Source organism: Sceloporus occidentalis, unplaced genomic scaffold, assembly GCF_023333645.1.
Source record: "Sceloporus occidentalis isolate IW3139 unplaced genomic scaffold, rSceOcc1.0.p SCAF_3, whole genome shotgun sequence".
Taxonomy (NCBI): Eukaryota; Metazoa; Chordata; class Lepidosauria; order Squamata; family Phrynosomatidae; genus Sceloporus; species Sceloporus occidentalis.
The window spans coordinates 86,910,642-87,377,962 of NW_028316983.1; the positions used below are offsets into that span (position 1 = coordinate 86,910,642).

The 467,321-nt window shown below is 40.6% G+C and overlaps 5 protein-coding genes and 1 long non-coding RNA gene across 17 annotated transcripts; 4 read left to right on the plus strand and 2 right to left on the minus strand.

Annotated features, from left to right (window-relative positions):
• Positions 1 to 200,452: 200,452 nt before the first annotated feature.
• Positions 200,453 to 217,012, minus strand: LOC149316373 (uncharacterized). The gene is made up of 3 exons (XR_016280703.1): positions 216,780 to 217,012; positions 209,588 to 209,702; positions 200,453 to 201,013 (listed from the first exon to the last, which is right to left on the minus strand). It is a non-coding gene; the product is annotated as an uncharacterized LOC149316373 (long non-coding RNA).
• Positions 217,013 to 217,854: 842 nt separating this feature from the next.
• On the plus strand, positions 217,855 to 219,472 carry FOXD3 (forkhead box D3). Its single transcript, XM_089518683.1, is given in 2 exon segments — positions 217,855 to 218,130; positions 218,132 to 219,472. Coding segments are annotated over 2 exon segments (1,464 nt in total). The 5' UTR covers positions 217,855 to 218,007.
• Positions 219,473 to 234,217: 14,745 nt separating this feature from the next.
• On the plus strand, positions 234,218 to 294,547 carry ALG6 (ALG6 alpha-1,3-glucosyltransferase). 9 transcript variants are annotated; one of them, XM_089515327.1, is made up of 16 exons: positions 237,055 to 237,145; positions 238,694 to 238,867; positions 242,586 to 242,697; positions 250,779 to 250,863; positions 263,183 to 263,272; positions 267,679 to 267,767; positions 274,864 to 274,946; positions 276,534 to 276,598; positions 278,073 to 278,258; positions 278,784 to 278,919; positions 280,543 to 280,628; positions 281,026 to 281,110; positions 291,065 to 291,135; positions 291,954 to 292,022; positions 292,135 to 292,333; positions 294,018 to 294,547. In XM_089515327.1, the coding sequence occupies exons 3-16, from the start codon at positions 242,616 to 242,618 to the stop codon at positions 294,213 to 294,215; spliced, it is 1,524 nt and encodes a 507-aa protein (XP_089371453.1). In that variant the 5' UTR covers positions 237,055 to 237,145; positions 238,694 to 238,867; positions 242,586 to 242,615; the 3' UTR covers positions 294,216 to 294,547. The 9 variants fall into 9 exon arrangements, with proteins under 9 accessions (XP_089371457.1, XP_089371453.1, XP_089371455.1 ...); XM_089515324.1 differs by having other exon boundaries at positions 237,064 to 237,145; positions 238,514 to 238,867; XM_089515323.1 differs by lacking the exon at positions 237,055 to 237,145 and adding an exon at positions 237,593 to 238,622.
• Positions 294,548 to 305,667: 11,120 nt separating this feature from the next.
• On the minus strand, positions 305,668 to 354,354 carry ITGB3BP (integrin subunit beta 3 binding protein). Of its 3 annotated transcripts, none has more exons than XM_089515332.1 (10): positions 354,094 to 354,351; positions 353,259 to 353,387; positions 350,877 to 350,919; positions 344,038 to 344,173; positions 334,968 to 335,091; positions 332,262 to 332,340; positions 327,192 to 327,285; positions 325,696 to 325,755; positions 311,110 to 311,163; positions 306,900 to 306,987 (listed from the first exon to the last, which is right to left on the minus strand). In XM_089515332.1, exons 1-9 carry the CDS (start codon positions 354,261 to 354,263, stop codon positions 311,111 to 311,113), a joined length of 888 nt encoding a protein of 295 aa, XP_089371458.1. In that variant the 5' UTR covers positions 354,264 to 354,351; the 3' UTR covers positions 306,900 to 306,987; position 311,110. The 3 variants fall into 3 exon arrangements, with proteins under 3 accessions (XP_089371460.1, XP_089371458.1, XP_089371459.1); XM_089515333.1 differs by lacking the exon at positions 306,900 to 306,987 and adding an exon at positions 308,718 to 308,794 and having other exon boundaries at positions 354,094 to 354,352; XM_089515334.1 differs by lacking the exon at positions 311,110 to 311,163 and having other exon boundaries at positions 305,668 to 307,015; positions 325,693 to 325,755; positions 354,094 to 354,354.
• A 4,299-nt stretch (positions 354,355 to 358,653) lies between these two features.
• LOC149316377 (EF-hand calcium-binding domain-containing protein 7-like) lies at positions 358,654 to 412,802 on the plus strand. Its single transcript, XM_089515335.1, has 14 exons — positions 358,654 to 358,753; positions 376,802 to 376,989; positions 381,088 to 381,299; positions 381,931 to 382,017; positions 385,753 to 385,948; positions 389,610 to 389,719; positions 397,787 to 397,928; positions 398,217 to 398,326; positions 399,206 to 399,363; positions 399,488 to 399,621; positions 404,616 to 404,764; positions 405,603 to 405,812; positions 408,756 to 408,863; positions 412,196 to 412,802. The coding sequence occupies exons 1-14, from the start codon at positions 358,749 to 358,751 to the stop codon at positions 412,268 to 412,270; spliced, it is 1,884 nt and encodes a 627-aa protein (XP_089371461.1). The 5' UTR covers positions 358,654 to 358,748; the 3' UTR covers positions 412,271 to 412,802.
• Positions 412,803 to 425,066: 12,264 nt separating this feature from the next.
• Positions 425,067 to 461,368, plus strand: PGM1 (phosphoglucomutase 1). Of its 2 annotated transcripts, none has more exons than XM_089515336.1 (11): positions 425,067 to 425,344; positions 447,077 to 447,239; positions 449,439 to 449,585; positions 451,015 to 451,140; positions 451,656 to 451,846; positions 453,887 to 454,041; positions 456,200 to 456,315; positions 456,969 to 457,104; positions 457,459 to 457,642; positions 459,768 to 459,902; positions 460,756 to 461,368. In XM_089515336.1, exons 1-11 carry the CDS (start codon positions 425,096 to 425,098, stop codon positions 460,843 to 460,845), a joined length of 1,692 nt encoding a protein of 563 aa, XP_089371462.1. In that variant the 5' UTR covers positions 425,067 to 425,095; the 3' UTR covers positions 460,846 to 461,368. The 2 variants fall into 2 exon arrangements, with proteins under 2 accessions (XP_089371462.1, XP_089371463.1); XM_089515337.1 differs by lacking the exon at positions 425,067 to 425,344 and adding an exon at positions 438,728 to 439,021.
• Positions 461,369 to 467,321: the final 5,953 nt, after the last annotated feature.

Below are 467,321 nucleotides of genomic sequence, written 5' to 3' on the forward strand. Positions count from 1 at the left end.
TATGACTATATAAAATGTGTTTAATTGGCATGAAAAGGCACTAACACTGTGCTAGTGGGGCTTCCATTATCTGGGAGGACATCTTATTTACTTTAGTGGGTATGGAGAACAGTATGAATGGCTTGGATGCTGTCAGGAGTAGGCTGTGAGGCTTAACATTAAGCAGGCCATAATAAAAGGCAACCTAGGCTTTGCGTAACAATGTTTTGAACTTCTACATCCCCGAGAGGCAGGTTTGGAAAATGTTTTCCTAATTATAATTTTGCTGATTTATGTTTATCACGGTTTGCCAGTTGTGAAATTGGCACGGAAGATAATGCAGTTTGACGAGCATTTCATATTAAAAGAATCATTTATAGAGCATAATTCCTTGTGAGTGAGTCACCTTCAACTGAGAGAGAAAGCTATTTTGAAATGGAGATGCACCTTTCACCACTGAGTTATGCAGTCACTTGCTTAAACTGTGCTTCCTGTAAGAAAGTAGCCCATATTAGGGAAGGACACCATATAGAATTATGGGTCATTTGCACAATTTAGTAAGCCAACCCCCTGCTGAATGCACACTTGTGTCAATATTCATGTTAATTGTCGCATTACAAATTGTTAACACATTCCCGTGTGGGAGTTTGTATTCATTCCTGCCATGGAACAAATGACACCTACACACAGTTCTGTGGGTTGCCCACAGATCCTGGAAATTTGCTTTTTGCAAACCTGATTTGTTCAACATAACAAAACACCATGTGGCCCATGGCATTTACCAAACAGACGCAGCTCACTCATGTCATTTAGGTTCTCACTAGGCATACAATAAGGGTACAACACATCCAGTGTGAATGGTGGTAATGTAGTGATATTTTACTACATATCTTAGTTTCATATGCAGGTTGGCAAATGTGGCAGGCTTGGGACTAGCATTGGGACTCTTTAAAAACTGCACAGACTCACAGAAGTCCACAAAAAATATCCACAAAGTGGATTTGTGGTCAGAAGTCCACTTCTGATTTTGAAAAAGAGGCATTTGTAACAGTGCAGGGAACCCCTTAAAGGTATTTGAAAGATGAAAGGCACTTCATGAGGGTTTCCAGGACAGGTAATTCATTACCCCCACACCCTTTTTTTGAGAGGTAGGGAAAAGCCAGTTCCAAGAGTTTGAATGAATCAAGGGCTACAAAAGCATCTTGGGAGGGCACACACTTTGCCCAGCCTTGATTTAGTAGATAATCATACATATATGCTGTAATTCCCATCTTGAACCTTATTAATATTTCAAGGAACAAATTAGTAAGTAAAGCTTCAGATTTCCAGAAGAAAATACAACTAAAGGCATTGAAACAGATCTAGGAAGATGTCCAAAAATGAGGAGAAGCTCATGTTTACTTCTACATACATAGGCAAGTGAAAAATACATGTGTTCCAGCAACCCATGTGGAAAGCATTGGAAGCTTGTTTTGCCAAACATAAGGCCCCCATGAGCCTGGCTTTCGCTTTAAATATCCAGTAAAAGTGCTTCACTGATAGCCTTTCTGTGTTTCTTGTTTTGACCAATAGAGCTAGCCAACACAATGTCTCTAGGCAGTGGCCAAGATCAGTATTTGCAGAAGAACAGTCTTTGATGGTCTACGTGCAAGGCAAAAACTGACAGGACATAAAAATGAAACAAGACTGACTATGACAAATTCCTTCTTCACAATGTTGGAAGATTCTCACCTAGTCAAAGCTTTGGCTTGTAGACTCTGCATTATTATACATGTGAAAGAAAGAGAGACTGGTCACAATATCTCTGTGGTGGAAGGGCATACTGAAATCTCATGCACTCTTCTTACTTTCCTTTCTAGAATTCTGCCCCTGAGTGAATGATGCAATTCAGAGTAATGGATTATTAAGTCTTTATGTAAATAAATCCTTTTGTCCACTAATATTTAAACTTATTTTGAGCCAGAGTTCAGCTCCAAACTGTACCAATGGAAATTATATTGAGGGAGCCCTGGTGGTGCAGTGGGTAAATGCCTGTACTGCAACCACTCATTCGGAAACCACAAAGTTGTGAGTTCAATACCAGCCAGGGGCTTAGGGTCAACTCAGCCTGGCTTCCTTCTGTAGGTTGCAAAAATGAGTACCCAGCTTGTTGGAGGCAATTAACTTACACTTTGTATACCACTTAGAACATTGGTAAGCGGTATAGAAATGTAGTTGCTATTGCTACTGAGTGATGATACAGTAGACCCTTCCTATTCATATGGGTTTGGTTCCGGGATCTCCCAATGGATGGTCACAGGTCATATTATTTAATGAGCATCAGTGCTTCTCTCTCTTTCTCTCTCTGTGTGTGTGTGTGTGTGTGTGCGCGCGCACACGCACATGCACCACCATTAAATAATATGGAGTGTGGTGATTCATGGGCAGTTGGATCTGTGGATTGCTAGACCTCCTATCCACTGTATAGAAGAATGCCTTTGAATCTGTACAGAGTACATTTTTCCTCCTCACTGAGTAACCATAGTTCACGTCAATGCATCTTTGGTTGGTTTATACAGATCTAGGCCAGAAGGTGTGTTTCCTGTCCCTATGTTATCTCCAGTGCATCTTGTAAAAACTAATTAATTCACTGAAATGGCTCAAGGATAGGAATGGACAAATCTGTATTCCCCCCCCCCCCACTTCCTTTTGTGTTTAATTAAAATAAAAACTTTTAACATTCAGTTTTTAAAAATTCTTTCTACTGCATTTATGAAGAAACATATGAATATAGCTAAGTTCTTATAAAATTTAACAAAACTATATATTCCCAGACATTTGCACTGGTCGGATTCAGTGAAATACAATTACCTCTGGCATAGAGTCCTCAGACTGTATTCTTTCATGCCTGGTATTTTAAACATTTCCTGCGGAGGGCATGCTCTTCTCTTGGCCATTGCACCATCCTCAGAGCCAGATTTAATGAGGTTGTTCTCAGGCTGTGTAATCTCTTTCCCAGGAAGGACAATCTGGAAAAGGGTGACTCTTTATTGCCCTCTTTCCAATGGCAGTCAAAAACTTTCAATTTGGGTGTTCTGAATATTTACACATGTATATGTTTTGTTTTGGATGGGGAACAAGGCGTTTTCACTAGAACTATTCCCTTAGGCAGCTTACAAACTTTGACGGTACTGATACAGCTCTTATAATAGCCATGGATGGAGTGGGAACCAAGGAACTGGAACTGCCTCCCAGTCCTGAGAAGCTCATTAGAGAGAGAGGAACAGGAAGGGCAACATGTTCAGTGGCCATAGCACTACACCATTGGGCATAGAAGCTGCTTAACGAAAGAAAGCTGCAGAATGGCAGACACATAGTCTTATGCCCTGTGTCATGTGTGTTTTATTTTTTTTTGGGGGGGGGGGGGAAACAACAACAACAACAACAACAACAAGCCTGCCTCTCCCTGCGGATCGAGGCGGGTTATAATAAAAAATAATGAAATACATAATCCAATAAAATAAATCATAAAATTTCACAATCCCTAACCCATCACCAACATAAAGTATAACACTTAATTAGGTAGTGTACTGGTTATAAAGAAGTAAAATTTCACTTGTTTGCCATGTAAGTGTAAAAAATTAGAAGTCTCTCAGAAATAGGGATGTAACTGGAAACATACAATGGCACACAGATAACTATCCTAATGGAATTACCTGTTCTATATCCTAAGCCTTTTAACTATTTTTGGTTGTTGTAGGTTTAATGTTATTTGAAAAACTGAAATAAATAAAAAGTTTAAAAAAGAAATAGGGATGTAAATCCTCAGTTATTTCATCTGCATGTCAGTAGTGATTCCCAGAACAAATGGAACCATAAGAAATAACCCAGTGTTGCTTTAACCAGTGGCAGTATCTCATGGTGTCACCCTGCCATTGACCTGTTCCCATACCACACCATACAGAGGCCTTAGTAATGAAGTTTTTTGTACTAATGTTACTCATAAATTCTAATTCTCACTGAATGCAATAGTAATAGTGGTGACATAAACAACTAGCAAAATTAAATTTATACTTTCAACTTACAATATCATATGCACAGCCTAAATGGGTTTACATAGTTCTGTGTGGTTAAAGTGAAAATGTGGTAAGATGTGATGTTTTTAAAGAAAATTTTAAAAAATATTTTCAATTGAATTTTTTAAAATTAAATTTTAAATTTTATTTAAAAAAATACTGGGCCCCTTCCTTTCTTCTTCCATTGACCCTTGCATACTCATCTCTTCAGTTTCCTAAAGGGATGTAGGCAAACCCCACAGCCCATTTCTACCAAAAGTCAGATGTTTGGAGAGTCGTGGTGTCACCTCTACTTAGAGTGTCACCTGGTGTGGTCTATACCCCCCAAATCCCTTAGAAATGCCCTCTCCCAAAGTGTTTTGGAGGATTTTTCACTTCAAGATGTTGGAGGCAGAAAACTGCTCAAAAGTCACATGACTCCATTATGCTTCCTGACATGGTTTTCCAATTGTTGGGAAATCTATTTTCTTACTGTCAAAAGAATAGCAGAATATTAGTCAGGAAACAAAGAAGACGAAGCAACCCTAATTACTGTCACACACAAAAGGCTCATCTGCAAGGGTCCAAAGACTCAAACCTTTTTGTCTAAATGGGTAAATCTGCCAATTTTGCATTCTCCCATATTTACATTTTTTTTAAATAAATAAAAAAAATCACATTCTTCCTTTTGTTTCTGAGGACGATTCTGAATTTTAAAAAGTTTTTATTGAAACAAAGTAACACATACACATGCAAACAAAACCATGCAGCATTCTTACTCATCTCTATCAAACAAATACAATTACCAAGATCCCATTTACCTGTTGTGTGACTTAAAGTTTTGCAATTATAGTTATGCTGCAGTATTGATTGTGTCATTTGCACAACCAACTGTGCAATAGGTGAAACATTTGTTCATTGTGCATCAGTTGTTCCAGCCCCTCCCCCCCCAAAAACCCCCCACTAAGAAACACACTTATTGAACATCCTAGGCAGCATTCCACAGCCTTCTCAATGACTTACACCAGTGTCACAGGATTTGTGCAGTAAATAAAATGTCAAATTACAGCTGTATCTGCACTGCAGAAATAATGCTGTGCGACACTGCTTTAACGGCCATAACTCAATACTATGAATCTGAGATTTGTAGTTCTGTGAGCTATTTAGCCTTCTCTGATAGAGTACTGTGGTACCACCGCAAACTACAAATCCCAGAATTCCACACCATTGAGCCAAGGTATTTAAAACAGTGACAAATTCCATTATGCAAAGGGATCTTGTAGCACCTTTGAGACTAACTGAAAGAAAGAAGTTGGTAGCATGAGCTTTCATAGACTTGAGCCGACTCCATCAAATGCATAAACTCCATTGTCTGCAATGGAGATGCAGCCTATATGATACAGTGCAATATTTGTGAAAAGGGAACAATAATGTTTGATTAAAAGGGTGTCTTAAGAGATTTATTATATCTTCTAGTACAGTCTATAGTAGCTCACAAATTTGAGCATACTCTAGTATGAAACTATAAATAGTGACTTTGCATCATTGTTTGGAGAAGAACCTAGCCATTAAGATGGGTACACTTTACAAATAAACAAGACCTAGACCTAAAACATGCAGTGAAGAAGGACATGTCGGGGGAAAGGAATGGGATAAGCAAGGGAAAACACCATTGGCACATCTTTGAGATGAGCAAAGCACACAAGCAAAACCAGGACAGGGTGAATTTCAGAGTATTTCATGAGGCAGAGCAATCAACTATATATTGAGTTTTCCTAGCCTTACATTTTTTGATTCCTTAATCTTCCCAGACTTTCTCCTGCTTCGTCCCTTCTGTTGTGCTGAAACATTGAGTGTTGATGGTATGCAATTTTCCTGACAGGTACAGAAAGGTGGTTTTCCCCCATGGTAACATTTGTAAAGAGTATAGAGCCCCCGGTTTATGATTTCCCTGAAATCCTGAAATAGGCTGACGTACATAAGCAAGAACAGTGATATTAACAATCTGCGATTGTATTTGCCTTTCCTTTTAAGGTATGGCTCTAAAGAACCTTGTTGTTGATGTTGTTGTGTACATTCAAGTACATTCACAGGGTTTCTTTGCAAGATTTGTTCGGGGGGGGGGGTTGCCTTTGCCTTCTGCAAAGTCAAGAGAGTGTGACTTGCCCAAGGTCACCCAGTGGGTTTCCATGGCGGAGAGAGGACTCAAGCCCTACTGTGTGGATTTCAGTGCTACAGCAGCCCAGCCAGAAAGGACTTTCCTTCTCTAGGAACTGGTTATCTGATGCATTTTAATTTCACTTATTCCTATGCTCAGTTGTATTTTAGTGTAACACAGCAATCAAAATGCACAAGAGCTTAGGGACCCTGACATTATAACTATCCCGTTATAGAATGATTCATCTCGATTTTCTTCTAAAATGGAACCCAGAAGAAAGGTTGTCTGAACCTCATTCTCTGGATTCATCTAATGCAAGGGTGCTCTAAGTACAGGCTGTGGGCCAAATGTGAGCTCTGAATGCTATTTTTTAGTCTCTTTTTAGGAACAGCATGGCACCTGACTTGCAAGTAAGAGTTTGGTTGTTATGAAATTAATACCAGAGCTGTACTTCTTGGAACTGAAACACAAGATGGTACTTCCTTCCATCCACCAAGGTACCATCTTCGTAGACTGATGACTGAATCTTTCTTCTGCACTGGTAATTGTAAATGTCCTCTGCTGTGCTTAAAGGTAATAACCTAATCATAGGGCAGACCACTTAGAGTACTCTCTTTCAACACCTTATTGCCACCTGCCAGCAACTGATGCCTAATGTGACAATTTTACCTAATGTTAGGACCAGTCCTGTCACCTAGGGCCAAGTGATGTTTTGGAAACACAATGATGAGAAGACAGTAGAACATTATTCAAAATACTGCACTTTATCGATGTCTTATTTAGGGAGTACTGCATTAAGTGATATTCTTTTGCAGTCTGAATTTTTCTGTTTTAAATATCCATCTCTACATTTCTCTCATGTCCCTCTCTGTGGCCATCAGAACATTGATTACATCTCAGTCTCAATCACATGGACAGCTTCCATGCATAGAGGAAGCTGTCACTTTCAGGAAATTGCTCTTCACCTGAGGAGAGCATCAAAAATGTGCAAAGGAGCAGGACTTGCTACTAATGACTAAGTGTAATAGAAGGTGATTGGGATGGTATAATCTAGAATACAATTACCCAAAGCACGGTGTTAGACATATGGATCATGTTCGATACTATAATATGCTCGTGCATAAAGACTTTTCTGGTCTGACATGCTCTTGACTTTCAGGTTCTATTCTCATCATTGGCTGTATGTATGCATTTCCCAGAGTCTCCCCTTCTACCATAGTAGGTTTTCTATTGTGTCTTTAGTCTGCAGGTTTACATATCATTTAAGCATCACACCAAGTTATTTTCAAAAAGAGAAGAAAGAAGTAGTCTGTTGTATTGTCCTGCTTTACTCCTCTTTCTTGTTAGGTACCTTTAGGGCTGACTTATAGTGACTCTCTCATAGGGTTTTCTTGCAAGGATTTTTTTCAGAGGAGGTGAATAAATTGCCTTCTTCTAAAGCTGAATGTGACCTGCCCAAGATTTGAATCCACTTGGCCATCAAAACCATAGCATTGTGAACTTGTGCTTTTTCAGGAGCCAACAAACAAATTCCGAGGTGTTGGTAGTAGAAACAAGCAATGATGTCACAACACCAACAGTCTCTTCCCTGGCAGGGTTTTTGACTGTCCACTTCTCACAATCATTGAAGGAGCTCCATGCAAAGTGCAATGAATTTTAATGACCAAATGAGCCTCTGACATCACATACTACAAACACTTAATGCACTCCCATCTCACATATCTACATACAGAGAAAGTGTGTGAGACATACACCTCAATTGTCAGGGCAAGCCAACAGTGCTTTTCTTCATTGAAGATCTCCATGGGCCAATGCCTAGGTAAGCAAGCACTGATTCTCCTGGAATTTGTCACAGGTAACAGGAGGCTTCCACAAGCCTTTTGGTTGTGAGAAAAGCAGAACCAAGGAGGAGGCAGTGTTATACCATCAGTTCCATAGCCTAATGTGTTAAGACGGAGCCTACATCAAGTAACTACAGGTTCCCAGATGAAGATCTTGAGTCCTGCTTTGGTATTAATGGTGCTGCAGAATATATATTTTGCTTATTGGGGTGAATGTGTATCTTTCAAAAGAAAAGATCACTTACACAAGTAGCAGGAGTGGGGAATGAGCGAACATTACACTGGGACCTGCCAAGTAGCCCAGTGAAAGAGGGTGCCCTATAGAAATGCTAATAAGACTTCTATTATACAAATCTTTCTCTTGAGATTGCTGCATATAGTATTAGACTCTAAAATATTAGTGGAACACCAAAACCACAACCTCTTCTTTCATAATACAACTCCACAGATATATTGATGCTGGACAAGAAATTAAGAAAACAAATTCAAGATGGATCTCTCTAAGACTCCTGGGGACCCAAGCAGTGAAAGGCCTAAGCTATGACATCCACAGCTTGAAAATATATATTTTTTAATCCAAAAAGCAAACTTTGAGTTTGCCATTGAATACAAGGAACACTATTTTACCACACTATTGTATATAATCAGAACTGAACAGCCATGGATTTTGGTATCCACAGTGCATCCTGGAACCAAACACCAGTAGATACAAGAGTCTATAGAACATGGAAGACGGGGTTCACAACCATTTAGCTCAGGATTCAAGTTCTCTGGTTTGGAGTCATGAAAGAAGTGTTGATGCAGTATACAAAAGGCACAGATTCAGATAAAAGGCTGAAAACATAATGGCACAAATGAGGCAGTACACTGATATGGCTAGTCAGAGAAGGAGTGTGAGAATCAATGGATTCATTTAAATAAGTTTCTGCTTCACTTCTATTCCAAGGTGCCATGAATTTTGCTCATCCCTCTTTTTCCTTTCCAGGATGGAGAGACACTTTGTAGCCACGAGTGTTAATTTTACTTTTTCCCCTTTGGGATGATGGGGTGGATGGACGATAATTTGAAGAGTGTTTTAATTTATGTCACATGTCTTTCTGGTAAAATGTTACACCTTGGTGAAAGGTTGGCTGCTCTGAGTGAGCTTAACATTCTCATGATACACCAAACATAGTGTATTTTTCCTCTATCTCTAGTGAGAAACCACTGATGTAGATCTGTGCTGGAGTATTATAATATAGATATATATAGTACACCAACAATCTTAAGATATACAGATAACACCACATTACTAGTGGAAAATGGCAAAGACTTGGAATGACTACTGGGAAAGGTCAAAGAGGAAAATGGCAGGCTTGGTGTTGAACATTAAAAAATAAAAATTGTTATTATTATTATTATTATTATTATTATATTTTCATATATCCCACCTTTCTCCCAATATAGGGACTCAAGGCCATGATTTACAGAATGAGAAAATTGAAATAGTTAAATATTTCCTATACCTTGGATCAATCATTGATCAGAATGGAGTTGGAGTCAAGAAATCAGAAGACTAGAACTGAGAAGGTCAACTATGAAAGGACTAGACAAAATGCTGAAGTGCAAAGATATACAGCTGAAAACTAAAGTTAAGATTGTCCATCCCATCTTATTTCCCATCACTATGTATAAGTGTGAGAGCTGGATGGTAGAGAAAGCTAATAGAAAGAAAATCAACTCCTTTGGGATCTGGTGCTGGAGAAGAGTTCTGGGGATACTGTGGATGGCCAAAAAGACAAACAAATGGGTTCTAGAACACATCAAGCCTGAACTCTCCCTAGAAGGCAAGATGACAAAATTGAGGCTGTCATACTTTGGCCACATCGTGACAAGGCATGGCTCACTAAAGCAAGATGATAATGCTTGGAAAGGCAGTAGGAAGAGAGGAAGATCACATACCTGATGGATAGATTTAATCAAGGAGGACATGGACCTGGGTTTGCAGGACCTGAGCAGAGCTGTTGAGGATAGAATATCTTGGAGGTGTCTCATTCAAAAGTTGTTTGAAGGCAGTTAACAGCAAAGCACAGCATTGCAGTAATATTACTCAAATGTAAATACATGACATCATGCCATAGCCTTTTGTTTTGCAGCCATAAGGGATTTAGTGGCAACTCTATTTCTACCCAGCAAGCATGACTTGACCATAATGTTAAACAGCCTTTAAAAAAGGCTTCATCTCTAGACAACTAATTCTGACCGCTTTGGATGCCAACAGTTCAAAAGGTCAACTTTGAACACACTGTGTTCTCTGTATGGCATTTCTAGCAGACACAGAACTTTCTGCTTCAAGAGTTCATTGACACTTTGCTTACCCTGTTATGTTGTCCCTCTGCTCCTGTGTGATCTCCGATATAGTGAAACAATAATATATCACTAGGGCTGACCCTTTGGCCTTTTATGAATTATCTGTTTTAGAAAGATGTGAAACCACCTTTTATATCCCATGTAATAGATATTTAGACATTGTAGATCAATACTGAACAAGTTTGCTACTTATAGCTAATAGGTGCCAAAGGGGCGTTCTGACAGTGACCTCTGACTCTTTGGTTGACAAGAAATCTATATACAGAAGTGGGGAATAGGTAGGGCAACCAGTTTTTAAAGTTTATGAATATAGATCTATACCAAACAACAGAGATTTCTACCAGACAGAAATTTTTCATTCTATATACACTAGATGGTCCCTTTCCCCCCTGAACATTCTTACTCTGGCCAATGCAAAATTAATAAATGGACTGGTGTGATGAATGGAAAACAAGCACTGTGTTGTGTGACATGTTTTCCCATTTGTTACGTGTATGATATTGCTTCACTGTCAACCAAGACTCCCCCATTATAAAATGGGCTGTCATTTGTAATTGCACCAGTGCCTGAGCAAGGATGTCTCTGGGAGGCAAGGAATACTCCTTGCGCTCAGAATCAACAAACAGAATGGTTTTCTTTCAAGAAAGTGCAGTTCTTTTAAAAGAACCTTTAAAGAAAGATGCATTCTAAAAATAAAGTTGAGGATTCTACTTTTCAGGATGATCTGACTGTACCTGTTCAGGATGACCTATAAAATACAATAAAAACTTTTTCATGCTGCGATAACTCCAATGTTTTGTTGATTGATCTTTTAAAAAACAAATCAAATGACATTAATGTACAATGTAATTAACTGATAAGAATAACAATGACTTCTAATAGAAAAGCCAGTTACTTCATCTTATTCTTTAGCATGTCAAAACAATGGTGATGTTCCGCAGTTTATAGTATCGCAAAACAGGGCCACCTCCTGGTGTCCTGTTTTAGAAAATACAATTTAGTTTGGTAACAAAGTTAGCTACAGTACATCACACTGAAATGCAATCTGTATAAAAAATGAGGCAAGGGGAAAAGTAGGTGGAAGAACATTATTTCCAAAGAATACACTAAACAGTGTGTGTACTGTATTATCAAGTCACACTTCAGTAGCATTGCACAGAAGTCTCAATGGCATTCCCACTGTTAAGCACCATTGAAAACACATTTCTCCTGACTTTTCTTCTCTTTCTACCCTCCTCCCCTCCTCTTCTTAGTCAAGATGAATCACTGCTGGATCTACACTGCCTCTGAGGGCAGTCAGGTCTTGAAGAGGCAACCTACCTCCTATGGCTCAAACATTTTAATTAATTTTAACACTAATGCACAACCTAGAGTTAATGACTCTGCCACTGTGTTCTCTAATTTACCAAGTTTATTCATTGAAACTTTCTCTCCTAAACTGAGATTGAATGTCATGCTTTTTAAAATAGCCCTCTCAAACAGCCTCAGGGATTGTTGTGGTTCCGTTCTATCCTTTTTCCTTAAACAGATATCTTAGATAATCCCACACACTTGTATTTGCTTTACCAGGAAAAACAAGAATAGTTAGTAGGTGAGTGATTAAGGGATAATGAGTTTAAGCAATCTGTGAAGACAGCTCAGTGCAAACAATGTTGTTTTTTTAATAAAAACAAGCCGCACACATAGAAAAGCAGTTAAGTACGACACCTTTTTGAATATCATACTCTACAACATTACACAGATAAAAACTGGAAGAGGTGTGGTCAAGCAATATTAAAGTGCGGTGAAGATGTTAAAAGTTACTTACAGGGAATAATGTACAGACTAAGAGAGACTGCAGCAGTGTGCTTTTGCTTGAGCCTATTGGGAAGGGCAAAATGTTGACCCCTCCTCTTCTGCTGCCCAGCCAAATTAATTGAATGCAACCTACTTTTGTACTTTGAACTCAGTTTACAGCAACTGAAATAAGCTGAGGACAAAGGTGGAAAGTGGCAGAGGAGAGAGAAATTTGGACATTTTAAAAGCAGTTGAAAAAGATGGGACAGCAGGACTGTCCCTGGACTATTGGAGTTTCTGGATATGCTGCAAAAGTCCAGTTTATAGAGATGGTTTCTGTCTAAAAATATTCACATACAGCACCAAAAAAGGTAACATGAACTTGGTTTGGTCAGATCAAGGCTTGGATCCTGTTGGTTGTATCACCTAATATAGCCCCACTGAGCCAGTTTGCAGAATGTTGAATGAACCTCTATGTAGATCCCATTCATTCAATACTTCTAGGACTGCCAAACATGAATCAGGCCTGCGGGCCCATCTCAGAATTTGAAAAATTGAACAAATGACTTCAAATCATCATATTTTCTTTGAATTGGTCAAAAGGCCAATAAAAAACCCATTTAAAACACATTTTAAAATATATTTAAAACTCATCTTAAAATACTTTAGAAGAAAGATAACTCTTAAAATATACTTAAAACTTTGGATTTCAACATTGTGGAAAAGAAAAAGCATAATGGTATAGATCGGGGAACAATATATAGCAAGGAACTGTCTAAAGACTTTTAGTTAGTTCTTTTCTTTTCAGTAACAAAGATATAACTACATTAAATTACAACTGTAACCTAGCAGGAGATAATTTCACTTCATTGGCAATTTATCTGTAAGTTACTTATATAGCTGTTGGCATGACTTCATTAAATGGTGGGAGAGACATATCATATGACATACTGGTTCATGCTGTAAGACGCATTTAGCATTTCTGAACAAAAATATAGAGGATTTTTTTAAGTAAACATTTTAGTAATGCTTAAGCAGTAGGGAAATAAAGATTAAGACAAATTTCAATTTTAGAATTGATCTGACCCAGTTTGGGAGAATTCAATAGTTTGGTTTGGCTTAATTTAGCTCTGGAGTATATTAGCCTGATCTGAAGACATTCAGATCTATTTGAAGCAATTTGGAGGAATATATATATATATATGTATGTATGTATGTATGTATGCCAGGTAGTATGGTTCCAAAAGCACCCAAGAAGGAAATGGCATTGTAGGGTGAAGTGGAGAGCATATACTCCAAGATTTCATAGATGAAATGTGGGACGTGTGGCCAAACAACATCAGAGTGTGGTCATGATAGCAAAAGTTTTTAACAAAGAAGAACACACAAGCTAGTAGTAGTTTGCTTTTGCCTGAACCTACTGAGAAGGGCAAGTTTCCTCCACCTCACCCTACCCTGCTGAATTTACTGAGTGCAAGCTCCTTTTGCACTTTGAAATAAGTTTGCACCAATGGAAGTAAGCTGTGAGCCCAAACGGGGAAAGTGAAAGGAGAGAGCAACTAAGACATTTTAAAAATAGCAGAAGAAGAAGAAGAAGAAGAAGAAGAAGAAGAAGAAGAAGAAGAAGAAGAAGAGGAGGAGGAGGAGGAGGAAGAGGAGGAGGAGGAGGAGGAGGAGGAGGAGGAGGAGGAGGAGGAGGAGGAGGAGGAAACAGAAATATTGACCACAGAAAAACTACATAAATTCAACCTAGACAAGGAAGAAATCAAAACAGTTAAAGAATTCCTATACCTTGGATCAAACATTGACCAGTATAGAGACTGCAGTCAAGAAATAAGAAGACTAGGAATGTGAAGGGCCGCTACGAAAGAACTAGACAGGATCCTAAAATGTAAAGATATTCAACTGAACATTAAAGTTAGAGTAATCCAAGCCATTGTATTCTCCATCACCATGTACAGATGTGCAAGCTGGACTGTGAATAAAGCAAACAAGAGGAAAATTAACTCTTTTGAAATGTAGTGCTAGAGAAGAGTGCTGAGGATACTATGGACATCCAAAAAGTCAAACAAGTGGGTTCTTGAGCAGATAAAGCTAGAAATTTCTCTGGAAGCCAAGATGACCAAATTAAAGCTCTCATACTTTGGCCACATCATGGGAAAGCATGACTCATTAGAAATGGCAATAATGCTAGGGATGATGGAGGGCAGTAGAAAGAGAGGGAGACCATTCACCAGATGGATAGATGCAATCAGGGAAGTCACAGACATGAATCTACAACACTTAAGCAGAGTAGAGGAGGATGGGGTGGGTGGGCTGGAGAGGTCTCATCCACAGGGTTGCCATGAGTCAGGGATGACCCAAGGGCAGTTAACAACAACAATTATATTTGGTTTTTATCTGTACTGCTCAGTGCAGTTATACTTGTACTCTGGACCTTAGGACCCTTTGTGGGACACATTGCCCCCACAATACTAAAATGTGTGCCCAACTGAGAAGTGTGCCTTCTTTTTTCCTGTCCCTCTTTTGTACTTTGTTCTTTCATACTTAGATACCACTTTAACTGGATTTGTAGTTTTGTGGTGTATTTAGAATTCTCTGCCAGAGAGCTCTAGTGCCTCCACAAACTTCAGATTCCAGGATTCCATAGGAAGCAGCCATGGAAATGCTAACTGAGTAGCATGAAAGAGACCATAGTTATTTTCTTAATGCACAAGCAACAGGCAAATCTCACAAATACTAGAGTGAAGGAAGCAGTATGACCTGGCACTAGACTGACATCCAACCATTTGGTATCGATGCAGTCAGTCAAACATTACATAATAAATGCTGGGGTTCCACCTGCTGGCATCACAGCTTGTATGACATGGCTCTTCCTCCTCTGTATCCATCTGGGCTGATGCTGGGCAGCAGAGTTAAGTTTTCATTTTGTGGCCTCTTGATTGCTGTCATGACATTTGCTGGCTTTTATGGTTTTCATGAGATGTTGTTGTTGGTGGTGGTGATGATGGTGATGATGATCTGGAAATCTCACAGAAGCACTTGAGAACATGTGAATCCCCCTCTTACAAGACTTGAAACTGTCTCATGTGTTGCATATTGCTCTGCAGAAAGCCGGGTAACCCTACCTGTACTATTTGAAAAAAATATATGGTCCAGAACTATGTAATTCATGAAACAATCTCCCTGACTGAACAGAAGTGGGCAGGAGAGGGCTGGCAAGGTGTTCCACTCACAATTACGATCAGTACAATGGAAGATACCAGAGAGGATCTTCATGTATTTTTCAATGCCATAATAATAACAACAGTAACGGCAACGTGTTAGTTATAACCATTCCAGTAAGTTACTTGCTGGCTTGTAGCAACAGCCACAAATAAGGATGAAATGGATGATGAGAGTAATGGGGTAATATGTTAGGTGATTAGAATAATTAAATTAACTAGTTCCTTTTTTTAAGAAAAGGAAAATTCCAGACTTTGATGTTTAGTGACAGAACATAGATAACAAAGCCAAGATGCTGGAAGCAGAGGAAGCAGGGGAATCCAGCTCTTGCATAAAGAACTGTGTTCTCACAGAATTAGACTGACTGAATCAGGACAGCATATTTTAAACTATCTACAATAAGCAATGATATAAAAGCCTAACCTAATGTTATGTGTCTCAAAAATATATTTGCAATGTGTTTGTTCATCCAATTATTTTTATAATCAATATTGCAAAGAAAAAGATAGATACACAATTTAGTCTATTAATTGCTATAACTAAAACCTGGAATTTATTGTTTCAACAGGAATTCTTTACTTAAATTAACTTGAGCAAAATGCAGTCTTTATCTCTGTAATTAAAGCAACTGAATATTAGGTAACAAAATACACATTTCCTTGATGAAGTCTGCAGTCAAAAAGCCTGATATTCAATTATGTATTTAATTGGAATTTCTCTTTAACTATTTTAGATAGCTGTAACCTACCAGCTATTGAACAAAAGCATCTTCAGCTTTTGATGTTATTGTTTTGGAGGATTCATAAAGTGGGTTGGTTTGTACATAATGTAGTTTGGAGTGTAGATTAAGATTTATTTTACCAAATTACAATTCTGCAGAGCCAGGTATGTGACTCTTAACCAATTCAACCTGTTTTATTTTTACCCAGGCTTGAGAAGCACACTACTATATGGATATTAAAGGAGTAACTACTTTGTTTTTGGTTTTTAATGCCATTTTAAAATTAATATTTTCTGCTAGGGCATTCCACAATTATAGATAGGCCAGCTTCTGTAAAGAATAAAGTAAAAGAAAATTAGGGTTAGTACTACAAAGCAAAAACATCTGATTTGTTCATTTAATACCGTATCAGGTATATCTTCTATTTGAAGGTACTCATTCATTGATACATATATATTTTTTGTATTTTGAAGTTATTTTAACATCTCTGTTGAATATTTATAATGTGCCCAAAGAAAGCTGTTATCTGTTCAGGTTGGAAAATCTACACATACATGTTTTACATCTTGGGATCTTGATACTTGAGGAAGAGTCTTCTCTCTCCATAGATATATGCCTGACCATTGAAATCTCCCAAGGAAGTCCTCCTCTCACCAGCTGGAAAACTCCCATTGTGTGGAAGAGGCCCTTTTCTGCTGTGGTGCCCCAGTTTTGGAATGTTCTCCTGTGGAGGTCTAATCGGTGCTAATGCAGACTTCATTTGTGCCAAGTTAAAATGTGGCTCTTCATTCAAGTTTTGGCTCTCACCTATTGCAGATGTGGGTTTCGGTACATTACTTTACTTTGCTTTATTGTCTGTTTTCTTCCCTAAAATCTTTAGAGATAGTGTAGGATATAAACATTTTAACAAAAATAGTATAAAATCATTAAATAATTCTGATTATTTTAAATCCTGTTTGAAGATCCATTCATCCTTTAAATTATTTATAAAATGAAATATATCTGCAACTGCAGATGTCACCAAAGGGACATCTATACAAGATGGAAGAGAACTGTACACAGTTATGCCTGCTGGAATTCTTTTTGTTTTGTTTCAGAGGTTTCCACAATGCTTTTCAAAAGGCTTGTCTTCTCAGCTGAGGAAAAGTCTGGCCCTAGTTAAATAGGTGTACATGACTATGGACTATGGCCCTGTACAGACTGGTCTAAATAAGGGTTTGGCAGGGCAGGGTGTCTGCACGCACCCAGCCCTACTATTGCTGCAGGGGAACCATGATTTCATGTGCCATCCATACAGGAAGCACAATGACGATGTCTGTGCACCACAGTGCCCAAACAACGCACCGCCACATGGATTTCAACGTTGTGCACGAGGGTAACAACGGCACCCTGCGCATGGCACAAAAAGAACCTGATGGGAGTGGGTTCTTTTTAGGCCTCGTGGAGGTCACAGCGTTTGTCTGCTGCAGCCTCCATTTGGGGCAGAAAGGAGCCCCTTTCTGCTCGACTGTATCCCCTCTATGATTCAATGAAGTAACAAATTTTGCCACATAAGATATACACCTGGAAAGTTGTTTGCACTGGCCTGTTGAATCATCAGGATTGCCTTCTCTTGCGCCAGTGTGTAAAAGATCCATACCCAATTGAAACAGTTCTGCTGGCTGGCTCTTTGCAGATACAATAGAGGCAGAAAAAATATGCTTTTGCTCCCTGGATTGCCACAGAGCAGGCCCTCCAATAAGATTTAGTCTGTGTTCAATTGGAAAAACTCCAAGTTTTCTGCCAAAATCAATATAGTTGCTTTCTCACTTGTTTCATTATCACCAGCTCCCTGGAAAACCAGTGGAACTGTTTCATTCCACTCTGTGAGAGGGGACACTTGGGGGCAAGTGTTCACTGCCCTAGAGAGTTCTCCATTCCAAAAATCAGCTAGGACTTCAACAAGATCACCTGTCAAGTTATGAGGAAACTCTCCAAGAGTCTTCAGGAATCCATCTGGATCTGTAAGCATCTTAGGGTGGACCATTTTAATAAGTACCCCACTCCTGTAGAGGTTCTGAATCCCAGTAAGCCCAAACCCCACTAGGTGGTGATCTGCCCATGACAACAGAACTATAGTTTCTCATTTCGCATTCACCCCATCCACTACAGAAAAAAACATCCACAGTGTGTCAAGAGCAGGGCCAGATAACACATGGGACAGACTCATGGTTATCACAGCAGACATAAAAGCCTGACCTGCTCCCCAAAGCACTACAAGCTGCGGGGATTCCAACCCCAACCCCGAAACCACCCCAACTAACTCAGGAAGAAAGATTGTTGAGCAGCAGGGTGGGCAGTACACTGACAGAATCCCGATTCTATCCCAGCCATCCAACTTCAGGTAAACACACAATGTTAGAAGACTTCAGGATAGAGCACATGGTCAGGGGGAAGTGACGCTGCGAGTGCGCCATTGGCCACTTGCGGTGCCATTTCCCAGGCGCAAAAAGAAGCTGCATTTTGCAGCTTCTTTTTCGTTGCATCCAGGAATCACGTGGTTTGTCCGCTGCAGTTCCTGGATGCAGCAACCAGCGGTGCTGACAGAGCACCCTTTTAGGGCACTCTGTAAAGCGCCCTAGTCTCTGTGATACACAGCAGATCAGCATGATCATCCAGGTTCATGTCCTAAATGGAAGCCATCTTCTTATTCACCAACCTGGAATTCATCAACAACAACATTTTTAACCCATAGGTTCTGTTGGAAAGACTATCCAGGTTGTTTTGAGTTAGGAGACAATTTAGGAACAACTAATATCACATTCCCATCCATTCATTTAGAATGTAACTATCTCCCTCTGCCCTGTACCACTATACTGGCTACCCCCTCGCATCAAGTACAGTCAGCCCTCAGTATCTGGAGGGGGGGAATCTATTCCAGAATCCACCCACCCTGCAGATACCAAAATCCACAGATGCTTGAGTCCACATTGTCCTCAATGGTGGTACATGCATATGGCTGCACTGCCATTAGGGACATCACCCATTGTCCTGTGGTGGTGCTTGCATGCAGCTGCATTGCCACTGGGAACAATGGAACATAATGGCACTACACCTGCATGCATGCGCTGCCATTGGGGAGAACATGGGCTTGCTGTCCATGGGTGCTTCAATCTGTGGATGGCAAGTCCACAGATACTGATGGCTGACTATATCCCCCTTACTCTTTTCAGATCAAATCCTGCCTATGGTAAACTTACCAATGAAAATGCTATAATAGTAAAGTGCAAATTAACAGAATGTAGCCCTCGCCTGACTTTCAGCCAGCATGACAGGCCCAGGACCTGTCCCCTGAAGTGTCTCAAAGGGACCCCTCCCCTTTGGTGTTGCCCCCTTTGGCACTCACTCCACCGGCAGAGGATCTATTCCTACCAGACTCCTGTTTTTATTTACCAGCTCCCTCAATTCTACATATGTGGTCAGTGGAACTGATTGGCAGTCTGCTGCATTTCAGATGGTGAGAATGAGTCTGTAAAGAGGTAGATCTTCCCTCACAATTCCACTGACAGACAACCTGGCAGTGGCAGCAACAACAGCAATATGTTGGAGCAGCAGTATGTTGGATGGCAGGTGCTTGCTTCTCCATGGCAGATCTTCTTTTGGGGCTTCCTCTCCAAAACATTTGCTCTGATAGGTTGGCTTTGATAGCCCTATGTGTCCAGCCCTTAAAACATCTCCACTCCTACCTTCAGACAATTAAAAACAATGGGTTTAACAGCTCCAAACAAATCCCTCAAAGCTTCTAATCTGCTGGAGTGGAGGGGGGGTGACAAGCAAGGAGAGGCAGAAAGAAGCAAGGCAAGAAGGAAGCGTGGATGAAGATAATTGATTTTCAACTTAATTATCTAAGTACCTAGCACTGTGTGAGCAGCAATAAACAAATTAAAGGAGCAGTATCTAGCTTTCCCCCAAATAATAATATAAATATTGCATATTAGATAATCATATACTGTCGGCCCTTCTTATACACCAATTTCTTATACACGGATTGAAGCATACATGGTTTGAAAAGGTTCAAAAAAAGTATAAATTTCAAATATCAAACCTTGATTTCCCATTTTTTATAAGGGACACCATTTTATTATGTCATTATATTTAATGGGTCTTGAGCATACACGGATTTTGTTATCCACAGGGGATGTTGGTACCAAACCCCAGCATATAGCAAGGATCCAATATACAGTAGAAAGCAAAATAAAATGAACGGTGAAATAGAACTGAGGAAAGTCATAGAGCATGCACACACAAACAACAACACGTAACCTACATAGAGGCTAGTAAAACAGAGGGTGGGATATCAACTTTTTAGGCTTAAAGGGCCTGACATTCAGAAAAGCAAACAAATCACTCCCCTCATTTTCCATTCCAGGCATGGACTAAGTTTTGTTCTTCTCCATTCTTCCACAATTGCTTCCCAAATTAATGAGTTAATTAGCTAGTTATTTCCAAGCTCTAAAGTTTCTATCATTACATTTAACAAGTTATTTCTAAACATTTTGTTCACCTAACTGCCATCTTGAAAAATGTTGCATGACTAATTCAGGACAGAGGAGATTATCGCACCACCAATTGCTGCCGGGATAGATGCGGGTTGTAACCATAATGGATGGATCTTATTGGACAACCTGTATCAAATCTAGGCTTCTCCTGAAGCTTTTCAAGAATGGGAAATCTCCAGAGTGGCAGTCTGTGGGAGGTACGGGGTTTAAATGATCTTGGATGGCCTCTTGAAAGTAACTTAATTACTGAATTACTGAACTGAGTTATACTGAACAATTTAGTTTGACTATATTTGAGGATTCATTGTACCTTCACTTGGACAAATAATTAAAAAAATATTTTATGAACTTTTAGTTGCAGCTGCAGATTTAGTTTACAAGCCAGCAAAAAAAAAAAAAAAGGGGGGGGGGCAAAGTTTACAGTCTTAAACCCAATTACTTGGACCTAACCCCACTTAACTTAGTGGGACTTACTTCCAAGTAAACATGTATTGAATTGGGCTGTAAATCTACCAAAACATGATTGGTTATTATTCATTTCATGAATTCTAGTCATTATTTAAGTGAGGGAAAATTGACGAAAGAGTTATTAGGATAATATACTTAATTTAATTTAATAAAATTATTAAAAGATTCTCCATTAACCTGCATTTGCTCATAATGCCAGAGGGGTGATTAGTCAGAATGGCATAGTATAATACCTGCTATTCCTATCAGAGCCACTTTTCAGCCAATTAAGCCTTCCTGGAATATCAGAAATCCTGATATTCATAAAGTACAGAATACACTGCATGCATGATTAAATGTTATTTAAGCCTTGAATTATATCCACATGCATTGCTCAGAGCAGTGAAACATATTTGTCAATAAAACTGATCCAGTATTTTACGAGACATTTCAAAACTATAATTAAGGAATACTAAAATAGATAAAGCAATATCTTTTACTGGACCAACTTCCGTTGTTGTTAGGAGTGTACAGGATTTCTAATTACGCAGAAGTATTCATTAGCCGAAAGTATCTCTAAGGACCAACACTAGAAAGCTATAATTGTTTTATCTGTTCAAGAGTGCAGATTCTGCTTTCTGTTTCTGACTGAAATAACTAAATTGAACAATCTGCCCTGATTCAGCCGGGAGTCTGGAGCACCTATTTAAAAAGTAGAGCATATCTTTGGTCATATTTCTGAGCATATTTAATAAACTGTTCCTTCCATTTAAGGAAGGAGATGATGATCGTGTGCTGGGACAAAATCTATAATTAATTTGCCCCATTAGCTTCAATTGGACAGCATGTTGCCTCTTCATTTTCTTCTGAAACACAGTTTAGGCTGCAATTATAATTCACAGTGATTTTTGTGGTTGTTGTTTGTGTTTTATTTATTGTAATTTTAAGACATAATACATACATACATATATACATACATACATACATACATACAGTACATCTAATAGACATACAATACATACAACACATAACCATATAAGCTTAACATACTTAAACCTTAACCCCTTTCACCCACCCACGACCATTATGATCCAGATTTTTTGCCCTGCTAATCACATACTCCTTAATGTCTTCTTCTTCTGGGTTGAACCTAAGTAATAATTTGTTCATTTTATGTATTAATTGGTTATTGTCTGTACAAAGCAAATTTTCAAACTCCAATTTGTCTCCCTCACGTGTGATTTTTAAAATACTGTATTTTAGCCACCACAGGGGAATCCTTAAGAGAAAGCCAATGGACTAAGACTTTACTATTTGAGGTTTTTACCCCTCACAAAGGTAAATCTATTTTTTTCCTTTTAAATTGGGATTATATGTTTTACCTTAACAATACCTAAACATTTTCCTGATGTAAAAGCATGGAGGTTTCCTGAAAAATTCAGTGTCCTCTTCCTAACAAAGGGGCTTGTAGCCTTACAAAGGATTCAGGACAAATTGGATCTCAAAGCCAGTAGCTTTTTGTCTTGATAATGGAATTTAAAGTTGATTTCCTGGACTGAGGCCCAAAACAGATGGCCCTAAAGGGGAAGTGTCACACTGCACACTGCGGCCCCGATCTTTTCCTAGCATAAGGGGAAAGCTACTCCTTTTTGCACTGAGGAAAGGGTGCCCTTTTTGCCACTGCTGCAGGTTTGTAGTGCTCCTGTGGTGTGCAGTGTATAAATGTCATGCGGCCGGAGCACTGTAACACTGCCTGTCATTTGGTCAGGTGGGCAACATGACACTGGCTTAGGGGTGGCATCAAGGTGTATGTCATCTAAATGCCCCATGCCCATGCCACCCCCAAGGTGGCATATTATGCGCATCTGTTTTGCCCTGAATCTCCCAGTACCTTCCATACCATGCGATCTGAGGACAACAACCATCTTGACCAAATGCAGGCTATGATTAACACTGACATTTTTCTTTCTTTCTTTCTCCTGTATGATTTTTAACACCTTTTCCTGACAAAGATGCAGTGGGACTATTGACTTTATCACACTAGGGGGCAAACAGGATTTAAACGAGAGTTAAAGTAGAGAAAACCAGGAAATACCGTGTAATAAACATCAGGCATTTCTTGGTTTTCTCTAGTTTAACTCTCATTTACATCCCGTTTGCCCCCTAGTGTGATAAGGCTGTATGAAAGCTTGAAACATATATATTGTGCATTTTGGTTGTTCCAATAAAGATATCTCTGTTTTGTGGATTTCTGATGATACTGTACTTTATAAAACACAGGTTCCCATATGATGGACCTACAGCACTTAAAGTGATGTCAAACTGCATTATTTCTACAGTGTAGATGCACCCTTTGTAATCTAGCTCACATAAATATAAACGAAGTAACAAACCTCTAAGCATAGACCTGGACTTTCTGTGATCACTCAGTAAAGAGGAAAGGAAGAGTATTCTGTACAGGTTGCTGCTGCTTCTCAATAGTAGTTTCTGCTTTAAGAAAACCAGGGAAGTTAAATCAAGTTCCCACTGCAAAAGTTATTTATTTGTTACTAGGCCCAGGTTGAAGTGTTGGTTTGACCATGTATAGCATTAAACTAGGGGTTCCCTAATTTTCCTAATCCACTGTACACAATTTGCATGTTTGAATGACCAAAAGTCAAAAGCTATAGTAATAAGTCATCCAGTATAAAACAGTCCAAAGTCAGAAACCATATATCAGAACAGAGTCTGGACATTTGGGGTAGCAGAGTCAATAAATAGTGCAAAGGTCATAAATCAAGTAGTCACAGTGGCTCATTCAGGTTGAGAAGTGATCTGAAAGTTAGCTTCCAGTAATTTAACTGAAGGAAAGTCCCAGCTTATAAAGCGAGCCAACTCAGCCATAGTTCAGACATTGTTTCAAGAGTGTGTTTCACAGCTGTTTGTGCAGAGCCTTTTACTCTGTCTGCAGGGGAGGGTTTGTCATAGATGCTCAAGTCTTTGCCTTTGCCAGGGTCTTGGAAGTCTTTTTTCCAACTCCTCTTCCTGGGGCTATCAGGTATCTGCTCTGATTGCAATATGTCTGATTTGTATTCTGAAGAAGACAAAGGAGTTTATTGCTCAGCATTTTAAACTGGCTCCAGCCTCCTGGATGGAGGTGGGGATTATCACAGACTAAATCACCTCACTGGTCACCATCAACCCGGGTCCAACCAGTGCTTCGCCAGCACTTTTTAGAAGTCAGAAAGCTTTCTGGCTTTAAAAATGTGCTGGCGGAGTGTGACTGGGATTCAGCTGGGACCTGGGTTGATGGCAGCCGGTGGTTCAGTGGCGATTTAGTGTGCAATAAAACCTGCCTCTATCCTGAAACCCATCTGCAGCCCAGGAGGCTGGGGCCAGTTTAAAATGCTGAGCGATAAACTCTAAACTCTCAAGGGGTGTCATGACAGTCACACTCAGCCTCAGAAGAAGGCACTGAACAAGTCTGGCCAAGAAAACCTATGATACCTTTGTCTTAGGGTTTCCATATGTCAGAAATGACTTGAAGGCACACAACACAACTACTACAACTGTATACATTTTTCAGCAGAAATGTTACTTTTGGTAGGGATTGGGTAGGATGGCCATGAGGGAAGCATTTAATGAATTGGAATTTAAAACACAAATAAATAAATAAATTGTTGGGAGTAACAGATTTGCTCACAAAAATCAATGGCTAGCAAACTATGCACTGCTTTATAAAGTAACAAATAAGCTCCATGCAGCATCAAACAGAATATTTACAAATCTTGACAATGCACATGGCTTCTTCTCTGTTGACTGTTATTTCTGCCCATGCCAATACAATAATTATTATTTGGATGCAGAAAAACCCCAACCGTTAAAAGAGCTATGATACCAAAAATGCAAAAAATGCTCTGGGAAAATTTCTCTGCACACATGCACCAGCAGAGGTTGCTGCTCACCTCATTAAAAATACATGCCAGCTAATAATTTAATTTACTGGGGCAAGTCAAAGGGGAACTGAGAGCCATCTGAAGAAATAAACACTGTATTAGTTTATCTAGTTTACAGCATGCTCTTAAGCCCCTTTTCATTGCTGATTCAAAGTAATGAACTTCCTCTAGTTCAATATCAATTCTTTTTGGTTTAGTGAATGGTGTTATTCAGTTATACTGAATTCTGTGTTCTGATTTAAGCTTGCTTCTGTTTTTAATAAAAACTAGAAAATTTTAATAAAACTTTTTAATATAAAAAAAAATAAAAAGTACATGCCCATGTATTTCTTTTGGTCTGTCTTGGCCCTCCTCAAACAACAGAACATTTCTGTAATTAATAATGTTATTTTTAATATACTTATAACTTTATTCAGAAGTAAGCACTACCAGACTTGTATTTACACAGGTATGTGCGTATGGAACTACAACCTAACATTTATTTTGCCTATTAAATATCCAAGATACATATGACTGACTGAAACATGCATGTTTCAAATCATTACTTTCATACTCCTATATAAATCGAAACCCAAATCCAGACTCCAGGGTTTCATCATTCACTTCTCAAAAATGAAATGTTAACAATTAATTGGTTACAAAAAACTGTCTTAATGTGTCCCCAAAATATGAATCAAACTGTCATAATTTTAGTCTATTTAATAAATTGGATGTTCTATCATGTCTTAGCAGCAGCAGTGGGAGTGATTGTTATAACTTATAATGCTTAACATTTTCTAGATGTTGCATAGGTTGTTTTTTTTAAAAAAGATATTAAAATCCCTATTTACACTATGATAGACACAGCACACACACAAACAAGACTAGAGAGGGATCCAGACATTAAGGCTGACATACAGTATATGACAGGCATCGGCAACTTACGGCCCGCGGGCCGGATCAGGCCCGCGGAGACCGTCAGAGCGGCCCCAGGCCGTCCCTGCCGCCGATTGCCGCCGCCGGCGCCCTCCTTCCCCCGCCCTGTGAGAAGGCTTCGGCCTTCCGAGGGGGCGGGGGAACCTCTGGGGCCGCCGGCAAACCCGCCAATCAGCGGCGTTTGCCGCCGGCGCCCTCCTTCCCCCCCACCCTGTGAGAAGGCTTCGGGCTTCCCAGGGGGCAGGGAGAGGCTGTGGGGCCGCGGGCTTCGCAAGAGGGAGGCGGGGGTCCCCCTCGTCCTTTTCCCCAAGCCTGCGGTTGCTGCAGAGCCGCGGGCCTGGCAAGAAGGAGGCGGGGTTCCCCTTGTCCTTTTCCCCAAGCCCGCAGTTGCTCCACAGCCACGGGCCTGGGGAGAAGGAGGCGGGGGTCCCCCTCGTCCTTTTCCCCAAAGCAAGAGGCAAAGCAAGGTGGGAAATCACCCTCCTCAGGGATTTGGGTGCAAAAGGCGCGCTTCTTCTTCTTCTTTGCTGTTGCTGCTGCTGCTGCAGGCGCCTTTTCCCCCTCTCAGAAGTTCCTGCGGGGGCGGGAGGAAGAGGAGGAAGGCAGAGAAAAAACGGAGGAGAAAGAAGGAAGGGAAACCCCTGCCTTTCCCTTCCTTCCTTGTCCTCTTTCTCCTCTGTTTTTTCTGCTTTCCTCTTCCTCCAGCCTCCTTTACCCTTCTCTCCCCAGAGTTTGCCTCCAACTCTCTCCTTCTCTCTCTCTGTCTCACACACACAAAATCTCTGGCCCCACTTTTCTCCCCCCCCCCCCCCGCTTCCCCTCTTTTGAGTAAGAGTAGGAGAGAGGAGGCAGCCACGTGGTTGTTGTTGTTGTTGTTGTTGTGTGCCTTCATTTGCAACTTATGGAGACCTTGAGGCAAAACTATCATGGGGCTTTTAGGTCCAAAACACGCTTTGCAGAAATAACCCACTTTGAGGCCGCTTTAACTGCCTTAGCTCAGTGCTAAGGAATCCTGGAAATTGTAGTTTATTGTGGCACCAGAGCTCTCTGCCAGAGGCTAAAAGTCTCATGAAACTACAGTTCCCAGAATTCCCTAGCATTGATCCAGGGCAGTTAAAGCAGGCTCAAACTGGATTATTTCTGTTTTATGTTTTGGGCCTCAGAGGGGATTTTTTTTTGCCTTTGCCACTGTCTTCTCCTGAGGCCGAGAGAGTGTGATTTTCCCAAGAGGGAACCCAGTGGAGATTCAAACTTTCCAGGGCAGAGAGATTTGTTGTTGTGTGCCTTCAAGTCGTTTCGGACAATGGCATCTCTAAGGTGAACCTATCATGGAGGTTCCTTGGCAAAGTTTTTCAGAGTAGGTTTATCATGATCCCTCCTGAGGCTGAGAGAGTGTGGCTTGACCAAGAGCACCAAGTGGGTTTCCATGGATGAGCAGGGCTTCAAACTCTGGTCTCCAGGCACACAACTCAAACCACTGAACCATGCTGCCTCTCTGTATCTTCTGTGCTTTTAAAATGCTTGTTGTTGTATGCCTGCAAGTCGTTTCCAGTTTATATGTATATATCTGTGTGTGTGTGTGTGTGTGTGTGTGTATTATATATAAATAGATGTGTTGGTGTATATATGTGTATGTGTGGGATATATGTATATATATGGGTGTGGATGTATGCATGTGTGTTTCTGTGTATATATGTGTGGGTGGGCATGAATGTGTGAGTGTATATATCAGTGAGTAGGTGTGGATGTGTGTATGTATGTATATATGAGACAGACTCTGCATGCTAAGTCTAAGGGGGAGCTGTAAAGGGTTGTTGTTGTTATGTAGTTGTGTGCCTCCACTCTCCTCCCCCTCCAGCTCTCTGTTGGTGGTGAGGGGGTTGTTGTTGTTGCTGCTGCTGCTGCTGCTGCTGTACACCTTCAGTCTATTTCCAACCCTGGCACCAGGTTTTTGGTGAGTTTCTCCAAAGGAGGTTTGCCAGTGTCTCTCTGAGGCTGAGAGAGTGTGATTTTCCCAAGGTCTCCCAGTGGGTTTCATGGGGTTTCCTTGGAGAGAGTTATATATAAAGAGATGTGTGGGTGTATAAGTGTGTGTGTGTGGGTGGGTGGGTATAAATGTGTGTGTGTAAATAGTGGCTGGGTATATATATATGTCTATGTGTGTGTATGTATGTATTTGTGTGTGTGTGTGTGTGTATACATATATATATATATATTGGGGCAGACTGTGCCCCACTATGTCCAAGGGTGAGTTATAGGGTTGTTGTTGTTATATAGTTGTGTGCCTTCAAATCCTTTCTGACCTATGTGGCAACCCTATAGTGGGGTTTTCTTGGCCATTAACTTTAGAGGAGGTTTGCCCTTGCCATCCCTTGAGGCTGAGAGAGTGTGAGCCAGTGGGTTTCCATGACCAAGCTGGGATGAGAACCCCAGTCTACAAAGTTGGTTCCTTTTTATCATCCTCTATTCTACATTGTAGAACTAATCCAGTGTGACACCAATTTTTAAGTGCTGTAGTTCCATCCTATGGAGTCCTGGGATTTGTAGTTTTACTTTGGTCTTCTCTGCAAAAGAGTGCTGGTGCCTCATAGAACTACTAATCCCAGGATTCTGTAGGATGGAGCCATGGCAGTTAAGGTGGTCTCAAACAACGTTACTTCTGCAGTGTAGTTGCAGCCTACATTAGAGCCACTGAATTGATGGAATCCTACTTGTTCATTCACTGTTCATTTAGCAATTGATTGAATGTTTTTTTTCCTTAGTTGGGAATAACCAACAGGAATTTATTTATTTGTTTGTATTTTATTTATTTTATTTGGTTTATATGTGGCTTTTCTGTCCAGGAAGCTGTCCAAAAGATGCCCGATTTTGAGCAGGATTGTGGTTGTTTCAGACTTACTGTGACCTAAGGGTTTCCTTGACAAGGCTTTATAAGTATTTTTCCTTTTTGTTATGGCATCCTCTGAGGCTGAGAGAGTGTGACTTGCCTCTATTTTTGTGTGCTTTCAAGTCTTTCCCAACTTAGGGCAACCCTGATTTTCTTCACATGAGGTTTGGGTTTGCTGAAGGCTGAGAGAGTGTGACTTGTGTGTATGGTGCCTACAAGTTGCTTCCAACTTATGGTGACCCTAAGCAGAAAATATTATGTGGTTTTCCTGGCAAATTTCATCAGGGGGATTTATTATTGCTAGTCTGAGGCTGAGAGGGTGTGCCTTGGATTTTTACCTGGAAGTCCCACCCCAGAAGGCAGAGGTCCTGCTCCCCAGAGGGCAGATGCCCCTCCCCAGAAGCCTTGCCCCCAGAGGGAGGAAGTCCCGCCCCTGGCACCCAGTGAAGAGATACCTTTGAGTTTGGGCACTCAGCTTCAAAAAGGTTCGCTATCACTGGGCTAGAATAACTCTCTATTTTCTATTTATTTATTTATTTATTTATTTGAAATTATTAAATTATTTATTTTTTTGCTTCGGCCCCCCAGTTGTCCGAGGGACAGGAACCCGGCCCCCGGCTCAAAAAGGTTGCCTACCCCTGGTATATGAGTTTACAGTAACCAGCTGGAATGGCCATGGAAGCACCAATGGGAAGTGGATCAGTTGAGTCAGTGCAATGGGTCTAAGTGTTTTCTTCCTCCTTGGTTGAAATCAGTAGAAAATATATATCCAAGTGTGCTCAGTAACATATTACTGTAATGCACACACACACATGCACACAAAATAATGTGGGTTGAGAGAGGGTTGGGGAGAGAAAAAAAGGAAGAAGGTTTTCATACCTGGCTCCAACATTGCTGCAATGTGGCTCTGAACGCCAGGTGCGCTTCTTTGATTGCCATGGAAACCTGGCTCCCTCTAGCATCCCTCAGTCATCGCAAGGGGAGCAGATTTCCTATGAATGCAAACTTTGCATCCATAGGAAATCCACTCCCCAGGAATGATTCAGGGCCACTAAGGAGCGAACCACATTTCCATGATGATTGAGGAAGTGCACGTGGCATTCAGACACACTTGCTTCCTCCACCTTTTCAGGATGATTGAGCCATGTTGCAGCAATGTTGGAGCCAGGTATGAAAACTTTCAGAAAAAGTATGTTAATAACACGGTTCTCTCAGGCCTTTGCATCTAATACCAAGGAAACTTTCAGTACTAAAGTCTGATCTCAGTAATGGAGTAGATAAAGGTGAACAAATTGATGCTAGTTGAGACAAATCAGATACTTTCTTAATCAATTGAAAAGCAGGCCAAGGAACAAGGATTAACTGTACTGGCTATGATTACACTCCTCTGGAATATCAGGCTCATAGCTTGGCTATACTCCTGGATTCAACATTGAGTCTTCCTTGATGCCTAGGTTTCAGCAATGGCCAGGATTGTATTTGCATGGTTAAAGCTAATATATTGGCTGTGCCCATTCTTGGAGAAGTCAGATATGACAACAGTGACACATGCCTTAATTGCATCCCCTCTGGATTACACATTCCACCTGCCTTTGGAAACTGTTCAGAAACTTCTGTGGGTTCAAAATGGTGTAGCTGAAGTGCTCAATGGTGATAGTTACAGGGAACATATACATCTCTTGTTCAAACAGCTTCATTGGTTACTGGTGTTTCTGTGCACAATTCAAAGTGCTCTTTGTGACCTATAAAGCTGCATGTGTCTTAGGTCAAGACTATTTGAAAGTCCATATTATCAAAATCCTTTCAGGGAAGGCTTTCTCTTGTTTCCACCACCACCAAAGGTCCATCTGGTGAGGACATGTGGAAAAACTTCTTTATGCTGCTTGCAGGCTATGGTATTCCCTGCTGGGGGAGGCTCAGCAGGTTCCTTCTCACTTTCCCTTCACTGGCAAGCAAAGACCTTCTTAAACCAGGTATTTGATAGTTATGCTGTATTGTAAGAGCCAGCATGCCGTAGTGGTTTGAGTACTGTACTAGGACTGTGGAGCTCAGATTTAGAATGCAGGCTCAGCCTTGGAAACTCAAGAGAAAGCAAAGGCAAATCTTCTCTGAGCAAGTCTTGCCCAGAAAACCCCATGATAGGGTCACCTGAGGGTAGCCATAAGTCAAAAATTACTTGAAGGCACACGTGAACAAGCCAATGACAAAAATATTGTCTTCTTCTCTTTAATGTTATGTTTTCCAATGATTTCACACCTTTAAAATGGGTCCCAGTTTAGGAGAAAGGCAGGGTATAAATAAACTAAATAAATACAGTTGGCCCTCTGTATCCACAGATCTCTTATACGTGGATTCAAGCATCCACAGTTTGAAAATATCCAAAGTATGGGAACACTTTGACTATTTCAATTTTCTCATTATCTAAGATGAATTCTTGTTGGGCTATTACTTTCTGATTAATTATGAGTATTCATCAATAGTGAGTCATAACTTTGTATGTATGCCAGTAAATGATGTTTTTTTCCTATCACCTGTAGATGTTTCAACCCACATAAAGTGAAATACTGTTGCTATTGGTAGGGTAGTAAAGATTAGAAGCAGTGCTTAGTTGTAAGACCTATGTCTTTTACTTTCTGTCACCTGAAATTCCTAAGGTGACTGCATCAAGATTATCCTCTAGTTCCATCTTCACTCCAGACAGAGGACCAACAAAGGATATTGTCATACTCAATCACTGCATGTACCACTTCAGGCCTGGATTTTCTTTTTAAAGCACTGTTGTTTCCAAAAACTATTTTCATTTTCCACCACAATGTGTCACAAAGCCATGCCTTCTCATTTTGTCATGTCTCTGGGGGACGACATATCAGGTTTGTGATAAGACACATCTGCTTAGGTCATTTATGTTGCTTAAGATCCATCAACATGTCACAGAGTGGTTGAGTCAAAGGGACAAGAAATGTTAAAGACTAGCCACATCCTTTCAGTTAGGGAAATATAAAAGTGGGCAGCAAATTCACTGCCTAAGAATTCCTTATTGGAGCAAGTAAATGCTCTTTTCTTAGGATTGAATGAGGGTTGCTTGACATGTCCCCTCAACATCTCTATGTGTAATCAGCCAACATATTACCCTACATAAACTCTACTGAAATTAATTAGAGATATTCAAGAATACTAAAATGGTTTCCGGCAGCTCCCCCTTTCCCCCCAGTGGAGGATGAATAGGAGAGGTTCCCAATGCACTGTGCACTTATTGTATAGCTCATCTGCCTTTTACAAAGAAATAAACACTTCTGAGTTGTGTGCTCTACTCTGGACGCAAATACATAAGTACTGTTATCCTTCTATACAGATAACAAAACCACTTTGCAATCCATAACTGAGTAAGTTTCTCTTTCTCTGGCACTATATTAGAAATTTATACAGTATTATGCATTTAAAAACAAATATGAAAGTGTCCCTGATTTTCTCAATAAGTATGCAGGACTACGGCTGAAAGCCTGTGACCACTTACTTGGGAATAAAGTCAGCTGGATTTAAGAGGACTTAATTCTGGATGACAAATAGAGGATCATGTTCCGGTATGAATTGGCAAAGCTCCCACTGATTTTTGTAAACTTACCTGGGGCAGCCTGAGTCTTCCTTGAGAATGCAGGTAGGAATTGTACGCTTAAATGTTTCCCCTAATATGCTTTCTGTGTTTATTATTTCCATGCATGTAGAAAAAGAGCATACTTGTTAAAACTAGGTTTCAGATCCACAGAAAGGGTTGAATTATTTAAACCTGAAATAGACAATGGGCACTAACTGCTTTAAGAATAGCTTAACTACAACCACTACTTAAAAAGTTATTTGTTATTACTGTGTGGGCCTTCAAGACATTTATGTCTTATGATGATCCTAAGGCAAGTTTTCTTGGCAAGGTTTGTTCAGAGAGAGTTTGCCCTTGCCTTCCTCTGAAGCTGAGAGATTGTGAGTTGCCTAAAGCCACCCAGTGGCTTTCCATAGCCAAGCAGGGATTCAAACCTAAGTCTCAAACCACTATGCCATGCTGGCTCTCTATTTATTTGAAAGATGCATTTTAGTTGAAGTCATTTTAACTGCTCCTGTAGTGGCTCTGAAGTAGTTAAATTTGATTCAAGCACATTAAAAAGAAAGCCTAACTCCTTAAGTTGAAATTAACAACTGTTCATCACTACAGTTATCCATAATCGCATAATGTGGTAATGAGGAACTGCTCTTTTTGGTTTAGCTCTCAGATAGTGACAGTGCTTCTTCTTTCTTTTGGTTATTCTCAAAGGTGCTGCAAGATCTCTTTGCATGCTATTAGTACTGTTTGCAAGGTAGTTAGAAACCTATTACCTCTCAACACTAAGTGAACTGAGTTGATAAGTGAGAACTGAAAAAAAGTTAAACACAACTATTCACAAAACATCCACTGTAATTACACACTTCTCCCAATCACCATGATGTTACAGCAATGTGACTTTTTCAGGATATCTAAGAATGTATAGGCATGTTCACATAAAATATATATAGGCAAACCTTTACTGCAGTTCAGGTATCTATATATAATACATAATACATTAATCTCCCTTTCTTAGTTTATCATGTGCCATTGCTATTTCAGTGAAGGTAATGCCTTGCTAATGAAAATCACAACAGTTTGTAGAGCACTTTGAGAAGGAAAAGAGGTATGTGTTTTGTTCACCAGGAAAAAAATCTTGAAAACTTTCATGTAAAAGAAAAGAAAAGAAAAAGATGGGGAAAAAAGCTGACAGTCCATAAAAAATTCAGGTGGAATGTTAATTCCACCAAAATGTCTTCAGTAATTGGATAGAATTTCTAGCAAGTGCCAGGTATTTAGGATAAAAAAATGTCTCCTGACTTTGGTATTATAATCCAAAAAACTCTCATTAGTTCTTCCGATGTATTTAAATATAATTTCTCCCTCCCAAGTTTTAAGGTGATGAAAAAAAGATTAAAAAATGATCCCATAACAGTCTCTACAAGTATTTTACATTCACTGACCTTTCATGTAATTTGATATGTTCCTTTGAATGTCTATTCCAAGTGTGTTAGGTAAGAACTTGATTTATAAACAGTATGTGCACGCAGGCTTTTTATATACTTTGTTCACACCATCAGATTTTGTCTATAGTCACTTGTGGTCTATTTGCAATTCATAAAAGTACTTTGTTTTATGCAAATTGCCATTCCTCCCCCCCCCCCTTTCCATTTTCCATTTTAAGCAAATGTGTTAGAAAACTATTGGGGGTACTCTTCAGACAATGAAAAAAAATATTTAATTCTTAGCCCTTTAGCAGAAGTCTTAGCACTAATCCCATTCACTTGATTCAGGTATTGCATAGACTATGTTGTAGATTACTTTGTTGACATGAGAAGTGTACGCTATTTACAAAAAAACAAACAAAAAACAGCCAACATTTGGATTGGGAAATTCCAGTGTATATAACCCTTTTCCATCCTCATTTGCTACCTAATCAACAAAGTATGAAGTGGCCAGTTTGACCTATATTTCAGAGGTCCAACCCAGTTGATGGACTTGATCAAGTCCATCATGGTCATGCCTCCATAAGTCATATGGCCCCTCAGAAATCTCGGGCAGAGACCTCAAATAAAATTGAACAAAAATTGACATAGGTCCCACTTGGACAGGCTTTCCCTACACATCTGATGGCAGTGGGTCCAGTGCCAGAGGCAGGCTATTTTATGAGCAGAAGGGAAGGCATCTCATTACAGTACTGAAGGATGGAGGAGTCGGTTTGAATCACAGGCTGTCACTAGGATTTGTACTAGCTCCACACATAACTAGATCAGACCCAGATCAAGCGAAGACCTCCTCTGAACTGTATCTCTCTTCTATGGGTATATTCAGACTGATTCAATAGTCCCAGACTTTGTTCCTGTTCTTTCTAATTTTATACCGGGTTAAAATAAAGCTGACCTGGGTAGGTGGCATAAAAATTCTCTGATTGTATCAGGAACTGATAGAAAATATTCTGAGATAGACAAAGTGTGTATGGATTTCTTTTTAATCAGTCTGGATGTGCCCTATGTCTCTCTTTCCTCTCACTATCCTGTGCTCTCTGTGGCTACATCTACACCACAAAAATGATGCAGTTATGGCTCAATGCTATGGAATTCTGTGATCTGTGATTTTGTGAGATATTTAGGCTTCTCTCTCTTAGAGAGATCTGGTGTCACAAACAACACATTCCAGGATTCCCTAGGATGGAGCAATGACAGTTAAATTGGTGGCATTAATTCTGCAGTGTGGCAGCAGCCTATGTTTGACATAGCAGCTGTACTGCTATGTTTCTCAAATACCATTTCCCCTTTCTCTCTTCATCCATCTCTACCTCTTTTCTTCCCCTTCCATTTCCTAAGACTTGCTGATACATGTTCCATTTGTTTAAAATCCAATGTCACAATCAGAAGCACGATACAAATCAAGCAGAGGAGAGACGTGCTTTCAACACTTAAGAAGGAACTAATTTTACAGGCTTCTAAGAACAATATTTTAAGAAGCAGATAAAGGGATGGGAAAGCTAAAGGATGGGCTGATGAAAGGACAGGGCATTGTTATAGATAAATTTGTTCAGTTTTCTAGAGGGTCACACACTGCAACTCCAATATACTGGTGGCAAATTCCAACTCTTGTCAGTGCATCTATAGAAATAGATTGATACACACAAAAACCAAAGTAAAAATAAACCTTATATTCTCAAAGAATCATGGGCGGGATACAGACGGGCAGGGGAAGACGTCTTGGAGGTGTATTCTGCTGAATACGGAGCCTCCAGACCGCCCGCCCCGGGGGCGTGCTTCAGGTGTCGGGGCTTCCACACGGAGGGCAGTGAAGACGCCTCACCTGGGTCCGTTTCGGACCCGTAGTTTCTATACCGCCGCCTCGGAGGACGCCGCAAAGAAAGGGGCAGCTTCCGCACGGGCGGCCCAAACCGCGGCTTTTTTTTTTCCTTTGCCGGCTGGCGGATGCGCAGCTGCAGCGCTAAGCAGCGGCGGCAGAAAGCCTATGGGCACATTTAAAGCGCCCAAGCCCCTTTAAAACTTTTTCCCCCGCCCTGCCCAAGAACAAAGGTGGCCTCCTGCCAGCTGGTGATCAGCTGGTGTTGGCATCCTTGTCCGCTTGCGCATTGCGAGTGCCACCACTGGCATCATGGATGCCTCCTCTCCTTTGTTCCCTTTGGTCTTCCTGAAGCTGCAATCCACAGCCACAGCTGTCGCCGGTGCCACCGCCATCTTCTCCGCCTCCTCTGCCCCCTCCGCCCCCTCTGCCCCCTCCGGCCCCTCCGGCCCCTCCCCCTCCATTGCCGCTGCAATGGAGGTCCCATCATCCACCACCATAACAGCTGTAGACTTGGATGACAGCAGTAGTGATGATGATGATGACACAGAACAGCGCACGGCAGTGGCTGCCATAGCACTTCATCAGGCTACTGTTGGCAGTGCCATGGCCCTGGCCAGAGTGGCACGCCTCCGCCGATGCTGGAAGGTCCCTGCATCCCAAGACTTGTGGGACAACTTTGTGTCAACCATATGGTCTGATGAGCAATGGAGGCATTTCTTCCGAATGCCCCGTGCCCTCTTCCACAGGCTAGTGGGCATCCTGCACCCAGAACTGGAGAAGTCAGACACAGTGATGAGGAAAGCCATCCAGGTGGAGAAGAGAGTGGCCATTGGTGTCTTTTCAATGGCACACAAGTCCACCTACATTGTGACGGGGGCGCTGTTTGGGACTGGCGTTGCCACCATGGGGGAGATCGTGGTGGAGTTTGCCCTGGCCATGGAAAAGCTGCTGCTGTCACGGACCGTGTACCTGGGGAACGCACGTGAGGTAGGGACAGCCAGACCACCTTCCCTTTCATCTTTGGCAGCTCTGTGATATTCTGTGTCAAGTGTCACCCCCTCACTGTACATTTGCTGTTCTTGCTATGGTGCAGTTGCGCATGTGTAAAAGAGTTGTCATCTCAATTCCTCTGCTTCTCTCCCTTTCTTTCCCCCATAGATTATGGATGCCTTTGGTCGGCGCGGCTTCCCACAAGTGGTTGGCCTCATGGACGGGTGCCACTGCCTGATCATACCACCCTTGGGGCTGAGGAATGCCTATGTCAACAGAAGGGGCTCCTATTCTGTCATCCTGCAAGGGACATGTGACCACACAGGAAGGTTCGTGGACGTGGAGCTCAGATGACATGGGTCAGCCCACGATGCCAGGGTGGCACGGAATTCTCTCATCTACGAGGCCATGGAGGCTGGCATCTATGTGCAAGGGAACCCCAGCATCAACATCAGAGGCCAGCAGATCGGGCCCCTCATACTGGCTGACTGTGCCTACCCCATTCGGAAGTGGCTCATGACACCCTTCAAGACCCCCCACACTCCCAAACAGAAGCTCTTCAACAAGAAGTTGAATCGCGTGAGGGGGGCCGTGGAGAGATCGTTTGGCAGATTGAAGGCGAGATGGCGCTGTCTCACTGCCCCACTGCTGGTGGCAGAGGAGAACGTGGTGCCCATCCTGGCATCATGTGTCATTCTGCACAACATCTGTGAGACCAAGGGCAGGGTCCTGGATGAGGGCACGCGATATAGGCGCCGTTTTGTGCTGCCCACCCTGGGAGCAATCACAGCGGATGAAGAAAAAGCAAAGCAGAAATAAGGGGAGGCTGTGAGGAATGCCCTGGCAGATATTTTTCTGACAAGGAGAATCTGAAGCATGGCTCCTGTGCCATCATCTGTGATGTCAGAGTGCATTATCCTGTAATAGCATAAGCACATGAATAAATGTATCCCATTATCCACAGTTTGAGTCTGCCTATCATTCCTGATCTGTGCTGTGGGCATGTTTTGTCACGTGCCTGAGGGGGACACACACAACCACACACACACAAAAGGTCTCCTGGCACCTGTTTTCCTGGGTCAAAAAGATACATCAGCTCCAACTGCCAATTGCCCCTTTGACAATGTATCAATCCCCCTCAAATTCAAGCTTTCCTAATGGCCCATTTGAATGTATCAATAGGGCACCCAGAGGGCATCTATTGGGGGAAAGATTCAAACTGATCCTCTGAAAGCTATCATTGGCCTAGGATCACCTTGGCCTAACGGCCCTGAGCCACAGGTGCCCATATATACCTGTGCGCAACTGTGCAAGACCCCAGGACGGCGATCAACATGGCAGAGCCAAGCAGGAGGGTCCCGGTCCGATTCGCCTACTGGACTGATGAGGAGGTCGGGATCCTCCTGGACTCCCTGATGCCACAGGCAGCTGCGAGGAGGGTGATGGCCAGCACCAACAAGCCCAACCGGGGGCATTTTCTCGAGTCCTCTCGTGCCCTCCGAAACCAAGGGTTTCAAAGAACGCTGCACCAATGTAGAGTGAAGTTTAAAACTCTCAAGGCAGCGTTCTTTGAAACCCTTGAGGATTTCGGAGAGGAGCCCCTGGTTGACAGGCGGCCACCATTCTTCTCGCGGCTGAAGGACCTGTGGGTCAGGGGAGATAGGCCCAGACCGGAAGATCGCCGTCCTCCAGGTAAGCCAGAGCTCTAGCCATGCCCTGTCCTACCCTCCTTGACCCTTCCCTTGCCCTCCTCTCCTTCCTGCATGGTGCCAATGCCATCCCTCCTCTTCCCTTCTGCAGGCGTGCGGCCGAGGCGGAGGCGGAGGGAGGGAGGGCACCGTGCCAGGTCGCCCTCTCCACCATCCTCGGGGGACGAGGATGTCCCCGAGGGTGGGCCACAGCCAGGACCAGCTGCTGTGGCCCCTCCGCAGCCAGAGCAGGCTCCTCTGGCGGAAGGTAGGTCCCTAGGGTGAGGGGTGGGGGTTGCCTGACTGCAGCTCCCACGACACTTGTGCCCTCGTCTGCCATGCCAGCATGGTAACTTGGGCCTTTCCTTCCCCTTTGGCAGGGCTTCATGTCCTTGCTGCTGTCGCCGCCGCTGAGGAGCCTGGCCCGAGCCGCCGCCTGCCAGGGGAGCCAGGGGACTTGGCCCTGGATGCCAGGACCCTGGATCGAGTCCTCCAAGCCCGGCAGCAAGGTAAGTGCAGAGGTGAACCCAGGGAAGGGAGCGGGGGCACCCAGAAACCCTGCCTGTGGGAGTGGGTGATGGGCTCCACAGGCTGACCCTAACCATCCTCTTTCTTTTCCCCCCACAGAGAACCGGACGGAGAGGAGGTTCGCTGCCTTGGAGGACAAGGTGGAGAAGCTGGCGGAGAGAGTGTCCTCCATGGAGCAGACACTCCAAGAGATCCTCCGCCGGCTTCCCACCCCACCGCCTCCTCCCCCTCCCTGAAGCAGCTTCCCTCCCCTGCCCCCTCTGCCATCCCCCTTCACCACCACCCCCTTCACCCTCCCCCTTCCCTTTGTATATATTGTACATATGTAAATAAAAAATGTTTTGTTATTGTGAATAAAAAAGTTTATTTTTTAAAAAAAATTGTGTGGTTCATTATGTGCAACTGCGGCAGTGTGGCTGTGAGTGTGAATGTGACAGCTTAGGCGCAACTGTGCAGTCTAAAGCTAGGCAGGAGTGCTGGGAGGTAGCAATGTCCAAACTCTGTCCTTCCAGGCGTTTGGACTTCATCTCCCAGAATCCCAGACCACAGGGCAAGGTGGCTGGGAATTCTGGGAGATGAAGTCCAAACGCCTGGAAGGACAGAGTTTGGACATTGCTGGTTTGGGGACCAGTGAGCCAGGCATGGTGGGAGGAGAGAACAGGAAGGGTAGACTAGAGTAGATAGGGCTGGGAGGGAACACATGCCCTGGGAGGCGAAATGATGTCTTTATGGGACATCATGGGACCTAGTGCCTTGTCAGTGCTCCCTGCCCCTTGATCCCAGGCCCCCTCTAGTTGCCCTTTGCCTTTGGGGGCGGGGTGTGGGCGGTGGGACTGCCACAGAGTCACTGAAGAGGCTGGAGGATGGCCCAGCAAGAGGCTGCTGAGACAACTCCACCTCCATGGCAACTCCCTGCTCCTCAGCTGGAAGGATTGCTCTTGCTGGGGGCTCCTGCTGCCCTACTCCTTCCTCCACGACCCTGGGGACAGCCCTGGCTCTTCCAGCTCTTGCTGGGGGCTCCTGCTGCTCAACCCCTTCGTCCACGACCCTGGGGACAGCAGCCCTGCCTCTTCCACCCTGCTCCCTACGTACCGTTCTGCGTCTCGGGCCACCCTGCCCTCCCCTCATGATCCCCAGCATTTGCCCCATCAGAACAGTCTGGGCTTCCAAGGTGGTGTTGAGTCGCCTCTGCTCCTGGTCTGACCTGTCTATTGATCTCTCCTGGTTCTGAACGGCCCTCTCTTGAACTTCCACTGCCCTCACTTGCACTTCTAGGTTCCTCTCTTGAAATCCCAGTGCCCTCACATTAACTTCTAGGTTCCTCTCATGAACTCCCAGTGTCCTCTCTTGAAATCCTAGTGCCGTCTCTTGAAATCCCAGTGCCCTTTCCATGAGCTCCCTGCGGGACTGTCTGCCCCTCCTCACGGGCAGCCAAAAACGGGGCTTTTTTTTACCTTTGCCGGCTGGCGGGTGCGCAGCTGCGCAGCTGCAGCGCTAAGCAGCGGCGGCAGAAAGCCTATGGGCACATTTAAAGTGCCCAAGCCCCTTTAAAACTTTCCCCCCCCGCTCTGCCCAAGAACAATGGTGGTCTCCTGCCAGCTGGTGATCAGCTGGTGTTGGCATCCTTGTCCTCTTGCACTTTGCCAATGTCACCAGCATCATGGATGCCTCCTCTCCTTTGGTCCCCGCGCTCCTGCTGAATCTGCAATGCACAGCTACAGCTGTCTCCGCTGCCACCGCTGTCCCCCTGCCATCCCCCATCACCTCCCTTGTACATATGTAAATATTTACAGTTTTAGCGGTTTTTATTGTTAGGTGAAAATGGCACAGGAATGTGTGTAGGGGTGCACTTTAAAGTCCAAACTTTCCAAGCAGCGCATGCGTACATGTTGCTCTAGGGTTAGGGTTAGGGTTAGGGTTAGGGTTAGGGTTAGGAGTCTTAAAATGCGCTGCAGCTGTGCTGCAGCTTCCACACCTGCATGGCAGCGGACGCTGCAATTAAAGCCTGACTGCAAACTGCGCATGTTCCAAGACCCCAACTCATTATGTGACGCAGCAGACACGGAGCTTTTAAATGGGCAACTTAAATTAGCGGCGTAGCAATTCTGGCGTACCGGTGCAGCAGCTCTCATGGCTTCTTCCACTTCTCGATATGTGTCAGCATTCAGGTAGGACTGCTCCAGTTTCTGCAAAATGTTTGGCTGTGACCATATAGCTATGAGGTCAGCCGTCTCCGCATGAGACCAAGACGTCCCCCTACCTTTTTTCGGGGTGCTGGTGGATGGCTGAGCCATCCTGCCTGGTGGCAAAGGGGAGCCGCCGCACAGCTGTGCCAGGAGCAGCCGAACTGTGCCCGTTCCCAGGTGAAAATGGGGCAGGAATGTGTGTAGGGGGTCACTTTAAATTCCAAACTTTCCCTTATCACTTTCTACAACCAAAACATCCGCCGGCAAAACTTACAACTTCCCGCGATTCCAGCAACGCATGCGCACAAGTGGCTCTAGGGTTAGGGTTACGAGCCTTAAAATGCGCCGCAGCTGTGCCGCAGCTTCCACAGCTGCATGGCAGCGGACGTTGCAATTAAAGCTTGACTGCAAACCACGCATGTCCCGGACCCCGACCCATTATGCGACGCAGCTGACACGGAGCTTTTAAACGGGCAACTTACATTTGCGGCGTAGCAATTCAGACGTACCGGTGCAGCAGCTTACATACGGAGCTGCGCACGTACGCCGCAAATCAAAAAGAAGCGGAAAAAAGCAGCACCTTTTTAATGCCGCTTCTTCCCGCTTGGGGCGTGCGGGGGGCGTGTTCATGGCGGCATTCAGGTAAGGCCCGTCTGAAGGCTCTACCTTCATGACGTCATGAATACACCCCTTTTTGCCCGTCTGTAGCCCGCCATAGAATAATAGAGTTGGAAGAGACCACAAGGGCCATCTGGTCCAACCCACTGTCTCTATGTTACTTGATTCCTTCCTGCCCCCTTTCTCATTTTACACTGAAACACAATAACATGGAAATCTCTTTGAAAACATTACTTGTTACCCATGTGTAAAGGGTAAAAAGTTATCTTTCAAAAGAGTAATGCTAACTGTAATGTGTTAGCTTGTGGAGTACCATGTCTAATTTGTATATGAATCTCCTGAGAAGGGATGGAATAATGGATCACCATGGGCTTCCCTAGAAATCACTCACAACATGGTATCCACATTCAGTATCATCTTGAGCAAGGTATTTTGTTTTTGCAGTTGGATTAATCCACACAGCTGAACTTCTCAGTGACAAGATCTGGGGGTCAGTACATGCTGGTAGTATACCAAACTTTTTGAAATTTGTGATGGCAATGAAATACAAGAAAACTTTGGCAGATACACTTACAAAGCATTGTATGTTGTTGTTCGGCTCAGCAACCTGTATTTTTAGCAAAGAAAAGAATTTGAACCAGACTGCCAAAACAGGCCTAAATCTATGTCACCAACATTATAACTTAGTGCAAGCGAATGTTAATGATTTGATGGAACATTCTGAAAAAATTAGAGTACATGATGAGTTTAGCACAAGGGTCAAACACAAAATGCTAGGGGGAAAGTGTTTATCCATTATGGAAGAGCCAGCCTTTCTAAATTTATACAGTGCTTAAGAAACTTGTCCACTTATTCTAGTTCTGATTCCTGATACAGACAGGCCACACTGATACCTAATTCAGATTCCCTCCCCTCTCAGATGACAGCTACAGTCAAGATTTTCTCTGGATGGCCCCATCTGAGAATGTGATAATTATATCCAACTAGGAAGCTGGGTGAATCTCGGAGCCTTCAGTGCTACAAGCTGTGTCATATGTTGATCAGGCATTGGAAACAACACCCATTCTGGTGAATCTCTGCTTGCAGGCTTATGTAGCTGTTTAGGACTCTCTGATGTGTTTATTATTCTTGGGATTGTTTTACAGCTGTGTTTATTGCCGAGACCTTGAGACTCAAACAAAGCTTCCAAGTTACTGGCTCACACTCTAAGTGATACAATAGTTTTTGGACTCTAAGACCAGGGTTTGAATCCCTGTTCAGCCATAGAAATCCACTGACTGACCTTGGGTAAGTCACACACTCAGAAGAAAGCAAAAGGGGGGGGGGGGACCCCTGAATAAATCTTTCCGAGAAAACCCTGTGATAGATTCTCCTTAGGGTTACCATAAGTCAGAAATGATGAAGGCACACAATAATAACAACAAAACTCTGCTGTCTTCTTCTGATAAGTCCCCCTGACTCCTTGGTAACAAACTTCTTTCAATCATGGTTCAGACCTGCTGAACTCCATGAGATAAAGGTAGTGAACTGGCTATAACAAGTCTAAAATTCTTCCAAAAGGATTCTGCTGAGGAAGGGGTGTTGGAGATATTGCTGAGTGCACCTGTAGCTGGAGGTACCTGATGGCTACCATGGTGGTGGATCCCCACTGAATATTAATGTGAAGTTTAAACATTAATGTGGACTTTAAAGGAGCTGTCAAAAGTGCTGAGGTTATTTTGGGAACAAGGAACCTTAGATAGTTCCTTAAAGTGCAGGTGAACATGCATGGAAGTCATCCACCACTAATCTAGTCGTTCAAGAGCAATACCAGGAATGTCAGGAATTATAAGGACTGTGTAATGAAACAACTAGACAATGAACACATGCTCACATGAGAGAGTACGACTGACTTAGCATGCCTGGATAATCCATCTTCAGCATGCTGATCACCTGACTCTAGAATTCAGGTAGGGAGAGAAACAGAAAGGTATTTCTGGTTGGCAAATTATATACTTTCCTAAAAAGATGTTTGCTTAATTAAGAGGCGGAGTGCTGTGATGATTCTCTAGGCAGCCTCTCCACCTACTAGGAGTTGCTGCTCTATGTCTTGAGTGCTTAGCTAACTTTTTCCTCTTGTCTTCTTGTTGATCTTGTTGCTATTGTGTCTTGGAAACATTCTTGCAAATGGGAGATCTGCATTGGAGCGTGAGACATAGTTTGGCTGCACAGATCTCTGCTAAAGTTTGTTTCTCTAGGCAAGCATTACTATATTTTCTTTACCTTGGACTGAGGCGGGAATTGTACATATACAGTACTGTTGAACTAAATCTTCCAGAAGTCCTGCACACCATAGACCATGGTGAGGAATGCTTAGAACTTTTACCCATCAACCATTGTCATCCCTGGCTTGGCCTAGTCATAGTGCCTATTATGGCTATCTTGTCTTGTTCTTCTGTAGGTAATGACCAGCACAAGGTACCTGCATAATTGTTGGCTAGAAGAGGGAATTTCAGATGATGTAGCTTGCATGAGTCCTGTCCTCTTTGTCATCTTGCTACCCTATATTAGCAACCTGGTATATCACACAGCTCTCTGCCAAACACTCACATTTCCTTTAATAGTATATTCTTTGGATAGTAGTAGATGCCTGCATTTGCCTACAATCCCTAAAACATATGAGCTATTTTGAAGAGATTGCCTAGCTTCTTCCTGTGACCACCTGCCAACTGTATTAATTAATCCAGAATGTTTACTGAATCCAACCCTACACCCCTACCTTTCCCAGCAAAGAAGCCTATTTCTAATACCATCTGTAGCAGTTAATAAAGTCTCTACAGTTTTTTAAAAATTATTTTTTACCCTTAGCACCTGCTGGTAGTCCTGACACTCCACTGCCCTTGTCACTCTTGAGCCTTCCAATCTTCTTGGCAAAATGATGTTTTGCTTAGCAGGAACTTCTGATCTAGTCCCAATTGTTTCAGTTATATTGAGGAATTCTTCCTGAGCAGTTATTTTCCTTGATAGCATTTTTTAACCACACCAGCAGCCACGGTCATTTCAAGCTCAGTTATCCCAGTGCAAAATGATCTGCGGCTTCCTAAGGTTCAGTAGCAGTAAAGTTTTTAATGCTATCTTACTGGAGTCCCTTGGGTCTGCCAGAGGTTTCTTCTCTTAATATTCTATTATGTCTGACATGCTCTTGCCAGCCATGCAGAGAGATTGGATCTTGCACTCTGGCCCTGTGAGCTCCCCCTCCACCCCTCTGGACTTTTCCAGTTCTGATTTAGTGCTGGGAAAATCTCTTATTCCACTCAGAAGCTTATGACAAACAAGGGTGCAACAAAAATAGGCCAGCCACTATACTGGAAGTTTTGGACTAGGAAGAATGAGATAGGACATTGAAGGAGAATGTATGAGGCAGTGGGATGGGATAATTTTTGAAATTAGGTCAAGTCTAGTAAGATGTCCCAAAGCCAAGAAAAAAATGCAAAGTGAAAGCCATGTCAATGTAACAATGAACCCACTTTGGGTTTTTATATGAATTTTAAGGGCACTGTCCAAATTGCTAAACTTTCTGCTCCTGTTATACCTCTCCTATAGTATCACTTTAGGTCCTATTCTGGGAGAAAGGGACTTCCAACTGTAAGATTCTATGATTCTAAATTAATCCTAATTATGTTCAGCACCTTGGATAGGTCTTTTAAAATTTAGAGTAAAATCTGGAAATGGATTTCTCCCTACCACCCCAACACAGGAAAGCTGCCACCAGCTTTCACTCATTTTTTCGTGTCTGAAACTTTCCCAGGGGCAAGGCTGAGATGTTTGCTTTCTTGCCATTCTCCCACATGGAAGCCAATGGAAGACTCTTATTAACACAGACAACAAACCTAGGAGATATTAGACAGGAGTGTCTTAAGGGCAAAGCCACATGAAAAGATCAGATAGAGTATCAGAAAAACAGAGCAATTGAGAAACAAGGATCAGGATCAGATGATGAAACTGAAATTTTGTTAGGAAAAATAAATCCCAGCTGGATAACACCAGGTGAAGTCAGGAGATTAGTGAGACAATATGAACACAATGACAGCACCAATGCTAGGAAATATGTAGTAAGAGTAAATAAGCTATGCTTCTGCTATAGTATCATTATTATATTTCAATTTGTATTGGTGGTGGGTCTCATCCTTTTGATGTTTAACATTTGTCCAGCTACCACTGAAATGTAAGAAATATTTTCACTGATAACAACTATATTTTTGGATAATATAATACTCATACTTTTCCTATAAATTATTGCTCAATGTACCACTGCCAATGCAGAGGTAATATGGAAGCTGCTGTCCAAAAAAACCTGGAAAGCCACAAATTGCCCATCCCTGGCATAAATATTTCGCTCATTAGAAAATCCATAATCACAATCCCACATTAAGTACTTTTAATTCTGAAAATTTAAGATATTAAGTTTTAATATCACCATGGGCATTAAGAGCATATTTAAATCCTTCCCATTGGGTCAATGGGACCAACAAGTTATTAACGTTGGCTGGACAGTGCCCATAAGGTATACATTAAAAACATCTTCTGCATGTTAAAATAAGTTATCTGTCTTTCTGAAAAAGTATAGCAATGCAACAAATCTGCCATATCATGCTGTATTCGGACAACAAATACTCTTCTTCTTGGCTGACCATAAGGATCAGTGCCATTGAACTATCCAAGCAATAATACAATTTTTAAAATGCCACCACACCACACCTATGGCAGAAAGCAATAGTGCTGACAGTGTAGATTCAGACAAAGTAACTACATCGTGTAATTTGTATGCAAATGAAATGCTAATCTCCCACATAAGAGTAAAATTCAATAAAATAAGCTTCTGCCGAATAAAGATCTTTCCGACATCACACCATTCTTTGACTTTGACTTGCAACTTCTTTTTTCTGGATCAGTTTGCCAACATTACGAAGTTCAAAAGATTTCATCCTGTCAGCCAATTAAGTTCCCTGAATCTTCCTTTGGAATGAATACATACATAATCACTACTCGAGATTATTAGGAATATTACATGATTCTAGGAACAAGGTAGTAGACTTAAATATATATACCAGGGAAAGTTTCTGTGGACTCTCCTGAGAAAACATGATAGGATTGTGTGAAGATTCTGATTCCATTTCTCTCTTCTATGATTCAGTTATCAGTGATAAGCTATGCACTTTTGGTAACAGAAAGCACTTTGCTAAACACAATGAATCAGGATGTTTTTGTAGTGCACTTACCTCCTTGGGAAGTATGGAGTACCTGCTATCATCTATAAAAGGTCACACATTCTGTTAGTGATTTATTCATGTATAAGTCTAAGTTATGCCTACATGAGTCAATGTTTGTTGTTGCAGAGGTCAGAATTTTCTATGGACCTTGCAGAATTATCAAACTCCACTCCCCATCTAGCTCTTAGCTGTTGCAGCTGATCCAACATTTACTGGCTGATGGAAAGTGAGATATGGGGTGAAGAAGGGTCCGCTATCTTCATGTAGCTGGTTGCAGGCATAGAAGGGTCTGCTATCTTCATGTAGCTGGTTGCAGGCATAGAAGGGTCCGCTATCTTCATGTAGCTGGTTGCAGGCATAGAAGGGTCCGCTATCTTCATGTAGCTGGTTGCACAGCAATTATGTCATCATTCAGATTTCCCAGAGATCCTCTCTCCTACAAATGGAATCATTGAAGGTAGGTCCATAAAATGGATAGCCTAAAGGAAGGTTGGCAATTCTACAATACCAAAAAGGATGAAAAGCATTACTTTTTTAAAAAGAGAGAACATAGATCTAAAGAAGAGGGAATTATGCAAATTTATATGTATACATGCAAATTTAATAATTATTGCAATTATTTTGAAAGAGAAATAAAATACAGTCACCATAGTGTGATAGGCTGATCTCAGGATTCTTGAATGCCTACTCATGTAAAGTCCAAGTTTTAACTGAGCTTGAACCAAGTTTGAACTGAGTTGTAACAAATAATAGTGGGTCCTTGGTATTTGCTGGGGTTTGGTTGCAGGATACCTGTGGATACCAAAATCCTTGGATACTCAAGTCGCATTATATACAGTGGCATAGAAAAATGGTGCCCCTTATATAAAATGGCAAAATCAAGGTTTGCTTTTCAGAATACACACACACACCACATATAATTGAATATGTGGATGCAAAATCCATGGCTACTTTATATTACAGAGAAGAGAGCAAAGTGACATTCTTTTCACAAAACAAGAGGTAATATCATTATTGTTTTGGCGTAATAAATACTGAATAATGTTTGCTTCTTTCTTCTAGAATATTATTTTAGAAGCTATTGGGGCAATTTGGGGAAAATTTTTCTATTTTTGTAAAAAATAATAATTAAAAAGTGTTGAATCAGTAACCCAATACTAACATGTTATTTGTAAAGTAATGCATAATGAATAATGATTAATGCATTACCTTTTTTAAAAGAAAAAAGATAACACTAATACAAATGTGTTAACCTTGGAAATCGTTCTGAGCTCTGGAACGGTAACAAAAAAGAGAAATATTTTTATAGGTTTATAACATGATGATAGGTGTTTGAAATTATCTTTCTTGCCTCACCCAATTCCCAAAACAAAAAATGATTTTTCTTGTAAATGAAACATAGCATACCTGTTGATCTAGCTGGAAAATAAATTTTGAATCAGATACTCATAGGACAGATAATTTTCCAGTTCTCTACACAAGACCTTTCCTCTCCCTACTCCCTCTAGCTTTTAGCAAATGCTAGGAACTGAGGGGTGGCATCTGCATAGTTGGAGAACACAGCTGGTCTCATCTTGGGCTTTTTAAAAGGTTTTTTTTTTACTTTAGCCATCTTTGTTTTTACTTCACCATGGAGAATATTTTAGGCATTGTAACTCACATATACAGTTTCCTTTTGTAGCAGATACTGCCTCTGTTTTTACAAATCATCTTGTAGCTTAAAGTAATTAAAATGTAAATATGAAACACATAACAACCTACATTTCCAAATCATAAAAGCTACATGTAACAGTCAGCTGGTAAAAAAAAAATCTAAAAAGTTAATAAAAATTGAAGGACAGCAAGATAAGGGCATTTCACAGTCTGCTATTCTTCGTTATTTTATTTTTGGACATTGCTCAAATCATGTATAGTTTGCTTAGGCATAGTCTGCTGCATTCCCCCTCCCCCTTATGTATACACTGATTAAGGGCAAAACAAATCCTGATCTGGTGCTGTTTTTCATTGCACAGTTATAGAACTATGATTCCCCTATAAATGCCATGGCCTATGTACCCCCTAAACTTGGGCCTATATAGCAGTTGTGAATGCAAAAGAGTCATGACTGAGTAACTCAAAATTATGGATTTGTAACTGCTCAACAGGATTCCAGCTGATGTATTATATGTTCCAGAAGATCACAACAGGGAAACTATGGCGGGATACAGACTGCCGCTTTGCGGCGGTCTCCCGCCGGCGCCATTTGCTCCACGAGGGAGCCACAGCAGCCAAACCGCGCGGCTCCCTCGCGGAGCAAAAAAGAAGCTCCATTTTGGAGCTTCTTTTTGCGGCGCCTTTATGACGTCGCGAGGCGCCTGGCGCGGACTCGCGACGTCATAGGCGCCGCGACACGTACGGACGCTCAGCGTCCGATACGTAAACATGGCGGCCCCCATGTGGAAGGGGCGCCGCCATGTTGTACGTATTCTATACGTACTAGGGTTAGGGGGGTGCGGAAGCACCGCCCCTTCCTAACCCTAGTACGTATAGAAGACGTACTATATGGCGATCTGTATCCCGCCTATGGCTCTCCAGTCTAGCCAATGGTGAGGTGATGGCAGTAGTCATTCATTAACAGTGAGAAGATCACAAGTTTCCCAAGGTCTACAGGGGCATATTTTAAAAGACACTTCACTTGGTCAGTGAAGTCTCTTGAGGTATTGAACAGCTTGACTTCTGATGTTGAGTACTTCAGATACTGATAGAAAATGTGTTGTGGCTGGATCACCCGAGCATTTATTAGGGCCTCTTAAAGGCCACATCAGGTTACCCATACCTCAAATATAATAGAAGACAGTCAGTGTGTGTGTACGTATACACACACACACACACACACACACACACAGCCTTTTCCCCAGAATTTATGGTCTAGGTTCCAGAGAGGACGTGACAGCCGGATAAACCTGATAAATGGGGCAGGTGAGAGGATGAAATAACAAAACCAACACTTTAGTAGAAAATATATACGTGTAATCTCACATCTCCAGATATCGTATCAGGGAGAGGCTTCAAGGAGAAGGAGAGAACAAGATGCCAGATGAAACTAGCCCTTGCATTTTTTTCTCTATATTTAACTACAGAAAATCCTCTCTGCTTTGGTAGTATTACAGGATTTGGATATGTATTCCAGCCAGGCAGGTGGGATATAAAGAAAACATATAACTTTATGCTAACATAACTGCTCCAATATATTGACCAATGGCTTCCTGGCCAGTCATTATTGTACAAAGCACAAAAACATTCTCTGAGCTATGTACATGGTTGTACCCCATGCCACCAAAGAACATGTGTCCTTTCTAAGATGATGCAGTACAAGTCCACCAGTTGCTCTAGCTTCATCCTCTCTGGCATGTCTTTAACACCTTTTATCATTTTCTTATGCCTTCAGCACAATTATTTTAATGTTTACTTGAAAGTAAGCTCCAAAACAGGGTGCAGAAATAATGAGGTTTGAGATAGTTTTAACTACCTTGGCTTAATTGGAGGGAATTCTGGGAACTGTCATTTGGTGAGATATTTAGCCTTCTCTGTCAGAGAGTTCTGGTGCCACAATAAAATACAATTCCCAGGATTCCCTGGCACTGAGCCAGGGTAGTTAAAATGGTCTCAAACTGGATTATTTCTGCAGTTTGTTTTAGACCTAGGTTTCACTATATCCCACTGGATTTTCTCACAACACTTGATTTTACTAGAGCACATATGGACAGATAGCCATGCTGTTTTAAAATATGGAAACCAGAAATCAGAAACAAAGTCCCATTGCCGTCAGAGAGTAGCAGAGTGATAAATATGTTATTCTTTCTTTTAGTCCCACATTCATACCACATGTGATGAATAACACTGAATGCAATTTTTCTTTCTTTCTTTCTTTCTTTTGCAAGAGATGGAAAATAGTTGGCAGAAACTGTTTTGTTTCTAATCACAATACATTTTAAATCAAGGTAAGGCAACTTGTTTAATGCAGCATCTTCAAGTGGAGAATAGACAATATAAGACCAAGGATACCTTGTGTGTAACCCAGACCTTCAAAGAGTCTTCTGTGAGTTGTGACATCATTCTACCTGGCAAAATGGTGTGTTTGGGTGTCAGCCACTATCAAGTCTATTTCTGCCATACTAGTAATGACCAATTTATGTATTCAGTACATAAATAATGGATGTTGCACCAGAAACTGAGATTTGGCTAAGCTGAAATCACATATCAAATCCTCAGAGAGAAAGGGAAGACATTTTAAAATATTATCACGAATACAATTATTTGAAAAATTCTTCTGGGGAAGTAGCTGTTACTCTTCATTTACTTAATTTTTTAAACTCTCACACAGGCAATGAGAGTTGCCATCATTAAATAAATCAGTAGTAAGTATGCATATTTTATTGCCTAACTCTCCACAGGAGACATGGAGAAAGATGACTGCATTTTCTTGCCTTGTTTTAAGCATGTATGTTTTCTTCGTAGTCTCTCATGGTGAATTTGTTCAGCAAACAGGTTTATTGGATGAACAACTATTTGCCTGTTGGGCTGATCCCCCCTCCCCACTAGAGTATTTGTTCAACCATTCTCTTTCTTAGGAAAAACATGTCTGCTTCTTCCTCCACTCTCTAATGGCTTCAAACCAGTTTAAGTCTATGAGCATTTAGTGAGAAGTGAATCCCACTGTGTTCAGTGGAGTTTCCTTTCAATTAAGTATGCATATGACCCCACACTAATTTTTGTGCATTTGTAATGCTAAAATAGGACTAATGAACAAAACAATTGTGCAACTGAATGTAGAATGGATGACCCAACTAATATTTTGTGTGTGTGTGTGTGCCTTCAAATCATCTATCAACTTACAGTGATCCCATGGATTTCACAGGTTTACTTAGCCAAGGAATACTCAGAAATAGTTTTGTGAGTTTATTCCTCTGAAATATAGCCTACAACACCTAGAGGACCATTGGAGAGGCAGGGGAGAGAAAGTCTAACCACTGACTCAGCCCAACCCCCAGCCCCAGCTGAGCCAGAAAACAGGCAAGAGCCTCAAGGGAAGACAAAACAGATGAGAACTAAAGGAGGGAGGACAAGAGGGGAGAGGGATAGGGAGAGGCATGTGGAGAGGGGGAAGGAAGAAGCAAATCAAATAGGAACAGGTACGACAGAAGGAGAAACAGCAGCAATAGCAGTAGGTGACACTGATGTTGTGAGAAAACAGAAGTGACACCAAAAGTAACGCTTGTTAACTTTGTGCACAGGGAGGCCTGGTGACTCTCCTTACATGACCCCATTGCATGAAAACTCTAAGAGGAGACAACCCATGAGAGAGATAGACAGAACCCAAGGACATAGAAAAACCCAAAAGATGGGAAGACAAATAGTAGACAGGCTTAAAAATGCAAATGCTGTCCAAAGCACCAACACACACACTATAGGAATATGGAATGTAAGAAGCATGAGCCAGAGAAAACTAGACATGAGGGGGGATATTGGAGGATAGTCCAAGACATTGTATTCCCCTTCACCATGTATGGATGTGTGAGCTGGACAGCGAAGAAAGCTGATAAAAGAAAATCAACTCACTTGAGATGTGGTTCTGGAAAAGAGTGCTGAGATACTGTGGATGGACAAGAAGACAAACAAATGGGTTCTACAACAAAATCAACAGATCTTGGACAGATCAAATCCAAACTTGTCCCAGAAGCCAGGATGACTAAATTGAGGCTGTCATTCATGAGAAAGATTGAATCATTAGAAAAGACAATAATGCTATGAAACAAAGAAGGAGACCATATGCCAGATGGTTAGACACGATCAGGGAGGTCATGAGCCTGGGGCTGCAGGACCTGAGGAGAGCAATTGAGGACAGGAGATCCTGGAGATGTCTCAATCACAGGATCATCATGAGTCAAGGTTGACTTGATGGTAGTTAACAACAACAACAACAAGGCTCATAAGAGAAAGAACCAAAGAAAAGTGTCAGAAGCAGAAAAATAGCCAGAGTGTGAGGCTTGATCTGTGGGACAGTTGTTTTGGAGGAAAGCTTGCAGACAGGCCTTGGCAAGTACAGACAGGAAAACTACAGGGAAAGTGTAAGAACTATATTTCTGTGATTAGATACGTTTAGATAAATCTGAAATCGGAGGCTTTCATGGCCGGCATCCATAGTTTTTTGTGGGTTTTTCGGGCTATGTGGCCATGTTCTAGAAGATTCTCTTCCTGACGTTTCGCCAGCATCTGTGGCTGGCATCTTCAGAGAATGCTTGCCTGGAAAAAGTGGGTACACACACAAACACACACACACACACACACACACACACACTGTGTGAGCCTGGGAATGCAGAGTGATTTGCATGTGTATTGTTCTGCTGCTGATGGCAGGCCTCAGGCTGGGAGGCTAATGCAAAAGAGAATTAGTGTCTGCTAATTGGTGATCATTATCTGCTGGGAAAGCCCCTGAATCTGCTTATTCTTTATTTGTTTTAGGATATAACTGTAAATCCTAAAACTGCTGCTGATGAGTTTTTAAAATATTAGACTAGTAAAACTTTTCAGAATTTTATTATTGCTGTGGTTTGCAGTTGTTGGTTGCCCAGCCCATGCCTTAAGCCTTACCACTCTACCAAAGAAAACATTTGGGGGTTAGCATTGCTGGAAACAGATAAACATGTAAAAGCATCCACCTCATGACAGTGGTGAAAAAAGAGTTTGGGGTGGGAGGGGAATAAATGCAGTACAGTATTGCAAAGGAGTGGAGACACACTTTTGGACCAATTTCACTTCCCATCATGAGACAGGGCTAGGCCAGTGTGTGACATAGTACCATTAAACTCAATGGGATTAATTTCTGAACAGGCATTTTACTAGGAGTCCACTATAAGAGAGATGGGGATCTTCATATCTAGTTTTCATAATATTTTTTTCTATTAAAAAAAAATCACACAAGGGGCTAAATTCTTTGTTTACTCCAAACTAAAGTAAACCAATTGAACTAATTGTTAACTATTGAGTCAACATATGGTTAAATGCCCTTCAATCAATGAGTCTACTCTGGTCAGGTCTGGCAAAAGGATTCTGGCCAAGAAGTGTTGTTGAATGTATTCAGCACTTCTGTAAACAAGTGTTTATGTTCAGAAAGCTACACTGTTTGTTTTCATCCAATTATTATCTTTCCAAATACACAAGGCTTAAATGACCATGCTTTTTGCAATGGCTGAATCCTAGTACTTTTGTGTTTATGTGTGGAATTTGAAACTGTAGTCTTGAAAACATTCTGCCTACACAAATTCCATTTATCTCATTGGGATTTATGCCAGCATGGCATTTTTAGGATCAAGGTGGATTCACACAAGCATGTTTCACATGATGAATGCAAGAACAATTTGATTACCTCTTGATCTCTTGAAATTCAACTGTCATAGATAAAAGATTCATCATCATCCATAAGCAGTGCCAGTCACAGGAACTTCTGATGAAAGTCAGGGATGCACATACCCATGTTTTGTGAAGCATTCATGGTATCTTTTTCCAGCAGTTGTTGAGATCTGCATGAATTTCTTGTGGTTTAGGAAGCACATGTCTTTTCTATTCTATACAGAATACCAGTATACCTAATACAGCTGTGTAGGTGATGTCTCCATTCATCTTAACAAAGAGTTGCCGGGGGGGGGGGGGGGGGTTGGGCTACATGTCTTGTAAAGATAAGGGCTGATATTGTGCATCAGTTACTTAGTTAAATATAAGTGTCACAACTATGACTAAGTAGTGATTGTGAGCATGGAACAGTTGCCTAGATTTACGCATCTGTAACTCTTCTCTATTGATGATCACTACTTACTCATGACTGTGTCACATGGAGAGAGGAAGGCCATGATCTTAACTCCCCACCCATTGGGCATCAGTGGCATGGAGAAAAGGAGTCCCATTCTGCAAGTGATCAGAGAACAGGTGAATGACATTTCCATCAGAGTTTTTGGGGTGGGAGTGGGGGGGTAGGGAGTAGTCAGGCCACTATTTCTTGCAGAGTTTGATATAGAAGTTCACATGTGGTAATTTCTGTCTCATGATTATCATTTTTTCTGGCACGAGCTTTTGAATCTATACATGAATTCATACATGCTTAAATACATCATTTCCTGTCTTCTCTCTTGGTTTTTCATAATCTTGAACATGTGCACTGCTTTAAAAGTATTGTGTTATAATAAGACAATGAGAGATAGTATCACAAGCTTTAACCTTAGTATTTTTATATTATATTTATTTCTTTAACTTATATCCCTCCTTTCTCCCAGTACAGGATCAAAGGCAGCTTACAATTTAAACAAAAGATCTTATCTTCACTGCAGAAATAAAGCAGTTTGATTTAATTGGCACAGCTCAGTACTATGGAATTTTGGGACTGTAGTTTTGCGAGATATTTAACATCCTCTGTCAGGGAGCTCTAGTGCTACAACAAGCTACACATCCTAGGATTCCATAGCATTGAGCCATGGAGGTTCAAGTGGAGTCAACTTGCTTTATTTCTGCAGTGAAGATTAGACCACAATTCAGCTTAAATTTTATTTTACAAAAGTAAAAAAAAAAAAAAAAAAAACCACGATGAAAGCACATAGTTAAACCAATGCAAAACACATTTAAAACATAATTAAAAAGATATAAGATAAAAACAAGAGCCAGCATGATATAGTGGTTTGAGCGTTAGACTACAACCCTGGACATCAGGGTTCGATTCCCCCACTTAAACATAAAAACCCATGGATGACCTTGGGCAAGTCACATTCTCTCAACCTCTGAAGAAACTTAACAAGAAGATCCTATGATAGGCCTTAGGGCTGTTATAAGTCAAAAATGACTTGAAGGCACATAACAAGATAAAAGCACAACTCACCACACTGAAAACAACCTTCTGTCACAATAAGTAAAGAACCAAAAGCCTTCCTAAACAAAAAGCTTGCAGCAGAAAGAAAGCATGGAAGGTATGAACCAAATTTCCTATGGGGTGGAGTTCCACATTCTGGGAGCAGCTGCTGAGAAGGTCCTCTCTAGTAAAATGTCCAAATGTATCTGTGATGGCAGATAATCTGTAGTGGCTCATACATGAGTCGTGATGCAAGGCATCACATGGCATGTGTTAAGAGGTGTGTCTGCATTCACCTTGAGCTTGCCTTGCAATCTTATGCTCACTCATTTGGAAATAAGTTTCATAAAAATCAATAGTTCTCATTTAAAAGTAAATATGCATAGACTTTTGCTACATGTTTTTACCCCAATGCATTAAACTACACAAGCACATTAATTCCAAAAGGTCAGTGTGGTTTCCATTCCACAGTTCCTCACCAAATGCTACTAAGGTTATACCCCCTCCCCAGTTCCCTTGAGTGACTGGTCCCTTAGTAAACAGCATCTAGGAAACTGAAACTGACATGATGAAGAAAAACTATACTCCCTAATTCTCTTGATAGCTAGAACATGCCTCCTTGTTCTTGCCATACCCAAAGCAGAACATTTCTGTGGCATAGCATGGTCCCCTAAACCTCACAGGAGCTGTAGCTCCATCATTGCTCCAGTTGCATATTGACTTAATATTAATGCCTCTTTATCTCAATGAGCCAAACACCCCGAACCATAGATGGAATTACAGTTAATTCCCCCATTTGGAATGGAGCCAGGGGAGGTCAGGCATCCCTGGCTATGAATTCTTATTCATATTTCTTTCCTGTTTGGTGATTCTCAATCGCAGTTTTCTAATAACAGATCATTTCTTTTTGTCTAACTTTAATCTGGTCCCGCTTGACAAGCACCATCCTTTTCATTGAAGGGTAAGACCACTTAAAGAAAGGCCAATAAGCCCTTGCACTGCGCCAGCTGACGAGGGTGATTTGTCACCCTGTGCGGTGGTGGTCACACCAATGGATTTATCTCAAGGTAAATGGAGATGCTGAGACCTGGGACCCGGAGCTTTGATTAAGGCCCCCTTTTTGTAGTGTTGATAGATGTTGCTTGTGTTTATCTATTTGAAATGCCACTAAATCTGTGAATACAATGGGAAAAGAGAGTACTTTGCAGCTGAAAACATATTAGTGATTTATGTTTCGCTAAGAAGCACAATAAAGAGACAGAGGCTATTAAAGGGAGCTATTTTCATGAGAGATCGTGCCGCTCTAATACATTATCAACCACACCTTGATGAAGACCTACATGCATGCATAATGGTGTTTACTTATCCCTTTGGTGTGGCACTCCATAGAGGGAGAATGCTGAACCCCCAAATTATTTAATAAGGTGAGAATCAGTGACTTGACCAGCCCAATGCATAGGAATAGAGTACTTTGCATGTTAATTTCTTTTCAGGAGACAAGGAGAAACATAATGCAATGACCCAGGACTCTTATCTGTACTTTGTAGCCCTTAAAAGAGTTTCAAATCCGCCTGACCATCCTTGCCTTTATTTGCCCCATTTTCCCAGGGATAAACCAGTGGGGGTTGACACGCAACGATTATAATGCATTGATATCACTTATAGCATGAATCAATGTCAACAGGACGCACCCATTTAAATGAATAGGGTCAGATGAGAGTGCTGTATCACCCTGACTTGTGTGACAGTTACAAATGCATAACCTAGTATGCATAATAGGAGTGTACAAACCAGTAGAGATTTGTAAACTTGGTTCTTTTCAAGCAGAACTGACCCCACGGGAAGAGGAAAAGAGAAGAGGCAGCTGAGCTGTCTAAAAATAAGTTATTCTTCCATTTACAGCATCACACACATAGGCGCACACATATATACAGAGCATAATAAGGGTCCATCTTCTCATGCTTGACTATAGAGCACATTCCCCCAAAATGTCATTAAGGAAGCCGAACCACACTTTGCCCATGACATTCAATTAAAATTACAAGAAATACGTCTGATGAAAAACATATTCCTGTTTGCAAATACAAATGCACAAAACAGATACTAAAAAACACCACTTTCTATGCTAGTGGCTTACTCGCTCTGCCCATGCCATCATCTGAGATGTATATAGCCCTGTTGCAATTACTAGGCTGGAATTAAGAGCACTAGTTTGTGATGCATTGAATTTTTTTCTGTAGAAGATTTCTCATCCCAAACCCTGGCAAAGGATGATAAAGCTTTTTCTTCTTGCTGTTGTTGTTCAGGCCAAGGCAAGCTAGAGCCTATGCAGGCACCTGAAGATGCAAAGTAAGCCCAGAAGCTTCAGTACCAGGAGGGCAATCTGCTTGCCGGTACAACTTGGCACAGCGGTGGCATGCTCCTCCCAACACCCTTGTGAAATCCTCAAATCTGGACAACACCTGCACCTCATTTGCTTTGCCGAAGTGCCATGACCCGACTGCTGATGGCGAGGCTTTCCCTTTCATCTTCCGGATTATGACAAGTTATTAATTGCCACCATTAGCTGCAGCAGCCTGCCTGCGATCTCTGCTGCTCCCTGGAGGTGAGAGGCTCCGTACAGGCGGATGCTGAGCAAAGAGATGGGAAGCGCCAGGGCAAACAGAGCAACAATCTGCCCAAAAGGGATCATGAGAGATGGTGAATAATTTATTAGAAAACATTTTTCTTTGTCCTTCTCACAGACCCACAAATCCTCCCTAAGCGCTCTTTAGCAGTCTTGCAGATAATGTACTTACACATCTCAGAGCTTGTTAAACAGACTGGAGAGGCCACCGGCTTCACCCTTGACACTGCCTTGCATGGATGAAATGTTCTCATTTTCTTTCTTTCTTTCTTTGTGGATCCTGGAAGCTTTTTTGGTGGAAATTTTATGTGGAAGCATGTGAGAACAAAAAATGACAATTGCACACCAAAGATACACATTTGTTTGTTTGTTGTTTGGCAAACTCCTGTGCAATTACATAGCTTCCCCTCTCAACTTTTCCTAGCAGCTCAAGATATATCCAAGGGAAATTAATATCTTAGGTATACTACTGTAGCCTAACTCTCACTGAACAGGTAAACGTGTTTGTGGGGTGTACCAATACTGAACCTGGAGATGTTAATTTGGTGGTGGTGGTGGGGGGGACAATTCCCAGAATCACATTGGCCATGCTAGCTAAAAAAATTGGGAAATAATAGAATAGAAAGATACCACAAGAGACCATCCAGTCCAACCCGCTGCCATGCAGGAATACACAATCAAACCACTCTCAACAGATGGCCATCCAGTCTCTGTTTAAAAACCTTGAAGGAAGGAATCTCCACCACACTCTGAAGCACAGCATTTCACTGTTAAATAGCTCTTATTGTCAAGATGTTCTTTCTAACATTTAGGTGGAATCTCTTTTACAGGCATTTGAATCCATTGCTCTATACCCTAGGAGATTATTACACTTGCAAATCCTGCCAGGATAGACGTGGAATTGAAAAGCCAAAACTGGGTGTTATTGCACATAGCCAAGGCTTGGCAAGTGCAACCCACCTACAGCCTGGACAGGGCAAGTTTCAGTTTTTGAAAAGCTCCTGGACAAGTGCAGCTGGGGTCCAGGCTGCAAAAGGGTTGCACTTGCCCGACCTTGGCTGCGTGTGATAACATCCCTAGTCTCTGGAACATCACGAAACAAGCCTTCTCCATCCTCGATATGACATCTTTTCCAATATTTAAATGTGGCTTAACCTTCAGATTAAATATATCTGGCTCCTTAAGGTGCTCCTCATATGGCATGGCTTCCAGACCTAGAGGTGTTGTATTCCAATAAAGCAACATTTCCAAGGTTCATCACCACATCAGGCTGCATGTGATTAAATGCTTTTCCAGTTTAAAAATAGTTATCTTCATAATCTCTGCATACAAAAAACTAGATTCATTCTCCCTGATATTTAGTATTTTATATATGTAGACAGAAATTTGAGTATGGAACAATGTTGAAAAATGTTATCATTGATCTCCAGTCTGAAATGGTACAGGTACAAGACAGTTTTAGGGGCCATTCAGACTACCTTTTACCCTGGATCAGAACCTGGATTAACCACAGGAAGTTCATATTCGCTCCAAATCTCCCACAAGAGAATCCGAGGTTTGCACACCCGTTGAGGTGCAAATGCCCCTTAGCGCAGGTCTTTTGGAAGCGGAGTAAAAGCTGTATCTTTTGAAAAAACAGGTCGGGCAAATATGAACTTGGCCCCGATCATGATCGGGGCAAGTTCAGGGGAGGGATTTAGGTCAGAAGGAGGACAGAGGGCAGAACTGGAGAAAGGGTGCCATGCCAAGACAATTGGGGTGACGGAGGAGGAGCAGGAGGAGAAGGAAGGAGCCTTGAAAGGGTGCCAAGGGAAATCGGGGTAACGGAGCAGAAGCAGGAGGAGAAGGAAAGAGCCTTGGAGAAAGGGTGCCAAGAGACGGAGGAGGAGGAGGAGGAGGGGGAGGAGGAGGAGGAAGCCGGGGGAAAGAAGGGGGCCATGAAGGACAATTGGGGTAACGGAGCAGGAGGAGAAGGAAGGAGCAGGATGAAGGGTCAAGTTCAGGGAAGGGAATTAGGTCAGAGGGAGGGCACAGAATGGAACAAGTCTCCCTCTGGCATCAGGCAGCTTTCTCTCTCTCTTTTTATTTTTTATTTTCTATTTTTGGCAGACAATGTGCATGCTTTTTGCTACAGGTAGATACAGATAGATAGATAGATAGATAGATAGATAGATAGATAGATAGATAGAGTGTCTGCTTGTGTGCTACTTTCTCTTTCATTTGCTTGCTCCCAGCACAGCACCTCACTTTGCAAGATCCTTTTTTTCTAAATTATTTTTTATATGCAAATGCTACAATGCGAATGTTACAAATGTTTCTCTTTCAATTTGGCAAATTTAGACAGAATGCTTTTGCTACTGTATATGTCTATAAGGAATTCTGGGGTGGCTGGGGGAAAGCAAAGGATATAGAGATGCCATTCAGGATGAGGAATTTATTATTATTATTATTATTATTATTGTATGTGTATGAGGCATTCTGGAGTTGCAAAGAGGGAGGATGCAGATATTGCATTAGACTGCATTTTGTGATTGAAAACGGAGGCAGGCAGGGGAAGATCCATAATCTGTAGTGACCCAAATACACACAACACACACACACACACCTGGAGGTTTTTAAATTTGACAAAATATGCGCAGACTGCCGCCTGTTTTTTTTTTTAAAAAAAGAGGGGGGAAGCACACTTCTGATTGCCCAATGGCTACAGGAAACGTCACCTTGACGAAAGCAGAACTGTTTGATTGACACCAAAGACGCCTTCATTTTAAACCGGTTCCATCTCCGCAAGAGCTGCAAGGGCATTCAGGGTTTAATTACCCTGATTGAGGTAAATTTTTAGTGGGCACTTGCTTCCGGATGGATTCGGGAGGGCGGGACCCAATTCTGCCCATTTCCATCCAGCGCAAATAGGTACGTCTGAATGGGGCCTTACATCATCTGTAAGATCTATGTCTCTCTTTTCCAGGCAATCTGTTGCTAGTATTTTTCATAGCAACTATGCATGGAATAGTTGCAATCTACACCAATGAAGTTTCAGATCTGCAAGGTGTTCAAGGTATCAGTGTTCATTATAAGTATTTTAGTTATAGCACAATATACTATTTTAAAACCAAATAGGCATAGTGATTAGAAAGAACATAGAAGATGTACATTATTACTCAAAAAGGAAAAGGAGAAATGCTCACAGACAGGAAATAACTAATTAAAACCAATTAAGTATGAATTATGCTGGGCAACATTATTACATTTTTAGAACTAAAGTGATGGACTTATGTTGGAATAGCTGTGTGAATATAATTCCAGAATTAAATAATTAAATTATAAAAAGTGTTAATGAGGTAACAAATGTGTGTGAAGAGATGTGTAAACTGCATTTCCTAGCTAGTTTTTTACCCAGAGCCTAGTTTGCTTAGATTTTTCAAAGCTATATCTTGCTTTTTGTCAGCTCTCAGCGTTGGGGATTTACAAGGTTTAGGTCACAAGGTTCAAACTACTAAAGTTAAAATAGTTCAAGTGGGATGAATTATGTATACGCAGAGGTTAACAGATTCAGCAACAGATCCTCCCACGTTGCCAAAAATAAAAAGTGTCCATATTACTGAAACAAACCATTTGTTTATACCTGTAAAATATGTTATCACTGGGGAAAAGCTGAGTCCACATGCAGAAGACTACCAGCCAGGAAGACAAACACCACTGACAAGTCTGGAAGTAGTTCACAACTGTTGAGGTTCTTCCAAAGAGGCTTTTAATCTTAATTGCAATCTTAATTGCAAATATTTACAATCATGGTACAATATTTACATAAACCAGCAAAATGCTCTGCCATCAACCAATAGCCACAGCACTACATTGTGTACTAGAGCATTCATCCTTATAAACACAATACAGCTAGGATTCTGCCCCCTGCTAGTGTTTCATCAGCTTCCTGCCATGTAGCCACAGTGACAGTGCAGTTTGGAACTGCTATGACTCATCTCCATGCTCATTCCACTGAGTCAGCATTTCCTCTTTAACCCAATGCATGCACCTGAGACATTTTACACAGCCTGGGACAAAAATATAGACACTCTTGAAATCCATGTGATGTAAAGACTGAAGAAGGGGAAAAAGAGCAAAGAGAAGAAAATATCAGTCTTATCAGTTTCAGAAAACTTTCTTCTTTTTAGAGGACTTTTTGATCTAAATCTAGTTACTAGTCCCAATTAAGGTGGGTGGAGCAGATGGGTGCAAAGGAGCAGTCTCAGTCCGCTCTGGCTAGAAGTGGGTTGGAGCTCTGCTGTCCACATGGCCTGCTCCCAAGGTGGGCCATGGACAGCAGGGCCCAATCGGCACCAGCCAGAGGTTGGGTTTTCCCAGCTCCCCTTTGCTCCAGTCCTGGAACATGGGTTCAGTGTTGCTTCTGGCCACTTTGGAGGTGTGTGTCATGTAAACAGCACACCTACAAAGTGGCTCATCTGTTAAGGATCCCACTGAATCAAACTACTGATTGACTCAGTGGGTCTACACTTTCTCAGATTAGCATATGTATTCATGCTATATTCCCACAGACACATCCTGAATCACTAAAATTTCATTTCACATATGAGATTATAAACAAGGGAGAAAGTAGGAGAAAAGTTTAGAGTGTGGAGGATGAGAAATGGGATTTTCAAAAAGTCATGTGGCTGTTTTCTTTTCTCCCAATCTTAAACCCAGATTCCGTGTGGTGGGCAAATACAATTATAGGCTCTGTACAGACGAGCCTTGAAGTACATACTGAGTACATGCTAGGGTTGCCTGGGAGCATCCATTTCAGAAAGTCCCTAAGCCTAGGATGTACTCAGTACATCAAAATGGCGGTGCCCTGTCTACGGTGGGATACAGACTACCCCTTTGGGGTGGCCTGCACCCGCTCCTTTCCCCAACGGATCAGAGCCTGAGCGGCCAAAGCAGCAGCCCCAGAGGCCTCAATCTGCCGCTTTTCCTGGCTTCAGGGAAGCGGCAAAAGGCCGCTTCCCCGTGGCCTGGAAAGGGGTGTCCTTGGTGCTTCATGCCCAAAGGACACCCCAACAGCAGCGGGGAGGCAGAGAAAAGGGCCGCTCGGCCCCTTTCTCTTTTGTGTCGCTGGAGCGGCCGTGTAAAGGCTGCACCAGCGACACAAACGGCCAAAGGAGCTCCAAAGTGGAGCTCCTTCCGGTGCCGCTGAAAGGGTGCCACCTCCATTTGGAGGTGGCATGGACATGATGTCGTAATGGCGGCACCCATGTAGACAGGGCACCACCATTACAACACCGCCGGTACATGCTAGGGTTGCGGGGCATCTGAAAAGGACGTCCCGAGGCAACCCTAGCATGTATCCAGACCGCCTACATGGACGCTGCCATTTTGATGTAACGGCCACATCGCGTCCAAACAGTGCGGTGCAGCCATTACATCCTTCCGCTGCGTCAGGCCACTTGTGGCAGCCTAACCGCAGTGCAGGAAGGGCACCTCATTTCCTGGAGGGTGCCTCGTTTATGCGGCAACGGCGCCGAGGGAAAGGGGCCAAGCTGCCCCTTTCTCCCCTGGCTGCAGCTCCTGGGGTGTCCTGGGGCATGCAGCCCCAAGGACACCCCTTTTCAGGACCAGGGAGGAGCAGCATTTTGCCGCTCCTTCCTGGTCCCGAAAAGTGCCATATTGGGGCGTTTGGGCTGCCGTTGTGGCTGCCCTGGCCCCAATACATTGCACAAAGGGGCGGCTGCAGCCCGCCCCAAATTGGCGGTCTGTATCCCACCATAGATAGCATTTTCCAGCTTTATTTTGGTGAGGCTTTTACTTCAGGCCCTTAATTGAAATTTAAATGGCAATTGAGACAAATTTCTTTATTTGTTTTTTTTTTCCTTTCTGATGTAAGTGTAATTCAATTATAATTTTTGATGGTTTGTTTTTGATTAATTTAATATATTCAAAATTTTATATAGATGATCCCACTTCTGTTTGACCTGTTATGTAGAAAATCAAGCAACATGAAGACCTCCACAAATGTCACATATCCATGGCTTCCAGCCATCTGTAGATGCAGTCAAATAATGGCAACTAACATTTTCAGCATGTGTGCATCAGTAGATGTATCCAAACTGTTCAGGAGGTTTTACATCAACACATCTATCAGAGCATCTGTGTCAGTATCAGCTATGGATATGGAAACATATTACCCTATCTGAATATATCTTGGGGAATTTAGCTCTATATACCCACTTCTGTGTTCCTGTTACAGAAGTGAGAAGGCATATGTGAAAATATATTCTTGTCTAGCCAATATTTTTAAAACCAGAAGTGGACCAGGGCTGATCCTTCTGAAAGATTACAGCAAGATGCAGCCTTGCAGATGCATTAAATGCAAGGTCAATTTGCAAAGTGTAAAAATTTCCTGTCTTCTGTTAGTGTAAAGTTTATTTTTTAAAAATTGCTTCACACATTAAAACACCACGTTCTCGGCAAAGCCAAGTTTTCCTTTGGTCTTCTTGGGGCTTTGATAATAACAGGGGGCTACTGTCTTCAAAGGATACCATTTCAGTGGTTACGTGTGAGGGACAAGCTGTGTACACACACAAGGTATGTTTGTCTTTGAAGGAATGAATGGAGTCCCTATGAAGAGAAGAGTGTTATTTTAACACCTATTTTCACTTTGAGCCTGTAGCAAGTTCACATGAAACTGTCTTTCTGCAAAGAGGTCAATCCACCTGTGTTTTCTGACTTGCAGATGTTGATTGTTCTCCCTCCACCTCCACCTTTTAATTAAATGTGATAACTAATATGTTGGTATTTGGTAAAAGAATGTGAATTATAGCAAAGACCAACGATGAATGGTAATGAGTAGCAATATGTTGTATCATGAGCTTGCTATTGGTGATTAGCAATATAACAAAAATGGAAAATCTGTTCTTTGACTATGCAAACTACTGTATATACTTGTAAGTCTGGAAAAAATCCTGGGTTGACTTATTTATTTGTTTATTTATTTATTTATTTATTTATTCATCTCATTTAAATGCTGTCTTTCTCCCCGGAGGGACAGAAGGCGGCTCATAGAGAAAACATTTAAAATCTCAGTAAAATTCAAAACAATTAAAAACATCTGCACCCAAAATAAAATTGCATAACAATATACAAAAGTTAAAAACAAACTAAAAACCCACTTTACATTATCCATGGGTCAATGTAAGTACTGTACCTTAACTCTAATCAAAACAGGAACCAGCCATTTCTCTGAGTGGAGTGGCAAAAGGTGAGAGCTTAGTCCATCCTGGGAAAACCTAAAAGATCCTCTACTTTTTTGCCTTAGTGCCACTCCTGGCCTTGAGGAAATGGTGATGGTGGAAAGAAGAGTGGGTGTGGGGAAAATTACTGTTAAAAGGAAGTTGCCATTAATATAGGCTGACCAGAATCCTGTATTAGCTACCTAGTTAAATACAGTAAGTGGCTGTACAGACTGCCCCTAAGGGGTGGCCTGCAGCTGTCCCTTTTAGCACCAGATTGGGACTATGGCAACAGCATGGCACACAAAATACAGCTGCAAAAAATGAGCCCTTTCTGCACCACAGAAAGGGCACCACAGCCACCAGCGTGTGGCTTTTCTGCGCTCCTTTGTTGCTGCATCATGTAGACACAGCATCAGAGGAGCACGTTGATGCCACCCAGTGTGTGGTGCAGCATGCAGTATCATGCCAGCATGGGGGCAGAGTTGAGGTGTTGTATGGACAGCATGCCCCAACTCTGCCACCAGACTGACCTTGATGACCAGTCCGTACAGCCCCAAAATAACTAATCCTGGGCCAACCCTGACCAAACCTGTCAGAGATGTCAATCACCCGTGCTCCACTCACTGCCAAAATGGATCTCCTTTTCCCCATGCAGCTGAAGCCCAGAACATTTCACATGCCTCAGCACTGAACGGGGGTGGCTTGGTGCAGGGGGACAGAACGGGGCCTTTTGGAGGATGCTTTGGCATGCTGTAAAATCCATTTTTGGCTGGTCGTGCGCGCGCGCGCACACACATGCATCCTCTTTCTGTACCCGTAACGGTGAAAAAAATGGGTGTGATAAAGTTCTAAAACAATGGTTCACATTAGGCAAAAAAAGAGAATTAGAACTAGAAATCATATTATAGAAATCATATTATAACAAAATTGCTCCTAAGGATTTAGGGAAAATATAAAAAGGGACTTAACCCTAAAATTCCAGGCTGGCTATTCCCACAAGGGATGTGGTGGCTCAGCAGTTAAGACACTGACTCTGACAATTGCAAGATCGGAAGGTCAGCAGCTCAAGGCCCAAGTGACATGTGACAGTGAGGTCTTGCCACTAGTCCCAGCTTCAAAAGCATATAAAAGTGCAAGTAGATAAATAGGTACCAATTTAGTGGGAAGGTAACATCATTCTGTGCAGTCATGCTGACCACATGATCATAGAGTCATCTTTGACAACACTTTGATAACAGAGATGAGCACCTTCCCCTACAGTCAGACATGACAACCTTGTCAAAGGGGAAATCTTTACCTTTACCTTTTTATCCCCACAAGAGGCCTTTTGTAAGAAAGAGCTAAAACAGGATAATTAGATAAAACATAGAGGTTCATTAGAGAAAGATTAGGGAAGTGGGAGATTAAAGAGATACAACAACTGGAAGAGACAATGGCTAAATTTTTACCAAACTGAGGGAGAGAGTGAAAGAGAACTAAAGGAAGGCCGATACAAAGAAATGACATCAGAGTTTCAAAAATTATCATGTTAGAGTGATAACCACTTAATTAGTAAAATGTATAAATTGTTATTAAGGATTAATTTGGAAGAAGAACAGACAAAACAATGTTGGGTGATTAATTTGAGACATAATATTCAAATAAATCAATGGGGAAATATCTGGATTAATAGTTTAAAATTCACCTGCTCTTATAATCTTAATCTTTCCAGGCAATCATTCTCTGAAGATGCCAGCCACAGATGCTGGCAAAACGTCAGAAAGAAACTCTGCTAGAACATGGCCACATAGCCCAAAATACCCACAAAAAACTATGGATGCCGGCCATGAAAGCCTTGGACTTTACAATCTTAAATATGTTTTTAATAAAATAATTTTATAATCTGAAAAAGAATTATTTTTATGAAATCATGTTTAAATGGTATATGACTCCAGATAAGTTGGCTAAGATGTATAGAGTCATAAAAAACACCTGTTGGAAGTCTATGAAGCGCATAAGATCCTTCTTCCACATGTGGTGGAAATGTAAAAAAAAGCAAAGAGATATTGGTTTAAATCTAATAAATGGATACAAAAGCTCCTAGGATATGAGTTAACCCTGAGACCAAAATTATATTTATTAAATGTGATAAATCTGAAGGATAAAAAAGAATTAGAAGATAAAATTTTAATAAGTTCGCAGTGATATTGATCTTTGTGAGATATTCGGCGACTGATAAAATTCTGACATGTATGGAATGGTTAGAGAAACTAATGGAACTGGCATATTTAGATAAATTAACAAATTTGGGCAAAGGGAATTCAATAGAGTTCTTTTTTAAAATGTGGAAAATCTTTTATGGAATTTATAAATGAAAGAAAGGGGGATGCTAGCACGATAGGATTTGAGGTGTATGTAGAAGTAGTTCTCTTTAGGACTGAAAAACATACTTTTGGTAATGAAAACAGCAATGTTGAATTACGGATTATAATAAGAAAAGAGGAGAAACTTAGGATAACTGGTTACAGTTAGAGAAGCAGAACATCTTTTGATTTGTAGCAGGGAAAACAGTTGTGGGGCAAGGGGAGTTGTTGTAATGTGTGTTTGTATTTATATGTTTATCTGTGTTTATATATTATATATTATTGTGTTCGTGTTATTCTTCAATAGTAAATTAAAATATTTTAATGAAAGGTCACAAAATATCCACTTCTATTAGCCATTTGTTAATTTCCTTGAAACAATTAAATAATTCAAAAGAATATCCATGCTCCTGGAGTATCATGGGACTTTCCAAAACCAAGTTTATTTGTGTTATTACATCTTCCGAAAATGTACAGTACCTGCTATGGGACAACTCCAAAGATATGTCTTAAGAAAGCATTAGTAGTATTACATCTCTAAAAGTTTGCTGATTTAGATATCCCTTTCTTGAATAGATACTGTGGTGACCAATATATCTGAAACAACATATTCTGCTGAGTAAGACATAGTTGAAGATCTACCACCATATTTACAGAAGTTAAAACCTATGACCATTGATTAGTCAGAACTGGGCATTCCAATTTTCTGTTCCATTCTTGTGTAAACCTCTCATGTCATATTCATTTACAGATAACAGAGTTATATATAAGTTAGCTAGCTGTTTAGTTTGGATGTTTGGTTGGGCTCAGTTACTATATATACTTATGTACAAGTCAACCTCATGTATAAGACAAGGGAAGGTTTTGGGGCCAAATTTTTGGATTTTGATGTGACCCGTTATAGGTCAAGGATAGAACTCAGGGTAACAAATGATTTAAATGACAAAGCCCACACCACTCCCGACTGCCTTTCAAAGCCCACCACTTTTCTCCCTGCTCCCTGGGAAGCCAGGGACACCCACAGACTCTCCTTGGCTGAGCAGGAGCTGCTGAGGTGAGGGTGGCACTTCTTTCTGAGCAGTACTACCACATCAACTTGTATATAAGTCAACCCAGGATTCTGGGGTCAGTTTTTTTGGCATAATTTTTTTAACTTTTAGACAAGTATATAGGGTAATGTCTCTAATATTAAGGGAACTTCAGGTGCACTGACAGCTACAGGGCCAAATCTGTATTGTGACAAATGTTTCAGTTGTAAATATTACCATTTAGTTGACAGTGGCAGTTTAAACTGCTTTTGTAAAACTGCAAAGGGCAAAACAATCACCATCCACACCAAGTATCTGATTTAAGGTTGCAATCCCATTGTTTGCCCATATCTTCCATAAAAATGGTTCATTACCAATTTTCAAATCTGGATTCCCTCATGAAGTCCATTTGGCATGACTAGATGGATAACTAAGTGTAAGTTTTTTTGAATGATACCCCAGGAAAGAGTAAGGTTCATTTGGTGAACTTTAATTCAAGTTTCTGCCTCAAGCTTCTATACTATTCTACATAGAATATGCCTATATTCTAGATAGCTAAGGAGAAGACAGGGAGAACTTACATATGTCAACAAGATGGACTTAGACTAATCCTAAACTCTTCCCAAAGCCAAATGAAATTGTTATTTCTTAAGGATATATTAAGATCTAACATAGGATCTAGCATTTAATACTGGCCAAGTAAAACTGGCCCCATAGTAGCAAAATGCAAAAGGATTCTTGAGAATCTCAGTTTTAGCTATAGTGAGGGAAGCATCATTTCCTGTGTATGTGTTCACACATACTATATATCACAGATAATAATGAATGGATAGTGATTGTAAGGTTAAATTTCCATCAAGGAGCTGATGAGTCATTAAGCCCCTCAAGCTTTGTTCTCACAGTTTATTGCCTCATCATCATCACAACTCTGTGATGGAATTATAGCCTTTTAATTAGCACAAGCCCATTCATTATCTCCTAGATTATTGCACACAGAAAGACGGAAAGAAACAGCTAAAATGTAAGTCTCTTCTTGCTTAGGTAGGACTTGTGTTATAGGATGCTATTGGTATGGAATTTCAGATGCGTTCTTCATAATGACATGCATCTTCAGTCTTGATTGAACTCCTTAAGTTCTAGCAATTCAGGCAACCATGGAAGACAAAGGTTTTACAGATACTTAAGAGGTGTATACTGCTAGGTGTACAGGTTCATGGTGGTGGTGGGGACCCTGAATGATTGCCTCCCATGTGATAAACTCCCTGATTGGGTTTGTGTTTTATTTAATGAGGGGGAATAAATTGGCAGTTGGGGCAGGGAAAATCTAGTTTAGTTTGAGGTTACATTTGCAGATTAGTGTGGGGTTATGTTCTTAAATGTTATGTGCACTGTTGAGAGTTTGTTTTTTCTTCTGTATGGCTTTTTTCATTTCAAAATTTAATTTAAAAATTATTTTAAAAAAGAAATTATTTTCTTGTCTCAAAATTTAATAAAAAGATTCTTTTAAAAAAGAAATTCTTTGGTACACTCTATTATCAAATGCAATATAACAATCCAAATTTCAAAATTCAATTGAATTCAAAGTTTTATGAAATTATGTTTCACCTTAAATGTTGCTGAGTGCTTCAAATAGGCTACAAATATCTTGTAAATATGCTGTGTCGTGCTTCTGGAATGCACACACGCCAAAGAGAAGAGAAGACCATGCATTTATGAAGATAAAGTCTTGTTTCTGCTAGTTTCAAATTAATGCAGCTTTAAAACTGAGCTTTCATTGAGGATATGGAATAACTATAGGAAGTGTATTAGGAGAAAGCTGTCATTTTAACATGCACTGAGTTTCAAACAACATTAAAGCATATGTAATCTATGTGATTTGTGTATCTGCTAGAAGACATTCATAGAATTATAGAATCATAGAATTGGAAGAGACCACAAGGACCATCCAGTCCAACCTCCTGCCATACAGGAATTCACAATCAAAGCACCCCCAACAGATGACCATCCAGCCTCTGTTTAAAAACTTACAAAGAAGGTTGACAAATACATTGGCAAATAGTATGGAAAGTGTAGGGGGGAAAAGGTTACATTGATCCTTGAAAAAAAATATCTAGGCCAATCTGGAATTGCATAATTAAAGATAAGATGTTATAAAAGAAGGCTGATCAAGTCTTTAGATGGAATGAGTGGGATGATGGGAAAGAGACAGAAATGATGGGTGTCCTGTGCCTTGTCCCTGATCTTGTCACCTCTTTTATAGTAAGTATGAGTCTTATTGCAAGAGAAAAGAAAGCTGAAACTGTGCAGGTGAGTAGTGGCTTTCTCTGTACCTCTCTGTATGCCATTGTAGCACTTCTGTTCTCTTCCCAAGAGAGACAGTCATCAAGGTGTGCCTTTTGTCATGCTGAAAAATTCAGACAAAAAGCACACTTTTATGAATGTCTCCATCACGAAAGAGAATGGAACTGCTATGACAGCATACAGAGTAGCATAGAGAAAGCTGCTACTCTCCCGCTTTGTTTTGACTTTCTTTTCTCATGTGATAAGGCTCTAAGATGTAGTGAAAATATGAATACAAATTCCTAAAATATAATGTAGATCTAATGTAAATATGTAAATTTACATTAGATGTAGATGTAAATATTAGCCAGAATAGATAACCATGGGAGAGAAGGAATGTATGGAATCGTTCCTTGAATGAAGCACTTCACACTGCAAAAATATGGTTGCTGGTTTCTAGCTGGAATCTTATAATTTTCATTACCTGTTCAGTATCCTGGATGCTTTTGAATGTTTAGGTAATTCTATTTTTGCTACATTTAGAAATTTTAAAGTAATGATTTATCTGTCTTTAAGGAAATAGTCCTTGGCTAAAAAAATTGTACACCCAGTGATTCTGAAAATAAATTGATAAAATCTTGCCAATAGGTACACAGTTGACTTAATGTATCATACATGAAATAACAGAAAATTAGTTAAGCACACAGTTCATTAATTGGAAGATCATGGTTTGATTCAAGCATGTTCTAATTGAAATTAAATATAGCAATCACAAAATAAACAGGATAACTACATGGGAGTTAACTAACCTGCTTGGAATTACAGAAGGCTAGATTTGTCCCTGAAACAAATGTCCAGAGATGAATTGGTTCTTGCAACTCAGGAGTCAGGAAATTGTGCTCTTCCAGATAGTGCTACAATACAGTTCCCATTCTCACTAATCCTTGGCCATGCTTGCTGGGGCTAATAGAATTAGAATCTAACAACTGCTGGAGAGTCACAGATTTTCCACTTATGTTGCATCTGTCTGTCTTGCTCTGTTTGGATGCTAAAAGTCTTGTTTCAGGTCAACATAGCAGCCACATATGCAAACAAGTTCATTTCCCAATAGTGTGAATCAGAATACTATGCCAAGTAAAAGCACAGTGGATGTGATATCAGATATTTCCAGAAGTAGTGGAATTTGTGGTAGTTTACAGAGGAGAATCACAGATTGGGGGGGGGGGTGTCCAATGTGCCAACATTCCTGCAAATCCTGGTTCCATATTACGACTACTAAAAATAGTAAACCACCTACCCAATTAAAGCACATTCTCATAGGAAACTCTGGTAGACTGAATATTTCTCTCATTTCTGTCAGTTCCAAATGTGGTTTAGTCTGATATTTCTTCATGCAAGCTTATACATGTCTGTCCAACAGTAAGTCCTATTGAGTTTAATGAAATTTACTACTATTTAAGTGCATGTCGGATTACAGCCTAAATCATGTATTGAACAGCTCCAACTGAACTCACTGAATATGAGAATCTAAAACCATATCCATGGTGTTGGGGGCAGCACTGCGAACATGTGATGCTGTATATGTAAGAGCTAATGACCTTCCTGCCACACACCACTAGTATGGATGATTTTCCTTATATTAGTGCCACCTCAAATTCCATCTCAGGAGAAAGGTGAGATATACATTCAATAAATAAACAAATGTGGTCTAGCCACATGACCAAGGAGTTTATCACATGCACTTTTCAGCCCAATCCAGGCATGGGACAGGATTGGGCTGGAACAGGGGGAAACGAGTTTTATCACACACAAAATTGCTGCTGCACTGTCACCCAGCCATCACCCATTCTCTAACTGTGCTTCTCCTGATTATTTTGCTACCACCGAAGCTTTCCGTACCACCAGAATCAGCTGGCAGAGCATGGCTGAGGGACAAGTGATGGTCGGCTGCAATGCAGCAGTAATTTTGTGTGCGATAAAACTCGTTTCCCCCGTTCCAGCCCAATCTCTTCCCGTGCCTGGATTGGGCTGAAAAGTGCACTCGATAACTCCTAAGTTATGTCATGCCAACCACTTTCCACAGAGTCATGGGATCACAACATTACACTCTGAATTACAGACATAATATTCTCACAGATAGTAGATTCACATGTCACAGCTGTCTTCCCACATTAACAAAATGGCTTCTTAAAAAGCCATCTTGTTCTTCCTTCCACCACTTCCTTTCCTTGTGCAATAGCTTTCCCATCCTCCCTCCCTAAAATGGGAGGGTATGGGAGCCTTGGAAACCAGTGAAAGACTACACCTCCTGCTCCTGCTCCATCTCCTCCTCCTCCTCTCTGCTCTTCAGTTGTCACCGATTTCTTTGTACTGGGCAGCTACTGTTGCTTCCTTTCCATGCCATCAGTAATCTTCACAAACCCCTCATTCTCCTCATCCTCTCTTTCATACTTAAGAAGCATTCTATCCTGTAGAACCCAGAGACTAGGAATACTGAAATCCAGTCATAAAGTGGTTTGAAGGGTGAGTAGGGAAATTCTGCTTGTATTTTTGTTATTAGGGTGTCACAAATTCACTATAGGTCCTAGAACTATGAAGGAAAGATGTCAAAGGCTGATTGGCCATGGACTAAGCTGAATGATCATTTGGGAGAACTTACAGATTGCCCCCAAAGATGATAAAGCGGTCAAATATGACATACAAATATGCTCATGCAAATGTGCAGATCCAGATTTAGAAATAACCACTATATTTTTAAATAAAAATACAATGCATCTCAGCAGTCTGTGGAATACTGTGGAGAGGTGACCTGTACACTTGCTCAGTCTGCTGTCTAAATGCAAACTGTTGATGGTCACTTCAAGCCCACTGTTCCCCTTTCGTGTGGTTCTTTAACTTTTGAGCAGCCCTACAGAAAGATGATACCTTCATACAGAGGATACCTTCAAAGGGAGGATTATCCCCTGACAACTTCTCAAATGGAGGACTCGCATTTTTCCATTTCTCAAATGGAGGACTCTCAAAAGGTCAGTCCTCCCTTTAAAGGTGCATTCTATTTGAATGTATCATCCATCTTTTGTTCTGGAATATCTGTCTCTTGGGTTGTGGAAGAATTCCAGTTTGAGTTTCTTTCCGAACCAATGAAACAAGTTACATCATGGGGCTCCTCTTTCACATAGAGAGTTAAGGAACTTGGAAAGTTGGGAATTCAGAAGGCAGAAAAAACTGGAGGAAATAATCATTATACACACACTAAATGAGGAGGCACCACTTGCCTTCTTCACTATTGATTGACTTCCCTCATTGTGCTTATTCAGTTACTCTCCGTTGCTCCTCACCATCTCAGCTCCTAAGCAAATTAGCTGCATAAATGAAGGGTAAGAGAGCAATAGCAGGAGAATGAAAGCCACAGGTTCCTTCACCTCTAGATGTGCTACTTTCATCCTCTACAACTTTATCTTCCTACTGTAAACATAGAACTGTAAACAATGCAAGGTTTTCTTGTGATGGGGTTCCTCTCCCATGGTGAATGTAGTGTGCATTCAGAGTCTTTAGGATCACATCATGATATTTACATGGGTTTTGTTGTTATTTGCTGTCAAGTCAGCTTTGATCTATGGTGATCCTATGAATGAGTGATCACTAAAACATCCTGTTGTAACAGCTCTGCTCAGGTCTTCCTAGTTTAGGACCTTGGCTGCCTTTCTTGAATCTAGACTTCTGTAATGTAGTTGTCCTCTTCTCCTACTTGGATCTACTTTACCAAGGACTATCATGCTTGCCTAAGAAAACCCTATGAAATTAATGGGGTCTCCATAAGTCAGCACAGAACCTGAAGGCACACATATGCACACACTTGTCTCATGGTACACAAAACCCAATTGTTTTAATTATTTTGGCTTCAAGTGACAATTCAGTCTTATTTGTTCTAGAACCCAATTATTTCCCCTGGTAGTTCATGGTATCTGTAGAAATCTCCTGCAGCGCCACTTTTCAAATGAGTTGGTTCTCTTCCTGTCAATTTTCCCCCCACTTTCCAGCTTTCAGAACAACAGACAGAACTACTTTGGCATGGATAATTCTGACTTTGGCATTGAATGTTTTTTTACATTTGAGTCTGCATACTTGGATTAGATGTACAGCCTTTTACAGATTAGAGAAAGGCTTTATACCAGTTTATACATGACAGCCTTAGGCTCATATTCTTATTCCTATGTATTGGGAAGCTAATAGTAATAATAACTGGGAAGAGTAGGGGAGGGGGTGACATAAAAACTCAATAACAAAAATAACAAAGTAAGGAGAAATCTAAATTCTTCATTTAACTGCCACCACCCCAATTTGATATAAATGAGATCTCATTTAATTTCAAAGAAATCTCCCTCCTGAATGCTTTGAAAAGGTTAAAATGCAATTTTCTGAAACTAAGTTATTAGACAGAGGAATATTAACCTTTGAGCCCCACAGATTTTTACTCTCTCCTTTATTTGATCTCCTTTTCATTTTTGTTTGTACGCCTGTTCATCCCCCCCCCCTTGTGATCACCATCATGTTGCTAGGAAACAGCTGTTTTGTGCAAAGGCATGTTAGCCTCTCCGTCTCTCAGTGTTGTCAGCCTGGCCCTGGGTACCCACCTCTCTAGCGCTTGCTGACAGCAATACAGCCTCTTGCCAAAAGAGAAAAAAGAGCATTTATCACAGCACAGCACTAGTAATGGCCACTCAGTGGAGGGGAAATTGAGCTGACCTGAAGGCCAAAGCTGTTAGGGAGACTGGTGGGAAGGGTAAAAGGGTCACAGCACCCTTTTCCCACCCACTTAGTGGGCAGTAAGCAGTGGCCCTGTTTTCACTAGTATATTCCCGGGCTTGGAGCCTGAAATAAATGTTTATTTGACATTATCAATAAAAGGGGAAAAATGGTTTCAACACAGAAAACCAGTTATGTATTTATACTCCAATCCTGTGCACAGTGAGCCTGCTCCAATCCCACTGACCTCCCTGGGATTTTAAGCTTCCTAACAACAAAGGACTGCAATCTAACAAAACCTCTCTATGTTTTCCACTGCATTGTTCTTCTTATACTTGGAATGCCATAATAATAATAATAATAATAATAATAATAATAGATTCCTCTTGCACCACCACTTCTTTACAAACAATTAAAAAAACAAAGTGACCAGTCTGTGTTTCCTATCAAGTTCAAACCATCCTTTTCAATAAGACATGTATTCATTTCTTTTACAAGTTCTTCAAAAAAAGAGAAAAGGAAAAAAGAACCTCAAATGTCAGTATTTCCCACTTCTGTTTATATCTTCAAGTTATTGTTGCATGCTTTTTTTTCCCAGTCAAGCATATATTCCAGGCCAAAGATCATATTGCAACTGTCAGGCTGTTTAAATTTTGTATCTGAGGAAAATGCACCAAAATTGTTGTTCTACTTGAGCTTGAAATGTCCAAGAATGTGGGAGGAAATTTGTGGAAAACACGGTGATAAAAAGGATGCAAGTCTAGTAGCTGAACTTTTAACTACAACACACTATAATTTTTAAATGAAAACTTTTAAAGCCACATTCTTTGCCTGTTAATATGAACAGCTTAATAATGGTGCATGTCATTAAATGTTTTTAAAGTAAAATAAAATAATAATTAAATGAAATTTCCTTATGTTAGTGCTATAAATTATCAAATAATTGCACATATGTTACATTAATCTCATTTGTTGGGGGGGCATAGGTCTAGACCCACTCAAAAATTAAAAGAACCCTTCACTGAGTAGAGCTAAAAGGATAGATATTTATAGACTGTTTACCTAATTTCAGAGAGCCAGCATGGTGCAGTGGTTTGAGTGTTGGACTACACTTCTAAAGACCAGAGTTCAGTTCCCAGTTTGGTCATTAAACCAACTGGGTGACTTAGGGCAAGTCACATGCTCTCAGCCTCACGGGGATGGCAATGGCAAGCCTCCTCTGAACAAATCTTGCCAAGAAAATCCCATGATAGATTCACCTTAGGGTCACCATAAGTCGGAAATGACTTGAAGGGACACAACAACAATAACAAATCTACTTTAAATCAATGTAATTACATTGTGAGTCCCCCCCCCCCAATTGCCTTGAAGGTCTGCCTTTAGGCTTATGGGTTAGCTAGCATGTATGCAGGTGATATCTGTGATCGTGGAAACCAGGATCTTAATGCAGGTGGAATATATACAGTTATATCAAACACAGTGGTAGATTGGCTTACGTGCAGCACCTAAATGGATGCAATCTGTTTTGCAAACAATGGTTAGAATTCTATGATTTACATATGCCCCACATGCCCTGATGCAGGATGATAGCTAGTACTTTCCCCATAGACTCAATTATGGTCTTGCTGGGCAGTCCTGAACAGGGACAGCCCTACCATTAGATAGAATAAAGTAGCTATCAGACAACTGGTGTTAGGAGTAGCAAGTTCAGCATGCCTGGAATCAGTGGTTCCTAGTCTGCATGTATTTCTAAGAATTTAAGCATACCATGTACAGTGGGCCCTTAGTATCCACTGGGAAGTGGATCTGGGATCCCAATGGATATAAAAATCAGTGGGTACTGATTACATACATTACGTTACATACAATCACAGAATAAAATTGTGTCCCTTACATAAAATGGCAAAATCAATATTTGCTTACTGGAATGTATATTTTTGGGGGGATGGATGGTTGAATCCATGGATAAAGAATCTATTGATCTGAACAGTAACTTTTTTCTTCTTCCTGCATCAGTTAGTCTTGAGTTTCCTCATCTTCCATTTTATAGTCTGTAGTTTTCTCTTTTTCCTCAAGTTTGAAGAGCACATATTACAGAGCCTCTCACCAGGAGGTTTTACTAAACCTTTAGTAAGTAAGCCTACTTCATTTTTTTTTTAAAATTAAAAAGACTAAGGCTGCTTCATTTCCAAGGAAAACTCTATGGGTGTTGGGTGTGAGCAGGGGTTGTTCACCTTCTGCTTGCAAATACTAATTATTCAGCTTGTGAAAGACTCTCACATTCCCCAACAATTGAATGGGTGAATACTGATGAGAACTCTGTCCTGTTGGTTCTGTCTGGTGTATAATGCATGCCCTGGGCCCATAAAGAATTATTTCTCCAGCCATATTTTAATCCAGAAGATTTCCTGGCTTCAGATGTGATTGGAGAAATAATTCTTTTTCCATAATTGAAGTAAGTTTCAAGTGCTAACACATTCAATTTCTGTATACAGAATAGGAAGGATGCATCTTGTCCTTCAATTCGTGCAGCAAAATGTCTTGTCTATAGGGCAGGAATGCCTCATGTGTGAACCCCTTGATTTATCACAACTGCTGTTCCTATTTGGTGATCATTTTTCCAATTTGTCTCCATGCATATTCTGTAAAGATGGAGGCAGCCCCTTGGCACCATATGGGAGACTTTATGATAGAAAACAGCATTTCAGTGAATCTGACATTCCAGTCAAGATTCTGGCCAAACATTAAGGCAGTTTTGTTAGACTTTTGCAGATTTAAATCAGGGCCAGGATCTTTCAGCAGAATTAGGGGGAGATTCCGCCTTTTCCTGCAGCCCCAGTGCACCCTGAAAACTTGCTCTGGCTTGCTGGGAAAGACTGCGTTTTTCTGCCAGCATGGAGGGATGTTGAAGGAAAGGGAAGAGAGCCCAGATGGGCTACTGGATAGCTGCTGTTATGACATTGAATTTAAGTCATCTTGACTCCCATACACACACACTCACCAAATTCATCATAATTACATGAGCCACTTACAATATTTACTTTTTAAATGCCATATAACAAAATTAATGCAGTATATTATGGTGAACTCAATAAGGCCACACAATACTCATAAAGCCATGATTGCCCCAGTGCATTTCAGAAAAGATAATACACATATAGCAACTGTTTATCCCTCATCTGATCATGAGCTGTTTTATGTATGAACATATTAATTTATACGCAGCCATACTAGTGTCAATAAGAGTTTCTTTTATACTCGAACAACAATATTTAAGCAACAAAAGAAGAGGCTGAGTCAATCTCAGTTTTAGTGAATCCCCAAGAAAGTCATCAAATAAGAATGTGAACTTTAAAATTGATCAGGATTAATTTCACTGACACTGTATCATAACATATCTCTCTTTGGAGACTCATTTGTTGAGAAGCAGATGCAAAGAAAGTAAGTAAGGAAATAAATCAAGAAGGCAATTAGATTTTTGCCATTGATAAAATACTAAAAATGCCTAATTTATCAAAGCATTGACAAACAGAAGTAACACAAGATTTTAAAAAACAAATGTCTTGGATTGCCAAAAAATAAATAAAAATAAACAAGACCGTATTACTGATAAATTTAACACCACTATATCAGATATTTTAATTTAAAAAATTATTTAATTTAATATTTAATTTTATCAGCCCTGTAGCAAAAAATGATCTATCATGAGCACACTGACTGGATAAAAATGCTAATTATAATACAGGTTGAATCTCCCTTATTCAAAATGCTTGGGACCAGAAGGGTTGGGGATTTCAGATTTTTGGGGATTTTAGAATTCCTGTATTTGCATGTATGTATATAATGAAATATTTTGCAGACATAATTCAAGTCTAAAAACAAAATTTGTTTAAGTTTCATGGACACCTTATACAAATATCCTGAAGGAAATTTTATATAATATATTTAGTAATTTTGTGCATGAAACAAAGTTTGTGTGTATTGAACCATTAGAAAGCAAAGGTGTCACTATCTCAGCCACCAATGAAAAAGCTTTGATTTTTTGGAATACTGTAGTTTGCACTTCAGAATTCCAGATAAGGGAGATTTAACCTGTACTTATGGAATTCCTTTACATAGTCAGCCAGATTTTAGAATGTATTTTTAGAAAAAAGACAATTGCAAATCTAAATATGGTGTAGATCACAGAAAAATGTCTTCACTATACACTCCTCCCTCCACGTTCTTTGGGGTTACAGGCACAGGACCCCCGTGAACATGGGAAAACCACAGATAACAAAAACACTATGTTTTTACCTGAGAGAACACCTCTCTAGGAATCTCTAGGTCCTCCAGTGCAACTTTGTGGTCAACATCTGCCAGACATTGACCCTAGAATTGCGCTGGAGGAGCTACAAATGCCTAGTGGAGTGTTCTCTCTAGGAATCTCTAGGTCTTTCAGTGAGACCTTTGGTTAAAGTTGACCATAGAGTTGTGCTGGAGGACTTAGATATTCCTATAGAGAACGTATTAATAAAATCTGTGAATAATCAAATCCGCAAAAATCAAAGCCGCAAATGTAAAGGAACAAGTGTAATTACAAGGAAAATTCATTTAGAACATTATTCTAGTAAGAAAATGGGAGCAATGAGCTTGTCCAAGGAAATGCTGGCAATCAAATCACATTAATGTTTCCTATTTAAGTTAAAGAAAGGTAGAATATATATAATTCCATAATTAACTTGCTAGAAAGAAATACATTGAACCTGCCAGTCAATGGGTCCCAGTCATCTTGCTAGAGTTTTATATATTTTTATGAAATACACTCCAGTAGGGATTTAATCTACTTTCTGTAGTTGTTTTTGAACTCTTGTATAATTGTTTTAAAAGGACTTTCATACATATGATTGATAGTAGGTGAAAACCTAATTGTTTTCCTTCTGTTGGCAATTCATATTGCATGACTTCATCCTGAGAGATGTTAGTTCAAATCTTGCTACACTCACAGAAGTGAAAGTAACTATGCATATTATCACACATATCCTATAGACTCCCAATGGTGTAGAGCATTGTTATACAAAGTGATGGTTTGCAGATTGGTGCCAGTCATTGAGCCATTTGCTGCCACTTTGCAGGGGGTTTCCAGGAAGGAAAGAAACTGCTGTACCCAAGGGGCACAAATATGGTACAAGTCCTTGGCATATTAGGAGGGGAAATTGCTGGTACCTCACATCAAACAGAGGTATAAATGTTGGCATATAGGACATGCTAACAATTCATTCATATCCCATGAATGTACAAATGGAGAATTTGTAAAACCTCTCTGCAGCAGAATCTCTTTCTTTCCATATGGCTCACTGGACCATGAACCTGGTTATACATAAAGAGATGCCCACATTATCCAATAAGGATGCACTGAAAGACCATATGCTAGTGATACATTGATAGGCAAGGGATGAAGTAGGAAATTGTGCCTTCCAGGTGAGCTGTGAAATGGGAAATTGTGCACAACACAACCTGGAGGGCCACTTGTTTCCAATACCTGGGGGAAACATCTATGCATTAGTACAATTCCGGGGGGGGAGGGGGGGGAATTTAACCATTCATGGCTAATATCAACTTCAAGAAGGGAAGGGGCTTAGTATGCAGAAAAAGGTGCCGAGATAAGGCCTCCATTCAAAACAAGTTTTCAGAACTCTATCTGAAGAAGCAAAAAAGATGTTGTGAACTCATGGGATTTTTGCATCATTTCTACTTATTTGTCAGCATCAAATCACAGAAATATATTGCTATACATGTATGCAGTTTGCTTGTAACTATGCAGTTCCTTGCATGTTTACTCTGAAGTAAGTTCCACTCATTGTTTTCAATGAGGCTTACCTCTGAATAAGTTGCATAGGATTGCAAACTATCTATTTTAAAATGAACCACTGGGTCAATTGGGAGATTATCCACTGACAGTTCAAGACCCGAATCAACACCTAAAGCTGTATAAATTTTGGAAATGCCTCTAAACTAATCCAGAGTAAATTGTCCAATCTCTGTAAAGCATCTCATCATAACATGAAACTTGCTTCAGTTGGGCTGTGAGGTATGACATCGAGGGGAAAAGTTCCAACTCCAATTTGTCTGTTATTATCAATCACAGATCTCCATGATCTCACAGATCTTCTAGTCAGATGTGTTAGAAGGAACACTTCAGATTTGTCATTAATGTGAGAGGCTATTCTATTGACATTCGATGACTTGTTCATATGATCCAGCCAATTTGATCTGACCCCTCAAGTCACAAAACATGGAGAAACCTGCTTTTTAAATAGTTTCCATGAATTTTATCATTTGTTTCTTATATTTCCACAGCCTGACTTAAATGAAATTTATGTGTAAATGATTATGTGCCCAGCACCTGTGAATATTTTATCTCAACTGGCTGTGAAGAAAGGTTTCAAGGCACTTTTCTTAAGTTACAAAGCAGGAAATAAAATGCTTATTTATTTTTTTAGCTAAATATAGTAGCCTTTCATTCAATGAAGACTGTCGCAGCAATACTTACAAAGTCTGTCTGGGTGTGTTTAACTGCCTAGTGCAGTGTATATCTATTGAGTCCCAAAAATGCCAGGTATAATTTCAACACATACTGTATACATATACACACAAAACACAGACCTTGGGAAAGTTACTTTTGGGCTCTAAGTCCCAGAATCTCCAGCCAGCAAGGTGTACATACCTACACAATCAAGATCTAACAAAGTAATCAAGATCAAGGGAACTAATAGTACCACTCTCTTCTGATTAATGAAATCAGAATATAGTGGTACTATTAGTTCCCTTGATCTTAACACTATTCTTCTGTTGATGCCACCTAGAATTGCATTAGTCTTTTTTTTTCTTTTGATGCCATATCACATTGTTGACTCGTGTTTAGTTGTGCTCTACAAACACCCCAGCTCTTTTTTATGCTTCTACTGTCAAGCCAGGCAACACCTGTCCTGTGTCTGCTATTTCTTGCCTAAATGCAGAACCCTATATTTATTGCAACAGATATTCATTTTGTTTCTTTTCTCCCAGTTGTTCATTCTGTTGGGATCATGTTCAACAGACTGATGCTATCTTCTGAGGTATTAGGTACTTCCCATCATAGTTTGCTGTCCTCTGAAGATCTGCAGAGCACCCTTTCTTCTCCTTCATCCAAATCATTTATAAAGGTCTTGGGCAACACTGGGTCCAAGGCAGAACTCTTCACCACCCCTTGTCACTTCTCTCTAGGATGACATATGATCATTGGTGTGAACTCTTTGGTTGTGGTCGATTAACCACATACAAAGCCATCTAACACTGTGTAATCTAGCCCATGTTTCCCAGGTTATCCAATAAATATTATAGGCAACCTTGTTGAAAACCTTGCTGAAATCAAGATATATAGATTCACAGCATTTCTGTCAGACCAAAGTATTAATTTCACAAGGCATGAATGTATGCTATAAATTCAGCCTCTCAGATTTCTAAGTTCCTATGTGAGGATACCTCCAGGAAGCATCTCCTTGTATCTTTGAAAAGACCTCCGAAGAAGTACATTGAGCAAGTGCCATGAGGGGAAGTACACAGCATACCCTCCAACATTTCATAGAAAACTGGGACACTGGTGTGCAAGCAATATCATAGTTTGGTGATGAGTGGTAGCAAAAGATATTAATGAGGAAGAACACACAAGGTAGACGAGGCTGTGCCAGTTTGCATTTGCCTGAGTCTGCTGGGAAGGATAAGATTCCTCCCCCTTCTCTCTTCTGCTCTTGCTGATTTAGTTGAGTACAAATTGCCTTTTCACTTTGATGTCAGTATGCAACAACTGAAGTAGGCCAAGGATATAATGGAAAGTGGAAGAAGAAGAGAGAAACTGGGAAATTTCAAGATCACCTGACAAGTGGGATGGCAGAGGATTAATCAGGACTGTCCCTGCCAAAGTGGGACAGTTGGGAATGATGTAGATGCAGCCCCCCGAATACTTACATACACCAACAGGCCTCCTTCAATTTTATTTACTTAATGCATTTATTGGTCAGATCTCAAAACGTAGCTGTTGTCTCTGTCTTTATATCTTTATATTGATACCGCTTTTCCAGACAAGAAAAAAAAATCTGAAACAGTATTTTCATATCCAGGTATGCATTCCACCCTGCTTCATTCTGTATCCTGCCTCATGGCCAATCAGTAACATTTCAAGCTGAAGTATCTGCAGTAAAGATTAAAGATTAAGTAAAGTCAACAGGAAGGTTTATCTTCCTGCAAAGCAGTCATCTCAACCTTTGGTTCTTCAGTTTATTTTGACTTAAACTTGTACTCCCATGATCCTTTTGCATTGACCATGCTGGCTGAACGTTCTAGGACTTGGAGTCCAAGAAAACCTGAAGAGCCAAAGATTTGGAATCAATCCAGTAAAGGACCTTTCTTCTTCTAGACAGGGCACTGTTTATGGACTTGGTGCAGCCTGACACTACTTTGGAGGATTTAAAACACTGATCTTGATGGGGCCCAAACTGTGGGAATAAGAGAAAATTAGGGCCTCCTTGGAAAGGTTTCACAGCCTGCAATCTTGTTTAGCCAACCATTTGTCATATGATTGCTCCTACATATCACCCCCAGTGTGTACACTGTAGTAGAGAAACAGCTTGTAGCACACAGTTGGCAATATCCATATTGCATAGTTCATTCAAGGGGAGGCAATATTTCCAGCAAACTTGTGACAGAAGCTCAGGAAACACTGGCAATTTTTTTCCATAGCGTTAGTTAATGCTAGAAAAATACAGCTGTCAATTCTCACATAACAGCTGAGATTTGGTAGTTTCTAATGAAATACAAGCTGTGTTAAACGGGAGGCATTTTAAAACTGTTGCTTCAAATACATGTTGCTAAAAGAGTCAAGTCGTAAGCTTCATATGTCTAATAAGCTGTTTACAGAGTTGCATACCAGAAGTCCAAATTAATGGGAATGCAAACTAAAGAATGAATGATATCCTTTTGATGTGGTCTATATGCATACTTGCCATTTATAGCAGCTGAGATAGTTTTTCCTGCAAGAGATTAATGATAAATCATAGAATGTTTTCCTCAACATTTGCCACTACATTCAGCCCTGATGGAAATGAATGTTTGAAAATTAGGTGTTGGGTTTTTTTTAATTATTTATTTATCTATCATTACGCTAGAGAGCCAGTTTGATGTAGTGGTAGAACTAGTACACCAGGAGACCAGAGTTCGAATCCTCACGTAGCTGTGGAAACCTACTGCGTGACCTTGGACAAGTCACAATATTTCCGCCTCAACGGAAGGCAAAGGCAAACCCCCTCTGAACAAATTTTGCCAAGAAAATTCCATGACGGGGTTGCTTTAGGGTCACCATAAGTCAGAAACAACTTGAAGGCACACAGCAACAGCAAATCATTATGTTCCCTGAAATCCTTAAACTGCTGAGCAATGCTACCCTTTGCCCAATATTCTCTTCCTGGTTCTATATTGACTAAATTAATTGCAAGACAAGCCTTGAGAATGAAGTGTATTTTAAGATCAGAGGCATCTGTGTAGAGTCTTCTAATACCTCTCATTCCTTTAGAAATGTACTTGTAGTGTAAGTGATATAATGTTCATTTTCACGGGCAGAATTAAGTGAGGATGTGTTTGGTTTCAGCTATACTCACCCTGCCAAGGGCATCAACAAACACTGAGGATATTCTTCACATCATTCTTGTTTTCTGAATTGGAAAGCTTTAAATATAACCTGCTAACACATTATAAAAATGGTTTTGCTTTTTGTCTGGACATAAGCCCAGAAAATGGCATTGTCTCTAAAAAAAATGTAATGAGCAAGTGGAACATCATAAATGTATTGGAGAATTATGTAGGGATGTCATTTCAATAATGCACATTGTCTGGAATTTGCACCAAATTAAATGAGATTAAAGAACTAAAATATATGATTCAGGGGCTATACAGACCAGCCATTAAGGCCGGCCTGAGGGTGGAGTTGGGACAGGGCATTCACATGACGCATGCCCCGAATCAGCCCCCAGGCCAGCATGACACCATGGGCTGCACCATACAGTCCACAGCATCACAACGCTCCTCTGGCACTGCATCTACATGACATAGCACCAAAGGAGCACGGGAAAACCGCACACTGGTGGCTATGGCACCCTTTCCAGGGCACAAAAGTTTTGGAATGGGTTGTTTATTCTCGCTGTCTTGAGTTTTTTGAATCCAACTCCATCCTCGATCCCTTTCAGTCTGGTTTCCGCACAAGGCATTCCACAGAGACAGCTCTCACTAAGATCTCGAATGACCTTTTATGGGCCAAGGCTAATGGCCTTTACTCTGTTCTCATCCTTCTTGATTTGTCTGCAGCCTTTGACACTGTTGATCACTGTCTCCTAGTTCACATACTCTCTGACCTTGGGTTCTCAGACTCTGTTCTCGACTGGTTTAGATCTTATTTATCAGACAGATCTTTTGCAGTAGTTGCAGGGGGTCAGACTTCTTCTCCTGTTCCCTTATCTGTTGGAGTTCCCCAGGGCTCTGTTCTGGGTCCCCTTCTGTTTTCTCTCTACACACTGTCCTTAGGAAAACTCATCAGCTCTTTTGGCTTTTCCTACCATCTGTATGCCGATGACACCCAGCTGTATCTTTCTGCCCCTGACCTTTCTCCAAGGCTTGAACAGCAAGTTTCGTCTTGTCTCACAGCTGTCTCACAGTGGATGCGCCATCGGCGTTTGAAGCTCAACATATCCAAGATGGAGCTTTTTGCCTTTCCTCCTAAGTCCACCCTTCAACACTCCTTTTCTGTCTCTGTGGACAACATTTCTATTCAACCAGTCCAGCAAGCCCTCAGTCTTGGTTTTATCTTTGATTCTTCTCTGTCGTGTATCCCTCAGATCCAGACCACAGCCAAGGCTTGTAGATTCTTTTTGTACAATATTGCCAAATCCGACCATATCTCTCCGCCTCTACTGCCAAGATCCTGGTCCATGCCCTAGTGATCTCATGACTTGATTACTGTAACATCCTCCTAGATGGGCTTCCTCTTTCTCACCTCCGTCCTTTAATTTCTGTCCAGCATTAAGCTGCATGCATTATCACATCCGCCCACCGCTGTGACCATATCTCTCCTGTGTTGGCATCCCTTCACTGGCTCCCCCTCCCTTTCTGCATTCAGTATAAGCTCCTGCTGTTGACGTTTAAAGCCCTCCATGGGCTGGCCCCTCCTTACTTATCAGACCTTCTTTCTCCTCACCTTCCCACCAGGGCCCTCCGTTCTGGTAGTCAAGGTCTGCTGTCCCAGCCCAGGATTTCCTCTGCCCCATCTTGGATTCGCCCCTTTTCACTCGCTGCCCCTCACTCCTGGAGCCTTCTTCCCTCGCAAGCAAGAGCCATCACTTCTTTAACCAGCTTCAAAATGGAGTTAAAGACCATCTTGTTCAGGCCAGCGTTCCCAGGCATTGCATAATTGTCACTTGCTATTTGATATTCTTTTGTTGTCTGTTTTATTGAATCATTTCCTGTATTGCTATGTATTTTATATGTATTATCCTACTTGAGAGGCCCCTTCCCCACCACCTTTCCCTTCTCCTTTTGTGTCGTGTCTTTTTAGATTGTAAGCCTGAGGGCAGGGAACCGTCCAATTAAAAAGATTGTATGTACAGCGCTGTGTAAATTTACAGCGCTTTATAAATAAAGGTTAATAATAATAATAATAATAACAAAATGGATCTGCTTTTTGGGACTCCTCTTTGTACCATGGAAAAGTGAGATCAGGGACACAGCATGTAGCTGCCATGGCCCCAATCTGGCGCTAAAAGGGACAGCCTGTCATGCCCCTAAGCCAGATAGTGAAAACAAACATACTTGAGGGGACTTTGAGTTTATTGATAATATTTGTAACAAGTTCTTCTTCCATAGAACCCAGGGTGGCTTATCATCATCATCATCATCATCATCATCATCATCATCATCATCATCGTTGTCCTCATTATCATTGCTTATTTATATAGCGCTATTAAAGCATGTGGTGCTTTACAACAGAATAAAACATTAATATCTCAGTATCACTAAAGAGGTTTCATCAGGAAGCTAGCTATTTGCCTAAAGCAACCAACAGCAAGCTTGGGCTGCATTTTTTTCACCACATACCTGAGTGTTAACCTGCAATTAACTTTGGGAAACCTATGTCTGAATAGACATATATAGAGAATTGCGCTGTTTATGGCTTAGGAGATATTTGAACCCATTTATCCAGTCAAGTACCAAATGATGTTGCTAACCATGATGAAAATCAATGATCTTTATCATACTATAGCCTCATCTTTATAACACATACATGGAGAAATGTATTTTAGGAATACAATCAATGAGGACAGTAGAGAGGCTAACTGCTCCTATTTTTCTGATGGTGGGTTGGATCTAGATTTAGAGATGTGCAATTTGGCTGGTGGAAGTGGACTTCCTGCTCCCTAAGTTAATACATAATTTATTGGAATTCCTACACAAAAAACCATAGGATCCTGCTGAATAGGATGACCTGTGGAACAGAGTGAAGGTAGTCCTCCAAAATGAAAGCAATTTCTATGAGTGCAGCCCTTCCAGTCTAGGAAGTCACCTCTTGGATACAACCCAGTAGACAAGTGATTTCAAAACGACAAGAGTTCCCTTAAGAAAAAGTGAGGCATTTACCACCTGTCCTCCTGGATAATGATCCTATAGAGGATGTGGGTTGGCCATAGACTCATATTCTGATGGTAGTTACTCCATAATTAGGTGGTCCTGTACTGACAGCACATTGAAATATGCACGCTAAATTTCCCTATACATTCTGTTCGTATTCCACAAAGACCCCATCAGACAGAAATACCATGACATCATTCATTTTTAGAATGCTGTTCATCCATGTTTTGCCTTAGAGCAAAAAGTGCCTGAATTTTGAGAGTAGTGATTGTGAAATGTTAGCAGGTTGTTTGGTGGTGAAATTGCTATGCCTGTGAAAGACATTCTTTCCATGTGGAATATTAATCTAAAGAAAATATATATAAATTGTATCGACACATTTTTATTGCATTTTTCAACAATGCAATAAAGCTGTAGCCCAAGTATGTCTGTAATTTTGGAACCACCTTGAAGATAGATTAAATTGATCATTTTTTTGTAAACGTACTGCACTTCGGGCTCATTTTGCTTTGTAATTAAGAAGAAAGCCAGAAACATCATTTGGACATTAAGAATTTAATAGATATATTTTTCTAGCTTTATGCATTAGCACAGGACAGCCTATTAATGAAATAAGTCTTCCTTCAGGGTCAATTTAGATGGGCTGTAATCTTCTGCAAATATATTGCAAATGAGGATCATTTAATGATCTTAAAACTAACTGCCAGAAAAGGATTGGCATAACTCTCTAGACAACAAAAAAGAGAGACTGACATAACTTGAACACCCTATATAATTAACAAATATGTATTGTTGACCCTGCTGCATTATATAATTGCAAATATTATCTTCTTGTGCAGAACTGTCACTGTCGTTTTGACCTGAGAGGTTAATTCTAACTAAGGGAAAGCTGAGGGCTGAATTAGTAAGTCAATAAATAATAGCTGGGTTTTAATTTTGAAAGCCAGCTGGCTTAGTAGTCTCAAATGCTGAAGCTGCAAGGAAGAGCTGAGGTCCAGAGGTCTAGCCATGCTCATGAGGAGAGCCTAAGGGCCATAGAATAGAACAAAGAGGCTTCCCGTCTCTTAAAGATGAACAATTTTATTAGCATAGGCTTTTGTAAACTAGCATCCTAATAAATTAAGACACTGCAAGACTCTTAGATGAGATTTAGACAATACAGCTTATAATAATAATACAGACCAAGATAGTGTCAGACTGCTGGCCATTGTATAGTACAGGAATAGAAAAAAATTGACACTCCAAATGTTAAACTACTATTTCCATTGACCAAGCTGCTAAAGTTGAGGGGATTTGGAGTTCCACAGCATCTGGAAAACACAGACTCATCATCTCTGTGTGGTACAGTGAGCCCTTGGGATCCACTGGGGTTTGGTTCCAGGACCCTCTGTGGATACCAAAATTTGTAGATGTTCAAGTCCCATAATATACAATGAGGTTGTAAAATGTTGTCTCTTATATAAAATGGCAACATAAAATTTTGCTGTTTGAATTTTTTGAAATATATTTTTCATCCAGGGATGGTTCTATTTGTGGATGCAAAATCTGTGGATATGGAGGGCTAACTCTATGTGTTATGGTGTCACTGAGCAATCATAGAGGTCTTTTAACAGTGAGTAACATACAGTGAAGTTTCCAGATGTGTGGGATATCTGGCATCTTCTCTGATGCTTTCTCCCTCCTGATGATCCTCCCTGTTGTTTACAATCACTGAATATGGCCTAGTCTATATGCCTTTGCATAATGAACTCAGCTGGGGTATACATTGGTACCAATCCCCAGTAGGGCTGGCCCAAGACATTTTGCTACCTGCATTGAAACAGCTAATGATGCCTTTTCATAGTATCCAAGTCAGCAGGGTTATTCTGCAATTAAAACAAACAAAAAAAAATCTACGCATCACTCCTTTCTCTCTCATTCAGCATAAACATAAAACAACTAAAATAAATCACGACTATTTGAGGACAATCAGTGCTTTTATTAGCAGAAAGGCAGGGTACAAATTAAATAAATCTAAAGAAATAATTTTCTGCCTTTTCATTATATGCCAGATAATTTGCCTGAGATGGCTTAGAGTGGATGGCCAAGATTTAGTGAACTAATTTCATAACGTGACCAGGCTTTAGACGGCTTTTGAAATGAAAGGGTCTTTTAAAGGAAAATGCATGCACATTTTTGTACACATTTTTCCTGATATGTGCATTTGTGTAAGTACTGATTCAAATGTACTTACTTGCTCCAGAGTAAATAATAAGCTTCTGTAGTATGTACATTGATCTGAATTTCTATACAGCATGTGCATTTTTCATGCACTTTTTCACTGATGAACTTGATCACAGTGTTCAGAAAACTGTGGATTTCAACTGTAGATAACAGTGGTGGACCAAGTGTAAACATCAGGCTGAATTTGGCCCACTACGGCTGTTTTTGTGGCCACCAGGATCCCCCAAGGGTTAGAAAAGTACCTTCAAATGCCACCAAATGGCCTCTATGAAGTGTGGGTGGCATTTTGCCATGTTATTTGAGCCCCGGGCCATTTTAGGCTGAAGAAGTGCCTTTTAAAAAAAACAAGAAGTAAACATGAAATGACTTCCTCTCCTGGGTCTAAATGGGCCTTGTGTTTTTGTGTGCCTTCAGGTCATTTCTGACTTATGGCAATCCTAACACTAAACTATCTATGGGGTTTTCTGAGGCTGAGAGCATATGACTTGCCCAAGGTCACCCAGTGGGGAATTGAACCTTGATCTCCAGTGTTATAATTCAGCACTCAAACCACTACGCCTTTCTCCAACAGGCCCCATGCCACCTGGAGAGTGTTTGAGGGCATTTGGAGCCTTAAAAAACACATTTCTTCTCAGAAAAATACCTTGTTTTCTGTGTAAAATGGGGATTTGCAAATGTTGTGAAGAATAAATCTCAAAGTGTAAAGGCTGTAATTCCACAATGCTTCTCACCGGGATTTCTTGACATATGAGAAACACATTAACCATTTTCAAATATTTTCTCTATCCCTACTCACAGCATCTTCATCTGCAGATGGAGAAAAACCAGGACCATGCCATTGACTCCAATCCCAAAGTACCAAAAGTCATTGGCTCCCTTCCTGAGGATGGTCCATTTGGTGGAATGTCTGAAAAGTCTGGGCCCAGTTAACATAAGTAGTCAAAAGTAGTGTCTGCCTTGCACAATTATAGCAGTTTAATACCACTTTAGCTGCCATAGCTTCCTCCTGTGGATTCTTGGGGTCTCTGTAGTTTGCTGAGGCACTTAGAATATAGTTCTCCACCAAACCATAGATCTATTACAGCCTCTTATCAATGGTTAGAAATTGCTGACAAAAATACAAATCCCAGGATTTCATGGAGCTATGGCAATTAAAGTGGTATTAAAGTGCTCTAATTATGTAGTGTGGACACTATTCACATCTGGGATGAGCAACAAACAGGTGCAGTGGCCAACTATGACCCCATCCCACCCTTCTTTCTACCTTAGCTTTCCCTGCCTTCCCTCAAGTGTCTGCACTCAAAAATAACTCTCACTGATTTTTTTTTTAAGTCCAACTCCAAGCTTTGGTCAGAAGACCAAAAGACTTGGGACACATCTAAACTGTAGAACTAATGCAGTGTGACATCACTTTACGTTCTGTAGCACCACCCTGGGATTTGTAGTTTTACAAAGTCTTTAATCTTCTTTGTGAAAGAATGTTGGTGCCTCACAAAACTACAAATCCCAGAATTCTGTAGGATGGAGTCATGGCAGTTAAAGTGATGTCAGACTGTATTATTTCTGCAGTACAGATGCACCCTTGGTCAATTCCCAGAAGCCAAGTGAAATTTTCCATAGCCTATTTTTTTTTCCTTTAAAGTGTAGTGCCTCATCTTCACTTTTTAATATTTCTTTCTCCTTCCTAAGTCCCCATGTCCTTTTCAACTTCCATAATTAAATGGTGCAATGGTCACTAGGTGTTCAGGTAATTCATTATTTCTATTACTAGATGTTGGGGTGGATGCCACCAACATATTATAAACATTAAATAATATTTCACACCATACAAGGACATTATTGATGCTAATAGTTTAGAATACCCAAATTTTGACTTAAGGTCATAATACAGTAAAAACAGTGAATGATCCTACTATATTTTATGGGATCTGATCAACAGAATCAAATTTTGGAATGTTTTGAACATGTTGAAAGGGGAAAGTGTAATTTCCAGTGACTTGTGTGATGATCTTCCTTTGTCCCTGCCATAATACTGCATTAGCCTGTAGCAAAGCATCACTTAATAATTTATGGGAGAAAAATCAGGCCAACGTGAAATATAATTCCCTATTAATCTCACTTAGAGCCTGATCTTAATAGTCAGAATTGGAAATCTGCAGAAGAAAAAACTGAAAAGCTTCCTGCACGTTCACTGTGAGAAAACAAAAATAGTCATCCTGCATTTCACATAAGTAAATTATAAAGCCTCAAATTATTTCTTGCATGATTCTTTTTTCTTAGACGAATGAGAACTTCTTATATTATAGACTCCTCAGAACACATATGTGTGACATCTATTTTGGTATGTCGTGTAAATGCCATAAAAGTATTTTACAAGTTGGTTGATGAGTATTTTCAAGAGCAGCATAGCCAAGGTCTCTTTCAGACTACCCAGTTATAGCAGTCTGATAGCAATTTGGCTGCCATGGCTGCATCCTATGGCATCCTGGGATTTGTAGTTTTGTGAAATATTTAGCATTCTTGGCCAAAGAATGCCCTAGTGCCTCAACAAACTACAAACTCCAGGATTCCATAGAATGTGGCCATGGCAGTCAAATTGCTGTCAAACTACTAAAATGGTATAGTGTTAATGAGATCCAAGACTATAATCCAAAGGACTCTTACTAGACAGCAAAGTATCTTTGAAATGACTGTGAAATACTTCCAAGTACGCATAGATAAGAACAGCATTGTAACAGAAGCTATCAACTGTTGTTGTTAACTGGCTTTAAATGAACCTTGACTCATGGTGACCCTGTGGATGAGTCATCTCCAAGATCCTCTGTCCTCCACTGCTCTGCTTAGGTCTTCTAGATTCAGGTCCTTGACCTCCCTGACTGAATCTAGCCATCTGGCATGTCTTCGGCTCTTTATGTTGCCTTCTACCTTTCCCAGCATTATTGTCTTTTCTAGTTATTCATGCCTTCTCATGATGTGGCCAAAGTATGACAGCCTCAGTTTAATCATCTTGGCTTCCAGGGAGAGTTCAGGCTTGATCTGTTCTAGGACCCATTTGTTTGTCTTTTTGCCTGTCCACACTGTCCTCAGCACTCTTCTCCAGCACCACATCTCAAATGAGTTGACTTTCTTCTTATCCTCTTTTCTCATTGTCCAGTGCTTGCATTCATATGTGGTGATGGGGAATACAATGGGTTGGATTCTAACTACCTGTGGGTGGAGGACCCTTTAAAACACCCTCCCAGAATTCCCTCAGATACCTTGGTGTTGGGTGTGGAGACCATGCAGCAACAACAGCAGCCCAACAGCAGAGCAGAGGATTCTAACTTTATTCTAACTAAATTCTAACTTTAGTGCTCAGTTGTATAACTTTACTCTTTTGGATCTTTTCTAGTTCTTCAGATTTCTTAGCTGCAGTTCTCCATTCTGATCAATGTTTGAGGCAAGGTACAGAAAATCTTTAACTATTTTGATTTGCTCATTGTCTGGAGTGAATTCATGTAGATTCTCTGTGGTCATTATTTGTTTGTTTGTTTGTTTGTTTATTCTTTATGTACAGCAGCAAGCTTCTATGAACTACGTGGTCCTATATTTACTTACTGAAATGCCTCACACATGTCTATTTCCCTAGCAGATTGCTGCCTACCAGCTGAGGGAGAGTCCTAGTTATGGAGGAAATTTGAAAGCCTTATCAGTGGCTACACCCTGAAACTATGGATCATTTCCCCATGAAATCCTGCCCTCCCTTGTTATCTTCTGTTGGTTGATAAAAATGTTATTTTAAAAATCCAATTGCTTTTTGTCTTACTCAGGACTTGAGGTTTAATATGAACAATTTTATTTATCTCTGATGCCTGATGTTTTATAGGCTTCTGTTACTTCTTTTATTTTGACAGTACAGCCATCCCTCCATATTTGCGGCTTTGATATTTTCGGGTTTGATTATTCACGGATTTCATTAATATGTTCTCTCTAGGACTGTCTAGGTCCTCCAGTGCAACTCTGTGGTCAACTTTAACTAAAAGTTGCACTGAAAGACCATTTGTAGCTACTCCAGTGCCATTCTATGGTCATTGTATGTTGGACATTGACCACAGAGTTGCACTGGAGGACCTAGAGATTTCTAGAGAGGTGTCCTCTCAGGTAAAAACAGTGTTTTTGTTATTTGCGTTTTTTCCATATTCACGGGGGTCTTGTTCCCCTAACCCTAGCGAATATGGAGGGACAACTGTACTTTGACTTGGTGTTTATTTTTTGCTAGCCACTTTCAATGATGCAAGGTCACTGAAAGGTGGAGTTTAACAAATCTTTAATAATATAATAAACAAACAAACAAACAAACAAACCCCAAAGAGCATTCCACGCTGATCACTCCAAAGTAATTTTGGGGGTTTATACACTGTTGTTGTTACTATGTGCCTTCAAGTTGCTTCTGCCTTATGGAGACCCTAAAGCAAACCTAGCATATGTTTTTTTGGCAAAATTTGTTTGGGGTGTGTGTGTTCTTGTATGTTCGTCTGAGGCTGAGAGAGTGTGACTTGCCCATGATCATCCAGTGGGTTTCCATGGCTGAGTGGGTATTCAAACCCTGATCTCTAGAGTTATAATCCAATGCACAAATCACTACATCACACTATCTCTCAGCTGCATACATAATAAGCATAAATAAATGCCTCTAGTTTCAGTCATGTGCATGGCCTTTTAATAAGGGGAAGCGTTTATATTATGTCTGGTTGCAGACATACACAATATAAATGTTTCACCTTATTAAAAGGCCAATACACATGACTGAAACTAGGGACATGTGTGTATTTATTTATAATTCTGTTTTTTAAAAGTTCCTCTACATCTTTACCATAACTCCTGGCGCAGTGTACAAAAACAAGCACCCTCATTAGCAAAAAGGGAAAGCTTGTGTTCATATGTGGGTGCAGGTCTCTGCATATGAAAATATAATATGGGTAGTAGTCCTAATTCTTTGAGTTTTTTGATACGTAAAATGACACAAAATACTAAACTACAAAAGTTGTCCCTTGAAAAATAAGTCATTCTAGCAAGAACCATTTACTGGTGTGCCATTGTTTTTCCTCACTGGTTTCCTTTTACTTTTCTTGTGGCCAGGATCTAATAAAGAGTATCTTTAAAAGAAGTTCCATACACAGCCCACATTGTTCTCATCAATTGAACTACTTAAAGATGAAATCTTTGAGGCTCACTGGAGGCGCTTTGCACTTCCCTCTGTTTTATGGCACAACCTTAGACACAATAGTGTAAAAAGGTCAAGACATCATGTAGGCTTTTGCATTAGACAGCAGAACACTAATTAGTTTTAGAGACAATGACTTCTTGTGTATGTCTTCTAATATTTTGATGGTTAAGTTTTGCTTGAAAATGAAGTTTTGTGCAACATAGACAAAGCATATCCTATTCACTCTTCTCTGTTGTCCTTTCCCCACAATACTTTCAAAGCTCATCACAGATTTTTCACTTTAGTGTTAAGTATCTTTTCTCAGATCTATTTGATTTAAGTCAGTAGTACTGCTAAAGTTTTTTTTTAAAAGGAAGATGATACAATTTAATGAGCTATTGATATACTTGCTTAGAAGTGGTGCAAAAAGGTTTGTTAACATTTATTTTAAAAGTCACAAAATTTACTTATAGTCCAGGTTCTTGATCCAGCATTAAGACTGGGGATTTAGCTTTTATGTGATCCTGGTGTTGAGTGCTATGTTGAATCTAAGAATTTTATTTAATGGGTGGAATGTTGTTTAATGCTGTTCCAGTGACTGACATAAGAAAAATCACTGGTTTTTCTTATACATGGGTTGCAAAACATATCAACAAGTGGATAGCAAAACTCTACTTGATTACATAATAAGTCTAAACTTCACCCTAATGGTAATGTCACTTAGAGATAAAGATTAATAACAATTATGTATTATGTCATTTTCGGATTTTTCTTGAGGAGTCTACATCATTCCTTCAAACTCCAGTTTAAATTTTCTTATAGAGATGTAGCCAAAATCTTATATACAAAATGGAGGTATTGTCTGACTTAAGCCTGAACTCTGCAAGGCTATGAAAAATCTTAAAAGATAAATCTTAGGAGCAGGGGGAATTAAGTCCAAACCAAACAAACCAGTGGCACTGAATATTGACAGAGTGACATGGGGGAAAACAATAATTTGGTGGAAGGAGTGATGAAATTAAGTAGCTGGACAAGGAAAGGAGAGACTCACAGTAAAGTGCAGAAAAAACTGTCCTATTTTCTGGACAAGCCATTTCCTTCTTCTCCCTGATGATTTATTTGCATATTCAGGCATGCATTCAGTTTCATAGCACAGTAAATGCATAATTCCACATGCAGATATCTAATGCTATGCAATCCTTATGCAGGAACATGGCCATAACTGGAAGTTTGTAATGCTTGGACTAGATATTATGGTTTCATCATGGATAGCTATTAAACTAGGGTGGTGTCTGCACAGAGGAAAAGAAACATTCCCATCCTGTTCCCACACTGACCTGTTCAGGTGACACACTGGGCCAAAACAAGCTAAACATGTCTCCAGGGCAGCTCTCCAGAGTAAAACAAGTCCCCATTTGCTCTGGATCATGCTAGAAACTGTGGAGAATCCCCTGAGCATGCAGGGGTGCAAGGACAGAGGGAGAAGAAATCTGGATGTGTATTTATGTGCATGCACTCAGGATATGGGGGAAAATAGTGCATCAACTGATATGCAGAGGTGCATACTTAATAATAATAATAATAATAATTTGTTTTATTTATATACCGCTATTCCAAAGATCATAGCGGTGAACAGCAAGTAAGCTAATTAGCAAGTAAGCTAATTTGCCCCCAGGGCCATTCAGTTTCATAGCACAACAAATGCATAATTTCACATGCAGATATCTACACTATGCAATCCTAATGTGGGAATATGGCCATAACTGGCCAGGACTGGAGGGGTGTCTGGGCAGTGCAGCTGGTATCACCCTGCTATACTATAAAAATGCCACAGCTGAGAAGTGCTGCCTCACACATGACAGTCTGATTCAAAAGAGAGAGAAAATTCAGAGCAGGATCTCAAATCTTAATGCACTAAGGAGCTTATTCAGGAGGTGAAAAACATCCACATGTAATACTAGATACAACACTCCAAGCCCATCACATCTGTTACATGAAATATATGTTGGACGTTTGAGGAATGTAGCCTAAGTTCATTTAGTGACCAAGGGCAGGGATGGAAATTTACTAATTCCAATCCAATCACACCACTGACTTGCATCTTTCACACTGCACCTCCTTCTCATTTAAGGCCTGAAAATACAGTATGAGAACAAGAATGAACATTTCTGTCTTTTTGGGTTACCACTGCATTTGGTTCAACGAATGACTGGAGTAAAGAAGTTTGTTTCTATGCATTACCTTTGCAAACAGGGCACAGGAACCTAGACTTTTCAGAGCCAACAGCAAGACTCCAGCTGTTCATATGTATTCAGGATTTGCTGCCACTGAATAATAATCCTTTCTGGGACTGTCTTCCTCCATTACTAGACATGTCAAGCACTGAAATGGAGAGACTGTTGGACACATCTCATGCTTTGCATTCCTTTGTATATTTGCTTATCCAACCGCACTTGGAAATTGTTCTTTCCCCCCTTTCTAGTCTCCAGTTTATATCTTCAGTTTGTTTGTATCCACTGTATCTTTTAGAGAGCGATACAGTAGATGATTTCTAAAGAACATAGTCACTAGCGCATCACAATGCACTATGCATCTTGTTAGCTAACTCAATATTTTTAATTACTTGCCTTTATTATCAGTGAGACAAAATGTAGAGTCAAGTTTCAGGTAATACCTTTTATTGGGCTAAAGCTGGAATATTGACAGTCAGGCTTCAGGGATATAGAAAACACCCCTCCAGGTCAGAAAGGGATTGACTGTGAAAAATGGATTCCTATACCCAGAAAGCTCATTTGTCGATATTCTGCGTTTAGTCCAATAATGGTAGTCTTTCAAACTTGGCTCTGAAATTTGTCTATAAAGAAAATATTTGAGCTTCCAATGGCTGCATGCTTATGACTTGTATTGGGTGACTAATTTGTTATGGATCATCTCATATTTGAAATTTACCTTTACAGTACAAGCATAAGCTATCATGATGTCAGAGTCAACATTTGTATCTGATTACACAAGCTAAAATGTCCCAATTACAGGAGTCTATTTTTGTGCAATAGTGCGACCAAAATGCTACATTAGCTTTTTTCTTGAACTAAACCTTTATATTTCTATGTGTATATGATGGTGAGACACAGAGAACAATTCACTTCAAATGCCTCAACTTATTTTAATGCTGAATCATATATATTTCATTCCAAGAAGACACAGAAATGGTAGCAAATAAAGAGAAACATCTGACATGTTTTTTGGTTAGATCAGAACCACATACCGGATTTAGTAATTGAAAGTCACTTGTAATTCAAGACACAGCTATGGTGCAGTAATTTAACTGTTATGTTTGTTTTTATGACTTAAATTGTATTGTAAACTGCCCTGGGGAATATTTTTAAAATAAATTTAAAATATTATAACTATTTCAAAATTGAATAAATTCACTGGACTTAAAACGTATTCACTAAGGCTGCTGGCACACTGCACACTTAATGCAGTCTGACACCACTTTAACTATCATGACTCCCATCCTGTGGAATCCTGGGTTTTGTAGTTTGTTGTAGAATCAGAGCTCTCTGACAGAGAAGGCTAAATATCTCACAAAATTACAGAGCCCAGAATTCCACAGCATGGAGCCATGGCAGTCAAAGCAGTGTCAAACTAATATGCCAGTTCTGTAATGTAGACACAGCCTAACTCGAACAGCAGCTGTTTGTCTTTACTCCTCTGGGTTTTTCTGCTTCTGGCAGCCCTTCTGATGTTGAAGCAGTTCAGGTGCTTCAATTCATCTTACAGGAAGAGAGGTTCACAGATCCTTTTTACCCAGTCATTCAACAACAGAACAATACACAGATTAACATGTAAATCACTTTTCCCAAGCTAGGGTCACACAGTAAATACACACACACACACACACACACACACACACACACACACCACTCTCTTCCATGCCAGCATTCTCTGAAGATACCAACCACAAATGCTGGTGAAACATCAGGAATAAACTCTTCTAGAACATGGCCACATAGCCCAAAAAACTAGCCACAAAAAACTATGAGTGCAAGCCGTGAAAGCCTATGACTTCTCATTCAACTGAGTGTTTGCTTAAAATTGCAAGTTAATCATTTTGTTTTTCCAGATACAAAGAGACATAACAAAGAGTGTTTACAGACCTGGAGAACAAGGAGGACATAAACCAAAAATAATTTGTGATACTCTGGACATCCCTCTAATTCCATGGGCTTCTTCACAGGTAAGTAAATACATAATAAGGCAGGTCTAATTTCAGTCAATAACCTGTTACACAGTTTTGAAGTTTAATCCACACTAATATCAGTGTGCCTTCCGTGTATATAAGTCAGCTATCCCTATGTGTCATTTTGAAAGATTACAAGGCAAAGCATTTTTGTTGCCTTTTAATTCAAGTCCTAAATAAATAAATAAGACAGTTAAACATATGTGAGCACCAGGATAATATCAACAGTCCTTCTTTTAAATGAAATGCAAGGGGGAAAGATAGAATAACAATCTGGTTTAGAAAAATGTGGAAAGGAGACCTACAGTGGGGAGTGCATGAGAAGAACCTGGTGGATCAAACTGAAGGACTGAAGGCCCATTTAATCCAGCATTCTGTTTCTACAGTGGCTCCTAAGAAGGTCAGGAAAGCAGGAAGCCTCTCCTGCTCTCAGGGCTAGCCAAAGATGTTTTGCATCCTGATACAAAGAACAAAATTGTGCCCCCTTCCCAGTAAAAGTAAAGAACCTGTTTGGAATTGCAGTTGCATCTTAACTGGAACAGTGGCAATGAGATACCATCATCCACCACACCTACATTTAAAAGCTACTTAATGAGGCCCATGACAAATTGTGTAGTATGTACAGGTTTGTCCTCTTGCAGGAGAGGGAGTTGGGGAGCTTATGAGGAACACCCAGGATCTGGTTGTTAAGGTGGTTGCTTTGATCTGTTTATGGTGGGAACAGCCATTCCTGTTGTTCCTCCTTGGCAATTAACATTCAATGAAACAGTATTTATGAATCTGAAGATTTGTATATCCATCGTAACTAAGGCGCGTTACAGACTGCCCGTTTGGGGCGGCCTGTAACTGGCCCTTTCCCCTCTGAGGCCCCGATCCGCCGCTTTCCAGGCTGCGGGGAAGCGGCAAAAGGCCGCTTCCCCGTGGCCTGGAGAGGGGTGTCCTTGGGACTTCAAGCCCCAAGGACACTCGGTGACGGCGGGGAGGAGGAGAAAGGGGCCACTTGGCCCCTTTCTGCTTTGCGTCGCTGGCGCAGCCATGTAAAGGCTGCACCCAGTGACGCAAAGGTTGAAGGAGCTCCGAAATGGAGCTCCTTCCAGGACCGCAGAAAGGGCGCCTCAGGCGCCCTCACCAGCCCCGCTACGTCACTTCCGCCCTGTTTGGAGGCGGCACGGTCATGACGTAGTCATGGCAGCACCCGTGTGTATAGGGCACCACCATTTTCTACGCGCTCCATGTGTATTAGGGTTAGGAACGTCAGGAAGTGACGCCCCTTCCTAACCCTAGTACGCGCAGAGCGCGTAATTTATGCCCGTTTGTAACGAGCCTAACAGATGTATCACCTGTTAACTAAATTACCCCTGGTAGTTACATTTAAGTACACCAATTGAATACATGTATCAACAAGCTGGAATATGTTTAGAAGGGGATGACCAAGAAGGTAAAAGGCCTGGAAACCAAATCCTATGAGGAACAGCTTAGTGAGCTTAACCTGGAACTTCTTTACTCTGGAGAAGATAAAACTGAAAATTAACCTGATATCTATTTTTACTCTGGTTTCTCTTCAGATCGTATAAATCTTTCACTTTTAACTATTTTTAAATATTTGAAGGGTTGCCATGTAGAAGATGGAGTATGTTTGTTTCCTGCCAATCTAGAGACTGGAACATGAACCAATGGATTCATACTTGTATTGCAAAAAGAAAGAAAGAAAGAAAGAAACTCCGTCTAAACATCAGGATGCACTTTCTGACAGTAAAAGCTGTTTGACAGTGAAATAGACTGCCTTGAAATGTGGACTTTCCCTTCTCTGGAGGTCCTTAAACAGAGGTTAGATGGTCATCTCTCAGGGGTGCTTCAGCTGTCTATTTCTGTTGGACCAGATGCCCTGTGTGGTCCCTTTCAACTTCATGATTATGAGAGTTAATATTCAGCTGTTAATTCAACTCTATCTGAGATAAACAGATTTAGAATTGCTGGAATTCTGTATTCTCCTATTAAAGCCAAAAATTGAATTATGTGATGTGTAAAGAAAACAGTCAATACAGAGTGAGGTGTCCTTAAAGCCACTGAGACATAGCACATTAAATGCCTCATTTTGTGCTGGTTTGTATTTTGGCCAAAAGCGTTTTCTAGCCTGGTATTTACAGATGATGTTAATCTTAATACTTTGGAAAAAAAATCCCCTTTTGCTAAAGTTCATAGCCACTATGGCATCCTAATTACATCAGTTATCAGTATAAAGCATATTATTTGCTTAACATGATACATTACAAGATGGAAAATAGTGGCCTAAACCATATTATTAGTCCCAAGTAGACCAGATCCAGTTAATCAGTTGGATTTATCTATAGTCTGGCCTGGTCTAAATTGGTTTTGTACATTTGGCCCTCCATATCTATGAACTTAAGCATCCATGGTTTGAAAATCTATTTTTAAACATAAATTCAAAAACCAAAGCTTGAATTTCCCATTTTATATAAGGGACACCATTTCCCTATGCCATTGTATTTAAAGGGACTTGAGCATCCATGGATTTTGGTATCCATGGAGGATCCTGGAACCAAACCTCAGTGGATACCAATGGCCCACTGCATGTTGGAAGTAAAAAAGCTCAGTTTAACTCAGTGGGGTTCACATTACAAGAAAAGAGATCCCAGCTCTAAGATTCAATAATCTACCTCTGAGGAAACATATCAGGAGCATACTATCTGAAAGAAAAACGGCTGACAGTTTGCAGTTTAGACTGCACAGGATGGTGATGAGAAAATCTTTCCAATTCAACATTAGCATTTTCATATGACTAAATTAAGCCTCAAAGCACAATTGGCCTACTTAATGGAATAATGATTTGCACATATGCTTCAAAATGAAATGCACTGGGACTTTGTGATTCAGTCCTTAGTAGGCACAAAATTTAGAATAACTCTGTTTATCTGTGCAAACTTTCCTTAACTTGTTGCAACTTCAAATGTCTCTACTGTTATGCATGGGTGTTTGATAGAATATCCCAAGTAAAAGTTGACAAAGCCTTATTTTTTTCTCCTGCCTACAAAGGTCTCCAACTCTTTATTATTCAGCACAGCTGTCTTGAATAGGACAACACTGGAGCTTTTGTCCAGTGAGTCAAACTGAGTGGGAGTGAATACCATTAACCCTTTAAACATAATTATCTTATTCTTTTGATTTCACTGCCCACTATAATATGGTTGAGGCCATATTTGGAACATATCCGGCTTGGTCTACAAGGATAGAGGAATAATAGATATCATTCAGATCATAATTAGCTCTATCCTTGTAATAGCGGGATGTAAAGGAAAGGGAAAAACACTAAAAATGTTGTTTTTTTGGACTGTGACAAAGAGCTTTTTAAATGTGTTGAGGCATGTTTATTGCCTGACTCATGTCTGGAGGTTTCCACTCTCCAGAATACTTTTGCTCTTTTTAAATGAATCTCTGTCTTTGACAATGACAATCATAGCCCCCAGGCTTTCTACCGCCTTCAAGTACAGATTGCTGTTCATTGTTTTCCATTGCAGGGGACATGAGTTTTTGTTCTAATTATTATGTCAGCTAAGGAAATCTGAGTAAATAATGTGCAGTGCCATGTTTTAAAAGGTGTATCCTACTTTTTGAGCTTCAGATTCATTTGACTCCTTCCTAGTGTGATATTAGTGACAGAAAAACTATGAAATGATCCAATGGTCTTTAAAACCTCTAAGTTTCATGTGCATTCATTTAAAAAAAAGCCTTGATTACTGTGGGAAATGTTTACAAGAATTCTTGAAAATGTACAGCTAAGAAAGAGAGAGGGGGTGCATCTACACTGTAGAAACTTTGCAGATTGATACTTTAAATGATGTAGCTCTATCCCATGGAATCCTGGGATTTGTAGTTTCACGAGGTCTTTAGCCTCCTCTGTCAAAGAGTGCTGGTGCCTCTCAAAGCTACAAACCTCCGGATTCTGTAGGATGAAAATGTGGCTGTTACAGTGGTGTCAAACTGTGTTATTTCTACAGTGAAGAAGCACTCACATACACAAACGCATATACAAAATAATAAAGAAAAGCACTACATGGTACTAGAAACCAAGAGAAAAGGGTAAAAAAAAAAGCAAATACTAAAAACAATTAACATTAGTAGGCAGCTCAAAGCTATTTCAAAGTAATCTTTATCAGAAAAAGGGAAGAAACATGCTCTCCACAAAAAACCCAAAGCCCCCCCCAACACCATTTCTATTACTATCTTTTTTATTTTATCTTTCCAATTCAGGTTTGAGCAACTTCTTGGGGTTTGGAGACACATTGGACTTCTCAGATCCTATCATCATATTTGCCTCTGCAACTGCTGCAGTTCAAGAAAAACTGCAGCAGTTATCTATTGTACAAGAGGGTTCCAGCGTGTCTTTCCACACCAGATAAACCCATGAGATTATTTGTGCAACACTGTAAACAACATGCAACATTGTAAAGGATTTTTACAACACTTCACATTCTGAGTTGTTTCCATATAAAGAAAACTTGTGCTTGAAAGGATGCTGAAGCATTGAAAGTGCTGGCTTGTACTATTTCTAGTATAATAAATGGAAAGAAAATACAAAGTTGCTTTGAAAGCTGCAGCAATTCTGTAGAGAGATTTGGTGCTGAGCATCCTTTTCGAGGAATGAGTCCCACTGAATTCAATAGGAGTTCATTCCAATTAAATATTCCTTTGTGATCATGTGAAAATAATTGCAAGAGTTCTACACCTTTCAAAACTATACAAAAGGATTTTTTTGTAAAAATACAGACACAGCTTTTTTCAACCTTCTAGACTGAGCTGGGTTTGTCCTGATTTCATCTTTGAGCACCTGTGCAAGGAGCCAAAATCTTGTACACTTTTGAATCTGTCATTTCATGTTCTGAAGAATTACACTAGGAAGTGGAGGTCCTCACCAGTGACAGTTCTTGGGAACTGGTTTGAATGGGTATATCCATGTTACACAATTGTAGCCGTTTGCTCCTAGTTCAACTGCCATGGCTCTGTCCTATAGAATCACTGTACAAATTGCAATGCAAATGGCAGAGACCATGGCAGAAGCTCTCCTAGACTTCTAATTGTGAGACAATAAGAGTGAGATTCTAGGTACAAAACTGGAATCTTTCAGAAAGGATAAATTGGATCTGATTGTCATCTTGTAGTTGCAGGATGAAGCTGGCAGGAATGATTAAGCAAATGCAAGGTGAGGAATGGCTAAATGTTCCAGCAGAGAAGGAAGAGGTTATCATGGTGGCTTTCTTTCCTAAATATTTGCATGGCTAAAGTGTATGCCAAACAATCTTCCAAGGTATGTAAATAAGGAATACAAGAAGGGTAGACAAATGGTGAATCAAGGCTAGGCTTGTGGTCATCATTTGAGTAGGAAATACAGGGAAATCAGAGAACATATTAAAATGGATTGTATATAATTAAAGGAATATGCTGTTATTCTAGTACACTGGTTTTGTTTGTTTGATTTGGTGGTTTGTTTTGGATATTTATGCCCTGCCTTTCAAACAAACTGGCTTACAATAAAAATCTGAGGAAGTAAACCAAGTCTACAAAAGCGTATGCTTAGGCTTGCCATATCCCGCCTGGGGGCGGGACTTTCCCGGTTTGGGGCAGGTCCGCACGGTCCCGCCCCGGTTTGGCCCCGCCCCGGGGATTGCCCCCACCCCTGGGCAAGATATGGCAAGCTAAGGGAGGCTTTCCCTCGCAGCTTGGGCCAAGGCCTGCAGGGAAAGCCTCCTGAAGGGGAGGAGTCCCTCCCTGTTTGGGCTCTGCCTCCACCAAGGGCGGGGCCCAGGCTGAGAGGGAAAGCCTCCCTGAAGGGGAGGAGTCCCTCCCCACTTGGGCCCCGCCCCCGCCAAGGGTGGGGCCCAGGCCTGCAGGGAAAGCCTCCCTGAAGGGGAGGAGTCCCTCCCCGCTTGGGCTCCGCCCCCACCGAGGGCGGTGCCCAGGCCCAGAGGGAAAGCCTCCCTGAAGGGGAGGAGTCCCTCCCCGCCTGGGCTCCGCCTCCATGGAGGGCGGGGCCCAGGTCCAGAGGGAAAGCCTCGGAGGCTCCTATTCAAATGTAGGACACAAAAAAAAATGTGTCCTACATTTGACAATTTTGTCCTACATTTGTCCCGGTTTGGAGGTCCTGATGAATGGCAACCCTATGTATGCTCAAAAGTACTCAAAGGTGCTACAAGTTCCTCTTGAATACTGATATTCCAGACTAATACAGCTATGTCTCTGAATTCTAATAATTAATTAAGATATAAACTAAAGTATATTTCAGGGTTTTTTTAAAAATCCCGTAATTGGGAATATACATGGTCATCTGGTTTTCTGGGATACGTTCTCTGGATAATTCTCCTGTGCAGGCTTTCTGAAGTTTAGCCCTCCATTCTATAGCAAAACTCTTAAGAATCCTATTCTAAACTGAACTGACTATTTGATACAGTCTAACCGTGCAACATATGTTTATAGATGCCTATTCAAAAGTAAGTCATGGTGAAATAAGTGCAACCTACCCACCAGCTAAGTGGCCAACACAGCTACCCCTAGATGTTTTTTGGATTTTAAGATACCTCATTTTAGCCATCACAGGGGAATCCTAGGGAGGGAGCAATGCACTGAGACCTTGCCATCTGAGGCTTTTGCCTCCAACAAAGGTAAAGCATTTTTTGTAATATTAGGACTGATTGCTTTGTTTCTACACTACCTAAAGTTTCCTGATGCAAAACATGAAGCCTTCTTGAAAAATTCCGTGTTCACTACCTACATAGGAGCCTGTGGCTTCACAAAGGAAGGAGACATGCTGGATTCCAAGCAAACATCTTCTCTGAATTGCAAATGGGCATTACATTTCCTTGACTTTGAAAATCTCCCAGTGACTGCATGACCAAAGGGGGAGGTGCCAGCCTGCAGATAGCCCTCCCTACCATCTGAACTAAGACCAGAAACAGAAAATTCAGGCCTATGACTAACATCTTCAATTTCTTTCTCCTGTTTGCCTGATGAAGACGCCAGTGTGACTTCAAAAGTTTGCAACATGTAATTGTGCATTTTGCTTGGCCCAATAAAGGTATTATTGTTTGGATGTTATTGGATTTGCTATATGGCCAACACAGCTATCCCTAGATGTTTTCTAGGATTTCAGTGTTAGTTTTATCCTGCTTTTTGTAGAAGGATATGAATGAACTCATCCAACTCCAAATGAAGCAGTGCTGGTTAAGTTAGTGTTCTCAGAGGAGAATTACATAAGGTACATAAAATACGTGACAGTTTTGTTCATCATTAAGCCACTGCATATACAAAGTCCTTTTTTAAAAAAATGGTATGCATGTGTTCTCTATGATCACAGAAGGATTGGATGAAATGAGAGGGCAAGATGAGGAGGGAAAGCCTATTACATGTTATAGTATTAAGACAAAACGGAGAAAGGGTATAATAAAACTTACTCTCCGGATTGCAAAAGCACTGTATAGGGAAACAAACAGCTGCTCTGCTGAGAACAAATGAAGCTAGTGTAAGAAAAACAGCCTCAGGACAGGAAGAATCCCATGAAAATTAATGAATTAACTCAAGCCGTGTTGCAAAGGGATTACCACAGGGAAAGAAAGCACTAAGAAAGACAATGATTGTAGTAAGAGTAGGTCAACAATGGGCTCTAGTATATGTAGACCCTAATATAAAATCTCTGATACAGAGATTCACATTGATATTCTCTCTGGGAAAATGTCTTTCCCACTTGATTTTTTATTAGAGACTGTATATCTTGATTTTTAACTACAGAGGTTTAGTCATTATTATTTCCATTATGCGGTTGGATATCTTAATTTGACCAGCATTGTCTACTATTTATTCATTTTAGAAATATTCATACTCCATCTTAGAGGAACCCATACAGTTTAAAACTATCCTTCCATTTTATGACACAACATAAGGGGGGAAAACAGCAGCAGAAAATGATATGGCAACACCAGTCAAAACTTTTAGAATAATCAAAATTTAAAACATTGACAATATTTACAAAATAGACACTAATTAAAGCCACAAATTAAAGTAACAGTCTGAATGGCTTTCTAAAAAGGATGGCCTTCATTGGCTTTCAGAATGTTGTCAATGAGGAAGGTACTACAGAATGTAGGTACAATGACGGAAAAGGGCCTATCTTAAGTCCCAACTAAACTTACCTTGGAAAGGCCTCCAATTATTGTTTCAGTATAAAGGAAAACACTGGAATGGTAGTGATATTGCAAGGTCTCAAGACTGGTCCATCTTTGCTGCTTAACATTCTTTTGATTGTATATTCCAGAAATTTAATCTGGGGACTTCCATAAGCAAAACATGTTGTCTTCCTCTTCAGCCCCTTTTTAATCTCAACAGTAACACAATTAATTAAATGAATGAGATTTTTAAAAAATTAAACGAGCCATGGGGACACACTACATAAATTTAGATGACAAAAAGATTAAAGACCTTGACACTTCCTACATCTCTAAGGTCCATAGTCTAAGGGATAGGGTCAGAGTTTGGGTGGAAGACTTGTATGGTGGCACTGTAGTCTTAAAAGTTACACTTCCATGCTCTGTAAATCATAGGATGCATCATAACTCTCCTGTCCTGGGCCAGGTTTTTATTTAACCCCTTTGGATGTTGGAATGCAAAGGAAAAGGTAAGGCCCAAAGCTTTCCCTCAAAAGTGAGACAGAGGAAGAAAATACATCCATTTAGTAAGTGCATCCCCTTTTTACTCTGGAAAAAACAAACCAAAGCAGTAGAAAGAAAGACCTGAGAAGGCCAACACCATCAGCAACCACAGTAGCTGAAGACATAGTAGTTGCAAAAAATGTTTATACTGTTATCCGTTTTATTGATACAAATTGTCTTTTACAAAACAATACCATTTCAGCTATGATTCTTCTTACCCATTATTCATTGTTGTTGATCAAGTCAATTCAGTGTCAATATCAAGTCAATTTCATGAAGAGGATAACTGTACAAGTAATTTTGAGTGGCCAAGTTATTTAAAAATAATTTGATTGAATCTTGAGAAAGGTTTTAAAATGATGTTGTTGTAGTTGTTGCTGTTGTTGTTGTTGTTCTGTCCTCTGCCAGATCCTTGTGAAAAGCATGAAAGGAGATGTAGAGGTCTGCAAGGGAAGAAGAAGGCAGTAGTAATTGTAATCGTATCAATGAGTAGTAATCAATGAGGTAGTAATTTTTTTCCATGAAGGAGCTGTCCAAGGTTCTGAACCAATTTTCAGGATAGAGTTTTACATCTTGGAGGACCCCTTTACAGTTCGGATTAAAAACCTGGAGCAGATTCACCACTCCACTGACATGAAAGGCATCAGCTGCCACTGGAAGACAAAATGACTGAAAATTTCCTAATTGACCCCTCCTTCTCCAGTGGAGAGCCTCTGTTGGATCCCAATGCCTTCAATGAATGGAAGAAACTCTTCAGTCCATATATTTGCCAATCTAGAGCACATTTATAATTAACTCTGTTGGCTTCCTTAATAGCCATATTATTCATCTGATATGTGGAATGTATATGCATGAGCCTAATAATATATTTTATCAATATGGTAAATCAATATCAAAATGCTCTGAAGAGCAAACATAGAACTTAATGAAAAGAGAAAACAAAAGTTATACAAATTAATGTCAAATTTTAAAAGATGTGATTTCTAACTTAAAGGTCAGAAGCAGAAACATTAATCTCAGATAGAAAATGGCTTCCCCATTTGTGAGCTATCTCCATCATATCTGAGGACTACAGGATTGCTCGAAACATCACTGGTAATAAGGTTAATGCTAGCTGGTACTACTTAACATATCAAGAGTTATATGAGCATAATGGCCAGAGAGCAAAAGGCAGTTAACTGAAATCTGCAGGAGATTATTCTACCTTGCAGCAAGGAATATTAATGGTAATGGAGCCATCTCTAGTAGAACAGAGAGCAGGTGAAGATAAAGGAATATTGGAAAGTAGTTACCTTCCAGACAAAGGACCAGAGGTCTGCACAAAACACCCACAAGGTAGAGATCACTTGGTTGCCTCCCTTCCCTACTTTTCTCATCATTAGTTTCTACTCTCATGCTACACACTGTGTACAGCACTTCATCATGTGCATTAGAAAATATTTATTCATGCTAGTATAAAGGTCTGAAAGACAAAATCTCTCTTGGCATGGAGAAAAGTGCCTAGTCCATGAACAGAAGCTCATTCAAGGTGGGGGTAATATTCTATTACAAGGAAGTCAGTAATAATCTAAAATTATGTACTGCCCTTGGAAAATTAGTTTGGTTTTATTAACTAGATTAATTCAAAATTGCTTACTATAAACATCTCTGAGATATTTTTTTAAAAGTACTTAAACACATTATAATAATACATCTACAGTTAGTATAGAAAACTGGTCTGTCATTTACCTGGATCAAACCAGGTCTGTGGATGACCCCAATTTATTACATGTTTAAAGTCCCTAAAAATATCCCAGTTCTCTGTGAGATGGAGAGGGAGCAACAAAGGACATTTCTTAATCATACAGTATACAAGCTGGATTTGAAGAAAAAGGTGGACACTTTCTGTGAGTAGAATGCCAGGAACTGAAAATCTGCACAGAATTTGCCATAGTTAAAAAAAATGTGTACTTTGTACACATTCCCTTATGTAGATACTAAGTACATTTTAAGAAATTCTTAATTAAGACAAAACTATCCTCCAATGTGAGATCCTTTCAATCATTGAAATCCAAGCTCTTGACTGTACCAAACCTACAGCAGAGCAAACAAAGGAGCAAGGAAGTAGAGAGAAAAGTCAGTATAGCAGGCTCAACCACCAGGTGGTTGGTCAGTGTATGACATATGGATAGCTTGGAAGAGGTTCAGATGGTGAAAGGAATGATTGAGTAGATGCCAGCAGGGGAGAGGGCACATGAAAGACCAAATCCAAGAAATTGTGTCTATGTATCCAAAGCTCTAGGTGACAAAGTTAGAGCAATGTGATAAATGAATTAGTTCTCAAACCATCAATGATGATGGATAGAGCCATTCAGATTAGTAGCCAGCAGTGCTGAAAAGGTTTAAGAACAAGAATCCAGACAATCCTTTCCTTTTAAATTTAATTTAATTTTTGTTCTGCATATAGAGCTTTTGTTTTGGGGAGTACATCTAAATATATTCAAGCCAAGGTCTGGCCAGCAGCCTCTAAGCAGATCTCCAGTAACATGATTGTTATTTCATTTTTAAAGAAGTTGTTCTAGTTACAGAGTTCCAGTATCAACATTATTCCAAAGACATCCCATTATAAGTGTATTTATTAAACTACACTTATCTATCTGTCTGAAGGATGTCCATTATTCTCATTTCCTCTGGCTTCCAATACTTAATCTTGATTTTCTGAAATATCATCTAATATGAACAACCACATCAGAAACAGAGATAGGCATGTCGATATAGTGACACTGTATGTAGCAACATACAGGACTTAAGCAGAACAGCAGAGGATGGGGGGCTTGGAGATGTCTCATTCACAGGGTCACCATGATACAATGCTGACTTGAGGACAGTTAACAACAAATGTCACAACTGTATGCAACAAGAGAATATAATCATAGCCTTTCTGAATGAAGGTGATGGCCTTCCCTGTTATTTCACCCATTTGTTTATGTAATATTTTATTCCACTCACCAGCAAAAACAAAAACATTTAACTTATTTTGAAGGTATTTTTCCCATATGAGCCTGCCCAGACTTGAGATCTATTGTGTTGTGTGTGCACCATTACAAGAAATGTGGGTTCTCGAGGCAGTAGCATCAGAGACTTGGCTACAGGCAAGTATCTAAGTTTCACACACACATCTCATTTCAGCCCCAGTGTTCATGACCAGCTCCATTTGTTATTGGACGTGGTGATACTGATGTAGTCTTCAGGTGTCCTTAGTTTCCCAAGGTAGGAGCCTCAGGACAGCCTCAGGACAGGAAGTGACAAAACTGGGAATGGTTTGTGTAACAGCCCATGGCTACCATAATAGGACTGGAAATAACCCTGCATCACTGGATGGTTCAGGCTGGCAACTAAATTTTGGGCTCTGATGAAGTAGTTTGCAGTCCATGGAAGCTTTATGTGTGTACATATTTGTTTATCTATTTACTTTTGTTTATATCCTACCTTTCTCTTGATGTAGGTCCCAGGGTGGCATACTGCAAAATGCATCTAAGAATTTCTGTTAAAATTCAATAAAATTAGTTATCACATTAAAATATGCATAATATAAAACAGCATACAATCATTTAAAAATATGACCATAAAGATAAAAATGCAGCAGACATACCTCATTAAAGAAAACCTCCATACAACCAATTAATTGCCAAATGCCTTTCAAATAAAATGGTCTTTATCTGCCAGCCAAAGTAGAGTAGAAAGGTGACCAGCTTAGAGTCCCATGTTAGGCATCCACCAACAAGATCTTTATGTATAATAAAATGTGTTAGTTTTTAAGGCTATACAAAACTCTTTGTCATTTTTGGTACAACAGACTGAGATGACTGCCTTATCCACAGAGAAACATCAAAAGTTAAAAAACTAATTGTTTAGTTTTTAAGCATGTATCATTTCTCATGTTATATCATGCATTTTTCATTTGTACATGTTCAAACAAAAGCATACTCCACAACATTAATGACAAAATACAAGCATACACCACAACATGAGTGTCACTAATGACAAAAAGGAAGGAAGCCATTATTCTAAATATCACTCACTGTGTAATCCAGGTTTTCAATCAAAGTTTTATTTCAGCCATCTGGTAACTGGAGCCAACAGCAAAGGATCAAGAAATCAGATCTATAAAAATATATATTGCTATTTTCTGTAAATGCAACATTTGTAAATGGAAAGAACACATTCTGCAACTACACAAAACAGGGAAACATTCCAGCCTTCTCCATCCTCCCTTTTTTATTTCAATATAAACCAATGAATCAATGAATTTTACCCATGAAACATAAACAGGAGGCCACCATTGTTGATACAAATCAATGGTTCTCCAGAGAGCAGGTGAATGTTTCAGTATCTTTGTTCTGTATCCATTGTGTTCTTCCAGTTGCCCAAACAGCCAAATCACCATTTCATTTAATCTGACACTCTCCTTGCCCTCCTGCATAATATAACATTTCCATATTTAAGCTCACCTTCGGTGTAACTCATTAAATTTGCACTTGAGATATCATTGCTGAAGCAAGGAAATTCCCTTTTGCGCCATAGACAGGAGAAGGGACAGATGTTAGCCAAACACTAATATTGGGCTTTATGTCTTGCAAATGTTCACAGATTTATAAACAAATTAGCAAATGGATGAGGAGGTGAGGGTCTGAACTGGGACGCACTTAAACATGCTGGGAAGACAGATTCAAGAAGCAGCTGATGTGTCCCAAAGTGCAGTAATGTAAAAAGCCATTTGGCGTGAATCACAAAAAAAGCATCCAAGATTAACTTTAGGCACCTGATATGTTATCATTCACGTGTACAATGCATGCAATGAATGGGGGTGAGTGGGTGAAGCTCCTCTCACCCTTCAAATGGTTAATACGTAAAGTTACCCATCCAAGGAACAGAAAATGAAGGTCCTCACTTTGATGGACAACAGCTCAGAGATCCCTGATGTCCCAAAATATTAGGTTTCTCTTCTAATAATGTTGGAAATATTGCCTACTGTCATGATTAATCTTAGCAGCCGCATAGCCTGATTGCATGCGACGCAGTCACAGTGCAGCGCCTGTGTTGGTTTCCACACCCCGTCAAATCTGCTACACATGCAGGGGTGAAGGGGAAAGAACTGTGATACCAGGTTTCCCAGTGGCTAATAGATTGTGACACGAGAGAAGGAAACCTTTATTTTAAATCAAAAACAAAAGCCAAATAGCAAAACTTGTGTACGTGCTTAACTTCTCTTCCTTGTCTTTCTACACACACACACACACACACACACACACACACACACCTCTCTTCTTTTTCCTCTTCTCCCTTTCTCAAATGGCAAACATTCAAATGTGAACAAATCTTGGCTGGCATCAAGGGAAAATGGAGGTATTTGCAGATGTGGAGGAAGGCACAGAAAACATTTTTCAAATCAAAGGCTTGAATTATTGCATGGGCTTCAAGAAGTTTTGCAGGCAATGTAGACACACCATTGTGTACAGTCTGGAACAAGCATCTCTTTCTTTGAGAAATGGGCAAGAGGGAACAACTCAACGTTTCTTGCAGTCCATTTTGTATGTATCAGGGAGCTATCTATATTTTGAAATTCTTTGCATTGTCTGGGGTATGGGTGTGCTGTTTTGGCCCAACAATGGCAACATTGATTTTAGAATTTTAGAATTTTGGTGCACAGAACAAACTGCAGAACAAAAACCGCCTGCTCTCAATAGCACAACAACAGTGCTCTTATATAAACTTGCTTCTCCTCACCATTTTTCCATATGCGGGGATCAATACGCCTCATTCATTTGCCATTATTAAAGCTATTTATTTGCCATCCTCTCCTTGCTCCCTTTTTGGGGGTTGTTAATAAAAAGCATTTTGCCGACAAGATTATGTCATCTTCCACTCATTCAGCAGCAGCACAAGATAATTAGCTTTGTTGTACCCTCACAACAATCAAGCCTTGTTTATGAACTTACATTTATTAAGTGAAAGTATTTGGAAACGGGTGGTACATTGAAGTTTGGTTGCCATGGGCAATGATCATCCTCAAAAAGCCGTGACCTCCCTGTTATGCAGCTAGTAACTAATTGAAATGATACAAATTACTCCGATTCTCTGTCTGCCAGTTTAGAGGCTGGTTGTGGTCAAGGGTCAAATGTGTTCCTATTCATGAAGTTATGTTTGAAGTGGCTGCTGCCATAGTGAAGGGTTTGGGAAGGAGGCTGTGACTCCTCTGGATGCTACCACATACTGTGGAAAAGAGTGTTGTGGTGTTAGTAAGACAATAAGGCCCGCAAAGCTACCTTTATTCAGTACATCAAAAGCTTTGCCTTGTCAATCAGTTTACATTTCTCAACAATAGCCATAGACCTGGTTTATGGGCTCAAGATAAATATTGCATTCATGTGTATGCTTGGTCAGAGAAGATCTCTTCTTATAGACTAAATTGATTTGCTAGCACACCATAACTTAAAGATAAGATGTACGGAGAGAGATCATACTTCATACTATATGAGAATTATAATAACAATTATTTTGTTTAGAACAGAAGTTCAAGAAAAGCAAACAAATAAGGCCAACAAGTAAATGCATTCCATAATTTGTACTCGCTCTGTAAAATCTAAAATGAAACAATGACCTGAGAGATGTACAGTTGGCCCTCTATATCCATGGATTCTTTATCTACGGATTCAACATCCACACCTTAAAAATAGTCATAAAAACATAAAAATTCTAAAGAACAAACCTTGATTTTGCCATTTTATATAAGGGACACCATTTTACTATGCCACTGCATTTAATGAGGCTAGCACACCCACAGATTTTGGTATCCACGGCAGGGTGTGTGTGTTCTGGAATCAAACCCCAGCAGATATTACGGAGCCACTGTACAGGTAATTGCATTTCTCTCTCTCTCTCTCTCTCTCTCACACACACACACACACACACACACACACACACACACATCTCCTTTCCCAACATTATTGTAGAAATACAAAAAGTAGAAGTGTGAGGCATTCATGGGCCTCATTTCCACTACACAATAAAATGGTTTTCAAAAGATCTGAACTGGTTTAAATGGCCCTTGTTCACGCTCGCGCTGAATTTTTGGCATGGTTTGCCAAGGGGAGGGGTGCAACATTAAACCCATTTAAACTAGTTCGTCCAGATCCGTGGCATTCCCCACTTCTTTTCAAATGAAATGATTCAACGCTCTCTATTTGATTAAGTTCCTGTGGTGCGGTCACCCCTATAAGGCAACTCCATGTTGAATTGATCCATTGCTGAATGTGAACGTGAAGTGGATTAAACTGAAATGGATAGGTTTGATCACAGCTCAAATAATGTGAACATCTATTCAGTGCTAAATCACTTCATCGATTCGACTCAAAAAATATTTATTTTGTAGTGGGAATGAGACCTTAGGTTAGCTTGATTATTCTTTTTGTAATGGCCAAACCATCCTTTCTCTCAAGCATACTATATGGAGCATAAAGACTAGGGTGCAATAAACTAAAGCTCTATTGCATCAGACTATAAGGCCTACCTAGTCCCACATCCTGTTGCCCAAAGTGGTCAGCTAGATGTATCTAAAAAGCCTACAAGTAAGATTATGAACAAAATAGCCCTTTCCTAATATTGACATGTAGCAACTGGTGTTCAAAGGCTTGTTGCCTTTGATCCAGATAACAGCATATAACTACCATGACTAAGCCAGTGGCAGCAGTATCATCCATGCATTGAGAGTGGTTTTCAAACCATTTATGTCAATAACATCTTTATGGTATCTCTCCCACTCGTGGTCTTGTGCTTGAGTGCTGAAAGAACAGCACAAGTAATTTTGTCTCCAAAAGTGATATGGAAGAATTCCAATGTCAGTATATTTTTGAACATGTGTTCTTTTGCAATTTAGATCATCTTTCACCATACATACACCAAACGGACAGTGAAGGGTTCAAAAATGGATCAAGAGACACGCATTGTGCAGGGACATGAACTATTTATACAGAGCAGAGTATGTGATTCCTTACAATCACATTGTGGAGATCAACTCAATGAATTATTGTAGTATGAGCTTACATTAACAAAATACTACTCCACCAAAAGCATGAAGTTGCTCATGAAAACCTAATACACAAGTCCAGTTCCATCTTGCTATTATGCTACTTTATTGTTTTACATATAAGATAAGCAAAAGGTCACCAACATATATAGTGCATCTTCCCTAAAAAAAACACTCAATGACTTGTCAGTTCAAGAGTAATGATGCTAAATGTTAATCTAAATGAATCTGGAGACGACGGCAATAAAAGTTAATAATTTACAGAGAATTTGTCCTTTAGGAAATCTTCAGTGAATGCAAGGAATTCTGCTTACAGGCATATTAAACATGTGCTAAATGCAGCAGTTTACAAGATGCAACATTACAAAAGTACCAAAGATATTTCTTTTTCCTTTGTTTAAGCACTTACAGCTTTAAAATGTCTATATCTATCAATGTTGTGATAGTAGCTACTAGAACAGAAGAAGAAGTGAGGCTTCTAAGATAATGAAGTTTAACATTTTTGGCTTTCTGCATTGCTATCTGAAAGATTTGCCCACCAACTGGCATGTTCTAGTACATGGGTTGCATGTTCTACTACACAGAGGGTGCTTTAGCACAAATTAACATGTCTCCTCAGTTACTGCATGCCTACATGGGGAGGGTTCATTTCATCAACACCAGTTGTTATATATTAAAGCAGAGAGAGACTTCAAATAAGAACAATTGGAACAAATTCCCAAGACCTTTATAGAGGTTTGATACCACTTTAACTGTCATGGTTCAGATCTATGGCATCCTTGGATTTGTAGTTTTGTGAAGCACATAGATTTTCTGTGAGATAAATAGGCTAAGACCATGGCAGCTAAAATGATATCAAACTGCTATAACTATATATAAAAGACATCATGTAGACAATGGACCAATATTTATAGACACAACAGGACTTGTTAAAGGGAAAAACGTCAAATTTGAAAAGGAAATATGTAAGAAACAAAAGGGTAAATAAAGTAATATATAAATAAAATGGTTTGCATAAATATTAGGGGACTGCACTTGTTTTCTGATAATTTTCCACCACCTAATAATGTCAAGCATCCCAGTGAACACCAAGAGTAAATTATACACTGAGAGAATAAATTATATGCTTGGTGCCAATCGTGAGGTTCATGAGTTTTAGATGGTCACAGCAAATATTCTTTTTATCCAATTTTGAATTAATTAACTTTTGGAGAAATAAATCATACTCATTGGCAATACATGTGTTTAATCATGAATTGCTGTTAAAGAGAGATGCATTTGTAAATAAATCAAAAGAAATTAATTTTATGTAACTGAGATTGTAATACACCATGCAATGTCAAACGATACATCAGAAGTGTATTATACTTTGAATGGGACTTACTCTCAGATAAATGGATATACTGTAGGATTGTTGCCTATAAGTCTAAACTAAAATCACACTTGTTTTTGTCTGTTCACTACCTATACAGTGATTTAGCTGAAGAGTCTTACTCTTTCCCACTCAGAGTAGTTACAAATTATGCTAGAGCTACTATTTTGCTGTCCACACAATAGTGTGTCCATATATACTGAGGCCATAGATGACTATTTATCAAACTTCAGCCTATTTCATGAGAGACAAAAAAAAAAAAACCACAAAAAAACCCACCTCTACTCTGTGCTATGACTCTATTCAATAACTTACCACAACGACCAAACAGCTATAGGGGAGTTCTATAAATTACATTATTTGTATTATATCCCTGTGGTGAACATTTGGCAACTTTTCCAATTCAGCTGAATTCCAACGACAAGCAGGATGTGCTGAAATTGTCTTAATCCTAAAAGCATGGACAATGTCTCTCTATGGAGTTGCACAGTTACTTTTTCATAATAATAATAATAATAATATAGAAAACTCAATGATAATATAGGCCATAACTAATAATTTAGTGCCCTTTCAAGGCACCCAAAATTAACCAATCATACTCAATAAAAATGACACAATTCTACTATCAAAAGGGTGCGTGTGACTGAAACAAGTGTCTGTCATACTTTTCTTCATTATACTTTTCTTTGTCCAGTCATGCAGCTGCATCACAGAGTTATCAAGGAACAACTGTTTTCATGTGTCATAAAGCTGGCCATGACTTAGAAGCAACTATGGATGATGGATAAAAGCCCTGCAAGAGCACAAGAGCTGAGGTAATGGATACTCAACCCTAAATAAATAACTATTCAGTAGTCATAAGAACCTCAAGAACAAGGAACAGTGTTCTGTACAGTTCTCTGACCATCCTGAAGAAGGTTGCAATTCTAGGGGAAGGGCTGGGGAAATCTACAGAATGACATTTGAGCATGAAAAGAATTTGATTTTATATTGGTTTGCGGATTTGTGGTAAACTTCATTTTTCTAAGAAACCTGACTGAGGCTGAGATAGTGTGACTATTAGAGGAAGGATGTGTTGTGAAAAGAGAAGGGGTGATACAGAGATGAGGGGCAACTGTTATAGTTGTTTTCGGCACAGAGAGATACAGAAATGGGATATAGCTGTACTTTAAGAAAAGGGACAGGAACAGAGTTCTAGTTGTCCCTAAACTGTCCCCCAACTCAAACAACCTAGATAGTCTTGGCAACAGAATCCCTGGGTTGAAAATGGTGCTTGTCAATTCCAGGTCAGTGAATGTGAAGACAGCTGTCATTCAGGACTTGATCTTGGATAAACATGGCAATGTATTAGAGAGACCTGGCTGGATGGGGCTGGAGAGGAGGTTAATCACTCACTGATTTGTCCACCTGGGTTCTCTGTTCAGCAGCAGGCAACACTTTACAGGGAGCTGATTAAAATGGTCTGCCCAAGAAGGCTTATGGATCCAAATGTATTCCTGATATCTCCTAGGGATTTCCTGCTTCAACAAGTCCTAAGAAATGCAGCCAGCTTTCTAACTAGGGCTGCCTGCAGTGAACACAAAACTTCCTTATTGCAACAGATTCACTGGCTGCTGGTCCATGCCTTGCACAATTGAAAGTTCTGGTTTTAACCTATAAAGCCCTATGCAGCTAAGGTCTATTATTTGAAAAATTATATTTTCCTTTACAAATCAGCCCATGCTTTGAGATCTCACTGGGAGGCCCTTCTCACTGTCCTATCAACATCACAGCTGTGTCTGGTGGGAACACAGGGAGGGCCTTCTCAGTGGCTGCCCCCAGGCTCTGGAACTTCCTTCCCAGAAAAATTAGACTGGCACTCTCCCTACTTCCTTTTTGAAAACAAGTAAAGATTTCTCTGTTTCAACAAGTGTTTGATAACTGACTATTATAAGGCCCATCCCACCAAAATAATGTGCTGGAACATGCTAATTGTTGCACTGATGTGTGTAGGTTTGGGTGTGTTTAATGATATGTTTTTTTTTAATGTATTATAAGCTGCCTTTGTGAGGGACATGATGGCTCAGTGGGTAAGATGCTGACTTTGACAATTGCAAGATCAACACCCATCATCACAAGGCTGGCAGTTGTAAGCCCAAGTGCTATGTGATAAAGTTAGTTCCCATCACTAGTCCCAGCTTCTACCAACCTAGCAGTTCAAAAACATGTAATAAATAGATTTTACAATTGTCCCAATTTGGCAGCGATAGTGCTGATTAATCCTCTGCTGCTCCACTTTTTAAAGCTGCTTTTCAAATGTTCCAATTTATCTCTCCTCCTCCCACTTCCCCCCTTTGTCCTCAAGTTACTTCAGTTGCTGTAAATTGATCTCAAAGTGCAAAACTACTTTGTGTTAACTTGTAGGGAGGGAGAGAATCTTGCCCTTCTTAGTAGGCTAAGGCAAAAGCAAACTTCTCGGTATTCTTCCTTATTCATAATTTTGCCACCTTGATCACACACTGATGTTGCTTGGACAACATATCCTAGTTTTCATCTGTGAAATGTGATTCAGATTGGACTAGATGGAGAGCTTGGTAGTGTTAACCTTTTAGAATACAACTCCAGAATCCCTCAGCTAGCATGGATAAGGTGGCTATACTGACTCAAGAAGTAAACTAGTCGAAAAATTACTATGTCTAAGCTCTGGCTAGATAGACTCAGCATCAATGAACAGATCACAAATAATACATCTTGGTTCATTAACAGATATTAACTTATCATAACATACTTGATGTATATGTAAAAAGAGATTCATATCCAACTCTGTCTCTCTGCCATGCCACCCCAATAGAATATTTAGGATATCAGAAGTATTTAAATTCTATTTTGTTGTTGTTGTTGTTTTGGTGGTGGTGACGTCATAATTTTTATTGGTAATATTAGTTAGTATTTTTAACTATAAATTTGTCTCTATGGTTCCAAAATGCATTGCATTTGCATTATTCAGGGTAAATGGGTTTCCCACAAATGGGTCAGAGAAAATGAGATTCTGTATATTCTCTCTAACCAAGATTCAAGAGTGTCCTTCAGTATTCAGCACTGGCAGAATTTGAAGTTTTTTACCTTCCTGCTACAGCTTTCTGTGGACTCCAAATACAAATAAACCCAACCATGCTTACAGAATACAAGATGAGATGCTGTACAAGAAAAGGGGATTGCCAATGCTGGCAGAAGCAATGGGATTAATTGGATCCTGGCCTTTGGATCCTGACCTTTGTTTGTATTATTCTTAAGTGACATTAGTCTAGGTTATGTACATTCCACTTTTGTCTGCCTTCTTTTGTAGATATTTCAAGAAGCAATATAATGAAAACCTTTAAAACTAAATTTTAATATCAGTGTGCTTAGTTCAACAAAATAACCTCAGACTGTGATTTGTGTAACTAGGGGCAACTGTCTTAATTATTTAAAATAAATATCCCTAGATGAACAAATCAGCACAGCTTTTGTGCAATTCAAAGGAGAGTCTGTAGGCCTCCACCTGAATGGTACACTGGCTTCCTCCTTAATTGTGGATCATTCACTTGCTAACTACTTGCTAACTAGCTAACAGGCAAACAAAAAAATGGAAAATAAGATAGCTCTGTGGAAAAGGAAGCAGTAAGAAGAATTAAAGTTCCTCTCCTAAAGCCACTTATCTGTTATTCTAGTGCAAGGCTTTCCAACCTGAATTATCCCAGGAGGAGTGTACAAGCAATCCACACTTTCAACATTACCCCCCTAATATATCTTATCAGAAAGACAATAAACTCTTTAAAGAAAAAAAATGATGGTCCATGGAGTCCCTGATGTTCTTTCCTCCTCAAAACAGTACCTAGGTGTCTAATCTGCAATTTAAAAAAGCCATAGGCATATATTTACACAATAAAACAGCAACCATCTGAAAGAGCCATTACTGTCTATTGTGTCCTGTGTCAACTAATCCATCCCCTTCCCCTCCCTCCTGAGAAGCCCTTCTTCATCTCACTTGGAAACCCTCTTTTGATTTCCATTCTACACTTAGTTTCCTCCCCCACCCCCTTCCTTTCCATGGGGATTTTTCCTTCACATTATTATGCCCTCCAGGATAAAAAGAGAGAGGGGATTCTCTAGCTTAATGACAGAGCATGCATACACCCTGGATCTAAAGATGTATTTAAATCAACATGAAGTAGTGCTCTTGGAAGGAGAGTGGCTTGGAAGACCATTGTTTCTGTGACCTAGCCAACATGTTTTGTATACATCTGCTTGTCATCAAAGAGGATCACATTCTTAAATCCATGAAAATGTTGTGTGGTCTGGGATGGGAATCAGGAAAAGGGGACAAGCTTCTGCTGCCCTGCAGAATTCACATATTTATTGGTGCTTTGCTTTTTTTCCCCCATCCAGCCTTGGCCCTCCACATGTTTGCATTAAGATGCCCATAATTCCTTACTATGCTCATTGAGGCTTCTAGGACTTCAGATCCAAAACATCTGGAGTGCCAAAGTTTCCCCATCCATAGGGAAAGATAAAAGGTGGAGAAAATGGAGTTTTCCATGGGCTGCATATGTCCGTCCATAGCCATTTTTTGACATTCCCAAGGGTCTCTTGCTACCTCCAATTTTTTAGGGGGGAGGAATCTTTTTTACTCAAAATGTTCCCCACAATGTCAAGTGTGAGGGGCAATTTTTTGTCCTGTGGGATGTTTTCAGCCCAAGAAAGACCTTTTTTAAAAGCAAGGAATAAAAACTGAAATGTGTTACTTTTGGCTTCTAAAAAGGGCTTCTTCCCTATTTTAAATAGGCCAATCATCAAATAGATATTCATCAATTCCAGTTCAAACATAAGATGCAATCATTCATTGTCCAAGACTCCTGTTCAAACAAGAAATGAGTATGTTTTGTGTGTTTTTTCTGAAGAAAAATGGCAATCTCTCTACTAGTGGTGCACCAAAAGGCTTTGCCACATCATCAGAAAGTGTCTTTCATGGAGACCACAAGACTAGAATAATAAATCTCCATCTGCCTATTTATCTTCTTTTCTTGAACCCCTTCAGGGACCTCACTGGAAGCAATACCATCATTTAGCTCTCAGGAAAACAAGGAGAATGTTTGGTCTTGCTGTAGCCTTTTCACTGGTGAAAAAATTACCACAAATACCTTTTCCTCACAACTATAAAAGTGGCTTAATATGCCGTTCAACACATCTCTTTCCACTTCTAATTTGGCCAATTATAACCAGCACAAATTCAACTTAAAATGGCCAAAAGCCCAAACGGAGGTAGTACTTGTTCATGTTAAAACTTCACACAGTCCCTAGAGATCAGAATACTGTAGTTTGATGTGGGAGGTTGAGGGCAAAGATCATAACATAACAGATAACATAAAAAAGCAGCCATGATTTTGGAAAGGTAAATTGACCAAGAAGAAGCACAGATAATCCCTGGACACAAGACTAGGAGAAGTTATATTCTCACGTTGATTTATAGAATTCAAAGACATAGCCGTGTTAGCCTGGAAAATCAGTATGCAGAGGGATCTTGCAGCACCTTTGAAACTAAGTGAAAGACAGGTTGGTAGCTTTAGCTTTTGTAGACTTGAGCCTATGAAAGAAAGTAGAGTTGTTTAAGTATAAAACATATGGCTTACAGTGAGAAAAGTACCTATGTATAATATTTCTACTACTCCCTTCTCTTCACAGAAACATTAACTATGAAGAGATTGCCACTCCTTTCCCTGTTTCTTTAAAAGGTAAAATCCGTAAGTATTGCATGAGCCTATTGGGATGTGAATGTACTTTGTGTTTCACTATTTCTGAATAATAATCATAGTGCAAGAATAAACCACTCTGATAAGAATGTATCCACCCTACACAGTTATAGCACATTGCAACCAATTTAACTACAGTGCCTCCAGCCTATGAAATCCTAGAATTTGTAGGTTGGATAAACTGTTTGAATTCTCTGCTAGAGTGCTCTAGTGCTGCAGTTCAGGGACAAGACTTCTAGCAGAGAATTCTAATTCCCTCACTAAACTACAAATGCTAGGATTCCACTGGGTGGAGCCATTGCAGTTAAAATGGATTCAAACTGCTATAATTGTGTAGTATGGATACCCCCTAAAAACCGTGCCAGATTTGGGGCAAACAGGGTTATGGTCTCTGACCATTATCTGAGCCATAGATTGCCTTCCTTCTAAGGTAACTCAGATGAGACAAGCTTGGGTGGGCAGCAAATCTTCATGAGATCTTCATGAAGACTGCTGACTCCCTTATGATAACAGAAACAGGGAAACAACAGACTATTCTTCCCAACCCAACCGAAGGATGATCATCAGAGTTTGAGGGAAATAGTGGATAGTGTTCCTTGCCACCAGGCCCTGCAGACGATTTGTGTATCATGAGTTGCCTCTGTGTGATCAAAGATGTCCTCTTTCAGGTGATCTCAAGGGCATATCATCAGTATTATAATAAGCAGGATATTATCCTGTTGTTTGGATGCGTAGATGTAACACGTATCTGGCACTATTTTTCCAAGCAACTGATCTCACCTCTACTGGAGAAATGAACAAACAGGAATAATAGAATTACAGATTTGAACTTTTGGGATGGAGGGAATAAGGAATTAATCAGCTGGTATAATCAATTGGGAAATGTATAATTTCTCAGATTCTGTCTTTAAAATAAACTCTTACTAGGCATGTTGATGTAGCCACCTTTTCTTATGAGTCCATAAGAGGACTGGACCTTTTATGTCACTGTAAGCCTATTTCTGATCAAAAGGGAAACTTTCCAGGGTCTGAAATGCAGCATTCCAGACCACTTTTTCTGGTTCTCTATTAATTAAATGATTTCTGTAAAATTCAGTGAGAGCTGGAAAAGGCAAAAAAAAAATAATAATAATTAAGAAGCAGGTGTTAGCAAAGAGACATCCAGTCACACCTCCCAACAAATAATAATGGTGTGTTTATGCTGCATTACTCTTGTCTAATCTTCACATGTACTATAATTATTAACTACTAGTCCTAAAATCTATAGAGTTATCATTATTGTTATTATTATGAAACTCAATCCCATTTTCATGTCATAAAGATAAACCAAATCTCATTTCAATTAGTTGCAGCAGGAGGGAATGAACTTTAAACAGACATTTAATTTCTGAAAAAAAATTAGGAAGTTCTTCATGGAAATGTTATGGCATTTTGAAACAGATTAATAGTTCAGTATGAACACATCCACCCTGCAGCGATATGACGGCTGTACTGTGATCAGAAGACAGGTTAAATGAGCAAAGCCGGTTGATACCACTGAGTTGGATCTAATCTAATAGTGTTCACATCTTTTATGACTTTTATCTATACTGTTTTCTTATTCCAGGTACAATTTAGATTTGTTACAATGAGTGAGTTGATTTGTGACTGTGATCTATTTGTTTAATTAGATAACTGGTATACAAGGATGTTTTAGTGTTAACTAACAGATCAGTGCCATTATACTAACTATAGAAGGAGCATTTCTATAACAATCCAAGGATAGTCTGGCTGACTGGCACAGTATACAAAGTGTATTTTGCTGAAGCAGGAAAAGCAGTAAGAGGCCATGCCCACAAAACACACACTCTGTTGAAGCCAGTTCCAATAGACGTACATGGTAGATGTCTCCATGAGGTGGACATTTTGCTGGCCCTGGCCCTTCGTTTCAGCTTGTGCCATAACAGTACCGGGAACAGCTAATGTTTAAAAGCCAGGAGAATACTACTTTTCATGGCTGCACTTACACCAATATCTGCACATATATTGCCTATTCACACAAGCATGCCAACATCTGAGGAACCACACACAGAAAGTTGTAGCACAAAACACACAACAAAGCACTCTTTCCTCTTGGAAGTCATGTGGTGTTCTTCTGTAAACAGCAACTTTGACATTATAATGATCAGGTAAGTAGGCCATATGTGTGAGCAGTTATCACAGGTAAGCCCACAATGACAATTAGCATTAGCCCTAGAGTCTCTGAACCTAGAACCTACTTCTAGGCTGTTTTTTATATGTTACAAAAAAATCACAGGGTTTATGTGGGCCCCAAAAGCGCACAGCAGGCTTTGAGAATGAAGATGTCTAAACGTTAGGCTCTCTTCACATTTTAAAACAATTTCCCCACCATTTGTAGCACATTAGGGCTGCAGTTTCTTTGGAAAAATAATCCAGCTTGACATCACTTTAACTGTCATGGCTCAATGCTATGGAATTCTGGGAATTGTAGTTTGTTGTGGCACCAGAATGCTCTGACAGAGAATGTGGTGAGAGAGTACTAGTATCTATGACTGCTAAATTCAAAAACCTCTTAACCTTATTAATCACACTTGAATTACTCTTGAATAAGTGGTTTTGAGTTTTGTGACCCCAACACTGAGGGGCTAACACAAATCAAAACATCCAAGGCAACTAGATTGGGTAAAAAACCAACTAGTTAATTTATAATTTATTTGTTGATAAGATGGCGTAATTCATACCTGTATCATTTCAGGTTTGGGTCTGGAGTGTTGTTGCTGTTCAGTTGTCTCTCTGGATTGTTGCACTTTTCCCCCACAGCCTTTCATGTAATGGTATCACATAAGGGAAAGGACTATGTTAAACCCTTCTACATAATCAGTTTACTTAGGGAATTGTTTTTACTGACATTTAATAATTTGCATTATTTTTGATTCAGTACAAATACATGCATCCAGAGAATGTTTTACTTGGGACATTATTTAGACATAAGACATATGGACCCCCTGCAGAATAAGGTAAAAATTGAAGCTCCTTTATCTGAACCTGAAATACTTCAAAATCCAAAATTGTCCGCATGTGTGGCTGAGATAATGATACCTTTGCTTTCTGATGGTTCAGCATACACAAACTTTGTTTCTTGCACAAAATTATTGAAAATATTGTGCATGAAATTACCTTCAGGTTATGTATATACGCTGTATATAAAACACGTTTAGACTTTGGTCCCATCTCTAAGGTCTCTCATTAGGTATATGCAAATAGTCCAAAACCTGAAAATATCCAAAATCCAAAACACTTCCGAAGCATCTCAGGCTCCCAAGGGAGACTCATGTTGTAATACCATCCATAATTTTTGCCACTTCGTTGTGCATATCATGTATTATATTAGATATTATGTTATGTATAAACTGCACACGACAAATATTTTGAATTCTTGGTTGACAATGAAAGCTACATCCTTGTGTGAAATATCCCCCACTGCTGGTTGCTTTACAAAGTGCAGATGATGGTGGTACACCTGAAGAGTTGAGGCATTTGAACATCTGTCAGTTTGGGTTTTCATGCTTTTCTCAGAATCATCCCAACATTCTCATCCTGTTCAAGTTGTTCCTTCTTCCTCCATGGTAATGCATGGTATGCACTGTTCCTAATACAAGAAATATTAAACACAGTTGTTCCTCAATGTTTGCTTTTTTAAATGCATTTTCCCCCCACAGACACAAAAATATGTTATAGTTTTGTGGAGGTTTTTTTTAAACTTTTTTATTGAATAAAAAGTACAAAGAATAAAAACCAAATAACACAAATAACAATAAGTACAAAATACAAAATACACAAAATGAACAACAAACAACAAAATCTACAAATCTACACTAACAAAATAGAATTTTAAAAAAATTATTTCCAATTATCTCTTCTGGAAGTACATTTCTTTATAAATTCCACCCATCATCATTATCCCTATTTATTCCTTTTCATCTATGTCTTTAACTGATATTAATTAATAAAACCAACAATTATCAATTCTCTGAAGATGCCAGCCACAGATGCTGGCGTAACGTCAGGAATAAACTCTTATAGAACATGGCCCAAAAAACCCACAAAAAAATTAATTATCAAGTCACCTTCCTTATTTTTCAGAAAGTCAGTTAATAATTTGCATTCTTTCCAAAATCTTGTTATTGATTTTTCTTTAATAAATATAGACAATTTGACAATCTCAGCTCATTCCTTCATTTTGGATAACCACTCTTCTTTTGTTGGCATCAAGTCCTGTTTCAATTTCTGAGCATATAATACCCTTGCAGCTGTGACCATATACTGAATTATTAGTCTATACAGTGGACCCTTGTTATACGCTGGGGTTTGGTTCCAAGATCCCCCATGTATAACAAAATCCGTGTATGCTCAAGTCCCATTAAATATAATGACATAGCAAAATGGTGTCCCTTATAAAAAATGGAAAATCAAGGTAAATTTATACTTTTTTGGAACATTTTCAAACCGTATATGCTTAAATCCATGTATAAAAAATCCATGTATAAGAAGGGCCGACTGTACTTCCTCTCCAATTATTCATACACTATTCCTTGAAGAAAAAGTTCAGGCTTCCACTGAAAATGAAGCAATAAGATCTTCTGTATTATACTGTGTATTAGAATCCAATATTTTTAGCTTTCTCACATGTATATCCCATATGATAAAAAGTGTCTCCCAATTTATTACATTCCCAAAACATATTTGATTATCCTACAATTTAGACAACTTCTCTGGTGTCAGATATCAATGGTATATCATTTTATATCAATTTATAAATATAAATCCTTTTAACAGCTAGTGTGAGCTTATAAAAAAACCAGTTTCACCCTTTCTTCATGGAAAATATGAAACAATACACTAACACAGAGCTGGGCAACTGCTATCACACACACCCTTCACAAGATCCTAGATCAGTGGTTCTCAACCTTCCTAATACCGCGGCCCTTTAATACAGTTCCTCATTTTGTGGTGACCCCCAACCATAAAATTATTTTCATTGCTTTCATCGGAAATATGTGTTTTCCGATGGTCTTAGGCGACTTCCATGAAAGGGTCGTTCAACCCCCAAATGGGTCCCGACCCACAGGTTGGGAACCACTGTCCTAGATGATCACACCAATGTTCTTCCTGTAGCCCAACTCCTTAATCTAAGGGATTTTTAAAAAAAAACCCAGATGGCAAATAGTACATCTAAAGCTTCTAAGAGCTGCTGTTGACCATTTTGATATAATTGGAGACATTTAAGGGGAACCTGTTGTTGTTGTTGTTGTTGTTGTTACTCACCTCTCCTCATGGCTTGAGGCAGGTTACAACATTGTTAAAACACAATGATTATATAAAATACACATATTAAGCTTCATCTCTATGAAATATTTATATTACAATACATAGAACAATAATTCAGTATAAAAATGCATGATTAAAAACTGCCGGAACAGATGGGTCTTCAAATGTGTCTTATATTCCAACAGCTGGTTTAACTGTCAAATTCTTCCAGCTGGTCATTCCTCAGTCTTGGGGCGGCCAGTGAGAAGGTCCTCTGGGTAATGGCTGCCAGTCGGGTTTTTGAGGACCTCAGTGTTTGGGGCAGATTGTACGTTAGAGGGCAATCCTGTAGATAATCTGGACCCAAACTATGTAGGGCTTTAAAGGTGAAAACCAACACTTTGTACTTTGCCTGGAAACTAATTAGCAGCCAATGGAGTGTCTTGAATATGGGTGTAATATGTTCACTCCTGGATGTTCCTGTAACCAATCTGGCTGCCATATTTTGAACCAACTGAAGTTTCCAAACTTGGCACAAAGATAGCCCAATGTAAAGCGCATTGCAGAAGTCCAACCTTGAGGTTTCCAGCATGTGCACCACTGTCTTTAGACGCTTCAGATCTAGGAAGGGGCGCAGCTGGCATATCAGCCAAAGCTAATAGTAAGCACTCTTGACCGTCACATCTACCTGAGCTGACATTTAGAGAGATGGATCCAGGAGAACTTCAGAGGGAGTGTAACCCCATCCAGAACTCACTGATACCCCTCCATTCCCAAATTAGGACCCTTGACAGCAAGCACCTCTGCTTTGTCTGGATTCAGTTTCAGTTTGTTTTTCCTCATCCAGCCCATTACCTCCTGCAGGCATTCATTCAGAGGAGACATGCTGTCTTTAGCTGAGGCTATTTTGGAAGGCATGGAGAAATATATTTGGGTGTTGCGTATTGCTAACACCCCGCTTCATGCCTCCGGATGATTTCTCCCAGTGGTTTCATGTAAATCTTAAAAAGCATTGGGGATAGAATGGCACTTTGTGGGATGCAATATAACAGCTCCTTTTTTGAGGTGCTACTATCCCCAAGCACCACCATCTGAAACCTGGCCGAGAGGTATGACCGGAGCCACTGCAGCAAACTGCCTCCAATTCCCAAACCTCCCAGGCATTCCAAAAGGATACCATGGTCAATGGTATAGAAAGCCACTGAGAGGTCTAAAAGCACCAACAGGACACACTCCCCCTGTCAGTGTTGAGACAAAGATCTTTCACTAAGACAACCATAGCAGTCTTAACTCCATATCCTGCCTTGAAGCTGGTTTGAAATGGGTCAAGGAAGTGTGTGTCATCCAAGACTGATTGGAGTTGCAGGGCAACTGCCTTCGCAATCACCTTGCCCAAAAATGGAAGGTTTGAGACTGGTTTATAGTTATTAGGTCCAGGGGATCTAGGGAAGGCTTTTTCAGCAGTGGTCTAACTACTGCTTCTTTTAAACAGGATGGAAAATTTCCCTCCCTGAGGGATGTGTTAATAATTTGTTGTATTTGAGATCTAATTGCATCTCCTCCCTGGACAACAAGCCAAAAGGGTCAGGGACCAAGAAAGTAGGTTGTCTTCCTTACTTTCCCCAGCAGCTTCTCCACATCAGCGGTACTCACGAATTCAAATTGATCTAGTGTAATCCCACTCACAGAGTTGCTGGACACCTCGTTGTTGGCCTCTACTTCAGTGACAGCATCTAAGTCAGCTCTTATGCGAGAGATTTATCTGCAAAATAGTTGTTAAAAGCATCACAGTGAGCTACTTAAGGTTCCAATAGTGGGTTTGGAAGCTTAAGTAGTTAAGCCTCTCACCACTCAAACAGCTCAACTGGACGTGAATCCACACACACAATGCATGCAGAGATGTCCTCTATATCATGTCTTATCGCATAAAAGTAGAGTTTTCTGCCATCTGTGCTCTAGTTGTCGTCCTTCCTGTTTCATTTCTCTGAGGGTCTCTGTATAGCAGAGAGCCTGTTTTGTAACGGGTCAGAGAGGACTTTTCAGGCAATCATGTTAATAGCCCTGGTCAAATTTTGATTCTACTTATTGACCAGGGATTCAACAGGATCATCGGTGATGCCAGCCACAGTAACCTTCAAGACCTCCTGGCATCTCAAAGGATCCATCAGCCTTTGAAGGCGGACCATTTTAATAGGTCCGCCACCCCTGCAGAGGTAGGTTGTAGCTGTGATACTAGCCCTGGTCACTTCCTGTTTTGGAAAAAAAAACAGCATGTACAAGCTCAGAAAAGGTAAAAAATACACATCCCAACTTAAGCAACATGACCATGATGGCTTTGGAAGATATGATTTCTCTCTTGTTCATTCTTTCTCACACATAAACACACATAGAATTTGGGGGGCAACAACCTTCAGGTTGAAAATATAACCTTGAGGCCTCATGAGGACATCAGGCTTCACTTTACTCAGCTTTGTTGTAATATGAGTAGAGTGTCATGAAAATAACTTTAGAAGAACTACATAAGAGAACAGAATGATTTGTAAAAAAGTTTTTGTGATGGTAGCACAGTCATTTACAAGTGCTCCTTCAGTAAAATGTCAACTGCAATGGTACATCCCAAGTCAGCAGTTATTCTCTTGTACTCAAGGAAAGTGTATATTAGGGAACCACCGTAGGTATTACTGTACTTTCTAAATTGTTCTCATCTTCATCTCTTTTTCCTGACACTAATGCTTGCATTTAATGAGTCATTCGTTCACAGGAACTAGCTACATGCTTCTTCAACAGAAAGATATACAGTAGAGGTATAGGAACTAGGAACTTCATAAGACATTCAGATCTATTAACTGTAGAATCTGATCGCTCCAACAGACATCAGGTTGAATTGTGTTCCTATGCCTAGATTCCACAAGCCAATATCCTCTCAAGCACTAAACAAGATAAATGCACCAAAGGTTGTGGTGTATACTGGAAATTCATCAAACACTTTAATGATACACTTTGTTTTATTTTAATTTGTGAAGGACTTCAGACCACAAAGAGATTCTTCATGCATGTTCAGAGATATTCAGGCGGGCTTGTCTTCTGACACAGGGACAGTGATCCCCTTCTCCAAGGGCTCAGGTCCCTTGGCTTTTCCCCTGGAATAGTTGCCTCTACAGTTCCTCTGGCCCACAAGGTCAGGTTCATTTTTGAAGAGATTCTGTCCAGTGACACCTCAGTATAAATCCAATTCATTGTTCCAAATAGACTAAACCCACTGAATCCACATGACCATGATAAGCCAACACTTCTATATATCACATTGATTCAGTAGGTCTACTCTAGTTGAGACTAAGGGGCAGCCCTTCCTGCCCCAGATTGGTTCCTCAGCAGCTGCATCCCAAAAGAAGCTGCTCTGAGCAGCTTCCTGGAAGGGATTGTCATAACTCCGCAGTAAGGTGTCATGACGCTCCTTCTGTCCGGTGCTGTTTGGACACTGCACCTGGCATACATCATCATGGCATACACCGTGTGGATGGGAGCACACCATGATGACAGCTGGGCAGCGAAACTAGGGCTAGGAGCATCTGGACGCTCAGCCCTAGTTCGCATACAGGCCGGCATAAAGTGCCAGTCTGCACTGCCTCTAACACATGTATTTAGGCCATGGTTGTTTGTGAAATGTTAGTGAATCTCTTCACTAACATGTTATTAATCTACCAAAAGAGAGAACAGAACAGAAAGATTGTTATACATATGTTGGATAGCTCCTTGATTTTCTTCCTGCTGGGCAAGAGAAAAAAAGAGAGAGAGTTTTATGATACTTTCAAACCCCTCCAGGTCTAGTCACAGCAAATTGTGATTTACTGTAGTTGTTCAAATAAAATGGAAGAGGAAAGTGTTATAGGCCTTGGAAACTACAGAGAACTGCCATTTAAGCCTCCATGAAATTTCAAGGGGCAAAAAGAATTCTCATGAGAATATATAGAGTAATTTCTCCCATGAGAGTCACAATGCTGAAGTGGCTGTTATTTGAGGGGGCAACTTAGAAAACAAAAAAGGTGTGCATAACGACCAAGATCATACATGTGCATGTAGCTCTGCATGCACAGTTTCATGTTCTCCCACTACCTGGTAGCTATCAAAACCTGGGGAGGGGGCCTGTTACTGCCATGTGACAGTAGGGAGGGACAGAAGAGGTTCAGTCCATTAAGAAGCAACTGGTCCCAACTTATTTGGATCAGAGGGGCAGAATGAAAATTCTCTCTCAGATGGAGTGCTTGAGCATAAATGTAATACAAATGTAACAAATAAATAATGTTGCCTAGAAGCTAATACCTTTTTATTCATGCAGGCCTTTGGTTGGAAATCTTGCCAAGAAATCCCTGTGATAGGTTTGCTTTGTGTTTGTGTGTATAAGGGCTTCAAATTGTTTGTCAGCTTATGGTGACCTCATGAATTTCAAAGGATTTTCTTAGGCAAGGAATACTCAGAGGTGGTTTTGCCAGTTCCTTCCTCTGAAACAGAGTCTACAGCATGTCGTGTTCATTGGCAGTCTCCCATCCAAGTACTAACCTTGCTTAGCTTCCAAGACCAGACACTCTCTGTGGTCTTTAGAGTAATTAGGCTGCTTCAAATGGCGTGTAACTACACTTTCTTCCCTTAGGAGCTCAGAGCAGCCAGGTCTTCATAGTGTGAATCTCGTTCCCACTCCTTCCCAGTCCCTCTGTAAGAAAAAGCAGTAGAAGTCCCTCCCAGGGCTTCACAGTTGCCATTTGTGGGAGATTTTTGTATGGAGTATAAGGGCAAGAAAATAGCCTTTTGTGCACTGTCCAAAAAGGGACTTACACATTCATAGGTTGCACTTAAACTTGTGCAAGTCACTAGCAGAATGCTGACCTATGTGTGCATTCTAATAAGCACAATATAATGGAAGGAGTGTGCACATTACAGTCCTAGAACTATTGCAACGAACATCATCCTTGTATTTATAAATGTTAGGACTGATTAGTATAATGCAGCTTGAATGGAGATGTCAAGAGAAGCTCCAACTAGCACATAATGCTATGGCCTTTCTCTTTGCCTTCACACATGTCCTCTATGACATGGACACATTAAACTTGGAAGCATCCACTTCTACTGTGTACTCAGGCAGTTTAACTAACTCCCAAATATTAAATAATGCTTAGCCTCAAGAAGCCAAGCTCTCATTGTGGTTGATAATCCTTGTTGGCTCCTTTCCAAAGGTTTGGGGTGGACTGAATTTACACTATGAGGATGGAAAGTGATGAACAATATTAAACTAGTAACCCTATATGTGTATGTGCCTTCAGGTTGCTTGTCAACTTATGGTGACTTCATAAATTTCTTAGGGTTTTCTCAGGCAAGAAATACTCACAGGAGGTTGTGCCACTTTCTACCTCTGAAACATACCATACAGCACCCAATGTTCATTGGCAGTCTCCCACCCAAGTTAAACAGAGCTGACTCTGCTTATTTTCCAAGACCAGTGAGATCTGGTGTAATTAAGATAATAAGGCCAGGTCCCAAAATTGGGACTCAAAATTCAGACTAAAACAAAACCCAAAAAGTAATAGCACTAAAAAGAGACAAAAATGAACATTAAATTGGTATTATTTGAAGAGGATCAAACCAAATATTTTTTTTCTAATAGAAGGCCAATGTTTTTATGCAGTCAGAGATTCAGTAGCAATGGTGCTGGAGGTATACAAGCAGATGTACTCTTGGTCCTCTGTTGACATTCTGTCTGCTTCACCATTCACAAGGATGCTCCTCCAAATGTTACAGGGTGTTTTATTCCTCACTTCTGTCTCTGTTGAACAAGACTAATGGTATTTGTGATCTAACAATATCTGACTCACCTTACTTTGTCCACCTTTGTCCAAAAATGATGTTGGCTGTAATTAGCTCCCTAGGATGGCATAGGCCTCTACTCACAGAAGCTCCACTGAACTAAATGAAATTTACTCTTCCGTAGACATGACTAGGATGCACTGAGAGTCTATGAGTAACTATACTGAAAGCCACAGTGTCAGAAAATCCAACTCCATTTATTTAGCAGAATGGTTGTTAGGCAAAACAAATTATGGTTTTATGGTGTAAAACAGAATATTTGTTTGTGTTAAATTATGCTTAAATGGGCTTGATATACATGTAACAAGATTAAATGCCAATTGATTATAAAAATATGTTTGTTAAAAGTGTAATAACTGACATTGTTATATTTCAGTAACATTTTTACTAATCAATTGGCCCCTAATTATCCTATAATAACTCGTATTAATTGAAAATTAAATCTGTACTGGAGACACTTAATTTAAACTGACTGCGACAAAAGAGACGCTGTTTCAATGCTAGGGTAAACAAATCACTCTGACTAACAACTGTTTACTGTGCATTAGGCTGCAATGGTGCTGGGCACAATCCACCACAAGGTCTCCTCTGAGAGTCTGATAGGAAGGGTACGGCCATATTCTTTCACTGCTGATATCCATTCTAATGGAGCTTGAGGGGAGTTTTCTTAGCCCTAGGAATATCTGTTATACACTTAGTTATTTTTATCTCTGGTCCCATTATTGAGCATTTCAGCATTTGAATATTCTAGCAGAATGGAGGAACTCAGAAGAATCTTGCTGTGTCATATAGATATCAGTAGTGGAAAAGAGGTTGGGATCATAAAAACTGCAGATCTAGTGTTCTTTCAGACTACACCATTATAGCATTATGATTTCATTTTAATTGTCATGATAATATTCTGTGGAATCCTGGGATTGGTGAGGTACTAGGGCTCTTTAGTTGACAATTCTAAATAGCCCTCCTTAAACAGCAAATAAAAGAGCCAGCATGATATAGTGGTTTGATCACTGGACTACGACTCTGAAGACCAGAGTTCATTTCAATCACAGCTCTGTAGGTTATTTAGGTAGGATTTTTTTTCTTTAATTTTAAAAATGGGCACATAGTATGATTTCTGGGGAGCTGGGGTCAAATCCCCATTCAGCCATGGAAACCCACTGGGGACCTTGGGCAAGTCACATTCTTTTTAGTCTGAGAGGAAAGCAAAGGCAAACCTCCTCTGAACAAATCTTGCCAAGAAAACCCTTAGGGATATTATAAGTCAGAATGTCTAAAAGGCACAAAACAGCAATAACAAAATTGCAAATCCCATGGGATCTTGCCATGGCAGTTAAACTGGAACCATAGTGCTTTGATTGCATAGAGTGAAAGGGCTACTGGATTCCATTGGATGGATCTACGGCAGTTAAGGTGGAGTCATAATGATATAAAGGTATAGTGTGAAAGTGCCCTCAGTCTGCCAAGTGATTCAGATTGCCAAGAATGGTGCCAGCATTTTGAACAGTTAGCCTTTGGACAATGACTCCAGTCATGCTGGGTGCTACATCTGGCTGGAGTTTCTCTGAGTTTTAGTCCAAAGAAGAGAAGTTTATTCCCCCAATATCTGAATAGTATTTACTTTCAGGGCCTGCTCTCATGGGTAGAAAGGTTGTACATTTGACAGCGCCAGGTTGTGCTACTCACCCAGCCATATCATTGTTCTCACTTTGTGCCAAATATTCAAGAGTGGGGGTTTTAGGGGGGAAATAATCCACAGGGAAGTTCCACAAACATCCAGGTGTTTGTCTATTTCTGTCATAATCCATGGTATTCCCCAGGAATGCAGAAGCAAAAGATACAGGGATGTCTAAAAGGTGTAAGAACTAGATGTCCCAAATGGCAGTCTGTTATTGTCATCTGTACAAGATGAGTTTCCCTTATCTAGAATTCCAAAATCCAAAATACTCCAAAATCCAAAATTGTTCACTTGGGTAGCTGAGACAGGGGCACCTTTGCTGTCTGATGGTTTGATGTTCTATGCACAAAATTATTAAAAATACTATTTACCACATAACTTAGGGAGTCCTGGTGGTGCGGTGGTTAAATTCCTGCACTGCAGCCTCTCACAACCACAAGGTTGTGAGTTCAGTACCAGCCAAGGCTCCAGGGTCGACTCAGCCATACATCCTTCCGTAGGTCGCTAAAATAAGTACCCAGCTTGTTGGAGGCAATTGGCTTATACATTGTAAACCACTTAGGGAGTTCTTAAACGCACTGATAAGTGGTATATAAATGTGAAGTCGAAGGCTTTCATGGCCAGCATCCATAGTTTTTTGTGGGCCATGTTCTAGCTGGTGAAACATCAGGAATAAACTCTTCTAGAACATGGCCACATAGCCCGAAAAACCCACAAAAAACTATGGTATATAAATGTACTTGCTATTGCTAAAACAAATATGATTAAAAGCAATTAGTTATAATACCAAAGAACAGTATATTAAAAATATTGTGTATAAAACTATTTTCAGGCTATGTGCATAAGGTGTATACAAAACATAAATGAATTTAATGTAAGCAATTTGTGTAAGTTCAGTATCGCTGAGTGTATTTGGAGCAAGAATGAGAAGCCTGAAATTTCTCTTCAGAAAAGAAAAAAATCTTTCCCTCACTTTTGCTTTGACCCTCTTGTTATCACTCATTTGTCCAGATTGTCGGTTTTATTTGCAAACACATTTTTGTAAGTCAAAACTGGTTGTGGTGGGGAATACCAGGATATAAGAAAGGTATTTGCCTTTGCGGTGCCACTGTTCCCTTTTTTTCCAAAGTTGTGAATTGTGTGTGATGTCAAATTAAATTTCCCATGCCTCATGAGATACAAAGGCAAACTTTAATTCTTTCTCCATTGCACTTGTCCCTCTGCACACAGCTTTAGTAAATCATGCCACAGCTAGGCTGTGTCCCAGTATTACCACAACTGGTCTAAGTGCCTGCCCTTCACCATTTTTACATCATGATTCATGTACTCAGCCTGCACTTTTGGACTGCTTGCAATTGCTCTTGACAAATGGCTCTTCGGTGTACTCTCTGCTTTACCTTTTCAAACTGTTGCCATGGTTCAGAGATAAGTCAGCTAGTGTACATTCTGCTGCCTTATGGGAAGTAAATCCCCAAAGATACACAAAGAAATAGATTTGGACTTACTTCTTTGTCCAGATTCACAGAGCCTGAGTAGTGATGGACCAAGATATTGGGGGAAATCCATGGCGTGCCTTGATAATAGCAAAACCTTAATAAAATTCTAAACAGGTTATAATTGACTTCTTATTACTGATAACCCCAAATCTATCATGGCATTAGGCTATTTCACCAGTAGTGGTTTGCGTTTTGGGCTATGACCCTGGAGACCAGAATTCAATTTCCGGCTCAGCCATGAAACCTTTTGAGTGATTTTGGGCAAGTCACAAGCTCTCCACCTCAGGGGAGGGCAATGGCAAACCCCCTCTGAACAAATCTTGCTAAGAAAACCCCATGGTACAGTCACCTTAGGGTCACCATAAGTCTGAAATGACTTGAAGGCACACACAACACACATACAAGGACTGGGCTAGTCTTAGATCTGTTTCCCATTTGGTCCAACTTCCATTCCTGAATTATTCACTTGTATTAATGTGACACATTCCACCATGTTCCCAAGAAATGTTAATGAGAGTTAAATACACATATACAATGCACCCACATCATACGCGGCTTCCAGAATATGCTGGAAACTGCACTGGAAAAAAGCCTCATGTGCCCCAGAAGTAATGGGGCGTGTGCCTGCGGCGTGTGTATGGCACCACACAACACCACATGGCAGGCACAAGCCCCATTATTTCTAATGGCGCTTGAGCTTATGCATTTTTTTCTTTTACACGGGGGAGAGTCCGGAACGGATCCCCCACATAAGAGAAGGGCCGACTGTACTCCAACCAACCATGTGAGAGCACCAGCAGAATCATACCCACTCTCCCTCACTATCAAGAACCAGGCTAACCATCCCAAATATCTGTGTGCTCTGCACAGTCTTTACATGAGGGGCTGATGTTTCTCTAGTCAATTAAAAATCCTGTGCCCCCACAGTTCACTGATGGGCAAGAGCTTAGGTACACATATAGATTTCCTTTGAAGTGATTTCAATTCATGTGCAGACACTGAAAGGCACTGGGATTACCCAAGTCCTTTTGCTGCCTGAGACAAAACAGTAAACACCATCTCTATCACCTTCACACACCCAGTTGAGTCAAGGGGCATAATAGTTAATGCCAGCCAAGTTATTTTGAAACATGACACAGAAAATCCCACAAATGCCTCTCCCCATTCCAGACAGTATAAAAATGGCAATAACAAGATAACCAAGACTTTGCTGCACTTTCATGACACCTATAATCTAATGGTAGGGTTGTGCAATGAATCTACACAGGTCATTGGTATTTGCTGTACTTTGATTCCAAAACCACCTGTGGATATACAATTCTGTGGATGCTCAAGTCCCATTAAATACAACAGTGTAGTAAAATTATGCCCCTTATTTGAAATGGCATAAATGGATCCATTTAAACTGAATCCATATAAGATGAATAAAATCAAGGTTTGCTTTTTGGATTTTTTTAAAATTCAAGTCATATATGGTGGAATCTGCAGATGAAGAAATCCGTAGATAGGGAGGGCCAACTGTACTCATGTGGTGTCATCAGAATACTCTCACTTTCATCAACAATAGTCTTAGCCAAGTTTATCTTGTCATTGGTCACTTTTTACAGATCAGCTTATCACTGTTCTCATACACAGAACTATTGGGCATGTCTTCACTCCCCAACTATTGGGCATGGCTTCACTCCCCCACTTACACAATGAATGTATGTATGGTAGAAATTGGTTGAATACCACAATATGAAAAAAAAAATCAAACAAATACAGCTTCTTTCCATTCCTCAGCCAAGCACATACATCAAATGTCTGAACCTGCAGTACCTCTTGTACTAAGCAGGATTACTATCGCAAGATTAGTATTCATCAGTAGGGTAGAACTGACCCGTCTCACTATGGTCTATTCAATTTGTGTGGGAAAGGATTTATGTAGTACATCCAGAGTCACTTTAATTTTACCTTCACAGAAACTCAAGTCTTTTATTGCCACATGAACTATTAGGAGAAACATCCAAGCTGGTTGTATTAGGAAAAGAAAAGTGGACCAAGGAAATTGCAACAAATCTGTACCAGAGATTTTAAGAAGAAACTACATGAAAAGAGTTTAAGAGAGGTATTTTCAATCTGGAAAAACTGTGTGTTGGGAAACCTTGGAACCCTAAGGTTTTGTCTGGTGGCAGCTTAGAATTGTGTCTTTGAGTCATGACATTGGGTCACTACTGGTTCCATATGATTTGTCCCTCATTATGTACATCTTTTTTATGAACTTTGATGAGACAGGCTAGACTTATACACATAATCAAACTAATATTGCAACTCCTTTGGGAACTTGTCCTACTTTTAATCACTTGTGCCAATCAAGATGGTACATTTCTCTTACCAGCATACTTGAGACTGGCATCTTCTTAAATCAGATAGCACTGTTGCTGCAATATTTGCTTTGGATAAGTGTATTGCATATTGCAGCTGCTCCTATTATCAACCACTTCACAGTTCCAATTTAACCATTATGCTGGCATCCCATTTTCTATCAACAATGCAAACCTTATGACTATGGTGATGGGTGTGATACATTTTATTTTAGACCACATGCAATTCTGAGGAGTTTTGTTCATGCCTGATAAATTTTCGGGAACACCCTTGCCACATAGACAGAGTTTCAGATCAACAGCACAGTAGCAGAGTAATATCAAAGCTGAGTGCCGTCTCAATAAAATCCACAGTGGAACATTTCCACTGATTTCTTAACTAGAGAAAGTGAGTTCTATCAATGCAGCTAAACACAGGAGAATGTTCTGCAACAGTCAGAATGCAAATGGAGGATACCACAATATCTACGTATATCTATATAGATACATACTTAGAGGGTTCCCATTCATAGGGTCTCCATGGGCTGAAGTTGACTTGAGAGCAGTTAACAAACACAACAAATATTTTTTACATGGTGCTGAAAATGTTTTGTAGTTATCAGTCTGTTATTCTGCTTCTCACATTACCAGCAGGGTTGCAGAATCTGTTCTGTTGAGAATGTGTGTTCAGTAACAAAACAGGTATCTTCTGTTCAAGGTAGATAAAATAAAGGAGAAGGCTCCTGTCCCTTTAATGGTTGCATAGAAGAGGGGTTTTCAGTAGGTGTTCTTCTACACAACTATCAAAGGGACCGGTGCCCTGACCCCTTATTTCATCTGGTAACTCAAACTCGGTCAGCCTCAGCAGTGGGCATCATAGGGCACCAGTTAAGAGTCACAACCCAGCAAGAGTGGCTCTTGCTAATTCCTGGAATATCTTTGGCTTTGTTTCTCATACCTTGTGATTGCCTGTTCAACAACTCCCACCATGCATCGTAGAAGCAGCAAGAACAAGGAGATGAAGGAGTGGATTTCATTTTCTCTCCCATTTCTCCTCGGTGGTAGTGCAGATTGGATCTACCGGGAGGGGGAAAGTAAACAGCCAGTTGTCACAGTGGGAAGAAAGTGGGTTCTGCTGCTCAAAGACAGGAGCCCACTGTGAACACTGTGCCCCACAAAATCTAGTGTGGAAATTGCTTTCACTCTCTGCTCTTTTTAACAACATATACATGTTGAATACAAAGAATGCTTCAACTGAGGCTCAAAGGCTGTTTTCATCCTGACGTTAAAATGGCCCACGTTCTATGAACCAGGAGTAAAATATGCACTTGGCTTCATTCAGTGATTTCCTTGCTGTAACCAAAAGTCATTACAAAGATGAGGCAGCCTTTCAGCTGTTCTCTCTGGCTATTTAGGTGGAAAGCTTGCTGACATTTTTCAAATAAAGCCTTCTGCATTTGCTTACTGTAAAATGCTATTTGCATTTTTAGTTGGGGGGGAAAAATGCCAGCATCCCAATATATCCTTTTTTATGGTATTCATGGATGTGATAAACATTCTCATCCTCTCACTAAAAAAGACTGTGAGGTAACTGTTGTTTTTTTAAAAAAATAAGTATAGTTTTGATCCCCCCCCCCCCCCCGTTTTTACAAAAAATGTGTATAACACTAGAGAAAACCCATCTCGCCAAGAGGAAGAGATATCTGCATAATATCTGAAGCAGCTGAAGATTTGGGAATTTTAAAAAATGTGTATATATAATCAATTTCCTGCTTTTCAAATACTGGCTGCAGTTTTCCAAATTCTTCAAACAGTGGTAGTCAGAGACTACAATGTCTTCTTGTAAACCTGCCTATGACCATATCAGTTGGGTCTTTTTTTCCCTCAGTAACTGCATAGGACAGGTTTCAGCATTGGCCAAAACATCCTGAATTCAGCCAGCCTGAAAAAGTGCTGTCCTGGCTTCTCCCACCAGTTTTTCTCCTGAATGGCCAAACAAGGATGGGAATATTCAAAATAAATGCATCACCATTTTTAACCAAATTCTAGCCATGTTTACTTAAAAATTGCATCTTATTGAATTCACTAGTGTTTTCCTCCAAATAAGTAAAGTTAGGATTATTGCCAGCATCTCTTCTTGATAACCACATTTATCACAGGCTGGTGCTTGCCTCTTTTATTCAAGCTCAGAGTTGGATGAGTGTACAAAGTACCTTTGGCTTTGTAAGGAAGGCCTAGGACAAAAAGATACATTGATGTTCCTGGCCACAGTGTCACCTCATGTTCATGTATGGTCCTTTGGCCTGATTTTATTCCTGCCCATCTGTTTATAAGGCACAGTTCCTACAAGCTGGTTCATTCACTGGCCAGGTTAGGCAGGGTTTACATGGGCAGTCTCTGTGTCATTGCAAATGACATCTGCTCTGTAAGAAAAGATCCTTGTACTACTGATGGTAAGTGATGTCCTATCTCAATTGTATCCCTTTAGTGCATCAGGAAAGGGGGGTATTGAATAATGCAGAAAAAGATAGACATTTGTGGCTGGCTCTTGCGTAAGTTAATATCATATTGCCTTTATATGAACTGGTGACATAACCGCACTTGTTATGATGTCATTGGTTGTTGCATCTGAAAAAGCATACTGTAGAAACAGAAAAGGTGACAAAAAGGACAACCACTGATTAAAAAAACTAGAGAAACTCCCCAATGAGTAAGGTTACAAGATTTGTGGCTTGCTAGCTTGGAACAAAAAAGTTGATTAAGGACAGGATACCATGATAGCCAAGAAGTCAAACAAATGGGTGCTAGAACAGATTAAAGCAGAAATCTCTCTGGAAGCCAAGATGACTATACTAAGGCTGTTGTACTTTGGCCACATCATGAGAAGGTATAACTCATTGGGGAAAACAATAATGCTAGGAAAGATGGAGGGAAGCAGAAAGAGAGGAAGACTGCATGCTAGATGGATGTACTCTATAAAAGAAGTAATGGGTATGAATTTGCAGGGACTGAGCAGAGCATTGGAGGACAAGGAATCTTGGCGATGTGTCATCTATGGGGTCACCCTGGGTTGAGATCAACTCGTGTGTGGATAACAACAACAACAGCAACAACAACATTATAGTGACAAATGATTCCAAAGGGGTTACTTTTTCATACTGAGCATAGTTAAACTATGGGAATTAATTTATACAAACTGTGCTAATAGCCATCAATTTAAATGACTTTAGGAAGGACTAAACAAGGGGCGAGCAACTGTGGCTAGGTATAGAACAACATTCACCTCAACCCCAGCAGGCAGCAAGGTCACATGGATTTATGTATCCATGGAGAGTTCTGGAACCAAACCCCAGCAGATAATAAGGGCCTATTGTATATACCTCTTAGGCTGAAATGCCATAGGCAGTGGAACAATCCTATTTCTCACTGTACAGAAATGTTGGTGTGTCTAGTTCAAGTATACTTATATATCTGATTATATACATAATTTTGCAGATGTATAGCACAGTCTTACACATTTTTAAACCAAAGAAAGTGTCACTCTGTTCAATGGGCCCTGCTCACAGGTAAAAGAATGGAGGACTGTAGTATAAGTATCTACATAGCACTCCAGAGTATTCCAAGTACTGCACACACTTTTTTTACTATTCCTTTCAACAACCATGCCAGACAGACCAATATTGTTATCCACATTTTACAGAAGAAAACTGGTACTTAGATACAATCATTTGCCCCAAATGCCAAATGAGTTTGTAGTTGAAGTGGTATTTCAGATGGGGTCCTCTTGTATTTGAACACATCTCCACTATGCTTATCATCATCATCCACTTCATTTGTATTTTGCCTTGTTTCATAGAACCAGAATTCAGCCCAGACTTTCCTCTAGCCTTACACACAGAACTTGCTCCCAGGGTATTATTTTTCTATTACTTGCTAGATTCACTGTGGAAACTTAGTGTGTAGAAGGGCGAGAAGCATCCATTTGCATAGGTGGGAAATATAAACCTTTTCCCTAGGTGGGCCAGGTTTTCTTGGCCAGAGAGATTGAGCCATTGGTGGCCAGAGACAAATCTGACAGCCTCAACTTAGATTGCAAATGTTGCCATGCTGGGAAACGATCCAACATGAAAAGGAGGCTTCAAATATATATCACTCAGCATCACAAATGAAGAGCAAACCCTGGCAGCTGTAGTGTACGTAAGGCCTTGTTTATGCCAATTGTGACTGCAGATCTAACAATGATTATAAGCACAACAAATTGTCTCTTCTCCTGATTCATATGGGCTGAGGATAGATGGAGGCCAAAGTGACAGAGACCATTGCTTGCATTTGAATTTCAAAAGAGAAGAGCAGAAAGGGACTATCTTATGCACACAGAGAGGGAATTTTCTAAGGTCCTCTATGTGCAAATTCTAGATTTCCTTCCTGAAACAACAGCATCTTACTGTTAGTTTTAAAATAATTAGGTTTTTTTTAAGTTGTGTAAATTAAAACTGATATACAAGTTATTTAAATGTGGTTTAGAAGCAACCCAACATTATGGCCACTGATTTATCCATCCGCATTTTTAAAGTTGTGAATAAGAGCTAATTAGCAAGTCACTGATTTTAAATAATACCATGCAATTAATTTGCCCCCTGTAATTAATAATAATAATAATAATAATTTATTTTTTAAAAAAGAAAGAAATACCTGCATATTTATATTATCATGCCCAGTAATGTGAGTTGTTTTTCACTCGGCTTAGACTTTTGGAAAAAACTTCTTTCATTTCCCCCTGATTTTTACAGTTCAATAAATATTTTCCCAAGCTCCACTTGTCAAACAAAAGAGTTTAGCCTCAGTGTTACTCCTCTGACAAATATCCTTATGGTGTTGCCCATGTGAGCCATTGATAAACAAATTAAAATTCTGTCCCAGCACAGAGCTCAGCTGGCCCATTTCATCTTGTGGTATGGTTTTGTAAAGGTCTGGGTGTCTGTCATCCTCCCCTAACCTTGTCTTTGTCAAAGGGATACAAAAGCCTGTACGCTCGGGGCCTTACGATACTGATTAGTGTGAGTGACAAAGTGGGGCAGCAACTCCACTCAGCCTTTCATAATAAATCTATCAAAGAGTAATAGAATTCCATCAATCCTGCATCATCCCCAAGGGTCGCTATGCTGGGATGGAAAGTGTGTTCCGTTGGGATTGTACAACTGTTATTATTCAATTACACTCTTTTCTTCCTAGTTAAAGACCATGATATCATTATCACTTAATGAATACATATAATTGGATCTGGACTCTATGTTTGGCTGATGAATACCATTCACTATTCATTCAGTCTCAGCTCATCTTCTGACCATTTATTATAGACTTTTGGCTGAAAACCATGATGACAAAGGGAATTTGAAATTAGCTGAGGTTTCATTCAGGGTTCAGTTAGACACAAAGGCAAAATACAATCCCGATCTCTAAATGAAGCTGATACCACATGGAGAAGTTTTGTCTAACTTAATAGCCAATCATTTAAAGGTGATAGAGAGACACATACATTTAATCGTGTGGAAATTGTTGACTTTCTTTTTTTCTTCCCACCCGGGAATTTTCAAACTTTACAAAACAGACAGCCTGAGAATTTTTCCACCTTCCCACCATACTCCTCTGGGGGGAAATGGCAAGTATCCAAAAACAAATTAGGCATTTTACATATCTTTAAACATTACTGGATTTTCACAATTGTGAACAACAATAGCAACAGCAATTTAGTAAACATTTATTCAGATCTCAAAACTGACTCGCTATTCCAAACAGCATTTTATAGCAAAACAGCATTTAAATTGGACAGAGCAGGAGAGCTTTCAACTCAGTGTATTTATTACACCTTCTCACAAGACCATCATTAAGTTTCATCAAACAGTGTGCCCCCAAAGGAAACTCACCCTCCTCTTCATATTGTTGAGAGTAAATGTAGCATACCTCCTTTGGATCACTGGTGAACAGGCCACCTCATTAATCCTAGTTAGTAGATGCTGCTGGGCATGTGGAGCAGCCAAATCCAGATGCTACCCACAGAGGCTCTCTAGGCAGTTAGGGAATCACAGAGTATCACCTCAAGCCTTCCATACATCACTTCAAATTAAATTTACATTAAGTGCTACTCCATCAGGGCTGAGAGAACCTGACATCTTTGGAAAATGCAGATGATAATCCATTAAATCCTATTATATACATGTCTTCTAATTTTACTTAAGCTCTCACATACCGAACTGTGAGTTTATGTTAAAAATTAAAGACCCTCTTACTAGAACAAAAGACTTTATGAACTGTTGACTTTGAGAAGGTTTATTACAGGACCAGGCTATTCTGTCAAGACAAGTAGACTTTTTCTTTCCTTCTCTTTCTCTCTCTTTCTCTCCCTCATTTATTATTCTTCCCTGCTGTAAAAATTCTGGTTAATCATTTGTTCCAGGGATCTGTTTTCTCACCCATAATGTGTCCACTTCAAGCTCTTTGTTCTCTAATGTAAGGATGCAGCCTCCTCAAGTTAATCAAATGTTATGAATGAAACAGTGGGACACATATTGTCTCTTTTTGCAATTAAGAAAATATTTACTGGCATCCTCCAAACTGGCAAGCGTAAAAAGATGCTATAAAATCATTACAGTGAAAACGCTAAGGATTTAATTACCCCATTAGCACATATGTTAATCCCTTTTTATTTTCATAGTCTTTTAGTCTCAGTTCCTTTTACTTTGATGAGTCTTTCACTTCACAGCCCTAATTTTATAATTTTTGTGATTTGCAGCACTTACATTTTTACATTTAACTACTGCATTTTTACATCCATGTTTTCTATCTAATTTACTTGCAACCAAATTGGGAAATACCCTGAACTTAAATTAAGGGTGATAATTCATTCAGCTATTAACTAATAAGTATCGTAACGAACACAAAACCTCTGCCCACATACAACATAACGTCACATATGCACATCATTAATTGAAATACAGTTAAATCAGCACTTTAAAGTTTTGCTCAGTGCCTCAGTTCTCTGTAACAGTGAAAATTAAAGTGAGTGGTTCAAAATATTTATTTTTATTCTGCCTGTCTTAAGTAGGAACATGGTTGGTGAGTCATTAATATTTTCTTGCTTATGTAAAAGAAGAAATCACAACTTTACCTGGGGAACATTTAAAATCAGTCAGCATAATGACTATGGGTTCTTTGTACCATCCAGGATCCCACCATTTAATGATTCCCTCAGAATCAACAAATGAAACTAGGTGATGATGAAAAATGGTCAGTTACCCAACTGCTTCCTTGCCACAACCATCATCTACCATCTGAGCAGTGGTTGGCCAGTGTACTCACTGGTGCTAGTCCTCAACACCTAGACGGATGAGGGGAATGAGGGAGTTGAATAAGGCCAAAAAGAAGCAGAAGCAGCAAGGCTGACCAAATCAGGGCTGTAGGACAAGGAGCAGCTGGCAGGTTTCAAGGTGAAGTCAACCTGCCTATCTTATATTAAGTGCTCCAATGGAGAGCACCTTGTGTGTGGTGTATCTTGGAAACTGGAGTCAATTCTGCTTAGATGGTTCTCCATGAGGCGTGTTTTGACCATCCATAGGGAAGCTATGTTATCACTGGTCCTTTCTTTCTGGTCTCCAATAAAACCTCTAGGAGGTTTTACAAGCTTTTAAAAAAATAACATGATGGTGCAAAAGCATACTATAAAGTTACTGACAATTTTTTTAAAAATGTAATTAGAAGAAGATTAAAAGGATGAACATTTGTAAAAATACACCTGATCATGAAGGAAGTGTTAGGTCCTCCAACACAAGGGAAGCCTACTTATCTATTCACTATTCACTATGTTCACTATAGACCCCAAGCTCTCTTTTTTGGTCACTCGCTAACAGTTGAAATCCCTCAGCATTCATGAAAATGTAATACCCTTCCAGATTGATTCCAGCCATTCACACTGACCATTGGATCTCCCCGAGCAGATAGGAATATATAGGGCTTCCAGTTCAATTAAGCACTGTTTCTTTGATCCTGATTGCTGGCTTATTCTCTAGTACAGTGGGTCTTTGGTATCTGCTGGGGTTTGGTTCCAGGACACCCCTGCCCCAATGGATACCAAAATCTGTAGATGTTCAAGTCCTATTATATACAGTATGGTAAAATGGTGTCCCTAATGTACAATAAAATGGCAAAATTAAAGTTTGCTCTTTGGCTTTTTTGGGGGGAGGGGTATTTTCAAACCGTGGTTGGTGGAATCTGTAGATGCAGAATCTGTGGATATAGAGGACTGAATGTACTTTCTCTTCCTTATCATTTGCTCTTGATTGTTCAGTGATTTAAGATGCATCTACGCTGTAGAAATAATACAGTTTGACAGCACTTTAACTGTCATGGTTCCATCCTACAGAATCTTGGGATAGCAATAGCAATGGCATTTACATTTCTATACTGCTTAATAATGAACTCAGCATTCTCTATGTGGTTTACATTCTGTAAGCCAATTGCCCCCAACAACCTGGGTACTCATTTTACCAACCTATGAAAGGCTGAGGAAACATTGGCGGGATACAAACCACCAAATAGTACGTCATCAATACGTACTAGGGTTAGGAAGGGGCGGTGCTTCCGCACCCCCCTAACCCTAATACGTATTGAATACGTACAAGATGGCGGCGCCCTGTTCATACGGCCGCAGCCATCTTGACGTATCGGACGCTGAGCGTCCGTATGCGTCGCGTCCTTTGTGACGTAGCGAGTGCGCCCCTGGCGCCTCGCTACGTCGCAAACGCGACTCCAAAAGAAGCTCCATTTTGGAGCTTCTTTTTTGCTCCTTGCGGGAGCCGCGCAGTTTGGCTGCTGCAGCTCCCGCGCGGAGCAAACGGCGGCGGCGGGGAAGCGCCGCAAAGCGGCGGTTTGTATCCCGCAATTGGAGCCCTGGGATAGAACTCACAATGTTGTGGCTGCAATACTGGCATTTAACCACTCTGCCACCAGGGCTCCTTGTTGTGGGATTTGTCATTTTTTGATGCACCAGCACTCTTTGGTAGAGAAGGCTAAAGACTTTGTAAAATTACAAATCCCAGGACTCCATAGAATAGAACTACTGTATTTAAAATGGTGTCAAACTGTATTATTTCTACAATGTAGATGAACTCCTAGACACCTAGTTCACAGCTCCAAACTCATCCTGGATTTCCTCCAATGGTCCAGCCCTAAAACATAATGTATGAGATTTCATTAGGTTACTTTGGTGTGACTTCTTGCTGAAGGACTAAGAGATTCTCTGTTTCTTTACCTTATGCCATTTATTATCTGAGAACCTCATTATTTTTTGCCTGGTAAACTAGCATGCTATAGTGATTTGAGTGTTGGACTAGGTGTCTGGGAGACCTGGGTTCAAAAACCCATTCAGGTATGGAAACCCACTTGGTGAACATGAGCAAGTCACTCTGATTCAGCCCACAAGAAAGGGAATAATTCACCTTAGGTTTGCCACAAGTCATAAATGCTTGAAGACAGACAGCAACAAAAATGTCCCAAACTTTCTTCTGAGGAACCTGCAGTTATGTACTCTAGGAGAGTTTGACTAAGGTGCAGTGTCCTGTTGGAAGTGGAGAAATACACAGGTGTACATATTCAGGTAACCAAGTGCCTCCCGCATGCAATAGAATTAGAGGAAACAGGTAGTTAGGGTTCCTTGGTGTGTTCCTCTTTGTATTGTCTATTCTGTTACTTTTTTATGTAGACTAATATTTTCAGGTTTGACTTCTTCCAAACACCTCTTTCATTCTTTCTTTCTCAGTCTTAGCCAATGGTAACAGATCCCATTTTTATTCTCTTCCAAATATGTTGGAGGGGAGGGGGGTTCTAATAAAACTCCTCTTCATTAAAGATTGCATTTTCCAGATGATTTCAAACACCACCTTCCACACAGACTAACAAACCTTGCAATAGTATTAAAGGTTGCAAAGCATAAAGGAATCGCACAGCTACAAAGGAAAACAACTCTGCAAAGAAGCAAGTGTTTGGAGTGATCTGAGAAACAGAAAAGAGGAGGTTAAATTTGTGCCAGCCTTTTTTGTATTGTCTTCACAGAACAAGGCAGGGAAAGTGAAATACTGGCCTATAATACTGAACAAGATTCCATGTAAATTTTCCTAATGAGTGTTGGATCAGTATTTATATGGACATAAAAAGTTATTTATTTCCTTGTCTCCATGAATGATTTATGGGTTTCTCTCTCTTTTTTATTATTATTTTAAAAGGACTCATTTGGCAATCTGACTTACACTTGGCATACATTCTGCCTGGCTTTTGTTTTTTACAAGTTTTATGCAAGAAAGATGGAGCTGAGAAATATGATTATTAGAAGTGTTTTGATCATTCCTCTGGTATCCAAGCATATTCTTATCTGAATTCTGCCACATTTATCCACAATGACTATGTGATTTATCCACAGTGACTCTTCCTCAACTACCCCTTTTTACTTCCCCCCTACACCATTAAGTTCATTTTGTACTTCATCCTTTAGTTTCGGTGGAAACTTCCAAGGTGCATGAATTACTGGTGGTACCTGTAGATTTATTTTTTTATTGAGTGCTGAGGCCTTGAAGCACATGGTGCAATCACTATAACATCCCATTGATCTTCTGGGTCTGTTTCTATTAAATTAATTCTTTCTACCAAATTTAAATTAGTCATGGTCCTTGGACCCAGTACAGCTTATGCATCCAAATCTATTACCTAGGATTCCAGCTGAGTTGCTTTGTCTTTATCTCTGCCATTCAGGTTACATTTATTAAAAGTGGGCAATCTTCTCCCCCCCCCCCCCCAACACACACACGTAGGTTCCTTAACTAGGATTGCAGTCATGGGGTAGTTCAGCTTGCATTGCCTCGTAAGCAATTGAAGGCATTCCATGCACCAATATGGCAGCACTGCCATTTCCTGATGATAAATGGCATTTATTGGGAACACATACTGCCACTCCCAAAATGGATTTGCTTCTGTATGGATCATGATTGCACTTTGTTCTGAAAATCATAGGAAGGACAGTAGTAGTAATAATAATAATAATAATAATAATAGGATTTATTTATATGCTGCCCAATCACTGGGAATCCAGTAGACACAGCAATGTTGCTATATTTTATGTGCATGTACTTTGTGCTCTAGAATTAACTGATCACTAAAGCCACCAAATGGCTTTTTAAAACCAAAGTGAAACACCTAAGCAACAGGTCAAGTTTCTTGACTTCTTAGGGGGAAAAAATTGTCCCTCTACCAATCACCTAACCATGCCACTTGACTTAGAAGATACTTATTCCTTTTGTAACCGGTAAAGTTTGAGGCACTTTTGACCCAGTTAAGTTATTCCCTCCAGCGTAATTATCATCCCCATGATAATCGCAGCAATAATTTTCAAATTACAGACTAATAAAACCTTTTAATTTGTTAGGATTCATTGAGGTCAGTTTTATAGGTTCCTTACGCTACTAAGAGTGTAATGGTAATTTATTTTTAAATGTTATAATTACTTTGGCTAGTTATAAATGTACATAAATAGGCATTCCTCTTTTAAAGATTAGATTAAAGGACCCTGTTAGTTAAAGAAGATACTTAAGAGTCAAGACATAGTTATGAGAATTCTAGGTCAGAGATCCAGTGTTAGGATTTTGTTCATATCTTTCTCCATTCACTTCATGCATAGCTTCTTGGATTCCTAATCTTCTCTCCAGTATTACCATTAAGAATATTTTAATGGTCATGGTTTTAATTTAAATTTAACTCTATTGGTAGTTGAATTATATTTTAATTTCTATGTGATATGAACTTTTAGCTGTATATGTTTTAATTTTTGTAAGCCCTATTGAGTCCAATAAAGGGGGGGGGGGGAATACATAAATAAATTATTATCCTTCTACCAACAGCAAATCCAGTATGAAACCAGATGGATGACTTTTTTCTCGCTGTTACTTGTTATTTTTTTAAATATAGCTTCCAATCCTTGTATCTTGAAAAGGTTATTTATGCCTATCTCAGAAATATGTGATGGATGCAAAAGTAAAACTGCTTTCATTCAAAAGAAAAATTGTGTAGTGCAGGAGGAAATGATACTCCCAAATAGAACTGTAGAATGACAGGCTTTGGGACTGAAATGAACACTTACAGTTTAATATTTGCAAAGGGTTTTGTAATCCACATAGCTGACTTTTTCTTGACACATGATGTGGTTGAAGAGAAGAGCACTTTGTTGTATGGACAAATTCTGTCTCTGCAATGGGCATGTCCAATAATGTATAGGAAATATGCCAACATATTCTCCTGCCATCAGATTCACTTGCGGCATTTGCGTTCACCTGGAAATGATACCATATTTATGCCTGGTATCTACAACTGTGTCTTTCTTTACTAGAAAGGCACTGTGTGGACTAACCAATGGGTCATGCAGCCGCACTGGTGCCACTGTTTCACACAAATTCTTATAAAAGAGAGATGCATCAACTTCCATCAAGCAGGATGGTTTATGTACACACAAAAAACATCTGAAAACATTTTAAAAGAAGCTCACTGTGAAAAAAAATGATGTGCATGTGTGTGTGTGTGTGTGTGTGTGTGTGTGTGTGTTTGCAGTAGAGGAATGGCCATAGTTTAGAGCACATGTCATTCTATCTGGCTAGATGTTCCAACGATTGGTGTCAAATAGTTCAGATCTAGGGTTCTCTATACAGAGTTCCCCTTTCACTGCTCTCTGGATCACATCCTAAGATTGCTTGATTAAAGTAAATTATCCAGAGCTTTGGATATTTTGGAGAGGGGGCATAGCCAGTGGCCATATTATACAGGAGATTCTGAACACTGTAGTCCAAAAAAGTAAATTTCCCAAGACCTAAAATTACCTATTTAATTTTAATATACTGTTACTGGGAAAATCCATTTCTCAGCTTCTATGAGGGCTGATGCTAAGCTCTAGGAGCAAGAAAGACCAGAGACACATGGGTGGGAGCTGCATATACTGTATTACTAACTTTGTCAGTGCTTGGTAAATTTTCGGACTATAACTCCAAGAATTCTACGGTCAGTATAGTCTGTGATGATAGCCTCTAGTTGTAACACACAAAAAGAATTTTCTAAAGCTTTGATTGTTCTTGGTCTTCAAAATTACTCAGCACTTCAACCCAGTGACCCCTTGTTTCTCTGCAACTTTGTTCTTTAGGATGTCCAGGTTATATCCCAGAAATGTTAGGAGGGAGGAAGTCTCATTTCTTCCAGTTTCTACATCCTCAATTTTTTTATGTGTTAGCTCAATGGTTCCCAACCTTTGTTGGGCCGCGACCCCCATTGGGGATGAAAGTCCCGCCCGTGGCCCCCCTGATAGGCTGGGAGGCCAGGAAGGGGTGGGATTTTCGGCTGCATACAAGCCCCAGCAGGCTTTGCGGCTGGAAGTCCCACCCCTTCCCAGCCTCCCAACCAATTAGGGAGGCCACCAGGGGAGAAGGGGTGGGACTTCCAGCCACAAAGGCCTCTGGGGCTTGTAGTCCCGTCCCATTCTCCCCGTGGTTGCCTGGCAGCCGCGGGGAGAAAAGGAAGAGGCGGCCCCGACCGTCCCTCCCACCCTGCGGCTGTCTGGCAGCCGTGGGAAGGGAGGGAAGGAGGAGGAGAGACCCCCGCCCCTTCCCTTCCTCCCCGCGGCTGTCAGGCAGCTGCGGGAAGAAGGAGGAGGAGGGACCCCCGCCTCCATTCCCTACCTCCCCATGAGTGCCTGCACCCGTGGGAAGGCAGGGAGAGGAGGAGGGACCCCGCCTCCATTCCCTCCCTCCCCGTGGGTGCCTGCACCCACGGGAAGGCAGGGAGAGGAGGAGGAGGCCCCTCTTCCATTCCCTTCCTCCTTGCGCATGCCTTTGCCAGTGCGGGCACTCACAGAGAGAAGGGAAAGGAGGGAGCCCTGCCCTTTCCCCTTTTCCCCACGCGATGCCCGCTCCATGGTGACCCCCCAGAAAGGGTCACGCGACCCCCAGGTTGGGAACCCCTGTGTTAGCTGCTTACAACTTAACAAGAACTCACCAGGCACTCCCATCTGTCTAATGCAGTATTGTTTCTAGCCCATGGGCCTTCCATCCTAATAAATACCTTAGGATGTATGCTCTGTGAGACCCTTAAATTCTACTGGTGAAAAGTATTACAGCTGGCCCTTCATACTGACAAATTCTACATCCACAGATTCAAGCATCCATGGCATGAAAATATTCAAAAAACAAACAAATTCCAAAAAGCAAACAATTTTGCCATTTTATATAAGGGGCACCATTTTATTATACCATTGTATATAATTGGACTTGAGCTTCCATGGATTTTGATATCCATGGAGGTCCTGGAACCAAACCCCAGTAGATACAAAGGGTCCGTTTTATTTATTCATTCATTTATTTTGATATCCTGGGTGTTTTTTTCCCCCAGGATGGGATTCAAAGTGGCTTATAACAAGTTAAAAGTAGCAACTGAACTCAACTAAATGCATGACTGGCTGAACATATATAGTAACTGGTGACATATTCTCCACAAATCCCTCAATTCTTAGCAATTTTTTCATCAGCCCAAACAAAATTATTACTTTATTGCATGGATATAGTATCCCTTTTTGGTTTATAAGAATTAGTAAAGACCAGCTATCACAACAGAGGTATTTTGGACACAGACACACAGTTTTTAGCAGACAACCTCATATTTCTCAGAAAAATTAATATAGTCATGATCATCAAATATTTTCATGAAAAAGATTAATAACATAGTATTAGAATTGGGGTAGAAAGATGGCTTACAAGCATCATTTTGCCCTGAAAATGTAGAATTTTCATCTAGAATATTCTTGTGTCAATTTCATTGACAGCCTAAGTAATGGTTCCTTAGTCTAGAGGACAGCTATTAAGTGCAATGTGAAGACTTAAAGTATCATTCATTTGAAGAAACTGCATTTGCTTGAGCAAAATACATGTTGAAATTCACTGAGACACAATTCTGTAGATGGGCGAAGGAGATATGAAGTTACTGTTCATATGTGTTTATTCCTATAAAACCTGCAGTTTTAAGATGTAAATCATGAACTCAGATTCCTTACCAATGTGGGTAATCAAGATTCAACTTATAGGTTTAGTTGTAAAAAGTTAAATTAAATTCTGGCAAAGATCATCAGGTGAAATCACATAGAGTGGTGAGGAGTACTGAAAGAATTCCAGTTCAAGAAACTAGTAATTTTCTGACCTGATGAAGAACTGACGAAACAAAACCAAGATGAAAAACAACAAAGTAGATATGGCAGCCCCCCAATAATAATAATAATAATAATAATAATAATAATAATAATAATAATAAGTGACAAGGACAAGAAGAATCCAGAACTAAACTAAAATAGGAACTCATAGTTTTTGTTTATAAGTAGTTTGATGTGTTACTGTTTCATGTGGCACTACTTGTTTAGTTGAGGAACCACTTGCACATTAATATAAACGGCGTACAGTCTGATATCTGTACTTGAGGGAAATATGTTCCCAGATTTACCACAGATAGCAAGGACTGCAGAATAGATAATGGTGAACAATATATTCCTGTCACATTTGACCATAGAGTAATATTGGAGGAACTCCAAATGCCAAGAGAGGTGGTCTAGATGCCAAGGAAGACTTTTCTTCCCAACTCAGGTAAGTGAACCTGAGGTTGCTGATCCCGTAGATACAGGGGTCAAACTGTACGCTATTAAGAATATGTTCAGTAGTGGCTGGTGGCTCTATGTCAGCGGGGCTATAAATCCAGACTTAATTTAAAGAAACTTTTCAAGGTGATGAACCTTATCAGATCTCCTTTATAGTCTGAATTACAGCCTGGAATGGATTCACATCCAAGAGCCCTGGTGGCGCAGTAATCAAATGCCTGTACTGCAGCCACTCACTGACAAACAAGGTTGTGAGTTCAATACCTGCCGGGGGCTCAGAGTCAACTCAGACTTGCATCCTTCCGAGGTCACTAAAATGAGTGCCCAGCTTGTTGGGGGCAATTGACTTACACATTGTAAACCACTTAGGGAGTGGTTAAATGCACTGAAACGTGGTATAGAAATGTACTTGCTATTGCCATTGCTATCCCACTAACAAGGAAGCCAGCAACCTCTGCTGTAAAAGATTCTGCAAAGCCGTTATTAGATCTTCTGTCCTTACACACTATCACTATCAGCGGCTGCCCTTCCTAATCCTCCTTGCTACTGCTGTTCTTATTTCCGAAGCCTGCACTTACCAGCATAGAATGCAGATAAAGCAAAGAACAACTCATTATAGGCATGCAACTGTATTAGTACCTAACTATAGTTTCCGCTTTCTGTGGCATAGTGGTTTGAGTGTTGGACTACCACTCTGAATACAAAGGTTCAGTTCCCAGCTCTGCTATGAGACTCACTGGGTGGCCTTGGACAGTTCACATGCTCTCAGCCTCAGGGGAAGGCAATGGAAAACCTTTTCTGAACACATCTTGTCAAGAAAACCCCATGATCAGTTCACATTATGGTCACCATAAGTTGGAAACAACTTGAAGGCACACACCTTCATAGACCTTATAGAGTGAAGCAGGGAGAAAAGCAGGCAACAGGTTTTCCCCCTGAGCAGGCAAAGCTATGTTATTCTTATAGAGCAAGAAAGTAAAATGTGTGATTTTGGATTTTGGCTCCTATCATTCCTAAGCAGTAAAGCCAAAATGAAGGATAATGGTAGTTGTGGTCCAGCAATACTTGGAGAGCTGCTCGTTGCCCACACCTCTTCAAGAGAAATCCGTGTGCTTGTGTCAATGCAAGCCAATCTGCAGCTGAAAATGGCAGCACACTGGGCCTTTTTGCTTTTTCCTTCAGAAGTAATGTATCAGGAGGGTGAAATGTAGTTCTCTAAAAGTAGCTCCAACCTACGTTAGCCAGTATTCCCAAAGGGAAGGCAGCACTTTCCCAGCCCTGCTCAATATAGCTCTTTCAAACCACAATCTTAACATGCCATTTCATCTCATAAACTGGCCTCAAAACAAAAAGCATAAAAAACAATGGTGGAAATTTAAATGCTTCATTGGCTTGCTCCCCTTACTAAGTGTGGTATAATATTTACATTGGTTATTCATCTACAGGTGATGTCATATTTTAATAATTATGCAGAGAGAAAAATAACTGCTATTTGAGCCAGAAAATTTACAGGAATGATATTGTTTCCACAAACCTTGGGAAACATGCTAGCAGGGCACTGCATCTACTCTGGGTTTTTATCCATATTTTAAATGAATGATCAAAAGTGCCAAATCCAGTCCCCAAAAAGCTTCAGAACCTTGGATTTGATCCTTTACCATTCACACTAAAACCTGAAGCAGATCCATTGCCCCACTGCACATGGAACTCCCCTTAAGACACCACTTTTAAATCATGTGATATACAGTATTCTCCTTGCCTTCTTATTTAGTTAACATCTGATCATCCAACATCATGCTGTAAACCATTATTAAATTGGCTTGAATATTAAGCTTTTCACCAACATTTATCCAGGATGGGAAAATTAAATCATTTTTTTTCATGTAACCAATGGCATGTAATTAAAAACAACAAATAAGAGTCACATTCCATAAGAGCATAATTATGTTCACGTGGGATGGCTGTAATTGAAAGACAGAAGATGTTTCATTCTGTATTAAAGGAGAATTTCTTTTAGAGGGCTTCCTGCAGCTCATTAGCTATTCCCAGGATGGTTCTCCTAAGTAATTAGATTTTAACAGGATTTTCAACAGATCAGAGCAATCTCAGTGGGTGCCAATAGGATACACTCCCTCTGGCCTTACCAGCAGCGCAACATGGATAACATCCAGGCTGGGAGTTAATAGGGACCATTACTGGTCTCTTTTAAATGAGTTACATTAATGCACTTAAGCTAAATGGCTCAGTGTATGATTAAATATTAACATCTGCAAAATAGGAAATCATGGTATGCAATCAAGTTTTGTTGTTTTAATTTCCCCCAACATAGGGTTTCTTTTTCAGCTGCATATGTAAATGTTCGATAGATGGGATACGTTAAACTTTCAAAACCCTAATGCACCATCTTGGCCAATTGCATCTGGAAGTCTGCTTAGTTACAACGTCTGAAAGAGTAAAGAAGAAGAAAAGTTACATTTTTAGCATTTCTTCAACACTGTGAGGGATTGGAACATATTTTTCCCCCAGGGTGATAATAAGAGCTGTCTGCCACTACTGTAAATTAGATTCTATCACTGCCCTGATACAAGGCAGTGATAGAATCACTTTCCAGTAAATTAATAATGTTTCTGAGTATATATTGGAAAACTTCATTTAATGATTTCACTAATCCCTCACTGTACTGGCCTGATTATACAATAGGCTGGCTAGACTGGCCTAAAGATTTTATATTGGAATATGGAAATAGGCCTCGGTTCAATAAGCTGTATAAGCATGCAAAGGTAAAGTGCCAAGGCCCTGTGAGACTGAAATGTGTGACTAAATTCAACATGTATTTAAGTGCATCCACTGAAATGGAACTCAGATTGGATATGTTTATCTGAGTGAAAAAAACATAGGGTTTCTTTTTCACATATTTTTTGTTGCAGGGTGTTGTGTGGTTGTTCTGTGTATTATTCATTGGGGGGAGGGTGTTGAGCAGTGTCTAGCCTTTTTGGATTGGAACCCTGTCACCTTTCACTTTGGACTACACCAGCTAGGGTTGATGGAAACTTCTATTCAATAACATTTCCCACCTCTGGTTTATTCCATATCATATGTGTTTATCTTCCTTAGTCTTGACTAGAATAAACCTACTGAATAAATGGAACTTACCTATGTGGTGACTCACCAGTCAACAATTGATTCAATACTCTTTGACAGTATACTGTTATAGTCTTTTGAATTCAAAGTGAATTCATTGTGTCCTATGAACTGTGTGATTTCTTGTCTAGTGAGCCACTAGAATTCTCTAGCAGAGAATTATAAATACTTCATGGAATACAAATCCCAGGATTCCATAGGATGGATCCATGACAATTAAATGAAATCAAAGTGCTATAAATGTGTATTGCAGGTGGGCCTTCAGAGATTCTATTCTAGTCAGGGCAAACCAATAGGATAGAGCTCAAGGCTACCTCTTTAAGCTTGCTATATTAGTTAGGGATTTCTGTAGAACCTACTAAGAGATGCACAAGATATTTTCATTTTTAGATGTTCTTGACTAATAATGTTGATGTCATAAAAGGAACTGCAGTGGGTGCTACCTGTTCAAAAGTCATGCCTTGATTTACAATATAATTCTACAGATGTCCACTTTGAAGTTGTCTAACCAAGAAGCTATTTCTATTTCCACAGAACTCAGTGAACATGCCTAAGAAAATCCTACAAAATTTATGGGATCACCCTAAGTCGACAAATGACTTGAAAGACACACATGCTTTCTATTTTCTTGTTCTTAATCATGATTCTGATCTTCCTTTGAGTGCTTCTGTTTATCCAACCAGGTTGGATGGTAGTGATAATTTAAAAAAAACACACACAATTCTGTTATATAGTGATTGCAGTATTAAGGACTGGGACTTTGGAAATCCACTTTCAAATCCTCACTGAACCATGAAACTCAACAGATAACTTTGACCATTCACTCTCTGTCACATACTACTTCACAGATTTTTCATGAGAATAAGGTGCTGATGACAGCCAGATAGACTGCCTTGAACTCACTGAAAGAAAGATAGCATATACATGTAACAAATAAATAATTTCCTTGGCAGGCTAAGCACTTTTCATTCAGGCAGCCTTTTGGTTGAAAATCTTGGCAAGAAAACTTCATGATATTTTCACTGTGTGTGCACGTATGTGTGTGTGTGTCGGCTTTCAATTCACTTGTGGACTTATGGTGTCCATGAATTTTATAGGGTTTTCTTAGGTAAGGAATACTCAAATGTGGTTTTGACAGTTCCTTCCTCTGAAGCAGAGCCTACATCACCTAACCTTACTAGATTGTCCCCCATCCATGTACTAACCAGGGCAGACATTGCTTAATTTCCAACAACAGATAAGAACCTTCATGATATTTAGGTGCCTTAAGAGTTGAGTTGCATGTAATTATGTGATAACTTTTTTGTGATAACTAATCTATTGTACTATTAAATGTTAATAATTTTTAAAGTGATGTTTACATTTATGAGTGTGTGTTACCTCTGTTTACTTGTGTTTTGTATGACAGGCCAGCTTATAGCTTGTAGCATCTGATGTTGAAAGCCAGTGTGGTGAAAGCCAATGGTTTCAGTGTCATGTAAACCTTGGATGCTAAACAGGGCCAGCCTTGGTTAGTACTTGGATGGGGGACTGCTAACCAAGTCTGGCCCTGTTTAGCATCCAAGATTAGATGGAATCTGGTGCCTTGATTGACTTAGGGTTTCCATAAGTTGGAAATGACTTGAAAGCATGTGAATCAAAAATAAATAAATAGTTGATGTTATTATGTTAACCAAGCAAATGTGCAAAGAGCATTACATCTAGTTTGTCTAGATTGATTTAGTCATAGAAGATGATTAATTACTTAGAGTAAAGAATTTGAGGGGGACATTATGTGAGAAAAGGAATGAGGTTGCAATTCTGTACTCATCAATGTGAGTATAGGAATGTGAACTGAATGTGACACTAGATGTACATATTCTTCCCTCTCTTGAATACATCTTGTACACATATTATAGCAGAATGAAATTTGCCCCAAACTCAGTCTTAATAGGAGAGCTATTTCTGAGAATCACCATTTTCACTGTGTCAGTTTTATTAGTAACACACCTTCTCTTCTGTCATTTATGATAAATAATGTTTATCGATGTTCGCTTCCATCAGTGAAATAAAGTGTCAAACAGCACATCAGCAGTTACCCATTTTCTTTGCACATTTCACGTGATGTGCTTTTTATGTTACATGCCTGATTAAAAATTTAAACATTGTCACCATCAGTGTTAAAATATCCAGCCAGCATATCTCTAATTATGCTTATTCTGTCTGCTCCAAGCAGGGACTGACATTTCTGGGGCAGGATTTAGCTGATGATAGGCAGTGCAGGAATGATCCAAACACCACTACTGAGAAAGGAGGGTTTCTCCCTTTTGCCATATCTTACTCAATGTATAAAGCAAACATTTCAGACTTCCCCAACCAGTGGCTACGCTGGGTGGGGACCTCTAGGAGTTATATTCCAAAAAAGTAACTTTCCCAAGCAACAGATGTTATAGAAATATGGGCATTTGTGGCTTATTATCTCTGGACAACAGATATTTCTTTTGTGAAAGGATCTTGTAGCACCTTGGAGACTAACTGAGAGAAAGAAGTTGGTAACAAGCTTTTGTAGACTTAAGTCCTCGATACACTTTTGTACACTTAAGTCTACAAAAAGGTTTCAGGACAGGATACGGAGTTGAGACTGCCATGGTCGCCTTAGTCAATGATCTCCATCTGGGTATCGACAGGGGAAGTGTGACCCTGTTGGTGCTTTTGGACCTCTCAGCAGTCGTTGATACCATCAACCATGGTATCCTTCTGGAACGCCTAAGAGAGTTGGGAATCGGGGGCACTGCTTTGCAGTGGTTCCGGTCCTATCTCTTGGGCAGATTCCAGATGGTGATGCTTGGGGACAGTTGTTCGGCCAAGAGGGAGCTTAAATCGGGCGTTCCTCAAGGTGCTATCATGTCCGCAATGCTATTTAACATTTACATGAAGCTGCTGGGTGAGATCATCTGGAGACATGGGGCGGAGTATTATCAGTACACTGATGACACCCAAATATGTTTCTCTATGTCTTGGACAGCTTCAGTGACTAAGGAAGGCATCTCTCCACTGAATAAATGTCTTAAGTTGGGTAATGGACTGGATGAGGGAAAACAAACTCAAGTTGAATCCTAGTAAGACGGAGGTACTTGCCATAGGGAACCCAAATCCGGGTTTGGAGATATGTCAACTGGTCCTGGACAGGGTCACACTTCCCCTAAAGGACTGTGTTCACAGCCTGGGGGTGCTCCTGGACTCATCACTTTAGTTATCATCTCATATCGATGTGATGGCCAGGAGTGCTTGTTTCGACCCTACCTGGAGCCGTGCAACCTTGAAATGGTGGTAGACACACTAGTAACCTCTCGTTTCGACTTCTGTGCTCTACATGCCAACTTCGGAATCTTCAACTGGTACAAAACATGGCAGCAAGGTTGGTTGCTGGAAAATCCAGATCAAACCATATAACATCTATCTTAAAAGCTCTCCACTGGCTGCCAATTAGCTTCCGGGCATGGTACAAGGTGTTGGTTATTACCTTTAAATCCCTATATGGCTTGGGTCCAGCTTACATACGGAAGCGCTTCTTCCCATACAATCCACCCCACACTCTCAGGTCCTCTGGGAAGAACCTTCTGCAGCCAAAGAAGACCAGATTGACCATGATTTCCCAGAAGACCTTTTCATCAGCTGCTCCAAAATTGGAATGACCTGCCAGAGGAGATCCGTCAGATTATCACCCTTGTTACCTTCAAGAAGGCACTCAAGAGGGATCTCTCCTGGCAGGCCTTCCCTGATTGACCTCCAAAAATAGACCCTCTACCAATAGCTATCCTATCATCTGCCTATCCTTTTAACTTTTTAGTCAATTTTAACTTGTAATTGTATTTTGAATATTGTTTATAATTTGACGGTTATTTTATCTTGGTAATGGGTTGGGGATTGTGGATTTTTATGATTTATTGTATTTGTAATTGTATTTTTATTAATTTTTGGAAACCACCTCAATCCAAACGGAAAGGCGGGCTAAAATTATTATTATTATTATTATTATTATTATTATTATTAGATCCCCAAGGGTTCTACAAGACCCATTTATTTATTTATTTGAATTTATATCCCGCTTTTCTTCCAAAATGGCACTCATAGTAATTTACAATAATTTTGTACCTATTTTTAAGTTAAAAGAGAATTACAGTAAATATTACTGTGATTAAAAACATGTTTAAACAGTTAAAATACTGAAAACCTATTTAAAATGTTGTGTCAATAAAAATAAAATAAATTGAAAAGATTAGAAAACAGCACACCGTCTACACACACTACAGTTCACAATAACTCTGATACAGGAAGAAAAACAGCTGCAAAGTGAATAGCCAAGAGAAAAGGGGGGGGGGACACACATGTACATTGTTTGTTTGTTTGTTTAAAAAAAAACCTTACTGTCAAACTGCATTTATCTTATTGCCCTGTACCAACTCATTATAGTAAGGCGGTTCAAGAGACCATAGAGGCATAGATGTTGTCTTTTTCTTGGGGATTGATCCAGACTAACATGGCTATGTCTTTGAATTGGAAAGCAGAGACTTATTTTGTTTAACCTAGACACAAGTCTAAGTGTTGCATTTCTGGATCATAACATAATTCATTTGCCCTACAGACTCAACAACAAGCCATTAAAAGGTATACTGCTTTTACCTGAGGAGGTTTTACTCAGGTTGATCATTGGCTACTTAGCTGTGATGAATATCCTACTTACATCTGTCATGTCATTTATTCAGTGCATTAACCCCTATATTAATCCTCATTTCTCAACAAAAATGAGAACAAGTAAATGTTTCTGCAGACAGCTTGAGCCACAAGTCTTCCAGTCCACCTATATGAGACTTTCCCCTTTAATTCAAGGCCACCTTCTGTCATCATCTTTAAAATAATGTCAGCTACTCTGGTTCATTTAATTGTCTATTGGGGGTTGGGTTGGGGATTGTGTATGGGGGGGGGCATACTGAGTTACGATAGGAAAGTAAAGAACTGTCAGTTCTTACCAACCTCATTCAAGTGAATCCAGAAAGAGTCACCATCTAGGAATTATAGAGAAAATATTAAGCTTGCAAAACTATACACACTTATTAGGGATAAAATGCCACTGACTTCCTTCTGAGTAAATAGCAGCCTGGTGTGTAGTGGATTTTGCTCAGACTAGGACAGGAGACCAAGATTTGAATCAAACAAACCCACTGGGTGACCTTTGGCAAGTCATACTCTCTCAGCCTCAGAGGAAGGCAAAAACAAACCCCTTCTGAACAAATGATGCTAAGAAAACCCCACGATGGAGTCACCTTAGAGTCACCAAGAATCAAGACATGACTTGAAGGCACACAACAACAACAAATACCCCAAGGGCATCAGACTTCTTCTGATCTTGGAAGCTAAGCAGGATCAGTCCTGGTTAGTATTTGGACAGAAGACTGCCAAGGAATTTCAGCTCCTGTCGGCAAAATGTCAGAGGAAGGAAGTGACAAAACCACCCCCTGCATATTCCTCATCTTATGAAATTTGTAGGATTGCAATAAGTGTACAGATGACTTGAAGGTATAGAGACACACACAAATATGCTTAGCACTGTACTGTATATGAAAGACAAGGCCTGGCATTTAATCCCATAGAGAAGGGGCAGGAATCATGTAGCCCTCCAGATGTTGTTAAGACTGCCACTCTCAGCATTCCTCACCACTAGTTATGCTGGCTAGGGTTGCTGGTAGCGCAGTTCAACAACATCTGGAAGGTCATATAATTTCCATCCTCATGACTGACCAATGTCAAGGAACCTGTGGCTATTGGTCATACTGGCTGACATGATGGAAGTCAGAGCACAGCCATCCCTGAAGAACCCAGGTTCTCCAACCCTGACATGTATATAGGCAAAGACAGTGATTAATATGAGCAAGGCTGTTTTCAGAACAGTAGCCCTAAATGTTAATTCAGTTGAGTTGGAGTGAAAGTCAAGACATACTATATGTGCCTGGTGCTAATAAACACTTTTTATTTATGTCATTCTTCTTTTTTCATTTTAATTTTTTGGTAAATTGTTCCCACAGTTCATCCATGTGAAAACTATAATTCTATCAAGGTCAGGAAGACACAGAGATTTCCTGAGAAATCACCTTCATTTCAGCAGGTAAATAAAGACTCATTTTTCACGGCATCCTAAGTAGGCATTCCATAGAACAGTTAAATTATGAATACACTGCATATGTTCCATATCATATCATTTACAGCACATTTTAGCATCAAAAGCATACTTAGGATGAAACGGCAGCATCATTCACTAAATGCATTTCAATAACGCAATTTAGTTCATTAAAGTTGAGCCATTTACAGTAAATCAAAATCATCACAGGGACTGAAGAGAGTATACAGTTGTTTGTTTGAATAGTTAAGCTAGGCAAGTCAATTTCTTCTGAAGGTCAAGGACACCGTTGTTTCTAGTTTCTGTTATAAAAAAAAGATACAGGCAATATCATAAGATAATATAACATCATCTCAACATGATCAAACATCTCCCCCCTCCCTCCCAAATCCTATCTTCCCATCCTCTGATAGGTTGTGTTATAAAACTGTCTTATGTAAAATATATTTAAAATTTAAAAACTATTTATATAGCACATTCTCAAACTGAGCCGTTTCCCCCCAATAAAGTACACAGAATAGTGATTTGGGAAGGATTTGTTTCTGCAATTTCACACTCTGTAGTAAGGATATAGGTTGCTCCTTAGTTTTACAACCAATTGCTCGGCCCATGGAAATATTGTTGTAAACGTGGAATATTTTCTTTGCCTTTGTAAAAGATTCATTCTTGCTTTTTCTGCTGTAGGTGCACAGTGAGGACATGCATTCAAAACTTAATACTGTTGTCATTACTCATATGATTCTGCTACAGTACTAAAAACCTTATAGTCATTGATATTTTAGAATAGGCAAGGCAACCTGTACGCCTAGGCAAAATGTTTAAAGCCTTTGCATATCAGTGAATTGTGGTATAAACAGGGTGAGCCCATCTTGCCATCACAAACTGAGCTGGCACACACACCCCATATTGATACTATGGACCACCACCTTTTCAGCAAGTGATTAGTTCAGGTGTCTGGCAAACAGGATCTGTCTCCCCACAGCATGGTTAGAAAAAGGAAGGGGGAAGAATGGCACAAAGAAAAGGAGCAAAAAAGGATGGTTGACAGAAACATAGAGAAAAAATGATGGCAAAAACTGAAACGAAAACAAAGAGAGTGGTCCTACCTACCTTTGGTTCTGGACTCATGCACCACTGGATTCCACTCCACCCATCACTGCTATGTGGCCTCCAATGGATTGTCTGTATGTACTTTCTAGTCTCCTGTCAACTTATGCTGACCTCATATGTTTCAGAGGTTTTCTTAGGCAAGGAATCCTCAGAGGTGGTTTTGCCAGTTCATTGGCATCCAAATACTAACCAGGGCTGACCCTGCTTAGGTTCTAAAATCAGATAGGGTCTGGTGCCTTCAGGATACTTAGGCAATATAGGAGCTTATCGCATTTTTAAGTAAGCCAACTTACCTCTTCCATTTTAAACTCAAATGTGAGATGCAGCCAGGTATTATCACACAGAAAATGCTACCGATGCTGCCACCCAACTGCATCCTGCCTAAAACCCGGCTAGAAGCTGTGCTCAGATGGCCGATTTTCAAAGTCAGGAAGCTCCCAACTTCAGCGGCATTTTCTGTGTGATAATACCCAGTTGCATCCCACAATCAAATTTAAAATAGATGAGGTAAATCAGCTTATTTAAAAATGTGATAAACTCCTTAGTCTATAATAATACAACGGATTACCTGTAAAGTATTGTGTGATCTTTGATAGCCAAAAGATTGCCCATCTCTGCTATAGCATAAGATTCAAAGTAGATATGGCATGAGACATTTATGCTTAGGATCTCATTGGGGTTTTTGGTTTGTTTCTGTTTGTTTGTTGTTTTGTTTTATTTTTCTTCATCGTTGTCTTGGGATGAAGCACAACCACATTTCTACTACTTTGCTTTTGTTGTTGTCCTTTATTTTCACTCTGTGTTGGGTCATTGTGCTCCTTTTCCTCTACCATTTTATCCTGACAACAGTTTAGATTTAGGCTTAGGTTTTCTTAGGCAAAGAAAACTCAGAGGTGATTTTGCCAGTTCCTTCCTCTGAAATGTAGCCTACATCACCTGGTATTCACTGTCAGTCTCCTATTATTGTTGTTGTTGTTGTTGTTGTTTATTTCTATAGCACTGTGAATGTACACAGTGCTTTACATACAAATAATCAAATCAATAAAAATATAAAACCTGCCAATGGCGTACAATCTACAAAATACATATAAACAATAAGTAGTAATATAAAATAGAATTTTTGATATAATGGGAAAGGTGTAATCTTCTGAAATTATCCATCTGCCTAGATATGGATAGAAAAGCTATCCATCATCTCTTACTGTCTGATGTATATTAGTATTCAGTAAAAAGACAAGAATAACTTCTCCCAGTACTTAGCAAAGTAGCAGAGAACCATTTTCCCATCAAGGTCTGCATTGTATTAGTCAGTGAGGACCACATTCTAACAGTGGATGCAGCGAGAGCCAAAGCTGGTTTAGTTACAGAAGTGCTGCTTATGCAGATCTTGGGGAAATGACTGCTTTGGACTACAGTTTCCAGAATTGCCCAGCCAGCATGGCTAGCTGCAGGGGTGTGGCAATGAAATTTTAATGAGGGGGAGTGAAAAATGGAGTGGGAGATAGGTTTGGGCATTGATCCCTAAAAAAGAGGTTCCGGGGGGGGGGGCGTTTTCGTAGATAATGACACAAATAACCCCCAATTGAAGTATTTTAATTAGAAAGCATGTTGTAAAGCTTCCAAAAACAACAAATCAATACCTTCTACATGCAAAATAGTTGTTTAAGCTAAATGACAGTGACTAGGATGTAAATGTATATTGTACAAGTCACCCTATTACAATGATCTGAAACATTAATGAAGTCTAATGAATGATTTCTCCACAAAATTCCTTCAAATATGTCTATTTCTATTGTTTAATCTTAAAAAAACAGCTTTCTGGATTATTTTTTCCCTTATGAAGCACTGCATGTTGTCAGTCCATGTGTCATGATTGAGAGTGAATTTTCACACATAGTTATAGAGGAACCCAAAGTGAGTCCCGCAGCATACAAAGTGTAGGTGAATGGAAAGGCCTCCTTGTACATGTGCAATATTTTAGTAAGTTCATTTTTAAGGATTCTACCATATCCTTTTCTTTCAATTCCTAAACTATATGCTTAAATGCTTGACTTAAATGCTAGAAATTTGTGGACTAAAGAATGTTTCATTTGGTGAGGCAGAATTCTTATTAGAGTAGGAAATGCTACATCCCTGGCCAGTGATCATCCTGACTGATGGATTTGGGAACTGAAGTCCAAAAAATACCCCTTCCACGTGCTACTCTTATCTCTGCAATGTACAAAACAGGAGGAAAAGGAGGCATTTGCCTCCAGGCATTCTCTTTTGCATGGTTTCTTCCATCAGCCTGTGAACTGAAGGATAGAGCAGAATGGAGCACATATTATCAGTAACCCAGACTGGGGTTAGTGAAAAGACTTGGTCTGAGAATAATGTAGAAGCCTTGACACCCATATATGGTCCTGGGACCATATATGCCCTGATGTTGTTGTTAACTGTCTTCTGGTCAACTCATGTCAATCCCATTAATGAGATTTCTCCAAGACCTCCTGTCCTCAACTACTCTGCTCAAGTCCTGTAAGCTCAGGGCCATGGACTCCTTCGTTGGGATGCGGTCTTACTCTCTTCTTACTGTCCTCCACCTGTCCTAGCATTATTCTCTTTCCTAGTGTGACCTGCCTTCTCATGATGTGGCCGAAGTATGACAATTTCAGTTTAGTCATCTTGGCTTCCAGGAAGATTTCAGGCTTGATCTGTTCAAGGGCCCATTTGTTTGTCTTTTTGGCTGCCCACAGCAATCCTTAAAACTCTTCTCCAGCACTATATCTCAAATGAGTTGATTTTCTTTCTATCAAAATATAGTACTATATTTAAAATACTTATGTTTTAAAACAGTTTTTGTCACCCATTATACTCTGTCTTTCTTTGAAAATGACAAATGCATAGATGTTTTAGCAAATTATTTGGTTTGAGCATTGGATTACGATTCTGTAGACCACAATTCAAGTCCAGGCTCGGTTATGTAAACCCACTGGGTGATTTTGGGCAAGTCATACTCCCTCAGCCTCAGAGGATGGCAATAGCAAACCCCCTCTGAAGAAACTTGCCAAGAAAATGCCATAATATGTTTATGTTAAGGTCAGCATATGTTGGAAATAACTTGAAGGCACACAACAACAAAAGTATTTGGGCAGGATATGTTTCCATAGGCAAAAAGATATTCCTAGCAGTGTGCAAGAGCCACTCAGTTCAGACAATGCAGTACTTATTCTCTGATCAACTGAGAGCAGCTCTTGACATTGTCATTTAGTAGTTTTTTGGTGGGCTTAAATGTATTTCTCCTCATTAGACAAATACCTCACCACAGTTAATTAAGTTGCTCAGTACAATATCCCAGAATAAAAGGAAACATGGGTTTGACAACTTCATTTTTTGAAAAAATTGAGTCTTGGACATACAGTTAATCGTAGGCTGTTTTGGTCTTAATTTCCTATTTATAAAACCTGAATAAGTGTGGCTTGCTCACCTCACAAGGTATTTGCAAAGAGGGGAAAGAGATTGATTCTTAAGCATGGATATTAGAATTAGAACTATTGTTTCATGTGTATCTGAAATAAATCAGGCAGAATATTCACAGCTAGCTATCGGAAACCTTTAGCCTTGCACTTGCTAGGACATGGACTTAAATTTACTGAAACCTCAGTTAGCATTACCAGTGTTAAGAGATTTATGGAATATGTTTCCAGTGTTAAGAGGGTTGTGGAAGCTGTAATACAAAGTATTTGAAGGGTCACCATTTCCCCAGCCCAGCCCTCACTTAGATATCTGGCTTAAATGTGATTTTAGTATAAACAAACACCTCTTCCTTCTTGAAGGGACAGTAGTGTACTTTATATACTGCTTCACAGAATAAACCTGGCTAACTGGGCTACCAAAAAGAATGTACTTCCTGACACTCACCCATTTGCAAAAAGGTGGTGAAGGAAGCCATTTGCATTCAAACTGATCCGGGCAGGTGCTCCCAAAGCAGTATATCCTGCATTAACACCACTGAAGAGGTGCTAATCGGTAATGCTTTTCGGCTTCAAGAGTTGCATAGCAGAACCCTACAAAGGTTTGCTCATGCTAATGATATTGTTGACACTTCCCTACTTTGGGGGGGGGGGGGGCTGTTGTTTCTGCAGACCACACAGGCCTTTGAGTGTGGTCCAAAACAATGCAATCTATACTCAACCTGCTGTTAATACATTGATTCCAGCAACTAGCAGCTCTGTTTCCTTATATATCCACAGAGCCATTGGTTCCCATTCATTTCAATGAGGCTTGTGCAGAAAATATTCCTTGACTAAGAGCAGTGGCCACCAAAGTCTTGCTACTCACACTGACTTTTAGTGGCCAAGAATGGGTAAAATGTTTATAATGCATTGTTACCCATTCTGAGATCTTGGAACAGGATGGAGTATAAATGCAGTCTATCTGTCTGTCCCTCCATCCTTCAGTCCTTGAATTAGTATCCTTTCTAAACAACTGAATAGTACTTTGTATAGTCTAAGGCAGCATCCGCACTGCAGAAATAATGCACTTTGACACTGCTTTAACTGTCCTGGCTCCATCCTATGGAATTCTGGGATTTGCAGTTTGTTGTGGCATCATAGCTATCTGATAGAGACATAGCAATGAGCCATGGCAGTTAAAGTGGTGTCAAACTTTATTATTTCTGCAGTGCAGAGGCAGCCTAAGTTGTGTATTTATATTTATTTCATTATTAGAATTTTATCTCACCTTTTCCCCATGGTTGAGATGCAAAGTAGCTTCCAATGTAATTAAAAAAGCACCTACCTGTAAAAACTTAATAAATTATACCTATATGCAAAACAAATTAAAGTGGTCATAATATTAAAATACAAAGTTCAGTTTAAAACTCCTCAATAATAATAGTAATAATAATAATAATAAATGATATTAAAATCATCAGAAATCCAGTTTATCCACACTTAATCACCTTCTTAGTTGTAGATTTTCCGTTACCTTTAAAAAACATGCTAGACTTGGGATTTGGCAAAAGTAATCTCTAGGATCAAATATTCAATGCAGAGTTTTGAAAAGTTCCTTTTTTTGGTTAGAACTCTCAGAATCCTCCAACATTTGGGTGGGGTGGCTGGCTGGGGGGTTCTGGGAACTGTTATCGAAAACTGTAACTTTCACAAACTCTGGTTTTGTTATTCTAAAATTCTGCACACTGGTGCACAATGAGACAAATAGCACTTATCCAAAACTGCTATGGAACGTTGGGCCTTCAACCTGGGTTCATCTTTTGCCTCAGCTCTGACCTCACAACGCATCAGTATTTTTGCAATCTTCCAGTCTGTAGACCATCCTCACAGGACTACTGTGTGCCAACAAGATAAACACAAAATGTTTTAGCAAGTGAAAGTGTTAGGTGAAGTATTAATAAAGGTTCCAAAAAAGTCAAGTTCATCATTTGAGCAGTGTGTGAGGGGAAAAGCCTGTCAGTCAGGCTATTGAGTAGAACACTAACAGAAGGAAACACACTTAAAAGCAATAAGCTTTTGCATCTTCCAGGGCATGGGGGGGGGGGGAGATGGGTGAGAAGCTCTGGGCATGCACAAAAGACACAGATGGCAGCTAAAACTCTGTGTAAATAGACACTCTGGCCACAGCTGTCCTAGGACTGACAGCTTGCAAGGAAATGGTCCTGGTTCAGATGATCCTGGACACCAGTGACATCCTGGCACTGCTCACCAAGGCAGAAATGCCAGAGTTTTTAAAATGCTAGACAGTTTGCCAGGGGCAAAAGATCAGGCTGGGAGAAGCAGAAGAAACTGTCTTGCGGGGTTTCAAGGTTAATGATCAGAAGTACTTTGACAGGAAAAACAGAAAAAGGAAGAAGATGCTAAAAGGTGCAAAATAAAAGGACATATGGAACAAAACTCCCTTGAACATGTTAACCTCAAGCCAAACATAGTATCACCAATCTAGGGCAGTGCCTAGAATTCAGTCATTGGACAGATCAAATGCTGGCACCATTTTGCCTGGCGAGGAAGGACCACACATGCCCTAATGGTGTGGCAAAGGATCTGTTTTCATTCCTGTCATGACTGTCCAATCAGGTATGGAACAAAGCAAAGCTTGGAAACAACACATCATAAGAGATTGGGGGGGGGGGGGGAGTGTGTGTGTGCCTTCAAGTTGCCTGTTGACATATGGCATGAATTTCATAGGGTTTTCTTAGGCAAAGAATATTCAGAGATGGATTTGCCACTTCTTTCTTCTGAAATATAGCCTACAGCACCTGATATTCATAGGCATTCCCCCATCCAAGTACTAACCAGGGCAGACCCTGCTTAACTTCCAAGATCAGACAGGATCTAGTGCCTTTAAGATATTTAGGTGCCTGAAGAGTTGAGCTGTGTGTAATTAATTCCTTTTTTGTGATAACTAAGGTACAACTGTGTTGTGCTACATAACCCAACCCCTTAATTGTTTTAAAGTGTTAATTGTTAATTGTTTTAAAGTTATGTTTACAGATATGGGGTGTGTGTTCCCTCTATTTACTTGTGCTTTGTATGAAAGGGCAGCTTGTTTCTTGTAGCATTTGATTTAGAAAGCCAGTGTGGTAAAAGCCAGCATGTTATAGTGGTTTCAATGTCAGACTGAGACTGTGGGAGACTAGGGTTTGAATCCCTGCTTAGCCATAGAAACCCACTGGGTAACTGAGCGAGTCACACTGTCTAGGTCTTGGAGGAAGGCAATGAGGGAAACAAAAAAACCCTGAACAAATTTTGTCAAGAAAAACCTTGTATAGGGTCGCCATGAGTCAGAGTGAGCTTGAAGACATGTAACAACATATAAAGGTTACATTTAGTTACTCTTGGATAATAAAAAAAAAAGTAAAGCATTGGTATCTTTTTATATATATATATATATATATATATATATATATATATATATATAAATTGCATTAGTAGATAACTATCGTTTGGGCCTTAGAATTGTAATTGTAAAAAAATTATTTTAAATATCACTTTCCAAGTTGTGATAAAAAGAGATAGGTGGGAGCAGATGCAGTCAGAAGAGGTGTAAAAGTGCAGTTCCAGAGGTGGTTGCATCTGCACTGCAGAAATAATCCAAGTTGACACCACTTTAACTGCCATGGTTCAAGACCATGGAATTCTGGGATATGTAGTTTTGTGAGATATTTAGGTTTCTCTGTCAGATCGCTCTGGTGCCACAACCAACTACAAATCCCAGGATTCCATAGCATTGAGCCATGGGAGTTCAAACAGTGTCAAACTGCATGCATTTCTGCAGTGCAGTTGCAGCCAATGAGATCTACCTTCATTGCCACATCCAACTTTGAAGGGGCCCTGGGAAAAATACATTCTACTTCAGGGGGGCAGGGGAGGCTCCTTTGTTGGTGAGGCCTGGTAGGTTTTCCTGGTGATGATGGTGACAGTAATGAACATTCAACACTGAACCCAGCTGCCTTCATGATGTCCTATTATGCCTCCACAGGAAGACTATGTCCATGGTATTGTGGGAAAAGGAAATAGCAACTAGAAATGTAAATAGCAACTAGGGGTACCCAGCAGGCGGGAATGTTTATAGGAGGGTTCAGGACAAATATTGGGGGTAGGATGTCCAACTGCCCATGGATGTTAAATGGTAGAACCAACTCACCTGCTTACATAATTGCCTCTAGCCTTGGATATTCATGCCCTGAATTCCTATCAACATTCCTGGCTCCATGTTTTTAAGGCTCTTTTGGCAGCCATCTGACCTTCCTAGACTCCACCAAACACCCTTCCACACACACAAAAATCTGTCTAAAAAAGGAGAACCTCTGTTCATGGGTGGCTTTAGAACTGACATTTCTCCTTTCAGACACAATGCATATACCACCCAACATTTCACAGATGAAAATTGAGACACGTGTAGCTGAGCAAGATCAGAATGCAGACAAAAGGGCCAGGCAACAAGAGGGCAAAAGTTATTAAAACCCTGGAATGTATGTACTGTATTGAATTTATCAAAGCCTGGGGGGGGAAGTATTTTTTAAAACAAGCCATCTGAGAAAGGTAAGGCTCCATGCTTCTCTCCTTCCCACTGAGTTCATTGTATGCAACTACTTTTGTTCAGTTTGCAGCAACTGAAGTAAGCAATGCCAAAGGAGGAAAGCGGAAGGAAGGGAGAGAAACCAGGAAATTTAAAAAACAGATGAGAAATGGGACAGCAAAGGATTAACTGGAGCTGTCCATGCTAAACCAAGACAGTTGCAGGTTATGAATCCACAGTCCCTCTCCAATAGCTTTTAAAACTGTCAAAGCAACAGTTTTTCAAAATTGGGTATGAATTTTTGGCTATGGTCCAAAACACACTGCAGAAATAATCCAGTCTGAGATTGTTTTAACTGCCCTCTCTCAATGCTAGGGAATTCTGGGGACTGTAGTTTGTGAGACATTTAGCCGTCTCTGTCAGAGAGCTCTGGTGCCACAATAAACTACAATCCCCAGGATTCCCTAGCAGGGCAGTTATTTCTACTGTATGTTTTGGACCTGCTTCTATATTCTTGATGGGGGAATTCCATGTGACCCCTGCACCTTGCTCACCCCTGATTTAGAGTTTGTAATATAATTAAATGTCACAGGGAAAAGGGGAATAGACACTGCACTTGACTGATATTGTGCTTGTCATAGATCAGGTGTATTGCTTTCCGCAGTGAATACATTGTGAATTGTCACCTAAATGAGTGTTTAATAAAGCAATAACCATGTTCAAGAAATAAATTAGCTGTACTGCAAGGTTATGCTTTGAGTCTCTCTATACTGGAGAAAAAGAAACCTAGTCATTAGATTTTTACACAATGTAGATGACCGTGCAACATAAAAATTTAAGCAATTAGTGATCCTAATTCTCAGGAAGAAGTGCCTGCTAGTGTATATTACTGTGGATTTTGCTCAATTAAAATACTTCACAGTCAGCAAAAACAATTTCTGCTCTGTAATGACATAATGAAATAATTATATGCAAGGGAGGACTTCTGATCTTTTTAATTATTCTATTCCTCATGTTTAAAGGGGCTATTTGAAAATGCACTCTTATAATTGATTGCTATAAATCAGTCAAAAGCATTCTAAGGATCATAAATATTCTAACTTTTAAAAGACAAAGAAATGCTAAATATTCAATGAAATCCTTCAACATTCAGAAAATGTAATCTAGGGTAAAAGGATAGAGTGCTCTTTTGAAAATAAAAAGTAAATTTGTTGTCCTGTGAAAAATGAAATCTCTTGAATGTCAGTAACAGAAATTGAATTAACAAGAGATCTTTTTATTGTTTTTTAAGGTCATTAGGCTGTGAATTCTATAATTATGGAAATTGTCAGTCCAGTTCTGTCGAATGTTTGCTCCCATCCATAAGGTATTGGAATGTTCAATCAGTCTCTCTCGTGGGAAAGTTAGGTCATAACTGTAAGTGTACCAGCAAAATTGAATTAAGCAAAGAGATTTCATTAGTATTTATAGCCAGAAGGCATCTGTAAAAGTACAGGGCAAAGAAGTTATGTGGAAGTCAAAGGAGGGGAAAAATGGGTTTCTAGTGACAAAGGCAAATCTGAAAGAGATATAGGAGTATAATGAATAAAGGCTATTGAGCGCTGTTCTGAAGAAGGACTTGCAAAGATGTCAAATATTGATTTTCTCAAGTATGCCTTTGGACTACATATGTAATTGTTTGGATTTGCTGTCCTCATGATACAACAATATTTGTTGTTGAAGGTTAAAAAGCAGGGTGGGAAATGACTCAAAAAGTCAAGAATTGCTGGAGAATTATAATCACTTTACAACAAATATTTCATGAGGGTAAATGTACTTGTTTTCCTTTAAAATAAATATTTTTAGACTAGCATCAAACTTTGAGCTTTTTAAAAAAATGCCACATCAAACAACATGGCAGAAATTGTTGTGTGAGCTTGATACTGTAGAATATCAATGTACTTTTATTTGATTATAAATGTCAATTGATCCACAACAGATTTATGCTGGTTTTATAGCATACGTATGCCCATAGAAACATCTTGCACTTGGAACTTGTGTTTGACCATCAGATAAATGTTATTGCATATGAAATAACTAATGAATATATACAGTAGGCACTGTGTTACATGTATGATAGTACATTGCCCTAGATTACATCATGCAGACATTAACATTATATTTAATAATTTTATAACTTTTAAGGGGGGAAATGAAATTCAGTAGAGTTATACAAGAAAGAATGATTAAATTCTGTACTGGACCAGCATGGTGTAGTGGTTTGAGAGTTGGACTTTGACTCTGGTGACCACGGTTTGAATTCCAGCTCAGCTGTGAAACCCACTGGGTGACCATGGACAAGTCACACACTCTCAGCCTCAGAAGATGACAATGGCAAACCGTCTCTGAAGAAACTTACCAAGAAACCCCATGATAGGGTCACCATAACTTGAAAACAACTTGAAGTCATGCAATAATAAAAAAAGACCTTCAACCATAAATGTTGCTCTAGAATAGCCTTCACTGACCCAATATCATTCGAACATTCTAGACTACAACCCCAGCCATGGCTAGAGATGATCGGAGCTGTAGTTTACATATCTGAATAGCCCTCTGGAACTGATACTAGTCCTCTGCTAGTTACATTATTTTTGAGAGTACTTTAAAACTGTGTCATTTGTTCTCGAAAGACAGTGATTCTATTATAATAAGAGAACCATCCAATATAATTGAACAGTGGGAGATTCAGAACAGAGGGAAGGAAGTGCTTTTTTTACGCAGCGCAAGTGGTAGTGATGGCCACCAGCTTGAACAAACTCATGGAGGATATCACTAGCCATAATGGATGTTTATTATCTACAGTAACAATATGCCTCTCAGTGCCAGTTGCCATGAAATATGAGTGAATGGGGATATTAGCTACTTTGAGTCCCAATTTTGGGAAAAGGGCATGAAGGAAGAGGACCACAAGCGTCCTGATGCTCATGTCCTGCTTGTGGTATTCCCATAGTTAGCAACTCTGTGGATAACCTAAATAGACTTTCAGAGAGCTTCCTATGTTCTTATGCAGAACCATGAGCTGAGTTATGGTAAGACCTTTATTCCACAACTGGATGATGAGAAAAGAAACGTCTGTCTAATATCATCGCCACACCCTGAGCCTTTCCATTTAAAAAGGAATCCAGAGAATATATGGGAAATAATAGGCAAGTTTAAGAATCCACGAATCATGAAGCACTTAGAAGGGCAAGCCCTGCTGAAAAGAATCAATATGGCTTCTGCAAAAGGTAAGTCTTGTCTCACTGACTTGGTAGAATTCTATGAAAGTGTGAATAAATATGTGGGCAGGATTGATGTGGCAAGCATAGTCTACTTGGACTTCTAACAAATGTTTGATAAACTGAGCAAATGTAGCAGTCATGGGATAATATTCATTTAATATTCTAGTTCCAGAAGATTTTTTTAAAAAATCCTCACAGAATACAAACAAAATTTAATATTGCCTTCACTGCCTGCACACTACGGATGGCTAAGGATAGTGAAGACAAGAGTCAATGTTATTCTGCATGGAATTCTACACTGGTTTGTTTTGGTCAGTCTGATAAGAAGAACTAGATTAGATGCATTTTTATACTGGTCACTGAAGAAGACAATAATGTCAGACACTCTTGTTTGTGGATTTGTTTGTTTCTTTTGAGACCTGTTTAGATTCATGTTCATCAGACTTCTTCCTTCAGGCAAAATTGACCTTCACATCTATTACTATAAAACTGGTATGGAGTATATGTGTTTATTACAGATGGATTATTGATTGTTTGGTAGATATACTGTAAACTGTTTAACATTTATTCATTCAATATACATTTGTTTATTTATTTATTTCCTGATACTATTTGTTTGCTATTTATTATTGTTAAGAGTCAGGTCCTACATTTCTTTTTTTCTATTTTCAGGGGAGGGGTATGTAATCTGATCTGTTTCAAGTGGGTGGGATTTAACTGGTATATGATGTATATCCTTTACTGTTGTGGGTTGTTTTAATCACTATTTTTGTTAATCTGTACCTCATTCTATCTTGAGCATTTGGGGTGGAAATGTGAGGTCCAAATTTATGAAATAAAAAGATGGCTATTCACATACTTTGGGTAGCTGATATGCTAGGAATCCTTTCCAGCAGTTTGTTACCTACTAAAGTGATACAACAGAAGAATCTGGAAGTACAGTAGGCCATTGGTATCCACTGGGGTTTGGATGCTCAAGTCCTATTAAATACGTATATTGTAAATAAAATTGCATTCCTTACCTAAATTGGAAAAATCAATTTTTACTTTTTGGAGTTTATGGTCTGTGTGGATATTTTCAAGCCATGGATAGCTGAATCGGTGAATGTAGAATCTATGGATAGGGAGGGCCAACTGTAATGCTTTTTCTAGAATGCTCCATTCCCAGCTGCAGGTGTTGCATGTTGACTGTTCAGATGCTCCCAGGAGTCAGGGAAACTTATTTCTTGTTGCATACGCTAAATTTCTACCTGTAGAGATTACTTTTGTCCTGTGGGGGGTGACTTTTGCAGAACAGCATTTAAACAAGCAACTCTTCACATGCAACCTAAAATCATGCAATCCAGGAAAAGCTCAGTGTGCATAAAGAGAGTGTAAGAGGAAACGTGGGAATGTGACTGATCCCAGCCACATGACTTCAGTCATCATATACAGTGGCAACTAGGGGTTTCTATGTCAGTCTTAATCCACATTTTAAAAGAGCTGTCCATGGTGCTGGGTTTATTCTTCAGATGGTGTTCAGTGCCTTAAATAGCTCCTTTACAGCTTAGAGTAGAACTCAGAGAAGATTCATAGCTGATTCATGACATGAAAGCACCAACTGCTGCTACAGGTCATATACAAACCTAAGTTCAGTCTTGTGAGACTGAACCACACTTCCCACAATGGGAAGTGGTTTTTAAAAGAAATCAGTTGCAGTCCTTGTAAACCCCAGCAACCATGTTGGTGGGGGAAAGGATGAACCCTACAAGGCATGCAATATGGTTGAAGGACTCGTGTGGCAAAATCAATTGAAAAGTAACCAACAAGAAGAACTAACAACCAGGACTGGCAGGAAATATGTATGCCTAGATCAAGGCAAGTGTAGCTGTTCATATCACCAAGTTTATTTTATTTTATTTTTTGGTATGTACTACATAAACTTTTTATTTCTGGTGTTAATGTGAGTTTGCGTTGTATGCAATATTCATTTAAGGGAAACAAAATTTATTGTAAAGCAAAAACATTAAAAACACAACAGATATTCACCTTCCAACTAAAGGTCAAACTTTAAAACAAACATAACTGTTAACAGATGCCATTACTTTCCAGCATGTTTGTTTTCTGCTGTACGTATATTTTAATTATAAAAAATTCAAATACAACTAAGACCAACATTAAAGAAAGTGTCACAGTACCTTAAAGACAAACAAGTATTTATTTATTTACCCACAGATAGGCAATACTTTTATTATTAATACTTATTATTAAAATTCCATGTTTTTTCAAATTTCCTACAACTCCTCATCAGGATAGATGGTGTGAAAGTTGGGAGAGGTGATATTTTATTTTATTTTATTCCACATTTTGAATAATATTGTGTTATGATAGTAAATATATTGCCTACTTGTGGGTTTTGGTCTGGTTGTGGTTTCATGGACCGAACGATACTTGTTTTTAACTTTATTTCTAGTCAGTCCTGGTTAGTATTTGAATGAGATACCACCAACAAATACCGGATGCTGCAGACCCTATTTCAGATGAAGGAATTGGCAAAACCAATACCTCTGAGTATTCCTTGCCTAAAACCTTGTGAAATTCATGGGGGTCACCATATGTCAACAGGCACTTGAAGGCACATGCACTTACATATGCCAGAGGTAGGCAACCATGGTCATCTAGATCAGTGGTTCCCAACCTGTGGTCCTACAGATGATTTGGACTTCAGCTCCCATAATTCCTTACTGTTGGCCAAGTTGGCTGTGGCTTCTGGGAGCTGCAGCCGAAACCAAATGGAGGACCAAAGGTTCAAGCTGTTTTTGAACAACACCTCCTGTTTTTCTAACCTATGATACAGGAGGCTGTTAGGAGATGCAGTCACAACAACATTGCAAGTTGCCCAGGTGTCCCCCCCCCCCCTTCCTGCATGAAGGATTATCCTCAGTTGGCCGTCTTATCCACACCTACACACCCCCAAAGGGCTCTGTTGCTTTTGCTACAAAAGACTAAGCGTTCTTTTAGAAATCCATAAAAGTTGACAAAGACTAGTCCCCCTCAAACATCCTGGTAGACCCCCCCAGAGAAAATGGCTTTAAAAGGAGCAACTATCTCCCATGTGCTCTGTGTGATCCATTGAAGTGAGAAGTTGCAAGAGACTAACACAGCCATCAGATCACTGTGCATTACAATCCTCCACATTCCGGGAGCCTGCTAATCTTTCCTGCTTGTTCTGCTAGAACTAAAGAGGCTGGAAGTTTTTGGAGTCCTGCTGGCAGAAGACAATGTTGCCTAAGCAAGCATTAAGAGCTTATGGTAATGATAGGTATGCTTTCCCCTAAATATAAGGTTCCATTAATCACACCCTATTGAGATAAACCTGTCAGTGGACACAGGAAACCAGAAATCAAATACTGTGAAAGTTCTGACAGAGTGTTAAATAGAAACCCTTTAAAATGGAATTTAATTTACTGTGATATTATAGATATTTATGCATCAATAGGCAAGTGCAAATTGAGTTCAGGGGTCAGCTGTGGTGCTTGAAAAATAAATGCCTGGAATGAAACAAAAGGTGACAGTTACTTGTGACAGAAATTAGAGTTTACTAACCCAAATATCAATCTCTGGACTGATTAGTACTGTGGGAGGCACAAAACCAGCTTGTAAATCAGGGCGGCAGAACAGATAACACAGCTGGGGAAACGGTACCAAAGGACATTCCATTCTTTTTAAGAAATCAAAATTGTGAGTAAACTGTAAATTTTAGAGGGGAAATGAATATATCCTCCTCTTCCTCCAAAAAAAGAAAAACTACAGTTATATGGTACATTTAAGGCTAACTGAGCATATACTTTCATAGACAACAGCCCACTTCCTCACATAAAGAGACCATAATCGTAGAAGAGGAGATATATACAGTGCATATGGTCAGGGTGAAACGTTGATACATCTATGGAAGTAGATGGTTATCATGAAAGGTCATATTATAATAAACTTTAAAATATCATGTAACTCTTTGTAGTTGTACTACAACAGACTAACACAGCTATCTCCACTTCTGCAAGTGACAGAAAGAAATACATTTCCGTTCTTACATCCAGTATTTGTCTCAGACACAGCCAGAGAGAGCAGATGTGGGTGAGGCAAATTGAGGTAGGCACCTCAGGCAACAAATGCTAGGCGATGGATAGGATTGGCAAGATACTGGAGGTCAACATCTTGCTTATTGGGGGTGGGGACCATAGCCATGCTATATATGTGGCTTTGTATGTGAAAGGTTCCAGGTTCAAACTTTGGAACCTCCCAGTTGGTCTGGAAAAGCCATTCAGTCAGTGTTGTCTGTATAAGCTAAATGGACTAATGGTCTGAATCAGCATCTAAGGTGGGTTCATATAACATAATCCTTATGAGAGAGTTATGTGTACCATGGGGCTTGACCAATGCTCCCTAAAGCTAGGCTGGTGCCGTGAGGTGCAAAAGAATGAGCCTATCACCAGCCCATCAGATCAGCTTCTGAACATGGAATGGGAGAGGGAAACATCTTGTCCTTCCTCTCAGGTAGCAAAATGTTTTATGCCAGCCCTGGACATAATAATGATAATTAGGGAATTTTCATTTAATCATGACAGTAAATTCTGCTCCTTATGATAAGAATGAGCAGACTTTCTTTTATATATATATTAAATTGTATTCAGTATAAAATACAAAACTACATATACGCTTACATAAACTTGCACATACACACCAATGTGTTTACAATTAAACCAAACATTGCTCCCATCCTGCCATCTTACTTACTCACATACCAATACATATGACCCCCCCCCTTATTCCCCTCCCTATGCCACACAATAAAACAACTTAAACTTTCATTTTTTTCTTTTCTTCATTCTTACCTATTCTACAATATATTTCTATGTCTTCCTTTATTTCTTTTGATCTTTGCTTTGGATATTCTCTTTTATTTTTAATGCCCAAATTACTTTACCATTTGGATCTACTTTTGTATAAGCTTTTACCTTTTTCTTCTTTAATATTTACCTAATTTGAATAAATTGTGTCTCTTTTGTCTAATTCTTCCTTACTTTTCCATCCAGCATCACTACCTTGTATCACATTGGCCTGTTACAGACTGCCAAAATAAAGCTGCTTCGGGTCTCTTTGGAGGTATGCTATTTAAATGATGCATGGGTCCTAAGAGTCTGGAAGTTGTTCCAAAGCCACACTCCATTCCTAAGCACCGGAGTGCAGCTTTTGGTGCAGCTTCCGGATTCTTAGGATGCATGCATCATTTAAATAGCTTACCTCCAAAGAGACCCGAAGCAGCTTTATTTTGGCAGTCTGTAGCAGGCCATTATTATTATTTGCTCACCTGCTTTCTCCCTTCTTTCTCATATTTCATTTTTTCAAAAATATCTTTAATTTTTCTCTTTATCTCGCTTTCTTTTTTCTACATCATTATTCTTTATTCTTTTTCATCAATATACATCTTAAAAAGGGGGAAGAGGGGGGATAAGGGGAGGTACTGAATGGTGGAGGGAAAGGAGGGATGAGTAAGTTTGTTGTTGTATGCTTAGTTTGTAATTTTATTAGGGAGAAATGTTACTATAAAATTTATTAATATATATATATATATATATATATATATTTCTCCAATATCTTACAATTAAATCCCAGTCATCTTCTACCATTATATTATCTTCTTCATTGATCTTTTTTTAAGAGTCTATCCAAATCTCTCATATCCATTAGTTTTTTATCCATTCCTTTATTGAGGGTATTTGACGTGCTTTCTATTTTTAGACATATAACAGCCTGGCTGCAGTTACCATATGTAGTATCATTTTCCAATATTTACTTTCTATTTCTTTATCTACTATATGCGTCATATTAAAAAAGATACCGGTATATTGCTCTGGTTTCATTAAAAAATGGCCTAGGATCTCTATCATTGCCAAATGTATACTTTTCCAGTATTTCCTAGCTTTCTTACAAGTCCACCATATATGGCAGAATGAACCTTCTTTTTCTTTACATTTCCAGCGCTTGGGATTTAAATCGTTATAAATGTTAGCTCATTTTTGTGGTGTCAAGTGCCACATATATAGCATTTTATAATAGTTTTCCTTAAGATTCTGGCATAAAGTAAATTGATTTGTTTTATACAATATATATATATATATATATATATATATATAATTTTATAATAGTTTTCCTTAAGATTCTGACATAAAGTAAATGCTTTTTCCCAATATTATACTGTAATGAAAATTCTGGCTCCTCTCTATCATTGTTGTTTTTATAATCTCTTGTTCTTGTTCTCTTTTTAGCAAAATCCTATAAAATTTTGCTATTTTTTCCTGCTTCTTCAAAGAATATTATGTCTAGCTCATTTTTATTTAATTCTATTCCCTCCAATCTTAAATCCATTTTGAATTTTTCTGTTAAGAATGAGCAGACTTTCAAGAGCTACTTTTTCACTACTTTTCCACTACAAGATCTACTTTTTCACTATTTACTTAATGTCAGAATCTTAAGGAAAACACATTCTATCACTCCAAACAAGTTATAAAGTAGTAGCTTTGGTGCCAGAGCCAATAATCTTCTGCATCCCACTGTAGTTACCCTGCAAATATCAGTAAAAATCTTCATTGGAGTTAATACTCATAGTTTGTAGGCAAATACTCATAGTTTGTAGGCAACAATCACTGAGGCTAGGAAATGAGCTCCTGATATACAGCTGTAATTTGCTAAACTAGATTGTGCATTTTGCTTGATTTTATATCAGAACTCAGTATCCAGTTATCAGGCAAGGATTTTACGTAGATGAACCAGTTTTTTTATTCCCATCGTTTATTTGATTTCCATCCCTCATATTTGTTGCTTAGCCAATTTTTTTATTATTTATTGCATGCATGTTCAGCTTACATTCTTTTCCATTTTTGTATTTTCTGTTCTTTTTCATTGATGCAAAACGTGCATGAGATACTGAAGAGATTGATTAAAAGGTTACTTGACTGATTTGGAAATGAAGCAATGTCATTTTTGTCTATGAAAACTAGCTTTGCCCTAAACAAATAAATTAATGCTCAAAGCTGCTGCCCCAATAAGCTGTTTTCTGCCAAACCCAGCCAAGAGACACAAAGCATGCCACTGTTTTAAGAGTGATCAAAGTGAAAATGGCCACTGGAGACTGGCCTATGATGCCTTATAAGAAGGTAGAGAATAAAATATGATTTCATGTGCAGACAGATTGCCTGGCATTTCTACATATCAGTCAGTTATAGGCAAACAGGTATAAATCATATCATATTGACTTGATGAATCTATATTTAATGTGGCTACTTAAATCTAGATAAGCTGAAACATTTGTAGGATTCTTTTTCTTTCATAGATCAGTTTCATTGTGAAAGAAATTTTATTATAAATGGAATTGCAGCTTTGCCTGTATATCACACCAATCCCAGTTTGAACCTTTGTTCACATTACTGATGTTGTATTCTGGAATCCAGGTGGCGATATACACAAAGGTAACTTGGGATTTCACAAACTTTTCTTTGGACATTGTGCAGAGAACTTTTCACTAATTTCTCCTATAACATCCAAAATCTCTCCTTCCCCCCTCCCCATCAACCCCAACAACTATCAAGACCACAGGAGAAGTGCTGCTGTGCCCTTCTAATGAATGGGGAGAGGGCTAACCAGACAGCACCTAACTCAGCTTCAGTACTTGCAACTGGGGGAAAAGAAATTAAATCACTGCACTGGATCTCTGGTACAGCATTTCTTTTTCACCCCTCTCCTCTCTTCACAAATCAAGCCAGTAAACAGCCACATTGGTAACTTTTGCAGCTGGAGACTAACTGAATACAGGTATGTTTCATAGCATTGCAATCCACATGCCCCAGTGGAAGGTCTCAGCCAAAATGTGCTTTAATAAAATGACTGAAGGTGATTCAGACACACCATGTTGAAAGTAATTCACAGTATGTGCAAAGTTTTTGGGCACCTGAGGGTTTATTTCACAGATCGGTTCAGGAGTGGAAGAATCAGTTTTCTCCATGTTTTTCTGGAAAATCTTGGTGTGTGATAAGTGTGGCTGGTGGAACTGCATTGGCGATGGAAGAGGAACCCAGGCTGTGTAAGCAGAACACCAAGACCATTCCTTCCAGGAAGTAACGAATCCCCAGGAGGCATCCAGAAGGTTCAAGTAATGCAACAAAAGTGGAAATGTGTATGAGCCCATCCTTAGTGAGCAGGAAAAAATAATAATGCACAGCAGCTCCTGTCATGCAGACAAAAATAATTTGCTCACCATTTTACACTGGTGTCACATCTGAATGGGGGAATGTATGGCTCTTTAATCTGAATTTGCTGCAAATAGCCTCAAAGTCACTTTAAATAGTAAATACAAGCCCCAGGGTTGCTGCAAGATTGGAAAATTTGGGACACCCCAGATTTTACTGTACATGTGGACAAGTCCTGAGATGGTTTACTGCAGCTGTCTTTCAATTTCATGCTCTCCTGACTACAACACACAACCAAAATGTGGTTGGAAATTATGAGTGTTGTAGTCCAACACATTGGGGGGGATTGGGTTGTGAAAAGACTATTCTATGATGGTACGTAAAATAATATGGTGACCTCTCAAGGATTCAGTCATCTAGCACATTTCATGTTCACACTTGTGATCAGTACTGAAACCATTTCATATGTTCCCTACATTATATCTGTTTCACTCCTCAAAAAAGTGTGACAAAATTCCTAGGTGATGTTTCCTAATGTTTATCACTAAAAAGGCCTTCATCTGTAAAATGTCTGTTAAAATGAGTGTTCCTATGAAGCAAGGTAGTGGTATATAGGCTCAGTGGTATATAGATTCCAGGTTTAATGCCTAGTATCTTCACATCTTGCAAGGAAATTACAAACCCCAAATCCCTGTTTAAGCCCTGGTGGCGCAGTGGTTAAATGCCTGTACTGCAGCCATTCACTCAAAACCACAAGGTTGCGAGTTCAAGACCAGCAAAAGGGCCCAAGCTCGACTCAGGCTTGCATCCTTCCGAGGTCGCTAAAATGAGTACCCAGACTGTTGGGGCAAATTAGCTTACTTGCTAATTAGCTTACTTGCTGTTCACCGCTATGATCTTTGGAATAGCGGTATATAAATAAAACAAATTATTATTATTATTATTAATATGCTTTGGCTATTACAACCTTTCCCTCCAAAATGCTTTGAGTGATTTCCATCATCCCCAGCCAATATAACTAATTGTAAGGATAGGGGGTGGGGGAAAGCTGTACTAAAACATCTATTGGAGGACATTTGGTTTAATTTACAGATTTATTCAACAGTCAGAACTGTAATTGACAGTGGGACTCATTCCCAAGTACATGGATAAAGGACTGCAGCCTTATGTTTTCCTTTGTTTATCCAGTGTTTCATTATGCAAAATAGTTTAGTCAAGAAGAAGAAAAAACAGCCATATAGAAATAGTTCAGATAGGTAAGAAATCCACATGTTGAAACAGAAGTCGGGCTTAGAGGCGATTTGCACATACATGACCACCATTGATAATTGCAACATCAAATGAAAACTTCTGTCAGACAGATTGGTGATCCAGTAGCAGCTGATGGCTTTTGTGTCAGTGGGCCAATGAACCTTCAAAGTGCTGAAGCCTATCTCCAAAATAAGTCCATTGTCTTGCATAGCTGTTTGAATATTTGGACTACAACTTGGAGTGGATTTACTGCCCTGCTGACATGGGATCCACAAGCCACCATTGTTGTGATTTAAACCATCTAACACTGCAGATTAAACTTCCACATACCTCCCAGTGTGTCTTCATACACTGTTCCCCAATGGAGCTGGCTCACAAATCCAGAGAGAAGCCCTTAATGCTGCTTTATTTATTTTTATACACTTACCAAGGAGGAAGGCTGTGTGGCTTGTTGGAATGTACAGTTTCTCATAGACACACTTAGGATTGTATTGTACTCCTGTGTATGTGGATTAATAAAGTATTGAGAAATTGCAATTAAATATGCCATGAGCCTACTAAGAAACATATTCCAATTTGAATTTTTATTAAATGTAGTTAGTTTGCGATTGTCTGATCCTCCTTTACCAGAGAGTAATATTCCAAATGGCATCCTAGAGCTCAAGCTTCTTTAAAGGGATGGGGGAGGTGTGGCTATCCAGAGATTTCCAATCAGCCTTTGCAAGCATAGCCAATGGCAAGGGATGATGGGAGTTTCAGCCCAATTACATCCAGAGAGTCAACCTTCAATATTATATAAATTCTTGGGCTTCCCTGCCCAGTTTCTAGGATGACCATTGGCCTCATTTTAAGATTTTTAAGCACCTATTTAACATAGATTATTATTGCCAGTTCAATGTGCAAAAAGCTAGTCCCAACTATGATGCAGGAACTAGACAATAACATAGTATCACCAAAACATAAAGCAAGCCACAAACCAAGATAAATTAAAATGAAAACAGCAATAAACCAATAAGCGACAACCCAGTCTTTACACTCATTCAGATATGTTAGCCTGAGGACATTTTCACAATGTTAAGTACAGAAATGCTTCCCTTAGTATTCCAGTGCTGCTCCTAGTTATTGGACATGATATAATGCAACAGCTGGTCTGTTTTGAACTACCCTCCCCTAATTGTTTTTAACAAACTTTGAAAATGAACAATGATCCATCATCCCTCCTTCCTCAAAGTATTATTTGCAACAGTACCCTGTGCCTTGATTCCATGAGTTACAGCTGTCACAGAGAACTCTTGCTCTATTTTGCTATCAAAATCAACTAACACAACAAATCCAGAACCAACCCTACCATAAAGCAAAATGAAACAGCTGCCTTAAGCAACAGTTTTCATGTTATAAAAAGGCAGCAAAGAGATTGATATGTATCTATTTGGTTATTAATGGTGCGTTACAGACTGCCGAATTGCGGCGGTCTGCTGCCGGCGCCGCTTGCAGCGTCCGGGAGCCGCAGCTTCTAAACTGCGGGACTCCCGGACGCTGCGAGGAAGGAGCGCAGAAATTCCGCTCCTTCCTGGGCCCCGGAAGTGGTGCCGCAAAGCGCAAGGCGCGCTTTCGCAGCATCACTTCCGCCGCGACACGTCTGGATGCTAGGCGTCCAAGACGTCAAAATGGCAGCGGCCGTGTGGAACAGCCGCCATTTGTTACAGACAGAATCCGTAACAGGAGTAGGGGCATCTAGAAGAGACGCCCCTTTTTTAAACTGGGACGTCCTAAGGACGTCCCAAATGGCGATCTGTAACCCGCCACCATGTTTTTAAATTTAGCTGGCTTTGGATTGTTGCTGTTGTTTTTTCTTGAAGTTGCTTCTGATTTATGATGACCCTAAGGCAAACCTATCACAAGATTGTCTTGGCAAGATTTGGATACTATGTACCCTAACTGAGTGGGAAGGCTATCTTCTATGCTGACTCAGGCAGCAAAATGTCTTGGGACGGGATCATGAAATCACTTCAGCAGCTGATCCTTTATCTCTGTGATCCAGAAACAGTCACTGACAATTCTCCTTAAAAGAGTAACCTCCTTGACTGTATATGACTTCAGCAAACTTCCTACTCAGTAAAAGTTTTGAGTCATTCATCCGAAGAGATTGCATTGATGGATCTAATTCACTGCATACTTGCAATAGCTCTTGGGCACTATAAAGCCACCTCTTTTTAAGGTCAGCCCTACCCTTAGGCAAAGTGAGGAGTTTTGCCATTAGCAACGTGAGGTAATGCAGCAGGTGTTGGGAGATAAAAGAAAGGTTCTGTAGGAGAGAGCTGTGTGCCACATAGCATAGTCTGTACCTCTTAACCTAGATTACTGTTTATAGGTATGAGTGGAAGAAATTGTCACATGATCTGATTTGGAAGAAAGATTCCAGTGTCAGTACAGTGGGCCCTTGGTATCCACTTCATTCCCAGGACCCCCATGGATAGCAAAATCAGTGGATGTTCGAGTCCCATTAAATACAATAGCATAGTGAAATGGTATCCCTTATATAAAATGGCAAAAACAAGGCCTACATTTGGAATTTATAGTACTTTTGACTAATTTCAGTCCATGGATGGTTGAATTCATGGATAAAAAATCCGTGGATAAGGAGGGCTGACTGTGGATGGAATGGTGGAAGGCACTATTTTATACTTTCCCTTGGGAAGCAAAATATCTTGGGCCAGCTCTGGAAGCATTACTTTTTCTTCCACAGCTGTTGCGTTCCCTTTCACATTTGATAATTACATAATCCTAAACCTAGATATGTTCAACAACCTAAGATAGGCAGACAACACTATACTACGAGCATAAAACATCACAGACTTGGAACAATCACTAAAGAAAGTCAAAGAAGAACGAGGATTTACATAAATTCAACATAGATAACAGGGAAATTGAAATAGTTAAAGATTTCCCATACCTTGGATCAAACATTGATCAGAACAGAGACTGCAGTCAACTCAGGAGGAGATTAGGAATGGGATGGGCAGCTGTGAAAGAATTAGACAAAATCCAGAAGTGTAAAGATATACAGCTGAAGACTACAGATGGAATCATTCAAGCTATTTTATTCCCTATTACCATGCACAGCTATGAGAACTGGACACTGAAGATAACGGATAGGAAGAAAGTTAATTCATTTGAGTTGTGATGCTAGAGAAGAGTGCAAAGGATACTATGGACAGCTAAAAAGACAAGCCAATGGGTCCTAGAACAGATCAAGCCAGAAATCTTCCTAGTAGCCAAGATTACTAAAGTGAGGCTGTCATACTTCAGCCACATAATGAGAAGGCACAACTTATTAGGAAAGACAATGATGCTGGGGAAGGTGGAGGGAAGTAGAAAGAGAGGAAGAGCACATGTCATATGGATAGACTCAGCCAGGGAGACCATGCGCCTGGGCCTGTAGGACCTGAGCAGGGAGGTAGAGGATAAGGGGGTAATCACAGGATTACTATGAGTTGGGATTGACTGAAAAGCAGCTAACAACAACAACAACAGATAAGTTCTGGATAGAACATATTATCTGCATGGAGGGCATACTGAGGAATAAGCAAACTTTGGCAATCTAGGTAATCTATTCAAATCCCTGCTCACCTAGTAAGGTCACTAGAACTACTAATGCCCACTTCCCAGGGAGACACAGAACTGAGTCAAATATGTCTATATACAAATCACTGTACAATTTTACAGGGTTGTTGTGACTTAGCTCTTGATTTCTGTAGGACATCAAGTGCAACTGACTTTCTCCAGACTGGATCCTAAAGTAAACACTAAAAGTAGTTGTTCTAATTCTGATTTCTTATGAAGAAGTTCCCATTTGATTGAAGGAAACAGTTCTGGGTACAGATGCATCAATCCAGACCACATCTTTATCAGAGGCTTTGTTAGAAAAGTTAATAAGGTAGCCCTGGAGCTGAAGTTATGTGTACAGAATCTTTTACCAGAATGAATTAATATTGACAGTATTGTGTGTCCTTTTCTTGCATGTTTGTATGTTCAGAATCCTTCTATTTATAGACTTAGCTTTTCAACCTATCTTCTGTTCCGGATAATAAAAGAAGCCAAGGATGTTGTCTATGTGGCATGGCTACGGGCCTGAAAAATGTATTTGGAAAATTGTACACAAAGCTTTCATTGACTCCCATGGAAACTAGGGAACATGTGAAAGGGCAAAACTAGAACTTTGGCCTGCCACTCCCACAGGACTATGAAAGAAAGGGCAGTGAAGATAGAGTGGGGAGAGAGAAAGACATTAAAGCCAGCTAAAGCCAATCTTCAAATCTCATCAGAATAGCTGAGCATCAAAGTTAATTTCTGTGTCAGTGCTCAAGCTTACCCGTTGCCTTCAGTATTTCAGTGGGGAGATAGAGGTTTTGCTGCCACTCCCTGTCTGCCTCTTTTTCTGGTATAAATGTCCCTTCATGTATGCACATACAGGCTCATGACACCAAGTGGCATTTAATTCAGCAAAACGTTTTCCATGCAGGTAAGGATCTGCCCTGTTGGGATGGCTGTCCATTTTCATGTCAGTAGGGAAATGAAATAAGTGTTGTTGTTGTTGTTGTTGTTGTTGTTGTTGTTGTTGTTGTGTGCCTTCAAGCCATTTCTGACTTATGGCAACCCTAAGGTGAATCTATCATGGAATTTTCTTGATAAGTTTCTTTAGGGAGGGGGGGTTGCCATGCCATCTTCTGAAACTGAGAGAGTGTGATTTACTCAGGGTCACCTAGTGGGTCTCCATGGCTGAGCCAGGATTCAAACTGGTCTCCAGAGTTACAGCCCAGTGTTCAAACCACTGTTAGCGTAAACTTTAAAGAAGACACCTAAGATGCTGGACTCCTGTTGTTGTGTGCCTTCAAGTCATTTCTAACATATGGTGACCCTAACGCAAATCTATTATGGAGTTTTCTTGGCAGATTTGTTCAGAGGAGGTTTGCCATTGCCCTCCCCTGAAGCTGAGAGAGTGTGACTTGTCCAAGTGGGTTTCATGGCCAAGCTGGGAATCAAAGTCTGGTCAGTCCAACACTCAAACCACTACATGACACTGGCTCTTATACTTCTAATTCAATTCAGAATCTTTGATAGCTTACTTAAAAGTTTGGGATAAAATCCAGAGCTGATTCACCACCCTACCAAGATGGAAACTACCAGCCATCAGTGCTGCCCTGTCTGGTCAGAATCAGGGTAATGTGACCAGCACAATTCTTTGCTGCCTGCGTCAAAAGACAAGATTCCCTCCCTCTTGCCAATTCCACATGGCCATTGAATCTTACTGTTGTTGAAAGACAGCAACATTCTCCACCACATCTGAGGCAATTACTGTATTTTATTCTGTTCTTATTCTATTCTATTTGATGTATATTCTGCCTTTCTCCCAAAACAAGATTAGAACCAGATTTTTGTTTAAAGCAAATAAAACAGGTTCAGATAAAAACCAAGGTACAATGTTAAAGCTAAATTAAACAAATTATAGGATTGAAACACAATTGAATTAAACAGCAGTTTTGGCTAAAGAGGCATAAGGCAGACTGTTTGACACACCATGCTCTGTCCTCCAACAGACCCATAAGTTTGTCTACCAAAATCAACTTTTACTTTACTTATTTGAAGTAATGTCTGCATAGAAGACGGAAGTTGTGTACATAGTATTTCAGGCTATGTGCTTAGTTACACACACACACTATCTGGTTCCTGAGGTAACTGCCTGCGGTGGTTGTAGACCATGACCCATCCAACACACTACTGTTGATGTTGGCTACAATTTTCCAGGCTGTTGAGTAGAAACATTTCCTATCATCTAATACCAGATTTCCCCCAGATTTTTTCTGTTTGAAGACTGGAAATGCTAATGGCTGTCACTTCTGTATGCAAAGCCTTCTACCTGTAAACTGTTTTACCCACCCATGAGATATATTCTCCTTCCAGATGTATAGTTATTCCTTTACTGCAATGTTTCATCATATAGATGGTTGCCTATGTTAGAATGTTAGAAGGTGGTGCAGATTGTTGCAGTGGGAATTGTGAACAGATAAAACATTGGTTCAAATGTCACAGATTCACCAGGAGAGACATTATTTTGTCACCTTTATGGTGCTCATGCATATATGTGCTGCAGGGCAATGACAGTGGTCTAATGTACAAAGTTGCACTGAGGATTACTGGGATTGCATTTGTGAAGTGATTTGCATATTTCAAATGTATTCATCCACACATTATAACTTAATTGTGCCACATACATAAAAGCAAAACAAACAGTGTTGGAATCATGATCTTACCCAGAAGCCAGAACACTTTTAGAATATGTATTTTTCTTGAGGCATTTCTAATTGGCTTATATGAAAGACCAATGACTTTGCATGAAGGATCACCTGCCTAACATTAGCAGTGTTGACTGTTTCAATAACAAACTATATTCTGAGAAGCAGTGGCATTTCAGACTTTGGAAAAACTGGTGAGCATTGACTATTGATGGCTCCAGTGTCATTGGAGCAATGAAGGCACTCTCAGTTTTATTCAGAGCTTTAAAATTACAGTCCAACCAGTTCTGGAGATTCAGCCTCTTAGATTCCTTGCTTGAAGTTCAAAATAAAAGCCAGTGTGGACCCAAAATACATGTGAGCCACCAGCAATGACTGCTTTGTGGGACTAGATTGACCATCCTGACCTGAGGATTCTGGCAGATGCCATCTAAAAAATGTAACTTTTCTAGATCATTTGTGCATATCAGACTATCGGCTATTAATGTGTTCTCTTTTTTCTCGATTTTGTTCCATTATATCATTTAAAAGCAATACTTTTTGCTGTGTTTTTATTTAAATAGTAAAATCCTTCTCTCAGTTTCCTTATTACAGGAGGGTCTTCCATGTCTACCAAAATTCAACTTTTACCATACCCATTTGAAGTAATGTCCACATAGAAAACATACGTTGTGTGCATAGGATTTCAGGCTATGTAGGACTGTCATTAAAACAGGGCTAGAGAACATGTGACCATCCAGATGTTGTGTAGCATCATTCCCATCATCCCTCATTCTTGGCTGTGCTTGCTCTGGTTGATTAGAGGTGCAGTCCAACAATATCCAGGAGGCCTCATAGTCCCCATCCTATTGCAGTCAGCCATCTCTATCTATGGATTCTGCACACTCAGATTCAACCATCCACACCTTGAAAATACATATTTTTAATTCCAAAATCAAATATTGATTTTGCCATTTTATATAAAGGACATCATTTTATTACACCAATGTATATAAAGGGACTTGAGCATCCACAGATTTTGGATCTGTGGATACAGGCTATACTGTATAAAAGCAGTGACCCTTCCCTGCTTCAAACCAGTCTTGACATATTAGTCATATACCATGTTTTCTTTGGAAAAAGCTTTCACCAATAATTCTCAGTCACCTTCTTCTCCTTATCAGAGACATTAGTTCCATACCTGTCATTCATTTGACCTTCTTGGATGAGAACCTAGTATAAAAATACTGCTGATACCCTCCATGCCTATTAATTTGACCTACTTTGATGTGGATCTAAGTATTAACAAACATTGCTGACACCCTCCATAAAGCAGGAAGAGGAAAATTGTCACCTATGATCATGAGGAACCTCTTCTTTAATAACTGGTTCACCCTGCCACATCTGGCAATGAGCAATCTTCAAGAAAGATCAAACTTGTCCCTGTTTGTACGACTTCAGATTACAAGTACATAAACATTTGTGAAAATATCTAGGTATCTAATTAGAGTAGGCCTGTTGAATCAATGGGACTTATATAAGTGTTGACTTACCAAGTTCCCACTGTTCTAACTGGATTGAAGTCAGATTTAGCCATAGATGGATCCATGATATATAAGAAACACTCTAGATATAGAAAATGGATATTATAGACAAAGGGGGTCTGACAAGTAGCCTTCTTTCTCACATGTACAATTTCTCTGCATAATGATATTTAATCTGGCAATGGTGGTGTTTAATAATGTGACGCCCACCACCACCAAGTGGTAGAAGTTGTACGAGAACAGATTTGTCATCTGATTTCCAAGGTTTGTGGACCAGGCTACTTTTGCTATAGTTGTTGTTCATTATGAAATTACTCTCAAGAATGCACAGCAACATTTGTGGAGCATCTGTATAGCTTCAGGTATAACAGCATACTCATTTGCAGCTTCTTCCAAAATGTTGTTGGATAGGGCATATTCCCAGGTAAGTGAATATATGAGAGACCAGCCTGAGTTGTTTGACTCTAACATAGAGTAATGTCTGCCAGCTTTATTTATGAATGTGTCACATATCAGGATTTCACATAGAGGACAGCAAATAGATTACAGCAAATTACCTAATTGCATCTGAACCTATATACCTTAAAGGCATCAGATCCTGTCTGATCTTAGAAACTAAGCAGGGTCAGCCCTGGTTAGTACTGGGATGGGAAACTGTCTATTAATACAGGTGCTGTAAGGTATTCACCTTAGGGTTGCCATAAGTCAGAAATGGCTTGAAGGCTCACAACAACAACAACAACAACAACAACAACAACACTTATTTCAGAGGAAGGAACTGGAAAAACCATCTCTGAGTATTCCTTACTAAAAAAAGCTTATGAAATTCATGGGGTCATCATAAATTGACAGGTGACTTGAAGGCACACACACACACTAATGGCTAAGTCTTTCATCTCTTTGCAATAGATACCATATATTTTCAATCTGGTGTAATTATTTTTTCATGAATTATTCTGTGAGCCCTGCAAATTAGTATGCAGTATCCAGATAGGAATTGTGTGCAGGTTTGTAATCATTCAGTCACAGGAAAAGCCATTTCTTTCTTCCTTTATGGCCTCATTTTATTTATTTATTTGTTTGTTTATTTATTTATTTATTTATTCATACATACATACCCTACTTTATTCCCAAAACTGGGACTCAAAGTGGCTTACAGTTTAAAACCACAGTATTTCTAAAAACATACAAAAGTGACAATTAAAATAGAATTAAACTATTATAATATTAAATGATGCAATAGGTGCAAGTAGACGGATCCAACTGGTGCTAGTGGGAAAATATCTGGTAATAATAATAATAATAATAATAATAAAATTTTATTTTTATACCGCTATTCCAGCGATCACAGTGGTGTACATCAAAGAGTAAGACAATTAAAACATCAGCATGACAATAATACAAAGTTAACAATTAAGAACAGTAAAAACCAACAACACCCTATACAAGTGGCTGTGTAGAATGGAATACACAAAAACATTGCCAAGGGGAAGAGAATGACCACAAGGCTCACGGGGGGAAAGCCTGGTGGAACAAAAAAGTCTTCAAGTTCTTCTTGAAAGCATTGAGGGAGGTGGAAGTACGGAGCTCATTGGGGAGGGAGTTCCAGAGCTGAGGGGCTGAAATAGAGAAAGCCCTCTGAGCTGATACATATCGAGCGTCTGGAACTCTTAAAAGATGTCTTTCACCCGACCTGAGAGTGCGGGGCAGATTGTATGGGGAGAGGCAGTCCTCCAAGTACCCTGGGCCCAAGCCATTTAGGGCTTTATAGGTGATAACCAACACCTTGTATTCGGCCCGGAAGCGAATAGGCAGCCAATGGAGATCTTTTAGGACTGGTGTTATATGGCTGGCCCTGGAACATCCAGTAACCAGCCGAGCAGCCATATTCTGCACTAATTGAAGCTTCCAGGTTTGGTACAAGGGTTGCCCCATGTAAAGCGCATTACAGAAATCTAATCGAGAGGTTACCACGAAGAGAGGTTATGACACAAAAGAAGCACAGTACAGTGGCAACAGAGCTACAGAGCCTGGAAAATATACTCTTTGACCTACAGTTTCCAGAATCTCCCAGCAGACATGGCCATTTGCTATGCTGGCAAGGAACTGCAGGAGTTGCAGTCCCAAACAATAATATGTCCAGACTTTGGGAATCACGTGGGAAGTAGTCACCAGCCATGAATAGCTTTGCTACTAGGAGTTAACCTGCCACACATATGACAACCCTATCATGGGGTTTTCTTGGTAGGATTTGTTGGGGGGGGGTGTCATTGCCTTCCCCTGAGGCTGAGAGAGTGTGACTTGCTGAAGATCACCCAGTGGGTTTCCATGGCTCAATCAAACACACAAACCATTGACTGGAAGTATGCCCAGAGGGAACCTCATGTGATGAACAGCTCCCACAGTCCCCAGCAACCAAGACAGGAGTTGTTCTCCAGCACTTTTGGAAGGTGCCGGGTTTGGAAAATCTGGTTTAAACATACACAGAGTACTCTGTTTATTTGCCTCTTCTTCTTCCTCCTTACACCACCCACCCACCTAGAAAACACGCCTGAAAAACATCTGAGTTCCCTTAACTCCAACAAACTTGTCATGAGTGAAAACACTATGAAGTCCTTCCTGTCAAGATTTAACTAGTTACTACTCTCCATCAGTTTAGAACCATTCCCTTAGAACCATTGAATCAATTGCTAAATACAAAATCAACGCAAACATAAATGTCATTGACTCAGTGGGTCTACTCTGGCTGAAACTAGACCCCAGGTAGGCAATGTGAGGCCCTCCAGATGTTGTTGCATGACAACTCCCAGCATTCCCCATATGCTGTTTAAAGATACTGGGAGTTGTTGTCTGACAATACTTGGAGGGCCACAAGTTAAACTTTTCAATTCCTCTGTTGTTGTTGTTGTTTGAAAGAGCCCTATGATCCATGACATTAAACACAAAAGTGGCCTTAACATCAATCTGGGGGTATCATGAAGATGTCCCAAACCATGACCATCCCAGTTTGGCCACTGCATGGGCAGTGGGCACACTCCTGGGACATCTTAATCCCCTACTACGCCAAAGGGATGTGACCATGGAGGTATCCACACTGCAGAAATAGAGCAATCTGACACCACTTTAACTGCCATGTCTCTATCCTACAGAGAAAGCCCAAGGGAATTCTGAAATCTGTGGGTCCTAATTCTTCTATGCCAAGAGTGCCCACTGAGAGGGCTGTGCCCACAGTCTCCATCCCCAAACCTGGAGTTAACATTGATCATTCAATGATCAAGAATTTGGGTGCCCAAGGTGACCAGACACATCCTCCTTTTCCAGGACGCATCCTCCATTTCAACCTTCTGTCCAGGAGGGATTCCAAAATGTCCTCCATTTCCAACATGACTCAGAATCATGAATTTATCTTCCTATGAGTGTTTTGCAACTTTTCCCCTTGAAGGTCCTACATTTTGGGGTGCCTTGTCCTCCTTTTCAGTGAGGACATCGGGTCACCCTGGTGCTGCCTTGACTTACCAGCAAAAGTGCTCCTGGGCTGCATTCTGCACTGCACAAATAATCCAGGCTGACACCAGTTTAACTTCCCTGGCTCAGTGCTCTGGCATTCTGGGAACTGCAGGTTGGTGGGACACTTAGCCTTGTCTGGTGCCACAACAAACTGCAGTCCCCAGGATTCCATAGCATGGAACCATGACAGTTAAACTGGATTATTTCTGCAGTGCGGAGGCAACTTTAAAATCCCTCAAATTGAAATTCACTTTTCTCTGTGTGTATGCCTTCAAGTCGCCTGACAAGGCGAGTCTATTTTGATTTCATAGGCTTTTTTAAGGCTCGGAGGTGGTTTTGCCAGTCCCTTCCTCCGAAACAGAGCCTACAGCAACTGGTATTCGTTGGAGGTCTCCCATCCCAGGACTAACCAGGGCTGGCCCTGCTTAGCTTTCAAGATCAGACAGGATCTGATGCCTTTCGGGCACTTAGGCACATCTTTTTCTACACGACCATGTTGTTTCCAGTTTTGACTCTGACAACTCTATGAAGAACCCACACTCCAGGATGGTTTTTTAAAAACATCCAAAATGTCAAATCCCTTGACAGAACGGGGACCATTACATTTAGCTATCTAATCTGTAGTCACAGACACTGTAGCTTTGGAATATTATTATTATTATCATCATCATCATCATCATCATCATCATCATCATCATTCTTTCTTGGTGTTTCTTTGTCTTGTGCGTATTGTTTCAGAAGAAACAACGTGAACTCTCTAAACGATTCCGTTTTAGCGCCAGGAAGACCAAGAGTTAGCATAAGAATATAATAGACCTTTTAAATTCACTACCACAATCTGGAACGCTTCTTTTGCTACATCCGGTAATCCAGGTTGACACCACTTTAACTGCCATGACTCAATGCTATGGAATTCTGGGAACTGGAGTTTTGTGAGATGCTTAGCTGTCAGACTCAGAAAGCACTGTTGCCAGAACAAACTACAAACCCGACGATTCCGTATCACTGAGCCATGGCAGTTAAAGTGGTGTCAAACTGGATTATTTCTGCAGTGCGATTGCAGCCTTGAAATCATCCATAACCAAGCACTAAAGTGCGAGGGTTTGGGAAAGAGAAATACCAACATTGTTTGCATATTTTAAGTATTTTAATATTGAGTGTCAGAAGCTGGACAGAAGGATAGAAAAGCAGGCGACCTACAGAGTAGACACCCGCAAAAAGTCGCAGGAGGAAAAAGAAATGTGCATTTAAAGTGCAGCCGCAAAGAAAAAGAGAGGAGAGGAAGGTGGAAAATCCCAAACTTGGTTCTAAAGAGAGGGCTGCGTTGGGTTGCTGCTGTCCACACCATTTTGAACTGGAATCAAACCGAAACAAAGCTCACACCGCCTGAAAAAAAGTAAGAGAAAACAGAACAGAATCTCCCGGTATGAGACCCCAAGTGCTTAAATGAACAGGCAAGCGTCATTCCTTAACACAGGCTGCATCCGCACGGGAGAAATAATCCGATTTGACACTGCTTTGACTGCCACGGTGCCAAGCTATGGAATTCTGGGATTTGTAGTTTGTTGTGGTACCGGTTAAAGCAGTGTCAAATTGGATTATTTCTCCCGTGTGGATGCAGCCACAATAGACAAAGGTGAGTGCCCCATCCATGTATTTTCGGATCTTCCATGAAACGCGGTTCTGTTAGCTTCCTCTTTCTTTTTGGGAATGAGTTTCAGAGTTCCCCCGACGCCCGGTTCCCCTGGAAGTCGATCCAAGGAGAGGATCGCCCGGCTGCTTGCGGAGAGATCCACCTCAGAGGAGATCCACCTGGAGAGAGGAGAGAGAAAACAGCCCTGTGTGAGATCCAACTCTGACTCTGGAGTCTAGGGTTCGCTTCCCAGATCAGACCTAAAAACCCACTGGGTGACCTTGGGCAGGTCACACTCTCTCAGCCTCAGGGGAAGGCAGTGGCAAACCCCTTCTGAACAAATCTTGCCCAGAAAACCCCATGATAGGCACACCTTAGGGTTGCCCTAAATTGGGGGGGGGGGGACTTGAAGGTACACAACACACACTCAAGAGATGATGGCAATGATGACGACGATTATGACGACGACGATGATGGGCAGCCACTCTTGTTACTAATCCCTCACATAGACAAATGGGGTGCTCAAGACAAAAAGGAAGGGTTTTGTGAGTGAATCTAGGCATGTATGTGGTTTAGGTTCCTTGCAGTAACTGAGTCCTGCCTTCCTCACCTAATTCTTCCAAAAGCACCCTGGATTTTAAGCCTTTTTTTTCCCCTTTCTAGAGCAGCCCCCAAGTCCCTTTCCAGCCGGTGCTCAGGGGGAACAGCTATATATCTTCGGAGTTCTTCCCGTAAATTATGTAGCCAAGAGGCACTGGATTAATTCTGCAGTGTGTTTTGGGCCTTAGTTTGCCTTCAGAGACAGAAGCCGCTACCAGGACAGATCCCGAATCCCCCTGAAATATGAAACTTTTGGAGTCCATCCACACTAAAGAAATAATCCGATTTGACACCGCTTTAACTGCTCTGGCTCAATGGTATGGAATTCTGGGGGTGCAGTTTGTTGTGACACTAGAAGAGGCTAAATGTCCCACAAAGAACAACAACTATGAAACCAAAGTAGAGTTGCGGTAGATCTGCAAGGATTTCGGTGGTGGTTGTGTGCCTCCAAAGTCATTTTGAACTTATGGCAACCCTAAGGCGACCCTATCATGGGGTTTTCTTGGCAAGATTTGTTCAGAGAGGGGTTGCCATTGCTGTCCTCTGAGGCTGAGAGAGTGTGACTCGCCCAAGGTCACCCAGTGTTTTTTATTATTATTATTATTACAGTATTATTATTATTATTATTATTATTAATGATCGAGTATAAAAAGCAGCTGTATAAATGACTTGGCTTCTTCCATCTCCTGCCCTAAATTATACAGATGAAATGACCAAATCCTAAAACTACTATGAGTAGCCTGGAAGGGACTATGAAGAAATTCTTTCCAAGTGCAGGCACATTATTATCATTATCATCATCATCATCATCATCATCACCACCACCACCACCACCACCACCACCACCACTAGCACCAGACTTGGCGGTGGCTCTCTGGGATCTAGATCGCAAACAAAAAAGCATTTGGGGGGGGAAAAAACATAAAGGGGTCCGGTGGCATCTTCGACTGAACAAGCCCACCAAAGCTGTTGCTAGAAATTCCTTTTTCTTAGTTCTAAAACAGATCATCTGGTTTTCTCTTTGAGCTCCAAAACAAAAGAGGATAGTAGTCTGCTAGTTCCTGCTCGGAAGCTGAGCTCCCTCCCGAAAGCCTTCCTTTATAGTGCTGATAGCAATCGGAGAAAGTTTGGGATCCTAAAACATGGCCTGCCTCCGCGGAAGCGAGAGCCATTGCAATCTCGACGAGGGCTTTTGCAGATTCTGGGTGTTAGTCTAAATAAGCAGTCCATCAATCAATTAACCAATCATCCTAAATTTAGTCCAGAGGATCTAAAAAATACACCGCAGCTGCCCTAATCCTTAATTTCCATTTAACCAAGGCGAAAAACAGGTCCTCCAAAGTGGAGTTCCTAAAGGGACAGAGGAGGACCAGACCAATTCATCCTCACAGGCAGGAATTGGGCTGGAGATGCTCCCAGCAAAAGGTTTAGGGCTAAAAAGGACAACTGCCCCTCTTCTCTCTCTCTGGAAACCTGTGCAGACCATCCTGTAAACTCGGGATTGTAAAACAGGTTTCCAACATGCTGAATCAATTCAAGTTCCGACTAAAACCCAGAGCGTCTCCGCAGCCCAACTGATAGCGGAATCCCCTCCTCCTAATAACTCTGGTCTAAGGCACTGCAGGAATACTCCGGTTTGACACCACTTTAACGGCCCTGGCTCACTGCTATGGAATCCTGGGAACGGTCGTTGGTTGCAGAAGGCCATAGCACTGAACCACGGCAGTTTGATGTCAACCCGGATTATTTCTCCATTGCGGATGCAGCCTAAGAAAGGGCTGAAAGGACTGGAAAAGAGAGAAGTCTTACACTGCGATCCTATTCTCATGTACTCAGAAGTTCTTCCGGGTCTAATGGGGTTTCTTCTGTGTATATTCTGTGCGTGTGTATGTGCATATATATATATATATATATGTATGTATGTATATCGATATGTATGTGTATGTATGTATATATCTATATAGATATGTGTGTATGTATTTATATATCTATATACATGTATATGTGTGTGTGCGTGCGTGTGAATATGTGTATATGTATATATGCTATTATTATTATTAACCTTTATTTACACAGCGCTGTACATACAATCTTTTTAGTTAGACGGTTCCCTATATGTCTGTGTGTATGTGTGCGTGTACATATGTATATATGCATATATGTACATATGTGTCCATATGTGTGTATGTATATATATATGTGGGTGGATGGATAGATAGAGAGAGAGAAAGAGAGAAAGAGAGAGAGAGAGATCTGTGTGTATAGAAGGTTGCTGCTTGAAATCAGGCTACACTCCTTACCTGAGAGTCTGCAAGGGATTGCTCGGTCAAAGACCTGAAGGAGATATATTTATTGGCCAGAGCCAGCGTCGGAGAGCGATTTTGAGTGTTGGACTCTGGAGACCATGAAACTCACTTGGCAAGTCACACTCTCTCAGCCTCAGGGAAAGGCAATGGCAAACCCCCTCTGGACCAATCTTGCCAAGAAAACCCCATGAAAAGGTCGCCATAAGTCGGGAAACGACTTGAAGGTGCACAAAAACAACAAAAGCCAGTGGAGCTTCGAAAGCTTGCAAGATGTGTATGGTACATTTTGGCTGGTGCAATAAAGATGTCACTGTCTGGTGTATTTTTTAAGTTATTGGAATAACAACAGATCTGTTTATCAGAGCAGAGAGTCTCAAAGTTTAGTCTCACAGGTGCTACAGGATCTCTCTACATACTGTTTATCAGAGCAGATAGGGATGGGGCAGCCTTACCTTATACTTTGAATACCTAAATTGAAGAGTGGGAATGCAGAGGCCAAAGAGGAAGAAGAAGAAAAGGCAGAGGCCCTGGCAAAGAAACAGAGTCGTTAAGAAACAACAACATCTTAAAAATCAACACCTTAAGAAACCATCTCTGGATGTTACATTGCTGGAGGCTGTAAGAGGAAACTGCACTGAACTCAGTAGGATTTGCTTTGGAGAGGCATTGAAACGGATTACACAGGTAGGAAGTCTGCAAATATAACGGAGTAGATAAAACCCACGAAGGAACTGGTTGCTGTGAATTGGGAGGATTAGTTCTCACTGACCTCTTTTTTGTCTGAAGTACCTCACTTTTGCATCCACACTGTGGCAATAATCTGGTTCGACAACACTTTCAATGTCCTTCTCGCCCCAGTTGGGTCATCTTTCCCAGCCTTTTGCTACTAGACAGGGAAGATTTTTCTATCCTGGTCCCCCCCTTTCCCATCTTTTTTTCAACCCGACTCGAAGTCGGTTGATATTTTGGAGCTTCGCCTTTTTGCTGATTTTTACTAGGCGGCTGCGTAGGGTTTCATTTATGCTTTAACTTCATTTTCTAAGTAGCTCTGGCATGGGATGGACTCAGTTGGGGCTCAGTTTGGTGAGGAATAAACCCAGGATATTAAACTCTGTCAATAAACTGGAAAGCGGCTTATAGGTTTATGTGTGCGCTCCTGTCGCCTTATGGCGGCCCCGTTAATTTTGTAGGGTTTTCTTAGGCAAGGAAGACGCAGAGGTGGGTTTGATTTTTGCCAGTTCTGAAATGCAACCTACAGTATTGGTGGGCGGTCTCCCATCCAAGCACTAACCAGAGCTGGTCCTGCTTAGGTTCCAAGGTCAGAGGAGATCTAGTGCCTTCAGGGTATTTTGGTAGTTGTCGTAACCTATAGAATAGATGACCTGCTCCCTGATATGCGGATTGCGTTATTTATTTAGTATGGACCAGCCCTGTTTTCCATTTGAACCAAACAGAAATTTACAGTCACGTTTTAAAGCTTCTGAGCTTTAAGCCTCAGTTTTCAGCCTCTAGGAGCTTTACCTCCAGACCTATACATGCTCTTCCCCCCTCCCTTCAATCTGTTCATAGGTTTAGATTATTTTAATATTTAGATTAGGTTCATGTTATTTAATCGTTTGCTTAATTTTTACCCCACCTGTCTCCTGGATCAAGATCTAAAGCCATTTACAATAATATAAAACCAAAAAGAAATAAGAAATTAAAAATCGGCTAAAATCTTTAAAAAAAAGTGGGAGGGGGACAGCAATTTTATTTTTAAAAGCACCTGGTTAAAAACGATTTCAAATATGTTTAAAACATGAGGGTGGAAGGGTTTAAAAGCTTTCATCACAAACTACTGTCACCAGTTTGAAGAGGTTACTTTTTGGGAAATCTCCAGCCAACATGACTTTTTCAAGGAGTCATCTGAAACAATAACAATCCCCAACTCTACAAAGGGCTCTGGTAGCATCTTTGAGAGCCATAAAAGGGGTAAAGTTGGTAACCTGAGATTTCGTAGTATGTCTGAGGAAGTATGGGTGCACCTACGCTGCAGAAATAATGCCGATTGACACCACTTTAAGTGTTTATAGCTCCATCCTGTGGAATCCTGGGATTTGTAGTTTTACAAGGTCTTTAGCTTTCTGTGCCAAAGAGTGCTGGTGCCTCACAAAAATACAAATCCCAATATTCTGTAGGATGGAGCCATGGCAGTTAAGGTGGTGTCAAACTACATTATTTCTACAGTGCAGGTGCACCCATAGACTTCAGTCTAGGACTAGTTTCTCTGAGTCTCAAAGGTGCTACAAGATCCCTTTCCATACTGATATTCCATACTAACACAACTATATCTTTGAATTATGGTACTACTACTGTATTCGTATTGTATTAGTATAGAATTTCAGTGTTGGAAGTGGTTCGTGTGCAGTTATCTTGTTGTTCATCTCTAACAATATTCCTATGTAGCATCGTTGCCCTCCCCATACTGTAAATGAGAGTTTACTGAATGACTTTCCTAATGAGATCCCAGCAACAACAGGACTGGAACTCAAGACTTCCTAGACCTAGTTCATTCTTCCTTCTCCTTGGCTATGCTTAGCCCCGGGAGAAAGTCTAATTAAACATAGTGGGATTTACTCTCAGGTCAGTCTTTGCAGAGGTTTGAGCTGTGGGGCCAAAACCTTAAACAATATTCTAAGACAAAAAAGGCCCTAAGGAGTGAGTTGGATTTACTTCTCAGGAGACACTAAGGAGCACTTTGTTATGTACTATGTGTAGTGTTTTAAAGCATTGGACTACAACTCTGGAGACCAGGGTTCAAACCCCAGCTGGGCCATTAAACCCACTGAGCAAGTTACACTCTCTCGGCCTCAAAGCAAGGCAATGCCAAACCTCCTCTGGAGAAACTTGCCAAAACAAAACCTCATGATAAGTTTGCCATAAGTCGGGAAAGACTTGAAGGTGCACAACAACAACAACAAGAAGCCACCAACACTGGAGATGGCTACAAACTCCTTGGCATTTCTAGCTTCCTATCCTTTCCAGCCCTGTTTTTGCCACTTTGGAAAACAAGAGATTTGACCCAAGGCCAGCAGCATCCTTGATGAATGTTGTGATTCAGAGGGACCACATCTGAACTCTTGGGAGAGCCAAGTGGCCAGTCTCTTGCCTAATAATAATCCAAGTCTGGGTCAATATGAAGGGCAACTTCAAGACTTCCAAAAGGAGATCCCCTTCTTCCCCTCTCTCTGGATCTCAGAAGAACCAAAGGGCATCCCTAATTTTGTCTCTAGTTCTTCCTGAGCTCAACGTGGAGTACAGCCCTATATACAGTACTTGACTATAAGTCGATCTTAAGTCAAGGGCAGGTTTTTTTGGGGAGGGGTGCAAAACATTTTTATATAACTCATGGATAAGTCAAGATTAAAACCTAGAGGCAAGCCACAGAGGATCTAAAGGATGAAGCCAAGTGGACACAGGGTTTGGAAGGTGGGTGTCTATTTATTTGTTTGTTTGACTAAAATTTCTAGACTTATACATGAATATATGCAGTCTAGCTTTGCCCGACTTTCCTTGGGGATGCCCTGTCTTTGGGTGATGCACCTAGTTTTTGTGGGTCCAAAGTGGCTCTGCCTTTGTTTGCACACCTGGGAGATAGATGGATGGATGGATGGATGGATAGATAGATAGATAGATAGATAGATAGATAGATAGATAGAAGATAGAACAAGGTCTGAGACACCTTCCTGCTCGTTTTTCTCTGTCCCGTTTTACAAAAAAAAAAAAAAAAACCACACACACACACAGAGAGAAAAAACCCTTTCAATGCTGGCGCGTTGAAAGGGTTTTTGTGTGTGTGTGTGTGTGTGTGTGTGTGTTTTGTAAAACGGGACAGAGAAAAACGAGCAGGAACATAATGTTTGACAGAGGGATCCAAGATGATAAAAAGCCTCCTCCAAACCCGGGTGGATGTATCTCTGTGCGTGAGAGAGACTGTGTTTGTGTGAGTGCGCAGGGGATGAACACGTGAATGTAGCGCATCCTTTACTAATAATAACAATGACAACATTGACAACCACCACAACCACTGCTGCTCTCTTACACACACACACACACACTACACACTTTTCCCCATCCTCTTGCCTGGAGGGGATCAGTGGGGTCAAAACCCATGTCTAAAATCATGCTTCTTTCAATGGGGGAGTCATTTGTTTTGCTGGCCAGACAGCTCCGACCTGCGATTCTCTCTCTCTCTCTCTCTCTCTCTCTCTTTCTCTCTTTCTTTCTCCCCATCTTTCCAGCCCCACCGCCTTTCCCCCCTTCTCTCTCCTCCACTGTTCTCCTCTTTTCTTTTCTTTTCTTTTCTTTTCTTTTCCTGACGTCGGGTGAAAAGACCCAATTTCGGAGAGAAAGCCCGGTTTTGATGAAAGCTGACGTGCCGCTGATAACTCCATGCTAATGGGAAATAATTAACATAATAGCCATAATTAAAAGCACGCTAACCGTGCCATAAATTTATCACGCCATTTTACTAGCTTTCTGCCCCTAACTGCTCTCTCATCGTTAATTAAACGTGTTGCCTTTCGCGGAAGGGATGTTTGTACAGTTCCAGGACAAACAAGATCCCCATCCCGTTTGGAAACGTGACGAAGCTCAGTCTGGATTGGGCTGTTGCCTGTCCAAACCACACACACACACACATGTCTCTCTCTGTCATCATCATCATCATTATTTATTTACAGCCATAGACCAAGACAATCTCTCTGCCTTTTATTTTGTAGTGTAGCATCTTTGATTTTTTTATACACACATATAAACACGCCTGTGTGTGTGTGTGTGTGTGTGTGTGTCTTCTGTCTTGTAGTGTAACATCTTGATTTTATACACACACACAGTGTGTTATATATGTGTGTATGTGTGTGTGTGTGTATATATATATATATATATATATATATATATATCCACACATACACAAACACATACACAAACTTCCCTCCCTCCCTCCCTCCCTCCCTCCCTCTCTCTCTTTATCTTGTAGTGTAGCATCTTGATTTCTTATACACACACAGACAGACAGACACACACACCTCTGTGTGTGTGTCTTTTATCTTATAGTGTAGCATCTTGATTTTTATACACACACACACACACACACATACAAACACCTCTCTCTCCCTCTCTCTTTCCCTGTCTTTTATCTTGTAGTGTAGCATCTTGATACACACACACACACACCTCCCTCCCTCCCTCCCTCCCTCCCCCTCTCTCTGTCTTTTTTCTTGGAGTGTATCATCTTGATTTTTATATACACACACATACAAACACACCTCCCTCTCTCTCTTTCTGTTTTTTATCTTGTAATGTAGCATCTTGATTTCTTATACACACACACGCTCTCTCTTTCTCTATCTCTATTTTTATCTTGTAGTTAGCATCTTGATTTCTTATACATACTCACACACGCCTCTTTCTCTCTTTTGTCTTTTATCTTGTAGTGTAGCATCTCGATTTATTTATTTTTTTAGACGCGATTTATGACAATTATCTTTCGAGGCTGTCGCTTTTAATTGTCAGCGAAATCTTGTGTGTGTGTGTGTGTGTGTGTGTGTGTGTGTTCGCCTTGGCGAACACCTTCCAGCCGCTTGCATCCTAACTGGATTCTGCGGCCGTGAGGATGACAATGAACGGAGCAGCGGAAGGATCGGATCCAGGATGCTCAATTTTTAAGGATCCCCATTTCCTCCCATCTCTGCCCCCCCATTTAAAAAAAAAGATCAAGAGGACGCCAAGAATAGCCGACTCCCCCTCCATCCCTCACTCCCTCCTCAACGCCTGGCCAATTTCGTTAGAGCAACGAAATTATTTTACCTCCCACCCGAGCTTTTTCTTCGATTTCCCCCCATTTCTGGTCACTCTGCTTCCATTTATTTATGAAATGAAGATCAGCCTCTCTGTCTTGATCTTCTACGATTTCCCTTGTAGTCTTTAAATAGAGATTGAAAAGAGGGGGGGGGGGAGATATATAGATAGAAACAAACCCATGACACCCCGCACCCTCTCGTTTTTCATTAGCACAAAGCCCGACAATAGAGATCAACTAATTAGGGAAAGTGAGAGGAGAGCTAAGGACACTTTCGATGCCTTCCTCCTTTTCCTTAAAACGATTACAAGAGAGAGAGAGAAGGCTCTGAGCCCAGCTTTTATTCCCCCCCCCCCCCCCCCACAGGTTCCTTCTTCTCCAATCCCACCTAGAGCCTCCGGATTCATTTTTAACCCGGCTTCAGACACTCGCTTGCTCCTATTAGGACCCAAGTGAGCTGTAATTAATGTCCCCCTCTTCCATCATAAGTTCTTCCAGCTTCTCTCTCATCCTTCCTTTCCCCCCTCCAACCCTCTTGGATGCTAGTTATGTCTCTATCTGGCTCCCTATCGATCGGGACTGTACAGTTTTCTCGTCCAGTGTGGTGTGTGTTTACCCGCAACCTCCTTCTTGCTGCTTTCCTACACAAGGATCCCCTTTGACACACACACACACACACTCCCACACACACTCAGCCACCCACCTTCCTTCTTTCCCTCCATATCTATCTATCTATCTATCTGTAGGAGATGGGGACCAGAAGCCTGGTCTCTTCCTCTATGTGGGTTTGTATTTATTTCCCAACCTAACAACCCCCCCCCCCTTGGAGAAAGTTTGCTTATTATTGTAAAAGGCTCTCTTCCCCCCCCCCCTTCCCTTCCCCACCAGCTCCTGGCTAAGCTTGGCGCTGATGATTGAAGACTTGTGGGTTTTAAGAGCAAACTTCAATTAGGCTTAAAACAGGATTTACTTAACACGCCAGCACTGTCAGGGAGACTTGGGCCAGAGAGCTCAGCTCCATCTTTTTCTTATTCTCATGATCCCCTTCTTTTCCTTTTTTTTTTCTTTTTGTCCCCTTACTCTTCCTCCTCCTTCATCCCACCTTCCTCCCCAAATCGGCCATCCCTCCTTCCCCATCTTTTTGTTTTTAGACTTTTAGCCTCCCCAGGTCCTTCGTATTTCTAAGGAAGAACAGCCTTCTATGGTGTAGAAATACTAGACTAGGGCCTAGAGGGAGAGGTGGCCACCCTGCTCAGTCCTCCTTTTCCAGGACGTGCCCTCCATCGTTTCATGACCTTCTGTCCAGGAGGGATTCTCAAGAGAATTCTCTAGTTTGAGCACGACTAACAAGCAGGGATTTATATTTATTAGGAGCGTTTCCAGCGTTTTGGACTGTCCTCCATTTTGCGGCACCTTGCCCTCCTTTTCCAGGATGTGCCCTCCATCATGCCCACCTTCTGCCCAGGAGGGATTCCCAAATGCCCTCCATTTGGAGCATGGCTCAGAAGCAGGGATTTTACATTTCTAGAGACACAACACATACTACCAAAATAATGCAGTTTCATTCTGCTTTAAGTGTCCTGGTTCAATGCTTGGGAATCCTGGGAATTGTAGTTTCTAGTGGCACCAGAGCTCTCTGAGAGAGAAGGCTAAATGTCTAACAAAATCACAGTTCCCAGAATTTCTAGCATTAAGATGGAGCAATTAAAGCAGACTCAAGATGAATTGTTACTGCAGTGTGTTTTGAGATCTCCTGTGGCCACGTCCTCCCTTTTTCTCCCCGTCCTCCTTTTTGCGGTGAGGACATCTGGTCACCCTGTCCTGGGACAAGGACATGGGACCAGGAATAGAGAGTCTTCTTCAGCTCCCTCTGAGGTCGGACTGAGGGGGCTGAGCCCCCTTGAAATGGCCAAGCACCAAGGATCAGGACCAGCAAGTTGAGGAAATACGAAGCAGAAGTTTTCCTGGTTTGCAGCCCTCTTTGCATTCATCTCCATAGGGCCTTCTCTATTTCCCCCTTTTCTTGGGTATATTAAGTTTACTCTTTGAACCGTCTGATAACATTTCACTTATTGTTTGGGAGGCATTGTCTTCGGGGTCGTCCCATTAACTGCTTTAGTGGGTGGTGGTATTAATAACAATAACAATAACGAGGATGAGGATGAGGATGAGGATGACAGGTATCTTGTGCTGGCATGGCAAGCAGTTGGACTGGATGGCCCTTGTGGTCTCTTCCAACTCTACGATTCTATTACATTCTAATGATGGTGATGATGATGATAGTAGTAGTTGTAGTAGTTATCCTACTTTAATTGGTGGTGGTATGAAACAACAACAACAACAACAACAACAAAATCATTGATGATGATGATGATGATGATGATGATGATGATGATGATGATGATGATGATAGTGGTAGTAGCAGTAATATTTATCCTGCTTTAACTACTTTAGCTGGGGGTGGTATGGAAAGCAATAATAATAACAATAACAACAACATTGATGATGATAATGGTGGTGGTGGTGGTAGTGGTAGTGGTAGTGGTAGTGGTAGTAGTAGTTATCCTGCTTTAACTGCTTTAATTGATGGTGGTATGAAAAACAATGATGATAATAACAAAATAACATTGATGATGATCGTAGTAATATTTATCCTGCTTTAACTGCTTTAGTTGGGGGTGGTATGAAAACAAAGATAATAATAATAATAAGCAGAAGAAGGATAACAATAACGATGATGATACTGACGACGACGATGACGACGGCGATGATGATGACGATGATGATGATAAGTATCCTGTGCTGGCATGGTATGGGGTTGGATTGGATGGCCCTTGTAGTCTCTTCCAACTCTATCATTCTAATAATGACGACCATGATGATGACAATGCTGGTAGTAGTAGTCGTATTAATAGTTACCCTGCTTTAACTTCTTTAGTTGTTGATGGAATGAATAACAATAAGAATGAGAAGAATAAGAATAACGATGATGAGGATGATGAGGATGAGGATGAGGATGATGAGGATGATGATGATGAGGAGGAGGAGGAGGAGGAGGAGGATAGGTACCCTATGCTTTTCCTGCTTTGTCAAAATAGGTTAAATCCTCACTGCCCACCCGGCTGGCCAGTCTGGAAGGGGGTGCCTCGTCCCCCATAAGGAGAGTCCCTTGGGTGGCCCAGCTCCGACATGGACCAGGAGAGCCCCCAACTCAGTTCCTGGGGGCATCTCCCCCCTACACTTACACTTACAGACACAGATGCCCCCAGCCCCCTTCCTCGTCTCAGGTGGCAACCTTGACTGAGCAAGAGCTTCCCTAATCGAGGGGAAACGTTTCTCTTCCCGCTAAGCGCCGTAATTAATAGTATGAATCAATTAATTTGACTTTTATTGTGTCGAAAATGGGGGCAAAGAAAGGGAGCGGGGGGGGAGTCAGGCTGTGGGTGGGCGCCTCCAGACTGGAAAACCCTTCTCTCGTCTCTCCCACTTTTGAGATACTTTAAGGCTGCATCCACACTGGAGGAATAACCCGGTTTGGCATCGCTTTAACTCTTTTCTGCCTGAAAAACGGCGGAAAAAGTCGAGGGGGAAAATGGAATAGCACAGCTGAGCTACCCCCAGGAGTTTGGGAGAGAAAGAATATCTAGGAAGGGCCTTGCTCAGCAGGAGAGGCTTTGGGAAAGGAGGAGGCAGACAGGCATAGGGGGAAAGAAGCAGGAAGCAGAGGAAGGAAGGAAGGAAGGAAGGAAGGAAGGAAGGAAGGAAGGAAGGAAGGAAGGAAAATGAAAAGACACATTTGCTTAGTTTCAATATTCTGTTCACAGGACAAATTGAAATGGCTGGATAAGCTCTTGCTAATCACCCTTATGTCTCACCAAGATGGAAGGAAGGAAAGAAGGAAGGAAGGAAGGAAGGAAGGAAGGAAGGAAGGAAGGAAGGAAAACTAAGAGACAAAACCATTCATTTTTTGGAAGGCTAGCTTTGCTTAGTTTCGACATTCCTGTTTCTATGACCAGTCTGGTGCTACAAGTTGAAATGGCTTGAGATCTTGCAACAGGCTCATCGCCCTCATGGCTCACTAGGAAGGAAGGAAGGAAGGAAGGAACAAACATTTAAAGACAAGACTATACTTCTTAGTATTTTTATTATTATTAATCTGGAAGGATAGCTTTGCTTGGTTCCAACTTTCCTGTTCCTATGACCAGTTTGGTTACAAGCTGAAAGGGCTTGCAACAGGCTCACCACCTTCAGGCCTCACCAGAATGGAAGGAAGGAAGGAAGGAAGGAAGGAAGGAAGGAAGGAAGGAAACCTAAAAGAGAAAACAATTAATTACTGCAAGGCCAGCTTTGCTTGAATTCCTGTTCCTATGACCAGTTTGGTTACAAACTGAAATGGCTGGAAAAGACCTTGCAACAGACTAATCCCAGGCCTCTCTAGGAATGAAGGAAGGCAGGAAGAAAACATTTAAAAAAAAACAAGACATCATCATCATCATCATCATCATCATCATCATCATCATTTTGGAAGGCTAGCTTTGCTTGGTTCCAACATTGCTATTTCTATGATCAGTCCAGTTACAAGCTGAAATGGCTGGAGAAGACCTTGCAACAGACTAATCCCCCTCAGGCCTCAGCAGGAAGAAAGGAAGGAAGGAAGGAAAATGAAAAATAAAAAACCCAACAACAACAAGATAGCAGCAGCAGCAGCATTTGTGAAGACTAGCTTTGCTTGGTTCCAACATTGCTGTTTCTATGATCAGTCTGGCTTCAAGCTAAAATGACTGGAGAAGATCTTACAACAGGCTAATCGCTCACAGACCTCAGAAGGAAGGAAGGAAGGAGGGAGAAGGGATTTAGAGATGCCAGATTCTTCCCCCAAACCGCAGCAGCCCCGATTTCCCATCTCCACAGAGAAGCCAAGAAGGAGTTCCCCGCCTTCCTTCCTTCCTTCCTTCCTTCCTTCCTTCCTTCCTCCCTCTCTCCTTAGGCAGTGAATAAATCATCCTCCTCTTTTCTGCTATATGCTATTCCCACAATTTTCCTTCTCCATCGGTAGTTTCTCCTCGAGACCAAACCTTAACAACCCTTTTTTTATTTTTAAAATGTTCAAGTTTTTTTAATTAAAAAAACCTGCAATTTTTTTTAAAAAAAGAGTGATTGGGTTTTTCTGTGGAATTTTAACTCTCTCTCTCTCTCTCAGTCTCTCTTTCTCTCGTTTATTTGGCTGGAGTGAAAGCAATCGCAGAAAAGAAAAGAAAAGAAAAGAAAAAGGGGACGGAGCCTTTCTCTCTCTCTCTCTCTCTCGGGGGCGACGGCCAGCATCGAGAAGTCAGGGGCTCCACTTTCCTGGATCCCCTCCGAAATCAGAAGCGATCGTGAGAGCCCTTCCCAAGAGGAAAGAGTCGAAAAACAGAGCCACCCACTGAGCAAAGCTTTCCGACCCAAGACCCCGAAGTTATCGTTCTCCGAGGAAATCGATGCCTTTGACAAGAGGAAACCCGACACCAACTTTTTTGGACAGTTCTCTCCCCCATCTTTCTAAAAATAAAAGAGGGAGGATATATATAGATATAGATATAGTGATGGGGGAAATTTTCCTTGCGACTTTTTTCCCTTCACTCTCAGCCCCCCTATCATTTCCTCCATTTTAATGCTCTGATGCGCGATCATTGCGTTTTTGACACTCCTGTGAAATCATGATTAATCATAACCAACAAAAATTAAACAAAATACACAAAACCCCAGCTTTCTTCTTTTGCTTTTCTCCCCCGAGGTTTGTTATTTACCTCTCTCTCTCTCTTTTCCTTTCTCTTCCTTTTCTCTCTCTCTCTCTCTCTTTGTTGTTTTACGCCTTTTCTGTTTTATTTCTCTCTCCATCGGGGCCTAATAGATTAATCGATAGCTATTTCTCCTGATCTCCGCTGCCCAGCTGAGGCTGTCGTTCTGGGACAAGAGAGGGGAAAGGAGACAGAAGGAAAGGGGGGGGGGGGGAGAGAGGGAAGTCATTTGACTCAATGCTGTGGAATCCTGGGAATCCCAAGTTGGGTTGTTGTCCGGGTTGTTTCGCTGGGCAGTGTGTGTTTGTGTGGACCCTTCTTAGAAGATGCTCTCCAAGCTTGAATTTTCTGGCCTCTTTTGATTATAGCTCAGGTCACAGAGACGGCATCCACACTGTAGAAATAATCCGGTTTGTGCCACAACAAACCACAACTGCCAGAATCCAGAGCATTGAGCCCGTGCCAGTGCCAAACCGGATTATTTCTGCAGTGTGAATGCAACCCTACAGAGAAGTAAAAGTTCTGAGACGATGACCCACACAACCCTGTTGTCTCTTTGTTGACAATCCCCTGCAACAACTTTGAGTTTTGCCCTGGATTGCGAGTGGGGCGGTGACGTCACGACGTCACGTGACACCCTCCTAAAAAAACCCTCCCTCCTCTTCGTATATCTGAAACAGAGAAAGTGATCGATCAGGCAGGCTTTTTTAAAAGGGGACTTTCAAAGTGGCCACCGAGTTCCTTCTCAGGCCCCATGGTTTCTTTCTCTGCCCCCCTTCCCCAAAATCTACTGCTCCCCCCCTCCTCCTCCTCCTCCTCTGGGCTGCAAGGCATCGCCTCGCTATTTCCCTCCCTCCCCTGAAAAAGAAGACAAGAGAAGAGAGAAAGAAGAGCATTCAAGACTATGAAATCTCTATTTTTAAAAAAAATGGAAAAGAAGACAAGAGAAAAGGAAGACGATTAAATCTCTAACACCCCCCCCCCCCCAAATTGGAAAAGAAGACAAGGCAAGGGAGAAGGAAGAGGATGAAAGACTATGAAATCTCTATTTTAAAAAACAACCTGGAAAAGGAGACAAGAGAGAAAGAAGAGCATTCAAGGCGATCCAATCTCTAACACACACACACACACACACACACACACCCCAGAAAAGAAGACATGACAAGACAAGATAAGATAAGAAGGGAAAGCACTAAAAATCACTAAATCTCTATTTTAAAAAAATACGCTGGAAAAGAAAAAAAAACAAGAGAAGGAGGACTAGAAAGAATTAGAGGGGAAAAAGGAGGGTTTCTGGGGTTTTTTTTGGGGGGGGGGGTTGGAATTGGGGAGAATCTAAGGCAGCCCACGCGGGGGAGGACTCAAAGCGACCGAAGCGCCTGGAAGCGAGACGATGGCCAAAGCGGGTCGAAAGCGGTCTAACCTGCGTCAGGGTTTCCGATGATCCCGGAGCGGAGAAGCGGAGGCCGACTCTTCCGTAGGCGCCGTCCGAGGTTCCAGGGGCTTTGGAGGGATCTCTCTTCCCCGTCCTCCCTGCTCTTCCTCCCCCCGCGATCCGAGGCCCGAGGAAGCACCGGAGCCAGGCGAGAGATCGGAGCACCCGCCGCCCCGTCGCTGCTGCCATCGCTTCTCCTTCCCCTGCAGCCCCCCTTTGCTCGAGGTGAGGAGGGGGAGGGGAGGAGGGGAGGAGAGAGGGGAGCCCCGGCCCTCCCCCCGCCCAGCCTCCCCTCCCCTCCCCGCCAGCCTCCCGATCGCCAGCCTCAGAGCCCTGAAAGGAGAGCAGCCCCGCCGCCCGCACGGACCCACGGACGGACCCACAGCCCTCCGACGCCGCCGAGACCCAGTTCCTGAGGTCCGGAGAGAGAGCCCCCGACGCCCCTCCGATGCCAGGCAGGAGAGAAGAGGGCTAGGCCAGGAGGAGGAGGAAGGAGAGAAAGGAGAGAGAGAGAGAAAGGGAAGGAAGGAATAAAGGGAAAGAAGGGAGGAAGGGAATAAAGAAAAGAAGGAAAGGATAAAGAAAGGAAGGAAGGAAGGAAGGAAGGAAGGAAGGAAGGAAGGGAAAGAGAGAAAGGGAAGGAAAGAATCAAGGGGAGGAAGGGAATAAAGAAAAGAAGGAAGGAAGGAAGAAGAAGGAAAGGATAAAGGAAGGAAGGAAGGAAGGAAAGGAGAGAGAGAAAGGGAAGGAATAAAGGGAAGGAAGGGAGGAAGGGGAGAAAAGAGAGAGAAAGGGAAGGGAGGGAGGGAATAAAGGAAGGGAGGGAATAAAGGAAAGGAAAGGAAGGAAGGAAGGAAGGAAGGAAGGAAGGAAGGAAGGAAGGAAGGAGAGAACAGTGGGGAGAGGGGGAAGGAAGGGAGGGTGGGAAGGAATAAAGAAAATAAAAAGGAAGGAAGGAGGAAAGGAGGAAAGGAGGGAGGGAGGAAGGAAGGAAGGAAGGAAGGAAGGAAGGAAGGAAGGAAGGGGCTCTCCTCTGCCCTCCAGCCGGGCTACCTGTTGGAGAAGCGCCTGGGAAGGCGGGGGAGACTAGCTCCTCTCCCGAACGCCCCCTCCACCCTCCTCCTCCTCCTCTTTTTGAACCTTACAACTCTTATTGTTACTACTCCTACTCCTACTGGGGTTCTTCCTGCCGGCCTCCTCCTTCCCGGGCGTTGGGATGACCCTGTCGGGCAACCTGGGCGCCAGCGAGATGTCCGGCCCGACGGTGCTGACGGCCGAGGATGTGGACATCGACGTGGTGGGCGAGGGCGACGACGCCTCCCTGGACGAGAGGGACGCCGGGGGGAGGAGGCGGAGAGCCCGACGCCCCCGCCAGCGCCAGCCCCGGGGCCCTGTCCGGCGGCACGGCGGGGCTGCTACCCTCCCAGCTCTCCTGCCTGGACGAGGCGTCCGAGCTGCTGATGGCCAAAGAGGCCGGGACGGAGGCTGGCTCGGGCGGCGGCGGAGGAGGCGGCGGAGGCGGGTGCAGCCCCGTGGAAGGGGAGAGGGCCGGCGGCGAGGAGGGCTCCGGGATGGCGGCGGGCGCCCCGTCGGGGCCCGGCTCTGCCTCCGCCGCCGCCGCGGCCTCGGCCTCGTCTTCCGCTGCTGCTGCTGCTGCCTCCAGCGGCGGGAAGCCCAAGAGCAGCCTGGTGAAGCCGCCCTACTCCTACATCGCCCTGATCACCATGGCCATCCTGCAGAGCCCCCAGAAGAAGCTCACCCTGAGCGGCATCTGCGAGTTCATCAGCAACCGCTTCCCCTACTACCGGGAGAAGTTCCCCGCCTGGCAGAACTCCATCCGCCACAACCTCTCGCTCAACGACTGCTTCGTCAAGATCCCCCGGGAGCCCGGCAACCCGGGCAAGGGCAACTACTGGACCCTGGACCCGCAGTCCGAGGACATGTTCGACAACGGCTCCTTCCTCCGCCGCAGGAAGCGCTTCAAGCGGCACCAGCAGGAGCAGCTCCGCGAGCAGACGGCGCTCATGATGCACAGCTTCGGCGCCTACAGCCTCGCCGCCGCCGCCGCTGCCGCCGCCTCAGCCGCCGGGGGCCCCTACGGAAGGGCCTATGGGCTGCCCCACGGGGCCTACCCGCACCCGGCCGCCGCCGCCGCCCTCCAGTACCCCTACATCCCCCCCGTCGGGCCCATGCTCCCTCCGGCGGTGCCCCTGCTGCCCTCCAGCGAGCTCACCCGCAAAGCCTTCAACTCCCAGCTCAGCCCCAGCCTCCAGCTCCAGCTCAGCAGCCTCGGAGGCGGCGGGGGCGGCGGGGGCGGCGGAGGGGGACCGGGCCCCGTCAAGGCCGAGCCCCCCGCCAGCCGCCCTTCCTTCACCATCGAGAACATCATCGGCGGCGTCGGGGTGGGAGGCACCGCTGCCATCGCCGCCGCCGCCGCCGCAGCCGCCGCCGCCGCCGCCTCGTCCAGTTCCTCCTCGGTGTCCAGCGGGCAGACTTTCCTGCGTCCCCCGCCGGTGACGGTGCAGTCGGGGCTGCTGGCCCACCCGCCCCTCTCGCTGGCCCGCAGCACGGCCGCCATCGCCCCCATCCTCAGCGTGCCCTCCAACATGCTCTCCGGACAGTTCCTGCAGCCCGCCGCTGCCGCCGCCGCCGCGGGACAAGGCAAGTGGCCGGCTCAATAGGCCCAGGGCCGCACCGTCCAGGCACACGCTCCCCCCTCCGCTCCAGGAAAGGAGCCCCACGCTTCTTTGGCCCCAGAGACTCCGACGCCAAGCCGCCCGGCCGCTCGGCTCCAACCTTTGGCTCAAAGGTTTCCACCCGTCGCCAGCCCCCTTTTCTTGGGGCCAGGACGGATCCCAATGGACCGGGTTTCGGGATCCACTTTCCACTCTCCAAATCCACTCTCAGCTCCACACACACACACACACACACACACACAGAGCGCTTTACTTTGGCTTCTCCGACGGTCGCTCATTTCCACCAGTCTCGAGCTCTCTCTTTCCTGGGGCTCTTCAAGGCCGGATCCCACTGAATCTAGGTTTCTGAAGCCCCAAATCCACTCTCACGATCTCTCCCCCACACATGAACTTCGGCTTTCCCGACAGTCACCCAAATGTTTCCACCAGTGGCCAGCCCCCTCTCTTTTGAGGGGCTCCAAAAAGATCCATATCCCAATAGATAGTCCAAAATCCACTCTCACAGGCTCACCTACAAAGCCACCCACAAGCACATACACCCACGCGGCCGCCTTTTGGCTTCTCCGACTGTCGCCCATTTCCCCCAGTCGCTAGCCCTCTCCTTCCTGAGGCTTCTCAAGGAGGATCCCGACGGACCGGGGTCCCTGAAGCCCCAAAGCCACCCTCCCAGACCCACCTAGACATACAGACCCACAAGGGATGCTCTCTGTCTCTGTACAGCAGGTAAACCCAATGCTCAGCCCTGGAGTCGCATACAGGTTCCTATTTGGGTCGGGGAGGGAGAAGGGAAAAGGACGGACTTTCTTTCCCACCTTTTATTTTTTTAAAAAAACTGTCCACATTTGGAGGAAAAAAGAAAGAAAGAAAGAAAGAAAGAAAGAAAGAAAGAAAGAAAGAAAGAAAGAAAACGTGGGAGGGAAAAATTACCTTTCCTCAAAGCCCCAGAATATAAGAGGGCCAGGTTTAGTGAACCCCGAACTTTCACTTTTGCTGAAGGTTCTTAATCTCTTCGGTCATTTTGCTCCAAACACATTTTTTTCCAATAACAATAACATCAACAACAACCGAAAGATGTAAAATAGATGGGGCAATTGGTCAAAAAAGAAGGATGAGGGAAGAAGGGAGGGCAATATCCCTGCCGTTCTATTATAAGAAGTCTGTTTATATATGAATGAATATATGTGTCCTAAATGTTATTCCTCCGTATTGTACACAGCTTTGTAAATAAATTTTTAAAATGGTGCTTTTTGTTGTTGTTGTCGGTGCTGATTTTGCTAAATTAAGGTCTCAAAAAATGACTGTAGTTGAAAAGAAGAGAGCTGGATCTGGTAGAAATCCATTCGGCCAAATATGTCGGGAATATTCTTCTTCTTTTGAAATCGGTGGGATTTACTTCCACAAAAGATATAAAAATTAAAAATTAAATAACGCTTTCAAAAACCTGACTTTAAAACCAAACCAAGTCAGGTGGATCCAACATTCCGACAGTGGAAGGGGATTTCTCGAAATCCATTGGAAGGATCGTCCTAAAGCGATCCTTCTTCCTCCTCCTTTTTTTTTGGGGGGGGGGATATAAAATAGCCAATATGATAGATTCCTTTCCCGTACCCCTTCCTCGGCTCTTTTAAATGCCTATAACATTGTCAACCCCCAGGTTATAATCTAGAGAGGGGTGATTTGTGGATTATGATATAGATCTTACAAGATTTCGGGCTGGCGAAGTGCCTTGGTTAATAAAGAAACCTGATCCGAGTGAGAGAGAGACTTGAGGCCAAATAAAAAAGCCACAAAGCAAAGCAAAAGGAAATCGAATTAATGCAGAACCCAGAAGATAATAATAATAATGATAATACAGGTAATCATGTTTTCTCCCTCGTTCCCAATAATTAAGCAAACTTTAATCCTCAACTACCTGGGATTTATTTTTATACTAAAATAGATATTCTTGGTATAACAATTCTGATTCTGATTCTGATCTCTCTGCCTGTGATTTATTTTTGTGCTGTGTCCGTCTAACCTTAGATTTCGGATTTAAAGCTTAATTTCGTTGGAAGGGGAATGGAAGGGATGCCGCCGGCCCCAAAACAGCAAAGGATGGCCACAAAGTACGGTTTTGATGAACAGGTTTTGATAATGAAGCGATCTCGAAATACAGTGCCTTGGTGGCTCAATACACGTCGAGGGAAAGGGGGTCGGGAGGAAAGGCGTTCAGTTACGGTCGGGCTTTTTGGGATCCAGCCTTGGAAGCATGGCTCTGAATATCTCTTCCTCTACAGGAATTCCTCTGCCGATAGAGATCCGGAGCGAAAGAAATGGGCTGGGGATATTCAGGGACCCTCTCTGGAAACCACAGGCGACCCCAGGCCCCCACCGCCAAGGAGGACCCCCAAGAAAAAGGGAGGACCTGACCCAAGAAAAGCAAAAAAACCCACATGAAGATATACATATGTAAATGGATGCTTCTTCGTCATGCTCCAAATGGAGGACATTTTGAAATCCCTCCCGAACAAAAGGATGAAATGGAGGACGTGTCCTGGAAAAGGAGGATCTCCGATTACCCTGGGTGCCCCAGCCAGTGATTTTTAGGGGAATCCTCTCCTAAAACGTGGCATCTATTTTTAAGCTTGTTTTCCTTCTTAATAGATAGATTGATAGATAGATATTAAGAAGGAAAACACGATATCTAGATAGATATGGATATAGATATTTTATTTTACCTATCTATCTATATTATAGGTAATCTATCTATTATAGATATATAGATTTTATTCTATCTATCTATCTAGGTAAAATAAAATATCTCTATCTATCTTTTAAGAAAAACAAAGTATCTATCTATACATAGATATAGATATTTTATCCCCCCTCTCTATATATGTAATAAAATATCTATTTTTAAGAAGGAAAACAAAGTATTTATCTCTACATAGATATAGTTATTTTATTTTGTGTGTGTGTGTGTGTGTGTGTGTGTGTGTGTGTGTGTATGTGTAATAAATTATCTATCTATCTATCTTTTAAGAAGGAAAACAAAGTATCTATCTCTACATAGATATAGATATTTTATTTTCTCTCTCTCTCTCTCTCTGTGTATGTGTAATAAATTATCTATCTACCTATCTATCTTTTAAGCAGGAAAACAAAGTATCTAGATATTTTATTTTCTCTCTCTCTACACACACACACACACACACACAAACGTAATAAAATATCTATCTATTTATCTATCTCTATATATTTTAAGAAGGAAAACAAAGTATCTATCTATACATATAGATATTTCATTTTGACTCTCTCTCTCTACACACACACACACACACACACACACACACACAATAAAATATCTATCTATCTATCTATCTATCTATCTATCTATCTATCTATCTATCAGAACAAGCTTAAAAATAGATACCGCGTCTTAGGAGAGGGAACCCTCTCCTAAGAGGCAATATAGGGGGAGATGAGGGCCAGCAAAGAAAAAGTGGAACCCCTAGCCTAGGCCTAGAAGGGGCTAGCACCAAGGGGCCTGGGGGGGGGGGTGACCTGTGCAAGGCGCTAGGCCCGGGCGAGTGTGGGAGGCTGGGACCGGGGGCCAAGGCAGTGGGATCTCCTGCTTTCCCGGCTGCCCGGTAAATATTATTCCACCCAAAGTAAACATTGATACCTCTGGCTCTGGGGACGAAAATAAAGTCAGCTGCCTGGCGACTGGGCAGCAGGGAGGCAGAGAAGGAGCCGAGCTGGACCTGAGCAAGAAGGAGGACCTGCGAATCACTTGACACTGCCCCGCGCCCAAGGCGCAGATCGGGTGTCAGGCTCCGGATTCTCCGCCTGGAGGGCAGCCCAGACACGTCCTCCTTTCCCGGGACAGGTCCTCCATCTCAGCCTTCTTCCTGTCCAAGAAGGATCCCAAAATCATTGGACACCGGCCTTCATCTTAAGCATGGCAAAGAAGCATGCACTTATATTTATATTTGTATTTAAATTTATATTTCTGGGTGGTTTTTTATTCTTTTTAATTTATTTTTAAAAATTATTTGTAGCTTTTCTTTGGCCCTCTCGTCCCTTGTTCTCGAAGGTCCTCCATTTCGCGGTGCCTTGTCCTCCTTTGGCAGTGAGGACCTCTCATTAGAAGTTAGGCGGCTCCCCGATGTGGCTTTGTAAACCGCTTTCGGTATGAAGGGGTATATAAATGAAGCTGTTTGTGTGTGTGTGTGTGTGTGTGTGTGTGTGTAACAAAAAAGGGGAGGCAGGGTAACCAGCCGTCCTGTTTTTCCCGGACATACCCTCCATTTCATGCCCTTGTGTCCAGGAGGAATGCCACAAGCGTCCTCCTTTCTAAGCATTGATTTATATTTATACTTGTGTGTGTGTAACCAAAAAAAAAGGGAAGGCAAAGTGACCGGCCGTCCTCCTTTTCTCGGACATGCCCTCCATTTCCTGCTCTTCTGTCCAGCAGGAACGCCACAAGCGTCCTCCATCTTCAGCAAGGCAAAGAGGCATGGATTTGTAGTTATACCAATGTGTGTGTGTGTGCACGCGTTGTAGTTTTTTTTTTTCTGTCCTCCCTTTTTGCTTGACTGTCCTCCACTTTGGGGTGCTTGGTCCTCCTTGGAGGAGAGGACCATCTCTGGGCAGAGTAACCCAGCTGCAATACTTCGGAGCTCTCCGATTTGCCTTGACTGCTCTGCCCTGCTTCTTCTTCTTCCTCCTGGGCTATAAAAGTCCCGACAAGTTGTTTCACAGTTGTGTCTGGCTAATCGGTTTTTACACAAACAGCAAATGGTCCGTGCTGGTCTATATTTAGCTGATACCCCTGGGAAAAGAGGCGGGGGGGGATCTTCTTGGATTCACTTGTGGGGCTGAGGGGGGGTCTGACATGGGATAACAGGGGGCTCATTCCAGCCCTGAGCTTTTGGGACTTAGGGAATTACACCCCTCGTCGTTCCCGACATAGCTCCCATGCCTCTGTATGTGTGTGTCTTTGTGGCTTTGGGGTCAGCACTTTCAAGGGGGAGAAGGTGCCCCCCATCCCCAAACAACAACACTCCTTTTGTGGGTTTTGGAAATTGCCAAAGGAGATGAATGCATCCGCACTGTAGAAACAATCCGGTTTGAGACCGCTTGAGCTGCCAGGGCTCAAGGCTATGGAATTCTGGGCATGGTCGTTTGTTGTGGCACTGAGCCCTGGCAGCTCAAGCGGTCTCAAACCGGATTGTTTCTACAGTGCGGACGCAGCTGGAGAGGAATTTCTGCCCAATTTCTGCCCATACACAGAATGGGAGATGCCTTCCAGTAGTTACTGTTGTTATTGTGAGCCGCCTTGTTGGGTCCCTTTTGGGGAGAAAGGCGGGATAGCAATTAAAAAAGTAAACAAACTCAAAATAAATAGCGGGACTAAAACTTTATAGCCTGGGGACCTCCCTTGACATCTACATGTGGGTGTCGCACACACACAGAGACACACCGCCCGACGTAGCATAGGAATACAAATATTTTGTTTAGCAGGCTGTGAATTGCACCCACTGCAGTGCATTTACCATGTGCAATGTGCGTGTTTTCATTCGCACACTCGTGTGCACTCACCTTTCAGCCGTTTGCGGCTCACTCTTCCAGTTGGAACAGCTTTATCGAAGTGCATTCAGCATTTCACTCAACGCATGTGTCGATTTTACACTTTAAAAAGTCTGAGATAAGGAGGAAGAGAGGAGGGATCAGGGCCTCCAAAGCTCCTCTCCCCCCGTTCCACTTGGGGGTCTTGCCCACTATTTCAGATGCCTTTAAGCATCAGTTGCCTTTAAGCATCAGAGAACAAGTCAGGGGGGATACCAGTCTGGGCAGGAATATCACAATCACCGATCAAATAAATTTAATGTGCACACACAAACTCTCTCTCTCTATATATGTGTGTGTGTGTGTGTGTGTGTGTGTGTGTGTGTGTGTGTGTGTGATATTCCTGCCTATACATTTATTAGATCGGTGAGTGTATACACAATTTTGATATTCCTGCCCAGACTGGCACCCTCCCTAACTTGTTCTCTGCGCCTATATATATACATGTACACATGCATATAGCACAGAGATCTGTGTGTACGGGTATGCATATAATCTACTGTGTGTGTTATACATAGTCAGGCATGCACCTTGTGTGTAGGTTTCTGAGCGCATTCACTATGCACAGAGCTGGACAGCAGAACCACACATGCTTTGTGTATGTCTTTATATGTTCGGTATGTGAATAAAAACACCAGAGAGCATTTGGATTTGGATGCCCAGTTCTTCCCTTGCCAAGGTTTCCTGTAACAAAAGAGCAAAAGATATCTCTATGTCCACATGGGCACTCACCATATTTGATGTGTTGCCCCTGGCTGGGAGACTTTAGGATAGAAAAGGGCTGGTTATTCAGATTTAAAAAATCACTATGTGTGGTTGTGTATTCTGTTTCCCCCTCTATTTTCTTTATGAAGGAGCCAGCTGTCTTTATGTGAAGTGCAGAAGGTAATGAGAGGGTTAGAGGGAGGGAAGGAATGGAGACATTTGATAGTGGTTTGGTGTTGTGTGCCTTCAAGTGGTCTCTGACTTATGGCGACCCTGCCAAGGGTTTTCTGGGGCTGAGAGTGTGTGACTCGCCCAAGGTCACCCAGTGGGTTTCCAAGGCTGAGCAGGGACTCCAATCCTGGCCTCCAGAGTCATAGTTCAATGCTCAAACCACTACACTATGCTGGCTCACATTATTTGTGGTACAATGTTTTTAAGGTCTGTTTACATTGGCCATGAAGAGCTTATATGGTGGTGGTGGTGGTGGGGGGGGGTCACGTTTTAAGACTACAGCTCCTAGAAATCTCCAGCAGTATGCTGAAATTTCTACTTGGCTTTGATCTAGTTGTATAAGAGATTCTAGGCTGCATTAATAGATGTATAGTGTCTAGAACGAGAGGAGTAATAGTGCCACTATATTCTGCTTTGGACAAGTTAACCTAGAATACTGCATCCAGTTCTGGGTACCACAGTTCAAAAAGGATGTTAAAAAGCTGAAATGTGTCCAGAGGAGGGCGACAAAAATGGTGAAAGATCTGGGAACCTTGTCCAATGAGGGGTGGCTAAGGAAACTGGGTATGTTTAGCCTGGGAAGAGAAAGTTAAGAGGTGATATGATAGCTCTGTTGAAATATTTGAAGGACTGTCATACTGAAGATAGAGCAAGTTTGTTCTTTGCATCTCCAGACAATAGGACCCAGAGCCTTACATGAATAGATGTCATTCCTTAGAGAGACATTGAAGTGTTATGGCTGTAATGTTGGATTACTGGCTACGGAAACATGACTTAATGGTAAGAGACTTCTTAAAAAGCATATGACTATATCAGTATTTGTTGTGTTATATACTTAAATGGGAAATGAGCAGGTTTTGAACACTCATTGGGAAGGGGCTAAAAATCTTATCCAATCATATCCCCCTAAAGATGTGGGGAAGCACACATAGCTCTTTACATATTATGGGTTTATTATAGAAAACACTGTGGTACTATTGTAAACATAATGCAGTCCTGTGGGTCTTTTTCTGAAATGCCATTTTGAACTAGCATTTACCTGCTCAGAATCTATGATGCACATTTGTTGTTCACTCCTGTCAAGTCAACTTTGACCTATGCCAACCCTATGAATGAGAGACCTCTAAGTTACACTGCCACCAACAGCCCTGGTCAGGTTCCTCAAACTCAGGGGCTCTGTGTCTATCCATCTACAGTGTGGTCCTTCCTCTCTTCTTACTGCCTTCTTCTTACCAACCATTATTGTCTTTTCAAGTGAATCTTATCTTCTCATGATGTGCCCAAAGTATGACAGTCTGTTTAGTCATCTTGGCTTCTAGTAAGAGTTCAAGTTTCCTCTACAACCCATTAGTCTTTTTTTTAACAGCCCATGGTATCCACTTAACTCTTCTCTTCCTATCCACTTTCTTCAATGACCAGCTTTCAGAACCATTCATCAAAGAGAAAGGTGGCATACAAATGAAATAAATAAATAAATAAATAAATAAATAAATAAATAGAAATTGGAAATACAATGGCATAGACTTTAATATTTAACTTTAATATTTAATGATATATCATGACATCTCAGGATCTTGTCTAGTTCCTTCATAACTGCCCTTCCAATTCCTAGTCTTCTGATTTCTTGATGGCATGTCCATTCTGATTAATGGCTTAAAATACTGAGCAATGTCTTAATTCTTACCTTAACATTATGTAAATAATCTATGGCCACTATTTTTGTTTTCTTCTGAAATTCTTTGGCGCATTCCATTAGCCAACACATATTTGCAATATGGTCCCTAGTGCCTCTTATTTTTCTGAACCCAGGTTGAACATCTGCATTTCTTGCTCAAAATATGCTCAAAGTTGTTGTATTATGGTGAAAGAAAATACAACCGAATATATTAAAACATCTCTTATACAAATCTAACAGTGTGGTCCTATCTGAAACTCCTGTCTATAGTTCTGATTATCCTTTTCAGAAATAATATTATAGAGCTGGAAAGGATGTAGAAAAGGAAACCAAAATGGTGAAAGGTGTTAGAAAAGGTTCTCTCAGAGGAAAGTTTGGAGCTTTTAATTTTAGAAAAATGTTTGATGTATTTACAAATAAAAAGGTAAGAAGAACATGATGGAAATGTGTAAAAAATACTCACTTTGACTGGAAAGCATGCATAAGGAATCCCATTCTGTCACAATATTAGAACTTGAGGTTATCCAAAGAAATTCATCGCTACCAGATTCGTGACAGGCTTGAAAAAATTATTTTGGGGACTACAACTCCCAGAATTCCCTCAGATAGCATAATATCCTTCTCCTCCCCCTCCTCCTTCCACCTTTTCTCCAGATACACTTGCCAGTGTACATGATTTTCCTCCTCACTTTATCCTTATGAGGAAGTGTGTGCCTAACAGGGGAAAAACACACCCATATACGCTTTCCCTGTTTCTTGCCTCTGTTTATTAATCCATTAATTACATCAATTAATTATATTTATGTCCAACCTTTCTTCCACTGAGTTCAAGTCAGTTTACTTGCTCTTCTGAATTATCCTCATCATAACACACACACACACACACACACACACACACACACACACACTGACAGTATATATGTGGCCTAGAGTCACCAGAGAGTTTCATGGCTCTTTGGGCACATTAACCTGGATCTTTAAAGCTTCAGTTTAACTACAGTGACTTTATAACATGTGGCAATGCAGAGAAGGGAAAGGCTAGAACACTGTTAGAAACACTTCTGCAGGATGGCAATGATATACTGCAACATCTTGTGGGGTGTCCCATATGTCAGTGAGTGCTAGTCAAAAAAGTTGTGTAGAAATGTCCAATGTGCCATTTAATACCAGTGGCTGCTAGCAACAGGCGGGTGAGGTTCTCATCCTTTCCCTCACTGTACCCCTACTTTATTAAACTACACGACAGCAATGAATCAGAATCCCACTTGGCCAGGCACTTGAGGTGACCCTTGGGGAGAGGGCTTGACCAGGCGTAGTTGAACCAGTCTTTCCCAGGCCTGCAAGTGCAATAGATGGAGACTTCTGCACATCCTAGGGTGTATTCACACTGCAGGAATGAAACAGTTTTACACAGCTTTAACTGCTCTGACTCTATTCTACAGAATCCTGGGATTTGTAGATAGATGACATATTGGAACTCTCTGACAGACGAGGCTGAATACCTCACCAAACTACAAATCCCAGGATTCCACAGAATGGACCCATGATGGTTAAAGTGATGTCAAACTGCTTCGTTTCTGGAGTGTGGCTACATCCCTAGGAAGGAATAAGATAATCCGGAATTAGAAATAAATGAATAAGAAAGGATGTTTTCAAAGACTTGTGCAGGCAGAGTGGGATGGTGGAATGAAAAGGATGAGCTGAAAATATAACTTTTAATGTCCTCATTAAATCAGAATGTGCCTATGTAGTGAAGCCAGAGAAGAAAATGAAGAAATAAATGAAACATAAAAACAAAGGTGGTGCCTCCCATTTGAGCTTTCTATAGGTTTTTTGCATTGTCATTCTTGGGGGGCAGACTAGTAAATACTGTTTGGCCAATAGAGAGATGTATATCTTAACTTTAAATATATTTATTGGGAAGACAAAGTTCCTGGAATGGAGAATCCTAGTTAACATCTGAAAAGACCAGCCTAATTGATCACTTTGGCCAGCCAGTCTAGCCTCTTTCAAAAGGGACACTCTTGAAAAATTAGCTATTGACAAATAGACCATTTAGTTCATACAATGAAATAAGTATTTTTTTTTCATGAGACTAGTCATGTCTAATGCTTTCAATGGGACTTTTTCACCAATTTACTTTTGTTGAATTGTAGCCATAAAGTATATGTGACTGTAAAACACACAGTTTAAATGCCAATAGAGGAGGCTGGATTTTACAAGTTCAGGAAACCTATGCAATAGAAGCCAACTAAAATGAACTGACATTAAACCTCTGCTGCAAATAGGAGAACTGTACAGTCCAAAAGACAAACACATATTGAAACAAATCATATGCATGTCTGTTTAGATGCAATTCCCATTTAATTAAATAGGACTTCCTCCTAGTAATTGTGTAAGGGGCAAGTCTATTGAACAGGATGGGATTTTAGGGTGCAGTCTTATGCATAAATTGGGTACAACATCACTTATTTTTGAGTGAGCATTTGTAGGACTTTGCCATGAATTCTCTGAAAGTGGGCATATGATTATATCTTTACAATATGATCGTTTCTAAATCAAACCTATGAAATAAATGTAGCAAGTAGCAATAGCAAGTACATTTCTATAATGCTTACCGATCTACTAAGTGGTTTAGAAAGTGTAAGCTAATTGCACCCAATAAGTTGGGTACTCATTTTAGGGACCTATAGAAGGATGACAGGCTGAGTTTACCTGTAGCCCCTGACTGGTAATGAACTCACAACCTTATGGTTTGTGAGTGAGTGACTGTAGTACAGGCATTTAACCACTGCACTACCTGGGCTTCTAAATGTGACAGCTACCCTTATTCTATGAATATATAATTAGTGAATATATGTATGTGTGTATATCTAAAATGAACTTCAGCAAATTGCTGTTGCCAAAGCAGGAAAATATTGTCATGTCTAGGAAAGATGCTGAGGCTGAGTTCATGTTGGATGATTTTTGCATTCTCTTTCCTTCTCCTTAGGGGTTTATCACACAGGAGGAATTTCTCTTAATTTCGAATGAAAAGAAAGTAGTGCCAGAATGCATTCATATGAATTCGCTAGTTCAGCAAATTTACGTGAATTCGAATTGTGTTTGAATTGACTTCCCATTGCCCCAAAATAGCTTACCACTGCCCAAAATTGCATGTGAAAGTCTATCATGCAATAACGTTAAACCCCATGATTGTGTTTGATTATACTTTCAATTTCCCCGTCTAATAAACTCCTATAGATGGGGATTTCCTGCATGCAGGGTCTCCTCTTTCTCTCTCTAATTCAAACTAAACCATGTGATTTAGATCACTCCCTGTTTGGGACTAATAGACAGTTTTTCTCTAAAAGATTTTCTCTTGATCTGTTGGGTCTTCCATCTTCCTTCTCCATCAACTTTCTTTGGAAAGATGGTGAGATAAATATGTCTTCTGAACCTGAACTATTAACTAGCTAGATTAGGATATAGCGTCTATGTAAATATAGATTAAAGCCATTAGTAAACTTTTGTTTGAACTTCAAGCTACTTGTATTATTTTTGAGTCAGTCTCAGTTCTCAGGGAAACACTGGGGCTGTGCAGACTGCTCCTAAGGGGCAGCCTGCAGTCTCCTTCAGCTGTGCCAGATTGGGGCCACGGCAACTACACGCTGTGTCTGATCTGGCCTTTCCAGGGTGCAAAAAAGAGCCACAAAAAGCGGCTCCTTTTTGACCCTGGAAAGGGTATGATAGCCACAGCACCATGGCTTTAAGGTGTTTCTTTGGTGCTGCATCATGTGGAGCACTGTGATGCCATGTGCCATGTGGAGCGGTGCATGGTGTCATGCCATCCTTTATGGCTGGCTGCATAGGCTCATAGTTAGATAAGAGCACATTTTTGCTACTTTGCTATTTTAAAGCTAGACCCTAATAGGCTTGGCTTTGATACTGAGATATTTCAATATTTTTGTTTCCTTAAAAAGGCTAGAGCCTTAGGAAAATTAAATTACCCTACAGTTCACACACCCTGATCCACGTCTGGAAGACTGTACCATTGAATTGTGAATTGAGTGGTTTCACAGCCCAATCAGGCTTCCCTGAAGCAGTTCTGACCTGCAGTTGTGCAAACCATGCCTGGAACAGGTTTTTTGCAATGGCTGTGTAGGCACACTATAGTTCTTTCTGAAAAGCCAGTGTCTGGATGAATTGTACTTTGGTTGTAGGACACAATAGATGCTAGATATATTGATTCATTCATACACAATAAACACTTCTGTGTAAACCCATGTCTTGCCACACTAACTTGTGTGTAAGAGAGCAGTGGGTTAAGGTGCTGAGTAGTAATCAATCCTTCCTGCAAGGCAGTGAAATCCTAAGCATGTTTACTCAAAAGAAGGACTCTGAATAGTGGGTCTGGACACCAGATAAGAGTGCATAAGACACAACTCTTAACAGAGCAGTCCCATGAAAGATTGCTTAAAAGCCCCATGTAAGTAAAGGCCTTACTTCTCCATATGTGTGGCTGGGACTGCAATGTTTTTGTTTATGTTTGTGTAGTATGTATTCTGTAGCATATGTCTTTTCAGTTTGCCAGATAGTTACTGCTTTCAGTAAGGGTCTGTTTTAGCCAGATTGGGGCTGTAGCAACTGAACACCACGGCAAAAAGGAGCTGCAAAAATGGCTCCTTTTTGTGCCCTGGAAAGGGCACCATGGCCACTTTGCTGCAGTATGGTGCCACTCCTTTGGTGCTGCATTGTATGGATGCAGTGCCAGAGGAGTGGCATAATGCCATGTGCTGTGTGGAGCAGTGCGTGGTGCCATGGCTCCCTGGGGGTGGAGTTGGGCCATGCGTCATGTGAAAGCGACATCCTGACTCCGTCCCCAGGCCAGCCTCAATGGCCGGACTAATCAGGGCCCAACTTTCAGTGTAATTCTTTATCTGTCTACCAAACAGGAAGACCCACAGAGTCAAATGGAGCCTTCCCCCAGTACAACATCAGAGCCCATCTGATCTTGGAAGTTAAGCAGAGTCAGCCCTAATTAATACTTGGATGGTAGACCACCAATGAATACCAGGGCTATAGTTCAGAGGAAGGGAATGGCAAAACCACCTCTGAGAATTCCTTGTCTAAGAAAAGCCTATGGAATTCATGGGGTTGCCATAAATCAAGAGGTGACTTGAAGGGAACATGCATTTTCGTTCCCTTGTAACTAAATAGATTGATAAAGAAATTCTTAAAGCTTGGAAACTCTGTGCCCATGCTGGCCAGGGCCAGGAGACGGGTGGATTTTGTGTAGTCACAGAAATACCTTTTCCATGGTCTAAACTGAAACAAGCTGAATAAATTTCTTTCTCTTCTTTCCCTGAATAAACATCCTTTCCCCCCCAGTCAAATGGATTTGAATCTTAAATTCAAAATCAAGTGCAGTCCCTATCTCAGTAAAGTGTGCTGGTTGTTTCAACTTTGTTTACCAAACTCTGCTGAATTAAACTAGTTTATTCTAGTTGTTTGAATATCACAAGGGAAATGTGGCAGAAAAGCAGCAAGCTTTGCCACACTGACCTATTTTTTTTTTCTGGTTTAAGAAAAGAGACAGAAGGAGGCTGGATTAGCATGGATATTGCATTTTCAAGGACCTTGCCACCATTAAATAGACTGTTAAGTGCATTTTATGGCTTGGGAAGGCTGCTCCCACTTCTGTCTGGAAAGGCATGCTAAGTTCATGTCTACCTGCTACATTACACACTCACTGACTAAAATACTTCCTGTGGATGTAATACCAATGCTCTGTATCTTTTTAGTACATAATGCTAACTGTTTTAGTGCTAGTAAAACCTAACTCCATAAAAAGTCCTGATAACAAGTGTTGTCACTCTAGAGGAAAAAATAATCTGCACGATTTAGATATAGACAAGGATGCACATTCTGTTCAGTTTCACACATCATACATTACCCAAACTAGCTTTGCCATAGAGTGGAAGACCACAAACAAAAACAGTTCTTGGACGAATATGATTTATGAGTATGTTTCAAAACACCTGTTGCCACATTAGTATGTGTTTTCTTATATTCTGTGGGATAGATTTCCAGGGTGGGGAAAGCCTTTTAATTTGAGGAGGCTGCTATAAATATTCTCCTTCACACTCAGCACCTGGAAAGAAGGGGAAAGGAACACTTCACAGTGTGGAAAGGGATTTTGTAGCACCTTCGAAATTAACTGAGCAAAAGACGTTGTAGCATCATAAGGGTGCATCTTGCACTGTAGAAACAATACATTTTGATACCACTTTAAGTGCTGTAGTTCAATCCTATGTAATCCTGGGATTTGTAGTTTTACAAGGTCTTTAGCCTTCCCTGCCAAATAGTGCTGGTGCCTCACAAAACTACAAATCCCAGGATTCTGTAAGGCTATGCACAGAGGGAGAGGGAGGCACAGGCCATCTCAAACCCCCCCCCCCAACTTCCAGAAGGAGGAGAGAAGAAACAGCTGGGAGGAAGAAAAAGGAAAAAAGGAAAGAGCCAGCCACAAAGCTAAAGTGAAGCTGGTGAGTCACAGAGGGAGGCATAGACCATCTCAGCCTCCACCTACCCCCACCACCTTCCAGAAGGAGAAGAGACACAGAGAAGAAGGACAAGGGAAATTTGAACAAGGGCCAGAAAGCAGAGGAGAGACTAAAATAAAGGGCATGGGGGGGGGGGGGGAAGGAGGGAGGAAGGAGGATAAGGGTAGGAAAACGATCAATTCAACAATAATGGGAGAGAGAATGACACAGGAAAACAACTACTGGGCAGCAGCAGGACTGGTGGGTGTCACTAAAGTGAAAGAACAGCAGTGACACCATAGCTAACATTTGTTAGCACTGCGCACAGGGAGTTGTAGGTAGTCCTCCTTGTGTAACCCCCTCGCCAGAAAACCCTATGATGAGACATCAAAATATCACACAGGCAAGAAAGAGCACTATTTATTTATTTTTATTTATTTTATTTATTTATTTATGGTATTTACGTATACCCCTCTTCAGCCCTAAAGCCTCTCAGAGCGGCTTACACATAGTTATTCAGACGGTTCCCTGCCCTCAGGATCTAAAAGGACATGACACAAAAGGAAAAGGGAATAGTGATGGGGAAGGGGATCAAGTCCAGTGGTTCTTCTCTCCCCCTGAAGCTTGGACCATGGCAGATGGACTGGAGGGAGGGCCTTCTTCTTGCTCTGCCTAGGCCTGATGGAGTTGGGCGTGCCTTTTCACTCCCTCCCAGGCTGGCAAGATAGATAGAAACAGAGAGATAGATAGAAACTAAAGGAAAACACACTTGAAGGAACAGCAAGGGCAGTCAAAAATGACGAATCAAGTAGTAAACACGCTCAGAAAGACAAATCCCATCAGAAGTGACATCACATATAAAATAGGGATGTGGAATGTGAGAAGCATGAGCCAGGGGAAGCTAGCTATAGTAAAAATGGAAATGGAACACATGAACATAGCTGGGGCGAGTGAGTTAAAATAAACAGGAATGGGCCACTTTGAATCAGACAACTAGACAGTCTTCTACTCAGGGAATGAAAAGACAAGAAGAAATGGAGTGACTTTCATACTAAAAAAGATTTTGCAAAGGCAGAGGATTCAATGCAAAATCAGATTGAATCATCTTAATAAGGCTCCATGGGAAACCTATGAATATCACCATAATTTAAGTATATGCACCAACCACTGAGGCAGAACAGGAAGAAATTGATAGATTCTACAAAGGAGTATAGGAAGAAATTGACAACATCAGCACAGGATGTCAAACAGATTATTGGAGACTGGAACGCCAAAGCTGGAAGCAAAGAAAAATCAAAAACAGTAGGCAGATTCGGATTAGATAAGATATAGATTTTTTTGAAGCCAACAACCTATTCATTGCAAAGACATTTTTCATACAACCAGAGAAAAGATTATACACATGGACATCACCAGATGGCCAACACAAAAACCAAATAGATTACATAATTGGAAGTAAAAGATGGCGAAGCTCCATACTGGTGGCCAAGACAAGACCAGGCGCCAATTGTGGTGCAGATCACAAATTACTTATATGAAAATAAATAAATAAGTGAATAAAATTCAAGAAGAGAACAAAACTAGTCATCACACCAAAATATAATTAAAACAACATTTCCACAGAATTCATTGACAATATAAGGAACAGATTTGCAGTACTAAGTATAATAGATCGTGGACCAGAAGAGCTTTGGACTGAAGCCATGGACATAATACTGTGTGCTTGCGTCATACACGGGCACACCTTATGTGGCTTCCAGCACATGCTGGAAGAAGTGGTGCCGTGTGCTGGGAAAAGCAATGGCACGTGTGCCACACGCTACCGCATTATCCTTAACGGGGCTCAAGCCTACGCAGAATTTCCCTTATGCTGGGGAGTCCAGAATGGGGAAGTAGCCCAAGTCTATAAAAGCTTATACAGCGCGCCCGCGCCATACGCAGGCACACCATACGCGGCCTTCAGCATACGCGCTCAAGCCGCGGGGCGCGCGCGGGGCGACGCGTCCCATTCAATTGAATGGGTGTGTGCGCCCATTGCGCCCCGCGCGCTCCCATGCCACTGCGCCGCCGCGCACGAGCCCCATTGTTTCTAATGGGGCCCGAGCATAGGCGGAATTCGCCTTACACGGCGGGATCCAGAACGGATCCCCCGCGTAAGGCAAGGACGGACTGTACTACTACAATATCTTTCCCTCAGTGAAGTCCAAAACACACAACAGAAATAATCCAGTTTGAAACCACTTTAATGGTCCTGACTCAGTGCTAGGAAATCCTGGGAATTGTAATTTACTGAAGCACCAGAGCTCTCTGGCAGAGAAGGCTAAATGTCTCACAAAAGTACAGTTCCCAGAATTCCCTAGCATGCAGCCATGGGCAGTTAAAGCAGTCTCAGACTGGATTATTTCTGCAGTGTGTTTTGGACCTTAGTTATTATTATTATTTTTGACAGCAAATAAACATATTTTTATGCCGCCAGACCTTTGTATATTGATATGGGTACTGTTTTTTTTTGTTTTGTTTTAAAGAGTAATAAATTCTTAAATTTTAATAATATTTGAACTGAAATTAATTCAAATGAATTGTTTTTCTTTAAACTTTGTATTTTCAATGTTTTATACTGTGAGGAAGGCAGGATAGAAATAAACATAATAATAATAAACATAATAATAATAGTCTCAAAGGGGCTACAAGAAGGCTCCCCTGGTATTACAATCTAACACAGCTATGCCCCTGAATGTTACGTCAGGGTTTATTCGTTTGCGCGCGCATTCCCAACGGCCGGGACTGCCGCGCATGCGCTCAAGGCCTAAAGAGGCGGGTCTGGGGGAGGGAAGCAAGCGTGTTAGTTAAGGAACGCGCGTCCCCGCATGCGCGCTCCTTCAAGCGCTGTCTTTCCGCTCCTGTCAATCTTTGGTGAGTGGGAAGAATGAACGTTCGAGGCTGAGTGGGGAGAGGGGGGGCAAAGAGGGAGCGAGGGCTCGTGAGCGACCATTGGAAGAGAACTAGAGCGCGCGCCTGCGTGCGGGGGGGGGGGGGCGAAAGAGGGAGGCGAGATAGAGGCGCGCGCGCACTTCACCAACGGATTCAAGCGCGCGCTTTCTCGCTTCTGAGGGGAGCTTTGTGGGCGGGGCTTGAAGGTTTAGAGTGAAGGAGGCAGGCCCCTCCTACCTGGCATAGGGCGAGCGAGCAGGGCAAGCAGCCAAAGGGCCTGGCAAATGTCTCCCTCGCTCGCTCTCAGTCTTCTTCTTCTTCCCTCCTTGGCCCGGCCTCCCTTCCCCAACAACAGGGAAGGAAGTCAGGGCTCGGGGCCTGAGGGGGAGGTGCCAGGCCGGCAAAAGGAAAGGGAGCCGAGGAGGAGAGGGAGGGGAGTGGCGCCAATTTGCCAGGGCTGCATGCACACTGGAGAAATAACCCGGTTTGGCAGCGCTTTAACTCTTTGTCTGGGTCAAGGCTATGGAATTATGGGAGTTGGAGTATGTTCTGGGGCCCAGAGCTCAAGGCTTGGATCTTTTCTGGCCTCCTTTTATAGGACACATCCTACATTTCAGACTTCTGCCCAGAAGGAATGTCAAAAGTCCTCATTTTTTGTAAGGTGAGCAGATGTCCTCCTTTTCTAGGACGTGTCCTATGTTTCAACCTTCTGGCCTGGATGAATGTAAAAATGTCTTCCATTTTTGGTAGGAAGACACACGTCCTCCTTTATCCAGGATATGGCACACATTTCAGACCTGCCTAGGAGCAATGTCAAAACATCCTCCATTTTATCAGGGTGACCAGATGTCCTCCTTTATCCAGGACATGGCCTACATTTCTGCCCATGAGGGATTTCAAAACATCCTGGTTTGTTCAGAGTATTTGCCTTTGCCAGTGTTTCCTTGAGGCTGAGAGTGTGTGACTTACTTGCCTAGTGGGTCTTCTTGGTTTGTTCAGTGAGTGTGCTTTTGCCAGCCTTTCCTTGAGGCTGAGAGTGTGTGATTTACTTGCCTAGAGGGTTTTCTTGGTTTGTTCAGAGAGTCTGCCTTTGGTGACTTGGGTGTGTGCGAGTGTGCGCCTTCAAGAGGTTTGCTTGGGAGGTTTGTTCAGAGAGGGTTTGACTTTGTCATCCTTTGAGGCTGAGAGAGTGTGACTTGCCCAACCGGGTTTTTATTTGGAGGTTTGTTTTTGAAGGTTATTTTGGTTCAAAAGAGAGAGAGAACAGACTGAGAAGGAAATTCAAACACTGTTTATTAATTCAGTGCTGGTCACCAAGACATATTCTTCAGTTAAGCCTCTTCCGTTTAGCGTGGCAGCATCTTGGCATTCGAGCCGTGGAAATTTCTTCCGCCATCTTGACAACAGCCCTTTCCACAACCGACTTGCCGATTGTTGCATATATTTTCTGCATGGAGAGGTGGGTATGATGTCGTTCTTCAGTGAGTGGAGATTCAGCACTTTCATGCCAGTGTCTATTATTATGTCTAGCGATTCCTGAAGCAGTTACAGCTTGTCCTCTAGTCTGATGAACCCAGCCTCCAACACAGGTGCAGTGGCAAGTTTGCACCTGGATAACGGTTGCGGCATGACGGTGTTCCCTTCTGTGTTCCAACATTAGATGGCAGTGACAGCTCCAACAAAAGCACAGGCTGATCCAAAAAGGTAATCCATAGGCTTGGTTCAATAATTCATCTTTGTTCCTTGATTTCAAGTATCAGCTGTTTATACTGCCTGCACCTCCCACCTTCAAGCACTTGAGCCTCTTGTGAGTCTGAGCTGAAATCACCTATCCCTCTTGTGTTTGGGATGTGGGCTAGTCACAATGGTGCGAGGATGCTTGCTAGGGTTGCCCGTGGCGTGGCGTGGCGTGGGCCTGCAGTCCTACCGCATAGCGGTGGTGGCAACATGATGGCACTCCTCTCTGGGCCCCACAAACTCCATCTCCCAGAATTCCATAGCCCTTGAGCCTGGCAAAGAGGTAAAGCGGTTCCAAGCCAAGTCATCTCTCCAGTGTGGATGCTTCCCTCCAATGACAGCCCAGGCCCAGCTCCTCCAGTTCTTGGGGCATCAGTTCCCAACATGGCGTCACTCGAAGGCTCCTCCCCCGCCGCTCTCCCAGGTGGCGGACATCTTGGGTGAATTGAAAGTTTTCTCTCATGAGAGGAAGGCTTCATTTTGCTTTGAATGGCAAGGTTCAGACCAGTAATATGTGACTTGTTAAAATACACACAAACACACACAATGAAACCAAAGATCCACACTGCAGAAATAACCCAGTTTGAGGCCACTTTTAACTGCTCTGGCTCAGTGCTAGGGAATCCTGGGAATTTTAGTTTGGTGTGGCACCAGAACTCTCTGACAGAGAAGGCTAAATGCCTCACAAAACTACAGTTCCCAGAATTCCCTAACATTGAGGCATGGCAGTTGAAGTGGCCTCAAAGTGGATTATTTCTGCAGTGTGTTTTGGACCCATGTTCCTGAGCACATGCAGATTTCCTTTCATTTCTTTACTCAGGCACTGGCCATGCTTCTTGTAGCACTCCTGAGGGTGCAGCTACACTGTAGAAATAATGCAGTTTGACATCACTTTAAGTGTTTATAGCTCCATCCTGTGGAATTCTGGGATTTGTAGTTTTACATGGTCTTTAGCTGTCTGCCAAAGAGTGCTGGTGCCTCACAAAACTACAGAGCCCTGGATTCTGTAGGATGGAGCCATGGCAGTTAAAGTGGTGTCAAACTGCATTATTTCAACAGTATAGATGCATCAAAGTTGCCCAAGAAAGGCCTATGATCGGTCACCATAAGACAAGAAGGACTTGGAGATATCACAGCAAGATGCACCCTGAGACTAACTGAAAGAAAGACACTGGTAGCATAAACTTTCATAGGTCCAAAACATACTGTCAGCTTCAGAGGTTGGCAAACCTCTTCGGAAGAAATTTACCAAGAAAACCCTTAGGATTGCCATAAGTAAAAAAATGACTTGGAGGCACACAGCAGCAATTCTTCTCTCTCTCTCTCTCTTAACAGTTATATCTTAAGAACAATGCCTCTAATTATATGTATGAATTATATAGTATGAAAGTGCCCTTAGTGTGATCATTCTGTTGTCAAGTGTTTTTCTTTGAGATCATTTCTGTTTGACAATATAGTGTCTTGTAATTTTTAGCCATCATAGAGATATTTTACACACTATGAAAGCAAGCCTCCGCTTACCACTGAGTGTATAGTCAGCTAGGGAGCTATAGTGCATCATGTCCAAAAAGGCAATTGTGTTAGTCTGTTGCAGCATAAACAATGCTGCACTTTAAAGACTAGCATATTTACTCAGTAGCTAGGGTTGCCATAATACTCTACCACCAAACTGGGACAAAATGTAGAAAAAAGGTAGGACAAAATGTAGCCCAAAATGTAGGACATTCAATAAAAATGGAGGACACAACCAACTAAAAGCCAAAAACTATATGTGTGTGTGTGTGTGTGTATACCTTATTTACAAAAAATATTAATATAAATCCATGTTTCTTAGACATACTCAAAATGGAGGAGATTTTGACATTCTTCCTGGACAGAAGGTTGAAATGTAGCTCTTCTCTGGAAACAACTTGAAGGCACGCAACAACAAACGTGATTAAAAACATTTGAGGAAGTAGAACCTCTGAGACTTAGGCCTGGTACAGACCTCCGTTTTGTGGCAGCCTGGGGCCTTACGGCTCGGGAGAGCAGAGCATTCACATGCTCTGTGCTCTCCCAGCAACATTTTGAGCGCACGTGCATTCAGACAGCATGCGCACTGATGATGTGCCTTGTGTGCTGAGTCCAAATGGTGTGGCGCACAGGAGACATCACCGCACTTCACCCTTCCTGCCCATCTGTACCAGGCCAAAATGCATCTGGGGAAGCAGACTTTAGTCTGTGAAAGCTCATGCTGCCAACCCTCTTTCTTTTGGTTAATAATAATAATAATAATAATAATAGCATTCAAAGACATAGAGATTTTGGAGCACCTCTGAGACTATAGAGCCTGTGCATTAAGGCTGGCCTGCGGGTGGCACCGGGCTGTGGTTTTCACACAATGCATCCCTCAACTCCTCCTCCATGGTGGCAAGACGCCACACACTGCAACACATGGTGCGCGATGTCACAGCATTCTTGGTGCTGCATTTAGATGATGCAGTGTCAAAGGACTGCAATAAAGCTGCAGCGATGACGGCAATGGCATCCTTTCCAGAGCATGAAAAAAAGCAACTTTCTGTGTCTCCTTTTTGCACTACGGAAAGGCCAGATTGGGGCCATGGCAACTGCAGAATCCCTAAATGCATCTGAGGAAGCAGACTTTAGTCTAGAAAAGCTCATGCCCATCTGAAAGTGTGGCCAGGGAGGCCAAGGCAGGAGAGGCAGTCCCAAGCATAAATATAATGATATTCATGGACTATAGCCAACATCATCAGATGTACTTCAGTTGTAGGACACAAGATTGAGAGTGGGACTGCAGGCAGTGAAGATGAAAGGAAATTAAATGCAGAACATGGGTGTGTCTGTGTGTGCCTACAAGTTGCCTGTCGCGACCCCATGAATTTCACAGGATTTTCTTAGGTAAGGAGTATTCAGAATCAGAGATGGCATTTGGACATTTAGCAGGGCCTCTTCCCTGTGACAGTTGTGTTGCTTATTGTTCTTAGCATATAGTAGTTAGGGTTGGGAGTTGTGCTGTAAGCAAGAAGAAATCTACCACGTAGGAAACAAGGAAACAAACACAGGGCTCATACTCAAGCAAACACACATTGCAGAAATAATCCTATTTGAGACCACTTTGCCCTGGCTCAGTGCTAGGGAATCCTGGGAATTGTAGTTTATTGTGGCACCAGAGCTCTCTGACAGAGACAGCTACGGTAAATGTCTCACAAAACTACAGTTCCCAGAATTTCCTAGCATTGATTCAGGGCAGTCAGACTGGATTATTTCTGCAGTGTGTTTTGGATTTCTGATGCCCATATCTCCTCTAACATGTTTTAGCTTATCTTATAGTAATTTTGTTGATTTTTAGGGCACAGATAAAAGCAGATTAAATTTTCTGTCATTTAATCTGATATGTTTGTAAGTGTGTGTTTGTCATTTTTGCATATTACATTTCTAGATGTATACCTAAGTGTTTTGAAATTGTGCTTTTAACAGATAAAACCAGAGAATTTCAGGGAATAAAATAAATTATTTCGCCAGTTTCAGTAATTCTCTTAACTGGTCGCACCTGTCCCATGCCAAAGAGATAAAATACTAGCTCACTCTCCTGTCTTTGCTCTTATCCCCAGTATGTATGTAAATTAGGTATGTAACCTTTAGGGGCAAAAGCCTGAATCATTGTTTCTGTTCTTGTTTCAAGGTGCCTTCTGATGTGGTGTGAAGAACAGCTATGGAAAAATGGAGTTTAATGACGATTGCTGTGTTATTAGGACTTACTGTCCGTTGGACTGTGTCCCTTGGTTCTTATTCAGGTACTTCATATTCAAAATGTGTCTGAAATTGTACTTGGGGATAAATTTTGTTGTGGAAGTTCAAATTATGAAATATATTTGGATAGGGAGTGTGTGGTTCTCCACATGGCAGCTGTACCACTGATATTCCCATCGCTGTAGTCATTATAGCCAATACCTGTAATTAGGGACCTTAGTAGCTGCAGTCCAGCCATACTTGAAGGGCCACACATTTCTCATCCCTGACCTATAAGGTACTTTAGCAATAAAAGGTACACTATAATAGTCATATTCTGAGCTGTGAACAACCATCTTACTCTATTGACAGGCATACAAATATCAGAGGAGCGGATACCATAAATACATTTGCCTTATTTTCCTTTCTCTCTGCCACATCATACGCATATGCATTTTCCTAATGTTTCATATTTAGTGCCAGATTTAGGAAAGAGCAGTTGAACCATAGTGAATTTATACATCTAGAGCAGATGAAAAAAAATAAACTGAAGACATGTTGTCCTTTAAGAACTGTATACATATGAGCAGATGGCTTGGGTATACTGTACTAGATTAGGTCCTTGGGTTATTGTTTTTCCCCCAAACATTACACTTTGTCTTAAACAACAGCTGAGTTTTACTTTTTTGTTTTTTGAAGAATTACAATTGTGTGAGTCCAGCCACACTTCCTGGTCCCTCTCCCTTTGTCATCTTGACTCTATTGCTGTTCATATATGGGACACAAATTTATAAATAGGGCAGATTAGTGTACATACAGGCTTCTCATACATGATCATGCTTCTAAACTTCATGAGAATCCTATATTCATAGACCTGGATCCCAGCTTTACAATTTTTTTTCTAGTGCTTGGATAGTGGACGGCAGAGCCAACAAAAATCTGGCAGTGAGTACAGCCCTGCTCTCCCACTCTATGTTTTGCCAAAATCCGACCATATCTCTCCGCCTCTACTGCCACGATCCTGGTCCATGCCCTAGTGATCTCACAACTTGATTACTGTAACGTCCTCCTGGCTGGGCTTCCTCTTTCTCACCTCCGTCCGTTAATCTCTGTTCAGCATTCAGCTGCACGCATTATCACTTCCACCCACCGCGCTGACCACATCTCTCCTGTATTGGCATCCCTTCACTGGCTCCCCCTCCCTTTCCGCATTCAGTATAAGCTCCTGCTGTTGGCATTTAAAGCCCTCCATGGACTGGCCCCTCCTTACTTATCAGACCTTATTTCTCCTCACCTTAGCACTCAGGCCCTCCGTTCTGGTAGTCAAGGTCTGCTGTCTCAGCCCAGGATTTCCTCTGCCCCATCCTGGATTCGCCCCTTTTCACTTGCTGCCCCTCACTCCTGGAACCTTCTTCCCCCACAAGCAAGAGCCATCACTTCTTTAACTAGCTTCAAAACGGAGTTGAAAACCATCCTGTTCCAAGAAGCCTTCCCAGGCATTGCATAATTGTCGCTTACTATTTGATGTTCTTTTGGTGCCTGTTTATCAAACCATTTCCTGTATTGCTATGTACTGTATTTGCATTATCCTACTTGAGAGTATGTATTTTCCCTGGAAAATGATTAACCATCCATTATGAAGCCAAGCCCTCCTTCCAGTCCATCTGCCTTGGTCCAGGCCTTGGAGGTAGAGAGGAACTGCTGGACCTCTTACCCTTTCCCTCCACCACTCCCTTCTCCTTCTGTGTCATGTCTTTTTAGATTGTAAGGGCAGGGATCCGTCTAACTAAAAAGATTGCATGTACAGCGCTGTGTAAATTTATAGCGCTTCATAAATAAAGGTTAAAATAATAATAATATGTGATTGTCTTTGTATTTACTGAAGGCCATAATATGACTGTGCTGTTCCACATCTATAGTCCATTTTATGGCAGTAGATAAAAATGGATCCTTTTGGAATCACTGTTGTGGTTTGCTCATCTTTAAAAACAGATTAATTCTCCCAAGAAGGGTTGAAGTAGCACACATTTTACTTTTGGAACATATTTTAAATGTTTTTTTAAAATCTGTTTTGCTTTGCTTTTAGCATCATGCAGTGGACCCTTCATAGTGGTGGGCTGGTGATCCATGAATTTGACTGCTCATATTATTCAATGGCAACATGTGCACATGGATGTGCCCACGCACATGTCACTGACATTGAATACTGTGGGGTGCAACCATCTGCAGCTTTTTGCCATCACCAGCCCTCCCTGCAACCAAGCCCTTGTGGATAAGAAGGGTCCTTTGTATATTGGTTGGATCCAGCTAGTGTGAAATGGTTACAAAATGGAAAAACCTGTAGTTATTTTCCATTGCATCTCACCTAATCAAGTGACTGAATGGGATGGAAGGATACCCTCTGTATACACAGATTCCTTATCCAGAAATTCAACCGTCCATGATTTGAAAACAATTCCAAAATATATATTCCAAAAGCAAACCTTGATTTTGCCATTTTATATAAGGGGTACTATTTTTATGGCATTGTAGACAACATGATGGCTCAGTGGTTAAGACGCTGACTCTGACGATTGCAAGATCGGCAGTTCAAGGCACAAGCGCCATGTGACGAAGTGAGCTCCCGTCACTCGTCCCAGCTTCTGCCAACCTAGCAGTTTGAAAGCATGTAAAAGTGCAAGTAGATAAATAAGTACCACTTTGGTGGAAAAGTAATAGCGTTCTGTACAGTCATGCTGGCCTCATGATCACTGAGGTCTTTGACAATGCTGGCTCTTCGACTTAGTAATGGAGATGAGCACCACCCCCTACACTCAGACATGACTAGACAATCTTGTCAGGGGAAAACCTTTACCTTTACCTATTTAATAAACTTGAGCATCCACTGATTTTGTCTATGGTGAGGTCCTGGAATGAAACCTCTGTGGATACCAAGGGCCCACTGTATTCCCTTTGTCTATGGCTGCTACCACATTGAAGAATTAATACAGTTTGACACCACTTTAACTGTCATGCATGGCCATACAAAACAACATATGATGCCAGGCAGACCATGGTCTCCTCCCTCTCTAACTGTCCTATGGCTTTTGTGTTGCAGAGGGAAAAAGTGTAGACTGTAGAACAAATCCTGGTTTGTTATATATAAAGTGTTAAGAATTTTGCTACTATAGCAATGCTTTGTTTCCATGCAAAGTAGTGTTTTATATAATGTTGCAACCACTTGTTTCATTTTAAGGCCAGTGTTAGTTTTAAAAGATAACTATCAGGTACATCCATCAACCAGCACCCTCAAAACAAAATTTCAACATATAAAGGAGTTAAGCTATATTGTAATTTGTACTATATTTCTTGAGCTTACCTGTTGAAAACGGTAGCTGAATATTGATTGTTACTGGATCATTTTTCATAAGAAGAATAATGAACTGGATAAATAATGGCCAAATGATGGTTTGTCATAAGATGCTTGTGTTATGCAACATTAATTGCTTCTGTACACTGATTATATAGAAAACTGGTTAGAATGTCCTGGTATTTAACTGATCTTAGGGCAGTTTTAAATTTTACTTTTTGTACTTGGAAACCTTTTGCTCTTTTAAGTGCAAACCTTGCTCCTTATAATAAAGCAGTATAAATGTGCTCCTTTGAAGACCTGCTTAGTAATAATTTTTTAAATGTTACACTTTACAGCTCCCTTTTCCACCCCCAGAATAGGAATGTGGAATTATAATTCTCTGCTTTGGAAGCAGTTCCCTACTTATAACTTAAAGGCTACAATCCTACATACATGCTGTTTAAAGCCCAGTAATTCCAGGGAGATTTATGTAGCCTAATTATTATTATTATTATTAACCTTTATTTATGAAGCGCTGTAAATTAATTACCCAGCACATCTACCCCAAGAAAATATAGTAGGTGCACAGCTAAAATGAAAGGACTAATGTGTTGGTACAGCTGTTGAATCTGAAACTTGTTACCTAGCACTAATGAACTGAAATTCAAGTAGTTTTGACTTCAACTTATTTATTTTTTGTCCATCAAGGATCCAAATGTACCTCAATGAAAGTTTGAAACTGGGTCCTAAATTTTAATTTATTCTATCTGGCCGGTCCAGCAAATAACTTGCCAGATGCCAAAATGCAAACTTCTGCTTTGTTTACTTTTATGACTGTCAAGAACTGTGTGGTTTGAAAGGGCTTAGCTGAGAATGATTCCAGTCTTGCTAATATTTTAATGTTCAAGTGCTAATACTATCACCGTGTTATAGTGATATTAAGGAGATTATAATAATCTGCTTCTAGAAAGAAACATTACACATACTTTGGCAGCTATTTCAATCCTACTAGCATCACATCCTGCATTGCTGGTGAGTGGCAATATATCTGCAGTAGAGATCAGAAACCAAAGCTGCATCTGCAGTGCAAAAATAATCCAGGTTGACATCACTTTAACTGTAATGGCTCACTGCCATGGAATTCTGGGAATTGTAGTTTTGTGAGATGTTTCTCAGAATTGTGAGCATTCTCTGTCAGAGAGCTCTGCTGCCACTACAAACGACAATTCTCACAGCCATGGCAGTTAAACTTGGATTATTTCTCTAGTGCAGATGCAGCCCAAAGATCCACTTGGGCACTGTTGCTTTGTATCTACTCATTGGCACCCATGTACAAAAGATTGCTGGACTTCAGTTATATCTCATATAGCTCTCTTAGGAGTATGCCTATCTTTTTAATATTTCCATTTCCATTTGCTATTTCTTTTCCCAAGTGACCACTATGAATGCTTCTGTTCATAAGAGAACTGTCTGTATTGGAAACCTTATATCTGAAAAAAAACCAAACAAAGATATTTTGGTGCATGAGGCAGAAAAGCAAATGGCAAACCCTTTGCTCAACAGTCGTTATAGGTAAAGCCAGCCAAGTTATTTTGGCACATGAAGCAGAACAATCTCATGTGCATCACTTCACATTCCTGGTAGTAAAAATACAATAATAAGAAATTAAATAACTAACATTTGTTGCCCTTTTGTGAAACCCAAAATCTGCTGCCTAAGACAGTTGGCTCCTGCTGCCAAACAGTAGGGCTGTCCTTGTCTCTGAATGCCTTTTCTTGTAGAAAAGATATTATCTCAGTGCTACAAAGGGACAAATTATACTCTTCTCTGTTGCTTGTGTGAATTGTTCAAACATAGATCATATCCAAGAGTTATAGATGGTTTTCCTATATTTAAAAGAAACTCTTCAATCTCCATGAAGTTAGAGTCAATATCTGAGTAGAAACAAGTATGTACTTTCAATAGATAATCAGAGAAGACAGGAGGTGAATAATCTGTATGTCTAAATTTTTAATGCAATGCTACCACAATTGGATTGTTTGTAGAATTAAGAAGAAAGAAGAAGAAACCCATCAAAGTGTTGTACTGTTAAAAAAAACCCATGCACAATTATAAGAATTTCTGACAAGAGTAGTAACTGGGAGAAAGAATGGAGTGACTCACTATTCATCATTTAGAAATAGTAGTTGAGAGGGAAGAGTAAGCAGAGAACAATTCCAGTTAACCAAAGTAAAACACAGTTCTGTTAACTAAATATCAGACTGAACTGCAATTTTAAATCAGAATGTGAAAGAGGGTAAAGAAATACATAACACTGCAAATAAGAAAAACAGCTGTTTATAGAAGGACTAAAAGAAAAACAACAACATTTAACTAATAGTGCACAAGGCAGAAAAATAACCGGGAATGTATTGTTAACTGCCGTCAAGTTGACTTTGTCTTATAGCAACCCCATGAATAAGATACTTCCAAGCAACCCTATCATCAACAGCCTCGCTCAAGTCTTGCAAGCGTTGGCATGGACAGTCCTAACTTTAATATTCATTGGTATATCTTGACACTTCAAGATCTTGACTAGTTCCTTCCAAATCCTACTCTTTTTTATTTTTTTGACATCAGTCTCTATTCTGATTAATGACTGAGCCAAGGTATGGAAAATCCAGAACTATTTTAGAGTCTTCATCATCCAAAATTGTGTAAATCATTTGTGGTTGTTATTTTTGTAAACCTTCCTTTGCATTTTCTTCCTTGACTTTTTTTAGTAATTGTTCCAAGGCCTTTTCTATTTTATGCTAGTGGTATAGTGTCATCTTAAACTGTTGATTTCTCTTCCTCCAATTTTCATGCCTCCTTTCTTTGAGTCCAATCCTGCTTTATGTATGATACACTCAGAGGCTGTACAGACCGTTGTTATATGCTGGCCTCAGGGCAGAGTGGGGATGTGACGTCCACACGAAGCACGTCCCAATGCTGGCATCACACCATGTGCCCGACCACATGGTGAGTGGCGTTAAGACGCTCCTTTGGCACTGCGTCCAGAAAATGCAGTGCCAAAAGGAGCACCAGAAGGTGCCACTGCCATGGCAAAGGCACCCTTTCTGGGGCACAAAAAGAAGCCGCTTTTTGCAGCTCCTTTTTGTGCCATGGAAATGCCGTGGCATGTAGTTGTCGTGGCCTCAATGTGGCACTGAAAGGGATAGCAGCAGGCCGTTCCAAAGGTGCTGTCTGTTTAGGCCTTTAGTGTACAATTTAAACAGATAGGGTGATAAAATGCAAATTTGCCTAACCCCCTTGCCAGTTGGAAACCATTTAGTTTCTTAATATTATGTCCTATCAGTAGCCTTTCTCAGGGACCGCCTCCTCCCGTACAATCCTCCCCGCGCTCTCCGGTCCTCTGGGAAGAACTTACTGCAGCCTTTAAAATCTAGGCTTGCGGCAACCTCCCAGAGGGCGTTCTCTGCTGTCGCCCCCAAACTCTGGAACGACCTGCCGAATGAGATCCGTCAGATAACATCATTAGACAGCTTTAAAAAAGCGGTCAAGACAGATCTCTTCCGGCAGGCCTTTCCAGATTAACCATCCCGGCCCAGGTTCCCTGATTCCCTCATTCCTCCCGTGGCCCCATCTTAGTGATGGTTGAGGATCAACAGAGGGATATCAGGGTTTTTAGTTTTTAATTGTTGTTTTTATGCTTTGATATTGTGTTTTTAATATGTTATACTGTTTAATACTGTCTTAAGCGGGGGAGGGATAAAGTGTTTTTAATTGTTATATTTTATATTTTACTGTTGTCAACCGCCCAGATTGGTTTCCCCTAGGGCGGTATACAAATAAATATTATTATTATTATTATTATTATTATTATTATTATTATTATTATTAGCCTCTTGTCCTGAATATAGGTTATGCATCAGGACAATCAAATGTTGTGGTACACCCATTTTTTAAAAGAACAATCCATTTATTTTTAAACTATTTCTATCATTCCCCTAATTCATGCTTCTCACATTCCATGTTCCTATAGTATGTGTTGTGCAGCTTTGGACTTTCCTTTTGTGGCACTATATGTTTAAGGAAACCAGATAGCATGGGCTAGATTGAGGCAAACCTGGGTGAATTTTGGGCTCATGCTACAGGTCTTTTTATATCCTCCTCTTGTGGCATTCAGAAATCTGAATTTTAATGATAGAAGACTAAAATTGAATGGCTGCATGTCCTTCATCAAAGAACTGGAATTGTTTGAGATGAGGCATGTAGGAACTATGGTGGCAAGTATTAATTGCTTACACAAGGTGCATTGCAACATAACTTTTTGCAATCAATATGGTTCTGAGCCTGTTCATACCACCCAATAGCACTTTGATTCCACTTTAACTAACATAACAACCTGCTACGAAATCCTGGGGTTCATAGTTTGGTGAGGCATTATAGCTCTCAGGCTGAGAATTCTAAAAACCCCTTTCTAAATTGCAAATCCTAAGATTCCACAAGATGGGTCCATGGCAGTTAAAGTTGAATCATAGTGCTATAATTATGTAGTATGAAAGGACCCCTTGTATCTGTCTCTTGAGCAAATGAAGATGCCTTCAGGAAACTGAGTATCCTAATATTGCAACACAATATTTTTCTGCCCCTGAAGGAAATTATTTTTTGTGGAAAAAATGAATTGTAAATATTGGATGTACAATGTCACATTGATTTGCAAGCAATCTGTTACAGGCATTAGTAGAGTTCACAATAAACATTATAAATAAGCAAATCTATCCACCAATTAACAAACAATTTATGCAGTTTCATATCTTTCCCCTTTTTCAGGTGCAGGAAAGCCACCTATGTATGGGGACTATGAAGCGCAAAGGCATTGGCAAGAAGTTACCTACAATCTGCCTGTCAAACACTGGTATGTCTCATTTTGAAATGTTTATTTCTTCTTCGTGGTCTCTGCAAATCATACAAATGGGTTTCACTGCACCTGCGCAGTGCTGTTCGGAACTTCTAGAATCACTGGGCAAAGTACACTTTGCAACAAAAAGAAACTTTTTGGCGGTAACCCCGCCCACCCATTATAAAGCCCCTGCTTCCCGCTCTTTTCCCCAGTTGCTTTTTTCCGCCGTGCTTGCTGCTGTAGAGGAACTTCGCTTGCTATCGCTAGCTTTTTCAACTTGAATCACTGGCTTCTTTTGGACCTCGGACTGTTTTTTTGACTTTGCTGGCTCTGGTTCCCCCCCGTGTTTGGTGACTTTGGACTGTTTTTTCGACCTTTCTGACTCTAATCTTCCCGTGTTTTGGCGACCTTGGATCGGCTTGGCTCTGGCTTCGTTTTCAACCTCCACCATGCCTCCGGCTCCGTTCAAGAAATGTGATGTCTGCGGCGGTAAGGTGCCGATTCAGGATCCACATTCCTCCTGTCTTCTCTGCCTGGGTAGGGACCATGATGTCAAGGCTTGCGCCGTCTGCAAGTCCTTGACCTCCCAGGCAAGAAAAAACCGAGAGTCGCGGCTTACCTCGGCCATTGCCCAGGGGGTGTTGAAGAAGCCCAGGGAGGGAGACCCTCGTCCGGTGGCCTCCTCTGCCACCGGACCCAGCAGTCCAGCCAGCATGGCCTCGGCATCCCCCGCCGATGCGACCCGTGGTTCGGGTGAACCCAGTGCCGCCAACACCGTGGCCCGTGGTCTTGCGTTACCCAGTGCCACCACCAAGCCTCCCAAACGCCCTCATAAAACCTCGGGCAAGGGGGAGCCGTCCGGGTCTTCCTCCTTGACTCGGAAGGAAAAGACCGGCGATTCAACACCCGGTACCAGCTCTTCGGCACGGCAGGAGAAGGCTGGGGATCCGACGCTCGGTACGGGCTCCAAGACCTCCAAGGTCCCTTCCGACCCATCGGCTCGCAAAAAAGACTCCAAGGTAAAGTCTGGCGAGGTCGGGACCAAGTCTTCTGGCTCGAAAGCCCCTCCGACCTCCACCGGCTCAGCGAAGGACGCGAGGCCACCAGCTGGACTCATTTCGGAGGCTCCTGGACCTTCTACCGACACGCCGCTTGCCACCCCTTCAGCCAAGGGCGATGTTCCCCGACGTCACGGCGACCGGGACTCGGCTAAGTCCTCCAAGAAGAGGAAGCACGACCGGGACAAGACCCCTCAGCCTCCACGGGACGACCTCTTCGACCCCGATCCCGTCTCGAAGAAGGCCAAGACATCCGTCAAGGACTCCGGAAGATTCACAGCGGTGAGAGACATCCCCCTGTCAGCCCGCTCGGTGTCGCCTCGCCAGGTGCCCCCCGAGCCCGTCATCCGCCGTCCTGTTGAGGAAGCGACGCCTTCTTCGCCACAACTTGACCTGCCCACGATACCATTCATCCACTCCGAGGATGAGGAATCACTCCCTTCGAGCCAGCGTTCCCCCGCACCTGTCCCGAAGTCTTCGCGAGGGGCTCCTCGTGAGGACCCTGATCTGTTTTACGATTCGGACTCGGGCAAGTACTATATGGCTGTATCCAGGGAACAAGCTTTCGAGTGTTGCACTCGACTGGCAGACCACCTGCCCAAAAGCCGTCTACCCTTAAGCAGTCGGCTCCCGTTCCATCGCACCTTCCTCAGAGATCCACCGAGGAGGCTCACGCGTCGGGCCGTCCCCGCTCTAAACCCTTGCCGGTCGCGCAGGAACCCGAGCCTGTGGACTCCGAACCCGAAGTGGTGTCGTCGGACGATGTCTCCGAGGTGGACCTTTCACCCCCTGAGTCACCACAGGAGATGCACCGACCAGAACCGTCCTCTCCAACCGATGATGTCCGCTCCTTTAATGAGCACATCATCAAAATGGCTAATGCACTCGACATCGAGCTGTCCTACGCCAACGACGGTGCTCAAGATCCGGTTGACCGTTGGGTTCAAGGTAGAGTGCCAACTCCTCCGTCAATCCCCCTTCTGCTGTCCCTGGAAACAATCCTAAAGCGCTCCTGGGACTCTCCAACCTCCTTGGCGGGATCAACTCGTAAGGTGGAATCCCTCTACAGGATTTCCCCCGCGTGTTGCCCTTGGCTGGCGTCACACCCGAAACAAAACTCAGCCATAGTTGAGGGCTCTCAACAGACTTTCACCCAAAAACAAGCCACATCCCCCGCCGACCGGGAGGCCAAGAAGGTGGACGCTCTAGCCAAAAAGGCTTATTCTGCTGCTGCCCTTGCCGCCAAGGCTGCGAATTACAACGCATGTATGGGGGCATATGTTCAGGCACTAATGGAGAGCATCTCCCCTTTGGTACCGGATGTCCCGGACGACGTTCAGCGGAGGCTGGTCGAGATTAGGGACGAGGCCCACTCGATAGGCAGTTGGCTTATCACCACAGCTAGGAACGTCACTGACTGTGTGGGCAGGGCGATGTCGGCGGCTATTGCACTTCGTCGCCATGCATGGCTCCGGGGCTCGGATCTTAATCTTAATGCCAGAGCTGCAATCGAGGAGATGCCAATTGATGGATCGGGTCTTTTCCACACTGACACCGATGAGGCCCTCAACAAGAAGTACCGGATGAAGGCAGCGGCCAGAAAACATGGCATGTCTTCGACCTCGACTCCACCGTTCCGGAAGAGGCAGCGCCAATGGCAGAGTCAAGGTCAGTCCCAGAGGCCCTACCATCAGGATCGCCCTTTCCAGCAACAGGGGCCCCAGAGATCGAGGTATCCCTCACAATCCTCCTCTTCCTCGGGCCGGCGCAACAACTCGGGTCGGTACTGAAAGAACCGACGCCAGGAACCAGACCAGGCCAAGAAGCGGGCCTGAAGGTCTCCAGCGCGCTTCGTCCCTGCCTATTTTCCCTCTTCATTTCTTGATATTTTGAGGCCTTTTGGAGACACCTGGGCCAACATTACTTCGGACTCGTGGGTTCTCAGTATTGTCCGTAAGGGCTATGCCCTCGAGTTCCTGCATCTCCCTCCAACTGGACTTTTTGTTTCTACCCCACCCTCTGACACCCTTCTCGACGAAGTGCGCACTCTCCTCGCTAAAGGGGCGATTTCGCCCATCACCTCAGACGAATTATACAGATCCTTCTTCTCCCGTTATTTCACTGTGCCCAAGGCTGATGGGGGCATCAGACCTATTTTAGACTTAAGAAACCTTAACGAATTCCTTGATTATCGGCGTTTTCGTATGGTAACCTTGGCTTCTATCCTTCCTTTGCTCCACCAGGGCTTGTGGTTCGCAACCATCGATCTCAAGGATGCCTACTTCCACATAGGAATACGGGAGTCCCACAGGCGGTTCCTCTCCTTCGCCGTCGGGACGGAGGCCTACCACTACAACGTCCTCCCTTTTGGACTTGCCACGGCCCCGAGGGTCTTCACCAAGTGCATGGCACCGGTAGTGGCCTATCTTCACCAGAAGGGCTTCATGGTGTTCCCGTACCTGGACGATTGGCTCTTTGCGGCAGCTTCACAAGCCCAACTCCGGGAAGCGGTCGAGTTCGCTTTAGATCTACTCGCGTCCCTCGGCCTCGTCATCAATATGGACAAGTCCCACCTAGACCTGTCCACGCGCATCAGATTTATCGGCGCCATCCTCGACTCCATTCTTTGCATCGCATATCTCCCTCGGGACCGTTTCCAGGCATTGACGGTGGCTATCCAGTCCTGCTTGGCCCACAGAAGGGTGAGAGCCACGGATGTCCAGGTGGCACTGGGACATATGGCCTCCACATCCTTTGTCACCCCTTTGGCAAGACTTCGCCTTCGTCCCCTCCAGGCTTGGTTCCTGTCGGTCTTCGACCCCATGACGGACCATCCCAACAAATGGCTCTCCGTCCCAAGACCGGTCGCTTCCTCTCTTCGATGGTAGCTAGACTCCCGCAACGTCTGCGCAGGCATGCCTTTCGTCTCTCCACAGCCTCAGTTAACCCTGACGACGGACGCGTCGCTAGAGGGCTGGGGAGCTCACCTGCTCGACCTTACGATAAGGGACAGATGGTCTCGGACCGAGAGCTGCCTTCACATCAATGCTCTGGAGATGCTGGCGGTAGAGAAGGCCCTGCGAGCATTCGAACTGGCTGTATCACGCAAGGTGGTCTTGCTCAGGACGGACAACACCACCGTGATGTACTACATCAACAAGCAGGGAGGTACCAAATCCACCACCCTGTTAGACATCACGCTTCGAATTTGGGACTGGTGTGTCCTCAGGGGGATCACCTTACAAGCAATCCACTTACCTGGAGATGAAAACGAGCTAGCAGACCACCTCAGCAGATCTGCGACCTCCTGCCATGAATGGAGACTACACCCAGAGACGGTCGACGACCTCTTCAAACGTTGGGGTCATCCCCAGATCGACCTCTTCGCGACCGCTCGCAACACCCATTGTCCCCAGTTCTGCTCTCGGACGCTAACCGACGACTGCCTCGGAGACGCGTTCGGGCTCACGTGGTCGGGACCGATGTTTTATGCCTTTCCACCGTTCCCGATGATCACTAAGGTAGTCTCTAAAATAAGAATGGACTGCCCAAGGGCGATCCTCATCACCCCTTGGTGGCCGAGGCAACCATGGTTCCCGGTACTCCTGCATCTCTCCAGGAGACAGTTTCTCCGGCTCGAGCCGCGCCCCGACCTCCTCACGATCCGGGACGGACGTATACGCCATCCGGATGTCGACAACCTTCCCTTGGTGGCTTGGAGGCTCCATCCCTGACGTCGCTACCTGAATCGGTACGGATGGTGATCTTGGCCGCACAGAAACCATCAACCCAGAGGTCCTATGCGGCTAAATGGAACAGATTCGTGCAGTTCCTTACCGAGAAGGAACTGACTCCGGACCAAGTCACGACACCGGTGGTGCTGGAGTTCCTGAAGGAGCTAATGGATGCAGGATTATGTGTCACATCCATTAAGTGCTACCTCTCTGCCATTTGCTCTCATTTCCAGTTTGGGAGCAAACCTTCTTTTTTCAAAGACCCTTTGGTAAAGTCCTTCCTTAAGGGCTGCGCTAACTTACATCCTCCAGCTACGGTACCGACCCCGGCTTGGAGCCTGGACTCTGTGCTGGCTGCCTTGCAAGACAAACCCTTTGAACCTATGGCCACCACTGACTGGAGACTTTTGACTTGGAAGACAGTATTCTTGGTGGCTATCACTTCGGCTCGGCGTGCGGGCGAACTTTGTGCACTACGGAGGGACCAACCCTTTCTTAGGTTCCATAAGGACAAGGTGGTCCTCCGTACCGATATCACCTTCCTTCCGAAGGTGGTCTCGACTTTTCACATGTGCCAGGACATTGTTCTACCCACCCTGGCCCCAGACCCGACCACCAAGACCGAGCGGACTCTCCATTCCCTCGATGTTAGGAGGGCGCTTGCCTTCTACCTGGACAGAACTGCAGCATCCAGTCGGTCTGATAGGTTGTTCCAATGTTATTTGGAACCAAAAAGAGGGTTGCCTGTTTCTCCTCAGAGGTTGTCCAAATGGGTAGCAGCTACTATCCACCTCTGTTATGAACTTTTGGGAAGGCCGCTCCCGACTAGGGTTCGCTCCCATTCCACCAGGGTGGTAGCAGCATCCTCCGCCTTTTTAAATGGAATTCCCTTGGAGGATGTCTGCAAAGCTGCTGTTTGGTCCCAACCAATGACTTTTATTAAACATTACAGATTGGATGTTAGGGCCAAACGAGATGCAGCATTTGGGAGAGCTGTATTGATATCAGGGCTGCACTAATAGTTCCTTGCCCTCTATTGATAGATGTTTGAGACTCTCCAGATTTACATTTGGGTTCCCGCATGTCTAGCCTCCCTCAATCTCCCTGGTCAGGGCCATTGTCTGGGCTTGTTTCAGCAAATAGGTCTTGTAGGTACTGATTATGACTCCACGAGTTGCAGGTACCTTGTGCCTTACCTCCCTGGTAATTACATACCAGTCCTCAGTTATTGGTCAAGGCTCTTGTGAATTAATGACTGACACAAATGTTGGGTTTGAATGGTTTTATTTGTTAATAAACCGGTTTGTTTGAACAGTTTGTCTCAGGACACTCCCTCCGCCGCTTACCTAAGCTTGTCAGTCTAAACCCATTTGTATGATTCGCAGAGACCACGAAGAAGAAGGACAGGTTGCTTACCTGTAACAGTATTTCTTCGAGTGGTCATCTGCGAATACATACAAATCCCGCCCATCCTCCCCTCTGTGTCCTGCTCTTGATTGGCTTTTTCTCTAACGCCTACGCGGCGTAAAAATGCGGAACTGGGGAAAAGAGCGGGAAGCAGGGGCTTTATAGTGGGTGGGCGGGGTTACCGCCAAAAAGTTTCTTTTTGTTGCAAAGTGTACTTTGCCCAGTGATTCTAGAAGTTCCGAACAGCACTGCGCAGGCGCAGTGAAACCCATTTGTATGTATTCGCAGATGACCACTCGAAGAAATACTGTTACAGGTAAGCAACCTGTCCTTCTCTCTATGTAAGGAAAGTCTATAATCTTGAGCTGCATATGAAGGAAATGTCTAATAGTACAACTCCTTGCATTTGGAATCAAATAAGCATCATAGTATTCACTGGACTTACAGTCAAGTGTGCATAGGATTGCAACCTTTCACAATTCTTTAAATCACACAAATGGCATTTATGATTATTGTATCTATTATTTTTCTCTGAAATAATGTTATAATTCATCAACTTAAATTTGACAAATGTACAATGGGGCTCTTGGTATCCACTGGGGTTTGGTTCCAGGACCTCTCATGGATACTAAAATCCATGGATGCTCAAGTCCTATTTAAAACAGTGGCATAGTAAAATGGTGTCCCTTATATAAAATAGCAAAATTGAGGTATGTTTTGCAGAATTCATACATTTTTGGAATATTTTCAACCTGTGGATAGTTGAATATGTGGCTATGGAAGGCCGACTGTATCTAAATTGTCTTGGAAACTCTGTGCACCATAATAACAGAGATGAAAAGGCATATGAAATTCCTGTGTCTTTTTACTTCAAAATAATAATGAGATATTTGAAAAAGATATACCAGTTCATCCAGTTAAACACTGTTTTGCAATTATTTGTACAGACTGAAACAAATGTGAAATCTCTAGAACCTGGAACTGATGCCAAAACAATAATTTCTGATTTTCATATGTTTAGTGTAATATTTGATGTATCTTCATGTTAAGTACTTGAATAAGAATGCTGGTCCCCTCTATGCCATTGCTTTACTTTAGCAGTTTTGGACATTTGATTGTCAGACAAGAGAAGATGAGTGGCCATTGGTATTCATAGTCTTGTTGACTGATAGCAAGCACAAAAGGGAAAAAATGCATGGGAGAAACTGGTACTTTGTGTGTACTGAAATGCTTGAAATGCAGAATGGAGTTCAGTTCAGGATGGAAGACAGAAAGTATACCATGACTGCTGTAGAATTAACAATGGTGAGACAAGGAGATGTGGGAAGCAGAATTTATGAGCATGGAATGCTAATGGAAGAAGCTGCCTTAGGAGGGAGAGAATCTTTGCATAGCATCTTCTCATCCTCTAGCTATAATAAACCACACCACCTGATAAACAGATGCTGTGGTACGGAAGAGGTTCTCTTGCCACTGTCACCTTCCCCCTGACGTGGCCAGGTTTTAACTGATTTTTAATAGGTGGCTGTGTGATTTCTGCCAACCCCACCACTGCCACCAAATGTGGAGGTTCTGACTATCATTTTACTGCCATCAATTGTGAGGATTTCCACTTATTGCAACCACTGTCACCAAATGTGAGGGCTTTCTCTTTCCCCCACTCCTGGCACCAATGTGAGGGCCTTCTCCTGTCCCACCACTGTGACTACCAACTCTGGGTATCTTTTAGATGTCCTGGTGGTTCCTATGAGATTTTATTTATCTTCTGTCCCCAGCAGACACCACTACTCTTTATTGTCAGCTGCCAGCACAGACACCATGTCTGAACTCAAGTTTTCATTATGTAGCATTCTTAGAGGCAAAAACATATGATACAAAAATGATGGTTTGTTAAACAGAATTTGAATATAGCACCACAGATTAGTTATTTAATACATCTAAATTACATCTCTTTCTCTCTCACACATCTCCTAGTTAACACTGATCCTGACTCTAACTCTCCTAACTACTAACATTCCTAAACTCCACTAACTAATTCCTAATCCTGACAGACTACTAATCCTAATCTTGACAGACTCAACCCTCACTCACTCTGGCTAACTGCCATACATACCTGCCCTTTTAAAAATCCCCTTAGACATCCAACCTATCACCAGTCACTCTCAACATTCCTTTCTGTCACCTAGCCCTGATAGATCCTTACCTTATAACATCTAATTCACAGTGTACACATATTCTTTTTTTAATATAATCTTTATTTATTATTTTAAATCCATACAATAATCACTGAAATAATTTGTCTTTCATAAATTATCTTTGTAGGTCAAATTACAAACATCCATATAAATCTATTATCTTCAACAGTATTCCGATCCGATATACATAGTTTTTTAATCCCTCCTTGCAGGTATATAGATACCATTTTTCTCATATTTTTTAGTTTTATTCATCTATGGTATATATTCTTATAATATTAAATCTTACATTATTTTGTTAGCTTAAATCATTCCCCTGCAATTTAGTAATAACATGTTTTCTTATAATAATACATCGTTCATTTCCCATCTTGTACTTTTTGATTGGATCCCATTCTTTTTCGATCTTCTCCTTAGATTTGTCATTAATTAATGTCGTTAAACAGTCCATATCTTTAACTTCCAAAATTTTAAGAAACCAGTCATCCATAGTAGGTATGTAAGTTAATTTCCAGTTCTTAGCCAGAAGAATCCTGGCACATGTCACTAAGTTTAAAATTAATCTCCAATAGCGTCTCTCATTCACAGTATCTATAACCAAAGTCATATTTAACAGATCCAGCTCTGGTACAAACGGGTAATCAATTTTTAACATTTGCTTAATGTTTCTATGTATATTTAACCAAAAGTTTTTTATTGCTGGACATGTCCACCACATGTGATAGTAGGATCCTCTTTCTTTATGGCATTTCCAACAATTGCTATCTCTCAGTTTATAAAATTTAGCAATCCTTACTGGAGTATAGTACCATCTGTTCATAATCTTTATAGGTGTACACATATTCATTTTATATTAATATGTAATAAATGAAACAACATTTTGCCTTGAAAAGCCCCGAACATCACAGGAACCCATAGGTAGAGCAGATAAAATCCCTGGTTCAGTACTTGGCCTCTCCAGTTAAAAGCAAAAGACAATGCCAAGGAAGGAAAAGATCTCGTTCAGCGATATTAGAAATTCTTCCTGTAGATAATATTGGCACAGACGAACCAACAGCCTGTTTCAGTATATTGCAGCTTGATATACATTGTAGACATTTAAGCTGTGAATAAATTTTAGATATGTATTTGTGATGTCCAACTATTTTGACAATATGGATGAGGAAGAGGGAAGGATTATTTAAGAAAGACTTGTTCATGAAAGATTAATAAAGAACTAGAACTTATAAGCAAGGGGCTAAAAACTAATGACTATGAGATTAGAAACAAAGACTGCAGTCAGAAAAAACATATTCTACTTTAATTTTAAACATGTATAATTTATATAAGTTATTGTATAATAGTGTGGAAAGTATAACAAAGTAATTTTATCACAGTCTGGTTTTGCTGCTGCAGGAGACAAATTTGTGTTCCACACTATGGTATAGACTAGAGGATGTCATTTTTAGAAAGTTTGTATTTGAAGAGGCTGCTGTATTAAGATTGTTCAGATATGCTCAAATTATATTTCCATGTTTTTCATATTCATTCGCTTTGTTCGGAAGTAAAGTATACTAAAAATGTAGGTTGTAAACTAGAAATATGATTTGTGTGTAGTTTCCTCACATGTGATTTTTTTTTTCTGAGCCAGAGGCACAAATTTAAATCTTTCTGCATTCTCTATCTTTCTTTGAAGGCCATGCATATATTTATCAAAGACAATCTTGACAGTATCTTTTCTTCTTATATTGCTAGTTAGAAATGGGGCAGCCCTTACTCCTTACCTCCATCAGCAAACCTTTTCTATGGAATCTAACAATTAGTAAGAGCACAGTGTGTGGGGTGTTAATTAGTAAAATGCAAGGTATTAAAATCCAGATGAAAGAGTTAAAGTATATTGAGATGAGAAATCTTGAATGGTGAGGTAGGAGGCAGAGATGCAGCTTTAAGAAATATGATTTATCATGAATTGTTCATAAGATACTTCAGGCTGCTCATAAGGTATTCAAGAAATATCATTTATTGTAATAAATGTCAAAAATTGGCTGCATTTGAGTGGATAGACTGGAAAAGCTAAGAAGTTGCCCCCAGCAATTCTAAAATAGTAGTCACTCTGTTTCACAGAGATTTAAAGATTCTGATGTCTTATTTTTGTAACTTTTATTTTCATTGAATAAAACCTTCTGCTTTCAGCTTGAAGATGTGTCTAAATTCTGACTGCTTTCCACAGAAACCAAAGTACAGAAGAGTTGTATGAATGAAACTTTGCTTGTGCACAATCATATTGTCCCCCAGACGTTACTTTCTTTAGCTAGTTTAGAGGGCTAGTTGAAGTTGTTATTACTGATATGTCTGAGCAGGTTCATGATCTTTGCCACCCATTTTGCTGACACCTACTATGACAACAGCTTAGTTACTGCTGCTTTAAGATACATTTAATTTTTAGAAACTTCTGTTCTTCAAACCAGCAATGCCATGTTGATCTGCTTGATATGGAACAGACCCCCCCCCCAACACAATAAATAATAATAAATAATAAAACACACCAGTTTGTTTGATCTCTGTGTTTTTGGAACTGGAGAGTTGGGATTAATCCTAGATTCCCTTCGGTAAGTGGCAGCATGAGGTGAAGACTACATAACTGTACCACTGAGATCCAATCTTACCTACTTCACCAGGAGTACAACCCATTCAGATCTTGCACTGTGAGGGATTTTAAGTAAGGGTAATACTTAGGGAGACAGCATGGTGTAGTGGTTTTTGTGTTAGACTAAGATCCTGGAGACCAGGGTTCAGAGGCCATGGAAACCTATTGCGTGATCTTGGGCAGGTCACACTCTCTCAGCCTTAGGGGAAGACAATGACAAAACCCCCTCTGAATAAATCTTGCCCAGAAAACCCTGTGATAAGTTCTTCTAAAGGTCATAAGTTGGGAATGACTCGAAGGGACACAACAACAGTTTTTAGTTGTATATCACAATAGTTAAGGAACTATGACAATCATGTATGTTCAGTATAACAATACTGTATTCTCATTCTTTACTAGGTGCAGAACTAGTTAATTAAGAAATGTTCACAAATCTAAACCTAATTTGGAATTAAGAAAATGTCTGATATAAACAATTCTGCTTGAATGTATCATCAGTTTTATTTTGTCTTCCTAAATGCTCTCATTCTCTGTTGCATACATTTCTGAAACATATCATGTACTTCATATGAAGATGGACCTCTAGATTGGAAAGGTATTAAATCTGAGCTGGCCAACAGATGATGTTAGATTATGGTGTGGGGTACTTTTTATACAGCACAAGGTTACTGTAGAACAGTGGTTCTCAACCTTCCTAATGCCACGGCCCTTTAATACAGTTCCTCATGTTGTGGTGACCCAAACCCATGAAATTACTTTCATTGCTACTTCATAACTTTAATTAAATAGGTGTTTTCCAATGGCCTTAGGCGACCCCCATGAAAGGGTCATTCGACCCCCAAAGGGGTCCCAACCCACAGGTTGGGAACCACTGCTGTAGAAGACTTCAGGATGGAGCTTAGTCAGAATGAGGGAAGGGGTCCAAAGAATATCAGTTCTGTGAATAATAACTATTTGGAACAAATAATACTAAAAACCTTTCATATACCCCATTACATTTTAAAATATTCCAGTTCTTTTTCTAAAAATGAATATTTAGTTTCCAGAGCAATTGTACTGATCATAGATACATATTTAATATTTTCCTGAATCATACTGCCTCTTCTTTCACTTTCCAAGATACCAGCAATTGCATCCAAGGCAACTGTAGGCTAGTTCTTTCTAATTTTTTTAAAAGAAATCTACATATAAAAATAAAATATTGTGAAAAATATTTACATTCACAGCAGACTCTCAAATTAAACCAAAAACAACACTGTCTTTAAAACATGTTTTAGGCTTATATTTATATAATTGTTTCAATTTGTTTTCCAGGTACTTCAACACCAGTGATAATAATTTGCAGTATTGGGGCCTTGACTACCCACCTCTAACGGCTTATCACAGTCTTTTGTGTGCTTATGTGTAAGTTAATTATGTAACATTTTTATAATCTTGTTTCCAAAATCAAAGAGAAAAATATGGTTGATCCTGAGACTCGCTTTGGGGGCGTGTGTCATCTAAACACTACATCAGAAGTAGCTTTATTTGGCCTGTACATTTTGGGCCTTAGTTGTCTTTGTAAAGACATATGAAGTAAGTGCTAAAGGTTTCATAACATCACATACATGCACTGGGCTTTAAAGTACCCACAGAGATTTCCTGATCATGACAGAAACTGTTGGGAAATGTGAGAAATAGTAGTGATTCACACAAGCAGAACTATTAAAATTTGCAAGCAGAACGTGAGCAACAACCAGTCCTACACATCCAGGCTTTCTCAGAGATGTAGACTTCTTTGTGAAAGCAGGCTTAGGGCCGAAGCACACGGCCCGGAAGGAATGGCTGGAGGCTGCTACAGCTGTGACTGGGCCAGGACTGCAGCAACTGCATGGTCCCCTACCAAAGTGGGCTTCCGCCGCAGTCCTAAGCCTTGCTGGTCAGGAGTTGTCTTGAGTGACTCCTTTTTGGCCTGACTTTTCAACCCCTAGAATAGCCTTGACAGGGCTTCCAGCTGTTTGGGGGTGTGCGTCATCTAAACGCCACATCCCCAAAGCAGCCAGCAACAGCTTTATTTAGCCTGTGCATTTTTGGCCTTAGTCTTTTTTGTAAAGACATATGAAGTAAGTTTACTTACAGATGCTGAAGGTTTCATAACATCTCATGGTGAGAGACTCTGTAGCGTATGCTCTTCAGACATGGAGAGGACAGACACTGCAGACTACAAAATGTAAGATGTAATATGAAGAAACTCAGACTAACTGCAGTTTAGCTGAAATAGGGAGAGAGAGAGTGTGGCAACAGCAGCAAACAGGAAAGACATGAACATATGATTATTAAACTTTTAGGGAAGCATATGAATCTAGCATCTACTGAGTTTGGGTATGTTAAAGTTGCTAGCTCTAACAGGAATATCTGAAGCTGTTCCTCCTTTAGTTTTGCAGTGAAAAGGGAGGATCATACCAACTGCGAGTTCTAGGTATCATTCTTATAGAATCAGAGTTGGAGGAGATCACAAGGGCCATGCAGGAACACACAATCAAAGCACTTCTGATAGAAGGCCATCCATCTTCTGTTTAAAAACCTCTGAATGAGACTCCTCCACGCTGAGGCAGCATGTGTATTCACTTTTATTTTGCCAGAATTTCCATTCGTTGTGACAAATGCATGGGCTCTGTGTTCTAGTTTCAGAATACCTTGTAAGGGAGTCCCATATAATGCTCTATGATAATAAAGCATTTGGTGTCACCCAAGCTCTGATATGACATCTCTTAGCGGAGATGGCTGGCATCCTAAAATTCATTGAAAAGCATTGGATACAAAGGCTGCTGTGTGAATATTCATAAGTAAGTCTGGATTTAAGAACAATCTGAGGCTGTGATCCTAGTTTTTAATGGACAGTCCTTAAATGTTGAATGTTCCAGAGAATTCCTGCCTAAATTTAAAAACAGAAAAGCATGATGTATGAGACTATGGGAAAATTAATTCTTCAGTCATATTCTGAATAATCCACTGTTTTTGCAGCCCCATAGCCTTCCACAGTTGATCACCACTGATTTAGAGTCACACTCTTGTGTAGATACAGGGAAGTATAGTATAGTGGTTACAGTGGCCTATATATAAGTTCTACTTAGAAGTCCAGGAAGTAAAATTGCCACATACAAAATGAATTTGAATCTCTTGATAACTCAATATGTTGTATCTAACTTGGTCCTTATATATTCTGTTTCATCCACAATCCCATTTATTTAAATATCAGATTTTAAAAACCTTTTGGATGCCTCTTGTACATTTTGAATACAAAAGTGCTGTGTTAACAAGTTTATGTTGTGAGGCTACAGATATTTTTTAACTGGAATTTTGGAACAGTTTACAACTTTGATACAATGTTATATGGCTGTGATGGCGAACGCGTTGTACGTGTGCCACGGGTGGCACGCGGCACCATTTCGCCAGGCACGGGGCGAGGGAGAAGGTGCCTGTCTCTGAGACAGCGGGAAGCCAGAAAATGGAACCTGGGGGGAGGAGACAGAGGCGCGTGCATGTCTGTCTCCTCCTCCCAGCCCTCTTCCCTCCCGGCTTCCCTTCGCTCTGCTTGAAAGGGCTCCATGGAGCCTTTTCGCGCAGAGCGAAGGCCGAGGAGAAGGGGGCTGGGACGCATGCCCGGCCTCCTCCTCCTCCCTTTCGCTTTGCTCCCTGCCAAAGGGCTCCGTGGAGCCCTTTCTCGGGGAGCGAAGGGCCGAGGAGAAGGAGGCTGGGACACGTGCCCGGCCTCCTCCTCCTCGCTTTTCCTTGGAGCCCTTTCTCGGGGAGCGAAGGCCGAGAAGAAGGGGGCTGGGACTGTCCTTTTGCTGGCCTCTGCCGGCCCCAGAAGGGACCCTCAGGGGTTGGCAAAGCCGTGGAGCCCTTTGACAGGGAGTGAAGGGCCGAGGAGAAGGAGGCTGGGACGTGTGCCCGGCCTCCTCCTCCTCCCTTTCCCTTCGCTCCCCGCCAAAGGGCTCCGTGGAGCCCTTTCTCGGGAAGCGAAGAGCCGAGGAGAAGGAGGCTGGGACTGTCCTTTTGCCAGCCTCTGACGGCCCCAGAAGGGACCCTCAGGGGTCGGCAAACGCCAGAGGACAGCATGCCGTCCTCCATGGCTCTTTTGCCGGCCTCTGACGGCCCCAGGAGGGACCCTCAGGGGCCAGCAAAGGCCGGGGGAGGAGCCAGAGGCTCCCTCCCTCTGAAAAGGGGGCGGAAGCCCTGCCCCCTGGAGGGCAGAAGCCCCGCCCCGGCACCCAGCCCCCATCCTGGGGGTAGAAGCCCCGCCCCAGGCACGTGAACTGAAAAAGGTTCGCCATCACTGTTATATGGTAATGAATTCCAATGGGCTGCAATAGGAAGCATAGACCTTAATCTAGTAAGGTCAAGAAAGAATGTCACTGTTTTGAACTTTGGTAGAAAGAACACTATGTCTTCACAAAGGCAGGTTACAGACCGCCATTAAAGTACGCGTGGAGTGTGTACTAGGGTTAGGAAGGGGCGGTGCTTCCGCACCCCCTAACCTTAGTACGCGCTCTGCGCGCACAAAATGGCGGCAGCGAAACGGAGCTCCTTCCTGGTTTGCCTCGCTGGGCGCAGCCTTCAGATGGCTGCGCCTAGCTACGCAAGGGAGAAAGGGGCCAAGCGGCCCTTTTCTCCTCCTCCCCGCCGCCACGGGGTGTCCTTGGGGCTTGAAGCCCCAAGGACACCCCTTTCCAGGCTGCGGGGAAGCAGCCTTTTGCCGCTTCGGATCGGGGCCTCAGCAGCTGCCGTTCTGGCCGCTGAGGCCCCGATACACCAGGGAAAGGCGTGCCTACAGGCCGCCCCAAAGGGGTGGTCTGTAACGCGCCAAACTCTGGTTATGTGGGCCTGCTACAGACTGCCAAAATAAAGCTGCTTCGGGTCTCTTTGGAGATAAGCTATTTAAATGATGCATGGGTCCTAAGAATCCAGAAGCTGCACCAAAGCTGCACTCCAGTGCTTAGGAATGGAGTGTGGCTTTGGCACGACCTCCAGACTCTTAGGACCCATGCATCATTTAAATAGCATATCTCCAAAGAGACCCAAAGCAGCTTTATTTTGGCAGTCTGTAAGAGGCCGTAGTCTAGCAATGGGTAACACATATGGACATGGAACTATTGCTTGAAGATATGTTTCTTAATTTGTGGAATTACTGTTCAGAAGGATCCCCCATTACATTGTTTGAAATGCATAAAAATCCTTTCTTGTTGGAAGAGGATGGGATGTGTTTTTGAGGTGTTTAGTATATTGGAACAAGACAGACATATTTTCCCATTTTAAAAAACTGACACGCTGTGAGTGAGCAGTTGTGCTAGTACACACTACTCTGTTGCTCTCACTTGGGTCTTCCTGTCAGTTAGCATAGATAAACGAGCTATCTGTAGTTTGTTTAGTGTGCTGTCTAAACTGGGAATTCTGACAAGTCATAAGCCAAGAACAAACCCTGCCTGAATACTTTGGTTTTCTGTGATAGGTAAATGAGACATTATTAAAGCTTTCTTTCTTTTACTATAGCTATACTAAATTGGGATGACGGGAAGTTTTGCTTAAAATCTCTTGGTTTCAACTACTTTCTTTATATTTTTAAAAATTATAAATAATGGATTATTACAGTATATAAAACTGGAATTTTTTTCTGTTTTCTTTTTGGGTAGTCAGTGTTTAATTAATCTTGAATAAAACAAAATTATTATGTTTAGTTCAATCTGTATCACTTTCTTGTTAAAAATACACTACCAAAAATTGAATTGTGAGAACTGTACAAGTGTCAGACTACACACTTTGTTTTACAGAGCACAGTTAATAGATCCAAGTTGGATTGCTCTTCACACGTCTCATGGATATGAGAGTCAGCAGCACAAGTTATTCATGCGTGCAACAGGTAGGAATCTAACCCCCTCTCCCAACATATGCTCAAAAGCTATGGATTAATGGATTAGTTAATCAATTGCATTTATAAGATGCTTTTCTCCCAGTGTCAAGGAAATGCAACATGGGACATGCAGTTATAGAAATAAAATATGTATGTGAGAGTCAGAATGACTAAGCATGAACAATTAAGAAATCACACAGGTGTAAAGGATGATATAATTTAGAAGTCTTGGGAGCCAAGGACAAAATTAAGGAATGTACATTGGTAACACCTGAGACTTGTTACATGTACAAGGTGATCAGATGATGTTCATGGGTTGGACTTGAGTATGGGATGAACAAAAGTCAACCAATCATTGTGAATGTACACACCCACTGGGTGGTAATTGTCTAGTGGGTGGTAACAAACATTTGCTATAATAATTGCCAGTTTTGCTAATGTAACTTGTGGGTAGTTGTGGAGTATTGGTAGAGTGTAGAGATATTGTGGACTGTTGGGCATATAGAGATAGTAACTGTATATAGTAGAATAAAGTAGATCTTTTATCTAAGACTACTGAGTTGTGTTGGTGTCTTGAGTGAAGATACAAGAGCCAGCAGAATCCTGATGGTGTTTGGAGACATCTGAAGAAGAAGAGTGAGAAGGCTTGGAGAAGATTGTCAGGGTCTTCAGCCTATTCTCAGAAAACTCTGCTGCTTTGGGAGAAAGCATTAACCACTGGCCAAAGCTGGTCAGCTCAGCTTCATTAACAAGGTGGTGAGTTACAGCCTGAGGTGTAGAGCAACAACTCCCATCATCCCTTACATGTGGGACCCAAGGTGGCTCACAAATAAAAATTAGCTAAAAACATGGATAAAATTAAAATTAGAAGATTACCATTTTAAAATAATAAATTAATATAAAGCACACAGAAGTTAATCTGATTTTATTCTTTAATTTGATGTTCTATTCTGAGATGTAGATTAATCAACCCTTCTCTGCTTATCTGTTTTGTTGGATTCATGAGTCTTTGCAGCTTTACTGGGGCTAATCAAAATTCGTTATTTAGCTTTGGTTATCATTTTATTGTATGAACTAATCTAGCAGAATTAAAATTCTTCATAAACCAGGAAGAGGTTTCAGCAGCTGCTAGCTTGCCACCACCATGGATCTGCCCTGATACACCTCTCATTCCTGAGATGTAGATGCAAGTTTTGTAAAGATACCCCCCCCCCAAAAAAAATCATAGATTCAAAGAGAGAGAGATAGAGAGAGAGATTATAGTATGTAATTAGAGTATAATTATAGAATTACTGTAGACTACATAACTGACAGCCACTTTCCCTGTTAACTCGACGTGAACTTATGCATGGACCCAACAAGCTCAAGCACAAGAAACAGGACCTATTTGGTGGGGGCCTCATAGCTTGGAACTCTTCCCAGGGAAAGTGTGCATGGCATTATCAGCAGAAGCTTTTAAACAGACTTCAAAAACCCATCTCTTTCAGATTGCTTTTAGTTAATATGCATGCCTGATTTTTTAAATTTGTAATGATTTATCATACTTCTGGTTTTAAATTGTTTTAAGATATTGTATTTATTTATTCATAGACTATGCTGATGGCAATTAATTATTTTAAACTGTTCATTTTAAGAAGTTGTTTTTATTGTAATAAAGGATATGGGTTTGTTTTTATTCTATGCTGCCTTATATGGCATTTGCCTAAAAGGTGGAATGGAAGCAATTAATTAAATACAGCATAATAACAGTTTGAGTATTTCACATAATAGTTTTGCTAATTCCTACTATACAACACTCAGTTTGTCTTATTGTGTAAGATTCTGAAATTCATAGCATTTATCAGTTGTGGCTACTTACTTGTTCAGGAGATGTAGATAGTGCTAAAAGGGGTAGAAATTAAGATTTCTTTTCAAACAGGCAGATGGACATTGTAAATGTATTTGCAATATTCCTAGCTCTAAGCAAATAGTATGTAGAAGTACTGAATGTAAGCTTTGAATAGATTTGATGAAAGGTGTCAAGATTTGAGTCCCTCAGATTTCCTGCCATGGTGTACAGATATATGCTTTGCCTGCTTGTAGCATTGTAATGCTGAATTTAATTAAGTACTGGATGATGGGATATATCATCACAAATTATTGATGATATTGGTTGGCTACATTCCTTGGGATGGTTAATAGGCAGAGGTGTGTGTGTGTGGTGTGGGGGGGTAGAGTTTGAACTGAAAGCTTCAAGCATTAATTTAGTGTTAAATTTTCTTCACAGTTAAACCAAATTTAAAAAGGTTATCATTTTCATAAATTTATTAATTGATAATTAATAGTTTGGTATTAGTGAAGAGGTAAGAAAAAAATGCACCAGTGTTGTGAGAGTTATTTAATATTTAGTCTGAAGAACACATTTATTAGTTTATGTTCAGTCATCCTCTGCTTCTTAGGACCGAATAGAGTCCTGAGTGAGGTGTCAACATCTTCCTTATTGCTGATTATCCTGGGGAGAATCAGACACTCCTCCACACCACCTCTTATGTTGGCCACAAACATTTCCATCTGGTCTCCAGTAATTGATTACATTTTAAAAATCACTAGAACCAAATTACCCTTGAAATGGTCTTTAATAATGTTCAAATCAACACGCTTGACAAACCATTGATGTACAAACTAAGAAAATGGATAGACATTCTTTTAACAATAGCCATTAAACGAGTGCATCAAGGTTACAAAATCCAATACAGTTAAATGTTGACCATTAGTTTTATACATTTTAGAAAATTCTCTCTCTGTGGAGTGCACACACAGATGATAAACTCTGTCAAAAAAATTAAAAAATAGGGGACTTACAGATGATTCAGACACCATGGTCTGACATTACATAAATGGGCCCTGAGGCATGGAAATGAACCTCAAGATTACATCTCCTGCTTCTGTTCTGTGATTCCTTTACGTACTGTACTTTATTGTTTTGTCTAGTCTGGGGAAACTATTAGTTGACCAAACCATCATTTGTCCACAATTCAACATAGGGCTGAAACATACGGGCCAAATGCCACAGATTATTGCTGTGTTCGGGGCGTAATGTTCAGATGACTAATGCTCCAAACATAGCCAGAAGCTGTGCTGAGTAAACATTGTCTGGAAAGAACCAGGCCAAGTTCTGGTAGCGCATGTGCTTGGCACAGCCCTGATGAAAACAGCACGGGTGTGACCTTGCACCTTTCTATCTGACCCTTCTGTTTTGGGCCATAGTTTGCTGTTTTGTCTAAGCAACATTTCATCTTAGTTCTTGAAAATGAATGACATTGAACAGTATTTGGCAACGCGGTGCTGCTCAGATGTATTGGATTGTACTTTTTGTCATTCCCACTCAGTGCTGGTACCATGCCTGTTGAGGACTATGAGTAGTTTATAATGCATATGAGGGCACTAAACTGGGAAAAAGTTGGTTTAGAGCATAGAAGGCAAGGCATTACCACTTATTGGATGCATCTGCCCTTTCAAAGACTTGTACTGGAATTAAGGATGCAAATCTTCAATTAACAGTATATACTCATGTACAGGAGGCCCTTGGTATCCGCGGACTTGCCATCTGCGGACTCAAGTATCCACAGAGGACAAGTCTACATTGTCCCCAATGGTGCTGCATGCACACGACTGCACCACAATTAGGGACAGCCCCTGTTGTCTTGTGGCAGTGTGTGCACAGGGCCATGCCACCATTAAGTTCTGTTGAACCCAATGGCAGTGCAACAATGTGTATGCACCGCCACAGGACAACATGGGCTGTCTCTAATGCTGGCACGGCTGAGCATGCACTGGCAATGGGAACAATGTGGGCTTGAGCATCCATGGATTTTGATATCTTCAGGGGATCCCCTGAAGATAATGAGGGCTGACTGTGTATGTCTAAAACTTTCAGTCAAAAGATTGACTCAAAAAAACTGAGTTGACCTATCCATGGGTCAATGTAAGTATTGTACTTTAACTCTTATAAAAAGTAACTATCCCCTAGTGAAAGGCAAAAGTGTAATCTGTTCTGGATACACTGACCTCCCCTCTACTCTCTCATCAATGCAACCTATAATGTGAGCACAAACAGTTATGTATGCTAGAATTACATCCTTTGTTACATGCCCCTGTTTTACCCTCAACTTATCCACAGATCATATCAAAATCCATAATTTTGACCGCCCAACCTGCCCTTGACTTATACATGAGGTTGACTTAGGGCCTGAACAGATCAGCAGTAAGTGCCAGCTTGGAGGAGGTGTGGGGGCATGGTGTTTAGATGATGCATGCCTCAACGCTGCCCAGAAGCCACCTGCCTACTCACACATGACTTGGCTTCACAGCGCTCTGGTGGCAGTTTTTAGATACTGCATGCTGCCCGAGCACCACAAAGCCTCTGGTGGCGGAAACGACACCCTTTTGCTGGCTCAAAAAGGAGCGGAATTTTGCCACCTCTTTTTGAGCTGGCAAATAGCTGGATCGGGGCTGCAGCGTGCTGTTGCCACGGCCCCGATCCTGCGCTCAAAGAGGTGGCGTTCGGGGCCGTCTGTTTTGGCCCTTACAGTTGAGTATATACTGTAATTCTTACATTAAACCACAAAGAACTTAAAAAGTATTCTTCCTACTGAGTGAAACTCCAAGAGTTTTTTGTTCATTTTTTGATATTCACATTTCAGGAAATTTCTGTGAAAATTTCATTGTTTTCTTCACATATTTTTGCACAGAAGACAGTGCATTTTGTACAAAACACTTTTTTGTGCAAAACTGTTGGGCTTTAGTACAATTTTTTGTGTGTGAAAAATATGGATTTTATATAACAGCAATGTTTTTGCTACAAACAAAAATTTTGCAATAAACAAAATTTTGCCACAAATTTCAAAATATGAGAAATCTTGACAGTTTATAATTTTTTTTCTAGAAGATGATTTGACAGGTCAAGGCACCAGATCTATCTTGGGATGAGAAAATCTGTAGTGGTGTTTACATTGCTAATGGAGACCAATGTTGTTTAACTTGCTCAGAAATTATCTTGAATTAAGGATGAACCCTAAAATGATCAAGTTAACAGATGACATCAAATTATCTAGAAAAGTAAAAGCAAAAAACATCAACCTAATGTATGGTTGCTATGAAAAAGGCAAATTCCATGTTGGGAATAATTAGTAAAATAATACAACTGAAACTGCCATGGTTACATTATAGATATACAGACCTGTGCTATGACAGCACTTAGGATAGTTTATACAGTTTTGATTGCCACACCTCACAAATAATATTGTAAAGCTGAAAGAGAGGTAGAAAAGACAACCCAAAAGAGCTGGTTTGGCACCCCTGATGAGGCTTTTTAGGAAATAAAGGGAGAGGTAGATAAAGGTAGTTGTATAAAATTATGAGTGCTGTGAAGGGGGAAAAAAGATAGGGAAAGGTTTTTCTCCCTCTTTCATATTACTGTGCTTCATCTGATGAAGCATATAGTCCAGCTGGACAGTTTGCTTCTTCCAGATCTTGTGGTGGCTGCCTCCTTGGATACTTTTAAAAAAGGAACTAGAAAACAGCATTGGTGATCATTTATGTATTCCTGTATCAGAGTCTCCATAAATCATTTGCTGGGAAACAAAGAGTGGGAGAATGTTGCATTCATTTCTTGGTTTGTTAGCTTCCCATAGGCATTTGGTTGACCACTGTGGGAATATGTTGTTTTCAGATCAATAGGCTTTTGATCTGATCTGAAGAGGCTGAGGCGTTATCTGCACTGCAGAAATAATCCATTTTGACACCACTTTAATTGCCATGACTCAGTGCGGAATTCTGGGAACTGTAGTTTTGGGAGACATTTAGCCTTCCCTGTCACAGAGCTCTGGTGCAACAACAAACTACAATATCCAGAATTCTACAGCATTGAGCCATGGCAGTTAAAGTGGTGTCAGATTGGATTATTTCTGCAGTGCGTATGCAGCCTTTGTCTCCATTTAAACATGCCAGTGGCCTGTTACAGACAGCCAAAATAAAGCTGCTTTGAGTGACAGTGGAGGTATGGTGTTTCAATGATGCATGTGTCTTAAGAGTCCAGAAGCCACACCAAAGCCACGCTCCAGTCTGGAGCATGGCTTTGGTGCGACTTCTGGACTCTTAGGACGCATGCATAATTGAAACACCATACCTCCACTGTGACTCGAAGCAGCTTTATTTTGGTTGTCTGTAACAGGCCTGTGTTTCACAGAACTCTCAGTGCTACAGAGCTAATCTTCTTCCAGTTGGTGGTATTTTTGGAAGAAACCCTTGTATGGAAATAGAGTGATCACGTATTAGTGCTAGCCCTACAATGACATTAGATCAAATTTTGTACAGTTTTCCATTCTACCCAGTCTCTGATATTACAAATTTATGATTTCTGTCTTAGAATTGTTTTAATGTATAATATCTGAACATTATAAAAACCTGCTTGTTAAGGCAGCTCCATGACATACATAGTATTACTGCATTACTATTGAGTTTGTCAGTGGCTCTCCTGGAGATAGAACCTAGGTCCTGAAAATGTGCATAGGTTTGCATTGTTCTCCCTATCAGTAATGTTACCTGCCTTGTCCCTTGCTTACTGTAGCAGAAGTCCATTTTTCCTCCCCTAAAAGAGAAAAGGTAGGGAAAACAAGTACTGGAACAACAGAATGGGGTGGTGCACCCTTTTCAGGCATACTCACATCTAGAGAATTTAAAAGTAATAGGAAATATCTCCAGTTGAGGTTCTGGTAACTTTAATAAATAGCAATTTCTGTGTTGTTTTTTTAAGACCACAAGATGTCTTAGAAGGGTAATATCATTAGTGCTTGCTATTCTGAGTGTATGAGTAGGCTAAGGTTTGTGTCTGAGTTGAAGCCAATATCTGAAACTGTGACACATAAAATACTTGTATGGGTTTTGTATTTTGTATTGTGTTTTTTAAAATCCTTCAAATGTGTGTGAAAATTGTGAAACTGAAAACTGTAACGGGACAACTGAGTGAATAACAGGTTGACAAGTGACAAAACAGGAAGCAGAATAACCAAGAATATACTGATAAAAAATGAGTTGGATTTTTATGAATAACCTGTCTGTTTTGCAGTTCTTGTTGCTGATTTGCTGATTTATATACCTGCAGTAATCTTATACTGCTGTTATTTAAAGGACACGTCAAACAAGAAAAAGGTTGGTGTTTCTCCCCCACAGTTGTAAGCACATTTGTTTCATTTTGGGTGAATATCAGAAGTACATCTAGCTAAAGCTACAGTATCGTTTTTTTTTTCCTGTTGACATAAAATGGATAATGAAAAGTATTAATGTAAAGTCGAAGGCTTTCATGGCCGGCATCCATAGTTTTTTGTGGGTTTTTCAGGCTATGTGGCCATGTTCTAGAAGATTTTATTTCTGACGTTTCACCAACATCTGTGGCTGGCATCTTCAGAGAATGCTTTGCCTGGAAAAATTGGGTGTATATATACTGTGTGAGCCTGGGGATGCAGGAGTGATTTGCATGTGTATTGTTCTGTTGCTGATGGCAGGCCTGAGGCTGGGAGGCTAATGCAAACGAGGATTAATGTCTGCTAATTGGTGATCAACTATCTGCTGGGAAAGCCCCTGACTGAATGGTTTCCCATTTGCATTTGCTGAGTCCTTATTTTGCTATTGCTCAGGACTGGTAGCCAAATGTTGTTCACTTCAAGGGTTTCTTCTTTCCAGTTGAAATTATCCAGATGTTTGTGGATCTCAATGGCTTCCATGTCAGGATGCACAGGAAATTGATCACCAATTAGCAGACATTACTTCTTGTTTGCATTAGCCTCCCAGGCTGAGGCCAGCCATCAACACAGAACAATACGCATGCAAATCACTCCTGCATTCCCAGGCTCACACAGTATATATACACCCAATTTTTCCAGGCAAAGCATTCTCTGAAGATTCCAGCCACAGATGTTGGTGAAATGTCAGAAAGAAACTCTGCTAGAACATGGCCACATAGCCTGAAAAACCCACAGAAAAGTATTAATTCATTTGTGTTTAAGCACAATAAGAACAGAATTACGAAAATGCCCAAAAGAACCAAAAAGAACCAAAATATGCTGCTACTACTATTAGGGCAAATTATACACTATAAATAAACAAGAATTATAAAAGTATATGTAGCACAATCCCAAATATGTGTTCTCAGGAGTAAATTCAATTCTACTTAAATCCAGTAGAATTTATTCCCATTCAAGTTTGCATAGTATAGCAGCATTTTTTGTTTTTATAGATCTTAAATATTTGTACAAGAGCCAGCATGGTGTAGGGGTTTGAGTGTTGGACTATGACATTGGAGACCAGGGTTTGAGCCCCAGCTTGGCCTTGAAGCCCATTGGGTGACCTTGGGCACGTCACATTATTTCAGCCTCAGGGAAAGGCAATGGCAAACCACCTCTGAACAAATCTTGTTAAGAAAACCCCATGATAGCTTCCCCTTAGGATCGACATAAGTTGCAAACTACTTGAAAGCACACAACAGCAATAACAAAATATTTGTACTCCAGATGTTTAACATTAATAATGACTTAATTTAATTAATTTAAATAGAATTTAGTTACACTTTGGCAAGTACCAAAGCCAAAGCTTGTTCAGTGATATGCTGAACTTGACAGTTGCTTTACTTTCTTCTTTTTGGAGGGAAAAGTTTTGTGCTTGCAATTTTCTAGGGCATAATAAATGGTTAAAAATTAGCTTTTTACGAACATTTCATTGTCATTTTTCTTTCTTTCTCAGATTTCAAGTGCTATCTGCATATTGCTTTATCCAGGCCTCATTTTGATTGATTATGGACATTTTCAGTATCCTTGCATATTCTTTGAAATCAGACCACTATATTTTACCAGTTCAATTTATTATCTATCCCAGGGATGGGGAGCAATGATAAACCATAGTTTGGGGGATTTTTTTCAGGGTCTTATTTTCTGGACCCTTTGGAGATGGGTTGGTGCAGACACGGAGCTGTAAAAAAGAGGATGCGGTTCACATAGATTTGGTCTAACATGACACTAAGAGCAGTAAGTGATGTACATTATATGGAAAAAGTGTGTCAGGGTAAATAATGTTTGCCCTACCAAATGCTGTTGGACTGAAACTCCCATTATCCTCCATCATTAGCTCCAATCATGCGTAAATCCATATAACTGTATCTTATATATGTTTTAAGTGTTTTTATTGTTTTAGCTGTTTTTAATGACGTTTTTACTCATGTTGATGTTTAATTCCTTTTTAACTTTGGACTTTTTAAAATTATTGTAAGCCATTTGGATCCCATTTTGGAAAAAGGGCTGGATATAAGTGCGATAAATGAATGAATGAATGTTCTGCTGGCTAGGGCTCCTTGGAATTGTGGTCCAACAATATCTAAAGGGTCATGTTCCTCGCCCCTGAAAAATGTAAACAGGAGAAGTTCCTGTTTATTTTGTAAACTGTATGAAAAATGTTCATAAGATCATTGAAAAATACATTGACAACAGCCCTAAGCATGACTGTTGAATCCAGTGAGGCTTACTCCCAGTTAAGTGGTATAGAGCTGCATCCTTCAGTTAAGCACAAGGCTGCAGTCTTTTGCATACTCTGACATGAGAATAAGCCTAACTGGACATAGTGTACCTTACTTTTGTGTAACATGTATTGTGCTGTTAAGTAGAGAGAAATAGATTATATATTTAGATGGTTTAATATATAGGTATTATTTTTATCTTGTGTTCTTTATCATACCTGAAGGCGAATTCACACATACACATTTATCTCTAGATTATAGAAGCCCAAATTGTGTGTGTGAAAGAGAATTTAGCACAAGAGGTCAAAATTTGGTATTGGCCATCATTGCCACAAAATACAAGTCAATGGAGGCAATTTTAAGAATCGTCTATCCATTTTGTGTATATTATAGTTTGCCAAACTGCACATCATCATGATAATTGTGGCTAGATTTGGGTAAACTATGGATTTTTAAATGCCACCTGAGCAATGTAGAAGCTGTCCTGTTGACGTTGCTTCCCTTGTGGCTGTAATCATGTCAGAACAGTGCAGATCATGTGGGATGGATAGTGCAATTGCTTCAGGTTGTTCTATGTGGCATTAAAAAATGCAGGGCATAATGCATAACGCAAAGTTAACCATTTTGACCTTACATTGATTTTGTTTTTCTTTTGAAAATCTAACATTGTTAAATTTGGTAGCATCAGAAGACCATCTGAAGTATTCTCTTAATGATGTTTATTTTTTAATAACCAAGTGGTTAACACAATTTGTCCTTAACATAAAAAACATGTATAATTCTGTGAGCCTTGGCTTTGCTTTGTGGGGAGTGCTTTTCCTTTCATACAATTTGGATGTTTTGGGTTCAATAGCATTTTGCTTAGCCCTTAACTACAAACAAATGGAGCTCTACCACTCTCTGCCCTTCTTCTGCTATCTCTTGGGAAAGTGCTTAAAAAAAGGTCTGATGGGGAAGGGGTGAGTGTCTTTAAAAGTTGACATCCAGAAAATGGTTCGGGAATGCACTTAGGCAGCTTTGCCTTGGGAATTTGTGCATGTCTTTCATTTCTTGATTAAGCTTTTCGAGAAGGGATTCATGTCATTATAATTCTTTACTCCTCCCTCCCCCAGTAGAGCATGTTTCTCCTAAGTCATTAAATAACATACTAAATAGTTTAAAGAGTGTCCGTAGTGTATCAAAATACACACAACTATCTTTTCTCTTCAACACCTGTCATTACTTAAGCACAGGTCACAAATGGGCACCCAAATTTAGAAGATAAGAGTTTAGTGTATCTTCTCTAAAAAAAACATTTAACAGTTTTCTTATCCCTGATAGCCTCTGTTGATGGGTTTCCCACTTTATGTTAACTATTTCAGATTTGTATTTAAGTCATCCCTAATTATGAAGTACAAACAGACATTATTTTCTTCTGTTCCTTTTAATTTTTCTACTTCTGTTTCTCCTTCAGGGCTTGGATAAATTTATTCTTTTTCTTACAGGTTACTATTGTTAATGAAACTGGGATTTACTGTAGTTGTTTCCTTTGCTTTCTGTTGGCTCCCATTTTGCACAGACGTCAAACAAATTTTGCAAGTGCTCAGACGGCTCTTTCCAGTTGATCGAGGTTTGTTTGAGGTATGCCTTATGCTCTCCCCCTTTCCAAGCTTCTTGTAAATGTTTTATATTTTTAGCTCCCTTGAGAAACCTTCACTTTGACCCTTAGGGATTTAATGTGGAAGATACACCAGAAGGCTAGTAATATGATCTGGCTTCTCTTACCGTCATTTCTTGCCAGTTATTTAATCCAGTATTTAACCCCTAGCTCAGCTGGCATCTTCCAGGATATTACACAAATAGGCAACATTTATCCCATCGTCAGATCTATAGTTCAGATGTACATATTTCCATTCCAGTAGATTCCAGAGTAATTAACAATGTCCTTGCATAATATTATCTAAAGTATCTAAAAGCTCTGAATTAAACCCATTCTGTTTCCTGTTTTACTTTTCAAAATGCTGGATTTATGTTCATGTTTTAAGCATTAAAAGTCCTGATTCGCTGTAAGGAAAAGTTGCAACTTACATTGCTGAGCAAAGCCTAAAGGCGTTGAGCATAAAGTAGATGGTTTTATTACAGAGATGACATCTATTAACTGGTTTGCACCACAGAGAGAGAGAGAGAGAGAGAGCGCATATTACAACTGTAATCAGACTGGCTTCTGAAAACCATTAACATCCACAGTAGAGATGGTGGCACATTGGGATTAAAATTTAGAAACTTGTTCCCCAGTCGTACGTTGAGATGTTACACAAAGTGTGAAGTATATAGAAATTCACAAGCCAAAGAACTGTCAACCAATTTGGTTTGTTTACTGGTGCATTTTATGGGATTTTAAAAACACATTGCTAGGTTTTACTGAGGCAAGTCTATGTTTTATAAGAAAGAATCTTCACACAATTTATCTAGGATAGCTTAGGAATTTTGGTCTCATGCTAGCTGAAATATTTTTGGAACTGGCAGGGGAATGACTGATTTGGATATTTATCTGGATAAACTGAGAAACTGTCTACGTAAGCAATGCACAGTAAGTTTATACTGGGGTGCCTGTGACAGGTTCTTTGAATTGGTTCCCATTTACTGAGATTCCTACAAATGCTGATAGTTGTAAAACGTTGCTAGCTATTAAGTAGGCATCTTATGTGTTTGTGGGTGCTGCCAAGCACTTGTCACCTTCAGCAATTTTGCAGTGTGTGTTCTGTATGCTTGTAAGTGAACAAGGAGGGTTGGCTCAGTTGTTGGTAGTAGCTTTCTTGCTGTTATGTCTACACAGCTGTGATTCAAGCAGCTGTTTAGGGATGAGTTTCATGAGCATGCTAGCTGTGTGGTTACAAATTTAATTTGGAAAGTGATCCTAGCACAACTGCTAATGTCTTTAGACTTCTTGATTTATTATAGGTTAACTCTGTCATTGCTAGCAACTTGCAAGCAGAGCTAAATATGTTCTAGGTACAGAATGTGGCAAAATCAAATGATAAATGTCCAATTATAGGTTATTTTATTAGATTCACAACCCATGCCCTCTGGTATTCAAGACTGTAGTTAGGCCAAATGTTTTTGTCCATGATTTAGAGAAAGGTAACACTCATGTACTTAATGTCCACATTAGATATTAATCTGTGCAAAAGGGCTCTGCTATTCAACATGTAAATAATGCCTACTAACAAAAACATTAATGCAACATGTTAAATATATTTTCAGGATAAAGTAGCCAATATTTGGTGTACCGTAAATGTCTTTTTCAAAATAAAGACAGCCCTCTCAGCAGAAACCCAATTTAAATTAAGGTAAGTAAGAACAGAAGTCCTCATCTACTTTCAGTGTTAATTGAACTTTTGGAAAAATTGTAAGATATTTATTTCAGTGCAGTGTAGTAACCTAAGATCATGACACCTATCTAGCCACTTATATACAAACAGAACAGATTTAAACAGTGGGTTCACTGTTATAGTTTCACATTGTTACTTTTCACTTATTTTTAAAAATAACTTAAGTATGTACAAATGAGGAAATAGGGCACAGGAATCTTGTTGCTTATTTCTCTTCAGTAAGTATAACAGTTGATCCACACCAAAATGATCTAAGCAAGTAAGTCATGTCAGAATTGTGATTCCTGATTTAAACTGAATCCATTGTTATTGAAATCAACATTTTAATATGATAAAATTGTTATTTTCCTTTTAGCTTTGCTTTAACATTCCTGACCATACTTCCCAGTTGCATAAAATTAACCCTGCAGCCTTCTGTCAAAGGATTTAAATACAGTTTGGTAAGTGTATGACAAAGCTCCTATATTTATAACCTTTGTAGGTTTTAAAATACAAAAGACATTCTGATCCTTCTCCTTTGTCATCCTTACACATGCCTAAATAGGGGAAGAGCTGAATTTTTTTAAAAGACAGATAAAGAGAAGGGCACTTCTAAGCCCTTTTTTAAAAATTCCTTGTTTTAATCTCTGATTTTGTTTTATATTGTATTGTTGATATTTATCGTTTGTTGCTCAAACTGGATTATTTCTGCAGTGTGTTTTGGACCTATGTCTACAAAGTTCTCCAACCAGTCATCCTGATAGCATTTAGATTTTCAGTTTGGTAAAGCAATCTATATTACATGTTCTCTTATAGAAAGTGACTCAAAGACTCACCATATTCCAAGTGACTCTATTTTAGGATGGACCAGACTAGCTGATCCTTATTCTTGCCTGCACACTTAACATGTGTTGGGTTAGAAACAGTTATGTTGTGCCCTGAAACTGTGAAGCTCCTTCCATCATAATTCTAAATTCATTAGTTTAGCACCCTTCTACAGGTATTTCTTTAATTTTTGGTCATATGGGGAATAAGGTAATTAGAATAAAAATTAAGATGGGTCCACCTACCATAAGCACCAGTTGATGGACAGTATTTAGTTAACATGGAATTGGAGAGTACCTTGTAGGCCATCTATTACAACAACCTTCAGTACAGGAAAGTGAAAGCTAAAGCATTCTTAACAGGTGACTGGTCAGTCTTTGCTTGAAGACCTCCATTTGAGGGAGAGAGCACAATCCCTGTATATAATTGCTTCTCTTCTTGAACTGCTTTTTCTGTCAGTACATTTCTCCTAATGTTGAACTGAAATTATCTATCTATAACTAAAGCACCTTTGATGATGTCCTGCTTTCTGGGGCAGCAGATAGAAAGCCTCTAAATTTTTCAGTGTAACAATACTTCAGGTATTTGAAGGATACTATAAAGCTTCTTCCCAGCCTTTTCTTCTCTTGGCTTTAATTTTAAAAAATGAATAAATGAAATCTTGCCTTTCCCCCTTGGATCTGGGCCTCATGAGTTTACAGAATTAAAAAAAAAACTTTAGGGTAGGAAACCAGCAGAGTTAAAAATTATACAAAGATTGATGATATTGAAAGCCAGAGCTCAGCGGAAGCAGCAGGGGCACACACCACTTGTTCCTAGAGTAGGTCATCTGTTAAGGTGACCAAAGCCATCTCTATCCCATTACCAGGTTGAGAAGAACAGAGGAATCCACATACACTAGTATTTTGCCCCAAAATAGAGCTGACAAATACTTATCCATTTAGTACTGTAACATTCAAAGAATTCAGCAAATGTCTTACAATTGCTTCTTTTAGGCAAGCTGGAACATTCCCTTGTAGTAAAGAGGCACAAGCTACTTTGTCTACCTAGTTGGTCAGTCACTCCCTCAGGATCTTTTTATGAGCCAGGAAGGGTCTCTTACCTCCCCCAAATCCTATCCACTTTCTGAGGATCCATTATCACTGGACAATCAAGGGCCACAGTTAAGCATACCCAGTAAGTTGGGTAAAGCATAGCCAGTAAATTAGGTGAACCATACCCCTGAGTGTCTTCGTTGCTGACCTGTGAACTCATTACTTTAAACAAAAAGAGAAAGGAAGCAGAATGTCACAATGATACCACACTATGTCTGATATTGTGTTTTATTATATGTTTTATTAGTTTAAAAAAATCCATGTTTTATTTGACACTACAACAATGAAGAAAACTGACAGGAAAAGAATGTCAGTCTTTTGAAATGTGGTGCTGGAGGAGAGTTCTACAGATACCACAAAATGCTAAAATAGACACATAAATGGGTCCAAGTGCAAATCAAGCCTGTATTCTTCCTAAGACTCCAAATTAAACTGCAGATATTGTACTTTGAACACATCATGAGGTGACATGGCTTATTAGAAAATATGTTAATGCTGGGTATAGTGGAAGGCAATAGGAAAAGAGAAAGGCCACATTACAGATGGATAGAGTCAATGAAGGAACTGTGGCTTTGCAAGACTTTAGCAGGACTGTTAATAACAGGATGTCTTGGAGGTCTCCCATTCATAGAGCTGCCCTAAGTCAAAGCTGATTTGTGTATGACCTCTAAAGTCCTTTTAAAAACGACACACTTCATGAGGGTGAAAAATTACACCACCTAATGACCACTCTGAATACCTTTTTTGCTTCAGAGAAGGATCCATGGTACAGCCATGCATGATCTTTTAGGGTTTTGTGAAGGAAGCTCTTCACAATGGAAATTTGTATTTTTTTAAAAAAAGTTTTATTTACAATTTAAAACATAACAATTTCCATTGTAAATTATTATTATTATTATTTTACAATGGAAATTGTTATGTTTTAAATTGTTTATGTTTCTTGTAATCCACCTCGATCTGCAGGGAGAGGCAGGCTATAAATAAAATATATTATTATTGTTGTTGTTAATATATTTTATTTATAATCCGCTTCTCCCTGCAGATTGAGGCGGGTTACAACAAACAGAACAATAGTAAAATACAATATACAGTTAAAATTCACATTTCTAATTAATCCCCTACCCCCACCCCTCTCCCAGTCATAAAAAGTAATAAACTAAAAACAATAACAATATAAAATAAACAACAATATAAAATACTAATTAAAGAAAAATTAAAAATTAACTAAAATTAAAGGTAATTGGAGGTGAGACTTCTATCGTTCTAGGGGTAGACAGGGGCCATCAATATCAGTGGAGGGGAGGCTAATCTGGAAAGGCCTGCCAGAAGAGATCCGTTTTAACAGCTTTTTTAAAGGCTTCTAGAGTGGTAATATGATGGATCTCTTCTGGCACGTCGTTCTATAGCAGTGGTGGTGAACCTATGGCACAAGTGCCAGAAGTGGCACTCAGAGCCCTCTCTATGGGCACACATGCCATCACCACAGCACAGAGTTTGCCAGAGTTTGTTACTAGAAAGTCAGAGGGACATGTGTTTTGTGATAAATAAGTGGGTTTTGGGTTGCAGTTTGGGCACTCAGTCTCTAAAACGTTTGTCATCACTGTTCTATAGCCTAGGAGAGGCAGATGAAAAGGCCCTCTGGGTAACCGCAGCCAGTCTAGTCTTCTTAGGCTGCAGCAAGTTCTTCCCAGAGGAGCTCAGTATGCGGGGTGGATTATATGGAGAAAGGCACTCCTGCAAGTAGTCTGGCCCCAGCCCAAGTAGGGCTTTAAAGGTTATAACCAACACCTTGTACCATGCCTGGAAACTAATTGGCAGCCAATGGAGTGATTTTAGGACAGGTGTTATATGGTTGGTTCTAGATGTACCTGTGACCAACCTGGCTGCCATGCTTTGCACCAATTGAAGTTTCCGAACTTGGCACAGGGGTAGCCCCATATAAGCATTTCCCATATTTGTATCCATTCTACTGTATTTTCATGTGGGTGATATAGGTACCGTATTTTCCGGCCTATAAGACGACTGGGCGTATAAGACGACCCCCAACTTTTCCAATTAAAATATAGAGTTTGGGATATACTCGCTATATAAGACTACCCCTCTTCCAGCGCACACCAAATAAAAATTAAAAAAACATCAGATTTGATTTCAATATGGTAATTTTAATTCAAATGCTTATAACATGCAGGTACTTAGCAGGAAAACCTGTTGTATACAAAGCCTGCTTGGATTGGTCAGCTCTCCCTGCCTGCCCAGCCCTCCCTGTCTCCAAGATTTTCTTCTACCTTACTTGTACAGCACTGCCCTTGCTACTTTCATATGGTCACCACATACAAAGGGTATGCGGCCGCTGATGTTTTTGAGCTCCCCCCACCATATGCGGTGACCGCAGATTTTCCAGTCTGGCTCAGAAGTTTCAGCCCTATAAAATGACACCCGGCCTATAAGACGACCCCCGACTTTTGAGAAAATTTTTCTGGGCTAAAAAGTAGTCTTATATGCCAGAAAATACAGTAACAACATTATATTACCTTTATGCATCCAAGAGAAGAAGAAGAAGATGACAAAGATGATGATGATTCTCATACCTCTGATTTTTGTTTCCATCATTCTTTACACATTTTTAGAAGACCCCACTCTTCTACTTTTTCTACCAATTTCCCATCCAACAGTTGTGTAAGTTTATCCATCTCTACAACTTCAAGTACTTTAAAGAGCCATGTGTCCAGATCTGGAACAAAAATTTCCTAAGAATATTTAGCGTATATGATCCTTGCAGTTGAAATAAAATATAATACTTGTCTCCAATTATTCTCAACTTTTATGTTATTAACTCTATGAGTAATATTTATTAAATAAAGTTCTGGAATCATTTGAAAATTAACTTCTAAAATTTTGCAAATTGTTTGGTATACAGTTGGCCCTTCCTACACAGGGGATCAATTCCAGATCCCACCGTGCAAGGGAAAAACCGCGTAAACTCAAGCCCCATTAGAAAAAATGGTGTGCGCCCCATTGCTTCTTCCAGGGTGTGGGAGAAGTATGACGCGGGCACACTGTATTTGATTCCAATATTTCTTTGCAAAGGAACAAGTCCACCAAAGATGTATACAAGATCCTGTAACTTTTTTACATTTCCAACAATTTTTGGTATCAGATTTATATATTTTACTAATCTTTACCGGCATAAGATGCCAGCGATTTTCCACCTTTAGGTAATTTTCCCTAATTCCTTAATTTTTGGTGAATTTATAAGTTCTTTTCATGGCTAATTGCCAGCTATCCAAATCTATTTGTTTTCCTAAATCTCTTGACCATTTTATGGTCGGTTCTTTGATTATGTTCTGCTCTGATTTTCTCTCCGTTAATATTTTATATAATTTTGATGTCAGTTTTGTTTCGTCTTCTACCTGAACTTTATCTAACTCAATTTGTGTTTGTTCGAAACCTAAATGAATTAAGTCACTTTTGAATCTTTCCATTAGTTGTCTGTATAAAAACCAGTACTTTTGTCAATCTAATCCTACCAATTCTTCCACTTTTTAAAAAACGTAATTATTTTCGTTATTCTTTTTCAATATGTCTTTATCATAACCATGTTTCCCCTGTATCGCTTCTTCTCATGAATGCCTCATGTGGAGAGACCCAGTTCGGGATTCATCTGTAAAATAACTTTTTAACACTTTCCCAATTCTTTAATAAAGCTTTACGGACAAAATGATGATTAAATTCATTATGTATTTTAATTGCATCATACCATAGGTATGCATGCCATCTGTAATGGGAGTTGAATCCCTCTAAATTTAACAACTAGATATAAATAATAAATAAAAATAAAACTCTTATTTGTATCCTGCTTTTTGTAAAAACAATCAAAGCAGCAAACAACATATAAAATGTGAAGTTGAAGGCTTTCATGGCCGGCATCCATAGTTTTTTGTGGGTTTTTTGGGCTATGTGGCCATGTTCTAGAAAATTTTCTTCCTGACATTTCGCCAGCATCTGTGGCTGACATCTTCAGAGAATGCTTGCCTGGAAAAATTGGGTGTATATATACTGTGTGAGCCTGGGAATGCAGGAGTGATTTGCATATGTATTGTTCTGTTGCTGATGGCAGGCCTGAGGCTGGGAGGCTAATGCAAATGAGGATTAATGTCTGCTAATTAGTGATCAATTATCTGCTGAGAAAGCCCCTGACTCTAAATGGTTTCCCATTTGCATTTGCTGAGTCCTTATTTTGCTATTCCTCAGGACTGGTAGCCAAATTTTGTTCACTTTAAGGGTTTCTTCTTTCCAGTTGAAATTGCCCAGGTGTTTGTGGATCTCAGTGGCTTCCCTGTGCATCCTGACATGGTAGTGGTTGGCATGGTCCAGAACTTCAGTGTTTTCAAACAGTATTTTATGCCCAGGATGGTTTGTGGCATGTTCTGCTGCTGCTGTTTTTTCTGGCTGGCCCAGTCTGCAGTGTGTCTCGTGTTCCTTGATTCTTGTTTGCACACTGCGTTTGGTGGTCCCTATGTAGACTTGTCCGCTGTTGCATGGTATGCGGTAAACTCCTGCGGCTGTGAGTGGGTCTCTCTGGTCCTTGGCTGAGCGAAGCATTTGCTGGATTTTCTTCGTCAGTTTATAAACCATTTGAAGGTTGTGCTTCCTCACCACTTTGCTTATTCTGTCTGTGACTCCTTTGATGTATGGTAAAAATACCTTCCCTTTTGGTGGCTGCTTGTCTTCTCTGGGTTTTCCTGGGCCTGGCAGCCCTTCTGATGTTTGGGCTGGAATAACCATTAGCCTGTAGAGCCTGGTCCAGGTGGTTCAGTTCATCTTCCAAGAAGTGGGGTTCACAGATGCGTTTTGCTCGATCTACCAGTGTTTTGATTCTGTTTTTTTGTCCTGGGTGATGGTTGGAGTTCTTGTGCAGGTATCTATCTGTACAGTATGTGTGGGTTTTCGGTATACTGTGTGATCCAAATGTTGGTTCGGTTTGTGGATGACTAGGACATCCAAAAATGGCAGTGTTCCTTCCTTTTCTTTTTCCATGGTTTCTTTCCTGTGATCTTCTAATTGTTGACCAATATCTCTTTTAAAATTTCTAAATTCCTCTAAGAATTCTGTTTATATCATGTATGTTTAATTGGCATCTGTATTGATCCTTTTCTATTATGGTTGCTTGCTTGTGTTCTTGTTTGTGTTTTTGTTATTGTTGCCATTTAGTCCAAGTTATTATATTTTATTTTTTTATTATTGTTATTGAACCTTGAATATTTCCTTTAGTCACCAGACCTTATACCCAGCTATATGTTATAACACAATCAAATTAATCTGTTAATCCCTACAATTGATCATTACTCCATCAGTATAAAACAAGTAAATTCATAAATTACTTTCAGCAAACCTATAATTTTACACAGATTATTTCTTCTTTTGATACTGCTGCTGGCTCTCTTCTGTTGTGGGAATGCCGCTGCTGCAAGCAGGGAGGGTGGTGTTAGGCGGCTTTTGAAGCTGCCACCAGCTCTTCCCTCCACTGAGGGAATGCCACCACCGCAAGCAGAGAGGGTGGTGTTGGGGCAGCTTTTGAAACTGCTTCTGGCTCTCTCCTCTGTTGAGGGAATGTTGCCACCGCAAGCCAGAATTTTGTGTCTTTATCCCCAATCTTGATAGAGTACTTTTAGGTTTGCTGATCAAGTGACTAAGAAGTCGTAATTTAACAGTGCTTTATTCTTCTTCTGAAAAATTCCAATATTTTCTGAAGAAAAAGAACTCAGAAAATGTCACACACACCTCCCCATTACTGTTGACATTCAAATAGATAGTACCACAGCTTCAGCACTATTGACTTCCTTGGTACTGACATCCACTTTGGTTTCAGCATCATCAGTGAAGGCGGCATCACATCATATCAGTATATTACTCCAGCTGACAGAAACAGATTCAGCCTCATTTTGTAAGGAGAAAGGCAAGAAGTCAGCATCAAGGCACCTTTCTTCAAATGTTGTAGAGGAAGACATTCCAAAGAAAAAGAAAAGGGATAAACATAAATGTCTTTCTTGGGCCCATCAGCAATACAACACCCATTTATTCACTCCCCCAGCTACAATCCTAGGCAGGGTTTGACCAGCAAGAGCCCTGCCTGAGGCTTCTGTATGAGTTGTACTGTTTAGTGCTCTGCTTGATTTTCTCACCTGATTCACGGAGAAATTTGTTGCGGAAATTGAACTATCACTGTTCTGGTGAGATGCTTTGCATCAGTTCATTTTCAGTGGGCTGAATCATGGATAAACACCAAATCTGGGCCCATAATCCATCTTCTTGCTCATGTTCAGGCTAGAACCTGCAGGAAGAGGTTTCCCAAAATGCCCACACAACATAGAAATGTCAAAGCAACTTGTGAAGAAACTGTATGTGATGGAACAAATACGAGGTCATTTTTGGATTTAGAATGCCAGATTCCTATAAAAACAGCATGCTTTTTTAGAAACGTTTTTATGACCCTTGCAGTCTTGTGTTAGGTAAGAACACATGAAGCTCCTCTTTAGGAAAACACAGAGGGTATTTACTTGCCCTCATAAGCTCTTTGTGACTACAGTCCACCTGTCAGTCCTTAGCCATAAATATTACACTTCCCAGTAGAACATGTATTGTTCAGTGGTATATGCATTTTATTAATCAGTAAGGTGGTAGCTCAAAGGACCATGATCCTATTAGTTGGTGTGTTGGAGTCTGGCACAATATAGCTCCCTCTGATGTTTTCCAGATCACTCAATATCTTGAAATGGCATCAAAAGGTTCAAGAAGACCTATAAACCTGGTTGCTTCAGGCTCTGAAAACCCATGTTTGCTAACACAGAACTTTGTTAATATGTTTTGACATCCTTGATGTTCAGCTGCATGCTAATTATAAAAAATTAATAAAAGATATATACTGCTAATTTAAAGTTTATCTCTCAACATGTTGAATGTCACTTGGTGGTTGTATGGCTTCAAGTTACTTCTGCTTTTTAAAAAAATGTTGAGTAGCTGCCCAATGTAATATTTTTTACACAAGAACTCACTTAACATGAGAATGATCCCAAATGTTATTTTTCCTCTGCAGATTTTAAAAAAACACCAAGTATTATACTTATAGAATAATGTAACTAGTTTCAGATTCAGCTGGGGGGAAAGTGGCAAAAGCAGAGTAAATTTCAAACAGATTCTGTGATGTTCTAAGTAAATATATATAGGGCCTGTACAGACAGGCAAAAATAAAGCTGCTTCAGGTCACTTTGGAGGTATGCTGTTTAAATGACACACACATCGTAAGAGGCCAGAAGCTGCGCCAAAGCTGCACTCCAGCCCTCAGAACGGGAGCGTGGCTTTCGCACAGCTTCTGGCCTCTTAGGACACATGTATCATTTAAACAGCATATTTCCAAAGTAACCCGAACCAGCTTTATTTTGGCCTGTCTGTATGGGCTCATGGACATGGATAAAAGATACTCCATTTTCTTAAATTTTAGGGAATATTCCACTGTTGTTGGCCTTGGAAAACCATTAGGTTGGACAAATGTATCTGTTCTTGAAATACAGCATTTTGTACTTTTGTGGACTAACATCTCCTTTGTCTTTTGTACATTTAAGGTACATCTATGAATGAGGATTTCCCATCCTACTATGTAAAGTGGTTAAAATGTCTAATCTGAAAATAACGGTTGCAATAATTGCATTTACCTGGGCTGAATCTTCACTGCAGAAATAATGTAGTTTGAGACTGCTTTAACCCTGGCTAAGTGCTATAGAACTCTTGGATTTATAGTTTTGTGAGATATGTAATGTTTTCCTTCAGAGCTTTGGTGCCACAACAAACTACAAATCCCAGATTCCATACCACTGAGCCATGGCAGTTAAAGCAGTATCAAACGGCATTATTTCTGCTGTACAGATTCAGCCCAAGTGAGGTCTGTAAAGGATTTGAATATCAACGTTCAGCTAACACTTTTGCTTTTTTAAAAGAAAGGCATGTGGGAGGCAAAGCCCACCTTAGGGCTTTAAAAGACAGTCAGAATCATTTGCTTCAAATAATTCCCAACTTTGTTGGCCAGACAACACCTAAGAGATTCCACCTAAACATTAGGAAAAACTTTCTGACAGTAAAAGCTGTTTTCCAGTAGAATATGCTGCACTGGAGTGGGGTAGAGTATCTGTCTTAGAGGATTTTAAGCAGAGGCTGGATGGCCATTTTTTCTGGAGTTTTTTGTGGTCTCTTCCAATTCTATGATTCTACTTTTACTTTAAGAGTAACATAGTTTTATGTACTCTCACTTTCCCCCTTTTACAGTATAGGCACAGTATGGCCACTGTAGTTGAATATGACCAAGATACTTTACATTATCCTGTAATGGGAAATCAAAACAGTTTTTTTGTGTGTGCTGTAAGGGGGGAAAGAAAAGAGGTGGGGAAAAATGATGATGATTACTATTACTATTATATTAATACTTGTTAATTTTCTTTTTAAAAGGTTAGCTGTGCATTATCCTTCTTTCTGTTTTCATTCCAAGTGCATGAGAAGTCTATTCTTCTAGTTTCAATGTAAGTGGCATTTCATACTTGGATGACATTTGCACTCCTATCTAGAAGCATTTATCAGTATAAGCAGCACATGATAGTTGGCCCAGATGAGGCTTAGGTGCCCTCACAAAGATACATTTTGCACTGGAACTAGTACATTCTTACTAGTCTTGTAGTTGTATATTCTTTATGCCAACAATGTAAAATAATATGAAAGCATAAAATATAGCAAAGTTCTGGCTTTTATTAAGTTTCACAGAATATGCAACATATAAACCAAAATGTGTTCAGGGATGACCAAATGATGAGATTTTCGCATTTAATTGATGCTCAGGTAGCTTCTGACTCAATGTGTTACTGCAGATCTGCATTATGTAAGGTTTATGTCAAGACCTCAAGTAATTAATTCCAACTCTTCATTTGCCTGAGCCTGGCAAAGTTGCTCATACAATATATTGCAAGAGGATGTCAAAGTAATAGCAGTAAATGGTATCTGAAACAATATTTTGCACTGTGGTGTGTATGGTCCCCCATCTGGTTAGGCTTCCCTCAAATAAGGATTTTGTTGTTGTGGCTGTTGTAGTACTCGTGCAAGTCTTGGCATTCCCCCAGGTATCCGTGTACCTTCTTGTGAAGGTACCATCTTGTGATTCACTGTCCCCATACTGGCTAGACATCAGATAGCACTCACCAGATGAACTCATGAACAGAAAATAGTGTGTGGTTAGAGCTTTATTTACCGATAGCCTCTTACCTGTTTTAATGACAGTGTGATGCAGCAATTTAAAAAAAATCTGGTTAAAATATTGCTTACGTTTTTTTCTTGTTTTTCTCCATAGACCAGTCTGTTTACTTATAAATGAAATTCCTTTTATGTCTGCATGGTTCCTGCTTGTTTCAACCTTCAGGTAAGTTAAAACTTGAGTTGACTGAAGAATTTTAAAGACCTGTACTCATCACAAGTTTTTAGGTATGTAACCTTGAAAGAAAGTACATTAATTTATGTATCTCTCTCAACAGCATGCTGCCACTTCTCTTGAAGGATGGCCTGCTGTTGTCATACATTGTGACAACGCTGGCTTTTCTCACAGTGTGTGGAGCTTCCTTTTCAATACCTGAAAAAACCTCTGAAGATGATCTGCAGTTGAAAATGTTTTTCACTTCTATTAGAAGATACATCCCTTGGTTTAAGGCATTCCCCAAGATTATGAAGTATTCAGTGAGTAACTTTTAGGAAAATGTTGTTCTAAGTGCCTTACTTTGGCTAAGGGATAAATACATACTTTCTTTATTTAATTAAACACAAACTGAATTTGGTGAGGTCCTGCTGCCTTATATGTCATATCTATACTCTTGTTTCATTGGAAAAGGTTAAAAAAAAAAGGAAATAGCTGAACTGAAATATATTCACAAATTCCAAACCATTAGCAGAGGTATGAACAAAGACAATGGCATGCTACATATTTTAGTACAAGAGTCCTCACTACTTCTCATGTAACAAAAATAATCTTCTAGTTTTAAACCTAGGGAAACTGACTTTTGGTAAGCAGATGTATTGCTTTCACACATCAACACTAATTAACCACTGCAAAGAACTGAAAAAAACTGACTCACCTAGCCCTTTGAAAGTTTAGGACAAGGGACATGATTTGCACCTTTCTGGATCCTATTACATTCTATCCTAGTCCCACAACTGTAAAAATATGCATTATACCTGAGGCCTTAATATCACTCAGTACTGCATCGCAGGAAGTGGGTTTATATCATAAAAGCTCAGGCTAAAATGAAAACTACCGTAGTTAGTCTTAAAGGTGCTGCCATATTTCTTCTTTTCTCTCCCCCCCTTCTTCTTTTTTATGCTGCAAGATATTAAGATGGCTACTTTGAAAACCATTAAAAGAAAGGTTGTTTATTTTCTTTAAAGGAATAATATTGCTAAGAGCCAGACAGTGAAGAAGGAGTTAAATAGGAAAGACAGATTAGAATTTAAAAGTAATAAATGGAGAAACCTGGAAAAGCTCTGTCAGTGGCAAAGCAGGACAGAAAAAAAAATTGAGAGGAAAGAAAGGGAACCAACAGAAGGAAAGGCTGTAAGGGCTCTTCCATATCTGGAACTGGTGTAAGAAGGTTGAAGATTGGATTGTGGCTTGATCCTCCATACCATCCAGAGAATTTCTGGGAAAGTAGTTATTCTGGGCAGCATCTAACTGTAACCATTCATGATCAATGATAAAATTGAGTCCATTATCAATGCACTTTATTATCTACGATAATATATGTTATGAGCTTTGCTAGTACAGGTTGTGTCTGCCTTATCTGAAATGCTTGGGGCCAGAGATGTTTACGACTTCAGTTTTTTTGTTGTTGTTGTTTGGCGGGGTGGGGGTGGTTTTTGTTTGTTTGTTTGTTTTTGGATTTTGGAATATCTGTATTTGTGTATACATACATAATGATATTGGAGATGGCACTATGTCTAAACACAACATTCATTTATATTTCTTATACACATAGCCTGATGGTAATTTCATATAGTATTTTAAAATAATTGTGTGCATTAAACAAAATTTGTGTATATTGAACCATCTGAAAGCAAGGGTATCAACATCTCAGCCACCCAAGAAAAACGTTTTGGGTTTTGGAGTATTTTAGATTTCAGAATTCTGGATAAGGGAGACTCAGCCTATGACAGAAATCATTTTTCTTTTTGAAATTCTTCAGCTGTTTCATATGACTATGTTTACATAAATCTTGGTAACTGATACATAAGATGCCATGCTTAGAGACACTTTGTATTTGTTGAAATATCTTCCATCTACATGATCAAAATGGAGGGCTTAACAATGAAACTACTCAATGGACCTTGTAAATCAGTAGTAACCAATGTACTTTTCTCTCTCTTTCAGTTCCTTGTCTCAATAACTCTGATGGGTATCCTGACTTTAATTAGTGCTACGTTGGATCCTCCACAGAAGCTGCCAGATTTATTTCCTCTAGCTGTCTCTGCTGTATCCTGCTTGCACTTTTTATTCTTCTTGCTATATTTTAACGTCATTGTGATATGGGAATCAAAAAATAGCCGAAATCAGAAAAAAACCAATTAGTTTGAAATACCAACCTGCAGAATGAATGACTGATATTTTCAGTATTAACCTATCTGTACACAATTGAAATTGTTAAGTTGCTTTCTTATTTCATATATTTTCTATGGAAACCCATTAATAAACATTTACATTGCAGTTTGTGCTATTTCAGGAATGCAAATAGCCACACCTCAAAAATATTAGAAATGAGCTTTCTGTGTCCTGTATGCAATAAGAAAACAGTAACGTATAATTTGTTTAAAATGAAAAAGTTACTGTACTTGTATCTTTTATATGAAAATAACAAAGAAACTTCTCAGCCTTTTCCAGTTTATTTTAAATAAAATTTCCAAATTAATTTAATAATGTGTATCAGTCTATGCACTTTCAAAAAAAAGTGTTGGATATAGAACTGTATGTTACAGCAATCACTCATGTCTGTTGCCACTAAACGCTGTTTCTTACAGTGTATTTGATTACATACATTATGTTGCCTTCTGCAATATTTCATTATCCTTCATATGATATGCTTAAAATCATCAAGGTCACTGCACTAATATTCACGATTCAGAGTCATGGTTCATGCTTACATGACAGTCTTATTTCAGCATTAACCTCTATACTAGCAGAAGTCCATAACAAGAGTTCCAAGGTGGCTAACATTTTTCATATGTATCAACACATAAGCTTTACTGAGATGGAGATCTGCAGATTTTATAGCCAGACTAACATTGTCTACCCTCATATATATATTTTACACCAATCCAGCATTTCCAACAAGAATGTATATGGATGATCAGATCACCAAGAGGAACCCAAATTCTAAAGTCAGTTTCCTTACCACACTTAGGTAATTCTTTTGAAATTCCACATAATAAAACATAGTTTTTTTTAAAAAATGAAGTTATTACAAAGTAACTGTTCCATCTGGAATTCTTTGGCATATTACATTTTTCTCTATAGTGGTATGTCACACAGGATTGCCTTTAAAATGCACACACACACACACACACACACACACACACACACACACACACACAAAACATACACACCACCTGACAGCTGCTTATGGATTAGTTGAAATGATCTCTTCATGAAGCACATGAATAAGTAGCTAATTGTTTCTACCCCAAGGTTCATGTTCAATACAACTTCCCTTTCATTATACAGTAATTTTAACATTTGGCTGCCTTTTACAAATTGGGTCATGACTGATTTGTTGCCACATTACAGCACAATATTAGACATTAAGGCAATTAACACTTTGTTCAGCACAGGCAGGGCAGTTCCACACAATGCATTACTTTTTGCTTCTTTGAAAATATATGTATAGTGATAAGGTAAAGACTGGTTTTAAAAATACAGTCATGTAAGTGGCAGAAATGTAAATTTGTAAGGGCATGGTTTATTTTGATGCAGTACAGAATGCAACTCAATTTCACTGTAGCTCTTTGCAAAGTCTAACATAATTTACTGTATGTACTCATGTATAAGTCTAGAAATTTTAGTCAAAAAATTGAGCCAAAAAACCCCTGAGTCAGCTTATCCACGGGCCAATGTACAAAGCAAGAGTATGATCTGTCTTGGAAACACTGATCCTGCTCTACTCTCTCATCCAGCCAGCCTTTAGTGTGAACATAGACAGTTATGCCTGCTGGAATTTTGTAAGTTCTTTGGCACTGTTTTGCTTTGCTTCATCCTTTAGATCTTTTGTTACATGTGCCTAAATTTTACCCTTGATTTATCCATCGGTCATATCAAAATCCATTATTTTGGCTCCCAAACTTGCCCTTGACTTACACATGAGGTCAACTTATATTCAAGTATAAACGGTACTATCCCAAGCTAGAAAACCCAATGTTCTGCATACAAGATGTCATAAGTCATTATACATTCCTTTCACTCCACTTTGCCCCAAACCCTGGATATTGTTATTAAAACAGCAAATGTTGAGTACAAATGATTTAGAATTTTAGTTTGGGGTATGCAAACTACTGAATCTAAAGTTGCCACAGGAGATATATATTTCATTTCTTGCATTAAATAAAAGGAAATTCTACACCAAATAAATGTGAATTATCCATCAAGGATATATCTGCATGTATACAGATCTGTGTGCCATGTACAGTGCAATTTACTTTCAATATATATTTTCAGTCTTCACACTTGCCTACCCATCCAGCAAAAGTGAAGTGTGCCAAAGGATTATAAACTCTTGTATCTAAAAGGTTGTTGCCTATTTAGTTCTGAATACTAGATGTCTGTATCTAGCACTTGCAGTTCCCAATATTTGATCTGAGACTATGCACACTATGCCAAGCAGATGGTTGGCACTGTCACTTTTCCCTGTGCTATCACCTCTTTATTGGGCGTGGCCTGAATCCAGCCAAACTATGCTCAGTATTGACCATCTGTTCAGTGGCTAGTTGCTGCTCTCAGATTTGTGTGTAAGAGTACATACAGTTGGCTCTAGACTGGAACCCTAGCGCTCCTACAAATGAAAAATTTATTCTTGATGGGAAGAGTTAGTATGTGTTGAATGTACCACCATATTGTAACATGTAAACAGAATTTGATCCTAAGCAGAGCACTAGATCTTGAGGTGCCTTACAAGAATGGGTAACCAATAAGGTGTGGTTTTCTCTGATACCCCAAGTCATTTTTTTACAACTTTTAATAGCATCTCTGTGAATAAAAATTAGTACATTCATTTCAGTGATAATATCTTCAAAGTCACAAACATCTTAATTCAAGTCATATATACTTCAGTAATGTCAGTCCTCCACACTTGCTGGTATAAGGGGAGCACAACCCAGGCAAAAGTGGATAAACTGCAAATAATTCTACCCCTCCAAACCACATTTAGCACACTCAAAAAGTATGATTTGCAAATTCATCCCATCATGGCTGCCTTTGAGGCAGTGGGGTTCCTTTGCAAGGCAGGAGGAGGCAGGTGGGGCTTGCTGCCATCTCCACTGCTGCCCTATGCTATTTTAAAGAGGGACTTAAAAGCTTCAACCCATGTTCTCAGCCTTGTGAGGCTTGCAGTTCATATTAAAAATGGCACAGGGCAACAGTGAAGATGGCAGCAAATAGTACGGGAATAATCAGATCCACAAAGGTCAAACCTGCAAATGTGGTGGGCCAACTGTAATTAACAAAATGTGGTTGTCATTGATTTAATGGCATGCAGTGTAAATTAACCCATATGCCTTGTATGCTTTTTTTTATTATTGTGGAGGTTGGTATTCTCCACTTTCCTCTGTAAATCACTAAAGCTACCACTGCAGTCCCTTCCCAGCCATTCCATGCCTGGTGGAGATCTGAGGGGTTGGAGAACTCCCTGTTGCCAAATGTAAAATGGTTACATCCTATGCTGGGACCTATGGAGCACCCTGGAAGACCTCACTGCAGCGTAATTTGCACATGGAACTACTATGTTATGCTAAATCACATAGGATTCTGGGTAATGAATTTTTCATAGCTCCTAGCAGAATCCTGATGACAATCCCCCAGTTCTTTTATAGATATTTTGTTCATAAGCATGCAACACCTACATTTTATTTCTATTGTTTCATTCATGGTACTCATCTCTGTTATTCTGCCAAACAATCTACCTACCATGCCATTTGTCATACTAGTCCCACAAATCCCAGAATATCAGGCAAGTTATAGGATGCTGCAGCACAAAGGAATAGAAGGGAATCCCCATTCTAAAAGTGGTTTTCTGGATCCAAACCTGTGTTTTATTTATTTAAGACTTAAAAGGGGGTGTGAGAATTGAAAAGCTACATTTGAAAGCCCTACTTTCACTTCTATCATATTATGCAATAACAATCCTAGCTCTGCTCTCCTGCTGTGGTTGCAATTCTTCCTCAGGATAAACAGCAATTTTGACCTGGTGAAGACCTTTCTTTTTTCCTCCATTACTTACTCATGGCTGTAGCCACCAATGGAAAGAGCCACCAATTCTAGCATATCTATCACATTTTTAGAGGTGGAGAATTCACTGTAGATAAGCCTTCGTACTGCGCAATTTTAGTGTACGGGGTGGACAGTCACTGCAGAGAAGTTCAATGGAATATCTCTAAGAAGCCGAGGCACTGCAAGAATCTTTCAAGGGAAGGAATGAGTGGGACAGGGCAATGGTCTCACATTTCCATTAGCCCTTTCCCCCCATGTAGTAATCAGAAGACCAGAGCAAGTGTTCCCTAGCAAATAAAAACATTAGTTTTATGTGTATCTCTCTTCTTTGTCCTTCAGATGGCCTTCAAGGGTGCTAAAGTGAGAGTTATCTGATCTACCTTATCTTGAACTAGGAAATCGTTCTTAACAGACCCAGCTGTTTTCAAAAAAGGAAATAGCTTAGTACAAGTGGCCCAGAAGCAGTAACTGCTTTAATAGCCTTAGATTGCAAACGTACAACAGTATCTGCCACATGGAAATCAGTGAGACTTATGCTAAAACATGCTTAGAATTAAACTATAAAGCAGACAAACTAATGAAAAGAGAATTCGGTCATCACAGTGGCATAGTCATATTAAATTCTTTGGAATTTAATAACTTACCTCTGAAGAACTCTTTCCCTAACACACACACAGTCATACAAAAGCCTTTCTTTCTTTGAATAACTTATTTCCAAATACACTTACTTGGAAGTGTCTAGCACTGATTGATTTGAACTGTAACCTAAAACCCGTATCTTTGACACTGAAATGCCAAAATAAAAAATGAACTTGTTCAGTAACTCTGTAGAGGTTGAGTTTCCCTTATCAGGAATTCTGAAATCCAAAGTATTCCAAAATCCAAAATTATCCACATGGGTGGCTCAGATAGTGACACCTTTGCATTCTGATGGTTCACTGTACACAAACTTTTTTTTCATGCACAAAATTATTAAAAACATTGTGTATAAAATTACTTCTTCTTCATGGTCTCTGCGAATCATACAAATGGGTTGTACTGTGCCCACGCAGTTGAGCCCGGAACCTTCTGGAATCACTGGGCAAAGTTCACTTTGCAACTTTTTGGCAGTAGCTCCACCCATCCCATATAAGTCCCCAGTCGTCCCGCTCTTTCTCCAGTTCCTTTTTTCTGCCACGTTAGCAACTTTAGGAACCTCGCTTGTGAATCGCTTCGGTATACTCTGATCTGTTTTGACCTTGGACTAGTTATATGACCATTCTTCACTCTTCTGCAACGGTGACCTTGATTCTGATCGGTTGGCTTGTTTGACTTTGGCTTGGACTTCGATTTGGATAAGATGCCTCCTCTGTTTAGAATCATAGAATAGAATCATAGAGTTGGAAGAGACCACAAGGGCCATCCAGTCCAATCCCCTGCCATGCAGGAAATCACAATCAAAACATCCCCAACAGATGACCATCTGACCTCTGCTTAAAGACCTCCAAGGAAGGAGACTCCACTACACTCCGAGGGAGTTTGTTCTACTGTTGAACAGCCCTTACTGTCAGGAAGTTCCATGTTTAAAGCTAGTGACACCTGTGGTGGTAAGATTCCTGAGAAGAATAATCATACCACTTGCCTCCTTTGCCTCGGCGAGGGTCACAATCCTAAAACTTGTGCTCAGTGCCAGTCCGTCACCCCCCAGCCCAGAAAAAACCACGATGCCCACTTAAAGGCTGCTTTGTATAAGCAGGTGCTCCAGCCTCAAGGGACCACCCAGTCTTCTTTGGCCCCTCCACCTTTGGCTGCTGAAGGCATGGTCATCCAGGGCACCTCTGGATCTGCCTCAAAACAGCCTGCTGTGACTGCAGCTTCGGTTACTCTCCGTAGCCCAGGCCGGGATTATGTGTCCAAAGGAGCTTGGCCGAACCGGAGGAGCCATGGCCTAAAGACAAGGATAAGTCAAAGTCTGCTAAAAAATCCAAACATGTTGCTGGCTTGAAGGGTGATTCAGGCTCCAAGAAAGATGAGGGCCCCCAAAAGGACAAAGATGTCTCCAAATCTTCCTCCAAACGGAAGCATTCGGGTGCCAAGGACCCTTCTCCTCAGCATTCGCACTCTAAGAAGGCGCGCTCCGACCCTTTGGGTTCAGAAGACCACCAGTCTCTTCAATCTCCTTGTCAGCCAAGTCTATCGAGGATCTTGACATCTGTGTCCTTTCAGACCCAAACCTTCGTTCTGAAGATGAGTTGCCAGTCCTCGCCCCGCGCCCACTCTCTTTGTCTCAGGCTCGTCGCTCTCCAACCCCGGTTCCAAGTCAACCACTCCAACGCCAACCTTGCTACATCTACGATAGCTAAACCAACACTTGTTTCTTGCCTGTCGATCATGAAGTAGCTTGTCGACAAATTGCTCGTCAAATTTCTTCCTTGTCAGCATCAGTCCCAGCTCCACCAGCTGCTTCAGTCCTGACATCAACACCGGCAGCACCGACGAAACCTAAACCAGCTCCTGTCTCGGTGACTCAGGTTCAGGCCACTCAAACAAGGGATTGGTCGCCCTCACCTGTTATCCTCCTTCATGAGGACAATGATGATGACGATTCAGTTCGTGCTGCTTCTCATTCCTCCCATGCTGGGGCTGAAGACTCGGAGGATGAGGCAGTTAATTCCCCTCAGGAGCTGTCCCATCCTGGTGCTTCCTCTCTGATGGAAGATGTTTGCTCCTTTGGTGCTCTTGTGGTCCGTATGGGAAGAGCCTTGGATCTTGAGGTCACCCATCTAGATGATGATGTTGCGGACCCGATAGAAAGCTGCATACATGGGAAGCTTCCCACCCCTCCTTCCATCCCGTTTCTTCCTTCTCTGGAGCACACAGCAAAATGCTCCTGCCTCTGTACCCCAGGCCTCCAAGAAGATCGAGAGCCTATATAGGATCACACCTTCTCAGTCTCATGGCTACTCTCCCACCCCAAACAGAACTCGGCTATTGTAGAGGGCTCACAGCACGCTTTCACCTCTAAGACATCAACCTCCCTGTCTGACCGAGAGGCCAAGAAGATAGACGGTCTCACTAAAAAGAGCTATGCTTCTTCACTCCTTGGTATCAAGGAGGCCAACTACAACGCATGTCTGGGGGCATACATCCAGTATTTAATGGACTGTTTCTCCCACATCATCCAAGACTTGCCGGAAGAAAGACAGTAGTTAGCCAATGAAATCAGAGATGAGGCCCATTTCATCGGCGGGTGGCTGATAACCTCGGCCAGACATTCTGCTGACTGCTCAGCCAAGTCCATTGCTGCTTCCATTGCTCTTAGGAGGCATTCCTGGCTTCGTGTTTCAGACCTCAACACCAACGCTAAGGCTACGATCAAGGATATGCCCTTCGACGATGCTGGCCTTTTCAACAAGGAGACTGATGGTCGCTTGAATTTCAAGTATCCCTTGAAGGCTGCGGCACGGAAGCATGGTATGTCCTCCACACCCCAATCTTCCTCCTGTAGGCACTACGGAGGACAGCGCCAGTGGTACAGACAAGGTCAGCGTCCCTTTCAGCAGGACCGCCAGTACCAACAACAGGATCACCAGAGGCAGCGCTATCCTTCAGTCATCTTCATCTTCCGGCTATTGCCAGGCTCCGTCTTGGTACCAAAAAAAAAATACCGAAAGCAAGACTCTGAACAAGCCAAGAAGAGGTCCTCAAGGGTCACTGCATGCTCTGTCACTCCCAACTGCTTCCTAAATATTTTGAGGCCCTTTTTCAACATTTGGGCCACCCTGACTTCTGACTCCTGGGTCCTGGACATTGTCTGTAGGGGCTATGCCCTCGAGTTTGAAGAGCTCCCGCTGTCATTTCCACTTCCCCCTCAGACACCCTTCTCAACGAATTACACACTCTTTTGGCAAAGGGTGTAATCTCACCAATAGATCCCTCACAAGCTCCCAGATGTTTCTTTTCGAGATATTTCACAGTGCCCAAAACTGACAGCAGTCTCAGATCAATACTGGGCCTCCGTATGTTAAACACTTATTTGATTTACTGTCGCTTCCGTATGGTAATTCTTCACTCTATTTTGCCCCTATTGTACCAGGGCTTGTGGTTCGCCACAATCGACTTGAGGGATGCCTACTTCCATGTGGCAATTCGGGAGAGTCACCGGAGGTTCCTGAGATGTTTCAATGCAATGTCCTTCCCTTCAGTCTCTCCACGGCTCCGACAGTCTTCACAAAATGCATGGCGCTGGTCGTAGCCTACCTTCACCAGAGAGGGACCTGAATCTTTCCATACCTAGATGACTGGTTCTTCGCTGCTTCCTCCATGGATGAACTGCAGTTGGATCTCGCATTTGCTCTGTTGCTTCTCTCATCTCTCAGGCTCGTGGTGACCGTGGACAAGTCTGATCTCACTCCAACCAGGCGAATCAGGTTCATCGGTACCATTCTCGACTCTGAAGAGTGTATCGCCTGTCTGCCTCCAGACTGGTTTCAAGCCCTTTGCACTGCAGTCCGGTCCTGCCTTGCTCACAGGAGGGTGCGTGCTTGGGATGTCCAGGTGGCTCTGGGGCATATGGTCTCCATGACCTTTGTGACCCTGTGGGCAAGGCTTCGATTTCACCTCTTCCAGTTGTGGTTCCTGTCGATCTTCAATCCAATGACAGACCCTCCATCCAAATGGCTCACAGTACTGAGGCCAGTCACCCACTTGCTCCACTGGTGGCTTGACTCCAAGAACGTCTGCACCGGCATGCTCTTCTTGCCTCCTCAACCACAGATCACACTGAGCATGGACGCCTCTATGGAGGGTTGGGGAGCCCACTCCCTAGACCTAATGATCAAGGACAAGTGGTCATAAGACAAACAAACTCTCCACATCAACGCCCTCGAGATACTTGCTGTTGAAAAAGCCCTGAAGGCATTCGAGACAAGTTTGCGGGGCAGGGTAGTACTTCTGTTGGCGGACAACACCACAGTGATGTACTACCTCAACAAACAAGGAGGCACCAAATACTGGACTTTGCTCAAAATCACACTTCACATTTGGAAATGGTGCACCCCAAGACGAATCTTCCTTCAAGCAGTCCATTTGCCAGGAGAGGAGCTCAGCAGATCATCAGCAACTTGTCACAAATTGATGCTCCATCCCAAGACAGTGGCCGACCTCTTCAATTGGTGGGGAATGCCTCAGGTCGATCTCTTTGCAACAGTCTTGAACACCCAGTGCTCCTAGTTTTGTTCTCGGTCACAGACAAGAAACTCCCTAGGAGATGCATTCCTCTTTGCCTGGTCGGGACAGATGCTCTATGCATTCCCTCCTTTCCCATTGATCACCAGGGTGGTATCCAAGATGACAGCAGACCGCTCGGATTCCATCCTGATCACTCCTTGGTGGCCAAGACAGCCTTGGTTTCTGTCTCTGCTCCACCTATCTCAGAGGGAGTTCCTCTGTCTCGAGTCACGTCCTGACCTGCTCACTCTACAGGATGGTCGGGTTCGACATCCAGACATCGACAACCTGTCACTGGTGGCCTGGAGGCTCCATCCCTAGAGGAACTTCCTCCCTCGGTACAGACGGTGATCTTGGCTGCCCAGAAGCCGCTACAAAGAAATCCTACACTTCCAAATGGAAGAAGTTTGCTGATTTCCTTGCTATGAAGGACCTCCCCCCATCACAGGTGTCGTCATCGACGGTGCTGGAGTTCCTGATCTCCTTGTTGGATTTGGGGCTATGCCTTAATTCCATCAAATGCTACCTCTCTGCCATTTGCTCTCATTATCAGTTTGAGGGCAGACCTTCCTTCTTCAAAGATCCTCTTCTGAAGAGTTTCCTGAAGGGTTACAATAACCTGCATCCTCCAGTGTCGCTACTGACACTGGCCTGGAGCTTGGACACCATGCTGTTTTGTTTGCAATCCAAGCCTTTTGGCCACCACTGATCTAAGGCTGTTGACTTGGAAAACAGCTTTCTTGGTGGCCATTACCTATGCCCGCCAGGCAGGGTGAGCTCTGCGCTTTGTAGAGGGACCAGCCCTTCCTTAGGTTTCATAGGAATAAGGTTGTCCTCCGGACTGACATTACCTTTTTGCCTAAGGTGGTGTCTTCTTTTCATATGCGTCAGGACATTGTGTTGCCGACCCTGGCTTCGAACCCGGACACCGATACCAAGCATCGCCTGCATACCTTGGACGTTCGGAGGGCCTTGGCTTTCTACCTGGACAGGACTATGGGTTCGAACCGGTCCGAGAGACTGTTCCAGTGCTACTTGGAACCTAAAAAAGGACTACCTGTGACAGTGCAGAGGTTTTCCAAATGGGTGGCTGGTACCATCCACCTCTGTTATGAACTGTTGGGTAGAGCTCTCCCTGCCAGGGTTCAAACTGATGCAACTAGGGCGATAGCGAAATCCTCCGCTTTCTTGACTGGGGTGCCTTTGGAGGATGTCTGCAAAGCTGCGCTTTGGTCCCAGCCTTTGATTTTCATCAAACACCATAGACTGGACACCAGGGCCAAACAAGACGCAGCTTTTGGGAGGGCAATGTTGGATTCAGGTTTACATTTATTTGTTTGCACTGCATTCTCTTGATTGTTGACTTCATTGTGTTCCATGTTATCCATGCCTTGAAACTTGACTTTGCATGCGTTTTCAATGACACTTTGACCAAATGCCTTGTGCTTCGTTTACAAACTGTTGACAATGTTCATTTTTTTAATTGCCAAGACTGGTATGGTTTGCACATGCACCTTAAGACTTGAATGCCCTTTTTTGGGAATGCAATGCACTTGTAGTGGATGGCTTATTAAGAAGTACTATTTATTGAGGTACTAAATGCTTTAACGTGGTTTTTGGGTTCAAAACTTTATTGTGTTGTTTCAATAAACACAGCTTATTTGAACCTAACTTTGGTGTCATGACACTCCCTCCACTACTGACCTAAGCTTGTCAGTCTAACCCATTTGTATGATTCGCAGAGACCACGAAGAAGAAGGGCAGGTTACATACCTGTAACGGTATTTCTTCGAGTGTTCATCTGCAAATACATACAAATCCCGCCCATCCTCCCCTCAGTGTCCTGCTCAACACTGGCTCATTCCTATGTCGCCTACGTGGCTTAAATTTCGGAACTGGAGAAAGAGCGGGAAGGCAGGGGACTTATATGGGATGGGCGGAGCTACCGCCCAAAAGTTGCAAAAAGTTGCAAAGTGAACTTTGCCCAGTGATTCTAGAAGATTCCGAGCTCAACTGCACAGGTGCAGTACAACCCATTTGTATGTATTCGCAGATGACCACTTGAAGAAATACTGTTACAGGTATGCAACTTGTCCTTTCAGGGTGTGTGCGTATAAAAACATAAATGAATTTCATGTTTAGTCTTGGATCTTATCTCCAAGATATCTCATTAAGTACATGTAAATATCCAAAAATCTGAAAAAAATCTGAAATCCAAAACACTTCTGGCACCAAGCATTTTGGATCAAGGAGATTCAACTGGAATGTAAAATTATCTTTCTTCAATTTTATTGCATTAACAACAACAGTTGTGGGCTTATGCAAGTAATAATTTGTTTAAAAACCTGCAGATGACTTTTCTCACAGAATCAAAAGATTACTATCCGTTTGGTTTCACACGGCTGCTTAGGGGGAGCTGAAGGCACCTTTTGCTCCTTAGCAGGAGGGAGTCTCACTTCCTCCCCCCTTGCCCTCAATCTTACTGCAGTTCCTTAAGCTATTATACTGATTTCCCTCAGGAATGGATTTAGGGGTGTTCAAATAGTAGAGAGCCAAGAGAGTTGAGCAATTCCCTCCCACCTGTAGTTTAACTCTAATCACCATTTTCAGTTAAAAGTTATGATAAGCAGGGGCATTTCTCAGTACCACTTGCTTTCCTCTACTTTTACTACTTCAAATGCCTCTCTTTTCTTATTTTTAAACAGTTAAGCTAACAGTTAAGTATTAACCATTCAAAAAGGTCCATGTTTTTACACTGGTAAAAAGAAAATATGTTTACTACCTGAACTTCCATTAAAATAATCTTTATATTGAAAAATATGCTCAGGATGTACTGCATCCTCCAAATATCCAAAGTACTGTATCTCCCATTTGTTTAGACTAAAATGTGAGATCTTTTGTAGATCTGGGAGTGGTTCTTCTGATTTCAGGTCCCAAAGGCAGTATTACACACAAATGTTGTTTTATTTAAATGAATTTCAAAGTATTTAGTAGTATGAATTCAAGTATTACATAGTAGAGAAAAATATACTTTCACTAACAGTTTGGGGGGGGGGATTCTGAGGGTGTTTTTTTTAAAAGAAACCACAGTAACAAAAATGGTTTTTGCAAATGCTTCATTGGTAATGCCTTTGCTAGCAAAAGGACTGTACCAACATAGATGGCAAATTTTTCTTGCTATTGAGTGTGAGGACAGTTGTATAAACAACGTGTCACAAACTGGGAAGCAGTCTTCAGTGTTTATGGTAAAGCTGGCAACCCTTCAGAGAAAACATGGAGCATATCATCACTGTGAAATTTAGTTTGTTTGAGGCCCTGGGAAATAGTATCCATTCTTAAGTGCAACCCTTCTTCCCAAGCATTAGGAAAAACTCACTATGGGATTTTACTAAAGTTGGGCAAGTGCAATACTTAGAACTACACAGAAGTAATACAGCCTGGACTTTTTCACATTTGCATAAAAGAGCTATGGTGAAGTATATTATTTACTTTGAGATTATCTGGTTGTGCAGATTGTAAAGTTTAAATTAGATGTTAGAAATTGTATCTAGATGTGCACCTGCCTAATGCACTGCACAATCCTTAGCTGGTATTTGCTGGAGAGATAGATTTACAGGCATTTCTTTTCAGTCTTCTAAGTAGGATCAGGCAGTTGTAGATCCTGCAAACAAGCAGAATATATTCTTCAAATAAGACCTGTGAGGGATAAAAATGCTTAAAACAAACAGCAAACAGGCATTGCAGTTCACCAATAACTGACAACATACTTGGCTCTAGTTTTATCATTTCTGCATGACACCAACAAGGTTTCTATTGAAGTATCATACTTCCTAGTACTATTTTAGTTTACAATTTAACACACGGAAAGGCAAGGCTTTACCTTAATATTTCGTAACAGCAAAAGCTCAGCATGTTAAATTAAAATATTGTATAAAATCCTTAAAAAACACTCCTTTTCTGGCTTTGCTTTCAAGTTTCTACCAATTAGCTTCAGCTTTGAAACAGAGTGCATACAAAACTCATTATAATACCCTTAGGTTTGTATATGTCTTGTGATTGCCTTTTTAGCAAGCCTACCATTCTTTTTATAATTAACTTGGAATAAATAAACCTCAGCTCCACTGACAGCATGAGGAAGAAACAGAATGGATAGGCAAAAGAGCATGAACTTCAAAGACAATTAATCCCATTGTTCTCATCTGCCCTAAAGTCGATCTTGACCCATGGCAACCTTGTGGATGAGACATTTCCAAGACTCCTTGTCTTCCACTATTCTGTTTAGTTCCTTCAAAGTCATACCCATGACCTCCTCTTTCTACTTCCCTTCACCCTACGTGAGTCATGCCTTCACATGATGTGCCCAAAGTATGACAGCCTGTTTTGTCATGGCTTCCATGGAAATTTCTTGCTTGATCTGCTCTAGGACCCATTTGTTTGTCTGTTTGGCTGTCCACAGGATCCTCAGCACTCTTCTTCAGCACATCATTTCAAATGAACTGATATTCTTCCTATTGTCTTTCTTAATTGTTCCAGCTCTCACATCCATACATGGTAACAGGGAAAACAATGGCTTGTATGATTCTGACTTTGTGTTCAGTCGTATATGTTTGCATTTTAGAATCTTTTCTAGTTCATTCATGGCCGCTCTGCTCATTCTTAATCTTCTTCTGATTTCCTGACTGCAGTCCTTGTTTCTATCAATGTTTGATCCTAGGTATGAGAACTCTTTTACTACTTCTATTTCTTCATTGTCTAGGCTAAATTGGTCTAGACTGTCCATTGTCTTTATTTTTGTTTTCTTTATGTTCATCACTAGTCCTGCCTTTGCACTTCCTTCCTTGATCTTCCTTAATATCTGTGCCAGATCTAGGAGGTTGTCTACTAGTATTATGGTGTCGTCTGCATATCTTAGATTGTTGATATTCCTTCCTCCTATTTTCACTCTTCCTTCTTCTGTGTCTAAGCCTGCTTTCCTTACAATATGTTCAGCACATAAATTAAACAGGTAGGGTGATCAGATGCAGCCTTGTCTGACTCCTTTGCCAATTGGGAATCATTCTGTTTCTCCATGTTCTGTTCTGACAGTAACCTCTTGTCCTCAGTACAGATTCCTCATCAAGACTATCAGATGTGTTGGCACTTCTATGTCTTTAAGGGTGCTCCATAGCCTTTCATGATCTATGCAGTCAAAGGGTTTGTCTACAGTCTATAAAGCACATGCTGATTTTTTAAAATTCCCTGTTGCCCATAGTGTTTAAAAAGCAGAGTCAAATCTTAAGCCAAACTTCTTGTCTTCTTATGGCATGTAACACTAAATTTATGCAACCATTATTTATTTATTTTCATAACTATTAATTTAAAAACTATTTGGAAAAGACCACCTGCCTTGAAAGATGTACCAGGATGTTCAACTGCATCACCATTATATTCATATCTATTCATAATTATGTCCCACTCAGTTCAATGCCCTGGTAAGCATGAAAAGAATTTGAGCCTGTCAATGAAATTCTAATGGTTGTTAAAAAGTAAGCCTCATTTTGTTCATAAATGTGGAAAGGATTTTAGCTCAAAATGTTATATTGTGTGAAGAAGCTTCATGAGGTCTTGAACATATTCTGAAGAGATGATTTCAAAACTAAACACTGGACATGTGAAATGGATTGCCTTTGGAAGTACTGAGTCCAAAAACCAAGTTTTAAGGAACCATGTGTAGTTCTTACCACAGCTGCAAAACATGAATTTTATATATTTAAAAAAACTCTGCAAGCATAGTAAATATATTTTTAGCTGCTGCATCGCACTGTTGACTCATGTTCAACTAAACCACAAGTTGAACATGAGTCAACAGTGCGACACAGCAGCTAAAAAGGCCAATGCAATTTTAGGCTGCATCAATAAAATATAGTGTCTAGATCAAGGGAAGTAATAGTGCCACTATGTTCTGCTCTGGTCAGGCCCCAACTGTGTCCAGTTCTGGGCACCACAATTTAAAAAGGATGTGGAGAAACTGGAGCATGTCCAAAGGAGAGCGACTAAAATGGTGAAGGGTCTGGAAGCCATGCCCTACGAGGAATGACTTAGGGAGCTGGGGATGTTTAGCCTGGACAAGAGAAGGTTAAGAGGTGATATGATAGCCCTGTTTAAATATTTGAAGGGATGTCATATTGAGGAGGGAGCAAGCTTGTTTTCTGCTGCTCCAGAGACTAGGACCCAGAGCAATGGATGCAAGCTACAGGAAAAGTGATTCCACCTCAACATTAGGAAGAACTTCCTGACAGTAAGGGCTGTTCGACAGTGGAACACACTCCCTCGAAGTGTAGTGGAGTCTCCTTCCTTAGAGGACTTCAATCAGATGTTGGATGGCCATCTGTCGGGGATGCTTTGATTGTGATTTCCTGCATGGCAGGGGTTTGGACTGGATGGCCCTTGTGGTCTCTTCCAACTCTATGATTCTATGATCTGTGAACTTAGAAAGAAGAACTTTACATTTTTATGCATTTGTCATCTTCCTTGACTAAATTTCTCATTTTGCTTGGGGTGTTTGGTTGACACATTTGATAGACTCAGTGGACTTAATGTTTGCCTGCAAGGCAAGAATTGTGGTCTCTTCTGAATTAAAAATTATGCCATGGAGTGGCTCTAAGCATGAGGAAAGACTAATGTTTGTCCATAGACAGTTATTTTACAGAATATGAATTTCCAAAGTTGGCAAAAAAAAAAAGGCAGGGGGGGGGATATAATGCTTGCAAACTTTGCTTTGATGCATTCCCAAAACAGAAAAAAAAGAAAACACTTCATGAAGTAACTTCTGAATAAATATTTGCATATATAAATGAAAGGACAAAGAAAAGGCTTTTTTGTTTTAAAAAAATAGTGTTCCATTTGAAGAATGCAAACATGGAATTATATTTTGACAAAGACCTACAAATATATAAAAAGAATGCATTTTGGAAAACTTTGCATCTCAACAAGCTCAATGTATTGACTGATACTTTGAAAGGAGGGTAAAGAAAACCCACCAGTTTCAAAGCACATATTGATGATGATGATGATGATGATCTATGCTGTTTTTCCACTTTCAACACACAATGGTCACATTAAGTAAAGTGAATCCAAGTGAAATCAGTTTTCTTTTCCATTATGAGTTATGACTTCCATCAGGGCTAGCCTGGAAGAGACTCCTCCCTCCATAACTGCCATCCTCCAGCCTGCGAGGGAGTTGACCAGGCAGGCCCAGCTCCATCAGGGCTAGCCTGGAAGAAGAAACTCCTCCCTCCATAACTGTCATCTTCCGGCCTATGAGGGAGTTGACCAGGCAGGCCCCGCTCCACCAGGGCTAGCCTGAAGAAGAAGAGCCCTCCCTCCAGTCCATCTGCCTTGGTCCTGGCCTCAGAGGGAGAGAAGAATGCTAGACCTGATCCCCCCCCCATTCCCTTCGCCTTTTGTGTCGTGTCTTTTAGATTGTAAGCCTGAGGGCAGGGAACCATCTATTATCCCCTCTGTTGTAAGCCGCCCGGACTCCCAGTGATTGGGCAGCATATAAATAAATCCTATTATTATTATTATTATTATTATTATTATTATTATTATTATGACAGAATCAAAGATTTGTAGAGTTGGAGGGTCTCCCCAAGGGTTATCCAGCCTAATTCCACCCCATACAAGAATCAAATCAAAGCACAAATTTATCCACAAATCTGCAATTCTTCAAAAACCAGGTTTTTAATTACAAGTTTAATTACAAATTTCAGACTCATTTGTTCAATCAGGAAAGTCTCCTCACCTTAATCAATGAGGGATTTAAGGAATGCAAAACTGTTGTGAGGTCTGTGATAATCTGGAAAACAAAAAAGAGAGACTTATTTCACTTAACAAGAAAATGGATGTAATTCTGAACTTCAGTTTATACTTAACAGTACAGAAAATACTAAGTATGACATAAGAAACAAGAATCAACATGGCTAGAGCCAAAGATTTCAGTAGAATATGACTACTTTTTATTATAGAATATAAATTGCTTTGAAGAACAAATAATTCCAAGTGCTGACAATTTTACAGTTTTAACTATTAACAACAATGACCAAAGTGTCTATTTCTCCACATTTTCAAAGTGTACAGTAGTGCTTCATATTCCAGGGACAGTGTGAGATTTTAAAAAATTGAAAAGCTAAAAGCAAAAACATACCAGTTTAACCATGCACTTATTGTTCACTAGACATCCTGTCTTGTATTTATTATGGCCACATCACACTATCTGGCCAATATGTCTCCCCACTGGGTTTGTTATCACTGTACTTCACCTTTCCACCAAGAATCACCATCTCATAGTTTATCTGGAATCTACTGTGGGGATGTCCAAAGGCCTCAACCAACAATGCAGCTCAGCTTCAGGTCTTTTGTAGAAAACTAACCTAATTTGCTTCTGTGAAGTGGAGAACCTCACCAGCAGAGTAAGAGGTCATGATCTAGTGGAAAGTTTACTCTCTTTTGTGCATGTGTGTGCAAGTTTGAAAGCTTTAAAGCCTGTAAAGCTCTAAACTGGAGAGGGAGTGAGGGAAAAAATGGCCACCTGTCTGGTGATATAAAACCAATCTTCTCTTAAATGTGCCAGAATAATTTTTCTCCACCTCAACCACAGTTAAAGCCTTCAGTCTATTCATTACTGTCCTTTCATAGTATTTTTATTTAATAAAACCTATTAAGACTACCATACAAATCTCTTTACTTATGCTTTTATCTTTTAACTGATCAATTTTTATATTGCTGACATCCCGTCTTCACCATTTGCTCATTTAAAAATTCATAGTACATGAGCGATGTCTCTGGAGAAAATGTCTATAAAATTTGTTACAGCTGGCAAATGTGTATGAGTCAGTGATAGCACATGACTAAATGCTTCACAGAAAATAAAACTTGTTTCTGTAGTAAGCAGAACTGTTTAAATGTTATTTATTTTTATGTTTCAAAGAAAATATATTGTGAAGTGCTGCATTGATTTAATACGCAACAGTGTCTGTGTACACGCTGTACAAGGAAAATTTATGAAACCTTTGCACAACTCCTTTAATTGAATTTTCCAAATCTCTCACCACACACAAATAATCAATATCTTCTGCAGAGAAAACCAGTCAGAATTATTACAGTCTTTCTTTTCAATTTTGTTGTCATCAGCACATATAGAGCACCTGGATATTTGTAGTGTCTGGATGGCAAGTTATTTATGCTTCTTAAAATATAATTGCTATTAAGTGAGACCAAAGCAATGTGCCTTTCCTTTTTTAAAATTTAAAATAACTATTATACATCTCAAAGATGTATATAATAGATATTTTGGAATATTTAGTTATGTACGAGCTACCATATATAGCACTGATGCAATTAGTAACAGTTTAAGTTTTTATTTCATCCTCACATTTGTGTGCAATTGTAAAACATCTCATGAGAAGAGAGAGACTTGCAAGAGAAATGGGGTGTTAAGATAAATGTATCAAAGTACATGATGCATAATGTTGGTAGAATCTCACACAAGGAATGTAATTTGACAGGCCAATATGTGTATGGGTGTGTACATATGGTTAGTTGTGTATATGTCTCAAGCCTTAGAGCCGTATGTCTCATATGCATTTGTATGTCTGCCACCAAAGTTAATAGCTTAATATTTCATCTACATAGCATAGGATATTAAATCACTGGAGAGGTTTGTGGTTTGACTCCTAAATATCTATCATAAGGGTAGCTTCGGCCTGCAATGCTGCACACACTGAAGGCTGTATTTTAAAATTCACACCCTAATTACAGCTGTGCCAAGTATTAAGACAAGTGTCTTGTGGGAAACAAAGTGTTCTTTCATATAATGAATGGAGAAAAAAAAAAGATCGAACCACTCAGTATTTATAGGTCAAAAGAATAACTGAGTACCAACCATTTTTCTTCCTGTTAAGTAGCATCTCTCTACTAGACAGATTAAAGTCTCATCTGAAGCAAAAAAAAAAAAAAAGCTCCACAAAAATCAATACCGCCAAAACTTTGTCTCTTACAAAATAATCTTAAGAATAGCACAGCTTTCAAATGAACTAAACCTGCAGTCTTATACATGTATATCTGAGGGGAATGTTCCATGGTAGTCATGTGTGGTTCACATCTCAGTAGGTGTGTAAAGGATTGTACTATAAGGATACAGTCCTAAACCATACTGAGGGTTGCTGTCTAGGCACATTTACCTGAGACTTAAATCCCAGTGAACCTAATAGAACTCACTTCTGAGTAAACACACACAAAATTTCTTTATTAGCCACAATGAATACAGTGAGAATTAAATCTGTCGTTGTGTGTCTGCAAGTAATTTCTGATTTATGTCAACCCTAAGGCGAACTCATCATGGGATTTTCTTGGCAGAATTTGTTCAGAGGTCGTTTGCCCTTGCGTTCCTCTGAGGCTGAAAGAGTGTGACTTGCCCAAAGTTGCCCAGTAGGTTTCCATGGTCCAGCAGGGATTCAAACTCTGTCTCCCAGTGTCCTAGTCCAATACTCAAACCACTACACTATTCTGTCTCTCCAAATACACATTTATTTTTAAAATACATTTCTTGTTTGTTAGAATTGGGGGTGGACAACTGTGGCACTCCACATGTCTTTGAACTGCAACTTCTGTAATCCCTCATCATTTGTGTGGAGGCTTGATCTGCTCAAAGCTGTAGGCCTAAATGTTTTTTGGAGGGCCACAGCTGCTGACCCCTAGAGTAAATGACGCAATGCCATCTCATCACTACTAGAAATGCAGGTTGCTCCCAACTTTGGTTCCAATAAAGTAGCAGCTATTCCTCTTTCATCTAGATGTGTACCACTCAAGAGTATTTTAATGACCCTAAAATGGGATCTAGGATTGTCAGCTCAGACCAACACACTTAAAAAAAATGTCGCAAAGGTTTTACACAATGGATGGAATAGATAAAGAGACAAAGATGCTGTTTCACCATCCCTAGTTGAGACTTGGTTTGCAGCAGAAAGTTCCTGACTCATTACTTCCAGAAAAGGTTGGGAAAACCTTCTATCAAAAACTTCAAATTCACAGCCAGTCAATGTAGACCTATAGATTTTTTGGGACACATTTCAGGCCAGTGACCATGCTGTGTGGAACTGTTGAGAATTATAGTCCAAAACATTTGAAGAGCACCAGGATGCCTAACTCCAGTGTAAACCATACCGAGCTAGAACAGTGGTTCTTAACCTGTGGTCTTTGTGATCCCTTACCCTGTCCTTCTCCTATTTATTTATTTATTTATTTATTTCATAGATTTATGAAATCTTTCTCCCACAACGGGATTCAAGGCATGTGGGAGTTAAACTGTGAGAGCTTCCCTGTGTGCCTGTCTCTTTCCCCTCTCTGCTCTCCTCACTCTCTTACACTCACACACAAAAGTCTCCATTCCAAATGGAAGTCCAGTCCAGTCTGTAGCCACTGGCTGCTGCAGCACTGGAAGTCAGTATTACATCGAGTGCTCATAAAGTCAATTGGCCAAGACAGCTGGCATCATGGCCTCCAGGGATCCACAGATCTCCGGAAGCAGGGCTCACAAAGCAATGTCCGAAAAGGGACCTTTGCACATGGAAGACAATATGTCCCAATCCCCCTAAAGCTTGAGGCTGTTGGGTGCAGGTAGTTTTTGGACACAGCATATGGGAAACAGAATAACTTTCTGTGCACTGTATAAAAAAGGGAAGTGTGCACATGGACGTCAGTGGAGTTACTGACCTCCTTGTGGACAAGTCCTCTTTGGACACTGATTTGTCATCCTCTGCTTCTGGGGAGCAGAGTTATTGACATATGTGCACAAATCCCTTGTGCACTGATACACGAGGCTTAGTGTATCTCAGGTATCTGTCCACAATTTCAGAAGCATCACGAGTGACTGACTGACAGACTGATTGAGGTGGTGGTGGTGGTGGGGAGGCACCAAACTAACACTTTGCAAGCAGCACTCAAATGGTCCCAAGCTAGCCTTCATACTTTCCCCCCTCTTGGCTAACTTTGCAAGCAGCATGTGTGCCTATGAATGGTCCAAAGCAACCTCCATAGGCTAGAAGAACCGAGTTTTACTAACGTTTAGCCTTACTTACCAAGGATTATAACAAATTTCATAATTTGGGGTCCCGAATCTGCCCTCCACTTATACACAACATCAATTTACAGTTGATTATAAACACTAAGTCTTGATCGTCCATGGCTACAAAGGGGGTCCCTGGTAAATAAAAAGAACCACTGAGTTAGAGGAATCAATAGTCTGACTCAACAGGACACCTTTTCCTGCCTTTCACAAAAGAGGGCCAAACACTATCGTGCAGAAAACGAGAAAGATGATATGAAGGATTTTTTGGTGTTGTATCTTGTCTTAAATATCCTGCAAGGCCACTTCTATTTTGCTACTGCCACCTAACATATTTTTCCCTGAAAAATCTGCTCTATTTCGCTCTTCAATTTATTTATTTCATCTAGTACATTTCTATTCTGCATTCCATCATGGACTCAAAGCACTTTAACAAATATGTGATTCCCAGGTTATCTTTCAATCAGGCAAAAGCTTGACATAGATCTGCTTATCTTCAGCAAAATGGTTGTATGATGCAAGTGAATCACTATGTAGTTGCAGCAGGCTAGGCTCAAAATCGCTCCTAGGTCAAATATCGTCTCCTGCCTTCCCACTGCCCCATGCTGTTTCAAGACAGGAAACCTGATTAGACAGACTGACAAAATCAGACTGTATGCAGTACAAAACTGTGTAACAGGGAGGCAGTACTTTTCTAAAAGTCTGAAAAACAATGGTATTTCATCTTGCCTACCACAAACACTTTGGCAAACAGATACTTTAACCCTAATAGATTAGATTATTGTCTAGCAAATATAAGCTCTATATCTTCCATCTTAGATCTTTTTACAAGGTCTCAAAGTGATGTTTTATATTTGCTAGACAATGGGAAGGATATTCAAATATGCCCTAATAGTCAGTGGGATGAATGTTCATTTCGCTTGTACTCAGTCCTCCAAAAGGCTAAAACTTTCAAAGTTATGCGAAGTCCAACCTACACATCCAGAAAGCATGTTTTGGACTGTATAGCGACCCAGCAAGATTTCATCTTCTGGCAGCTGTTCTTGACTTTGCTTACATTCTCTTCAAAAACATTTTTGTTTACTGTAAATGCTAGTCATGGACAAACAATGGTGCTATTTTTTATGCTGCTAATGCAAAATGATATACTAAGACCTACATAATGCTGCCCATTGATGAAGGAATGTTCTGAATTAAGTTGTTTTAAGTAGAGGCTGTTTATGTAAAGTAAATAAATTTCATGCCTCACCATGTGATGAAAATGTGACATTCCATCTGTATCAAGCCAAAGAATAGTCATAGGTTTCATGTCCGGAGCGTAGATAATTAAAAATAATGATGGAAAGCCACATCCAAGAGTCAAAAGCAAAATAATCTTTCTCCAGCCTCCACCCAACTTTCCCTCTCCCTCTGTTATCCATTTACTTCTGTCCCTTTCTGATTAGGACAGCAAAATGGATCTAAGTTCCCATCACAGTAATGTTTATGCTGTGCAGTTAAAATTTAAAAGTATCATTTTGACTCATATACAGTTCCATACATCATTGTAAACTATAGCTGCCTTATGAGCTGATAAGGCATTCAGCATTAAAAGAGTGAAGAAAACTGAAGAAAACATCATGACCCAGAATATTTAATGAACACTGCAGCTATGGTCACAGAGAAGCTATCTCCAAATGAGGCTCAGAATTATCATGATGTTGGTTCTATGTTGGCTTCATGAACTGAGACGAGGGTGAGCCAATTTTTAAGGATACCACTGATTTTCCAGTAGAGAAGGATTTTGTCAAATGAAAATTCTTAAATGTCAACCCACTCCCCTCTTCCATTTTGGCATCTTGCAATGTGGGGAACTGCACTCAATATCCTAACATTGCTGCTACAGAATATTCATATCTATGACTCAAAGAAAATTGATCAGTTTGATTCTGGTTACAGATACTGTAGTGGTATCCTTCTCCTGCAGCTATGAAATATGACAGTGTATGTTTACTTTTTCAAATGATCAAATACTCCTTTGATGGGAAGGAGAAGCAAAAGACAGAGGAAAAGAAGAGATTCAATTTGCATGCTTCAAGGCTTGTATGTTTTCCCCTCCTTCCCTCCCTCCCTCAATATCAGTAACACCAAAACAGAATGGAAGGCTACTTGAAATAGTTTGTTATCTAATTCACTGTGAAGGCCATCCCTCCCTCAAGTAATTTGTTGCCTTTAGCATTATCAAAAAGGTGACTTCTTTGTTATTTAACAATCTTACATGATTATGGACTTGTTAACATGACTGCCTTTTTTAAAAAAAAATTCTTTGGGATTGTTAAGAAGTTAGCATAAAACTTGAAAAATTCTATGCAAAATACTTGCACAATGCCTAAAAATGCATCATGAAGAAAATAGTATTCATTCCGCTCCCAAAAAAATCATTTCCATTTGCTATGTTACATTTGAAGTCATGCATTCATTATTCAAAGCAAAGTTAACTCATTAAAGAACTGTATTACTTGCAACTGTTCTGGTTCTTCCAAACCAAAACTGGAAACCACAGTTTGAATTGGGGTTTCAGTTCTGGCTGGGAATATATTACATTTTCATTTCAAAAATTAATACCCTGCCTATATATTTTTGAATGAAGTCCATAAAATAGCTAGGAATGAACATTAATTGAAACAAATCAAAGATATGACCAGAAACATACAGCAAGCTAGAGGGAAAAAAATAAAAAACATGCGTTATAAATGTTTAAAAAACACTATGTTAAAAAAAAAACCCTGTACAGAAGGCCACAGTTCACTAACAGCTCAAACAACAAAAAGATCTTAACCTGGTGCTGATGCTTAACCAAGAAAGTGCTAGGCAGACTTCTCTGGGAAGAGCAATCCATAAAATGGTAATCACCACAGGAAAGACCCTCTCATTGGTTTCCATCAGCTCACCTCTGAAGATGGGGGTACTAAAAGAATGGCCTTGGCAAATATCCTGAAAACATGTTCATGTGGAAGAAGCAAGTCCTTCAGATATCTTGGTCAGAAGTTTTGAAGAGTTTTCAATTTTGACCAGAAACTGAAGGGGAGCTCAGTGAAGCTGTTTCAGCACAGATTTGATCTGTAGGTAATAGCCACAATCAAAAACTTAGTTATCACGTTTTGTAACATGTGAAGTTTCCTCCAAAGCAAGTAGAACCCATATTAGCAGTCAATTCTGTGTCTTAATGGTCATTAATAACTGTGGGTAGGCTCTCTCTGTCCAAGAGGACTGCAACTGGCCAAAGCCAATGAAAGACTAGAAGAGGCATTCTAAAGGTTGGACACAACAGGACTGCACAGGCTGAGAAATTCTGGCAGCTGCAACCTCACACAGAACACATGGAACATGACCTCTCTAGCCAATGGACAAGCTTCCAACAATGACTCTGTCTTATCTCAATGGAGTTTCAGTTGATTAGCCTTTATCCAGTTCACTTCTGAGTTCAAGTATTCAAAAGTTCAAAAATTTCTACCACCTCTCCTCTTAATCTGACAAAATGGAGAAAGAGAGTTGTATGTCCTTGGAAACTTCAAATCTCTTTCCCCTGTGGGTTCATGTAGAATGTGAATGGCATGGGGGAATAAAAAAAATCCTAGAGAATGCTATAGCATAAATGCCATGATACAAAGAAAAAGTCCTCCTTCATGGTGCAACTCTCAGCACCAACTTCCAGAACCTATTTACAGTTTAGCAGTAACCTACAACAAAGAACTAATGTTCTTGTAATGAATTCCTTCTGCCATAATGAAAGTGAAAATAAAAAGCAAGTATGCACTTTTATTTCTCCTGTGCACCTATATGGCAACCTCATGAATTTTACAGGGTTTTCTTAGGCAAGGAGTACTCAGAGATGGTTTGCCTTCCTCTGAATACAGCTTACAATATGATTTAATAATATTATGAATATAACTTAAGAATAACTTCAGCTCTTTTGCAGTATAACTACAGTTACTTTTATGATGGGATGTGGCCTAACTGAATGTCAAAGGAGGAATACTGTATAGGTCAGGCATTGGCTTATGCTAAAGGTGTTGAACCAGCACTGAAGTGGATGGGAAGAAGATGTTTTGTGGCTTATGACATTCAGGGGTTACCTGTCGTAAAAGTAATGAAAAGTAACCATGTCAATAATGCTGAGAAAAATAACTGTTGCTTCTTGAAATTTTAATTATAAGCCCTTTGGAAAATAAGGCTCTTCTGGGCCTTGGAATTATAACTGAAACTAATTATTTCTAAATAATAACTTTCCAAGCTCTAAATCTATTTACTGTATAGGATCATAGCTACCAATCCCCCAGGACCCATTTCAGACAGACTATGGTTGATTATAGGAAAATCCACCAAAAGGTCCAGGAAAATTAGAAGGGACACACTCCTTGCTGTCTTCCAGCTGAGTGACCAAGGCAATTTTAGTTCCAAATCAGGTTGTAAAATGGATGAAAATAGATTTAGCTAATCAGTGTCACCCAAAAGCTGTGACTCCACAACACTCCTGAACCGACTTCATCAGGCTGCAATAACTAAAACAGATCTAAGCAAAACTGGCCAGGCATCCTGTGTAACTGAACAAAAATCAAATCAAAACTTAAGTTGAGACAGTGACAAGCAATTTTAAAATTACTCAGAGAAATCCTCCAATGCTTCTCTTTGGGTGGGATGGACTAGTTCTATGAAGCCCTTGGAACAGGTTTACTGAATAACACTACCAAGGTGTGAAGCTGGTAGAAGAATACTGCTACTACAGGTGGATAGACTCAACCAAGGAAGCCACAGCCCCACAGTGGCAAGTCCTGAGCAGGGCTGTTGATAACAGGGTAACTTGGAAGTCTCTCATTCACAGGGTCTTCATAACTTGAAGTTGACTTGATAGCAATTAACAGTAACTACTACTACTACTTCTCTATCATCAGTATGCTATATGTTCACATAAGCCTATCTTAAACCAGGTTTATATACAAAAGCCCCAATGTTCTGTTCATTGGCTAAAGAGCAGGGTATAAATATTCTAAATAAATAAATCAATAAATAATGTTAAGCTATCAGAAGGGCTAGGCAAGGTTAATTTTCCTTTTTTCCTCTACCAAATGTAGGCCCTTGCATGGGGGTAGGGAGACCTATATGGTCCTCCAGATGCTGAACTACAGTTCTCAGCAGCCCTAGGCAGCATAGTCAGCTGCCCTGAACAGTTGGATCCTTGTAGTCTCCAGTCTAAATAGAAGCACTGATTACTTCAGTGTTGGTTTAATCTTCCAAATTTTATTTTGAAAAGGAAACAAAATAGGCAAAATAATAACAGTAATAATAACAACAACAATAATAATATGTAATGCCCCAAACCCAGAAAAAGCTCTCTGTTCAAATGCCCTATCAACAGGTAGGAAACAAATATAAAGTGATAAGGGCAAAAAACAACAAGAAATTACTGCCATTTGTCTGCACGTTAAAAGTAAAGAATGAGAAAACACCACTCAACACATCTGACACTAGGCAAGCTAAGTCTTCATAGTTTAAATGTCCTTTATTCTGTTTCTTTTTAAAACTAGACCACAACCATGAGAAAAAATTAATCTATTTGATCAAGATGTGTGGCTGCCTGTCTGGCACCAAGAACACACTGCTGAGCTAAAGAGATTTCAGATCTTATCGATATAAATGCTAAATGACTTCAAGCTTAGGAGGAAGGAAGTATTGTCTTGAGTTTAAGGCACAGAACCAGGAGTCAGCTGTCCTCTCAATTCACATTTAACACAGGCGGCCAGACAAGACACTCATCTTCATAGCCTTTAATCGTAGGTTTGTCATAGAAGACACACATGCTCTTTCCTCCCTCCTCGTATGAACTGGTTGGTGTTATATTCCTAAGGTGCTTAACCCAGCAACCTCAGTGACAAGTGTGTCATTTTTGTACCAACTTCTTAGTTTCTGTGATAACCATTTCCAAACATTTTGGGAATCTTTGTTACATGGGACAGCCTGACTTCTCATATGGAGGGAGAAATTATTATTTTGAACAAGCAGCTTACCCAAGCCAGTACTCACACAACTGGAAGATGGAATCATGGTATTATAACAGAAAAACTTGTTTATAAGATTGGACTGTGACATGAGGCATCACACAAGACATTTATCTGCTTAAAAAAGGATTTTAGTTTTCGCCGCTCAAGATTTAAAGAACAAAAGTCTTGGGATACCTTAAGGACTTATGGGTTCTTTTCAGCATATGTTTTTGTGGACTCTAGTCAGATGAATATAAACTCAGTTTGAATCTATCTACTTTTAGACCATCTTCGCAAAAGGAAGTGGCAAGCTTTTGATAGGCAGTCAAAACTGTATTATTCCATACAGCCTTTGTTTTTTTTAAAAATTGGCTTTTAAAATTCCTTTTAAAGAATGTTGTACTTTTCTATGTACACACACACAGAGACACAAAGAGAGAGATGAAGAGAAAACATTGCTGGGGATCCTTGGATGGCAGAACAGCAATTAATGAATATTGTTATGAATGAATCAGTGAGAAGTATTCCATAAGACCACACAGAAGCAGCTCATTTATTTAACCCACTCATGAGCTTATTATGTGCCACTCAGCTGCACAACAGGAAACTAGAAATGTACCGATTTTCAGAAAGAATATGCTTAAACCTTGAGTTGGGCCCCAACTCAGAGAAGCAGTGACGTCAACGATGCGCCTCATGTGCTTAATGCAAGACATGTTCTTAAGCACTTTGCTGAGATGGGACTTGGTAAAATAGAGATCATACGTCTCTGGGATGTGGCAAGGCTGTATTCATAAATGTTTGTAAAGTGCTCTCAGGTCCTGCAGTAATAGACACAAGAGAAATATTATTATCATTATCAAAGCCTTGAGATGCATCAAGGCTTTACTGTTCACTCAAAAACCTGAACTTAAGACAAGGTGATATGGATAAGGAGGAAAAGGTAAAAAAGTTACCAACAGGGGCAGTCTACCTCATCTATCCAGACAATTAAAACAGGTATTCTGGTCAGATTGGTAAAATTCTAAATAAAGTTCTATGCCAAGCTATCTGACCTTGTAGTTAGAAGCAAAAAAGGTGCACAAAGTGGATTCTCATCACCAATAATTCCATTTCACAGGACTATTCTCCTACATAGAAATAACTTCTTTTTCACTTGTAGAAAATGGCATCTACATCTTAACATGTGGCAAATGCTGCTATTTTTATGTTGTATATAAAGGTTTCAGTGTTGAACTCTGGAGATGGGGATTTGGATCCCCACTCATCCATGAAAAGTCATTGGGTTAACTTGGGAAAGTAACACACTCTCAGCCTCAGAGGAAGGCACAGGCAACCCTCTGAACAAATCTTACCAAGAAAAATCCATGATAGTTTCACCTTAGGATCACCATAAGTTAGAAATGACTTGAAGGCATAAAAACAAAAACATAACACAACAACAACACAACAAACACAAACAGATAAACTACAGCTGCCAATTATGACCACCCCCACCAAGTGTGTGTTGCACATTATGGTATATATCTGGCTTCCCTTTAGAGAGATAGCAGTGTACAGGAAAACAATTTCAAGGATGCCCAGTTTTTCCTTTTCTCCATTTCACTTCAGCTCCCTAGCCCACACACAAAACTTTTGCTGAATGTCTCCCAACCATCAAGAGACACTTTCTGGTGGAAAGCACTGTGTGAAGCTTCCATAGTTGGCACTTCTCTTGACACCTAGCTTTGTTCCCCCATTACCTTTCTCATGCAGATAATGCTTCAGGAGCCATTTACTCCTGTGATAGGGACCAAAATTTCTCTTCAGGCACCAACTGAGTGTACTCAGGCTTTTCCTTCACCTTCCCTGCCCAGAGACAAACTGAAAAGGGCTGTATCTATACCACAGAATTAATACAGTTTGACACTGCTTTAATTACCATGTCTCAATGTGATGGAGTTATAGGATATGTAGTTTTGTGAGATATTTATCATCCTCTGTCTGAGAACTCTGGTGCCACAACAAGCTACAAACCTCAAGATTCCAAAGGGTGAAACCATGACAGTTAAAAGCAGTGTCAAACTGCATTAATTCAGCAGTGTGGCAGCAACAAGGCCACAGCTGTCACTCTCACAACCCCTTCCCTCTGGAGGGCATCAAGGTGGGGTCTTGGCCCAAGTGTGTGTACTCACATGTGCACATTTCCACAGATAGGGCTGACCTAACTAACCTCCTCTAACTAATACATTTACAGGAGAGCGTCATCAATATGATCAGGCTATGACACACAGCATACTCCAGAAGATAAAAGCAGTTTCAGAGCATCCAATGCCCTCTTTTTATAAAAAAGAGATTACAGATGTTCTAGCAGCTTTCCACAATATGGTGACATCCACAGGTGATCAACTATATCTTTCATCATTCCCAGTGAGCAAATAGACTAGGGCAAGGATGGCTAACAGTGAAAAAATAGCAAAGGCTTCAAATACCACACATCACTAAATCAGCTTGACTTTTCCTTCTTCCCTGGGTTTCCTAAAAACATGCTTACAAGGTGGTCCTCAAACTATGCTCTTTAAGGGATTTTTTACTTCCGCTCCCAAAATCCCAGACTATTGGCCAAAATTGCTGAGGCATCTGGGAGCTAAAGTCAAAAATCTCTTAAAGGACACAGTTTAGGGACCACTGAGCTAGATCTAATCCTTTTGTTACTAAGAGAGGGATTCAACAGTCACATCAGCTCTACACAGACATTATCCTTATGCATATTCTACATATGGAGAAGAGAAGCAATAATAAGAACACTAACTCTGGTCCAAAACACACTGCAGAAATCATCTAATTTGATACTGCTTTAACTGCCCTGGCTCAGTGCTAGGGAATTCTGGGAACTGTAGTTTTGTGAGACATTTAGCTTGCCCTTAGGCTAGGAAGGGCAATGGATTGCCCTGTAGCCTCTCCCCAGCTAGGCTGCCTTCGTGGGGGAAAGCCCAGCTGCGGAGAACCTGGGAAGGGAGATGGATCACCCTGCAGCCTGTCTCCAACCAGACTGCTTCCACTGGGGGCAGCCCAGATGGGGAGATGCTGGAAAGGGCAATCACTCACCAACAGCCTCCCCCCCAGCTGGGCTGCCCCTTATGTCTGACCCTCGACTTATCCATGGTCATATAAAAATTCACATTTTTGGCCCCAAAAGTTGACCTCAGCTTATATACGAGGTTGACTTGTCGAGTATATACAGTAATACATATCCAGGGCCTCCAGAGATTCAAAATTTCAGGGAAGCACCCACATTCAGGGGAAGTTCTGTCTGCTACCAGTCAAACAGAAATGTGCACTGGGAAGAATGAGGAAAGGACACAGAAGCATGTTTCCCCCTGCTTTCTCCCACTTGAATGAAGAGTTTGTATGTGAGACAAATGCTGAATAGTCCTCTGTAGTTGCAGTTTCTCCTCTCAGGTCTAGCAGAACTCACCAATATGAAGTACAGAAGAAAAATTGTAATGAACACTATAATTTGGTGTCTTAGAAATGAAATCAGTGTCAGACACATGTAGCCTGTTGCTTTTCAACACATTGGATAGTCACCACTAACAACAAGCAGAGCAACTCATATTCAAACATTCAGGAACCTAGGAACGATAACAGATGGCTTAACAGCAGTGGTGCAATATAACTCTTCTATGGTACAAACATCTGTACAAGGGAGTTTATCAATGTACAGCTGCATATACATAAGATTGCTTTCTACATGCATCTGCAATGTGCATGTGAATGTTGGCAGAGTGGGGCTGCCTGGGCCCACATATATATTAGCATTATTAGACTCTTGAATTCTTGTCTAAGGTTCTGCTTTTATCACATTTCTGCTTAATTCGGTTGGTCATTTAGACAGCCTGAAAGCAAAAACAAACAGGTGTATTTTTCTTGTCAAACAGTTTAAGTGTTACATAACACCTGCACTTTTAGACACACATGTTTTGCCACAAGAAAAACAAATCTGTTCTGGGTACAATTCAGAGACATAGCTGTATTCGTCTGGAATATCTGTATGCAAAGAGATCTTGTAGTACCTGAACGAAAGGAACTGTAGCTTAAACTTTCAAAGACTTGGTCTACTTCTTGGTTTGCATCTGAGGAAGTAGACTTTGCAAGCCTGTTCTCTTGCAAAAGAATGTTTCAAGCCTTTCAAAAGAAATGGAACACTCTGGTAACTGTTTGCCATCAAAGTAAATATTACACTGTTTTTAAGGAAAGTAGGAATTACCTTGAGTAGGAAATCTTACGTTGCTCTTTCTCAGCAGCTTTTGTTTTCTAGCTTCCTCTACTAGGGAACAAAATATATTTAGGAAGTATGAAAATTCTGCTCATGTGATTTTCATGTGTAAGAGCAGTAAAATAATTTCCTTCTGTTTAGTACCCAGAGAAATTTGATTTAGAAATACTGGACTAAATCCAGAGTTCCACTATTCAGTTCCAAGGGTCTCATCAACCGCCTTTTCACCAACAGCCCTTTGGAGGAACATGGAAGGTGGCTTGGAGGGCTGCAGATGGAAAGAGAGATCAGCAAAAATATCTCCCTTCCACAAATATACATATGTTCAAGAAAATTTTTACTAGACCCAATCTGCTGTTTTCATGTCCAGCATTAATAGCACTTAGGTCAAAAATTAAATAATTAAAACTCAACCTTAACCCTCTTCAAGATTTCAGAGGTACTACCTCTAGCACACTAGAACTATGAACCATGTCCCATCCTGTTTTTTTAGGTGACATGTCAAACAATAATGTTCTTCAAATTATTTTAACTGAAGAAACATTTGTGGTAATATTAGGAAATAATTGTGTGATAATTTCTCAGAAGCTATCTTCCATCTCAGGTGAAATTTTACTCCCCTCCCCATCTGTTCCAGTGGCATCTCCACTTGTGAATCTGAGAGTAATCTAATTGTAGTCAAGATCAACTAAATTTTAAACACTGGCAATTGTTACCACTGTCTTCTTTAACTGGAAAACATATCTGCTTATCTTCATTCATCATGACCTGAACTGATCATCACATTCATGACCAACCACTAGCATGATGGAACTTTCATCTCCACATTCATGCTGCAATCCCCATCCAAATTCCTTATCTAGAGAATTGCCAGGATGCTGGAGCAAGTTTTGGGGACATCCAAATGGCTTCAGGATGGATTTCTCCCTCCCACTTCTGTTGATGGAAGCACTTTTTTCAACAGAAAAATCTTTCTGGATCCTGATCAAAGTATACCTCTCTAGAAACAGTGGTGAGTCAAATGATTATATCAAGGACTGTGTAAAAAATATGCACTTGGAAGAGATTTGCACACAACCTCCGAAATATTGGTATCTACTATATGGAAATCTAAAATTGTTTTATCAAGAGTGTGACTAGTGAACTATAATCTATGGCTACAGTCCTATACACACTGACCTGACAGTAAGCCTTGTTGAATTTAATGGGATTTATTTTGGAGAAACATATATAGTGTTGTGCTGCAAAATACACTGAGTATTACCTAGTGTGATCTGGAATCTTACTTAAATGTTTAATTACTTTGCTATAAAACCTTCTGGATTGTGTTACAGAACGATTCAGATAAATTGTGAACAATCTATATTGCATTATACAGAGTTTCAATATCTGTTATGGATGCTCATGCAAAATACAAACTTTAATTATGTTAACAAATATATATTAAGCGTCCAATAGAAAGGAAAAACATGGAAATGCTTTCTTACTTAGCTTCCTGGTTTTTCTCACTTCATCTTTCAAGTTACCAGAGTTTTCTGAAACACCAATAATATTCTCAAGCTCTCTGATGCCCTCTAAAGCCTGAAAGAAGAATTTAATGTAAGCAAAGAATGACATTCCTATTATTTTGTTAGTTTTACTTTAGTTTAAATGGCTGAAAGGACTACACTACACTGCACTGCACTACTAATACCTCACATTAGAAATGAAATATCTGTGTACATACACAGTTCTTTCTATGTTTTGAAGTACCAAGTAATGTCAGTATTCTGAAGTCTAAACAAAGTATTAACAAAGGATAACAAATTGCTGCTCATCACATTTCTAGACTGTTTACTTGCCTTAATGCCTGCCTCCTGAGCTGTTTCTCAGTTTATCCAACCCTTCCATATCCTGACATACATACTCTCCAAGTCAAAAGAACTATGACATTTGCTGGAGCATATATTTCATCCCAGTCCAACATCTCTTCTTCCTTTACTTTACTTGCCATTGCATTGCATTTATATGCTGCCTTTCATAGTGTAATAAGTAAATCCTATGTCATTTATTTGTCAGAGCTCAATGTACTAACTTTACAATCAACAAGCTCCTGAAAACAGCAAATAATTTGTTTGATTACAAATTTTGCAGGATACTAAAAAGCAAAACAAGTGAAGCAAACTAACACAAGCCTGCGAGAATGTTGTGACATACAGTGATAGTTTTCAACCCATGTTGTCATACACCTTCCAGCTCCAGCTCGGGAAAAACAATTCCCCAAAACTTCATTTTAGAGGACTATGATAAAACTGTGCCAGATTCATTTCTATGCACCACAGCCCAGGAGTACTTTAACATTGCAAAAATGGCAACTATGGGCATTATAAACAACTTTAGAAAGAAACACATCATGGATTTCAGGACACAGTGGGGCAGTTTTAGAGATGTGAGGACCAAAGTGGCTCCTTAGATTGTTATTATCACATACAGACATTGTAGAGGCCTGGAAAGGGATTGATTCTACACTGAAGATCTTCTTTGGGAAGTTTTAAATATCTTATCAAACTTGTCCTTGAATGATCTTTTTCCTCTATGAAAGAAGCAACAGATTACTTTCTGAAAGGTAGTACAGAGTAATCTGAGAGGCCCTCAATATTTGTGTGATTTTTAACACACACCCCTTTCTTTTTTTTTTTACAGAAGCCCTTTTTAATAGTTTAAACAGCACACTTAAGAAAAGATTTCTCTAGAATCTGGTCTCTCAAAGGTCTTCTTTGATAACATGTTTTATGGGCAGCCGGCCTACCATACTAAAAGGCAAAAAGTACACAACATTTTTCTCCTTATGAACAGTTCATTTTTTAATTTGAAGAAGATATAAAATGCGTGACAGATCTGTTATTTTAAACCAGCTGCTTCATCAGATGCTACAAAGAAATGTGACAACTCTTCCGTCAGTCACACATTCGGCTAGTAATACTTCTTTGAACTGCCCAAAGAGAAATTCTACAGATTCTGTTTTTCACTACAAAGAATTGCTCTTTAAAAACTCAAAAGTAGCACCACCACCACATGGAAGTGAATGCACCAATTGGTTGCCCTGGATTCCAATAGGCATGAGATGTCCCAAACTGCTCTATAGCTTAGGTACAACTAGATGTGATCTGAGAATTGACAATAAGGTTCCATTGCCTCTTCAAACAGTATCGGAAAAGGAACAGGAAATAAATTCCAGACAAAGGTGTTAGGAAACAGAGGGAGGCATGCTTTCTCTCTTCTTGATTTCCCCAAACATGGCTACCATCAAAAACACTGGTTCCACTGAGATACCTACCACAATGGAACTAAATGAAGGGTGATCCTCTCTCCCACCCACAACCTGCCCCAGATAACTTGTAAACCCTTTAGAAAGAGACAATTTTCAAGTAGCATAGATGGGTATGTGGAAAAACAATCATTACAGTATCCAGCATGATACTGTATTTAGGCTTATAATGTTAGGGATGATGGGAGTTGCAGCTCTTCTCCTGGCTTTGGCTCTCACCCCCCTGGTCAGCAGAAGAACAACCAGTATGACCAGTAGCTCTGAGAATTGGCTGAAGATGTTTTTCCAATCTTCTCTGGAGTCTGCTGGTTCTTGTTCAGCTCTCAAGACACCAGTCAACACAGTAGTCTTCTATAAAAGATCTACTTTTATTCTAATATATACACTATGCACAAAACAATTCACTACTCACAAAACTCACACTACTATACTCCTCAATACCCACACTACTATACTCCTCAATACCCACAAAGTATTGCCATACATTATTGCTTATATAGGCATTTGTCTCTCCATTCATTATACAGTTGCCACCTCCTGGGCGTGTACATACATTATGATTGACATATCATACTTGGCTCAATCTTTACCTCACATTGCATCATACATTACTGTCCACTCAATGACTTTCAGGTGATATCAATTTGCACCTTTTCACTTTGTCCTTGCCACATGTGTCCTTGGCTTTTAGGAACTTCTAATTACATTATATGCAACACCTATGTGCCATTTCAATAGCTTTTGCTGTGTCATGTTACTTTCAAATACATTCATATACATATTATATTTCTTGTGACTATATATCCCATGTTGCTTTTTCCTGACATATAATTCCTTCCACTCAAGCCTATTTACTTAGCAGGAAAAGTAGATGCCCTCTTGGGTTTTGCTATTGGGCAAAGAGTAGCAGTATAAATTAGTAGTTATGAATGGGGTGGGGAAGGGATTAATTATGGATTTTATTTGATTTGTAATGTATTCTTATTGTTGTAACCCACCCTGATTATTCGTGATTGAGCGGGCTATAAATAAATTATTATTATTATTTATTAATAGTTGTTTCTAAGTAGGCATTTCTACTTAGGTGTTCTTCGTACCACAGGATAGTAGCTTCTCAACAAACTATCTATTTTAGTTTTGTTTAAATAATTAAAAAGGAAAGCATTACTTTTTAAAATCTGCAGAAACTGTATAATGATAACAGCAGGGGACGTGTATGCCTTGGAATGCTAACTGGAACTAATTGTTGTTGTTTTGAATAAGTTTCCAATTAGTGTCCATGATTTTGGTTCCTGGTGAATTCCTCTTTATTTAGGTGTTCCTCTTAGCAAAAAGAGCTGATTCACAGCAATCAGGCATGTACACGAACACACTGTTTATGAATGGTAGCCAGGATTCTCTTAAATTTTGGCTTATCATTGGCGGGTTACAGATGGGCAAAAAGGGGTGTGGTCATGACGTCATAAAGGTATAGCCTTTAGACGGCCCTTACCTGAATGCCGCCATGAACATGCCGCCTGCACGCCCCAAGCGGGAAGAAGCGGCATTAAAAAGGTGCCACTTTTTTCCGCTTCTTTTCTGTATACTGCGCAGCTGCGCATCTCCGTCTGTAAGCTGCTGCACCGGTACGCCAGAATTGTTACACCGCTAATTTAAGTTGCCCATTTAAAGGCTCCGAGTCAGCTGCGTCGCATAATGAGTCGGGGTCCTGGAACATGCGCAGTTTGCACCAAGACTCTAATTAGAGTGTCAGATGCCATGCAGATGTGGAAGCTGCAGCACAGCTGCACTCTATTTTAATGCTCGTAACCCTAACCCTAGAGCAACATGTACGCATGCGCTGCTAGAATTGTGGAAAGTTTGGAATTTAAAGTGAACCCCTACCACATTCCTGCACCATTTTCACCTAACAATAAAAAAACGCTAAAACTTTAAATATTTACATATGTACAAGGGAGGTGATGGGGGATGGCAGGGGGACAGCAGTGGCAGCAGCGACAGCTGTGGCTGTGCATTGCAGATTCAGCAAGAGCGCGGGGACCAAAGGAGAGGAGGCATCCATGATGCTGGTGACACTGGCAACGTGCAAGTGGACAAGGATGCCAACACCAGCTGATCACTTTGTTCTCGGGTAGGGCAGGGGGAAAAGTTTAAAGGGGTCTGGGCGCTTTAAATGTGCACATACGCTTTCTGCCGCCGGTGCTGACCGCCGCAGCTGCACAGCTACGCATCCGCCAGCCAGCAAAAGAAAAAAAAAGCCGCGTTTTTGGCCGCCCGTGCGGAAGCTGCCTCTCTCTTTGCAGCGTCCTGCGAGGCGGCGGTATGGAAGCTGCGGGTAAGAAACGGCCCCAGGTGAGGCATCTTCACTACCCCCAGTGTGGAAGCCCCATACACCTTAGCCACGCCCCCGGGGCGGGCGGTCTGGAGGCTCCGTATTCAGGGGAAGACACCTTCAAGACGTCTTCCCCTGCCCGTCTGTAACCCGCCATTATTACATGTATCATTATTACATGTAAACATTGAAACTATAAGGTGAGGATGTTTATCAGATTCCAAGTCATAAAATATGTATGACATGGCAGGACGGAGGATTTCAATATAGAGGGTTTCCATTCAAATCCAATTCTCTACTCACTTTGCCCACAGTGGGCATCTGTAGGAAAAAGACTTTAATACTGGTACCCTGGAAAACAATTCTTCAGTACATTTGAGTTCAGCCTGTTTCCACAACGAATTTAGTTCAGCCTGTTTGCAAACAATATGTAATGTGCCGTATATACTCGTCTATAAATCTAAAAATTTATGCCCAAAAATTGACCCCAAAATCCCAGGTCGACTTATTTACAGGTCACCGTGGTAATGTGATAGCAGCTCTTTCAGATTTCCCTAATGCTGTGTGGTGAGTAGTTTATTTCTCTGTGGAGCCAAACAGAAAGAGACCTGTTTAAGAGTCCTCTCCAATCCTACATAGCTGAAATGAAAGCTGAAAACGATGAAGCAAAAAGCCTCAGTAAGAGTCTCTCTTGCCATATGCACACATATACACACTGAGGAGTCTCCAAGTTTTATCCTCGATCTATCAACAGGTCATGAGAAAATCCATAATTTTGACCCCAAACCTGACTTCAACTTATATATGAGGTTGACTTATATTGAGAATATATGGCATATTGCAAAGATCAACATAGCTCAGTAAAAATTACTCAATTAAATGGAACTGTGGAAAATAGTAAGAAAGGGGACTGCAGACCTGTAGACTAGTTAAGCTTTGTCTGATATGCATGAATCTCTCCAGGGAATCTTCTACTGCAGAGTGCAGCATTAGAAGTCTAAATAAAAGAGGGAAACATATTACTTATATTGACTGCATCATTTCCAAAAACAACAGCAAAACAACCAATCAGAAAAGTAGACAGACATAGGAACCAGCTTGTTCTTTGAGATCTCCTGGGGAGGCCCTTCTCTCTGTCCCACTATTCACATAGGTACATCTGGTAGGAACTCAGGAGAGGGCCTTCTCAGTAGCTGCCCACAGACTCTGGAACTCCTTTCTCAGAGGAGTTAGATTTGTACTCTTCCAACTTTCTTTTTAAAGACTGTAAAAGGCTTTTTCTATTTAGACAGGTATTTGATGATTGACTATATAAGGCTTAGCTCACCCAAATGTGCTGGATCTTGCCAACTGGTGTGTATGTGTGAGCACAGTTGCCTGTTCACATGTTTAATGATATATGTTTTAAACTGGTTGTAATATTTTATTATCTAATCTTGGTTTTATTTTGTATCTTGTGCATTTTTAACATCATTTTTAAAAATTTGTTGTAAGCCGGTCTGAGTTCCAAACTGGGAAAAGGGCATGATTGAAATAGAAATAATTCCCCTCCTCCTCGTGGGTGATCCAGTACTACTCCTGGTGAAATATGACATCCATTAGAGAGAATATAACTACTTACATTCTAATATTCATCTGGGAAACATCTTTAGGTTTTAGCATGCTTCCTATCTGCATGCACAAAGCTCTAGTCCCTATTGAAATGCATACGTTTCAAACATACATATAGCCATACAAATCTATGATTACCTTAACTCTTCTTGGGTGCTGTAACAAGCCAACATCACTTTCTTTGAAAATGTGGCTGCACAAGGATTCCTACCATGTGGCTGCACAAGGATTCCTACCAAGCCCCTGTTCCATGTACGGGGCTTCTTGAGAGATAGGTAAAACCAAAAGGGGCATGGGGTGGATAGAAGTGGAAACAGAGAGATGGAGAAACCAGCAGCATCCAAAAGGCCTTCAGAGTGCCCAGCCTCAGCAGAAGCTCAACAATGCACAAATAATAAATCCTCTATAATAAAGTAAAAAGATGACAAGAATTCAAGCCATATTCTCACTTTCCTTCTCACAGGACAGCACTTTAACTAGAGTGGCATAAACCCGTGATTGTTCACAGCAATTGAAACAACTGAAGCAGTGCCACAGAATCAGACAGCTTGTTGCACAGCAAAAATCAGTCATCACAATGGCGAATTACATATAAATGAAATGATAGTGGTGTCATAAATAAGGCTTGACAGAAGATGCATACTATTTTTTTTGTCAATACCTAAAGATCTTGGAAGTCTGTAAGTGGAGTGGACAGTGTTTATGGCCAATTCTCTATCCCTCTGTCCCCCAGCACTGACATAAATGTGGAAGATCAGCAGGAACAAAACAACAACAGCTGTGTTTAGAAATTCTCCCTCTTTAAAACAACGTTTCTGAAGAAACTGTTTCTGTGAAAGTACTTTCTTTAAAACAATATTTGTTCTCCCATAAAACTTGCTGTAAAGAAAATGTGATTCAGAATGTACTTTTGGAGGCTGAATCAAAATTCAGAAGTGGAGGTACCCTCCAGCAATGGGGGGTGGGTGGGTACATGTTGCCTACATATACTACAGGTATAGGGTTTTTGAAAAATCTATATTTATATATATATATAAAAATCTGTGTCTACGGTGGTATTCTGAGACGTTTACAGTTTCCTACTTGCAGCTCCTCCACTTTCTGTGACACTGCCCTAAAAAAAGAGAGAACTCAGTCCTTAAAGAGGCTTCATATCATACCAAGAGGCTAAACAGAATGGCCAAAAGGGCCGGTGTCGGGGTGGAGTGGGGGTGTAGCAGCCTCACACCACATGCCCTGACTCCATCTGACTGCACAGCGGGTGGCATTATGGCACTTCTTTGGCGCAGTGTTCAGATGCTGTGCCACTTCTTTTGGGGCTGGAAAAACACCAGACCGGGGTCGTGCTGCTCCTGATCCCACACTCATAGAGGCAGTGGCAAGCTGCTCCTTTGGGTCCATCTATTTTGCCCCCAATCCAAGGTAACACCAATGTGCTTACATCTCATTGAAGGGAAAATGAATGCTTTGTAGCACTTTCTCCTAAATTGCCAAGTCTCCTGAGATGATGCAACTAATAAGCTACAGGTGGTCTATCCAGCTCACGTCACCTTTGTCCATTAACAAATATATGATTTATACAATAGTCAGTAACAAAAGCCTTAACTCATCAATTGCTAATATGCCTACAATGAAATTTCTAGTATGACTTTTAGTATGACTTATGGGTGGTGAACTAAAAGCAACACAAGACATAGGTCAATGGTTCACACAATGTTTATATTTTTACTCTAAAGCAAATACAGTATAGGGGACAATACATTTTCACCAAGTATTTTAATCAAATTTAAAACTAGCAGTAATGCTAGAGAAAAGTGGGCATAACCTTTGCCACATACTACTATCCCAAACTAACAGCTATCTGATATTGGTATTACTCATATAACAGAGCCAATGTTCTAATTAATACTCCCTCCATTTGATTTACACATCATCATGATCTTGTGGGAAGATATGACCATGGATCTTACACCATTTTGCTTTAATGGTCACTGAATCAATTCAGGGACTTACTTGTCATTCTCTTCCACATTAGCTTGCCCCTTTCTGGATGACCTGATCTTCTCACTTGCTTCCATTTGAGGTTGTGCCTTTCTCAATGAGCGGATCAATAAATCTTTGAGTTCACCTCTGTTTTCTAGGAACAAGATATTGAAGAAACAGAAACAGACAGCTTATTTCTTTTCTGTACAAAACTTCAAAAGGTGTTTTTTTTAAAAAAAAAAAGATTTAGAAACTTGCAGGTGCACAGAAAGTCCTTTTCTGTGCATTTGCACAGAATATGCTGATTTCTGTGTAAAGAAACCATATGCAATATTTGTGTAGAATAAGTGCCTAACAACTACACTTTCGGTGTAGGAAACAACATTTCTTATGGAGAATTGTTTTTTTCCGGGGAGGAATATTATTTTCTGCACAGAAAATGCTGTTTCCTGCGAAAAACAACTAGATAGAAATTCTGCACAGAATAAGCCCCAATTGTAAAGATTCTGATCAATCCAGAATTCATAGCAATTAACAGAAGGCCATAGCAATTCCCTTTTTTTCTGTCTGCTAGCCAGGATTAGTCTGACAGGGCCTAATCTAGTTCTCTTCCAATTTCAGTCTTGAATTAGTACCCCCAATCCGCAGATCCTGATATGTACAATGCTATATGCCTGCCAAATAGGCTGCTATCAGTGGGTTGCTGGGAGACTCAGCAAAGTAGCACAAGCTAACAGATATACCAGGTTCAAGAAGCTGAACAATACTGTCTTAAGCTTCATCTTGTACACAAGAGAAGATGTTTACAAATGTCCTGCCAAAGGATGTGCTGATCAAGCTGTCATGCCAAATACACCACCAGAAAATTAAGTGGAAGGCAGCTTGGTTTTTATCTGTTCACTTCAACGGGTCATTGTGAAGATTTGCCGAGAAGTAACTAAAAAATTAAAATCCCATCATTTATCTAGTCCCCAAACTACCAGAATGTGGTAGAGGGGCAAAACCACTCCTTACCTTTTGCTCTAGCCAGCTTAGTGAGGCCTATATCACTGGGCAACTGCTAAAACCCACACCACAGAAGGGGATCAACTGTCAATTCCCAGAGCTGCATGTTCCAACAGCCCCCCTATCTATCTACCACAAGCAAGAAAGGGAACAAGGGGAAAAGGTCATTGTCTCTGTTTGTCTGTCACCATCCTTTAGGAGTGGTTCCCAAACTTTGTTCTTCCAGTTTTGGTCATTTTTTGGACTTCCGCTCCCACAGCTCTTGACTGTTGACCAAGCTGGGATCTGAAGTCCAAAACCAAAGGCAAAACAAAGGTTGGGAACCACTGTTATAGGAAATGATATGGATTTGGCCTAGAAGGAGACCAGTGAACAGGCAATGGCACCAACAATCAAGAGAAAAAGAGGGTGGCTGCTCGAGAGCATCTTGCTCAAGGACTCAAAGGAACCAGCACTCATTCTAGGTACTATTTTTAGGAGCCTAAGTGGGAAGGGATGAATTATTAATTTATTACATCTATATCCCTCAGTGAGTTCAAGGTAGTATACCTGGTTATCTTCTTCCTCACTTGGAATACTCAGCATAGAGAAAAAAATGTGGATCTCCCAAGTCCTAGTCCAGAACTTGAGCCAAGACAACACACTTAAATTCAAGAGAGTGGAGAATTGGACCTGTGAACTTGATGAAGCCCTCAATACTTTTGGGTATTGTGTGGTTTTCTATTAATTACATTCAATTTATAGCTGTCCCTACACAGACCAACAAAAATCGACTTGACAAAACCAGCTTGTCTGGCTTTGGTGAGAAACTCTGATCTTGGGTAAGTTACTTGCAAAATATGTAGGCTGTTTTACTGAGTAATACTCAGCAAGACTGGTTTAAGACTCCTTGGGCATGATGCCCTTTGTATTTTTCTCTGCCAAGGGGCCCAGGTGGCCTTATGTGGCAGTGTTGGCAGGCAGAACCACTTCAAGGAACACAAATTGACTGAAAGCTGCTATATTTATTTTTCCTAAACCAACATGCAAAACAGGCATAATCTATAGCCTGGAGCAAATCAAGTGCACATGTGCAGTGTTTCAATTCTGCTATTGGACTGTGTCCAGCCTTGCCCTTTTCTGTGTGGAATTGGCATCTTTTTCTTATGTACATGTTACCAAGCATCCAGCTGACAGAAATTGTTACAGTACAATGTTATCTGGTGTTGTCTCTCCTGTGAGTTTTGAAACGGATTTATGGGAATTTTTCCTAATAAGTTGCAACATAAGAAAACTCTACCATGTTTTTTTCTGAACCCAGTGCTTTCAATAAAATATAGCCATTTGGCAGGTTTATCATGTTTTATTGCTTCCCACTAATTCTGGCTGGGGGAATAAAAAGGAGGAAGGGAGTGGGAGAAAAAAGTAATGCGCCTTTAAAACTAATTGCTTTTCATTTTTAGCATGAGCTTTCATTGATATAAACCCACTTCTACAGATGCAGTACACAGTGATATTAAAGCATTATGTTGTAAAGCATATTTATAATCCTTGTAGGAGTGTGAAAGAATGTAACAGCATTTAAAAAGATGAAAATGGTGTCCCTTGACTTAAATTTTCAAAAGGGCTAAGTGAGGCAATACAGTTCTTCAGATCTTTACAGTGGTCAGTTGATGTGTGAAAGCAATACATCTGCTTACCAAAAGTCAGTTTCCTTGGGTTCAAAACTCCTTTTGTTATATATGCAGCACCAGGATTCTTGTATTAATATATGTAGTGCACCATGAAACTATTGTCAACTTTCATACCTCTGATAGTGGACTGGAATTTGTGAATATAATTCAGTTCAGCTGTTTCTCTTTCTAGTCTTCCTTTGTAATCTCCTTGTTTAAGGCCTGTAATCTGTAAATTCTTTATTGTATGTCCAGGAAGGTTGAAATGTTCTGCAATTGGTTTTTGGGTATTGTCATTTCTAATGTCAGATTTTTGTCCATTAATCTTCTTATCTAGCAACATAGATGGGGGAATGAATCACATTTTCAATCTCTTTTACTGTTGTTGTTATTGTGTGCCTTCAAATTACTGCCTTTTTAAAATGTCTTATAGACATCTGTTTCTGTGGCAAGGTAGGAGGGTTTTAATTATTGGTTTCCTTACCTTTCCTTTTTTTTCTTTTTTAATTGCAAGGTAAAGCTATCTGTAAATAATTAAATTATATATTAATTTATGGAATGGAACCATCATTTTATTTCTACTCACATCTAACTGTTGAAAAGCAATGCTTTAACAACATTAAGCAACTCTAGTGCAGAAGTAACTCTGGTTACCAAGACATACTATCAAATATTTTTAACTTGAGGCAGCACTGCATAAAAAAGGTTTTAAGTGTAACGTACATTTCTAATGAAGGGTCACTTATCATGACAAATGTCAATCAAGGGTCACAACCAATGGTGATCTGAGTCACAGCTGGTGATGAAAAAACAAGAGCCATGATGTAGCATTGCAAGGCTACCATTCTCTCCCTCCCTCCTTCTCCCAGCCTCTCTCAGTGGACTGTATGGATTTAGGACTCACCCTGGTTTTTGGACTGTATTCTAAATATGAACAAACCGAGTCATGACTCATCATAGCTCTAACTTGTAACCTCATAGGAATATCCTGACACATCTTGAAAAAAACAAAGTGGTTCTGAGCATATGGAAAGGATTTCCTCAGAACTGCAGTGTGGTCAAGATTTACAGGGTCGAAGTCCTGGGTCTTTTTGATACCAGGTATTATAGCCTCAATGGTCAATTCTCTGGACCCACCTATGCCCTCAGAGTTTAGCTGTAACCTTCAGAGTAGATGGAGGGGCAACAGCTTTTCCCTGTAGCAATATATTGTCAAGAACTTACATTTCATTTTAAATATAATCCTGAACCTCACTCTTGGGGAGAAGGCAGAGCATAAATAGAGTGAGTGAGTGAGTGGGGAGTGAGTGAGTGAGTGAGTGATGAACTACTCCTGTTGCAATCCAAACTGTTTGGGATGTCTTGGGCCCGTTACAGACTGCCCAAAAGGGGCAGTCTTGGGCCACTGCCAGTTGCAGCGCGGAGGAGCCGCAGCAGCCAAATCGCATGACTCCTCCGCGCTGCAAAAAAGGAGTGCAGAAATCGCACTCCTTCCGGCAACCCGGAACAGCCGCCGCAAGTGCCAAAGCGCGCACTCACGACGGCTCTTCCGGGTTTAGACATCCGGACACTGTGCGTCCGTTATGTCAAGATGGCCGCGCCCGTCTGTATAGGGCGCCGCCATCTTGCCGTACGGAATACGCACGAGGGGCAAGGCGCGTCCGGAAGCGCCGCCCCTCACGTGTATTCCTGGCACAACGACGGTGCCACTTAGGCCCGTCTGTAAGGCACCTTGAATGGTCACGCTTTCACCTGCTTGCCACAGAAACAAAAACTCCTAGAAATTTTATAGGCAGAAAGAAAGATTGATGCAGCCACCTAACTTCTTGGACTCTTGGGAGGGTCTGGTGCTCTAGTGACTGTCATGAAGTGACTGCACTTCAAAACATGCCACTACACCAGTGGTGTTTGGTTTATTGAAGAATTATTTGTACTACTATTGACAAATATGACTAGGTATGAAAAAGTGTTTTGGGACTTTTACAAAGAATTGATCTGATAGTGAAATCTTTTCCCATATACTGTACAGAATTACATACTCTGACTCTTCCATTGTAGGGAATAGGCAATTCTGATCTTCCTTGGCAGTCATTATTTTCTAAATATTTTTTGCAAAGTTATAAAAAAGATTTACTTAGCAAAGCTCAACAGAACCTTTAAAAGTTCAAAGCTTCCAAATTTAAACTCTCAAAGCTTCTGTTGTCTACTTTAACAGGACTTTGGTTCCAAGTCCAAGAACTGTATTCATCACACAATGTACTATTTAATGTGCATGGCACATAAAATGGTTTGATCAGTAAAAACTGTACTTTTTATGAAAAAGTAAAACACAAGATATGAATTGAACTTCTATCCAGTTGTAATGTGAAGACTCAAGGCCACATAAAATGAGGAAGCAGTAAATGGGACATACCATCAGAGTTTTAAAAACATGTTTCAGATGTAAAACTGCCTATTATATACTATTTCTTATAATAAAAAACACAACTATAAAACTACATTCATATCTATATCATATCAGTAACAAATCAATCCTAACATTCAATTGTATATAAGAAAAACAACTTCATACTGAAATACATACAGGGGGAAAAGGGGCTTTCTATTGAGAATTTGGAATCTTGCCACCATTTTGTAGCTTGATGAAACTGGAAAAGGAAAGGTATTGCTACTTTGTACGTTGCTGAATAATTATCCATCTAAATGTCAGCTGTGAACATGTGATCTCTCTTTTTATGTGCAAAAGGACTGTTCCCTTATGCCCATATTTAATTACAATATGGAAATATAGCACACACTCACCTTTGCCTTTGACATCCCAATACACAGCCACTTCACTCCTTCAGGCATCCCCCCCCCCTCACACACACACCTTTTGTCAGAAATAAGACAAGTGGGGAGGAAAATCCCAACAGATCTCTTTCACTCTCTCTTACACATATATCTGCGCATACCACAATAACTGAGACCCACATATGAGTGGTGAAAGCAAAATCCATATGACCTTGCTCATACATTATTGGTTCAAGAATAAACAAAAGATGCATATCTATCAAGTGAAAAATTTGGAGATTTAAAGTTGTATATGGCATTATTTTAAATGCTAAAAAGCATTATGATCAGTTTTCAGATGAAGAAGAGATGATCAAGTGACCTGAAGTCCACCTTCATAAAGGAACTAAAGGATGAAGCAAAGGAAAACAATGCAAAAGAATTTACAAAATTCCAGGAGGCATAACTGTTTCTGTTCACACTAAAGGCTAGATGGATGAGATAGTAGAGGAGGGTCAGTGATGCCAGGACAGATTATACTCTTGCCTTTCACCAGGGGATGGTTCCTTTTTTAATAAGAGTTAAAGTAAATTACTTACATAGACACATGGGTAAGTTGACTGAGGTTTTTGGGGTCAATTTTTTGACTAAAATTTCTATACTTATATATGAGTATATACAGTAATCAAATAATTAAAATATTTATTTTTGAAAGTGGGGGGAAACTTGAGAAAAGAAAGCACTCCAAATGGCATGGAATCTATTTGAGAGAAATTACACCCCAAATCAACTATGTTTATGAGATTTGTCTGGTCATTGCAATGCATGTTGCAATGAAAGTCTTGGGCAGGAGGGGGAAGGAATAATCTCTAAGATTCCATTTCTACAAACAATTTATGGGAGTTAGAACTGATCAGTCATTAAAGAAAAAATATATATAATATCATTACAGTTATTTACATCAAAGCAAGGATGGTGTCTCCCCTACCCACCTTCTTTGCACTTTGCACTTAAGAATGAGAGTGATATCAGTCAATCTGTCAGAATTAACCTACACTTTAGTACAAGGATAGGGAATAGGAAACTTCTTTCATCTTGAAAGCCAAATTCAATTTCTAATGAATTCTCTTGTGGGCGGGGGAGTAATTCCATATTTCACTGAACTATCATCTATTCATAAGGTGGCACTTAAAGATAAAAACTCTAATTCCCTTAATGAAAGTAGTCTCAGAAAAGACTACCTGAACATTAGCAGTCACTAGCACAGAGTAGAAAAGCAGCAAAAGCAGGCACAACCACTTATATTTTGGCTCAGCTATGAGTGTTAAGACTACAATAAGCTTGATTAATGCCTATGAAATTGTAAATTATAAAGATAAAAGTTGTTACTCCTTGTTGCTTCACTTTTATGTAGTGGTAAGTTCTGAAATTTCATTGTGACAGTCCCCATAGCCATGCCTTCAGGAATTTTGTAAATCCTTTGGCATTGTTTTCCTTTGCTTCATTCTTTAGAATTCTCTCTAGGAATCTCTAGGTCCTTCAGTGCGACTTTTGGTTAAAGTTGACCATACAGTTGCACTGGAGAACCTAGAGAGAACATATTAACAAAATCTGTGAATGATCAAATCATCAAAAGTCAAAACCACAAATGTGCAGAGACAAGTGTATAAATTTGGGCACCAAAAGGGATTTCATAAGAAAAGTGGAGGCTGGATAAAGTTTGGGAGAAGCTTTCAAGAGGTCTGTAGAACGTTCACAGTGTTTTTGTTTACTTAAGGAAGGCTTGCCTGACCTGGTTCTTTCACTTCATATATGCATAATTTTACTTTTGAATAAAATAAAATAAAAAATCTACTGAAACATCTAAAAGTAGCTTACATATGAAATGTTCTCCAGCCCAGCAGACTCCCATTTGAGTTTTCCTAATTAGACGAAAATGAGTCTAATTGCTTGTGGACAAAGTATGACCATATAAGCGTCCAGATCAGAATATTTAAGCTTCTGCATCCACAAGAGCATGTTATTTCTTTAAAAATACATACTTCAGAGCAGTGTTTCTCAACCTTATTTTTATCCAAGTCCCACCAATCATTCTGTCAAAGTATCCAGGTCTCAACATATAGAAACAGAAGCCCACTTTTTCTGAAAAGAGCATTTTTTACAGGCACTGTTATTATATGTATCATTTATGTTAATGTTTGAGGACATACAGTAGTACAGTGGTCCCTTGGCTTACACATGGGATCTGTTCCAGACACCCCCCTGCGTAAGCCAAAAAACGCGTAAGCTTGAGTCCCATTTGATTAAATGGGGCTTGTGCTCGCGGTGTGGAAGAGTGTGTGTGCCTTGGGCACGTGCCATTCACTTTCCCAATTGTGCGGCTTCCACATAAGCAGGAAGCCGCGTATGGGGTGCCCACCTATAGCGTGGGTGCACTGTACTGATGGGAAGAAACACACCAAAAAACCCTGACTAAAAAAATGTTCCATTAGTACAGTGGTCCCTTCCCTTATGCAGGGGATCCATTCCACACACACACGCGCGCACGTAAGGTAAATTCCACGGATGCTCAAGCCCCATTAAAGATAATGGGTCTCATTCCTGCAGCAACGTGTGGCACAGGCATGCGTGCTCTTACTTTTTCCGGAGCACAGCTGGAAACTGCGTAAGGCACGCCCACATATGTCGCAGGAGCACTGTAGTGGAAAACTGTAATAAAACTGCTGACCATTAATTTTATTGAGACACTAACTATATAACATAAAAATATAAATAAAAAGATTGCCATATTTTTGGATATTACCCTTTCCCTACAACTAAAAGACTTGTGACCCATTGCTGGTACATGTAGCACAGGCTGAGAGCCACTGCTTTAGAGTTTCAACAGTATTAAGACTCCATTCAGTTAAGGAGCTGAAAGTGAACAGAGACATTTTCTTTAAAATGTTTGTACCAAGCCATCAAGTGTATGCCTAAGAAAGGTTGACTGACTGACTGACTGAAGTGAGTCCTTTAATGCACTTTCCAGACAAGTAAAGGCACAGCCTTGAAAAAACTGTATGAAATTTCATTATATCTTCTTGAATGCTGAGGTGATGCATAGAAGACACCATTAAAATTAGTGGAATATAGTGGAATATAATATGCAATACAGTGGAAAGAACTTGCATAAACCTGGAAAAATATGCATATATAATGATATAGACCTTCCATGAAAGGTTATATGATTTACACAAGCCCAGTAACAGATGTGCCGATAAATTAATGCAGTGCTGGACATTATTAAAATATGGCTTGACATCATTACAGAGCAGCATAGTTCTTTAATTTAAGAAATGCCAACATTAACCTTGTGATATGATCAAATTGCAAATGGTAAGAAGAGGAAGCAACACAAAAGTGTGTGAACCAGCAAATTCTAACCACTTTTTCTAGGGAAAAAATGTCTCTTTCAATTAAGTTTTTAATTCCCTGGTGAGCAAAAGAAAGCAAACCCAGTCAGGGATGAGTTGTCTACATATGTCTTCCTAGCTTTGACTTCCCCATAAAGCTCCAAATTCACATTCAGGCTAAAAGAACTACCAGCTAAGATATAAATTACAGATCAAGAATTTGATTTGGTCAATAACCAGAAAAATTCTGCAGTAAGTAGAAGAGAATGTTCAACTAACCATTTGATAGGCCATTTCTGTGCTCTTGTACATTATTGCTCTTGGGACTTGAAAATGGACTCAATAGGCATGTTCCTGTTGTCGGTGAATAAGACTGGAGATTTTTCTTGCTGCTCACTAATGATGTTGCTGGCCTCTAAGTAATAAAAAATAATAACAAATCAAGATACTTTTCCAAAATAATGCTGTGACAGGCATCTTCACATTCTCTCCTTCCACTATGACAATCCCTTCTCAAACAATCTCCTAAATGAAAAATCAGTATCATGCCTCTTTTTACCTCTTTTTATATACTTTCACTCACCCTTCAAAATCTGGATGGATGTTTGTAAAGAACTGTTTCTAGCGCTCAATATGGGCCTGACATTTAATACTGGAGCCAAGTAAGAACAATAATATGTTTTTCAACCCCACTTATCTGTTCCAAAAGATTAAAAGAAGGCATCATATTTGAAAGTTTAACCATTTCTGATTAAGGGAAAATATAATAATAGATGTGAAGAAATCTGTTATGGGTGAGAATTTTGTTTTAGTTTATTTTCTGAGCTGCCTTGGATCCAATTTAGGAGAAAAGTGGCATATAAATAATTTTTTAAAACCCAGAATTTGCCAATATTTGCATATGAGGGGAAGCAAAATTATGGGTTTTGCTCACCCCTAATTATCACATTAGTGAAAATCAGAAGCATATTAAAATAAGAAATTACCTTTAGCCCTCACTTTCAAATAAATAAATTTAAACTTTCTAAATGGCCCAAGGTTTATGCAAACGCACACACAGTGCACATTTCTCCAGCACAGATCTATTGGCTTGCTAAATGCAGCACAATATAAATGGAAAGGACTATACACAAAGATTATTTTTCCTGTGCACCAGCCTCTCCAGCACAAACGTGCTCCTGTCAGCCCACCAAACCATTATTGCCAAAGTTCATTGTTTAAATTGGGGTGGGTAGTTGTCAGTTAATGCCACTGAGATATGCCCACCATCACCGGAATTGGGCAGGGAGAGAGAAATTTGTCCCTAAATGCCTGCTAATACCCCCAAGGGGCATGTGAAAGATTTTGCTCCATTTTTGTCTGCAGTGGGACATTTTAGGTACAAGAGAAGTCTATTTTCCTAATAAGAAGTAACCATAACATCAACATCCAGGCTACTCCTGTTGAAAAAAGGCTTCTCTTGGGGCTAAAATGGCCGGGGGTATGAGGGGGAGTGGCAAAACTTCTCCCCTCACCTGCGAGGGGGTATTTGAAATAATAATAATAATCACAGATCACACTTCCCTCACCTTAAGTTAAACCCCAATTTAAATGGAAAATACTGACTATGAGAAGAGACTCATCCTCACTTTTTCCCCTGTCCAGCTGACCAACACGATGGGAAGGCCAATGTAATTTCATCATATAGAGAGGATTTAAATCTTCCCACCCTCATGCACTAAGATGCACTACCTGCATTGAATCCCACTGTTGGAGAAAGGCAGGTCATAAATTCTTGAAATAAATAAATAAATAAAAATAGGCTGGGAGGGGAAATTGTGTGTATGTGTCTGTGTGTGTGCACGTGTGTGTGTATGAGACAGGGGCATGTGTGTATATCTGTGCATATACAGTGGGCCCTTAATATCAGCTGGATTTGGTTCCCTCCACTGTGGATGCTCAATTATTATTATTATTATTATTATTATTATTATTAACCTTTATTTATGAAGCGCTGTAAATTTACACAGCGCTGTACATACAATCTTTTAGTTAGACGATTCCCTGCCCTTGGGCTTACAATCTAAAAAGACATGACACAGAAGGAGAAGGGAGTGGTGGAGGGAAAGGGTAAGAGGTCCAGCAGTTCCTCTCTACCTCCAAGGTCTGGACCAAGGCAGATGGACTGGAGGGAGGGCGAGGCTTCATAATGGATGGTTAATCATTTTCCAGGTAAAATACATACTCTCAAGTAGGATAAAACATATACAGTACATAGCAATACAGGAAATGGTTCAATAAACAGGCACCACAAGAACATCAAATAGTAAGCGACAATTATGCAATGCCTGGGAACGCTTCTCTGAACAGGATGGTTTTCAACTCCGTTTTGAAGCTGGTAAAAGAAGTGATGGCTCTTGCTTGTGGGGGAAGAAGGTTCCAGGAGTGAGGAGCAGCGAGTGAAAAGGGGCGAATCCGGGATGGGGCAGAGGAAATCCTGGGCTGAGACAGGAACCCTTGACTACCAGAACGGAGGGCCCTGGTGGGAAGGTGAGGAGAAAGAAGGTCTGATAAGTAGGGAGGGGCCAGTCCATGGAGGGCTTTAAACGTGGACAGCAGGAGCTTATACTGAATGCGGAAACGGAGGGGGAGCCAGTGAAGGGATGCCAACACAGGAGAGATGTGGTCAGAGCGGTGGGTGGAAGTGATAATGCGTGCGGCTGAATGCTGAACAGAGATTAAAGGACGGAGGTGAGAAAGAGGAAGCCCAGCCAGGGGGACATTACAGTAATCAAGTCGTGAGATCACTAGGGCATGGACCAGGATCTTGGCAGTAGAGGCGGAGAGATAAGGTCCATTAAACATTAAACATTAAACACAGTTCCATTAAACACAGTGGCATAGTAAAATGGTGTCCCTTACATAAAAATGGCAAAATCAAGGTTTGCTTATAGGAATGTATATATTTTTGAAATACTTTCAAGCTGTAGATAATTAAATCCGTGGATAAAAAAATTCATGAATACAGAGGGCTGACTGTATGTGTGAGAAGATGAAAGGGAAGGGGATGGCACCTTGGCCATAGCTGCTACTGTCCCAGGACCCAACTCACTGCTACATTTGGCTTTGCACCCCACCTCCTTAGTATGCAGGTCCTGATCCACCAGCAACCACTGTATATGCCCTTAGGTGGCAAAAAGCTTGCCTATTCATGTCCTATTGGGAAACAGCCGTAAAGAAGAACCAAACTATTTTGATAAAGTTCCAGTTATTCTAGTTTTGAAAGAAGCATTTTGATGTTTTTGAAAGCAAAATTATGCTTACCAGATTGGGATATGAAAAGCCAAGCTTCAAAAACAAATTATAATGCAGCCATTCAGCTGAGTGGCCTGTGGCATGTTTGGGCTAATCCACAGATGAAAATCTACAATAAATATTGCCAATGTGCCCCATTTCTGGTCCCAATGGATCCCACGTGGCATCAGTAATGCCTGGATAAAAGAATCATGTGGAACCAGCCATATCACCCCTGCCAGGCCCCAGGGAGATACAGAACTGATGTGGTGTCTTTACACATGATTCCTTCATCAATAGGAACATGTCATTCAACTGGAATCCAGCCAATACACTTCATGTAAAAAATGTCTAACTGCTGCTGTGCTGAATGATTTACAGATTTTTATCCAGGTTATTTATATTCCAACTCTCAAACCAGTTTCCCAGAGACTTAAATTATATATAAAAATTAATTGTTTTAAAAGTAGACCCTGTGTTGAAAAATACTGCAATGAAATGCACAGCAAGGGATCCCCAAGCCAGTATGGCCAGTAGCTAATACTGACAGTTGACATCCAGAAATTAATCTTTCCAAGCACATTTTATAAAACAAATGTGTTCACAATACTACATTTCTGCTGTCCGCTGATGGTCTCAGTTTTCTTCCCAACAATAAGTATACCATGGCCACTGGGCATGCTCAGTCTTCCACAGGTTGTTTTGGGGGCTTGCTCTCCTTAGCGTTTTTAAAGATTTTTTTTGTTATTCTACAAACCTAGGGTTCCTCCTGGGAGAGACCTCCCTCTTGCACTTGGATCGTGTTATTGCACACATATAGCTAGCATTCAAGGAATTAAGATATGTTGGCATACATCAATAATGCTCAAACATGGGTCCCCAGCTGTCAATGCACTTCAACTTCCAGAAGACCCAGTCAGCCTAGATAATGATTAGAGATTCTGGAAGTGGAAGCCTTTCCGTCCCCAGATGTTGATGTTTTAAAAACCACTGCTATATATGATCAAATATATAATTAAAAAGTTTAGGTATACAAAAGTACCGCTGAAACAAATGAAGGAATAATCAATGGTACACTCCTTCATTTGTTTAACTTCTTAGTGAGCGTGTACAATTGTACTAGTAATCATTTCCACTCAGAAATGTCCTCTGCATCTCTTAAAACATTTTTTTTTGTTTTCATTATTATTCCAAATATTCCATATCAAGTACTAAAATGTGATTCTGGATCTAGGTTCTGAGCCTGCAATGTATTTCCAAAGTAGCTAATATAAAAAGTAGATTAATTGTATAACGTGTGTAAGACTGTCCATTTTTATTATTATTTTAAAAGGGCAACCCCAAACATATGGATACATTTGTATTGCAAAACAAAACACAAACACTCATACTGTTTATGTTCACTGGATTTTACTCTTTTTTGTATGGCTTCCACAAATCATATACCTGATTAACAGGACATCAGTCTGTTTAATCTAAACATACCTTAGATTAAGCTACAGTGGCCATAATGGAATTTGTATGTGTGGAAATCAGCATCCATTTGCACAGGAATAAAGTAAACTCTTTGTGTGAGAGAGTGTGCACTGTGGACCTTCAAGTCAGTTCCAATTTATAGCAACCCTAAGGCAAATCTATTGTAGGGTTTTCTTGGCAAGATTTGTTCAAAAAAGGGTTGCTATTGCCTTCCTCTGAGGCTGAGAGCATTTGAGTTGCCCAAGGTCATGTAAAGGGTTTAATGGCTGAGTGGGAATTGAACCCTGGTCTCCAGAGTCATAGTCCAGCACTCAAACCATTATGCCACACTGGTTCTACCAAAGGAGAAAACCCATACTTTTCAGCAGATGTTAGAAGATGTACTTTCTTATATGGAAGAGAGAATGCTTATTTTAAAATGAAAACAGTTATCCATAATTTCTAGGCTATTGTATTGAAAAATTAACTATTAAAAAAAATTCTGACATTGGAATTCATTTTAAATTCAAACCCATTTAGTCCAGTAATGTACTGATTATAATAATCACTAAATATTACAGTCCTACCAATAACCAGAAAATTCCACATTTGTCCTCTGTATTTTCATGCTTATGAAAAATCTAGGTTCCATGTTAAGAAGCTGCTGCAGTGCTCAAGACGACATTACAGTTGAAAACTCTTCCTCTCATTTTGAAATGTTATTTTACTATTATTTATGTGAGAAGTGTCTATGTTTTACTAAGCAATGAACAAGGCTTAAACAAAACAAAACAAACCCCAGGTATACCATATGAGAGCTGGCACAAAGCAAAAAAGAGATGGAGAAGAAAGAAGAAACTAACAAAATAAGGTAACAGTTCTCAATGTTATAACAACATTTCTACTCCTTCTCTTGACTTTATCTACACTTTCCCTCTATGCTTGCTTCCCCACCAACATTTTCAAAACTATTCATGTGAACCATTTCTGGGCAATATATATTACACAAACCTGCAACTTTTTATTCCCCCCGCTTCTTTTTTTTAAGCTATTTCAATCATCTTAAATATCTTTATGTAGCATTTACATAAAGCAAAAAGACGATTCGCCAGTTTATAAACAGCATTAGTGACCAATATTGCCATTGAAATTTTGAAAACCAAATAAAACCACAAGCTTTCAGTAGATATATATTTGACATTGCAAATATCCTAAATAGTATTCTCAAACCATGCATTTTTCCTTTTCCATTTTCATTTCAGGGGGAAAAAACAGCTTTAGGGAGGAACAGAATAATTTCAAGCTGGAACGCTCACCTCCAAAAATGTTACTCTGACTAAGGAAGCAGATGCAAAATTACAGTCGCAGCTGTATTCAGAGCACAACAAGGTGGGTAATGGAAAACTAAATTGCTAATTAAATCGCTAATGATGTTTGTTAGTGCCACTACTGTATTTTGTCACCTTTGTTTAAATACAGAGAATCTTTTCTAACACTGCCAGGTTTCTAATTTTACTAAATAACACTGAGACCTCTAAAGGCTACCATCTATAAAGAAACCACTGGTGTGTGCAAACAAAACTGGAGATCATTTTATTTACCAGCTATTTAGGTATATATTCTTCCCCACCAATTTTATTTCCTTTAACACTACTTATCTCACCAACTCCCATACATCAGTGTTCATGGTAACATCCACAGTTGGTACTGGAAGATAATAAATTGGCATATGTCGTGACATAATGCACTGAAAATATGTGATAGCCACATTTTACAGAAAGAGAAAGAAATTGGAGCAACAGTCAATTTTATTTTTATTGTGATAACTGTAGGGGAAATTTATTGCAGTGTTAGTATTTTATCGTTTCATTATGTTAGATTAGCTGAGAGAGGTAATTACAGTCTCAACATAAAAATGTCTTTAATGTTTTCATTTCAATTTTGCAGTTTGTAATATGCAGATTATAGTATCATCATAATCTCATATTGTTATATGTACAGTGAGAGGGCAGTGCATTTGCTTCACCAATTATAGAACTAATTTCTAATAAATGATTTCAGAAAGGTCCCTAACATATTCAGTAATTGAGAGAGGTGTATACATAACAACAGATTTAAAAAACAAAACAAAACACCACCACCAGACTGCAGGTCCTTCACTTATAGTCGGTTGTGTCATGCTAATGAAATTAGAATAGCAGAAATGTGTAAGAATATTTTTTTCTCCCCAAGATGTCCAGCAACTAATTTTTCTTCATAATCTGGGATGCTGTATTGCAGACTGTCAAGTTGTAGTTAGTCTTGATGAACTATTGATCCTATACTTATATGTATTTATCCTAGAAAAGTATTTAATCATAGGAATAACCCACATACACACAGAGACTTACTTTTTCCATGACAGCTTTATCCAGCTTCAGAGCTCTCTTGGCACTAGAAGAGAAGGATAAGAAAAACTCTGTATCAGTGGTTACTACGCCACATATAGGCAACTTATCTTTGCAGTTTTTAGTACACTACAGAAACTAATTTCAGACAAGGCAAATGTATTAACCAGTTTGTGAACCCCGCTTTGAAAAATGAATCATACCCTTCTTGGTTTCCAACCCCAAACCACACTTCTACAATTATGCAAACTGCAAGGAAACCATTCAGTTGGCATGTCAATGTCACACTACAAAAAACAATTATTTAAAAACATATTTTGTTTCCTATAAAATATTAATAATGAATATAATTGCACGTAAGTGCCCAATAACTTACCTTCTATATAGACATTGCAATTACTGTGCCAGTCACACACACACACAAAAATGTACTAGGCATTTAAACACCAGTACATTCAAGGTGAAAAAAGTAGTTCTCATCATTTTCGCTCTTAACATGATTCAATGCTGCTAGACTATGACTTAACTAGGGAACAGATGCTCTATGCCTTTACAGGTCCCCAAACCATAAGAAACTATTTTCTCGTGTTCTTCACTATACTGATTCAGGAACATGCCAGGCTTCCTCTGTAAAATCTGTTCTGCTGAACTGGATGCCCAGCTGTTAATGGCAACACTAGGAATGGAAAGCTGAATATTTATAATACTTTACACCATACAGCTGTCTTCTAAAGAGCAGTCATCAAAATTTTATTGAATGCAGGCTAAATACTCAAAGGAAAGAAAGGTCAACATAAATTAAGACTATTTTTCCCAGAGACAACTCCAACTTTCCTAGTACATTCCTAAATCTTAAACAACAGTTACAGTCTTTTTATATATATAAAGCAACTAAAAACCTTTAAAATCATCCTATAAAAGCTTCAGAAGATTACTTCAGATTAAAAAGGTTTGCAGAAGCATTTCATTTCAAAATAGAAGGGCCCAAGCACCATGTTGGAAATAGGCCATTTTTATTTGATAACCACTGCTGAAAATGTTCAGAAGCCTTAACAAATATGGTCTTCCACAGTCAAGAATGACCAAATGTCCAAGGAAGACCACCGTTAGAACCAACTTCTCTCACAACACAGGTAGTTTAAAATATAACTTTTACATCTTTAAAAGATAACTTTTTATACTAAATCCAACTTAAAACCTTTATTTTGAAATAACATTTTTGTCTTAAAAAAACCAGTCAAAATTTACTGTGTGAGGTTTATTTATTTATTTATTTTTAATAGTAAAGTCACCATATTCTTGTTGAGGGACAACCAAAGCCGAAAGGGTTTGACAAAATTATTAACAGCATGTTTCTTTTAAAATATAGTGCCCCATATTGCTTAAGGAATGCAGAGTCCATTACATCTTTCACCCCAATGGCAGCAAAGAAACATTTTATACGTTAATACATTCACTCTGCAAAGGTGCTCTAGGGGACCATGTATTTGCATGCTACACTAAGGCATGTTATGATGGAAGTTTTTATGACTGACTTCAAAGGAAGCTGGAAGCCAAAGTACAGCTGAATCTGGACTCAAGGTAGCTTTATGATTAGGATAAATGAATAGCTACATGAAAATCCCATTAAATTATAGCAACCTAGGAAAAAAAATCTTGTCACAAATGGTAGTGTGGTCAAGCACGATGCTATTTAAAATCTGTCAATGGCTCTGGATGATAGTAGAGTTACAGTGTGCCCACATTTGCCTTCATTTGCCTGTGGAGACATTGTAAACACCAAAATAATTGAGCCAAGCAGCCTTTCATAGTCCAAGAAAGAACTACTTTAGCAATAGAGGCAAGACCATTGCTGTCTATGCATTTGGTGTGCTCAGGATTGCATCATTTGTGCTACAGAAATTATTCCAGGTGTGTGTTTTCCTAGTTTACTAGAAACAGACCCTTTTAGAGATTTAGGAATAGCACAAAGACAGTACCAAAGCTGTATTCAAACATCTTAAGACTGTGGGGGAGAAGGCTTACTAAGGAAGCATCAGTTGTACTTGTTTAGTACAACTTTTCTATTTAATCAGATATCTGTTTCAAGCAGGATTGGGTAGTTATTCTAACCAGTTAGCCAAATGCCAAACTGAATAAATGAAATTAAGATTAAAATGCCAAGAGTGCTGGTTGTTGCTAACTCTGGCTTGGATACAAACTAGTAACAACAATCCTATGCATACCTACTCTGGAGTAAATCCTCTCGAGCACACTACCATTTACTTCAGATGAACTTCCTTCCCACAATAATCAATGCGACTTAAAAGCCCAATTCGGTATTCTCATCATATTCAATGGGACCTAAATTCATTAAAATTACAGTGCAATTCTATACACACCTACCCAAAAGGAAATTCCATTGAATTTACTGGGATTTCTTTCCGGGTGAGGAGGACTGTGGCATTAGTCTGGATCCAACTTCTGTTATCTGAGTGTAAGCAGTAATAATACTTCCTTTCCTTTGGAAAAAAGCTTGGAGCAATGTAAGAGTATGGAGGAACAAAACACATGATCACATGAATTGGCTCAATTACCAAAAAGGCGGCTAAATGTGTCACAGTTCCCAGAATTTCCAGCATTGAGCCAGAGCAGTTAAAGCAGTCTCAAACTGGATTATTTCTGCACTGTGTTTTGTACTCAAAATATGGTTTACATAACCCCCCTCCCCCATGAACCCTCAAGCTGAGTCTACAGCTTTCTACCACATATTCTATTTTGGTTTTTTGGCATTTGACAGCAAATTAGGCCATGGGTCATGGTGACACATGCTTCTTGAATCACTCAGTGATGATCCACCCTAGAATAACAGCAACTGGTTCTACTGGATCAGGCCATAGTTCCATCTACGGTAGGCCAGTTTTGGGTAGAATTATCTTTGCCTATCTGATGTCCTCCAGATGTTCATGAATTCAAATCCCGTCAGTTCTTGTCAAGTCTTATAGTCTAAACCATCTAAAGCAGTGATGTCCAAACTCTGGCCCTCCAGGTGTTCTGGACTTCAGCTGCCAGAATCCCAAACCATTGGCCAAGGTGGCTGTGGGTTCTGGGAGCTGAAATCCAAAACACCTGGAGGGCCAGAGTTTGGACATTGCTGATCTAAAGGATATAAAGTTAGGGAAGCCCAGTCTACAGTGCCTGGCTTTGTTTCTCAAAGATTTTAGGGATCAGTTTTCCAAACCTTTTTTGGTATGTGGAGATGCCAAGGTCTGAATTGTGAACCTTCTGCTTGCACACCTTGGGTTCTGCTACTGAACTGCAGACCCATCTCTTCTTCTGGACCTTGGTGATCAGACACCACTCTCTGCAAGCAGTATCAAAAACTTGACTTTTTAAAATTTTAGGCTTCATTCACCTTCTTTGCTTCGGCACATACTGAGACACTCAAAAGGTTACTCTTGGGGACTACAGTTCACCGAATCTTGTCACCAAAAGCTCACAAATACCTATTTCTTTATATTAGGCTTAAAGATCTCGGAACTTGGAAAGAAAGTAGAACTTAGTGTTAATATGATATGATATTTGAAGAATTACTTTCCCTATGCTCTGAGCAGAATGAACCTCATCTTAGAATTTGGTTTCAAGTAAACTGTTTATACAGTACAGGCAGAACGGAAAACTAAAGTTTGTGAACAACAACAGAAGTTGGCTCCTGTTTCTTCTAGGGCTACAACATAATTGATCACCAAGTTTCTTCCAGTTTATATATATATATATATATATATATATATATATATTGATCGAAATACACAAATGCCCTCTTTGCATCTGAATTGGGTGAAGGCAGAGTAAATGAGTACAAGAGAATACTGAGAGATGGAAGTCTCAGACAGTGATAGTAAATTATGAGGTGTCCAGTGCATGTCCTTTCTTCATGTTTCTGTAGCCAGGTATGAACTTTAAAACTTTGCTCATATAAGACCAACAGGACCAGAAAATATTGCGGTGTGAAGTGCTGCTGTTGCGGACTCCATTCTAGCCAGCCATTTATGCTTATCTCCATGAAACTTTATTCCAGGGGAGAATAAAGGATATAAAGTTAGGGAAGCCACATGAATACCCTGAACCCACTTTTGTTTCCCTGAATTTTGTAGCCATCCCTGAGCCTCTCTCCCTATTTTTAAAAATCCAGTGTTATTCAACAGAAAATTTCCAAAAACTTCACACAGTACTTCTTCTATACAGTACTTCTTAAATTTTTCTCCCTCTCTCTTATGTGTAAATGCTGCTTTTCCAACTAATTTAGGAGTGGATGTCTCTCCTTCATATTTGTGTCAACTGTGGCAAACGCTAATGGAACACCAGACATCACACCATACATAAAGTGTATGGTAGCCTTTTCAGCATAGCTGCCACTAAAGTAACTATAGACAACTCTGTGGCCACTATCAGGAAACTATTTGTTTGACTGCAGCTTGTGAGTAAATCTCAAAAAACAAAGCTTATAAGAGCAGTCACAATATATTTTCATGTAAGGGTTGAAGTATTTTGGCCAGATAGCAGTGTTCAACCTGAATACAGCAAATAAGTAATTATACTACAAATGGAAAATGACAATACAAGTGTTTCCATGTACAAGGAAATTATGTCTCTGGAGCAAAACTGACTGTGTGAAATGAAAATAACATGGAAACGTCTTGTGCTGGCATTTTGGCACTATATCAGTCTTGTCTGTGCCGTTGCCTTTTAAGCTGAACAAATAAACAACCAGGTTGCTGTTTTGCACTCCCTCATTACACAGATTTTAAATTATTTTCAAGCATCTACTTCCACTCACAAGCTCAGATATAGAAATATTTCTGAGAAACAGGGTAGTAGCTTGAATGCTGGACTATGACTTCGGAGACTCGGGCTCAAAACCTCCACTCAGGCATATGAACCCACTCGGTGATCTAGACACACACTCTCAGCTGCAGAGGAAGGCACAGCCAAATCTTCTCTGAACAAATCTTGCCAAAGAAATCCCATGATACTAAATCAGAAATGACTTGAAGGCACACAACAATAACAACAACAACAAATACTTTTATACCTGAGCTGCTCAGTTTATAAATATATCTGAAGACTGGAGAAACTCATACTATAAAGCATGCAAATACCTAATAATGCAGTCTTGCATTACTAAAAGAGGGCTGTTGCTCACCACTTCTTTCAGCTGCACATTCCATTATAGGAAAGCATCACTGAGCTGTCAAAAGGACACCTAGTGGCCAATGGGAAACTTTCCACACAGAGGAAACAATACAGTTGGCCAACCTTACTATATACGGCACAGCCACAATGCATTTTTAATATAGAAAGTTTATCACATAAAAATATGTACTGAAGAATGACTTTAGTAGATATGGAAAAAAGCAGAACTCAAAAGAAAGTATCCACACAATGAAGCTGTAAGTGTGTTCAACAGCTAAATAAAGAATGGGGAAGGTAGTTGTACTTTTTTCTATTTCTCATCTTTCCTGCAGGCTCTCTCACAACAAAAATTAGGCAGTAAACTCCTCAGGGCAATGATCTTGTTCTTGCTTCCTGTAAAGCAGAGCATTGAACTGATGGTGTATGTTGCTTCAGTTAAAGCCAGTGTGCTATATAATGTGAGAAAATGCAGACAGATGACACAAGATAAATTTTTAAAAATTCAATATTGTAGTAATTTATTTTTCTATGTAGCTTTCTGATTCTTTAAGCCCTTATTATTTAATTTGTAAGCCTACAAACCTCAGCACACCAATTGGAAAGTAAATCCCATGTAAATATGTTTAAATTGCTCTGTAAGAGAGATCCCTACACCTCTTTTTGTCTGAAAATCTGATTCTTTAACAGTTCCACACATTGTAAGGTTTATTTACTACCAGGCAGAGGAAACACAGACCATGGAGAACTTACACAAATCCAAACTAGACAATGAGAAAACAGTAACAGTAAAAGAGTTGTCATACCTAGGATCAAACAGTGATTGGAGCGGGAACTGCAGTCAAGAAATCATAAGAATGGAGAGGGGCAGCTATGAAAGAACAAGAAAAGATTCTAAAATGCAAAGATATACAACTGAGGACAAAAGTTAGAATCATACAAGCATTGTATTCCCTATTACCATGTACGGTTGCAAGAGGTGGACAGTTAAGAAAGCGGATGAAAAGAAAATAAACTCATTTGAGATGTGGGACTGGAGAAGAGTGCTGAGGATACCAAGGACAGCCAAAAAGACAAACAAATGGACCCTACAACAGATCAAGCCAGAAATCTCCCTGGAATCCAAGATGATGAAATTGAGGCTGCCATACTTTGGTCACGTCATGAGAAATAATGATTCATTGGCTAAGGCAACGATGCTAGGAAAGGTGGAGGACGACAGAAAGAGAGGAAGACTAGATGGATGGACTAAGGAGGAAGTGCAGGAACTGAGCAGAACAGTGTAGGACAGGGGATCTTGGTGATGTTTCATCAACTGAAGGGAGGTCAACAACAACAACAAAGAAGAAGCACACTCTGCATATGCTCAGGAGAGAGGTTATGACGATAGTCTCTTCTCAACCATTCCAAGGGTTATCTCAAATATTTCATCTATAAAATAAAACTATGGGGGCGGTGTTGTACCAACGTAATTCAAATGTATTTATGTATGTATGTGCCTTATGGATGTATGTTGCCTGTTGACGTATGGCAACCTCATGAATTTCATAGGGTTTTCTTAGACAAGGAATACAGAGGGTGCATCTACACTGTGGAAATCATGCACAGTTGCCACCATTTTTAACTGCCACAGCTCCATCCTGGGATTTGTAGCATTGTGAGGCACCAGCCCTACTTAACATAGAAGGCTACAGGCCTTGTGAAACTAAAAATCCCAAATGCAGGAAACCCAGCTGCATAATTTGTGAGGCTGAGCGTGAGGGGAAAAGGGGAAGAGAAGGTGACGATTTGGGATCCCAGTCACCAAACAAAAAGCCCAAACTGAATGCCAGTGGACTGCCAGTCCCATTGACTCCTGAAGAGAGAAAAGGCCAGGAGGAAAGTTGAAGTGAGGAGCTTGGAGGGGAAGATGGGGCAGGGAAGGTGTCAAACTCCATTATGTCTACAGTGTTGATGCACCCAAGACGGTTTTTGCCAGTTCTTTCCTTTAGGGGTACATCTATTCTGTACAAAAGATGCAGTCTGGCAACACTTTAACTGCCATGGGATTTGTAGGATCGTGAAGCACCAGTACTCTTTGGCAGAGAAGACTGTGGACCTTCTAAAACTACAAATCCCAGCATCCTATCAGATGGAGATACCTACTGCATTGTCAAAAATGCATTTATTTCTACAGTGCAGATGCACCCTCAAAGAAAAGAACTGGCAAAACCATCTCAGGTGCATCTACACTGCAGAAATAAATGCAGTCTGACGGTACTTCAAGTACAGAAACCTGGGATTTGTAGCACATGTAAACCCACCCATGGGGTGGCCTTGGGAGAGTCACACTCTCTCAGCCTCAGAGGATGGTTAATGGCAAGCCCCCCTCTGAAGAAACATGCCAAGAAAACCCTATACTAAGTAGGGAAAGACTTGAGGGCACATGGCAAAAGCAGTGAGTGCAGCGTCAGTGAGAACAGCAACATATTTGAACAGAGATGGGAAGAAGAGGCCGAGGCTTCCTCACTCTCTGCCCGTTTACTGGCATGGCTTCACTCGCACTCTATGCGCATGCGCGGCGCCACCGCTGCTGCTGTCACTGCTTCCCGGCTCCGGTACTTACGGCATGATGAGCTCCTCCGGAAGGAACGCAAAAGCAGCAGCACCAGCAGATCCCCCTCCCTTCGACGATGGCAATGACGTCACACTCCCGCCTTTGCTCTAATGAGGTGCGCCGTTCAAAGCCACCCGGCCGGAAACACTGACCCAAGTCGGAAGCGCCCGGGGAAATGTAGGGCCGATGGAAGCAAAGCCCAAAGCGGGTTGCTAGGCGACGGCGAGAGAGGGCAAGAAATAAAGCGAAGGCCTGAAAGGCCTAGAGCCAGGTGGGACCATTTCCTTCCCCTTATCATTATCATCATTATCGTGAACATGCAGGGGATCTGTCTTGGCCGTTTAACAAATGCAAACAAAAATCAGTCAGTGATACCTTTATTATTGGCCAACCAAAATGCACAATAGACTTCTTGTTGTAAGCTTTCGAAGCTCCATGGGCTTCTTCTTCTTCTTCTTCAGGCAAGATGTTACAAAACCAAACAGGAAAAAAAAACCCAATTGGAGATGTTAGATGCCTGCATGTCGTTTCAGTCCTTAGTTAAAATGTGTTGTTGTTGTTGTTCAGGGTGACCAGACACGTCCTCCTTTCCCCAGACGTGTCCTCCATCTCTGCCTTCTGTCCAAGGAAGGATTCCAAAAGGGCTGTGTACACACTGCAGAAATAATCCAGTTTGAGACTGCTTTAACTGCCCTGGCTCAGTGCTAGGGAATCCTGGGAAATGTAGTTTATTGTAGCCCTAGAGCTCTCTGTCAGAGAAGGCTAAATGTCTCATGAAACTACAACTCCCAGAATTCCATAGAACTGAGCTAGGGCAGTTAAAGTGGTCTCAAACTGGATTATTTCCACAGTGCGGATGCAGCCATAGCCCTCCATTTTGAGCATGCCTAAGAAGCATGGATTTATATTTCTATGAGTATTTTGGAGCGTTGGTTTTTAAATGTCCTCCATTTTTTCTTAAAGGCCCTACAACAACCTTTTTGAATTGTGGTGTGCAGAACTGGACACAGTACTCCAGGTGAGGCCTCACCAAAGCAGAATACAGTGGCACTATTACTTTCCTTGATCTAGACACTACTATTGATGCAGCCTAGAATCATATTGGCCTTTTTAGCTGCCGCATCCCACTGTTGACTCATGTTCAACTTGTGGTCTACTTGGACTCCTAGATCCCTTTCACACGTAGTTTCATTCAGCCAGGTGTCCTCCATCCTATATCTGTGCATTTCATTTTTCTGCCCTAAGTGCAGTACCTTATATTTCTCCGTGTTGAAATTCATTTTGTTAACTTTGGCCCAGTTTTCTAATCTATTCAGGTCATTTTGAATTTTGATCCTGTCCTCTGGGGTATTAGCTGTGTCATCTGCAAATTTGATAAGCATGCCCCCTATTATTTCATCTAAGTCATTGATAAAGATGTTGAATAGCACTGGGCCCAGGACAGATCCCTATGGCAATCCACTGGTCACTTCTCCCCAGGATGATGAGGATCCATTGCTGGGCACCCTTTGCGTTTGGCCGGTCAACCAATTACCGGCGCCCTCGCCCAGAGCGGAGGAGGACTCTGTTGTTGCCGCTTGGCGCGGCGTTCTCAAAAGGGGGAGGAGCTGGTGGGAGCGGCTTCCTCTAAAGGCCGGCCCACCGGCCCCCAGAGAAGCACCAGCGCCAGCCCCACACCACCAGGAACGAGCGCTCAGCGCCCAGAGCGAAGGAGGACTCTGTTTTGCCACCTGGCACGCACTTTGGAAGGGGGAGGAGCCGGTGGGAGCGGCTTCCTCTAAAGGTCGGCCTGCCGGCCCCCGGAGAAACGCCAGCACCAGTTCCCATACTATCGGGAACGAGCGCTTAGCGCGGGAAGGACTGTGTGCTGTTGGGTGGGGGGGTTTCTGTTCTTGTGGGTTAATAAGCAGCTGGGAATGATTGTTGCATCTCTCCCCTTCCATCATTGCTGCATCATGGGGAGAGAAGGAGGGCACGGATGGGGATATGTTTCGGTTGGGGAGGTGGGGGATAAACATCTAGACAAGCGCGGGGCTCCTATTGAGGTAGTGTGGGGCAGGGGAAGGTATGGCGGTAGGAGTGCGGATTTGCGTTACAGGGGAAGGCGAGATCGATGTTTAATATCTATCTCTCCTTCCGGTCCCTCTCCTAACCAAAAGGACCTGAGGGTCATTCCAACCATACCACAAACCCTGTCTCTGCTCCTGTGCAATGCCAGGTCCATTAAGAACAAGTCCCACATTGTTCATGATATGCTTGAGGACAACAACTGTGACCTGGCTTGCATTACTGAGACCTGGCTTGGGCCTGAAGGGGAAACTCTGTGGGCTCAGGCCTTGCCAGCCGGGTACTCAGTAAAGGACCAGACCAGGTTAGGTGGGCGGGGGGGGGGGGGGGGTGTCGCTTTGATCCATAAGAACACCTTGTCTCTTTCCAGGAACCTTGTTCGTCAAACTTCCTACATCGAGTGAAGGCCAGGGACAGTCTAGGGATTTTGTTGGTGTACCGGCCACCTTGTGCGCTAACAGACTCCCTTAACGAGCTGACACAGTTGGTCTCGGAGCTGATGCTGGAAACACCCAGGCTACTTGTCCTGGGTGATTTCAACATCCCCTTCACGGCCAACTATGTTCCATCCGGTGCGGCTCGCGAATTCATGGATACCATGACTTCCATGGGCCTGTCTCAACTGGTCTCGGGTCCGACGCATTCTGCGGGTAATACACTCGATATGGTTTTTTGTACGGACATGGAAAATCCGTGGGTGGAAATATCTAATATTTCCCCCTTGTCATGGACGGATCATTTCCTGGTGGAGGCAAAGATCAAGGCTTCTACCCAGATCCCCCCCGGGGGTGGCGGACCTATTCGAATGGTCCACCCTCGAAGGCTGATTGAACCCAAAAGGTTCCAAGAAGCCCTAGAGGGGTATATGGTTGGAAATGACGGTGATTCTGTTGATGCTCTGACTGGTATCTGGGATACCGGTCTTTCTAGGGCTATACACAGTATCGCTCCCAAGCGCCCTCTCAAGCCTGCTTCCAAATGTAAGCCCTGGTACACGGAAGACCTCCGGGCGCGGAAGCGGGTCCTGCGACGGCTAGAGCACCGCTGGCGGAAACACCTACGCTTAGCCGACAAGACTCTCCTAGACCACCTTTTGGAGGACTACGGAGAGGCGATACGGGCAGCTAAGAATTCGTTCTATGGTGCTCGTATCGCGTCCGCGGAGTCGCGTCCAGCAGAGTTGTTCAGGGTTGTGAGGGAGCTAACTCAGCTCCCTCCTGCCCCGAACCAGATCCTTGAACCTTCGAAGGCCTGCTGTGACCAATTTAACAACTTCTTCGTGGATAAAACCTCTCGGATAAGCGAAGGTCTTGAAGGCAGCATTAGAGCAGAACCTAGAGCAGAGGTATCCAGAGCTTCCGTGGACTCAGTTATACTGGATCAGTTTGCATCTGTTAGTACCGAGGATGTGGACAGGATCCTTCAAAGTGTTAGGAAGACGACTTGCTCTCTCGATCCCTGTCCCTCATGGCTAGCGGCACAGGGGGGACCGGTTGTGACCTCACTGTTACACCAGATTATTAATACATCTTTGAGGGATGGGCAATTTCCATCTAAATTGAAATTGGCCATAGTAAAACCTTTGTTAAAAAAGCCCTCCCTTGACCCCCTGTTGCATAACAATTACCGGCCAGTTTCGCTATTGCCATTTTTGGGGAAGGTGATCGAGAGGGCAGTTGCTCTCCAGCTTCAATCAATCCTGGATGAAACGGATTATCTAGACCCATTTCAAACCGGCTTTCGGGCGGGTTACGGGGTTGAGACTGCCATGGTCGCCTTGGTCGATGATCTCCGTCTGGGCATGGACAGGGGAAGCGTGTCCCTGTTAGTGCTCTTGCACATCTCAGTGGCTTTCGATACCATAGACCATGGTATCCTTCTGGAGCGCCTGGCAGAGGTGGGAATCGGGGGCACTGCACTCCAGTGGTTCCGATCCTATCTCTCTGGGAGGTTCCAGATGGTGCAGCTGGGGGACGTATGCTCCGACAAGAGGGCCCTTACATCTGGGGTCCCTCAAGGAGCCATTCTGTCCCCCATGCTATTTAACATTTACATGAAACCGCTGGGAGAGATCATCCGGAGACATGGGGCGCGGGGTTATCAGTACGCTGATGACACCCAAATAGTTTTCTCTCTGTCTCCGACTGATGCAGTGACCGGGGTTGGCGTCTCTCCTCTCGTGGCCTGTCTGGAGTCGGTAATGGGCTGGATGAGGGAAAACAGACTCAGCCTGAATCCAGAGAAAACGGAAGTACTTGTGATAGGTTCTCCTGGTCCAGGGACGGCGGTAATTCCACCCGTCCTGAACGGGGTCACGCTCCCTGTGAAGGACTCGGTACGCAGTCTGGGGGTGCTCCTTGACTCGTCGCTCCACCTTACAGCTCAAGTGGATGCGACAGTCAGGAGCACCTGTTATCAGCTTCGGCGGATACACCAGCTGCGTCCCTACCTGGGCCGGAGGGACCTTGAAACTGTTGTACATGCTCTGGTAACCTCTCGCTTGGACTTCTGCAATGCGCTCTACATGGGGCAACCCTTGTATCATACCTGGAAGCTGCAATTAGTGCAGAATATGGCAGCTCGACTGGTCACTAATACATCTAGGGCCAGTCATATAACCCCAGTGCTTAAAGACCTGCACTGGCTGCCTATATGCTTCCGGGCGCAATACAAGGTGTTGGTCGTTACCTATAAAGCCCTAAATGGCTTGGGCCCAGGGTATCTGATGGACCGCCTCACCCCATATAATCTGCCCTGCACCCTCAGATCATCGGGGCAGCATCTTCTAAGAGTTCCGGAGGCCAGATTAGCTTCTACTTCCAGGAGGGCCTTTACAATCTCGGCCCCCAGCCTCTGGAACTCGCTGCCAATGGAGCTCCGCGCAGCCACCTCCCTACCCCAATTTAAGAAGGGGTTGAAAACTTATTTATTCAAGCAAGCCTACCCCTGAATATTTCCCCCTGAATATGGACTCTCCTCCCCCCCCCCCCTCTGCCAGCATTAGACTGGCACGAGGTTGTAATGCTTTTAAAATGTTTAGGTTTTATTGTGATATGTTTTCTTGTATAATGTACTGTTTGAATGTATACTGTAATGTTAACTTTGCTGTACACCGCCCTGATTTGAAGAAGGGCGGTATAGAAATAAAACTTTTATTTATTATTTATTACCTAACAGTTGTATTGTCTAGCCCACATTTTACTATCTTGTTTGCAAGAATATCATGGGGGACTTTGTCAAAAGCCTTACTGAAATCAAGATGTGCTGTGTCTTCTGCATTCCCTTCATCTACCAAGCTGGCAATTTTATATAAAAAAAGTGATCAGATTAGTCTGGTATGACTTGTTTTTGAGAAACCTATGCTGACTTTCAGTGATTATGGCATTCCCTTCTAAATATTCACAGACTCTCTGTTTAATGATCTGCTCTAGAATCTTTCCTGGTATTGATGTAAGACTAAATGGATGATAATTGTTGGGATCCTCTTTCTTCCCCTTTTTGAAGATGGGGACAATGTTTGCCCTCCTCCAGTCTCCTGGGACTTCTCCTGTTCTCCAGGAGTTCTCAAAGATTATTGCCAGTGGCTCCGATATTACATTTGCCAGTTCATTTAATATCCTTGGATGTAGTTCATCTGGTCCTGAAGACTTAAATTCAGTTAGATTAACCAGGTATCCCTGTCCTACCTCTTTACTTATTCTGTGTTGCATTTCTCTCTCTTTTTTTTTAAAAAAGTTTTTATTATTATCAATCTCAGTCAATACAGTAAATAATAGTTCTACCAAATTATAACAATATACAATATGCAATACATTATACTGTGTTGGATTTCTCCTGTTGTGTCCTCTGCTCCATTTTCCTCAGGTTGAACACCCTTTTCCTTTTGTGAGAAAATTGAGGCAAAGAAGGTGTTGAGTAGTTCTGCCTTTTCTTTGTACCCTGTTCACATTTTGCCATCTTTTCCAGACAGTGACCCTACCATTTCCTTCTTCTTCCTTTTGCTACAGACATACCCCCAAAAGCCCTTTTTTATTGTTCTTAACCTCTCTAGCAAGCCTGAGCTCATTCTGCAGTTTAGCTTTCCTGACTTTACATGTGCTAGCTATTTGTTTGAATTCCTCTTTAGTTATTTCCCCCATTTTTTCCATTTCTTATATATCTCCTGTGTAAAGTTCTTTAGTCATCCAACCCTGTTTCTTCAGACATGTCCCATTTTTCCTCCTCGTTGGAACAGTTTGAAATTGTGCTTTCAGTATCTCCCTTTTGAGAAAATCCCACCCATTCTGAACTCTCTTCTCTTTTAGTATTCCCGACTATGGGATTACCCCCAGTATTTCCCTTAGTTTATTGACATTAGCTCTCCTAAAGTCTAGAATGTGTGTCTGACTATGTCTGGCTTCTCCTTTCCACTCTATAACAAACTCCAGGAGAACATGATCACTCCCACCTAAGGATCCCGTCACTTGCACCCCATTGACTAGGTCACTCCTGTTGGTTAGGATCAGATCTCAAATAGCTGATCCCCTTGTTGCCTCTTCCACCTTTTGGATAATGAAATCATCTTCTAGGCAAGTGAGAAATTTGCTAGACCTTCAGGTTTTGGGTTGAGTTTGACTTCCAGCAAATATCAGGATAATTGAAGTTACCCATCATTACTACATCTCTCCTTTCCAAATGTGTGGTCATCTGCTCTAGAAAAACAACACCCAGTTCCTCAGTCCGACATGGGGGTCTGTAGTAGACCCCCACCATAACATCCCTGTTGTTTCCTTCCCCTTTAATTTTTATCCAGCTGCTCTCCTCCTGATTTCCAGGATTTAAGTCCTGGATCTCTTCACTGGTGTAAATATCCCTGACATATAATGCTATTCCTCTTCCTTTCCTGTTTGGCCTATTTCTCTTCAAAAGGTTATACCTCTCTATTCCTACATTCCAATCATGAGACTCATCCCACCAAGTTTCACTGATGCCTATTATCTCATATTTGCTTCATTGTGCTAGGAGTTCAAGTTCATCTTGTTTATTTCCCATACTCTGTGTATTAGTGTAGAGACATCTTAAGATCATGGGTCCTTCTCGCTAGCTGCCTATGTATTGTTTTTCCCCTCCCACTGTTGGGTCCTTGCACTCTTTGCCTTGTTCCCTCTATAACAGTTTGCCTATTATCTCCAGCCCTTGATGAACTCCTACCTTCCAAAGTACTGTCTCCCTCCCCCACATAACTCAATTTAAAGCCCTCCTTATCAAATGTTTGAGACTATTGGCAAAAACATTTCTGCCAACTGGTGTGAGGTGCAATCCATCCTTTGCCCAAAGGCCCCCTTCATGGAACCACAGCCCATGTTCCAAGAATCCAAATTGTTCTCAGTGACACCTTCCTGGACCATGCCCTTCAACTGGGAGAAGGGATCAAATGACAACCTGTGCCTTCATCTCTTTCAGTTTTCTACCCAAAGCCTAATGATCCCTTCTGATGGTCTGAAGGCTGAGCTTGCAGTATCATTGGTTCCCACATGGACCAAAAGGAAGGGGTAGTGATCAGTAGGCTTGACACATCTTGTCAGTCTCAGTGTCCCATAACTGATTTTTGCTCCAGGGAGACAACACACCTCCTGAATTTGAAATGTGGTGCTGAAGTAGAGTACTTAGGATACCATGGACAGCCAAGAAAACAAACAAATGGGTTCTTGAACAGATCAGACCAGGGCTCTTCTTGGAAGCTAAGGCGGGTTACAAACTGCCAAAAAATACGTATGGAATACGTATTAGGGTTAGGAAGGGGCGGTGCTTCCGCACCCCCCTAACCCTAGTACGTATTCCATACGTACAACATGGCGGCGCCCCTTCCACATGGGGGCCGCCATGTTTACGTATCTGACGCTGTGCGTCCGCACGTGTTGCGGCGTCTATGACGTCGTGAGTCCGCCCCTGGCGCCTCGCGACGTCATAGAGGCGCCACTTAAAGAAGCTCCATTTTGGAGCTTCTTTTTCGGTCCATGCAGGAGCCACGCGGTGTGGCTGCTGCGGCTCCCGCACAGAGCAAACGGCGGCGGCGGTTTATAACCCGCCTAAGATGATCAAGTTGAGACTATTGTACTTTGGCCACATAATGAGAAGGCATGGATCACTAGAAAAAACAATAATGTTAGGAAAAGTAGAGGGTAGAAGAAAGGAAGGAAGGCCACAAACCAGATGGATAGACTCAGTCAGGGGGGTTATGGACAGGGGTTTGCAGTATCTGGGCAAGGCAGTGGAGGATAGGATTCTTGGAGATGTCTCATCCATAGGATCGCCATGAGTCAGAACTAACTCAAGGGCAGCTAACAACAACACACTTGCAATTGCAAATGTTTTGAGGATGGCTTGTGCAGATATGAGGAGAAAGCTCTCTGCATATTGCATGTCTAGAGGTATTCTTGCCTTGGTTTACTTTACAAAGTCTCAGCTTAAACCCAGACATTGAAATGAATTCTGGAATCAAAGATTAATTTGTGTTTTCTACATAAAAAGATGCGAAGTGTTGTGAAATTGTAGAGACTAGTTGTTTGATTGCAGCCATTGAGACTTGATAACAGGTTTTAATGAGAAGTACTGTACTGCAAACTATGTCAAGGGGGAAAAAGATGTTCCTTACTTTAGTGTACAATCACTTTCTATCCTTGGGCCATGATTAAGTATATCTGATCCTCCCATAGACACTGTCATCACCTTGAACTACTTTACATATGAAAATTGTACATTGAAAGTTGGTGTCAGGGACAAGAGGCATGATCTAGTTTTTATCCCACCTTTCTCCTCCAAAATTGAGGTCTAACATGGTTTACAAAATTTAAATAAATTACAATATGGATGTGAGCATGCAAAAGAATATTAAGCTATAGCAGCCATTTGTTTGATGAAAAGTTGGCTTAATTATAATAGAGCAACATAAAAACAAGTTTACTAGTTTAGCAAAACGCCAAAGAGTATTATAATGCAATAAAACCCAATAAAATTACCACAATCATTTCATGTCTACATATCCATATACAGTATATTCAGACATTATATTAAAACAATAAAAACAACACATTATAAACTTGACCAAGAATTAATAATTCTGTGGTGTAGTGGTTTGAGTGCTGGACTAGAGACCAGGGTTTGAATCATCATTCGGCCATGGAAACCCACGGGGTGACCTTGTGGATTTCACAGGCTCTCAGCCTCAGGGGAAGGCAATGGCAAATCCCCTCTGAAGAAACTTACCAAGAAAACCCCATGACAGGTTCACCTTAGGGTCACTATAAGCTGACTTGAAGGCACACTATAGCAACAACAACAATAACAACAATATAATAAAAGGAAACCCAGAATGAAATAACTGGCTTAGCTGTCAATCTGGTTTGCCACCCAAATTTTAGACTTTGACTTTGAGTTCAAGTGCATCTGCACTGAAGAAATAATGCAGTTTATCGCCACTTTAAGTGTTGTAGTTCACCTCTATGTAATTTTGGGATCTATCTGTGGTCTTTAGCTTCCTCTGTCAAAGAATGTTGGTGCCTCACAAAACTAGAAATCCCAGGATTCTGAGTTAAAATGGTGTCAAACTGCATTATTTCTACAGTGTAGATGCATATTTAGACTTAACAATCAAAGTAGCAAAGCTTGATATTTAGAGGATAATAAATTTATCACTGCCTAGTAATAGTATTACTTTGTCACAATCTGTTCTTCCTAGAAGTACTTCTTAAAAAAGGCTGCAACATATTTTCCTGCTTGACAAAAAATATAGGTCATCAAAGTATCACATGTGCCAACTGCTCACCAGACTTGTGATCACAAAGACAAACTCTTTCATTATAAGAAGCCTCATTAAAACAGTCTTCTAGTTTGGCAAGAGGCACTATGTTCAAACAAGCCTTTGAAAAGGCCTTTCTGTAATCAAAGTTTGTAATGACTAGAATACTGTTGGTTGGTCCAAACTAGAATAGGCCCATTCAATGAACTGTTGAATGCTAAGTCAACACATAGGTAAAGCCAATTGATTCAATGCAGTGACATCACTAGAGTTAACATCGTCCGATATTGTAACTCATGGTGTCACCCCCCAATTGACCTCCCATACTACACCCTGCAGAATCCATAGTAATGTTTTTTGTACTAATGTCTCTCATAAATTACAGTGGGTCTTTGTTATCCATTGGGGTTTGGTTCCATGGCCTCCTGTGAATAACAAAATCCATGGATGCTCAAGTCCATTAAATACAATGGTATAGCAAAATGATGTCCCTTATATAAAATAGAAACTTAGGTTTTGCTATTTGGAATTTATATATATTTAAAATATTTTCAAGCCATGGATGCTTGAATCCATGGATAAAAAAAATCTGTGGATAAGGAGGGCCAACTGTATAATTCCCGTATGTCACTGAATGTAATGGTAGTAGTTGTGACATAAACAACTAATAAAATTAAAATTATACCTTTAAATTATAATATCATACACATATTCTAAATGTATTTACATTTACATAGTTTCATGTGGTTAAACTTAACATTTGGAAAGATGTGATGTTTTTAAAGAAAGTTTCATTTTTTAAAAAATATTTTTTTAAAAAAAATTCAAATTTAAAATTTCATTTTTTAAAAAATCCTGGGACCTTTCCTTTCTCCTCCCATTGAGCCTTTCCCCACTCACACCATATCTTCAGCATTTTAAAGGGACACAGGCAAACATCATAGCCCATTTCTGCCAAATGCAGACCTTTGGAGAGAAGTTGTGTGATCTCCCCTCCAAGGTGTTACCTGGTGCATCCAACACCCCCTGCACTCCCTAGTGAGGCCCTTGATTCAATGGGTCTACTTTAGGTAGGACTAGCAAGAGAATCCAAGCCTATATTGGAGGAGCCCTGGTGGCGCAGTGGTTAAATGCCTGTACTGCAGCCACTCACTCAAAACCACAAGGTTGCGAGTTCAAGACCAGCAAAAGGGCTCAAGCTTGACTCAGGCTTGCATCCTTCCGAGGTCGCTAAAATGAGTACCCAGATTGTTGGGGGCAAATTAGCTTACAGTTATAAACCGCTTAGACACTGCTTAGGCGGTATGAAGCGGTATATAAATGAAGCTTGTTTGTTTGTTTTGTATATAAAATCAAGGGAAGGTAGTAGGGGGGATTAAGAGGGCAACAAAACATCTCTGCCTCCCCCAACCCTCAAGAAAGGAGCAAGAGCTGCTGGAAGACCAGGCAAGAGAGTGGAGGAAGGAAGAGGGTAACCAGCCATCTCTGCCCTCCCTCAGCCCCCAAGAAAAAAGCAAGTGCCTCTAGAAAACCAGGCAAGCAAGTGGAGGAAGAAAGAGGGCGACCAGCCATCTCTGGTCTCCCTCAACAATGGAGAAAGAAGTGAAGAAAGGAGGGGGTGGGGGTGGCGACAGACTAAAGGAGGGAGGACACGAGGGAAAGGAAGGAGAGAATCCCAGGGAGGCATAATGGGATGGGTAGGAAAGCAAACAAACAACAACAACAACGGGAGGAATGATATATGGAAACAAACAGCTACTGGGCAGCAGTAGTAGTGGTGGGTATCACTGACAGGAGTGAATTGTAGTGACAACATAGCTAATATTGGTTGATACTGCACACAGGGAGGTGTAGGTAGCCCTCCTTGTGTAATCCCATCACCTAGTAAACCCTACGATGAGACGCCCCAAGGGAGACACAGGCAGATCAGAGCATAAACAGAAAGAGAGGAAGAAATAAAAGGATATCGCATTTGCAGGAATAGCCAAGGGCATAAGAAAGATGGCAAGAAAAATGGCAGTCACCCTTAGAAAGGCAAATGGTATCCAAAGCAGTACAGCACATAAATTAGGGACTTTGAATGTGAGAAGCATGAGCCAAGGGAAGCTAGACTTAGTAAAAATGGAAATTAACATAGCAGTGGAGGTGAGTGAGTTAAAATGGACAGGCCACTTTGGATCAGACAACCACAGAGTGTTCTACTCAGGGAATGAAAAGACAAGACAAAACGAGGTGACTTTCATACTAAGAAAAGATGTGGTGAAAGCAGTCGGAGGATTCAGTGCAAAATCAGATTGAATCATCTTAATAAGGCTCCATGGTAAACCTATAACTATCACCATAATTCAAGTATATGCACCAACCACAAAGGCAGAACATGAAGAAACTGATAGATTCTATGAAGGAGTAGAGGAAGAAAATGACAGCACGCCAACATAGGATGTCAAGCTGATCATTGGAGATTGGAACGCAAAAGTTGGAGAGAGCTGGACAGTCAAGAAAGATGATAGGAAGAAAATCATGTGAGATGTGGTGCTGGAGAAGAGTGTTGAGAATCCTATGGACAGCCAAACAAATGGGTCCTAGAACAGATCAAGCAGGAAACCTATCCAGGAAGCCAAGATGACCAAACTGAGGCTGACATATTTTGGACACACCATGAGAAGGGAGGACTCATTCGAAAAGACAATAACCCTGGGATAGTTGGAGGGAATTAGGAAGAGAGGAAAGCCACATACCGGATGGACGGACTCTATTAAGGAGGTCATGGATATGGATTTGCAGGAATTAAGCAAAGCAGCGGAGGACAGAGCGTCTTGGAGATGTCTCATCCATAGGGATGCCATGGGTCGAGATCAACTGGAGGGCAGTTAACAAACATAGAAAAATGTTAACTGATGGTATGTGTTAATCCTACATTTTTTAAAAAAAAATCCATTAAAATTATTTTAAAGCACATTCCTCCCTCCATGGGATTACAAAATTATTAAATACAGTCCATGTAGTTAGTTATATGTTAACACAATTTTCCAGCTCAAATAAGTTGCTAGGGGGGAAAGATATTTTTCTTCTTGGCAGGATCTAAGTCCCTCGCCTTGCCTTCCATAGTTAACAGAGGCCTGTTTTGCTTGCTTGCATTTATTTTGCATTAATACTGGATGATGGGACATGTTGTTATAGGTTATTTGCTATATTGTTGTATACATTCTCATTATGTATATGCAAATGTTCCAAAATTTTAAAAACTCTGAAATCCAAAACACTTCTGGTCCAAAGCATTTTGGATAAGGGAGACTCAGCCTGTATTCAGATACAGCCACTGTGTTTTCAGTCATATTTCTCAGCTTATTCCAAAATATGTTGTTCTTCCCTATGTGCCATGGATCAAAATTACAATCCCACTGATCACAAATCTTGGCTTTGGATTCTAGGACACGGTATGTCTGGATGAAATTACACCTCATACACCCAGGTATGAATGTATAGGTATGCTGTTTATAATTATATCCAAATACAGTGGACCCTTGTTATACGCTGGGGTTTGGTTCCAAGATCCCCCATGTATAACAAAATCCGTATATGCTCAAATCCCATTAAATATAATGACATAGCAAAATGGTGTCCCTTATAAAAAATGGAAAATCAAGGTTTGATATTTGAAATTTATACTTTTTTGAACATTTTCAAACCATGTATGCTTGAATCTGTGTATAAAAAATTCGTGTATAAGAAGGGCCGACTGTATATGTATTTATACTGAAAATTTGTGCTGTAATCAAAAACTAATTCAGAGGAAATATTCTTGTTATTTGTCAGATTAATGTGGAAGTGGGCAGGTATTAAATAGTGGAGAAAAGATCACACCAGAATATGGAAGGTTTTGCTCAACATTCCTCCATGTCATCTGTGCCCCAAAAAAAACCCCTCTCCCTGATCCTGGTTTGCCTTAAGTGTGTAGTCAGGACAGGTGTGAGAATTGGCAAACTTTTCCATTGCTGGAACTGGATGTCCTGCATTCATATGTTTCAGTCCCATAAAGCACTTCATGTGAACTTACCTATTTGGAAGTGGATCCATTATAAATTGATGTATGCATTCAATTGTGTTACAGTTTATTGCAGTGACTCAGAAGAACAACTGGAGAGGGGGTATTTTAAATAAACAATGAAAAAAAATCTGTGCATGAGATTTTTCATTTATTTTCTGCTGAAATAATACGTAGAATTAAAATTTGAAAACCAGATAGATGATCCACATCCATCTATCTTAGATTCTGCAGAATTTTTCTCTATATTTTTCTATTGAACTATCAATGCAGCCTATATTTTAATAACCTTAGCAAGAGAGCTTTCTTCTCCCAAATAATTTCTTGCATGCTGTGTTGTGAGTAACATATTGGAAACATCTCTGTGCTGCACAGCTGCCCAAATAAGAAATGGCTAAGTAATGAGAGAGCTGAGGAGCATAAACAAGTGTTTGTATTTGATAAAACTGGTTACTGGAAAATTAACATTTATTCTCTTTTTCCCTCATTGGCTAGAACTCACTTTCCTTTGTGTGTGCTAACAGTGGTGCTTAATTATTATAGTGACACCCGTTTGCAGTAACTGGACTGTGTCCCTGTGGGGTCCTTCTTATGCCACTGTAATATGAAACTGTCAGGCAAGGCGGTCTGTGTATTATAAATAGGGTACTTCATCCATGATAAGCGATTATTATCTTTCTTTCCCAAGTGTAAAAGGCCTGTATAACTCAAGAAGGTGCGAGTGATTTAGGTCTCCAGAGTAAGGCTCCAATGAGTCCTGAAGGGGACCCTACCTATGTTGTTGTCTTGTTATTGAACTTGAAATATTCAATTTATCATACTGGAATATATTTTCAGAAGTCAGCACTGGATAAAATAATGTTTCAGGTGGTTAGACCAACAGTACAACACGATTTAATGCCCCTCTGTGATGGCCTTCTAAAAACCCTCATCACCATTGGTAAAGAAGGAAATTACTATTGACATTTGCTAACCACAGTGAGGAAAAAGCTGTGCTGAATTATTTCAATTATTTAAAAAGAAAATGCATTTTTGCGGTCTTTTCTGTTTCCTTCTGATGCACTACTAGGGTCTTCATCCAAGGAAATGATGGAATATCCAGTCAGCAAACCCATTCAGGCAGAATACTTAGCTTTAAATATACTTGACCCTCTTGAAATAACTACAGTGAAGACAATCAGACTGCCACACTCATGCTTGGGATGCTTTTACTTTGCAGAAGATACACTTAATTTCAGTAAAGCAGAAGCTCACTTATTAGAAAACATGTCCCATTCAATTCAGTGGGGCATTTCTGATAAATGCATATTGAATCAGCTTGACTGGCACTCAACATGAAAGTAAAGTTCAAGCATCTGCAGCCTAACAGTTGCCACTGTACACGTGGAAATGGTTATAATCCTTTCCATCCCAAAACCATTTCAGCAATCTAAATTGTCCCTCCCCATCACTAAGCTTCTTGTAGTGCAGTGGAAGAAATATGACCAGATAGATGAAACAATGGTCTGGATCAGAGCTTGATTAGGTTTTTGGACCACAGCTCCCAGAACCCCCTAATCAACATGACCAAAGCAGAATCCCACGGGATTTTAGGAGGTTTTGGTCCAAAAAAGTAGCCTTTTCAAGCTCTGGTCTGGATCAGTGCAAGGTAGTATCATGTTTCTTCAGCTGACCCCTTTTTGCAAATCTCCAACCTGACTTGAATCCTACTGAGTCTGTCTTTCTCTTTACTTACTAATCTTTTTACCCTGTTATTACCTAAATTTTTGTTTCCATGCCTTTGCTGTTTGTATTCCTAATAACGTGGTAACCTAGATAATTGATTTCCACACATGGGTCCCAAATGTTTTTGAACTTCACCTTTCAGAAACCATATTCAGCCTCATCAGCAGTCAAGATTCTTGGAACTGTAACCCATCAACATCTCAGGACACAAGTTTGGGAACTATTGTTCTAGATGGGGTAATTTAGATATAAATCTAGAATAAGGTATTTGAAACTAAAGGGCGGAAAATCTTCTACACATTACCTTCAAATATTTTGAGTACACGTCTTAAAATCTCAACCTTTTTTCATACTGTGTCAATTTCCTTAAAAGCTCATTACATGTTATAGATCACTTCTTCTTAAACTGATATGGGGGACTGGTATCCCCCCTCCTTGACCCACCTGACTGCCAGGGACTAGTACCATCACTTCTAGTAGCAAGTATTGGGAAATGTTGAGGATGTCCTAAGACATAATTCATGAGGTCATAATAAGGTAAACAGGTAAGTCTGGTGCTTTATGTAAACTGAGTTCACTTTAGAAGGTGCTTGGAATTCAGGTGATTCCATGACAGAGTGTCAAGGCTTCTTTATCAGACGACTTGATGTGAAACATTTATTTGGAAGGTCAATAATTTGTGAATTACTGCATTTTCAACTTGCAGGCTTTGTGGCCCAAGGTTGTGCCTTGGGGGAAATTTGTCTTTTGTTGCTGACAAAAAGTTCCCATACATCTCATCAAAGCTGGGATTTGAGTTTAATCAAATTCATTTCAATAGGATGAACAGCCTCTTCAAATGACAGTCCAGCATATACTGGCTGCTTGCCCATGGGCAGCTGGTCAACTGCACCTGTCAGCCACATTCAAGATTCATCTTTCAACATGCATTGGTGGATGCTGGAAAATGGCATCTTCAGTGGGATGCCAAAAGTTGAATCTGGTGTGTGGCAGCACACCCTGGAAGCTTACATGTAAAAGAATTTCTGATATTTATTATGCAACTATCAGGCACCAAATAATCATCCCTGTGAGTTAGCCTTGAGAGGGATTAAGATGAGCGAGGTAATGGGAATGCTTAGTTGTACAGTAAGTACTGGGTTGTCCTAATGATATGTACTATGTCATATCCCATTCTCCAATACAACTATTACATTGCAAAGGTATGTGACAAAGGTAATGAGAGGATTTCTAATTCCTCTAAAAGAACTGTATATTGTCATTATTATTGAGGTTTATTCATTATTATAAGAAAACACACACTTTAATAAACTCATTATAACAAACAAACAAACAAAATTCACTCTCATCCAGGGCTACTTCACAAGGCTATTGTGAGGATATTGTGGAGAGGATGAAATACAGTCATGCTGTTCATAGGAGAAAAGGCAGGATGCAAATATAGCACATAAATACATATTGTGACATGTCTGAATCTATGAATCAAATACAAATACAAAGAATTTGTACTCATACAGATTCTAGAAATTCCATTGCAACTGAAATCTGACTTTGATGTTAGAAAAACATTGTTTCTATATATGATTTCTCAGCAATGTTGCATGTACTGTATATTATCCACACCTAGAGAACATGAAACAGTCATTGTTAAACACTGAGTTCTATCGAGCAGATTCACACTCACTTTTTTGTTCTAAGGATTGCCATGCTGATGCAATACCAGATTGTTGTTCCCATTATGTTTTGGATTTGCGAATCTCTCCAAGGCATTTTAACCCTGTGTGTTATTCACACATACCTGGGCATCCCTCCTTGCCATGCCAACCACTGGTGTCTCCCAGCAGATCCAGGCTGGAGAACAACTGGCAGCCTAGGGAGCCCTTCTCAGTACTCCTCCTCCCCCCCCCTGGAAAAGTCTCAGAGGGGCTGGAGGGGGGTCAGCCAGGCAATACAGATCAACGTGGTAGCGTAGTTCCACTGCCAAAGATGCGGATTGATGTGGATCTTTCAAGGAAACTTGGGGGAGGAATGTTATCATATATCATGGGTATGTGGGTTTTTGGCTCCCCCCCCCCCCCCAAAGTGCACCTAGTGCATTCAAAGTGAGTGTGAACACCAAGAAGTAACCCAAGTTCACCCTGGGTTATTTTTGTAATATGAATAGGGCAGAAGGGGACAGATTTAATATTTGAGATTAAAGCCATAATGTGTAAGACATAACCTAAACAGTCATGCACAGATCTGTGTCAGCATAGAATATCATAGAATCTTAGAGTCCTTTTATCACCTAATATGTCATATAATCCACCTACAAATATGGTTTATTATTAACTGCTTTGAGATAGTAAAGAAATACAAATATAGAACTCAGAAAAGAAGTAGTCATGCTTTTCAAGCCATATTTGTAAAAACCCCTCTTTTTTCCCTTTTTTATAGAAGTAGAAGTAGAGAGAGAACATTCCCTTCCACCTGAGCAGGTGGACAGATGGTGATCCGATATTGAGGTATGCAAATAAAAGAGTCTCAAAATATGTTTGCATTATTTACAGGATGGCTGGCAGTGAGAAGAACAATGCATCCCCCTTCAGTGAACAAATGGTATCCTCTGAAAGTTCTCATTCACAGAGATCCCAGAATTATGAAGAGGAAATATTTTATAAGAATTGCCGAGCAGCCTATCTAGCTGTCTTTAAAAGCAGCTTAGAAAACATTAAATCAAAAGAGCAGCTGTGTTTGGGTAAGTTTTATTTATTTTAAATTTCAGGATACCATGAGGAGAAAAATCTGCTAGGATGTGAATTATATATTAAATCCTTAATATTTCTTGTGCATTTTAGATGAATTTGTGTTACTGTTTTGTCTTGTGTTTCGTATTTCTAAACCTCTGTGGCCAAACTGTGGTCAACAGGTTGCTCATCAGGGAGTGGTCGCCTGGGTATCCTTGTACCTTAGACTCAGAGAACCATGTGATAACTATGTAGCTAGGGAAGAAAATGGACAGATGGGGTAAAGCATCCCACAGTGTGCTACATAAGTTTTTACAGATAACATTCTCTAGTTTCTAGGCCCACTTTGCACACTTTTTTAAAAGGGGCAGTACCTTATCTCTTCTCCATGTACCAAACAGTGTGCAAACTTGCCCTGTAGAATCCAGTGCATCTTTATTGTTAACATTAATTTCAAAAATTAAATTAAATTTTAACCAGAGAATGTGTTGATTTTTAACTCTTTCTGGCATGTTTTATTATTGCTGCTGTTGTTAATATTATTAGTAATTCACTTATATTCCTCCTTTTCCCTAGTATTGGAACTCATGGCAGCTTACAGAAATTAAAACACATACAGTTAAAAGCATTTACAAAGATAGATGTAAAAACATATTAAAATATGTTTAAAATACAACTAAATAATCCATATCATGGAAACTCTTTAAAATGAATCTGTTAAAAGATAAACACAGCAAAATAGCACACCATTAAAAACCCTTGTAGTCAGTTTCTAAAAGCCTGTTGGAACAGGCAAATTTTTACTCTCTGTCACAAGGAAAGCAAAGGGAAGGCCATCTTAGCCTCTTTAGGGAGGGAGGTCCAAAGCCTGGGAGCCACGAGCAAAAAGCCTGTGTCCTGTCTTCCTAATAAATGTACCTTGAACATAATTGGACGGTGAGAAGGACCTGCCATGAAGATCTTACAGCCTGGACAGGCTCATATAGGAAGATAATCCTTTAAATAAAATGGGCTTGAGCTGTATAGCACTTTATAGATTAGAATTATTGCTCTGAATTATGCTCAGAAATGGTCTGGCAACCAGTGAAGCTGTTGTAACAAGGGAATTGTATGCTCTCTGTAGCCAGTCTCAGTAAATTCTTTGTGCCAATCCAATAGGTCTTTGGGTAACTTTGCAGACCAGTTGATGTTTATGAGCATTTTCAGAAGCAGCCCAACAAAGACCATGATAGAGTAATCCAAATGGGGTGCAACCAAGGCATATGTCACTATGGCCAAATCAGACATTTCTAGGAACCATTTCACGGTTAGGGTGCTCAGAAAGTGACATACTGTATTTTCTGGCATATAAGACTTCTTTTTAACCCAGGAAAATCTTCTCAAAAGTCAAGGGTCGTCTTATACTCCGGGGTGTCGTCTTATTGGGCTGAAACTTCCAAGCCGGACTGGAGAATCTGCGGTCGCCGCATATGGTGACGGGAGCTCAAAAACGGCCATGGCCGCATCCCCTCCGTATGTAGTGACCGTATGAAAGCAGCAAGGGTGGTGCTATACAAGTACGGTAGAAGAAAATCTTGGAGACAGGGAGGGCTGGGCAGGCAGGGAGAGCTGACCAATCCAAGCAGGCTTTGTATACAACATGTTTTCCTGCTAAGTACTTGCATGTCATAAGCATTTGAATTAAAATTACCATATTGAAATAAAATCTGATTTTTTTTTAATTTTTATTTGGTGTGCGTTGGAAGAGGGGTAGTCTTATACGGCAAGTATATCCCAAACTCTATATTTTAGCTGGAAAAGTTGGGGGTCGTCTTATACACCCAGTTGTCTTATACGCCAGAAAATACGGTACATTTAGAATAGGTCTGGGCAATTTACACCTATTCAGAGGCAGTTGGTGTATAATTAGCCCCACCCAACAAAGCCAGTGTCAAGTGGTTCCTCATTCTCAACAAGATCTGGAGTCCCACAAATTGCCCATTCCTAGTTAAGAACAAGAAAGCAGGAATTTAACAGTTTGAGAAATGCTGCATTCTGTAATAGACGTTCTAACAGTGTAGCTGCTGCTATTTGTTTATTGGTATATATAGCTACAAATATATGTGAAAGGGCAATTGATCCCATTGTGGGAGAAAGGCAGGATATAAATCCTTGAAATAAAATAAAATAAATTGTCCTATATAATCTGCATGTTTAGTTGGACAGTCCAAATTCTTTTACAAAATCCTTATATGGTGTATAGCTCTGTTAGATTTTCAGAACCGCTGCTTGTAAAATCTGTGTTATGTTCTGCTAATCAGGACATTAAATATGAATGGTGTGAACAAATGCTTTCTTGCTTTTCCATGCTAGTTCTTTCATCTGCGTCCATATGTCACTTGGGTACACAGCAAGTGTTTGGCCGTGTCTATTTCAAGGTCAGTTTAGGAAAGACAAGAGTTCAAGACCATTTTATTTCTAGAGATCTGTGGAACTGTTTAAAAGCAAACAAACAAGAACATGTATTTTAGGCCATTAGAAGCTTCAGAATCAATTTTGACAAGGAAGCCAAGTGACACTCGTTGTGACTTACATGATATTTGATTAATATCACACACTCTGCATTGTAATTTGCAACCTGCCTCTTCAAATCCTTGTTTCTGTGATATGCAATTGTTTACTGAAATGTAACACGCTATCCTAGACTAAAATGTCCCTATAAGCACTTATCAGAATCCAGGTCTTTTTTTTTTTAAGAGTACATTTAAAGGTAAAGTAGTAGAACGTTTTTAAGACTTTTTAAGAAGTAGTCTGAAGAGACTAGTTAGCAGGTCACAGCAAGTACTGATTTCCCAGTATGTATAAATACTGTAATATACCAGGCAGCAGAATTTTACAGTCTGTCTCTAGGGAGGTGAAGTGATGTTTATTTCTTTTAAGAAAATGAACACAAGGTTAAAGTAGAATGTCAGGTTATCCCCTGAGGAAGCTAAAGTATCCACACATAATAAAAGCGCCTTGCAGGAATTTACTCTGATCCAGTGACCCACATGACAAGATTCAAGTAGCCATCAGGCCTTTTCAGTTTACTTTTTAAAACAGAAAACCTCTTGACAAATTATGCTGGAAACTTTGTAGAGTTAAAAAGGAGTTTGTGACAAGTGGGGCTGCTTTTTAAAGAAAAAAACCCCCACGCCAAATGTCTCATTAGGTAACTGCAGGCCACTACAGAACATTTAAACAACTTTCTGGATTGTGATTAATGTTTCCACAGGTAATCTTGAGACGTAAAGATATCAGTTAAGAAGAAAGGTTTTTCATAGTCCCTGGACTGTGTTGTTGTGCTCTGATTTAAGAGTACTTCTACTGGGGAATCAAGATAAAAATGTTCATACTAATCTACTCAATAAAACAATAAATCATTCAACAACAGATGTCATTCTTGTTATACCTGTGTATTAGGAATCTGCCCTTGTATTCAAGGCATGGACTGAAGCCTACAGGGAAGAGTTGTATGTGATTTCAAGAGCTATAGTTTTAGGAGAAATGGAAAATATAGAAGACAATTCATGAAAATTCTTATCTGCCAGTGAGTGAGTGAATACTAGTGGGTTAATATTTTTTGGCATTCTACTCCTGGGCACTAGTCCATAAAGCTGAATGAGTCCAATGTGAAGTCGAAGCCTTCATTCTCTGAAGATGCCAGCCACAGATGCTGGCAAAACTTCAGGAAGAAACTCTTCTCAAACATGGCCACATAGCCCGAAAAACCCACAAAAAACTATTGAATGAGTCCCTTCAGTCAGAAAGAGGTATTTGTATCAATGTAGACTTAAGAGTGTGTCTACACAGCAGAAATAAAGCAGTTTGACACAATTTTAACTTCCATGGCTCCATGCTGTGGAATTCTGGGATCTGCAGGTTTTGGTTTTTTTTAGATATTTTGCCATCTATGTCAGAGAGCTCTGGTGTGCCACCAAACTACAAATCCCAGGATTCCATAGCATTGAGCCACAGCAGTTAAAATGGTGTCAAACTGCTTTACTTCTGCAGCGTGGCAACAGCCTTAGATATTTGACAAAGCTATGATTGGTATCAATGCATGCTAATATTTTTGCTTTATTGTGCAGTACTTCAGCAAGCTGGAAGAAATCCATCTCAGAAGACAATTGATAAATACTGGACTACCCAGACCACCACACTGAATTTTGATGATTTTTGTTACATCTTAAAACAAGAAGAACCTGTTAAGAGCACAGAGCTACTTAAAGCATTTGCAAAAATAGATGCAAATAATGATGGTTGTCTTCTCCATAGTGAACTTTCTAAAATCCTAATGACTGTAAGTGACCCAAGGGGATAATTTGAAAATCTGACTTGATATAATCAATAGTACTTTTAGCAGTTCAGATATACTTTGGGTGAAATGCTTTCTGCATTTCTTAACTATTTTTATTTTTTTCAGTATAATGCTATAGTAATGCATGCTTTATCAGTAACTTAGAGGCTAAACACACAGGCAAAAAACACTGGCTTCTGGTGGCTTGTGGACGTGGCATACACATGCTGCATGCCCTGACTCCACCCCAAGCTGGCTTCATGCCACTGCCCAACCAGGCAAGGGCCAGAGTTGGCACCTTTTTCCCAGTGCAAAAAGGAACTGCTTTCTTCTGTTCTTTTTGCTCCAGGAAAATGGTGGATCGGGGTTGCAGTGTGCGGTTGCCGCGGCCCCAATCCGGTGCTCAAAGGGGCGGTGTTAAGCCACCCCTTTACCGTCATCTGTTTTCTGCCTTAGACTGACATTCAAAGATGCAGCTGTGTTAGTCTATGGAATCATTATGTAGAGAGATCTTGTAGCACCTTTGAGACTGAGGAAGTAGAGTGAAGTCTATGAAAGCTCATGCTGCCAACTTCTTTCTTTCAGTTAGTCTCAAAAGTACTACAGGACCCCTTAGACTGACTTTGTTTTGCAGAGCGGTGAAAAAATGACTCCTGATGAAGTGAGTACAATTCTTGAATTGGCTGAAGTGAACGCTGATGGCAAGTTTGACTATTACAAGGTATATTTATTTATTTATTTATTTATTTATTTATTTATTTATATCTCTCAGGACAGCTTACAATAAGATCAGCTTAAAACAATAAATATTAGCAGTAATTTTTTAAAACCTAAAATATATTAAAATATATTAAATCGTTTATCAGTTACAAACCAAATACCAGTGAAAACAATTTAATATAGTGCCAACCATACTACATGCACAAACTGGATAAAATCAATTAGGTACCAAGGCTTTACAAAAGCCATGTTTTGACTTGGCAGGGAACTGGTACCAACATTGATACCAATTATGCGACTTCAAAAGTTATCACCAGCACCTTAGACTCAAACTGGAACCATATTGGCAGACAGTGCAATTCCTTTTAAACTAAAGTTATATGGTAATTGCGTTCCAGTTTAGTTCCTGCATTTTGCATTAGCTGCAGTTTCCAAGTTTGTCATCAAGGGCAGTGCTATGTAGAGTGCATTGCAGTATTACAATGGGAAGTTACAAATGGATGGACTCCTATGGCTGTGTTATCCCTTTCCAGGATAGGCCATAGCTGGCAGACCAGCTAAAGCTGGCCCCAAACACTCTGAACAATGGAGTCCACCTAGGCCTTTAATGATAAACATGAATCTAGGAGTACTCCTGAGCTATATTCCTGCTTCTTCAGAAGTGCAGCTGCATCCAGGGTAGGTAGTCTATCCAGTTCCCAGACCCGAGACCTGTCAGTCCATAGTACTTCTGTCTTATAAGGTTTCAGCTCCAGTTTATTGTTCCTCATCCAGCCCATTAGGTACTGCTCTGGTGACTTCACAGCCCCAGTTAACTCTGATGACTATGAGAAGTAGAGCTGAGTGTCATCAGCAGACTTACAGCATCCTACTTCAAAACTCCTAATGATCCCCCAGTGGCTTTATATAGACATTGAGCAGCATGGGGGAGAAGGTGAAACACTGTGGCACTTGACAGCACAATGGGCATGGAGCTGAACAGGAATGCCCCTATGCAACTCTTTGAAATCAATTTTGCAGATTGGAGTGGAACCACTGTAAAATAGTGCCTCCTACTCTTATCTGATGGAGCTGGTCCAGTAGGATACCATGATCAATGGTATAAGAAGGCTCTGAAAGATGTAGAAAGATCAACAGGGTAACACTTCCCCGTCTTTCCCCCAGAGAAGGTCATCAGTCAAAATGAGGCATTTACCACTCCTTAGAGCCACCCAATCAGTCCATGTCTGCTAGATTTTAACAGTCCGTTGAAGAAGATGGCATAGAGTTTGCTGCTGAAGGGTTCGATCATGATAATTTATAGATATTATTTTGTTGGTATCACCCTGTCTGATATGTATCTAATATGTTTTTTTCTTGCCACTATTCATGCCAGCTGGAAACATTCCAGTACTGCTGTTTTCAGGAGTCAGACAAACTACATAGGATAGATTCACAGTGTTTAAGCAGGTGTTTACTGCTCACCTCTAAGCAATCCTTTCATTGAGGATTGCATGATATTGTATGTAGATGTGAAAAGATATGATGATCCTTGGATACAGGAATGGCAGGCACTGAGAGAATAGGCAGTGTGTCAGGAACTAAAAAACTGCAGTCCTTTAATAGTGATATATTACAATAGCTTTTCATGTTGCAATCTTCAACAGTGGAGCCCAATATAGTTGCCCTCTGACAAATGAAAGGCATATAGGTTTGGAACTCTGAGATATGCTTATTAATATGCTAATGTAGTGGTTACTTATAAATATCTCATCACAATCTGTGTCTTGGATGCAAAGTGAGTGGAAGGAGAAATTAACTGGTGCTGTTCTGTGAACACTTGAGCAACCTAGTTTAAGATTTATCACAGGAAGTACCACATAAGAGCCTTATTGCATTACAAAACAAAACCGACAGGCTGCAACAGAGAAGTGTTTTTCTGCTTGCTTATCCCCATGACCTTTCATTCTCTTTTAGTTGTAAAAACTGTCCCTTCTGTTTCTCTGGAAAAATCTGTTTGGTAGAAGGAAAGGTTTACAACCCTCTCCCACAAGGTTTGTTTTGTAATGCAGTAAGGGTCATAGTGTCATCAAAGGTTGGGTTACCACATGACTATCATGATACAAGGGATGTAAAGTCCTTTTGCTCTACACTGCTAGTGCACTATGGTTCCACCTTAACTGCCATGATTCCATCTTGTAGAATCCTCGAGTTTGTAGTTTGGTGAGGTTTTGTGTCTGGGACTGATAAGTGCCCCTCCAAAATGTGAATCCCAGAATTCCATAGGATGGAACAATAAGTGTGTAGCGTTAAAGAGCCTGTGTATGCATTTTATAGGGTATGTGCATTTTAGAGGACAATTAAAAAAAAACACAGGGAAGAACTTAAACAAAATCTTTCCAAAAATGTGCATAAATTGAAAACCTTCAGTGGATTTGCAGTCATTTTTTTAATATAGCACTTTTTCAAGAGGTTAAAAATAGCCTTTTCATAAAGAAGCCTTCCATTAGCAGAAGTGTACCTCTTTCTTTGAGCCTCCACGTATTCATCCATAACGTACCTTTCTTCCTTTCTCTATTTATTCAATTATTTATTTTTTCCACCTTTCTCCCAGCATGGAGCTGGATACCTTAATAAAGTATTAACCAAAGTACAACTAAAAAGTAAATAATAAAAAGGTTTAAAAATACTTACTTAAAACAGTTTTAACCACATTTAAAACATACTAAGGACAATAAAAATTTAGCGCAGCCCTTTCAGAGACCCTTCTGCCACAACCAGTTCACAGCCAAAGTTCTATCTAAATGAAAATGTCTTTGCAAAAAGAGGGCAAAGAGGGAGCCAAGTGAGACTCTCATGGGAGACAGTTCCATTGCCTGGGAGCAGCCACCAAGAACTTGTGACATGGATCTCTATGTACATAGCATATTATAAGAGGAATACTTAGAATGAATGGAGCCATACAGTAGGTATGGACAAAGTACAGCCCTCTAGATGTTGTTGATCTGCAACTCCTATCATCCTTCGTGCTGGCTACACTGGCTGGGATGATGAGGGTTGGAGTCAAAAAATCTGGACCACATTTTGTCTATTGCTTCCATAGAGAGTTTACTAAGAGGAATAATATTCCATCAAAGCAATGTTGTCACTGCTTTTTGCTTCAAGAGTTTACGGTGCAGATATATTTATAACAAATAGTAGTGGGAGAAATAGCAAGTGCAGTATGAAAGATGCTTAAAGGCTGTTAGAAATATTTTTCACTGTATGTTGAGGCCAGCTATCACAATATTATCTTTGTGGCTGTAGCTAAAATAGCAGATTTTTTTAAAAAAATACAACTGTTCGTTCTGTGTGAATCTTTGTTTGTTTATTTTATCTCAGGGTTTTATCTTGTCTGTACAATGACTACATTGTTCAATAGAACTTTCCATTTAGATCCATAGAAGTCTTTCTCCATTTAAAATTAGACATAAAAAGCCAGTCTATCCATAGATGAGCCTGGTAGACAGTATAAATCTTATATTGGGATAACTTTTGGTTTTTATTTTATCTTGTGTGATCTCCTCATTGACTCATGGCTCCATTTTACTGTGTCACTGGAGAGTGGTCATTGTGATTCATGAAAATAAAATGAGGATTGTGCTTCCAGAGGAAATATTCTTTACCTATTGATCTTTTTCCTGCTTAGTGGTGCCTGTGTTTATTTTTCTTCTAAAATACTTGAGAGACCAAGGTGTGTGTCTGTTTTTGTTTACAGTTTTGTAAATTGTATATGACAATCAATGAACAGTGTCTGAAGAATGCACTAGAGAAACTGGAGGCTGACAGTAAACTGAAACGTCAGCAGTTTGGAAACCAGCTTGACAGCTCATCAGAAATGGCCAAATCACCAGTTTCAAAACCATTACCAAAAACTACAAGGAAAACAGAAGCTGGGCCATTGTTTAGAAAAGGTATTTATTTTTAAACTTAAGAAGTTCTTTCCATAAATTTCCCATCAACATCTTGATCAGAGTGGGTTTTCCATTTCCATTTCTGAAATGACCAGCTAAATAATAACTTCTGCTTTGCTAGCAGAGCTAATGTCATTATTTCCACAACCTTAGGGTCAAAACAAATTTGGATGCATTTCTTGTTAAAGTTTTTTTCCTTATGTAGTATCAAGTGATTTATTATGATTGTGTCCAAAAGCAAAAGAGAAAAATAACATATAGTGCAGAAAGCCAGCATGGTATAGTGGTTTGAATGTTAGACTACCACCAGGGTTTGATTCTTGACAAAAGAAATTCACTGGGTGACCTTGGGTGGGTCACATTCTCTCGGCTCCAAAAAACAAACAAACAAACATGATAGGGTGGCCATAAGTCAGAAATTACTTGAAGGTAAATGACATAGCACATAATTAGTCTGTTGATCACTTATCTGAATAAGGAAACAAATATATGCAAGATATATAAAGAGAAAAATGCTGTGTGAGATAAAAACAGTACAAAGCATTTTAAAGTCCCTTTAATTTCAGTGGGACAAACTTAATTATGTGCTTGAATCTGCTACTGAAATGAAACAGGTTCGACATGGCTTCACTTTGATGGGCTAGCAGCCACTCTTTTGGTATTAATCAGCCTGTTCATTTTAGTTTTACTAATCTATTTACATATTGTAATTGAAGACAAGGTAATAGGGATTGTCCATTTTAGAGGGTCCTGAGGCAAGTTATCTGCCCCAGGATCCTCCATGGGCCTCACAGACAGCCCAACTGCAGGTAGGATAACAATAAAAACAAACCCTTTTTTAAAATATAAAACAGTATGGGAAGGCCCTGTGACCTATTTGAAAGGAAAATGACCACTCATGAAGGCCTCCAAGAGAGGCAATGTGTGTGGGTTAGTTTTTTTTTAAAACTAAAAAAAGAGGAGTCACGATTTGGGGGTGGAAAAGACAATCTGGGGAAGCTACATGCAACCCCAGCTATATTGTCTGCTTTTGGGCAAAAACATCTTTGTGGTATTGTGCTTTTGTGATTTACATCAACATTCATAGTAGTGGCAATGGAATAGAAATGTGAAAATATATAATCTCTACTAACAAGTAGCAGCTCTACAAGTATTTAGTCAAGTGACTATTCCATCTGTATCTCAAAGTGTTCATGTTTTAACCTAGTACCCTGTGCATGCAAAGTGCATGCACATAAAACATTGCATACCATCCCTGGAGAAAGGCAAGGCATAAATTTAATCAATCAATCCATGTGCTTTACCATTAAACTGTGCCCATTTCCCAAAAATCTAAGGACTTTTCCACACGTGGACCTATGCGCTTTCATCCCAAAAATGGTTAAAGTGCTGGCATCCCACAAAAGCAAGCCCATTACTAATGGCTACCACACACAGAGCCCAATAAGGGGTTAAAAGCACATTACTTAGAGTCCAATGTGAATTTGGCTATCTGAAGGAGGCAAGCAAATCCCTATTGCTAGCGTACAAATACCTTTTCTGCACATGCTCCAAACTGTCATTTCCACAAGTGCGTGCGCGCATGCACACACACACACACATACATACGTTCCAGGAAGGGAGGGGGAGGGAAATCCTCTTTGTCCCAAAAGCCCCAGAAGCTGTGTCAGAAGAAGGCAGAATGAGGCTTCCTTTTGCAAACTCGGTAAAACCACACACAAAGACTCACACACACAAGAGAGAGAGAGAAAAAGGAGGGGACTTGGTCCATAAGCTTGCCTGATTCCACAGAGGGCTGACACTCCCTGATGCCCTCCTTTTCCAGGACATGTCCTCCACTTCCCCCTCCTGTCCAGGAGGAATGGCAAAATGTCCTCTCTCTGCCTTCTCCCACTAAATTCTTCCCTTAATTAGAGCCTGCAAGAGGAGGAGAGAACGGGGCCAGGGAAGTGTGTGTGTATCCCTTTAAGAAAAAGGCTTTCTCCCTGCAGCAAGGGACGCTGGGAAATCTGAGAACAGGAGCCATCTGGAGGCTTGTTTTCCACACGCCTGGCATTATGCGAAGGGAGTGAATTCGCAAGCAGAATGGACATGCAAATCCAGTAGTTTTGCAAATTTGCTCATTTCTTGATTCACCTCACATTCTCCCTGGATTCTCTCCAGATTGCATGCAGCGTCATGTGATAAGCAGCTGTGAAGTTTCCCTAATACTCTGGCTGACCCTGCATTGGGGCCACTTTAACCTTCCAATTTTTCTCATGTGATAAAGTCCTAAGATTAGAAACCTGTGGCCCTCCAGTTATTATTGGATGATGTGTACCACTGCCCTGATCACTGACTATTCTGGTTGGAATTGAAGACAGTTAGAATCTCAGTAATCATTGTAAAACCACGTTTATTTATTTGATCTAAAACGTACTTTTGTCCCACAGATGGAACTCAAAGACTGCTTGCAAATAGACAGAACACATACATGACATAAAATATATTAATGTATGCAAAGTTAAAAATACAATTTTAAAATACCCCATTTGCTGCAGAAGAGGATTTTAACTACTTTGGATACTATACTATATAAAATATAGTATCATCCTATAGTAGTTAAAATCCTCTTCTGCAGCAAATGGAGTCAGTGATGACAGGTCCACCTAAATAAAAATGTCTTTGTCTGCCTGCGTAAAGGTGACAAAGAAAGAGACAGCCTACCCTTCCTTAGTAGAAAGTTGAAAAATATGAGAATGCCTTGTATCTCCAGTGGATGAAACTCAGAAAGTGGTGGGACTGAAAACTGACTGGTTCACTTTTTCTGAAAGCAGGCAGGGTGCCCATTAGAATTCAGTAAAGGAAGTGCTTAACACAGTTCCCTTCCATTTCAGAACTTTTTGGAATCATTTATATAATCATTCTAAATGTTTGTCATTATACTACTCTGATTTAAAAATGAAGGGTGGTGCATAAATTGGAGAGAATCAGCATGCTGTAATGATTTGAATGTTGGACCAGAATTCTGGGAGACCAGGGTTTGAATCCCCACTTGGCCATGGAAACCCATTGGGTGACCTTGGCCAAGCCATACTGTCTCAGCCTTAGAGGACCTCCTTTGAATAAATCTTCTCAAGAAAACCTTATAATGGTCCATTAGTCATAATTATGTTGAAAGCATATAACAGCAACAAATATAAACATATAAACAAAATTATTATATATTTTGTGCATTCACATACATCTAATTGCATAAATGGAAATAAATCTACATATATGGCAAAAAAATGTTCCCATTCCCCATGAAAGTTTGATCAGTATCACTGGCAAATACTTACAATGAGAAATCTTCATCTTGATCAGATTTCACACAGTACTATATGGCACTTCAGGATATGAACTCTGATGTCTGAGTTAATAGATAAGATGGATTTGCTAATGTGTGAGTTCAAATGTCTCACTGGACAGATGCAGGGTTGGAGGTTCATTACAAGTGGACTGGGCAGTTTCAGTGCAAATCAAGGTAGATACTAACCTGCTCTTCTTCCCATGAAGATTTATCCTTTGGCACAAGAGAACACAAAGCTGAATAAGAAGCTCTTTTTCTTTCTTTTTAACGTGTCTTACCATTCTCACTATAAATATAGTCAAACACCAAGTAAATAAAATTATTTTACAGGTGTGCAAAGCCCTTCCGTTCCAAGTTACAAAACATGTGTTTCTTCCACTATTAATATGGATGTCAGCTACAACAAAAATTCAAAACTGATTGAAGCAAATGCAACAAAGGTAGACTTTTTGTCTTTTAATTCAGTTTGACTTGTGCTCACCCTCACCAGGTGTAGATGGTGCATTTTAAATAGAAAACAATTAGCTTATAGTTATTAACTGCTTGTCAAGGGCAACAATATAGCACACAGACATTACTGGTTGCAAAACACTATAAACATTTTTATATTATGTTGGTTTTGCTGACATCCCGTTATTTAGGATCATTTTTCAGGTGTGAAGGTTTGCTAGAACAAACCATGTTTTCCATAAAGAAAATCAGTCTTGGATAAAATTGTTAATGACTGTGTGAGAAATGCAAAATTGAATAATTTATTAGTACTTTAAATGCTTAAGTAGCCTGAAAGATTATGTATCACAACCCTCTATAGGAAGGGTAATTGGAAATTAATATCTTCCAACCTACCCAGATCAGCAGACATTAACTGGAAAATATATGCTATAGCCTGAAAATATTGACTATTATTTACACTAATAAGTTTTACAAGTAATTTCCTTTAAATAAGTCATTCATTCAATATCCATTCCCGTGGGAGAAAGACAACAAAGTCACTTTGCTAAGTCAATATTTGTAGAGTGTTAATATTGATCTTTTTCCCTTTGTTTTCCCTTTCCTGATTCAACCTTTACTAGTTTTCTTTCAGCAGAAAATAATAGCTAGAGAAATATAAAACATTAGCTGGAAACTGCTAAGATACATTAAAAATGTGCACCTTGAGACCTTTGTGTGAGGGAGAAAGAATGGTTATGACCACATAATATAACTGCAGCTAGAAGACTGAACTGATTGTTCTCTTGAGTTACATTTTTGTTTCAAATAACAACTCTGTATTGGTTATTGAACTCTGAAGTCCTTTATATCTTTAACATTGCTAGACAGTGACATTTGTTCTATATTAAAATTTTAAAACATCCTCTCTTAGGATTTGTGTGTATATGTGTGTTTAGGTATCTGAACCCCTGTGCAATTTAGCCTGTAATTCCAGTATGTTCAAAGGTGATATGTTGTGGGTGAAAATATATAGTTTTCTTCTAGTACTAACTGCTTCTGTTTCAATGCTCTAATAAAATAGTAATGAGAAGTACCTTTCTAACCTGTTATTAGCAAACAATCAGACAGATAATTAATTTGTTTTCTTTCCTTTTCTGATATTAATTAGGTGCCAACACCACACTCAGACTGCTGCCCACCAATTATAGTGTGCTGCAGAAGTAAACCTGCACCATTGGGGCAGTGCTTTTACACTCGGAGGAAATCCTGTTATGCCAGCAGAAAGTTGCACTAGTCAGCAGAGAGGCACCCAAAGGGAAAGAAAACATGGATTCCTTCCATGGCACCATAGAACATGGTTCTTCATGGAACGTTAGGCACATACCTTCTGGTCGCTTTAAGTGGTGCTTAGCTAAGAAATAAATAAATAACTAAAGAGAAAGACATTCCTTGAACTGACCATGCCATGTGAAAAAAGTAAACTTTTATTTTCACTAAATTTTAAAATAGCACTTGCAAAGTAAATACAGAAATGAAAAGTAGTTTGACTGATCTGCCCACCCTTAGTATAAAGCACTTTTAGTATAGCTCTTCCATTTATTAAACTTTATGAGATTTGGCAGTAGATAATAAATGGTTTGTAAAAAAAATTACTCTGAAATCTAATCGCACATTCTCTAGCCTGCTATATTTTTTTAATAATAGAGAGCTCCAGAATTATACAATGTAAAAAAGCAACAGAAAAGGTGGCATAGAAATGAAATAAATAAATAAATAAATAAATTGTGATCTCCTGTTTGCAATCATCTGCATAAATGATAGCATATAGAAGTTGAACACATGAATAAATTCTTATAAAACAAATGTAAATAAATATATAAGAAAATAAAATATGTCTACAATATCATAAACTAGAAAGACAATTCATTGCAGTTTTATTAATATAGTTGTATACAAATGTGTGGCAAATATTACCAGAAGCCAATGTTTTACTTCTCACTTGTTCTGACTATTCTTTTTGATTTCTGCATAGATAGTTGTACCTTTCTCAACACAACAATTCCCATAATGATTTACAGTAGATTAAGCAAGGCATGTAGAAAAAAGCAGTCTACGTCTTTTACATTTTGCATTGTGCATTGCAATGCTATGTATTTGATGAGTCTTACATGCAGTAAGTGTAGGTAAGATTGCAATTGCAGTTTTGAAATCCATTTCAACGAAGCCTCTGTGGGATATTCCAGGCAAGATGAATGATAATTGTGATGCTTGCACCCAATGCTGAAAGCCATGATCATATACATTCATTGTTTGATGTTACATAACTGTAACATTGTTGCTTCCATACATCTATTTGATATTTTGATACATTTGTATTTTTTTCTTATAATTTCAAATGTTCCTGTTTCTCCATATCATGCATCTTGCTATGAGCTAAGATACACTTGCACAGTGTACAAACATCAGTTGAAAAAGCACTAGAATCTCTGGGTCTTACAAGCGGATTCAGGGGCTGCAGCACCACCTTATGCTTTCTAACAGCATAACAGGCAAGGGACTGGCTTTTTAAAGAGATTTTCATGGCTTTCTACAATAGTGCAGACATTATTGCAAACATTTCTTCCTCGTATTTTCAAACACAGTAAAATCCCTCTAGTAATGCCACAAGCAATTGCTTGTTATACCTCAAGTTTAAAACTATATGTTTATGCATTGTAGTCACAAAGAAGGTACACAGAGAAATTATCTTAGCTGCAAAGTTACAAGGCAGACTTACCAAGCTGCTGTTTTTTCAGTTACCATCTGGAATGGGGAATAGTAATACCTGTTTGCCTTAAAGATTGTGGCAAAGTCAAGTATTCTCAGTGCTCAGAAAAAGCTATATAGACATGGAAACTGCAATTCTGCTCCAAAGATGGGTCAGATATGGGGTTAGGATTTGGGCAGAAGCATCTTCTGTTAGTAGCATCAGTTTATCCATTTTAACAGGGCTATGCCCTGGGTTGCGCACTGACTGGCCTAGAGGTGATCCATACTGTTTGCGGCAGACCCAGGGATTGGACCCCATGTTGCCCAGGATCCTCACTGAGAGGCTAGGAAGAAGCTGGTTTATCTGGCTTCCCATATCCTCAGCATAAACACAGAAAGTTATTAAAAAGGAAAAAATGTTAATCAACAGAAACTAAGCAAATAAAAAGGGAAAAGGTACGCTAATAAACACACACACAACTCTTCCCCCTACCAAATACAATCCAATAGGGTTCTTTTGCCTCATTTTCCCTTCTTCAACCCACATAGGATTGCTCTGTAATTACTATTGTTCTTAATAGTAGCAGCAGCAGTAGCAACAGCACTTTACTTAGCTGTAGCATCAAAGTAGTGTTTCCATTCATATGACATGTCATTTAATTTTGCAGAGATTTTTTTGTTGCTCCTCATATTTTATAAATGTAAAAATCATGTAGTGTAATTTCTCATGTCCTAATTTGGACAATCATGTGTAATAACTGTCTTTCAGATGCCTGTCTGAACATTTTGCTTTTAAAAAAATATATGACATGTAATCAGTGTTCATGATGCTTTTTATGAATAAAAAGGAAGTACCTAGTCAATGAGATGGGTGTTAATGCAGATATTTAAGATAAATTTTCTAATTCTGTGTGCATGCTTAGAGTTGAAGTCTTGTACATTCTCTGTTGTCATATGTGCCTTCAAGTCATTTCCAAACCATGGCAACCCTAAGTGAACTTATCATGGGGTTTCCTTGGCAAGTTTCTTTGGGTATGTGTGTGCGTGCCATTGCCATCTCTGAGGTTGAGAGGGTGTGACTTGTCCATGATCACCCATTGGGTTTACGTGGCTGATCCTGATCTACCTGAGAGTAAATCCATTAAACTAAGTTTTAATTTATTCTCAGGCAGATGCACATAAGTGAGATTTAGTGAAAAACTCTGTGTACAGTTACAGAAGCATTTATCATAGGTATAATATACACAGTAAAGATTTGAGGAGAAATTTTAAAGAAAAACCAAAGAAACAGATTTATGAAGTGGATATACAAAAATTGGACAAGCATATCCAGTTATAGAGGTTTTAGACCTGAGTTTATAGGATCATTGATAGTCTGAGAGACTAAATATGGAACCTTGTTTATAGGATAGGAGAAAACTTGATGTATGTAGGATGGGAGAGTTAATGAAACTTCTTACCGTAGTTTTCAGTTTGTTTATTTTAATAATAATAATAATAAATAATAATAATAAAACTTTATTTGTATACCGCCCTTCTAAAAACCAGGGCGGTGAACAACAATTCCGAACAATATAACAACAAGTCATACAAAACATTAAAAACAGATTAATAAAAATAACAAAATGTCCATGCCGGCAAGACAGTGCTGACAAGGGGAGGGGGGGAGAGTAACTGGTCAGGGGTAAGCTTGTTCAAATAAGTGGGTCTTTAGCCCCTTCCTAAATTGGGCTAGGGAGGTGGCTGAGCGGAGCTCGAAGGGCAGCGCGTTCCAGAGGTTGGGGGCTGAGATGGAGAAAGCCCTCCTGATGGTGGAACTATATTTCGCCTCTGGAACGGTTAACAATAGCTGCCCTGATGATCTGAGTGTGCGGGGCGGATTGTACGGAGAGAGGCGGTCCTCCAGATACCCTGGGCCCAAGCCATTTAGGGCTTTATAGGTAATAACCAACACCTTGTATTGCGCCCGGAAGCGAATAGGCAGCCAATGTAAGTCTTTAAGGACTGGTGTTATATGACTGGCCCTGGCAGTGCCAGTAACCAGACGGGCTGCCATATTCTGCACAAGTTGCAGCTTCCGGGTATGGTACAAGGGTTGCCCCATGTAGAGCGCGTTGCAGAAATCCAAACGAGAGGTTACCAGGGCGTGTACAACCGTTTCAAGGTCTCCCCGGTCGAGGTAGGGACGCAGCTGGCGTATCAGCCGAAGCTGATAACATTTTCATTTTAAAAGTGAAAATTGGAGCAGCAGCAGGAGGATAGCTGCAGGCAGGCAGAACTTGGGCTGTTACCATACATGGGATATGTGCCCCCATCCCGAAGGAAATGCCAAGCAGGGCCAATTCGAAAATAAGCCAAATTATGTGATTAATTACCACTCGTGAAGAGCAACACTGCAATCATTCAAATGCAAAGTGGAGTGAGTGCAAAATAAATTATCACAAAAGTACATACCATGTGGATTGACCAATTCAAATTGGGATCCTTGTGCATGCCCAGTGGGGCTCTGAGCGCATCATGAACTTTAATGCTTCCAGAGTGAAGAAGGGAGCCGCTTCCCCTGTTTCCTGTTTTGTGTGAATGCAGGCTCCATGTGAAATATAGATGTGGGCATATATATATATATATATATATATATCTGCGGGCGCAGGCACTAGGTCTACGCACATTATAAGTGCACTTTATACATGTCTATCTGCACATATAGATGGACGCAGCTATGCATATATGTGTATGAGCATCGACAGGGGAAGCGTGTCCCTGTTGGTGCTCTTGGACATCTCAGCGGCTTTCGATACCATAGACCATGGTATCCTTCTGGAGCGCCTGGAGGAGGTGGGGATCGGGGGCACTGTGCTTCAGTGGTTCCAGTCCTACCTCACTGGGAGGTTCCAGATGGTGCAGCTGGGAGACGTGTGCTCCGACAAGAGACCCCTAACATCTGGGGTCCCTCAAGGGGCCATTCTGTCTCCCATGCTTTTTAACATCTACATGAAACCGCTGGGAGAGATCATCCGGAGACATGGGGCGCGGGGTTATCAGTACGCTGATGACACCCAAATAATTTTCTCTATGTCTCCGACTGATGCAGTGACCGGGGATGGCATCTCTCCTCTCGTGGCCTGTCTGGAGTCGGTAATGGGCTGGATGAGGGAAAACAGGCTCAGCTTGAATCCAGAGAAAATGGAAGTACTCGCGATAGGTTCCCCTGGCCCAGGGATGGCGGTGGTTCCACCTGTCCTGAACGGGATCACGCTCCCCGTGAAGGACTCTGTACGCAGTCTGGGGGTGTTCCTTGACTCGTCGCTCCACCTTACATCTCAGGTGGATGCGACGGTCAGGAGCACCTGTTATCAGCTTCGGCTGATACGCCAGCTGCGTCCCTACCTGAGCCGGGGGGACCTAGAAACAGTAGTACATGCTCTGGTAACCTCTCGGTTGGATTTCTGCAATGCGCTCTACATGGGGCAACCCTTGTACCATACCCGGAAGCTGCAATTAGTGCAGAATATGGCAGCGAGACTGGTCACTAATACACCTAGGACCAGTCATATAACACCGGTCTTAAAGGACCTACATTGGCTGCCTATTCGCTTCCGGGCGCAATACAAGGTGTTGGTTATAACCTATAAAGCCCTAAATGGCTTGGGCCCAGAGTACTTGAAGGACCGCCTCTCTCCGTACAATCTGCCCCGCACGCTCAGATCCAGCAGGCAGCAGCTACTAAAAGTTCCAGAGGCTAGATTGAACAACACCACCAGAAGGGCCTTTTCGACCTCGGCCCCCATCCTCTGGAACGCGCTGCCTACCGAGCTCCGTTCAGCAACCTCCCTGGCCCAATTCAAGAAGGAGCTAAAGACGCTTCTCTTTAGGCAGGCTTATCCCTAAGCCTCTGCCTTGTGAGCCCTTCCCCCCTCTGTTAAGTCCCTGTTAAGTCCCTTTGTTAGTTCCCCTGATAGCCATTGGTGAGTCATCTGTGATTTGGCACAGACTATTTTTACTGTATTGATGGTTTTAATATGTTGTTTTAATAATTGTATGGATGTCTGCTGTGAACCGCCCTGATGTTTCGAAGGGCGGTATACAAATAAAGTTTATTTATTTATTTTTATTTATGTGTATGTGTGTGTGTGTGTGTGTCCATCTATATGCACAGATGTGCCACCAGGAAAAGTGTTAGCAGGTATGCCACTATATGCTCCAAGCACATGTAGTTGTAAATAGTGTGTGTGTGCTTTAGCTCCTCAAGGCGCATATATGTATACACACACACACACACACACAACAATGTATATATGTGCGTGTATATAATACATATTTATATCTGTATGTATATGCATGTATATGTATGAGAATGTATATGCATATGTACACATATGTGTGTGCGTGCGTGCGTGCGCACATGCATACATCGTTCCTACATATGACATGTGTTGGCAAAATAAGACACCTCCATCCCCATCACATCGGCTGGGCAATGCACCCAGGGAGATCAGAATATGACTACCCAAAGGAAAAGCCCCATTTGCAGATCTTGGGGGGTGGAAGATGCGCAGAGGCACAAACCATACACTGCTCTGTTCATGTTAAAACGAGCACATATGCATTTTCCACTAGCTCTCCACCCATACCATCGGAAACATTTGCTTTCCCCCCTCGTCAGCACTATAAGTGGAAGGACTACCGGAAGCAAAATAGAAGCAAGATTGCAGTGAAGCTTCATGGGAATTGTGATAGCTTTCTAGGTTGGGGGGGAATACCAGGACCGAAGCAAACATGCATTCCACACCAACACAACTTTGAACTGAATGTGAATCAGCCTGGGAGAAGGATTTGTGAATTCGGTTTTCACCAAATTTAGCTATTCCGGGGCTCACTTTGGATCAGGCTTGGAATGACTCCGCAGTGACAGCGATTGCATGTGATAATCTCTCGCGCATTAATGTGAATACCCATGATTAACTCCGGGATGACTTTGGAATAGACTGGAAGTTTTCGCCATGTGATAACTACTTTGGAAATGTTAAATTCGTTTTGTATGACAACTTCCAGTATCACCAGCCACCATGGGCTGGAATAATGGAAGTTGTAGTTCTGAGAGTAATTTTTCCAAGTGTGATTAACTTTTATAAAATTAACTTTCTGATTAACTTTTATAGAATTATGTAATGAAGCCAGTTCAGCAAATAAATCTCCAAAAAAGAAGAGAGTACAGTACTAATATTTCAATAGCAGCAGAAGGACTTGGCTAGTAAACCATAGGCATGGCTACCCAAATCATTATCTAAAAAGAATAACATTGCTTCTACTATTTGTTTTGTTTCTAGGAATGGCATTGTGCACAATCCAAAGGATGTTTCTTCTTACAGAACAATGGAGACATAATTAGTCATCATTACAAGTTGTTCCTGCCACAGACATCTACAGTATGTATCACCATCAAGCCTATAAAGCTTAGCCAAATGGAAGGTAAGAATACTTAGCTTTTACCAAATAAATGGCTTTTACTTTTCTAGATTTGCAAATGAAATGTTCAGAAAGTGACCTTTATCCTGGGAGGAATAACAGTTTAGTTGCTTTTGAGAAACAAGAAAAATAGTAACTGGTTATTTGAATTTTATTTTCTACAGAACTACAGCTAACTACTTTTAACTTTCCAAACTTTTCCCCAGCTGCTTTGCACCCCATATTGGCTAAAATGAGGGATATAAATGAAGAAACAAATAAATAAAGCTCTGATTTTATCACTTTTTGTAGAGAAAGTCTCCCCATGGTTAGCAGTGGACACAGCTTTGTATATATTCAAGGACAATGAAACAGAAGACAATTTACAGCTTCTGAGCTTCACAGAGCTACATAATAAAGAGGTCAGAAAATATTTTAAGTCTCTTACATTAACAAGAGAAACTGTCTCAGTGTATGTAGCAATAACAGCAATAGCAATAATACCAGCCTGCCTAGACTTAAACTAAGGGATAGAGCAGAATAAATGCATTTGAGTGAATTTGCAAATTCTTTTAGTCAAGAAAGTGAGTAAACCAGTATTAAAATAGAGAAATGCTAAGCCTTTTCTTTTAGATGTCATTCAGGACTGTACATACAAAATCCAGACTGATATTCTGATCCTTTGCCTGCCAGCACCAAACATGAAAAGTGTAATGAGAATGTGCATATCCCCAGACTAGCAGCAGACAATTGCCAAACAACTTGTCTACATGCTGGCTACAGCAAACACTGATACCCACAGCATGCATCATGAAAGATGAAGCAGCTCTGAGTCTCAGTTTAGAGTAAGGCTTCCAATTTGTGAGCTCAGTACTCATTTTCCAAGCCCAATACTCAGTTCAGTGTAATTCATTGTGCCTTCTTTTATTTTTGATTCTGATTCATTTTAGACTTTTTAGACTCGTCATAGGAGTTTATAAGACAAGGGAAATTGGAAGTATAATCCAATGGCAATCTGAATGCAATCATGGGGTTTAACATTGCGTGATAACCCAATGGGAAGCCAGTTCGAGCACAATGCGCATTCACGTAATTGCGCTAAACTAGCGACTTTAAGTGAATGTGTTCTGGCCCCACTTTCTTTTCATTCGAATTTAAGAGAAATTCCTCCCGTTTGATAAACTCCCTAGTCTCCATGCATAGAATGATTTCAGCATCTGAACCTCTGAAATACTTGTCAAGTAAAGGCGGTGCCTTTAGGAAACCAGAATATTCCACACATATCTTTTTCTTTATGGTAGGTTTTTGGTTGGAGAGGGGAACTTGATGCTGGTGTCTATCGGTTAATCCCTTTTACCAGTGGCTGTAGATTCAAAAAAGTAAAAAAGGAAATTAGAGGAGAAGCCAAACTCGTTTACAGAGATAGTAGTGGAAAGTTGGTGCTTACTGAGGAGCTCAGGTAAATCTAGCCAACTTTTGTGAAAATTTCCACTCTTGCTCTACATGAGTATTTATCGCCCCACAATGGAATGATGAAGAAAGCAGATGCTGTATTGAACTCTTTTGCCTCCCTGTCCTTTCAGAGCTGTCTTATCAGAAATATTTGAAATGATTGATTTGGATGGAAATGGCTTCCTCAGCCTGGAAGAATACAATTTCTTTGAAATGACAACTAGTGGTGAGAAATGTGATGTAGACACTTGGGCCATATGCAAAGGTAAAATTGAAATTTATCTGTATATAGATAGATTCTCTTTACACTGTAGCTTCATGTATCTGATTGATTGTGGTTGAATATGCAAATAATATTTAGATAACCAGGTATTTGATTAAACAGAAAAGCTGATTACTTAGCATCATAGTATTTTAGCAAGGGTAAAGAGGATATGTTTAAGGAAGGAGACAGAGACATTTATAATTTAATTTTCAATTAACTGCTTATGTGGTTTTAACATATTCAATACACCATATAATATTTAATTAAAATGTATCAACTGTATCATACATGTATGTATCAGTACAACTCAGTATCCCAAGCTGTACGTGGCAGATACTCCTGAATGTACAATTGCTTTATGCTATTGTTACTACTTTTTATTTCTTCCTAAATTCATTTCTTTTCCTTCTTGTCATTAGATTCCCCCTCTGTAGTATCAAAGGCAGCTCTTTCAGTCCCTTGACTGTCATTTTCATTCTCTTTTCTAGCACCTCCATTTCATTTTGCTTTATTTTGCTACTGCCTGAGGTCAGACTGTCAGATGTCCTTAATAGGATGTTGTGTTAGGGGATAACAAAAAAGGAGGGAAAAGATCAGACCTCCATTGTTTTATTTTCTAAATGGACTCTGCTCTTGCAGTTTCTGTAAGTCTCATATCAGATGTGGATAGCATTTCAAAACCATAGGGGAGTGGGGAAAGCCTACCATAGGAAAGGAAACTGCATTCTTCTCTACAGTAGTTCCTTACTCTTCAGTGATATCCGTTATTCACTTCTTAAAATACTATTTTAAATACTGCAGTGTATAACTTTCCCTTTCCTAAAGGAAAGGAGTAACAAACAGATTGCATCCCTAATCCATTGGGCTGTTAACACTGATAGCCCTTCTTTGGTTTATTTCAAGGACTCCATGTCATCTAGTTGGTTTTTGTTTAATGGGATCTTTGGAAGTATTTACTCCTTCAGAGAAAAATGAATGCATCATATTTCTGTATATCTAGATTTATTTCATTTTAAAAGTATCATCTGAGATCATTTCTTGTTGTTAGCTGCCTTCGAGTCGAGCTCAACTCATGGCAGCATTGTGAATGTCTCCAAGTCCCCCATCCTCTACCTCTCTGCTCAGGGTAACTCCCTATAAAACTAGCTGTATATACATAATTAACTGTGACTTGTGGTCTGAGTAGGGGAGCATCTCATTGCACAGAGTGATCCCTCTTCTCCCTCACCTTGCTAGGGCAATGTTCCCCAGGTATGTGCTCCAATTCAGCAACATTGCTCAATTGTGTTGCTTTCCTTCTCATTAATGTTAAGAATATGGTTTGGCATGAAAATGAATTGCCTGACAAAAAAGAAAATGGACTAGCCCTTACTCATGCACATTTTCATAAGTTCTCGGAACATCTTATAGTTATGGTTTGTGTAACACCCACTATAAAGCTATAACCATTTGTGCCCTCTGAAACCTAATCAAACCATACACATACGCATCATCTACAGATATAACACCTTGAGTCTTTTGGAGAGCAGGAAGAAAGATGAGGTATAAATCTAAGAAATAAAATAAATCATATTGTCCCTCTTTATTTGGCCTTCATTATCACAAATCAAGGAAAGGGATAGTAATAATACGTTCTCAGCTATATGGATATCAGGCAGACAAATTCATTAATTATTGTAAGCAACTTCTTTATTAAGGCATGTAAAAATGGAACCAACAGTTTGGACAGGAATGCAATAGCTTAACTAGACATTTAAAGAGCTGCAGTGCTTTGTTAAATCTGGCTGAAATATTCAATATTTGATAGATCCTGTTCCATATTGCTCTGAAAATCTTTAGGACTTCTCATGCTTTCATTAACAAGCACAAAAGCAGACATCTTTTAATATAATGGCTTGTATCCAAAGAATAGTGTGACTAATTCTGTATACCCCCTGGAAGAATGAAAGGAAGGAGAGTTCCAAAAGCAGTTTGGGCTATGGCATGAAGGTCTGTTGTTCAAAGAGGGGAAAGTCAAATTCCCTCTGGAAATGCCCAAGTCCTTATTTTCAGCTTGGCTTTACATTTTGTACAAGAACGAAAATATACCCCTTTCTCCTTTGTTTCACTTGTTATGGAACAAACACAACAACAGTCACAATACATTTGTATGCTTGTCAAAAGGAAGCAACTGAGAATACAGTGGATGGATTACATGGCAATTAATCAGCTAGAGGGTTCAAATGGACATCATAAATCTTCAGAACAAAGTTCAAGCAGTTTGTAATAGCCCCTGAACCTTTAGATTTATAAATTGGTAATCTCTTCATAAATAACTTACAGCAACGATTTAGCATTGTTATGGAAATGAGAAAACCATCTTTAAAATTCTGTGTAACAAGAATGTTTCAATTGCTTACTGAAACCAGTGCACTTCATTAGTACAATGTTGACATCTGAGTATTATTAGAAGTATATTTCTTTTCATAAATTGTATGTAGGACTGAAAGGTTTTTTCAGCCTTAAAGGCATTAGCCTCTGTCAGTGATGAAATTGAATTGTATACCCTGTAATATTTCATAGATAAAATCAGGGTCATGTTTGTAACACTTAACTTTCATACCAAGGATCACTGCTTGAGAATCACCCTTCCACCGTTACACACTGCTCTTTAGCCTTCTATGCTGTGTTCCTTTCCTTTTCAATACCTTGTTCTCCTCTTGCATCTGAGAAAGTAGATTCAAGTCTACAAAAGCTCATGCTACCAGCTTCTTTCTTTCAGTTAGTTTCAAAGGTACTACAAGATCCCTTTGCATATTTGTTTTCCAAGAATCTTCTCAAAAAGAGAATATTAGTTCTTAAAGAGAAACTAGAAAAAAATCAATTATTCTGTAACAAATGAATGAAAGAATACAAATTTGAAATGTTATCTACAACTACAGTATGTAAATTTGCCAGCTTCATGTTGTAAAGTGCCTTAGCATTCATTTGCATGCACTGACATCAAAGTTTATGCATCTCTTCTTATCCTGTGACCTCTTAGGATTCTTGAGCAGATCTGAGCAATGTGCGGGCCATGTGCAATCACACAAAAACACCCATTTTTGCAGCCCCATCTCTTTAAACCCCCTGTCCCCCATGCATCAAAAAAGGAGAACCAACACTCTTGGAAGCCTCCAGGAGGGGAGATTATTTTTCATAATGGGGCGTAGTATTCCCCCCAACCCATGCCTTGCCTGCCCCCCCCCCCCCCAAATCCCTTTCCCCCAAATCTTGAAGTAGACCTCTGACTGCTTCCAGTTTTATACGGTGGCGTGACTCATGACAGTTCCTGGGGAAAATACATACCCTTGGAACTCTAAGAATGTGCCCATCCCTACTCCAGAAGGTAGCTGAACCCTGAACAATAAGAAAACAAGTAGCAAACATTTTTTTAAAATTGCAAGACATTTGCAAAAAAACAAAACAAAAGAATAAGGTTGAGGCAATGGCTTAGCAAAGACAGTGGACCTTACCAAACACAAGTCCTAGAATAAAGGATTTGTCCACCATAAATAGGACACTTGAACCCTTGGATTTGTTTGCTTTTCTGGATCTTGCTCATATTTTAAAATAAGGAATGTAGGTAAAGTGTTTTTCTGCAATGGCATACTATTGCATTGTCTTGTAGGATTCTTACCAACATCTTCCAGTGGTCCTACTGTATATTCATTTTCTATCTTTTCACAGCATAATCTTGTTCATTTCTTCACAGAAGCCAGTTCCACTGAGCCCATGACAGTTACTCCCAGATAAGTTGGTATAGAACTCCCAGATAAGTTGGTACAGGGCTCTTGGGGATTCATTTTTTTAAATGCCACCCATTGTCTTTCATATTTTAAGGAGAAAATTATTTCATTTTCAGTATCCTGCAGATTGTAAGGTTTCTCTCTAGCCAAACCATAGAAATAACCTAGATTTTTAAGAGTCTTGGTATGAGGCACATTAGACTGTACTATTCACGGTCATCTTATTAAGGACTTACCTTTCATAACAATTTTTGAAGCTTGAGAATGGAAAATCCAATCTTGCCATTATAAAAATTAATATTATTTATAAACTACAGTCAAGGTACATATGTTTTTCAGAATTTCTCAAATCAAAAGGACATGGCCCTGCTTCAGGAAGCTTAAGATTCTAAATTTTGACATAGCAAGGAAAAAGGGGGCAGGGGTGACAAAAAGATGGAAGGTGAGAGGAATAGGAAGGGCTGTTTAGCTTAGAGGAAAAGTGGGTATGGGGAGACATGATGAAAGGTGGGTAAAAGTATATATACATGGAGTGGAAGGATTAGCCATCTTGGGTCCCAGTTTTGGGAGAAAGGTGGGATGATGATAATGACAGTGACGAGGAGGAAGATAAACTTTTCTTTCACTGTTGTAATACTAGCTAGCTTAGACAGTTTTTAAAAGGGATCTAGATAAATCTGTGGAAGCTAGAGCCATCAGTGGCTACTGATCAGAATGGCTGTATATCATTCCTGATAGCAGAAGAGTACAGTGGACTCTTGTTATACACTGAGGTTTGGTTCCAAGGTCTCCCGTGTATAACAAAATCCGTGTATGCTCAAGTCCCATTACATATAATGACATAGCAAAATGGTGTCCTTTATAAAAAATGGAAAATCAAGGTAAATTTATACTTTTTTGGAACATTTTCAAACCGTGTATGCTTAAATCTGTGTATAAAAAATCCGTGTATAAGAAGGGCCGACTGTATTCCTCTTTATGTCAGTTGCTGGAGAGCCTGAGATAGGAGGTGCAGTTATACTCCAGGGGCAACTGACCACTTTGCAAACAAACTGCACCACTTGATGGGCTTTGGTTTCATTCAAGATACCACTTCTAAAGTTCTTGTGCTGTAATAACTACACTCTAATATTTGTTGTTGTTTTTCTTCAGTAAAGAACATTTTTGCTCATTTTCATTGTTGCTACAAAGTAGCTACTCTGTGTTCCTTTTTAAAAAATTAAACAGAGAATTTTGAAATGAAGGGCAATGAACTCACAAAACAAGGATTTATGGATCTGAATCTCATGGAAGCCAATGAACAAGGCGGGAAACTTGGTGGCCTCTGGAAGACTTTGCTGTCAATGGGGTATAGTAGAGCAATGGAGTTGAATGAGGTATGACAGATAATTGGGTAAAATAGTTGCTAGAATTTTCAGTTGTAATATTATTCCTGTATTGTTTAAGTTGATCTTTGTTTTGGTTCAGTGAACTAGTATGTAGTCAAAGTGTAACAACAGAAGAGCATGCACTTTAAACAATGCACTTTTGTTTCTGAGCAAATTATTTTATCACACCTTGGTCTGTGAAATATTTGTCATACAGTCAGCCCTCCATACCAGCAGGCTAGCCATCTGCAGATGGCCCTGCTCTATTATCATCAATGGTGGTGCACGTCCACAGCTGTGCCAGTGTAGCCCTGCACATGTCGTCATTCATTAATGAAAATGGGACTTTAGATCCCATGAGTTTTAGTAACTGTGAGGGGAAGTCCAGAACCAAATCCCTGCTGATATGGAGGCCAGCTGTATCATGTATTTGTGCCAAAAGTATAAAGGCACCATATTTATTGTACAAAAGGAAAGCAATATGAGAAGAAAGGACTGCCAGTGCAAGATGAAATCCACAAACTCCATTCTGTGCTTACAGAAAAGAACTCTATGTGCAGTGTTTTTGTGGTTGTTTCTGCTGCAGTCATTCCCTTAGCCAAAAAAATGACCAGCTGTTCAGCTGAGGTAAAACCTGAATGTATGAACAGATTTTTCCACATGTGTAGATCACCTGTTGAAACCTTGTTCAGAACTTAATTAGGATAGGTAGAGTTTTGAATGAACTCATTTCACATCATTAGTTAGTTGTAATCAAACATTTTCCCTAGTAGTTAATAACCAAACAATACCAATAATAAAGTGATGATGGATTGAAGGAATTATTTTTCCTCTTCTCTCCCTATAGGCATGCCCCTTTTCTATTCACATTTATGCAGATAAATGCAAGCCCCAGATTAAGCCAGTTTCTCTGGAAACAGGTGGAGAGCAACTTAAGAATGCCATCTGTGTGACTGTGGTTGATAAAGGAGATGCCAGGCCAATGGATCGCAGTGAAAATATAATTATCCACACGTACAAATGTGATAGACGGATTACAGTTGTTATTGAAAACAAGGTATTGTATGATCTATATATATAATGGGATTAGTCTTTGCCAAAGATTTTACATTTTTTCTTATTTTATATATATTTATGATATTTTGTCTATCTGTTGACATTATTAGTGTCAGGCTGGAAACTCACAAATTGAGGACACTAATATCAGTGGCTTGAACTGCTAGTTGCACCAAGCATATCAAACTGACTAGGAAAAGGCAAAAAACCTAGAATTTAATATACAAAACAGGTGTGGCCATTCCTGAGGTATACTCCCTATACATATTAAATTATTCTGTTCCTTTCTGAACCTGAAGCACATGGTAGTTTGTTGGATAGGCTTCAGCTATAGAACCTGAGTATGGTTCTAACCACAAAGTCTCCAACATGACCATGGGTTCTCTTTTCTGAACATAAAATTTTATTTAGAAATATGTCCCATAAATCTGGTTTTGGCTTTCTCCCCCCCCCCCCCTTTTTTTTTTTTAATGGATTAGCATTTCCCCCATAAATTTGTAGGAATATTTTGTATCTATATCAAGCAGAGTGCAGCAAAGCCAGTGCTATATGAGCTAGTGGTAGAAACAGGAGAAAATACAGTCAGCCCACCTTATCCACAGATTTTTTTTATCCACGGATTCAAGCATCCACAGCTTGAAAATATTCCAAAAAAGTATAAATTCCAAATAGCAGACTTTGGTTTTTCCATTTTATATAAGGGACACTATTTTACCATGCCTTTGTATGGTACTCAAACTTCCATGGATTTTGTTATCCACGGGGGTCCTGGAACCAAACCCCAGCGGATGCCAAGGGCCCACTGTACTCACTATGCTCTTGTAAGATAAACAAAAGAAAAGATTACATTTATTCTTTCAGGATATCCATGATGGGATAAGAAAGGAGAAAGATAAAAGAAGATTATCTAAACTTCATTAGAAAAGCCCCTAAGATTGGCTCGCATGTGTGGATGTTTGGCTGGCATCCATCTTAAGGTGGGAGCCTCATGGAGGCTCTCTTTACAGACAAAGGACTAACTTTTGGAAGAAGGGGAAAGTGATCTTTGCAGGCAGGAAGGAAGCAAAAAGCTTGATTACATAGATCAAAGAAAGAAATGGAGAGGTGGAAACTAAAGGACAGGCATGCTCTCTAGAGACCCCTGTCTCACTAGTTACTCTATACAAGTGTTTATGCCTCTTTGTTTCCAATAGAATTTAGTAGTACCTTCCATATATATTTTCTTTATAACACACTGTTGTGGGGGTTGTAATCAAGAGCATACTGTAGATGTCAGTAAGCCTACAATAATCTGCTCTTTCTCAACACTAGTGGTTGTGAGCATGTGCCTAATCACATAAGGAGTGTGGCTAAATTACAACCAAGTTCAAGCCAATTTGGCAGAAAATAAAAGGTGCCGCTTTGAATGTGAACACCAGAAAGGATCACATGAATCACCCTAATGAAAACGATCAGTTTCTTCTGTCTGACTATTTAATATATATACAAAGCTTGTACCCCATTGATTTCTGTTGTCAGTACCAGCTTAAGATATAATTTCTCTCACTACTCTTTTTTAAAAAATATTTAAAGCTGCGATCCTATAGTTACAATAAATGTTTTGTGGAAAGTTTTTCTGTTCTGTGAAGTTGAAGGCTCTCAGTGCAAGCTTTGTATGAGTACCTAGAAATGCTTACCTGCTCTATATAGCAACACTTCCACTGTTCTTTCATCAAACATCTTCTTTGTTTGGTATCTGAACAGTGCAGCTACATTGCAGTGGAAATAGAGCTGAGCTTTAATTTGGAATCAAAGGCTTTCATGGCCAGCATACATAGTTTTTTGTGGCTTTTTCAGGCTATGTGGCCATGTTCTATAAGAGTTTATTCCTGACATTTTGCCAGCATCTGTGGCTGGCATCTTCAGAGAATGCTAACCTGGAAGAGAGGTTAATCTGGAACTTTTTCAGGTGGAGTCCCACACAGGAGCCAAAATTAAGATGAGGTGGTCCACAAAGAATGAGAGAACAGAAAAATAGTTTTCTGTGGGTTTTCTGGACTATGTAGCCACATTATGGAAAAGTTTATTCCTGCAGGCAAAACATCAGGAATGAATTCTTCTAGAACATGGCTACATAGTCCAGAAAACCTACAGAAAACTATTTTGCTATTCTCTCAGTCTTTGTGGACCACCTCATCTTAATTTTAGCTCCTGTGTGGGACTCCACCTGAAAAAGTTCCAAACTGAAGCTCAGCTCTATTTCCACTGCAATGTAGATGCATTGTTGAGATACCAAACAAAGAAGATGTTTGATGAAAGAAAAGTGGAAGTGTTGCTATAGGTATTTATACAAAGCTTTCACTGAGATGCTTACTAGTTAACCTGTGTTCATGTACAACCACTGGTTATGGACACTCAGCATACTGGCTCCTCAAAAGTCATAATGTTGAGCAATCCCCACATACCACTTAGCGTTTCTTTGCTTTTTCCACTGCAACCACAATTGTACTGGAAACTTTTAGGGCTTCTGATGGGCCCAGAACTTTGAAGTTCAATGATGATGGCTAATGGGGCTCCTGTGTGATAATTAGTGACCTAAGGAAGAGGGCCCTACTGCTGAGGAGACTTCTCTGGTGCTTTGTTAGCTACCAGCCTGACATGTGGTTTCAGGTTGGCAAGGGACCATGCGTTGTGCTCTAACTCTGAGGTAGAACTCCCTCCTTTGTGAGATGCAGCAGCTTCTACCTTTACCTCTGAGGGCCCAGATATATGGAAGTATCTGGCCCTTTGGGATCCTACTATACTGTTCTATAGCAAAACTTCCACAATTAATACTAGGTTTATGATTTTTCCAAGAGAGATCCTTATTGGTCTCGCTTTTTCATGGACTGTTAAAACGTATCATAAATTGCACTAACAGCTGTTTCTAAGTATCTTGATGCTAATATTGCTATTCTCTTAACAGTCTGGAAGCAAAGCAATAATTCACATAAACAGTGAGCAAAGTAAGAACTGCATAAATAATAGAGGACTTGATATTTTTGCTGTTGAAGTGGCTCCCAAATCCATGATGGTAATTGTATGTATTTGTTTATTTGTTTTAAATATTTATATTTTACCTTTTGATCTAACAGGGTACAAAATGCAATTTTCAGCTCAACTATGAAAATATATATCCTAACTGAACCAACAATAAATTAATATTTTCAATAGCTATTTGTTAAATACCAGTTCTAAAGAAGAAGTCCTTATTTAATATGGAGAGTAAATAGAGAAACAGATGTTGGGGGGAGGTGAGAGAAGCAGATAGAAAACTTTTTTTCTGTTCTTTGTATTTGGAGGACTCTTTTCTGAAGTGTTATTAGTGCAAGTTGCTAAACTTGTCATACTTTGAAGTTTAGCTCATTCACAATATCACTAGAAATTAATTTACTTTCGGGCAATGAATGAATGAGATACCCCCCAAGGGTTTGTAATACATGAGTAGTTGATTATGCAGAAGCTGTCACCAAGTAGGTGCTGAAAAGTTTGAATGCTGACCAGAAATGAAATTGAGTGGATACTTTAAAACTGATTTTGCAGTATTTTGAGCAATCTAGTGATATTTGGGGGGGAAAGACTCATCACTGTTGATGACACATCACTATGATCCTGAGACCAAACAACAATCCTTGCAGTGGCAGCAGTCAGGTTCCCCACAGCCAAAGAAATTTAAGACTTAAAAGCCTGCAGGAAAAGTCACAGTTTTTGGAGGGATAAGGAAGGTTTTTTAATGACTAATCTTCAGACGGGCCAAACAATTAATGCAGAATACTACTCTAACTTGCTGTGTGATTAAAGGAAATATTGAAGAAAGAATGGCCAAGGACACTGAAGAAAGGTGTTCCCTGTTTGCAGAACAATGTACCTGCACACAGGGCTGGCAAGATGATGGATGTTTTGAAGAATTTGAGGTTTGAGTGCATAGACCCACCTCATCAGATCTTGTTCTATCTGACTATTTCCTGTTTCTAAACCTTAAAGAGAATTTGAAAGGAAGGATTTTTTTTAATGATTCAGAGGTGATAGCAGCAGCACAGCAGTATTTCAGTGATTAGATATCAGAAATATTTTGGAAGGGTTAAAGAAACTAGAGAAATGATGTGCCAAGTGTGTTGACCATCAGGGTGAATATGTGGAATAGCATGTAAGTTTCATGACTTTAGGTCATTCCTCTCTTGGTTGAGCCAAGAACTTTTCAGTACCGCCTCAAAATGAGTCATGTTACCACATGATGAGGCCAGAGGACGATAACCTTAATTGCATCATTTTGGCTTCTAGGGAAAATTCAGGCTTGATTTGTCCTCAGACCCATTTATTTATCATTTTGACAGTCTGTGGTATCCACAGAACTTTGAACAGCTGTGGTATCCAGCTCTCCTCTAAGTATATTACATTCCATGTTGGAGAACAGTTATGTTTTCCTAGTATGTCAATAACCATAACTAGTGGATGACAGTACTGTTTACAAGAGATGAGAAGCATCAACAATGCGTAGTAATAGTGAAAAGGATTTGATCACCAGCTCACCAAGTTGTTTTTGTAGGGAAAGTCAGTTGCGTTTAGCCCATCATTATTCATTTATTTATATCATATGAACCCTACTCAAAAGGCTCTCAAACTGATGAATATATCAAGGAGGGGCAAGACATATCCTACCCACTTACCCTCTGATTTATAATCCAAAAGATATGTCATAAGGGGGAAAGGATGGGGAGGAAAAAGAAAAAGAAGATAGGTTCTACACATATTGTTGCGAGTTCCAAAATCCATACTGTGGGAATACTTCTAGTTGTTGTTGTTGTTGTATGCCTTCAAGTCATTTCCAACTTACTGCAGCCCTAAGGCAAACCTATCACAGGGTTTTCTGGGGCTGAGAGAGTCTGGCTCTCCCAAAGTCACCCATGGGTTTCCATGACCAATGTGAGGAATCAAACCCTGCTCTCTAAATTTGTAGTCTGATACTCAAATCACCTCACTAGCTCTCTGTTACCCTAACCAAAAAGGCACAAAAATCTCTGCAAGTTTTTGAAACCAGTTTCTTCACTAACAAAGATATTTTTTTAAAAATCATGCAGGGGGTGACAGCATTAGAGTCATGTACTTTGTGTGTTGTATTCAACTGGTTTGGGAGGAAAGGGCTGCAAACTATCAAATTAGGGCACAGGCACAGGCCTCTGGCATATTGGGTACAAGAAAGGCAATAGAAGCAGAGCAGTAAAATTTGATTTTCCGGAGACAGGTTTGAGGCTTCAAGGGAGTCCTCTGCATGACCAAATAGATAACCAAATTTTATTATTCTGTTTTTATTGTCTTTCATGTGCCCAGTATGCCCCTGGGTCATTAGGGGTGCAACTCAAAGTATCTTATTTGATAGTCTCTTCCCAAACCTTTTTAACCCTATTTGTAGGCTACTTGACTGTAGCAACACAAACACATGTTTTTCTCCTGTGTACTTTTTTTTTAAAAAATAACTTTTCTTCATGGCAAAACTTTGGTTCCACAAACTTGCACAGGGACTCTGTGTTTTTGGTTGGGCTAATAAAGACATTATCACTGGCCCAAAACACATGGCAGAAATAATCCAGTTTGAGACAGCTTTAACTGCCCTGGCTCAATGCTAGTGAATTCTGTAGTTTTGTAGTTTTGTGAGGCATTTAGCCTTCTCTGTCAGAAAGCTCTGATGCCACAATAAACTACAGAATTTCCAGGATTCCCTAGCACTGAGCCAGGGCAGTTAAAGCGGTCACAAACTGGCTTATTTCTGCAGTGTGTATTGGACCACAGTATGAATTTTGGAATTTGTCTTAGGGTTAACATATCTGCCCCTGCATTTATTTTGAAGACATTCCTCAATCTGATCTTTCCTGTTCTTTCTTCACAGTGACATTGGCTTTACCATTTTGCTGTATTAACTAATACCAGGTCATTATACATCTATATAGGTTTATTTATGGCTTGACTTCTTTTAAAATGTTATAACTGGCCTTAGTCGAGGGAAGAATGTGGGATAATATCTGAAATCCAGAAAATTAAAGGAATAACATAGGTCAAAAATACACTGCAGAAATAATCCAGCGTGACATCGCTTCAACTGCCCTGGCTCAGTGCTAGGGAATTCTGGGAATTGTAGTTTATTGTGGCACCAGGGCTCTCTAACATAGAAGGCTAAGTATCTCACAAAACTACAGTTCTCAGAATTCTCTAGCATTGAGCTAGGGTAGTTAAAGCAGTCTCAAACTGGATTATTTCTGCAGTGTGTTTTGGACCATTTTATGCCTGTTTGGATGGATAAATAATTGACATTCTACAAGAATTATGGAAGACAGAAATAATTATGTTCTCTTTTCTGTATTTCGGCTCCAGGTCTGTCAGCATGTGATGGCACTGAATGATAAAGAAGAATGGATATACAGTTGTGTTTATTCTGTCTTGTCTTAAGTGATCGTGGTGCATTGATTTGGATTTCCTGCATGGCAGGGGGTTGGACTGGATGGCCCTAGTGGTCTCTTCCAACTCTACGATTCTATGATTCTATGTGGTTAGGAAATGGCATTCTCCTGCTTCTTGACAAAGAAGGCCTTTGCTCTATGATATATGGATAGCTTGATTTATCTCATCATTTTTGAAACAGGACATACTTCCTTATTTTGGATATCCCTGTAATTCTGATGATTTCAGTTACCTTTTCATACTTTGACTTCACAAAATACCTGCTTGCTTCTGGAATACTATGTATATAAACAAATTTAAATTTCTTATGTCCCTAGATATTCAAACAGGGACCCTACCCTCAGGGCCTTTTTTAAGCTCGGGTAACTGATGACTGAAAAGCAAGTCATTATTAATTTTGCCTGTTTGCAGAAATCTTTATATAAGACAGTGAAATTACAGAATTCTTTGCATCATCATTGTATACTAACTGAAACAGTTAACACTTTGACTGTGATAAAATAATAAATGAAACAATGTGCAATTGATGAAAACATAAAATTAAGATATCAAGCAAAGGGAAAATTAGAAAAATGTGTTCTTGGATGCAGAGGCTTTTGACATACCCTCTCTGCCAGCATACTACTGTAAGAACAAAAGCTCTGGAATTAAGTTAGTATGTAGAGCAAAGGTGGTAAAATGCATAAAGATGGGAGCATACTCTAGCCCCCCTATTCTATCCCATTGCTCTTCTTTTCAGATTTATATTGAATTTTCCCTACTCCTTTTTGTGCCATCTTTTCCAGGTTAGAACGCTCTTCACGTGGCTTCCAGCTGCTTTTGGGGCATGCGTTGTATAAGCACCCCACCCCCAAAGTGGCCTGAAGCCATTATTCCCTGCCTGTCTATTTTGGGACTTTTATTTTATTTTATATTCTCCTTTATCATTTACTACATTTCTGACTGATAATTCCTGAGATAGCACTACACAATTGAAGGTTCAGTTTTGCTTAATTATCGAAGGGGTGAGGGGTTAAACTTCACTGCTCCAGTCTTAAGGGAGGCTCAGACCTCCATGCAATGTAACCTAGCAATGGTTATTTATATCTTCATAATCTTGAACATTTTACTGTTGCTGTGTGGTCCATGTATCATTGATTTAAATACTGTGCAGAGACTGCAGATGATGTATAATTTAGAGGTCCACCCATTTCCAGTCTTTAGAATGACAGATCACCAGGAACAAATGATATCAGTGCTCCATTTTCTACCATCTTCCTAAAGGTGCTGCCCTTTAACTACACAGTGCTGGCATAATTTCTGAAAAACAACTTCCTCTCTGTATCACTTCACAATATCTAAGATATACCTGTTTGTTACAAACATGTGCTGCGTACATAGAACGAAGTTACAGAGCTGTACCCTAAACAGCTCATATACAAGAACTGACTTAATTTTACAAAACTGGAAGGCCAGAAGTCATTTTTGGGAAGCAACGTGAAAACATTTCATTTTGGCTGGCTTTGGGTAGTGAGGGGTCTCTTTTATTGCAGTCATCTGTATTTTATATAGAAGCACTAAAGTGATGTTCTTTTTCTTAAATCAGGGTAAAAAAATAGCAAAATGGCTTTCAAGGGAATTGTGTGGGGATTGTAAATCAGAATCTGCTTGCTCACCTGAGCTAGAATAAGCAAATGTACATGTACTTATATCCATTTTTTCCTCCACACTGTAGAATATATATTATAAAAGACTTGTACCACAACTAAACACTGAACTACTGCAGACAAAATTTTAGTTATCACTGTTGGAATATAGAGTCACAGTGAAAATATACAATGTGGGTTTTAATAGTAACCAGGCATAAAAGGGTTACTGTGAGCCATAATGATTAGGCATTTAAACAGGAAGTGACATCAAAATATAGTCAACAAGTGCTGTAAAGTACTGTAGGATGCTGCAGTCTGAAAAGTCCCTCAAGAGGGAGGCTGTATCCTTTGTGGCACCAGAGGGAGAGGCAAAGCCTAGTAGCCTCACGGAGCCCTTGCTAGAGTAGTGAGGAGCATTTTACTCAGAGTGGGTTGTTACTAGTGTGGGTGGTGTCAATGTATATAGTGTTGTACACAGTGGAACTTCTTCTAAGAAGAAAAGCTTCATCTGAGAGAAGTTTACAGTGTCTCTTTGCTCAGTGAAAAAGGGAGAGGTGTTTCTCCAGCTCACAAGCTGCTGACTACAGTCACGAAAGTGGAAAATCTGGTGCCAAATGTTGACATGTTGCCTCACGCGCTGCACAACATCAAAAGCTTTTTAACAATCACAACTTGATAAATACAAGGCAACCAATGGCTATGGCAGAGATGCACACAGTGGAGGCATAGGCAGTCCTTGGCTGTTTGTGGCCACTAAAGCCAATGGGACCTCGCCCACTTTCCCACTCAAGCCAGCGACCAGCTGCACTGAGAACGGAGACTGCTGTTCCTTGGCTTCTATGGTTACTATTCACCCATTAGTTGGACACTTTTAGACTATACAGTGAACCCTTGTTATCTGCTGGGGTTTGGTTCAAGGAACCCCCAAGAATAACAAAACCCGTGTATGCTCACATCCCATTAAATGCAATGGCATAGTGAAATGGTGTCCCTTATATAAAATGGAAAAATCAAGGTTTGATACTTGAAATTTATACTTTTTAAAACATTTTCAAGCCATGGATGTTTGAATCTGTGTATAAAAAATCCATGGATAAGGAGGGCCAACTGTATAATTATAGCACTATGATTCTGTGGCTGCATCCTGAGGAATCCTGGAGTTTGCAGTTTATTGAGTCTCTGCCACTCTAGCTGAGAGTTTTAAATTATTGCTAATAAACTGCAAATCCCTGGATTTGAGTGTTGGACTAGGACTCTGGGTATTTTTTGTTAACTGCCTTCAAGTAAACTTTGACCTATGACGACCTAATCAATGGGTGGCCTCCAAGTCATCCTATCCTCAAACACACTGCTCAGCTGTTTCAGATTCATGGCCATGGCATCTATGATTGAATCTATCCATCTGGTATGCTGTCTTCCTCTTTTCCTATTGCTCTTTGCTTTACCAAGCATCATCATCTTTTCTAGTGAGTCCTTTCTTCTCATGATATGGCCAAAATATGACAACCTCAACTTAGTCATCTTTGCTTCTAGGGAGAGTTCAGGCCTGGTTTTTCTAGGACCTGTTTTTTGGGCCTTTTTAGCAGTCCATGATATTTGCAGAACTCTAGCACCATATCTCAAATTAGTTAATATTCTTCCTATCAGGTTTTTTTCACTGTCCATCTTTCACAATCATACATAGAAATGGAGAATACTATGGCATGGTCCATCTTAACTTTAGTATTCAGTGATATATTTTACACTTGAGGATCTCGTCTAGTTCTCCTTCTAAGTCCAAGTCTTCTGATTTGTTGACTGCAGTCTCTACTCTGATTGACAACAGCCCAAGTATGGAAAATTGTAAACTTTTACAATTTGTAAACTACTATGGAAAATTGTCCCTGGTCAGCCATCGAAACTTACTGAGTGATCTTGGGCAAGTCATGCTCTCTCAGTCAAAGAAAGCAGCAATGGCAAGCCTTTTCTGATTAAATCAGCTGAATAATTATGATTAAATTTGATTAATTAAAAGTAATTTGTTATGTCACACATTTTCCCAGGCAAGAATTAATTCATTGCATTATAGGCAAAAAGAGTAATTTGTGAGAGGAGATCATTGCATTTTAGTGAGAGACTGTGATATCTTTCTTTCCTTGGTTGAGGTGGCTGGGATCTATTGACTTCTAACTATTTCATGCAGTTCTAGTTATCAATAAGACTCAAACAAGATTTATATAACAAAAAATAAGTATGGAAAGTATGCTATAACTTTTAAAGAAAGGAGGGGATGTAATGTCTTTAAACAAGGCCACATCCTAACTAGCAAAAAAAATAAAATAAAAAATAAAAATAAAAAATCCACACTCACCCTGATTCCAGAGCTGTTGAAACACACAGCATATGGCCATTTTCACAGTGAATGCACCTTTAGAATTTATAAAAGCTCACTTTTTACTCCACTTTCCACAAAAGCCTGGTTTTCTTGTTTTGTTTTTAAAGTGTGTCCTGCCAGATTGGTATGGCATCAGGTTGGTGGTAGTTGGAGGGGGGGGGGGGGGTTGAACAGATTGGTGGTTGGCATCCTGCATCTGGCAAGCATGTTATCAGCATTTTATTTTTAACATTTAGTGTACAGTATCACTGTTCTGAGGGATGGTGTTTTTCTATGATTTTTGCCCACCCTGACTGTGAATAGGTATTTGACCCCTCTTCCCTGGAATGCCTTGACAGATATTACATTCCCCCCCCCTTTTTTTTTTTTTTAAAGTTATAGCATTATGGTTTCCTTAGTGGAGAAAAATAATTTATTGAAATTTACTTGTGACCCTTCACTTTTTAGCTCTGCCCATTCTATTAAAACTCACAAGCAAGGGAGTGAGCAGTACCTATTGAATAATACTTCAGAGTGGCCAGTCTCTCTCAACTTAGTTGAATTTTTCAGTGTCCTCTTTTCAAGGCCTCTTGGTTTAGGTATCAAACGTATTTTTAAATCTTTTCAGAATCAAGCAGAATTATAATATATCTGTACAGATTTAACCTTTTGCCTCGCAATCAAGGAATCCTTAAAATACACTGATCCAAAAGAAATCTCAGTGTCCTCACAAACTGTAATTCCCAGAATTTTTAAATGAAATCCTTGGCATTCAAGCTGATTTAAAAACTGTAGCATGAAAATGTTTGAATATTTCAACTTGCAATGCAAATGATTTCTTATTGCTACAAAATAAAATGCAAGTGAAAAGTGAAACAGTTTTTTAATTTAATCCTCTGCTATGAGGATACTTTGCGCTTTGGACATTTTACTAGTTCATCTAAATATCTCAGTTTAAAGAATGGTACTGCTACGTACAGCTTACTAAAAACCAGCTTATAATTTAACTTAGATATCAGATTTTTATGACCTTGTATAAGAAAGTGCACAAAGTCTTAAAAGCTATATTTATCTCACAGTCACTCTTGTGCTCTCTCTTCTCCTACTGTAACAGGATGCCAGGGAAGTAAATGTCAGTTCTAAAATTAAAACCATGCTTAATAAAAGTGCAGGGTCTCTCTGTGTAGGCTTGGCTGAAAATGTTCTTATTGGTGCATGGCTTTGGTATATTTGTATATGCACTCATGTGTATATCTTTCTCTACATAAATTAATATTAAGCCATTAGTAATTTCAGGATTAGTTTTGGCCCTTTGGGGAGCACTAAACTCCCTGCAACAAGAGTATTTGTGTCCACAGATTCTTTAGCCACGGATTCAAGCATCTACAGCTTGGAAATATTCAAGAAATACAGCACGCCCTTCCCTTATGCGGGGGATCCATTCCGGACACACACACCCATAAGGGAAATTACGCAAATGCTTGAGGCCCACTGAAAACAATGGGGCTTGTGCATGTGGCATGGCTTAACACATTGTATATAAATTCCAAAAAATCAAGCTTGATTTTGCCATTTTTTATAAGAGACCATTTTACTATCCACTGCATTTAATGGTACGTGAACATCCACAGATATGGTGGGGTGTGTCCTGAAACCAAACCTGATTGGATAACATGGGTCCATTGTACCTATCGGGACAAAGCCGGGAAGCTCCCAGCTTTGCAAATCAGCCAGCTGAGCTCAGATTCTAGCCGGGTTTTAGGCAGGAGGCGACATCGGTGACAAAATGCATATGTTAATATCTGGCTACATTCCAGAAGAGGATTCAAACCGGGTAAGTGGATTGTTTAGCTGTGTACCAAACTCCTAATACTTGAAGGGCAGCTATGAACGTACACAATAGGATCCATGCCATGATTTTTCCAGTTTCCATTTGTGGTTATGGAGGGTGGATAGTGAAGAAAGCCGATAGGAAAACTCACTGAAAATGTTGTTTTCCCATGGGAAAGGCACATTAACCAGAAGACGTTCAGAGGATCTAGAATACCAAATAAAGGTTAAATGGGTTTGCTGATCACTCTGCCCTCCCCCAGCCTTTCCACATGTCCTCTTGCGCTAGTGGTCCCATTGCACTAAGGTGCACTAATAAGACCATATCTCCCACCTACCCCCTGCCATATTGCCAGCCAACTTCCATATCCATCAATCTTGAGGTTGTCTTACATCCAATCATTGTTTTGTTACTTAAGTTAAGACCATCTACCAAAATTACCCTTTTTGTCAATTTTCTGGGAAAGCACTCAACTCTGCATTCTGTGTAGGAACATTAAGTACCCCTTGAGGGTACCAAACAGGATATATATTTCCACCCCACATGTGGTCACTCTGTGCATACAGCTGCCATCTTCTGGAGCTCTCCGTCCAACCATCCAGAGCTTCCTTTTCCTGTACTGCCCTCAGACATTTTCCATGGATTCCTCTTCATGACTGGTAAATATCACCCCCTATACAACCCCAAGCCTCCACTGTCTAATTTCCATTCCTCTGTTATGGTTAACCTTGTATGGTGTTTCAGACGAATTTTTGCTGTGTGTTCATGTGCTCTCTTGCATATTTCTAAATAAAATTTTCTTTATTCATTAAACTTTGAAGCCCTTCACAGTACTGGTGTATACAGGTGAAAATGGTCCTCAAGTTACCCAACCTCTCACAGGTTCCTTGCTGAGCTAATAAATTTCCCCAGATATGCTATCACTGTTAGCGTGGATCCCAGGTCCCTCACTTTTTTGGGTAACAGCAAGCCCAAAGACAGCACAGAATACTCATTTTCAGAGTCATTACCATGTATCTCTATCTGTGCTAGAGCTGAAAGCATTAGCATCCTCATAAGATAATTTTAAAGAGTACATTCATGACAACTACTCATGTGTTTGTTTCAAAGTGATGTGAAGTTTTCTGAAAGTCAAATAAGATTTGCAAAATCAAGTTTTATTTTTCCATTTGTTGTTACTGCTTGCCTTCAAGTCATTTTTGATTTATGGTGACCCTAAGGCAAACCGATAGTGTGGTGAGACACATTATATATGGTGGAGCACACTAAGGCAAACCACAGGGTTTTCTTGTTATAACAGTAAGCAGTAATAACATTTTTAAATGCACTTAATCACTATATTAATATGCTTCACTGAATCAAGCCATTGTCACATCTCTCTTTTCAAGAGGCCTACATAACCTCAGATGATGCAACTTTATCTAATACTTCGATCATGAACCAGCATTAGTGTGGCTAATCCCCACCCCCCTTGGATTCCTGCCTACTTCCTTCAGTTAGGCCATCCACTCACTCTGCACAGGTTGGATGTTTCACACTTGTCAGCTGAAAGTCAGCCTTCAGGATTTCATAGCTAGGAGCATAGGTAGAAATGCACAGGCTCCTGTCTCAATTGCCTTAATTGCCTTCAGGTCTCAATTGCCTTTTTCAAAGTAATCATCTTCTAAGATGGCCTGTCATCTTCAGTAGACCATTGACAATTAGGAGTCATTTTCTTTAACTGATGGACTCCCAGATTCTCCTAGTTATTTTTGTGTTTAATTTTTTAAAGTATTAACTATGTAACAGAAAATGATTTCAATGGATGCTAGCTGGATCTGACCCAAAATTTATTATGGGTCCAATAAGATGTATTAACTGGGAATAAACACCACACTATCGGTAGATATTTCAGACTTTCAGGGGGATGGAGGGAAGACAGTATGGAAAAAGAAGTCACCCCATGTTAAAGTTTCTGATGTACTGCTAAAGTTGCAAGTAGTTCTTCGCCTATATATTCTTTCTCCAAAATGTGCCTGTATAACAGCCACGGTGGGGGATTCAACACTCTCCTGGTATATGGTGATATTTTCTGTTAAAACGCACACACACCAACTGCTTCTTCTTTCTTCCATAGGAGCAAAGATACAGGTATACACATCTTTTTGCCCAACCATAGCTTATCTCTTGCAAAAATGAAAAAAATGATTGGAAAAGTGCCTGAGGTGGAAAGGATAAAAACTGGTTTTGCTTGGTCAGATTAAGCAGGTCTTTTTAATGGAATCCTGGGCTTTGTAGTTTGTTGTGTCACCAGAGCTCTGAAGGCTAAAGGCCTTGCAATCCCAAATCCCAGAACTCCATAGTATTGAGCCATGGCAGTTAAGGCAGTGTCAAACTGCATTATTTCTGCAGTGCAGATGCAGCCAGTGTCTCTGAGAGCTGAACTCTCCTCATATTAAACATTTCGAACAAAGAACTGCTAAATTCACTGCAGAGATTCTATTATGTAATTCCTTTTGGCTGAAATTGCAGATAAGTGTGCTTATCTTTTCTGGCTATCTAGCACACTGGCTCAGCAAAGCTGCAAAGACTAATAGGAGAGCCTTTCTGTTGGTAGTAGTTGCTTAAAGTCTATATTGCATCACACTCCATTTCCTGCAATCTAGACATATTGCAACGCACCCAAATTCCTGCCCCTTGCTGGATTCATATACAGTACAATGCTCTTCCATTTCTGCCCTTTTTTGCTTTCTGGAAGGGAGTGCTACACATTGGCTAAATCCTTGAATTAACTGTGAGTAAAGTCAAAGAACAGAGACTGGTCAACACATCTGGCCCTGAGGAAGAAGTAGCAGTTTTGGACTTGGGGACTTTTGGAGTTTTGAGTATATTGCTAAATGCTGTGTGTCCGCTTTAATAAATACTGTTGCTTCTGCATACCTTGGGGGGGGGGGGGGGCATGAGGAATAATGTGATTTCAGACATTCAAACTAGCATCTCAAATTTTCTTGGATGGGGTCTTGACAGAATGTAATGTAACTGAAGGAGAATACTCCCTAGTCATTGAACCCAGACTTGGTCAAAGGGTTACACTTACAAATACCAAAGAGATTAGATGGATTGTTGTTATTGTTGTGTGCCTTCAAGTTGTTTCTGACTTATGATGACACTAAGGAAAACTTATGCAGTTTTCTTGGCAGTTTTTTTCAAAACAGATTTGCCATTGCCATCCTCTGAACTGAGAATGTGTGACTTGCCTAAGGTAACCCGGGTCTCAGTGGCCCATCGGGGATTTGAACCATGGTCTCCAGGGTCATAGTCCAATGCCAAAACCCCTACATACCTAACATGTTATGCAGTTTACCTTTTTGAACAACAAAAACTGTCCTTCTCTCCTCCCATCCTCTTGAATTAAAATCGCTCAAGGTGTAGTTCGAGCACTATATAAATCACAAGACTGCTTTCTTCAACAGAGCCTGGACTGGTTACTTATATATACCCAAAATAGTTTGTGACCAGGTTGAGCATCCCTTATCCTAAAATCTGAAATGCTCCAAAATCCATAACCTTTTTTCAGGGGTGGCTGTGATAGTGGCACATTTGCTTTCTGAGATTCAGTGTATACAAACTTTGTTTCATGCACAAAACTATTAAAATATGGAATTAAAATTACCAGGCTATATGTGTATGATATATATAAAACATAAATGAATTTCTTGTTTACCCTTGGGTCTCATCTCCAAGATATCACACACACACACACACACACACACACACATATATATATATAATGCAAATATTCTAAAATCTGAAAAAATCCAAAATACTTTTCGCCTCAGACATTCTGGATAAGGAATACTCAACCTCATATTTGTTAACAGTAGAGCAGGTGCAGCTCAGGGCTCCAATCTGGTTCTGAGATCCCAAAAGCAAAGTAGCAGACAAATAAAGGCTTGGACTTTGTCCATGATGATTTACCATCTGACTTAATGATTAATATATTGCCACTACATAGGTCATTAGGTTCACAGATGAAATACAGAAATTGTAGAGAAACATCTCATTTATTCTGCACTCCTACTTTTAGAGTTGCTACCCCTTTATTAGGCCTCACTTACTGTAGTAGTAGTAGTAGTAGTAGTAGTAGTAGAATTATTTGTCTTAATATTGGTTTGAACTGAAAAGACACACCTTACATGGCTAAACAAGTCACTGAGTGTCAGATTAATTCTTCTGACACTATGTTTCAGAGGAGACAATAGTTGGTAAGGCGGCTGAAAAGTGAAGGACAAACTATCATTGCTTGTGGTAAATACATAGCTCTTTTGTCCCTTTATACTATCTGGTGAAACATGTTTTGCAGCTTTTTGAAGCATTGCTACCTGCTTTTCAAAAGTTGATAGCAGGACAAGAATATTGTCTGCACACTAGTAGGCAATAATTTGTAATAACACTTTAGTTCTCTCTAAAAAAAAAGCCATGGTTTTGCAGGTTTGGCTGCCGCCACATTGCAGTTTGAAACTTCTTTAACTGCCATGGCTCAATGCTATGGAATCCTGGGATTTATAGTTTGTTGTGGCACCAGACCTCTCTGATAGAGCAGTCTAAGTATCTCACAAAGCTACAAATCCCAGGATTCCAGTTAAAATGGTGTCAAACTGTATTAATTCTTAGTACATCAGTAAGTGGTATAGAAATGTTCTTACTATTGCTGCAGTGTAGATGCAGTCTTTCTCTTATTGTTTAACTCATAGTAGGGAGTATATGTCTTAATGTTTTGAAGTTAACATGGGCCTGTTACAGACTGCCAAAATAAAGCTGCTTCGGGTCTCTTTGGAGGTATGCTATTTAAATGATGCATGGGTCCTAAAAGTTCGGAGGTCGCACCAAAGCCACACTCCATTTCTAAGCACTGGAGTGCAGCTTTTGGTGCAGCTTCCGGATTCTTCGGATGCATGCATCATTTAAACAGCATACCTCCAAAGAGACCTGAAGCAACTTTATTTTGGCAGTCTGTAACAGGCCATGGTGATACCATGGAACTTTTGCTTAAATATGCTAAAGGCACCAGATTCTACCTGATCTTGGACCTAAGCCCCGGGTAGTACTTGGATAGGGGACAGCCAATGAATGCCAAGTGCTGTAGGTGATATTTCAGAGGAAGAAACTGGCAACAACACATCTGAGTATTCCTTGCCTATGAAACCTGTATGAAATTCATAGGGTCACCATAAGTTGACAGGCAAAGGCACATACACACACCCCATTGAACTTAAGGCAATACACCTCAGTAGGTTGCCAGTCATTCAGATCACAACTTTCTAGTAAGATACTGATGCATCTTATTCCTAACATGCTTCTCCTTAAGCTTCCTCCATTTCCCAAAAGCTTCTTGTTACGGCATTACATCTATTTATTATCTGGTGCATGGAAAGCAATGGCAAATCTTGTTGAACCACTGGAGGGATGAGCACTGGTCCAAGCATTCCTACCTCTGAGGAGAGGAGATGTGCTAGGAGAGGAGATGTGCTATTGCGCCACAGCATCATGGCCACTCTCCTGCATTGCACCTGCTGTCCACCCGCTCACTTGAAGGCTAAGGACCATTTCACAGTACACAAACACAACAATATATTCCACTTCAACTATCATGCCAACTTCTTATTGAATCCTAGGACTTGGAGTTTAGGGAGTGGTACTGTACTTAGAATTCTCCCTAAACTGCAAATCCTAGGATTCCAACAGAAGTTGCCATGGCAGCGAAAGTGGGATACAGTCTTAGAAATTTGTTAAGAATTTTGAGAGAGGTGTAATGTGCTGGTCTAGAGGAGACCAGGGCTCAAACCCCCATTCAGCCATAGAAACCCACTGTGTAACATTGGGCAAGTCACATATCCTCAGCCTCAGAAGAAGGTGATGGCAAACATCCTCTGGACAAATCTTGTTGAGGAAACCCTGTGATCAATTTGATTTTGAGATGTTAACATTCAGAAAAGTCACAATTTAGAATTATCTGCTAGAGAGTTCTGGTGCCTCACCAAACCACAAGCTCCAAAAGAGAAAGAAAACATCCAGCTACCAAAAACATCCACACTACAGAATTATAGTGCTTTGACTGTACTTTAACTGTCCTGATTCCATTCTGTGGAATTGGGGGGCTTTTACTCTGGGTGAAAATTTTAAATGTTCCTCCCTAAAGTGCAATTCTGTAGAACCCATAGGACAGAACCATGACTCTTAAAGTGGCCGCTCTGGACCCCATACAGCAAACTCCAACTCCCAGAATTCCATAGCCTTGAGCCAGAAAAAGAGTTGAAGCGATGCCAAACCGGGTTATTTCACCAGTGTGGATGCAGCCTTATCAGTCTCCAAGGTGCACCCTGATTTGCCACTGGCTTATTATTATTATTATCATTATTATTATTATTCTATTTATTTGTATCCTGCTCTTTCCCCAAAAACTGGGATTCAGAGCTGCTTCACAACATTAAAACAACAACAACAGTACAAAAACATAGGGGAGAAAGTACAATTACAAAAGAAATTTAAATTACTACACAGTATTAAAACAGATAGTTATTAAAAGATGGAGGGGGAAAACCCCACTTTGAACCTTTCTCTTGCCCCCTGGATCCCAGCCCAGGGCAGAGTTAAAGTGGTCTGAAACGGGATTATTTCTGCAGTGCGTTCTGGACCTTGGTCTCCAAAGTGCACCCTGATTTTCCACTATGGTTTTGAACGTTGAGCCTTTCTTTGGCCACCTGGATCCCGGGGCAGGAGTCCAAATCCTACTTTTCAAAGGAGAGGACTAAAGCCCAATGCCCCCTCTCTTTGGCAAGGCTTCTCCTCCATGGGCCTCTGCGACTTTAAGAGGGAGGGCAAAGCCAACCGAGGCTCCCAGCAAGGCCGGCCCAAGACGAGGCAGGCAGGCAGGCAGCTCTTAGAGGGAGGCAGGCCAGGACCAGGCAGCCCAGCAGCTCCTTCCTCCCTTCCTTCCTTCTCCCTGCATCGAGAGCCCCACCATGGTGAAGATCGTGAGCGTCAAGACCCAAGCCTACCCGGACCAGAAGCCTGGCACCAGCGGGCTCCGCAAGAGGGTCAAGGTCTTCCAGGGCAATGCCCACTACGCCGAGAACTTCATCCAGAGCATCCTGCTCTCGGCCACCGAGCCTGGGCAGAGGCAGGAGGCCACGCTGGTGGTCGGAGGAGATGGGCGCTTCTACATGAAGGAGGCCATCCAGCTCATCATCCGCATCGCTGCCGCCAACGGGGTAAGGGCCACAGGGACACCCCCAGCCCCCAAAACAGGGGGGCCCTTCCCTTCCCCCCGTCCTCCTTTTCCAGGACAGAACACCCCCCCACCCCCCATATTTCATGTCTTCTCTCCAGGAGGAATCCCCAAACCTCCTCCATTTTGGAGCAGGGCCAAGAAGCAGCAATTTCTATTGTCAGCTTATATTTTCTGTCCAGGAGGAATTTCAAAATGTTTCCTATTTTGACTAAGAAGCACGAATACGAGGGTTTTAAAGCTTTTACTTTGGAATGCCCTTCATTTTCTTTTCTTGAAGGTCCTCCATTTTGTGGTGCCTTGTCCTCCTCTGGGCACCTGCCCTCTCCTCTTCCACCTTTTGCCTCTTTGCACACATCTTTGTAGAACTGCTGCGCCCAGGGGTTGTTAACTCGTTGTCTACCAGGCGCCATTTGAATGCCTGGAGTGTTGTTGTGGTTGTGTGTTTTCAAGCTGTTGCCAACTTATGGCAACCCTAAGGCGTTTGTTTGGCAAGTTTTCTTAACAAGGTTTCTCAAAGAGGGGTTGCCATGGCCTTCCCCTGAGGCTGAGAGAGTGTGACCTGCCCACCTGCCCAGTGGGTTTCATGGCCAAGCTGAGAATCAAACCCTGTTCTCCAGAGTATAGTCAAACCACTACGCCAGGCTGGCTGTCCAGCGACCCTAAGGCAAACACCTTTAAATAGAATAGGATAGGATTTTAAGGCAGTGGTTCTCCACCTGTGGGGTCACAGCCTCTTTGGGGGTTGAATGACCCTTTCACAGGGGTCACCTAAGACCATTGGAAAACACATATTTCCCATGGTCTTAGGAACTGAGACACTGCAGTTTTGTGGTTGGGGGTCACCACAACTTGAGGAACTGTATTAAAGGGTCACAGCATTAGGAAGATTGGGAACCACTGCTCCAAGGCAACCCTATCATAGCAAAGTTTGTTCAGAAGAGGCCTTCCCCCGAGGTTGAGAGAATGTGACTTGCCCAGGGTCACCCAATGGGTTTTGTGGCCCACTGGGAAATCAAACACAGGTCTCCAGAGTTGCAGTCCAACACTAAAACGCAATTTTTATGGTCTCCTCATCTCCTCAACTGCCTAGTCACTGACACATTTGACCCCCAGTCAGTCATAGGGGAGAGTTGGTCAGTTGTGGGAAAAGAGATGGTGGTCACTTTGGGTAAGGAGAAGGTATGAGATGGACCATTGAAGCCACAGTCCTGCCTTGTTCGTCCCACTTTGGCCTACTAACCAGATCTGTGGCTGAGTCCTCTTGCAACCTTTGTGCTTTGTAAACGCCCAGAGAGTTGGGCTGAGGGAAGAATTAAAGGACTCGATTTAAACTAATTTTCCTTTCTCATACATTATGTGGTTGAGTTTTAAGGTGTTCTGGTGAAAGCAAAGGAAATGGACTGAGGTCTCCTTACCCTTTTGTGTAACTCACCTTTCTCTTTAGGCAAAGGGATTTTGTAGCACCTTTTGAGACTGGAAGAAGTTGGTAGCATGAACTTTTGTGGACATGAGCCTAGTTCCTCAGATGGATTTTATGCTCAAGTCTACGAAATCTCATGCTACCAATTTATTTCTTTCAGTCTCAAAGGTGCTACAAGATCCGTTTGCATACTGGTATTTCAAACACAGCTATGTCCTCGAACTTTAACCTTTCTCATGTCACCTGAATGCCATACCAGTAGTTTAAATCCTAATTTTAAAAGAAGAGAGATAAAACCCAATGCAGTCCTTATTCTTTTATTTGCAAGTTGTAGGAAGAGGCCATATGTGCATTTAGTTTTTGAATGGTTCTTTCCCATTTTGTGTTGCTTTAGTAAATCTTTCCAAGGATAGGGACACTATAAAGTGGAGTGGAATTGGAAACATGTATCCACAAAGATGCTCACAACTGTATTTAAAGTAAAAGAGGCTCACTATGTGTCTGAGGAAAAGACACCTTAATAAAATGGAAGGACTGGTAAAGTTAGTGCAAGTTGGGATGGAGGTACGGATTAGGTAAGTTAATTATTTTTACACACAGATTGGTTGCCATTAGAGGGGATGTTTGTGATGGCACTCCTCTTGCTGACTGTGAATCTTTGACATTTAAGTTAACCTTTCAGGCATTAGAGATATGGTTTCTCTTGCTTTGCTGCAGGGATTCATGCATCTCTTACAGTGTCAGGCCAAAGGTTCCTCTCAATTTAAAATAAAGCAGTATCATTTTCCTTTTTCTTTTTTTGTAACTTTGAGAAGCGGTCTTTATTTCAGTATCCTTTTTGACAGGAAAACCCCTTCCTACTAACCTCTATACATATTTGTACAACTGCAACCATTTGCAGACTTTGGTTTTGCAAAAGGCTGCAGTTAGATCACTCAAGTTTCTATGCTCCCTGTTTAAAACAGCTTCTTTGCCAACTTCATTGCTAGGCCTGTTGGCATGGTTATAAGAGCTACTCGCTTCCTGGTGTATTGCCAACCTGGAGCTGAAGTAATGATTAGCATTAATTCAAAGTAATTGTCCTTCAGGTAGCCATGCTGGGCCTATAGCAAAGTGCAATAACATCCAAAATCCACAAAACAGTGATATCTTTAGTCAGCCAACAAAAATGTACAAAATGCATGATGCGAGCTTTCAAAGCTCCGCTGGCGTCTACATTGGGTAAATCTGTTAAGAACCATACAGGAGAAAAAAATTATAAAATGACAATGTTAGTCACAGGCTTGCATTTTCTCAAGCTGTTGGTCTTTGGAGGGATATCTACTGTATGCAAGCAGGTCCCTCCTCCTTCTGGCCATGTGGCACTGTCTTTCAGGTATGTCTCTTATACAAGGGCTAGTGGCCAGGAGCAAGAAATGGATGGAATTTTCTTCTCCTGTGACTGACAGTGAACAGAGTTTCTGAAACCTGAAGATGAATCTGTGCCTTTCAAACGGGAGGCAGAAGCTTGAGGTAACTTGCTATTTGGGTTTCTTATTCTTCTCTCCAGTGCTTCATCCACACTGGAGAAATAATCTGGTTTGATACTGCTTTAATAGCTGTGACTGTATGGAATTTTGGGAACTGTAGTTGGTTGTGGCACCAGAGCTCTCTGACAGAGAAGGCTCAATATCTTGCAAAGCTAGTTTCCAGAATTCCATCACATTGACCTACGCCTACGGCTATTAAAGTGGTGTCAAATCAGATTATTTCACCAGTGAGGGTGCAGCCTATGAAGCATCAATTTGTACACAGTCTACCATCCATATATTGCATCAAGAGCTTGAAAAAAAATCCTCTTTTGGACAACAACTTGTAGTAAAGTAACTTTTCAAACTCTGATTACAGCCTCCAAGTCTCAGTTATTTTGGATTCCCTCTCCACAAAACCCTGATTTATTGAGTATCTGATAAGACAGTATATCTGACAGGTAGCTTGTGCAGAAAATGATGGTTCATGAATTGTGCAGGCCTAGTCTTATCTGACTGAGCATCTTAATTCCCCATCCAAGGTTTGTTGTTAGTGTGATATACATTATCATTATTATTATTAATACTTGTGAAGCATCTTTAAGTGCTCAGCATGCTTTCATGTGCTTTATCGAGTTGTATAACCAACTTGGATGGAAATCAGTATTATTTTGCCCCATGCTAAGAATATGAGGACTTGTCAGAAAGTACTCCCAAGGATGGAGCCTCTGTTGTGTCCAAAACCTTGTTGGCTTTTTGGCAGTGGGGAGGCTACCCTAAATGTTCCATGTTAGTAATGTGGTTGGAGATGAAGAAGGTTGTGGATCCTTCTTGGTGGCTTCTCCCAGACAGGGACTCCCTTCCAAGGGAGGCCTGGCTGGCCTCCTCCCTATTGTCTTTGCTATTCTGGTGGGCTTTGAGCACATGAGTGGCTTATAATGAGAAAGTATTTAATAGATGCATGAGTGATGTATTTCTTTAGTTTTTGCTCTTAATATTTTAATGTCCTTTTGAAACTGTTTTAAATCCTGATATTATTATAACTTATTCTGTGTTTCATTTATGTTTTTAATCATGTGGCCAGCTAAACTGTGTCTTTGTTCTGGGGGAAAGATGGGTTATAAATCATGTTTTAAAAATTACTCAGAATTGCTGTGTCCTCTTCTTTCCACTGACTTTCTCCCCTTCCCTGACCTGGTAGAGACACCCACTACAGAAACTTTTGTGGTGTCTAGGATGAGCCAGGAAGAAGACTCTGCTAAGTCAGACCTTTGTTTGAGAGTGGGCAAATACTCATGCCAGAAATAAAGCTAAAGCAAAACCAGAGTTCTCTTCACTTTGGCCCATGGACAGTAAGGGTGGGTGGGTGGATCTCTCCTTGAGACTAGGGTTGGGCACTGAGTCCCACCTGAAATAGCCAAAAAATGGACCATTACAACTCCTATGTAAACAAACTCATTGTGGAATTATCAATCAAAAGTGTAACTAAATGATCAAGATCTATGTACCGATACTCCCTGTGGATTGAGGCGGGATTACAACAATAGAAACAACATTACAAGATAAAAAAACTACAATTTCATATAAAATACACTCAATAAAACAGGAAAGCTGCTATCAATACAATACATAGACCAAATCATCATTTTAAATACATATCTTTACAAATAAAGGTGAGGTATTTCTAACTCTCTCATAGCAGATTGGGTGGATAGGCTTGCCGGAAGAGATCCGTCTTAAGTGCCTTCTTAAAGGCAGCTAAGGTGGTAATGAGACGGATCTCCTCTGGCAAGCCATTTCATAATTTAGGAGCTACGGCAGTAAATATCCTGTGGGAAGTTGTTGTTAACCTGGTGTTTACATATTCTAATAAGTTCTTCCCAGTTGTTCTGAGAGTGCGGGGCGAATTGTGTAGGGAGAAGTGTTCCCTCAAGTAACTCAGACCCAAGCCATGTATATATATAATGTATGCATGTAATTAAATATGCATTTATGTGTGATGGCATTATGTGAGCACACAGAATCACCATGCAACATCTCAAGTGGCACAAAGAAAGTTGGCAGAAGATTCCTATGCTTTGGATCTTGTCTTTGCTTATTCCAGAGGTGATGCAAAGTGGAATCCTGGGGTTGTATGCACCCCAGCCTGTTTTTGCAGCCACTCTTTTCCCCAAACTTCCCCATTTTGCCCTTTATCTAGGAGAAATGGGAGTGATTTGCCTGGCTTGAAAGTCTTAGTAGCAGTCATTCACCTTTTCAATTGTCACAGCCCCTTCCCAATTTTTACACCAAAAATGTTCTATTTTAGCAGTACTTTTAAACTCAAAGCCAATTTCCCACCTCTGGCCTACCTAAGGACCCATTCACACCACACAATTATAGTATTTGTATTCCACTTCATCTGCCACAGCTGCATCCAAAGAAGCCATGACAACTAAAATGGAATTATACTGCTATAATTGTAGTATGGAAGGTTCCATGGTTCATAGATGTTTAAGGAATCCTAGGATTTTCAGTTTAGGGAAGCATATTGACAATTCTTAGCTAGAGAGTTCTGGTGCCTCTTCAAAATATAAGCTCCAGGATTCCACAAGATGTACCCATAACAGATAAAGTGGAATCCTATTGCTTTAACTGTCTAGAGTGGAAGGCTTCATATGGAAAGCATGGGACTGTTTCAGAAATTCATAAACTCATATTTTCTATGGTAGCTCACAGACTTGACAAATGTGAGTAATTTGCTTAAGGTAATTATATTTGAAGAAAAGTAAATAGTGTAGATCATTGTATTATGTGGTCAAAATTAATTGCATTTTGCTGAGAAGATGCAGCATCAAAATGAAATGAACGTCTTTTTACTGATCTTAATGGGAAAATTACTTTCTTCTCTAACCACAAAAACATTACAGAATAAAAGTTTTGGAATAAGCTAATTTTAGTGAAATTATTTTTTAAAAATGGTGGGAGTAGAATAATGGTTGCAGCCTTAATTTTTCAGCATTCAGAAATGGGTAAGCATTTGTATAGACTGCTCCTCCCTGCAGGGAGTGTACAGACCGACAATCAGTGATGTCAGTTTCAGCTAAATATAAAGGCGAGTTTGTCTAGATTTTTGGAAAAGAACCCAGAAGTTCTTAATGGAACATGGCACATTTCCAGAAGACCAATGCCAAGCAGCAAAGGATGAGTAAAGAAAACTGGGCCACCAAAGACTTCCAGCAGTCTGTCTGTTCAATTTTGTATCGACATAATTTCAGTTCCTAATCAATACCGAAGTCCTAAATGGAAGAGTAAGCTCTTTGAGCATAAGGGGCAAAAGTTTATCTACTGTCTGCCAGCCTGACCTTTGAACGTTGTAATCTCCTCTCAGACTTGATACTTCTAGTGTAACAAAAACTTAGTAAACAAATTCTCTTTAAAAACTCTTTATCTATGGTCCGATATTTTGGAGAGTGTTCACTACTCCAGTGAATTCTTTTGAAGGTCCCTGAGTAGGGTTGCCATCCCTAAGGACCTCCAAACCGGGAAAAATGTAGGACAAGGTTTAAAAATGTAGGACTTTTTTTTTTTTTTTAAATTTCCTGGCCAGGAAATTAAAAAAAAAAGGTCCTACATTTTTAAACCTTGTCCAAGCCCCACGGAGGCCTTGGAGGACTCCACAATCACGGAGCCGCTTCCAGGGCCTCGCTGGGGCCTGGGAGACAGCGTCTCCCAAGCCCCAGGGAGGCCTTGGAGGACTCCGTGATCGCGGAGCCACTTCCAAGGCCTCACTGGGGCCTGGGAGAAAGCGTCTCTCAAACCCCAGGGAGGCTTTGGAGGACTCTGCAATCGCGGAGCCACCTCCAGAGCCTCGCTGGGGGGGAATCCCGGGGGCGGGGCCAAACCGGGGCGGGACCGTGCGGACCCGCCCCAAACTGGGAAAGTCCCGCCCCCAGGCGGGATATGGCAAGCCTATCCCTGAGGAAGGCCTAGTGTGGCCGAAATGCATTCAGCTTTTTAAATACTAATAAACAGTTGACTATCTTTTAAAAATTTTTATTAAATTTTTAAAAACACTACATAGAATCATAAAATACCATAACATACATTGCGAAAAATTTTTTTTCTCCACAACATATATCATCTCCTACTTTACACAAACATATATTTTCAAATCTGCTCGTCTTTGCTTGTACAATCTTACGATTTAACATTCTATCCTTATTTGATCTAATTAATCTATTTGGCGATGACAGCCATCCACTACTTACCTCTTTCTATTCCATCAACTCAATACCTTTCCTTATTCCCTTCTCTATTACCTTCCTCCTCAAATACACACACTTCCCTTTCTCCTCTCTTCCCTTCTTTCTTCTCTGACCTCTCTCTCTTCCTCCTCTCTATTCTCTTTGCCTTTATTTCATTTTTAAATCCTCAACAGTTGACCATCTTTGAGCAAGTGGAGCTTGTCTCCTCTTTGTTTGCCAAGTTTGAGGCTTGCCAGAGCTCCTTCACATAAGTCAGAAACTATGGCTTGCCATTCCATCTACAGTAGGCCATTGCCTTTTACAATTATTATGAAAAACTTCCCACAATTGTTCAGAGTAGCAAATATGCACTTACTGTGTTTAATTTTCATAGAACTTTGGAAATATAGGTGAGGCATGGAGAATTACTTATCCAAGTTGGGCTTCTTGGCTGAGCCAGGATTTGAATCTAAAGTATCAGAAGCCAAATGCAACTCAGTCTCCTACACTTAAAATTGTGTTCAACAATTACATATTACTTTATATTTTTTAGAAAGTGTATTTTTTAATGTAATAGACCTGTCTTGTGTGTTGATCTGTACAACAGAAAAATGGCACTTAAAATTCTTTGTGTGGCTCATTAGGCTGAAATGTGTAAAAATGGTTCATGTCTATATAGTCTGATGCAGCATTTTGATTTTTGTACAAATCAGTGGTGGCTGTGGTCGCAGGGTATAATTGGCGTTTAAAGAACATTAATTATAACACATTCCCACAGCCCTACAATGAATGGAGCTGTGCTGCTGCTCAAGTTGTGAAGGAAGACTGAGAACAGTGGAGTCTGAAGCTTATATTTGGTTCAGACTTTGTTTATAAATGAAACTTGAAAAGTACATGTATTCTGGACATTTCGTGTTCCTGGTCCTTTCACGCACACATACACCTCATCCAAGGTTTTTTATGGAACCACATGAGGTTACTGCAAATACATGGTAATTATAACTTCATATAAAATGGCCAAGAAAAGGAACCAGATCTCTAACAGCAGCTTCAAAAGCCTATGGCAGGTTAGGGTTTTGCATGAGTTTACACCATGTTTCCTGATCCTGTCTCTTAGACTCAGGGATTGAGGATCCTTGTCACTTGTCAGTCAATTCTGGGTTCTGTCTGGGATGAATGTTGGAGTAGTCAAAATACCTAGACTGGGATACACTATATGACAAACCAGATTGATTTTTAAAAAAGAATTGCAAAAATTACCTCAGCAAGGATTACAATTGCTAAAAATTGGAAGAATAATGGTGAAATTGATGTAAATGAATGGTTAACTAAAGCCCTAGATGTAATAGAAATGGACATTATAACAATGCAACTCCAGGATGAGGGTACATATGAAATAAATGTGGAAAGACTGTGGAAACCACTGATAAGTTACTGTGAAATAAGATGGGCCAATGTAAAATAATGATTTAAATAGAAAGCAAATCTTATAAAAGCCTCTGATATAGATATGAAAATGACATGATATATATGAATGTTTACACAGAAAATGATCAAATGAGAATAATTTTCATAAAGGAACTAACAGGTTAGGAAGGATTAAATTTTCTAACCCGTAATTAACAGTTATTGCTGTTAAAATGATATGCAGTTAAATTATAGAAGAGATATTCTGCAGTCTTGTTCATTGAAACATAAACATTTACTTAAAGTGTAATTGTGAGATGAGGTAGATAATATATTCAAAAATTGAGGAAACTTGTTAAAAGAAATGCTGATTAAGCAAACATAATTATGACGCCAAGCATAGCAAAGGGAAGAATTTTTGTTTGTTGTTTTTTTGGTTTTTTTTGGGGGGGTAGAGGAGAAAATATCAAGATTTAGTGATGTTTGGAATGTACAAATCTTATGTGATGTATATATGTTGTAATAAAGAATATTTTAATAGTAATAATAATAATAAAAAGAATTGCAAAGCACACCTAGTGTGCTTGGACAGTGAACGCTTACAATACATTGAAATGCATGTTACTTCCACTAGTGAGAGACCCACTTACATTTTCACACAATGAGGAATACAATCAATTGTGTAATTCAAGTTTTACAATCCTTTTCTCATATTAGCCATCCTAACCTTCAAAAAAGGTTTTTAAACTAGCTCAACCAGTCTCAGAGACAAGCAGCAGTAATGCTACGTGACTGAATGGAGAGTTATTGCAGAAGAAGTGTTTTTACTTGAAACACATTGGGCTACAGTATTGCTGTTTCTTAGCGGAGGTGGAATTTCTTCTATTTTTCCCCATCAGTGCTGCTCTTGTTCGTCTTTTCAGCTTTTCTGAGAGAGAAAACACTTGTCCCATACTATAGAAAACTGTGGGAAAATCTTTTTTTCATAGTCTTGGCTTCTGTAGTACTGAAAACTTTATATGCAGATCTTGTTCCACAGTGACCAGAGGGAGATCTTGTTGTATGCCAGAAATGTACATAGGCTTTCCTCTGGGATGTGCATTTGCACTGTAAGCCACAAGAGGGAAGTCTCTACCTAGGAACTGAGCTGGACTACAAAATGCATGCATCTTCAAGGATTTTTGTGAAAGCCAGATTTAATGGAAAGATACGACTTTCTTCTTTTCCTTCAACATGTTACTTTCTGTATTACTTACTGTAGTAGATTTTTTAAAGAGATGTAGCAAAAGAGGAAAAATAAGTGCAGGCACTGCTGTCCTCTATTACTGACTTGCATGTGTATGCCAAATGGAGAAAGAGGGTAAAATCCATATACAGTTATGCTTCAGTTAATGAAGGAGAAATGTTCCTGGAAATTATTCCTTTAACAGAAAATTTGGACCCAGAGGCAGAAATAGCATGAAATGAATAGAAATAGATTTCTATACCACAAAAAAGAAAAGTGGAGGAAGATGTTTTAACAAACTTTTTCTTCTAAACTAACAATATACATATAAGAAATAAAACAGCCAGGTCTGGTAAGCCTTGCATAGGTAAACAAAGACTTTTTGAACTTTCTAGAGACTACTTGAAGGCTCCTCCCAAAATATATTTAGGGATGACTTTTCCCCTTCCTTTAACCAGTGTCCACTTTTCTTGTGGTTTACATTTTGGTGACCAAACTTGCACATCTATGGGTTTGTTTGTTTGTTTTAAAAAATAGCATTCTGAAGGTAGCTGGTGAAGCAGGCTTATATGCTTTCCCCCCTGTTTTCATGTTGAAAAAGGGAGCACATTCTTTACCTTGACTTGTGTAGGAAACGCACACAATTACAGTAGGACTCCATTCTTCCTTAGTTCAAGCTCCATTACTTTGTTTATTGCAGAGATGATGCTGCAACCAGACACTGAAAGTCTGTGTTTCTCCAGCCCTCTTTCACCATCTTCCCAATGCCAGTGTTGCAAAAAATAAAATTAAAATAAAATAAATGTCCAGCTAGACAGAAGATAAGGAGGAAAAGGGAGGCTGAGAAGTGATTTTAAAAACTTTGTAAAAAGCAGCTTTGCTGTCAGAGGCTTTGTTAACTGAGAGATACTTGTATTAAAAAGCTGTGGCTAAATTGGACCAATTTAGATTTAAATCATGTTGTAACTTAACATCTACTTTGGGTGTGTATTACATAGTGTAGCTTTTTACAGTGATCATCATAGTCATTTTAATCTGGTTTTAGTAGAGAATGAGGCCATGTCCAGTCTTCCCTTCATGCCTGTTTAGTCTTGCATGTTACACTGGGATAAATGGGCCAGCCACTGTGTTATGAGTTAACAATATGGCCTCAACTTTAATGCAGTTATAGCTATCATAAATCAATCATAATCAGTGATGTCATCATATATTGACACGGTTGACACAGTGTAAGCACATTCAGGTCAAGGGGACACAGGATCCAATGGTTCCTTGATCATCAAATGGTCAAGCAAGGCTGCTATGAGTGCCTGTCAGGTGCACATCTACGGAGTTGAGTTCCCCAGGCCAATCAGTGAATCTAGTCTTAATGGTTAGTGGAGGGGTTATCCCAATGACCTCCTACCCTTCCAAGGGCTTTTCCTTTCTCCCAATTTACCGGTAACTTGTGCCCAGTGTCCCCTGTACCTTTTCATACCCGCCAATTGTGACAGAGCAGAATGTGTAATGGACATAATCGTGAAAGAAATCTAGATACAAATTAACAGCTAATACTAAAATATGATAGCACAATCTTGACAATCACACAATACATCAACTACAAGAATCTGTAGTAGTAAGCAACAAAAGGGAAAACAGCCCCAGGGAAAGAGGAAAGCCCATGTTCCAGCCCATCCACCATCATCTGGCCTCAGAGGGAGAGAGAGGTAGACCAGTTCCATTGGGCCTAGCCCAAAGTAAGATGAAGAGCCCTCCTTCCAGCCCATCTGCCATGGCTCCAGAGGGAGAGAAAAGCCAACGAACTTGATCCCTTCCCCACCACCATCCCTTCTCCTTTTGTGTCATGTCTTTTTAGATTGTAAGCCTGTGGGCAGGGACCTGTCTAATTAAAAAAAGAAGAAGAGCCTTTGTGGCTCTGAGAGCCTTTGTGGCTGAAGAGTGGAGTATAAATACTTTAAATAAATAAATAAATAAAATTTCTTCCCAGTCCCTAAAGGTGACCAGTGAAAGCCTTGAGTGATGTGCAAAGATCTGGTTGAAAATGGCAGGCAGCCACATCCACAGGCATATTTATACTTGTGAGATCATATTGGAAGTCTCGTGAGACTTAGCATGATATTAATGCCAGATCTCATGCAAAGTCTCACACAAAGTCTCACAATGGTGAATCCTTATGAGACTTTGAGCAAAGAGGACTCCAAGTGGCTACTCTGAGTCCTCAGAAGCCTTGACCCTGAGAAGCCTGGTGCAACATCACCTGTCTGGGCAGTGTTAGAGTGATTTTTTGTTTTCCATGTTCCTTGGACCCTCTCTGTAAAATAACCTGTATTGTCACTGATGAATTGAAAACTACAAATTTAGCCAACTCTAGTAATAAATAGTGGAGTCCAGGTGTTGTTAAATCACTCTGAACAAAGTTCTCATCATTTCCACTCCAATATATTTTGTGGACATATAGGTGGCATTTTGGGGGGGAAATGCTGTGAAATGTTGCTGCAGGTCTTCAAGTCGTTTCTCACTTATGGCAACCCTGTCAAGGGATTTTCCTGGTAAGATTTGTTCAGAGGAGATTTGCCATTGCCATACCCTAACACTGAGAGAGAGTGTCTTGCCCACCTATGAGTTTCCATGGTTGACCAGGATTTGAACCCTGCTTTCCAGAATCATAATCTGATGCTCAAACCACTACATCACACTGTGAATTGTTACCTTACTTAAAAGGACATCCATTTGAAATAAACTTTGAAATGAGAGGAATTGTACTGCGTTTAATCTAAAAGAGGCTGTAAATTAAGAGAAAAACATGACATTGCCCATTAGCTCTTCTGATTGTTGTATACCTCATTTACAGTCTGTATTATGCCACTTTGGCTGAGGAGCGCTTTCTGGTTATTAAAATAACAGGGAGAAGGAAACTGTAGGTAACTGAGAAGTTGTGACTTCCATTTTAAGAGTGACCTTTAACTTGCTAGACTCCACAAAATACCTTTAGCATGGCATTGCCACATTTCCAACAGGACTTACTTTCTCAGCATTCATCTCTTGATGAGGAGCGGGTAAAAAGTGGAGAGCCACAAGTGGAAATAAGTCATTTTATAAATCTGCTTAGCTGGCTGAAACCATCCTAGCTTTGAATTCATTTGGAAAGCTCAGCCTGGGGGCAACAAATCAATCAATGCTTCTGACACAGGGACTGACCTACTGCACCAGCCCTCTCTGCCTACCTCCTCCACCTGAAAAAAAAATATAGGACAGAGTTTCATTGCTGTTCAATCCCATTGCTGGTGAATCAGGAATCACCGAGCTGTGCTACTGTGGTAATTCATAGGCTTTAAAGACTTTCTGATTATCCATTTTCCTACCATATCGCAAGGTGGATTTGTATGTATTCTCTTTGACAGTGATCTTTCAGAGCAAGTGCAAGAAAAGTTCTACAGTTACAGAAACCACATTCATCTGAAGGTTCAAGGAGCTATTTTAGGGTGTAGAACTGCTTCACCGAACCTCCAACCAGGATCTGCTATTGCTAGTTATCCAGGCTGATTTTTAAGAATTTTTTTTAAAACTGTTGTTACCTGTTTTTTGCATTTAATGTATTTGTACAAGAAGAATCATGGAAGATAGTCCACTGCCAATACTGACTTTGCCAACAGCTCCTTATTATGACCAGAAACCAGGAACTAGTGGATTACGGAAGAAGACATACATTTTTCAGACCAGGCTAAACTACCTGCACAATTTTATCCAGAGCATATTTTTTTCCATAGACCTAAGGGATCGACAAGGATCTACCATGGTGGTTGGAGGAGATGGGAGATATTTTAATAAGCTTGCAATAAAACTGATAGTTCAGATGGCTGCTGCCAATGGGGTTGGTATATCAAATATGATTATGCCACTAATACCTAATGGATCTTTGATGGGCTCCTTCTTAGCATGTCAAAAGGTCTCTAAATTTTATAATGCACTAATACACATTTTTTTCTAGGATGCTGTTAGTTGGCTATTAAAGAGAAAAGAGATTTCAGAGGGAAAAACTGGCATAGTGCTCTTGAGAACCATTGTCATTTGATGTTTTCTGTAGTCTGGTTTTGAGAAGAAGCTGAAAACTGATGGAGGTATTTACAGGAGTAGAAATATTACTAGTCACTTGTTTTTGTGTTACCTCCAGGATGTGATGGGTTGTTATGCCAATTTTAGGGTAATATGTTCAACTACTGAGGTAGTTTTGAAATAAATGGACGTGTTAGTCTCCTGTGGTATAAAAAGGAGAAAGGAAGGGGGAGGGAAAATACCAACCAGTATTGCATCTGAAGAAGTGGGTTTGTATTCACAAAAGCTCATGCAGATATAAAAACCAATTAGTTGTAAGGTGATGCTACATTTCTTTTTCCCCCTCTCCCTTCCTTGTTCCTTTATGTGTTTCAATTTCCTCCCTTTCCTCCTCCTTCGTCAGCATTGTTAGCTGGCACGAGTTTTATTGTTTTTATTGCATTGGTTTTAATGTGTTTTTAGTATTATTGTATGCTGTATTATTGTATGTTTTCCTGTTGTACACCGCCTTGATTTTAAGAAGGGCGGTATATAAATATATTATTATTATTATTATTATTATTATTATTACTGTGATGCAATTACAAAGTACGTGAAAGAGAGATTTTGTGGAGGTTTTCCTGCTTTGCTCAAAAACCTAAAAAATTATTTCATTATCCATCTGAGACAGTCACTAGCTGAACTGACAAAGCATATTTTCAGTTTCTCAATGGATATAAATAGCTGTGCCATGAGAATTACTAGAGTGCTTGAAAACAGTGATGTTGGCTAGGTTAGAGTGATATAGTTTTTCTTACATGGCAAGCTTTTGTTCTGGCTATATTCCACAAGTTAGGAATTATTTCTATCATTCCGTAATAATAAATTAAAATTATATTTTCTATTCTTTGTAAACTTTTGAAGTATCATATTTAAAAAAGTCTGTTTGAGCCTCTTTTGCATGCTGTTTGTGCCACATATCAATATAGTTAATGTTGAAATGAAATCAAATATACATTCTAGCCAATGTAGAGAGATCTTGAAGCACCTTGGAGACTACTTGAAAGAAAGATGTTGGCAGCATGAGCTTTCAAAGACTTCAGTCTGCTTTCTCAGATGCATTTATTTAAATGCATCTGAGGAAGTAGACTGAAGTCTATTAAAGCTCATGCTGCCAACCTGCTTCTTTCAGTTAGTCTCAAAGGTACAATAAGATCTCTCTATGTACTGATTCTACAGACTAACATGGCTATATCTTTGAATTCTAGCCAATGTAGATACTGTATTTCCCATATAATGTCTTCCAACTTTCATTGGTTGTTCCATTAGTTTATTAACAAATGGTAGGTAGCAATCATTAATTTGAGAATGAGGGACCAATATAAAATAATAGCTGTGGTCAGACATCACAATACGCTAGTTACCATGAGTATAATGTATTTGCATCACACTTTGATTTACTATAGTTTAGTGTTTCATCAAAATCCTAAACTTTGGTTAGTGTTAACTATGCTTTATTTAAATAATATGCTTTCACAATTCATGACTTACAGTTGATAACTTCAAACAAATAATAGTTAATAAGAAGCATGGTTTCTTGTGTATACAACCTTTGGCTGCACCAGATGGGAGGGGAAATATGGGATCCCAGGTTTTACTCCAGCTCTTTCTCATTCATTTGATCTGAGCAAGGTCCATTAAGTTAGAATGGAGAAAGTAAAATCAGCCAGTTTGGTGGACTACAGCTCACATAACTCGGTTAAGGATGGCTGCTGCTGGTGTTGTGTACTTTTTTCAAGTTATTTCCGACTTACAGTGACCCTAAGGTGAAGCTGTCACAGGGTTTTCTTGGCAAGATTTGTTCAGAAGTGGGTTGTCTTTGCCTTTGTTGCTAGCTTTAATGGTAAGGACGGTTGCTCAGTGCAAATGCCTTTTTGCATACTGTAGAGCCAGGGGAAGATTATCTCATATACGGTTATATTCTGCTTGGTATAAGGCAAGAACCCTTCCTTCTCTCCTCAAAAAACAGAAGAGGATGGGGATATAGGCTGTATTGTCATCAGGCAGTTTCTAGTACAGTACAAAGTGCCCTGGCACATGTTAAAGACTTGAGGAACTCATGGTATCAGAAACAGCCACCACTGGCTGTCTTACTAAACTACATAAAAATTAATGGTGAGTTAAGAGAGTAAGGAGAGCCCTCTTAGATCTTGTCTCATCCAAAATCCAGTTTTCCATAGTGATTAGCCCAAAGCCAATGGCAGGGACTGGGAACCTTTGTCTCTCCAAATTATTGGGCTACAATTTCCATCATCTGTCAGCATTAGCTGGCTGGAGCGAATGAGAGTTGAAATCCAGCAATATCTAGCAGACTCCTGGCATATCAGCCTAGTAGTAGAATGTGTGGACAATAGGCATCTGCTGCTGCTGTTGCTGCTGAAATTGCAGTTAGCATACCTTATATACTCGACTATAAGTCGACTTCATGTATAAGTCGAGGGCAGGTTTTGGGGATAAAATTATGGATTTTGATATGACCTGTGGATAAGTCAAGGGTAAAAGTTAGGGGCATGTAACAAAGGATGTAAAGGATGACGCAAAGGAAAATGATGCCAAAGAACTTATAAAATTCTGGCAGGCATAACTGTTTGTGCTCATCCTAAAGGCTGAATGGATGAGAGAGTGTAGGGGATCCATACTTCTAAACTCTCACCTTATACCACTCTAGTCAGAGAAAGAGGATGGCTCCATATATTCTGGGTCAAATTTTAGCTAAAATTTCTAGACTTATACATGAGTATATACAGTATATCTATCCTAAGCAGATCCCTTGATACTTGTATCTTCTGTGGATTCATTTCATCCCCTTTAAAGCCATTCTGGGGTCATTACCAGATCTTAATCAGTGATTAGAAAACTTTCTAGACTGAAAGTGCTAGAATCCTATAGTGTCTGTCCTGGCTAGGGGTTCAGGGAATTTTCATCCAAAATAACTTTTTCAGGGTCAAGTTGTTATCAAGATTCTTCATAATTGTATAATTTATGTGCTCTGTGAAAAAGCAACTCTGATAAAAGAATTGGAGAGTATCTGCTTCAGACTAGTGAAGCTGATACTGTGATCCTCATATTATCTAAATGCTCTTTTGGATTAAGACATTTTCAAGTTTTGTTACTGAAGTACAGTTCTTCAAGGCAACCTCTCAGCAGGTTAAATGCTGACATTCTTAAATGCATGGAAACAGAATAGAGACTAGAGAAGGGACTCTCTTCTGTATTGTATTGTTCTCTTTCAGTTTGTATTGCTATGATGTTCAACAGCTTGAATAACTGCAGCTGTTTCCCTTTGATGTGCAAAATACTGAGGGAGATGAAAAGAATAGTGTGGATGTGCTTCCCATTTTACAGTACAAACACACAGACTGTTAGCCTCTTGAGTGCATCTGGAAAGCCTAATATACTCAATTATGGAATTAAAGATGGGGTGTGCCTATGCATCTTGATAATAAGGATGCTGAAAAAGAAGAGTTTTTAAACTATATTTTCAAAAGGGGGATAGCGTCCTGTATTTTTTAAAAAAAAAATCTGTGGAATTGATGAAGTACTAGACTACACCCCAACATGAATTTAAGGGACCTAGAACTGTCAAGATCATTCTTCTCCATTTGTCTTATTAAGCTCTAGGTCAGTGGTTCCCAACCTGTGGGTCGGGACCCCTTTGGGAGTCAAATGACCCTTTCACAGGAATCACCTAAGACCATCAGAAAACACCTATTTAATTACAGTTATGAAGTAGCAATGAAAATAATTTCATGGTTGGGGGTCATCACAACATAGGGAACTGTATTAAAGGGTTGCAGCATTGGGAAGGTTGGGAACCACTGCTCTAGATGTACCCTTTCAATGTGTGAAATTCTCCATCTTGCCAAATATCAAGCTAAAACAAACAAATAAAAAGCAGGACCTCTCAGCCAAGTGTTAGCTATACTTGGATCTAGTTGCAGAATGTTTGTAGCTCATTGACTAACTGAAGAGATTCCATGTGAGTAACCTGGCCTACAATTGCTATCCTAGCAGTTTTAATTCTGGAAAACTTTTAAAAAGAATATTTGGCAGTCCTGCTTGGCAACAGTTTAGGTAACTGGAAAGATCAACAACCCTTATTATTTCTTTGCAAGTTTCCATGTGATCTGCCATAGAAGTATATTTTACCAAAATATAATTTTAATAAACTATTGCATTTCCTGAGAAGTATGTTTCACAACATCTGAGAATCTGCTTATGGCCTCCAGTCATCAGTAGCTGTGTGAATTGCAAGGCATGCTTCTGAGAAAAATCTGTAAAAATAAACGATAAGATTAACGTATCACATCATAGGTGTGAATAGCAATTCAACAAGTATACAGGCAGGTACAGTTACTCCTTTAGGAATGATGATTCCAGAGGCTTACCAAATAAGACCATACATACCTGAGAAGACATGGGATACCTCTCAGATTGTTTTTTCTGATGGGATTACATTAGCATGCATGATTGTTCAGTTCAGTAATGCATATTCCATTTTGTACATGATTTATTTTAATCAAAGGAAAATTAATAATGCTGGTAGCTCCTTGACTTGGCATACTTAGGTAGTGATATCTATAATTAGAGTTGCAATTATAGCATGGTTAAAGTGCTGTTGAAGCCACATTTAGAATGCTGATCTGTAGTTCCGGTTCCCTTCCTGTTGGATAGATTCTCTAAAGAAGATGGCAACTTGATTAGGGAATCTGATCTTTGGAATTTAAAGCTCTCAGGAGCATCCTAGGAGCCAATACTGTGGTTGAAAAGGCAAGTGAGAGAGATAGACAAACATAAGTTTTATCAAGAATATAGATAATGTAAGATAAATTTGAATGGAAAAAGGTCCATCAAAGCTGTTATCACTATTCTAAATGGGAATCTAACACAATCTGATTTCTTTTTCCTTCTTAAGAAAAAGAAAATGAAATACAGTGGGCCCTTAGTATCCACTGAGCTTTGGTTCTAAGACACCAATGACACCAATATTTGTGGATGCTCAAATCCCATTATATACAATGTCATGGTAAAATCATGTCCCTTACCTAAAATGGTAATATCATGGTTTGATTTTTTGGAAAAAAATATTAAAAATATTTTCAAGCCATGGATGGTTGAATCTGTGGATGTAGAATCAGTGGACATGGAGGGCCAACTGTATGTTTTTCTGTTGCCTCCTCCAACCTGGTGTGCTTCAGGCAGGTTGGACTACAGATGTAACATCAGCTCCCCAACTAATGGGAGTGATTAAAATATCCATTAAAGTATCAATATTTAATTTGTTTTAAAAACATATTAAATATTAAAAACACAATATCCATTGCACATCCCTCTACCCCAGCCAGTTAAAGGGGTTTAAATAAGTTATTTGCTTACCAGCAAAAAAGAGCAGAGAGGGGGTCAACCAAGCCTGCACTGGAGAAGGTTTTCATAGCCTAGCAGCAGCCACTGACAAACCTCTCTCCTGTGCCCTCACTAGTCTCCTCTGCTGGTTTTGGGTCAGAGAAAATATCCTTCCCTGAAGATCATGAAGGTTGGGAAGGCTCATATGAGGAGATAGTCGATCTACGCAGTTGAGGGTTATCTGAAGAGCACCTGGTTGGGGAAAACATACTCCCATGGTCTTAAATTTCTTTTTAGAAACATATAATTGGGATAGTGTAGATCAGGGGTTGGCAACCTCCGGCCCACGGGCCGGATGCGGCCTGCGGAGGCCTGCCGCCTGGCCCCTGGCTGCTGTTGCCGCCGCCGCCGCGGCCACCCGTCACGGCTTTTCGCCGCTCTGGGCGCCGCCATTTTGGGCGGCAAAATGGCGGCGCCCATAGCCCCAGAGGCCGCTATGGGCGCCGCCATTTTTTCGCCCAAAATGGTGGCGAAATCTCGCGCGACCTCGCCGCCATTTTGTTGCCCAAAATGGCGGCGCCCAGAGCGGCAAAAAGCCCTGATGGGCAGCCGCGGCGGCAGCGGCGGTGGGCCTTTAGGAGGCCCACTGCTGTCCCTGGGGCCCTCCAGCAGGGCTCCGAGGGCGGCAGGGGGCCTCTAGGAGGCCCGCTGCCGTCCCTGGGGCCCTCCAGGAGGGCTCCGAGAGCGGCAGGGGGCCTCTGGGGGGCCCGCTGCCATCCCTGGGGCCCTCCAGGAGGGCTCCGAGGGCGGCTGGGGGCCTCTGGGGGGCCTGCTGCCGTCCCTGGGGCCCTCCAGGAGGGCTCCGAGGGTGGCAGGGGGCCTCTAAGGGCCCGCTGCCGCCCCTGGGGCCCTCCAGGAGGGCTCCGAGGGACGGCAGGGGGCCTCTGGGGGCCCTTTGCCATCCCTGGGGCCCTCCAGGAGGGCTCCGACGGCGGCAGGGGGCCTCTGGGAGGCCCAGTGCCGTCACTGGGGCCCTCCAGGGGGCCCTCCAGCGCTGGCGGCCCCCACCAGCTTTTTTGCCGGTCTCTGACGGGGCCTGGGGCCCCGTCAGGGGCCAGCAAAGATGGGGAGGCCTGGCCCCCGGAGGGTGGAAGCTCCGCCCCCGGCATGCAGCCCCACCCCGGAGGGTTGAAGCTCCACCCCCGGCTATGGCCCCCCAGTCGCCTGAGGGACACCAACCCGGCCCCCGGCTCAAAAAGGTTGCCTACCCCTGGTGTAGATTTTGTCTATTAATAGTGTTTCAAGCATGTGATTGTGTGTGTATATGTATTTTCTTAGCTTTACAATTCAACATACCTGTCATTTCACAGTTTCCAAGGCTGTTTTCTGCTAAGGAATTTCTTTCACCTTTTGGGATGTACACAGAACTGTTGAATAGCTGAAGGAAATGATATGGTGATGTGCACATTTAAAGTCTGAGTTACATCAATTTCTATTCCTGCTCTCTCTTGCTTTCTCCTCCCACTCCAACCTAATCCTAATTGAGTATGCTCTTACTACCCTGCACAGAGTTGTAAAATCTATCACTGTACACTGTCCTTTACAGAGTGATCCTGAATATGGGTAGTTGAGTCAAACATTCCAAGGGACCAGAAGAGAGGGATGAAGCTCTTTTTAACTCTCATAGGAAAGAACACAAATAACTAAGTGGCAAAAAATACCTCAGCTCCGTTACTCTAATTTGTTTCAAATGCTGGTCAGAAACGCCTGAACATTGAGCCTGGTTTTGAGGTGAAAGACTGTATTAAGCACATGTATACTATGAATAGGCCAAGATTGCTCTTTGGTTATTATTATTTAATGTAGTGTAAATATCTGGGTCTTGTTGTTTGGAAGAGGTCCAAATAAGAGTGCCATTTTCATTGTTCAGGAGACATATGGGAAAGTGAATCTATTGTAGTCGTTACCAGTGCTGGGCTGCAACTTGAGAGATCAGGGTCTAGTCCTCTCTGAGCCATGAAACTCACTCACTTCTATCTTGACTTACAGTTGCTATTGTAAGGAGAAAGTGGGGACCAGCAGTACCAGGTATGCCACTTTGAGTTCATTGGAGGAAAGGTGGGGTATAAATATAACCAATGAATAAATATTAATTGATCCTCATGTCAGGTTAGAAATATCAAACTATCATCCATGGTATGTATCATTATTAGATAATTATCTTAAAGATGTGTCAGCAGCATCAGAATTTCAGCTGAGGACATGATCTAAAAGGTTACTTAAGATCCTAGAAATCTAAAAAATGATTGGTCCTAGAACAACTTTTAAAACTGTTTAAATACTATATTTTCTTGTTGCTTATGTTTTCACATGCAACAAGATTTATGTGATTTATGATGACCCTAAGGCGAACCTATCACAGGGTTTTCTGGGACTTCAATATTTTTCATATAAGAGCTCTTTTGAGTTTTCTCTTTTCTTTTGTTTTCAGATTGGTCGTTTAGTAATTGGACAGAATGGAATTCTTTCTACCCCAGCTGTCTCCTGCATTATTAGAAAAATAAAAGCAATTGGTGGTATCATTTTGACAGCAAGTCACAACCCTGGTGGACCCAATGGAGATTTTGGTATTAAATACAACATTTCAAATGGAGGTAATTCTAACCCTGTACCCCACTTCTCACCTGTGACCATTTCTCTTGCTATTGACCAGTTCTTGCTAGCTGTGTTGTCTATTTCTACCTGTAGTAGGTTTTGCCTGACTTGCAGGTGTCAGAGCATGCCACAGCACTACCTGTCTGGCTTGGCTGGTGGGAGTGGAGCAGAATTTGAGGATGAGAACAAGGTTGAGAAGGAGTTTGAAGAGAAACAAGGAAAAAGGACATAAAATAGACTTGGAGATTCATGACCCTCCATGTTGCTGGACTGTAGAGCCTAGCCAATGATGAGGCATTATAGGCCCAGCAACATCTGCAGGGCCACACACTCCCCAGCCCTCACATGAATAAAGCAATATAAGCGGGTTACAGACCGCCATAAAGTACGCGCTCTGAGCGTACTAGGGTTAGGAAGGGCCATATTAGGGTTAGGAAGGGTCTTACCTTCCTCACGTCCCTTCTCCGTAGTACGCGCAGAGCGCGTTGTAAATGGCAGCGCCCATCCACATGGGTGCCGCCATTTTGACGTCTTGGACACATAGCATCCAGACGTGTCGCGGTGGAAGTGACGCTGCGAGGGTGCGCTTCACCCCTCGTGGCGCCACTTCCGCGTTTTGAAAAGGAGCGCCATTTCGGCGCTCCTTTTTCACTGCGCCGGGAAGCCTCGCGGTCTGGCCACTGGGGCTTCCCCTCCGCAGCGAATAGCGGTGGCGGGAAAACGGCCGCTTGAGGGCGGTCTGGAACCCGCCATAATTAGTATACTATATTTGGTTTCTGAAGATCTACTAATATCACTCAGGATTATTGCCAGGACTTTCAGTAATCAGCCACTTACATTCTTATTTTAGAATGTTAGTTAATGTGAATCCTTATTCCTTTTCTCTCAGTGTGATGTTCCATGTACACTTAGGGTGCAACTACACTGTAGAAATAATGCAGTTTGAAACAGTTTTAACTGCCATGTCCCCATCCTACAGAATCCTGGGATTTATAGTTTTGTGAGACACCAGCACTGTTTTCCAGAGAAGACTGCAGACTTTCTAAAACTACAAAATCAATATTCCATTGGATGGAGCTACAGCACTATAAGTGGTGTCAAACTGCACTATTTCTACACTGTTCTTCAATTGTGCCACATTGATGCCATGATGCCACTAAGACAGTTTACTTGTATAGCCAGGTATTGGTTGTATGAATTAAAACAAAGAAACAAGCCTGTGTACAGGATATCCAGATACAGACAGGTTAGGACTTCTCTTCTTCTTCTTCTTCTTCTTCTTATTATTATTATTATTATTATTATTATTTGTTTATATAGCACTGTAGATTTACTTTTAGCAGTAATGTAGAAAAGGAATTTCAGCAAGTTAGTAGCTTTGCAAGAAAAGATACGTGTGCAGCAGTTCCCTCTCCTGCACAACTATTGAAGACACAGAAGCCCCAAGTAATTTTGCATCTGGCTGTCTGACTTCTTAAAATATATACTATGTATTTGTACTGTATATGTATATTGTGCACATGTATTTATCCAGTGCAGAAGCTGGTAATTCTGAAACATAGAATGACAGTTCATAAAATTATTGGGAAATGTCATATATTTGGGAAATTCTGGTAGCTATAGTGCAAAAAAGTAATTTGTCCAAACCTCATCCTTATATAAAAGAACTGATGATTCAAATGTGAACTGTCTACTTGTACAGTGGTACCCCGGGTTACGAAAATAATTCGTTCCGCCGCCGCTTTCGTAACCCGAAAGGCTTCGTAAGCCGAAAAACCCATAGGCGCTAATGGGGAAAAGCCGCGATTTGGTGCGAAATAGCGCCGAAAAGCACCAAAAGTTTTTTCGTAACCCGAAAAAACGTTCGTAACGCGGAACAGTTTTTTTAAATAGATTTTTTTCGTAACCCGGAAATTTCGTAAGGCGGCGCATTCGTATCCTGGGGTACCACTGTATTTCCAAGGTGTATTTCCCTCACTCATACATAAGCCAACACATACTCACACATACCATGGGATTTTGCAGAGATGATTCAATGAAGTTGCACTGACCAAACAGTTTTGTGTTAAGATCACGAGTGCCTGTCTTAAATATCTTCCATTCTAACATTCTTTCCAGGGGCACATTCTCATTGTTCGACTTTTAAAGCCAGCTCTACCTCAGGTGGTATGTAATTGAGATCTGTTGTTTCCTACTAGGGCCTGCTCCTGAAGGTATTACTGACAAAATTTTCCAGATTAGCAAAACTATTGAAGAGTATGCTATATGCCCAGATTTAAATGTAGACCTCAGTACCATTGGAAAGCAGCAGTTTGACTTAGAAAACAAGTTTAAACCATTTACAGGTAAGTAAGATCTGTATTGTTTTTCTTATTAGTTGTAGTAGCTCTTTCCTATTATTTACTACAATGATAATCCTCTTATTGCAGGAGCTAGTAATTCAGATATTGTGGTAGGGTAGTCAGATGCAAGAGAGGACAAGATGCTTTTAACAGTTACAAGGATGCTTGTGTGACAAACTGCTAAAATTCCTTTAGTAGCGAAACTGTATCCATTGATCTACAAACGTTGCTTTTCATGTTGCTTTTATGCAATTGAAAATATAAATAACCTCTCCAAACAGGTTGACCAGATGTCATAACCGTAAAAGAGGACAAGGCATTGCAAAATGTACGACATTCAACAAAATAAAACCTAGCAACACTAAGAAAAATAAAAATTCATGTTTCTTAGTCATGCTCAAGATGGAGGATATTTTGCAATTCCTCCTGTAGAGAAGGTTGAAATGTAGGGTGTGCCCTGGAAAAATGTAGGAAATGACCAGGGTCTGGTCACCCTGTCCCAAAAGATCAATAAGGCATCTTAGATAGAAAAGTATAAATTCTGTAAATGAGTAGTTCGCTTTAATTTTTTTAATCGTCTTTTTTATATTTACCAGTACAGTCAGCTCTCCATTTTCGCGGGGGGTGGGGGGTCCATTCCGGAACCCTCCCCACCCCCCGGTGAAAATAGAATTTTGCACATACAGTAGACCTGCCCCTCATGCAGAGGATCCTTTCCAGACCCTCCCATGTAAGGGGAATTGAGCATATGTTCAAATCCCATTCAGAATAATGAGACGCGTGCCCCATTGTTTTGATCGGGGCTTGCCTTCCACATGAGCTCAGTCCACAGAAAGCAAGCCCACATAAGAGGTGGGCCAGCTATATTCAAGCCCCATAGGCTTGAATAGAGGCACACACCCAATTTTAATCCCCTCTGTTTGCTCCTCGTGAGTAAGCGAGGTTTGCGGATATTGAAGTCCGTGCAAATGGATGAGCAACTGTACATTTATTTTCTATTAAGGTCATATTAGCAATTAACAACTCTGGAGATATGACGGAAGGATGGTGGTTAATAATTTTTTTAAGGGGGGGAGGGAATTTCGATGTACAATGTATTGTATTTTATTGCTGTTAGCCGCCCTGATTGACCTCAAAGGGGCAAGATATAAATAAATAAATAATTATTATTATTATTACTTGTTGAAGCTGACCATATTTTGCATTTTTTCTACAAAAAATAAAAAAGAAAGTGGTAGGTGGCAGGAAGCAGTATTCAAAATCTGTGCCATGTATAAAGTCAAAATTATTTTCTTTGTTATTTTTATCAAAAGATGATCAGGACAGTTACTGTATAGCTGCTTTTGTTTAATTGCAATATTATTACTAATTTTTATTAAAAAAATTACATTTGGTTGTCCACATAGTGATTTCTTTCCTTTCTTATTTCCAGTTGAAATTGTGGACTCGGTAGAAGCTTATGCCAACATGTTGAGAAATATTTTTGATTTTAGTGCACTAAAGGAGTTACTCTCAGGTCAAAACCACCTAAAGATTCGGATAGATGCTATGCATGGAGGTATGCAAGATAAATTAAGATATACAACTACTGTACTTTGAAATTGTTTGCTTATATGTTTGTTGTTTTGACATGAAAAGGATTTAGACTACAATCTCCCTCCCACTTACCTGGAAGTAAATTCCACTGAATCCAGTGGAGTCTTCTAAGATTGTCATGTCATTATTATTATAGTTAGAAAATGATAGCAGGACTTAACTGTACAACTTCATTTACAAACCCCTTGAATTGAGTGTTTCAATATGCACTTAAGCATTATGTCCTCATGTTGATGGAAGTTATTTTTCTTCCATCAACATGAAGACATAATGCTTAAGTGCATATTGAAACACTCGTGAGAATCCTAGTGATAATCCATTGGTTTTATACTTTGATAAAAACTATCACATAAGTCACTTCTAAATGATCACACAATTTTTTCAGCAAAAATTTAAGTGTTTGTGATTGATTTCTTTTTTAAAAAATTGTTAGCATTTACACTTATTTGTTCCTTTGTCCCTGCTTTGCTGAATCAGTTGTTGGGCCTTATGTAAAAAAGATCCTCTGTGAAGAGCTTGGGGCCCCAGCAAATTCAGCTGTGAATTGTGTACCTCTTGAGGACTTTGGTGGTCATCATCCTGATCCAAACTTGACATATGCTGCTGATCTTGTCCAGAGTATGAAGACAGGAGAATATGATTTTGGAGCAGCCTTTGATGGAGATGGGGTATGTTCTACTATCCTCCTAAGCACACACACACACACACACACACACACCAATTTTAAATGAAAGTTTGTTCCTGCTGACATGTGGAACTTCAAACAGCTGATGGATTCTAAAATAGTTGAACCAGGCCTACCCTTGATAGAAACAAACTGAATTTATATTGAAATTTTCAGAGTTGTGAAGGAACTGTATTCATTGCTAAATGTCACTTCAGAAAAATATTCTACACTCTATAGAGTTGTCGTTTGTATGTTTTTATGACTGAAACTGGAAAGTATGATGATCAATATGCTAGAAGTTATGGCAGGCTCTCTCCCTTTAGTTTAAGGCTTCCATTCCTCAGTGACAAGAGCAGAGAACTTCATTTCCCAGTAGCCTCAGCCAGCAAGGCTAATGTTAAAAAGTATTGATGATTATAGTCAAATATGTGTGGATAGCCAAAATTTCCCCACCCCAATAAAAAGGTGATTGTGATGTTGAACAAAAGATCAAGACATCTCAACTCAACACCATGTTCTTTATCCACAAAATGTGGTCTAGAAAGATAATATTTTTAAAGAGAGAGCAAAGATAACCTAAGCAACTAGTGAAATAAACATGTGTGTGTGTGGATGTATATATGTTGTTGCATGTTCTTCATTTCCATGAAGGAGAATAATATCAACCTTACACTGTGCAAAATAACCAATATATAATTGTCCTCGACATTTGTGGCTTTGATACTCTTGGTTTTAATTATTCATGAGGACAAGGCTGCTGCGCACACACTCCTCTTCCTCATCGCTCCTGGGCTTTTCCTCTGGGGAGAAATAAGCCTAGGAGGGAGAAGCCAGGAAGGTTGTGTGTGCCAATCCCACTCCTTTCCAGGACAGAGAGCCGTTTCTTTCCCCAAGCAGTTCTCTGCCTTGGGAAGGGGTTTGTGGAAAATAGTCCCCCACCCTTTTCCAGGACAGGGAGGTGCCTGGGGAAAGACAGCTCTCTTGCCTTGGAAAGGGGTTTGGAGAAAGTGAATGTGCCCTCCTTCCTGTTGTTCCAAGGCTTCAGAGAGCTCCCTAGAGCTCCCTGAAGACTTAGAAGGGAAGGAGGGAGCTGTGAATGCATACTCTCCTGACCTTCCAGGACCTCAGAGAGCTTGCTACAGCTGTTTGGGGCTTCAAAAGGTAGATGGGGGGCATGCACACATGCACTGCTTTCACCCCCCCTGCTTTGTTTGCGAATTTTGACTTTTGTGGGGAGTCTTGTGCCCCTAATCTCCATGAATGTCAAGGGTCAACTGTAACATGATTCCTGGATAAGTTTGTATTGGATTTTCTACTCCTAATAATGGCCTGAAACAGACGGGCAGTAAAGTGTGACTTCCAGCTGCTCTGGGGGTGGGGCATACAAATGATGCATGGCCCCAGAGCAGCTAGAAGCCGCAAGGAGAGAGTGCAGAGCCGAGAAAAGCCAGACGCAAAAGGAGTGGCAAAAAGTCACTTCTTGCTGGCAGCCCATTTAGCGCTATGGCAGTGGCTGGCTTTGGGACCACAGTATCTGGTCACTATGGTCCCCCACCACTCAGGGCTCGCTCACAGCTGGAATGGCCAGAGGTCGCTCCAAGCCACCTGTCTGGTTGAGGCCAATGTTACATGCAAGTGATAGTGCCTTTGGATCTCATCCAAATTCTGTCAGTGGAAACAGAGCCTCTACGTTTCCTTACACCAAAAGATTACATCTTTTGACTTTCATTTTCCATTAATATGTACAGTTGGCCCTCCGTATCTATGGATTCTGTATCCACTGATTCAAATGTCCAAATCTTGAAAATATTTTTTTTAATCCAAAAAACAAACTTTGATTCTGCCATTTTATATAAGTGATACCATTTGACTACACCTTATATATAATGGTATTTGAGCATCCACAGATTTTGGTATCCACAGGACATCCTAGAACCAAACACCATTAGATATCAAGGGCCCATTGTATGCAGTTAACATTTTCTTTTGCCTAGCCATATTGCCAAGCTAAAACCATTTTTTTCACTTTTGTCTTCACTAGGATCGCAACATGATTCTTGGAAAACATGGATTCTTTGTGAATCCCTCAGATTCTGTAGCTGTTATTGCTGCAAATATTTTTAGTATTCCTTACTTTCAACAAACAGGTGTTCGAGGGTTTGCCCGAAGTATGCCTACAAGTGGCGCAATTGACAGGTAGGAGTTAAAAGGTGAAATGTCTTTCTTCTTGAGTCGTTGACTTTGTCCGAATTTTCTCTTGGTCTTTTAATAATCAGTTAAGGGTGTACCAAAAGTGATATGTGTACTCTTACACACTCATACCATTTCTAGTGTAGGTAGGAATAACAGAAATCAAATTAATATCTGTTCAGCCAGGTGAATTGGTTTCATAATATTCCAAAGTCTAAAGTGCATCTCAGATCAGGGCTGGGAATTATGACCTTTCTGATGTTGCACAGCATCTCCTCTTGGCCCTTATTAGCATAGACAGTTGTAAATTGGGAGCATTCCAACTCATCTAGCAAACTATAGTTGCCCATCCCAGATCTACAACTTCCTAAAACATGAATGGAGATTGTGTTACCTTCTAGATGGTGTTGAACTGCAACTCCATCTGCTTTAGCTAGCATTGCCATACTGAAGGATGTTGGATGTTTTGAGTCCAATAATTTCTAGAGTGCCACAGGAGCCAACCCAGATTCTAGACTCTGCTAAAAGCTGCACATAAAGTAGAAGAGACATTTATGCACAGTGGTTTGCAAATGACAGTGGCTGCTGATACGTTTTTTACCTGCCACCTTAAAGTAGAGATGAACCACATGCCATTTGTGGGCAGCTCCAGGACAGTTCTTGTTCAACTGTTAATGCTGTATAGAATTAAAAGCTGGAACTCCATTGCCTAATGCAGAAAGGGAAGACAGATCCATGCATGCATGAGAGAGAGAGAACCAAGAATATAGCAGTAGTATGGGAGGTGAGGTGGGATGAAGGCATTGGTACCTAAAATACAAATTCTGCTCTTCCGAATGAAATTTTGCTTCAGTCCCCAAACCTATAGCATTCCAGAAAATAAGGCATTGCAAAGTGTTCATGCTTAGAACTCTTACATTTGAGATATTTGCTTTCCATTGGTACTTTTGTCTTCCCATTTTCTTTGGATGCCTAAACTGTAGTGCTAAATGCTCAGTTGAAATTTTAAGTTGATGAAATGCTAGAAATATAGGAACTGGAAGAAAATGTCATGGAAGGGGCAAATTCTTATTGAAGGTAATGGTCTCATCTCACCCTCCCTGTACCCTTGGGGATCCTACTTAAGTACAGCACCTTCTTGATGCGATTTCATCTGTGGAACTCACTCTGCATGGTGATTTGGCTGAACAACTCACTTGTTGGATTTAGTAGTATAGTTACAACCTTCCTCTCCTAGGTGGCCCCCTCCACCTTAGAATGATAGCAGTGTTTTTCTTTAACAGTTTGCTGGAGTTAATTTTAGTTTGTACTTGTAAATGATTACGGTTCTAACTTATTTTTATTAATTCTCTTGTAATTCATACCAGCAGTCAGTTTGTTGACTGAAGAATAAAGGATGTGTATGTAAATAAATACCTTTACAACAAAGTTGAAAAATATATTGAAAAAATTATTCATAATAGGCTAAGGATTGCAAAGAATATTGGCTTGGACCCAAGAGCCTGGCCATGCCTGATGAGATTCTGACTTTTTTCTCTTCTTACCAAACAAAACAGTTTTTGAGATTCTTCTCCAGTTTCAGAAGTGGCATGTCATGCAACACGAGTGGCTTTTACTCAGGAAACAAAGTCAACAGAGCCCCCTTTTAGCCCATAGATCAGGTTTTGGAGTCCTTTGGGACCTGGCCTTGCTGGGCAGTGTTCTCTAAAACGTTGAAATTTGATTACTTTAGCTCACCACCAGTTCTTAAATGATGGCTTGAATGCAGTAAATGCACACGTATAAAAGGGGTAACATCTGAAATGTTTATTAAAACTCTGCTTCCATTTCAAAATATCAATTGATCAAAGTCTGTCAGTCATATTGTTGGTTTTTTAAAAAACATGAATGGCCATTTCTCTTCACTCCCACCCCCGTGAAGGATAAAAAGGTCTTGAATATTGGGGGATAGAAAAGGCAGAAAGGAACATACAATTTCATGTGGGTAGCTGGGAAATGTTGCCATTCCGTGTTATGCTGGACCACTAATGTGTAAAAAGATTAGGTAGGCTCACAAAGCACCAGGTAGTATGATCAAGGACATTATTTACTACTTAGAACATATTAGCCCTGACATGTTTTCTAGTAAATCATGGATTGATTACACTGACTTTGTTTTTCACAGGGTAGCCAAAGAGACAAAGATTGCATTATATGAAACTCCAACAGGTTGGAAGTTCTTTGGAAATCTCATGGATGCAAACAAACTTTCTTTGTGTGGAGAGGAGAGTTTTGGTACTGGTAAGGAAACATTTACATTTCATTTGTACCACATTTTTATTTCCAAAAGGAAACTCAAAGTAGCCAACAACAACCTGCCAAACGAAACACAACACTATTAAGAAAGCAATCAACCAGTATTTAAAATGTATACCAGGTCAAGATATTTGTCCCTCAACTTTTTTGCCTTCAGCTCCCATTGATTTCAGTGGCCAGGCTGCCTTGGGAATTTTGGGAATTGTAGTATAAAAATACATTTTCAGGCTCTGATGATACCTAGAACAATTATATCCTGAAAAACACTCATGTCAGATCTCCCACTATACGTTAAAACAAAGGAGTAGAAATGGGCATATTCCTATTCCAAGACTTTGACAAAGGGAATCTCCCCCAGGTGCAGGTTCTGGCACAGTTCTGAGATGATGCTAGTTCCCTATCCTCCTCCTTGCTGGGACCGAAATAGGATGAAGATGCTTACAGAGAAAGACATTATTAACAGTACAGTAGCTCACATTAGTTGCATCTCTGTTTACAGTTGTACATAATGGCCTCTATACCTGAAACTCAAGCAAAGTACTCTCAAGCTAAAAAGATTCTGTTTCATCAAGTTATTTTTTTCCTCTTGGCAGAATAGTGCTTCATTTATATGAGTTTTGTGTGCATGTCTGCTGCAGGATCTGATCACATCCGTGAAAAAGATGGACTCTGGGCTGTATTGGCATGGCTCTCAATCATAGCAGCCCGCAAACAGAGTGTGGAGGAGATCTTGAAAGACCATTGGCAAAAATTTGGGAGGAACTTCTTCACAAGGTATGGATCATATGAATTACTTCATTAAAGTCTGTATATTTTGTATGTGAACACAATGAATAGAACAGAATTATCAGAGGTTCCACAGTAAACATCTGTGAAAGAAATGTCTATGGAAATGATACTGGTATTTGTGGTGCTGTTGGTGATTTAGAAATACAAGTTATGTGCCATATTTTAAATTCTGTTATGTAAACTGTATACATATCTTGCCCTTTATCAGGTTTCTATTTTTAAAATGGCACAAAATATTGTATGAAGATTTTTAAAAGGATGGTTACATGCTGATGACTACAGGTACTTGCCATAGTCATCCATCTTTGTCTTACTAAGGTTTTCCTGACTGCTATCTAGATATGACTATGAAGAGGTGGATGCTGATGGTGCTAACAAGATGATGAAAGATCTAGAGACAATGTTCTTTGACCGTTCTTTTGTGGGAAAGCAGCTATCGGCAGGTGATAAGTCATACACTGTGGAGAAAGCAGATAACTTTGAATACAGTGATCCTGTAGATGGAAGCATCTCAAGGAATCAGGTAGGAAAATGGTTCAACTTGAAGTAGATGGAAGTGGTCAGAAAGTGTGTCCTGATGGTGGTGATGTTTATTATGACACCAGACACAATTAAAATATGTTTAACGATGATGTCCTTAGACACATACACAGCTTCTTTTTTAAATGTAACTTTTAAGATTTAATCCCATTTTGTCACGATGCAACCAAATTATGCCTATAGCTCTGGTGAGCCATAAAAACTATAGAAGCCTTGCAATCTTCTGGTCTGGCCTTCTCATGGTCATAAAAGACTGTTTCGCTAAGATGTAATTACCAAAAATGTGGGACCCTTATTGTTTTGTTATCTCTGTTTGAAAGCTGGATGTATGTGCCATAAGATCCTTTTTTGTTAACACTCCATCACCTGAGAGTCTTTTTCTAATAATATATGCAATGAAGAGGACACAGGTCTTTGAAGTCTGGGATCATGTGAAGAGCTTGGAGTATTTGCCGAGCTGATACAGATCAGTATATCCTCATCTCCATTCAGGGTGAAGGTGAACACACTTCAAAGCTTAACTGGTGAATACAGTTAGATTCAGCAGAGAAACTAGTTCATTTCAGTATCCTAAAGGAGTTGCTCCTGTGGAAATTATGAAAGTGACTATCTTACTGGCTCTCAACTGAGCCCATTTAAAAATGATACATTGATCCTACTTTCATTGTCCTCAATCTCCAAATTTGTTGTGCCCCTTCAAATCATTTTTGACTTACAGCAACCCTATTGTGGGATTTTCTTGGCAAGATTTGTTCAGAGGCCTTTGCCTTCCTCTGAAACTCAGAGATTGTGACTGGCCCAAGGTCACCCAGTGGGTTTCTATGGCAAAGTGGGGATTTGAACTCTGGTCTCCAGAGTCCTAGTCCAACATCCAAACCACTGTGCCACACTAGCTCTCACATTTAGCCTTTCGAAAAGGAAATACCTAGAAGTTGATAGCAAGCCTTTTTCATATTTTTGTGCTTGCCCTGTTTTGTCTTATATCAGTTTTTTTGCCCTTAATATTATCCAGATCTGTTTGTGTGTATCCTCTTCCGAAAATTTTCTGACTCTGAACAAACTTACCTTTTCAGTCCTTGACCCATCCACACTTCTTGGTCATGGCAATCCTGTAGCAAAAAGAAGCAGCAGATTAGGATCCACTGACATTTAGCAGTGTTTCTTTTACTTACCACAGTTGACCTGAGGGCCAGTTTAATAGGGTTTCCTGCTGAAAACAGAGCTGCTTATTGCACACTCGACAACCACTGTCATAGTTAAAGCAAACAGCCTCCTCAGCTGGTCAATATATTTTAATGATGATGATTATAGTTGTCGTTGTTGTTATTCATGGCAATAAGATGCAGTCATAATAAATTGTATAATCAATAATTAATAATTGCAGCTATAGACCAGTGGCAGCAGTGACCTTTTATTTTTATATCCTGCTTGAAACATTCTGTCTCACAGCTATTTTTCTGTCCACATGGTTCAGGCAGGACATCATCATGTTAAACTGCAAACTGGTAGCACCTGAAAGCTGACTTTCTTCTTTTCAGAAGAATTTAACAATTAGATTTGTTAAATATTTCTTGCAATGGAATTATCTAATCCACTTATATACACTCCATTATCTATAGGCACCAAGTTCAGAGCAAGACCTAACAGAGGCAGAAGGTTTTCTCAGTAATGACTTTGGCTTTGTTGTTTAGTTTAGATAAAGCAAAGTTGGGTATACACTTGATTTACTTCTTTCCAAAGCATACACCAAACTGAATTATATTTATATCTGTTGGATTCCTGAGCTTGGTGCAGGACTATATGCAAAATATGTAATCCTACCTGAGAGGTTAATTGGGATGGAAGAGAAACTATGAACAAATAGGCTACAAAGTGTATAACTTCAAGACATGGTTTTATGTCATACCTATTTTGGAGCACCTGTAGCTCTACTAGTAAATTGAGAGTTTGGAAGTCATCTTCTCCAGTCAGACACATTAAGTTCACCAAATGGTAGTCAGAATGCTGCAAAAAAAGGCTAGGGGGTTAGTTGTTTATTTAACTATCTCTTGTGTGTTTGTTCAGAAATGTTTAGTAATATACATTGGCTGTATATTTATTCTTTTCAGGGTCTGAGGCTCATCTTTGCTGATGGTTCTCGTATCATCTTCCGATTAAGTGGCACAGGAAGTGCTGGAGCAACAGTGCGACTTTATATTGATAGCTATGAAAAAGATGCACCCAAAATATATGAAGACCCTCAGGTAGAATTCCACTCTTGAGTATCTCATTCTTTTCCATTCTCCTTGAGAATCATCTTCTCAATTGAAATGAGACAGAAAGTTTCATATGCTCCAGGAGGCAAAGAATTTAGTTGTTAGAGTAATTATTAAAAATTTTTTAAATGATCCTCTGGAAACATTTTGATTTTTGAACCCCATGCTTCTGAAATAAATCCAGAATTATCTTAATACACTCATAGGAAGGTCACTCTGAACTACTGAGATACCATGCTAGCAATATAGCATTCATTAGCAATTGATAGAATCCTTTGGTTTGAAAAACAGCTACGGACTTTGAAGTCTTTAATAAAATAAAATAAAAAAGATATGGAAAAATGGACTTATATTCAGTCTGCAATGTACTGCAGAATTTGAAAAGTAAAACAAAAAAGTAATACATCGTGTTCTTGCTAGAGAAAGGAAAAGACAGTCACACTTCATATTTCTTCATAAAAGACTTAGGAGGGGTTATTGTGAAGCATGCAAAAGACTAACATTTTTCTCTCTGACTCTGGATCTAGAGCTTCACTCAGATTCTTATCTCATCTGTGCTTTCAAGTGTTTTTATTGCATAATCGGGTGCTAGAAATGTGTGTTCCTCAAAACCTTTGCTTCTATAGATTTCTACATGTCACAATAGAGATCTTGCTCTGTCTGGTATTATTATAGTTCTTCAAGTCCCTAGATTTCTAGACTTAGCTGTGTGCACAGGGCAAGTGACCAAATCTTAAATATATTAGAATAACAAACATAAAAACTATTTGTAGGAATGTTGACCAGTATTTTCTTGGTTCTCCTCACTCCCCCCCTTTTTTTTTTCTTCCCTTTGTTGCAGGTCATGTTGGCTCCTCTCATCTCCATTGCTTTGAAGCTTTCGCAGCTTCATGAGAGAACTGGTCGCACTGGCCCCACTGTCATTACTTAAATACAGAACTTGAAGCCATTTGAAAATTTGTTGTCAAGCAACTAGCCACTGAATCAGCTAGCCTTTCTTCGTATTACTAGTTTTAATCCCTAAAAATGCTAAAAGCACCATCGAGTGATAAAAGAATAGATATATTTTAAAGAGTTTACACTATGTGTATGCATATATACATTGTCTCGCTAATGTCATCTTGTTACCTATCTAATTTGTTCATAGTACTTATTTAATATATTTTGCCTTTTGGTTTTGCAGTTCTGAAATAATGTTACTCTTTTCCAAGAGTTTCCCTGTACTGCTTCTGCACAAAGGCATTTTTGGAAGGGCAATGGATAGGTTTCTTTGTAAGCATTGTGCCACAAATGTACAATCACTGTGAATAATGGTGTTTCCCTGATCACTATGGAATGTCTCTATCAGTTGGACTCTATGCCATAATGTCTGTACAAAGACCCCACTGCCACTCTTGCACCGAATTCACCCCAAACACAAGCATTACGAAATAATAAAATGAAATGAAACAGTATCATTATGGGATTACATTTTTTTTAATTGCAGACAATGTATACACAGCATCCACTTAAATCTATTTCAAAAACTATGTATATGTGCTGAAAGTGGAGGAAAAGTGAGATAAAGGTCTTCTGTTTACTTCCCCATGAATTTCCATTTCAGATTTGTTGAAGTGCCCCTTCCACTATTTGAAGGGCCAGTCCAGGGGTGGGAATTGTGCAGCCCTTCATATGTCCTTGGACTGGAGTGCCCAGAATTTCTCACTATTGGTTATGCTGACTAGAGCTCTTGGGAGCTGCAGTCCAACAATATCTTGAGTCCTACCCAACTCCTATCCCTGCATTAGGCAGAGTACAGCAATCACTTCATGTGGAAAATGCTAGGGAACAGGAGAAGAAGATTACAGCCTTTGCTCCCAAGATCCCAGCTGTTGGAGGACATAGTTGTGCATGCCACACATCCTATCCTACACCCCCTAAATTAATCTGATTCCTTCAGGTGGGTGAATTTAAGGAAAATGTTTTGTTACTACCTGTCAATGTTGTAAACTTCTTTACATCTAATTGCTATGGAGTGAACACATATTGTCCTTCACCTCAGGCAGTAAAACTTCTTGGACTATTCTTGATCATAGAATCATAGATTATCGCACCGGGGTTAAAACATTCCCCGGTGCATTCTAACGTGCATGCGCGGGGGTGCGCACGGAGCGTGATGGGAACCCGATGGGGCCCAGAATGCTATTTTACCGCATAGCAGAATGCCGTCGTCTCCGCTGGGCATTCCCATCCGTTCCCATCGAGTTCCAGGGGATGCCATTTCTGGGGACGCTTTGAAACAGTTCCCAGAAATGGCGTCCCCTGGAACTCAATGGGAACGCCTGGCGGTGATGGCGGCATTCCACTGTGCAGTAAAATAGTGTTCTGGGCCCCATCGGGTTCCCATCACGCTCCGTGCACCACCACCCCCTCCCGTGCGTGCACATTAGAACGCACCGGGGAGCATTTTAACCCTGGTGCGATAATCTTGATAGAGTTGGAAGAGACTGCAAGGGCCATCCAGTCCAACACCCTGCTATGCGGGAAATCTCAATCAAAGCATCCCCGACAGATGGCCATCCAACCATCACTTACTGCCATCATCATCATCACCTTGTTAATTTTATAAAGTAGCCTCTACTATGTGCTTCAGAAGAAATAGCTCTTAGTGTTTTTTAATGAAAGCCACATAAGTCCCATACCTGCACTTGGAAAGCTAAACTGACAGACTGACTGATCATGGATAGGAAATGAAGGTACCAGTAACTGCCAGGCAGTGACAGTATGAAGTAAGAGGCCTCTTGCAGCATATGTTAACAACATCTTTACTTGGGAATAACTCCCATGTGTCCAAGAAAGCATATAGGAGTGGCTGCAGATTCTTTTTCTCAAAATTGATACAGGATACAGCGTTGAGAGAGAGAGAGCACCAACCAGCTTGCATACGCATCAGCCTTAATTCAATAGATTTTCCCAACAAAAAAACGGTTGGAAATGCAGTTCAGGTTGCAGTGTTTCAAAATTAAGAATAAATGGCTCTTCTTTGACCAGACCAGTTTTGTTAGATCTAATGGGAAAATACAAACCATGTAACACTGAAATGTAGCAAGGTTTTCTTCAAAATTTTGGCCTGGAACAACAACAATAATAATGCTGGCCAGACCCCAGATTTGGAAATGTTAGTTTTTCAGATTAAACTCCCCAAATAACCAGCAGGGATTGTGACTGTAAAACTAAAATTTTGAAGTGACTCATGATGGATGGACAAAGTACACACCTAAGCTGTTTTTGAGTCTAAAGGGGGCTCATACTATTTTTATTTTTATTTTTAAAATGCTTGTGTCCTTTAGTGAGTGGGGGTTATTTTTTCATTTTTGAAAAATGGCCTGTCCTGGAACTAAAACAGATGTGGGGAGGGGAACATGCCTCTCACTTCAGGCTCTAGTAGGGCATTTTAAAAATTTATATGGGTGGCAGCAAGGGTGGGGGTATTTGAAGGCCTCTGAGTTCTCATCTGAGGTGTATCAGATCTAGTCCCTCATTCTCCAATGGTTGTTTAACCCATCCTGGTCTTGACCTGCCCTTCCATGAGAGCATAGACCCTACTTTGACAATACATTTGCTTATTTTCCAGTATGAATCTGACTATCAGCTCCTCACTTGAATTGCATTAAGGTCCTTAATGATTAAATAATATCCAAAGTATATAAAAACCGTAGAAGTGTTGTCCTATATTAGACATTTTTCGGGCTTTCTAGTTAAGCTTCAGCTGGACTACATTTTAGTTTTTCAGATTACTTTTTTATTTTTATTTTTGTAAATTTTACCTGTTGTACTTTCCAAGCACTGCCTTTTTGTTTGCTTACCGGTACTTTTTATTTGACTTAACCAAATATAAGTGAATGGAGTGAGTGGCAACAGTACTGTCCTTCCTCTAGGGCAAGGATGGTCAAAGTACTGCCATTTTGTGCCTCCACAGGCTCCCATAAGAATAAAAAATGTTTTTGCATTTTTTTTTAAAAAGGATCTTCACTGTAATATGCCTTCTTGGATGTGGGAAGGGGGCAAATCCACCATGTCTGGAGAGCCACTGGACTCCCCAGGGATCAAAACATTTTCTGGAATTTTGTGAAAAAACACTTTACTCCAAAATGCCTTCTGTGACTTCTGCTCACTTCCTGCTGTTCAAAAGGCCTCTCCTGGGCCCAAAATGGCACAGAAAGGTCCCCAGAAACATGGTGAAAATGCCTCCCTAGTGGGTATTTCGGAACAAAAAATGCTGTGTTTTTCTTTGCCAAGGTGGTGAGGGACAAGTGCAGCCCCTTAGCCTTCCATAGTTGCCCCCCACAGAGGCACCACAACATCTGGGGATTCAAATCTAAACCACCTGGAGGACTAGAACTCCCAGAAACCTGATTCAGTGTGTGTCCAAAGCATCTGGGGGACTAAAGCTGAGGACCTCTGCTCTAAGGCTTCTAGACTCTTCTAGATAGACAACCTACTTGCACTTTCTCACTATCAGGAGTCCAATAAACTACATGACTATTTTTCTACAAATGTCAGGAACTGTTAAAAGAAAAGCATTGCTGTGACTTTTCCAAAACTATTCATGCTGCAAGCACAAGCCCCATTGTCAAAGGAATCCAGATGGAACATGTTATGAAGCCTTTAAATTCCTCTTAGATGTCTCCTTCTTCCTGTTACCCCTTTAATGTGAAAACTCAACTCATAATTGTACATGACAGATTCTAAATACCAAGTCCCCTGAAAGAGAGAAATAGTTGCTCTTTCTTCAATGCTGAGACACAATTTAAAATCTTAATAGTAAATGATAAAATATCCCATTTTCACCCCAAATATCAGCAGTGAGAACTACAATTTGTTTATTATAACAATAAAAAAGCCCTTTGTCTAGACTGTAGCAGTAAGTGCCACCAAAGAACATCCATTCTTGAAGATGCTAAGCCTACTGGGGTCAAACCATGTGTGTTTAGGTGCTTAATCTTTGTTCTGGGTCAACTATAAACTTGTAGGCTACCTATAAAACTGTTTCCCCTAAACGGAGTCATGGTAAAGTCAGTGAAATGTCTCAGGAACAACACTTACATCCTATCCTTTCAGAATTTGGAAATCCAGTCCTTTGTATGTATGTTAGGAAGAAAGTTCCACTAAAATTTATTGTGCTGTACCCAGCTAGATAAGATCCTGAAGTGTAACGTATACAACTGAGCACAAAAGTTAGAATTGTCCAAGCCATTATATTTCCCATCACTGTGTATGGATGTGAGAACTGGACAGTGAAGAAATCCAACAAACAAAACCACTCCTTTGTGGTGCTGCAGAATAGTACTGAGGATGCTGTGGATAGCCAAAGTGACAAATAAATGGGTCCTTGAAACAGATTAAACCTGAACTCTCTGAAAGCCAAGATGACACCGATGCTCTTGTACTTTGGCCACATCATAAGAAGGCACAACTCACTAGAAAAGGCAATAATGCTAGGGAAGCTGGAAGGCAGTCGAAAGAGAGTAAGATGTCAGGTGGGTAGATTCAATTGGAGTAAGCCACAAGCCTGAATCTGCAGGATCTAAGCAGAGCAGTGGAGGATAGGGAGACTTAGAGATATCTCACCCACCAGGCAGGGACATAGCCAGAATTTTGGGAAGGGGGGGGGGGTCCAGACTAAGTGCCACCATTATAATGGAGTTTGGGTGCGGCAGTGCAGCAGCACGCACCATTCATTTTATCTAACGGAAGGGGGGGTCCGGACCCCAAGAACCCCACCCTTGGCTACGTCCCTGCACCAGGTCGCCATGGGTCAGGGCTGACTTGAGAACAGGTGACAACAACAAAAACTCCCAGGTAAATGGATGTAGGCTGTAGCCTCAGTTTCTGTTCAGTTACATCTGTGTAATATTTACCTTCATACATCATTCCCTAATCCAGTCAAAAGGTGCCATGTTAACAATGTGCCAAATATCTCACTAAGCAATGACCTATACATTTGCAAGTTTCAAACTGTTATTGAGAACCTTGTTTCCTAAATAAACATCTGGATATTTTGCAGGGATAATCATTGTGGGTTTTTCCACACTACACAAATATAGCACTTTGTATATATACGTTCAAGTTGCCTGCTTATTTATGGTGACCCATGAATTTCATAGGCTTTTCTTAGACGAGGAACATTCAGAGGTGGTTTTGATCGTTCCTTTCTCTGAAATATAGCCTAAACCACCTGATATTTGTTGGTGGCCTCCTATCCAAGTACTATCAGTGCTGACCCTACTTAACTTCCATGGTCAGGTGCAATCTGGTGCCTTTAGTGTATTTAGGCACTTTGACTTCACTTTAATTGCTATGCCAACACCCTAAAGCTCTCTGGCTGAGAATTCTCAGTTCCCCTCCCTAAACGACAAATCCCAAGATTCCAAAGGATGAATCCATGGCAGTTAAAGTTGAATCATTGTGCTGTAATTGCACAGTGTGAAACTCAACAGCAGTCTTGTTTTAGGCTCTTGAACAAAACCAGCATTTGTATGAGCACAAACAGTAGGGCAAAATTTCAGTTAAGTTCCCATCCCTTTCCCCCTAAGAAAACATTAATAGATCTGTCTTTGCCTCCTGTGGAAAGTAAATGTGGGTTTCGGTGGGGTTTCTTTTGCAGATATGGTTCATGGCCTGTAGAGGCCACTGTGATCCCGGCAAAACTGCCTTTATGCCATATGTTTGATACTTTGATGATTATACAGGCTAGATAAAATAAGCTGCAGTCCTTACCTGGGAGTCTGATCCATGGAAATGGAAGCAAATTTCTGAGTAGACATATCTAGGAGATTGCTATTGGCCAGCTGAGTCCTGGCCACAAATTGTTGTTCCTTGTGGTAGTGGAGAATTGGGGAGGGGGAGGGACAGCTAGAACTGGCCACTCTTTTTTGTTCCCTTTCCTTCTTTCTGTCTCGAGTGCATCCAGACTAATAAAAAAAGTCTCAGATTTTGTTCTTGTTCTTTCCAGTTTTATTTTGGAGATCCATACACATTTAGTTTATCCCAAAGAATTTTCTGTTAGCTCCTGGCACAATGGGAAACTTTTTAGACCAGCTTTTAGGTTGCTTTAGTTTTACCCAGAAAGAAGAGGAACAAAATCTGGAACTATTCAGTCAGTCCAGATGCTCCCTTGCTTTCTCGCTTGTTTGATTTCATTCTTTCTCTTCCTCTGTCTTCCTCTCTCCCTCTTTCTTCCATGGAGTGGGTTGTTGGGAGAGTGATTGACAGTGATTGGATTGTTCAGCCACTCTTGAAAGTTGGCTGAGGGCAATAAATTAAGCCAGGGCCCACAGTTGCTCAGCTCTGTAATGTTCTAGGTCTGAGAAGCCTACCTCAGAGAATAGTACAGTTCTAAATCCCTAGATATGGAAATATCTATGG

Bases quoted from the DNA above. Each gene is read 5' to 3' on its own strand.
- ITGB3BP (XM_089515334.1), bottom strand. From the start codon at position 354,263: ATGAAGCCTAAAATTTTAAAAAGTCAAGTTTTTGATACTGCTTGCAGA. The intron at 335,092-344,037 runs GTTAGTTGAACA...TCTTGTTCCTAG, and splicing joins CAGAAATGGCCTATCAAATG to AAAACAGAGGTGAACTCAAA. The intron at 325,756-327,191 runs GTAAGAAAGCAT...TTTGTTCCCTAG, and splicing joins GAGAAAAACCAGGAAGCTAA to TAGAGGAAGCTAGAAAACAA.
- ALG6 (XM_089515331.1), top strand. From the start codon at position 242,616: ATGGAAAAATGGAGTTTAATGACGATTGCTGTGTTATTAGGACTTACT. The intron at 250,864-263,182 runs GTATGTCTCATT...TTTGTTTTCCAG, and splicing joins AATCTGCCTGTCAAACACTG to GTACTTCAACACCAGTGATA. The intron at 276,599-278,072 runs GTATCCTTGCAT...CATAAAAAACAT, and splicing joins ATTGATTATGGACATTTTCA to GTATAATTCTGTGAGCCTTG.
- LOC149316377 (XM_089515335.1), top strand. The intron at 376,990-381,087 runs GTAAGTTTTATT...TTTATTGTGCAG, and splicing joins AAAAGAGCAGCTGTGTTTGG to TACTTCAGCAAGCTGGAAGA. The intron at 389,720-397,786 runs GTAGACTTTTTG...TTTTGTTTCTAG, and splicing joins TTGAAGCAAATGCAACAAAG to GAATGGCATTGTGCACAATC.
- PGM1 (XM_089515337.1), top strand. From the start codon at position 438,764: ATGGAAGATAGTCCACTGCCAATACTGACTTTGCCAACAGCTCCTTAT. The intron at 447,240-449,438 runs GTAATTCTAACC...GTTTCCTACTAG, and splicing joins ATACAACATTTCAAATGGAG to GGCCTGCTCCTGAAGGTATT. The intron at 451,141-451,655 runs GTATGCAAGATA...TTGCTGAATCAG, and splicing joins GATAGATGCTATGCATGGAG to TTGTTGGGCCTTATGTAAAA.